The sequence below is a fragment of the Mobula birostris genome, chromosome 15, assembly GCF_030028105.1.
Source record: "Mobula birostris isolate sMobBir1 chromosome 15, sMobBir1.hap1, whole genome shotgun sequence".
NCBI lineage: Eukaryota > Metazoa > Chordata > Chondrichthyes > Myliobatiformes > Myliobatidae > Mobula > Mobula birostris.
The window spans coordinates 45746156-46300976 of NC_092384.1; the positions used below are offsets into that span (position 1 = coordinate 45746156).

General features: G+C 40.1%; 6 protein-coding genes across 11 annotated transcripts; 4 read left to right on the forward strand and 2 right to left on the reverse strand.

Moving 5' to 3' along the window:
- The first annotated feature begins 930 nt into the window (after positions 1-930).
- dpy19l3 (dpy-19 like C-mannosyltransferase 3) lies at positions 931-68704 on the forward strand. 3 transcript variants are annotated; one of them, XM_072279170.1, is made up of 19 exons: positions 931-1091; positions 1463-1593; positions 4261-4400; positions 22105-22195; positions 23275-23396; positions 23503-23648; positions 24845-24968; positions 26712-26846; positions 28641-28772; positions 29174-29275; positions 31922-31995; positions 41961-42119; positions 47497-47628; positions 48992-49103; positions 52060-52116; positions 58447-58529; positions 59358-59490; positions 60017-60175; positions 67905-68704. In XM_072279170.1, the coding sequence occupies exons 2-19, from the start codon at positions 1500-1502 to the stop codon at positions 68073-68075; spliced, it is 2166 nt and encodes a 721-aa protein (XP_072135271.1). In that variant the 5' UTR covers positions 931-1091; positions 1463-1499; the 3' UTR covers positions 68076-68704. The 3 variants fall into 3 exon arrangements, with proteins under 3 accessions (XP_072135271.1, XP_072135272.1, XP_072135273.1); XM_072279171.1 differs by lacking the exon at positions 29174-29275; XM_072279172.1 differs by lacking the exons at positions 22105-22195; positions 23275-23396.
- An 18758-nt stretch (positions 68705-87462) lies between these two features.
- pdcd5 (programmed cell death 5) lies at positions 87463-112992 on the forward strand. The gene is made up of 6 exons (XM_072279707.1): positions 87463-87632; positions 97357-97400; positions 104181-104242; positions 106948-107039; positions 107912-107983; positions 110987-112992. Exons 1-6 carry the CDS (start codon positions 87567-87569, stop codon positions 111032-111034), a joined length of 384 nt encoding a protein of 127 aa, XP_072135808.1. The 5' UTR covers positions 87463-87566; the 3' UTR covers positions 111035-112992.
- Positions 112993-115690: 2698 nt separating this feature from the next.
- ankrd27 (ankyrin repeat domain 27 (VPS9 domain)) lies at positions 115691-219983 on the reverse strand. 4 transcript variants are annotated; one of them, XM_072279703.1, is made up of 29 exons: positions 219885-219983; positions 216165-216296; positions 213048-213167; positions 212560-212716; positions 209187-209341; positions 204175-204234; positions 204011-204064; positions 203849-203914; positions 203561-203637; positions 202605-202726; positions 197861-197939; positions 185249-185381; positions 175454-175546; positions 170536-170663; positions 169043-169125; positions 168709-168824; positions 168048-168140; positions 155787-155984; positions 154509-154568; positions 154277-154396; positions 152507-152551; positions 144585-144701; positions 142325-142522; positions 137077-137196; positions 131504-131677; positions 121505-121619; positions 121114-121198; positions 118729-118801; positions 115691-116529 (listed from the first exon to the last, which is right to left on the reverse strand). In XM_072279703.1, the coding sequence occupies exons 2-29, from the start codon at positions 216264-216266 to the stop codon at positions 116218-116220; spliced, it is 3255 nt and encodes a 1084-aa protein (XP_072135804.1). In that variant the 5' UTR covers positions 216267-216296; positions 219885-219983; the 3' UTR covers positions 115691-116217. The 4 variants fall into 4 exon arrangements, with proteins under 4 accessions (XP_072135804.1, XP_072135805.1, XP_072135807.1 ...); XM_072279705.1 differs by having other exon boundaries at positions 116397-116552; XM_072279704.1 differs by lacking the exons at positions 154277-154396; positions 154509-154568.
- A 168-nt stretch (positions 219984-220151) lies between these two features.
- On the forward strand, positions 220152-221584 carry LOC140210293 (regulator of G-protein signaling 9-binding protein). Its single transcript, XM_072279173.1, has one exon. The coding sequence runs from the start codon at positions 220525-220527 to the stop codon at positions 221239-221241; it is 717 nt and encodes a 238-aa protein (XP_072135274.1). The 5' UTR covers positions 220152-220524; the 3' UTR covers positions 221242-221584.
- Positions 221585-237225: 15641 nt separating this feature from the next.
- On the forward strand, positions 237226-435179 carry tdrd12 (tudor domain containing 12). The gene is made up of 40 exons (XM_072279710.1): positions 237226-237271; positions 258130-258189; positions 267275-267345; positions 269788-269952; positions 272247-272383; positions 277370-277489; positions 281527-281582; positions 282972-283057; positions 287535-287733; positions 287937-288099; positions 305016-305096; positions 309991-310054; positions 311110-311223; positions 317988-318170; positions 320798-320954; positions 323604-323731; positions 332317-332508; positions 337989-338117; positions 344335-344452; positions 345449-345588; positions 350884-351086; positions 355186-355288; positions 358018-358232; positions 362091-362301; positions 368920-369012; positions 370266-370438; positions 382508-382624; positions 385597-385738; positions 389066-389155; positions 390807-390942; positions 406849-407032; positions 413531-413606; positions 423092-423189; positions 423363-423487; positions 425536-425590; positions 425703-425816; positions 426035-426188; positions 427849-427921; positions 430074-430184; positions 434078-435179. The coding sequence occupies exons 3-39, from the start codon at positions 267322-267324 to the stop codon at positions 430169-430171; spliced, it is 4716 nt and encodes a 1571-aa protein (XP_072135811.1). The 5' UTR covers positions 237226-237271; positions 258130-258189; positions 267275-267321; the 3' UTR covers positions 430172-430184; positions 434078-435179.
- A 12086-nt stretch (positions 435180-447265) lies between these two features.
- On the reverse strand, positions 447266-530407 carry slc7a9 (solute carrier family 7 member 9). Its single transcript, XM_072279709.1, has 13 exons — positions 530256-530407; positions 505822-505972; positions 503549-503696; positions 494742-494984; positions 489881-490006; positions 485674-485773; positions 484884-484928; positions 479992-480115; positions 466901-467004; positions 463585-463681; positions 458966-459115; positions 456690-456864; positions 447266-447573 (listed from the first exon to the last, which is right to left on the reverse strand). Exons 2-13 carry the CDS (start codon positions 505942-505944, stop codon positions 447512-447514), a joined length of 1497 nt encoding a protein of 498 aa, XP_072135810.1. The 5' UTR covers positions 505945-505972; positions 530256-530407; the 3' UTR covers positions 447266-447511.
- Between the last annotated feature and the right edge of the window lie 24414 nt (positions 530408-554821).

Sequence of the window (554821 nt, forward strand, 5' to 3'; positions counted from 1 at the left end):
AAAAATCTCAAGGCCAAAGAATCAGGGTTGCTCTGTGTCATGGGAAGAGAGGAAGCAGGAGTGGAGTGGAGTGGGGTTAGAGACAAGCAGGGTTAGAGAAGAGCATGGCATAAAAAAGTCAGAGAGATGGGAGCAGTATGTGAAAACCAGAAGGGGGATGGAGTAGGGGAGGACAGGGATGGCAGTTAATGGGTGGAATGAGGTTTTTGGGTAGGCTAAACTGGCAACATAAATTCTTTCACAACAAGTGATTACCAGAGGAACTGAGATATTAAGCATACTCAAAGCTTTTTGAAAAAAGTTTCTCCTCCAACTCCTGGGAATTCTCTATTACCACTGAAAGTAAGGAAGGAGCATTATGGTATCAAATCCCTTCAAGAACACAAAATTCAGAGAATCCAGAGGAGCTCAGCATATTCCGCTCCGTCTGTCAGGGTGCCTTGTCAAGCACTCATACCCTTGTGGCCCCGATCAGCCACTTTTGAACCCACAACTCTCAAGTAGAAGCAAGTTATTCTTGATTCCAAGAGACTGTCATGGAAGAATATCAAGATGTAAGATATTCTTGGTATATACTTGAGCCAAACCCAGGACCTTAGCAATCTCTTTACTTCACCATTTGCCCCGGAGCTCTGCAATCTTTCCCCTCCACCTGCCCTGGGTACACGCAGCCACCCCACCCACCTCTGTTCACCCTTCCTTCAAAGTCCACTGACATTCCCCATCCCTCCATCAATCCTAAATCCCCTGTTTCTATATTCTCCTCTCACTCCTCCAATACCCCCCTCCCCTGCCTCTCTCCCCACTCCCGCCCCTCCACAGCCTGGCCCATCTTTCCAACCCGGTCCACTCTGACCCTGGGTCTCCCACCTTTAAGCTCCCGTCGCCATGGAAACGTCAAACAGCCCCTCCCCTCCCCCCGACCCGGAAATAGAAAACGGCAGCGTTGATGTCTCAAGATGTCGCTGATTGGATTGGTGTTGGTGGAGAATCTGCTGCTTGCAATTGATTTTCTGCGGTAGACCTCAGCGGGGCAAAGGGACTTGCAGTATTTGTGTCTTCCGGAGTCTGGCGGTCGCTGCTGTTTTGCGGTGCGTAGCGTTCGGCTCTTGGTCGCGGTTTGGCTTCAGGTTAGGATGCGAGGCTGGAGGAAAGGTGTCGGTGGAGGGCAGGTTAACAGGGCCCGCTCTGTATTCACCCTCGAACTTTTCCGAGCGGTCCTCCCGCCCACGCTGTTACACCTGTCTGATTTATCCATGTTATTGAAGTCGGTATATTGGCCGAAATCCTGGATTTCTGTCACTACCGTTATTCCTGCTGAAGCAAATCGTACCTCTGTTCTGGGCTCATGAACAGGCAACTAAACCCAACGGTTATATTCAAACGAATTGGAATTTAATCGATATAAACTTGAAATTGAAGATCTTTTGCAATATAATTTTTTTGTAATGATTGTTTGCAGGGATTGGGAGTTTCTGAGAAGCTGTGCAAAATAAAACATGAACATTTTGAGACGAAGAAAGGCTACAAAAGGCATTGAAGAACGTCCAACCCAGCACGAGGATGATGAACTCAAAGAAAAGTACTCAAAAGGTAGGCTTTCTAGACACAGCTTGTGTTACAGTTGGAATGAGACTTTATTAACTTTTGCCTCCTATGTCAAATAATAAAATGGAAAATCAATCATTAACTACTGTCTTTGTTGGTACCACAGGGCTATTGTCACCTAGTAAACGTTGTGCTGGGTCAGGGGAAAAAACGGGATGAGGAAACCAAGAAAAGGTCAAATGATCTTTTATATTTTTAATACGTCAATAGCAAGAGCCACAGTCCTTGACAATAGAAATAAAAATAGCAAAATAGAAGCCTGAATTCTGTTCAGCAACTGAAGACTAGGTAGCGTGAAATGTAGTTTTAGAAAATCAGACAAAGCTAACTTGTGTAATATCTAGTCGGTTTAAAAATTGTTGGTGGAGAAAATCTGGAAACCTGAAAGACACTTTTTAGATGCCATTTGCTGTCATTTCACATCAGATCAACAAACCCAGCAGAGACTCTTAATTGTCCTAGATCAAAGACAGATGTTAGATCAAATCTAAGAGATTGTGATGTACAGTCTTAAACATGGGTTGATGAATACTTAGATGACACTTTTGGAGTTGATGATTGAAGGGATATAGAGCAGGGTAGGTGTGTGGGATTCGTAGCTATTAGAGTATTAAAGAACATTTTGTGGTTCTTGTTCTTTGAAAGTCCCACACCAACCCTACAGTTTTGTAGATGTCCAGTTCCCTTTTGAAACTATTACAATTGAATCTACTTCAGCTACACTTTTAAGACTGTGCATTCTAGATCAAAAACACCACAATTAAAATTGCCTTCCTCATATCGAAAATAAACATGAGAGTGATTGAGCTTTATTTCTAACCTGTAGTTTTACATCAACATATTGTCAATTTTACATGCATTTCGCTTGACGTAATTCTGTTATTTAAGCTCTGCCTCGCCATATTACATCATTTCAACTTTGGAAGCCCATGCAGTCAAGCAGTGAAGTTACAGATTCCACACAGCACGAGAGATCAGTAGACCATGTTCAAAGAGGTTGGTCAGAATTTAAATAACACTGTCAGCATTTCTGGCAGGGACCCAAGATTATCTTTGTCTTGATCCAAGAGAGTAATCAGAAATAATATTTTAAAATAAAGATTCAAAATTAAACACCAGCTATGTATATATGAATACAATGGATTACAGTTAATTGGGCAGCTGCTCATTTGGGAAAACTTGATTGGGAAAATAACCATGTTTTCCTTCATTTATTTGGGACACTCTGCCGCTTAATTAGGGCAGGAGACTGTTGTCGAACAGTTTCTGGCTAGCATCAGTTCTGTGCACTTGTGTGACCGTTAGACACTACACCATGCTTAGAGTGAACAGTGAAGTAGTAGTTTGGCTTTTTTATACTTTTCTTACTACTTCCATGAAACTTCGCCTAATTGTGGCAGCTGTTTAATTAGGCCAAAATGTACTGGTCCTGATGTGTTCCAATTAACTAGAATCCACTGTATATGCAATATTAGGAAACTAATTAGGAAACTTGGATTCATTTTCTTGAAAGAATATTCACGATACTTGATGTAAGTGTAATTGAATAAATATCAATTTAAAATCAAGTAAGCGGAAATTAGTGTAAGTTTCCATTTTATGAAATAGTTGAAAAACTGAGCTGCAGTTAAATTTTCTCATTGTATCATTTCAATCAACTGGAAGCGTTTTCATACATCAGGAGTCTGTAATCACTATTGTAAATGAACAACAATGTAATAACATATTGTTAATTGAAAGATAGCTATTGAGTAAGACATCATAGATAATTTTTTCTTATTGATTAATTGTTTGGGGATCTTTTGTATCTATTTAAAAGAGCAGACTGGGCATTTCATCCTAAGTATAGCATGTCTGGAAGTATAATGCTCTTAGAATTCTCTAGTCTGGCAGAATATTACCCTAGATAAAAAGCATAGGCATACTTAAGGAACAGCTGGGTAAACTAGAAAAATCATATGCTGTTTGATTTAGGTGAAGTAGTATGGGGAAAGCTCGTGAGGAGCAAGAATACCAGCATAAAGCATATGTGTTCATTAACTTGATTTTGATCTGCGGTTGTAAATGCAGGTACAGTTGTACATCCACGCACTGATATGTGTGCAATAGTTTGCATGCATTTCCCAGTTATCTGTGTTTACTCTGATTCAGATTCCGTTGTATCCCAGTTACCAGGTCACTTCCAGGGCTGGTTTTCATGTTTACCCAAATGTTTACTTTATTGTTATTTATTATCTTAGTATTTAGTGGTTGTATGTTTTGAACTTAGTGGTGCCTTTAACATCTTATTTTGGTTACTTCTATGCATGATTTTTACAGAATTATTGTATCACAGTACGTGGGGATGCTTTTCCCCTGACAGTTTTGCTCTGTGTGTATACATAGGATTTAAAATAATTGGTGATGTGGAGTTTTCTTATTTCTTATTGGTGATTTTATTTTGCATGAATAATAAAGCATAAAACAGTTTAAAAGTAACCTACCAATGTAGTTATTAATGTCAGAATTTAGATTAGCATTTCACATATATTCCAACATAAAGACCTTGTTCAGGGTATTAAATTATTTCTATTCTTATACTACAGTAAAAATACATAAATAACTTTTGACAGAAAAATGTTGAACATAATTATTTTACTTTTCTTATTCTAGCACGCAGCTCCATAGGTCCAGGAGCAATAAAGTATGTAACCTTCCTAGTTGGTGGATTTATGGGAGTTTTCTTAGGACTTATCACCTCAGTTTATGTTGCAACTTTGCACGAAAATGATCTGTGGTTTTCAGCTATCCAGGTAAGAGTGAAATCTGTAAAGAATACTAATATTCATTCGGAAGACAGAAAATATTCAGATAGTTGGTCATTATTTAAAAACTAATGTGTTATCTTTGAATTATTAGTGATTGGCATGATAGTACCTTTTAAAAACTTCTTGCGTTACTAGTGATTTGTTTACATATTGTATTGAATACTAAGAGCATAGAACAGTATGGTATAGGAACAGGAACTTTTGCTTATGATGTTGTGCTGAACTAATTATACTAGTAATGAAATGCTTAACTAAACTAATCCCTTCTGCCTACACAATGTCCATATCCCTACATCCTCTGTACATTCATGTGCCTTTCTAACCCCTATGGTGTTTCCCTCCACGACCAGCCCTGGCAATGCATTCCAGGCATCCCCCATTCTCTGTGGTGGAAACAAAAGCAAATAGAAGACCCTCAGATCTCGTTTGAACTTGCCTCATGTCATCTTAAATACATGCCTTTTAGTATCAGACATTTCAACTCAGCGAAAAAGTTGTCAGCTATCTACCCTGTGCCTGTCATAATTTTATAAACTTCTGTCAAATTTTCCCACGACCTCTACAAATCAAAGGAAAACAGTCCAAGTTTGTCCTACCTATCCTTATAGCACATGCTCTGTAACCTAGCCAGCATCCTGATAAGGCTCCTCAGCACACTCTCCAGTGCTTCCACATCCCTCCTATGAAGGGACAACCAGAAATGAATGTAGTGCTCCAACTGCGAACTAGCTAGAGTTTTATAAAGCTGCAACATAACTTCCTGATCATGAACTCAGTGTCTTGACAGGCATGCCATATGCTGCCATCACCAACCTATCAACTTGCACAACCACTTTCACAGAGCTATGGACATTGGCCCCAAGGTCTGTCTGTACATTTACACTGTTAAACATACTGTCATTAACCATGTACTTTCACTTCACATTTGATCTCCTAAAGTGCACTGCCTATCACTTGGCTTGATTAAACTCTCTTTCTCTCCATTTTTTTCCCCTACTCTCTATCCAGTATCATGGGAGTACAGTTAATTCTGTTAATTGAGCCATTGCTTAATCAGCCATTTATTTGGACAACTCTTAAAGAACAAAAACTAAATCAAGAAAATAGGTAGGGTTTCCTTTTGTTTATTTGGGACAATATACCGCTTGAAGCAGGGGATTGTTGCTGAGCAGTTTCTAACTAGCTTCAGTCACATTCACTTTCGTGGCCATTGGACACTACACTGTGCTTAGAGCGATCATTTTTTAAATAGAGTTAATTGCGTGTATTTGTGTTCAAAAAACAGTGATTTGTCGCTAATAGTTAGTGAGAAATAAGCAGTAAGGCAATTGGGGACTGTTTTGCTCACCACAATTTCAAGCATTCAGGCTTGGAAATGCCAAAAACAGTTGGGAGTGAAAATGAAACAATTTCACTACTTCAGCTTGTTAAGAATTACCAAGGTATTGACAGTTATCTTGAATGTTACAATGAAAATGAATATTTGGAGGATGCAATTGTCTAAAGAATTGTATGAAGGCAGTCCATTATCTGCGCTAGGTGTCTGTGCTGATTTTGTTACTATACAGTCGATCAAAAGAACACAGCAGATGAATTTGTCCGTCAATAACTATTAGGAACTAATACACAGTTTTATAGTGCTGTAGAGGTACTGGTAGTGCTCTAATTTGTCCTGTATTTCTTTGAAATATGTAAATTGTTACTCAATTAAATGGTAGTTTCTTTCTGGCTGTTGAAAATCAAATGATACTTGAATTTTCAGGATCTATCTTCCTGAAATAGTTGGCATAGTAAGTGGATCCAAGTGATAAAATCAACGTTCAAACTTCCGAACTGTTTGATTACAGTCAATCTTTACTATTCAGAATGAATATTGTGTCTCTTTATAGAGAATACATTGGCATTAAGAAAATTATAATCATTCTGAATTATAATATGATAGGACAAAATCTTTAAGATTAAGGCTCAGAAGTGATGCTTGGCATTGGAAAGAATGAGTTCAGATTGCATTATCTTGTTCTATAAGAGATCATATTGAAGTGTTCTTTTTTATTATTTTCTGATGAGACACCAAACCAAGGCTTAATGTGTCCCTTAGCTAAGTGTAAGAGTTCCCAAGGCATTGTTTCAGAGAAAAACAGGTTACTGCTAGTGTTCATTGTCATTCAACCATACACAGGTACACAGCTGAACAAAACATTGTTCCTCAGGGGCCAAGGTGCAAAACACAGTACATATAGTCACACACAGCACTTATAGTTACAATCCAGCACATACGGTAGCACAAGCCCCTCAGAGGCATGCCTGAAAAATTAACAGGTTAACATAAAGTGTGAGGTGCATGCATATTACGTAAGTTAGTATAATATTACTGACACAATTATAGTAAAGAAGTAGTATAAATATGTGAAACAGCAGTGATAAAAGATGGAAAAAATGAGCAGTCAATCAGTGACCAGGCCATTCAGACTGGGTGTACGTGTGTGCTGGGTGGCAGCAAGGTGTTAAGAAGTCTAATAGCCTGGGGAAAGAAGCTGTGACCCAGACTATAGTTCCAGTTCTTATGCTACAGTACCTTCTACATGACAGCAAGAGGTCAAACAGACTTCTATCTCTATGTTGAATATCTATCTTTTATTCATTGGTATTGAAACACTTTTTATGTTCCTGTTGAGCATCTTTGCTCTGTGCGGCATTACTGCTGAAAGTACATTTATTATCCAAGTGTGTATGCAGTATACAACCCTGAGATTCGTCTTCCCACAGAGAGCCACAACAGGCAAACACCGTGGAACCCTTTCAAAGAAAGCATCAAACACCCATCGCGCAAAAAAAAACAAATTGCACAAATGGCGAAAAACACAGGATATAAAACATCATACCATGGAACAATTGAAGCAGCCTAGGAAAGTTCAATAGGAATGTTTAGTTTAGTTCAGTTCAGTTCAATTTAGCGCTAGTCATTCCTTGACTGTAGACCGTAGATCCAGTCTGCCATGATCAAAATCACACAATATAGCAATAAAAAAAGAACCATACACCAGAAACCCATCATAACATAAACTACAGAGTCCAATCCACAAACTGTATCTATTAAACCTTGCCCAAGACCCAGGCTGCAGCAGCATTGAGCAAGAGGGAGAGAGGTACCGGTCAACTGCAGGCATCTTCTCCCAGCCGCAGCGAGTGAGAGGGAGAGAGAGGGACTGGTCGAAAGCAGGGATACGGCGCTGAACACCCACTTGCCTTCCACTCTCATCCTCATTCATTTCATTCTTGCTCAGCACTTTAATCACCAAGAAATGGAGTTGATCGTGGGCTCCAGGCTTCTCAGCCTCCAGGCCACACACTTTGCTCAAAACCTCACCAAACTGCCTCACAGACAGCAAAGCGCCAGATCGTCCAATCAGCCCGAAAACACACCATCAAACTGTAAACCACAGGTTCCAATTGTAGCAGAATCATATTTGAAAGAAGAAGTAGTAGTAAAAGAAATAATTTTGTGAGTTGTCTAAAGGACATCGCCTTTGGTCATCTTTCTGCATGTCAGTGACTTAATCCTTCCAGATTCTGGCAGAGGAGCTGATCTCCCTGATTTGTGTTTTGTTTGTGTTTCACTGTATGGCAAATTCACAGGCTTATTTGAATTTGGAAACTTATTTGAAATATTTGACATAAATATTTGTTTATGCTGTTAGGTTGGAGGTTATCCAGATGGAATATAAGGTGTTGCTCCTCCAACCTGAGAGTGGCCTCATTGTGGCAGTACTGGTGTCATGGACAGACATATCGGAATGGGAATGGGAGATGGGATTAAATGGAACACTTCATATTTTGTCTGAGTACACCTCCAACCTGATTGTATAAACATCAATTCCTCTATCTTCTGGTAATTTGTCCTCCTCCCCTTCCCTCTGTCTTTTTCCATTTCCCATTTCCCAGTCTGGCTCCCCTCTTATCCCTTCCTTTCTCCTCACCTGCCTATCAGCTCCCTCTGGTGCCCCCCTCCTTCCCTTTCTCCCATCGTCTACTCTCTCTTCTATCTGATTTCTTCTTTTTCAGCCCTTTCCTTTTTCCACATATCACCTCCCAACTTCTCTCTTCATCTTCCCACCTCACTCCAGCCCCCCCCCCACCTACCTACCTTCCCTCTCACCTGGTTTTACCCATCACCTTCTAGCTTGTACTCCTTTCCCTCACCCACCACCTTATTCTGGCTCCTTCCCTTTCCTTGCTAGTCCTGATGAAGGGTCTCAGCCTAAAACATCGGCTGTTTCTTCCTCTCCATAGATGTTCCTTGAGCTGCTGAGTTTGTCCAATATTTTGTATGTATTACTCTGGATTTTCAGCTCCTGCAGAAACTCTTGTGTTTATTGTTGAAGAGTCTGATTACAATGGAATAGAACCTGTCCTTGAACTTGGTGATGCATGGTATCCTTCCTGCTGTGGTATCTTCTGCCCAATGGGATTTGGTGCTTAATTTTCCAATTTAAACCATTTGTTTAAATTGTGAACAGCATTCTTCGCACTGATCCTTGACAAATAATGTCCATCCATTCTACTGTTTCTTTTCCCTGCCCCATCATGATTTAGTTGTAATTTCACAAAGCAGTTATTGTTATCAGACTCTTCAAAAAGTATGATATAATTGACATAGCAATAGCTGTTTTATTACTTTCAGTTTTATTTTTTCAAATAAGTGTGATCTCATGGAAATCTTCTTCATTATATTTTTATTTTATTTGGCCCATTGCATCTTTGAGTAAGAATTCACTATTTTCCAGGCATCAACATTACTAATTGGTCTCCAGTTGTTGATAGATGGAAAAATAGTCAGCCAAATTTGTTAATTCTGACCAAGATGCTTATCTACTCTAATACTGTTTTCCTGAACTTGACCTATATCTCTTGATTCTCTTCTTATTCAGGTACCTGTCCAAATGGTTTTCAAACACTGATTCTATCTGCCTTTACTAGATATTAAGGGAGCTTTCCATATACCTACCGCTCTCTGTGTGGAAAAATTTGCCACTTAGATCTTTGTTAAATGTTTTTCCTCTCGCCTTAAACCTATATCTATAGTCTATACAATCTCTCCATGTAATTAAAGTCCTCCAAACTAGGCAACATCTTATTGAAACTAGTTTAACTGTTCACCACGTCTTTGGTGTTTGTCTGTTTTTGATCTTTTAAATATGTGAATACAATCTAATCTGACAGTGTTTTTATCCCCTCTCCCAGTCTGCCTTTCAGTCTTAATTATATTGATATTTGTTTTGATTTTCTTTTGCCCTTTGTGTTACTTTCCTGGGCAATTGTGAGGCAAAATAATTGTTCAATATTTCGGGTAATTTCTTGTCTTCTCTGCATTACATTCAGATTTCACATAATGGACTCTTTGAAATCCTGGTTTTTCTTCTGTCATTTTAATTTGTGCAGAAACTTCATTGGGCTGCAATTATAAACAACATGTGAGCTTACCTAAATGATTGGTCTCTTGAGCAATGTGTCATCATGCAAAACATTAGCTGGAAAGTAATATTTTGACCTTGCCTGCTGAAAAATAATTCAAACTCTTGAAGGCAAATAACACTTATTCCATCACCGTTTTGACTTGTAGAGACTCAGAGGAGCTGATTGGGTGAGTCACTTCGTGCAGAATATCCAAACACTGTCCAAACATTGTGTGATTTATTTAGGCAGGCTACAAAGTTTAGATATTCCTACTGCTAGTAGAGAACACTGCTGAATTATCACTTACAAAATTAGTGAAAAAATAGCATCTGTGTGTGTTTAAAGGGGAAACAGACTTCACATCTTTAGGCTAGGTGGACGTGCTGCTATTAAGCTTCCATGTTCAAACAACGTAGCATAAGGCTTATATTTTAGAATTCTGATAGGAAAGGTGAGGCATTTGCTTCATTTTTTAAAAATCTCATCAACAATGAATACTAACAGGATTTTTTTATAACTGGCTTCCATAAATTAATTAGGGTACCTTGCCTTGTATTATGTCACATTTTGTTGTGTTAAGCCTTTAGGCTTGTTAGAGTTTCTGCCTAGCAGGCAAATAAGATTTATTCCATCATCCTTTTGACTTGTAGAGACTCTGAAGAGTTGATGGGCGAGTCACCTTGTGCAGAATATCCAAACATTGACCATCCCTTGTAGATACAATATGTTTCTGGTCCAGTAAATTTTCTGGTATATGATGACCCTTTGGATGCTATATGATGGGAATATGCTTAAGGTTCATTTATTATTATCAAAGTATACAACTCTAAGATTCTTCTTCCTCAGATAGCGACGAAACCAAGAAAAAAAAGAACAGCAACACGATCAGAAACTCCCAAACCCCCAGCCCCACACACAATCCCACAAGAACATCAACTCCCAAATCCCCCTTTCCTGCACAAAAGAGGCTAGAAAGAATGGGCAAAAACACAGAATATTAAAAAGCTATCAGACTGGAAAAGAAAGTCCATTGTCCATAGTCCAAATCCATACCCAAAATACAGAAAACCTTGGTAACACCCTCCGGGCACAGTAACAGGCCACACAGGCTCCCCTGTCTGTCAGCAGAGTGAGCCCACCATTGATCAGAAGGCAGGCAGCCAGCGCTCACCTTCCGCATTTACCTCGATGTTTCAATCTCCTGCCAGCTCCATTTCCTCCTTGCCTTGAGGCCCACGCTTGCTACCCTCTGGAATCCTCTCGGAGACCTTAATGATCTCCAAACAGCAAATCACAGGCTCCATCATTCCAGAAATGCATTCAAGTAAAAAAAAAACAGGAGTAAAGAACATAAAAGAAGTGAAATAATAGTTTTCTGGTCTATCCAGAAGATGTCAACCATGGGGCATTGTATGCAGGTGCCATCTTGACTGGGGGGAAAAAAAATAATAATAACGTGGAATATCAGGGGTAGGTGGCTCTATTTTTTGGAATAGGAAAACAGAAGCTGCTGGGAATATTCAGCTGGTCAGACACCATATCTGGACAGGGAAACAAAGTTAACATTTGAGACATTAGAACTGAAAATGAGAGAAGAATAGCATGCAAGCAAGAGAAGTGGACAGAACAAAGGAAATATCTGGTGGGGTGGAGACCAAGTGACACAATTGCTTTTGATGCCGCCTGGGACAGAAACAAATTAATGTGGTATGGCTGATGGAGAGTAAATTGAGATATATGAATGAGGAAAAGTAAGTTCAAATTGGGATTGTGAAATACATAACTTTGATTTCAGAAAGCTGAAATAAAAGAGAAAGCTAGAAATACTCAGCAGGTCAGGTATCATTTGTGAAGAGAGAAAAGCTGTGTTAATGTTACAGGTAGCCAGTTCTGTCGCTGACAGGGAGGGACGGTTATCCAAAATTGTTGATATTAGCATTAAGTGCCGAAGGCTGCAACGTACTATGATGTGCTGCAGTTCCTCAGACCCTTACTGTTCTAGTGAAGCCCAACATAAGAACCAAAAGCAGAGTGGGAATGGGGTAATGAACTAAAGTGACAGGTGATGACTTGTAATTGTATTATAAGGTAGTTAAACAATCTGTACTTGGTTTCCACAATGATGTTGTGAGTACCACATCCAGTACACTAAATTGAAAATACCAGTGAGTTACTACTTCATGAAGAACTGTTTTGGGCCCTGAATGGAGGGAATCGATGAAGTAAAATAAAATGCCATTCTTGTTGAAGATTGTCATTGCCTGACACTTGTGTAGTACAAATGTTACTTGCTGTTTATCAGCCTTAATGAGATTGTTGTGTTGGTCTTAACGTATACAAGCATATCAACTTCCTTTTCTAAGGAGTTACAAATTTACATAGAAGAGTCCTGCACAGGAAAGGCCCTTTGGCCCACAGGGTTGTGCTGAACCAATTAAATTTGTCACCAAATGGCCAACTAAACCAATTCCTTCTGCCTACACAATGTCCATGTCCTTCCATTTCCCTCACATTCACGTGCCCGTCTAAAGTCTCTCAAAAATTCCTAATGTATCTGCCTTTACCACCTAGTGAGTGGCAGAACATTGTCATCATGGCCCATGCACCTGATTGTTTACCTGCACTTTTTCTTGAACTGTAAAATAAAATGCATTTTTTGTTCGAGGCACAGCATGGTACCCAGCTGTTCTGGCCCAGTGAGCCAGCACCGTCTAATTTCACCCATGTGACCAGTTAACCTAGAGACATCTGTTGTTGTTTTTCCCTCGTACTGCCTCAATGTACTTGTGTTTTGAATAGATTTGTGTTGATGGCTTATAAAACTAAGCTTTTCATTGTATCTGGGTATCTGTAACAATAATAGAGTAATACCAATATCAAACTTCATTGTAATAAATTTTGTAACTGAGTAATTCAGGCAAGACCCAAATATTTAATGAATAGATGTCTCTTGATCGCACATTCAGAGATATCTTTCATCATTTTATTGACTGAAAGCAAACTCATACGATAACACATGGTTGAATTACAATAGCCATGCCCTTTGTGGACAGGGCATCATGGACAATTTTTAGCATTATTCAATAGATGCTAGTGACGTAACTAAACCAGGCAATCTAGCTAGAGGGGATTCTAGTTCTAAAGTTTAGTCTTCCACATCACAGCAGGGTTATTTTTTGTTTCTATAATTTTTGATTAATCTAGACCTTCTGGGCATCTTTAAATATGTAAAATGAATCATTTTAGGTTGGAGCCAGTTTCTGTGATGGTGAACACCCAAGAAGCACACTGAGACATCAGTCTAACTGAAAATGTTTACAAATGGTTTGACCCTTTCCTTGCTCACTTGCTGGGCTGCTTCGTTGATGACAGGGATGTTTCGGGAGCTTTCTTCCCTCTGTTTATAGGAAAGATGTCAACAAAATAGAGAGAGTACAGAGGAGATTTACTAGAATGTTACCTGGGTTTCAGCACCTAAGTTGCAGAGAAAGGTTGAACAAGTTAGGTTTTTATTCTTTGGAGCGTAGAAGGTTGATGGGGGACTTCACAGAGGTATTTAAAATTGAGGGGGACAGATAGAGTTGATGTGGATAGGATTTTTCCATTGAGAGTAGGGGAGATTCAAACAAGACGACATGAGTTGAGAGTTAAGGGGCAAAAGTTTAGGGGTAACATGAGGGGGAACTTCTTTACTCAGAGAGTGGTTGCTGTGTGGAACGAGCTTCAAGTAGAAGTGGTAGGGGCAGATTCGATTTTATCATTTAAAAAAAAATTGGATAGGTATATGGACAGGAAAGGAATGGAGGGTTATGGGCTGAGTGCAGGTAGATGGGACTAGGTGAGAGTAAGCATTCGGCATGGACTAGAAGGGCCGAGATGGCCTTTTTCCGTGCTGTAATTGTTATATGTTTGATTGTATACCATTAACACAATTGTTAGTGACTTTTCTGATCAGTTCATTATGAGGTTGCTGTACTTATTGGTTTTTCTGTATAAGTAACGAAAAGCAGTGGATAGGTAATCAAAAATGTGTATCTTTAAATTTCTTTGGGTTTTTTTGTAATTTATTTTTTATTGAATTTCATCATCAACCAAACATTTCCACAAGATATATTTCAGACACTGTACATATATATCATATAATCATATTTGTCATTCAATTAATAGTAAATATGTTTATGTTGAGAAAGGAATTTCTTGCAGGATTTCTTTTGAAATTTATTTTAGAAGGAGAGTGTTTGAAGATTAATATTTTGGAAGCTATGGTTGCAAAAAAAAAGTTTGTCAACCCTTTGCAGGTTTTCTACATTAATTACTCATAAAATGTGATCTGATCGTCATCTAAATCACAATAATAGACAAATGCAATCTGTCTAAACTAATAATACACACACAATTGTACTACTTCTCATCAATACTGAGTACACCATTTAAACAATCACAATCCAGGTTCAAAAAAGTATGTGAGCCTCTGGGGAAATGTCTTCTACAAAAGTTCTTTGGAATTAGGTGTTCCAAACAATGAATGCTGTAGGAGGTGAAAAAGAACCAAGGGTAATAGCAAAAGACCTGCAGAAATCTCTTGAACTTGCAAAAGTCTCTGTACATGTGTCCACTAGAAGAAAAACACTGAACAAGAATAGTGGTCATGGAAGGACACCATGCAGGAAACAACTGCTCTCCAAAAAAACATTGCTGCTCTTCTCATGTTTGCAAAAGACTACCTGGATGTTCCACAGCGCCTCTGGGACAAAGGATTGGACTACGGTGCAGGCACAGTAGAAGCATTACTGCACAGGTCCAGAGTGGTGCTTGAGTGGTGCTCGAAAAAAGCCACTCTCCATAAAAGAGACATTTGACCGAGCAGTTAACTTGGGAGTGGTAAGGCTTTGGCTTAACAGGCTTCGACAAGAACAGGCGGAGGCAAAGTAAGTAGGTAAGTTTATTTCTTATTTCCTTTTCTAATTTAACTCTTGAAAGAATAAAGGGTATGTCTGCAGGGCCAGTGTTCTGTTCTGGGTGTCAGATGTGCGATTTCCAGGAGACTTCCAGCCTCCCCAGTGGCGTCCACGGTATCCTGGAAAAGGGAAGGTAAGCAGCCAGAAGTTGTGATACATATTGGTACCAACGACATAGGTAGAGAAAGGGAGGAGGTCTTGAAAACAGAATACAGGAAGTTAGGAAGAAAGTTGAGAAGCAGGACCTCAAGGGTAACGGATGCCTTTGCTTATGATCTTTCAAGAGACTCTTGATTCTGGCTTGGCATCGGAGGACTGGAAAACTGCAAATGTCACTCCTTTAAGGCAAAAGAAAGGAAGTTGCAGGTCAGTTAGCCTAACCTCAGTGACTGGGAAAATGTTGGAATCTATTATTAAGGATGAGGTTTCAAGGTACTTGGAGAGACTAATGATAAAATAATTCAAAGTCAGCATGGTTTCTGTAAAGGGAAATATTACTATACAAATCTGTTCTTCGAGAAAGTAACCAGCAGGATGGACAAAGGAGAAGCAGTGGATGTCATTTGCTTGGATTTTCAGAAGGCATCTGGTAATGTGCCACACATGAGACTGCTTAACAAGATAAAATCCCATTACATTACATGGATAGAGGAATGGCTGACAGGCAAGATGCAGTGAGTAGGAATAAAAAGGCCTTTTCTGGTTAGCTGCCAGTGACTAGTAGTGTTCCTCAGAGGTCAATATTGGGACCGCTATTTCTCATATTGTTTGTCAATGATCCAGATAACGGAATGTTTGCTTTGTGACAACATTTGCAGATGATATGAAGATAGGTGGAGGAATAGATAGTGCTGAGGAAGCAATGCACTTGCAGCCGGACTTAGACAAGTTGGAAGAAGTGGCAGATGGAGAACAGTATTGGGAAATGTACAATAATACGTTTCGGTAAAAGGAACAAAAGTGCAAACTATTATCTAAATGGGGGGGTGAGAATTCAAACATGAGGTGCAAAGAGACTTAGGAGTCCTCGTGCAAGACCCCCAGAAGTTTAATTTACAGGTTGAGTCTGTGGTAAAGAAGGCAAATGCAATGTTGGCATTCATTTCAAGGGGAATAGAATTTAAAAACAAGGAGATAATGCTGAGGCTTTATAGGACACTGGTCAGACCGCACTTGGATATTGTCAACAGTTTTGGAGCCCCATATCTCAGAAAGGATGTGTCGTCGTTGGAGAAAGTCCAGAGGAGGGTCACAGGGATGATTCTGGGAATGAAGGGGTTAACATATGAGGAGCATTGGGCCTGTACTCACTGGAACTTAGAAGAGTGCAGGGAGATCTCATTGAAACCTATCAAATGTTGAAAAAACTAGATTTGGTGGATGTGGAGAGATGTTTCCTATGGTGGGGGTGTCCAGAACTAGAGGCACAGCCTAAAAATTGAGGGCAGCATTTTAGAACAGAGGTAAGGAGGAATTTTTTTAGCCAAAGAGTAGTGAATCTGTGAAATGCTCTGCCACAGATAACTGTGGAGGCAAACACCATGGATATACTTAAAGCGAAAAATGATAGTTTCCTGATTGGTTGGGATATCAAAGGTTATGGCAAGAAGGCAGGTATATGGTGTTTTGTGGGATCCAGGATCAGCCATGCTGGAATGGCAGAGCAAACTCCAAGGGCTGAATGGCCTAATTCTGTTCCAATATCTTATGATCTTGTGGGACAGTGTTCTGTGAACAGATGAGACAAAAGTTGAATTTTTGGCAGAAATGCACATTGTTTGGAGGAAAAAGGACACTGTACACCAACATCAAAACCGCATCCTCATCCTTTGCTGCTCCAAGGCTTGGGCAGCTTGCAGTCGTTGAGGGAACAATTAATTCAAAATTGTATCAGGACATTTTACAGGAGAATGTCAGGATAGTGGGTCGTCACCTGAAGCTTAATAGAAGTTGGATGATGCAACAAGACAACGATCCAAGAGTAAATCAACAACAGAGTGTTTTAAAAAGGAGAAAATTTGTGTTTAGGAATGGCCAAGTCAGAGTCCAGACATTAACCCAATTGAGATGCTGAGGCAAGACCTGAAGAGGGCTATTCATGCAAGGTATCCCAGAAATATTGATGAACTGAAACCTTTTGTATGGAGGAATGATCTAAAGTTCCACCTCACCGTTGTACAAGTCTGATCAGCAGCTACAGGAAATGTTTGGTGGAGGTTATTGCTGCTAAAGGATGGTCTACCAATTATTAAATACATGTACTTTTCCAGCCTGGACTGTGAATGATTAAAAAATGTGTTCAATATAGACATAAAAAGTACAATTGTTTGTGTGTTATTAGTTTAGGCAGATTGTGTTTGTTTGTCTATTATTGTGACTTAGATGAAGATCAGACCGCATTTTATTAGTAATTAATACAGAAAACCAGGTAATTGCAAAGGGTTCACAAACTTTTTTTCTTGCAACTGTATGTTTTGGCATAGCATTTCCTACTGGTTAAATATTCTATTTTTGAAGTTTTACAAGTGGGTGAAAGCCACTCATTACAAAGCATCCATTACCATTTGGTGGATGTTTAGTTGGATACCGTGTTGGCCTAGTTTAAACCTCCATCACACTAAGCTTTTGCATAAACATACCAGTGTCCGTTATAGGTCTAGCTTGACTGTATCCTGGGTGGAAATGTTAAATTGCACTAGTAAGAACAGTCTATGTTCTTAAAAATATTTGGGATGGAAAGCAATTGGGAGGCTTTCCATTATTAAATCTTGCTGTTTGTTTTGGATACACAAGTCAGCAGTTACATAGCTTGGAGGGGAAATATATTTTAAAAATTTTCCTTTGCTGAGTACTATGCGAGGTCAGTCTATATTTGACATGCTTCTACAAAGCAGGCAATCATTCTAAACATAAAATGTTCTTTTTGTGTGTATCCTGTCTGAGCTGAGATTTGATATTTTCTATCCAGGATGTAGCCTGGCTGGGTAAATCACAGATTATAGTAGTGTATTTGTGTAAAGGCTTAAAGTTCATTATTTAAGCTAAGTAACAGCTGTATCCAACCAAAAATGTTGGATCGAAAGTGCTTAAGATTGTGATTTTAGGTAACTGCTTGCCAAGCACTGAAAGTGCAGTTTGGTGAGCAGTTACATTGTCTGGTTAAATTTTTCCTTGTATTTACTTTAGCTTGATTGCATTAGGTTTAAAAATACAATTTTTTAAATCACTTTTTCAAAATCAAACCAAATAGGCCGGAGTTCAGAACCATTGCAAATATATTGAATATTTTCTTCTGCTTTGGATGAATTGAAATTTGATTGAGGAGGATATTATCCAAAGTGAGATAATGGTCCAGACTTAATCCTAGACAATCATTAAAATTAATGATTTATTGAAACCCAGAAGATGAATGACTCATAACTGCCTGTCGATGTCTTAGATTTTTGATGACGCCATCAGTTATATGATATTTGGTAGTGTGCTGGTTATTTGCAGTCTTCGGCAAACCAGAAGACTGTAGTTTCCTTTTAGCAGGAGCATATTATGACAATAAGAAAAAGGAAGAAGCGATATGCAATTGTCAGTGATCCGTCACTGTATAGCTTGGAAAGGAGCCCAGAACAGCCTGATGATTGTGCTGTTGGTCATGGAAATAGTAATACTACTTTTCATAAAGTGGCAGTAACTGAAATCTGGTCCATTTTATGGAGAACTGAAACTGTCCTACTGCTTGCTCTCTCAGTGGGCCTAATACTGGGATGCTTTCACACCTGGTATGTTCAATCACTGCATGAGAACTTCCTGTGGTTTTCAAATTTACAGGTGAGTGTTTTGCTAATTATCTTTCAGTGGAAGAAGTATACAAAAATAATACCCGTATTTTCATTTCAGATGCTAAAAGTGTGTAATATTTTCATCCCACAAAGTAAATGAGATGCATTGAACATTCTTATTTAGTTTTCTTAAAATATAGTTGTGTATTGGAATGTCACACTATGGTTAATTAAATAAGTTTTAAGCTTGGAAGTGCAAACAATAGCCTTGAAACATTTTTTTGTGGAATGCATAGGACTTTTTAGTGATTGATTTTTGTCTATCAGAATCAGCTTGTTTTGTTTCTAGACCTGTTATTCCAGGAAATGCTCAAAGTAAAAATATTCAAGCATGATACTGAAACTTGTCTTTCCTTAACAACACAAGAAGCAGGAGCAAGACTAGATCAGTTAGCCAAATGAGCCTACTTCACCTTTCTATATAACGTAGAAAATACTATATGATTTTGGCTTCAATACTATCCTTATTGGTCTATACCGAGACTCCTTGACTCCTTTGTAATTTAAATGTATGTCCTTTTCTGCCATGGATATATTTGAGGACTCTGACTCTACTGCTCTGAGATAAACAATTCCAAAAATCCATTGCATTGGCAAAGGGGTTCCTCCTCATCCCTAACTAAAATGGAACTTAATCTGGAAATATAAAAAATTCTGACTTATGGATACCCCACTAAGCAGGCTCTTTTCTCAAATTCCAACCTGTCAGTTCCCCTTGGAATCTAACATAAGATAACTTCTCATTCTACTGTACTCCAGTGAATGTAGATCTAATTACTCAACCTTTTTTTTTGGCATGTAACTCTTGTCATTATAGAAATCAACCTAGTGAGCCTTCTTCGCACTGCCTTGGATGCAATTATGCCCGCGCTTACGTTTCCTATCCGTACACAGTACTCTAGATGTGGTTTCACTTGCTATCATTAACTTCGCATCAAACCTTTCTTGCCTTAGTACTCCATGACTCTTAGAATAAACACAAGTCCTATACCTTTGCCAATTATTTTCTGTAATTGTGTTCTAACTTCCAATTTTCACATACTGGAACTCTGAGATCTTTCATTTAAATAATAGTTTGCTTTTTGTCCCAAGGTGGTTAACTCATAATTTCCTACTGTTTCCACATTTTCAATTTTGAGTACCTGCTTCAAAATTTGTTTTTGAATATCTGTTTACCTACTCCAACCATGTTTGGGCTTTACTTTGAAACCATAATGAGTGTGCAAGGAAGATTCATGATTTGAATCTATGTAACTTTAATATTGTGTACGAATTAATCAATTGTACAATTGCAATTTTTTTTGTTAACATCAAATTTTGATTATGGCTTACAGGGCTTCTTGTTTCACTGTTATCAAATTCTTAAACGGACTTTTTGTACAACAAGATGGACTCTTGGCCTCATTATCTATCCGTTATGAACTCGCACTTTATCATTTAGCTGCACTGCACCTCTTTAGTAACTTTTGCACTTTATTCTGCATTGTTATTTTACCTTATCCTAACTCAGTGCACTGTGTAATGATTTGATCTGTTTGAACAGTAAGCAAGATGAGCTTTTCACTATTTTGGTAGATGGGACAGTAATTTAGAGAAAGAATGACTTATTTGCTCAATTGTCATGTCAAACCTGCAACCATACAATGATTGAATAAATTTATGATTTATTCTAAAAATGTATTTTAGAGATTTTACTTAAGGTTCTTGGGTGATTATCTGGTCGTTAATCTAATCTACAGGATTTTGATATATTTTGGTTCCAACTTAAATTTTTGTTTTCTAATGCTTCAAATTTAGAATGATATTCTTGATTTTTTTTGTCCTTTGGTGCGCCAATTAGTATCAATCCTTTTGTTCACTAGATTATTGTTTTTACATTGTAAACATTCTTTGTAGTATTTTCGGCTATTAAAAAAAAGCATAATAGCAATGACAACTCCTGTGCAGCAGCTTTTTCAACCCAATTAGCTGTAGTAAATAACGTGTATTCTAATTCTGTCTATCATAGATTCTGAATCTATATCTTTCAGATTCTCTTTCAGCTTAAGCTTAAAGTGTGGAGTGAGGCTAGGATCTGGAGGTCAGCCATTGTACGACTACAGGATTGGCAAGATATGACAATTGAGTAATTGAGTCATTCTTTCACTATATTGGTAACAGCCAAGCAAGAGGGGGGAAAAGAGAGAAGAAAATTATCTCTCTTTCAATATTGTTGGGTGTGGAAGTTTGATCATCAAGTGAAATGATGATGAATTTCTAAAACTTATTTTTAAATATCATCGAATGTTAAATACATCCATCGAATGTTAGTAAACCCGTACAGATCATATTCATGTTGCTGGCTCGATCAGTCAAATTAGTTTCACAAATTTCATTTTAGAGATTTTACTTAAGGTTCTTGGGTGGATATCACATGTGATATAGTTAATTTACAGATGCTGACAATTTTGAATCCAATTTAAACTTATGTTTTCTAATGCTTCAAATTTAGAGTGAAATTCTTGATTTTTTTTTGTCCATTGGTACAACAATTAGTATCAGTTCTTTTGTTCACTAGGATATTGTTTTTACACTGTAAACATCCTTTGAAGTATTTTCTGCTACTTTAAAAAAAGTGTAATAGCGGTGATGACATCTATGTGGCAGCTCTTCCATCCTAATTAGCTATAGCAAATAACACATATTCTAATTCTGCCATGGTGTATCTTTCAAGCCTCTACAATTCCTCCTATAAGACCATGAGATCATAAGACATAGGAGCAGAATTAGGCCATTTGGCCCATCAAGTCTGCACAGTCATTTGATCATGGCTGTTTTGTTATCCCTCTCAATCCCATTCTCCTCCCTTCTCTCTGTAACTCTTCCCTTCTCCCCATAACCTTTGATGCCTTTACCAATTAAGAATCTATAAACCTTCACTTTAAATTTATCCAGTGACTTAGCTCACACAGCCATCTGTGGCGATGACTCCACAGATTCGCCACTCTCTGACTAAAGAAATTTCTCCTCATCTGTCTTCTAATGGGATGTCTTTCTATTCTGAGGCTGTGCCCTCTGGTCCAAGACACTTCCACTGTTGAAAACATCCTCTCTACATCCACTCTATTTAGGCATTTTAATATTTGGTAGGTTTCATTGAGAATCCCACTTGTGCTTCTAGACTCCAGCAAATACAGTCCCAGAGCCATCAAATGCCCCTCATAGAGAAACCTTTTCATTCCTGGGATCATTCTTGTACACCTCTTCTGGACTTTCTCCAAAGTCTTTGATATGGGCAGAAAACGGCTCACAATTTATATATGGGGCTCAAGACAGTGCACACTATATTATTAATTCCTTGTCCTAATGTTCTAATCATAACATTATAAAATACCTTGATCATACATGTCTTAATCTGTTTATTTTAAATGCACTGAACGCAACTGCTTTCTGTGTGATATGCAGGAGGTTGAACAGGAAATCTCCTTCAGGACAGAATGTGGTCTGTACTATTCATATTACAAGCAGATGCTTCAAGCCCCAACTATTAACCAAGGTGATTACATGTTCCAAAGCTTTAAATTGTGAATTATATTTTATGGTAGAAAATTTAGAATAGCTTTTGCATGTCTACAGCTGCTTCCAGCATATTTCAGATATATTACTGGCACACTGCCAGCAAAATATATGTACTGTACCAGACAAGATCTTTGAGAATTGCAGTTACAATAATAAGATTGATTTTTTTTTGTACAAATGGAAGTGTTATTTAAGGGAACAATAATTTTAGTATTACATTTATATTCTTCTGTATTTTTGTAGATATTGCAAAAGATACTGCAATAGTTAATATTTTGACACTATAGTTTAACATTTACAGCATTTGTGATTCTAAATCCCTTTTCCTGGAGGACACAGCTACTAATTTCTGGGTCTAGTGAATGCACGATTTATTTGTGTAATATTGAAACTTAAATAATTGAAAACTGTTCAAAGCAAGTAAGCCTCATGTTATTTTCCATTTCTAAACCTCAAAATAGAAGTGGATTTTAAAACTAATTTATTCTTGGTTGTCAACTAGTGCAGTAACAACTATTTCTTTAAACCCAGACTTTGAATCTAAGTACAGGTCCACCCCAGGTTGCAGAAGTGTTCCGTTCTGTTTATAACCTGAATAGTTCATATTGGAAGTGCGACTGCAAACCGACTTCCTAGGCAGCAGAAAATGCATGCAGCTCTTCAGCCCCCAGCAAATCCATACTGTCCTTCTCCTAAATACTTGATCAGGTGTGATAGTTTATACAATTGGTGGCATATGTGGAGACGGTCAGAAGCTGAGAAAGAATTGTATTTAGTTCATTAAATAGCTAAGTAAGTTTAAAGAATAGAAGCAGTGTTTTCTGTTTTATTTCAGAATGCCATCATCTATGGTATTTTGTTTGGCAAGTATGTAGAGTGTTTTAACAATTCTAGAATATCTTTTGTGTTGGAAGTAATTCAGAAGATGTGTAGCTCAGGTGGTTGATGGTTAGGTTGAGTTGTTCTTCGGTCTTGGCAATTTACTTGCAAACTGATTTTATTCATGTTTATCTTTGGAATCCACTTTTTAATTATGTTGTGCTCTCCTTTGTGAAGGAATTAATGAGCTCTTGTATGACAATAAAACTGAATCTAGGAGGACAATAAACCTCCTTAAACGGATGAACATTTACCAGGAAGTTGTCCTAAGCATTTTATATAGAATTTTATCTCTTCAGGTAAAAATACCAGCTTTTTCAATTATATGAATGTTATTTTATGCTTTACTAGTTTATGCTGTGGTAAAGGGTTCTAAAGAGAGTAATTTACGTCATTTGTTAACAGAATTACTTGGCACCAGTTTTCTTCTACATATACACAGTGTTTGGACTTCAGGCTCTCTATGTTATTTCGCTGTATGTTACCAGTTGGTTATTAAGTGGTACCTGGATATCAGGGGCACTAGGAGCTACTTGGTACATCCTAAACAGGTAGGCATCAGCACTTTGTGGTGCAAAGAAATTGCATGTTATCTGTGCATTAAAGGGTCAGAACCAAAGGATTGCCAGATGTTGATGTCTTGCATGTTCCTTTTTTTATGAATTGCAGTGTCCTTTTTGATAAGTTTTTGCTGTCAGATTCTAGATCATGACAGAAATATTTGTTTTCTTTTGGATCCTAGAGAATCAATGTTATTAATACAGTGGATTCCAGTTAATTGGGACACATCGGGACCAGTCCATTTTGGTCCAATTAAGTGGCTGCTCCAATTAGTCAAAGTTTCAATGTAATAGTTAAAAAGATATAAAAAAAAAGACAAGCTACCATTTAACTCAGTGAGAAACTGTATATTTAAATGAAAAAACAGAATAAAATAGAACACTACTAATACTACTACAGTACTATAAAACTGTATTAATTCCTTACATTTATCAACCAAGTTTTGCTGCCGTTTTTTTGATTGACTGTAAGTGAACAAAATCAGCGCAGACACCTAGTGCAGATAATAGACTGCCTCCATATAATCCTTTTGATGATTACATCCTCTAAATCCTCATTTTTTTTGTAGCATTCAAGATGATTGTCGACGCCTTCAAATTCTTCTTAGTTCCTAACTTGTTGAAGTAGTGAAATCATTTCATTTTCACTCCTGGCCATTTCTGGCATATCCACGTCTGAACGCTTGAAACTGCAGTGAGCAATACATTTCCGAATTGCCTTACTGCTTATTTATCACCAACTATCAGTGACACAAATCACTGCTTTTTGAATACTACCACATGCAACTGACACAGTTTTAAAACTGCTCACTCTAACTATGGCTTAGTATCTTTAACAGCCACATAAGTGCATATGACCGACATTAGTTAGAAACCTTGGCAACAATCTCCTGCCCCAGCTAAGCACATAGTGTCCCAAATAAATTAAGCAAATCTTGGCTATTTTCTCAATTAGTTTTTTGTTCTTTAGGAGTTGTCCCAAATAAGCGGCTACCCATTTAACTGATGGCCTAATTAACCAGAATCCATTGTATTTCAGTCTATTTGAATTTGCATGTACAATCCAACTGGCTATCAATTTCTTTTAATTTGATCCCATTTTCTTTCATGTATTTTGCACAGTAATATAATTTATGTAGAGAAATTTTCAGGTAATTGTACATATAAAGTGTGATTTCTTTTTATAGAATTGATACAACAAGAGTGGAGTTCACTATTCCTTTGAGGGAGAATTGGTCACTTCCATTTTTTGCATTGCAAATAATGGCAATTACATATTACCTCAGACCACAGATTAGACCGCTTCAGCAAGTGAGTAAGCAAATACATTATTATAAAATGGGTGACACTTACTCAGTCTGAAGCAATATAATATAATTGTGGTAATGCTGCTAATGTAATATATAGTACCCAATGGAAGTAGAGATTAAAATAGCAAAGACACCTTTTGAGCAGCGCAGCTATAAAGTGAATTTATCTTAATATTGGTCAATGGATCTAAGCAGAATATGCCAGGATCCATATTTCATCTCTCACAACACCAGTCAGTGGTTTACTTGTTACTCAAGTCTTTGTGGAATGATCTCATCAAATGCCATTCAATAGGGAATATCCTATTAAGATTGAAGTGCTTCCATATCATTGATTCTTAAACCAAGGAATTGTGCTTTGTAGTGCCTTTTCCCCTTAAGGATCAAAACTGATTCTGTATCTCTTTTGAATAACATTTGCTGAAACCGAGCACAGTTTGGGTGACCAGCTTGTGCAAAACCTTGTTTAAACTGCAAGGGTGATCTTGACCTTCCAGTTGTCTCTAGCCTTAATTCTCCATCCCATTACTATTCTGAATACTCTGTCTTTGGCTTCATATGCCATTCCAAAGAGATTTTCAGCATAAGCTTGTGAAATAGTGCTTATCTTCTCCTTAGAGGTCATCAGTTTTTGGACTTGGTACTGAATTCAGCAATCACCAACATTTAGCAAGTCTAGCCTTGTACCTCACATTTGCAGAATTCAATCTTTTTTCTGTTTTCTCATTTAGTAATTTCACATTCCCTTTGTGGTTTACTAATTTTTATCTCCCAAATATATCTTTAATTATCAAGTGGTCCTCACCACCCCCTGCGTGATTCACTTCTTTTGGTTTACATCCCATCACAGACCACCTCTTCTAATTCCTTTCCTTTCCAAACATCTGCAATTTAAAATATTTTAGCTCCACGTTTCCTTTCTAATGAAAGGTCATTGACTTAAATGACAGCCGTTCCATTTTGTATAGATGCTGTCTGATATATTGAAAATTTCCATCATAATTCTGGGTTTATGTAAGATACTGAGGAGCTAGATGAGGTAGATACTGAGGGTTGTTTCTACAGATGGAGGTATTTCCATATGCTAAAAATGAATTTAAATAAATTCTTCATCAAGGAGAGTTTAAATCTTTGGAATTCTCCACCCTAGAGAGTTGAGAAGACTGAGTCATTCAGTAGATTCAAGGCAAAAATGGATAGTGTTTTTTTTTTAAAGACATTAGGTTACCAGACTTTTAAGTTCAGTCCAAAATCAGATCATCACCATCATTTTATTGACTAGGGGACTGTGCTCAAGGAGCCAAAATGATCTGGCTGATTGTAGCAGTTTGGATGTGTTAACATATTTAAGCATATTAAAGTGAATTTACATTATGCAAAGATTAATAGTTCTAACTGTGGCACAGCTGCAAACCAAGTATATTGGCTTTATAATTCACTTTGAAATCTGTTCTGTGTAATAATGCCTACAAAATAGAGCAATAAATATAATTATTGAAGTAGAATCTAATGTTATTTAATTGTACTTGTGTAGCATACTGCTGTACTTAGACCATGAAAACTAAGTGTAGGCATATTTCACAAGTAATGCATTTAGGTTATCAGAATCTTCCTTGTTACATGGCAGATTGACTAATGAAGAGAACAGAATTACCTAATGATTGTTATACTGCTGTAGACATTAAAAGCAGATTTATTTCCTAGTTTATGTCATATAATTAACTTTTTTTTCTTTTACTTTAAGCGGCTGTCACTCACTTTGATCATGGCTTCAACATTTCTCTTCTGTATTACCTGGCAATTTAACCAGTTTATCTTATTAATTCAAGCTGTGGCTCTCTTTTCACTGGATTGTTTAGATATGGTGCCAACATCTAAGGTAATATGACATTGTTAACTATGTTCAGCTGCGAGTTGATTTGGAAATGCAATATATAATGGTCTGTGAAATATAATATGAACTCACTAATTTGTCAGATCAGTATTCCAAGATGATTTATTTGAGATGATGAGGTGGTAGTGAATCCTACAATACTGATTTCAGACAGAAATATTCTTGCATTATGTATGGAAATTAAGAGATAATGGGTGTGGATTAATTTTTCAAAGAGGATTATGAAGACTAAGTTGGGTTAATCTTCACTTTGGAGATACAAGAGACTGCAGATGCTGGGATCTGAACCAAAAAAATCATTTTGGGAGGAACTCAGTGAGTCAGGCAGCACCTGTAGAGGGAAATGGATCATCGCTGTTTGGGTCAAGACCCTCCATCTAGATTGGACAGTGTCTCGAGATGAAGGGTCTCAGTTTAAAATGTCGACTATCCATTTCCCTCCACAGATGTTGCTTGATCTGCTGAGTTCCTCCAAACCCTTAACTTTCTTGGTGATACATTCCAGAAACTGCTGTGAATAAAGAAAATCAAGAATACATTTTCTAAGTTAGAACAGAAGTCAAACAATGGATAAGTAAAGTATGAAAATGAAGTATAATGAATAAAGTAACATCTTTAATAAACACCTTATGTATTGATAAGGCAACCACTATTATCACAAACTCTGTTGGTGACTCTATTTACTGCTTCAAAGGGAACTAACTACCAGCTAAAGTGGATGGTGGAAATAAGAAGTTTAATCAATCTCCTCCATGTCAGCATGAAGTAAATCATAAGCAGACTCTGCAACACACACAACTGCTGGAGGAACTCAGCAGGCCAGGAAGTATTTATGGGAGGAACCCGTACAGTCGACGTTTCAGACCGAGACTCTTTGGCAGGACTGCTTGGCCTTTTGAGTTCTTGCAGCATTTTGTGTGTGTTGCTTGGATTCCGAGCATTTGCAGATTTTCTCTTGTTTATCGTAAGCAAACTATGCCCGTTTTGGCAAGCTCAGACATACAAACTGAAGCATTAAGGTCATTGATTGAACCTCAAATATTGCCAGTTGGAAGAGTGCAAATTCCTGAAAAATTTAGTTTAAGTTTAATTTTGTTTGGGATTTTTATTTGGGATTGAGAATTACAGGTACCCAACACTGATTAAGTGAAGTATGGTAAACTGCTTTTGTTTTTAAAATTCTGTTTGACCCCTCACTACAGTCATAATTACTGTCAATTCCTGTGATGTCTTTGGAGTTTCTTATAGAAATATAGAAAACCTACAGCACAATACAGGCCCTTCAGCCCACAAACCTGTGCTGAACATGTCCTTACCTTAGAAATTACCAAGGGTTACCCATAGCCCTCTATTTTTCTGAGCTCCATGTACCTATCCAGGAGTCTCGTAAAAGACCCTATCGTCTCTGCCTCCACCACCGTCACCAGCAGCCCATTCCATGCACTCACCACTCTCTGCGTTTTTAAAAAAAATTTCTTCCTGACATCTCTGTACCTACTTCCAAGTGGCTTAAAACTACCCTCTCATGCTAGCCATTCCAGCCCTGGGAAAAAGCCTCTGACTATCCACACGATCAGTTGAAGGAACAATATTTAGAAAACTGTCATCTAAAATCATTAAAACTATTTCCAATTAAAATCATTATGTGGAATCTTAAAAATAATTTTGGGTGATTGGTTTTAGTTCTTTACAGTTGACAAACAATCAAAAAGATTATTTTTGTGCATTGTTTTCTGTGTTTCAGTTGGCTTCATTGATACGGCATTTATTTTGTTGCAGGTTACATCATTATACTTTGTACATGTTGTTTCATTGCTTCTGGTGTGGATCCTACAATTTAACAATTCTATGCTCCTGGGCTCACTGGTCCTGAGTTTCATTCTGGCTGCTTTAGTAGTACGGTACTTTCAGGTAAAAGAACATACTTTATCTTTAAAAATAATTGTAATACAAATAATACCATGTAAAAATTCTGTAAAGTCAATTAGGAAATAAAATAAACTATGAAGAGTGTAGTGGGTGAAATCTTTTGCTACAGGAATCATCAGTCCTTGTTAACTGGCACTTCTTTACATTACAGACAAATTATTACATAGGTACCAGCTGCTTTTTATAAAACTGTTATTGTGCGCAGTCAGCTCTTTCTGAGACTTTTTGACTGCATACATAAAAAGCCTGATATCATTAATGTTAATGTCACATAATTACAGCCTGTACTACTCAAAGTTAGTTGCGTCTGTGATAATATGAGCAACGAATAAATGACTATGCAATGAAAAAATTAATATTGCCATTTTTTCCTCTTTTTATAGAGGAATTTAAAATCTGGCACGTTTGCTGTAAGAGTTGTGAAACTATTGCTACATCTGATTGTTATATTCAGCTTAACATTCGTAACAAATAATATAATCAAGGTATGTAAATGGAGCCATTAAAATCCTTCTTTGTGAAATTTTGATGAATACCCCTGAAATGAGTTATCCATAGATGAACTTAATTCTTTTTGAAAATGTTGAAGAATGTGTCTACTCATTTATTTTGGACCTATATTAAAAAGTATGAGAGTAAACAGACAATGGCAATATTTACACAAGAGAAGTGGTAAAGTGTTTACTTTTTTTTGTAACCCAATTTTCAAATTTCCCATTTTTCATTTGTTAGATGAAATGAAAAACAGGAAGTCTGAGAATCGGGAAATTTTCAGAATTCAGTAAAGAACCAAGAAATTGACAAGAAAAGAGAAAATTATCTTGCAAGAAGCTTAAAATAAACTCTAAAAGGTCATACAAATATGTAGAGAAAATTAGCAAAGGTTAAAGTGCGTCCCAGTTAGACTGAGGAAGGGGCAATTATACTAGGTAATTAGGAAATGGTAGAGTTTGTCAATTGTTTGTCTTCAGTGAAGAATACACAGAAAATGTTGCAGAAACAATGGAACACCACAGATCTAGAATGAATGAAGAGCTGGAAAAAAATATGATTAACAAAAATAGGATTGGAAAAATTAACAGGACCCTCCCAAACTTCTGAAAGTGCTGGCAACAGGAATTGAAGATGTGTTGGTCATCATCTTTACAGATTCTATAGATTCCAGAATGGTTCTCACAACTGGGAAGGGAACAAACGGAACCCCACTGTTAAGAAAGGAAGGGTGGGGGGGGCGGAATGGATTGTTAACCTAATGTCTGTAGTGGAATAATAGTAGTAGTTAAACAAAATGAAAGCATATGCATTTGCAGATAATATATTGATGTGAATCGAAGATTAGTTAACAGACAAAAAACAGAGACTAGGAATCAATTATATCAGATGGGGATCTTGAGGCAAGTGGCCTGTCACAGGGGCCAGTTGACATCAGTGATTTAACTGACAGACCCAAGCTTAAAATAATTCAGATTTGCTGATGATACCAAGTTAGATAGCAGTGTAGGCTGTGAGTTTTATGCAGGGAGGCTTCAGGAAGGGCAAGGTCAGGGAATATAATGTGGAGAAAGAAGTGGAATACTAAAAGGGAATGCAAAGTATTTTTCAAATAGTGAAAGATTACAGGGTATTGATATTCAAAGGGACCTTGCTGATTTTCCATATAAATTGCTGAAATTTACCATTCTGATTCAACCTGCTATTAGGAAGGCAAACTGTATATTGGTCTTTATTTCAAGAAGATGTGACACTTTGAGAAATCATGTAGACATCTATTGAGACATCACATGGAATATCATCTACAGGTCTGGTCTCCCTTCCTAAAGGGGAAGTAATTTAAATAAATGGACTACATCAAAGTTTCACCAGTTTAATTCTGGGATGGCAAACTTGTTTTATGAAGTAACATTTAATACACTCAGTGGCCACTTTATTAGGTACACCTGTACACCTCGTTAATGCAAATATCCTATCAGCCAATCATGTGATAGCAACTCAGTGCCTTAAAAAAACATGCAGACAAGGTCAAGAGGTTCAGTTGATGTTCAAATCAAACATCAGAATGGGGAAGAAATGTGATCTAAGTGAAATCTACCATGGAATGATTATTAGTGTCAGACAAGGGTGGTTTGGGTATCTCAGAAACTGCTGATCTTCTAGAATTGTCGAGCACGACAGTCTCTAGAGTTTACAGACAATGGAGCTACAAAAAAAACAAAATCCAGTAAGCAGCAGTGCCCGATTAATGAGAGAGGTCAGACTGGTTCAAGTTGACAGGAAGACAACAATAATTCAAGTAACCACGCGTTACAACAGTGGTGAGCAGAAGAGCATCTCTGAACGCACAACACATTGTTCCTTGAAGCAGATGGGCTACAGCAGCAGACGACCATGAACACACGGAAATACACTCAGTGGCCACTTTACTAGGTACCTCCTTCATAAGTATGAGAGGTGATGTCAGTAAAGCACAAGCACAGAGTTTGACAGGATTGTTTCAGGAAGAATGCCTCTGCTGCTTGGGACCCAGTGTAATTCTCTTTCCAAGCGACCCATGGTGGCTTTTTGTTGGGTATATTCAGAATCAGGCTTAATATCACAGGCATATGTTGTGAAATTAGTTGTTCTGCAGCAGCAGTACAGTGCAATATATTGTCGAAAATGGACACATTTTGGAGTATTAAAATAGAATTGATGTTTATGGGCTCATTGAAGGAAGGTTGTTGTAAAGTGGAATGAGTTAATCCTGTTTCTATTTTTTCTAACTGATGAGTAATAAGAGCCTTCATCATAATTTAGTAGATATGTTCTGAAATAATCAATGGAGAGCACATTTGCAAATATCTGTACTGTTTAAATATATTTGAAGGGAAAAAGAATGTTATCAGCAGTTTTGTGCAAATTAGTTTGCAGTGATCAGTAATATACTATAGAATTACACAATTTTTTTAAAAAAGTATAGCTTTGGCTGGCAAAAATATTACTGATTTCTTTATTTCGCTTTTTCATTCTGTGCGATTTTGCAGCTAACTTTTAAATAAGTGACTTTTGACAAAAACACTAGTAAATAGAAACTATTTAAATAAAAATTATAAATTTCTGTTTTGATCTCATGATTGTGTTCCTTTTTGTGGCAGAGAATTTTAGGACTAGAATCCGATGAACATATTTTTAAGTTCCTTAAAGCAAAGTTTGGATTTGGGGCAACAAGGTAAAGTTTTAATTATTTTTTTAATCACAAAACTAAATGCTTGTTGCAGGAAAAACAGTACTGTGCATTGAACAGACCAGTGTATAACCTTTTATGGATTGTACAGATACTGCCTGAAAATAAAATGGCCCAGAGTTTCCAAAGCCATCCATGCTTCTGCTGACTTGCTCATTGTGTCTGCACTTTAATTAACCTTTCTCGTATGAAAATTCATTTGCTTAGAGCCATGAACGTGATCATTCATGATCTTGAAAGCCAACTAAGCCATTCCCTGTCAACACATACAAGATGCAGGAGGAGCTCAGCAGGCCAGGCTGTATCGATGGAAAAGAGTAAACAGTCGATGTTTCGGGCCGAGACCCTTCATCAGGACTGGAAAGGAATGGTGAAGGAGTCAGATTAAGAAGCTGGTTGGAAGGGAGGAAGACGTACAAGGTAGCAGGTGACAGATGAAACCAGGAAAAGGGGAGGGGGTGAAGTAAAGAGCTGGGAAGTTGATTGGTGAAAGAGGTAAAGGCTGGAAAAGAGGGAATCGTGGAAGCAAGGGGAGGGGAGGAGTACCAGAGGGAGGTGATGGACAGGTAAAGAGATGGGTGAGAGAGGGTAACAGGAAATGGGGAATGGTAAAGGGGATGTGCAATTACCAGAAGTTCAAGAAACTGATGTTCATGCCATCAAATTGGAGGCTACCTAGATGGAACATAAAGTGTTTCTCCTCCAACCTGAGTGTAACCTCATCATGGCAGTAGAGGAGGCCATGGACTGACATGTCAGAATGGGAATAGGAAGTAGAATTGCGATGGGTGGCCACTGGGAGATCCCGCTTTTTGTAGAAGGTGAAGCGGTCTCACCGACATACAGGAGGCCTCTTGTATATCAGTAAGACCTGACGTGGATTGGAGCCTCCTGCATTTCAGTAAGACCGGACGTGGATTGGAGCCTCCTGTATATCAGTAAGACACGACGTGGATTGGAGCCTCCTGTATATCAGTAAGACCGGACGTGGATTGGAGCCTCCTGTATATCAGTAAGACCCGACGTGGATTGGGGCCTCCTGTATATCAGTAAGACCGGACGTGGATTGGAGCCTCCTGTATATCAGTAAGACCCGACGTGGATTGGAGCCTCCTGTATATCAGTAAGACCGGACGTGGATTGGAGCCTCCTGTATATCAGTAAGACCGGACGTGGATTGGAGCCTCCTGTATATCAGTAAGACCGGACGTGGATTGGGGCCTCCAGTATATTGGTGAGACCCAATGTAGATTGAGGCCACTCTTAAGGTTGGAGGATCAACACCTTATATTCTGTCTGGGTAGCCCCCAAACTGTAGGCATGAACATTTGATCTCTCAAACTTCCAGTAATTAGATAGGTACATGGAGCCTAGAAAAATAGAGGACTATGCTATAGGGATAGTCTAGGCAGCTTCTAGAGTAGGTTACATGCTTGGCACAACATTGTAAGCCAAAAGGCCTGTAATGTGCTGTAGATTTTCTATGTTTTTTTTTAATTGAACCCCCCCCCCCCACCATTTCACATTTCTGTTTCCCTCTCTCACCTTATCTCCTTACCTGCCTATCCCCTCCCTCTGGTGCTCCTCCTCCTTCCCTTTCTTCCATGGCCTCTCCTATCAGATTTCCCCTTCTCCAGCCCTTATTTCTTTCATTAATCAACTTACCAGCTCTTTACTTCACTCCCTTGCCCTCTCCCAGTTTCACCTATCACCTTCCATCTTGTACTTCCTCCCCTTCCCTCACCTTCTTAGTCTGACTCCTTCCCCCTTCCGTTCCAGCAGTCCTGATGAAAGGTCTCGGCCCGAAACAACTGTTTGCTCTTTTCCGTAGATGCTGCCTGGCCTGTTGCTGACATTCAGAAATATTTACAAGCATTCAAAAATGAATAAATTCAAGAATTTTTAAAAACTTTAATAAATTAGAAATATAAACATGTAAGGTTACAAATATATTAGTGACTTATTACTGTACTTAATCTTAGTCCTTCCCAGTATGTCGTCTCCATTAAAATCAGTATGTATGTCTTTCCAACATCAGATCTAATCCAGTGCAGGGTTTAGTGTTAGCATTAGAAGCCACAGAAATCCAGTGACAAGCGTATACTCAAAATGACAATGGTGAGCAGCTGTCAGAAGGTTTGAGATTTCCAAGTGGATGCCCATGTAGAAATCTCAAACTTGTTGACTCTTGTAGTGAGATTCAACATGGAACTGCTGGCAGTTTTCATGAAATCCGGATGAATTATAGTTCTTTACCCTCGCATGCTTGACCTTCATAACTAAGTGAGAACTATTTTGTTTAATAAGTCAGGCAGCATGCATGGAAAGGAATAAACATTCAACATTTCAAGCCAAAACCCTTCATCAAGTCTTGTCCCATAGCGTCACTTGTTTATTCCTTTCCATGGGTTCTGCTTGACCTGCTGAGTTCCTCCAACATTTTGTTTACGTAACTCTGGATTTCCAGCATCGGTGGAATCTCTTGTGTTTATTCTGTTTAATAAGTATTTGCTTGTAAGTAGTCCCAGAATTATTTCAGACCAGAAAGAGGCCTTTCAACTCCATATGTTCTCTATAGAGCAACTCAGTTACTGTCCATGATTTCCCTGTTACACTGCAATTTTTTTTTCCAATTTTCTCTGAAAACCTTGATTGATTTTCTGTTTCTGCCATCCTTACAGTTTGTCTGAGCTCGTGGCTACTCCCTACAATGAAAAAATACTTGCTGCATTTGCTCGTCTGCTTTTGTCTCATCACTTTGAATCCATGTCCCTCCCTGGGCCCTTTAGTCATCAGCTAATAAGAATTTCACTTGCTAAGCCAGTCATCGTATTGTACCCACCCATTAAAACTTCAGTTTTACATAAAAGTTACTGGTGAACACAGCAGGCCAGGCAGCATTTCTAGGAAGAGGTGCAGTTGACGTTTCAGGCCGAGACCCTTCGTCAGGACTGCACCTCTTCCTAGAGATGCTGCCTGGCCTGCTGCGTTCACCGACTGCACCTCTTCCTAGAGATGCTGCCTGGCCTGCTGCGTTCACCAGCAACTTTTATGTGTGTTGCTTGAATTTCCAGCATCTGCAGAATTCCTGTTGTTTGCGTTTTTAAAAAAACTTCAGTTTTGTTTTTTTTCCAAAGAGTAGAACTTCTTCACTCTAACCTCATTAGATGTAGTCTCTAGAACCATCGTAGTTAATTTTTTGCGCCTTCTCTGAACTGTTCACTTTTTTTCTGAAAGTGTGATAGTGGATGAACTTTAATTGTGTCTTAAACAGTGTTTTATAAAGTTTCAGATTAGTCTCCATTTTTTTGGTATTCATAATCCCATATTCTTTATCAATTATTTTCTTAACATGTTCTTCACCTTGGAACAACTGTTCATGTATACACCCAGGCCTTTCACACTACAAGCCCTTGAGAACTGTGCCATATAGTGTCTGTTGTCAGCCTTGTCTTTTTCCCAATTATATTACTTTAGTCTGTATTAAATTACCTACACAAAGTGCTGGCTTTTCTATAGATTTTCTGACTTGCCTTCTCACCTTTTACCATTCTTTCAAATTTGGTGCTGTCCACTGATCCATTGCGTATACCATCCTCTAGCAAGGTCCTATGGCAAGATAAAAGTATAGAATCTCATTGCAGAAAAACAGACCATTCGGATTATCAAACCTGCATTGTACTTGGAAAGAGCCATTGCTCATCAGCCCACAACCATCTCTTCCCTAATAACCCAGCAAGTAATCTTCATATATTTTGTGTCCAATTGTTTAAATTTAAGTCTCCCACCCTTTGCAGTTAAATGCTTTCCAAGTAACAGCAAACTTCTGTTTAAAGAAATTGCATCTCATTTCCCCTGTGGTGTCAATTTTAATGCCAATAGAATTAGTTTATACTACTTACTAAAGCTGCTCATAGTTTTGACTTTAACTGTTTCTGAACTTGGATATGCTTAGATTGTTCTTCTAATTTGTCCACATATCAGAACATCCACACACCAGTTATTTCTTCTAAATATCTTCTTAATCCCTTTTACTGAGGATAGAGCTGGTACTTTGTAGGAGTTTGATACTGATCCATTGCAAAGGGTAACTTCAGACTTCTCACCATGGTGAAGCTGTGAGCAAGGACAGCTCACCACTGGCAGGAAATTCTGGGCTCATGTGTACTTGGTTTTAATAGTCCTACATGTGAAAATAATTCAGACTTTTGTTTATTTATTATTCTTATGATTACTTTAAATTAATAATCCCATTACCCATTTACCGCTCAATAAAATTATTTCTTACCAAAAAACTTAATTTTGATATGTCATATTACCGCATTAATATATACTATTAGCACATTATCTTTTAATTCTTAGTTAAATTGTATTTATTTCAGCTTCTTATTCCTAACTGCAACATGAATTCTCTGTAGCATTCTACCACCACCTATATGCCCCTACATCTCTTCCAAATCAGAGTACATGTAAACGACTGACTATGCTACAAGTATAGATAAGTTATTGTTATATGCACCCTTGCTGTGTATTGCTGAACAGAGGGCAGAGAAATATTTGGGTGAGGTCAGGAGTTGAGAATGAAGGACAGAGGACCATTGGAAAAGATGGGGGTTGGGGCATTGCTTTTCAGTACAGGAAAGGAAACAGGACCAAGCACAGAATGAAGGGGTTGAGGCAAGATTAGGAGCTGAAGAGATCACTGAAGAAAAAGAAATAGAGACTGGGAGACTGTAGGGTGAGAAGGGTTAGGGGAGGTTGTGGCAGGCAGGAGGCGGTAAGCAAAGACATCCATGCCAGGGCCCACCTAAATGTGCATTCAATCCCCTACAACAGTGTCTGCCACTGAAGGAAGATCTTGCCCTGTAGTATTGACAAGGTAGCTAGTGTTTTATTGTTGCTTCATGTTTAAATAAATCGCACCTTTGTGATTTGCACACCTTAACACAAATTTTGGGACATGAAACATCAGGACTCTTGTGAACAACTCCAAAAGGACAGGTCTGAACAGCATTCAGCTCTCACACACAAAATGCTGGAGGAACTCAGCAGGCCAGACAGCATCTATGGAAAAAAAGTACAGTCAATGTACTTTTTTTTTATAGCAATTTGTGCGTGTTGCTCGGATTTCCGGCATCTGCAGATTTTCTACTGTTTGTGAGCGTTCAGCTATAATGGTCTGGGAACTCAGATGCTTTGAACTACCATCCCAAGGTAGTGATATCAATGTCAAGGAATCAGGCAATGGGTACACCTTCTGAAAGGGAAATACCACTTTCATGGAGGTCAGGAATGACCTAATCTGGCATCTCAGTAACTTCCCTGGTATAGGTATACTTCTCATGACTTTCCAGCTCCCTCTGTGTTGAGCCAGCATTTCTCAGTCATCGCTGCTTTTACCTTTGGAAGTTACAGATGAGGCCAAGAAAGACTTCTACTCTAACCTTGGAGAAAAAAAACTGGCCCACATTGCAGAGGCAGGCACTGTTCTTTCTGGATGACTTTAATGCCAGGCCAGAAGTGATGCAATCCTCTGACAAGGCACATTGACAAGAGATGTGTAGGGAAAGTTAATTATACTGGTGCTTTCCTCCTGGTGGAATGTTTGGAGGATTGGTTTGTCGTAAACAACACTATTTTCCCAGATAGATGTGCACAACCTCGTGGTAATACTCTTACACCAGAAACTAGAACCTGTCAGATTTTATCATAACCTGAAATGAGACCACAAGGATGGTCATATCATCTGCACGATAATGGTTATAATTAACTATTGGACTGACTTTCATCTATCCCCTCTGTTAAGGTAATCAACATGATCTAAACAAAAGCATTGCTTCAAGGAAGTCAGCATTGAAGCCCCCAGTATAAAAATGCCCTATTTAGTTGCTCATGAGAACCCTACTATTGTCAACAACCAGGAGCCACAGTATATCCACAGTGTCTGGACTATGCTGAAGCCCATCATAATTCTCACTTATGAAAAGGCTCTTAGCTTCCCTACCCGGAAACACTAGGACTGGTTTGATGAGAATGATTAGGAGATTCAGAAGCTAATAAACCTTCTTCGCTTAGAAACTCAACTATGCCCAAAGGGAAGCAATTCTGCAGGCAATTGAAAGCCAAAATCCAACCAGAAAACTGACCAAAACAAAGATAGAATAAATACAGGTGGTCCAGCTGTTATCTGAAAGCCATATTTTTCTGTGCTGTTACAGCCATCTATGGACTAAGCACCCAACAGTTCACCCCACTGAGAATTTCGGAAAAAAGGAGAATTTTTTAGTGTAGCATTGGGATCTTCAGATCTATTCATCCAATACGTGCAAGAATTTAATATAAATGTCGCAAACTAACTGCCCACCAGCCTGTTCCATCAGGTACCTTCCACCTTGCCTTTGTCAGAATATACACCTTATCAGTCTTGTCAGAACATACAGAAATACAGTAAAAGCAAATTAATTATTTCTCCAAACCTCAGATTATTTTGGTTTTATCACATGATATGAATACATCAATACAGCTCACTCTAAGATCAGTTATCTTTTCTCAAAAGCACAGTAGAAATTCTTAAGCTTATCAATATTTGAGCACCTAGAAGCAGGCACTAATGAGGCATCACCCTTGATGTCTGCATCCAATAATGACACAGAGAGATTTGTTTGGAGTTAGAGATCACAGTTTTAAGAATTTTACCAAGTCCTGTTTCAAATATTTGATGACAAAATAAGGAAATCCTAAGGAATGGCTTTATAAAAATATGTACTGTGGAGCACAAAAATATTTAGAATCTTTTTTACTCTCTTCTTGGCCTTTTCAACTTTAACTCGCATCTTCATGTATCTATATATTTGTTAGCTCAATATGTTCTTCCAGTCCATACACAATCCTACTCATTTGGAGAACATATTGGCTATTTTTCTGTATCGAACTGCTTCAGTCTATCTATGAATTTATTTAGCTTGCCATTGCCCTACATTAGTTTTCTGTTATTCTCCTTCCAAGTAAGTTGTCAAATCCTTTATTCATTTAAATCAAATGCCTCTGTCAGCCTGTGGAAATAGGAAAATGGATTCATCTATCTGAGTTTATAAGCATCTGAGATGTTTATAATCAATCTCCCAAGGATACCAAACCACTGGCTTTATCTTATGGAGTACTGTACACAGCTCTGTCCATCAAGCTAAAATATGTCTGGAAACTTGGACTATTCAGGGCCCAAACAGTTCTTCCAGGTGAGATGACACTTCACCTGTGAATCTGTTAGGGGCATATACTGTGTCCAGTGCTCCCAATGTAGCCTCCTGTATATTGGTGAGACCCGACATAGATTGAGAGACTGCTTCACCAAGTACCTACACTCCGTCCACCAGAAAAAGCGGGATCTCCCAGTGGCCACCCATTCCACTTCCACTTCCCATTCCCATTCCAATACGTCTATCCATTGCCTCCTCCACTTTCATGATGAGACTACACTTAGGTTGGAGGAACAACACTTTATATTCCGTCTGGGTGGCCTCCACCCTGATGGCATGAACATTGATTTCTCAAACTTCCAGTAATGCCCCCTTCTCCTTCAGCATTCCCCATCCCCTTTTCTCTCTCTCACCTTATCTACTTGTCCACCCATCGCCTCCCACTGGTGCTCCTCCCCCCTTTACATTCTTCAATGGCCTTCTGTCCTCTTCTATCAGACACTCCCTTCTCCAGCTCTGTATCTCTTTCACCAATCAACTTCTCAGCTCTTTACTTCATCCCTCCCCATTCAGGTTTCACCTGTCACCTTGTGTTTTCTCTCCCCTCCCCCACCTTTTAAATCTGCTCCTCAGCTTTTTTTCTCCAGTCTTGCCGAAGGTTCTCGGCCTGAAACATCGACTGTACTCTTTTCCAGAGATGCTGACTGGCCTGCTGAGTTCCTCCAGTATTTTGTGTGTGTTGCTAAGCTGAAATATGTCTGTTGTACTAGAGGGAATGGTGCAGAGGAGAATCACCAGGATTTTGCCAGGAATTAAATGTTGCAGTTACAAGGAGAGATTGGATAGTCTCTGGATTTGCTTTCCATGGAGCAGAAGAGGCTGAGGGATTTACAACATTGAGGGGCACGGACAAGATGCTTTCTCCATAGCTGAGTTTAAAAAACAGAGGGAGAGAGCAGGCACAAAAAGTTTAGAGGGGATCTGAGAAAAGGTTTTAACACCTGGAGTGTGGTTAGATTCTCAGATGCACTGTCTGTGTGGATGATGGAATGCGTACACTCATAACGTCTAAGTAGTATCCAGGCGAGCACTTGAATCTCCCAGACATGACAAGTTATGGACTAGTAAATGGGAGTAGTGTAGATAAGTATTTGGCTTCTGTTCTGTGCTGTATGACTGCAGGATCTCTGCCCTTAGTTTTCTGAACTGGTTGATCACATGGCTGCATTACCTTCAAAATTATGTTCTTTTGTTTTCTAACAAGTCTTGATTAGTTTCAATTTCCTTTACATTCCTATTATTTTTATAATCTGTAATTTCTCTTTATTCTTGCTATATAGACTTTAAATGACTGCATCATTAATTTTTTTTCATACATATATAGAAGTACCTATCACATTTGCTATTATGGTAGTGAACTACAGTATAAAAGTTCCATTTCGTTAAGGGGCCTCTTTTGTTCTTTGTTTAGGTCAATGAAAGGGAAGCTTGGGCATTTTAAGTGCACTGTACATTTATAGCTGTTAGCTCTTCAGGAGTTCAGGTTCCTTTCTCATGGTATCACCAGTATTGCAATTAAACTTTTAACATTAAAACAATTTTCTATTTTGCATTGCATTGCAAATGACTACCAGCATAATTATATTTTTTAATCATGATTGTAAAGTCATAAGCTATACAACATTGAAATTGTCCCTTTGGTCCTACTTGTCCATGCCAACCAAGGTGCCTTCCCGAGCTAGTCCTATTTGCCTCCCTCAAAACCAGGGGTATCAAATCCTTTTGAGAACATATGCCCAATTTGGCAATAATCCTCTAAAAATTTTTCACATATCATGGTAATTTTGAGCAGAGATTATCATCGATTAATGATTTATTAACAATAATTATGGCCCTTTTAAAAGGAAAAAGGGTGATTTTTGTTGCTTATTTACATGTTTTCATTGTTTTGCTATTAATAAAAATATAACAATTGAAATAAATGAAGCATTTTAGAAAACCTATTCAAAAATTAATATTTATCTTTTAAAGAAACATTTGAAAAGTAACATTTCTAAATATATTCTCATACATCATATGTAACATAAGAAATGTGAATATGAGATAAGTTTTGCTGCATATTCATAAAAGATCAACAAAAGGAAAATAAACTTTTAAGTGAGACTTCTGTTGCATGCAAACCAGCATTAGATATTTCCTGTGGAAAAAATCTCACTGCTCTCGGCTTGTAAAAAATCATGTGCTGCTTCATTTGGCAGTAAAGATGATCATTATGTGTTTTTTATTATGGGTGGAGTTTAAAGAATCGAGGCTGCCATGCGCCAAAGCATGCTGTGTGCCCAGCAGCATTTTTGCACATGCCATAGGCTTGCCATCTCTGTTCTGTCTTTTTTATCAATTTATCTATCCAAATATCTTTCAAACATTCGAATTGTATAGTATTGCATTTGCAAATTAAATGACTACTGAGGTTGAAAACTATCACAATCATTGTATGTATAGATGGCATCTCAGAGTTTTAAGTGAGCATTTGGAGAAGGTTCTACATTTCAGTTGAATGTTATATTTGCTAAGATTCACTGAATCTAATTAGTGCCAAGTTTGTAGTAATTAAGTTAGTAGTTAATCTTATGCAAGATTAAAGTAACCAGATCAGCATGAGTACTCTAAAATTAAGCATTTCAGCACCTCATATTGTATATATAATAACAGATATGTTTAATTACATATCTCTTTTTTTTGCTTAATCTTTAGGGATTTTGATGCTAAATTATACCTATGTGAAGAAGCCTTTGGCCTCCTGCCTCATGATACCTTCCAAAGACTTTTGAACACATTGATTTTGCCCTCATATCTTTTAGTTTTGGTTATTACAATGATCATCGCTCTAATTGTTGCTATTCGGAATCTCAGGTATGTTAAAAATGTCAATAGTTAAAATGTGATTAGAATAGTGATTAGAAGAGGATGATTTTTGAGATGTACTGACAATTTGATAGATTTGCATAGATTTGAATTTAGTTTTAAGTGGATGCATTGTCATGGGGACAAATAGAATCTTTGATCAAACTCTATCACAGAGTGATCATCTGTCAAATCTACTTTTGAATATTTGTTATAGACTGTGCCTGAGGTCAGAGCTGTTAATTTGTATGCAAGTGTGTTAATTGGCTGCTGTAATTCATCCCCACTCTGGTTGGTTGCAGAGGAATTAAGGAAAATTAATGGGTATCTGAGAGAGAATAAGTTACAGTGAGGACTGCTCCTGATGGGAATGGTTTGAGAATCAATATAGACTTAAGGGTCTGAACTGCTTCCTTCCATGTTGTAAGAAAGTACTAGATATTGGAAGCATGAGAAAGAAAACCAGATTCTTTTCAAAGTCCATTTTTTAATATATTTTGGGCAAAACAATGAAGTCATTTAAATGTAAAACACTACCAGTGCTCAAAGTCTCAAATGGAACAAAATAAAAATGCTAGAAGTACTTGTCAGGTTGGACAGCATTTGTGAAAGAGAGACAGAGTTATTGTGGGATGGAAGGTTATCAAATTGAAATGTTAACTCTGTTTCTCTCTCCACAGATGCTGCCTGACCTGCTGAATATTTATAGTATTTTTTTGTTTCATATCAGATTTTTAAAGACTTTTTTCATTTTATAAAGATCTAGTGCAATGTGAGAATATTTGATGGAGGGAACAGATAATGCAGTAAGGCCTTGGAAAATAAAAAAATTGGTGAGATTGGATCTGGGGTGCAAAGAATGAAGGAGGAGGTAAATAAAGTAGCTGACTGTGTGTACAAGCAATTAAAACTATTTTAAAGCTAAATTTAAACAACTAATGAATCTAAAACATGAACTCAGAAATATGCAGTGAATTATTTCTCCTGGAAAGTGTGAATTTTGAGCAACAGGTGGTGACTTGAAAAAATAATTTTATCCTAGATGAAACCAATTCACTTTGTGCAAACTTAAACGTGAGAAGAAATAGAATAATCTTTAAACATTAGAGAGGAGGATGTGTTCTTTTCTTTTGAGAATTTAAGAGAGATTTTTACAGATGGGGACAAGATGTAGGGGGAAAAGAAAGGGACCACCTGAGAGATGAGAAAAATCAATAAAAAGGTCCTTTATTATTTAACTTGGCCTTAGAACCCTTTGCTATTGCTCTTGGAGATTCTAATACTGTTCAGGGTATTAAGAGAAGGGGGACAAAATACACAAGGTTTCGTTATATGCAGATGACCTGTTAGTTTATATTCCAGATCCTAGGAAATCTATTCCTTCTATGTTATCTATATTTTCTGAATTCAGTAGTTTTTCTGCGTATAAATTAAATTTACATAAAAGTGAGTTATTTCCTATTAATAATTACTCAGATCCAAATCGTCAAGTACCTTTTAGTATTGCTAAAAATTACTTTACCTATCTTGGTATTAAAATTACTAAAAATTTCAAGGATCTCTATAAATATAATTTTTTTCAATTAATTGACTACACCAAACAAATGCTTTCTAAATGGTCGCCTATGACGTTATCATTATAGGTCGAATTAATGCTATTAAAATGATAGTTTTACCGAAATTCTTATATATATTTCAGGCAGTTCCTTCCTTTGTTCCCAAAAAGTTTTTTGACAGAATAGATTCTATAATCTTACCTTATATTTGGAACAATAAAAATCCTAGATTGAGTAAACCCTTATTGCAGAAATTAAAAAAGGATGGTGATATGGCTGCGCCAAATTTTAGAATGTACTATTGAGCAATTAATATTCGATATATTACTTTTTGGATTCACTATTCACATATACATGAATGTCCTTCATGGTTGGAATTGGAGGAAAACTCGGTGAAAGGATTCTCTTTGGCCTCTTTACTGGGAGCTCCTCTTTCTTTTTTGTTTTCTAGGATTAGTAGACAAGATTTTAATCCCATTATTAAACATACATTAAGAACTTGGTAACAGTCACAACGCACTGGAGGAACTCAGCAGGTCAGGCAGCATCTGTGGAAATGATCAGTCAACGTTTTGGGCCGGAACCCCTCGTCAGGACTGTAGAGGGAAGGGGCAGAGGCCCTATAAAGAACGTAGGGGGAGGGTGGGAAGGAGAAGGCTGGTAGGTGCCAGGTGAAAAACCAGTAAGAGGAAAGATAAGGGGTCGGGGAGGGGATGGGCAGGAAAGGTGAAGAAGGAATAAGGGAAAGCACAATAGGTAGTGGAAGGAGGCGGAACCATGAGAGAGGTGATAGGCAGCTGGGGGAGGGGGCAGACAGGGAACAGTCCTTCCAGGTGAGGCAACACTTCACTTGTGAGTCTGTTGGGGTCATCTGTTTGCATCCGGTGCTCCCGGTGCGGCCTCCTCTACATCGGTGAAACTCAACACAGATTGGGGGACTGCTTAGTCAAGCACCTCCACTCCATCCGCCACAATAGACGGGATCTCCCAGTTACCACCCACTTCAACTCTGCTTCATATTCCCCTTTGGATATGTCCATACATGGCCTGCTCTACTGCCATAATGAGGCTAAACTCAGGTTGGAGGAGCAACACCTCATATACCATCTGGGTAGTCTCCAGTCCCTTGGTATGAACATTGAATTCTCCAACTTCCGGTAATTCCCTCCCCCTCTCTTCCCCCATCCCTGTTACCTTCTGCCCCCTCCCGCAGCTGCCTATCACCTCCCTCATGGTTCCGCCTCCTTCCACTACCTATTGTGCTTTCCCCATTCCTCCTTCACCTTTCCTGCCTATCACCTGCCTGCTTCCCCTCCCCCACCCCTTTATCTTTCCCCTTACTGGTTTTTCACCTGGCACCTACCAGCCTTCTCCTTTCCACCCTCCCCCAACCTCCTTTATAGGGCCTCTGCCCCTTCCCTCTTCAGTCCCGACGAAGGGTTCCGGCCCGAAAAGTTGACTGATCGTTTCCACGGATGCTGCCCAACCTGCTGAGTTCCTCCAGTGTGTTGTGAGTGTTGCTTTGACCCCAGCATCTGCAGATTATTTGGTGATTAAGAACTTGGTTTCAGTTTCGTAGATTTTTTGAGTTAAATAATTTTATCCTTTCTAGTAATACCCATCTCATTTATTTTTTTAAACCATCAATTTTGGATAAGGCCTTTTTAATTTGGAAAACCAAGGGAATAATAACTTTTTCAGATTTGTTTTTAGGGGACTGTTTAATGTCTTTTTCTCAGTTAGTGGATAAATATGATTTATCTAATTTACACTTTTTTAGATATTTACAAATTAGGAATTTTTACGTGGTTTGTTGCCAAATTACCCTTCTGCTTATCCACCTAATATAGTGGATGCTGTCTTTCAGCTTAAACCATTTCAAAAAGGGTTGATAGCTATAATCTATAAACGGTTATTGAACTCACAAATTATATCTAATGATAAAATTAAACGTGCTTGGGAATTGGAATTGCAAGAGTCATTTTCAGATAGTCAATGGAGTAAAATTTTTCATTTGGTTAATAACTCATCTATTTGTGCCCGTCATTCCTTGATCCAGTTCAAGGTAGTGCATCCGGTCCATATGTCAAAGGATAAACTATCGCGAATTTTTTCCAATATCAATCCTATTTGTGACAGATGTAATATTGAGGTGGCCATTTTAACTCCTATGTATTGGTCTTGTATAAAGCTAGATAACTTTTGGAGAGATGTTTTTAAAATGCTATCAAAAGTCTTGGATCTGAATCTACAACCTAATTTCCTTACAGCAATTTATGGGATTATCCCATCGGAAGCAGGAAACATTCCTGTTTCCGCTCAACGTGTGATAGCCTTTTTGACTTTATTGGCTAGGAGAGCCATTTTATTGAAGTGGAAGGACTCTAATCTACCTCCATTATGTCCTGTTTAAGTTTAGAGAAAATAAGAAGTCGGACATTTGATACATCCTTTAAATTTAAGCAAATCTGGTGACCTTTTATTCAATATTTTCATTTAATTTGATTTATTACTCTTCCAATTTTTTTTCAAAATTTTAGATTTGATCAGAAAGTTTTTTTTTTGGTTGTATCCTCAAAATGGACTGCCCAGTCCCTTTTTTTTGTTTCATTTTTTATGTAGTGTACTGTTTTTTTTTCCTTTATTTAACATTCAAAGTTTTTTTCTTTCTTCTTCATGAACTGATAAGAGGAGAATTGCTGTTTTCTTTTTTTATTATATATTTTATACTAGCTTAACAATATGTATGATTTTGATAATGTCTATCTTAATCTCGGTTTGTATTGTTATTGATAATATATTTGAGATAATTCTCCTCTTGTTTGTATTTATGTTCCTTTTAAATCAATAATAAGATTAATAAAGAAAGAAAAAGGTAAAAATGTTAGTATCCATAATTTATGGCTATACCCTAGGCTTTCAGCAAGGAAAATTAAGGCTTTTGGAAAGAATATTAAATAAAGATCAACAGCAGAACAAACAACTGAGATTAGGTGAATTTATGTTGTGTGATGAGGTGAAAATCTGATTTTTTAAATTTGTGCATCATCCCTTAACAACAAAGGGATTTATTGGGAAATTGCTTAATTGAAGATGAATTAATTAATCTCTCATTCTGCTTGAATTTCAGAGCAGGTGCCAACCTGCCTTAGTTATCTTCTATTATCACCAAATTCAAGTGATTATTTTCCCTCTTATCTCTTGAGAACTTCTGAATAAGGTTCCAGTCCCATGTTGACCAGCAGGAACTGATGGACGTATTCTTGTGTGCATATTTTCATAGCTCAGTATCTTTTTGTATTGAAAATAGTGTCAAATCAATATGTTGTTAACTGTATCGGGGTAAAAAAGAGCTGAGTTTCCATAAGTTGACTTTAAACTTTTGTGAGTTGGACGTTTGCACTTCCCTAGTCCAGAAACACAGATCTCATACAGTTGGTGTCCAAGGACCCTCAAGTCTCATTGCACTTCCTCCTTTCCAAATCAATACCATTGGCAATGGGATTAAAATTTTTACTTCAGGGGAATGCTGGAAAGATCTTTGAAATCAATTTTTTTGGATTGAACAGTCTTTTTCAATCCTTTGCTTCACCATTTTTCTGCACTTATCTATTTCGTTCATTGCTGTAGTGAACTTTATGGAATATTTATATTGTACCACATTGTGTTCAGTTATTTTGAACTTCATTGATATATGCTGAACAAATCTTTTGATTTTTAATATGAAGATATTGTCAATTTACAATGAGTTATCAATATTTTGAGATCTTCAAATTAGAATGCTTAATAAAAAAACTTCACTTGTAGTTAATTATTCTTTCTCTCTCCAGCTGCAATAGCTGTTCCAATCTATCCCAGAGTTCGACCGTTAAAGAAGAGAACATGACGCTGCTCAGACCAGACATGGCCTACAATCTAATACATAATGTGTTATTTGGTCTGCTGGCTTTGAGTACAATGAGGTAATCCATTACACTACTAGGTCCATTGTGCTTCCACAAAGAACATGAACAGTAATTTTGCTGAAGGTTGATACTGTACATGTAAACTATTAGAATACTGTTGAGAAAATGTTTTTTTTTTAATTGGCTTGATCCTTCAGTCCAAGCATAAATGCAATCCCAAATTAAAATATAATGTTCTAAGTTTTGTAATATAAGTGGAAGACGAGTCCATTACATTTATTAAATTTCATGTGTTATTGTGTGGCCATTAGATTCACATCCTCCACCTATCATCTGAATGTGGACATCACCAAAGTCAACTTGGTTTCAATTTGCAGATACTGACTTTAATACGTGTTCTGTCATATCATCTTCTCCTGTCCTCTTTATTATTGTCTACTTTCATTCTTTCAGGTTTTACATGATACTGGAAACTTTAAGAAGTATTTCATGTTTCTTTTCTATCGCTTTTCACTCTTCATTAATTAATTCTTCCCCAATTCTCCTCCTACCTTCAGAATAAACATTGATCATACCTACTCTATTTCCTTGGTAGTCCTGGTGCTCTTACTTTTTTAATCCTTCATTCTGATTACTCAATTATCAAAATTATTGTCTTGATATTCTGACATTATCATTTTTCACTACCAAAATTTCATTGCCAAAATAAAAGTTTAAATAAAAAAACTCATGCGAGTAACTACAACTAAGAGGCAACATTGTAGTAAATTATGTTTTTTAAAATTTTTAATCCTGAATTGCTTCTGATAAATAATTCATTATCATACATAATTTTCAGGCAAAATTCTATTGTGTTCATATCTATTGCAAAATATGCTTCCATGATAAATAGATTTTGATTTACACAAGCATTGGAAAGGGTACAGAGGAGATTTACCAGGATGCTGCCTGGTTTAGAGAGTATGCATTATGATCAGAGATTCAGGAAGCTAGGGCTTTACTCTTTGGAGAGAAGGAGGATGAGAGGAGACATGATAGAGGTGTACGAGATAATAAGAGGAATAGATAGAGTGGATAGCCAGCGCCTCTTCCCCAGGGCACCACTGCTCAATACAAGAGGACGTGGCTTTAAGGTAAGGGGTGGGAAGTTCAAGGGGGATATTAGAGGAAGGTTTTTTACTCAGAGAGTGGTTGGTGCGTGGAATGCACCGCCTGAGTCAGTGGTAGAAGCAGATACACTAGTGAAATTTAAGAGACTACTAGACAGGTATATGGAGGAATTTAAGGTGGGGGGTTATACGGGAGGCAGGGTTTGAAGGTCGGCACAACATTGTGGGCCGAAGGGCCTGTACTGTGCTGTACTATTCTATGTTCTATAATGTATAGATCGCTTAGTCCATTTTTTTTTTGCTTCTTCCAGGATGAAATATCTGTGGACATCCCACATGTGTATTTTTACATCAGCAGCAATTTGCAGCAGTCATTTTTGGAATCTAACTCTCAAAGCACTTCGGCTTTTTTCTCCCCTGTGGGTTCGTATTACATTTTACCTTGCACACATTTCTTTTAAATTATTGTTGCAAGTATACACTAAGTGGCCACTTTATTAGGTACACCTATAACCTTGCTAATACAAGTATCGAATGGCCAATCATGTGGCAGCAACTCAGTGCATAAAAGCATGCAGGCATGCTCAAGAGGTTCAGTTGTTGTTCAAACCAAACATCAGAATGGGTAAGAAATGCAATTAAATGACGTTTACTCTGAAATAATTAGTGCCAGAAGGGGTGGTTTGAGTATCTCAGAAACTGCTGATTTTCTGGGATTTTCATACACAGCATTCTCTGGAGTGAACAGAGAATTGAGTCAAAAACAAAAAAGTATCCAATAAGTGGTGGTTCTGCGGTTAATGGGAGAGGTCAGACTGGTTCAAGCTGACAGGAAGGGTACAATAGCTCAAATAACTATGTGTTACAACAATGGTGTGTAGAAGACTATCTCTGAATGCACAACACGTTGAATCTTGAAGTGGACGGGTTACAGCAGCAGATTACAAACATACAAGAGTGGCCACTTTATTAGGTACAGGAGTGTATCTAAGAAAGTGGCCACTGAGTGTGTGCAATTTTTTTTAACGAAATGCCAGTATTATTTTTGAATGTGCTTTCTCCATATTGCCCAAGTATTGTTGTTTATTGGACTTTAATAAATATATGGGACTTCCTTGTTGAGGTCAATTCGATCAAGTTTTTTTTTGAAGCATGGGCTGATAAAGTTAGTTGTAGTTTTATTAAGAAGAGTAGTAAATCTTATTTAACAAAGTTGTTTAAACAAGTAAAATTAGTTTTCTAATATTAACATTAGTAAGTATTAAACACCAATCATAATATACAACCATTATTTGTATCTTTGATTGCTGCAAAAGCATTTTAATATCTTTAAATAAATATGTAGACCAGAGCAATTATATGGCTGTTTATTGACATCAGCTTCGTTCCCTTTCCATTAGAATTCTAACTGATCTCATTGATGACTGACATAATTTTCTATACAGTTTTATTATTTAACTGAGACTATAAGTGAGGATAAATGGTTATGTGATTACGTAGTTCACCCAAAGTGATGCCAGGTACAGTCTCCATGTGTGATCTGAGCAACTATGTTTAATAGAGAAATGTATTTTAACTATAGGTATAATGCAAAGAATAATTGCTGCATCAGGATTTTAGATTGTATTATGTCAATATGTACATACTATCAAGATTAACCAAAATAGTTAATGTCTTTTATCTTGAATTATCTTCAGTGCATATTTATGATTCTGCTTATTTGCATTTAAGTAGTATTACAGCTTGGCATCAGGTGGCAGTGCAATTTCAGGTGATTGGTTTCTTAAAAAGGAATCGGATCTTTCTGTGCCTAAGAAATGATGAAATAACAGTTTGTTTCACATCATGTCCATGATGTAGATAGCCCATTATTTTTTAATTATATTTTTCATATTAGATACAAAATTATCCATGTAGTGACTGCTATATGTTTAATATTTAATAATATTCATATTAGAAAACTAATTTTACTTTGTTAAACAACTTAGCTATAAAAGGCCTACTATTCTACATTATAATAAAACTACAGCCAACCACATAACTCGGACATTTGCAGTTTATCTAAATTGAAATTGTATATCAGAGGTTTTAAAAATGTACATAATTTCAATTAGGTTTGAATATAAAATTAACTCCAATTAAGTTATTGTAGGGTTGAAAATAAAACATCCCTGTACAGCAGTTTGACCTGTTGTGTGATTGATGAGATGAATGGAAGTCCTTAGATTATGTGGAATGATACTATTTGGGAGATTATTCAATTCATCATGTATGTGCTGACTCTTCAGTAAATACAATCCTGCTTTGCTGTTTTGGTTAATGTAATAACATGTTAACTATTTTTCTTGAGTTACTCAAGCTGCATGGCATTCAGCTCAAACTTATTATACTCTGAAATATGTTTCAAATAAAACCATTAATGTGGCCATACACATGTGAAGTGTGGTATATTATGTTTAAAAGCATGTAATGAATATGAAAGGAATAGCTTAAAAATGGGGGGAAAGTCTGTATTTCAATTATTTAAGATTTGTTTCATCGTCCATCACAAAATTACTGTGGCATCACATTTTGTCCAGTAATGTTACTTTTTACATTTTGATCCTTAAAAAGAATGCAAAAAAAAATATTGACTAAGAATGAAATGTATTACTTTTAATCATTAAAATGTACAAAGGCAAGTATAATGTAAAACTTTGAATGTCAAATAAATTTCAGTATTGTACTTTAGTATTTTTGATGAGAATTCTATTTTAAATAGAGCTAGGAAAAGCTAATTATTCATCCTCCATGATAGCCTATCAACACAGCATCCACCTATTCATGTAGAGAGTCACCATTATTATTCATCTATTTATTTTGTACTATTACTTTTTATAAGTGGTTCATCAGAATGGACTACCTTGTTTATTCTTGTTATCTGCAAATTTTTCTTGAATTCTTAAATTTAATGCATTTACACTGATGGAAATTAGAAACTAGTGATCCCTGTACTGATCCTTGAAACACTACTCCTCAACATGGTTACTTCAAAATGTGCCTGTTTAAAATGCTTCCATTTTTAATATTTAACAGTAGTTTTGTGCAGCCATGGGCTTAATTTATAGACTTTTCTAAAGACTCTGTCAATACCTGTTAGGAATCAAGCTTCATTAAGCTGTAAACTTGTCACAGTACAGTTGAATATCATGTCAGTTAAGAAGCCAACTAGATTCCTCTGCTGTGTTCTAGGTTATATTTAAGTATAGCAAGTATTGCTCCTAGTAATCAGGACTGTTTCTTTAAACTATGCTTCAGTAGCTCCAGTGTTACTGCTTTTTTATCCTTTGTCCCATTTTAACTGGTACTAATATTATATATTTTGCTTTTGTTTGCACAGGTCCGTGTGGTGAGGTTTGCAGTTCCTATATCAATTTGTATTTATCTTTGTTATGAGGTAAGTTGTATTCCTGTGAGTTATATGTGGCATCTCAGAAAGTAGAAAAGTATCAAGTCCATATTAATTCACTAAGGAGGACATAAATAATCTTCCGGAAATAGTAGGGGACAGAGGGTCTAGTGAGATGGAGGAACTGAGGGAAATACATGTTAGTAGGGAAGTGGTGTTAGGTAAATTGAAGGGATTAAAGGCAGATAAATCCCCAGGGCCAGATGGTCTGCATCCCAGAGTGCTTAAGGAAGTAGCCCAAGAAATAGTGGATGCATTAGTGATAATTTTTCAAAACTCTTTAGATTCTGGTCTAGTTCCTGAGGATTGGAGGGTGGCTAATGTAATACCGCTTTTTAAAAAAGGAGGGAGAGAGAAAGCGGGGAATTATAGACCGGTTAGCCTAACGTCAGTGGTGGAGAAAATGCTACAGTCAGTTATCAAAGATGTGATAACAGCACATTTGGAAAGCGGTGAAATCATCGGACAAAGTCAGCATGGATTTGTGAAAGGAAAATCATGTCTGACAAATCTCATAGAATTTTTTGAGGATGTAGCTAGTAGAGTGGATAGGGGAGAACCAGTGGATGTGGTATATTTGGATTTTCAAAAGGCTTTTGACAAGGTCCCACACAGGAAATTAGTGTGCAAACTTAAAGCACAAGGTATTGGGGGTATGGTATTGATGTGGATAGAGAATTGGTTGGCAGACAGGAAGCAAAGAGTGGGAATAAACGAGACCTTTTCAGAATGGCAGGCAGTGACTAGTGGGGTACCGCAAGGCTCAGTGCTGGGACCCCAGTTGTTTACAATATATATTAATGATTTAGATGAGGGAATTAAATGCAGCATCCAAGTTTGCGGATGACCCGAAGCTGGGCGGCAGTGTTAGCTATGAGGAGGACGCTAAGAGGATGCAGGGTGACTTGGATAGGTTAGGTGAGTGGGCAAATTCATGGCAGATGCAATTTAATGTGGGTAAATGTGAGGTTATCCACTTTGGTGGCAAAAACAGGAAAACAGATTATTTTCTGAATGGTGGCCCATTAGGAAAAGGGGAGGTGCAACGAGACCTGGGTGTCATTGTACACCAGTCATTGAAAGTGGGCATGCAGGTACAGCAGGCGGTGAAAAAGGCGAATGGTATGCTGGCATTCATAGCAAGAGGATTCAAGTACAGGAGCAGGGAGGTACTACTGCAGTTGTACAAGGCCTTGGTGAGACCACACCTGAAGTATTGTGTGCAGTTTTGGTCCCCTAATCTGAGGAAGGACATTCTTGCCATAGAGGGAGTACAAGGAAAGTTCATCAGATTGATTCCTGAGATGGCAGGACTTTCATATGATGAAAGACTGGATCGACTAGGCTTATACTCGCTGGAATTTAGAAGATTGAGGGGGGGATCTTATTGAAATGTATAAAATCCTGAAGGGATTGGACAGGCTAGATGCAGGAAGATTGTTCCCGATGTTGGGGAAGTCCAGAACGAGGGGTCACAGTTTGAGGATAAAGGGGAAGCCTTTTAGGACCAAGATGAGGAAAAACTTCTTCACACAGAGAGTGGTGAATCTGTGGAATTCTCTGCCACAGGAAACAGTTGAGGCCAGTTCACTGGCTATATTTAAGAGGGAGTTAGATATGGCCCTTGTGGCTAAAGGGATCGGGGGTATGGAGAGAAGGCAGGTGCAGGGTTCTGAGTTGGATGATCAGCCATGATCGTACTGAATGGCGGTGCAGGCTCGAAGGGCCGAATGGCCTACTCCTGCACCGATTTTCTATGTGTCTATGTTTCTATGTAACTATAAAACAGAATGTTTCTGTGAATATCCAAATACCTCAAACACCACTGTTATGGCTGCCCTCTTGGCTGTGCATTCCAGTTATCCTCAGAGAACTCCTTCGAACATTTCTTGCCCCATCCCTTAAAGCTATGCCCTTTGATATATTATACTTCAACTCGGCAAGAAGATTCTGATAGCTCCCTCTCATAATTTTATAGACTTTTATCATGTCTCCCCTCGGCCTTCATTTCTCCAGTGAAAACAATCCAAATTTAGTCTGATCTCTCCTTATTGCTAATACTCTCTAATCCAGGCTGCACTCTGGTGAATGTTTCCTGCACCCTCTTCAACATAACTTTCAAACTGTGATATATTCATCTTATCAAGGGATAACCACTCCTCATCCCTCCACCACCCTTAATCCATTCACCCTGCCAGAAAGTAGTATGCCAGAGATAGTGGAGTGTTTCCTTGGTTACCATTTCCAATGTTTCCTGGCTGGCTTTAGACCATTGACGGATGTTACTTCCATGTTGGCTCTGCCAGCAGATGGAGTGTGAACCTAGGGATAAGCATACTTTACCTTATTCCCCACTCATCTGCCTGTGTTAAATGTGCTTTGTCCTGGACAACTCTGGTGGGAGTGATAGGTCCCCAATCTCTGGCTCTCCACTCGGCCTTGGATCACCTGGACAATAGCAATTCCTACATCAGACTGCTGTTTATTGACTACAGCTCAACATTCAACACAATCATATCCTTAGTTATAATCAACAAGCTCCAAAACATGGGCTTCTGTACCTCCTTCTGCAGTTGGATCCTTGTCTTCCTCACCGGGAGACCACAGTCTGTGCAGATGGGAAATAATGTTCTCTCCTTGCTGACAATCAAGGAACAAGATAGATCAGCTGGTTGAATGGCGTCACAACAATAATCTTGCACTCAGCTTCAGCAAGATCAAGGATCTGATTGTGGACTTCAGGAATGGGAAGTCGAGGGAACACACTCCAGTCCTCATCAGGGTATCAGCAGTGGATAGTAAGCAGTTTTAACTTCCTGGGTGTTAATATGTCTGAGGATCTAGCCCCTAACGTATTGGTGCAAGTATAAGGAAGGCATGACATTAGAAGTTAGAGAAGACTTGGAATGTCACAAATTTCTACGTATGCACCGTGGAGAGCATTCCAGCTGTTTGCATCACCAACTGGTAAGGAGGGGCCACTGCACAGTTTTGGAAAAAGCTGCAGAAGCTTGTAAACTCTGGACATCCAGGACATCTTCAAAAGGTGATGCCTCCAAAAGGCGGCATCCATCATTAAAGACCCCCATCACCCAGAGGATACGTCCTCTTCTCATGGCTACCATCAAGGTGGAAGTACAGGACCCTGAAGACACACACTCAAGGATTCAGGAACGGCTTCTTCCCCTTTGCCATCAGACTTCTGAATGGGCAATGGACCCATGAAGACTACCTCAGTAATTTTTTCCTCTCGTTTTGCACTACTTATGTAATTAAATTTTCTTATTGTAATTTATAGTTTTTTCATTATGTATTTCAATGTACTGCTGCCACAAAACAACAAATTTCACGACATATGCCAGTGATATTAAACTTGATTTTGATATTTAGTTTTTCAGAAAGTGAAGGCATTACTTCATGTTGAAGACATCTCATTTTGTTGTGTACCAAGATAATTGTTATAAATTGTATCAGAACAAATCTGGGAGTTCATGTTTGGCTATTATGAAATATAGCAAAAATAGAGTTTTAGTGATCTCACAGATGATGGTTATTACTGATACAATTTACATGTATTACTGATGGTTATTACTGATACAATTTACATGTATAAATGGACAAAGAGGCTCCAATGACATGCCCTACTTACTTATGTCAGGCTGTATCATGTGTGTGCTAGAAATAAAGTTGAAGCATCTGATTTCATTTCATCTAGAAGTACTAAGTACCATCTTAGTTTCCTCCCTGTATTCCCACCCACACAGAAGTTTTCAGCCAAGTTGTTTTAAGCATAGTTCAACAAGAAATAGTTGAGAGTACTTGTTACAGAAAAGGCTGTTAAAATACAAGCTCGAAAGCTAACCATACATTTAGCCAAGCAACACACACAAAATGCTGGTGGAGCGCAGCAGGCCAGGCAGCATCTATTGGAAGAGGTACAGTCGACGTTTCGGACCAAGACCCTTAATCAGGACTAACTGAAAGAAGAGATAGTAAGAGATTTGAAAGTGGGAGGGGGAGGGGATATCCGAAATAATGGGAAAGACAGGAGGGGAAGGGATGGAGCTAAGAGCTGGAAAGTTGATCGGCAGAAGGGATACAAGGCTGGAGAAGGGAGCGGATCATGGGATGGGAAGCCCAGGGAGAAAGAAAGGGGGAGGGGAGCCCAGAGGAAGATGGAGAGCAGGCAAGGACTTATAGTGAGAGGGACAGAGGGAGAAAAAAAAGAGAGAAAGAAAGGGGAAAAAATAATAAATAAATAAGGGATGGGGTAAGAAGGGGAGGAGGGGCATTAATGGAAGTTAGAAAAGGCAATGTTCATGCCATCAGGTTGGAGGCTACCCAGACGGAATATAAGGCTCCCTTCCTCCACCATCTACTCTGCTCTCAAACGCACCTCTCCCATTTCAAGCACATCTGCTCTCATCCCACTAGGAATAGGGTTCTTCTTGTCCTCACCTACCACCCCACCAGCCTCCGGCTCCAACATATAATTCTCCGTAACTTACGCCACCTCCAATGGGACCCCACCACTAAGCACATCTTTCCCTCCCTCCCCCCCCTTTTTGCTTTCTGCAGGGATTACTCCCTACGTGACTCCCTTGTCCATTTGTCCCCCCCATCCCTTCCCACAGATCTCCCTCCCGGCACTTATCCTTGTAAGCGGAGCAAGTGCTACACATGCCCTTACACTTCCTCCCTCACCACCATTCAGGGCCCCAGACAGTCCTTCCAGGTGAGGCGACACTTCACCTGTGAGTCTGCTGGTGTGATGTACTGCGTCCGGTGCTCCCGGTGCGGCCTTCTATATATTGGCGAGACCGGACACAGACTGGGAGACCGCTTTGCTGAACATCTACGCTCTGTCCGCCAGAGAAAGCAGGATCTCCCAGTGGCCACACATTTTAATTCCACGTCCCATTCCCACTCTGATATCCACGGCCTCCTCTACTGTAAAGATGAAGCCACCCTCAGGTTGGAGGAAGAACACCTTATATTCCATCTGGGTAGCCTCCAACCTGATGGCATGAACATCGACTTCTCTAACTTCCGTTAATGCCCCTCCTCCCCTTCTTACCCCATCCCTTATTTATTTATTTATTTGTTTGTTTGTTTGTTATTTCTCTTCCCCCCCCCCTTTTCTTCTCTCTTTTTTCTCCTTCTGTCCCTCTTACTATAAGTCCTTGCCTGCTCTCCATCTTCCTCAGGGCTCCCCTCCCTCCTTTCTTTCTCCCTAGGCCTCCCGTCCCATGATTCGCTCCCTTCCCCAGCCTTGTATCCCTTTTGCCAATCAACTTTCCAGCTCTCAGCTCCATCCCTCCCCCCTCCTGTCTTCTCCTATCATTTCGGATCTCCTCCTCCCCCTCCCACTTTCAAATCTCTTACTATCTTTTCTTTCAGTTAGTCCTGACGAAGGGTCCTGGTCCGAAACGTCGACTGTACCTCTTCCAATAGATGCTGTCTAGCCTGCTGCATTCCACCAGCATTTTGTGTGTGTTGTTTGGATTTCCAGCATCTGCAGATTTCCTCATGTTTGCATACATTTAGCCAAGCTGTTCTAGTACAGTAATGCTCTAGAGTTTGCCTGATAATGTGGAAGATTGTCCAGATATGTTCACAAGAAAAAAACAGGGCAAATGTCCATATAAAATGCTAGAGGAACTCAACTCAACAGGCTAGACAGCATCTATGGAGGGAAATAAACAGCTGGTGTTTCAAGCTGAGACTCTTCATCTGGACTGCCTGCAGTATTTACCAACCACAAAATGAAACCCATTTGGTCACCTCAGGTGCTCTGTTAATACCTCCCAAACCCATTACCTCTACCAGCAAGAAGGAGTAAGATTTCATGTGCAGAGAACCACAATAACCTGCACGTTCCCCTTCAAGCTTCACAGCATCGTAACTTGGCAAGTTATTGCAATTGCTTTATTATCACTGGAGCAAAGCCTGGAACTCCTGCCCAACAATGCTTTAGATGATTTACCAGTAGAAGGACTGCAACAGTTTGTGAGTTTGTGATGGCCGATGAATGTTGTCTCAGTATCTCACTATTACCTTGCACCTATTGTTTACCTGTTCTGCGCTTTCTCTGTAGCTGTTAGATGTTATTCTGCATTCTATAATTGTTTTACCTTGTTTTATCAAAATGCATTGTGCTATGATTTGATCTGGATGAACACTACAAGTCAAGCTTTTCACTCTATCTTGGTACTCGTGACAGTAATAAACCAATTCCAATGCTATGTCCTGTTAGGAATAATAGAAAGGATAGAACCATTGGACTTGTTCATCATGTATTTTTTCCTTTATTTCTAGTTCTGGCCAAAGTTAATGGCTGAGCTGTCAGATTTAAGGGAATTTTATGACCCTGATACTGTTGAATTAATGAACTGGATCAAGTAAGTTAAACTATTTTCACTTAACATTTACGTTGAAATTTTACTAAATTTCTTGTCCCTAACAGATCAAAATGTGTTTTTAATTTTGAATGGCACTTTCATTGATGAGACTGCAGTAAATTAGGACAGCAGTTCCTGGAATTTCATTTGGAACACTGAAAGAAGTTGTATCAACCAATGCAATGTACAGCTTTAGATGCATCTGTGAGAATTTTTCCACAATATAGGAACATACTATGGATATCAGAAATAGAGATTTCTTATCAACTGAGTTTGAATGTTTTTTTTGTGAGATAGGAAAGTTTCTATATTGCACACAAAGGCAGAAAGGAATACGCAGAGTAACAGTCAGATTTACCAAGTAAGTTGAAGATTATAAAATGGGTATACTTTTAGAAAAAAGCTTATTTATTTAAGACAGTTGAAAAGCTTATAAAATCCTTCTCATCTCTGTCCACTTTATTAGATTTTTAGCTGGAAAAGCTTTGAAGAAGAAATAATGGATAGAATTTCAAAAGATATTTGATGAGCTAACTCTGTGGTAAATTAACTGCATTATATTAGAGGTAACATAGCAGCAACCTGTAGCAATTCAGATGATGATGTATAAAGAGAATATTGGACAGGCAAATATTAAAACAAAATCTTGTTACTAAGGAATTAATGTTGGATAATAACCTTTATAAAAGGGGCACAATTTCAAAATGTTCCCATTTTTTTTAATGTTCCTGTCAAAAATATTGAACAACAAAGCAACAAGCATTTCACCTTTTACTGCATTACTAATTTTAATTTATTTATCTTTCTCTCACCACTTCCCTGTACAAGATTAAAAACTTCTAAAGATGCAGTGTTTGCTGGAAGTATGCAGTTACTGGCAGGAATCAAGCTGTGTACTGGAAGAACAATAACCAATCACCCTCATTATGAAGATAAAAAGTTAAGGGATAGAACTAAACAAGTAAGGCACCAGTGAATCAAACAATTCTTTCATTGTCGGGATTAGTTCCTGGAGTGAGATGTGTTTTCTTAATTTGAATCCATCTTTTGACTTCTATTACATTTGGAAAAAAGCAGGCTGTGAATTAAAAAAATTACCTGAATTTTAACTATATTGCTGCTTGCAGCAACTAGTTGTGTATATATTTCTTAATTTACAACAGTGATTACATATATTCTGACTGGACTTTGTTGGATAAAAAAGCATTTTGGATTATCCTGAGATTGTAGAAGACGCTATGTAAATGTATCTTTTAATCCACCTTTCCCAGCAACACTGGTTTTGGAACAGCATGTGTGGCTTTGGTAATATACCAAGAACACAAATGTGTAATTGGTATTCTTTAGTCCTTAATAGTCAAGTATAGTGGTTAAGTCCTTACTTCCTTACATAGGAGGAACTGCACGTTGCATGCATTTATCTCGAAAAGCCAAAAAGCCTTTTATGCATTCAGTATTGATATTATTTGTTTTATCTTTCCCTGAAGATCTATCAGATTTATTCCAAACGTTCTCCTGAAGAAGTATACAGAATCCTGCGATTGTATGGAACAAACTATATTGTCCTTGAGGACAGTATCTGTTATGAAAGAAGACACAGAAGAGGCTGTCGTTTGAGAGACTTGATTGATATAGCAAATGGTCATGTAAGAAAGATTTTTTTTCTTCAGTCTTTTGGTCATAAAAAAGTACATTTTATGAAGAAATAATTATTTTATATATAGTCTTTGACTTTAATAGCTGACAAGCCTTAAGATTCAATGATGATCAACTTTATGATGGTGGATCGACTTGGCATTCATGATGAAGTTGTTTTCTGCTTTTGGGGTTTTGAGCCTAAAGTTTACAAGGAGCAATTGTAATTAAATGCTAGTGGTTTGAAAACAAAAGAGATTGCAGATGCTGTAATCTGCAATAAAGACCAGATTGCTGAAAGAACTCAATGGGACCACCAACATCTGTGGAGACAATAGGTGTCGATTGACATTTCAGGTCAATTCACTGCATCAGGACCAAGAGAGGAGGAAAGATTGTCTTGCCAGTACATAGTAGTATTGGAGAATGATAGCAATGGTGGTGCTAGAAAGTTTGTGAACCCTGCAGAATTTTATCTATTTCTGCATAAATATGAACTGAAATGTGATCAGATTTTCACGTTAAGTCCTAAAACTAGATAAAGTGAACCCAATTAAATAAATAACACAAAGAACATCATACATTGTTCATTTATTTATTGAGAAAAATTATCTAATATTACATGTATTGATTGGAAAAATTATGTGAACCTTTGCTTTCAGTAACTGGTATAACCCCCTTGTACAGCAATAACTTCCATAGAACCATAGAAACTACAGCACAGAAACAGGCCTTCTGGCTCTTCTTGGCTGTGCCGAACCATTTTCTGCCTAGTCCCACTGACCTGTACACAGACCATATCCCTCCATACATCTCCCATCCATGTATCTGTCCAATTTATTCTTAAATGTTAAAAAAGAACCCGCATTTACCACCTCGTCTGGCAGCTCATTCCATACTCCCACCACTTTCTGTATGAAGAAGCCCCCCCTAATGTTCCCTTTAAACTTTTCCCCCCTCACCCTTAACCCATGTCCTCTGGTTTTTTTCTCCCCTTGCCTCAGTGGAAAAAGCCTGCATGCATTCACTCTTATCTATACCCATAATAATTTTATATACCTCTATCAAATCTCCCCTCGTTCTTCTACGCTCCAGGGAATAAAGTCCTAACCTTTTCAACCTTTCTCTGTAACTGAGTTTCTCAAGTCCCGGCAACATCCTTGTAAACCTTCTCTGCACTCTTTCAACCTTATGTATATCCTTCCTGTAATTTGGTGACCAAAACTGAACACAATACTCCAGATTCAGCCTCACCAATGCCTTATACAACCTCATCATAACATTCCAGCTCTTATACTCAATACTTTGATTAATAAAGGCCAATGTACCAGAAGCTCTCTTTACGACCCTATCTACCTGTGACGCAACTTTTAGGGAATTTTGTATCTGTATTCCCAGATCCCTCTGTTCCACTGCACTCCTCAGTGCCTTACCATTAACCCTGTATGTTCTACCTTGGTTTGTCCTTCCAACGTGCAATACCTCACACTTCTCTGTATTAAACTCCATCTGCCATTTTTCAGCCCATTTTTCCAGCTGGTCCAAGTCCCTCTGCAGCCTCTGAAAACCTTTCTCACTGTCTACTACACCTCCAATCTTTGTATCATCAGCAAATTTGCTGATCCAATTTACCACATTATCATCCAGATCATTGATATAGATGACAAATAACAATGGACCCAGCACTGATCCCTGTGGCACACCACTAGTCACAGGCCTCCACTCGGAGAAGCAATTCTCCACTACCACTCTTTGGCTTCTTCCATTGAGCCAATGTCTAATCCAATTTACTACCTCTCCATGTATACCTAGCGACTGAATTTTCCTAACTAACCTCCCATGCGGGAGCTTATCAAAGGCCTTACTGAAGTCCATGTAGACAATATCCACTGCCTTCCCTTCATCCACTTTCCTGGTAACTTCCTTGAAAAACTCCAATAGATTGGTCAAGCATGACCTACCACGCACAAAGCCATGTTGACTCTCCCTAATAAGTCCCTGTCTATCCAAATGCTTGTAGATTCTGCCTGTTAGTACTCCCTCCAATAACTTACCTACTACCGACGTTAAACTTACTGGCCTATAATTTCCCGGATTACTTTTCGATCCTTTTTTAAACAACGGAACAACATGAGCCACTCTCCAATCCTCCAGCACCTCACCTGTAGACAACGACATTTTAAATATTTCTGCCAGGGCCCCTGCAATTTCAACACTAGTCTCCTTCAAGGTCCGAGGGAACACCCTGTCAGGTCCCAGGGATTTATCCACTTGAATTTTCCTCAAGACAGCAAGGACCTCCTCCTTTTCGATCTGTACAGTTTCCATGATCTCACTACTTGTTTCCCTTAATTCCATAGACTTCATGCCAGTTTCCTTAGTAAATACAGATACAAAAAACCTATTTAAGATCTCCCCCATTTCCTTTGGTTCCGCACATAGCTGACCACTCTGCTCTTCAAGAGGATCAATGTTATCCCTTACAATCCTTTTGCTCTTAATATACCTGTAAAAGCTCTTTGGATTATCCTTCACTTTGACTGCCAAGGCAACCTCATGTCTTCTTTTAGCCCTCCTGATTTCTTTCTTAAGTATTTTCTTGCACTTCTTATACTCCTCAAGCACCTTATTTACTCCCTGCTTCCTATACATGTCATACAACTCCCTCTTCTTCTTTATCAGAGTTGCAATATCCCTTGAGGACCAAGGTTCCTTATTCCTATTTACTTTGCCTTTAATCCTGACAGGAACATACAAATTCTGCACTCTCAAAATTTCTCCTTTGAAGGCTTCCCACCTACCGATCACATCCTTGCCAGAGAACAACCTGTCCCAATCCATGCTTTTTAGATCCTTTCTCATTTCTTCAAATTTGGCCTTCTTCCAGTTAAGAACCCCAACCCTAGGACCAGATCTATCCTTGTCCATGATCAAGTTGAAACTAATGGTGTTATGATCACTGGAACCAAAGTGTTCCCCTACACAGACTTCTGTCACTTGTCCTAACTCATTTCCTAACAGGAGATCCAATATTGCATCCCCTCTAGTTGGTCCCTCTATATACTGATTTAGAAAACTTTCCTGAACACATTTTACAAACTCTAAATCATCTAGACACCTAACAGTATGGGAGTCCCAATCAATATATGGAAAATTAAAATCCCCTACCACCACAACTTTATGTTTCCTGCAGTTGCCCGCTATCTCTCTGCAGATTTGCTCTTCCAAGTCTCATTGACTATTAGGTGGTCTGTAATACAATCCCACTAATGTGGCCATACCTTTCCTGTTTCTCAGCTCCACCCATAAGGACTCAGTAGACAAGCCCTCTAATCTGTCCTGCCTGAGTACTGCTGTAATATTTTCCCTAACAAGCAATGCTACTCCCCCACCTTTCATTCCTCTGCTTCGATCACATCTGAAACATCGGAAGCCTGGAATATTAAGCTGCCAGTCCTGCCCCTTCTGTAGCCAAGTTTTACTAATTGCTATAACGTCATAATTCCACATGTCAATCCACGCCCTCAACTCATCTGCCTTCCCCACAATACTCCTAGCATTGAAATATATACACCTCAGAAGATTTTTACCACCACTCACAACCTTTCTATTAGCAGATTTGCTTGAACTTTTAACATCATTTATTTTCACCCCAGCCACACTGTCAGCTCTGGCACTCTGGTTCCCATCCCCCTGCAAATCTAGTTTAAAGCCTCCCCAATAGCACTAACAAACCTCCCTGAAAGGATATTGGTCCCCCTGTCGTTCAAGTGTAACCTGTCTCTCTTGTACAGGTCCCACCTGCCCCAGAAGAGGTCCCAATGATCCTGAAATCTGAAACCCTGCCCCCTACACCAGTTCCTCAGCCACTTGTTCATCCTCCAGAGCATCCTATTCCTACCCTTCAACCAAACATTTCTGGTAACTGTTGGTCAGTCCTGAATATCGGCTTGGACGAATTCCTCCTTACAAAGCTGCTTCAACTCTGTGATGTTGGTGGGCTTCCTTCCACAACATTTCTATAGGATTAAGCCAGGACTTTGTCTCGGCCATTCTAAAACAAGAATTTTATTTTTAAACAATTCTGTTATTAATTTACTCTTGTCTTTTGGATCATTGTCTTGTTGCATTATCTAACTACTATTAAGCTTCAAGCGACAAACTGCTACCCTGACATTCTCCTGTAAAACATCTTGATACAATTTTGAATTAATTATTCCCTCAATGATTACAAGCTGTCCAGGCCCCGAGGCAGAAAAGCAGCCCCAAACCGTGATGTTCCTTCCACCGTGCTTCACGGTTGGGATGAGGTTTTGGTGTTGGTGTGAATGCCCTTTTTCCTCTAAATATAGCAATGTGCATTTCTGCCAAAAGTTCAGCTTTTGTGTAACGCGCTGTAAGGTTTCACTGCTAACGTAATAGCCTCTCTGTAATGATTCACTGCTAAGGTAACGGTTTCTCTATAGCAGCAATGTCTGGGTTATGACTAGAGCTAACGGGGGCTTTGGTATGTATGCTAGCCAATGAGAGGCATGTTCTTCTTTCCTGTGGGTCTGGGAACAGGGAGTTTGCAGTCTTTTGTTGGCGGGAGATGAAGAGAGAAGACGTGAGTGGAGAGAGTTGGTAGGCTGCCAGACGGAGTGAGCTAGGAGCGAGGGTCTGAAGGTCAGCGACGCTTAGAGGAGGTCAACGGGAGACGAAGGGACATAACCGTGAGCTCCAAAGTGCACATCAGACTGTTTCATTAAAAGGCACCCTTTTTCTTTTTTATTTCCTTTACTAACCCTATAGTCAGATTAGGATTCATAAAGTTCAATCGTTAAATGGCATATGGTGTACTGTCTGATATTTTGTGGTTCGGATTTGTAACCAGGCAACACATCACGCAGCATCCACACAAATGAGATTTCTCAGTTTGGCTGAGCCAGAGGCTGTCTTACCCTAGACAAACACGTGCTGGCTGAACCTAAGGGTTACATGTGTTTCATCTGTCTACAGAACAGGTGAGAAGCGTTGTAGAACATGCAGGTGGTCTTTTGCAAACTTGAGTAGTGCAGCAGTGTTTTTTTTTGGAGAGCAGTGGTTTCCTCCGTGGCATCCTTCCATGAACACTATTCTTGTTCAGTGTTTTTCTTATAGTGGACACATGAACAGAGAACTTAGCAAGTTCTAGAGATTTCTGCAGGTCTTTTGCTGTTATCCTTGGGTTCATTTTCACCTCCTTCAACAATGCATGGTGTGCTCTTGGTATGATCTTTGCAGGATGCCCACTCCTATGGAGAGTAGCAATAGTACTGAGTTACTGAGTTTCCTCCATTTGTAGACAATTTCTCTAACTGTGGATTGATGAACACTCAGATCTTTAGAAATGCTGTTGTAGTCTTTTCCAGCTTTGTGCACCTCTACAATTCTTCTAAGGTTCGCTGAAAGTTGTTTTGATCGAGGCATTGTGCACATAAACAGATCTTTCTTGAGAAGAGCAGGCTCTGTCAGTAACGTGACTTTGTGTGTCTTTTTTATAGGGTAGGGCACCTCTACAACCCACACCTTCAATCTCATCTCATTGATTGGGTTACCTGACTCCAAATAGCTTTTGTAGAAGGCATTACCCCTGAGGTTCACATACTTTTTCCAACAAATACATGTAGTAATGGATCATTTTTCTCTCTAAATAAAAAAGTTTTTTTGCGTTATTTATTTATTTGGGTTCTTTTTATCTAGATTTAGGACTTGCATGAAGATCTGATCACATTTTAGGTAATTTTTATGTAAAAAAGGAGAAAATTATATCGGGTTCACAACCTTTCTAGCACCACTGTAGGTGGAATCAGGTAGGGAGGGGATCATGGACAAAATGGGGACAGGGATGGGAAAGGTGGACAAAGGGAGAAGAAGATTATATGAGTAACTGCAATAGATTAGTAATCTTTCCTCTCCTTGTTGGTCTGACACATTGTCTTCACCCAAAATGTTGACGTGCACCTTTTGTCTCCAAAAATATGGCATAACCTACTGAGCCATTCCAGCATTTTGCTTTTTGATGCTGGGTGTATTTGCATCTAATATATTTAACATTTCTTTAATTGTTGTCCCTACCATTTCCAGTAATTTAGTTGTCATATTGCCATCAGTTATAAAACTGACCACTTTGACATTAAAAGTTAAGAAATATTCAGTTATAATCCACATGACCTGAAAATTATTTATACCAAGTGGATTTCAGTCACCTATTAGTTCATTACCTATCAAAACAATATTAGGTCACTTACAGTTTTGCTCCCATTGTACTGATCTTTTGTACCATTTTTAACAAAGAAAGGTGTACAACCAAAATCAAAAAAAATCACACACCTACTGAAATTATGAACTATAACAGATAAAGGGAAGTCAGTTACATGATGAGTGTGTTTAAGTTTGCCATGTGGAGAGAGTTGGAGTGCACTGGAATGATAGTTGAGAAGATTCTTCAGGGTGTTTGAGGCTTCCACGTTAGCGTGAGAGACACTTGAAAGTGTTAGGATTGATTGTGTGCCTTCCATCATCAAAGATGTTGTGTAGCATTAAGTTAAGTGAAATCTTTTCGTGATTTTTAATAACGACCTGGATGTGGGGTTAGAAGGGTGGGTTGGCAAGTTTGCAGACGACACAAAGGTTGGTGGTGTTGTAGATAGTGTAGAGGATTGTCGAAGGTTGCAGAGAGACATTGATAGGATGCAGAAGTGGGCTGAGAAGTGGCAGATGGAGTTCAACCCAGGGAAGTGTGAGGTGGTACACTTTGGAAGGTAAAACTCCAAGGCAGAATACAAAGTAAATGGCAGGATACTTGGTACAGTGGAGGAGCAGAGGGATCTCGGGGTACATGTCCACAGATCCCTGACAGTTACCTCACAGGTAGGTGGGGTAGTTAAGAAAGCTTATGGGGTATTAGCTCTCATAAATCGAGGGATAGAGTTTAAGAGTCACGATGTAGTGATGCAGCTCTATAAAACTCTGGTTAGGCCACACTTGGGGTACTGTGTCTACTTCTGGTCATCTCACTATAGGAAGGATGTGGAAGCATTGGAAAGGGTACAGAGGAGATTTACCAGGATGCTGCCTGGTTTAGAGAGTATGGATTATGATCAGAGATTAAGGGAGCTAGGGCTTTACTCTTTGGAGAGAAGGAGGATGAGAGGAGACATGATAGAGGTGTACAAGATATTAAGAGGAATAGATAGAGTGGATAGCCAGCGCCTCTTCCCCAGAACACCACTGCTCAATACAAGAGGACATGGCTTTAAGGTAAGGGGTGGGAAGTTCAAGGGCGATATTAAGAGGAAGGTTTTTTACTCAGAGAGTGGTTGGTGCGTGGAATGCACTGCCTGAGTCAGTGGAGGCAGATACACTAGTGAAGTTTAAGAGACTACTAGACAGGTATATGGTGGAATTTAAGGTTGGGGGGGTGGGTTATACAGGAGGCAGGGTTTGAGGGTCGGCACAACATTGTGGGCTGAAGGGCCTGTAATGTGCTGTACTATTCTATGTTCTATGAAATTCTAATGTCAGGACTGGCTATGTCTATTTAATATTGACTCCATACACATTAACAGGATTTGGAGTCCCACCAGTTGGTAATAATTCGGATTGGAACAACTTATTTTGAGCACTCAATGCATTTACTCTGAAGCCTTTCATGTTTTTCTACTGCAAAAATAATAACGTTGTAATTAAAGATAAAAATCAAAATCCTGTACTTTTCAGGTGATGGACGGTCCTGGAGAAAACGATCCAGATTTAGAGACTTCTCCTCATCCACGCTTCTGTGATGAAATCAAATCCAATGCACCTCTGTATTCTTCCTATTTCACTCGTGTATTTAAAAACAAAACTTTTCATGTCTACAAGCTAAAGAAAAAGAAGGGCAAACCTTAGTGGAAGTAAAATTTTGTAACTTTTCAATATTACATAGCAGATGATAGATATTTGTTTTGGCAAAAGTAAAGCCAAGTCGAACTTATATAAGCATCTAATCTTGTATGTGAGGTTATAAGCTCTGTTCCTTCAGAGAGCTGCGATTAATGCTTATTGATTCCTATTTCAGTACAAAGTGTAATGTTCAATATCAGTGAAACCTTTTGCTTGAACTACTTCTCTGTTGCATTTATTTATATTTCACTTACTATATTGGAGCAAGAATGTTACTAGACACTCTGTTTCTCATTTGTATTATATTCCATAAATTGTTATTTATTTGCAAGGCACTATTGCATAATTTCTGTTACTCAAAAGTGTTAGTATCTTCTTCATGCATTTACTTGAATTCTTGGATATTCTTAACAGTATTAATTTTTAATAGCTTTTCTCTACACATTCATGCATGGCGGGATCACTTAGATTGTTACTACATTATTTTTTACATTTATTCCTGTAGATGAAATTGAGGATTTAGTTACTGATAATGATTAGATTATTTATAGTGTAAATTATGAAAAATTGTACTTAAATAGTACCAAATGATTAAATTTGTTGGTAATGAACTGTAAAAAGTTTTATTATACTGTTGCTCCACAGTTATATTTTGAATATTTTAACATTATTAATTAAACATTCTCACTGATAACTAGCAAAATCAAGCTCGAGAACTTTGATTCAGACTTGTTCACAGCAAGTATCTATGCATTACTTACATTCTGAGTTGATCACTGGTCAAAAAATGATGATAAAACTAAGCACTACATTTTTATTTAGGATGAATGTAAAATTATACAGAACTTTCTGCAATAGAATTTTGTAATACAGTAATTGTAATCTTTGACAAAGGTTATGGCACGTATGAAAAACTGATTTGTCACATGTTTGATGATCTAGACAATACCAGATAATTTTCTCCTTTTTTTTGACAGTAGCCTTCAGCCATCCCTTCTAAATAATCATTTAACCCCTGGTCCACTGTTTCAGCAGAGTCTTAAACTGCTGATACTATATTTGTTTTCACGCAAGATAAGAGCCATACTAAAGGATAAGAGCAATTTTGTTTTTTGTTCTACACTAATTTTTCTAAAGTTACACATAGGTCACACAATTACTTAGGTTATTTGGTCAGTTCTAACCTCTTTGTTTGAAAAATGCTAACAATTTAACTTTTTATAAATGACAATTATTAAGAGAACTAATTGAGTTTCAGCACTGATATTTGAATTTAACAATCCATTATGATCAACTACACTGCAGAATACTGTACTCTGAATGTTGCTTTCTTTAATCACATTGTATAGCAAATATGAATTTTGAAATAGAAATTCTGACTTTAATGAATTCAAACCACAACATTGTTTAATGCAAACTTTTAGGAAATTATAAATACATTCTAATAGATGTTCTTTGTCACAAAATGTATACCTTTGGTTATAAATGCCTTGGACAATTATCTAAAAAGGGAAGTTTAAAGATGAATCAATGTTTAAACTTATAAATTCCGTGACCTCTTTAAAACAAATGCTTGAGAATCTTTCATATTGTGTTCACAGTGTTTAATCTCATAGCTGCAAGATGTAAATGGACTGAGAAATTAGTTTTCTTTCTAAGGCTTTTATACGAAGGAATATAACGTATTAATAATATTGACTCAGTGGCCACTTCATTAGGTATACCTATATACCTGCTCCTTAATGCTAATATCTAATCAGCTAATCATGGCAGCAGTTTGATGTATAAAAAGCACGCACATATGGTCAAGAGGTTCAGTTGTGGTTCAGACCAAACATCAGAATGGGAACGGAATGTGATCTAAACAGCTTTGACTGTAGAATAATTGTTGGCGCCAGATGGGATGGTTTGAATATCTCAGAAAGTGTTGATCTTCTGGGATTTTCACACACGGCAGTCTCAGAAAATGGTGTGAAAAACAAAAAAAAAATCCAGTGAGTGGCAGTTCTGTGGGCAAAATGCCTTGTTAATGAGAGAGGTCAGAGGAGAATGGCCAGACTGGTTCAAGCCAACATGAAGGCGACAGTAACTCAAATAACCAAGTGGTTTGCAGAAGGATAACTTTGAACGCACAACACGTTGAATCTTGAATTGGATGGGTCACAACAGCAGAAGACCATGAACATATACTTGGTGACTACTTTATTAGGTAGAGAAGGTACCTAGTAAAGTGGCCGTGTGGTGTACTAATCTGTTGAAGGTTTTCCACACCCTTACCATTCAGACTGCTGTTGTGATGTACCCTTCAGTAGCTGAAGTTCAGTAAGGAAATGCTCATCCTGAATGAGTGGGACAAGGGAAGAGACAGGGAGAGTAGCAGAAATTAGTTTGTCCTAATGTGAAGAAGAACAAAGTAAAATATTTATGTTAACTTAATGGACTAAATCTGCTACAGAAATCAGTATTTTTTTTAAGTTGAAACCAAACAAACTGATCCTTGTTTGGCATTATCTAATCTTTGGCAAAAGCAGAATACAGAAAATTCTGCAGCTGGTTTATGAAGGGGGAAGAAGCGTCTAATATTTCAGTGACAAATGCGTTTTCCATACTATGCTGTATCCTTAAAGGCCCAGTTGTTACTGTTAGTAGACAGCATTACTAATGCATTAAGGAGGAGAGAGAGGCACTACATTTTTGAGATGCAATAGTTGAAAGATACCACTTAAAAAAGCTGTATTTGTATTAATAAGCAACATCATAGGTAGAGCTGATAAGCTTCCACAGAATTACCACCAGTCTTGCTATGACATCATGATAATTGAGATTTATAATTTACACATAGGATTGCAGATTTATCAAATAGTTTGCACTCTACTGCATGAAAGCAGTAAGTACACACTCCTCTGAAATAATGTTTGTTTTGCAGAAAAAGATTATTTGAGCATTGTTTTTGCCTGAAATAGTTGGACTGAGACAGGGGAAACAGATCTTAATCATTAAATTTTCAATTTAATAATCTAGTATTACTATTCTGTAACCCTCAGGCTTGCCCAACTCGCGTTCGTCTAGGGGAATCAGCCTTCGGCCCTGCCAAACTGGGTAATCACGTTTGTGTGGATGCTGTGTAATGTACCCCCAGTTACAAACCCACAATGCAAAATATCAAACAGTACACCATGTGCAATTAAATGATTGAACTTTATGAATCTTAATATGAATTTAGGGTTAGTAATGAAAATAAAAAAGGGCCCAAGTCAAGTCAAAGTCACGTTGGAGCTCACTCAGTCGTCATTCTTCCACCATTGGTCTCTGAGCGTTGCTGACCTTTGGACCCTCAGATCCCAGTCCACTCGTCCGGTAGTCTACCAGCTCTCTCCACATGCGTCTTCCCTCTTTATCTCTCCTCCACAAAAGACCGTGAAAAAGCATCTTTCCAGACTCACAAGACACAGCAACAATGTCTTATTGGCTAACCTGCATCCTGTTGTCTCCAACCATAACCCAAACATTGCTGCTACAGAGAAACCATTACCTCAGCAGTGAACATTACAAAGAAGCCGTTACATTAGCAGTGAAACCTTACAGCGCGTCACACTCTCCCCCGACCAAATTTAGTCATGTCCTCATGACGTTGAGATAATTCGCCAACCCTTCCTGCAAAACACAAAGCCCAATCCAGGTGCAAAAGGCAGTGACATAGCTCCCCAAAACAGTAGAGATCACGACCTGTTCCCCAGGTGCTACATAGGCCAACCTATGTGGTGGGCTCCTAATTCTCTGAGACCTCCGTACCTCCTCACCTAACTCTTCAGGCTCAGATGCTACTGGGGATACTTTGAGTCTACTTGGTGAGTCCTCCCTTGATCTATCACTCATGTCCCCCTGCCACTCGGAGCCCTCTGTCCTGTTTCCAGGCCCCGCTTCCTCTCCTTCAGGGTCCTGCTGTAACCCAGGCTGCCCACAGATAGCCCCCCTACCATTTCACCTGACTCAGTGGGAGAAGGGCCAGGAGTCTCTGCCTCAATCAATGGGGAGCTAGTGAACGGCAACATGTAGCACACATGCAGATCACCATCCTCTGAATTAGTATCCCTCTCATGGGCGGGGCCCGGCTCAGTCTCTCCCACTGTGGGCCCTGCAGTCATCCCGCGTTTTCGCAGAGTCCTCTTACTAGGTGTAGGCTCCAAGTCGGGCTCTGGGTCTTCCTGCACCTCTTGTCCCAGGGGCAGCAGGTGGTTCCGATGGAGAATCTTGACAGTCCCGTTACCCTCCTCTGGTTTCACCCGGAAAACTGGTAGGTTTGGCATCTGACTCTCCACCACATAGGGTGTGGCCGCTCAGCGGTCAGCCAACTTGTGCTTTCCAGGTAGCCCCAAATTCCTTAGGAGGACTCGGTCTCCTGGCAGGAGTTGGGAGAACCTCACTTTCTGGTCATACCTCCCCTTATTTCCTCAATTCTGCTTGGCGGCCGTGACCCCAGCCAATTCATAAGCCCTTTTCAGCTCTCTCCTCATATCAGACACATACTTCAGATAAGGCTTCGGTGGTAAGCCACCTTCGTCAGTCCCAAAACCAAGGTCACTGGGCAACTTCACCTCACGTCCAAACATCAGATAATATGGTGAGTACCCAGTAGCTTCATTTCGTGTACAGTTGTAACAGTGAATCAGATGCCCAATATGTTGACTCCACCTGCTCTTCTTGCTGATCTCCAGGGACCTGAGCATGTCTAGCAAGGTTCGATTAAACCTCTCAGGCTGGGGATTGCCCTGTGGGTGATAGGGTGTGGTCCTCGATTTCTCAACTCCAAGCATGCCCAGTAACTCATAGATGAGTCTGTTCTTGAAGTCCCGTCATTGGTCACTATGTATCCGCCTGGGAAGGCCATAATAAATGAAATACTTCTCGCATAACACTTCTGCCACCGTAGTCGCCCTCTGGTCCTTGGAAGGAAAAGCCTGAGCATATCTGGTGTAGTGGTCGATGATGATTAAGACATTCGCCGTGTTGCTGGCATCGGGTTCTATGGACAGGAAATCCATACACACCAGGTCCAGGGGCCCTGCACTCTGCAAGTGGGACAAAGGAGCTGCCCGCGTAGGCAGTGTCTTCCGCCATATGCAGTGAATGCACGACGTGCAGTATTCTTCAACCCCCAACTTCATTCTGGGCCAGTAGAACAGGTCTCTGAGCAATCCATGGGTCTTTTCCACCCCAAAAAAATGTCCAGAATCATCCTGAAGTCACTTCAACGTAATCCTCCGATATTTCTCTGGCAGAACCAGCTGGCAACGCTGAGGTCAGTCCGGGGGTGACATGACCTGGTATAGGATCTGGTTCTTCAACTCCATCCGAGGCCATTCTTGTAATAATGGAGGCACTGACACGTTTCGTCTTCTCTGTCTGAGCCATGTCTCCCTTTTCAACCGCAGACCAAATATTGCCAATGCCTGGATTATCTCGCTGAGCAGCTGCCACTTCCCCAGAACTCAATTCCGGCAGCTGATTTGTCTTCACAGCAGTCAAGTTACAGTAAACTTGGGGGATGGTGTCTTCAGAAGCCCCCAATTGATCCACTGCTCAATCCTGCCCCTGCTTTCCCTCTGCCTTCACGGTGATGGCAAACTGACACATAGCCTTCACCCCAGGGGCAGGAACTCTCTCCCACCTGTCGTCCATGTCTAGTTCCTCATGCACCCATTGGGTCAAAGCATCCGCATCAATGTTCCGGCTTCCCGGCCAGTACTTCAGGCTGAAATCATATGCAGACAGCACTGCCAACCACCGGTGGCCTGTGGCATCCAGTTTTGCCGAGGTCAGGATATAAGTTAGAGGGTTGTTGTCCGTCCTCACCTCAAACTTGGCCCTGTAGAGATAGTCACTCAGCTTATCCAGCACCACCCATTTCAATGACAGGAATTCCAACTTGTGCATGGGATAGTTTCTCTCGGAGGGCGACAAACTCCAGCTGACAAACGTCACAGGCCTCAACCTGGTGCCCTGATCCTGATACAGGACACCCCCTAAACCCTCTCGGCTGGCATCTGTGTGCAGTACATACAGCAATTGGGGGTCCGCAAAAGCCAGCATCGGTGCCTGGGTCAGCAGCTCCTTCAGCAACTGAAAAGCCTCCTCACATTTTACATCCCACTTCTGTCCAAAGGCCTCCGATGGGTTTAGATATTCTCCACCTTCCTGTCCCTTTTCCACCTCCCTTTCTTCCCCAAGGGAGGGTAACCACCAGAAGCTGATTCAAGGGGTGACTCACTTTGGCGGAGCCCTTCACGAATCTCCAATAATAACTACAGAACCCAAGGAATGAGTGCAGAGTGCTCACAGTCTGGGGCCTTGGCCAAGTGGTCACCGCTTCCATCTTAGCCGGGTCTTAGCTACTACATTCCGTGAGATTATGTGTCCGACATAGCTAACAGACGTTTTGCAGAACTGGCACTTGTTCAGGAAAAGTTTTAACCCTTCAGCTTTCGGGCAGCTGAACACCTTCAGTAGCCTCACTTCATGTTCTTCCAAGGTGGATCCAAATAGTATGAGGTCATCCAAATATACCAACACCTCAAGCAAGTTCATATCCCCCACCGGCTTCTCCATGACACGCTGGAAGGTGGCCGGGGCTCCCAATATGCCCTGGGGCATCCTTTTGAACTGGAAGAATCCCAGGGGAAATACAAATGCCGTCTTCTCTTTATTGGCCTCCCCCATGGGGATCTGGTAATATGCACTCCTCAAATCCAGCACACTGAACCACTTCGCACCACTCAGGCAGGCCGGCGTGTCTTCACCCCTCAGGACCATATACTGGTCAGGGACGGTGTGCCTGTTCAGAGTCCTATAGTCCACACACATGCGTACCTTCTCGTTCTTCTTCTGGGCTACTACAATTGGGGACGCATAGGGGCTTTGGGACTCAGTGATGATCCCAGCTTCCTTCAACTTACACAAATGCTGCCGAAAGTCTTCCATGTCTTCAGGGGCCAGTTGCCGTGACCTCTGTCTAAACGGGGCATCCTCAGTTATCTGGATAGTGTGACGAGTGCTCTTGGAACAACCCACATCAAACTCGTCAGTGGAAAGGACACCTTCCAGCTTCAACATCTTCCCTACCAGCCTCCTTTTCCAACCCGGCGGCACTGGGGAGTCCCCAAAGTTGAAAGACTCAGCTGTCAACTTTTCCCCTTTTTCTCATAGTTTCTCCCCGCTGTGCCTCACAGGGGCACTAGACATTACCGTCACTGGGAACAAATGTGCCAGGGGCATCTCCCGCTTGAAGATGACCTCCCTCTTGGTAGTGTTCCTGACAATCAGTGCCATCCTGCTCACCTGTACAACCGAGGGCTTCTGCAATTCGGGTCTCACCAGTAGCCCAGCAGGAAATCCTGACTCCCCCTCGTGGTCTTCCAGAGCGTCCGCTAAGAGGGCTTCGCCCTCAGGCACTCCCTGGAAATTTGGGGGTCCCCATCACTCTTGCTACTTCCCTGGGCCGTACCACCATTGGCTTTGACTGGGTGAACCACACAGTCCCTCGTTTAAATTCGGTATCCAGCCCAATGCCGCCACGCACTTACTCAGAAACATCTCGAAACACCAGGTGCACGGACAATGTTCCCAGAAAGCTCTCACCAGCCTTCTCCTTGCAGGCCCCCATGAGTCTTCTCACAAGAGGGGTGTTGGTCCCCACCAGAATTGAAACGCCGCCCTTCTCAACAGGGTCCGGACAAACCAGCACCACTGTATCAAGGACTTCAGGCACTCCCACAGCCGCCTCCGGGAACTCCAGTTTCACTGACAAATAACCATCGTATGAATAATCACCAGCACTGATACCCCAAATCTCCAGTGCACTGAATGGTGTCAAGGGTAAATGCTTCACATACCAGTTGTAAAACAAACGGTACAGTAATGTGACCTGCGACCTGGTGTTGAGTATAGCTTTAGCGTATATTCCCTCTATCTGTAGCAACACACTGGAGTGTGGTCCCACTAAGCCTTCAGGAATAGGTTTTTTTGCTTTCGGGAGTTCCTTGGTACATTGCTGGGAACGTGTTCCCCCAGAGACATAAGGCCGTTCCCTCACTGAGTCTCCTCTAAGTTTCCCGACATCTTTCCTTGCTTAGATACCCGGAGGCTCGCTCTCCGAGGGGCTTCCTGCCACTCACATTCCCGCCAGAAGTGTCCCTCTTCCCCACAGTTATAGCACACGCTACCGGCCGCCCCTCTTCTCGCAGAACCCCGGCCACCCGCAACCTCTGCGTAGTCCGTCCCCTTGGGGGGGGCCCGCTCTACCAGTCCAATCATACGGAGGGTCCACACCTACTGTTAACACCCGGGACATCTCAGTTTTCAGCTCTGCCACCACCTCCTTTACCAGTCCCCAGGTTGGGCTGGCCCTGGTCACTTCACCACAAGGGGCTACTACCGAGGACTGTACCCTGCTGATAGAGTCCTCCCGTGGCCCCAATGCGTTCTCCTCCTCATGCACCTCTCTGATCAGCTGAACGAATGGGGGGGGGCGTGTTTTACAGGACTGTCAGAGACCCCAAGCAATCATGTCCTGGGGCTGGGTACCCTTGGCTAACTGGTCCATCCTTAACCTACCCACCTCAGCTGCCTGAATGACGCCCCCCCCCCCCGGCGCCGCAAACAATTTAGCTGTCTCTCTAGCCGGAAAAGGTACGCAGAAAGCTTCTCCCCCTGCTCCTGACGCATGTTTTGAAACTCCCCCCTCCCCATGAGCTCCAGGGGGCTCCCTGTCGTACCAAAAATGCTCTCTAATGTGTCTAGATACTCAGCAAGGGGAGCAGAGGGCTGGTTAACTGTCACGCCTCTCACTTCATCAGCCGTCAACCCCCTCAAACTTTCAACCTGTCTCTGTCACTTTTCATCATCAGAGCACTGCCACTCATCTAACAACTGAGAGGTCTGCTCCACCCACATCTCATACTCCCCTTCCCCCTCGGGGGTGGGCATTATTCCAGAGAACATTCTTATCTTCCAGCGGGGACCCTCTGCCTGTGCACTGGGCCACTTATTCGCCAGGCAGGTAAGGGCTGATGCCAACTCAGAACCCTCACTCTTCACTGGGGGATGAGGACTAATTAAACTTTCCAAATCTGACCACTCTTTCCCCTCACTCCTCAGAAATGATAGAACCCTGTCTCTGAAATCTCCACCCCCAACTGCGGGCAACTCAGCTTGTGACCCAGCCTGCTGGGCTCCCTTCTCCTTCTCCCTGAGAGTATGGACAGGCCATGGCCCCGCCTCACCTGGGGCACCGATAGACACTGGCAGTCCCATCGCCATTACGTCAGCTCTAGTCTGAACTAAAACAAGGGCTGAGCCGGCCATTTTATCAAACCTTTGTGCTACGATTTCAACTTTGCCAACAGCTTTAACCATACTCAAAAATTGAATTAACAATTCATCCAGGGTACGAATATCCACCCCACTCAACACGCACGCATTAATTACCGGTAACCCCAAGGAGGCACACCACTGCTGTAAGCAGCATCCATACCAGCACAGATTTAAACAGGGCAATCACACAGCATCCAACGGAATCAATCCCGGATGAGCCCCCACAATTGTAACCCTCAGGCTCGCCCAGCTCGTGTTCGTCTAGGGGAAACAGCCTTTGGCCCCGCCAAACTGGGTAATCACGTTTGTGTGGATGCTGTGTAATGTACCCCCAGTTACAAACCCACAATGCAAAGTATCAGACAGTACACCATATGCAATTAAATGATTGAACTTTATGAATCTTAATATGAATATAGGGTTAGTAATGAAAATTTAAAAAAAGGCCCAAGTCAAGTCAAAGTCATGTTGGAGCTCACTCAGTAGTCCTTCTTCCACCATCGATCTCCTCCGAGCGTCGCCAACCTTCGGACCCTCAGATCCCAGTCCTCTCCGTCCGGTGGTCTACCAGCTCTCTCCACACGTGTCTTCCCTCTTCATCTCTCCTCGACAAAAGACCGCGAGAAAACATCTTTCTAGACTCACGAGACACAGCAACAATCTCCTACTGGCTAACATGCATCCTGTTATCTCCAGCCATAACCCAAACATTGCTGCTACAGAGAAACCGTTACCTCAGCAGTGAACATTACAAAGAAGCCATTACATTAGCAGTGAATCCTTACAGTGGGTTACAATTCTTTATAGTTGGAACAACTTTTTTATCTTTTGTCCTCTACCTCTACTCTTTTTCTTCATTTGCTTCCATAAGATTTTTTGCAGCACCTTTTGCTTAAGATTTCCAGCATAGGGACTGGAGCGTAAAAAGCGCCCTGTATGATTGAAGTGGGCCTGTTGCTAGGAACCGCTGCTCTGAACTAAGGTTCAAAGTCAATACAGTATTGGGATGGGAAGAGTTTTCAAAGGCCCAGTCAGCGTGGCAGAAGTGGAGTGGATGGCTGTGACCTTGTTTGGGGGAGCGGTAAGTGGTGGTTGGTCAAGACTTGGATAACTTGAGACACAGGCAAGTGGCCCCTGAGGTAATGAAATTGAAAGCTGCAGTGTGGGCTGGTGAGCGAGCAAGGACCTGTCTTACTGGACACACCAGTCTGGATGACCTCATTAACAGCTTACACACACAGAAATCCTGGCCCCAGGTTAACAGGGATATTCCGTCTAGCTCTATCTATCCCACTCTTATCCCTCCTGCAAATTAACGTTAACTTATTGGCGTTCACTTAGTTCCTCTTTCCACATATGATGCATGACTGCTCAATGCTTCTAGCATTTTCTGTTCTTATTTCAGATCTTTATTTATGTTTTTGAAGTGGTGACACAGTAGTACAACTGGTACTCAGCTTAGACAACCCAGGTTCAACCCTGAACTCCAGTGCTGAAACGTGGAGTTTGCATATTCTCCTTCTGAATGCATGGGTTTCCTCTGGCTTCCTCCTACTTCTCAGAGGTGTTCACATTGTTTATTAGCCTCAAGTGAGTGGTGGGATCTGAAGGACTGTGGTTAGAATGAAATGGGATTAGTGTAGTTTTTCCTGAAGAATCATTTTGTATGCTGTTTGATTCTGACTCTAAGGTGAGGTGTGCTGCCCTCTGGTGTGAAAGCTCAAAATGTTTCCTGATTAATTTTGAGGTGAATTGAGGAGATGGTGTTGAAAACTTTGTTCAGCTTCATGAAACATCTTTACAATTCTGTATTGTGATTCATCAGACAGTTTGAAAATATACTTTTTGAAAGTGAAAAGGACATTTGGTCAGAAGACTTAAAATTTATCAAGGATTTTGGTGAGAATCATTATCTTTTATATAAGTTTTATTGACACCTACAAAACTTGATTTTAGATTTTGTCTTGTAATTATTGTTTACAGATACTATCTATTCATTTACACTGTTCTATCCTCTGCCACCCCCCCCCCTGATGTTTTATTTCTGACTTCAATGATGTTTTGTATGTAACTCTATTGGAGAGGAAGTGCTACCTCAGCTCATCAAGCTTTCCTGTATCAATTCCCACAACCTGTGGCTCCTTCTGATACCTTCTCCAGCTACCCTAGTTTCTTTTAATAAACCATAGATTTCCTGCTGCCTCCCACTACTCAACTCTAGTTATCAATTATCAATTTAAATCTCTATGTTTATTAATTAGATGGCTTAGATAGCATTGAGTAAGAAAGTTATGGATTCAGATCCCATTCCACTGGTCTGGAATCTAGGGTTCCAAAGGATTCAAGTACAGTGGGGAGGAGGACAGGGGAAAGTGGAAGTGAGGTAAATCAGTCATGAATTTTTGGAATTTCAGAGCATGCATATTTTGAATTATTACATTGCCAGTAAAACCTACATCTCTAATTCTTATTGAAACAATATTTCGAGAAGCACTCAGATGCAGAAAGTTTGATCATAACACCCGTATGCCACAATTTGAATTGACTGTTCAGAAAAGACTACAGTACTGCAGTGATTGAAAGAAGTGATTTTTTTTTTGTGGAAGGTGTCTCTAGTTGGTAAATGGATCAGGTTGCTGTCTATCCTACATTAGATTTTGCTGTTCCTACAATTTTGGCTGGTAATTTAAAAATTAAAGAAGCGGAACTGGTCAAGAACAGATCAATAGGTTCCAGATGTAATGCTGAATGGCAGGAAGGGAAACCAAAAGTACGTCATGCTGATTATACATGTTCAGTATAGGAAAATCTCGTACCAAAGGAGGGATTTCCAATTGTAGGTCTCTACTGGAGGAGCCTCATTTGGATGATGTAGTCAACTACATCAAAAGCTACAGAAAGGTTGAAAAGATTTGCAAAGGATTGTGCACCAGCACAGTAGGAGGATGTCATTCATCACTTTTATTAGAACTTTATCAGGCCTGTGGCAAGGTAACCGCAGTTTGCTGCAATACCTGGTTAACTAACTTTTACCTGAAACAAGTAACCTACATACACGTGTATCTTTATGTGGCAAGCATTTACTTGAAAGCAGTGCAAATTACATCTCTATCGGTGCAAGCTAAACCCATGTTGCTCTATGTTTAATGCTGTGATTTCAGAACTAAATCTATAACATAATTCCCTCAATCGCAGGACTCTGCAGAGAGTGGTGCGGACAGCCGTGTGCATCTGTAGATGTGAACTTCCCACTATTCCGGACATTTACAAAGACAGGTGCATAGAAAGGGCCCGAAGGATCATTGGAGACCTGAGTCACCCCAACCACAAACTGTTCCAGCTGCTACCATCTGGGAAACGGAACCACAGCATAAAAGCCAGACTAACAGGCTCTGGGACAGCTTCTTCCGCCAGGCCATCAGACTGATTAATTCCTGCCGATACAATTGTATTTCTATGCTATATTGACTGTCCTGTTGTACATAATTATTTATTACAAATTACTATAAATTGCACATTGCACATTTAGATAGTGATGTAATGTAAAGATTTTCACTCATGTATGTGAAGGATGTAAGAAATAAAGTCAATTCAATTACATTATTCCTGCTTCTTAGAACACATAGTAAAGCACTTCGGCAAGAGGATATCATTGCAAATAATTTGGTTAAATTTAAAATATGTTTTGTTTCTCTTCCTGCATTCAACATTACATCTGGAATCTATTCATGACCACGTGTCTTCAGTTACAGGTTGTCCTTTGCAGAGTATGAGTCAGTTTGTAAGTAGCAGGATTTTACATGAATTTTGATTTGTGTAGTGGGGAAGACCAGCCAAAAAAAAAATCATTGGAATAGTCAAGTATAATATAGTAAAGGTAACCCTGGGTATATTTATTTACATTACCATCTGTACAGCTTCAAATGAAAGTAACTTTAGTGTTAAATGCTTCAAACATCTGTTTAGATGTGTCAGGGAATCCTTAAATTCTACACAGAATACTGAGATTGATTGAAACTTTAAAGAAATCACCAATTTATCTCAAATGATTTTCAAACATCTTTCCTAACTGTGTTGTGATTGAATCACTTGCAAATTGAAACTAATTTATGAATATTGTAATTAAAACTAATTTCTTCCCTGCTATATAAGTAAAAATTCAAATATCCGCTCTGTGCGCTCCTAATGCATGGACTCAAGATTTTCACAATCACTCTGAAAATGACTTTGAGTGATTGTGGAACCAGAGGTTCCCAAATGTCTGTGGAGATTAATTGGATTTGGTTTATTATTGTCACATGTACCAAGATACAGTGAAAAACTTACCTTGCATACTGTTCATACATATCAGACCATTACACCATTCATTGAGGTAGAACAAGTTACAACAATGGTAATGCAAAATAAAAGTGTAGCAGATACAGAGAAAGTACAATGCAGTTAAGATCATAATGAGATAGATTGTGAGATCCATCTTCTGCAAGAGTGAATGTATATCAGAGAACAAGCACCTATACTCTGTCCACATTGGCCATCCAATCTCCAAGTTACATGCTATTTATTTTCCCTTTCCCATTGCCCCACTCATCTGCCCATCCTCTGCTTTAACCACTGCCAGGATAAGGGTCCATGCAAATAGAGGAATGTTCACCAAGCACCTCTGACCTAGTCTCACCACGTTCCCTTTCCTCTCTCAAGACATTAGACATAAGATCTGCCCTCTCTACCCTTAGTCCAGATCACTGTTCTGTCTAAGCTGCACAGACACGTGGCCGCACAGTAACTGAAATGCTCCCATGCACATAGCCTTTGTTGCTGTGCAGCTGGAATTTCCTTTGATATAATGTTAATATCATTTTGAAATCTGTTAATATAGACAAGAAGTGGAACATTTGGATGATCTAATGAGGATTAAGACACATTCTTCATCTGGATGCGAAATTAATAAGGACAGTGTTTATAAACAATGTTTTTGTAATAAAGACAGATGTGAAAAAGTTTATGAAATGTGAAATAATTTCTTTATTGTACTATGTTTCATTATATCTTTCTATTAATAAAATCAAAGTACATGATTTTTATTCAAAATATTCTTAGTACGCATATTACAAAAAGAATTTGAAGTGCTGCACAATTTTCAGGTCGTGTAAAACTGGGAGAAATGGAAAATCCCAGACAATGGATGATCCTTGCAGCTGTAAAAAAAATTAGAGGGAATATTGGTCCTGATGATACATTGACAATTCTCCCACTGCGCTCCCCACCCCCCCCCCCCCCCACCCCCAGATGCTGGTTGAGCTGCTGAGTTCCTCCAGCAAATTGTTGGCTATTTAATGGTTTGGATGATGATTAAATTATGTACAGAACACTGAGATGCTGATTTATCCTGACCAAATTGTGTTAAGCAGTTTCTCAAGTAGATATTTCCCAATGAACTGTCTTGTGATTGAATCACCTATAAACTGAATTTAACATTGTAGAAATATTGTAATCACTATGAAAGCTAATATTCTCCCTGCTAAGTGTAAAAATTGTAATAAGACCTCAGATATAAGGATCAGAATTAGGCCATTCTCCCATTCCTTCATGGTTGATCCCTCTCAACCCCATTCTCCTGCCTCTCTCCATAACCCTTGATGCTCTGATTCATCAAAAACCTATTAATCTCCGCCTTAAATATACCAAATGACTTGGCCACCATAGCTGTCTGTGGCAATGAATTCTACAAATTCAGCATCCTCTGACTAAAGAAACTTTTCCTCATCTCTGTTGTAAATGGATATCCTTCGATTCTGAGGCTGTGCCCTCTGGTGTTAGACTCCTCCACTGTAGGAAACACCCTCTCCATATCCACTTTATCTAGGCCTTTCAATATTCCATATACTTCAATGGGATCCCTCGTCATTCTTCTAAACTCCAGTGAGTACAGGCTTAGAGCCATCAAACAGGCTTCATATGTTAACCCTTTCCTTCCTAGGATCATTCTCATGAACCTCCGCTGGACTCTCTCCAATGCCAGCTCATCCTTTCTTAGATAAGTGGCTCAAAACCGCTCACAATACTCCAATTGCGGTCTGACCAATGCTAACATTGCATTTGCCTTCCCTACCTCTGACCAGACTTGCAAGATATCCTTTCGGGGATCCAGCACAAGAACTGCCAAGTCCCTTTGCAACTTGGATTTTTGAATTTTCTCCCCATTTAGAAAATTATACACAACTTTATTGCTTCTGCCAATTTGCAGGACCATGCACTTCACTACACTATATTCTTTCTGCCACTTCCTTGCCCATTCCCCAATCCGTCTAAGTCCTTCTACAGACATCCTGCTTCCTCAAAAATACCTCTTTCCAGCTACCAAAGTCAGGCTAACTGGCCGATAATTTCCTTTCTTCTGCTCCCCTTCCTTAAAGAGTTGGGTAACATTTGCAATTTCCCAGTCCTCCGGAACCATTCCAGCATCTAGTGGTTTTTGAAGGATCATTACTAATTCCTCCACAATCTCTTATACCACCCCTTTCAGGATCTTGGGGTGTAGTCCATCTGGTCGAGGTGACTTATCTACCTTCAGAATTTTCAGTTTCCAAAGCGCTTTCTCAGTAATAGCAACACTCACTTCTGCCCCGACACTCTAGCACTTTTGGCATTTTGCAAGTGTCTTCCACAGTGAAGACTGATGCAAAATATTTATTAAATTCATCCACCATTTCTTTATCCCCCATTACTATCTCTCCAGTGTCATTTTTCAGCGGTCTGATATCTGCTCTCATCTTTCTTTAACACTTTATACAGTATATCTGGAAAAACTGTTTCTTATCCTCTTATATTATTGACTAGCTTACCTTCATATTTCATCTTTTCTTTCTATGGCTTTTTAGTTGCCTTCTGTTGGTTTTTAAAGGCTTCCCTATATAGCGACAACATTACCTTTCGGCTCTTAAACTCAATGCCACGATTGATGAAGGCCAATGCACCGTATGCCTTCTTAACCACAGAGTCAACCTGTGCAGCAGCTTTGAGTGTCCTATGGACTCGGACCCCAAGATCCCTCTGAGCCTCCACACTGCCAAGCTAAAAAGTCATCTCATAGGCATTCTACAAATTCCGCCTCTTGATATCCAGCATCAATCTGATTTTCCCAACCTACTTGCATATTGAAATCCCCCATGATTGTAGCAACATTGCCCCTTTTACATGCCCTTTCTACTTCCCATTGTAATTTGTAGCCCACATCCTGGCTGCTGTTTGAAAGCCTGTGTATAACTCCCATCAGGGTCCTTTTACCCTTGCAATTTCTTAACTCTACCCACAAGGATTCTACATCTTCTGATCCCATATCACCTCTTTCTAAGGATTTGATTTCATTTTTTTAACCAACAGATCCACTCCATCCCTGCTGCCTACTTGTCTATCCTTGTAATACAATGTTTATCCTTGGACATTAAGCTCCCAACTATGATCTTCTTTCAGCCACGACTCAGAAATGCCCACAATGTCATACCTGCCAATCTCTAACTGCGCTACAAGATCATTTACCTTATTCTGTATACTGCGTGTATTCAAACATAATACCTGGATTCATCACCTTTTTTGATTTTGTCCCCGTTACACTTTAACTCATTCCACTGACTGCAATTTTGCCTTATTATTTGCCTGTCCTTCCTCACAGTCACAACTGTGTCTAGTGGTATGCCAACTGACACATCCTCAGCCCTCTCACTGTGGTTCCCATCCCTGTGCCAACTTAGTTTAAACCCTCTCCAATGGCTTTAGTAAACCTGCTTGCAAGGATATTGGTCCCACTCCAGTTCAGGTGTACTCCACGCTTTTTGTACAGGTCACACCTTCCTCAAAAGTGATCCCAATGATCCAGAAATCCGAAACGCCGCTCTGCACATATTCTTCAGCCACACATTCATCTGCTAAATCATCCTATTCTTACACCTACTGGCACATGGCTCAGGCAGCAATCCAGAGATTACTATCTTGGAGGTCCCGCTTTTCAGCATTCTACTTAACTCCATATATTCTCCCTTCAGGACCTCCTCCCTTTTCCTACATATGTTGTTAGGACCAATATGTACCATGAGTTCCAGCTGTTGACCCTCTTCCTTCAGGTCACTGAGGACCTGATCCGAGACATCCCTGATCCAGGCACATGGGAGATTACACACCAATCAGTATCTGCTTTCTGCTCCTCTAATTATGGAATCCCCTATCACTACTACACTCCTCTCTTGCCCCCTAACCCCAACCTGAGCCACATTCAATGCACTGATCATTTTGTTGTTTAAGTAGGGCTTGTGTGTTTTCCTGATGCATAGGCTCAGAATTTTCCCACAATTCTAAATGTTCCTTTCCACTTCGAGTTATCATGGGTCAGAGATTCCCAATTATCTGTGGGCCTGATGCATTTTTAAAAAAACAAGGCTCTCAGCTCATCCTTGAATTGTTTTCTCTATCTTCTTGGTAATTTGTTCTGTGATTGGATAGAATGCCAGTTTTTGGGAGCAAAGCTTTGGGTATGTGAATTCTATGAATATTGGTCTGGGGAGTGCACTGATTTATTTATTTGTTTATGCTTTCAGTGAATTTGCAAGATTTGTAGAGAAATTCTTGTTGTTTCCCCCCCCCCGCCAAATGTTTTAAGGTGTCTGCTGTAGGTATCCAACTCTTAGGACAGGACAGGTCACTGGTGCATGATAAACATAGGTTTTGTGTTAGGTGTGAGGTTGCAGGTGATAGTGAAATTGTCTAACTTGATATCCCCTCTGGCTCCTCTGATACAAGAGATTCTGGAACTTTTGAGCAACAAACATGTCCTGTTCTGCTGAAGGGTCTGTTTATTTCCATCCATAGATGCTGCTTAAATTACTGAATTCTTCCAGTACTTTGTGTGTGTTACTCCTATTTAATCGTCCATGTCTTATACAATCTTACTGTGAACCTTCATTGACAAAGGCCAATATTCTACACCTTGGCTAAATATCTAAATGGTATTTGACTTACAGATGGTGAGTACAAGGCCTATCCTTTCAGGCCTCAGTTTAACTCTATTTCTGTATAGTTTTTCATTAATTCAGTTGTATTTTTTGTTCTACTGCGAATGCCTGCAAGAGAATGAATCTCAGGCTAGTATACGGTGACATACTGCATATGTGTGTTGATAACAAGTTTACTTCGAACTTTGAACAAGTTAATGGTGACTCACAATGTGACTCGCAAACATGCAACAAAAGGAATTGGCTCCATTTGGCAGTTGAGCTTTCCCGCCCTTAATTCAGGATATTCGTCACAGTAAGCTCATAGTCCAAAGAAAATTTATTATCTGTGTACGTATGTATCACCAGATACTACACACAAAGATTGACAAGCAACCAATCTACAAAAGATGACAAACTGCAAATACAAAACAATAAATTCCGAACAGCTTCTTCCCCTCTGCCATCCATTTTCTAAATGGACATTGAAACCATGAACACTGTCACTGTTTTTATTGTTGTTATTTTGCAATACTTATTTTAACTTAACTAATAGACATTAATAGCAAATATATTTGATATACAGTACTTCATGTAACTCAGCTGTCTGTCCTGAGTGGACTCAGGCTCTGCAGACTGAGGGCAGTAGCCGCTAGGGGCGGTGCTGGCGAAGGTCTGTCCGATGCGGGCTCGGGGGCTGCTGACGCCGGGCAGTAGCCGCTAGGGGCGGTGCTGGCGGAGGTCCGTCCGATGCGGACTGGGGGCTGCTGACGCCGGGCAGTAGCCGCTAGGGGCGGTGCTGGCGGAGGTCCGTCCGATGCGGACTCGGGGCTGCTGACGCCGGGCAGTAGCCGCTAGGGGCGGTGCTGGCGGAGGTCCGTCCGATGCGGACTCGGGGCTGCTGACGCCGGGCAGTAGCCGCTAGGGGCGGTGCTGGCGGAGGTCCGTCCGATGCGGACTGGGGGCTGCTGACGCCGGGCAGTAGCCGCTAGGGGCGGTGCTGGCGGAGGTCCGTCCGATGCGGACTCGGGGCTGCTGACGCCGGGCAGTAGCCGCTAGGGGCAGTGCTGGTGGAGAGCGTGCTCTGGGGTGTCTGCTTGGGCCCCTGAGCTTTTCAGGTTTTCTTGGGGATTCGAGCCCATTCGCGATGGAGGATCAGGAGCTGGAGGCGATCCGGCGCCAGAGACTGGCTGAGTTGCGTGCTCAGCGCGGGGTAAGGCCGTGAACACAAGCGTGATCCGTTGCACCTGGAACTGGGCCTGGCGGAGGCTCATCTCTAGACCAGGCTGCTTAATTTGCCCGGTCTGCACTGCCGGGGCCCAACATGGGGGACAGGGAAACGGGACGCACGTGTGCACTTCATGCAGCTGTTGCATATTTATATGTAATGTCAATAAAATCCGATAGGATGTGAAAGCCGAATCTTCACTGCCCGGAATCTGCCTATTTCCGACCCCCGACCCCTGCAGACAAATCTCCCCACCCCCCATTCTCACCGGACAGCTGAAGATCAGGAATGAATGAGCTGCTTCTTCACGTAGCGGAGAAATCACTTGCAACTTTTTGCACCTCTTTGGAAATACTGAAGATTAGACACGTCTAAGGTGCCGAAACTGCGTGTGGTCTGGGAGCCAGTGAACGTACTTAGGTGCTTAGAGGGTGGAATTCACAACAAAACCTCCCCCGCCTTATGGTAAAACAACTCCAAAGGAATTCACCGCTCAAAATAGCAAAGTTAGGTTTAATCACTGGCTTATATTGTGAAATTTGTTGTTTTACAGCAGCAGTACAACTATAAATTACAGTAAGTATATAAAACAGAAATGAGTAGTGCAGAGGAGACGAGAAGTAGAGCTACTGTTCCTGGGTTCATCATCCATTCAGAAATCTGATGGCAGAGGGGAAGAAGCTGTTCCTGAAACATTGAGTGTGCATCTTCAAGTTACTGTACCTTCTCCTTGACAATAGCAAAGAGAAGAAGGCACCTCCTGGATAATGATGGATACTCCTTTTTGAGGCATCATCTTTTGAAGGTGGCTGGTCTGCTGGGGAGGCAGGTGCCCATGACGGAGCTGTCTGAGTTTAGAACTTTCTGCAGCTTTTTCTAATCTTGTGCAGAAGCCTCTCCATACCAGATGGTGATGTAAGCGGAATGTTCCCCTCAGTATATCATGAGAGTAAAAGTTCATCAAAAATAAACTTACAGCAGAAAGTGGTGGAAACGCCCAGTATCAGTGAAGGTAAAATGACTTTTCATCATAAAAAGGAAGATTTGGAGGTGATTTGCAGAGAAGGGGCAGGAGTGAAGAGAATAATCTGTGAAAGGGTCTAAACCAGTGGTTCCCAGATATTGCTCCCCCCACCCTGGGGGCAGTGGGAATTTCTAAGGGGGATGGTAAAGATAAAGGGGGTGGTGCGGGGGTGCTCAATAGCAGGGGGGCAGCTGAGGGATTACAGGCTTTATTTAAGAAATGAATTACTTATAAGCATTTGATACTCTGCCTCATAATTGATTACAATGGTCACATAATTGCCTTATCTCTTGCTAATCCACTGTTCTCTTAGACTTTGCTTTAAGTGCATTATAGTTGTTGAAACGAAATGTGATACTTGTGTATTTGGCAAAAGAGCAATCCAGACTGAAGAAATTGTGTTTTTCTGTGCCCTGCATTATTGCTGTTCACTAGTATAGTGTTAGCTAGTACAATTCCCATACTCTAAATACACTGTGATGCAATTCCGGGGAATTTAGGATATGACACCCAATGGGGTAAAGCTCAGGATCTGCCCTTTTGATTGGTCTTGACTGCAGTTCTCTACCCCATGGTCCAACTGAGATGATGTTGTCCTACTTCATGTACCTCCAGGCAGAGTCAGGTTTTGCCTGAGCTGTGACAATGTCATAATTAACCCTTTTTTGATTGCAACGTTTGAGGTTGGACTTAAACAAAAGGTGATTGACCGTGGTTGCTAATTCTGAACGAAAAGAGCAGAAGCAGACCAAATGAAAAAGAAGTGTAGAGTATCTGAAATGTCGATTTATACTAGCACCAAGCAACCAACAGCAGCCTGTTGTAAGGAAAAAGTTTTTTTTTTCCAAATGAAACGTTGAAACAGCCATGGTTCCTTGAACATTTGAAGAGAACACTTTCTGATAAAGCAAACACAAAACTTGTCTTATTTTTCAGTCACTTTGTGAAAACTTTCAGAAATGGAAAACATTGCAAAACATGTTTGCCAGCACTTCACAACAAAACAGTGATGGTTTACGTACTTAATGCAACATTTCATTGCTGATCTAGAAAGCCCCATACAAATGGAGAACTGATTCTGCCAGCAGTAAGAGAGGTTCTGAATACAGTTTTACATGAGTCACCGGGCTAAATAATTAAAGCAATTGCACGCAGTGACAACTCTGTTCAAAGACAAATAGATGAAATATCTGAGGATGTGGAAGGCACATTGTGCAACATACTTAGGACAACAGAATTTGCTCTGCAGTTCGATGAGTCAACTTTGCCAGCCAACAAATCTTTACTTTGTTATGTTTGCTTCATAAAGGATGAAAGTATGATTCAGGAGTTGTTATTTGCAAGGGGAGTAGAAACAGACACGAAATGGGAGTCAATATTTTGAGTTGTTGAGAAATTTTTCAATGAGGAAGATATTTTGCTCACCAGCATTTTTGTTTGTGCAACAAATGGGGCACCATCATTGACAGCATGCCACTGGTTATTTCCGTGTTGAAAAAAGCTGTATTTAACATACTTACCATTCATTGTAATTCACAGACAACATCTTGTCGCAAAATCCGCTCCACAGATCATTAAATACTACTATCTCAGCGGTAAATAAAATTGAGTCCCATGTTTTCACTTCTTGACTATTTCGAGAGCTTTGCATTGAGAATGATGAACAGCTTGGATGCTTGCTGTGGCACACAGAAGTCAGGTAGCTTGCAAAAGGAAACTGCCCGAGACACTTTTATGCATTTTTTGAAACCGTGTTAAGATTGTTTGAAGACATGAATGCTTAATTCATTCATCAACTCAGGAATATTAGACATGACATGGCTTATTTATCAAAATTATTTGCAAAGTTTAATGAAATCAATCTTCAATTGCAAGAAGATTATGAAAATCTTATCAAATTCTGTCCGAATTAACCCTATTTAAGTGCAACGTTGTTCATTACTACCTTTTCCCATTTCTGAGCTTCTGAGAAAGGAAGAATACCGGATGGTTATCTGCAAGTATGGTGGTCCCCAACCTCCGGGCCGCGTGATACATTGCCGCGAAGAGTGCAGCGGTAGTCGGAAAGCACCCAGCACATCTTTAAGAAAAAAGCCGAAATAAACAATTAGGTGCCGCCCGGCACGTAAATGTTGGCCCACAGGCGGCACCTAATTAATTAGCTTGTTTATTTCAGCTTTTTTCTTAAAGACGTGCTGGGTGCGTTCTGACTACCGCTACACCACTGCATTCTTCGCGGCAATGTATCGGTCCACGGCCCGGAGGTTGGGGACCACTGTGCAAGTATACTGTGCCCAACTGGTTGAGCTGTATAAAGACATATCAGGGAGAGGTCAGGATCATCTATCTATCCAAGTTTCAGATTGAGTAATAGCTCCATTCCTGAAGACTTGTCACAAGGAATTAACGGGAATGATGGAGGAAGAACTGATATCACTACAAAATGACTTTGAGCTGAAGCCGAGGTTCAAAATATAGTAAGGCTTTTGGTTGCAGAAAGAAATCTCTGAAAGTACCCTGCACTGTGGAAAAAGGTGTGATGTTTTCTATTGCTTTTCCAATATCATATTTACTGGAGCACAGTTTCAGTGCAGTCGCCCAACTTCTTTCAAAGCAATGAAACAAACCCAAGTTACTGCACGTGGGGATCTGTGACTCCTTCTGGGTGATATTCAGCCTGATGTTGAGAAGCTGATATCACTGCACCAAACCCATCCATCTCATTGAAAGGTGAAAATACAATGAAGTACTGAATAGTTGAACTACTAATATACACTCTAAAATTGTTGATGAAAATTGCTTTTACTGTAATTAAATAAAATAATTTTATTTGTAGTTTTAAATAGATTTGAATAATTTTTGCAGTTTGTCACTACTTTGAATTTGAAGTTCCTATTTTATTTCACTGTGCATCATAAATCAAAATCCTTTATAGTTTTTATACATTGGCTGGAAATGGAGAAGGGGACAGTGGGAATGTGGTCTGTATAGTTTTTATATATTGGCTGGAAATGGAGAAGGTGACGGGGAATGTGGTCTGAAAGCCAAGGGGGCAGTAACCCAAAAGAGTTTGGGAACCACTGGTCTAAACCAAGAGAAGCTGAACATCACAAAGGCTGGTGAGGATAGTGAAATCTTGTTAATTGCAGCTGATCTTTCTAGAGGTGTAAATAGGAAATGAATGAGAACTGGAGAGGGAGAGAGTAAAATGCCAGAGCTTTGAGATACAAAACAGCAGTTTTTGGAAATCTGAAATAAAAGTCCTCATATTTGCAGAGAGGAAAATCTGAGTCAGCATTCCAGAATATTCCATTAGTGAGACTGCAGGAGGGGAAATAGAAATTTTGCTCTGGTTTCACCCAGTTTGGTCATTCAACCAATGATCTCAATCACTTTGTTGGCATCCAACTATATAGGAGACTATATAGTTCCCCTCTACCACCACTCTGCTCTGTCTAGCGGAATTAGTCCTTACTCTTAATAATTTCTCCTTTGGCTCCTCCCACTTCCTCCAAACTAAAGGTGTAGCTATGGGCACCCGTATGGGTCCTAGCTATGCCTGCCTTTTTGTTGGCTTTGTGGAACAATCTATGTTCCGTGCCTATTCTGGTATCTGTCCCCCACTTTTCCTTCGCTACATCGACGACTGCATTGGCGCTGCTTCCTGCACACATGCAGAACTCGTTGACTTTATTAACTTTGCCTCCAACTTTCACCCTGCCCTCAAGTTTACCTAGTCTATTTCTGACACTTCCCTCCCCTTTCTAGATCTTTCTGTCTCTGTCTCTGGAGACAGCTTATCCAATGATGTCTACTATAAGCCTACTGACTCTCACAGCTATCTGGACTATTCCTCTTCTCACCCTGTCTCTTGCAAAAACACCATCCCCTTCTCGCAATTCCTCCATCTCCGCTGCATCTGCTCTCAGGATGAGGCTTTTCATTCTAGGATGAGGGAGATGTCTTCCTTTTTTAAAGAAAGGGGCTTCCCTTCCTCCACTATCAACTCTGCTCTTAAACGCATCTCCCCCATTTCACGTACATCTACTCTCACTCCATCCTCCCGCCACCCCACTAGGAATAGGGTTCCCCTGGTCCTCACCTACCACCCCACCAGCCTCCGGGTCCAACATATTATTCTCCGTAACTTCCGCCACCTTCAACGGGATCCCACCACTAAGCACATCTTTCCCTCCCCCCCCCCCCCCCCCGCATTCCGCAGGGATCGCTCCCTACGCAACTCCCTTGTCCATTCGTCCCCCCCATCCTTCCCCACTGATCTCCCTCCTGGCACTTATCAGTGTAAGCGGAACAAGTGCTACACATGCCCTTACACTTCCTCCCTTACCACCATTCAGGGCCCCAAACAGTCCTTCCAGGTGAGGCAACACTTCACCTGTGAGTCGACTGGGGTGATATACACTGCGTCCGGTGCTCCCTATGTGGCCTTTTATATATTGGCGAGACCCGACGCAGACTGGGAGACCGCTTTGCTGAACATCTATGCTCTGTCTGCCAGAGAAAGCAGGATCTCCCAGTGGCCACACATTTTAATTCCACATCCCATTCCCATTCTGACATGTCTATCCATGGCCTCCTCTACTGTAAAGATGAAGCCACACTCAGGTTGGAGGAACAACACCTTATATTCCGTCTGGGTAGCCTCCAAACTGATGGCATGAACATCGACTTCTCTAACTTCCGCTAAGGCCCCACCTCCCCCTCGTACCCCATCGGTTACTTATTTTTATGCACACATTCTTTCTCTCACTCTCCTTTTTCTCCCTCTGTCCCTCTGAATATACCTCTTGCCCATCCTCTGGTTCCCCCCCCCCTTGTCTTTCTTCCCGGACCACCTGTCCCATGATCCTCTCGTATCCCTTTTGCTTATCACCTGTCCAGCTCTTGGCTCTATCCCTCCCCCTCCTGTCTTCTATCATTTTGGATCTCCTCCTCCCCCTCCAACTTTCAAATCCCTTACTCACTCTTCCTTCAGTTAGTCCTGACGAAGGGTCTCAGCCTAAAATGTCGACTGCACCTCTTCCTAGAGATGCTGCCTGGCCTGCTGCGTTCACCAGCAACTTTGATGTGTGTTGCTTGAATTTCCAGCATCTGCAGAATTCCTGTTGTTATATAGAAGACTAGAGTGTTTTCTCTCATTTTAGGGATACACATGAACGTGGTACACTCATAGTACAAGTCGACCTTCACTAATCCAGCACCATCGGGACCTGAGGAGTGCCGGATTAGTGAAAATGCCGAATTACAGAAGGATCACATTAAGCATAATCAGTGCCGGATTATCGAAGGAACCGGATTACAGGTAGTTGGATCCTGTAATAGGAAGAGGCAGCACTTTTCAAGAAGCACTCTCCTAGCTGAGGGTGGAGGGGATACGTTGAAATTCAACACGGGAGAAACATGCACATACCAAAGTTCTGATTGTACAAAACTGGTCCCTACTCAAGAGAAGGAAAATGATAGCAAAGACATGTCTCTGGATTAGACTGGAACTGCCACACTCAAATCTTTTAGAAACATCTGAGAGTATTTTCAAAACTATACCAATCTGAAACTCTTGGCTGAATTTCTCATAGCCATTTTCTGATGTATTGACTTCGTAGATGTTGATCTCTTAGCCTAAGTTCCCACTCCTTTGCTGAACTCCATGTTGAGTCCATACTGAGTTGCTTTATGGCATATTACAGAGATTACTTCTGGATTTCCTGGCTATGTATGTGCAGAGAAATCAAAGTTGCTGCTGTTCTGAAGGGCATGTCTGTGAGGCATGAGTTAGTGTTCTACTGGCCAGTAAGTGCAGAGCTTAAGTAACACAAATGTCTTTCAAGTTAACATACAGTTTTAAATTAGACCGGAGGTTTTCCATGAATGCTTGATGTATAAGATCCTCTGATCCTAAGACCCCAAGATAGAGGAGCAGGATTAGGGCGTTTGGACATCAAGTCCACTGCCATTCCATCACTGCTGATTTATTATTCCTCTCATCTCCATTTTCCTACCTTCGCACCAAAACCTTTGACACCCTTATTAGGCGAGAACATGTTAACCTCCACTTTAAATATTCACAACCATCTGTGGCAATGAATTCCACAGATCCACTACCCTCTGGTTAAAGAAATTGCTCCTTATCTCTTCTAAAGGGACATCCCTCTATTTTGAGGCTGTGCCCTCTGGTCTTAGGCTCCTTAACATAGGGAACATCCCCTCCACATCCACTCTGTCGAGGCCTTTCAATATTCGATAGATTTCAATGAGATCCTCCCTCATTCTTCTAAGCTCCTGTGAGTAGAGGCCCAGAGCCATCAAACACGTCTCACATGTTAACCCTTTCATTCCCAGACTCATTCTTGAAACCAACCTCTAGCCATACTATGGGCTCTTACCTTGTTTAGCAGCCTCAGGAGCAGTCTATCCTGCTTTTTATTTCCTCAAACAATTCTAATAGATTTGTCAGGCAAGATTTCTCCTTAAGGAAACCATGCTGATTTTGACATATTGTATCATGTCCCTCCAAGTACCCCGAAACCTCATCTTAATAATGGAATCCCTACATCTTCCCAACTACTGAGGTCAGGCTAACTGGTCTACAATTTCCTTTCTTTTTGCCTCTCTTGCTTCTTAAAGAGTGAAATGACATTTGTACATTTCCAGTCCTCTGGAAGCATTCTAGAATGTAGTGATTCTTGAAAGGTTCTTACTAATGCCTCCACAATCTTTTCAACCACCTCTTTCACAACATCAGAATGTAGTCCATCTGGTCCAGCTGTTTTATCTACCTTCAGACCTTTTCAGAATTTGGATTCAGAATTAGCTATCCACCATCTTTTACTACATATAGTACTGTACAAAAGTTTTAGGTATCCTAGATTTTTTAATATAAATTTAGATGTTTATGTGTTGTCTTCTGCATTAGTGTGTCAGCAGAAAAGTGCAAATTTTGGTTTTCCAAACATTGTTTTCCCAAAAAAAAGTTAGATTTTTTTTGTATTTTGTTAAAGAAAGCAATGTATCAACTAATGGAATAATTTTCAAATAAAAACTTTGTTACTTTATAGGTATATAGCCCAGTGTATTATTAAACAAAGGTAATAAACAGGTGCTAATGATCAATGACAATGAGTTGAATGACCTAAACTGATTAACTGAAACAGAAACAGGTGTAGAAGGAATCAAACAGGGTGAAGGACAACCAAACTAAAAGGTGAGGGTGAGGCAAATGTGACAGTTTAATCTTCAAAATCATCAATTCTTACACCGTGGCATGAGTGAGCATAGCAACAAGACACAAGGTGGTCATCCTGCATCAGCAAGGTTTATTCAAAGCTGAAATTTTGCGGCAGGCAGGAGTTTCAAGATGTGCTGTCCTAGCTCTTCTGAAGAAGCATAAAGAAACGGACAAGGTTGAGGACCAGAAACACATGGGTTGGCCAGGGAAACTGGGTGCAGCAGATGAGAGTTACTCAAACTGATGTCCCTTCTAAATCAGAAGTTGTTCAGCACTGCTATCAATTCTGAACTCACTGAAACCACTGGAGTTCAAGTACGCCTCTCTACAGACCAGAGAAATCTTGTCAGAAGTGGTCTTCATGGAAGAGTTGTTTCTAAAAAGCCATTCCTCCAAAGTGAATAAAGTGCCAAGAGACTCACCTAACGCACAAAAAACATAAAGGACTGGGGTACTGAAGAATGGTAACAAGTGCTCTGGACTGACGAATCAAAATTTGAAATTTCTGGCTCGAGGCAGTTTGCCCGAAGAAGAGCTGGAGAGCGCTAAATGGATGAGTGTGGGCCAACAGTGAAGCATGGCGGAGGTTCCCTGCAGGTTTGGGGCTGCATTTCTCAAGTGCAGTTGATAATCTTATCAGAATTAATGGGATCCTCAATGCTGAAAGTACACACAGGTTCTAATCCATCGCACAATACCATCAGGGAGGAGTGTGATCGGACCCAACTTCATTCTGCAGCAGGACAATGACTCCAGATACATGGGCAAGGTCATAAAGAACTATCCAGCGGAAAAAGAACAATGAGTTCTACAATAGATGGTATGGTCCCCACAGAGCCCTGATCTAAACATCATTGTGGCTGTCTGGGATTACATGGAGAGGCAGAAGCAAGCGAGACAGCCGAAGTCTGCAGAAGAACTATAGCAAGTTGTCCGAGATGTTTGGAACAACATACCAGCCAATTTTCTTATAAACCTGCACAACCATGTACCTAAGAAATTGGATGCAATTTTAAAGGCAAAGGGTGGTCAAACCAAATATGATTTAGTTTTTTACTGTATACTGCACTTCATAGTAATTTTTTTTATATTTAGAAACTTTTCATTATTTTTGAAAGCTTCTTCATTTTACAGATTTTTTTTTACATGTGCCTAAGAGTTTTGCACAAAAACTAAAAATAAAACTGTAATACATGTAAAAAGTGGTGCACAGATTATTTTCCAGTGATTGCATCTCTTTTATCACCTATATCAGTTGTTGACTGTGGTCATTATATATGATGTGTCAATTCTGTAAAATATTTTGTGAATTGTATAAAATATTACTGTGCAACAGTAAGTGCCATATTTTCATGATATGTGATTTGCTTTTTACTTAAAAATTAGCAGTTTTTTAAGGAGGACCTGCTAACCTTTTTAGTGTACCTATTTTTGTACAGGATGCACCAGACGATCAGCAAAGCCAGCAAGAGGCTAAACAACGGTAAGAATGCCAGTTGCTTTAAATACAACTTTTTAACTGCATTACTTACAGTTAGCTCTATGTTTTACCTTGTCATTTTCCAACTGGCAGTGTACAAGTGCCTGTTGGTGGCAGAAGGAAGGTTTGTAAGATTCACATTTGTAAGAAGGACCTGCTTTTCACTTTTATCTCTTTTTCTCTCTGAAAAAAGTACGAAGCCCGATTAGATCTGTTTGTATGAATGTGCTTTGTTCTAGAGCATTTGTACCATTGTTTTAAAACCATAAGAGATAGCAGAATTAAGCCATTCGGTCCCATCGAGTCTGATCTGCTATTTCATCATGGCTGATCCATCACAGCTCAACTCTATTCGCCTGCCTTCTCCCCGTAACCTTTTACACCACGACTAAGTAAGTAGCTATCAACTTCTGTCTTAAATCCATCCAATGACCTGGCTTCCACAGCCACCTGTGGCAACAAATTCCACAGATTCACCACCCTCTGGCGTACGAAATTCTTCCCACAGGCCCAGAGCCATCAACCGCTCCTCATACGATAACTCTTTCATTCTCAGAATCATCCTGGTGAACCTCCTCTGGACCCTCACCAGTATCAATTCATTCTTTCTTAGATTAATGGCCCAAACTATTCACAGTACTCCAAATTGATGCCTCATCAGTACATTATAAAGCCTCAGTATTACATCCTTGCTTTTATAAGCTCGTCCTCATGAAATGAATGCCAACATTGCGTTTGCCTTCCTCACCTCTGATTCAACCTGCAGGTTAATTTTTAGGGAATCCTGCACAAGGACTCCCAAGTCCCTTTGCACCTCAGATTTTTGAAATTTTTGCTTGTTTAGAAAATAGTCAGTGCTTTTGTTCCCTTTACCAAAGTGCATGGCCATACACTTCCGGACATTGTATTCCACCTGGCATTTCTTTGCCAATTCTCCTAATATGTTTTAAGTCCTTCTGCAGCCTCCCTACTTCTTCAACACTACCTGACCCTCCACCTATCTTCATATCATCCACAAACTTGGCCACAAATCTATCAATTTCGTCATCCAAAACTCTGACATGTAAAAAGGAGCGATCCCAACACCGACCCCTGCTGAACACCATTAGTCACTGGCAGTCAACCTAAAAAGGCTCCTTTTATTCCCACTCTTTGCTTCCTGTGAATCAGCCAGTCTTCTAGCAATGCTAGTATCTTTCTTATAATACCATAGGCTCTTATCTTTGTAAGCAACCTCACAAATGGCACCTTGTCGACGGCCTTCTGAAAATCCAAGTACACAACATTCACCAATTTTCCTTTGTCTATCCTGCTTATTTTTTCAATGAATTCCAATGGATTTGTCAGGTAGGGTTTTCCTTTAAGGAAACAGTGCTGATTTTGGTCTGTTTTATCATGTGTCTGCAAGTACCCTAAGACCTCATCCTTACAATCAACTGTCCTAAAATTTCCTTCCTTCTGTCTCCCTCCCTTCTTGAAAAGAGGAGAGATATTTGCATATCCCACTCCTTCAGAACCATGCTAGAATCTATTGATTCTTAAAGATCATTACCAATACCTCCAATATCTTTCCAGCCACCTCTTTCAGAACCATGGATGTAGTCATCTTGTCCAAGTGACCTATCCACCATCAGACCTTTCAGCATCCCAAGCACCTTCTCCTTAACACCGTTTGGCCCATTGCGTCTGCCTTGCCATTTCATCATGGCTGATCCAATTTTCTTCTCGGCCCCAAACTCCTGCCTTCTCCCCATATCCCTTCCTGCCCTGACCAATCAAGAATCTATCAATCTCTGCCTTAAATATACATTAAGACTTGCCCTCCACAGCTGCCTGTGGCAAAGATTTCCACAGATTCATCACCCTCTGGCTAAAGAAATTCTTCCTCCTCTGTTCTAAAAGGATGCCCCTCTATTCTTAGGCTGTGTCCTCTGGTCTTAGACTCTCCCATCATAGGAAACATCCTCTCCACATCCACTTTTATCAAGGCCTTTCACCTTTTGATAGGATTCATGAGGTCATCTTTCATTCTTCTGAATTCTAGTGAATACAGGCCCAGAGCCATCAGATGTTCTTCATATGACAAGCCATTCAATCCTGGATTCATTTTCGTGACCCTCCTGTTTAGTTTCAGCACATCCTTACTGTGATAAGGTGCCCAGACCTACTCACAATACTCCAAGTAAGGTCTTACCAGTGCTTTTTAAAGTAAATATTACATCCTTTCTTTAATATTCTAGTCCTCTTGAAATGAATGCTAACAGCAAATTTGCCATCTACACCACAGACTCAAACTGCAGATTAACTTTTAGGAAATCCTGCACGAAGACTCCCAAGTCCCTTTGCTTCTCAGTTTTTTGTGTTTTCTCTCCATTTAGAAAATAGTCAACCTTTTCATTTCTTCTACCAAAGTGCATGACCATACACTTGACAACACTATATTCAATCTGCCCTTTCTTTGCCCATTCTCCGAATCTGTCTGTCCTTCGTAGCTCCGTTACTTTCTCAAAACTACCTGCCCCTCCATTTATCTTCGTATCGTCTGCAAACTTTGCAATAAAATAATCAATTTCATCATTCAAGTCATTGACATATAACGTAAAAAGATTCAGTCTCAACATAGACCTCTGTGGAACACCACTAGTCACTGGCAATATACCAGAAAAGGCTCCCTTTATTCACACTCTTTGTCTCCTGCCAGTCAGCCAGTGCTTGAATTTTTCCTGTAATTTATGGGCTCATAGCTTGTTAAGCAGCCTCATGTGTGGCACCTTGTCAAAGACCTTCTGAAAATCCAAGTACACAACATCAACTGATTCTCCTTTGTCTGTCCTGATTGCTGCTACTTCAAAGAATTCCAACAGATTTGTCAGAAAAGATTTTCCCTTGAGGAAGTAATGCTGACTAAGGCTTATTTTAATATGTACCCTGAGACCTCATCCGTAATAACTGACTCCAACATCTTCCCAACCATTGACGTCAGATTAACTGGCCTATAGTTTCCTTTCTTATGCCTCTCTTCCTTCTTGAATAATGGAGTGACATTTGCAATTTTCCAGTCTTCTGGAACCATTCCAGAATCTAGTAATTCTTGAAAGATCGTTGCTAATGCCGCCACGATCTCTTCAGCCATCTCTTTCAGAACTCTGGAGTGTACACTATCTGGTCTGTGTGACTTATCTACCTTCAGACCTTTCAGTTTCCCAAAAACCTTCTCCCTAGTTATGGTAACTTAACACACTTAATGCTCCCAGACACCTGGAACTTTGACCATACTGCTAGTGTTTTCTACAGTGAAGACATGTAAAATACACATTCAGTTCATCCACTAATTCGTTGTCCCCCATTATTACCTCTCCAGCATCATTTTCCAACGGTCCAATATCCTCTTTAGACTCTCTTTTTACACTTTATGCATCGGAAGAAACTTTTGGTAACTCTTTAATATTACTGGCTAGCTTTGGTATTCCATCTTACCTTAATGACTTTTTTAGTTGCCTTCTGTTGGTTTTTAAAAACTTCCCAATCCTCTAACTTCCCACTAATTTTTGCTCTCTTTAGCTTTTATGTTGGCTTTGACTTCTCTTGTTAGCCATAATTGTGTCACCTTTCCTTTAGAATACCTTTCTCATTGGGATGTATATATCTTGTGCCTTCCGAATTGCCTCCGGAAATTCCAGCCATTGAATTTCTAACATCATCGCTGCCAATGTTCTTTTCCTATCTATTCTGGGCAACTCCTCTCTCATGCCTCTGTAATTCCCTTTATGCCACTGTAATACTAGTACATCTGACTTCAGCTTCTTCTAAGGTCCAGGGTGAATTTGATCATATTATGATCATTTTCCCCAAGGGTTCTTTTACCTTAAACTCTAGTTAGTTTTGTTTCATTGCATAACACCCAATCCAGAATAGTTTACCCTCTAGTGCACTGGTCCCCAACGTCCAGGCTGCGAAGCCCACAGTGGTGCAGCGGTAACCAGCGCACACCCAGCACATCTTTAAGAAAAAAGCTGAAATAAACAAACTAATTAATTAGGTGCCGCCCGGCACGTAAATTTCGACGATTGCATAGAGCAAGTGAAATCAGCAATCGCCTCTCATCTGGGCCGATATTTATGTGCCGGGCGGCAGCTAATTAATTAGCTTATTTATTTTGGCTTTTTTCTTAAGGATGTACTGGATGCGTTCCGGCTACTGCTGCACCACTGCGTGCTTCGCGGCTCGGTAACGGTCTGCGGCCCGGAGGTTGGGGACCATTGCTCTAGTGGGCGCAGGCATGTACTGTTTGGGAAAAAGTCATCTTGTAGGCACTGTAGAATTCCTGCTCGTGCAATCCAGCACCAATCTGATTTTCCCAATCTACCTGCATATTGAAGTCCTCCATGACTATTGTAACATTGCCCTTTTGGTATGCATTTTCTAGCTCCTGTTATAGTTTGTAGGCCATGTCCTTACTTCTGTTTGGGGGTCTGTTTACAATTCCCATCAGTGTCTTTTTACCCTTGTAGTTCCTTAGCTCTATCCTCAGTGATTCAACACCTTCTGACCCTATGTCACCTCTTTCTAATGATTGTGTTTACCAACAGAGCAACACTGTTCCCTCTGCCTTCCTGCCTATCCTTTCAATACAATGTGTATCCTTTATTAAGCTTCCAACTATAATCTTTCAGCCATGATTCCGTGATGCCTACAACATCATACCTGCCAATCTGTAACTATGCTCAAGTTCATCTACTTTATTCCATATACTGCACACATTCAGATACAACACCTTCAGTGCTGTATTCACCCTTTTCGATTTTGTCACACCACGCTCAACTTTTTGATTCCTAACTTTGAGGGCTTATCAACATCCGCCTCCACAGCCTCTTCACTAACTTTTCTGGCACTCTGGTTCTCACCCCCTGCAACTCTGGGTGAAACCCCACTGTGCAACATTAACAAACCTTCCCGCTGGATATTAGTCCAGTTCAGGTGCAAACTCCCATCTTCCCTGGAAGAAAACCCAATGATCCAAAATTCTTATGCCCTCTCTCCTACACCAACTCCTTAGCTTCGTAGTAAACTGTATGATCTTCCTAGTTCTAGCCTAAGATCACAACCCTGGAGGTCCTGCCCTTTAACTTAGCATCTAACTCCCTGAACTCCCTCTGCATTACCTCGTCACTTGTCCTGCCAATGTCATTGGTACCTATATGGACACAACTGCTGGTTGATTACTCTCCCACTTAAGAATGCTGAGGACTCAATCTGAGCTAGTCTGGGCCCGGGCACCTGGGAGGCAACATACCATCTGGGAATCTCATTCTCGCCCACATAACCTCCTGTCTGTTTCCCTAAATCCCCTATTACCACAGTGTGCCTCGTCTTCCCCCTTCCTGCCTGAGACACAGAGGCAGACTCAATGCTGGAGGCTCAGTGTCACTCTTCCCTCCCCCCCAACAATATTCAAGGTGATATATACCTGTTGTTGAGTGGGGTGGCCATTGGTACTCTGCACTGGCTCCTTAACCCCTTTTCCCATCTTGACTGTCACCCAGTTTCCTGTGCCCTGCACTTCGGGTGTAACTACTTCTCTACGTCCTATCTATCACCCCTTCCACTTCCCGGATGATATGGAGTTCATCCAGTTTCAGTTTCAGCTCCAACTCCTTAACTCAGATTGTTAGGAGCTGCAGCTGGACTCACTTCTCGCAGTTGTAATAGTCAGCGATACTGGAGGTCGCCCTGCCTACCCACATCCCGCACTCACCTCTCCCCCTGACGCACTCTAACTTCCAGTATTTGGCTAGTGTCTTCCAGAGTGAAAACGGATGCAAATTACATATTTCCTTGTCCCCCATTATTGCCTTCAGCATCTTTTTCCTGCAGTCCCATATTTACTTTGGCCTCTCTTTTACTGTTTACATATCTGGAAAATCTTCTGATTTTATTGGCTAGTTTACCTTCATATTTCAACTTTTCTCTCCTCTTGATATTTTAGTTGCCTTCTGTTTTTACATTTCCCAATGCTCTAACTTTCCTTTATTTTTTGCTGTATTATATACTCCTCTAGTTTGCACCTTTTTTTTTACTTCACCAGCCACAGCTATGTAATTCAGTCTCTAGAATACTTCTTTGGAATGTATTTATCCTGTGCGTTCCAAATTTCTCCCAGAAACTCCAGCCATTGCTGTTCTGCCATCATCCCTGCTAGTGTCCCCTTCCAGTCAACATTGACCAGCTCCTCGCTCATGCCTCTGTAATTACTTATACTCCACTGTAATACTGACTTCTGATCTTCTCCCTCTCAACTTGCCAAGTGAAGTCTATCATATCATGATCATTGACTCCTAAGGATCCTTTTACCTTAAGCTTCCTAATCAAACCCAATTCATTACACAACACCCAATCCAGAATAGTCTTTCCCCTAATGGGCTCAACCACAAGCTGCTCTAAAAAGGCATCTTGCAGGCGGTCTACAAATTCTTTCTCTTGGGATCCAGCACCAACCTGATATTCCCAATCTCCCTGCATATTGAAATCCCCCATGAAAATTGTAACGTTGCCCTTATGATATGCATGTTGTTCTTTGATTGTGTTTTTCTTTATCAAAATTTATAGTAGAAGATTCCATTTTTAAAAATTTCTGAGTTTTAGTCCTCATTTTGATTCTGGTGCAGAAATGTAATTGCACTTTTCAATGTAATCCAGTGTTTTTTATTTTCTTGATTTTGTTCAGAAGCAATGCAATACTGTTCTTATTCATGCCTCCTTAATATGAACGAATTATGATTGCAGGGAGACAGAAATGAGGAACAGTATTCTTGCTCAGGTTTTAGATCAGTCTGCTCGTGCCAGATGTAAGTAACAGACATCTCTACCGTACAATTTAAATGGAAAATATGTTGGGCAATCAAGTAGATCATGTCAATCATCACTTTAAAGATTATATGGTTAACATGTAGTGATCAGTGTTAGATTGTCCAAAGTCAGCTAGAAGCAGGATCAACAAATATAGAGCAGATCATACATGGTCTTGCTATGCCTAACAGACCCTTTTGTCAACTAATGTGAATTTTAATTAATAGATTAAATATGTCCTTGACGTTCAAAAATATTCAAACGGAAATTTTAAAATTAGCTAAATATTTAAAAAATAACATTATCCAAGACCACCTATAATACATACATAAGAATAAATAGAAAAAAAAGCAAGCAATAATGTGAGTAAGAGGGGGCTCCTGTAGAGTCTAGACTGGCGAATTAGGAATGCCAAATCTGTTACTAGGACCAGATGTGTGCAAATTTCTTTCAAATGAATGCACTTCCAAATGTTTTAATATTGCATCCTTCATTGGACATTTGCACATAGCAGACTTCATCCTCAGTGACTTCAATCTACACTGCTGTGCCTTTTCTGATTTCACTGTCATCCTATCATGCTTAAAGTTTTCTTTATTCATTTTTTCAATATGTAAGTGTTGCTGACAAGACCAGCATTTATTCCCCTCACTAATTGCCTTCGAGGAAGCGGTAATGTGCTACCTTCTTGAGCTTCTGCAGTTCTGCTGTTAAGGGTACTCACACTAAAGACTAGCATCTGTTATAGTAAGGATCTTGGGAAGAAAATGGAGATGGACCATACTCTCAGGACATCTGTTTGAAAACAGCTGTGAATGCTCGGCTTTGTCTTTTTGCTTATATGCCCAGCCTTGCTGTTGGTGAGGATCGGATGTTTTTGGAGCCAGCCCTTTAAGTATCCACCACTATTCATAACCTCACGGACAGGACTGCAGAGCTTTGATGTGACCCATTAGTTGTGAGATTGCATGGCCACATCTTTTGGGCTTTATTTTCATTGTTTAACATGCATTTGTTGTAGCTTCATTGGGCTGACAATTCATTTTTGGATGTGCTTGATGCGACCTCCTTTATAGGTTTACGATATATGCATGCCAATCCCTTTGACCATGTCACTTATGGTGCCTTTCATTATCAGTAATACTTCGCTTCCTGCTTTCAACCGCATATTTTTCTGCATTTTAGCTCTGGAAACTGTTCCCTACCTACTTCCATCTTTCTTGAGTATACCGGCTGCATTTTTGTCAGTGCATTCATCACAGTACTGAAGAATTTGACTGATGCCCATGTATTCAGCACACTTTTACTGTCTGCCTTGGCTGCACTGAGTGTGATTGGCTATACTATTCCTCAGCTAGAGCTGCCCACTACTGCAGGATTATCCTAGAATGCGAAGGTACCATCAAACAACTATTCTGACATTGCACAGGTTCTCTTACTGACCTCCTTTCAAATCAGCCTTTAAATAACAACTCTTAACCTTTCTATTCTCCTAAACTGCTGACCCATGATAAAACCCTTCTTCTCACAAAATGTTATACATATGTTGGCCTTTATTTGAACTCTTAGCATCTTGCATCTTTTAATTTTTCCAATCAGTTTTCTGTACTTGCTACAGTATTAATTAACATCAGAAATGATGTCCACTGAAGTGGTGCATTATTCTGTTATACTCAAATCTTATTGTTGCCTTTGGCAAGGTTGATCACACCATTCTCCACCATTGTTTATTTCCTGCAGTGGTACCTCGAGAGTTCCCTATATAAGCCCTCTTTATCTACAGACTTACCTTTGGCCACATTATCCAGTCAAACGGACAGTTTCACGTGTGCTGCAAGCACCCATTTTTGCCTCTCAACCAATCCCTAAGAAACATTTTATGGCTCTACATTGTTAGGCTGCAAATACAGATGAGTTAGAAAATAGGGATGCCTGTATCACTGCACCTGTCTTTGGCAGCTGGCTAATTCAGAGTTGTGATTTACCAGCTGTTTAAAGCATTTTCGTGTTTCCATCAGGAAGGGTGGTGTGGGACGGGTGTCAGTAATGCATTATTTAGATACTATGTCAAATATTTAAAAATGGATTGTGTGTCATATATTTCTTGCCAGTGTTGTAATCTAACCCCACTAACCAAGATAGCAGTAGGGTGGATTACCTTTACCTCACTGACTCAAGCTCTTGTAAATGAGATGCCAGGAAACAAATAGGTATGATGCTAAAAAGCTGAAGCACTGTTTAACCCACTGCTACCAACCATGTTGATGCCTGTACTGCTGTTATTAAAAAGACCAGATCTACAGTGTATAAAAGGAGCATATTACTGTCAATGTTTTACATCTACAGTTGTAAATACACGTGTATTTCTGGCATTAGCTATGTAAATAAGTTTTGTAAGACTTGCTCATTTAAATTTAAGAACGAACTTAAAAGTTAAAATGTTTATTAACAGGCAAGTTCAGACTGTTTGCTAAATTGTCAACTCTAGTTTTCTGCTTCTTGTGCAAGAAATGAACTATAAAAGTAAAACATTGGCAGCATTCATCCATGAAGTAAGACAGTGAATAGAAAAATTAAAAATAGTAGTACAGTAATCTTTTAATCTCAGAAAATGCTTAGGAGGTTTGTGAACTGATTCAAGTTATCTGTATTAAAATATTTTGTTGTTAAGTCCTATGTGATTTTATTTTTGTTTCATTCTCAGTGAGTAATTTGGCTCTTGTAAAACCTGAGAAAGCCAAGTCGGTGGAGAATTACTTGATACAGTTGGCAAAATTCGGGCAGCTTGGTGGGAAAGTAAGAATCAATCTGAATATAATTTAAGTTTGTTTAATTAGATAAATAACTTTGAGAAACATGTTCATGTATTTGGTTAATACAAAAAATATCACTTTCAGAGAGGAGAATAGTTTTTAAACTCAAGTTTGGGAATAGAGCATGTGCTTTTACAGCTCTCCTACCCAGGAAAGGGGAAGGGATAGGATAGGACAGGACCTCTGTTTTGCATTTCAGTTCTGATGTAAGGTCTTGACCTCAATTGTCAACATTTCCTTTCCCTCCATAGATGCTGCTTGACTAGCTGAGCTCCTCCAGCAGACTCCTGTTGCTTCATATTCCACCACCTGCATTGTCCATTATTTTCATAAATGTGCCACTTGTCTACTTTGTGGCCCTCATGCCTATGCTTTCATGTAGCAGTACAGTATAGTTTACAGTTTCTCAAATGTAAGGCCTAATCTTGTATTTATCAATCAATGGGAAAGAATTTTGACTTGGAGGCATTTAAGGAACTGGTTTTTGAATACAACCTAGAGATGTTCTGAATCTAAATCACTAGGTGAGGTAGCTTGTGTATTTTTGCCTCTTCCAACAGCTGGTGCTTGAGGGGAAAATGCTTTTCTGATTACAGTTCTAAGTTTGTCTTGTCAGTTTTTGGAAAGCATGAAACGCTATAAAGGCTGTAGAAAGGGAGTGGAGAAAAATTCAACTTAATTGAAATAATTTTCAGTATTTTGAATTTTAATTAGGTAGCAGATGAGACCAGTTATGTTGGCTTTTTGAAATGCATTTCTATTAATTTTTATAAAGTGATGTCACTTCTGCAGAAGTGAATGAATCCAGCTGCATTCAAATATATCAAACTTCACCTGTCTTCTAACTGTTTTTAGATTTCAGAATCAGGTTTAATTGAAATCCTTGAGAAAGCTAACCAACAGATGGGAAAGCAAACAATGGTCAAGGTAATTGCTTTTATTTAGTTTGACATTCCTTTGATTTATTTTACCCAAGAGGTTTAGTCACAGTCATACTTTATTGATCCCGGGGGAAATTGGTTTTCGTTACAGTTGCACCATAAATAATAAATAATATGTAAATTATGCCAGTAAATTATGAAATAAGTCCAGGACCAGCCTATTGGCTCAGGGTGTTTGACCCTCCAAGGGAGGAGTTGTAAAGTTTGATGGCCACAGGCAGGAATGACTTCCTATGACACTCTGTGCTGCATCTCGGTGGAATGAGTCTCTGGCTGAATGTACTCCTATGCCCACCCAGTACATTATGTAGTGGATGGGATACATTGACCAAGATGGCATGCAACTTAGACAGCATCCTCTTTTCAGACACCACCGTGAGAGAGCCCAGTTCCATCCCCACAACATCACTGGCCTTTAAAAATTTTCTTGCTATACTCATTTTTCTTGCGTCAAAAATGAGTATAATACATCCTTTGAAATATATTTGGTGAATTTGTAGAAAATGTTCAGCTTTTATAATAAAGAAATAGATGTCAAATACAGTCATATAAGTAGGGTGATCATGAACAGGAATCAAAAGTGCATTAGGCATAGGGTCAAAATAATACAGCAAGGAAGCACACCCTTCTTTCCAAATCATCTGTACCAACCAAGATGCCCATTTAAATTAAAACACTTCAGCTTACATTCCTTTAAACCTTCCTCACCTGTGTTCCTGTCCAAATGTCTTTTAAATTAAGTTATTTGTACTTGCCCTAATCATTTTCTTTGGCAGTTTATTTTAGATACACTCCATCCTCTATGTTTGAAATTGCCACCCTTAAGGTCTTCTTTAAATCTTTTCTTGTCGATTCCCTTTGTCTAGAAAAAGACTCTGCAATCACCCTTTCTATGCTCTTCCACTGCTGTAAGGTCACCCCTCCGTCTCCTGCATCAAGGAATAAAATTCTAGCCTGCCCAATTGCTCACTATGACTGAGCCCTTTGAGCCCTGGCAACATTTATAAATTTTCTTTGCATTGTTTTCAACTTAATGATGTGTTTCCTATTGTAGGATAGCCAAAACTATACATAAGCAGAGTCTCATCATCATATTGTACAACTGTGACACAACTTCTATACTCATTGTCTTGACTAATAAAGGCTAGTATGCTAAATGCCTTTTTCCACCACCTATGATACTACTTTCAGGGAATAATGTACTTCTACTTCTAGGATCCTCTGTTCTACAATTCACTCCAGGGCTCTACACTCACTAAAGTAATACTCTGGTTTGACTTACCAGAATTTAACATTTCAGTTATTTGAATTGAATACCATTTGCCGCTCCTCAGCCCACTTACATAGCTGATCAAGATCCCCCTGTAACTTCTAATAAATAACCTTCTTTAATGTCTACACCATCACCTATTTTAGTGTCATCTGCAAACTCACTAACCATGCCTTGTACATTTCTGTTCAAATTATTTATATAAATGACACATAATAATGGGCCCAGCACCAATCCCTGTGGAATACTACCAGACTCAGAACTCCTGTCTGAAGAAGAACCTCCTACATTACCCTCTGCTTTTTTTTTAAACCATTAGGCCAATTATGTATCCATTTAATTAGTTCTTCCTGATTCTCGTGCGATTTATCCAGGCCTTTCAGTATCCAGTAGGTTTCAATGAGATTCACCTCTAATCTTTCTTAACTCCATTGCATACAGGTCCAGAAACATCAAACACTGCTCATAGTTTAGTGCTTTCAGTCCTGCCATCATTCTTGTAAACCTCCTCCAAACTCTCTTTTCAGCCAGTATATCTTTTCTTGGATATCAGGCCCAAAATTCATATTCCAAATGAAGTCTGACCAATGCATTATAAAGCCTCAGCTTTACACTCTGACATAAAATGTTCTAGTCCTCGTGAAATTAATGTTAATATCTTTACTACCAACTTAACCTGCAAGTCCTGAACTAGGACTCAAAATCCTTTTACCCCTGATTTCTGAATTCTTCCAGTTGGGAAATGGTCAACACTTTTATTTTTCTGAGCAAAATGCATAACCCCATAGCCTTATGCTGTATTCCATCTGCACTTTGCCCACTCTCCCAACCTGTCTGTGTCCTTCTGCAGAACCCTGCCTTTGCGATACTCCCTCCACCTATCCTGTATTGTCTGCAAACTTGTACAATCAATCCTTTCAGCCACATCATTATGTACAAAGTGAAAAGTTGTGATCCCAACACTGATCCCTGTGAAACTCCACTTGTCACTGGAAGCCATCTGGAAAAAGACCCCTTTATCTCCACCCTGAATTCTGCCAGGCAGTCAATCTTCTATCCTTGCCTCTTACTACCATGAGCTCTGATATGAGACCTTGTCAACTGACTTGGTGAAGTCCATACAGATAACATTCATTACCCTTCCCTCATCAATCCTCTTTGTTACCTCTTCAAAAAACGCTTAAGATTTGTAAGACATGATTATATTCAGATTTTCAAAATTCCTTTGGTAATATGTTCATTATCCAGTGTTGATATAAATTTAGTTGTAGGTATTCACTGTTGAGAGAAAAATGCTCCAAAGAGCCCAGACTGTACTTGAGTTATGTTTGTATTGCTCTCAGGTTCAAGTATTGAATGGTCAGAGAAATCAAAAATAAAAAAACTGTGCTATATATAATCCAATTTTTTTGTAGTGCTGTTCTTGGTACATTTGAAGCCAACAGAACATTCAAGGCTATACTGCAGTGTTTAACCACTCCTAACTGTTGTCTGTAAAGAAAACAGTTGAAGTTTTCTAATGTTAACAGAATTGTTTCCTGCTATATCATCAGGTTATCGTCAATTTTGGAGCTGTAACTTTGTTCTCCGAGTCAGACTTGTACGAACATCTCTGAGCAGTAAAATAGAAAGAAAAGTTTGAAACTGGAATTGTTTATAATTGTAAAATACTTGGAAAGATTTTTGGTGTAACTTACTTTCATATCTTGTAAATTTCAGTTCAACAGAAGAAAAGTAATGGATTCTGATGAAGAGGATGATTACTGAATTCTGAGCATGAGCCTAATTTATATATAACAAGGAAAATTGAAGCTAGAGCAGCAATTGAATGGATTTATTATTTTTCCCCTTGTGTGCAGGAAGAATTCTTTATGGTTCTATATCGCACAACTATGTGGTGGCTCTAAATACAGCTTATAGTGTATGAATGGAACCTCAATGGTTATTTGTGGAGATGTGCTCTAAGATGGAATTTTTAAAAAATGCTTTGAGACCTCTGAATCAATTTGATTTAAAGTGCATTGTGGAATATCAGAATAATTGACTTAAACAATGTGGTTATTATAAAAAGTGGTTTACAGCTTATTTTGCACTCCTGTAATATGGTTTTGTCTAACATTAGTTTTCTGTGCTAATCTCAGGTTGCTGAGAAAGTGTTCCCTCTAGTGCAGTGGGAAAGCCAGCACAAAAAGATTTTTTTTCCCCCCTCAAATCATCTGGTCATAGTGTGCCTCTTGCTGCAAATACAAGATGAACCATTTTTATTGGAGTTTATAACATACCTATTATCAGTAATTTCAATTTAAATATTATTACTTTGCTTTCAGGAAAGAAACATCCCTAAAATTAATCCAAAGCTTATTACCAGTAATAACATGTACCAGTTATATTGTGTTCTCTCTAAAATATTGTTCCCTTGCATTCCTACGTTACCCTTTAATACTTCATTATCTTTGATTTTGCAACTGCTGGCATTTACCATTTAAGAGAGAACCTAGAAATAAATCATTACAACATTCTTCATTGCCTCCTTTTCAATTATCTCTATAAATAAACAGATTAAGTAACGTAAGAAATAGAAAGTAGGTCATCTGAGCCTGTTACTTCATGGCTGAACTTCCACATGAGTACCACATGAGAACTTCCACATGAGAAATTTCTCCTCTGCAGCCAGGGGAAGTGATTAGCCTCAAGTGTTTTAAATTTTAAGGTTTGACAAGGTCTTTTAAAGAAAACAGTACCAGTACATTTAAATCACTTGCACAGTAAATCCAGCATTCCCAGAGACTGCAGATGCTGTAAGCTGAAGCAAAAACTGATTGCTGGAAGAGCTTAGGGCGTTGAACATCTGGGAGTGGTGTGTAGACAAATAACAAATTGTTGACATCTGGGTTAACATATTAATCCCAATGCAGAGTCTCAACCAGAAACATTTTTCTTTCCCTTACCCTTGCCCCCCCCCCCCCACTTCTGACCCTCAGCTGATCAACCTGCTGAGTTCCTCTAGCAGTTTATTTTCTGCTCCCCCTTCCCCATCATTCCTGGAACCAATTTAATAATTCAGTCTACAAAGCACTCCCTTTATTGCAAAGTACATCCCCTCTCAGTTAAAGTTTCACAGGCCCTTTACCATGCAATAACTCTTCCTTAGCCTTAAGAGCTCACCCTCTTATAATAAAGTCCAACTTACCGTGCACCTCCCAGATTGCTTACTGCAGCCACAGGTGGTTTTCAATGATTAGGGTAGAAGCACACCTACATTATTTGGCCATTGATCCTGCAGTCTCTCACCATTTAACATCTTTAATGTTATACAGTCTCTATATTGTAAGCAAGATAAGAAAAAACAATAGTCGACAGGTGTCGAGTATGTTTCTACTTGACATCTCCCAAGATTTGGATTCTGTTAATATCAACAAAGGATGAGACAGTAGAAAAATAGTATGGGATAAAAATAAATTTAATAGACTGGCAGATTGGAAAAAAGAAATGATCTCCTGCTCTGAATAGGGTGCAAACAGTAGTACTTTTAGAGAGTTTCTGACTCCCAACTCTTCAGTCCTTCTATGGGAGTATCAGTCAGAACAAAGTTTGTATATTTTGTATCCTGTTATATGAAAGAATACCAAACTGTTGCCAGATTTAATCAGCCTACCATCAATGAAGTGAAAATAAAAATTTCTCACTTGCAAAAATATAGGTTAATAAAGCCTGATCTCATTTAACTAATTTTGTTGAATTATTTACAATAAGGAATGTTCAATGTACTATATTTGATATAAGGTGAAAGTACCCTTTAAGAGTACTTTTATAGATGAATAAACTCTTCTCAGGTTTTCAGCCAAGTACAGATATCAATTTTAACGGACGTTTTGATGACAAACTCTGCCGTCTTCATCACAGATTATGCCGAGTCTGGTGGCATATATACCCCGGTTGTCCTTCCCTTCTGATTAGCTGGTCCTCATCCATTCAGGTTTCCGCTAGTCCACCTTGTTTACAATCGCATCCCAGTTCTTAGAGCAAGACTTGAAATTCTTTTTCTCGTTAGTTTTATTTCGATGGCTTCCTTCACCAGGTGATCCCAAAAGCCATTGGCGCAGCACTGTAGTTTTGTGCTGTCAAAGTCAATCCCATGGCTATTAAGAATACAATGTTCCGCCGCCACCCATTTCTCCAGGTAACCCAAATGGCTACACTTCCTGTGCTCCTTGATGCAGGTTACCACCATGCACCCCATCTAGCCAATATACACTGCTCTGCATTCACAGGGAATCCTGTAAATGTCAGCTGTCCTGAGTCCCAGCTCATTTTTAGCCCACTTAAACTGTGGTTTGAGCTTCCTTATGGGTTTGTGGATGATATTATTCTGGTATTTCTCCAGGGTCCTGGTGATCCTTCCAGAAACCATGGAAATATAGGGAAGACAGGCAGTAGCAACAGGTTCCTCGAAAGGAAACTTCTCATAAGGAAGCTCAAATCATAGCTTATGCAGGTCACCCAGATAAATCAGTGGTAGCAGAACATTGCATTCACAATGACCATAGGATTTCTGTGCTTTGAGGGCACAGAACAACACTACTGTGCCAATGACTTTTGGCCCGCCTGGTGAAGGAGGAATTTTAACAAAAATGAAGGTCTCGCTCCAAGTAAGAACTGGAATTCAATTGTAAACAAAGTGGGTCAGCAGAAAACTGATTGTTTGAGGACTAGCCAATCGGGAGGGACAGACGACAAGGGCACATACCACCAGACTAGACATGCTTTTGCATCATCCCTGATGGCAGAGTTTGTCATTGAAATACGAGCTAAAATCGATACCTGGACCTGGATGGTAGGCTGAGATGAGTTTATTTATCATATACATCAGGAAAACACTTGATCCTTTTTTACTTTTACATTCTGATATGTCTATCCACGGCCTCCTCTACTGTCAAGATGAAGCCACACTCAGGTTGGAGGAACAACACCCTATATTGCGTCTGGGTAGCCTCCAACCTGATGGCATGAACATTGACTTCTCAACTTCTGCTAATGCCCCACCTCCCCCTTATATCCCATCAGTTATTTATTTATTTATTTTTATATATACAAACATTCTTTTTCTCTCTCCTTTTTCTCCCTCTGTCCCTCTGGGCTTCCCCCCTCTCCCTTGTCTTTCTCCCCGGACCTCCTGTCCCATGATCCTCTCATATCCCTCTTACCAATCAACTGTCCAGCTCTTGGCTCCATCCCTCCCCCTCCTGCCTTCTCCTATCATTTTGGATCTCCCCCTCCCACTTTCAAATCTCTTACTAGCTCTTCTTTCAGTTAGCCCTGACAAAGGGTCTCAGCCTGAAACATCGACTGTACCTCTTCCAAGAGATGCTGCCTGGCCTGCAGCGTTCACCAGCAACTTTGATGTGTGTTGTAAGCAAAACACTAAATGATTTTTTTCTTCCCATTCTGGAGGGTACTGTCAATGGATGTACTGTTCAAATACTCATGCTTTGGGCAACAAGTATTCACTGTGATACTAATGGCTTGAACTTGGATATGAAGAGTATAATTACAAAGTTTGCAGATGCAATGATACTAAAATTAGATACAGAGAATAGTAACAGACTTAGGGACAGCATAAGTTTGATGAACAGGAAAAACAAATGGTGAAAGCAGTTTAATACAGAGAAATGTTGCCTTTTGAAAGGAAGATTGACAACCTTTCATTTTATAACTTCCCACAATGCTTTGCAGATTTCTAATAATCCCATAAACAAAAATACTTTCTCAATAGTTCCATTTCATTTTGAGCATCACCATGTTCAGGGTTTTTCCCCATAACTTATTTGTAGATACCAACAAAATCTTTGGGTATCCCAGCTAATTAATCAATAATGATTACTTAGAGGTAATCATACCTCTGTTGCAAATTGGAAGATATTAAAATAATTTCAAATTTTTGCCTACATGTTATAATTTCTAAATGATATTAGGATTTTCTTGAACATCCAGCACAAAATAATTTATAAAGGCTTTATCTTCCCCTTTAAAAACAATGCATTTCCTTTCACTGTTTTTAAGTTATGATAAGTTAAATATATTTGTTTTTAAAACCTAGGTAGATGTAAAAAACATTAAAATGTGAACAATCTTATTACAATTTTAAAAGTGAAATCTTGTACATTGAGACATTTACAAATGTACCTTGATACGTGCCAGTAACATGTGAAAGATTGTATAAAGCTAGCTTGAATTTATCTATAGATAGATATATATCGAGAAAACTGTTTTGATAAAGTGAGTCATTAGCTGTTACCATTTAAAAAGTCAAAACAAATAGGTCTTTAGAGAAGTGACCTGAATTTATGATTCAGGGACACCTATCAGTACATTAGTCTTGACTTACACTATCTATCCTTAAAACCTCACTGAAGTGGGGGTGGGGAGAGTAAAAAATTAAATTTTATTTTGAATATGTATTTTTTCAGTCACATTGCTTACACACATTTATAAATTAAATATAAGGCACATATAGTTATAGAAAGTTCCCTTCAAAAACAGACACAAGAGAAACAACCTCGACAGGAAGATTGGCAAGAGTTTAAAAAATACACTTTTGATATGTTCAAGTCTTAAAGTTAAAAACACTATCAATAATTGGGAGTGAATCATTTTTATATACATATGCACAATACAGATAGCATGGAATACTACATAGCAGCTTATTGATGAAGCTCCATTTCCCTATTCAAGTGCAAAATAAAATATTGCTACTGCAATACCTTTACCCTTTTGGTCTGAAGTGCTTTTCCCTTTGTGACCTCATTGTGGAAGTGTTTTTCCTCGAATTGTGTTAATCTTTATCCAAGGCTTCAGCTTTGAAGTGTTTAGAAGATTAAAGGAGGTGCATTTCTTTTGAATACTGCTGAAATCCACATTAGTTGTCTTATGTTTCTTTTCTGAAGCACCTCTTATTTTTTAATTTCAGGAAAAGTTGAATTGTTGTGGTTGTCTATCTTTGCATCTTGAGTCATTTCAAAATCTTCTGAGTGATTACAAAATTCTCCAAATTTTTCCACAAATTCATTGTTGCCATTAACATCATCCACTTTATCAGACAAACTTGTGTGTCTCTTGCTTGGGTAACCAGTTTTGCCAATAGTCATAGTTAGCCTTTCTCTCTCAGTTTCATGTTCAGCTTCAGAAATAGGAAGTGATGATCCACTGTGATCTTCCGTTTCGACTTGTTTTAATGTTGTTTTGTCAAAAGTCTTGATCGCCAACTGTTAGAAGAGAAACATAGGGTCTACATGATTTAGTTAGAAAATTAATGATTTATTAAAATAAAGTTATGTTCTTAAGTCATTTTGCTTCATTTTAAAATAACACCAAATCCAAGTTGGCAATAAAGGCAAATACAAAAGTATTGTTAAAAGATTGGTGTTGAGATCACAGTAGCTCTACTGTTTCACTAAACAATTTGGGTGCAGCTCACACATAAATTATTAGATCAGAACATTGCTAAGCATCATCCATTGTATAATGCTCAAGAAGGTGGATTCATCAGGTTCTGGTACATGATAGAGGACCAAAATCTGTGCAGGTTTGGACAATGGTAATTGTGAAAGGCAAAACTGGTCTGGCCAATCACAACCAAAATAGTAGAAGAGATTTAAATTAGAGGTGGGATTGGGATTGAAACAGGGCACATTCAAATCTAAGAGTCTATGGAGCAATTTGTAAGTAGAGTGCAAAAGGAAGAGACAGTTATCAATGAATAATGTCAACTCTTGGGGCGATGAAGCACTAAGAAAGAAAAATTGGGATTGTTTTACCTAAAAGTGTGAAGCATTTGAAGCACAATGAATAAATGAATGGTGCAAAGAGACACAAATAGTTTTAATAGCAATTACACAGATATGATTGTATGGTTTCCAAAGTCTGAACCAAAATATACTAGGATAGTTTGTTTTAAAATTACACAGAAAAAGATTGAGCAGTTCTGAAAACAGTCTAATAACAGAGAGGAAGGATCATCTCTCAAATAAACAAGACATAGAAACAGTATGGATATAGGCAAGACTTAAATTTATTAAACACAAGAGATGCTACAGATGCTGGAAATTCAAATGAACAAACACAAAATGCTAGTAGAACTCATCAGGTCAGGCAGCGTCTATGGGGGAGGAATGTTTGGGCTAAGACCCTTCAGGATCAAGACACAAACCTGTTGGAAATAGATAACTGCCCCTAACAGCAGGTATATTGTTGGAAGTATATTCATTAAGACAATGAAGGAGAGTTCTGTAATTAAAGTGCTATATGAAAGGAAGTTATGGCTATTGAAATTCATACAGTGGACAAATGAATCTGGAAAACTGAATTAATAAAGTGACAGTTTCCTATTACATTCAAAATCAAACAGGTAAAGTTACTTTCAGTCATGTCTTAATAGTCTCAGACGAATCACTAAATAGGAAATGTGATCGTAATGTTTGTATTTAAATACATTACTTATAAATTCAGTTTAAACTTATGATAAGAGTTGAAGCTGATTAAACAGATATAAAGGTACAGTACTGTGAAATATTAGTTTAAAATATCATTAGATCAGAGATACCTAGCATTTATAAATTAAGAGAATTATGACTTAAAGGGAAATAGTGTAAAACAAATATAACAATCACTTTACAATATAGCTGCTGTAAGTAGGAGATTCAAAATGGATTCAATAAGCTGCCAAACAAGATAACTATTTCCAGCATCTGCAGAATTCCTCGTGTTAACTATTTGAGTTGGAGGTTTAATATTAGCTTAGTTAGAGTATTAACTCAGGAGAAAAAGCAAATCAGCTAAACTAAATGGATTTATTTCAGGTGTGAGGACTATTACTGGTGGCTCACCATAGGGATCAGTACTGAGGTTTCAAGATATAAAATATATTAATGATTTGGATGAGGAGTTAAGTAGAACAGATCCAGAGTTCCGTTTTTATTTACAATGTGTAGATGGACAGAAAGCCATTGAAAGATTGTAAAGGGCCTGCAAAAATGTGGACATGTTAATTGTGTAAGCAAAAGAGCTGGCAGACAGAATGACGTGGGGAAGGAAGAACAGTATAGCACATCAATTTTTAAAAGTGTTTAGAAGACAAGCACCATTGTTTGGTTTTACTGCAATCCAAGATTAATCAAGACTGTAATTTGATTTTGCTTTTCTGTTAAAAGAATGACAAGAAAGATTGTTTCTTCCCTTTCAACAGCTGCTGCCTGACCTACTGAGTACTTGAGCATTTTCTATTTTTATCTTTGATGTCCAGCATCATAAAATTTCTGCTTTCCAATAAATATATTTCGCTTACAGGCAGTTTACAAGATTCCTGGGACGTAATAGTTAGACTAATGAGTAATTGTACAAGAATAAATGAGGCACCATGGACATTATGATATATTATTTGGTTTCTTGTTTACAAGGTTTCTTACCTGATGGATTAATTGTTCATCAAATTTAGGGATACTTTTATCTCTTGTAATAGTCTTTCTTAAATTCCTGGATCTAAAAGAAGATTACTTTTGTAGAGTTTAAAAAGTCATGTGCAGAACAAAACAGAAATACTTAATCCAAAAAAGTTCTCATTCCTACAAAACAATATGTGGACACACATTATGTAAATTAGGGAACGCAACACATTGTGTAAATTAGGGAACATAGCACATTATCACAGTTAGATTTTTTACTGCACAGTGTGTTCCCAAGTTCTTCATCTGGGATCACTCCAGGAAGCTCAACTTTGCTCCTTACAGTATGAAATCCACCCTGTGGAGAGGTTAGAAAATCCAACCTCCTCCAGTGCATTTCAAGCTCCTTGTAAGAGAGTGCAATGGGACCACTACACATTAATGGACTAATTGACTGAAAGCACTGAAGTGAGTGGATGTTTGCCACAAAGCTACTTAATTAAACCACAACGACCAAAATTTGCCCATTATAATTTAAATCCAAGTATCTAATCAAATAGAGATTCCTATCAGACAGTTTACAAACAAATCCACCAGGTAGATTGCATTTAAACTTTAATTTCTGCCTTTCTTAAACTATATGACAAATGAGGCATTTTTCAAGAGGAGGCAATGTTCAGTCACAATCAAGAGGGCAGTAGACCTCTTCACTATTATGTTTCAGAGAAATAATAAACTGCAAGAATGCAGAGATTTAGCCATTAAGCAGAAAGAATGTAGCTTAAATGAGGTTCTTCAAGATCAACGAAGATTTGGACAAACAGCTTACATCAGACATGTTGTCTTGCTTTCAGTTAAATCCAATTAACTATTAGCTTTTCTGGGAAGTGCACCTCACTGTCCTTGTTTTGCTGTGAATGGGTGTGCAAAGTAATTATTGATTATGGCTGTAATTTCATATTACTATTACCAGCCATCAAGAGAACATTGTTGGTCTTGACCACTCCCTACTTCCTCATACATCTTTACATTTTTTGGTCTGTGTGATATCCTTTTCATTGTGTTTCTGGCAGTTTTATCAACTTTCTTTTCTTTCCGTATCCCTCCCATTTGCCAAGATCTGCAGTGGTTTTTGACTTTCCACGCAAGTCTTTTTTTGTTCTTTATATCCTAGTTGCTTGTAGCTTAGTTCTGGAAAGAAGATCACTTTTCCTCAGGGACACAGACTAGTCCCCTATAATGTCAGATTCTGGCAGTTGTTTTGAAAACTTCTTGTTAGATTTTCCTAGTAATCTCTGACTACTTCCGTCACATGCCACTGAAGTCAATTTTACTATGACTTCGTCGCTTCGCGTTTCTCTCTTAAAACACCATACCTAATTCAGTTTATATGTTTGCTGCCCACAAATGTTCGCATAGCATTAGATGGTTAACTAAATATGACTCATTACTAAATTTAATAATTTTGTTTCTGAGTTATATTGCTGTTAAACATTCAAGAAATTTACTAATTCAATAAACCAAGATAATCTGCTTACACCAGACATTTTGGATGTTAACATTGCATATTAACATTCTCTGTTTTTGCTTTGCACTATTAAATCTCTGCATTCATATTTAATACCACTTCTAAGCTGCTACTAAGAAACAACTTCCACAATATCATTGTGTTTTTGTCATTGCAGTACAAAATCTAACCACTACCTCCCCACTGACCGCTTCTCTCTCTACATCCTCTCTCATCATCGAATTAATTTCATCCTTAATCCATGGTTTCTTAACTACCTCAAACATTTAACTGTTGCTAATTGACTGTATGTGTTTTATATTGCATTTTAGTGCCAGAAGTTCATTTAAAATGTTAGCAAATTAACCTCAATACTCTAAAACAAATTTAATTGATTTAGTAATAAACTGCAGATGATCTAAGGTGTGGCATACTCTGTTACATGTATAAACAGGATGTAAAGATAAGGTTGAGTGTGCACCTAAATTGTGTGCTGAATCACCAGTTGAAAATCAATTGGATTTTATCTCTTTTAAACAGAATGGACACTATGCTGAAATTTGATGGTGTTGCAACAAGATCTGCATACTTCAGGTAATTCCAAACAAACACTATTTTAATTGGCTTAACATTACAATTTTGATCATAATTATAACTTGGGATAAAATGAGCCTACTAGCTCAGGAACCAGTCAAATAAGAATAAGTAAAGTCAGCGATCACCGATTTGGACTGCTTCATTTCAAGCTGAAGCAGCTTGCCTTTATCTTTGAATTGTCCAATCCACATCCTCCATTTGAAATACATCCTTAAGTTTACACTTAAAGAAACAACATCTTGAAAATGATCAATATCACTCAGTCCTAATTTACTGTACACATCTTATATTTGCATTTTACTTACTTATCAAATTGATTTATGGATCGTGTCAGCTGTGTTCTTTTACTGTCTGAATCATCAGCTGCTTCTAGCTTCTTAAGTATATCAGCTGGAAAGGAAAAGAAAAGAAATAATTTTTAACTATATCAGGCAAACGTGGAAATAAGGTCTGCCCACCCCCACCCCTACTGAATCTTTTTTGCAGTACAGTCCAACTCCACTTGATAAGGCAGTAACAAATGAGAACTTCTTGCCTTGGAAACCTCTAATTCTTTCAGTAGTTCATACAGGGATACAACTGCCATATATAACATCAGCAACAAGACTACACAAGTCAACAAGTGACTTAATAAAATCTATTAGCTAAGCTGCTGCCTAGGACAAATTATCTGCTTAACAATAAGAAACAGCTTACATTTCTTTTTGACATTTACAAGCACTGGTTTCCGAATGGCATTTACTCCATATACATTGTCTATTTCCGTTACTTGAGTGGGTACAGTTTCGAGAATCTTCAGAATCTCCACACTCTGAACAAGTGAAAAGAGAGAACAAAATGAAATGCAGTTCCTTTGGCATTCTGTATTATGATTATGTATTCACATTAGCCTCCATTTACTCTGGGTTTAGCCATCATTTTAAATGTAACTAATTTGGGTTCCCACGATAACAGCAGCTTTATACCTTTGTGGTAGTTAAGTGAGTTAAAGATAACAAACATGTGAATCAATCCTTGTGTCAGGTATTTAGATTTGTTTCTCAACTATGTTCTGCATCCGTTAGTGTTCATATATTAAGACTAATCTGTTGACCTCCAATGTTAACTTAGCTGAAATATGGGACGATTCTTTTCAGAGAAGAATTTTTCTAGATTTCCACTAATCCATGAATTTAGTGCTTCCTGGTTTCACTCAGTCTGTGTTTCTTCCTCTGCATATCTTGCAGGAGATTTCATATCAAGGGAATACAAGCAAATCTTTGTAATGTAACCTATTAACCACTTTCATAAACAATTCATAAATGATAACTTGGAACTTCTAGAACCACTGATGTGGTAAAAGTCTCCAGGCCACTTCAAAGGAAGGTTATTAAATAATAATGTGGTCTCATCAGATCATTAGGAGAGATGACACAAACTAGGTTTGTTTTCACTTTGGTAAATCTTTACAGTATTTCAGCATGAATAAGCTCCCAAGTTCTCTATCCAGAACCGAATGGAGTCTTTTTATTAACCTGATTATTTTATATAGCAATGTACTTCAGAATCCAGGGGATATAACAAATAGTTATATCCCATGAAAGAACACTTGTTGTAGGCACCACAGTGTTTTATCTTTCAATTACTTATTAACTGTTGCCAAAGACAGATAGAAAATATGACTGCGATTCCGTTAGATTACAAGATGTATAATGCCTATAGAAAGTAGGCACCCCCCCCACCCCCGGAAGATTTCATGTTTTACTGTCTTACGACATTGAATCACAGTGGATTTAATTTGGCTTTTTTTGGGACACTGATCAGCAGAAAAAGAGTCTTTCATGTCAAAGTGAAAACAGATCTCTACAAAGTGATCGAAATAAATTACAAATATAAAACACAAAATGATTGAGTATTCACCCCCTTCAAGTCAGTATTTAGTAGCAGCACCATTGGCAGCAATTACAGCCATGATTCTGTGTGGATAGGCCTCTATCGGTTTTGCACATCTGGACACTGCGAGAATGGGGAAAAATTGCAGTCTCTCAGTTTTTGAGGACGGTCTGCCATAGGCAGATTTACAGCTGTATCATATTCTTTCCATTTCTTAATGATTGATTTAACTGTACTCCAAGGGATAATCAGTGACTTGGAAATTTTCTTGTATCCATCTCCTGGCTTCTGCTTTTGCATAACCTTTTCACAGAGTTGCTTGAAGTGTTCTTTTGTCTTCACGGTGTAGTTTTTGTCAGGATACTGACTCACCAGCAGTTGGACCTTCCAGATACAGGTGTATTTTTACTACAATGAAATGAAACACCTTGACTGAACACGGTGATCTCCATTTAACCAATTGTGTGACTTCTAAAACCAATTGGCTGCACCAGTGATGATTTGGTGTGTCATATTAAGGGGGCAGGAGAGTGACTGCTAATGCAATCAATTATTTTGTGTTTTCTATTTGTAATTAGTTTAGATCACTTTGTAAAGATCTGTTCTCACTTTGACATGGAAGTGCCTTTTTCTGTTGATCAGTGTCAAAAAAGCCAAATTAAATCTACAGTGATTCAATGTTATAAAACAATAAAATATGAAGACTTTCAAAGAGGGGTAAATACTTTTTATGTGCACTGTAGTAGCAGAATTAGGCTATTTGGCCCATCAAGAATGCTCTGCCATTTCACCATAGCTGATCTAATTTTTCTGTCAGCCCCAATCTCCTGCCTTCTCCCAGTATCCCTTCATGCACTGACCAATCAAGAATCTATCAACCTCTGCCTTGAATATACATAAAGACTTGGCCTCCACGACTGCCTGTGGCAAAGAATTCCACAGATTCACCACTCCCTGGCTAAAGAAATTCCTTTTCACCTCCATTCTAAAAGGATGCCCCTCTATTCTGAGGCTGTGTCCTCTGGTTTTAGACTCTCCCACCACAGGAAAATCCTCTCCACTTCCACTCTATCAAGGCCTTTAACTTTTCAACAAGGTCATCCCTCATTCTTTTGAATACTAGAGAATACAGGCCCAGAGCCGTCAGAGCTCTTCATATGACAACCATTCAATCGCTGAATCATTTTCGTGATGCTCCTTTGAACCCTCTCCAGTTTCAGCACATCCTTTCTAGGATAAGGGGCCCAAGACTACTGACAATACTCCAAGTGAGGCCTCACCAGTGCTTTACATAGTTTCAACATTACATTCTGGCTTTTATATTCTAGTCCTCTTGAAATGAATGCAAACATCACATTTGCCTTCCTCGCCACAGACTCAACCTGCAAATTAACATTTAGGGAATCATGCACAAAATTTCCGAAGTCCCTCTGCACCTCAGTTTTTTGCATTTTCTCTCCACTTAGAAAATATTCTGCGCATTTACTTCTTCTGTCAAAGCACATGACCATGCATTTTTCAAGACTGTATTTCATCTGCCACTTTCTTGCCCATTCTCCTAATCTGTCTAAGCCCTTCTGCATCCTTCCTGTTTCCACAACACTACCTGCCCCTTCACCAACCTTCATATCACCTGCAAACTTGGCAACAAAGCCATGTTCTGCAGCAAAAAAAGAAGTGGTCCCAACACTGACCCCCTGCAGAACACCACTAGTCACTGGCGACCAACCAGAAAACAATCCTTTTATTCCCACTCGCTGCCCTCTACCAATCAGCCAATGCTCTAACCATGCTAGTAACCTTCCTCTAATACATGAGCTCTTCACTTGGTAGGTAGCCTCATGTGTGGCGCCTTGTCAAAGGCCTTCTGAAAGTCCAAATATACAACATCTATTACATCCCCTTTATCTACTTGTAATCTCCTCAAAGAACTGAAACAGGTTCATCAGGCAAGATTTTCCCTTAAGGAAACCATGCTGACTTTGTCCTATGTCTCCAGGTAATCCATAACCTCATCCTTAACAATTTACTCCAACATCTTCCCAACCAGTGAAGTCAGGCTAAATGGTCTACAATTTCCTTTCTGCTGCTTTCCTCCTTTCTTAAAGGGTGGAATGATATTTGCAATTTTCCAGTCCTCTGGAACCACGGCAGAGTCCAATGATTCTTGAAAGATCATTACTAATGCTTCTACAATCTCTACCACTACTTCTTTCAGAATCCCAGGGTATAGTTCATCTGGAACGGGTGACAGATCCCCTAGTAGGCTCAACAACAAGCTGCTCCAAAAAAACCATCTCATAGGCATTCAACAAATTCACCCTTTTGAAATCCATTACCAACCTGATTCTCCCGAACTACCTGCATGTTAAGATCTCCCATGTCTATCATAACATTCCTCTTTTTAAACACACTTTTTCTATTTCCTGTTGCAATTTATAGTCCACATCCCAGCTACTGTTTGGAGGCCTGTATATAACTGCCATCTGGGTTCTTTTACCCTTGCAGTTTCTTAACTCAACATCATCTGATCCTATGTCACATCTTCCAAATAATTTAATGCCATTCTTCACAGCAGAGCCACTCCACCCCCTCTAACTACAAACCCCATTTCCAGAAAAGTTGGGATATTTTCCAAAATGCAATAAAAACAAAAATCTGTGATATGTTAATTCACATGAACCTTTATTTAACTGACAAAATTGCAAAGAAAAGATTTTCAATAGTTTTACTGACCAACTTAATTGTATTTTGTAAATATACACAAATTTAGAATTTGATGGCTGCAACACACTCAACAAAAGTTGGGACAGAGTTAAAATAAGATTGAAAAGTGCACAGAATATTCAAGTAACACCGGTTTGGAAGACTCCACAATAAGCAGGCTAATTGGTAGCAGGTGAGGTATCACAACTGGGTATAACAGTAGCATCCATCAAAGGCTCAGTCTTTGCAAGCAAGGATGGGTTGTGGCTCACCCCTTTGTGCCAAAATTCATGAGAGAATTGTTAGTCAGTTCAAAAGGAACATTTCTCAACGCGAGATCGGGAGTACTTCGGAAAACCATTGTCACTCAACACAGTCCGTCGCTGCATCCAGAGATGTAACTTGAAACTGTATTACGCAAGGAGGAAGCCATACATCAACTCTATGCAGAAACACCGGCAAGTTCTCTGGGCCCGAGCTCATTCCAGATAGACTGAAAGACTGTGGAACCGTGTGCTGTGGTCAGATGAGTCCACATTTCAGCTAGTTTTCGGAAAAAACGGGCTTTGAGTTCTCCGTGCCAAAGATGAAAACGACCATCCAGATTGTTATCAGCGAAAGGTGCAAAAGCCAGCATCTGTGATGGTATGGGGGTGCATCAGTGCCCGCGGCATGGGTGAGTTGCATGTATGTGAAGGTACCATTGACTCTGAGGCGTATATTAGGATTTTAGAGAGACATATGTTGCCATCAAGGCGACGTCTCTTCCCGGGACGTCCATGCTTATTTCAACAGGACAATGCCAGATCACATTCTGCACGGGCTACAACAGCTTGGCTTTGTAGACACAGAGTGCGTGTGCTCGACTGGCCTGCTGCCAGTCCAGATCTATCTCCTATTGAAAATGTATGGCACATCATGAAGAGGAGAATCAGACAACGGAGACCATGGACTGTTGAGAAGCTGAAGTCTTATATCAAGCAAGAATGGACAAAATTTCCAATTACAAATCTACTACAATTAGTACCCTCAGTTCCAAAACGATTAAAAAGTGTTATTAAAAGGAAAGGTGATGTAACACAATGGTAAGCATGCCTCTGTCCCAACTTCTGTTGAGTGTGTTGCAGCCATCAAATTCTAAATTTGTGTATGTTTACAAAATACAATTAAGTTGGTCAGTAAAACTATTGAAAATCTTTTCTTTGTACTTTTGTCAGTTAAATAAAGGTTCACATGAATTAACATATCACAGATTTTTGTTTTTATTGCGTTTTGGAAAATATCCCAACTTTTCTGGAAATGGGGTTTGTACCTTCCTATCCCTCCAATACAATGTTTAGCCTTGGGCATTCAACTCCCAACGACAACCATCGTTCAGCCACAATTCAGTGATGGCCACAACATCATACCCGACAACCTGTAAAAGTGCAACAAGATCATCCACCTTATTTCTTATACTCTCTGTCTTGAGATAAAACACTGAGTACTGTATTTGCTTCCTCTTTTGATTTGCATCCTAAAGCACTGATACTCATCCTACTGGCTGCAATTCTGTCCTATCATCTGCCTGCCCTTCCTGACAGTCTGACTGCATGCTATCTTTGCTTTTTTACCATCCGTCCTATCCTGAGTCCCTTCATCCCGATTCCCATCCCGCTGCCAAATTAGTTTAAACCCTCTCCAACAGCTCTAACAAACCTGCTCATGAGAATATTGGTTCCCATCAGGTTCAGGTGCAACCCGTCCCTTTTGTACAGGTCATACCTCCCCCAGAAGAGATCCCAGTGATCCAAGAACCTAACCCCAGTTGCTTAGTTGACCTGAGTCACAAAGAAATAATGAAAAGTTGTGCACTGAGTTTCTGTGGGGGGCCAACTACAATTTAAACCAGTTAGGGGATTCAGATAAAGAACAAAGTTTTGTGAAATATCAAAGAAATGCCTTAGGTACTATAACAGAAGCTATTTGCAACAATTAAGGAATAAATAGGTTATTTTGATGCTTCTGATGGTACAGGAAAAACTTATTAATCTACTTTGACATAACATTTAAAGACAAAACATAATTGCCCTGGACACAACATCATTAGGCATTGTTTCAAAACTTTGAATTTGGGGAAAAACTGCACATTCAGCTATTAAACTCCCTTTAAATTTGACAGATTCCAACATGTAACATTGCTTGGAGACTGGAAAGGATAAAAAATTCTACAGCATTGTAAATATTGTCTGGGGTGAATTTTCAATGGCTCACAAAGGAGCCATTGAAGCTCTAGACTGATCTTTACAAGATGTTGTATACAATATTAATGGGAGGTAACACACAAAATGCTGGTGAATGCAGCAGGCCAGGCAGCATCTATAGGAAGCGGTACCATCGACATTTCAGGTCAAGACCCTTCGTCAGGACTAACGGAAAAAAGAGATAGTAAGAGATTTGAAAGTTGGGGGGGGGGGGGAGGAGACCTGAAATGATAGGAGAAGACAGGAAACAGGAGGGGGAGAGATGAAGCCAAGAGCTGGAAAGTTGATTGGCAAAAGGGATACATGGCTGGAGAAGGGAGAGTATCATGGGACGGAAGGCCTTGGAAGAAAGAAAGGGGGAGGGAAGCACCAGAGGAAGATGGAGAACAGCCAGGGAGTTATTGTGAGAGGGAAAGAGAAAGAAAATAAATAGATAGATAGATAGATAGATAGATAGATAGATAGATAGATAGATAGATAGGGATGGGGTAAGAAGGGGAGGAGGGGCATTAACGGAAGTTAGAGAAATCAATGTTCATGCCATCAGGATGGAGGCTACCCAGACGGAATATAAGGTGTTGTTCCTCCAACCTGAGTGTGGCTTCATCTCGACAATAGAGGAGGCCATGGATTGACATATTGGAATGGGAATAGGACGTGGAATTAAAATGTGTGGCCACTGGGAGATCCTGCTTCCTCTGGCAGACAGAGCATAGATGTTCAGCGAAGCACTCTCCCAATCTGCATCAGGTCTCACCAATATATAGGTCTCACCAATATATAGAAGGCCACACCAGCAGCACCGGACACAGTATATCACACCAGCAGACTCACAGGTGAAATGTTGCCTCACCTGGAAGGACTGTCTAGGGCTCTGAATGGTGGTAAGGGAGGAAGTGTAAGGGCAGGTTTAGCATTTGTTCCGCTTACAAGGATAAGTGCCAGGAGGGAGATCAGTGGGAAGGGATGGGGGGGGGGGGGGAGAAATGGACAAGAGAGTCGCATAGGGAGCAATCCCCGCGGAAAGCGGGGGGGGGGGGAGGGAAAGATGTGCTTGGTGGTGTGATCCCTTTGGAGATGGATAATAGGAGGTGTTACTTTAGTGCTAGCATCAAATGCTACCTGTATTTCCACTTGATACCAAAGTAGTTGAAATGAAAGCCTGTACTGAATCAAAGTACATGTACAAACGTTTCTATATCACCATATACAACCTTGAAATTTGTTTTCTTGCAGGCGTGTTCAGTAATTCCAAAGAACATAATAGAATCAATGAAAGACCGCACCCTACAGGGCAGACAAACAACTAATGTGCAAAAGACAACAAACTTTACAAATAAAAAAGAGAAAAACAACAACAACAACAACAATAAATAAATAAATAAATAAGCAAGCAAGCAAGCAATAAATATGGTGAACATGAGATAAAGAATCCTTGAAAGTGAGTCCATAGATTGTGGGAACAGTTCAGTGAAGGGGCAAGTGAAGCTATCAACTCTGGTTCAAGAGTCTGATGGTTGAAGGGTAATAACTGTCCCTGAACTTGGTGGTGAGGGTCCTGTGGCTCCTGTACCTTTTTCCTGATGACAACAAGAAAATAGTATGGCCTGAGCGGTGGGGTCCTCGATGATGGATGCTTCTTTCCTGTGACAGCACTCCATGTAGATATGCTCAATGGTTCGGAGGCTCTTTACCCACGATGGACTGGGCCACAACCACTACTTCTTGTAGGACTTTCTGTTGAAGAGCACTGGTGTTTCCATCTGAAGCAGTGATGCAACCAGTCAAAATAACTCTCCACCACATATCTATAGAAGTTAAAGTTTCAGGTGTCATGCCAAACCTTCAAAAGCTTCTGAGGAAGTAGAAGCACTGTCGCGCTTTCTTCGTAACCACTTATGTGCTGAGCCCAGGGCAGATCCTCTGAGATGATAAAACTGAAAAATTTCAAGTCGTTGATCCTCAACACCTCCGATTGCCCGATGAGGACTGGCTCAGGGACCTCTGGTTTCCTCCTCCTAAAGTCAATAATCAGCTCCTTGGTCTTGCTGACATCGAGTGCGGGGTTTGTTGTTGTGGTGGCACCACTCAGCCAGATTTTCAGTCTCCCTCCTTTATGCTGTTTCATCACTACCTTTGATTTGGCCAACAACAGTGGTGTCGTCAGCAAACTTAAACATGGCATTGAGCTTTAATTAGAAGGCAAGCAGAGCAGGATGTTAAACACAGCCTTGTGATGCATCTGCGCTGATGGAGACTGTAAATACCATGTTGGCCAATATTATAACCCAAGCAACACCATGCATAATAGGTATCTTATAACTGAACACACACACAAACACACACACGTGCACACACACACACACACAAGGATCACTTGCCTTTCATAGGAAATTATTTCATTAATGATGTAAAATGGCTCATATGATTTTTAACGTGAATAAGTATTCTGGTTTTGGCATTGACTAAATGGGCCGAAGGGCCTGATTGTGTGCTGTACTTTTCTTACACTATGGTTAAGTTCAAGTGAAATTCTGCCCAACTGATATTCTCCTTGCTTTAATGATGGCTGAATTCTTCCAACAACAGCATTAAAACTTTTCATAGAGTTGAACTTCATGAAATATCAATGAACACTGCTGTGGGATTTCTCTGATGCAAATATATTGACCAGCAATCCTTTCTGTATCATCTTAAATTAATGTCAAATGATAATTTCAGAGAGATTTTAGACAAAGTTAAATTAAAACAAAAATTGGCGCAAATACCTAGCAGGTCAGGCTGGAGATCACAAACAAGAGGTGTTTTTTTTTGTACTTTTAAACTGGGTGTTAACAGAAATTAAGGTTCAGATCTGAATTAGTTCATTTACCATATTTCTGAAATTCTCCTTCGACTTGCCATTTTAAACACGGACTAACATTACTTTCTGAAAATGCAAAATGATGCATGTTATGGCTGTATGTGAAAAGAATCGATTATCCTTTTTTGTTTATAAATAACTTTGCAATTACTCATAATTAGGCTCATTAGAGACTCCACAAATATTTACAGGGTATTAAGAGAAAAGAGGGGCGTGAAACTAACTGGACTGATAGTTTCTGTTGCAAATGGCTTTCTTCTGTATTAAATATTGTTCAGACATATTTGGATATCCTAGTATATGAATCGCAGTACATTAACAGCCAGGTAAGGCAGAACTAGATAATTGTGTAGGCAAATAGAAAGCTGGCCCTTAACTCTGGAAATTCTCAGCAGGGGCTAGTTACAATTCCACAGGGCTCTGTAGATCACATCTGAACTACAAACGTTTGTACTTAATACAATTTTCACTTTTTTTTAATCTCAGAAAGCGTACATCTGCCTTGTAGGCATCAAAAGGTTTACTACATTGATTCCAGGGAAGAGAAGACTGTTTTAATGAAGGTGGGTTGAATAAAAAGGACCTACATTCTCTGAAGTTTAGAAGGACAAAAGGTGATCAGGACGAAGCACATGAAGTTCTAAGGAAGCTGAAAGGATGACAGCAGTGTGACCACGTCCCTTGATCAGCGAGTCAGGTACAAGGGGTTGTAGTTTTAGGGAACGGGTTTGGCTACTTAGTGACTATCAGGAAGATATGTTTCATATAGACAGTTGTGAAACTTCATGATGGCATCAGAGGGCAACAGATGGGCAATGGCTGGTTTCAGTCAAGTCTGATCTCAATAACCAAGGTCAAAGCAAAACAAGTGGAAAAACAGTCAAGGTTGGATTTGTGGCCCAATTTCACTCAATGTCAAAACAGGTTCAAGGGGTAGTTTGGCTCCTCCTGCTAATTCTTACATTCCAGAGATTCTATGATTCATAACGAGCTGCCGTTTCAAGCTTTTACCTTCCCACAGACTGCTTCTGCAAAGTCCACTGGTGTACACTGTTGTTTATTTCTCAAACTGACTGATGCTCCATTGCACACAAGCAGATGGACAAGAGCTTCATACTGTCCCTTTACAGCCTTATGCAGAGCAGTGTTTCCTTGGTTGTTGGCAACGTTAACAGAGGCGCCGTGCTGAGGATTTGGAAAGTAAATCAACATTAGCACGAGTCGGAGCCAGCACACATTTACATAAACAAGACAAAAAATAAATCTGTCAAATATATCAGTTATTCCTTTACTGCAGGATATAAACAGAAACTATTATACGCAAAATTATAATGCTTAGTTCAACTGCACAGAAACAAGTGAAATTTAAATGGAAAGAGATATTGCAAAGCGGCTGAGAATGTGTTCCATATCTCTACAGGTGATCAGGGAAAGGAACTGAAGAGTATACATCTACTTATAACAAGATAATATCGTTCAAACAAACCCGGCTCTCATTAGTTAAATACCTTTTGCATCCTCAGAATAGAATAAAAACATAAGAATCTGAGCAGTTATTTGGCACCTCATGCCTGTCCAGTCATTCACTGAGATCGTAACTTATCATTTGTCTCACCCCCACTTCCCCTCACGAGCCCTTACCCAAAAATGCCTTTGTTTCGAAAATACTCAGTGATCAAACCACTGTAATCCTACTGGATGAAGAGTTTACTACTCTCTGAATGAAGAAACCTCATCTCACCTCAGTCCTTAAAGGCTGATCCCTAATTTTGAGAGCATGAACCTTGGCTGTAAGTTTTCCAGCCAAGGGCAACATCATTCTACCACCTACTTTATCAAACCCAGTGATAATTTTGTTTCAATGTGATTATCTCCCACTTCTCTGAAATGCAGATAATACGGACCCAGATTCTTAACTGTTCCTCATTAGGATAAACTCCATCACTCCAAGGTTCTGAATGTTGTTTCACTCCCTCTACCCTAGAGGGTTAGAACAGGGGATAAAAAACATGGGGTAAAGGCAGAGGAGAGAAAGGTCTCAGCTTAGAAAGCCAGGAAATGAAATAGGTTTGAATGGTGTTACAGAACAGCAAATGGGCAGAAAATACTGGTTGGAATTGTACAGTATGTGTGTCACACAGTCCGGCCCTGTAGCTCAGAAGGGTAGGGAAAGGAAGAAGAGGGTAGTAGTAATAGGGGACTCGATAGTAAGGGGGTCAGATAGGTGATCCTGTGGATGCAGTCCAGAGACCCGGATGGTAGTTTGCCTCCCTGGTGCCAGGGTCCGGGATATTTCTGATCGCGTCCAAGATATCCTGAAGTGGGAGGGTGAGGAGCCAGAGGCCGTGGTACATATAGGTACCAATGACATAGGTAGGAAAGGGAAGGGGCTCTGAAAGGAGAATATAGGGAGTTAGGAAGGGAGTTGAGATAAAGGACCGCAAAGGTAGTAATCTCAGGATTACTGCCTGTGCTACGCGACAGTAAGAGTAGGAATGCAATGAGGTGGAGGATAAATGCGTGGCTGAGGGATTGGAGCAGGGGGCAGGGATTCAAGTTTTTGGATCATTGGGACCCCTTTTGGCGCAGGCGTGACCTGTACAAAAAGGGGAGATTTGCGAGGTCTACTGAGGTGACTTTAAACTAGAACGGTTAGGGGGTGGGAATCAAATTAAAGAGACTAGGAGAGAGGAGGTTAGTTCACAACAGAGGGATGGGAACAAGTGCAGAGAGACAGAGGGGTCTAAATTGAGGGTAGAAGCAAAAAGTAGTAATCTGAAAAGTAAACATGGCAGGCCAGCAAATCCAGGGCAAAAATCAAAAAGGGCCACTTTTCAAAGTAATTGTATAAGGGCCAAGAGTGTTGTAAAAACGTGCCTGAAGGCTTTGTGTGTCAATGCAAAGAGCATTCATAATAAGGTGGATAAATTAAAAGTGCAGATTGTTATTAATGAATATGATATAGTTGGGATCACAGAGACATGGCTCCAGGGTGACCAAGGATGGGAGCTCAACATTCAGGGATATTCAATATTCAGGAGGGATAGACATGAAAGAAAAGGAGGTGGGGTAGCATTGCTGGTTAGAGAGGAGATTAACGCAATAGAAAGGAAGGACATTAGCCGGGAGGATGTGGAATCGATATGGGTAGAGCTGCATAACACCAAGGGGCAGAAAACGCTGGTGGGAGTTGTGTACAGGCCACCTAACAGTAGTAGTGAGGTTGGGGATGGCATTAAACAGGAAATTAGAAATGTGTTCAATAAAGGAACAGCAGTTATAATGGGTGACTTCAATCTACAAATAGATTGGGTGAACCAAATTGGTAAGGGTGCTGAGGAAGAGGATTTCTTGGAATGTATACAGGATGGTTTTTTTTTTGAACCAACATGTCAAGGAAGCAACTAGACAGCAGGCCGTTCAAGACTGGCTATTGAGCAATGAGGAAGGGTTAATTAGCAATCTTATCGTGAGAGGCCCCTTGGGTAAGAGTGACCATAATATGGTGGAATTCTTCATTAAGATGGAGAGTGACATAGTTAATTCAGAAACAAAGGTTCTGAACTTAAAGAGGGGTAACTTTGAAGGTATGAGACATGAATTAGCTAAGATAGACTGGCAAATGATACTTAAAGGGTTGATGGTGGATATGCAATGGCAAGCATTTAAAGATCGCATGGATGAACTACAACAATTGTTCATCCCAGTTTGGCAAAAGAATAAACCAGGGAAGGTAGTGCACCCGTGGCTGACAAGGGAAATTAGGGATAGTGTCAATTCCAAAGAAGAAACATACAAATTAGCCAGAAAAACCGGCTCACCTGAGGACTGGGAGAAATTCAGAGTCCAGCAGAGGAGGACAAAGGGCTTAATTAGGAAAGGGAAAAGAGATTATTAGAGAAAACTGGCAGGGAACATAAAAACTGACTGTATAAGCTTTTATAGATACGTGAACAGAAAAAGATTGCTTAAGACAAATGTAGGTCCCTTAGTCAGAAACAGGTGAATTGATCATCGGGAACAAGGACATGGCAGACCAATTGAATAACTACTTTGGTTCTGTCTTCACTAAGGAGGACATAAATAATCTTCTGGAAATAGTAGGGGACAGAGGGTCTAGTGAGATGGAGGAACTGAGGGAAATACATGTTAGTAGGGAAGTGGTGTTAGGTAAATTGAAGGGATTAAAGGCAGATAAATCCCCAGGGCCAGCTGGTTTGCATCCCAGAGTGCTTAAGGAAGTAGCCCAAGAAATAGTAGATGCATTAGTGATAATTTTTCAAAACTCTTTAGATTCTGGACTAGTTCCTGAGGATTAGAGGGCGGCTAATGTAACCCCACTTTTTAAAAAAGGAGGGAGAGAGAAACCAGGGAATTATAGACCGGTTAGCCTAACATCGGTGGTGGGGAAAATGCTAGAGTCAGTTATCAAAGATGTGATAACAGCACATTTGGAAAGCGGTGAAATCATCGGACAAAGTCAGCATGGATTTGTGAAAGGAACATCATGTGTGACGAATCTCATAGAATTTTTTGAGGATGTAACTAGTAGAGTGGATAGGGGAGAACCAGTGGATGTGGTATATTTGGATTTTCAAAAGGCTTTTGACAAGGTCCCACACAGGAGATTAGTGTGTAAACTTAAAGCACACGGTATTGGGGGTAAGGTATTGATGTGGATAGAGAATTGGTTGGCAGACAGGAAGCAAAGAGTGGGAATAAACGGGACCTTTTCAGAATGGCAGGCAGTGATTAGTGGGGTACCGCAAGGCTCGGTGCTGGGACCCCAGTTGTTTACAATATATGTTAATGACTTAGATGAGGGAATTAAATGCAGCATCTCCAAGTTTACGGATGACACGAAGCTGAGCGGCAGTGTTAGCTGTGAGGAGGATGCTAAGAGGATGCAGGGTGACTTGGATAGGTTAGGTGAGTGGGCAAATTCATGGCAGATGCAATTTAATGTGGATAAATGTGAGGTAATCCACTTTGGTGGCAAAAACAGGAAAACAGATTATTATCTGAATGGTGGCCGATCAGGAAAAGGGGAAGCGCAACGAGACCTGGATGTCATTATACACCAGTCATTGAAAGTGGGCATGCAGGTACAGCAGGCGGTGAAAAAGGCGAATGGTATGCTGGCATTCATAGCAAGAGGATTCGAGTACAGGAGCAGGGAGGTTCTACTGCAGTTGTACAAGGCCTTGGTGAGACCACACCTGGAGTATTGTGTGCAGTTTTGGTCCCCTAATCTGAGGAAAGACATTCTTGCCATAGAGGGAGTACAAAGAAGGTTCACCAGATTGATTCCTGGGATGGCAGGACTTTCATATGATGAAAGACTTGATCAGCTAGGCTGATACTCGTTGGAACTTAGAAGATTGAGGGGGGATCTTACTGAAATGTATAAAATCCTAAAGGGATTGGACAAGCTAGATGCAGGAAGATTGTTCCTGATGTTGGGGAAGTCCAGAACGAGGGGTCACAGTTTGAGGATAAAGGGGAAGCCTTTTAGGACTGAGATGAGGAAAAAACTTCTTCGCACAGGAATTCTGTGGAATTCTCTGCCACAGGAAACATTTGAGGCCAGTTCATTGGCTATATTTAAGAGGGAGTTAGATATGGCCCTTGTGGCTAAAGGGATCAGGGGGTATGGAAAGAAGGCAGGTACGGGGTTCTGAGTTGGATGATCAGCCATGATCATACTGAATGGTGGTGCAGGCTCGATGGGCCGAATGGCCTACTCCTGCACCTATTTTCTATGTTTCTATGTACATGCCCTCAAACAGTAATGGTAATTAGTATAAAACAATATTCTGAGAAACCTTAATCTACATATATAGTGTTGACCTGCTGAATATTTTCTGTATTTTCTGTTACAATTACAAAGTGATAGGTGTGTTTAGACCTAATATAACATAATTAAAACAAATTAATTGATTATTCAATTGTCAAGGGACCCTTAGAAAGAAATAACCATAATATGGTGGAGTTGTATGCAAAAATTGTAAGTGGTTACATTGAATTTGAAATAAGGTTCTTAAATTGGAATAAAGGCATGAAGCATGAGCCACATATGATAGACAGGAAAATAACATTAAAAGGCAAGATACTAAAACAGCAATCGCCACCATTCTAAGAACCTCTTCAGATTCCCACATATTGAAAGACAGCATATCCAGTCCCACAATTCAAGAAAGGCAAGAGAGGAAATGGAACCATAGATCTGTTAATCTGAAATTAGCAATACAAAAACCATCGGGGGTGCTCTTTGCATATAGAGCCATATATTAAATCCATCTGAGGGATAAACAAGTGCTGAGAACTTTTGCTGGACAGAGCTCCCTCTGTATTTGCACTGTACTGACACACTAGATTGTGCTCAAGTCTCTGGAGCAGGATTTGAGATACAACCTTCTTACCTAGTGAATGCTAGCAAAAATATCAAACTGTACAAATAAATTAGTATGCTTTAACCCTGGAGTTTAAAGTGCTAGAGAAAAAAAAGACAAAAATCAGACTTCACCAGAATTAGAAGCAACATCTTAACTATAAAAACAAAATCGACAAAGTGATGTTCCTACCTCCAGCAGCAACTCAGCTATTTCCAGATAGCCTCCAAGGCAAGCATGCAGCAATGGTGTATTACCATACAAATCTTTCTTATTCAATTTTGCATTATAATTCAGCAAGTATTTTACTATCTGTTTAAAACAAAATAAAAAGTTCTTAGATTAAAATATTTAAATGGTAGCCCCATAAGAAAAAAAGAATTGTCAAATGAAATAGGTCCTAAAAGGCAAGACTTAATGGGATTTCAGTTAGAGGACAAAGGACAAAGGGGATTCTAAACTTCATACATGCGCTATTTAGTGTGAAAGAATGACGTCTGCACAAGACAATAACAGGTCACAATGTGAGTATTACATGCTAATCTGCCCATCTCGGTACAAGCAAATTGGAATGCAGTTAAAAACTACAGCAAACTAATTCCAAATGTTAGTGGCTACAGAAGTTTATAGTTTTACTGCTTTCAAAAGTCAGGACTTTCTGTCCATTGAATAAGGGAAAATTAAAGTAAAATCTTATAAATTATTTCCAAAATTAAGCATTTGGAGATGGTAAGATTTGAAAGAAAGGAACAGATCACTCAGCCTGATATGTGCTAGTACTCACCATCTACTCACAATGACTCCACTGACAAACATCAGGCAATCATCTCCCAAACTGTCATAGATCTCATTACATCAGGAGATCTCCCCTCCACAGGCTCTAACCTGCTAGTGTTACAACCCTGCACTTCCCATTTCTATTCCTTACCCAGGATCCACAAACAGGACTGTCCTAGTAGACCCAATGTTTCTGCTTGCTCTTGCTTCACTGAACACTTCTTAGGTCAGACCTCCACACCATCCTGCATTGCCTTCTCCATTCCCTTCCCATCTATGTCCGGACAAGTCGTACGTTATCTGCCATTTGGACAACTTCAAATTCTCTGGCCCCCATTGTGGCATCTTCAGTATGGATGTTCAGTCTTTTTACAGGCCCACCCCCATCAGAAAGGCATAAAATCCCTCCACTTCTTTCTACAACAAAGATCCACCCAGTTCCCCTCAACCAATACTCACATCTACCTGGCTGAACTTGTTCTTACCTGAAATAACAACTTCTCTTTTGTCAATTCTCATTTTCTATAAATCAAAGGTAAGGCCACAGACATTCACGTAGGGCCCAGGTATATACTGGTGATATGGAAAGCCCATTTCACACCAGTTCTGATACCACTCCGGCTCCTTCTCCATTACACCGACAACTGAATTGGTGCTGCTTCCTGCACACCTGCAGAACTCAATCTCATCACCTATGCCGCTGACTTTCACCCTGATCTTAAATTCACATGGAAGATTTAGGACACTTTTCTCTCTTTTCTTGATCTTTCAGTCTGCATCTTAGGAAACAAACTCTCCACTGATACTTGCCATAAATCTACCAAGTCCCACAGCTACTTAAACTTCATCTCTCTGGTACTAAAAAAAAAAGACAACCCTGTCTCTTGTAAGGATGCCATACTTTTTCTCCCTGTTTCTCCATCTCTGCACATCATCCTTAATCATTCTGTCAAGTACAATGAGAAGCCATCACCTGCAACATCTTCTGCTCCCCATCCCTTTCCCCCTTCTGAAGGGACGACTCCCTCCATGACTCCCCAGTCCACTCAATCCTCCACTCCCACTCCCCTTACCCGTTGCATTTTCTCCTGCCACCACAGTAAATGTACACTTGTCCTTACACCCCTTCCCTCACCACCATCCCAGGACCTAAAGGGTCCTTCCAAATGAGACAAAGGTCATCTGCATCTCTCCCAACCTTGTCTACTGCTTTCGGTGCTCAACATTGGGAACATCAAGCAGAAACTCCGCGACTGTTTCATAGAGCACCTATGCTCAGTCTGTAATAGCCATCACGAGCTCCCAGTTGCTGACCATTTCAACTCCCCTCCCCACTGCCACACTGATCTGCCTATCTTTGGCCTTCTCTACTGCCAGGATGAAGACCAACACAAATTGGAGGAGCAACATTTAATACTCTACCTGTTTTTTTTTAACACATAGAAAGTGGTGGGTGGATGAAACACATTGCCAGGGGTGCTGGTGGAGGGAGATACAATAGGGACATTGAAGAGACTCTCAATATAGGCACATGGCTGTAAGAAAAATGGAGGATTCAGGGGAGAGGAGGATTAAGTTGATCTTAGAGTAGGTTAAAATGCTGGCACATCATGGGCTGAAGAGCCTATACTGTGCTGTGCCATATTGTGCTATGTTTACCATTCTCTCACGGAGGGAGTAGTCCCTGCGGAAGGCAGAAAGGGACGGGACGGGGAGCAGAAGATGTTGGTGGTGATGTCTTCTCATTGCAGTGGATGGCTTGATGCGGGATTGGCCCAAAACATCAACAATTCCTTTCCTCTCACAGATGCTGCGTGACACACTGAGGTTATGAATCACATTAGTATGGTCATTGTCAATATCTACGAAGGAGGAAGGTGTCTACAATCTTAGAGCAGGATAACAAGATCCAAGGGTAATTCGTGGATCCTGCTGCAACACGGGATCACTTCTGATGATCCATTTGATGTGCAGTAGGTTCAAAAGATATGCACTTTTTTTTGGGTTAAACTCCACTGGAATAATAACCTAACGAAGAATTTCTCCAGGAAAAATGAAATTAAACATGAGGCAACTATTAATTAACTACACACACCTGCTACATAATTGTATTTGAATGTTAATGAATTATTTTACACTATATGGTAAGTACATACAATAATTATATTATAGTAATTATTGATGTGTTGATACAATGAGATGAAATATTAATAGTAATTTTACACATAGTAATTGCATTTGACAGTTAATGAGGTGAATTTTTCCCCACTACATGGTAGAGACAGCCTTAAGGAGCATCAATATGCACACTTGAATGCCAATATATAAAATGCTATGAGGTTAATATAGACAGATAGTTGATTATCAACCTCCAAACAAAGAAATTTATCCTCATTCGGTCCTAATTACCCAGTCCCTCCTTTTGAGATTGTAAGCTCTAATTCTGGAATCCTTGGCCAGGGCGAAAGTGCTCTCCATATCTACTTTAGACCCCTGAAGGAACTTTGCAGGTTTCAATGAGATTGACTCACAATTCGCCAAATGCTGGAGAAGAGGCCAAATTTACTTCATTACACTTCTAATAACAGGCCCGTCATCCCAGAAAACAGACTGGTGAGTCTTTTCTGGAACAAATATTATCTTTTTCAGGCACTGAAATGTTAACTATACACGATACTCCAGCTGCAATCTGAGTAGCATCATTTTATGACCCCCTTCAAACCTGTTCTGCATGTCATCACAATTGTGGCTAATCCTCATATCATGACAATGCTCCTTTCAAAATGCATTGCTCTATGTATCCTTACGAAAGACTGTTACAATTTGTAACTTAGGCTACGTCCACACCACGCCAGATAATTTTGAAAATGAAGCTTTTTCTCTTCGTTTTGACCTTCCGTCCACACTGAAACGGCGTTTTCATCCCCCGAAAACAGATTTTCAGAAACGGTCTCCAGAGTGAATAAATCTGAAAACGCCTAATATCCATTGCAGTGTGTACGGGGTAACCAGAGCTTTTTAAAACCGCTGTCATGACGTGCCGGAACAGATGGCGACAGCACGGCATTTCATTGTTTTATTATTATTATTATTACTACTTTATTGTCGCCAAATAATTGATACTAGAGCGTACAATCATCACAGTGATATTTGATTCTGCGCTTTGTAGAAGCTAACAATTTCAGAACAGAAGGCAACGAGACTGAAGCCAGAAGTTAGAAATGTACTTACCAAATACTTTGACCCATAGCTTACTGAATAAATAAGTATACTCACTTTGCCCTGTTTTCTGTTCTTGCTTGTATGAAGGTGGTTTACCTATTTATGCAAGTACTTCCTAGGCAATAGATGTCTAACAGCCTAATGTAACATTGTATGGAAATACAAGATAACACTGATGCAGACATGTTTTATACATTTAACAAGGTGCTTTATTAATGCAACAGAGTTAGTCAGTTTTTCAATGTTCGTCATCAGCCGGGTCATACTGTCCATGAACTCCCTGTCAGTTGCCTCCATACACTCCAGTATTTGTTTTTGTTTTAGTTTTAAGTCCTCCTGCGCGAGAGCCAAGAGCAATTCCCTTTAAGTTTTTCTACTCTGTAATTGGACAAACGCGCACTAAGTATACCGTTTCCTCTTTGCTTGTTTTCTGTGTGTCCTGTGCATGCCCAGTAGAGGAGATGCGCCCAAATATCCGTCTAATGTGGACAGAGATATTTTGAAAAATGCTTAGTGCGGACGCCTGTCGTTTTTACTCGAAACCGGCGTTTTCAAAATTATCCAGCGTAGTGTGGACGTAGCCTTACTATTATTTCCCTATTCTGGATTTAACTAATTTATTACTAAGTTTATTCTATGTTAATAAACCTCTACCAACCCACAAATACTATCCACTGTACCTCTTCCTATAGATGCTGCCTGGCCTGCTGCATTCCACTAGTATTTTGTGGGAGTTCCACAAATACTATTTTTGGAATATTCCAGGCCTCTTCTTTCAACTTAATACCAGCCATTTTTCTTCTGTTAACAATGGGTGAGCCATGGTTGGACAGTTTTCCTTTTTTAAAAAAAATTATTTGGGGAAATTTGCACTAGCGCAAAATTCAGAATTATTTTTTAAAATGCTCCTCAACCACTGTAATTTTAATATAATTCCCTAAATGAAGATAGCCTTCTAACCTATATATCAATATAATTGGTTCAACTTAAGATCGTAATTTTATTTTTAATTACAATGCTCTCAAACTCAAAGAATAATTCCCTTAATCTAAAATCATTCTTCCCTAGTGGGTCCCCCTATTAAGTACTAATTAACTAATTCAGACCATTTTCTTGTACAGTATTAGATGTGAAATAAACTGGCCATGATCATTACCTCAATGTATTGTATTTGTTCCAGCTATTGATTCTACTTGTATTTCCCTGATCTCAAACCTTATAGAATGAGTAGGATCACAGTGGGAACCCCTTATTTGGAGTTCTGACCTTGGCAACCCTGAGAATATAGCCAGCAAATGTAAAACACTTTTTCTTAGATACAAAAGCAAAGTATGTACAACTCCAAGGCCCAGGAGTACTATTTTTTAAAGAATAATCATTGTCAGGAAACTGAAGTCCAGTATAATGCACATACAATATAAGACTAATTTTCTTTCCTTACCTGTAGGTCACTGTGCTGACAAGCCAGGTGGAGTGGGGTTGAATTATTGGAATTTTTCGTGTTTACATTGGCACCGTGGCGCAGCAGTAGTGAAACCAACTCAAAGTGCCCGTGCAGAGCTGCCACATGTAATGGAGTAAATCCATCCTGGTTGGCAGAATTCACACTCAATCCATTTGTAGTAATACTGGAAAGTTTCTATAGAAATTACAATAATGATTAGGCTGAAGATTAACACGGTGCACAGCAGTCCTCAGTTGTAACATAAGCTGTATTACAATACTAGTTCCAAAAGAGGTAGAGCACATTAAATAAGATATAATAAATTATGATTATTTATTCCAAGGTTGATATTACAGTTGCTAAAATAGCCACATACACATTTTCTTTAATTTCAAGTGTAGAAAGCTTCATTGACCTTAGTAGAGAAAGGTTCTTGGACCATAAGACACAGGAGCAAAATTAGGCCAGACAGCCCATCAAGTCTGCTCCCCATTCCATCATGACTAATTTATTAACCCTCTTAACACCATTCTCCTGCCTTCTGCCCGTAACATTTGACCCTATCAATCTCCATTTTAAATATACTCAAATGACTTGGCTTCCACAGCCATCCATGACAATGAATTCCAGATTCACCACACTCTGGCTAAACAAATCCCTTCTCGTCTCTCTTCTAATAGACATTCTTCTATTCAGAGGCTATGCCTCCTGGTCTGAGACACACCCACTATCAGAAACATCCTCCCCACATCCACTCTATCTAGACCTTTCAATTTTCGATTGGTTTCAATAAGATTCCCCATCATTCTTCTAAACTCCAGCCTCAGAGTCATAAAGTGCTCCTCATATGTTAACTCATTCCCAGAATCATTCTTGTGAACCTCCTCTGGACCCTCTCCAATGCCAGTATATCTTTTCTTAGATAAAGAGCCCGAAACTGCTCACAGTATTCCAAGTGTGGTCTGACTGATGCCTTATAAAGTCTCAGCATCACAACCTTGCCCATATAGTCTAGTCGTTTGGAAATGATCGCTAACATTGCATTTGCCTTCCTTACCATCACTCAACCTGCAAATTAACCTTTAGGGAATCCTGCACGAGGACTCCCAAATCCCTTTGTGCCTCTGATTTCCGAGTTTTCTCCCCATTTAGAAAATATTTTACATCTATATTCCTCCTAAAGTGCATGACCATATACTTCTCTACACTATTTTCCATCTGCCAATTCCTTGCCCACTCAGCCAATCTGTCCAAGTCCCTCTGCAGGCTCCCTGCTTCCTCAACACTACCTGCCCCTTCACCTATCTTTGTATCGTCTGCAACCCTGCCACAAAGACATCAATTCCGTCATACATATTGTTAACATATAACATGAACAGAAGTGGTCCTAATACCAACCCCTATGGAACACCAAGAGTCACCAGCAGCCAAACAGAACAGGCCTCCTTTAATCTGACTCTTTGCCTCCTGCCAGTCAACCAATATTCTAGCATCTTTCCTCTGATAGCTTGGGTTCTTATCTTGTCAAGCAGCCTCATGTGCAGCACCTTGTCAAAGGCCTACTGAAATCCAAGTAAACAACATCCACTATCTCTTTGTCTATCCTGCCTCTTACTTTCTCAAAGAATTCCAACAGATTACTCAAGCAAGATTTCCCCTGAAGGAAATCTACTTCATCTCATAGAAACAGCACTCTAATGCCTGAGCTACCATTCTGCCTACACCTGTTATGCCTCTAACTTCTCAAACTTAAGTTCTAGCCCATGCCTGTTCTCACCCCTTAGCCTGTTGAGCCAAAAGCTGACCACTCAAACACTGGTCCATTCACACGATGGCCGCTTGACTCACACCTCCCTTCTATTTTTTATTGGCCCCTTGCTAGGTTGCGATTAACCCAGGCAACCTCCCACTCTGCAGCAAATCCCAAAAGGCGCCGCTCATTATATAAAAACTGGCACGTAAAGTCTACAATGAACTGTCTCCAACTCACTCCGCAATTTTCGCTTCGCAGACAAGTCCTGACAGGTCCTGGTTGCTTTTTAAAACTGGCAGGTAAAGACCACATGGAACTGTGTCCAACTCATTCTGTGATCTCCTGTTTGGTAAACAAGTCCCAATAGGACCCCTCACTTTTTAAAACCCTCGGTTAAATATTACCTACAGTTTTGGAGTATATCTCAGTTGCTGTGATTATTGTTGTAGGAACTACAACCTTGCACCAATAAACTGCTAGCAACAGGTAAAGCTACAACAATACCTTCTGTGCAGGTTCACACTTTGGACACCGACACAAAGGGTGGCAGAATTCCGGTTTCAACACAAGTCCATCTTCCTCCTCTAAATCTTCATCCACCCATTCTAACAGATATCGTACCTGCAGAATATAACACAGTGGAAAGTTATACTGCACGCAGAAGGGATAGCATACTGGATGAAAAATGTATTAATTAAAACAAAAACTTCATGCCATCTTAAGTTTCTTTGCCCAAGTAATTAATCTGATCAGCCATTCTAGTCAGCCATCCCCATTGTTCTTCCTTTCCACACCTTGTGGCACATTAGGCAGAACCTTGCTGTTTCTTTAGCAATTGTCTGTCTTTTTTTTACATGGCCAAGTTGCTAGCACAATGCTCAACCCAGCATGGATGGAAAACATGCAAATAGCCGACTAGATTCGAACCCAAGACCACTGAGCTCAAAGTTTGGTGCTGATGCCACTAAAGCACCAGTCAGCTTAAGCCATCCCCACCCCCTCTATCTACTACCTCAGTCACTGCACTGCATACACCTTAAACTGTTTTTATAATGCTGTTTACAGTGTAAATACATGATGGTATTTATGAACATTTTATTCCATATCCATATTTTAATCTCCAAGTTGATTTTTATGCAATCCTTTATTTTTATAATATTTGAATGTTGTTTTTTGTTGCATGTCATGCCAACACACCACAGAAAATTCCTGACACATGTAAATGTATATGGCGAATAAAGTTAATCCTTGTAATTTTTCTCAGGAGGAAAATAATCTCCCAAACAGAAAAATGAACATTTGTTCTATATTTGTTTGATGCAAGTACCTATACTGAACATTTGCAACTAGCTGCATGTAAACAGGCATTCATAAAATGTATTTAATTTGTATGAAGTATAAGGGGTATTCAACACGAAAGCTGCTATATATTCTTGGTAACCTACATTCTAAGGACGTGCTACAATGCTTACACTTGTAAACTACTTAATTTTTTGCTCATTTTTCTTTCAAAGAATCAACAAGTGGCATCTGTGTAATTGTACAAAATTGTACATCTCATGATATGTTTATTTTTCTCTGTGATACTACGTTATCTGTGTAATGAGCTACAAGGAAGAACCAATTCCAAAACCTTTAAAGAATTAAGAAAATTTACAGTTCGTCATCTTATTCATCTGAGTCCTTTAAATCACAGTAATCAAAACTGATGCTTGATGCTATGCAGATGCTTGAGTTTTTCATAGGAGCTTCTAAAAGTAAATCATTGCAACACACACAGAACTGTAAAGTGAATCATTAGTCGCTGAACTCACACAAAAAAATCTTGTTAGTTTCAGAAATGGGGGGAAATGATAGTAAATTAATTATTCAAGAACCTATTTTCAATTTTTGTAAAGTTCTATCTCAAACTCCCTGAAGATGGTGATGAAAAGCCTTCATAAACTTCTTTATCCTTTGTAAAATTGGAATCCCATCATGTCGTTGGATGGAAAGTTCTGGAATTTGGACACCAGAACGATGAAGAGCTTTATATTTCCAACTTATCCAATACATCTCACGCCCACAGCATTGTTAGTAGAGATCACAGGTTTAAGAGGTACTTTAGTAGCTCCTTGGGCAGTTTTGTATTTGGTATGCACTGATGAAGGACGCAAGCATTTAAGGTGGTAGATGGAATGCCAGCTCAGATGGGTTGGTTTAATTAGGGAACATTAAGTGTTACTGCTGTTGGACTATACATATTCTGGTATGTGAAGGGCTTTCCATCACACAATTGACTTGTTCCTCTTGGATGGCAGAAAGACAAGTTATTTGCTGCTGGAAACTCATCTTGATCACTCTTGTAGCCACAGTATTTAGGCCCAGCTAGGTTTGTAGTTTTGCAAGAGGTTGGACTTTGGGCTGCGTTATCGAATTTGGAAATGCTACGTCTGGAGCAGTCTGTTGTATGGAGTCGAATCATGGACCTTATGCAAGGAAGCGCAACGACAACTGGAGGCATTTGAAATGTGGTGTTTAAGGAGAATGCAGAAAATTAGATGGGCGATGAAGGTCAGTAATATGGAAGTGTTGAAGAGAGTGAGGAGAGAAAAGGAGTTACTGAAGAATGTACACAAAAGGAAGCTGGAATATGCCAGGCACTTGTCAAGAGGTGGTGGACTGCAGAAATTGTAATTGGAAGGGATGAGAGAAGGAAGGAGGGAAAGAGGAAGGCAGCAAACCACTTGGTATGATAATGTGAGGCAATGGCCTGGGTTGAGTTATGCCGAGGCCAGAAAAAGAGCGCAAGATCGAAGAAGATGGAGGTGCATAGCCGCCAACCCCAGATTCGGGACGGCACCCACTGACTGACTGACTGAGGTTTGTAGTTAACGTGAAGCTCCAAGATAGGGATACAACAGTTGTAATCCATTTAAGTGGCAAGGTGCCATTGTTACACTCTTTGGCTTGGCATTTGGCTAGTGCGTATAAAACATTATTTTTCAGATCATGCCCAAAAGATCTTGGAACATACAGCTTTATCTGAAAACTTGCACATGTATAGCCAACAGTAAACATCCCCACTTTTAGCCTCACAGATAGAATGAAGCATATGGTTGAAGCAGCTGAAGACAGCTGGGCCTTGGACATTGCTCTAAGAAACTTCTGCAATCGTCCTGGGACTGAGAAAACGGACTACCAAATAAAGAATTACCGAAATGCAAGGTGTTACTCTGGTGTCTGGTTAGTGACACTAGAATAAAAAGCAGCAAACTTCTGAATAGCCTATCTGGTGATACTGTCATAAATCCAATCTTGGTCAAGATGGCTCCTGCATACAATGCTCCCATGGTTGGCATCTTCTGGATAGACCACAAAACCACTTATTTCACGTCTTTTATGTCTTTCACGTCTGTTTTTCATCTTGAATGTGTTCTGCAATTGTTGGAGCCTGTGATTTGCAATTTGGAGATCGTTTGTGTGATCCAATGCTTTACTGTCTCCAAGAGGATTCTGTGAGGCAACGAGTGCAGGCCTCATGGCCAGAAGGCTTCAAGGGTGCAAGCCGATATTTAACTCCATTTTCCCCATTAAAGTGATGAGGGAGATTGAAACATCGAGGCTAATACGGACAGTGAGTGCTAGCTGCCTGCTTTTTGATCGCGGCTGGGATCGCTCTGCTGCCGGAGAGGGGAGACTGTGTGGCCTGCTGCTCTGCCCAGAGAACGTTACCAAGCTTTTTTGCAGTTATGGATATGGATATGGTTATGGTTTTTGGACTATGGACATTTTTTTTTAGTCTTACAGTTCTTTTAATATTCTGTTTTTCTCGGCCATTCTTTCTCGTTTTTTTGTGCAGAGGAGGGGAATTTGGATCTGATGTTCTTGTGGCATTTTGTGCAGGGGAGGGGGAGTTGATGATCATGCTATTTTCTTGGTTTTGTGGCTATCTGGCGAAGAAGAATCTCAGAGTTGTATACTGTGGTAATAAACAAACCTCTGACTCCTCCGAATTTCTTTTGTTTTTCATAATGATTTGACCAGTTTACACAGAATAAAATCATAAATCCGATCATAATCAAATAAAAAGCAGAATATCTAATGCAATCATGTTGCATTCTTAACCATTTTATATGATCTTTCTCTATGACATTTTATGCTAATACAACAGATTCCTCACTCAGAGCCTACACGACTGATCCAGATTCTCAAGCATCTGTAACACAAGAATAAAATATTATCCAACCAACAGTCAATCTAAGCTACTGCCCTTCTGCTACAGCAGAAAAAGACCAAGCGGATTAAACGTTAATTGATCTGACCTAATGCTGATGAATTTTCAATTAGTTTATGGAAGGACAGTGATTAGCGGTTGACCGAGGCTAAGTTCTACAGAAATCGTAAATTGGTTTAGAATGTAGTAGTTTTTTCATTTCTGTATTGTAATACCATTTCTTGTACTTTCAGACCTCTGCCCCAACCAACTACTTAGTTTGGCTGTACTGATTTAAGGGAGGTTTTTCTTTGGGTCTGTGCTAATGCTTGCAAAGATACTTACCTTAGAAAAAACAATTACTGCACATTGTGCATCTGCACCACTAGAGGGAATTCCATGCCAGTATAAGTTTGCATTATTTAGCTTCAAGTGCATTATTTAATTTGTAAACAGATTTGCACAAAGGGTCTGTTTACATTTTACATTTCTGAAAGGATACTGGAACGTGGTCACTTTGGTGAACTATACATTAGGGAGGGAAGCAACTTCCAACTTGGACATGCCAAGATATAAATGGACCATGTAAAGCACCACGTTTCCTATCACACTAAATTCAATTCCTTAATCAGTGATTTACCATGACTGCAAAACCAGAGAGTTTAAATTTCCGGATATTTGCTTCTGCTTATTAAAACTGATGGAATAAAAATGTGTACAAATATAACCTACAAAACATGGCTTAACAGTATAAATGTTTAAGTTAAGCTAGTTGCATGGATTGACTATGTAACTCCTATAAAGTTAAATGTTGTAAAACAAAAGCATTAATACCAAGTCAAAACTAACAATTTTCCAAGTTGCTAACATCTACCCTTGCTCAAAGGTGTAAGCCTGTTACGTTAATTATAGGACAGAGGAGCGGGAGGATACAGAGTTGTCTTTCATTAAATTGTAATTAACTTCTCTCTGATCAGCCAATACCATTCTTCCCCCTACCCCAGTTTAAACTCCAAATGATTACCTTAAAGCGGATACCTTAGATCATGGCTTGGTTAATACAGGCCTGAGCCATGTTACGTCGGATACCTGCTGTTCTTATTCTAAACTGAGATAGCTAGTAATTGTAACTAACGGGAACCAACCATTCAAGCAACAGTGGGTTACCCTTCACTAGACTCTACTTAGAGACTGGAATAAACTAAATTATCTGCTTATATTCACATTATTCTCACATGACATGAGTGATTATACTCGGTGATACACGAGACAATTATGAAATTAATAACAAATAAGTAAATTAAATAATTTTAATAACCCACATCAGGCTGACAACCCAAAATTTCAGAGTGCTATTCATTAAGATTAAAAAATGTAAATTTTAAGTTTCTGAAGAACGGTACAATGGAAATTGTGCTCCATTAGCCTAACTACATTGAATTTATGTTTGAATTCCCCGATATTTTCAGAAATAGGATTGGTAAAGAACAACATAATAAGAGAACAGATGTTTCTAACGTACTGCCTAGAATTTCCACGATGTCCAGCAGCCGTTGTCTGGCCGTGGCCTTGCTGTCACTGGCTTCACTGCAAACTTTTACTGCACCAGAAGCTTGACAAGGTGGTTGATAATGTGCCACCCTATTCAGAGGGGATTCAGATGGCCTGATTGGGTTATGCTGTGGCTGGGAGAACCAAGTGAAGAGGAGCCTGCTGGCAACAGGTGGTCACCAAGGAAGCAGTAAGAAACTCAAAGGCCAGCACTCATAGTCTTGCAGAATAGAGATAGGGATGGCAGTTGGTGATGAAATATCAGGAACATGAGGAATTGCTTGGGAGGAGGAAGGTCATTCTAGGAATGTGTCTATAGTGATGGATATTCAGGGAGGACTAGATTTAGAGGTGAGGAGATGCTGATTAAAAAGATCATTTTGTTTCAGATGATCCTGTAACAACGTGGTCTAATTCCCCTGCAATGCTCCAAAAGGAACGTTGCAATGAAAATTGTATCATGCTGTGCAACTTAACCAACACAACACTGCCAATGCATCTAGGTTTAATCAAGATTTGACAAGCTACAAATGGACAAAATAATGGAAAAAAAGGATTATTTTTAAGGAATTGTGTCACTACTCTCAGGTAAGAGATGCAGTTCACTAACAGAATACTTGGGGGAATTATTGCTGGAACTTGCATTTATTTACATCCTTTCACAATCTCAGGGTACTCCAAAATGTTTAACAGGTGAAGAAACACATTGTAAGAGTACTCTTACAGCATTTTTCACATTGCAATATCCCTCAAAGAAAAAATGTAATATTGACTTTATAATCCATTTTAATATGTTGGTTAAGGGACAAGTATTACCAAGACACCAAGAATAACTCCCCTGTTGTTTTCTAGAATTGTGTCTTGGGATCTGTTGTCAAGTTCAAGTGTAATTGTCATTCAACCATACATGGACACCCATGAATACAGCCAAACGAAACAGTGTTACTCCAGGGTCAAAGTACAAAACACAGTACCAACAGTCACACACAGCACAAGGCACATGTAAGATAGCAAGCACATAGAGTCGCAACAAAATCTCTGAGTCCATGAATGTTGCACTTGTCTGCAGTTGAACAGAATACAGCTTGTCTTCTACCAAGCAAACACTAGGGGGAGGGCAGCGCCAACTCCAGCTTGGACTCCGTGCCTCACTGCCCCCAGTGGAGTGTACCAACTCCGACGCTTCCCTCCTGGGAGGCTGTGAACAGGTGACACTGTGGCTTGAGGCCTAGTCCTTGCCACGACTGAGACCACGCAGCTTCCCTGCTGGTTCGCCCCTGCCCTTCCGCCAGGAAAAGCAGAGAATTGGACTTGCAGCATTCCACATTACCAATATCCAACAGGATCTTGTAATCGCAAGAAAAGCAGCCAAGACAATCACTTGCTGTTACAGGCTGCACACCGCCTTCGCGTACCGACTCCTCTGACACAGGCAGCAACATGATCTGCACCACGTCAAGGTCCTTTGGTTTTTCCGCCAATGAACAACTCCCTGACAGGGTGGACCTGCAGTACTTAAGTTTTTAAAGTGCAGTCGAGCCTTGCAATAGTAACAAATATGTTTTTAAAAAAAACTAACACCTTTGGTTGACCCTGTAGAACCTACCGCAATCAAATGCACCACCATCTTACCGGAAACCTTGGCTTTGAAGGAAGATAGAACTTAATGTTTTAAAAAGAATGGCCTGACTTTGTTCTTACATTTTCTGGAGTGAGATACGTAACTTCAATCTTCTGGTTCAAAGGCAAGCACATTACCACTGAATCAAAGCTGACACCAAGTTAATTCCCTGACTGGGAAGTGAAAGTGATCTGTGCATAGTGGTGGACAGCACTGTGGTGTAACTAGCTCACAGCTTCGCAGAACTCAAGCACGATCTGTGCAGTTTTCATGTCCTCACTGCGACCACCGGTTTTCCTCTAGAAGCACCGGCCTCCGCCTCATATCCAAAAACACGGTGGAAGACTAACTGGCTGCGGTAAAGCACACGCTGTTGCAGGTTAATGGATAAAAGAATGAAAGGGGAAGTGATGGGAGGGTGTGAGAAGCAGAACCAGTGCAGGGGGTAAAAGAAATAAGGAGGGAAGGAATGGGTCTAATCTCCCCTGGGTGCAAGAAAGCACCTGATGGGCCAAGTGGCCTCCTTTAGTGTTGCTAAAAATATACTAAATCCTAAACACCTGTTAACCACGTGGCTTCAAACAGTATTTTTCAGCAATCTTTATTTATGATACTCCTCCACTTCCACTCAAACAAAACATTATTAGACATGATTTTTTTTGCTGAAACCAAATATTAGTCCTAGAAAACATATAATGTGCACAACTTGACTTTTGCTATCAACTTATCTTTGAAATTTCCCCAAGGTTGGAGAAATTCACTTCAATGCACTCCGATGTAGGGAAAGTCAATAAATGATCAAAAAAGAGAGTTCTTCACTACTAGTGATTAAACATATCACATTAACACAGACAAAATACTACAGGAACTCAGCAGGTCAGGCAGCATCTTTGGAGGGTAATAAACAGTTGATATTTTGGGCCGAGACCCTTCATCTAATCAGTTTTTAAAGCACTAGTGTGGATTTACATATTAACACAAAGAAAACTAGAGAAAATCCCAAATTACCCTCCAAATAATATACAAATCCAGCTTCAAGACTAACAAAATTGTACTTACCATCTCTACATCTCCATCCGCCACAGCTCGCAATAACTTTTCCACCTATAAAACAAATAAAAACAATATACTAAGCTCCTTCTCCTAAGATAAGAACTGAAAATTAGTGATCTGGTTTAGAACAATTCCTTCCAGTTTATCTGGTCAGCAAGATATAAAGTGCAAAGTTCAAAGTAAATTTATTATCATTGTACACATATGTCCTGTGAATTGTTTTCTTGCGGGCATACTCAATAAATCCAATAACTATAACAGAATCAATGAAAGACTACACCCAACAGGGCAGACAAGAAGAAAAATAATAATAATAATAAATAAATAAGCAATAAATATCAAGAACGTGCAATGAAGAGTCCTTGAAAGTGAGTCCATTGGTTGTGGGAACAGTTCAGTGATGGGCAAGTCAAAATAAGCTAATGATTTGTTCAGTCTTTAAAAAAAAATCACAGTTCTAAATAGGCACAGAAGATTGCTTTAGTTTGGAATACAGCTTTAAGTTGTTTAAATGCATCAGGTTAATCGTACTTGAGGATTTGAAGGCATTCTGTAATAACTCGAAGTTAGTTCATCTTTTGTGTTGCTAATTATATTTTTCTGCATTATTTTAACCAGAAAAGTGAAGATAATTAATCACAGTTTAAATAAATCAATTTAATTTTGCATTGTTATTCAGGCTGATGAATAAAATGTAGTTAAAGGATATTGCATTGTTACATATCTTTTACTTTCTCCAGAAGTTTCAATTGCTTTTCAAGTTGTCAAGTTTAGCCTTCCAACATTGCTATCACAGTATAAAAATCTACACCTCACAGAAATAGGTGTTCCATGAGTTTCTAAACAATAAGACTTTAATTTTATATCTGTATCAATCTGAATTTACAGATTATTTGTAGTTCATGTTCTTCATTACAACACTATTAAAGTTTGCCAATTGCACTCAAAGTAAAAATGAACTTCCCTGCCATCCACTATTAATGGGATACAATTTTATTTTGGCATTCATATTGATTGTGGGTAGATATTCATTAGCTCTCTTAGGTCATAAGTTACAAAATCAAAATTTAATTTCATTGCAACAATAATATGAAATGACATTCTTACTTGGGGAAATGATCTGTTCAAATGATTTAACGTCCATTAAAATTCCTTTTTTCCTCCTCCTTATATGTATATATAATTATACATTTCACAGGAATATAAATTATATGATTATTCATAATTTTGCTTCACTCTCACAATGTGGAAATTACTGCAAAGGCTTGAATTTACTGTCTCTCTATTAATACCCTTGAAGTCAGCTACTTTCAAAGGAATGTTAAAGGAATGTCATACCTCACTCCACCAGAGTTTTATTTCAGACTGTTTAGTCAATTAAATTTCAAGTTATCAGCTGCTGTTGATTGCAAACTATATTTTCAACCCTTACTCTCGCCCTTATTGCTTGCTAATCCAATAACTTTACAATAATTCTGGTCTACAGAAGGACATGATAACTATTTCTAAGAAATACTGACACAGATAATTCATGGACAGTGTTTCAGAAGCAGAATTATGCTCCATTCACCTTCACACCTCTGAATCTTATTCCAAATGGTTATAACATACCTGACCAAGAAACACACTGGTAGATAATAAGATTAATTTGGTTTAGTCCACTAGATTAGGCTTAAAGTCTTTAAAAGATTATGCATGTTGCTTAGTGGATTTTTTGACTTGAAAGCTAGAGACTTAAAATTGTCAGTCATCATATGAAAGAAAAACTGCTTTCACCTCTTTGTACTTCCCTTTCTCTTCCTCTTGCTTCATTTCAACTGATATGGATGATGCAGTGGAGATAGTTGATTTCTGACTACCAACATCAGTGAAAGACTGAGGGGATCTGTTAATAGACTAAATTTCCATTTTTATAAGTTACTTCGGATTTGTACAATTTTCAGATGTTACTAATTGAAACTTTAAATTTAAACTAAATTTTAATTTCATTAAAATTAAAGGGATTTACCTCTTGATAGCTCTGTTGCCTGTCAGTATTAATGAAGGTAATTTCCAGCAAATCTAATATCTATTAAGGTAGATAACAACAAATTTAATAAAAACACATCTATTAGCAAAACAGTGCAGTTAGAATGGATATTAATGTAAAAAAAAATCAATATCTTATACTTAACACACACAAAATGCTGGAGGAACTCAGCAGGCCAGCAGCATCTATGGAAAAAAGCACAGTTGTCTTTTTAGGCCGAGACCCTTTTGGCAAACTCTTTTCCATAGATGCTGCCTGGCCTGCTGAGTTCCTCCAGCATTTTGTGTGTGTTGCTTGGATTTCCAGCATCTGCAGATTGCCTCTTGTTTGTGGTCTTGTACCTGAAGCATTTTACTGCACAAGAAAGGCCAAAACTAAACATGAACCAACTGGACAATATTATACAATGTTCCTTCTAGCCACATGCTTCAATTTCTTTTGTTTTACTTTTTTTACATTTTTAATCTTTGAACATATCACTTTTTTTAAAAACATGTTTCGAATCTTAGCAAGGCTGTGCACATCCTATGGCGGTTGAATTTTCTTGCTAATCAACTGCCTTATAATTATAGTCTCTTCCAGCAAGGAAGGAACACTGGCAAATAATCCTAATTTTAACTATTGTGGGGATATGCCAAGTCTTCTGATTATAATCTCACAGAAAGCAATCCCAAAGAACAAAACAATCAAATACCACAAATTAATATTTTCCTGTTAGTACTTCATATTCAGGGTTTTACTTTGAAATTCTGATTAATGTCTGTAATAGTTTTCTCTAGGACTTTGAGATTAGAGTTTTGGATGCGTGAATACACAACTCTCAAGTGAAATACTACTCAATGATAAATGAAGTTGACTTCCTGTCAAAACTTTAATTTAATAAATTTTATTAAAGTCCAATGCATTCACGCTTTCCCTTCATCTTTGATGACAGATTTAATCAAATGAACAAGTTTCAATTAGTCTTTGTGCCCAAAATATGTAAATGCTAACTGGAATGTTTTAACAGTGAATCACTGTGTTTGTAGCACAATAAATGAATTTGGGGAAACAAAAAGTACAGACTTACTAAAATAACCACAATAATACCTCTCATAACATTGAGATACGCTCTGCAACACTGTAACTTAAATAACTCTCATTTATTGACCTATATTAATGCCTTTTTCTCCTAAATAGTATTGCCAAATGATGTGATCTCTATAAAAGCACCTTCAAGATAAAACACTAAGTCGATCAATGTAAGTCTCTAGCTACCTTAGAATTGAGTGCACAATGCAGTGGGGTTTCTTTCATCTTGTTCTGAACTTCAGTATTAGCTCCATTCTCCAGTAGAACCTGAATGATACCATCATAACCCCATCGAGCTGCAATGTGGAGAGGTGTATCACCCTTGTCATTTGTCATGTTTAAGTTGCAGGCATATAATTGGTAATATACCAGGGCTTTGACACACTGCAAATAATAAACATAAAACTGTTAAATTTCATTGAAAGGGTGACTTCCTATATTTAAATCTTTGCTTACAAGTTTTATCTGAATATTCATTCAAGTTACCATCAAAAAGGGAATTTTAAAGCTGAACATGCAGAACAAACAATATATACTTGTAAGCTGTTTCAATAAAATTCACTTATATTCAACTTCCTTCATCACAAAATACTTGTGACAAAAATATTGATGAATTTTGATTACACTGCATTAAGTTTACAAAATAGTAATAGCAAATTTCAGAACCTAAACCTCTACACCTCCCTCTGCAACTGGATCCTCAACTTCCTAATCAGATGACCACAATCAGTGTGGGTTAGTAATAACAGCCCACCTCACTGGCGATCAACACTGGCGAACCCTCGGGTGTGTGCTTAGCCTACTGCTCTACTCTCTCTACACCCATGACTGTGTGGCTATTGTGACGAGAATACACATAAAATTAAGATGTTTGCTGGCCTGGGTTAGCATCAGTGGCATCAGCAGTTGGTCTGCCACCTGTCCTCAGGGGAAGGAGAGATAAGGAACAATGAAGCAGCATCTGGAGATGTGTAATGAAGGGACGGGAGAGAGAGCTGTCTGGAGCGGCTCCCCCCTTTGAACCCTGAACTGTTTGAAGTAATGGACAGGCGATCTGGAGATGTGTAATGAAGGGACGGGAGAGAGAGCTGTCTGGAGCGGCTCCCCCTTTGAACCCTGAACTGTTTGAAGTGATGGACAGGCGATACCCCAGCAGGGGGATAAAAAGGGACAGGTTCGCTAAGGCAGCACACACCCGACACCCGAGGTAACGAGACCCTGGAAGCGGTGCGCCTCTCACGAGTCGGTGGGAAGTACCGGACCTTAAACGCACAGGGTGGAAAGGTACGATCAGCGGGAACCCGGTGTGTGTCCACCCTCGCTTGGGTGCCGGGTTCACTGCAGAGGATCGACCGCATCTGGAGGAGGGGTCACAATCGGTGACCTCAGGTGACATCACAAAGGACCTGCTCGAAAGCTGCTTGTGAGCAATATCGCCGGTCTGTGAGTGGAAGCCGTTTCTGAATGATCAGTCATTCCCGTTCTCTCTCTCTCCCCCCCCACGTTGTCCATCGCCATGGCAATGATTACTGAGAACTGAACTAAACCGAACTGGACTTTTGTGTCACTTTGAAATTGGTCATTTACCTCTAGACAACGATAGAGCTTGATTGATGCTGTTATCTTAATTCTGTGCACATGTGTGTTTATCATTGCTGAACTGTTGCATTTATTATCCTTTTGATTACTGTGTTGCTTGGTTCTTTAATAAAACTTTCTTAGTTCTAGTAATCCAGACTCCAACTGAGTGATCCATTTCTGCTGGTTTGGCAACCCTGTTACGGGGTACGTAACATAAGTGGGGGCTCGTCCGAGATTTTGAACGCTAAATTTGGGACGGAGTAAATTGATTGGGTTAAAATTCCCGAAAGAAAGAAAAGACAAACAGCAGAAATGGAGGTTGAGGAATTTATAAAGGCGCCGACCTTGGAGGCATTAGAGGATGCCAGGAAATCGGAATTGGTAGCTGTGGCCAAACGGTTGAATCTTGCTAAGGGGAAGTCGACAATGAGGAGAGAGGAGATACACAGAGCTATCGTAGAGCACTATGTATCTAAGGGTGTGTTTCCCCAAGGCGAACTGGGGGTGGTGTCTATTGAAAAACCTGCTGGAGACGCGGTACAGGTGCAGCTTGAAAAACTGAGACTCGAGCACGAGTTCCGGGTACGACAGTTGGAGCGAGAAGAGAAGGAGAGAGAGAGAGAGAAGGGGAGAGAGAGAGAGAAGGGGAGAGAGAGAGAGAAGGGGAGAGAGAGAGAGAAGGGGAGAGAGAGAGAGAAGGGGAGAGAGAGAGAGAAGGGGAGAGAGAGAGAGAAGGGGAGAGAGAGAGAGAGAGAGGGAGGGAGGGAGGGAGGGAGGGAGGGAGGGAGGGAGGGAGAGGTAGAGGTAGGTAGGTCAAATTGGAGAAGTTAAGGTTAAGGGCAGAGCAGGGGCTCGTGCCGAACCAAGGTGGAGGGTTCCGGGTGACCCAGGAGGTTAGGCTGGTTCCCCCATTTGATGATACCGACGTGGATCGGTACTTTCTCCACTTCGAAAAAGTGGCTATAAGTCAGGACCGGCCGAGGGATAAGTGGGTTGTCTTACTTCAGAGTGTACTGAAAGGGAAAGCCCAAGAAGCTTACTCCGCTTTGTCCGCGGAAGATGCCCAGAGGTATGAGGTGGTGAAAGAGGCCATCCTCAGGATTTATGAGTTGGTCCCGGAGGCATACCGGCAGAGGTTCCAGAATGCGAGGAAGCAGTGGGACCACACGTATTTGGAGTTTGCCCGTGAGATGCAGACATATTGTGAGCGTTGGTGCGCCTCAAAGCGGGTAGAGGGGGATTATGACAGACTGCTACAGCTGATCCTGATTGAGCAGTTTAAAGGTTGTGTTCCTGAGGGTATGAGACCCTACCTCGATGAGAAAGAGGCAGCCATGTTAGCCACAACTGCTAAGTTAGCAGATGAGTATGCGTTGACGCATAAAATGAAGTTTGCCCTGAGTAAAGGCTACCAGAAGGGTAGTCAGGACGGCAGGGAGAGTCCGCCGGAAAAGTCAGAAAGCCGGGGACTAGTGAGAAGGATAAGGTAGACCGGAAGCAGTCTGGTAGGAGTCTCCTGGGGTCGTCTGTTATAATTGTGGGAAAGCCGGACACTTTGCGTCCAGGTGCTTTGCCCCAAAGAAGGAGATGGGAAAAGGAAAAACGGCAATTTTGAATGGCTGTATCGAGCTGTTAAGCGAACCGCTAGGGACGGTCAGGTCTGTCAAAGTTCAGGAAGGGCGCGAGAGGTTTATCTCGGCCGGATTGGTGTCAGTGAAGGAGGGGTTAAAACCAGTTCCAGTGCGGATCTGGAGAGACACGGGAGCATGTCAGTCACTAATACTGAAGAGTGTATTAGAGTTTAGCTCAGAGACCCAGACTGGGGAGGTAGAGGTCAAAGGTGTTGGGGAACGGACAGAGTCAGTCCCTTTGCACCAGATACACTTACAAAGCAACCTGGTCTCTGGACTAGTCACGATCGGGGCGAGGTCCAAATTACCGATGAAAGGCGTGGAAGTCTTGCTCGGTAATGACATCGCTGGGGGAATCGTGTTCCCAGTCGTGAGATTGACAGGTCAGCCTGCCAGCATTGAGGCCCCGCCCATGGACTCACAGGTTCATCACGGGACTGCGGTAGTGAATTTAGCTGAAACGTTTCTGCCAACCTTGTACGAGACGGGGGTAGAAAATGAAAAGAAGGAGTGTAGTGAGACAAGAGGTAGTGAGGGAGCTGGGACAGACGTAGCAGTAGCCAGGAAAGAATTTGTGCAGATGCAGGAGCGAGACGAGGGGCTGATGGTTTTGGCAGAGACAGCTCTCTCTGACACAGCTTTAACAAGGGAACTAGTAGGCTATTGTGTGGAGGAGGAAGTGCTAAGGAAAAAAGGGAAATCAAGTACAGTAACTGCAGATGAGTGGGGGGTGGTGCAAAAGAGTTATGGGGATGAGGTTTTTAACATGGCCCATGAGGTACCCCTCGGTGGCCATTTTGCGGTGCTGGAGGAAACAGTTGGTGGAATCATGAAAGAGGTTTACCAGCTGCCCAGGGGGAAGAATGTTATTGATCATGACCGACGCGAACTGAGACGGTCACCGGCTTTTGATATGCTAACAAACCTAGTCGGTGTTAGCGTGGAAATCAATGAAGCTAGGGGCCCCCTGATAAGAAAAAAAACATTTTGAAAAGATTAGTATGGGATCGATCAGATGGGAGAAGGCTATTGTTTTGGCCAGGTCTACTGATAAGGTCTCTCCCTTAATCCCCAAACAAAGCAACTCTTTAGGAGTAATTAAACGACTCGCACCCGTGTGGTTGATTGCCCCGAGGCGATGCAAAGAACTGGGACGTTGGGTGATGTCTGTTTCAATAGGTCAGCCTAGTAAACAACATCCATATATAATGAGTAATTCAGTGACTAAAGGGCTGACGAACACAGAGGTGTGTATTGGCAATTTAATACGGCTGTCTGAAGCCAGGTTGATAGTGAACCTTGAAAAAAGTGAATTCGGCCACACGAGGGTCACTTACCTGGGAATTGTGGTGACGCAGGGGCAACTGGCAGCGATGCAAGCTACAGTGCAGGCTATCGCTGACCTCCCAACCCCGACAGACAAGAGGGCCCTCAGAAGGCTCTTGGAGATGGTGGGGTACTGTAGGAAGTTTTGCAATAACTCTGCGGTCACTACCCCTCCCCCTCCTACTAAGCCCTTGCGAGAGAAAACTAAGTCGGAATGGGACGACCCTTGTTATTGTGGTCCGGGACAAAACCAAATGGGAGGTTACATTGATCGAAATTCATCAGTGTTTTTGGCCACTATGAAGTTTGCTGAGTTGGAGCCTGGTCTAAGGGATTATTAATAACACATATAAAAGGGACAGAAAATGTGATGACTGTCTGTCAAGGTGTTGACAACTTCAAACTCGCTGTGTTAGCGAAATAGCTGATAAAGATGTATATTTGTGTGTGTATCAAATAATGTATTCATGTTTGTAATTTTTACCTCCCGGTAAAAATCCTTAAAGGGGGGAAGTGTGACGAGAATACACATAAAATTAAGATGTTTGCTGGCCTGGGTTAGCATCAGTGGCATCAGCAGTTGGTCTGCCACCTGTCCTCAGGGGAAGGAGAGATAAGGAACAATGAAGCAGCATCTGGAGATGTGTAATAAAGGGACGGGAGAGAGAGCTGTCTGGAGCGGCTCCCCCCTTTGAACCCTGAACTGTTTGAAGTAATGGACAGGCAATACCCCAGCAGGGGGATAAAAAGGGACAGGTTCGCTAAGGCAGCACACACACGACACCCGAGGTAACGAGAACCTGGAAGCGGTGCGCCTCTCACGAGTCGGTGGGAAGTACCGGACCTTAAACGCACAGGGTGGAAAGGTACGATCAGCGGGAACCCGGTGTGTGTCCACCCTCGCTTGGGTGCCAGGTTCACTGCAGAGGATCGACCGCATCTGGAGGAGGGGTCACAGTTGGTGACTTCAGGTGACATCACAAAGGGCCCGCTCGAAAGCTGCTAGTGAGCAATATCGCCGGTCTGTGAGTGGAAGCCATTTCTGAATGATCAGTCGTTCCCGTTCTCTCTCTCCCCCACCCCCACGTTGTCCATTGCCATGGCAACGATTACTGCGAACTGAACTAAACCGAACTGGACTTTTGTGTCACTTTGAAATTGGTCATTTACCCCTAGACAACGATAAAGCTTGATTGATGCTGTTATCTTAATTCTGTGCACATGTGTGTTTATCATTGCTGAACTGTTGCATTTATTATCCTTTCGATTACTGTGTTGCTTGGTTCTTTAATAAAACTTTCTTAGTTCTAGTAATCCAGACTCCAACTGAGTGATCTATTTCTGCTGGTTTGGCAACCCAGTTACGGGGTACGTAACACTATGCACAGTTCAAATGCTATCTGTAAATTTGCTGATGATACAACTATTGTTGTCAGATTCTCTGATGGTGACGAGAGGGTGTACAGGAGCGAGATACACCAGCAAGTTGAGTGGTGTTGCAGAAACAATCTTGCACTCAACGTCAGTAAGACCAAAGAGCTGATTGTAGACTTCAGAAAGACTAAGATGAGGGAAAACACACCAGTCCTCAGAGAGGAATCAAAAGTGGAAAGAGTAAGTAATTACAAGTTCCAAGGTATCACTACCTCTGAGGACCTAACTTGTCTCAATACATCGATGCAGCTCTAAAGAATTCAGGACAGTGGCTACATTTCATTAGGAGATTTGGTATGTCACCAAAAATACTCGCAAATTTCTACAGAGAGACCGTGGGTGGCATTCTAATTGGTGGCATCACTGTCTGGTTTGGGGTGGCAGGGGCATTGCCACTGTGCTACTGCACGGGATCAAAGTAAGCTTCAGAGAGTTGTAAGATTAGGCAGCTTCATCACGGGCACTGACTTCAAAAAGATGGCGTCTGTCATTAAGGACCCTCATCACCCAGGACATGCCTTCTTCTCACTGCTACCATCAGGGACGTGGTACAGGAGCCTGATGCTCACACTCAAGGATTCACAAACAGCTTCTTCCCCTCTGCCATCTGATTTCTGAATGCATATTGAGCCCAAAAATTTTCTAATTTTAGGTAATATCCTTTCGAGGAAGAGCAAGAAATATCCCCAGTCACATTTATTATCCATCAACACCTAAATTAGATGATCTAGTAAGTTACATCATTGTTAATTGTAAGAATAATACTGTATGCAAGTTGATTTGTGTTAGCAGATCTCCTTTGGCAAGACCACAGCACAAGTCAGGAAATTTCATATCGTCACAGAGCACTACAGCACAGAAGTAGGCCCTTCAGCCCATTCAGTCTGTGCCAAACTCTCTGCCGAGTCCCATCAACCTGCACCTGGGCCAAACCCTTCCATACTTCTCCCATCCATGTACTTACTCAAACCTCTCTCAATGCTCAAACCAAACCCACACCCACCACTTCTGCTGGCAGCCCATTCCACACTCTCATCATCCTGAGTGACGCTTCCCCTCATTTTCCCCTTGCATCCTTAACCCACGACCTTTAGTTCTAGTCTCACTCAACCTCAGTGAAAAACAGCCTACTTGCATTTACCCTATCTGTACCCCTCAATTTTATATACCTCTACTAAATCTCTTCATTGTCCTTCATTTCAGGAAATAAAGACCCAAGCTATTCAACCTTTCCCTATAACTCAAGTCTCAATTCTCGGCAACATCCATGTAAATTTTATCTGCACTCTTTCAATCTTATGGATATCTTGCCCTGATCAGTACTGGGTTTTCTGATTTCTTTTGGTACAGTCGTAGGGAGACATAAAATGGTCACCATCATTAATAAGAATCCCCACTTTTGTTTTCTAACACTATTATTAAGGGGGCGGAGAGAAACCTTATTTTGACACTACATGGTACTTTTAAATGTCACTTTAGTTATACTGCAATTAATTACCAGTCAAATTCAGAAGACAAACTACATCTTTTCCTCATGGTATTTTAAACTTGACAAACAAATCAAATTCTACAAAATTATATGCAGTTTCCTTCCCAGTCAGAAATCCATTTTTGTAATATCTGCTGATTAATTAAATTTAGTTAATTATAATTCTGGCACTGATACAAATCAATTATTCTGTACTTAATTAAGTTTTAGATCAAGACCTACAATGGGGGGAAAAAAGAAACAATTTACCACATGGATCAAACTTGATGTGTCAAATCTTTCATCAGAATTTGCTATGCTTAGTTGAAAATATATGTGATATTTGGTGCCTACAGGAAGTCAAGAGCACAAGCCAGTGATGCTGGATTAATAATGTTCAGAAAAGGTAAAAATCTACAAAAGAGAACTAGTGAATTAGAGTTGAGGAAAAGCAGATTACTTGAATCTCGTATCAAATGTTTTGGACATACCCAGATATCCCACCTCTCCCGGAAGTTCCGGGAGTCTCCCGCATATTGATAGTGGCTCCCTGATGCCCGAAAATTATATACAATATCCTGCAAATCGATTGTTTTGAGAGGGAGAGGGAGAGCGAGCATCCTGATTGGTCTCTCTTCGTGCTAAGTAGACCTATCAGTTTTCTCTGTGGGCGGGCTTTACAGTTAACCTCAAAAATAATGACAGTGTTGCTCGCTGCACTGTTTGCAACAGGCTTTTCTATTGCCCATGGTGGGTTAAGATGTAAAAGACATGTTGAGGTGAGTTTAACAGGTGTCATTTGTTCATTAACGTAGCTAATGTTATTTAAATGAGCTGGCTAGCTGCTAAGGAGCTACTCTATTGATATCCTACGTGATAACACCAAACTCCCTGCAGACTTGCTTAAAGTTGTAATAGAATAAAAATGATAATATAATGTAAGTACATATTTTAATGTCACATTTGCTGCATATACCCAACTTGGTTTACAGATTAGACAAAATCACTAAAAAAGTATTACATACACCCTTGGAGGTTGACCGGGGGCAGGGTGGGATATGGGGTTGTGGGGGGCGGGGCTGCTACCTCCCTGAAGTGGTGGTGCTACCTCCCTGAAATGAGTTTTTGCAGGGTGGGATGTCTGCATACCCAGCTTCTACTTTGTAATTAGTTCTCATAAATGCAGTGGATTCTGATTAATTGGGACTGCCACATATTTGGGACAGCTCTTAAAAAACAAAAAACAAAATTGAGAAAATAGCTGGGATTGACTTCAATAATTTGAGACTCTATGCCACTTAACTGGGCAGGAGTCTGCTGCCAAACAGATTTCAGCTAGCATTAGTCACATGACTTGTGTGGTAATTAGGTACAACACAGTGCTTAGATCAATTAATTTTTTAAATCAGCATCAGTTGTTTGTGTTTGTATTCAAAAAGCAGCAATTTTTAAATCACTGATAGTTGGGGAGAAATAAGCTGTACAAATATTCAGAACTGTTTTGCTCACAGCGGTTTCAAGAATTCAAGCTTGGAGGTGCCAGAAACGGCAGGGAGTAAAAATAAAATGATTCACTACTTCAACAAGTTAGAAATTCTAATGAATTTTAAGGTAATGACAATCATCTTGAATGTTACAATGAAAATGAAGATTTGAAAGATACAATCGTCAACAGCTTTGGAGGAAGCTAGTCTATTATCTGCATCCAGTGTACTGGTGATTTTGTTCATTTACAGTCAAAACAACAAGATGTGGATGAATTCCTCTGTTGATAAGTCTTAAGATCTAATTCACGGTTTATGGTACTGCAGTAGTATTGGTAGTGTTTAATTTGTTCTGTATTTCACATAAATACATGTTTTTTTTACTCAGTTTGTCTTTTTTTATATACCTTTTTAAACTCATCATCATATGTGTGTCTCTTTAGAGATTGTCTGCCTGGCGTCAGTAGTCACATAACCAACACTTGTGATATGCACCAGCTGCTCATCAAATCTGCAGACAAAGGGGTGCTGTCACAGCGCGGTAGACTGACCTCTACCTTGCTGAGGCCAGGCTACAGCTTTCAGACACCTCTTCCTCCCTATCCCTTGAAGAGAACCCCACTCCTGACCATCAGAAAACTGTCTCTGACACCATCACTCACCTCATCAAATCTGGAGAACTCCCATCAATTGCTAACAAACTCATAGTCCCACACTGCTCGCTTCTACCTCCTACCCAAGGTCCACAAACCTGACTGTGATGGGTAGGCCAATTGTCTCTGCCTGCTCTTGCTCCACCAAACTTGTGTCCTCATACCCCGACGCCATTCTATCCCCCTTGGATCAGTCCCTTCCCACCTACGTCCACAATACTCGTCATGCTCTCAATCTCCTCAGTTACTTTTAATTCCCTGGCTTCGACTACTTCATTTTCACTATGGACGTCCAGTCCCTATACACTTCAATCCCCATCAAGAAAACATTATATCACTCCGCTTCTTTCTCAATAAAACAATCAACCAGTACCCATCCACCACCACCCTCCTCTGTCTGGCAGAACTGGTCCTCACCCTCAACAACATTTCCTTCAGCTCCTCCAACTTTCTCCAGACTCGAGAGGTAGCTATGGACACCTGCATAGGCCCCAGCGATGCCTGCATCTTTGTCGGCTACGTAGAACAGTCCATGTTCCAAACCTTTCCTGGAGATGCTCCCCAACTCCTTCTGCGATACATTGACCATTGCACTGGGGCTACCTCATGCACCCATGCTGAGCTCATCAATTTCATCAACTTTGCCTTCAACTTCCACTCTGCCTTTAAATTCAGTTCTGACACCTCCTCCCCTTCCCTCAATCTCTCTGTCTCCAACCTGAAGAGAAACTGTCGACTGACCTACCGATGCCCACTACACCTCTTCCCACCCAGTCTGCTGTAAAATGCTATTCCCTTTCCTCAGTTCTTTCATCTCCACCACACCTGCTCCCAGGATATGACTTTCCTTTCTTCAAAGAACAGGGTTTCTCTTCCTCCGCTATTGTCGCTGCCCTCACCTGCGACTTCTCCACTTCCTGGATATCTGTGCTCACCCCATCTTCCCACCACCTTAACAGTGGGTAAAACCTTTTGTCCTTACCTCCCACCCCGTGAGCCTCCGCATCCAACATGTCATTCTCCACAACTCCTGCCACTTCCAAAAGGATCCTACCACCAAATCTTTACCCCCCCCATCACTCTCTACTTTCCATAGGAATCATATGTGATTCCCTTGTCCATTTGTCCCGCCCTGCTAATTTCCATCCGGACATTTATCCCTTCAAGCGGTATAAGTGCTACACCTGCCCATTAACCTCCTCCCTCATCACTATTCAGGGCCCCCAAACTGTCTTTCAGGGTGAGGCAACATTTCACCCGCGAATCTATTGGGGTCATCTACTGTGTCCTTGTATTCCATCTGGGTAGCCTCCAACCTGATGGCATGAATATTGATTTCTCCTTCTGGTAAAAAAAAAATGCCTCCCCTTCTTCTCCTACTTCCAACTCTGGCCTCCCACTTGCCTATCCGTCCCTCTTCCTTTTCTTCTACGGCTTTTTTCTTTTCGCTCTCTCTCTCTCCAATCAGATTCCTTCCTCTGCAGCCCTTTCTTTCCTATCCACCTGACTTCACCTATGACCTTCCAGCTATCCTCCTTCCCCTCCCCCTACTTTTTTTTTCATTCTGGTGCCTTCCCCCTTCCTTTCCAGTCCTGAAGAAGGGTCTCAGCCTGAAACATTGACTGTTTGTTCATTTCCAGAGATGCTGCCTGACCAGTATTTTGTGCATGATGCTTTGGATTTCCAGCCTCTGCAGACTTTCTCATGTTTACCATTCATCACCTGCTTGCATGGCTTCAAGTGACCCTACCTGGGGGGCTAAACAAGGGCTACACTTTGCCCAAGGATGACCCACAGACTAGCAGAGGGAAGGAGTGCATTACACTTCCTTGGGTAGAGATGTAGCTCCACCCTGCCACCCTCTTTTTAACTATTTCCATGAAACTTCTGCTAATTGGGCCAAAATGTACATGTCCCGACGTGTCCCAATTAACCGGAATCTACTGCTATGCATTATGCTCAATGCAGAGTAGTCCTTCTGTCCCAGCACTTCAGAGTTGAGTTTATGTTAAACCATGCTAAAATCCTCAATAGTTGAGAATGATGCGGAGGTACGATTCTGACTGAGAAAGCATCATTGCCGATGAGCTTGGATGTTCTTCGTAACATTTAGGACGGAATGGAGACCAGACCAAAAAATTTAACAGAGTGAAGCAAAAGTGGACTACAAAGACAAATGTGACAGTGGACAGTGATGCACAAGGCAGAGGTGGGGGAAAGTATGTGGAAAATTGTAATGACTGAAATTTGAAAAAGAAAGGATATACTGGCCAAGTTAAAAATTTGGAGACGTTTCCTTATCATTCTCATGTTTAAATCTCTTCATGATTTCAATTTTCTGAAAAATTGACACTGAAAATGTGTCCATTAACATTTCTTTTCCTTCTTTGAAAACTGCCATAAAACCCTGTCACCTTGTCAAAACTGCTGATAAATCAACTTTTAATTAATCATCTACTTTTGATCCCTAGCTGTGAAGTGCTAAGAAATGCTTTTCTATGTTAAAGGTACTTTATAAATGCCAAGCTTTGTTGATGTTGTCACTGATATCTTTAAATATGAGTGTAAGGAGTGACCAATCAAATACCAGGAAATGAGGAGACCCACAAAATCAAATGCTTAACTTACAGGAGCTGGAGGTGGAAAGAGTGAAAGTGGAAGAGGAGGGGGAGGGGAGGGGAGGAGAAGAGACGTATAGAAGGAAAGAAGTGAGTGGGGGAGGCTGAAAAAGAAACAGAGCTAAACAATGGAAAATTACAGAAGGGGAATAGGAAATGAAGTCAAATAACCAAATAAATTTTGTACATAGAAACTAGAACAATTATGTACATCACCAACAAAATGAATAATTGACTTTTGTTAAAACTTACATCTTCATGACCATGCATGCAAGCCAAATGAAGTGCAGTATTTCCATTATTATCTTGTATCTCAGTGCTGGCCTTGTAATCCAGCAGTAGCAACTATATAGTAAAAGAAAAATAATTTAAAATGTTATGTATTAATTGTTTGAAATAAAAATAATGCTGTTTTACTTTAAATTAGAAATGACGTTATATTGTTAAAGACTAAAAATGTTGGGAAAACAAATCAGGTGGCACAGAGTTAATATTTCAGTTCTGATAAAAGGATTATCAATCAATTAATCTGGTGCCTTTTCCAGATGCTGCTTAACCTACTGAATATTTCCAAAATGTTCAGGTTTTCCAGCATCTGGAGTGTTTAATTTTAAAAAGAAATGTTATATAAACCAAAATATTCTGGGGTGGATTTCTTACTGCAGTATGTGGATTGGAGACAGTGGGCAATATTATATCACTAGTTCTCCAAATTACAACTCTCGCATATATTTTCTTTGTTTACATCCAGTGCATTACACACTTTAATTAGAGTGTCTTCATGGTTAATTAATTTTCCTGTCAAAAACACAATAGAAATACGAGGTATTTTGCTTTACTACATTTACTTAAAGTGGAAACACTAACAATAGTTTTTAGGCATGTCTTGAAAATCTTAGTCAAATTTACTTACAGTGACATTTTGATACCCCTTCTGACAAGAAAGGTGAAGTGGGGTGGACCCATGATAGTCTGTAGCATTAACGACACCTCCTTTTGACACCAACACATCAATCATCATTGGTTGGCCTTGAGGATAAAGCTCATTATCAGAAGACCATTCCAAGCAAAACTATTGTACATCAATGCTAAGTTAACAATGTGCTATGTATGCAGCCCAATACATGATATTATGCTTAAATTTAATGTTTAATTTCAAGTATTAAAAACATTTCAAAATCTGTGGATTAAAAATATATTAGAAGTCTCCTAAACACAGAATTCTGATGACAGTAACAAGTGCTTACCACAGAAAGCAGCTACATGCAGTGGAGTGTAACCCCGGTCATCTCGGGAAGATGGAGTGACAATAGATGGATCATTCATCCTACTACAAAATAGAAAGTTTATCAGGCCAGCTTTCCCACCAAGTAATTATTTAAAACTGAAATACTTTATACTTCATTGTCGCCAAAGAATTGGTACTAGAACGTGCAATCATCACAGCGATATTTGATTCTGCGCTTCCCACTCCCTGGATTACAAATATTAAGTATTAAAAATACTGAAAATAGTTAAAATTAGTAAATATTAAAAATTTAAATTATAAATCATAAATAGAAAATAGAAAAATGGGAAGTAAGGTAGTGCAAACAAAAGAAGTAAGTTCATAAGCCCAATAAATATGTCACCAGTATGATATATCCAGTAAAGGAGATTCTCAATCAGAAATTCAGTATAGGCACATTCAATGTTAGTACTAAAAGTGATATTGCAAACAAGACAATGATGGATTCTGGATTCAGGAGTATAACATTTGCATTCAACCAGGACTTAAAACCCATGGTCCTTTCATGATCTCGTCCCCTTCTTTACAGTGTTACACTGCCATTTATTCACCTCTCTCGGTCCTAAATCAATTCTTTATTAACCTTCCATTTCCTAGTTTCCTGCTGTCTTTATAGACTTCAGTTAGTTCACAGCAATTATTTGTATTTTTCTTGTCATTGTCTGAAGCAACCATCATTACAGGTTTACAAGAAAGAACACCACTCTCCTCCTTCCACATTCATTCCCATTCCCTCTTTGATCCTCTCACACACCGCACACAGTGTTCTCTGGAAATTACACCAAAGGCTTTCAGTTGTGGTATATTTAAGCACTGGCAGGAAACTTGAGTCTCGGCAACAACCATCAGATTCAGTAGTTTCAGTTAGCAGATTTAAATTACATATATAAAGTAAGTTCTGCTTGATGTTATAAACACTCAATGAAATGGAAAAGAGTCACCAACTTGCAGTGCACCAGTGCCAAATGACCGGATTCACCCTTTGTAAATTGACACCTGTGCCTATTAAGCTTAGTTCTAGAAAATAAACCCCCTGCTACCACATGGGTCAATACAGCAGTCAAAGCTAAATGAATGCACTTGCTCTTTCCTCCACAGAATACAACCTTCATCACAACCGATAGGTCCATGATAGTCTTGACTTGACATATTACAGTTGCAATAGACATTGACTGTATCTGAACACCTAGAAATAGCAGTCTAGAGACCTCACTTGACACCAGCCTCTATTACTCTTCCAGAATGCCCTACAGGAACACAAGAGTTGGTTACTTAGATCACAGTTCATCCGACAGTAACGTTAATTTTGAACTCCTGCCTACCCTTTCACACGTCTGCTAATGAACCATATATCTACCTCTACAATAAAAAATTCAAAGACTCTGCTTCTATGACCTTTGTGTAAAGTGACACACACACACACACACACACACACAGTTATTACCAACTTACCCTGACACGAGCTTTTCACAGCTATCGCAGAAGCAGAGAGGATGGCACATCTTTTGCACACTGTCTTCACTAGGTTCACCTTCACTCAACAGTGTTTCCACTTCTGCCTGATTACCAGCTGCAATGTGCTACCAGAAGTAAGTAGGAAATTAAATTATACATTTATAAAAAAGCAAGCAAAGATTCTTTTATCATAGTACAACTATTTTGATAATTTTTAGATTATCATCTCTTTTGCCCATGCTCTCTTTCTTGCCTTCCAACTCTCCCATCTTTCTTACTCACACACACACACACACACACACACGCGTACGTAATCAGAGCCAAGAGGGCTCAGCAATTCAGATCAGTGCTGCTTTCTCCTGTACCTCAAGATGAATGCAAACTGTTGAGGCAAAAGGATAACATGGTGGCTGACTTACTGTCCAACTGCAAGGGGCCATCAGTACCCCCCCGCTTCAGTTTTATCACAACATGTGAAGTCATTTGACCAGCGGCACGCAATGACACCAGGAGTGAAGGGATTATCCACCTCTACTAAAAAAGCTCATCACCCAGAAGCAGTGCCCAACACCTGAAATTTCAGAAACTCCTTAATCATAACAGAAATAACTTGATATACAGGATTATCTACTATTATAGTCAGTTATTTATGATCTAACTAACAGATTGACTTGACAATTCAGAAGTAGATGTAATGCAACTATTTATTTCAGCCAGTATAAGAAACAGAACCATGATCGGACAGAATATAAGATAGTAACTGAATTGTGATCGGTTTCCAATACTGCTAGGAGTCCTTAGGACCAGAAGGCCATTAAGATATAGGAGCAGAATTAGGCGGTTCAGCTCATTGAGTCCACTCCACAATTCCATCATGGCCAATTTATAACCCCTCTCAACCCGTTTTTCATGCCTTCTCCCCATAACCTTTGATGCAATAACCAATCAAGAACCTCTCATCTCCGCCTTAAATATAACCTGCATAGCCTTCTGTGCAATGAATTCTAAAGTTTCACCACCCTCTGGCTAAAGAAATTTTTCCTCATCTCTATTATTAATGGATGTCGCTCTATTCTGAGGCTATGACCTCTGGTCCTAGACTCCCCCAAACTTCCTCCCTACATCCACTCTATCCAAGCTTTTCAATAGTCGATAGGTTTCAATGAGATCCTGCTTCATTCTTCTGAACTCCAGCAAGTACAGACCCAAAGCCATCAAATGCTCCTCATATGTTAACCCTTTTATTCATGGGATCATTCTTGTGAACCTCCTCTGGATCTTCTCCAGTACCAGCAGAACCTTTGATAGAATTGGGGGTCCACATTTGCTCACAATACTCCAAGTGCAGTCTCACAAATGTCTTATAAGGGTTCAGCATTACATCCTTGCTTTTGTCCTCTCAAAATAAATGTTAACATTACATTTACCTTCCTTACGACCGACTCAACCTGCAGGTTAACCTTCAGGGAATCCTGCATGAGGACTCTGATTTTTGAATTTTTTGCCCATTTAGAAAATAGTCCACGCCTTTATTCTTTCTACCAAAGTGCATGGCTATGCACTCCCATACACTATATTCCATCTGCCAGTCCTTTGCCCATTCTCCCAATGTGTCCAAGTCCTTCTACAGGCACCCTGCTTCCTCAACACTACCTGCCCCTTAATCCACCTCCATGTCATCTGCAAACTTGGCCACGAAGCCATCAATTCCATCATCTAAATCATTGACATATAACATAAAAAGAAGTGGTCTCAAGAGACCCCTGTGGAACACCACTAGTCTCTGGCAGCCAACCAAAACAGGCCCCTTTATTGCCACTCTTTGCCTCCTGCCAGTCAGCCAATCTTCTCTCCATGCTCTTATATCTTTCCTATAATATCGTGGGCTTTTATACTGTTTAGTAGCCTCATGTGCAGCACCTGTCAAAGGCCATCTGAAAATCAAAGTGATTGACATCCACTGACTCTCCTTTGTCTATCCTGCATGTTATTTCCTCAAAGAATGCCAACAAGATTGTCAGGCAAGATTTCCCCTCAAAGAAACCAAAGTTGTCATGTGCCTCCAAGTCCCCTGAAACTTCATCCTTAATAATGGACTCCAACATCTTTCCAACCACTGAAGTCAGGCTAACTGGCCTACAATTTCCCTTCTTCTCCCCCCGCCCTTCTTGAAGAGTGGAGTGACATTTGTAATGTTCCAGGTCTCTGGAACCATTCCAGAATCTAGTGATTCTTGAGTGATCATTACTAATGCCTCCACAATCTCTTCAGCCACTTCTTTCTAAACCCTCATCTATAGTCCATATGGTCCAGGTGACTCATCTACCTTCAAAATTTTCAGCTTCCAAAGCACTTTCTCCTTAGTAATAGCAATGACATTAACTTTTTCCCCTTAACACTCTCGCATATCTGGCATTCTGCTAGTGACTGACACAAAGTAAGTTTGTCCACCATTTCTTTGTCCCCCATTACTACATCTCCATTACTACAGCAATTACTACATCTTAGTCCTGCTGAAGGGTTTTGGTCTGAAACATTGACTGTACTCTTTTTCACAGATGAGTTCCTCCAGCATTTTGTGGGTACTACATCTCCAGCGTCATTTTCCACCAGTCTGATATCCACTCTCATCTCTTTTACTCTTTATATATCTGAAAAAAAAATTTGTATCCCTTTTTATATTATTGGCTAGCTTACCTTCATATTTCATCTTTTTTCTCTGGCTTCTTTTAGTCATCTTCTGTTAAAAGCTTCCCAATCTTCTACCTTCCTTCTAATTTTTGCTATACGTCCTCTCTTTTGCCTTTATGCTGTGTTTGACTTCCCTTCTCAGCCACCATTGCCTCTTTCTCACTAAGAATACTTCATCTTTGGGATGCATCTTTCCTGTGCCTTTTGAACTGTTCCCCAAAACTAGCCATTGCTGTTCTGCTGTCATCCCTGCTAGTGCCCCCTTCCAATCAACTTTGGCCAGCTCCTCCCTCATGCCTGTGTAATTCCCTTTACTTTACTGTAATATCGATACATCGGATTTTAGCTTCTCCCTCTCAAACCACAGGGTGAATTCCATCATATTATGATCACTGCTTTCTAAGGGGCTCTTTTACCATCACCTCTTTATTCAAATCTGTGTCATTACATAATACCCAATCCAGAACTGCCATATCCTTAGTGGGCTCAACCACGCTGCTCTAAAAAGCCATGTCGTTTGCACTCTACAAATCCCCTCTCTTGGGATCCAGCACCAACCTGATCTTCCCAGTCTACATGCATACTAATATCCCCCATGACTATCACAACATTGCTCTTTCTGCATGCCTTTTCTTTCCCGTTGCAATTTGTAGCTCACATCCTGGCTACTGTTCAGAGGCTTGTATATAACTCCCATTAGGATCTTCCTGCCCTTGCATTTTCTTAACTCCACCCACAAGGATTTTACATATTCTAATCCACATCATCTCTTTCTAAGGACTGGATTTCATCTTTTCTTAACCAAGAGCCACCCCACCCCCGTCTGCCCACCTGCCTATCCTTTCAACACAATACGTATCCTTGAATATTATGCAACTATGATCGTGTTTCAGCCAACTCTCAGCGATGCCGATAATATCACACCTGCCAATCTCTATAACAGCGCTACAAGATCAGCTACCTTCTTCCGTCTTCTGTGTGCATTCAAATAAAACACCTTCAGTCCTGTATTCATCACCCTGGTACACTTCCATGGTCCACAGGTGTTATCTTGCTACATCACTTCAGTCCCGTGAATAAGCTTCAATTATTCCAAATATTATACAATAAGTTTCTTAAAATTCAGTTTACGGATACCAGACAGTGAAGCAAAGCTGCTGCACTTTAAGATACAGTGCATAATACTTCCTGTGGGTTGAATCTGGTTACTGCATCATTAGTATGCTTGAAAGGTTTAGGAGTACCATATTTACCGCTATTCTATTTTTATGATAAATACTGAAATCCTATTTTAAATGTTTATGTAATATGACAGCATTTTAGAAGGGGCTTTTAGAATAGGAACAGAACATCTGACTTGAGGCATTTACTAAGAAATGAGAAGTGTGACATCTTGTATAACACAAATATTAACATCACAGTGTGACTGGTAATGTTCCAGGGTCAATATTCAAAGCTGCCAGATGGTTAATCAGCAGCACAGCAGCACATTTTGCCCAGTGATTGATGGGCGCTGCTGATGACTCCAAACTACAGGCTCTTCTGATACGTTGCATTAATTTAAGTAACTATTGGGGAGGGCACATGAGGGAAGTTTAAATTCAATATAAAAGTATAACCCAAATGTAAAAACTCTTATTTATACTAAAAGATTCAGGTATTAATTTTGCTACAGGCTTCCTAAATACTCCTCCCGCCAACTCTTCTACCAAACCACAGACCCAATTCCTTCCTAGGTTCTTGCTCATTCAGGAGCCTCCTGCCATTCAGTAGATTGGATATGCGGAGGAATCTTGGCAGACCCTGGGTTAGTGCTAACAACGCTGCCCACAAGTGCAAAGGCTGGGAGATTGTAGCTCCAGCTGTGTATCAATGGACCAGACAATGAGAAGGTCAGCAGTTCAGTAGTAACCCCACAACTGGGCAATCCTCTGAATGGGAATGAAAGCAAATACCAATACTGACAGCGGTAATCATTCCAGCCCATTCTTAGAAAACCAGTGCAAATTCCTTCCCCATTAGCTTTATAATTAACATTAAGAAAATGACTATATTAATTTATAATTCCATTAAGTTCAGATCATTTTAATCACATGTAATAAAGATGATTAATTGCCATGCCAAATATTGATCAGTTGAACAAGGCAGAGCACATTGGAAGTACAGATCAAATATTTTAAACAAATATCAGAATTGATTTGTATCATAAATAATTCACATTCACCTCAAACAAAATATCAATTGGGGTTGATGACGGCTGATACAGCAAGTTCATTCTTTCTCTAAAAAATGTTTTATCATTTAGTTCTCCCGATCCCTGTAAATGAAAAAGAGCTTTTTAAAAGTTTAGTTCATAACAATGCAACCTCATTATTATCTACACAATCTGATTATTTTTGTATAATGCATGTGAATTATTAGGTACATTCAACCCTTAATTACAAGTCACAGGTTAACTCATATGCAGCATCAAATCATAATCTAATATTGCAAAATTACTAAGTAAAAATAAACAATACATTTGCCAAATGACATGGGGAAGTACATCAACATTCACAAAAATAAATGCTTTTTGTCTGCTATCATCGCTGAAAAAAACTGTGGATTGAATAGCAACAAAAATGAATAGGGGGCATATTAAGATTTTTTTTCCCAACAAGACTGAGTAACATCTTGCCATAATGGTGCTCTGAGTAGCATGCATGTTTCTGGAATCTGGTGTTAAGCACGCAGATGACCAAGCTGGCTGTAGTTGAAAGCTTGAACGCACTTTATGTTGGCATCATAGAAGATACTGATTTGAATTCACTTACACAGCCAGGCCATTAAAAAAAAATTGCAGAGATATCATTAGTAGTACCTCTCCAGTGCATGTGGATCACCAAATCTCTGAAGCATGCCATTGCTGCCTAGCATATCATGAGTTTTGTATCTGAAGTAATGATCTTTTATGCTGCTAAAGGCTGACCTGGTGTTCTGAAGGCAATGCTGAATGTCATCACCCATGCGTGCTTCTAAGATGACAGAAAGTGTTCATGTTTTCCAGAGTCTCATGAAAGTTTATTGACCGGGCAGGGGAGAAACAGGTTGAACATCCACTGGAAGATGCACTTTGAAAAGTTTCTCAACTGAAACAATCCTTGACATGAGTATCCTCAACTCCAGCTCACATGAAATAATGCCATTTAATTCATCATCACCCCAGAATGACAACTCAAAAAGCCCACAAGTCAACTGAAAACAATCGGCAGAGAGGAACTTCAGTCACTACTTAACAATCTTCAAAGCTCAAAGTAAATTTATTATCAAAGTATGTATATATTACCATATGCTAACTTAAGACTCATTTTCCTGCGGGCATTTACAGGAAAAAAAGAAATACAATAGAACTTATGAAAAACTATACATAAACAAAAATTGACAAACACCCAAAATGCAGAAGAAAAAAAACCTCTACAAATAAAAATGATAACAAGAACACAAGTAGTAAAGAGTCCTTGAAAAAGAGTCTGTAGGTCGTAGAATCAGTTTAGAGTGGTGGTGAATGAAGTTATCCATGCTGGTTCAGGAGCCTAATGGTTGGAGTGTATTAACTGTACCTGAATGTGATGATGTGGGACCTAAAGCTTCTAAACATCATGCCCCATGGTAGTCGCGAAAAAAAGGACAGGTTGGGGTCTTTGATGACGGATGCTGCTTTCTTGTGGTCGTGCTCTGTGTAAATGTACTCAATGCTGAGGAGGGCTTTGATTCTGATGGACTGGACTATATTCACAACTCTTCGCAGCCTTTTTCCTTCCTGGGCACTGACGTTTCCATACCAGGCTGTGATGCAACCAGTTAGGGTACTTAGCTCACAGAAAACGTTGTCTCTTCCAAGAGGCTGTAATTGTGACTACCTTAAAGAAAGGAGATAAATGCAACTGTGGTAACAACAAAGAGAATCTCCTTGTTGTTTAACACAGGGGAATTTATCGCAAAGGTCCTCCTCCACCAATTCCTCTGACTGGCACTGAATACCATTGTAAATCTCGCCCATTTAGAGAGACAATAGACGTGATCCACTCTGGTTGAAGACATCAGAACAGACATTAAACAGAGCTGTTTTGTATATTTTGCTTTTGACTCTACTGATCCTATCATGTAAAGCAATTTTGTTGATAAGATTGCTAAATTGAGACACATGGTTAACCACAAAAGGTCACTTTCCAGACTTCTTTGAAGGCAGATGTTCCCCCCCCCCCCAACAGCAACCAAGAATACGGATGCTGATTTCATAGATATGTAAAAGCTATAGGTATGATTAAAACACAAAGGCTTTAGAATTCCACTCCTGACTATTCTGCAAGCGAACATAGTGTCTGGAAAGTAAAATTGAAGACTTCAGAGCTTAATTACTGTACCAGAGGGACATCAGGAACTAGTGTGTACTTTGTTTCATGGCACTTTGGCCATAGCACTGCAGCTCAATCATCATCATCATCAGGTGCCGTGCCCAGTTTGAGCTTTGACTGCCATGGCCCACACACTCCTGTTTCCGGTCAAGTGGATCAATTCATTGGTATTCATTTCCAGTTCTCTGGTTGCTGTTTCCATCATCATTTGTCTTTGTCTTCCTCTTTGCTTTCTTCTCTTCATTCTTTCCCATAATTACCGTGCATTCTAATTCCTCTTTCCTAATCACATGTCCAATGAAGTTACATTGCCTTTTCATGATCTCATACATTATTTCTCTTTTTGTGTTTGTTCTGTTCATGACATCCTTGTTAGATATTCATTTCATCCATGATATTCTTTGCACCCTCAAATGGCTTCACCATTCTCTGCAAGAACAGGATAGCTCAGTCTCTTAAAGGCAGAGAGGGTGGACTATGCTTTATGATTAACTTAATGTGGTGCACAAACATGGTGGTTCTGTCTCAATCCTGCTTATTTTTAATCTGCTGAGGGAGTTTTCCACCATCATCCTGGTAGCAGTGTACATTCCTCCTCATGCGAATGTTAGGCAGGAACTAAAAGAGCTGACCAACGTCATCAGCAGGCATGAAACTGTGCAACTTGAAGACTTCCCTATCATTGCAGTAGATTTCAACCAGACCAGTATGAAGAAGTTCCTGAACAACTACCACCGACATATCACTTGTAGAACCAGAGGAGCCAACACACTGGACCACTGTTATACCACCAAGAACACTTACCATGCCATCTCACTTCCTCACTTTGGAAAGCTCAATCACCTGGCTGTACTTCTAATCCAAGTGTAAAGGCAGAAACAAAAGACCACAGCACCAGTGGCGAGAACCAATAAGATATGGTTAAGGAAGGCAGAGGAGCACTTATGGGACTGCCTTGAGTCAATGGACTGGTCCATATTCAGGGATTCATCTTCAAGTCTGAATGAACGTGCCACACTTGTCACTGACTTCACCAAGACCTGTGTGGATAATGTGTGCCTTTGAGAACATACCGATCATACCCAAACCAAAAGCTGTAGACGAACCAGGAGGTTCATGCTGAGGTCTAGATCTGTGATTCAGAACTATACAAATAGTCCAAGTATGACTTACAGAAGGCTATTTTAAGGGTGAAACAACAAATCTGATTGAGATTAGAGACAGAATTGGATGCATGTCAGCTCTGGCAGGGTTTGCAGGCCATTACTTCCTATAAAGCGAAACCTAACATCATGAATAAATGTGATGGTTCACTCCCAGATGAGCTCAACACTTTATACGCATTCTTTGAAAGGAAGGAATAAAACTACATCTGTGCTAATCCCTGTAGCATCTGAGGTTGATCACCCTGTGATCTCTGTCTTGGAGGCTGACATCAGAACATCTTTCAAGAGGGCGAATCCTTGCAAGGCATCAGGCCCTGAAGGTATACCTGGTCAGACTCTGAAAATCAGTACCAACCAACTGGCAGGAGTGATCAAGGATATCTTCAATCTCTCACTGCTGCAGTTGGAGGTCCCCACCTGCTTCAGAAGAGCGACAGTCATATCAATGCCCAAAAAGAGCAGAGTGAGATGCTTCAACAACTATCACCCCATGGCACTCACGTCTACCGTGATGAAGTGCTTTGAGAGGTTGGTCACGGCTAGAATCAATCTCTACTTAAGCAAGGCTCTGAACCTGCTACAATTTGCCTGTCACCACAATAGGTCTACAGCAGATACAATCGCACTAGTTCTCCCTTCGGCCTTGGCTCACCTGAACTATAGTAATACCCATGTCAGGCTGCTGTTTATTGATTACAGCTCAGCGTTCAACACAATCATACCCTCAGTTCTAATCAACAAGTGCCAAAACTTGGGCCTCTGTACCTCCCTCTGCAACTGGATCCTTGACTTCTTCACCGAGAGACCACAGTCTGTGCAGATCAGAAATAACACCTCCTCCTCCTCACAATCAACACTGGCACACCTCAAGAATGGGTGCCTAGCCCATTGCTCTACTCTCTCCACACTCGCAATTGTGTGGGTAGGCACAGCTCAAACATCATCTTTAAATTTGACAACAACACAACTATGGAGAAGAAATTCAGATGGTAATGAGAAGGAAAACAGGAGCGAGATAGATCAGTTGATTGAGCGGTGCCACAGCAACAGCCTTGCACTAATGTCAGTAAGACCAAGGAATTGATTGTAGACCAGGAAGGGAAAGACCAGGGAACATATCCAGTCCACACTGGAGGATCAGAAGTGGAAAGGGTGAGCAGATTCAAGTTCCTAGGTGTCAACATCTTTGAGGATCTACCCTGGGCCCAATGGCATGGCAGCATAGTGGTTAGTACAGCACTTTACAGTACAGGTGGCCTGGGTTCAATTCCTGCCGCTGCCTGTAAGGAATTTGTACATTCTCCCCATGACCTCCTGGGTTCCCTCCAGGTGCTGTGGTTTCCTCTCACAGTCCAAAGGTTAACTGATCATTGTGAATTGTCCCATAATTAAGCTCAGATGAAATCCGGGTTGCTAAATGGCACGGCTCGAAGGGCCGGAAGGCTTATCCCGCGCTGATTCGCAAAAAAAATTACAAAGTAGGTATGGCAGTGGCTATATTTCATGAGTTTGAGGAGAATTGGTTTGTCACCAAAAACACTCAATTTCTACAGATGTACTGTGGAGGACATTTTAATTGGTTGCATTACAGTCAGGTATGGAGGGGCCACTGCACAGGATCGGAAAAAGCAGCAGTAAATTGTAAACTCAGCCAGCTCCATCATGGGCACTAGCCTCTACAGCATCCAGGATGACGTCTTCAAAAGGCAATGCCTCAAAAAGGTGGCATCCATCGTCAAGGACCCCCCATCATGTGGCCTCTTCTCATTGCTACTATCGAGGTGGTGGTATAGGAGGCTGAAGACATACACTCAAAGTTCCAGGGACAGCTTCTTCCCCTCCACTATCAGATTTCTGAATATGAACACAACCACAGCTTTTCTCCCCTTTTTGTTTTGCACTGCTCGATGTTTTTTTAAATAATATACTTCGTTCATTTCTACTGCACAGGACCGAAAGAAGCTACAGAGGGTTGTAAATTTAGTCGGCTCCATCTTGGGAACTAGCCTACAAAGTACCCATGACATCTTCAAGGAGCAGTGTCTCAGAAAGGCAGCATCCATTATTAAGGACCTCCAGCACCCAGGGCATGCCCTTTTCTCACTGTTACCATCAGGTAGGAGGTACAGAAGCCTGAAGGCACACACTCAGCGATTCAGGAACAGCTTCTTCCCCTCTGCCATCCGATTCCTAAATGGGCATTGAATCCTTGGACACTATCTCACTTTTATCTATATATTATTACTGCTTTTTGCACAATTTTTAATTTATTCAATAATACATACACTGTACTTGATTTACTTATTTTTTTATATTATGTATTGCATTAACCTACTGCTGCTGAGTTAACAAATTTCATGACACATGCCGGTGATAATAAACCTGATTCTGATCAAATTTTTAAAAATTATTTTGTATTGCAATGCACTGCTGCCACAAAACAACAAATTTCACAACATATGCCAGTGATATTAAACTTGATTCTCATTTAAATCAGACACAAAGTTCCAGGAAGCTTCGAAACAAATGGACTGGATCATCCTTGAGCAGCCCACCACCCAGACTCGATAGCACGGTCTTCACTCATCCAGATTCACAGAACCAAGCAGACCGTCCGCACCAAAGGGCCCATGCAAGACTAAATAATCTTCAACTAGCAACTTATTATTAAAAATCTAAAACATTCTTCAACTAGCCATAAATGGATTATTTAAAAACTCTTGGAATGTATCTGACAGGTAAGGACATTTTAAAAACTATTCAAGAAGGTATTTTTAAAAAGAATTTATACAATAAAACTAAAATTTAATTAAAATGCCTTAAAGCATTCAGAGAAAATTTAAAGCGACCAACTTACAAGTACTTTTCTTTAAGATGGCAAACCTACTAAAGTGAAAAGGCCCATCATTCACATGTCAGCCCTCCTTGGGGTAGAGGTGAGGGCCAGATACAAGCTTTATCTAACCCAGTCTTCAGCAAGTCACTGCTATATCACTAGACTCAATGGATAATTAGAGAACAAAGCAGACAGTTAGAGGTATTGGCCTTTGACCTCCAGCTTATTTTGGATTTCCACCTTCAAATACATAAAACCAAGATTTGCTGCCGCCCCCCCTCCTTCCAAAAGTCAACAGTTCCCTTCGGAGTCTCCATCTCTTACGCAATTTGAGTTGCCCCAAGGATCCTGGGAGGAAATAAAGGTTGAAAATAGTGCTAAAATATTCACCTTTAGTATTCATCAAAGCAAATAATTTAAAATGTCTGTTCTGAACAGATATTTACTACACAACTTGCAAAAATATTAATCCGAATTTCATTCAATAAAAGAGAGAGGGGATTATAAGGCGAAATAACCCATGCTTTAATCTTTGGATCTTCAATGAAGTTCATAAACTTTGAACATTAAAATCTACAACCACCTTAAATAGGAATTACATAGGACCATAAGTTTAATGAGTCATATCACCAAGATACTTCTAAGAATTTTGATGACAAGAGCTAAAAGTAAGATACAAGTTGAAGTAGGCAAAGAACAATGTGGTTTTGTGAAAGACAAAGGTACAAGAAACGCAATATTGACATTAAGGATACTATCAGAACGAGCTATTCAAGTGCAAAAAGATTTGTTTGCTTGTTTTATCGACTACACAAAAGCATTTGATAAAGTGAAGCACAATAAGTTATTTGAAATATTACAGAAAACTCTAGATCTAGATTCAAAAGACCTCCACCTAATCAGAAATCTGTACTGGGAACAAACTGCCGCTGTAAGAATACATGGAGAACTGAGTCAGTTCACGAAAATCAAGAGAGGCGTTAGACAAGGGTGTGTTTTCTCCCCTGATTTATTCAAAGTGTACAGTGAAACAATATTACAAAAAATAAGAGACATCCTGGGAATCAAATTTGGCGGTGAAAACATCAATAATTTCAGATATGCAGATGACACTGTGTTAATTGCAAGTACGGAGGAAGAACTACAAAACTTAATTGATGTAATTGTTGAAGAAAGTGCAAAAATGGGTCTATCAATTGCAAAAAGACAGAATGTATGGTGATATCCAAAAAGGAGACATCTTTACGAGAATGAAGAGTATACTGACCAACACTAAACTAGGCATGACAACCCTCCTCAGAGTACTGAAATGTTATGTTTATCCAGTTATGTTATATGGCTCAGAATGTTGGACAATATCTAGTAACATGAGGGAACGAATTGTAGCAGCAGAGATGTGGTTTTTGAGAATGCAAAGAATATCATGGACGAAACGAATATCTAATAAGGATGTCATGAACAGAGCAAACACAAAAAGAGAAATAACGTATGAGATCATGAAAAGGTAACGTAACTTCATTGGACCTGTGATTATGAAAGAGCAGTTAGAATGCACTGTAATTATGGGAAAGATTGAAGGGAAGAAAGCAAGAGTAAGGCAAAGACAAATGATGATGGAGACAGCAGTCAGAGAACTGGAATTGAATACCAATGAATTGATCCACTTGACCCGAAATAGGAGTGCGTGGGCCATGGCAATCAAAGCTCAAACTGAGCATGGCACCTGGTGATGATGATGATGATGACAACCATCTTACTTGTACATTTGTGTTAATTCCAAAATCAACTAGATGTACAATTTATGCTTCTTAGCGTATTCCGGCAGCATTTAAAAACTGGCATTTAAATTATAGTTACTATTCTATAGATTTGCTGAGCATACCCACAGGAAGATGAATCTCAGGGTTGAATGTAGTGACCTACATGTGTTCTGATAATAAAATTTACTTTGATTTTAACTATAAAATTCTGTCATACGAACATTTCCCTCCTATGATACTGAACATTTCTGTTTCCAATACACCTGGCACTAATCTTACCAGTCGTCCACTTACCTCTGATCTAGTACAATATTCTTGTGTTTTGTATGTGGGAAGTACTATTGTTTTCTTATTTACCCTCTAAACCATTCAGTGCACCTTTAAGAAATTGCTTTCCATTTCAGCAACCAATATGAGCAACTAAAAATCAAGCTTTCAGTTCACTTCTATTTGCTCTGTTCCTGCTGCACCCCCCTTCCATCAGAAGCCTACCACCATCCCCTTTTGCCACCTTACCACCAACTGTATTCCGCTTGCATCCCATTTTGTAAAGATTTACCACCTCCAGCCACAACTCCACCACATCATCAATCCCACAATTATTATTACAATGTCCACAGCTCTGCTGCTGGTTCTTCCACGTGCACTCCTTCTTATTACTAGTGGAAGACCCTGTAAAACTCAAACATAGAAACATAGAAAATAGGTGCAGGAGTAGGCCATTCGGCCCTTCGAGCCTGCACCGCCATTCAGTATGATCATGGCTGATCATCCAACTCAGAACCCTGTACCTGGTTTCTCTCCATACCCCCGATCCCTTTAGCCACAAGGGCCATATCTAACTCCCTCTTAAATATAGCCAATGAACTGGCCTCAACTGTTTCCTGTGGCAGAGAATTCCACAGATTAACCACTCTCTGTGTGAAGAAGTTTTTCCTCATCTCGGTCCTAAAAGGCTTCCCCTTTATCCTTAAACTGTGACCCCTTGTTCTGGACTTCCCCAACATTGGGAACAATCTTCCTGCATCTAGCCTGTCCAATCCCTTTAGAATTTTATACCTTTCAATAAGATCCCCCCTCAATCTTCTAAATTCCAGCGAATATAAGCCTAGTCGATTCAGTCTTTCATCATATGAAAGTCCTGCCATCCCAGGAATCAATCTGGTGAAACTTCTTTGTACTCCCTCTATGGCAAGGTTGTCTTTCCTCAGATTAGGGGACCAAAACTGCACACAATACTCCAGGTGTGGTCTCACCAAGGCCTTGTACAACTGCAGTAAAACCTCCCTGCTCCTGTACTCGAATCCTCTTGTTATGAATGCCAACGTACCATTCGCCTTTTTCACCGCCTGCTGTCCCTGCATGCCGCACCAAATCTAACAACCATCCTGTCATAACAAGCAAATTACACACCAAACTCTAACGCAGGCCAGTGATAATGAACACTGATATGCAGAGCTACTTCTCTTCCCACCGTGAACCACTAACTTTCCAAAACTCCCAGAGAATTCAAACCATCGCCATTCCACGCACTCCCAATCTGTGTATTCCTCACTACAAGTTAGGACTGCTTTCCTAATACTACCACCTCAGCTTGCTCTGCAATTTACCTTCATTCTATTATTTTCCCTCATCCATAAGATAATTCTTCGGTATTCAGGACATTGTTTAATTATTACTTAAGGCATTGCTTCTCCACAAAGTACACGAAAACCAAGAGTTAAATACGAGATTATCACTCATTCTAATGAAATTGATTAGAGCCACTCAATCACTCAGCTCCTATTTTAGGTTAATGCTCACACACAAAAAGGAAATCCATTGAAATTAACAGATTGTTCAATAATGTATAAGTGTTCTTACAGGCTGACCAAGAGTCAGGTTGCCCTGATGAATATAATCTACTGCGGCCTCAAAGGAAGTTAAACAGTATCCCAGCTCATCCTTGACCGGACTGCAAAATCGAAAATTCTTGATATAACTGAGATTAGCCATCCTGTAATAAGAAAAATAAGTTTATATAAACATTTCATGAATAGATTTTTTTTAACCACACGCATTAATCATGTGCTTCAAGTCATGCAACTACGTTCACTGCAGCTCTGAATATACTGGATATTGCAAAATACCCCCCCCCCCCCATCATATAATCAGAGCTCCGAGCAGTTACAAACAGTCAATATCACCAGATGAGAGGGAAGTACTGACGTACAGTCTTTAATATTTCAGAATTCTTCCTTATCATTGTTATCCTGCAAATGAAAGCATCAATTAGTACAGTTGTGAATGACCATATTTTAGGCAAGGCTGTTTAGGTTACAAATTTTCGCAATATTTTACTGAAATCTTGAAATCATGGGTGTACAAAGTACTGATCTAAACCTTGTGGTTGAGACTGCATTCTTTTAATATTTTAACTGAATCTTTAAGCTACATTTTGCAAATGTCTACAATGTGACTTCACTTCACACGCCAAAGGCACAACAGTAAGCCAAGCTGGTATGTACAATTCAATTTACTTTCTTCAGATAATAAAACATTCACAAATTTCAAAGCAGATAGAATCCAACAGCAAGTCCTCCAAGTCAGCACACTCAAAACCAATAAACAAACCAATATTAGTTCTGATTCTGAACTAATATTCCTTCCTGAATTATTTTTCTTTCCATGGTGAAAATTTCAACTCATTTTCCTGTCTACAAGCTTTTACAGGCATCTCAGCAACATTCCTCCACTTCTTATGAAAAAATAATCATCTATTGTGTTATTTAAGTTGGAAGAACAAATTGATCTTCAAAGCACATGAAACACAAGAGCTATAGATGGGAAACAAGCTAACATCATTCTGTTTTCAGAAAGAATAGTATGAAGAATAAAGTTGAAACTGATCTAAAAGTTCTAGTAATTTATTTATAATTGTTAGCAAAAAATAAACTAATGAGCTACAGCTTACAATTGTTCCCATTTTACTAAAATGTTATTAGTATTCAGTTTATTTATACCAGGCCATCAGACTGATTAACTCATGCTGATTTGAGTGTATTTCTATCTTACATTGACTGATCTATTTATTATCAATTACTAAGATCGCATATTGCATATTTAGATGGAGACGTAATGTAAAGATTTTTACTCCTCATGTACGTGAAGGATGTAAGAAATAAAGTCAATTCAATATTGAGAATCGATGTAGTTTCATTTAGCCACGTGTCAGAAGAGTGGCTAAGTAAAATAGCATTAGTGACAGAATTCACAACTTTTGGTATCTTTGGCAAAGAAGTATATTTCAACATTGCTTGGTTATTCTAGCATAAATGACAATCTGGTTTGGTCAAACACAGAAAACCTACAGCACAATACAGGCCCTTCGGCCCACAAAGCTGTGCCAAACATGTCCCTACCTTAGAAATTACCTAGGGTTACCCATAGCCCTCTGTCTCAGAGGATGTCAGTTTACTTCCTGATGGTAAATTCCATGTTCAATAAATCTACCATATCATCCTTCATTTTTGGGGCCAGCTACAACGAGAGCCCACCACTAGCCACATCTTCTCCTTCACACCCCTCTCGCCTTCCACAGGAATCACTCCCTCTGCGACTCCCTGATCCAAATATCTCTCCCCACTCAGCCCCCAGATCATTAGCACTTTCTCCCTCTGCAGGAGGTGCAACATTTATCTATACATCGCCTTCCTCACCACCATTCAGGACATAAAATCCCCTTCCAGGTGAGGCATATACTCAAGTGCACCTCCATCCACCTCTTTTCCCAATGTGGCCTCCTCTACATTAGCAGGATCAAGTGCAAACTAGGGATCACATGCAGAGCATGTGCACTGTCTCCAGTGGTCATCCTGGGCTCCCAGCTGCACACCATTTTAATTCCCCTTCACAGTCCTACACTTTCCTTGCCATCCATGGCCTCATCCACTGTCAGGGTGAAGCCCAACATAAACTGGCGGAACATTTCACATTCCAATTGGATATGCTACAACACTGAACTTTCCAATCACAGAAACAGCAACCCTCATCTCTGTTCCCAGCACCAATCACTAGCCCTTCTCTGGAGCACTTTGCCATTCTCCACCACCAAACTCTAGTCATGATTCATTCCGTCACTCCCATACATTTCAGCCATCAGATTTTTTCCCTGCCCTTCTGGTCTGGCTCCACTGCCTTTCACATCTTGCATTATAGTTCTCAACTAGCATCTTCCTTACTTATCATTTTCCAGCACCAGCAGCTTTTGTGTTTCCACTTATTACCCTTCAGTCTGCGCCCCTCCCACACCCTCCTGGTTTCACCATCCTCTATTTTTTGTCTGCTTCATCTATCAGGTCTTCCACCTCCACTTCTTTTCTTCCCTTTCCATTTTTCAATACCAAGTCCCCCGTCAGTTTACCAATCACCTCTGCCCTCAGTCTCACCATTCCATCTCTCCTCTTTATAGCAAGTATTTCCCCTCTGCATTCTTAGTCCTAATGCAGAGTTCTGACTGGAAGCACTGAGAATGCCTGCCGTCTCTGAATGCCCTCTGCCCCAAATGCTGCTGCTCAACCCGTTCAGTTCTATGTGCAAAATTAACTAGGGAATACGTCTGCCATCCACCCGATGAATGCTTATAATCCTCTGCAAGCAGAAATGCCGAAGGGATTCGGCCCAAAACATCAACTGTACTTTTTTTCCCCGTAGATGCTGCCTGCCTGCTGAGCTCCTGCAGCATTGTGTGTGTGTTCCACTGCAAGCATCAGTGGCTTATTAGTGAATGCAAGAAACTAACGACCCTTTCTCACGTCTCAGACGTTGTTCAAGCCTCTCAATGGTAAGAGCATGCAAACTAGGAACAGGAATAGGTCCAATTGTACTTCGAGCTGCTCCGCCATTCAACATGAGAGCCAATCTTCTGGCTCAATGCCATTTGCCTGCTCTATCCCTTAATTCACTTAAATTTATCTATCTATTTAAATTAATTCAGTCAGAGTCTCCACAGTTTTCTGAAGTACAGAAATCAAATGTTTCACTACACTTTAATGAAGAAATTTCTCCTCATCTCAAAAGCGGGAGAAGAGAGAGCAGCGCGCCGCAAATGATTTCGTATCCGTTATAGGGGCCGTGGACAATTCTAATTTGATGGAGACAGACGTGAAAGCACAGAGGAACATCTGGAGAAATTTCTGAAACGCCAGTTCATTACTGTTGTTACTGCGCAGTCGGGAATCTTCCGGAGGGAAGGCCTCAAGACCCCCGGCTTTGCCTGTGTTGGCGACCGAGATTGAGGTCGAATCATTCAGACAGAGATGGTGCTCAGTACTCGGTGTCAGAGAGTTGATCGGAGGCTCGAAGTTTTCAGATGACTCAGAGTCGGACTGTGGTTGGGCATAGCAGAGAGAGTTTTTCTTCCTTCTCCTGTCTGCGTGAGATGTGGGATATTAGAGAGACTTGGAACTTTTTACTGTGCTCATGGACTTCTTCATCAAGTTATGGTATTGTTGCACTGTTGTAACTATATGTTATAACTATGTGGTTTTGTTAGTTTTTTCAGTCTTGGTCTGTCCTGTGTTTTGTGATATCTCACCGGAGGAAATATTGTATCATTTCTTAATGCATGCATTACTAAATGACAATAAAGAGAGGACTGCGTGTCTTCATAATCCAATCTAACATCCCTTATTCTGAGACACTGACCCATAGTTCTAGACTCCTTGGCCATGCAAAACATCCTCCCTGCATCTACCCGGTCAAACATTGCCAGAATCTTTTAAACACTAGAAAAAACAGGTCTAGTCTATTCAATCTCTCCTCATACAGCAACGGAAGCAGCAGGAAATCAGTCTAATGAATCAGTGATGCACTTCCTCTGTGGGAGGATATCAATTTTTAAGTAAGGGCACCAAAACTGTTTCCCTATTTTCTGCAAAGTTGACAACCTCATATTTTCCTACATTACATTCTATATGCATCAACTGCCCACTCCATTAACCTACTTGTAACCTTTACAAACCTCTTTGTATTCTCTTCATTATTCATAAGCCTGCCTTGCTTTCTATTACCAGAAAACTTAAAAATGCATATCTTGTCCCTTCATCTAACTTCAAGTTCCACTTGTAAATTAACAAATAATAAGGTACACTTGCAACACAAGTTAAAAATTGAACAACACAACACTATTGGCGCTTCATGCACGAGACCTAGGTGGCAGCTGGACGCTTAGCTACTTTACGGCCTGGGGGAAGAAGCTGTGACCCACACTAACAGTTCTTGTCCAAATGCTATGGCACCTCCTGCCTGATGGTAGGCGATCAAAGAGATAGTTGTATGGACAGGAGAGTTCACCGACGATGCTAAGAGCCCTGAGTACGTAGCATTCCTGATAAATATCTCTGATGGATGGAAAAAGAACCCACCGATCCTCTCTGCAGTCCTCACAATCCTTCGTAGGGATTTGCCGTTAAACTTACAATTCCCATACCAGATTATGATGATACCGCTGGTCAAGATGGTGCTCCTGGTAGAATGGGAGGGAGAGGGTGGCCGGAGCCTCACTCACCTCAAACTCTTCAGGAAGTGGAGATGCTGCTCTGCTTTCTTGACCGAAGAGGTGGTGTTGAGGCACCAGGTGGGATGATCTGTTAAGTGCACTCACAGAAACTTGTTGCTCCTAACTGTCTCCATGGAGGAGCCGTACATGTAAAGCCAGGCTCCTCCTCATGTCCAACGATCATCTCTTTCGTCCTGTTCACATTGAGACTCAAGATGTGCTCGAACCATACGACCAGCCACTCCACCTCCTCTTTCTATGCCGTCTCGACATCGTTGTTGACGAGGCCAACCACTGTTGCGTTATCAGTGAACTTGATGATTTGGCTTGAACTCGATCTAACAGTGTAGTTATGTGTCAACAATGTGAACAGCAGCAGGCTAAGCACACAGCCCTGGGGAGATGGGGGCGATGGAGTTCAGAGTGATGGAGCTAGAGGTGTTTCTGCCAAAATGGACTGATTGTGGCCTCTCTATCAAGTTGTCCAGGATCCAGTTACACAGACAGATGTTGAGACCCAATGACGACAGTTCACCCACCAGCTTCTGAGGGATGATCACATTAAACGCAGAGCTGAAGGTGATAATATTCGAGGTGGGATCGGACAGAGTGGAGTACAGAGAAAGCAAACTGGAAAGGGGCCAATGAAACAGGAAGATGAGATTGAATGCAATACCTAACCAGCCTCTCAAAGCACTTCAACATTGTCACTGGACAACACTGTCAGTGCCACTGGACAGTCGTCATTGAGGCAGGTTACTGTCACCCTCTTGGGCACTAGGATGATGGTGGCCATCTTGAAGCCAAAGGGGCCAATGAATCGTTCCAGAGAGATGTTGCAGATGTTTACTAGAACCTCCGTCAACTGGGCTGCACAGTCCCTCAGCACCTGACCAGTACACTATCAGGCCCCACAGCTTTATTTGGGTTGGATCTTCCTCACATCAGCTGCGGCTAGACAGAGTGCCTGCTCCTCAGGGGCAAGGGTTTCCTCACTGGCACACCATTCCATGCATGAAATTGAGCGTAAAATACATTCAGCTAATGAGGAAGAGAAGCATTGCTGTCATTGACACGCAGGGTGGACCTGTAGTCCATTACGGTCTGAATGCCCTGCCACATGCACCTCATGTCTCTGGTGTCACAGAAACGGCTGTACATTCTCTGTGAATAATCACACATTGCCTTCTTGATAGCGCAGGAAGCGCATTCTTGTTGACCCGAGTGCTGCCTTATCCCCCAATCTGAATGCATGTACTCAATTTCCCAGCTGTGCACAGTCCTCGGCTGTCAACCGTGGCTTCTGATTTGCCCTCACACAGATGTGACAACAGACAATAGGTGCAGTAGGCCATTCAGCCCTTTGAGCCAGCACCGCCATTCACTGTGATCATGGCTGATCATCCACAATCAGTACCCCGTTCCTGCCTTCTCCCCATATCCCTTTACTCCGCTATCTTTAAGAGCTCTATCTAACTCTTTCTTGAAAGCATCCAGAGAATTGGCCTCCACTGCCTTCTGGGGCAGAGCATTCCACAGATCTACAACTCTCTGGGTGAAAAAGTTTTTCCTCAACTCCGTTCTAAAAGGCCTACCCCTTATTCTTAAACTGTGGCCTCTGGTTTGGGACTCCCCCAACATCAGGAACATGTTTCCTGTCTCTAGTGTGTCCAATCCCTTAATAATCTTATATGTTTTAATTAGATCCCCTCTCATCCTTCTAAATTCCAGTGTATACAAGCCCAGTTGCTCCAATCTTTCAACATATGACAGTCCCGCCATCCCGGGAATTAACCTCGTAAACCTACGCTGCACTTCCTCAATAGCAAGAATGTCCTTCCTCAAATTTGAAGACCAAAACTGCACATAATACTCCGGGTGTACTCTCACCAGAGCCCTGTACAACTGCAGAAGGACCTCTTTGCCCCTATACTCAACTCCCCTTGTTGTGAAGGCCAACATACCATTAGCTTTCTTCACTGCCTGCTGTACCTGCATGCTTACTTTCAGTGTTTAATAACAGTGACATCCTCAATGCACAGATCTTGCACATTTATTGATGTTAATGAGATTGTCATAGGTAGCCATCTCCCTGAACATGTTCCAGTTCGTGTTTTCAAAACAGATCCAAGTTGTTGATATAGGTTGTGAATAGCTAGAAGCCAATCACTAATCCCTGTAATAACCCATGTGGCACAGCCTGCTAACTCGAGAAAGATCCTTTTATTTTCATTTCCTGTGTTCCAATCTTGTTCTGTGTAGGGTCATATTGACAGCCTTCTGAAGTTCTAAATACACAACATCCACACCTACTAATTACATCTTCAAATAATTCCAATAGATTACTCAAGTGTGATTTCCATTTCATAAACTTCTGTTCAACTATTTTACACTGTAGATGTTATGCCCTTCATTTGATTTCTATCATTTTCCCTACTACTGATTTTAGACTAATAGTTTGAGAGTTCCTGTTTACACTCACCTTCCTTTCTTAAATGGTGGGGTCAGATTAGCTACTCTCTGATCTACTTATGTTTTGAAATTATCTGGATAAGTGGCATTCAAAACAATGTTTTTCACTGTATTTCAGTACATGACAACAATGAACCAATTACATGAACCATTCTAGAAATTTATATAAAATTTTTAAATAATGACCAGTGCATCCATCAGTTCCATTGTCAACTCTTTCAAAACACTGGGATGTAGATTATGAGGTCTCTAATTTTTACCGATATTCAGTCCCCTCAACTTCTCTAGATCTCTACTTCCACTAATATTATTTTATTTTAGTTCCTCAATCTGATTAGACTTTGGTTCTATTAATAATTCAGGTAGTTTCTCTGTAAAGATAGACAGGAAACAATTGTTTATCTGCTATACAATTTCCTTATTCTCCATTATAAGGTCCCCCATCTGTTTGCAAATGAATCACATCCTCCATGAGAACCACTGTCAAATTTATCATTTTACTTTCTCATTTTATAAAATTTAACATATATTGAAGTGTGATTTTTGAGCTAACCTACAAAAACATTGTGCATCATGTCAAATCAAAAATTCCAAAACCTGTGAACAATTTACTAAAAATTAAAAACTAAAATTGTGAGGATGCAAAAGTGTTAATCCCTTTCGTAATTATTATGTTAACTTTCCTCAGGTGCAATACTGTATGTTACTTTAACACACCCAATTTGTTGATATAGACAATTGAAGGATCACCTGTTCTCAATGAATTCATAAGAATTAATAACCTCTCACTCCATAATGGATTTTCAACATGCAGATGGATTGTGAAAATCAGGCTGGCAATGGATCTCAAGAGAGTGAGTTTGTTGAATGCCTACAAGATGGCTTTTTAGAGCAGCTTGTCGTTGATCCTTCTAGGGGATCAGATATACTGGATTGGATGCTATGTAAGGAAACGGAGCTGATGAGGGAGCTTAAGGTAAAAGAACCCTTAGGAGAGAGTAATCACAATATGATTGAAATCAACTTGAAATTTGATAGGGAGAAAGTAGTCTTACATAGCAGTATTTCCATGGAGTAAAGGAAATTACAATGGTATGACAGAGGAGCTGGCCAAAGTAAATTAGAAGGAGATGCTGGCAGGGATGACAGCAGAGCAGAAATGGCATGAGTTTCTGGGAATAATGAGGAAAGTGAAGGCTAGATGTATTCCAAAAACAAAGAAATACTCAAATGGCAAAATAGTACAACTGTGGTTTACAAGGGAAGTCAAAGCTAATGTAAAAGCAAAAGAGAGAGTATCAGACATCCCACCTCTCCCAGAAGTTCTGGGAGTCTCCCGCATATTAATAGTGGCTCCCTGATGCCCGCAAGTTATATACAATATCCCAGAAAATCATTTTTTTGAGAACGAGAGAGAGCGGGAGAGAGAGAGAGCACGCGTGCGCCACAGCAGAGTGTTCCAAAAGAATATATAAAACTTCGTCACCCAGACTACCCTGAAGTGTACCCCTGCCTAGTAGGGATCAAAAATAATGACAGTGTTGCCCGCTGCATTGTTTGCAACAGTGACTTTTCTATTGCCCATGGTGGGTTAAGACTGTAAAAGATGTGTTGAGGTGAGTTTAACAGGTGTCATTCGTTCATTAGCATAGCTAACATTATTTAAACTACCTGGCTAGCTGCTCAGGAGCTACTCTATTGCAGACATCCTACCTCTCCTGGAAGTTCTGGGAGTCTCCCGCAAATTGATGGTGCTACCTCCCTGAAATGAGTTTTTGCAGGGTGGGATGTCTGAAGTATACAGCAATGCAAAAATTAGCAAGAATATAGAGGATTGGGAAACTTTTAAAAACCTACAGAGAGTAACTAAAAGAATCATTAGGAGGGAAAAGATGAAATATGGAAGTAAACTAGCAAACAATATCAAAGTGGATACCTCTTTTTCAAGTATGTAAAGAAAAAAGAGAAGACAGTGGATATAGGACCACTAGAAAGAGAGGCCGGAGAAATAATAATGGGGGATAAAGAGATGGCTGATGAACTAAATGAGTATTTTGCATCAGTCGTCACTGTGGAAGACACTAACAGTGTGCTAGATGTTGAAGGATGTGAGGGAAAAGAAGTGAGGGAATTTCTATTACAAGAGCAAAAGTGCTCAAAAAGCTGAAAGACCCAAGGGTACACAAGTCACCTGGACCAGATGAACTGCATCCTAGGGTTTGAAAGAGGTAGCGAGAGATTGTGGTGACATTAGTAATGATCTTTCAAGAATCATTGGACTCTGGCATGGTGCCAGAGAACTAGAAAATTGCAAATGACACTCCACTCCTTAAGAAACAAGGAAGGCAGCAGAATGGAAATTATAGACCAGTTAGCCTGACCTCAGTGGTTGGGAAGATGTTGGGAGTCAATTGTTAAGCATAAGGTTATGGAGTACTTGGTGACACGGGACATGATAGGACAAAGTTAGCATAGTTTCCTCAAGGGAAAGTATTGCCTGACGAACCAGTTTGAACTCTTTGAGGAGATTACACGTAGGACAGATAAAGGAGATGTTATATATTTGGATTTTCAGAAGGTCTTTGACAAGGTGCCACACATGATGCTGCTTACCAAATTAAGAGCCCACAGTACCACAAAAAAGTTACAGGCATGGTTAGAGCATTGGCTGATTGGTAGGAGAAAGTAAGTGGGAATAAAAGGATCCTTTTCTGGTTGGCTGCCGGTGACCAGCGGTGTTCTAAAGGGGTTGGTTTTGGGACCACTTCTTTTTATGCTATAGATCAATGAATTAGATAGTGGAATAGACGGCTTTGTTCCCAATTTGCAGATGATATGAAGAGTGGTGGAGGAGCACAGTGTTGAGGAAATAGGTAGGATGCAGAAGGACTTAGACAGATTAGGAGAATGGGCAAGAAAGTGACAAATGAAGTGCAATCTTGGAAAATGCACAGTCATGCACTTTGGTGGTAGAAATAAATGTGCAGACTATTTTCTGAATGGGGAGAAAAATCCAAAAATCTGAGATGCAAAGGGACTTGGGAGTCCTTGTGCAGATCTCCTTAAATGTTAACTTGCAGGTACAGTTGGTGGTAAGGAACGCAAATGCAATGTTAGCATTCATTTCAAGAGGTCTTGAATAGAAGAGCAGGGATGTAATGCTGAGGCATTATAAGGCACTGGTGGGGCCTCACCTTGAGTATTGTGAACAGTTTTGGGCTCCTCATCCATGAAAAGATGTGCTGGCAGTGGAGAGAGTTCACAGGAGGTTAACAAGGATAATTCCGAGAATGAAAGGGTTATCATACGAGGAACATTTAGTAGCTCTGGGTCTCTACTCGCTGGAGTACAGAAGGATGGTGGGGGGGGAAAGGGGGGGGAATCTCATTAAAACCTTTCGAATGCTGAAAGGCCTGGACAGAGTAGATGTGGAAAGGATGTTTCCCATGGTGGGGAGTCTTGAACAAGAGTGCACAGCCTCAGGATAGAGGGGCATCCATTTAAAACAGAGATATGGAGAAGTTTCTTTAGCCAGAGGTTGGTAACGTTGTGGAATTTGTTACCACAGGCAGCTGTGGAGGCCAAGTCGTTGGGTGTATTTAAGGCAGAGCTTGATGGGTTCTTGATTGGACGTGGCTGGGGAGTGGGGCTGAGGAGGGGGGAGAAAAAGACCAACTGTGTTTGTATGACGGAGCAAACTCGATGGGCCAAATGACCTAATTCTGCTCCTATGTCTTCTGGTTTTATTATGGTCAAACCAAAATGAAGGTAAGAGCATTCAAATCAAATCACAGAAATGATAATAGAGAAGCAGAAATCTCAGGAAGAGTACAAGACCATCTCTAAGGCACTGAACATACCTCGGAGCTCAGTGCAGTGCATTGTGAAAACATGGAAAAAATATGAAACCACTGCCACATTGCCTAGGTCAGGATACCCCTCTAAATTACTCACCAGAGAAGAATGGCACTTGTAAAAGGCTACTGTAACACCACTAGTCAGAAGTCAGTGGCTGCAAATGAAGTTCATAGCTCAACAATCTCTAAGGCCTTGCACAAAAAGGGTATTTAAGAAAGAGTGGCAAGGAAGAAGTGCCTTGGCTAAAAAAAGCATACCCTTGCCTGTAAAGACTTAGTAAAGCATCACTTAGAAGATACTCTAAAGATGTGGAAGAAAGTCTTGTGGTTGGATGACACTAAAATGGAACTTTTTGGCCTCAACACTAAGCAATATGTGTAGCGCAAATCTAACACTGTGCGTCAGGCAGGTAATACCATCCTTACTGTGAAGTATGGTGGAGGTAACACCATGCTATGGGGATTGTTTCCAGCAGCGGGCACTGGAAATCTGGTCAGGGTTGATGAGGAGATGAATACAGAGAGATCCTGGATAAAAACCTGCAAGCCTCTGCCAGAAAGCTTAAACTGGAGAGGAAGTTCGTCTCTCAGCAGGACAACAATCCAAAGCGCACTGCCAAAGCAACCATGGAGTGGCTTCAAATGAAAAAACTTGATGTTCTTGAATGGTCCAGTCAAAGACCCGACCTTAACCCAATTGAATATCCCTGGTAAGACCTCAAGATTGTTGTCACCACCACTCCCCAACTAACCTGGCACAGCTTGAGCTGTGAGGAATAGGAATATGCAATTTTGCAAGGAGGAATAGGCAAATCTTGCTCCATCACATTGTGCAAAGCTAACAGAGACTTATTCAAAAAGATTACTGGTAGTAATAGCTATGAGAGGTGGTCAGCTACGTACTGAGCAAAGGAGGGGTGAATACTTTTGAACTTTAGGTTTTTCATGCTTTACAATTTTCCGTTTTTTGGGCCTCTACTGTGAAAAAGGAGCATGTGATTCACACAAAAAAAATTCTCAGTGAAATTGATCAAATTCCCTGGTTGTAATATTAGTTTATGTGAACAAAGGTTTGGGGGCTGAATACTGTTACAAGGCACTGTATAGGGTGCCTCAGAAAAAAATTGATATGTAACTATATATAAAAAAAGTAATAAACTCAGTGAATGGCAGTGGATATTCTTCCTTATTGTTAGTTTTAATTTTGGAATTTTCAAAACCTGAGCCACAATGGGAGAATTTAACAAGATTCAATCCTTGCCTATTTTACAATACAAAATAAAACAACCAGACTTTTAAAGTGTATAAGAAAAATATTTTCCATAACAGTAGTGCCTTTGGTTCTTAACACAAAATGAAAAAAAAAATTGATGATGCAGGTCAATCAGTAGGAATGTATTAATAATTATTATGCACGTGGCACTGGCAAAACAAGTATACAAGGGTTATCATAGGTGAGAGATAGAAAAAGCTCATCATTCTGGATAAAGAATACAATTTTCTATGGAATACATTGATAATTTACAGTACAAGAATGAAACAGTCTGCCAAGAAACATGCAGTTAACTTATAGTGATCATATTTTAGTTTGCATATTCATAAACTTACCAGTTTGGGATTTCTGTTTTGACCAGTAAATAAAGCAAAACAGGTAGTAGATCATCAGCCGACATAAAATGATTATTAACTGAAAACAGAAAACAAAACAAATTTGACAAAAAATTGTACGATCATGATGGTTAAGTACACTGCAGACAGACAACAATGCGAGGAAGGTTCCTAGGAAGTTCTGGGCATAGGTGCTACTAAAATGGCCTAAGCACACTGTAGGTTTCATTTTGAAGTGCAAAACATAATAGCAGAAGTCAGTGATTCCACAATTTCCTCAAAACTTTAAACTGGTCCTTAACTTCCCGCTCCAAAACTATTAATTAATATAACTTGCAACCCCGCAATGGTGATCATGAATTTGCTCAATTTGTCATTATGATGAACAGAAACATAGAAAACCTACAGCACAATACAGGCCCTTCAGCCCACAAAGTTGTGCCGAACATGTCCCCACCTTAGAAATTACTAGGCTTACCCATAGCCCTCTATTTATCTAAGCTCCATGTACCTATCCAGGAGTCTCTTAAAAGACCCTATCGTATCCGCCTCCACCACCATTGCCGGCAGCCCATTCCACACACTCACCACTCTATGCGTAAAAAATCTACCCCTGACATCTCCTCTGTACCTACCCCCCAGCACCTTAAGCCTGTATCCTCTTGTGGCAACTATTTCAGCCCTGGGAAAAAGCCTCTGACTATCCACACGATCAATGCCTCTCATTATCTTATACACCTCTATCAAGTCACCTCTCATCCTCAGTCGCTCCAAGGAGAAAAGGCCGAGTTCACTCAACCTATTCTCATAAGGCATGCTCCCCAATCCAGGCAACATCCTTGTAAATCTCCTCTGTACCCTTTCTATGGTTTCCACATCCTTCCTGTAGTGAGGCGACCAGACCTGAGCACAGTACTCCAAGTAGGGACTGACCAGGGTCCTGTATAGTTGCAACATTACCTCTCGGCTCCTAAGTTCAATTCCACGATTGATGAAGGCCAATACACTGTATGCCTTCTTAACCACAGAGTCAACCTGCGCAGCTGCTTTGAGCGTCCTATGGACTCGGACCCCAAGATCCCTCTGATCCTCCACACTGCCAAGAGTCTTACCATTAATACTGTAATGTCATCATATTTGACCTATCAAAATGAACCACTTCACACTTATCCGGGTTGAACTCCATCTGCCACTTCTCAGCCCAGTTTTGCATCCTATCAATGTCCCGCTGTAACCTCTGACAGGCCTCCACACTATCCACAACATCCCTAACCTTTGTGTCATCAGCAAACTTACTAACCCATCCCTCCACTTCCTCATCCAGGTCATTTATAAAAATCACGAAGAGAAGGCGTCCCAGAACAGATCCCTGAGGCACACCACTGGTCACCGCCCTCCATGCAGAATATGACCCCTCTACAACCACTCTTTGCCTTCTATGGGCAAGCCAGTTCTGGATCCACAAAGCAATCTCCCCTTGGATCCCATGCCTCCTTACTTTCTCAATAAACATATAACCATAACAGCACGGAAACAGGCTATCCCGGCCCTTCTAGTCCGTGCCAAACAATGTCACTTAAAAATAAAAATCCTTATTACTTTGATATAAATCACACAGAAATACTACCTAATTAGCATATGCAAATACTATTTGCTCATGGTAAGGTGGGTGAACTGAGGGGGTGGACTCAGCTTCTACTGATTGAAATATTGAGTCAATATCAGATACATGGCTGAGAGAAGGCAACTCAATATTCCAAGATACCAATGCTTTAGTCGTGACATTGGAACAAGCAACATACAGAGGGTGTTGCCTTTTCGATAAGGGAGGTCAGAACAGCAGTGATTAGATGATACTCTTGAGGCATCATCTAATGAGCCCTTTGAGTAGAAATAAGAAAGCAATTACCACCTTAGCAGGGCTCTACCAGAGAGTTGCCTATAGTTGGTGGATACTTGAGGAACAGGCATGTTGAGATATTGCATGTAGTTGTGAGAATAGCAGGATAGTGCTTGTGGGAGATATCAAATCTCTTGGTATCATTTGGGCCACCCAGAGTGCAAAGTGGACCTGGATGGGGCAGAGTTTATGCAGCGCATTCAAGATAGTTTCCTCACCTAGTATAAGGAAGGATTTCCTTGGGAAAATGCAATACTAGACCTCTTCTTGGGGAACAAGATGGGCCAAGTCACTGAAGGGGCAGCCGGGGAGCAAATGAGTCCAATGACGATAATTCTATTAGTTTCAAAATGGCTATGGAAAAAGATAGAACAGGACTGAAGTGATGCAGGGCCAACTTTAAGGGCATTAGGCTGGATCTAACTGGAGTTAAAAAAAGGCAAAGGAACAATTGGCAAGAGGGAGGGCTTTTTAAAACAAAAAGTCTAGGATAGCAAGTTCCTGTTAGGGTGAAAGGTAAACATAATTAAGTTGAGCTAAACATGGCTGATGAGACACAGAGGCTCTGGCAAGGAGAAAGGATGCCTTACTTGCTTTTCAGCTGCTGGCCACAAATTAATCCCTCAATTTACATAAAAAGTTCAAAAGTGGGTTTAAGAGGGAAATCAGGAAGGCAAAATGAGGGGATGAGATGGTTTTGGCAGGCAGGGTTAAAGATAATCTCAAGTGGTTCTGCAGTTGTAATAACAATAAAAAGGTGACTAGGGAAGAACTAAATCCTCTTAAGGACCATCAGGGACACCCATTCGTGAAGCACCAGGAGATAGCTGAGATTTTTAATGCCTGTTTCTCCTCAATATTTATTAAGGAGAATAATCAAGTATGCCAAAGAAATGAGGGTAATAAGTAGCGATGTCTTGGAACAAATGCATGTTTTGAGAAGGAGGGATGTGCAGCCTTTAAGTGAATTAAGGTGCCCAGATCTCCAGGACTTAACCAAGTGTACCCCTGGATCATTTGTGTGAGGCCTTAGAAGAAATTACAGAGGCTTTTTTTTTTTTAAAAAAGCTATTTGCTTCATTGTTAGCCAACTGTAAAATTCCAAAAGACCGGAAGGTGGCTAATGTGGTTCCATTCTTCAAGAAGGGTGGCAAGGATAAGCCAGTGAACTACAGGCCAGTGAGCCTGACTTCATTTGTTGGGAAATTACTGAAGGGATTTCTGAAGGATGAGATATATCATCACGTGAATAGTCAAGCCCTGATAGTCAGCATGGTTCTGTGAGTGGAAGATCATATCTGATAAACCTCTTGGAGTTTTTCCAAGAGGTAACTAAGGGAATAGATGAAGGTAGGGCAGTGGTTGTTGCCTATACAGGTTTTATTAAAGCCTTTGACAAGGTCACGCATAGCAGGCTGATCAGGTAGGATAGATCACATAGGATTCCGGAGGAGCTAGCGAGAAGGGATTCAGAATTTGTTTAATGATGGGAAGCAGCAGGGGATGATTTCAGGTTGACTTTCTGGCTGGAGGCCTGTGACGTGGAGAGCTCCAGGGGTCAGTTTTGGGACCCCTGTTATTCATTATTTACGTAAATGATTTGTATGTGAATATACATGGCATGGTTTGTGGATCTTGTTGATAGTGAAGCAGGTTAGAATCAATAGGTAAGAGATCTTGATCATTTATGGAGATGAGCTGGTGCTTGGTCTTTGTGGCATGAATGTTACCAACCATCTCCAACCACAGAGTTCAGGCGCTACCCTTTATATTCAACAGTCATACTATTGCTAACTCCCCCATCATTAACATCTTGTAGAGATAGAGCTGGGAGTTACCAATGCCCAGAAACTCAATTGGACAAGCCATATAAATACTGTGCCTGCAGGAACAAATTTGGAGTCCAGGTATTCTATATCAAGTGATTCACCCACTTTATCAATTCCTTTCCACCCTTTGCAATGCACATGTCTGGAATGTGAAAGAATACCCTACACCTGTCGGGATCCATTGCAGATCCAACAACATTCCAGAACTATCCATGACAAAGCAGCCAATGTGATTAGTATCCCATTTACTACCCGAAACGTTTCTTCTACGTACCATTGGGTGTGCACTGCAGTCAGTGTTCCTATACAAAGTACAACAATCATTCACCAAGGCTACTGCAACAGCACCTACCACCCCTACGATCTCTCCCAATATGAGATGTTGTCAGCAAGTTCTCAGGAAGACCACCATCTGGAGGCTCTTTTCCAAATCATCTTAAATTGGAACTGCATCATTTTTTCTTCAGCGTTGCTGGATCTAAATACTGGAAACTACCTTCTGTCCCACAACACTCTCTCCGATCTTCATTAGAAAGACTGCAGCAACGCAAGGTAACAATAAATGCAGGCCCTGCCAGCAAAGCCCAAATCACCTTTAATGACATTTTTAAAAATATATCTCATTGTTTCTCTTTGTTGCCCCTCACCTTCAAAATAAATTAAGTAGATTCCTTGAATATGTGCTGGTACTACAGCAAGTTGGTATTCCATCACTGGATTCTGTGAGGATTACAATATTGGAGCGTACACAGTAGAACTCCAGCTAGGGGCTAAAATATTTAGGACATATTGGCACATCAGTCCTGAACTTATAACAAAAATGGCAGAAATTGAGCATGTAACAGCTTGCAATTCACAGCAAGTTTGGCTCATCTTTGCAGAAAATCCTTATAAACCTTATGCTTAGTTCATATTTCAGAGTAATTATAACATACTATTCTAATATGGAGAACAAAACTAAAGCAAAGCAGGAGCACTACTCATAGCTTTCTTCAACCATCGCTGATATACTGACCTCTTTGACTTGGGGACTGCATGATCACATGTATTACATTTCGTAAGCAGATCAGTTTGTGTTGTGGACTAGTACACTGGTTCAGATGACTCAATTCCCGCTTGGCACGAGGTATATTTATACTAAAATATTAAATGAAGTCATTAGCTTAGAACATTATTCATTTACATAACACTACACTATTGCAAAAATCAATAGGGTCAAAATTATACTGCTGCAAATGACATTATATTGGATTTCAAATCTGGCTGGCATTTAGAACATACTACTTAGCAGTGAATTTGCAATAATCAATATTCTGCAGGTCATACTAGATCAGAGCAACAAAAGTTCACGTTACATATGTGTTCCAATCTAAGACATAACATCATAATGCAAAGCTTTGGCCCAAAACATTGACTGTTTATTCCCCTCCATAGATACTGTCTGAATTGCTGAGTTTCTTCAGCAATTTTTGTGTGTAATGCAAAGTTATTTCCACTCAAAAATTTCTTACCGTGGCATTGAAGGTGAGAGTTAATTAAACTTACCATTTACCAAACAAATCACAATCATTTAATCAGAGCCAAAAAATATTTCCTCCTAAGATCCACTCTCCTCTCCTATCGGATACTTTCTTCTCTCCAGCACTTTGCCTTTTCCACTTGTCACTTCCCAGCTTCTTACTTCATCCCTCCTCACCCACACTCCTGGCTTCACCTATCACCTTCTAGCTTCTCCTCCTCCTCCTCCACCCACTCCTCCTCCGCCACCTTTTTGTTCTGGCTTCTTCCCCTTTCCTTTCCAGTTCTTTCCAGGCGTGTTGGTGTGATGACACACAAATAACATAAAAGAAAATTACAGTTAATTAAACAGAGTTCAAAAGGAATACCAGTTGCATACTTTATAGTATCCACACAAGTCTGTGTGATTAAGATATCCAAAGCTCAGTGTTTAGATTTAAAATGAAAATCTACCTGAATTGTGACTTGATTCCTAAATCTTTCAGTTGAAGATCTTGTAGACTTCGGGTGGTTTTATTGAAAGCAGCATCCTTTAAGTAAGCAGACAGCACAAATTAGTCAAGAGTGATATCATGCTTTACTCTAAAATGTAGTTACTATAAATATTCACTTACATTCAATTTATTGAAAATTTGTAACAATACAAAAAAAGCTTTAAAAATTGGATTCAAGTTAAGATCACAACTTTCATACTGTTTTATTAGTAGTAAAATGTGATAATGTTAAAAACAAACTTTATACCTGACTGGCCTCAATAGTTCCCACACTCTTAAAAATCTGATCATGGATACCATGTAGTACATACATCTGCAAAATTAATTAATGAAAGTAATGGATAATTAATTCCACTATTAACAAATGTGAAAATTGGTTTTCAAGGTGAATCTAAAAATGCTTACATACTTCAACAGCTTGTTTCAGCAAGGCCATTTGCACCTCCTGCTTGATCAAGATTTTCTTAATCCCGAGAAAGAAAAAAAACAATTACTGATGAACAACTTAAACCACTTTAATGTAATTTAACCTCAAGACTACAAAAAGTTCAATAGCATGGATTAATAACTCACCAATTTTGAGTCTCTCAGAAGATATTGAAGGCATTTTGTATAGAGTGCATTTACTTCATCCTGTTTTTTTCCCCAAAAAAATAAAATACAAACTTCAGGATTTGAGCTTTTACAGTCCAATTTACAAAGCCTTAGCACCAAATGGAGTTCAAATAACTTGCAACAATGTATGAGGAGCTCAACAGGTTCAGGACATTCAACTGGAGTCTAAACCAAGTACTACTTTGTCCATATGCATTTTAATCTGGCTGTGCACCAACGATGTTTTCCACCTTGCAAAAGAGACACAAGAATGCTTTTCTCTTAATGCTTAGTTCAAGAATTTTGTCCCAGTTCCAAAGTTAACTGACAACATATCTTCACCACTTACTGTTTCTGGCTGGCAAAATTTGATTTATATATTCGTGATGAACACCAAAATGCATATTTTGTAAAGCACTTGGCCAAATTTTGAATATCAGATTTGAGTATGCAATTTTCTACAATTAACATCCATTTACAATAAAATCTACATTAAAATTGGGACATCCAAATACCTTTATGCTTACATGGTCTTATTCTGATGATTTACACAAAAACATTTTTAAGAAAAGCACTTTACAGAGATAGAGATATTCATTAATTTTGAAACCTAAAGCAAAACAAAAGCTGCTGGAAAAACTACAGCAAATCACAGCATCTGAGTAGGTAAAGAGATAGTTGGTGCTTTGTGTCATGATTTCCGTTCTCATGCAAGGCTACAACTGAAAACGATGACCACTCATTTGCCTCCATAGATGTCGCTTGACCCAGCAAGTTCTCGCATTAATTTTTTTACTCCCAATTCCCGCACCTGCAGTATCTTATCTCCATTTTGAAATCTATCCTTCTATCACCATTAGATAGATTCAAGCAGAAATATCTCTTTAAAAATATTTCTTTAAAAAGAAAGGATAACTTTAAATTTAGCATTATGCTCCCAGTCACAGGATGAAAGAAAGAAAATAATAAGATTAAATTATAAATAATAACAGAATAAAGCAATTGAAGGGAATAATCTAATCTAAGATTTGAAATGACATGCCTAGCTATTTTAGCTTTACTTCCATGATCCAAGTCATCTGAACTCCTAAATTAGATTATAGTTGTATAGTGACAAAAAAAAACATGGCATTAAGCCATAACTTTAAAAAATTGCTGTCAATTATAAATGTCAAGCTCTCTGAATGGGCACAGGCCCACTAATACAGAGCATCTGCTGCGGCATAAGGTTTAACAGCACTAGTTTACAGCTTCTGTGGTAAAAGCAAATAATGAATGCATTCTCTGAAGAAGTCTTAATCATCTGTATATGACTTACGATACTTGTGACCAACTGTCATTGATCTAAATGCTGAAATTTTCAAACTCTACGTGAAACAGTTATAAAATCAGTCTTTTATGTAATATTTTGTATGACATTCCTATCACTGCTCTGTATGGGACTCAAATTAGATATCATCACACAACCACAAACACAAGAGATCCTGCAGATGCTGGAAATCCAGAGCTACATTCAAAATGCTGGCGAAACTCAACAGGTCAGGCAGCATCCAACGAGGGGAACAGTCGATGCTTCGGGCCAAGACCCTTGATTAGAGCTGGAAAGGAAGGGGGAAGAAGCTAGAATAGAAAGGGGGAGGGGAGGAGGACAAGCTAAAAAGTGATAGGAGAAGCCAAGTGGGTGGGGAAGTGGGGAAGATGAAGTAGGAAGCTGGGTAGTGTAAAGTTGAAAAGGCAACAGGCTGAAGAAGAAGGAATCTGATCGGAGATTAGAGCAGATCATGGAAGAAAAGGAAGGAGAAGGTGATAGAACATAGAATAGTACAGCACAGTACAGGCCCTTCGGCCCACAATGTTGTGCCGAGCCTCAAACCCTGCCTCCCATATACCCCCCCCCACCTTAAATTCCTCCATATACCTGTCTAGTAGTCTCTTAAATTTCACTGGGTGTATCTGCCTCCACCACTGACTCAGGCAGTGCATTCCACGCACCAACCACTCTCTGAGTAAAAAACCTTCCTCTAATATCCCCCTTGAACTTCCCACCCCTTACCTTAAAGCCATGTCCTCTTGTATTGAGCAATGGTGCCCTGGGAAAGAAGCGCTGGCTGTCCACTCTATCTATTCCTCTTAATATCTTGTACACCTCTATCATGTCTCCTCTCATCCTCCTTCTCTCCAAACAGTAAAGTCCTAGCTCCCTTAATCTCTGATCATAATGCATACTTTCTAAACCAGGCAGCATCCTGGTAAATCTCCTCTGTACCCTTACCAATGCTTCCACATCCTTCCTATAGTGAGGCGACCAGAACTGGACACAGTACTCCAAGTGTGGCCTAACCAGAGTTTTATAGAGCTGCATCATTACCTCGCAACTCTTAAACTCTATCCATCGACTTATGAAAGCTAACACTCCATAAGTTTTCTTAACTACCCTATCTACCTGTGAGGCAACTTTCAGGGATCTGTGGACATGTACCCCCAGATCCCTCTGCTCTTCCACACTACCAAGTATCCTACCATTTACTTTGCATTCTGTCTTGGAGTTTGTCCTTCCAAAGTGTAGCACCTCACACTTCTCCTGGTTGAACTCCATCTGCCACTTCTCAGCCCACTTCTGCATCCTATCAATGTCTCTCTGCAATCTTCGACAATCCTCTACACTATCTACAACACCACCGACCTTTGTGTCGTCTGCAATCTTGCCAACCCACCCTTCTAGCCCCACATCCAGGTCGTTAATAAAAAAAAATCACGAAAAGTAGAGGTCCCAGATCATAGGAGAAAAGGAAGGAGGAGGCAATAGGAAGGTAAGAAGAGGCAAGAGGCCGGAGTGGGGAAATGAAGAAGAAAGGAGACGGGAAAGAAATCACCAGATGTTCATGCCATCAAGTTGGAGGCTACCCAGACGGAATACAAGATGTTGTTCCTTCAACCAGAGAGTTGTCTCATTGTGGCAGTAGAGGTGGTCATGGACTGGCATGTCAGAACAGGAATGGGAATAGGGCATGAGATCATTGGCCATTAGGAAATTCCCCTTTTTGTGGATGGAGCTGAGGTGATCGACAAAGTCGTCCCCCGATTTATGTTGGGTCTCATCAACGTAAGAGGAGGTCCTACTGGAGTACCTCAACAGATTCACATGTGAAGTGTTGCCTCACCTGGTTGGACTGTCTGGAACCCTGAATGGAAGTGAGGGAAGAGGTCATCACACTGTGCCTTTCTCTGGTTCAGTCTCTCAGCTTTTCTAAAAATATTTTGGCTAATCACATGCTCAAAGTTATTGTCCAGCTAGCATTAAAATAATTGTCAATGTAAAATTTTAAATAATAGTCATTACCAATAGAGTATCATAATGTATTCAAGGAATTGGTATACCCTCAGCTTAAGGAATCATTCTAACATTGTTTTGATTGATAATTTCCCACCTTTTCAGTATGGATTTGTGGTTTGCTCAAATCAACCAAGTAAGGGATACTTGACAAATGCTTATATATTAACTTCAATAGTTGCAAAACTCACACAAAGTTCTATAATGAGAGACATTGGCTGTAATATTTTGATACATATTCACTTCCCATGCCAGGGGCATCTGCTGACACTTCTGGGGATGAAAGGGTTGTTTTTGAGTAAAATAAACTTCCACCTAGTATTTTTTATTCATCTTGTTGTCATAAATGGGAACCTGCCTTCAGTGTATAATGTAAATGGCTAGGAATGATCAGTTTGAAGTTGGAAGGGCAGCTTTGCAAACAGACACATTATCTATAGAAAGCAGGATGCTGGGTCACTGCACCTGGCTTATTGCTGCTCAAGAGGCACAGTATATGACTATTCAATTTGGCTTGTTTCAAACAACAGCTACTTAGTTCAAGGAAGCCTGCACATCAGATGAAGACAATCACTTAGCACATCAATGACTGGTCTATTATTAAGTGGGAAGGTTTATGTACTCAGAGGAGTTAGCTTCACAGCATTAACTGTGGGTGACTGGGAGCTGTGTCTCCAAGAATCTTTTAGAGTGTTTATGTAAAAAAAAGATATTTGATATTTCCTCAAATATGTATACCATACTTCACCCAAGTGGCAGAAAAAAATATGTAAATGGAGGGAACAGTTCACACTTGTTAGGAATGGGGTAAGGAACATAAAGCAGCAAGAAAGAAACACAGGGTGAATGAGAGACCATTCCTATGGCTCGGTTTCTGTGATGGGCGATTTGTTCATCTGCATCATTGGATGTCCTTTTAGCTTATAGGTATTGTACCTGTGTTTTGGAAATCTTGCGCGTTTTAGAAATTGTTTGTAATTTGGAATTTTTTTTTAAAAAGGCAGAAAATTCACCAAGAGTTTTAAATGTGTTTTAAGAGTTTTTTCTGGATTTAAACATGTATCACAAAAAACTTCTTTGTTAGCTGGAACTATCTCCTCCTTGGTGTCACAACCACGGATTCGGCAGCACAGTAGATAGGGCAACTGCACTTGCGAATTTGCACGTGTCAGCTAATTATTATTTATTCGTGATAGTATTTAACTCCATACTTGTCGTCGTAGTGCTTGTCAAGACTTGAACAGAGCACTGCAACGCTTCGCTGTCTGTTTACTTTCGGCTTCCCTGAGAAAATTGGACCTTTGAGTGAACTGACTCTGAAGACTAGCGGTATTCGTTTAATGTTCAGATTTTCTTTTCAGCCGCCATGTAGGCTTCGTTTGCCATTTGAAAGTTTTTAGTCAATGGCCCTATTTGGCCAAGCGTTTATTGTTTTATTTTTCTCTTTAACACTGGTGCACAAACTTTAATGCAAATGTAGACCTGCTTCAGTGTCTCTCACTCTGCACTTGGGCCATATCCGAACCTGGTAACACTTGGTAGGAAAGGAGGACCCACTGTTCAAATACGTGCACTAGAAATGAAATGAATTCACCATTCAACCGTAGTAATGCAATTACAAGAGAAATCACAATTTATAGAACAAGAACCAGTTACTCACTATATGATGCCGTAGACTTTTTATTTCAAGCTCTTTAAAGGAGTTTCGGAAAGCATCGATGTACTTATCAACTTTGAATAATTGTCGACCCAAAAATTCTTTGGCATCCTCAAAGTTTTTCAGACAGTAGGAATCGAAAGCTGAGGGATTTTCTTCTAGAAAATATTATAACAGGCATAGACATATAAAAGATCTACCACATATAGAACATGGACCACTACTTTCAGTCCTCAATGTTGTGCCATACTTTTAATCTATTCTAAGATCAATCTAACACTTCCCCATCCACATAGACATGCATTTTTCTTTAATCCATGTCTCTTAAATGTTCTGAATGTATTTGTCTCTACCATCACCCCAGGCAATGCGTCTACACACTCACCACTCTGTGTGAAAAAAAAACTTACCTCTGACATTCCCCCCTATACTTTCCCTTGTATTAGCCATTTCTAACCTGGGAAAAAGTTGCTGGCTGTCCACTGTATCTGTGCCTTTTATCATATTATACACAAAAATCAAGCCAGCTCTCGTCCTCCTTTGCTCCACACAGAAAAGTCCTAACTCACTCAACTATCCTCATAAAATATGCCCTCTAATCCAGGCAGCATCCTCTTAAATCTCCTCTGCATGTAACATCCGGGACATGCCCTCTTCTCATTGTTACCATCAGAAAGGAGGTAGAGAAGTCTGGAGGCACACACTCAGCGATTCAGGAACAGCTCCTGCCCTCTGCCATCCGATCTCTGAATGCTCATTGAACCCACGAACACTACCTCACACCTTTTTTTTAAATTTATTTCTGTTTTTGCACTACTTATTTTAAATTAACTATTTAATAGACATATCTATACTTACTGTAATCCAGTTCTTTTCTACATTTATCATGTATTGCATTGTACTGCTGCCACAAAGTTAACAAATTTCACAACATATGCTGGTAATATTAAACTGGATTCTTTTTTCTAAAGCTTCCACATTCTTCCTTTAATGAGGCAATCAGGACTGAACACAATATTCCAAGTGTGGTCTAACCAGAATTTTATACAGTAGCAATATTACTTCACAGCCCTTGAATGCAATTCCCCCAAATGATGAAGGCCAACCCACCATTCACCTTCTTAACTACCCCATCAACTTGTGTGGAACTCTGAGGGATCTATGGATGTAGACCACAAGAACCCTCTGTTCTCCACACTGCCAAGAATCCTGCCATTAACCCTGTACTCTGCCTTCAAGTTCAACCTTTGAAGGTGTATCACTTCATACTTTCCCGGGTTGAACTCCACCTGCTACTTGTCAGCCCAGCTCTGCATTTTACTAATGTCCTGTTGTAAACTGTAACAGTCTTCTACACTATCCACATTTGCAAACTTACCACACCAACCTTCTACTTCCTCAACCAGGTCATTTATAAGAATCACAAAGGGCACATTTCCCACAACAGATACCTACAAAACATCACTAGAGGGTCACTGGCCCTCAGGCAGAATAAACTCCATCTACAAAACCCCTCTGCTTCCTGCAGGCGAGCCAATTCTGAATCCACACAGCCAAGTTTCCCAGGATCCCACACCTCCTGACTCTCCGAATGAAACTACCATGGGAGCCTTATTAAAATCTATATACATTATATCCACTGCTCTACCTTCATCAATTTGTTTTGTCACTTCTTTGAAGAATTCAATCCCGTTTGTGAGGCATGACCTACCCCTCACAAAGCCAAGCTAACAATTCCTCATCAGACTATGCTTCTCCAATTACTCGTAACTCCTGTCTCTAAGAATCCTCCTCAATAGTTTACCCACCACTGATGTGAGACTCAATGGTCTATAATTTCCAATATGATTCCCATTACCTTTGTTGAGCAAAGGAATAATACTTGTCAACCTCCAACCTTCTGGTACTACTCCTATGACTAGTGAGGACACAAAAATCATTGCCAAAGCTGCTGCAATCTCTTCTCTTGCTTTCTGCAGTAACCTGGGGTATATCCCTTCTGGCCCCAGACAGTTAGCTATCCTAATGTTTTTCAAAGGTTCCAGCACATCCTCTTTCTTAAAGTTGATGTACTCCGGCACATAGGTCTGATTTAAGCCATCCTCACTGGTGAATACTGAAGTAAAGAATTTATTAAGGACCTCCCCTACCTGCTCTGATTTAAGGTACATTGATCCCTGTTCAGTCCTACTCTCAATCTGGTCATCCTCCTGTTGTTCATACACGTATTGAATGCTTTGGGATTTTCCTCAATCTTACTTGCAATAGCTTTCCTACGTCCCTTTCTAGTTCTCCTAGGTTCCTTCTTATGCACTTTCCTAGTGGCCTTATAACTCTCCAGAGCCCTGTCTGATCCTTATTTCCTAAACCTTAAGTATGCATTTTTCTTCCTCTTTACTGGATCTCTTGTCAGCCATGGTTCCTTCATCTACCATCCTTTCCCAGCCTCAATGAGCCAAACCTATCCAGAATCCTAGGCAAATGCTACCTAAGCAACCTTCACATTCCCCGAGTACATTTTTTCCCCAATTCACGCTCCCAAGTTCCTGCCTAATAGCATCAGCATTTGTCCTATCCCAATTAAATGCTTTTCCATACTATTTACTTCTTTGTTGTGACAACAATAGTGTTTATGGAAGCTCCAGGAAAAAAAAGTTATATAGCAATATTCTGGCTCTAATTTGTAGGTTTTAAAGCCAGATAAATTAGCTTTATTTCTACCCAACATTAAAAGCCACAATAAAAGCACCTCATTGTCTTCTAATTTCCATCATCTATTTTCTGTAATCTCTCCTCATAATTTAACTTTAGAAAATCACGATAATCCTAGGAGAGCTAGACTGCAACCATTCCAAGGCCTGTGTATCCTTCCTGAGATACGGTGGTCAGGAAGTTTACAGTACATCATGTGTAACCTAAACAGAAATTGAAAGACTAAAAAAATGCCAACTGTTGAAAACCTGAAGTAAATCAGAAACTGCTGAAAATACTCATCAGATTAGGATGCACCTGTACAGTCAGACAGATTAGTCTCTTCACATTAATTCTTTCACTTCCTGTTTCAGGCACATTTTGGCAGCAATAGTCTTTGCAACCACCAATTTATTTGAACTAGATGGCGCCCATCTGATACCACCAGAAAAGTTTATCAGTCAGCTTAAATAAAAGTAGGTCAAGGTAGTCAATGACGTAAAATGCAAGTCATCTTCTCACTTTTATCATGCAATCTTATTCAATACAAAACTTTTCTAAGCTGTCCTGTCCTAATGCAGTAGTTATGAAAATTACTGTTTGTTTAATATATACATGTGTTTTTCATTTATTATCAAGATAGGCTGCAGTAGCAGGTAAAATACCAAGTTTCTAATTCACTGACCTGAATAGGAATTCTTTTCCAATGGTCGGGCAATACATAGAATGCTAAAACTTTCTTCTTTCTCATTGTAGAAAGTTTCTTCGAAAAGAATACGTATTGTGCACGGTGAGCTAAATCCAACACCCAAACTAATTAGGTTTCCTCTGATGGTCACTTCCTGGAAATACAAATAGTTTACAGTGAAGGGGGAAAAATAATATTTAAACAAGAAATTAAAATCTGGGCGCTTCTGAAAAATCGACAATATTCATACAAATAATTAGAGCACAATTAGTGTCACTTAATTTCATAATTTTAAATCAAATGTGAAAATCAGAGGAAATTTTCTTTTGCCAATATTTTGCATAATTAATAATTCTGCATTTTATGTTTGTAAGCGATAGAAATAAAGGCATTGCAAATTTTAGAATCTCTCAGCAGACAGAGATATTTAAAATAAGATTGCACACAATGAAAAAACATGCTCCATATATTCGTACACCACTTACTTTTCCATTTAATGTCTGGTAACTACTACCAGCTTCATCCACAGGATACAGGACATAAGATTCAAAGTGGGCAGCAGCCACGCTGCCTCTTGACAAGCTAGCTTTGCATGGCACCAATACCTAAATGTGTAAAATAACAGTTAACATACACGACAAGAAAAGGGTCTTAATAACCAAAAGAAATGAGGACTTTAAGCCAAATGTGTAACATGAATTACTGAAAATATTCTTTTTATAATATGCATCTTATACAGCAGCGAACCAGATAAAATACAATATTACATCTTATACCAATACTGTGCAAAAGTCTTTGGCACATATATATTGCTAGGATGCCTAAGGCTTTTGCACAGTACTGTAGTAATTTTATGTATTGAAATTATGGCTGCCACAAAAAACAACAAATTTCATGACATATGTGAGTGATGATAAACCCGATTCTGATATGGGTCTCTATTGTGGACTGACAGTAGGAATGAGACAGGGAGAGGAGAATCATAGCTGAGAAAAGGGGAAGGGAGAGGGGAGGTAGCAGGAAGTACTCATATCCAGTCTGGATACATGTAAACAGGCAGGGTCCTTGGTCCTTCAGATGAATCCAGCTACATTCAGCCTATTATTTTTCCGTCTGTTGTGCTGTAGAAAGGGCTGTCCATATATTCTTGGAAATAATATGTCATAGGAAGCTGTGTTTCCAACACAGAATTTACTCACAGATCTAGCCATTCACCAGAAGGCTCCAATTAAGTTTGTACTTTTTAAATATTCTGCTGCTCACATTGTGGCCTGTATATTATTATTACTTAATTCCAAAGAGCAGTTTTTTTTCTAACTTATTTATGATTTTCATTGTTACTTATATGAATTCTGCTAGGAAATAAATTGTGGGCACTTGGCCAAGTGGTTAAGGCATTCGACTAGCAACCTGAAGGTCGTGAGTTCAAGCCCCAGCCGAGGCAGCGCGTTGTGTCCTTGAGCAAGGCACTTAACCACACAGTGTTCTGCAACAACACTGGTGCCAAGCTGTATGGGTCCCAATACCCTTCCCTTGGACAACTTTATTGTCAACTGCCAGTCTTCCACACAACCTTGCCCAGGAGCAAATCCATGGTCTCACGAGACTAACGGATGCCTTTAATAAATTCAAGATGCTGCACAGAACAGCTCTGAGAAATGAATGCTATCAGATCATTTGTAATTGCAACATTTGAATTGTCTACTTTCAGTAAGGATCTTCATGAACCTTTATTTAAGTAAATACTTTGGTCAATCTCTTTCTTGAAACCATTCACAAGTAATATTGTTCCTTAGCTATAACTCACTATACGCATTTAATACAAGACTCTTCCGTATAATTCACTTTTTATAATCAATGTTGCACATGATGAAAAGGTCAAGCTTTTGACACAAATAAAGATGATGATGATGATGATAGATGTTATATTTTTCAGATTTCTTTATAACATAAATGGACATTTGGCATTTCAAGTCTATTGTAGCTTTCAGAGCAACTCCATCAATCTCATTTCTCCCAGCATAATTCCCATGATCTATTCTCTCTCACATGCTCATTAACACCGTTCCAATTCTCCTACAGTCAACTACACTAGGGGTTATTTAAAGTAGCTAACTAACCAGCATATCTTCCAGATATGTGGAAAATCTCAAAGCACCCAGGGAAACCATTCATGGTCACATGGAAAATGTGCAAAATCTTTTCAAACAGCAACCGAGACCAGAATCAAACCCCGGTTTATAGCATTAAAAAGATAGATTTTAACTTTATTATTTTTAGCTTAGAGAAATAAGCATAATAGGATTATGTTAAAATATTAAGGATTGGTTCTGCCTAATCATACAAGTTCTTTATACAGTGGAGATTGTGATTTCAAAATTGCACAAGCAGGGAATGATTTTCTTCACCTTTTGGAACAATTTGCTGAGGCAACTGGGTAAGTCCATAATTACATCATCAGAAGGAACTTAAAGTCCCTTAAAGAATTCCAGTAATAGTGAACATACTTCTTGTTTGTTGAGTTTATGAGTAACTACCAGCGGTCATGAACTCTCTGCAGTTGGTACTCAAAAAAACAAAAAATCTATTATTTCTCCTGAATTGGCAATAGAGTTCACAACTATTTTTGCTTTCTTCAGTAGGACCCATTTTTAGAGGTGAGACAGCTTAGGTTATTAGAAAATTACAATTCTAATTTCATGGGTACATTGACTTTTCCCTGATCTTATTTATTTATTTACTCATTTCTCTGCAAATGCTTATAAATTAAGCTCATACTGACGGAATCAAAGGTTCCAATATAAATGGAGGGAGAGTAGAGAGGAGCATGGTCATGGACAGAGATCTCTGCAAAGCTGGGAAATGCAGAACTTGTATCAGATTTAGTATCAGAACTTCAATAAAATATTCCGCTTCTTCTCTTGGCTATTACCTAGCAAAAATGACGGTATGGATAGAAGAATGATCAGGTAAGCTGCACTGAGGATGGCTAATTTAAATATGTTGAACTCTGCTGTCACCTTATCTGACCCAAATCCTACTGCCATAAATACATTAGCATATGGCTAAACTCTAAATCTCCTATGACCCTTTCCTACCCATTGTGGCAGCTGAGCAAGGAGGTGAAGAAATTTAGAATCCGGAAAACTTGTATTCACTAAAAGTGAAACCAAGTTTTAAAAAAATGAAAACAGTAACAACTGATATTAAGTGAGAGATTTAAGGCAAAAATACCAAAAAGAAGTTGGAAATTCATTGATGCTGAAGGCCATGGAACACAATACAGGATAAAACATGAAGAGAAGAGATATGTTTGACTTCCAAATGCTGACTGTAATATCAGGGGGAAAAACTGAAACGACTCCATTCCTAACTAGAAAATTTTTCTTTGTGTTGGCAAGTCTTTTCAGACTTCAAAGTCTGAAGAGTCCTGAGGAAGGGTCTTGGCCCGAAACGTCGACTGTACCTGTTCCTAGAGATGCTGCCTGGCCTGCTGCGTTTACCAGCAACTTTTATGTGTGTTGCTTGAAATTCCAGCATCTGCAGATTTCCTCGTGTTTGCCTCTTCAGACTTTGTTACATGAATGTAATAGATTACTCACAATTCCATGTAGTTCTGCTACACGGTTGGCGGCATCAGGCTTTTGCTTCTGAAGAGCTAAATAGAAAGGGTTTCTCGAAATATCTTCATCATACATAGCCATGGACACCAAGCACTGTGCACTAAATTTCAACTGTGCATGAAATGGAAAGTTATAGTTTGATTATTTACAAGGTGCAATATTAATACAACATTTTGTAGCATTATAACAAAAAAGGTTTACTAAAGAAAAATGGCAAAATATTAAGAGAGTTTAATTAGGTAACACGTGTAATAGCAGCATTAAAAAAATCAAGGAAGAGTTCAAGTTCCACAAGGTACGCCCAACAGATGAAGTGTATCTACACAAGGAACAATAATGAATACAGTAGGTTTTATGACTACAGTTTCTACTTCTACTTTCATACATTCAGCATAAAAAATATTTCACTTCCTGATTCCCTGTCATTTTATCACCAATTCTAAATTCCCTTGAAGAACAAACCTTGAAACATTAAATAATATTGAATTTAAGGGGCACTTAATAGTCAGAAATCACAATATTTTAATACTGCAATAACTTACTTTGGAAATAATACTTAATTTGGAACTACATGGAATTGTGAGTAATCTCACAGCTCCAGGGACCCAAGCTCCACTGTGAACAGTCCCAAGCCCAACTGTGAAGGGACACGGGGCTGGCAACACTATCCTGATAAAAACCCAGAGCTACAGAAATGCCAACAGAAGTTCCAAAGACCTCATCCCTGGGAGAGGAAGAATCTTCACCTTAAAGACGCAGGATGTTGTGTGGTGAAAGCCGCAAGCCCATGGAAGCCACAGGGCGAATGAACGTTCTATCATCCAGGAAAAGTGGCCAAAGGACACTTAGCGACATGACTTTGACGCTGACACCAAGAAGTTGGGCTACACCTGCAGACAGCTTGAAAGGCTGACCCAGGGCAAAGTACTCTGGTGAGCTGCTGTTGGCAGCCCATGCCCCAGTGTGTGTGGGCTGATTTGCTTAACTAACTTATGCTAGGGTCGCAGGTTCGATTCAAACCTTGGATGTTGTCTATGTGGCTTTCACATTCTTTCAGTGAACAAATGGGTTTCTGCTGGGTGCTTTGGTTTCCTCCAACATTCTAAAGAAGTACTGGTAAGATAACTGACCTGTTTATTACAGGTTAAAATAATCAAAGAGAAGTTCTTTGGCAACTGAGGAAGAATTAGTTGTAGCGCTGCAGAGACATGAGGATGGAATTGGACTCATGGAAATTACTGTGCTGGGAGCTAGCATAAACTTGAGGTTAATGGCTACCTTCTGCATCATAACAAGGAGGTGGATTGATGTAGTCAACAGGGAAATGAACAGTGTGAGTATTTTATAAATATGAAAGGGACAGCTAATCTGAAAAATTAATTTTTAGATTATGACTGGAGTAACTGCCATTCTCTTCTGTGCATCATAAACTAACAATCAAAGGATTCTTAAATACATATGCTAAATCTGTCTTAAAATCATTCAGGAAGAAGATTACAGAATTGAATTCAAAACAAAAACAAAACAGGAAAACTTTAAAGGTTTCTAAACAGATCACACTGAAAAATCTCAATAAATATACATCACTCTCAGCTGTCGTTTATCTAAATGTTCTAGCTTGTTGCATTCAATATAGTGAAAAACCTTTGAATAATATGCACATGTAAATTCTTAATGAGAGCTCTAATTTTTGCTACTAAACAAAATAAAACATGGTGTTGAAAATGTGATTTGGATTTTACCTGCAATTTACCAAAAAAATTAGTCACTTCGAGCTTGAATTAATTAATTTCCTAAAAACAGAATATCACACCAGTATAACAAACACTACAGGTGAAAAGGCAAATAAGTGGGTGGATAGCTGGTTAAAAAATAATCATGCTTACATAGTAGTACATCACAAGCACAATTAATATGGAAAGTTCAACATTTGGTTAATTTGAAAAACTTCATTTCTATACTGGGATTGTAGGCATTGTTGTTGTATTGTGTGCATCATGAATAAACTGTAACCAAAATGCTTCTATGTACATTTCATAAATAAGCTGAACTGGTACAATGGGAACAGGAGTGGGAGGAGGAGGGTTGGGAAAGCAGCCTAGTAGATTTTAAGGTAAGGAAATAAGAAAAGCTATAGAGTGTGGCATCTTCATTCTGCACATGGGGTAAAATGGTAGCATCATTCAGAAAATCAGATGAGGAGTGGGATAGTGAATTTAAGTGGCAGGTAATAGGAACCTTAGGGTCACCTTCATGGACTGAAATCAAGTAGTTTTTAATTGCTGAGCTTTGGACAACAGCAATTTGTACTGATTTTACAAAAGCCATTACAAAGGGATAAATTAGGAAGCAACACAAGGACCTTCAGCCCTGACACAATAAGGTCCTACGTGTGAACTAGAACATGGCTCAACTTGACCAGTGAATCCCTGTTTGAAACAAGGACATTCTTCTTCCAATCTCCCCCTTAATCTGTTAGGTATAAGAGAACCAAGCAGTGGTATAAGGCAACTTAGATGTCTCGACAACACACACAAAATGCTGGAGGAACTCAGCAGGCCAGGCCTGAGCTCCTCCAGCATTTTTCTGTGTACAGTATTGCTTGGATTTCCAGCATCTGCAGATTTTCTCTTGTTTGTGATTAGATTTCTAGATATGTTCTTACTACTTAGGGATGAGATTTTTTTATATGAATCCAATTAGACTAATACATTACTGCAAGAGATATGCAAATACCAGAAAATACTAACACAAAGAACAAATTTCTATTTTTATAACACGGTTTTACATAGCACCTTTCATGACCAGGAGATCTCCACGCACTTTGCAACCAATTAAGTACTTCTGAAATGTAATTAGATGTTCTATAGGAAAACATGACTGCAAATACACATATAACAAGTTCCCACAACATTGATATTCAATTAGCGATAAATATCAAGCAAAATCCTGCGCATCCCCAAACAGGATCTTTCAAATCAATCGATGAGAACATAAAAGGTGTTCATTTGAAGTTTATTTAAAAGCACCTCCAAATGGTGCAGTACTGCCTCTGTCTTTATCAAGATTAAGTGCTTAAATGTCTGATGGGGTTCAGGAGCCAAGCTCTTGATTTAGATAATAGTCAAGATTGACATCCCAAAGACAACTTTTCACTGAGAGAAAATTTAATGATATATTCTTTAGCTGTATCACTTTCTGTAACAATACCAGCAGATGCATTTCGTGATGTCTACGCATGTTCTGATTTCCCACAAAGTCAGCTTGTTCTTGCATCATATGATCTCTTTTCTAGAAACAGCTCGCAAAGCTATTGTGGTTAATTACGACTCGATGGTCAATATAGTTTGCTAATAATATTAGCAATTAAATACAACTGCGGGCCTATTCGTTTCCTTAAAGAGCGTTGGAGCACTACACTTCCTCATACATCCTGTTTAAAACACGTCAGGTACGCCTAACCGAAATCCGGATTTCCCTGAAACATTAGCCGACATAAAATTAAGCTTTCGAATTTAAATATTAAAACAATGTAACCATACCTAGCTGGTGATGCCGCTATCTTCAGCCAGGCCCGTCAGCGAGTCAAACTTAACCCCCGAAAATCCTGACCCATGCTCTACCCATCAGCTTGAACCCACACACACAGCCTCTCCTTGATGTTCCGCTTCATATTCCAGCACAACACACAGCACTTACCAGATAGTCATACACTGAGTCATTTCACCCTCACTTCGGGTTTAACTTTCCAGCACTGTTTCGTTTTCTTGACAGCGGAAACAATGTTGCTATCCTTGTGACTGACAGTCCTGTTAACCAGTCAAGTGTCGACGTGGAGAAAAAAGTTGCAATCTCCCCCAATGGCCCCTCAACCAACTGGCGCCCCCATGAGACAGCACTCTGACTACCAGCTACCGTGAATAGAAACATTTGGCGACAGGTTTCACTTCCTGGTTTAGAGAGCACGTGATACGGTGCTGGTATTTAGTCCGATGATTGAAGCCGATGATGCTATGTACCGGTTCATGCAGGAATTGAGGCTCAGTGTTTCTGTTGTCATTATACGCAGCTATTTATCTAAAATCAAGATATTGTAATGAATCTTGCATGCTACAATAACTTAGAAAACTGACGTAAGATAGTCAAAAGGCAAGAAAAATCACGATTAACCCGATATGCAATTGGATAAATGGCTAATGGTGGTAAGATTATTGGATCTAGGATAATCACGCAGTTTGAGTTCGAATGCGTATTTTAGAACTATTATTAAAGCATCGCACTAATATATTTTGTAGTGATATTATAAACGAATCTGAAAGGATCGTGGCTGGGCATTAAAATGGTGAACGATGAATGCAAAACGCTTTTGGATGCCCTAAACAAAGTGTCAGCTTGCTATCGGCATTTGGTTATCTGTGCTGGTGGGACATCCGATTCGCAAAATTTACGAGAAGAATTAAAGAAAACCAGACGAAAAGCACGGGTGCTAGCAGTTGCTAACAAAAACAAGCTAACAACTATTTTAAGGGACAAAACTATAAGCAAAAATGAGCGGGCTGAATTCGAACGGCTGTGGGTGCTGTTTTCGACGTGCATGGAAGTCTTAGAAGTCGACATGAGACGGGCTTTGGAACTGGGTCAAGAGTTTCCACTGAATGCTCCCACAAAACATCTGATTCAAACGGGGATGATTGGCGGGACATCTGCTGTAGCCGCCCGTGCTATGAATATTCAGAACATGAACTACGAAGAGGGGAACAACATAGACACTGTCGATCTAAACGATTTGGAGCAAGAGATCTATGAAGTCGGGGAAATGATACACGAAATGGAGATGAAAGTAAACGTCCTTCAGTGGACAGTGGAAGCAAAGCAAGGCCCCGGTTCTGAACTGAAATCAACCACTAGCGCTGGTGTTTCATCACTAGCTGTCATGTCCGTGAGCGGAGATGGCAATAAACTGTGCGACACCAGTAAGGTCTTTGCTGGAGCGATGTTCAGCGCAGTGTTAATAATTGCCATTGGTCTAGCTGTTTGTATTGTAAAATTTGCTTAACATTACTGTGTTCATTTTCACTTTGTGTAGGAGGAATTTAATTTGGATTCTTTTGACCATGTGAGGTACGATTTGCCTGTGGGAGAAATAGTGTTACAGAAAGTGTATACTGTACCTCGCTGCTGTTAATGCTACAGAGAATAGTATAACATAAATTTTCGTGTATATCATCGAACATGTATTATGGCGATACTTAATGTTATTAATGTTCAGTAGCAAACGGCACATTTCATTGTACCTACCCTTAGAGTCGAGTGTTATAATAAATACTTATTTTGATAAAATAGCCACTTACGACAGATTAAAAATTCATTCCCTTCAGCTCAATGTTTGCAAAATGTCTTTGGTCTTTGTCACTTGGCGTGATTTATTCCATGTGCATATGGTAGCGCTAAGAATTTTAAAACGAACTTCACTTGCTGTAGCTACTAGATCAGAAACTGTTTCGACCTGTAGTCGAAGACGTAACTCATAATTGTTTGGCAAAAGTAACTTATTTTTCCTTAAAGATGTTTTCAGCAAGCAGGGTATTTTTGTATATTTTTCAATGTGCAAACTTTTTTTAGAAGTGAAGTTTGTATGAGATTTCCATTGAGGAACAGGAAAAGTAGAGACCAGCATTGTCCGCCGATTCATCATGAAAAATGGGGAAGAAAAATATCCATGGAATGGAAAGCTAACTGTTAGAGAGCGGTTGGGTTAAAATTAACATTTTATGTGATCAAGTAAGCACAAAGCGAAAGAAATCCAAAGAATGGGAAGAGACTCATGGCACGTAACCGTTGGTTACGCCAAAAACCTATTTAAACCCCCATGTATGGGAAATATTGAAATATAGTGGTTATCTAGATAAATAGCAACGGATGGCTTCTAGGTTTGAACATTCTCTTAAAGAAGATCTGAAGATAAATACAATACCACACTTAATTAGCAAGAATAAAATTGTCTGTAAACTGTTCAATATTATTTCCAATATGTTGTTCCTTTTATTTTAAATAAAGTACAACTTCTAGTCCCTAAGCCTCTCTTAATATTGAATACATATTTTTATATCTTCCTATATACAAACCCCACAAAATAATTTTATCAGTGAGATGAGACTTCAGTTTAATCCCATTCGCTATACTGCAACCTTCCTACACACCATTGAAAGTATGAATGGTTCGCAAACTAAGTTTAATTAAAATCCTTGACACGTTATGCTTGCTATCTTCCGCCAACTTCCACTTGTGTTGACTATGTGCTTTCATACAATTCTCCATATCTTTGTTCTACCGCTGAAACACTTGTTGCAGATCATTAGTAACCAATGAAGTATGTTCAATTTCAAACAGTCAGAAAACTACCAGTGTTACATGTCTAACTAAGTGTTATCATCTATTGCCTTGTTTTCACCTCTGTCCAGCCAATCATAACCAGACAAACTCTTGAAATTACTTCTTTAACACTGATCCTTCATGGTATCTCTGCACCATTCTTTTTCTTAATCTAAGTGCTTATTTTAAAGGCATCACCCAAAGAATTCTATGTGTGCATTGAAAACAATCAGTTAAGTTTCCATTACTTTGATCCCTGCTCCTGACTTTGGTCTTTGAAATACCTTCCAATATTGGTAGCTACGTGCTCACCAACCTGCACGAAATCTCTCCGGAGATTTCGGCCTCCTCCCCCCACTCCGCCGTTTTTTTCTTCCCGGTAGATACTACATCTTGGTAGTTTCCGGTAGATACTACATCTTGGTTGTTTCTAAGCTGTCGATTGTTTCTAGTTGATATTTTGAAAGTACTTTGGACCCTTTTCCCAAAGTAAAGGCCTAAAATAATGCAAGTTTATGTCAAAGACTTTTCACGCGTCCCCGTCTATTAATACAGCTGAGCAGCTTTAACAGCCGCAGATCAAAGTTCATTACGTCAAAAGCAACCCCAGCCAAAACCTCAGATTAAAACCTCTCAAAAGGCCCTCAATACGATTAAAAACTAATACGGGTTTCCAATTCAGGACGATGTGGATAATATCCATTGCTTATAACGTTGCATGGAATTCTCACCGTTTCCCTTTTTTAAGCCGCTAGGATACTTGTCTTTCACGGTGTTATGAACGTCAATCCCATGCCAAGTGCGATTCTGGAACAGTAACGCTTTGGTAGAATCTAGTGTTCTAATTGGATAATCTTTGCAATTGGCGTGACTGTGAATAATTTAGATAAATACATTACGTCTAAATTAAGATTCCCATCAACTTCGAATGCAAAACACAGCGGTTGCCCAAGGAGGATCGAATAAATTCTGTGCTGCTAGCATTTGGAGTACCGGTAAATTAACCCTCGAAATACCTGTATATGAGCTTCGAATGATTCAGAACTTCCTTTCATTCATAATTCTACGAAAAGTGTTTAACATTGCAATTTAAATTACAGATTATGATTTGGCTGCAATGATGCCAAGAATCATTATGGAAGAATTAAAACATCAGCATTAGTCTCCTGTACATTTAAGTTACGTATTTGTACTGAATTCGATTTCGCAAATTCAAATATTCAGATTTAAGACGAGTATTTAGCTCAAGTCAACCACGCCATCAAGTGTATAACTAAATCCTATATTAATTCATGTAATATTTCACATATATACATATTACATGAATATAATATTTAATGTAATATTTTATACACATTTATTTCACTTACATCCATCTCATGCATCCAATTTTACATAACAGCGCAATGAAACTGGATACAAAAGAGACTATTCTTTGTCTGTAACCTATCACATCATCAGATATATCATCTATAGGCAAGTCCTCTCTGCAGCCTCTTCCAGCTATGCTTCTAGGGTGGTGTATTCCCAGAACAATGGAAAATACCATCAGTAACACCAGTACACAAGCGGGACTCCAGAGCTGATCCTACAAATTACCACCCATGTCCTTACTCAGTGTCATCAGCAAGGTAATGGAAGCAGCAGTCCACAAACAAGTTCAGAACTACCTACTCCGTAACAACTTAATTTCAAGTAGGCAGTATGGATTTAGACCTGATCACAGTACAGCCAATCTCCTCACCACCTTATCTCAAAAGTGGAACACCTTCTTAGACAAAGGTGGAGAAGTGTGTGTCATAGCCCTGGATATCAAAGGAGCATTTGACAAGGTCTGGCATAATGGACTCTGTGTTAAGCTGAGGCCCAAAGGAATATCTGGAAAGCTGCTTAAATGGCTGCAGAGCTACCTTCATGGACAGACCATCAAAGTTGTTATCTCTGGTCAGGCTTCTGATTCTTCAACCATCAATGCATCTGTACCACAGGGTTCAATACTTGGGCCACTTTTGTTTTCCATCTTTATTGACGACTTGGTTGATGCATGCAGTAACTAGCTTTACCTGTACGCTGATGACTCCACAATATTTAGCACCAATTAGAGCAGGAGAGAGTAATACTGTGGCGGCAAGCCTGAATAGGGATCTTGACAGGATGAAAGCCTGGGCAGACAACTGGAATGTCACCTTTGAGCCTACTAAGTGCAAGGCGATGGTGATGTCTAGGAAGAGGAATCCATCTAATCCCGACCTGTATTTTGGGAACTGCAAGCTGGATTTAAAGAAAGAGCTAGTAATCCTTGGTGTTAATATTGACAGCAAGTTGGTGTGGGATAAACACCTTTCCACTATTTCAAACAAGGCTGGACAAAGGCTTGGAGCTCTGCGGAAAGTAGCATCCAAACTAGACAAAGAGGGCAGAGCCACGGTTTACAAAGCCCGGGTACGAAGTATCATGGAGTATGCCTGCTTATCATGGATGAATGCCTCACAGAGTGTCCTCAGCCAGCTTGACTTCATTCAAAGAAAGACTCTCAGGATTATAGGTGTAGATGGAGCCACAGCTCATGAGAAGCTAGCCACCAGTAGTTTACACCACAGACGACAGATTGCTGCAGCTACTGTGCTTTACAAAATGCACACCAGCTACAGCCCTGCAGACCTTTGCACTATGCTGCCTTCATCTTATGAGAGACGGTGCACCACAAGATTAAGTTTATCTATGCCTGCTCATGCTGTTTCTATGCCTGATGTGAGAACCTACACACTGGATAGAAGCTTCCTTCACTGTGCTATCAGAATTTGGAACAGCCTTCCAGATGCTGTGGTTGGAAATATCTGCAATGATGGGGTCCAAACCTTCGAGTGCACAAACACCTATCATCTCTGGGAGGGAAGTCACATGCTTCTTCATAAGCTATCATGAAGGGGACCAGGATGGCAATGCTTGGTTGTTGGTAGGTAGGGTTAATACCTGACTTTCAAGAGCACTTGTGAGTTATGTTCCGGCTGGACTTAGTCCTTAAGCTGCTGGAGAACAGTGTGGAAAGAAAAGGTGCTGTTTTCTCCTGGTAGGGATTAGTTTTTAGTTTCAAGTGCTCCTGCCCCTGCAACCTTATCCTTCAATCTCTTTGAATTATGGAGGACAGCATGTGTATAAATGTCTCTCTCCAGCAGACTTCATCATGACTCCAGTATTTCTACTATTTTTTATTGTTTCTTAATTGTACACATGATTTTTTTTTTGTGTTCTATCACGGAGCAGCAGTGAACCATCTGATTGGCCTATCAGAGTTCTCTTTGGGAACTAGTTGACTTGATCAGCATTTCTGATCTGGCTATTGTTCATGATTGTATTTAATTAAAAAAAATAGGCATTTAGAGCGGAACTGCAATGCTGACATTGGATAAATTCCAAAGTACGGGGTATTAGTTCCTGTCACATAAAGACCTCGTAGTCTGAAACAATATAAAATCACTGTGGCCAGAAAAGATTGCAAGAGAAAAACAGAGCAGGCCAGAGGTAGCTACAAAGATGGAAATTACTCATATAATGTGGCTGACCGGGTTCAGTCTGCCAAGAGTGACCTTGTGCTTCTCATTGCCTGCCTCTTTAATTTTCCATCCTACTTTCCACTCCAATCTGTTGGTTGGTTATATTTCTGCACCGTTACAATGACATTCTATGTAAGCTTGCGGAGATGCATTTCACTTTCCATTTTTGTGAATGAGACCATTCATAAGATTTCTCTATATGCTGACGATTTATTGGTTTATATATCTAATCCCTAGGAATCTATTCCTGCCTTGCTAAAATTATTCAATGAATTTGGAGATTTTTCAGGATATAAAATAAATTTTAGTAATAGTGAATTGTTTCCTTTAAATGAATCTGTCTCTGTATATGATAATACTCCTTTCAGAGTCACGGATTCTTTTAGATATTTAGGTGTTATAATCACAAAAAAATAAGGATCTTCATAAAGCCAATTTCGTTCCTTTGGTAGACTCTATCAAGTATTTATTTAGTAGATGGAGCCCACCTACATTTTCACTTGTCGGTTGTATCCATATAGTCAAAATGATGATTTTACCAAAATTTTTACATTTATTTCAGAATATCCCTGTTTTTTTGACTAAGAAGGTTTTTGATCTGATTGATTCTATTATTGTGTCTTTTATTTGGAGTAATAAAAGACCAAGAATTAATAAACGTCACTTACAAAAGTTGAAAAAGGATGGAGGTCTCGCTTTGCCTAATTTAAGAATGTATTACTGGGCTGTTGTTAATGTGCGATACATGTCCTTTTGATTACGATCGGCCAGTTTGGGTAGACCTGGAATTGAAAGCTGTGAAACAGTTTTATTTAATCTCGTTATTGGGAGTTGCTTTACCTATACAGTTAGCTAAAGTTGCTAATTTAAACCTATACCCTGTGACTAAGCATTCCTTACAAATTTGGCTCCAGTTCTGCAATTTTTTAATCTCAAAAATTTTAAATTTTGTAGATTAATTTATTGAAATTACTTTTTTTAAACCTTCTTTGAGTGATCCAATTTTTTTACTTTGGAAAAATAAAGGTATTAATTCTTTTTTGGATTTATTTAAAGAAAATAGATTAATGTCTTTTGAACAATTTATTGATAAATATTCTCTTTCATACTCACACTTCTTACAATACCTTCAAATCAGACATTTTTTACAAAAAAAATTTAAGTAATTTTCCTTACATATTGGATGCTGACCTGTTGGATACTATTATGAGTATGAACCCTTTGATGAAGGGTTCTAGTGGAAGAATTTATAATTTATTATTACAATGGGATAAGCGTCCTTTATTTAAGATTAAACACGATTGGGAAAAGTAACTCAATTTGACTTTTATGACGGAGGATTGGACGCGGATTCTGAAGCTGGTTAACTCTTCTTCGATCTGTGCTAGTCATTCACTGATTCAATTTAAAATTGTACATCATTACCAGTTGACGAAGGAGAGACTGTCTAAAATATTCCCTAACATTGATAGTTATTGTAATAGATGTAAAACTGAGACAGCTACACTGACACACGTTTTGGTCTTGTTCTATACTGCAACAGTTCTGGAAGTCAGTTTTTTTGACAATTTCTAAAGCACTTAAAATTAATTTACAACCTAACAAAGTAACTGTGCTTTGTGGAATAATTCCTCAAAATATCTGTGGTATCTCTGTGTCTGACCAACATGTTACTGCATTTGTTACATTGATAGCTAGGAGGGCCATTTTGTTGAAGTGGAAGGAAACATTAGCTCCCACGTTGTCACAATGGTTCTCTCAAGTAATGCTATGTCTTAGTTTGGAGAAAATTAGAAGTCGAACCTTTGAACCTATATTTGATTTTGAGAAAAGATGGGGTTCATTTGCTCGTTATTATCATTTGAGTTAATTGATAGATTTCTTCCACGATCTAATTGTAAATTTTTGGTTCTTTTTTTTTCTTGCTGGCAGTTTGATGTCTATCTTTAGAAGCTTTTTGTATGATGCATGGCTCCGGGGTTGAACACCTAATGGGGTTTTCCCCCCACTTTTTCTTGCTTAGTAGCGTTTTTTTTACTATCACCAAAATTTTTCAATCTTTAAAATAATGTTTTTTTCTCTTGATACATTTTAAGTGTTGCTTGCTTCGATATACTTGTGTTAATTTTGGATAATAACACTAATAAAAAGATTTGAAAAGAAAGAATCTACATAACATGATTAGCAGGTTTGCTGATGACACTAAATTAGTGGGTCTTGTTGATAGTGAAGCAGGTTACATTGAACTACAAAGAAATCTTATCACAAACAAGAGAAAATCTGTAGATGCTGGTGCCAAGAAATCTTGATAAGTTAGGGAGATGAACTAAACTAACAAATAGATTTCAACTTAGATAAGTGTGAGGTGATGCATTTTGGATATTCAGACCAGGGTTGGACATATAGGGTACTGACAAGTGTTGTGGAACAGTGGAACTGGGGAGTACAAGTATACAGTTTGCAGAAAGTGGCCATGCAAGTAAAATGGATGATGAAGAAGACATTGAGTGTGCTGGCCTTCAGCTGTCAGCCTTCAGGAGTTTAGAAGTGGGGGCATTGTGTTGCAGTTATACCCATCATTGCTAAGACCACATTTGGGATTGTTGTGTAGAATATTTGTTATCCTGTTTTAAGAGATTTAAGAAGCTGCTACTTGAAATAGAGAGCCTGAATTATAAAGAGAAGCTGGCCATGCTGGATCTATTTTCCCTGGACCACAGAAGAATGAGGGATGACTTCACAGAAGTTTATAAAATCATGAGGGGTATGATAAAGTGAATGGCATTCTTGTTACCCCAGGGTGGAGCAGTCTAAAATTAAAGACAACTAAGAAACAAACCTTAAACCTACAATTGATTGATTTTGTCACAGGACCTAAAATATATCATAAAATTTGAATGACACGAACATATACTTTTCTGTTCCAATTATAAATATAGTATATCGTGTAAAGAGCTGTAACAACTTAATTCTATGAAGCAGTTTAGTTATTTATTACATCTTATTTGATTCTAGGTTGCAATTCAAAGCTAATCTGTTTTGTACATAAATATCTTATTCATGACCTATAATAAAGATGTAATTAACTTTTTCTCTGTTACTGAATGTCTTATGAAATTATGTACTCAAGCAGTCCACATTATGTGTAAAGATTATAATTTATGTCCAAAATGTTTGCTTTCAATTTTCACTACTTTCGTCATTGCCGTGTAGATATAGACAACATTAATTGTCAGTACCTCCAGTTGAACTCTCTTTTTGTGTGTTTCCCCCAGCCGTCATTCTGTGTTTTTAAATTGCCATGTGCTCTTGTTTGTTTTCATGCCCCATGTGCTTCTGTCCCCATTCCCGTATCACTGATTACTCCGCCCCTCACCTATTTCCCAATATTACCTGTATTGCTGTGACTCATTGTGTTCCACCTATCATCTGCCTCTCTGTTTATTGCTCAGTGTATTTCAGTCCTGTGTTTTCACCTGTGTTTTGCCAGATGGTGCCAGTGAGTTTTCCTGAGCCTGTCCAGCATTCATATCTAAACTCTGTCATCCCGAGTATTGACCCTGATTTCGCCTAGTTATCTTGATTGCTCTGGTTTTTGACTCTGCCTGTTTCTTGTGTTACGATTTCGTAACGCACCAGCAGCAAGAGATGACAAGCTGAGTCGGGTTTTAGTACTAAAACCACTATACAGTATTTATTTACATCTACTCAAAAATATAGAAAATTAAATACACTACTTTCTTAAACAGAAGTTAACAGTGTATGTGTCTATAGCTCCCTTACAGTCAAACTTAGAACCTGTTCTTAACAAATCTTACTCAAGCACAGTCTTAAAGGGGCAGTTCAGAGAGTCCCAGTAATTCACAAATAGATGAGAGGAGAGACTTGTGGATTCACAGTGCAGCGACAAGGCGATCACGACGAATTCCAAAGATTCCATGACTAGCGATCGAAGAAACAGTTACCGAAGATCCCAGCAAGGAATACTGTTGCGAGGTCCACAAAGAGCAATTTCACAAAGTGACTGTCATGAAATCCACACCCATGGATCATACGAAGGACAGACACGTCTCCACAATGCACAGTGTGCCACTGATTAAACAAATCCTCTGGGTTTGGGTAAGCATTAGACTTTACCCTTCTCGATCGTGAGCTGTTCCCGGATAGCTCGAAGTCTGCAATCTTCACTCTCTCTCTCTCTTTCCTTTGAATCCTTCTCAACACTTTGACCACATTTCTTTTATACCGTCGGCATACGTCATAGGGTAACGCTCACAGAAACGAAACTGTGGACTCAAAGTAAAACGAAACTGGGGACACGTGACGCCCACAGTAAATGAAACTATGGACCCCCAGGAAAACAAAACTGTGGACATGTAACACCTGATTCTGGTTTTTGGATTTCACTGGATTTTTTTTGATCTTTGTCTTAACTTTGACACCGACTTTGTTGCCCCTCTGAACTTGTTACTCAATAAATATCATAGTGTGCACAGTACTCGGTCTGGGATTGGGTCCCTGCTCCAGCGCCCTGACAATTAATAGTACAATTTTCTGTGTAAAACTATGAATTTATGACTATAGTTAGTAACTTTTACATAATTTGAGGTATCACTTTGAAAACTGATTCCAAAATTGAATTTTGGAAAATTATGATGTTGCTTGAAGCATTTCTCAAAACATACCATTCAAGCAGTAGACATAACATCTGTGGAAAGTACTTCTCAAGTCTGAGGACAAAGGCAATTAATAAATGTCAAAATCTATTCATATTAGAGTTTGTGGAGCTAATTAAACTTTAGCCTTAGACAAATTTAGCATATATTTCTATAATGTTTTTGTAGATGATAATTCATTGCACTTGTATTAAAGTTGCAGAATGGTCAATTGAAAAGTTGCAGATCAATAATGTAAAATGTGGAAGTGTTGCAATTTACCATTGTCACATCCACTTACAAGACAGCAAAATGTCTAGAAATCTTTTCAAGTTATATTAAATGAATAACATTTTAATACAATTCCATTAATAAGTTTCAATCATACAAATTGACTCCATTCATTTTGGAATTTACTTTTATCATATTATACCAACATAAATTACTGATGGCTACACTTAAAGTTCAAAGTAAATTTTATTATCAAAGTACCTATAACCATATAACTCTTGTACCATATACAACCCTGGGATTCGTTTTCTTGTTGGCATTTTCAGCAAATCTATAGAATAGTATCTATAACAGGATCAATGAAAGATCAACCAGAGTGCAGAAGACAACAAACTATACAAATGTAAATATAAATACAGTACATAGAATTAAATAGTGAGACCATGAAATAATGAGATAAAGATTCCTTGAAAGTGAGATCATTTGTTGTGGGAATCATTTCAGTGAAGAGGAAAGTGAAGGTAAGTGTAGTTATCCTATTTATTCAAGAGCCTGATGATTGAGTGGTAGTAACTGTACTTGAACCTGGTGGTGTGAGTCCTGAGGCTCTTGTACCTTCTACCTGATGAGAACAGCAAGAAGAGACCATGACCTGGATGGTGGGATTTCTGATTATGGATGTTGCTTTCCTATGGCAGTATTTCATGTAGATATGCTCAAAGGCTGGGAGGACTTTACCCGTGATGTGCTGGACCGAATCCACTACCTTTTGTAGGATTTTCCACTCGTGCATTGGTGTTTGCAGCCATCTTATGATGTAGCCAGTCAATATACTCTCCATACTCAATATAATCTCTGCATACTCCTAAGGAAGTCATGCCTCATCCTCATCCTGGGGTACTTAATACTCAAGAGAGAGTGAGAAGCCGTATTTGATAGATCAGCAGGGCCACACAGGTATGACAGACGATAAACACTTTGTGCATTTAAAGGAGAACAATTGTATCACTGTGTTACGTGTCACGTATCCCGTTACAGGTTAAAGAACCAACAGAAATGGAAAACACTTTGGAGTCCAGTATTGCTATTAACTAATGGTATTTATTAGTAACTACGCAATACAGTAGTATAAATGCAGATATATCAAACAAGTGAGCAATGATTATATATAAGTAAGTATGGAAATATATGAAAACCAAGCTTCTTCAAGTCTAGGGGTAAATAAATAGTCTTACGATGATGAGTAAATTTCAGTTCAGTTCGTGGTATTGAGTCGAGTAGTGATGGAGAGAGAGAGAGGGAGAGATTTGAGTCTTTAGGTGAGCTGACGCCGTCGATCTTCCCATTGTCCTCCGAAATCCTTTAGATGTCACCAACTGTGACCACAGCAAAGGGGACCGTTCTTCTGTGGTGGAGTTATCAACCCAGGCGAGGGTTGGAGACACGAATAACTCCCCACTGGTCACACCCTTTTCACACTGCAAGAGCCACTGATCGATCCGCCTGATTGATCCTCCAAAACCCACTTTTTCTGTGGGCACAACAAAGCTCATTCAGTGTCCAAAACCATGTGTCTGTAGGTCTAACAGCTGACCTTCTATTTATCTCACTATGTTGAACACCAGCTGTCCATCAAGCAGCCCCTCCCTTCTCTCTCTGTAAGTACTTGGAAGCTGCCGGTGTCCTTGCAGAAAATACAAACAAGTGCTTTAGAAATTTTTAAGTGCTTTAGAAATTGTTGAAAAAACCGACTTCCAGAACTTTTCCAATATAGAACAAGACCAAAACATATCTGTCAGTGTAGCTATCTCAGTTTTACATCTATCACAATGATTATCAACATTAGAAAAGATTTTAGAAAGTCTCTCCTTCGTCAAATGATAACCATGTACAGTTTTAACTTGAATCAATGAATAGCTAGCACAAGTTGAAGAAGAGTTAACCAACTTCAAAATCCGCATCCAATCCTCCGTCATAAAACTCAAATTGTTCCTTTTCCCAATCCTGTTTAATCTTAGATAAAGGACGCTTATCCCATTGTAATAATAAATTATAAATTCTTCCAATAGAACCTTCGATCAAAGGATTCATACTCATAATAGTATCTAACAGGTCAGGCTCCAATATGTAAGGAAAATTACTTAAATATTTTTGTAAAAAATGTCTAACTTGAAGGTATTGCAGAAAGTGTGAGTATGAAAGAGAATATTTATCAATTAGTTGTTCAAAAGACATCAATCTATCTCTGTTAAATAAATCCAAAAAAGAATTAATCACCTTTATTTTTCCAAAGTAAAAAAATTGGATCACTCAAAGAAGGCTTAAAAAAAGTAATTTCGATAAATTAAACTACAAAGTTTAAATTTTTTGAGATCAAAAAAATTGCGGAACTGGAGCCAAATTTGTAAAGAATACTTAATCACAGGATATAGGTTTAAATTAACAACTTTAGCTAATTGCATAGGTAAAGCAGCTCCCAATAACGAGATTAAATAAAACCGTTTTACAACTTTCAGTTCCAGGTCTACCCAAATTTCTAAAGCACTTAAAATTAATCTACAACCCAATAAATTAACTGTGCTTTTTGGAATAATTCCTCAAAATATTCATGGTATTTCTGTGTCTGACCAACATGTTATTGCATTTGTTATATTGATAGCCAGGAGGGCCATTTTGTTGACGTGGAAGGATACATCAGCTCCCACTTTGTCACAATGGTTCTCTCAAGTGATGCTATGTCTTAGTTTGGAGAAAATTAGAAGTCGAACCTTTGAACCTTTATTTGATTTTGAGAAAAGATGGGGCTCATTTGCTCGTAATTATCATTTGAGCTAATTGATATATTTTTTCCACGATCTAACTGTAAATATTTTAGTATATTTTCTTTTCTTGCTGGCGGTTTGATGTTTATTTTTAGAAGCTCCTTGTATGATGCATGACTCCAGGGTTGTACACCTAATGGGTTCTTTTTTTTTCCTCACATTTTCTGCTTTGTAGGTTCTTTTTGTTACCACAAAATTTTTTTTCAATCTTTAAGATAATGTCTTTTTTGAGACATTGTAAGTGATGTTACTTCAATGTACTCATGTTATTTCTTTTGCATAACAATAAAAAGATTTAAAGAGATAGAAGGAAAATATAAACAAACTGTGAGCAGTCTTCACGTATCTCTCTCTCTCTTTTTAACGAGGTGTTTGTGTTGAACAACCCTCTCTCTCTCTCTCTTTTCAAAAGTACAGTTCATAGGGGTAATTCAGGACCCCGTCACACTTGTCCTTCACATGGGCTAGCTTCTCCACCGCAAGTAATCTTTGTTTCTCTTTAATGTGTCTAGAAAAGAACATTCTCATATTGTCACACTACAGGTTTCTTTGCATTTCACTTCTTTATCTTCTACAAATGTACTGTAATTGACTTATTATTTTTTTCTGCTATATTATGTATTGCATTGAACTGCTGCTGCTGCTAAGTTAACAAATTTCACGACACATGCTGGTGATAATAAACCTGATTCCGATTCTAAAATGAAGTAAAAGCCTTGATACATATAGCTCCTTTTGTGATCTTTAAAAAATCTCATCAAGAGTGCTATCAATCACTTGATCCCAACCCTGATCTAAACATGACAAAGAGCTATATTCCAGAGTTGGAAATAGTTACTTCCCTGTGCTGCTTGAAATTCCAGCATCTGCAGATTTCGTCGTGTTCCGGTTACTTACCTAGGTTATTCCTACAGCACCTTCCAAAACCCATGATCTTTATCACTAAGGACAGCAGGAACATAGGAAAAGTAGAAACCTACTGTGTTTTCCTCCAAATCACACATCATGCTGCACCTTGAAACCATATCAAAGTTCTTTCATTATCACCAGATCCAAACACACAGGAATTCCCTACCCAATAGCACTACGGGAGTACCTTCTTTTCTTCTAAGCATTCCCTTGAGATGAAGACAACTTTCTTCCCGTGTAGATCATACAGTTATACTGCACAGAAATAGAAACCTTCAGTCCACCAGTTCATGCTAACATCAAGCACCTATTTATAGTAACATAAATTCTCTCTTATTCTCCTATATCCCATTCAACCCCACCTTTGTATCTCTAACCATTTACCGCATACACTAAGGGCAATCTAGAAAGTCTGTTATCTCTTCTAATCTGTACATCTTTGAGATGTGGAATAAAAGAAACATAACCCTTGGTGGAAACCCATGTATACAGTGGAAGCATGTGCAAATCCTACACAGGCAATACTGGAGGTCAGGACTGAAGCTAGCCCACGGGAACTCTAATGCAGAGGTCCCCAACCACCGGGCCGCAAAGCATGTGGTAACGCGCGCAAGGAAACAATATGATTTGGCGATAGGAGTCAGCTGCACCTTTCCTCATTCCCTGTCACGTGCACTGTTGAGCCATTACGCACGCGAGGTCATTACCCGCGCGTCATCCATGTCAGCGCGGGTAAAAGATCAACTCCTCGAACTTGCAAATGACGGTGGGCAGAAAAGTATGTTTGACATAACATCTCTGCTGGTATTCCGGATCAAAGTCAAGGCTGAATATCCTGAGATAGTCACAAAAGCACTGAAAACGTTGCTTCCATTTCCAACATATTTCTATGAAGTGGAGTTTTCTGCAACGAATACTAAATTAAGGAATAGACTGGACATAAGGAACCCCCTTCGAGTATCGCTGTCTCCATCACCCCTCGATAGGACCGTCTTGTTGCAGCCCAGGGTTCCCACTGATTCAGCAATATTGGTGTGTTGCAATGATTTTATATCTTCATACGGGGAAAATATGTGCTGTGCGTTTAATATCCAAACGTTACTTAAAATGTTATGATGCTATTGGCTTACTTATATAACCATATAACAATTACAGCACGAAAACAGGCCATCTCGGCCCTTCTAGTCCATGCCAAACGCTACTCTTACCTAGTCCCACCGACCTGCACTCAGTCCATAACCCTCCATTCCTTTCCTGTCCATATACCTATCCAATTTTTCTTTAAATGATAATATCGAACCTGCTTCTGCCACTTCTACTGGAAGTTCATTTAACACTTACTTCAAGCTCCCGTGATAATTAACTTATCACTATATTCATGCGAGGAAAATATGCGCTGTGTGTTTAATATTAAATTCATTAGATAAACCCTTTTAGAAATGAAATTGAGTGTATCTGGGTAAACACAACGTATTTGACTGCTACTCTTGTCCGTTGGCAACCCTACGCCCCCCCGCCCCCACCCCCACCCCCACCCCCACCCCCACCCCCACCCCCGGGTCAACCGGTCCGCAAGAATATTGTCAATATTAAACCGGTCTGCAGTGCAAAAAAGTTTGGGGACCCCTGTTCTAATGCAACAGCAGCTCTACTGACTGAACAACTATATCACCCCAAAGTTCTGTGGGGAATTAGCTGACTGGTGAGATACACAGATTCAGCCACAGGTAGGATTGGGGCAGGCTTGTTGAGGTGGTTGGGCAGGTGGTTTGATAGATGGTGTTATGACCCAGTCTGTGAAAAAGACCTTGAATTATTTGTCCTCTTCCCTTGGTAACCTGTTGTTAGGATGGAGCTCAGATTGTCAATTTTGAAAGTTTGGAATTGGGCTAATGGACATCCTGGCATACATTAAGGCTACGAATATAATTAGGGTCTCACTACAATGTGTTGGCTTTGATAACAGTCATATTGCTTCACTTATCCTGCTTCGATGTACCTTTAACTGAAAAACTGCAACAATTACTGAAGAGCAATAAATAAATGCTGGTTTTGTCTCCTACGCTCACATCTCCAAAATGTGGATAAATAAAGAAAACAATTGTATGAAAATTATATGCCAGAAACTAGGGATGCAATAACTTAAATGTCTTATCTGTACGGTTGAATCATTAACGCGTCGGCCACTTTCTCGCCGACACCCCTATTTGAGCCGGAATCCCGTTTTCTGAGAGAGAGGTGGAGACTGAAATCTTTATCATAAACATGAAGCACCTGACAGAAGAAGTGCTTCGATCAACAAGTATATAGAGACACGGAACTAGCAGTGGGATTGGCGTGAGTGACCTTTTTTTTTCTAATCAATATGAACGTAGTTTGACTGCAGATGACTGAATTAACCAGCAGGGTTCTCTGGCTCCGAGTGGAGAGGCCCCTAAATCTGGCCGAGGCGCCTTTAAGAGACTGCGCATGCGCGTCGGGAGTAGTGCTCGAGAGAGGGAGAAGGCGGCGAGAGAGGAGCAGATGGTGTATTAGTACATTAGGTGGGTATCGTTGGACCGAGCAGGAATGCGAGGGTGTGTCCTTATGGTTAACTTTTCTTTAGTGAGGCTCAGCAGGTGCTATCGGCCGCGGGGTCATTAGAAGAGTGGCGAGGCCTGAGGGGTGGAGGCACTGAGAAAGCCCGGTAACTTCAAAGTTACTTTTCTCCGACACTGTATGAAGCGTATCGCGCTGAGGTTATGTTCATTTTTTTGTGGAAATCTCTTGGTCTTATTTCGTGTAAAGAATGAGTTTTCAAATTCTTAATTCTGTGTTTTTTGGAACGTCGCCGAAGATAATGCCATATTTTTGATAAAAGAAAACATTTACTTGAAATGCAAAAACTCAAACGGAGGAATAAAATAACGTGTAGTGTTTAAAGGTGAAGAATGGAGATTTCATGTCCAGGTGCAAATGTTTCCATTTTAGAAATGCATATTCTTTATAACATAATAAGACCATAAGATATAGGAGCAGAATTGAACTATTTGGCCCATTGAGTTTGTTCTGCCATTTTATCATGGTTAATCTATTTTCCCTTTCAGCCCCAATCTCCTGCCTTCTCCCCGTATTCCTTCATGCCCTGACTGATCAAGAAACTATCAAAAAAAACCTCTGCCTTAAATATACCAAGTGACTTGGCTTTTCCCACCCAGCACTTATCCCTGCAAGTGTAAGTGCTACACCTGTCCCTATACCACCTCTCTCACCACCATTCAGGGCCACAAACAGTCCCTCCAGGTGAGGCAACACTTCACTTGTGAGTCTGTTGGGGTCATCTGTTGCATCCAGTGCGGCCTCCTCTACATAAGACAAAGGAGCAGAAGTCGGCCATTGGGCCCATCGAGTCTGCTCCACCATTTTATCATAAGCTGATCCATTCTTCCATTTAGTCCCACTCCCCTGCCTTCTCACCATAACCTTTGATGCCCTGGCTACTCAGATACCTATCAATCTCTGCCTTAAATACACCCAATGACTTGGCCTTCACTGCTGCCCGTGGCAACAAATTCCAGAGATTCACCACCCTCTGACTAAAAAAATTTCTTCATATCTCTGTTCTGAATGGGCACCCTTCAATCCTTAAGTCATGCCCTCTCGTACTAGACTCTCCTATCAAGAGAAACAACTTTGCCATACCCACTCTGTCCATGCCTTTCAACATTCGAAATGTTTCTATGATGTCCCCCCTCATTCTTCTAAACTCCACGGAATACAGTCCAAGGGTGGACAAACGTTCCTCATATGTTAACCCACTCATTCCTGGAATCATTCTAGTGAATTTTCTCTGTACCCTCTCCAACGTCAGCACATCTTTTCTTAAATAAGGAGACCAAAACTGCCCACAGTACTCCAAGTGAGGTCTCACCAGCGCCTTATAGAGCCTCAGCATCACATCCCTGTTCCTATGCTCTATTCCTCTAGAAATGAATGCCAACATTGCATTTGCCGCCTTCACCACCGACTGAACTTGGAGGTTAACCTGAAGGGTATCCTGCACGAGGACTCCCAAGTCCCATTGCATCTCAGAACTTTGAATTCCCTCCCCATTTAAATAATAGTCTGCCTGTTTATTTCTTCTGCCAAAGTGCATAACCATACACTTTCCAACATTGTACTTCATTTGCCACTTCTTTGCCCATTCTTCCAATCTATCCAAGTCTCTCTGCAGACTCTCTGTTTCCTCAGCACTATCATCCCCTCCACCTATCTTTGTATCATCAGCAAACTTAGCCACAAAGCTATCTATTCCATAATCCAAATCGTTGATGTACAACGTAAAAACAAGTGGCCCCAATATGGACCCCTGTGGAACACCACTGGTAACTGGCAGCCAACCAGAATAGGATCCCTTTATTCCCATTCTCTGTTTCCTGCCAATCAGCCAACACCCTATCCACGTATGTAACTTTCTTGTAATTCCATGAGCTCTTATCTTGTTAAGCAGCCTCATGTGTGGCACCTTGTCAAAGGCCTTCTGAAAATCCAAATATACAACATCCACTACATCTCCCTTGTCTAGCCTACTTGTAATTTCTTCAAAAAATTGTAATAGGTTTGTCATACAGGATTTTCCTTTAAGGAAACCATGCCTATCTTGTCATATGCCTCCAGGTAGTCCGTAACCTCATCCTTGACAATCGACTCCAACAACTTCCCAACCACCGATGTCAAGCTAACAGGTCTATAATTTCCTTTTTGCTTCCTTGCCCTCTTCTTAAATAGCGGAGTGACATTTGCAATCTTCCAATCCTCCGGAACCATGCCAGAATCTATTGACTTTTGAAAGATCATCGCTAATGCCTCCGCAATCTCCACAGCTACTTCCTTCAGAACACGAGGGTGCATTCCATCTGGTCCAGGAGATTTATCTACCTTTAGACTATTCAGTTTCCTGACTACTTTCTCTGTCGTAATTGTGCCTGCACACACTTCTCTTCCCTGCCACCCCTGAGTGTCCGGTATCCTGCTGTCTTCCTCAGTGAGGACTGATGCAAAATACTCGTTCAGTTCCTCTGCCATCTCCTTATCTCCCATTACAATTTCTTCAGCATCATTTTCTATCGGTCCTATATCTACTCTCTCCTGTCTTTTACTCTGCTAGCTTCATTTCATAGTTAATCTTTTCCCTCTTAATGACCTTCTTAGTTTCCTTTTGTAAGCTTTTAAAAGCTTCCCAATCCTCTGTCTTCCTGCTAAATTTTGCTTCCTTGTATGCCCTCTCCTTTGCTTTAACTTTGGCTTTGGCTTCTCTTGTCAGCCACGGATGCATCCGTTTTCCATTCGAAAATTTCTTCTTTTTTGGAATATACCTGTCTTGCACCTTCCTCACTTCTCACATAAACTTCAGCCACTGCTGCTGTGCCGTCCTTCCCGACAATGACCCTTTCCAGTCAACTTTGGCCAGTTCCCCTCTCATGCCACTATACTTTCCTTTACTCCACTGAAATAACGACAGATCAGATTTCAGCTTCTGTTTTTCAAATTTCACAGTGAACTCAATCATGTTATGATCACTGCCTCCTAAGGGTTCCTTCACCTCAATCTCTCTAATCACCTCCGGTTCATTACACAATACCCAATCCAGTACAGCCGATCCCCTAGTGGGCTCAACAACAAGCTGTTCTAAAAAGCCATCTCGCAGGCATTCTACAAATTCTCTCTCTTGAGATCCAGTGCTGACCTGGTTTTCCCAATCCACTCGCATGTTAAAATCCCCCACAATTATCATAACACTGCCCTTCTAACAAGCCTTTTCTATTTCCTTTTGCAATTTGTAGTCCACATCACTGCAGCTGTTTGGAGGCCTGTATATAACTGCCATCAGGGTCCTTTCACCCCTGCGATTTCTTAGCTCAACCCGTACAGATTCTGCACCTTCCGATCCTATATCACCTCTTTCTAATGATTTGATATCATTTCTTACCAATAAAGACACACCACTCCCTCTGCCTACCTTCCTATCCTTCTGATACACCGTGTATCCTTGGACGTTCAGCTCCCAGAGACATGTATCCTTTAGCCACGTCTCAGTGATGGCCACAATAGCATACCTGCCCATCTGTAGCTGTACGACAAGATCATCCACCTTATTCCTTATGCTGCGTGCGTTTAAGTATAACACCTTAAGACCGGTATTTGGTACTTTTCGCTTTGGTTGCACTGCAACTTTATTGCACTGCAACTCATCCCAATGGCTACAAATTCGCCCCATCACCTGCCTGTCTTTCCTGACATCTTTACTGCTCACTATCTTAGATTTATTTCTGTTTTCCCCTTCCTCCGCTCTATCATTCCGGTTCCCATCCCCCTGCCAAATTAGTTTAAACCTCCCTAACAGCTCTATTAAACCTTCCCGGCAGGATATTGGCTCCCTTCGGGTTCAGGTGTAACCTGTCCATTTTGAACAGGTCAGACTTCCCCCAGAAGAGATCCCAATGATCCAAGAATCTGAAACCCTGCCCCTTGCACCAGTCTCTTAGCCACGCGTTCATCTGCCTGATCCTACTATTCTTGCCCTCACTGGCACGTGGCAGAGGTAGCAATCCTGAGATTACTACCCTGGAGGTCCTGCTTCTCAGCTTCCTTCCTAACTCCCCGAAATCTCTCTTCAGGACCTCCTCCCTTCTCCTATCTATGTCATTGGTACCAACATGTACCAAGACAACTAGCTGCTCGCTGTCTCCCTTCAGAATATTCTGGACCGATCCGAGACATCCCGTAACCTGGCATCTGGGAGGCAACACACCATGCGGGTATCTCTATCAGGCTCACAGAATCTCCTGTCTGTTCCCCTGACTATGGAATCCCCTATGACTACCGCATTCCTCTTCTCCCTCCTTCCCTGCTGCACAACAGCGCCAGGCTCAGTGCCAGAGACCCGGTCTCCGTGCAGCATCCAGAACAAGATATTTGTTGTTGAGGGGGATAGCCACAGGGGTGCTCTCCACTATTCAGGCATTTTCCTTCCCTCTCCTGACAGTCACCCATTTTGCTGACCCCTGTAGCCTAGGGATGACTACCTCCCTGTAGCCCCTGTCTATCACCTCTTCACTTTCCCTGATAAGCAGTAGGTCATCAAGCTGCAGCTCCAGATCCCTAACACGGTCTCTGAGGAGCTGCATCTTGGTGCACCCGGCGCAGATGTGGCCATCAGGGAGGCTGGAGGTCTCCCAGGATTCCCACATCTGACACCCTGAACAAAGCACTAACTCTGCAGGCATGCTATCTAACTCTACGGGAATGAAACAGGAAAAATAAGTCTACTCACCCACTTACCTCGACAAACAGACGAATTTTTTAAACTGTTAGCTCGTACCGTTAGCTGTGTGAACCCTGCTGTTCCTGCCGATTTGCCAAGGGGGATAAAAAAGAGTTGGTGCTTCGCTCTCGCCCCTTCCCGTTACCGTTGAAGCCAAAGCCCTACACTCTGCTGCCACTCACTCTGCTGCCTGCTCCAACCGCTGCCCGCTGTATAGGGTGGTCTCCTTTTTAAACTCTGCGCTGTCCTGTCTACGTCACGTGCCTGCGCAATCTCGTCCTTCTTGCACTTGAAGTTTTTTAAAAAAACTGCCTTCCTTCAGAATTCAGCTCCCACACCGCTCTGCTTGTCCCGATCCATCAGTGAGACCCGACGCAAATTGGGGGACCGCTTCGTCGAGCACCTCCACTCCGTCTGTCACAACAGACAGGATCTCCCGGTTGTCACCCACTTCAACTCTGCTTCACATTCCCATTCAGATATGTCCATACATGGCCTCCTCTACTGCCATGATGAGGCCAAACTCAGGTTGGAGGAGCAACACCTCATATACCGTCTGGGTAGTCTCCAGCCCCTTGGCATGAACATTGAATTCTCCAACTTCCGGTAATTACCTCCCCCTCCCTTCCCCCATCCCTGTTTCCCTCTGCCCCCTCCTCCAGCTGCCTATCACCTCCCTCATGGTTCCCCTTCCTTCTACTACCTATTGTGCTTTCCCCATTCCTCCTTCACCATTCCTGCCTATCACCTGCCTGCTTCCCCTCCCCCACCCCTTTATGTTTCCCCTTACTGGTTTTTCACCTGGCATCTACCAGCCTTCTCCTTCCCACCTTCCCCCCACTTTCTTTATAGGGCCCCTGCCCCTTCCCTCTACAGCCCTGACAAAGGGTCTCGGCGGAAATGTTGACTGTTCATTTCCACGGATGCTGCCTGACTTACTGAGTTCCTTCAGCGTGTTGCTTTGACCCCAGCATCTGCAGAGTATTTTGTGTTTATGACTTGGCCTTTGCAGCTGCCTGTGGCAACAAATTCCACAGATTCTTCTCTCTGGCTAACAAAAAAATCCTCATCATTCTGAAAGAAACCCTTTTTGTTTTGAGGCTGTCCTCTTGGGTCTCTGACTCCCCATTATAGGAAATATCTTTTCCACATCCACTCTGTACAGGCCTTTCACCATTTGATAGGTTTCAATAAGGTCACCTGTCATTCTACTGAATTACAGTGAGTAGAGGCCCACAGTCATCAAGCAATTTTCATATAACAAGCCTTTCAGTCCTGAATCATTTTCTCAAATCTCCTTTGAACCCTCTCCAATGTTAACACATTCTTTCTTAGATAGGGGGTCCAAAACTGCTCAGAATGCTCCCAGTGAGGCTGAACATTACATCCTTGCTTTTATATTCTAGTCCTCTTGAAATGTCTGCCAATATCGCATTTGCTTTCCCCAACCTGCAAATTAACCTTTAGGGAATCCTACATGAGAACTCCCAAGTCCCTATGCACCTCAGATATTTGAATTTCTCTCCTTTTAGGAAATAGTCTACTCTTTTATTTCTTCTACCAAAGTGCATGGTGCATGACCATACGCTTCCCAACACTATATTCCATCCGCCACTTCTTTGCCCATTCTCCTAATCTTTCTGAGACATTCTGTAGCCTCTCTACTTCCTCAAAACTACCTGCCCCTCCACCTATCTTCATATTATCTGCAAATTTGACCACAAAGACATCAATTCCGTCATCCAAATCATTGACATACAACATTTTTTAAAAAAGCAGTCGCAAAGCAGAACCCTGTAGAACACAACAGAAGAGGCTCCCTTTATTTCTACTCTTTGCCAATCAGTCAATGTTCTGCCCATGCTTTCTTCTGCCTCTCTCCCTTCTTGAAGTGTGGAGTGACATTTGTAATTTTCCATTCCTCTGGAACCATGCCAGAATCAATTGATTCTTGAAAGGTCATTACATTACTAATGCATCCACAATCTCTTCAGCCACCTCTTTCAGAACCCTGGGGTGTATTCCATCTGGTCCAGGTGAACTATCTTTCTTCAGACCTTTCAGTTTTCCAAGAACCTTCGCCCTAGTAATGACAACTTAAGATACTTCTGCCCCCTGACACTCTCGAATTTCTGACATACTGCTCATGTCTTCCACAGTGAAAAATGATGCAAAGTACTTACTCAGTTCATCTGCCATTTCCTTGTCCCCCATTACTACCGCTCCAGCATCATTTTCCAGTGGCCTGATAGCTACTCTCACTTCTCTGTTACACTTTATATAGTTGAAGAAAATGTTAGTATCCTCTTTAATATTATTGGCTAGCTTACATTCATATTCCATCTTTTCCTTCTTTAGGACTGTTTTAGTTGCCTTGGTTAGTTTTAAAAGCTTCCCAATCCTCTACCTTCCCACTAATTTTGCTCTATTATATGTCCTCTCTTTGGCTATTTTGTTGATTTTGACGTCAGTTGTCAGCCACAGTCGTGTCATCCTGCCTTTAGAAAACTTTCTCATCTTTGAGATGTGTATATCCTGCACCTTCTGAATTGCTCCCAGAAATTTCAGCTATTGCTGTTCTGCCGTCATCCTTGCTACTGTTCCTTTCCAATCAGTTTTGGCCAGCTCCTTTCTCATGCCTGTGTAACTCCCTTTACTTCACTGTAGTACTGATACATCTGACTTTTGCTTCTCAAATTGCAGGGCGAATTCTATGAGATTATAATCACTTGTCCTTAAGGGTTCCTTTACCTTAAGCTCCTAAACAATTCTGGTTCATTGCACAACACCCAATCACGAACTGCTCTAAAAGGCCATCTTGTAGACGTTCTAGAAATTCCCCCTCTTTGGATCCAGCACCAACCTGATTTTACCAATCTGCCTGCATATTGAAATCCCCCTGACTATCATACCATTGCCCTTTTGACATGCAGTTTTTATCCCCTATTGTAATTTATAGACTACATCTTGACTACTGTTTTGGGGGTCTGTATATAACTCCCATCAGGGTCTTTTTACCCTGATGCACAAACAAAGCAACAGGAAAACAGAACACACTAATGGTCAATTCATTATAAAGGTAACATTATAAATTTCAAAATCTACATTTAAGGTACAATCTTGCGACCAATAATTTTATGTCATCAACTTACCCTGTTCCTCAATTCACATTGTATACATTTTAAACTTCAGTCAGCTATGCCTTTCAAATTGACTTTGTTTTACTTTAGTATAGAAAATATGAAAAGGGAAATCTATGAAAATACAGATGAATGCATGGCTGAGGAACAGGTGCTGGGGGCAGGGGTTCAGGAACATTTATTACCCCTCAAACATCAGGCTTTTGAACTGAAGGGGATGACTTCACTCAACTTCACTTGCTCAATCATTGAAGTGTTCTCACAACATATAGGCTCACTTTCAAGGACTCTTCACCTCATATTCTTGATATACAGTGGCATGCAAAATTTTGGGCACCCCAGTCAAAATTTCTGTTACTGTGCAATTGTCAATTCATCAGCAACTTTGATGTGTGTTTGTTAAACGAAAGATAATGTTAAGTAGCTAAGTATTTAAATAATACTCTGCAGTCTAATTACAGTTGAGTTGGTAATATGTCCGTGAGTTGCTTGGACCACTCTTTCAGGTCGTAAGTTTATCTCAACACCATTTTTCTTCAGCTATCAACTTGTATAGAAAACTTCCAAAAGATCTTTACAAGAGCAGGTATCATCTTCATCATTCCTGTGTACTTCACCAGCTAGGAGTCATACTTTATCATGGTTATTCATCTGTGTACCATTTGATGTCCATCCACACATTAGTGTCAGCTTGTTAACATGTTTAATCAGGAGCAATGAGAAACATGAACAATACAGAGGCATACAAAAGTTTGGGCACCCCTGGTCAAAATTTCTGTTACTGTGAATAGCTAAGCGAGTAAAAGATTACCTGATTTCCAAAAGGCATAAAGTTAAAGATGACATATTTCTTTAATATTTTAAGCAAGGTTACTTTTTTATTTCCATCTTTTACAGTTTCAAAATAACAAAAAAGGAAAAGGGCCCGAAGCAAATGTTTGGGCACCCTGCATGGTCAGTACTTAGTAACACCCCCTTTGGCAAGTATCACAGTTTGTAAACACTTTCTGTAGCCAGCTAAGAGTCTTTCAGTTCTTGTTTGGGGGATTTTTGCCCATTCTTCCTTGCAAAAGGCTTCTAGTTCTTTGAGATTCTTTGACCGTCTTGCATGCACTGCTCTTTTGAGGTTTATCCACAGATTTTAGTCATAGTCATACTTTATTGATCCCGAGGGAAATTGGTTTTCGTTACAGTTGCACCATAAATAATTAAATAGTAATAAAACCATAAATAATTAAACAGTAATATGTAAATTATGCCAGGAAATAAGTCCAGGACCAGCCTATTGGCTCAGGGTGTCTGATCCTCCAAGGGAGGAGTTGTAAAGTTTGCTGGCCACAGGCAGGAATGACTTCCTAAGACGCTCAGTGTTGCATCTCGCTGGAATGAGTCTCTGGCTGAATGTACTCCTGTGCCCAACCAGTCCATTATGTAGTGGATGGGAGACATTGTCCAAGATGGCATGCAACTTGGACAGCATCCTCTTTTCAGACACCAACGTCAGAGAGTCCAGTTTCATCCCCACAACATCACTGGCCTTACGAATGAGCTTGTTGATTCTGTTGGTGTCTGCTGCCCCAGCAGACAACAGCAAACATGATCGCACTGGCCACCACAGACTCGTAGAACATCCTCAGCATTGTCCGACAGATGTTAAAGGACCTCAGTCTCCTCAGGAAATAGAGACGGCACTGATCCTTCTTGTAGACAGCCTCAGTGTTCTTTGACCAGTCCAGTTTATTGTCAATTCGTATCCCCAGGTACTTGTAATCTTCCACCATGTCCACACAGACTCCCTGGATGGTAACAGGGGTCACTGGTACCTTAGCTCTCCTCAGGTCTACCACCAGCTCCTTAGTCTTTTTCACATGAGGGCCATGGCAAACCTTCAGCTTGCGCCTCTTGAGGTAGTCCATTGTGGATTTTGAGTGTAGGATCATTATCCTGTTGTAGAAGCCATCCTCTTTTCATCTTCAGCTTTTTTACAGACGGTGTGATGTTTGCTTCCAGAATTTGCTGGTATTTAATTGAAATCATTCTTCCCTCTACCAGTGAAATGTTCCTCGTGCCACTGGCTGCAACACAAGCCCAAAGCATGATCAATCCACCCTCGTGCATAACAGTTGGAGAGGTGTTCTTTTCATGAAATTCTGCACTCTTTTTTTCTCCAAACATACCTTTGCTCATTGCGGCCAAAAAGTTCTATTTTAACTTCATCAGTCCACAGGACTTGTTTCCAAAATGCATCAGGCTTGTTCAGATGTTTCTTTGCAAACTTCTGACGCTGAATTTTGTGGTGAAGATGCAGGAAAGGTTTTCTTCTGATGACTCTTCCATGAAAGTCATATTTGTGCAGGTGTCGCTACACAGTAGAACAGTGCACCACCACTCCAGAGTCTGCTAAATCTTCCTGAAGGTCTTTTGCAGTCAAACAGGGGTTTTGATTTGCCTTTCCTAGCAATCTTACGAGCAGTTCTCTCGGAAAGTTTTCTTGGTCTTCCAGACCTCAACTTGACTTCCACTGTTCCTATTAACTGCCATTTCTTAATTACATTACGAACTGAGGAAACGGCTACCTGAAAACGCTTTGCTATCTTCTGATAGCCTTCTCCTGCTTTGTGGGCATCATTTATTTTAATTTTCAGAGTGCTAGGTAGCTGCTTAGAGGAGCCCATGGCTGCTGATTGTTGGGACAAGGTTTGAGGAGTCAGGGTATTTATAAAGCCTTGAAATTTGCATCACTTGGGTTTTCCTAACGATGACTGTGAACAAGCCATAGCCCTAACAAACTAATTAAGGTCTGAGACCTTGGTAAAAGTTATTTGAGAGCTCAAATCTGTTGGGGTGCCCAAACCTTTGCATGGTGCTCCTTTCCTTTTTCTCACTCTCAAATTGTAAAAGGAAAGGTACGTCGCATCCGGAGTTTCTCTGGTTAGCGTTCGATTTTCCTCCATGCCTCACTAACGTAGTGGGGAACCGCGTACAAGGCAAGTTACAGCAGTGGTTTGCCATTGCCTTCTGCCGGGTGAGTTTCCAAAGAGATCACCAGCTCGTAACCCAGCATGGATGGAAAGTGTGCAGGAGAGCCGGCTGGATTCAGACTCAGGACCTTTCGTCCCGAAGTTCGGCGTGATGCTACTATGCCACCAGCCGGATCTCTAAAATTGTACAAAACAAAAATAATACATAAACTACTCAGACACAAGGAAATCTGCAGATGCTGGAAATTCAAGCAACACACACAAAAAATGCTGGTGAACGCAGCAGGCCAGGCAGCATCTATAGGAAGAGGTATAGTAGGTGTTTTGGGCTGGGACCCTTGGGCTCGAAACGTCGACTGTACCTCTTCCTATCGATGCTGCCTGAGCTGCTGCGTTCACCAGCATTTTTTGTGTGTGTTAATACATAAACTAATCCTGCTTAAAATGTTGAAAAGAATGTTTCATCTTTAACTTTGGCGTTTGGAGATCAGTTCATCTTTTACTCGCTTAGCTATTCACAGTAACAGAAATTTTGATCGGGGTGCCCAAACTTTTGCATGCCACTGTATGTTAGTTGTAACAGTGATAGATTAACCTACACTGATGAGTTAGCATTCTATAACATGAGGCTTCTTACAAGGAGAAAGGAATCCATTTATAAGATGTCATCTTAAACAATTAAATGCACTTATGAGTTTTATTTTCTTTCTGTATGATACAGGTCTGTTCTCCATTCCCTCATTGAGTCTCTCTGGAGCAGTGGTTCCCAAACTTTTGGGTTACTGAGCCCTTGGCTCCCAAACTACATTCCCACTGCCCTCCCCCATCCGTTACATAAAAACTATAAAAAAATTTTGATTTATGATGCACAGTGAAGGGAAGTATGAACTGCAAATTCAAAGAAGTGACAAAAAATTTCAGAAATTATTCATATCTATTTTTCGTAATATAATTTTTATTGAATTTTCAAAAAGAATACATGAAAAAATAGAATCTACCCTCCCCTCCTCCCCTTAACCCTCCCCCCCCCTCCCCATATATAGTCCTACCTAAAAAGAAAGAAAGAAAAGAACCGCCTGGGTATTGGAAGGTTTCCACATGCTCCATGGAGTTCAAAATAAATTTGGTATAATTATTCATTACTTTCCCCAAGTGACCAAAGTCTTTATCGGAGCACTTAAATATGCCATCCTATCTTTTGTAAATAAGGGCGCCAAATATTCAAAAATGTTACATATTTATCTCTTAAATTATAAGTAATTTTTTCGAGTGGAATAGAACTAGCCATTTCATTATTCCAACGATCCATACTGAAATACGAATCAGATTTCCAAGTAACTGCTATAGTCTTCTTAGCTACTGCCAATGCAATTTTTATAAATTCTTTCTGATATTTATTCAATTTAAGTTTCGGTTTTATCCCTTCAATATCACCTAATAGAAATAATACAGGGTTATGTGGAAGTTGAGTTCCAGTAATTTGTTCCAATAAGATTCTTAAATTTATCCAAAAGGGTTGAATTTTAAAACAAGACCAAGTAGAATGTAAAAAAGTACCAATTTCTTGATTACACCGAAAACATTTATCAGATAGATTTGAATTTAGTCTATTTATTTTTTGCGGTGTAATATATAATTGGTGTAAAAAATTATATTGTACTAATCTAAGTCGAACATTTATTGTATTTGTCATACGGTCAAGACAAAGTCTTCACCAATTTGTTTCATCAATATTAATATTCAGATCTGTTTCCCATTTTTGCTTTGACTTATGGGTTCCTTGTTTAATTGTCTGTTCTCGAATCAAATTATACATACAAGAAATAATTTTTTTAATTTTCCCTTTTTGTATTAAAATTTCAATTTCATTAGGTTTTGGCAAAAACATTGTTTGACCCAGCTTACCTTTTAAGTAAGCCCTTAATTGAAAGTAACAAAAGAAAGTATTATTAGATATTTTATATTTATCCTTTAATTGTTCAAATGACATCAATATACCTCGTTCAAAACAATCTCCTATAAATTTAATCCCTTTTTGGTACCAATTATATAAAAGTTGATTGTCCATTGTAAAAGGAATAAGTCTGTTTTGGAACAAAGGTCTCCTTGCTAATAGAGATTTCTGTGTTTCATTATCAACATTTATCTTATTCCATAGATCAATCAAATGTGTTAATATAGGAGATTCTTTCTTTTCCCGTATCAATTTAGATTCCCATTTATATATAAAATCTTCAGGTCTATTTTCTCCTACCTTGTCTAGTTCTATTTTAATCCATGCTGGTTTTCGATCATCGAAGAAAGATGCAATAAATCTAAGTTGATTTGCTTTATAATAGTTTTTAAAGTTTGGAAGTTGTAACCCTCCTAACCCAAATTTACATGTCAATTTTTCCAATGATATTCTTGACATTTTACCTTTCCAAAGAAATTTTCTCACACATTTATTTAACTCTTGAAAAAATTTCTGTGGCAATTGTATTGGTAATGTTTGAAACAAATACTGTAATCTAGGAAATATATTCATTTTTACAACATTGACTCTACCTACTAATGTTATTGGTAATATCATCCATTTGTCAAGATCTTCTTGAATTTTTTTCAATGGTGGTAAATAATTAAATTTATATAAATTCTTTACATCATTATCAAGTCTTATACCTAAGTACTTTATACCATTTACCGGCCATCTAAATTGGGTTACTAATCGACATTGACTATAGTCTCCTTTAGTAAGAGGTAAAATTTCACTTTTATCCCAATTTATTTTGTAACCTGATACCTTCCCATATTCATCCAATCTAGAAGATAATTTATGTAACGAATGTTGTGGGTTTGTTAAATAGATCAAAGCATCATCGGCAAAAAGATTAATTTTATATTCCTCCTGATTAACTCTAAAACCCATAATATCTGGATCAATTCTAATTAGTTCTGCTAATGTCTCTATCGCCAATACAAATAAAGCAGGTGATAGTGGACAACCTTGTCTAGTTGACCTTTTTAACTGGAATGGTGTTGAAATTTGAGAGTTTGCCACTACTTTAGCTTTAGGGTTAGAATTTAAAGTTTTAATCCAATTTATAAAAGATGTTCCAAACCCATATTTTTCTAGTCCTTTAAATAAAAAATTCCATTCTAATATATCAAATGCTTTTTCTGCATCCAAAGCTACTACTATACTCTTCTCATCCCTTTTTTGTGCCAAATGAATTATACTGAGTAGCCGGGTTACATTATCTGCCAATTGTCTATTTTTAATAAATCCTGTTTGATCCATATGTATTAATTTTGGTAAATATTTAGATAATCTATTTGATAAAATTTTTGCTATTATTTTATAATCCGTATTCAATAAAGAAATAGGCCTGTATGATGCTGGTTTCATAGGATCTCTGTCTTTTTTTGGCAATACTATTACAATCGCTGTTGAAAAAGATTCTGGAAGTTTATGTATTTTTTCTGCTTGATGTATTAGTTTCATTAAAAGAGGAAATAATAAATCTTTAAATTTTTTATAAAATTCAGGTGGAAAACCATCTTCTCCTGGAGATTTATTACTTTGGAGTGATCCTAAAGCTTCTTCAACTTCTTTTAATGTAAAAGGCATATCTAATCCCTTCTGTTCTTCCAAATTCAATTTTGGAAGAGAAACTTGTGATAAAAACCTTTCTATCTCATTAACATCATTTTGGGATTCTGATTGATATAATTCAGAATAGAAATTTTTAAAGGTTTCATTTATTTCAAGAGGTTTATAAGATATTTTATTTGCCCTTGTTCTAATTGCACTTATTGTTTTGGAAGCTTGTTCTGTTTTCAACTGCCAGGCAAGCATTTTATGTGCTCTCTCACCTAACTCATAATACCTTTGTTTAGTTCTTATAATTGCTTTTTCCGTTCTATATGTCTGAAGCGTATTATATTATAACTTCTTATTGACAAGTTGTTTTCGTTTTTCTTCTGACATATATCTTTGAGATTCTTTTTCTATTTTTGTAATCTCTTTTTCCAATTGATCTAGTTCTGCCATATATTCTTTCTTAATTTTAGACGTATAACTTATTATCTGGCCCCTAAGATATGCTTTCATCGCATCCCATAATATAAATTTATCATCCACTGAATGAAAATTTGTATCCAAAAAAAATTGAATCTGTTTTTTCATAAAATCACAAAAATCTTGACGTTTTAATAATGTTGAATTAAATCTCCATCTATAAGCCACTTCTTCCTTATCAGCCATTATTATTGTCATTAATAAAGGGGAATGATCTGATAATATTCTTGCTTTATATTCCATATTTTTCACTCTGTGTTGAATATGCATTGATAATAGAAACAAATCTATCCTTGAGAAAGTTTTATGTCTATGGGAGTAGAACGAATAGTCTCTTTCTTTAGGATTGATTCTTCTCCATATATCAATCAGATTTAAATCCTTCATCAATGATAAAGTTAAATTTACTACCTTCGATTTTATAACAGCCTTGGTTGACCTATCTAAGACTGGGTCTAAGCAAAAATTAAAGTCTCCTCCAATTAATATTTTTTCATGCGCATCCGCCAAATTCAGAAAAGCTTCTTGTATGAATTTTGCATCATTTTCGTTTGGTGCATAAATATTCATAAAAGTCCATAGTTCAGAAAAAAGTTGACAAAGTATAATCACATCTCCCCGCAGAATCAATTAGTACATTTTGTATTCTAATTGGTAACGTTTTATTGATCAAAATTGCTACTCCCCTCGCTTTTGAATTAAATGAAGCCGCAACAACACTACCCACCCAATCTCTCTTTAGTTTCTGATGTTCTGTTTCCGTTAGGTGCGTTTCCTGTAAAAAAGCTAAATCTATTTTCATTTTTTTAATATGTGTTAAAATTCTTTTTCTTTTCACTGGTCCATTAAGCCCGTTAACATTAAAACTCAAAAAATTCAATAAATTAGTCATTATTCTTAACAAAGTTACTCCAATCTAAAACATTATTTATCTTCTCAACTCTCATAGTTCCTTGGGGAATCTCTTTAAACTTCACCATGTTGCTATGTGTCTCCCTCCCAACCTTCCAGGCAGAAAAAAAAAGATAGAAAAAATACAAAAAAAGAAAAAAACAAAATACCCCCCCACTAATGTTGTGAATGAAAGGATACACAACACTACCCCCCTCCATTTTACGGGTCGTGGCAAAAGCCACGCTTGCACACATGACTAGCATAGCAATCGATCAGTGCTTCTTCCAGCTCCCCCGCAACAAAAAAAACATATATATAGACAAAATTAGTATTACTATTCCCAACTAATATTCCTTCAGTTTTAACCTTTCTTACCCCCCCTCGTATAATTAATAATATATTTATACATTCATCCAGCTTCAAAAATCCAACAAGTCCATTCTTTAACCCAATCTTCATCTCAATCTATCTCGCTCTCCTGGGTTTGTTCTTGTATCTGGTGAATATTCAGAGAATCTCGCACAAACTGCTCTGCTTTCTGGTGTCATCAAAAAATCTTTTTTCTCCACCAAGCAAAAAAATCTTCAAGGTTGCAGGATAACGCAGTGTAAATTGATAACCATGATCCCATAGGGTTTTTTTCACTGGATTAAATTTCTTCCTTCTCTTCAAAAGTTCGTAACTTATATCAGGGTAGAAAAAAACTTTGTTCCCTTTAATTATCAATGGCCCTTTTCTATCTTTGGCAGCTCGAGCAGCTGCCTGTAGGATTCTTTCCTTGTCTTGAAATCTTAAGAATTTTATTAAAATCGATCGTGGATATTGGTCATCTTTTGGTTTTGGTCTTAAAGCTCTATGTGCCTGCTCAATTTCAATTGGTCGAACCTCCTCTTCCATTTGCAAAACATCCGGGATCCATCTTTGAAAAAATTCTATTGGTTTATCTCCCTCCATACCTTCTTTAAGACCAACATTTTTAATATTATTACATCTACTAAAATTTTCCAACATGTCCACTTTCTCCAAGAGTCGGTTTCTTTCCGAATTCGAGACAAGCAGATCATTTTCTGTTTTTTCCACTCTATCATTCATATGCCCCATTGCTCTTTCCATCTTCTGAAGCTTCTTATCCATTTTGTCCTGTCTTGCCATAACTTTATCATAGCACATCTTCGTATCTCTAAGCTCTTCTCTTACTTTTCTTAATTCAGCTGTTAATTGCAATATAGCCTCTCTCATGTCTCTATCATCTCCTTTACTTCCAATCGCTTCCAAAATCTTCTTCCTCTTCTTCATCTGTGTTCTCTGCAGAATCCAATTCTGACTCTGAGTCAATTGCAGTGGCTGTCGGTTCTTGTAGTTTGCGTTGTGTCGATTTACGCATGCGCTCTTCTTTGTGCATGCGCATTTCTGGTTTCTTCGAAGAAGCCGTTACCACCGCCATTGCTCCCTGTTCTACCGAAGGAGATCCAACCTGAGTCCGAGGCTCCATCGTTGCAGTAGGCCCTTTTTTCTTCCCATCTCGCGGCTGCTTCGCAACAGCAGACTTCTTTTGTTGCGGTTTAGGAGGCATATCGTAAAGTAGTCTTACAAAGTTTATAAATAGTTTTCAGAAAATATTTACTAACTTTGTTTTGTTTAAACGGTACTTTACTGATTTGTTGCAGGAGAGCTGGATTTACACATCTCAATCCCACGCCATCACATGACGCCCCCCCCCATTCATATCTATTTAAAGCTACTAATAAAAATATTTCTTTATTTAAAGTAAAAACAATTTTCATCAACAATTTTAGAGTGTACATTAGTAGTCCATCTATTCACTACTTCATTGCTTTTTCATCTTTCAATGAGATGGATGGGCTTGGTGCACTGATATCAGCTTTTCAACATCAGGTTCGATATCACTCGGAGGGAGTCTCAGATTCCCATGTTAAGTAATTTGCAGTCTGTTTCATTGCTTTGAATGAAGTTGGCTGACTGCACTGGAATCACACTTGCTAAATATGATGTTGGAAAGGCAATAGAGAACATCTTGACCTTTTACCACAGTGCAGGATAGCATTCCGAGATTTCTTTCTGCAACCAAAGTCTTGATATGATTTTTTTGTTTTAAATTTCACCTTCAGCTTAAAGTAATTTTGTAGCAAGGTCAGTTTTTCCTATATACTTCCTGTTAATTCCTCCATTATCAGTGTTCAGGAATGGATTTATTACCCAATATGGAATTTGGATAAGAGATGATGTTGAAATATCTCTGACTTGTCTGTGAGCAGCTCACCCATTTGGGCACAGTATACTTGAAGATCATCATCGGGTATTCTCTTTCAATTCAGTCTTGGAAATTGGAAAAGCTTACAACGGCCATCATTGCACTTAAGTAGGGTTTACTTGGACAAAATTGTGGAGATGATGTTTGACTTTGAGATTCACATCATTTCCTTGAAATTGAAGACTGACTTCATTAAACGGCCTATAATTCTGGCAAATGAGCAATGTTATGCTTAATATTCTTGAGTTGATTGATGAATGAAACATTTGTGTCTTCAATGAATTTTATCATGGTTTCAAATAGTACATAAAAACATCTGAGGCAGTTTCCTTTTGGGAGGCATCTGACTTCTGTGTGGAACAGCAAGTGTCCAAACTGTTCATTCTCAATACAAAACTCTCAGAATAGCCAAGAATTAAGAGCATGGGGTGTGATTTTATTTGCCGCTCATAACAATATTAAATGAATTGTGCAGCTGATCACTTTGATTCTTTTTCGACAAGATGTCTGTGAATTATATAGTGAGTGGTAAATATAAGGTACAGCTTTTTCAAGAAAGTAATAACCCCGCAGTGGTGTCCTGTCATTAATGGTACCCTATCTAATGCACAGTAAGAATGTTGGTGAGAAAAAAATAATCAACAATCCAAAATACTGACCCCCCCATACCTGTTTCTAGTCCCCTTGAAAATAACAACTCTTGAACCATGCTTCCATCTTTTATGAGGCAAACATAACAAAGAAGCGAAGATTTGTTGCTTAGCAAACTTGACTCATACAACTGTAGAGCAGATTCTGTTGTCCTAAGTATGTAGTACAATGTGTCTTCCTCATTCTCAGATATTTTAACTATTTGTCTTTGAACAGAGTTGTCGTTGAATGCAATCGCTATAATTATGTAACATCCTGGTTCACAAGTTTACTGCTATGCTATAGATATTTCACTTTAGCAGTCTGTTCTGCTTTCAGCCTGTTTGGGTTACCATTGAAGATGAGGGATATTTAGGAATGTGTGCCATCCAATTAGGATAGTGGAACTGGGAGGAAGTTCCAGAGAATGCTGGGGAGAGAGGTTTTGTGAGGGGCACAAAGGTTGGTCTTGGTCTTTGTTCAGTGGGAGATGAAGAGAGAAGATGCTGGAGAGAACCTGTTATAGGATTTGATCCAGTGGGGATGATGATTCGATGGAGCCAAGTTGCGGATGTCTACTGGGGATCAGTGAATATAACCTTTGGAAGATTTGAGCTCTAACCTGTGTACATTTGACTGTTTAATTATAAAGGGCCCTTTTTGTCTTTTTCTTTCTTCTCTCTACTAACTCTTTAGTAAAGTATACTTCTTTCCATTGTATGCCATGTGCAATCTGTTATTTCGAGCTGTAACAGGACAGCAAGTCACAAAGCAATCACACCAATTGGGGCTTTGGTGGGCGAGACATCCCAATCTCTTGATTTGATGGGACTGGAGCATGTATACCCCAGACATACAAGGCCAGAGAAAGATGGGTTTCTCAGCACTGAGTTGGGAGACTGCCAGTGACGGCTAACGAGCCATTTACTGAGATGCACGGAAAGAAAGGGGGTTTCCTTTGGTCTGGTAACTTATGCAAAACCATACTCAGAACCTTACTTCCTGCTAGCAGAATCAGTTCTTCTCCAATTGTATGGGGCTTTCCAGATTTAACGGTGAGCTTTGCAATGTATGAAGCACACAAACCATTACAGTTTTGTTGTGAAGTGCTGGCAAATATGTTTTGTAGTGTTTTCTCTTTTTGAAACTTTCCATGAAGTGACTGAAAATAAGCCAAGTTCTTGTTTGCTTTATCAGAGTGTATTCTGTTCAAATATTCAAGGAGCCTGGATGGTTTCATTGCCTACTTTGAAAAAAATGTTTTCATATAACAGGCACATGGCTGCTGTTGGTTGCTCAGTGCTAGTATAAATCTATGTTTCAGATACTCCACACTATATCATCTACACTTTTTTGTTTGCTCTGCTTTTGCCATTTTCATTATGAATTAATGATCATGGTCATTTGCCTGTTAAGTACAAGCTCACGCTCTGCGAACAATAAAGTGTAAAATTATGACGTCAGCAGAGCTCAGGCAAAACATGACCCTCTGCCTTAAGGTACATACAGTGGAGCAGCGATACCTTGGTTGGGCCATGAGCTAGAGAAATGTGGTTAACGCATTCAAAAGAATACATTCTGAATTTTACACCATTGAAACCCATGCCATAATTCACAGGAATTTTGTCAGTGTTAATGCGAATGTTAAACAGCTAACACTGTTAGTAGTGAATGGCAATAATGTTCAGGCTGTGAATGGAAATAACTTTAATGCAGTTTTCTCATGATATGCCAAATGCAGAAATGTCATTTTGCTTTTTCACAACTGTAATGCACTTCAAGCAAAGTCTAAGGGAATGATGGGCTAGCAAGAGTTGAGATGGTTAAGTGATCCTTATAATCAATTATGAGGCACTGAGGATCAAATGCTTATAATAAGTAATTAATTTCTTAAGCCTGTAATCCATCAGCTGCCCCCTTGCTACTGAATACCCTTCACCAACCCCGTTAGTCTTTATCATTCCCTTATAAACTCTCACTGCCCTTGGGAGGTGTGGTGGGGGTACAATATCACCCACTTTGGAAACCACTGGTCAAGAAAAATGGCCAAGTTTGAACAAGCAGAATCTTCCTGATGAAGGGTCTCAACCCAAAACGTTGACTGTTTACTCTTTTCCATAGATGCTATCTGGCCTGCTGAGTTCCTCCAGCATTTTGTGTGTGTTGCCTAGATTGCCTCAGGTATGTTTTTTGGTCCGACATAGTTACTTGAGTTCTGCATGATAAATTTGGCAAGTATTTCCTTAACTATTACTTGGAGACTGCAAAGTAGACTTGGTGGACTGACTGGCCTAATATCTTATGGTCTTATTATTCTAATTTTAAGAAGCTATGGAGTGCCTCTATCTGATTTTTTTTTTTACATATATTGAAAATACTCGTGCAAGTGTAGGGTCTCTGTTTTATCTTGAGATGTGCTCAGTTTCATAAAAATTACTACACTTCAGTTGAGACTAAACATGCATCTAAGTTTACAGACTTAAGTGTACAGACTTGTGCAAGTCTTTCCTAACCTTTTTGAGTTGGGAAAAATGAACTCAAATTTCAAGTAACTGATTAGAATTTCATCTTGTCTTTACACTAGTGATTCCCTTGTAGTCCAGACCATCCTTGTATACAGCACAGAAAAGTGTTGTTATTTTACTTGCCTCCACCTCTTTGTGGAAAATGTTATCGCTCAGGTTGTGATTAAATCTTTTGCAACTCATCTTAAGCCAATATGCTCTAGTTCTTTAATCCCCAACCCTGAGTAAAAGGCTGTGTATATTCTCTTATTTATGCCCTTATTTTTTTTACAGATCTTTTAGATTAGTCCTGAACCTTCTATGCTCCAAGGAATAAAGTCCTACTCTGTCCAACTGTTCCCTGTACAGTAACTCAGTGTGTTGTATCCTGGCAACATCCTCCAAAAATCTTTTCTGTGCACTTTCCAGCTTAATGGCATCTATATTATAGCAGGTGACCATAACTAAACATATTTCTTCAAGTACAGCCTCACCAATGTCTTGTACAACTGAAATATAACATCCAATTTCTGTACTTATTGCTGTGATTGATGACGCTTAGCGTGGCAAAAGCCTTGTTCACCACCTTGTCAACCTGTGACACCGCTTTCAGGGAACTATGGCCCTAAGACCATTAAGAGCATTCTGACTGGCTGTGTCACTGCCCAGTACAGGAGCTGCACCAACCTTGATCGCCGGACACTGCGGAGAGTGGTGCGGACAGCCCTGCACATCTGTGAATGTGCACTTCCCTCCACTGAGGACATTTATAGCAGCATGTGAAGAAAGAAGGCCTGGAAGGACACTGGGGACACCAGTCACCCCAACTATAAACTATTTCAGTTGCTTCCATCTGGCAAATGGTACTGCAGCATTAAAGCCAGGACCAGCAGGTTACAGGACAGCTTCTTTCTACAAGCCATTAGACTTAAGGCTGATTTATACTTGTACATCAAATGTACGCCGAAGGTACTGCGTACCCTATGCCGTAGGGTGATGTGCACCTCCCCAAAAATGTAACTCACGCGTCGTGGCGACGCAGACTGCAACAACTGTGATTGGTCTGCTTGGTAGCATCGTATTTCCTCATATGTATTTATGGTTGCTTTTCCCTGCCATGTCTGTACACTGATGCGAAATAAATGGTTGGAGATGATGAACCAAATCATCAAACCTACCTGCCAACATCCGAAAGTACTTGAAATGCATTTCCTCGTCCATGTCTCACACGAAAAAACTCAACACAGTGGCATAGAAACCCCACTGCCAACTAGCGTTTTGGCGGTGAATTGCAGAGCGACTCAGACACAACTACGCATGCTCGCTACGGCGTAGGGCTACACAAAAGTATAAATCAGGCCTATGGTGTAGCCCGTACGCACAAGTATAAATCAGCCTTTATAAATTCACATGTCTGTACATTGCAACGGAGTCACAACGCAAAGATTTTTACTCCCTCGTTGTGGAATGGATGTAAGATTTAAATAAATTCAATTCAATTCAAGCCCCTCTGTTCAACAACACTCCCCTGGGCTCTACTGTTCACTCATTAGTATTTGTCACCCCAGTTACCCAACTTACTCAAGATCTTCCTGTAATTCTTGATAACCTTCTTTACAGTTTAGGATACCATCTATTTTAGTGCCATCAGCAAACTTACTAACCATGCCTGTATATTCTCATCCATATCATTGATATAGTTACAAACAACAATGGATCCTAACCCCTGAGGCACACCACGAGTCACAGGCCTTTGCTTCCTACCATCAAGCTAATTCTGTATCCAGTCAGCTAGTTTCCCTGGATCCCATCTGATCTAATTTTCCAGAGCTCACAAATCCCCGTAGACTATCAGTAATCAATCTCTGTTCTTATCTTCTTTAGAATCCCCGACAATACCTACACAGATATTAACCTTACTGATTTTACAGCTTCCATGTAGCCTTACTTAAATAAAGGCACAACATTAGCTACTCTCAACTCTTCTGATACCTAATCGATCGCGTATGATAATGCACATGTCTTAGCCAGGACTTCTACAATTTCTTCTCAATCTTCCCACGGTGTACTTGAATGTACACGATCAGGTACTGAATATTTACCTACCTTGAGCTGCAAGCAATCAACACGAGGAAGTGAGTAAATAGAGCTACCTTTTCAATCAGGTCCACCATCAAGATTTAAAATGCTGGGCTTCATGGCAATTTCTGAGTTGGGCAACCAATCAACGAAAGGGATTCATTAAAAAGAACAAATAAAAATAACAAGTGCAGGCAGAGCAGCTGTTCTTTTGAGTGTGCCAGTGTTTAGAGTGGCTTAAGCAAAGTCAGGCATGAGCGAGATAAAGTATCTGATAAGATTCTCTTTTTTTTTGTTCTTACTTGTTCATTCATTGTCTATTGGGACAGAGTGATGTAATGGAAATGGCTCCAGGGATGGTATTTTGTACTGTATGTGGGAAGTCTGGGAGACCTCCAGTCTCCCAGATAAACACATCTGCACCAGGTGTACCGAGCTGCAGCTCTTGAGAGGACATGTTAAGGAACTGCAGCTACAGCTTGATGACCTTCGACTCATACTGACAAATGAGGAGGTAATAGATAGGAGCAACAGGAAGGTTGTCACCCCTAGGTTGCAGGAGACAGGTAACTGGGTGACTGCCCGGAGAAGGAAGGGCAATGTCCAGCCAGTGCAGAGTACACCTGAGGAAGTTCCTCTCAATAATAAGATACACCTTTAGATACTGTTGAGGGGGACAGCCTGCTGGGGGCAGCCACAGTGACCAGGCACTGAGTCTGGTGCTGTGGCTCAGAAGAGCAGAGAGGTGAAGAGGACTGCAGTGCTGACAGATTCAACAGCCAGAGGAATGGAGATTCTGTGGGTGAGATAGAGACACCCAGATGGTATGTTGCCTGTCAGGTGGCGTGGTCAGAAATGTCTTGGATCAAGGGCGAGGGTGAGAAGCCATATTGAAACCAATGACATTGATAGTCAAGGTGAGACAGTTCTGAAGAGAGATTTTAGGGAGCTAGGTAGAAAGCTGAAAAAAGGGACATTCAGGGTAGTTACCTGGATTGCTGCCTGTGCCATGTGCCGGTGAGGGTAAGAATAGGATGATCTGGTAGGTGAATGGATGGCTGAGAAACTGGTGCAGGGGACAGGGGTTCAGATTTATCGATCATTGGGACCTCTTCTGGAGGAGGTATGACCTGTACAAAATGGACAGGTTACACCTGAACCCAAAGGGGACCAATATCCTTGCGGGCAGGGTGGCTAGAGTTGTTCAGGAGGGTTTAAGCTAATTTGGCAGGGGAATGGTAATGACAGTGCTTAGGATGAGATAGTTCGTTTACAAATAAAGGCAATGTGTAATGAGACACCTAGCAAGGAGAGGCTGATGATTGGGTAAAATTGCAGTCAACAGGATGAATTACAATGTAAAAGGCAGTCAAAATAGAAAAGGGTGAATACAGGACTGAAGGTGTTATATTTGAATGTGTGTAGTATATGGAATAAGGTAGATGAACTTGTAGCATAGATACAGATTGCCATGTATGATGCTGTAGGCATCACTGAATCATGGCTGAAAGGAGATTATAGTTGGGAGCTTAAAGACCAAGGATATACATTGTATAAAAAGGATAAGCAGGCAGGCGGAGGTGGTGGCATGGCTCTGTTGATTTAAAAAATGAAATCAAATCATTAGAAAGAGGTGACATAGGGTCGGAAGGTATTGTGTCATTGTGGATAGAGCTAAGAAACTAAAAGGGTAAAAAGACCCTGATGGGAGTCGTATACAGACCCCCAAACAGCAGCAAGGATGTAGTCTATAAATTACAATGGGAGATAGAGAATGCATGCCAAAAGGGCAATATTACAATAATCATGGGGGATTTCAATATGCAGGTAGATTGGGAAAATCAGGTTGGCGTTGGACCCCCATGAGGGGGAATTTCTAGAATACCTATGAGATGACTTTTTAGAGCAACTTGTGATTGAGCCCTCTACAGAATCAGCTATTGTGGTGGATTGGATATTGTGCAATGAACCAGAATTGATTAGGAGCTTAAGGTAAAAGAACCCTTCGTGGCAAATGATCATAATGTGATAGAATTCACCCTGCAATTTGAGAAGGAGAAGCTAAAGTCAGATGTATCAATTACAGTGGAGTAAAGGGAATTACAGAGGCAGGAGAGAAGAGTTAGCTGAAAATGATTGGAAAAGAATACTGGCAGATATGACTGCAGAGCAGCAATAGCTGGAATTTCGGGAAGCAATTCAGAAAACGCAGGACATGTACATCCCAAAGAGGAAGAAGTATTTTAAAGGCAGGGTGATGCAACAGTAGCTGACAAGAGAAGTCAAAGCCAACATAAAAGCTAAAGAGAGGGCATATAATAGAGCAAAAAATTAGTAGGAAGTTGGGGAAACTTTTAAAAACCAACGGAAGGCAACTAAAAAAAGTCATTAAAAAGGTAATGATGAAATACAAAATACAAAAGGTTTCTTCTGATAAATAAAGAGTAAGAGAGGTGAGAGTAGAAATCGGACCACTGGAAAACGATGCTGGAGAGGTAGTAATGGGAGACAAGAACATGGCGGACGAACTAAATAAGTATTTTGCGTCAGTCTTCACTGTGGAAGACATTAGCAATATATTCGAGAGTGTCAGTGGTCAGAAGTGCGTGAAGTTGTCATTACTAAGGAGAAGATTCTTGGGAAACTGAAAGGTCTAAAGGTATATAACTCATCTAGATGGTTATACACTCCAGGCTTCTGAAAAGGGTGGCTGAAGAGATTGTGGAGGCATTAGTAACGATCTTCCAAGATTCATTAGATTCTGGAATGGTTCCCAAAGATTGGAAAATTGCAAATGTCCCTCCAATCTTCAAGAAGGGAGAGGCTGGTGGGGGGGGTGGGGGCGGGATCTTTGCTTGCTGCCACTTATGCGCAGGAGGGAGGGACTGGGGGTGACTTTGAGGTTCTAAAATTTAGCTATCATTCATTCTTTGGGGTACTCCTCTATTTTCATGGATGGTTGCGAAGAAAAAGCATTTCAGGATGTATATTGTATACATTTCTCTGACATTAAATGTACCTTTGAAACTTTTGAAAGGAAATTATAGGCCAGGTAGTCTGACCTCAGTGATTGGGAAGACGTTGGAGTTGATTGTTAAAGATGTGGTTTCAGGGTACTTGGAGGCAACTGGTAAAATAGACCTCAGGCAGCATGATTTCTTCAAGGGAAATCTTGCCTGACAAATCTATTGGAATTCTTTGAAGAAATAGCAAGCAGGGTAGACAAGAGAGAATTTGTGGATGTTGTGTACATGGATTTTCAGGAGACCTTTGACAAGTTGCTACACGTGAGGCTGCTCATTGGCGGAAGGCAAAGTGTGGGAATAAAGGGAGCCTTTTCTGGTTGGCTTCTGGTGACGAGTGATGTTCCACAAGGGTCTGTGTTGGGACTGCTTCTTTTTGCGTTATATGTCAGTGACTTGGATGACAGAATTCATGGCTTTGTGGCAAAGTTTGCAAATAATATGAAGATGGGTGGAAGGGCAGATAGTTTTGAGGAAGTCGGGAGGCTACAGAAGAGCTTTGGCAGATTAAGAGAATGGGCAAAGAAACGGCAGATGGAATACAACGCCGGGAATTGTATGGTCATACACTTTGGCAGAAGAAATAAAGGATAGACTATTTTCGAAATGGGGGGAAAATTCTAAAATCTCAGGCACAAACAGACTTGGGAATCCTTGTGTAGGATTCCCTGAAGGTTAATTTGCAGGTTGAGGAAGGCAAATGTGATGTTGCTGTTCATTTCGAGACGGCTAGAATATAAAAAACAAGGACTTAATGTTGAGGCTTTATAAAGCACTGTTGAGGCTTCACTTGGAGTATTATGAGCTCCTTATCTTAGAAAGGATATGCTGACACTGGAAAGGGTTCAAGGGAAGTTCATGAAAATGATTCCAGGATTGAACGGCTTGTCACATGAAGAACGTTGGATGGCCCTGGGCCTGTATTCACTAGAATTCAGAATAATGAGGGGTGACTTATTGAAACCTATTGCCTATTGAAACTTACTGAAAAGCCTCGAAAGTGTGGATGTAGAAAGGATGTTTCCTATGGTGACAGAATCTAGGACCAGAGAACCCAGCCACAGAATAGAGGGACATCCCTGTAGAATGGAGGTGAGGGGGAATTTCTTTAGCCAGTGGGTGGTGAGTCTATGGAATTCATTGCCACAAGTGGCTGTGGAGATCATGTCTTTATGTACTGTATATTTAAGACAGAGGTTGATAGATTCTTGATTGGACAGGGCATGAAGGGATACGGGGAGACGGCAGGAGATTGAGCTGAGAGGAAAAATGGATCAGCCGTGATGAAATGGCGGAGCAGACTCAATCGGCCAAATGGCCTAATTCTGCTCCTATATCTTGTGGTCTTCAGAAACTTTAAGATGTCCAGTACATCCCCTGCTGTAATGTGTGCTATCCTCAATATATCCCCATTAACCTTCCCAAGTTCCCTAGACTTCATCTCTTCCCTTACAGTAAAAACAGAAAAGAAGTCTTCATTAAAGACCTGGCCCATTTCCTGCAGCTCCACAATTGATATCCATTTAGGTCTTTGACAAGTCCTATTCTCTCCCCTGTTACTTTTTTCCTTCAATACGCATAAAATGTCTTTGAATTCCCCTTAATATTTGCTGTCAAAGCTATCTTATTCCTCTTTGTCCTTCTGGTTTCCCTCCAGAGTATACCACTACATTCCCTGAACTCCAGGGATTTCTTTGATCCCAGCTCCCTGTGCATGCACCTAACCATGCCTTTTATTTTCGGACTAGAGCCTTAATGTCCCTTTATAATTCAGGATTCTCTACTCCTGCTAGCCTTGCACTTCAGAGCAGAATCATACAGACTTCTCGCTGCCTTACTTTTAAAAGCCTTCCACTTGCCATGCCCTCTTCTTGCTGCTGCCATAAGAAGGAGGTGCAGGAGCCTCAAGTCCCACACCACCAGTTTCAGGAACAGTTATTACCCCTCATCCATGAGGCTCTTGAACCAGGGGGGATAAATTCACTCACCCCCAACACTGAACTAATTCCACAACATACGGACACTTTTAAACACTCTACAGCAGTTTTCGATATTTATTGCAAGTGTGTGTGTGTGTGTGTGTGTGTGTGTGTGTATATGGGGGGGGTAGGTACATGTGTGGGTTTTCATTGATTCTGTTGTATTTCTTTGTATTTACTGTGAATGCCTGCAAGAAAATGAATCTCGTAATAGTATATGGTGACATATATGTACTTCGATGATAAATTTGCTTTGAACTTTGAGGTCTTGTTTGTGCAGTCAACTTGTGCAAGTTTTATCTAATGCTGCATAATTAGTCCTGTCCCAAATTAAAATTTTAAATTGTTGACTAATTCTATTCATTTCCATAACTGTGTTTAAAAACTAATGGATCTATGGTCATGGGACCCAGTCTTCCCCTACTGGCTTCTCAGTCACTTGCTCTGATGTATATCTGAAGAGTAAGTCAAACCTTTCCCTCTTCCAAAGTGGGGTTCTTAGTATATTTCCAGAGGGAACTTTCTTGAATGCACTTTACAAATTCTGCTCCCATCTAAGCCCTTAGCCCTATGGCAGTACCAGTCTATATTAGGAATGTTAATGTTTCCTCCTTTTACAGCCCTATTGATTTTGCAAAACACAAGAGGCTGGAAGAACTCAGTGGACCATGCAGCATCTATGGGCAGAAGTGAACGGTCAACATTTTGGGTTGAGACCCTTCATCTGCACGTTTGTTCCTCGAATGACCATTGACTATTTGAGGGCTTATAGTACAATCATAATAAGATTATCCTTTGCTTATTTCTCACAGCCACACATAAAACCTCATTGGATGATCCCTCGAGAATTTAATCTCTGACTTACTGCCATGATGTTCTCCTCAATCAAAAATGCAATTCCCTTTCATTTCTTTCCTCGAATTCTATCTTGTCTGCAGCAGCTGTACCCTGAAATGTTAAGCTGCCAATCTTGTCTCTCTCTTAGCCATGTTTCTGTAATAGCCCAGTTTATATTAGGAATGTTAATGTTTCCTCCTTTTGCCAACCCTATTATTTTTGCAAAACACGATGCTGGAAGAACTCAGTGGGCCAGGCGGCATCTGTGGGCAGAAGTGAATGGTCAACATTTTGGATTGAGATCCTTCACCTGCACTGGTCCAGTTGAATGGTCTCAACTCTCCATAGATGCTACCTGATCTGTTGAGTTTCACAAACCTCTTGTGTACTTCAGCTGCAGTCTTGTTTCCATATTAGCCCAGTAGCATGGATCTATCCATGACTGAGTTCATCCCCTTTTATTTATTCCCTTTTCTCAGTTCAGCTCCTAAATGAGTGATAGCTCTTGGTTGATCTTGGTCAGAGGAAAGCGATAATTGTTTTACTGCACCACAAACTTTGGTACGAAATTTTCCAGATAATGCTTTGCAGATTCAAATCCCATTTCAGAAGTCATCTCACCAGCTAGATGGAATTGTTCCATATATCATAAATTGGTTGCTCTTAGGAAGGTTTATTTGGACATCTTAAGAAAAAAGCCTTCTTGCAACTCTCAAAATGGCAGCCTATTTCTTTTAGTCACAGCACAGGAGAATGCACCTTTTCACTTGAACTGTTTTATTGCTTCTCTAGCATTTTTAAGAGGTAAAATTAATGTAATGTATTTCTTTTGTTCTCAAAACAGGTTTATTTTTCTTGAAGCATTTGAGATTTTGTACTGCTATACAGAAGATGATTGAAATTACCATTATAAAGGTAACACTAATTATTGCCACCTCTTTAGGAAGATCTGAATTCATTTGATCAGACTGAAATTTCTTTTTGAACTGAATTTTTCATTTCTACAAAAGATGCTGTAACAGATATATTTTTGAGACCTTGTAAGAACAGATGGTACTTGCTATTATGATAAAAGAAGTGTATTTATATTTCTCCATTGTTGATGTGATGATTATCCCATCATGATGTTTGGAAAAAAATAAACAATTTCCAAATATTTAAATCAATTTACCAAATGTATGTCAAATTGAGAAGTATCGATAAGCAAGTACAATTTGGCCATGATACCATGCATTCGTATGTTTTCTACTTAAAATTTAAAAGTAATGTGCAACATATTCATTTTAAAACTAAAAATGATTTATCATTCTGATTCTCTAAGAATCAGGAAGTGCTGAGCAGTGGAGATAATTGGAAAGAGCCTTCAAAGCACAACATCTCTTTTTAAAAACTTCATTCAGGCCATGACGCACAGAAGTCTTACCCATTTTATGAAGAGGGTGTGTCCATGGAAAGTATTTCATCAACCAGAAGTTTGTATATTGAGAGGGTTAGTGTATTCTTATGGGTGCTCAGTGCTCTGCTATTCGTTAGAAAGAAAAATAAGTGATGTGTAATCAAGCAGTGAATGACATGTTATCAAATGTTTAAGATTGAATGGCCATGCATTTCATAAGGATGCTCTACTTGGGCATCTACAGATGGTCATTTGTACACTTTATTTTTATGTAATGGAGCGTTCTAATGTGTGTCATTCGTCTACAAGCAAGATTTGATGCCAGGCCACATGAGATACTGAGACAAAAACTGTCCAGTTAGTAGGTTTTAAAATATTTCAAGGAAATCCCTTAAAAAGAAAGGAGAATTCAAGGCAGGTAAGTTGTATCTTGGCAGTTAGATATAAATTTGCCTTTTGTGTGAGTAATTATAAATACATGCATACAATTGGAAACATGTTGACATCTCGAGAGGGTTGTAGAAATGACAAACATTATTCAGATGTGGATATGACTATGCAGGTATACGAAAGCAAGAATGAGAGTTCTAAAGTTGAGGCATAGCTCATATATAAGCAATATAGATTGAGAACACGTTAACATACTATTTACCTTCACTAGCTGTTCTTGCATACATCTGTATCTTGTCTATCACAACATCAATGTTTATTTACTAAAATTATTTCTCAATTTTTTTAACCAACATACATAATCTTATATTTTTCCAAAATGTACCACCTTGCCTGCTCATTTAATGTTTTTATTTTCCTTTGCAGACTTCAAACTTGCTTTCCCAATTAGCTTGGTACTATCTGCAAGCTAGAATGCTCTGTCTTTTCATATAAATCATTAATGTAAATTGTGAATAACTGAAGTCCCAGTACTGATCATCCTAATATGCCAACCAGTGTCTTGTCATTTCTGCAGCAAATGATATCACCTAACATCCCATACCTTTTCACCATCTTCAAGCACAAGTCAGAAGTCCTCGCTTGGATAAATGCAGCTCCAGTTCCATTCGGAACTTGATAGTATTCAGGACAAAGTAACCAGCTTGTTTATCACTGCCATTCACTATACCAAATATTCATTCCCTTAAGCTTTGGCACACTTTGGCTGCAGTTGGCAACATCTACAAAATGTAATGCCTAGGCCACTCCAACAGCACTTCCCAAACTTGGGGTGTTTGCCATCCAGAAGCAGTGTAGTGGTTTTACATCTATTGCATTCACCTCGGCTACTATTCTTAAAATTTGTGATTTTGGATGATTATCATTAATGCACTTATTACTTCTGCAACCATTTCTTTTCAAATTCATTGTTGCAGACAGAAGGCTTTGAAGATTTCTGAATTTATTTTATCCCCTTTATTTTCCAAGTATTTGCTGTTCAGTTACAATATTGTAAATAGTTCATTAATGTCTTTAGATTCTTCTCCCCACCCCCCCCCACCATCACTTCTATCTCTTTATAGAGTAAAAATGTAGATGGTTGGGTTATTAAAACAATTATTTTCTTATTTCCTCTTTGAATTGACACAATTTTGAGGCTCTAGGTACACTAGATATTGGTTGAAAATTGGTGTGATCATTCTGGGCACTTTATAATAACTCCTGAATTACTTAATAAAATTGCTTTAAATATATATTCATCTTTGCTCCTTACATCATCCTTTATTCCATTGCTGTAATGCTATAACATATGTAAATCGAATGACAGCTCTCTACACAGATTGTGACACAGCAACAGTAAATAATTTTGTTAAACTGGACTATTAAAACTGAAAAAACATATACTCATGATTAACATAAACTACCAAGATTGGGATATCGATCCAAACAGTTTTTTTCATTTCTTCTGTTTGAAGTTGATAACGTCCATTGACAATTAAAGCTAAAAGACTATTTTTGTGTTTGCTTAGGTGGAGGATTCAGGCTATTTCTGGGGGAGAATAAAAAAGGGATTCAGTGATGTGGCTGAAAATGAAAATCAATATGAAAGATTGGAGGAAAAGATGAACCAGCTATATCAGCAGAACAGTGAGGAGCTAGAAGAAATTAAACTTCCTGTTCTGGAACAAGGCCAGGTAATAATTGATTACTTGAAAACATTAGAAAGAGAATTCCATGTTATTCTTGTATCAACTCAGTTCCCATGGTTACATGAGACCATGTGTCCTGGACACTTTGCTGCTGTAGCTGTCCCTCGAGATGCAGTCTAGGGCAGCAGATCTAAGGGCCCATCCCTGGAATGCTTTTGCCTTTTGACAGCTATTTAGTGTTTTGAACTGCTTCTAGATGTCTCTGATAAGAAAGATTAAATGCTTAATATTTAGATGATAAATGTAATGCATTTACTTTGTGCTATAAACTGATTATAAAGGGAGAATCCTTTGATAAAGGATAAGATCAGAGGTGTCAGAATCTGAGCTCCAGACCCCTGTGGTGCTTTAAGGCAAGGAAGTCAGGGCAGCTGAGTTGTCAGGAACATCTCTAAAGCTTTGAAATTCTAACCAGTGACTGAAGGTTAGAGTCGATGTGTTGTTTCAGGGTTTGCTTGGATGATGTAAAACCTTTGAGAGGGAACTTGATGATGGTGAGGACAATATGAGTGAGGTTGATGTTCTGGAGCATGCTGATATTAAGGGAGAGGAGGTGTTGGAGTTGTTAAAATACATTAGGACAGATAAGTCCCGGGGGCCTGACGGAATATTCCCCAGGCTGCTCCACGAGGCGAGAGAAGACATTGCTGAGCCTCTGGCTAGGATCTTTATGTCCTCGTCGTCCAGAGGAATGGTACCGGAGGATTGGAGGGAGGTGAATGTTGTTCCCTTGTTCAAAAAAGGTAGTAGGGATAGTCCGGGTAATTATAGACCAGTGAGCCTTACGTCTGCGGTGGGAAAGCTGTTGGAAAAGATTCTTAGAGATAGGATCTATAGGCATTTAGAGAACCATGGTCTGATAGGGACAGTCAGCATGGCTTTGTGAAGGGCAGATCGTGTCTAAAAAGCCTGATAGAGTTCTTTGAGGAGGTGACCAGGCATATAGATGAGGGTAGTGTAGTGGATGTGATCTATATGGATTTTAGTAAGGCATTTGACAAGGTTCCACATGGTAGGCTTATTCAGAAAGTTAGAAGGCATGGGATCCAGGGAAGTTTGGACAGGTGGATTCAAAATTGGCTTGCCTGCAGAAGGCAGAGGGTGGTGGTGGAGGGAGTACATTCAGATTGGAGGATTGTGACTATTGGTGTCCCACAAGGATCTGTTCTGGGACCTCTACTTTTCGTGATTTTTATTAATGACCTGGATGTGGGGGTAGAAGGGTGGGTTGGCAAGTTTGCAGATGACACAAAGGTTGGTGGTGTTGTAGATAGTGTAGAGGATTGTCAAAGATTGCAGAGAGACATCGATAGGATGCAGAAGTGGGCTGAGAAGTGGCAGATGGATTTCAACCCGGAGAAGTGTGAGGTGGTACACTTTGGAAGGACAAACTCCAAGGCAGAGTATAAAGTAAATGGCAGGATACTTGGTAGAGTGGAGGAGCAGAGGGATCTCGGGGTACATGTCCACAGATCCCTGAAAGTTGCCTCACAGGTGGATAGGGTAGTTAAGAAAGCTTATGGGGTGTTAGCTTTCATAAGTCGAGGGATAGAGTTTAAGAGTTGTGATGTAATGATGCAGCTCTATAAAACTCTGGTTAGGCCACACTTGGACTATTGTGTCCAGTTCTGGTCAGCTCACTATAGGAAGGATGTGGAAGCATTGGAAAGGGTACAGAGGAGATTTACCAGGATGCTGCCTGGTTTCAGAAAGTATGCATTATGATCAGAGATTAAGGGAGCTAGGGCTTTACTCTTTGGAGAGAAGGAGGATGAGAGGAGACATGATAGAGGTGTACAAGATAATAAGAGGAATAGATAGAGTGGATAGCCAGCGCCTCTTCCCCAGGGCACCATTGCTCAATACAAGAGAATATGGCTTTAAGGTAAGGGGTGGGAAGTTCAAGGGGGATATTAGAGGAAGGTTTTTTACTCAGAGAGTGGTTGGTGCGTGGAATGCACTGTCTGAGTCAGTGGTGGAGGCAGATACACTAGTGAAGTTTAAGAGACTACTAGACAGGTATATGGAGGAATCTAAGGTGGGGGCTTATATGGGAGGCAGGGTTTGAGGGTCGGCACAACATTGTGGGCCGAAGGGCCTGTACTGTGCTGTACTATTCTATTCTTTGTGAAGAATCTTCAATGGTTATTGTGTTCAAAATCCAATAAACCTCTTGTCACATTTTAATTCTAACAATTTAAATGTCTAGCCAGTTGTACAACTAAACAGAATGATAGCATTCAAACTTATATAATTGGGTAATGACTCTTTTTTTGCAGATCTGTGTTATTTATTGCCATGAACTCCATTGCTGGTGCAGGGCAGTACTGGAATCAATTATATCAAGTGGAATCAATTACCTTGCAAAGTGTTTCCTAGTTGACTATGCCAAGCACATTTTGGTGAAAGCAAAAGAGTAAGAATTTAACTCTATCTGTTTCGAGCTACTAGCAGTTTTGATGTACAAATATTTAAATGAAATATGCTACTACAAATTGTATTGGTATTGTGTACCCTTGACACCACACTTGAACACATTGATGAGGGAGGAGTTAGTGAAGTGGTGATCTCCAAAGGCTAAATGATGATCTTGAGGCTTTAATAAAATTTAATGTCACATAATTATAACACTGGCAAATAGCTGCCCTGCCCATGGGGAAAGTACATGTTTTAAAGAGTGTGAACAAGTGGGGCTTTGATTTTTCAAGTGAGAAGCTTTAGAATTGAGATAGGGAAAGTTCAGGGCCGGCATGTTCCTGTTGAAGAGAAGGGCACAGCTGGTGGGATAGAAAACACAGATTGACAAGGGATATTGAGATTGTCATTTGCCTTTTTCTTTTTGACCATAGACTGGGGTTGGCTGAGAACAAGCTTGCGGAGTATAATGGATGTAGAAGTACACTTGAGAGTGCAATAAGCAGGGCAAAAAGAGGGCACGAGACATCCTTGGCAGATGAGGAGAAGGAGAATCCTAAGAGTTCTATAAGTATATGAAGAGATAAACAGTAATTAGGGCAAGAATATGTTCCCTTGAGGATCAAAGTGTTCACCTATGCATGAAGTCACAGGAAATGAGTGAGGAAGAATTTGGAAGCTCAGGAATTCATGGAAGAGAAAAATTATGTCATAAAATATTACGACTTTACAGAGAAAAGTGCTGGAGGTCTTAAAGCATTGATCGTGTGGATAGTCAGAGGCTTTTTCCCAGGGCTGAAATGGTTGCCACAAGAGGACACAGGTTTAAGGTGCTGGGGAGTAGGTACAGTGGAGATGACGGGTAAGTTTTTTTTACGCAGAGAGTGCTGAGTGCGTGGAATGGGTTGCCGGCAACGGTGGTGATACGGATATGATAGGGCCATTTAAGAGACTTTTGGATAGGTACATGAAGCTTAGAAAAATTAGAGGGTTATGGGTAAGCCTAGTAATTTCTACGGTAGGGACATGTTCGGCACAACCTTGTGGGCCGAAGGGCCTGTATTGTGCTGTAGGTTTTCTATGTTTCTATAAATGTGAATAAATCCCCAGATTTGATCAAGTGTAATCTAGGACATTGTGGGAAGCCAAGGAAGAAATTGCTGTGACTCTGGTAGAGATATTTGTATTGTCATTATTAGCTTTAGGCCTGTACCAGAAGATTGGTGGGTGGCTAATGTTATGCCTTTAATTAAGAAGGCTTCAAGAACAAGTCAGAAGCTACAAGCCTGTGAGCCTAACATTAGTAGTAGGAAAGTTTCTGGAGGAGATTCTGAGAGACAGGATCTATCTGCATTTGGAAAATCAATGACTGATTAGAGACAGTCAGCATAGTTTTATATGTGGGGAATCATAACAAATTAATATATGTTTTTTGAAGAGGTGTCCAAGCAGATTGACAAAGACAGGTTCAGTAAACGTCACCTCTGGAACTTTAGCAAGACCTTTGACAGGGTCTCACATGGTAGACTGTCAGGAAGGTTGGATCACAGAGGATCCAGAGCGAGTAGTTTAAATTGGTTTGTTGTTAGAAGTCAAAGGGTTGTTGTAAAGGATTTTATATTGGTGACCTGTGATCAATAGTGTGCCCCTGGGATCTGTGCTGTAACCCCTGTTGTTTGACACCTGTATTAACAATTTGGATGTGAATGTAGTTAGCATGTAGTAAATTTGCAGGTGACACCAAAATTGCAGGTGTAGTGTACAGTGAAGAAAATCAACTAAGGCTACAATGGGATCTGGTTCAAATGAAAAAGTGAACCAAGGAATGCAAATGGAATTTAACTCAAGTGCAGACTGATGCATTTGGTAAGTTAAAACGGGGCAGGATGTGCACAGTGAATACCAGGGTCCTGGAGATTGCAACATACAGATCTAGGTGTACAAGTTCTCTGAAAGTGATGTTACAGGTGGACAGGTTGGTGAAGAAGGCACCTAGCACATATGCTTTCATTGGTCAAGGCATTAAGCACAAAAGTTTGAATATTATGTTACAGCTGTACAAAATGTTGGTGAGATTGTATTGTGTACAATGCTGGTCACCTTGCCTTAGGAAGGTTGTCATTAAACTTGAAAGGGAACAGAAAAGATTCACAAGAATGTTACTAGAATGCTTGAGTTATAAGGGGAGAGTCTAGACAGGCTGTTTTTTTTTTACCCTGGCAGCATAGGAGATTGAGGAGTGACCTTTATAGTGATATAAATGAGGGACATAGATCAGGTGAATGGTCAAATTCTTTTTCCAAGGGTAGGGGAGTCTAAAACTAGAGGGCACAGGTTTATAGTGAGAAGAAAAAGATTTAAAGGGACCTGAAAGGCAAGATATTCATGCAGTGCTTAGTGTTTCTATGGAATGAGCTACCAGAAGTAGTAGTAGAGGTGGGTACAATAACAACATTTAAAAGCATACTCGCAGGTACGTGGATATATGGGCCAATTGCAGGCAATTTGGACTAGCTTAGATAGCATGGATGATTTGAACTGAAGAGCTTGTTTTCATGTTCTAATTCTAAACCTATAAATGCAAAAACCAAATGGTGTAAGTGTTCTGCAAGTTTGTTCTTGTGAAATGTGTTACATTTTGTTCAGTAGCTTAATTTTCATAGCCAAGGAATATTTTTCTTGGCTGTTTACAAAGAAATTGCATTTTTTTTAAGTGTGTGAGAATAAATGAGCTTCACTGGATTTTAAAAATAGAAAGTTTATCCTAGAGTGGTTCCGGGCTGGGGTACAGCAGCTAATGCAGAATGGGGACACTAGAATTGTTTTTAGAGAAAGACGGTTGGGAGGCAACACTGTTTTTTGGGATGGATGAAACTAATTATTCATACAAATTTTCTGTGTGTATGCAATTTAAATTCAGAAGCATCTCTGAATAGAACAATGAGACCAATGCACAAGAAACATTGGTAAGAGGCCACATTATTCTGTATGCCTCATGGCCCAGCAAAACCATCCAGATAAGCATTTAGAAAGTTACTGTTTAGTGTGTATAATATTATTACGCAGCTCATGTTTATTATTGTGATTTATAAAATTAAGGTAATGGAGAACAAGCTGCAGCAATTATAATTTTGCTCTACTTAATCGAAATATTCAAAATTACAATTGATTTAGAGAGGGTTGAGAGAACCTATTTTTGTCGGTGGATGGTTCAGTGACCTCTATAAAAGGTCACTCCTCAGTTTCCTATTCTCTAGGGGGAGAAAATAATTTATCCAGCTGCTCCTTATAACTCAGGCCTTCCAGACCCAGTACCATCCTTGGTGGATGGTTCATTGTACTTAAAATAGGTAAATAGGTAAAAGATGGGGCATGAATAGGGCCATGCGAGGAAAAACCTTTCAGAACAATTTGATTATTGTCATCTGAACTTCCTATCTGTAAGGATGGTCAAGGCATTCAAAAAGAAATAAGATAGACACTTGAAGGAAATAATTTGCTTCGTAATGGAGAAAGACTCCTGGAAAGGTACTGATTGGATTGCTGAATTAGCCGGCATGGATGATAGCTATTCCCTGTGTTGTAACAATCCGTTACATTTTAATTTGGCTCTAATTATTCAAAGTTCAATATAAAATTTATTATAGGAGTACATACATGTCACCATATAAAATCCTGAGATTCTTTTTCTGTGGGCATACTTAGCAAATCTATAGAACAGTAACTGTAAACAGGATCAATGGACAGCAAACTGCAAATGAAAATATAAATAAATAACACGCATGAAATAACATGATAAAGAGTCCTTAAAGTGAGACCAGCGGTTGTGAAAGCGCCAGAAGTAGAATGAGTGTAGTTATTCCTTTTTGTTCAAGTACCTGATGGTTGAAGTATAATAACTGTTCTTGAACCTGGTGATGCGAGCCCTGAGACACTTGTACTTTCTACCTGATGGCAGCAGTTCTCGCTGGGTGCATGGCCTGGGTTATGAGGATCTTTGATGATGGATGCTGCTTTTCTATGGCAATGTTTCATGTAGGTGCTCAATGGTTGGTAGGGTTTTACTCCTGATGTACCAGACTGAATCCACTACTTTTTGTACGATTTTACAATCAATGGCATTGGTGTTCCCATACCTGACCTTAATGCAGCCAGTCAGCATTCTTCTCACCACACATCTCTAGAAGTTTGCCAATTATTTAACCCAAATAATTGCATATAATCCAGAAAAATATCCTCAAATGAAATATTCTCTAGGAAAACATCATTGGTTGCTTTGAATAAGCAAAAGAGTTAAGTTATGAATATTGATTTTCATAAAATGCAGTTTAAAGCTGACACCTATTCTGCATTTGGTGAATCCTTAATGAAATAAATTGTGCACTTGATGACCTCGATCTCTCCTCAAAGCTGCATGCACAAGAACACAAAATAGAACCAGCAGTAGGGCACCCTGGCTCCTCAAGCCTGCTCCATCATTCAATATATCGAGCTCCAAGCTCTCCTTTCATCTGTTCCCTTCAACCTGAATATCCCAATCTTTCAAAAAGTTTTCTACATCTTTAAATACCTCCAAATGATCTGGTCTCCACATATCTCCAAAAATTAGCTATCCTCTGTGGTACAAAATTATTGGGCTCCTCAGAAAGTTTTAAAAGATATTCTTCTCTTTGTTTGAGACTCTCCTAGAGTGGAAACATCATATATCTACTTTGTCACACTGCCCAAAGAACAATCTCTCAAATGTTGATATTGAGACAATACTAACTGGAGTGAGTTATAATCATAATCTTTACTTAAGAAGTAAAGATTAAGGTTGTCCACAATTTTGTGCATTTTCTTGGGAATATATATTTATAATGATTATTTTCCTTATTAAGTAATTCCTCTTTAAAGCCACCATTTTATTTGCTTTAAATTATCATGTACTGTTGTATTTCTGATTTCATTTCTTTCCATTACCATGATATTCAATGTTTCTGTTTAGTGTTCGAAGGGCAGTTGATACTTTTTGGAAGTTACCATATCGAGCAAAAAAGTTCACATTATTTGGTATACAGCCAGTTACATTGAATATTAATATTTGTGAGGAGAAAGCAATAATTGGGTGAGTGTGAATGTTCCAAAATATTAATTGTATTTTTATATAAAGTTAAGATAAACTTTGATTATGTGATCAAATCTGACTTCAAATGTAAACATCTGGTTGAAACAACACTACCCATTAATTAGTCCAGTGGTCCCGAAACACCAGGCCGTGAGGAAACGATATGAGTTAACTGCACCTTTCCATATTCCCTGTCATGCACTGTTAAATACGCCCTTGTCCCGTATTTCCCCCGCTAAAGTAGAGCGTTCCTATGAAACTTTTCGTCCCGAAATGGCGTAAAGCAAAGAAGCAATTACCATTAATTTATATGGGAACAATTTTTGAGCATTCCCAGACCCAAAAGATAACGTACCAAATCGTACCAAATAACACATAAAACCTAAAATAACACTAACATATAGTAAAAGCAGGAATGATATGATAAATACCCAGCCTATATAAAGTAGAAATAATGTATGTGCAGTGTAGTCAGGAAGATTAAGTCAAAACTGATTTGTGGGAAAAAAATCGGCACATACACGCATGCACGCGTCACGCATGCGCACACAGGTGCCCACGCAAGGCTTCATGGTCATGGCAGTCTTTCTCAGGGTAAATACTGTCCCGTGTGAGAAAGTTGGCAACCCTAACTGTAAAAGACCTGTTGAGGTGAGTTTAACCCTACTTGAACACCCCCCCCCCCCCCCACCAACCCGGGTCGGCCAGTCCGCAAGAATATTGTCAATATTAAACCGGTCCGTGATGCGAAAAAGGTTGGGGACCCCTGAATTAGCCCCTTTAAGCCATCTTTTTTGTAAGTCAGCTGATCTTTACTATTAGAATGTATTCATTTAATATGTTAATTTTTAAGCTTAAAATAGCTGCTATGACTCTTGCTTTAAGGTAGTGTAGCATCTGGACTGTGGACTTTCAAAGTTCCAAGTAAATTTATTATCAGTACATGTACAAGGGGTGATTGATAAGTTCGTGGCCTAAGGTAGAAGGAGTCAATTTTAGAAAACCTAGCGCATTTATTTTTCAACATAGTCCCCTCCTACATGTACACATTTAGTCCAGCGGTCGTGGAGCATACAGATCCCTTCTTTGTAAGAACTGGTCCACAGCAGGGTGATTGATAAGTTTGTGACCTAAGGTAGAAGGAGATGAGGTATAAACTTCAAACTTTCTGCATTATCACTTAAAGAGTTGAACTGCATGTGCATGTAACGAGAGCGTCTTGGACTTCTAGGTGGTCCACAACAGGGGTGATTGATAAGTTTGTGGCCTAAGGTAGAAGGAAATGAGTTATACAGCTCTCGTTACATGCATGTGCAGTTCAACTCTTTGAGTGAAAATGCAGAAAGTTTGAAGTTAATAACTCATCTCCTACACCCCTGCTGTGGATTACTTCTACAAAGAAGGGATCTGTATGCTCCATGACTACTGGACTAAGTGTGTAAATGTAGGAAAAATAAATGTGCTAGGTTTTCCAAAATTGACCCCTTCTACATTAGGCCACAAACTTATCAATCACCCCTCGTATGTCACTATATACAACCCTGAGATTCATTTTCTTTTGGGTATACTCATCAAGTCCTTAGAATAATAGCCATAATAGAATCAATGAAAGACTGTACCAACTTGGACATTTAGCCAGTGTGCAGAAGACAGTAAACTGTGCAATTACAAAAAGAAAGAAGGAATTCAATAAGCAATAAATATCGAGAACATGAGATGAAGAGTCCTTGAAAGTGAGTCCAAGGGTTGTGGGAACATTTCACTGATGGGGCAAGTGAAGTTGCCCCCTTTGGTTCAAGAGCCTGATGTTTGAGGGATAATAACTATGCCTGAGTGATTATTATCATACTTCCCTAATGGCAGTAGCGAGAAGAGAGCATGTCCTGGGTGTTGCAGGTCCCTGATGATTGATGCTGCTTTCCTGCAACAGCATTTCATGTACATGTACTCAATGGTGGTGGGGGGAGGGGTGGGACTTTACTGTGATAGACTGGGCCGTATTCACTACTTTTTGTGGGATTTTCCATTCAAGGGCATTGGTGTTTCCATACCAGGCCATGATTAGGCAGTCAACATACTCTCCACTATACATCTATAGAAGTTTGTCAAACTTTTAGATGTCATGCTGAATCTTTGCAAACTCTTGAAGTAGAGGCACTACCATGCTTTCTTCATTATAGCACTTATCTGCTGGGCCCAAGCCAGGTCCTCTGAAATAATAATACTGAGGAATTTAAAGTTGATAACCCTCTCTACCTCTGATCCTCTGACGAGTACTGGCTCAGGACCCTGGTTTTCTTCTCCTGAAGTCAATCAGCTCCTTGGTCTTGCTGACATTAAGTAAGAGATTGTTGTTATGGCAATCTCCATCCTATAATTAAGTTCAATAGACAATGGGTGCAGGAGTAGGCCCTTCGAGCCAGCACCGCCATTCACTGTGATCATGGCTGATCATCCACAATCAGTATCCCGTTCCTGCCTTATCCCCATAACCTTTGATTCCGCTATCTTTAAGAGCTCTATCCATCTCTGTTTTGAAAGCATCCAGAGACTTGGCCTCCACAGCCTTCTGGGGTCTTCATCAGAACTTATTTACAATTGGAAATTACATTTGACTGGATTGCTAGGGAACTCTTATTATGTAGTCCATGTAAATATGGAGTTTACAAATAGGCAAGAAGTAACTGAAGGGAATAAAAGGAAAAAAGAAGCAATGCTAAATATCACAGCTATAATCAAAACCATCTGAAGCTAGATAAATCAAGTTAGCATCTGTAAAGAGGAGAGGACTGTTGAGTTGGGGCACTCAGACATTAATTGACCTGAGAAACACTCAGAGCTTGACTTGTGTGCAATATTCTAAGTGTTGCATGAATTGGCCATCATTTGTGATCTATTGCCATTATGCCAAAAGTGAGATGGGGAGAATATTGTATATGGGTAGGAAAGAGGGTGGAGGGTACCAAATGGAAAATTACGAGAAAGGAAGCAAGCAAGTGGAGAAGGTAATGGCTGATAATCAGGTAAGTGATTAAGGATGGTCATGGGTGAGGATGGGATAGTGTCAGACAGAATGGCTAAGAAAAAGATGATTGCAAGAGTCAACTATCATCAGCTATGTGTACTTTAGTTTGGGTATGTGTGTGTATTTATGGGAAGAGAGAAAGGAGGCTTGGCCATAATCAGTACTGGAAGTTAAGAGTAGTGCTCACCTGAAGGAAGATGGATGCCTTATAATCTCTGGCATCAGCCAGATTAGATGGTACCCATTATGGCTAAATCAAGCCTTAATCATGTGGTTAAGACCCCTTACCAGTAAGAAGTTCTTGGATCTTCTACGGACATCAATTTTTTTTTTTACATAGCTTATCTATAAGACAATAAGAATTAGGCTGTTCGGCTCATTGAGTCTGCTCTGCCACTCTATTATGGCTGACTTATTATCCCTCTCATATAAAACCAGAAGCATCTCATTGAGTACTGTTTATTGTTATGATCAGTGTCTTCCATGTGTACACGGTATGGGGTTTAATTTTGTAAGAGATGATAGCATAAGAAAACTGATAAAAGCAGGAATAATGTTTCATTCTCAGGAAATTAGTCCAAAGGAATTGTGTCTTTAGAAAGATTATGCTGCCTGTTGATCTAATTGCTGGGGTAACAAATGATGTTAATCATACCATTTCTACGAAAATGAATAAAAACACCCCTCATCATGGCAGAATCAAATCAAACTAGTGAAAGGTTTTTATGGATTTTCCATGTTTTCTTGAAGGTAGTAGTTCATATGCTAAATGTATCTGTTAATTTAGATTTATTTTGCATCATTTAATCTTTTTCAAGAATCTGTACTATTATACCTAATTGTTTTTTTTTATGTAAACTATTTTGTGTTTTCTTTTTGATGGTAAAGCTGTGTCCAAAATAAAGAAGTAAATTACCTACTACTTAAAACCTTTTAATCACCTCTCTTTATTTTAATACTTATTTTTGTAATAAAAAGTTAAGCACTGCTTCTCTTCCCCCTAAATTTACAGTCCAGCAGGAAGATGGGATAGGGCTGCAATACAGTATTTCCAAAAAATGGCTCAAGGTATGTTGTTCTTGGTTCTCTATTGGTTTAAGACTCACAAAACATGAGCATGTATTCCAATTGAGTATTCAGCTAAATGTTGGTGATTCGTGCAAACAAACTTTGTATTCATGTTATTGTATTTTAAATAATCCTACTCTTTGTGAATCCTACCCCTAGTCTTTGTGATTTTTATAAATGACCTGGATCAGGAAGTGGAGGGATGGGTTAGTAAATTTGCTGATGACACAAAGGTTGGGGGTGTTGTGGATAGTGTGGAGGGCTGTCAGAGGTTACAACGGAACATTGATAGGGTGTAAAACCAGACTGAGAAGTGGCAGGTGGAGTTTAACCCAGATAAGTGTGAGGTGGTTCATTTTGGTAGGTCAAATATGATGGCAGAATATAGCATTAATGGTAAGACTCTTGGCAGTGTGGAGGATCAGAGGGATCTTGGGGTCCAAGTCCATAGGATACTCAAAGCTGCTATGCAGGTTGACTCTGTGGTTAAGAAGGGAAATGATGCATTGGCCTTCATCAATCGTGGGATTGAGTTTAAGAGCCGAGAGGTAATGTTGCAGCTATATAGGACCCTGGTCAGACCCCATTTGAGTACTGTGCTCAATTCTGGTCGTCTCACTACAGGAAGGGCATGGAAACCATAGGAAGTGTGCAGATCTACAAGGATGTTGCCTGGATTGGGGAGCATGCTTTATGAGAATAGGTTGAGTGAAACCGGCCTTTTCTCCTTGGAGTGATAGATATACTCTATTGATCCCGAGGGAAAATGGGTTTCCTCGTGACGGAGGATGAGAGGTGACCTGATAGAGGTGTTCAAGATAATGAGAGGCATTGATTGTGTGGATAGTCAGAGGCTTTTCCCCAGGGCTGAAATGGCTAGCACGAGAGGGCATAGTTTTAAGGTACTTGGAAGTAGGTATAGAGGAGATGGCAGGGGTAAATTTTTTACGCAGAGAGTGGTGAGTGCATGGAATGGGCTGCCAGCGGTGGTGGTCTTTTAAGAGACTCCTGGATGACTACATGAAGCTTAGAAAAATAGAGGGCTATGGGTAAAGCCTAGGTAGGTCTAAGGCAGGGACATGTTCGGCACAGCTTTGTGGGCTGAAGGGCCTGTATTGTGCTGTATGTTTTCTTTGTTTCTATGTTGTCTATAATAACTTCCAAATGGCATGTTTTCCAGTTATTGTATCAGTCAACAGAACTAGATATTTTTTGCAACTTTGTATAGTATAATAGCTAGTACTTTGCTAATGAAAGGAAGCTTAATACTAAATTTAGTTTTAAAAATTGTTTTGGTTTAGTCTGCCACAGATTATGCATAAATTTTAAACTGAGACTGCCATTCTGTGGGATTCCTAGTATGATTTCTTTTATTGTCTGTAACAACAGAATCTCAGATTGCTGAGGCAAAAGTAAAAGGTATTGCTGGGGATACTATTGCAGTTCAACTATATCTCACTTTGAAAGATGGAAAGGTAAACTCTTCAATTACTCATCTATTTCTATACATTAAGCAGTTTTCTTTAAGGAAATTCTAGATATTATGCATTTATTTTATTTATAATTATCACAATTAAATAACTTAATTTCTGTGTATATTCTAAAAATGCTGAAATTCCATCACTGTTAAGTGCTGCTTATATTAGGCCTACAGATTTAGCCAGCCTGCAATATTTTGTAGTCATGAGACATTAACCAATAATTAACCCCATAACGAAGGGGAAAAAAACTGAAACTGCTTGAATTTCTTTAATTGGTGAAGCAGTATTTGCAGAGAGGATCAGTTAACATTTCAGATCGTCAACTCTTTAATCTAACATCTCCAGTTTTTGATTAAGTTCTGATAGAGGAGAGGGGCAGAGAGAACAAAAGGGAAGGAGACCAGAATGGATGAAATTGCACAAGTAATAGTGGCTGTGGCTAAAAGTGAATAATAGTACATTTTCTAGGGTGGTGTAAATAAGACCATAAGATAAAGGAGTAGAAGTAGGCCATTCGGCCCATCGAGTGTGCTCCACCATTCAAACATGGGCTGATCCAATACTTCCAGTCATCTCCACTCCCCTGCCTTCTCCCCATACCCTTTGATGCCTTGGCTAATCAAGAACCTATCTATCTCTGCCTTAAATACATCCAATGACTTGGCCTCCACAGCCGCTCGTGGCAACAAATTCCACAGATCTACCACCCTCTGACTAAAAGTAATTTCTCTGCATCTGTGTTCTACATGGACGCCCTTCAATCCTGAAGTCATGCCCTCTTATCCTAGAATCCCCTACCATGGGAAATAACTTTGCCATATCTGATCTGTTTAGGCATTTTCACATTTGGAACGTTTCTATGAAATCTCCTCTCATTCTCCTGAACTCCAGGGAATACAGCCCAAGAGCTGCCCAACATTCCTCATACGGTAACCCTTTCATTCCTGGAATCATTCTCGTGAATCTTCTCTGAACCCTTTCCAATGTCAATATATCCTTCCTAAAATAAGGAGCCCAAAACTGCACACAATACTCCGTGTGGTCTCATGAGTGCCTTATAGAGCCTCAACATCACATCCCTGCTCTTATATTCTATACCTCTTGAAATGAATGCCAACACAGGATTCGTCGTCTTCACCACTGACTCAACCTGGAGATTAATCTTTAGGGCATCCTGCACAAGCGCTCCCAATTCCCTTTGCATCTCTGCATTTTGAATTCTCTTCCCATTTAAATTATAGTCTGCCCTTTTATTTCTTCCACCAAAGTGCATGACCATATACTTTCCAACACTATTTCATTTGCCACTTCTTTGCCCATTCCCCTAAACTATCTAAGTCTCTCTGCAGCCTCTCTATTTCCTCAACACTACCCACTCCTCCACCTATCTTTGTATCATTGGCAAATTTAGCCACAAATCCATTAATCCCATAGTCCAAATCATTGACACACATCATAAAAAGCAGCAGTCCCAACATTGACCCCTGTGGAACTCCATTGGTAACTGGCAGCCAGCCAGAATAGGATCCGTGCATTCCCACTGTGTTTTCTGTTGATCAGCCATTGCTCCATCCATGCTAGTAACTCCCCTGTAATTCCACAGGCTCTTATCTTGCTAAGCAGCCTCATGGGCAGCACCTTGTCAAAGGCCTTCTGAAAATCTAAGTACACCACATCTACTGCATCTCCTTTGTCTACCCTGCTTGAAATTTCCTCAAAAGATTGCAGTAGGTTAGTTGAGCAGGATTTTCCTTTCAGGAAACCATGCTGGTTTTGGCCTATCTTGTCATGTGCCTCCAGGTACTCTGTAATCTCATCCCTAACAATCAATTCCAACAGCTTCCCAACCACTGATGTCAGGCTAACAGATCTATAGTTTCCTTTCTGCTGCCTCCCACCCTTCTTAAATAGTAGAGTAATATTTGCAATTTTCCTGTCACCCGGTACAATGTCAGAATCTATCAATTCTTGAAAGATCATTGTTAATGCCTCCGCAATCTCTCCAGCTGCTTCCTTCAGAACCTGAAGAGGACACAAATGAAATCTGAAATTACTGGAAGATGCTATATATAAAAAAAAAACAGTGCAGGAAATGTGAGAGGCAAGGCTGTAGTAGTTGATTATCAGGAACTATTGATTTCACTGGAGTTCTGAAGGCAGTGATGTATCATGTCAAAAGATGAGTATCTGTCGTTGAGCTTGCATACATAACTTTGTTTGAAGAGCCTACACAGATGGAGAGTCTCAATGGTGTAGAGAATTGAGGTCACAGACAAATGACTTGCAGCCTGAATGCAGTGTTCTGCAACAAGGAGCGACCACATCACAAGCAACAAATGCAGTAGACTGTAACTGGAAAAAGTCCTGACTTTTTTTGGGTCCTGAGATGGGAGGAAGGAAGTAAATTAAGTAGAAACTGATGCCTCTCCAGCAGTTGCGTGAGAGGGTGACATGAGTAGGGGAATGTTTATTGATTGTAGGATGTGTCACAGCATCCCAGAGGGAACAGTCCTTTTGGAATGGGGAACAAAAGAATGTGCTTGTTGGTGACATCATTTTTCATGACTGGTTGTGGTAGGACCATGGAAGCTGATCGTTGGGGAGTTATTTGGGTCTGTTTATTGTGAGTTGCTTTTGCTGTAAATACGCATGTAATCCAGGATGGTGCCTGGTAAGCAATTCTATACACCTCACTGAACCTAAGTTGGTGTTTCGGCTTTGTAGCAGTGTGAAGTGAAATGTATGTCATCATGAGGTTAAACATAGCGGTGGAATATACTTGCAAATTTCAAAGTAAATTTTTTAACCAAAGAAGTATATGTTCTGATATGCTCCTTTGAGATTCATTTTCTTGCAGGCATTTTTACAAAAAATATAACTGCAATAGAACTTATGAAAAGCTGTTCATGAAGACTGACAAGTAACCAATGTGTAAAAGAAGACAAGCTATGCAAATAAAGAACAAAATTGCTGCTAATGGCTTGTAGCACCCCCTTGGATGTCCATTTCTGATCTGTTTTATTTGGCACAATTGTAGTGCCAAGTAGTACAGTAGTAACCCTTTTTAGCTGTGAACATTCTGGTTCATTCGGAAGTGCAGTAGGGTTTACTGGGAGCAGCCCAGCTGTGCATAAAAATAGAGAGGAGGTGTAATCCAACAAAGCCAGGCCATGCATCTCATTCTCAGTTTGAATGAAGGTTCTCCAAGCTGAAGCATTAACATTTTCTCTTTCCATAGATGCTGCAAACTAGCTGATATTTTCCAGCATTTTTGCTTTTAGCTACATACTTGTCCAGGCAATTCCAAATGCATTCTTCTGCTACTAAGAAGGACAAAGGCAGCAGGCAGTTTGGGATGCCACCACCCATGGGTTGGGTTTGAATCATATACCATCTTGACGATCACTGTTTTATCATTATTGTGTCTAAGTCTCAAAATACCCTTTACAACAGAACAGGAAGGAGTACTGTCATCAGAAGGACTGCAGTGGTTCCAGACAGCATTTGTCAACACCATATTAGGCAATTAGAGATGATCAATAAATATTGCCATCAAAAATAGAAATATCTTTTAAATCAATAAAGCACCCTTCTCAGCCGTTAAATGTCCCCATTATAAAGTGAGCCTGTTTGATTGCATGTATCCTTTCATGATTGCATGAAATCAAAAAGGCACAGCCTCGAATTAGAGAGATATCAAGATGCATCAAGAAAGCTGCAGCACTGATATCTACCTATTAATGTAGAAAATTGATGTCTAGTGTTTAAAAGACCAAGATAGAAGCATATCCTCCAAAGCAAGACACTGTTGTCATACATAGGAGAAATTCAATTTGAGTACGTATTTATAGCTTTGGTCCAAACTAGATTTTAAAAAACTTGAATTTCTGATGTGAGAACAAATACTTTGATATCAAAACAATTTTGGTCAAGTGTGGATGGAATCAGCCGAAAAGCATTGAGGGAAAACTCCACTGGCTGGAGTCAAATGCAGCATGGAGGATCATGATTCTGAATGAAAGTTTAAAACAGTAATGAATCCCAAGGACAGCAAAGTGGCACAACACCAAATCCTCACACTGCCAGAGACCCAGGTTCTGGTCTGATCCCACCACCAATATCTTCAACAGTAGGGGCATGACAATGAAATGCAGGCCCTGTTAGCACAATCCCACAAATGAATCAAGTGTTCTGCTGAGATCATCTGAATATGTCTATATTTTTGGCACAAAGATCATAGTTAAATATTAGCAAAATGTAGTTTCTTTGGGGTCAGGCCACAGTAAGATATCTGAATTATTATTTGTACTCAAGCCACCCATTTTAGGAGGCTGCTGATAGAACGCTATTGTTCTATTTATTGTGGACAGTTTCAGATGTATCATGGTTGCTGGGAATTATTGACAAAGAACGTCCAAAATCTTGAACATTGAGTTTTTATTGATGACAATGTCCAACTTCCTTTCTGTAGGTGTGTATGAATGATGAATTAGTTGCAAAAATGTTTGCACGCTACGTTTCGCCAAAGAATCAAAACCTTGTAAAAAGCCCAAATTCATCAACATTGTGCATAAAGAATGAATCACCAGTTAAGAAAACAGTTGTTCATAAAGCTTTAGCCCTTTGGTCTGAAATTTTAGAAATGTCGACAATAACAGAACAAAACCAAGGTAAGACACAGCTCTTGTTCAAATAATTATTCATAATTTCTGGAATGGGAGCAGAAAATTTTGAATAGTATGAAAATTAGAATGTCAGTTATTTCTAAAGCTGCAAATTATACAAGCTAGGTTATCAAATTGTCTTCACTAGTCATTTGACCCCTACTTATCAGCAGTACTCTGATACTTTGGATTTCCGAACTGTTCTGTAGGTTTTTCAGACCAGGAATCAGTTGTCCAGTGTTTAAAAGAGGAAGATAAAAATGTATTCTCCAAATATATCAGCAAGACACCCTCATCATTACATAGGAGAAATTCAGTAGAACCGCTCCAATCATTTTTTCTCTCAAAAATGCAGTCAGATGAAAATTCAAGGTATGTAATGTGTCTATATATTTATAAATATACGATTCCTTTTGTTGAAAAGGAATATTATACAATTTAAATTTGTATGTTGAATACTGCATGAAGTGTACACATTTCTTATACAATATTTATAGCAAATCAGAAGTAGTAATAAGAATTGGAGATTAGCAATCAGCCTCTCACAACCACTCTCCATTTATTTGGATTATTTCTGACACTGTTCCCTCTAATCTGCATGGGTGTGCGGCCATGCAATAACTGAAATGCACCGGTGCACACAACCTTTGTTACTGTGCATCTGGAATAAAGACAGATGAGAAAAAGTTTATAAAATGTAAAAAGTTTTCTTTATTGTGTTCATAAGTTTTCTTTGAGGTTAAGTTTTCTTTGAGGTTTTCATTATAACCTCAATTATTATGTAAAATCAAAAGTAAGTGATTTTTCAGTTTTCATTCTAAATGTTTATAGTATGCATATTATAAAAAAACATTTAAAGTACCACTTTAAAAACATGTTTTTAAAAAAAATCCTGCTCAGAGCAATGGTTGGTCCGCGCAGTTCTTTTTAAAAAAAATTACAGGGAATGTTGATACTTGATTTGACACCTAACATTATGTACATTTCCCCATATTGTAGCCTTCATTCCATCTCCTTTAGTGTTTCCAGTTAACAAAAATCTCAATCAATTGATGCAGAGTCATTCGACAGAAGTGGAAGAGTTGCAAGCTTAAGCCAATTTTTGTCATCCTGAAAAACATTCGAGCTCCACTTCCAAATTATCTGGTTCTAATTCTTAGACTTCCTAGATAGTTTATCCCTGTCTATCCTGAGTTCTGCTTAGACTTTGGAAATTTTAATTGGACTGAATGTAACCTTCTTTAGAAAAATTTCTTGAGAATCCTTCTGTCATTCTACTATGTCAAAGTAGGAAGTTCAGTCTAATATGCTTCATTAGATACAAAATCCTTCAATTTATTAGCAGCATTTTTTTACTTGTATCTATCCTTCACAATTTAATGATTTAACTGGTGCAAGCTGCTTAAGGTATTTTTCTATAATATTTGTTGGATTGTCATTGTGATGGGCTCAATTTGGACAAATGTTATACACTTATTTGCACATTTCCAAGTAGAGAGCCTGAAATGTTATACACAAATTTGCACGTATCCATGTAGAGAACCTAAACTTGTTGGTACTTGCACATAGCCATGTTGGCAGGTACATATAGAAATACCAGTATTTTCCCATAAAATCTAGCAAAATTGTCTGATTATCACTTCCCTATGTATAGCAATTTCTTTGTTTTAGGTCTATAATCTGAGTTAGGAATCCTTAAATTTAACACCTGCAAAACCTCTTGCTGTGCATCACAGTGGCATTATTATATTTCCTAATTGATATAGCCTCTATTCCCATCTTGGCACCATGCAGTTCCCATCTGCAACCCTGATGAGATCCTTTCTCTTCCCTCCTTTCTCCTGCATTCCCAAACTAGTGACCACAATGTCCTAGCTGCATGTGTATTTACATATTTGTATGCCGATCTCCACTCAGAGCTGTTGGCTATTAAAGTGTTTCTGTTTTTCTACTGTTAATAAAACTATCCTTTTCTTCTATAGCATCCTACAATTTAAAAATAGCCTACATTTCTGGAAAATACTTTATGAAGCAAAAAAGGCAGGGCAAATTGCAATACAGGTGTCCCCCGCTTTTCGAACATTCATTTTACGAAACTTCACTGTGACATTAGTTCCCTGTTTTCGCTAACAGAAGGTGTTTTCACTATTATGAAGAAAGGCAGTGCGCGGGGAAAATCAGCGCGCAAAAAAAATCAGCGCATGTTAAAAAAAACAGCGCGTGATTAAAAAATCAGCGCGCGCCCCGAGCATTCTCGCCGGCATTGCTTAAACACGTGCCTGTGAGCAGCTGTCTACAAGGTGAGTTCCAAGGTATTGGAAAAGCCTAAAAGTGCTCGTAAGGGTGTTACACTTAGCGTAAAACTAGACATAATTAAGCGTTTCGATCGTGGTGAACAAAGTAAGGACAAAGTGAGTTTGGCTTGTGGAAGTTGACGAAGATGATGTTGAAGAGGTTTTGGAATCCCATGACCGAGAACTGATAGATGAAGAGCTGATGCAATTGGAAGAGGAAAGGATAACAATCGAAACCGAATTCAGTAACGAAAGTGAAGTGGTCCAGGAACTGAACGTGAAGCAACTGCGTGAGATTTTCACTGCAATGATAATGTACGACTTTAATTCTGAAAGGGTACGTTGGTTTAGGGCATACAGTATTTGCAAGATGGTTTGAGTGCTTAGAAAGAACTGTATGATAGAAAAATGCGCGAGGCTCAGCGGTCAAGCAAGATTTCCACATCAGCCACAGCAGACGACGAACCTCGACCTTCAACATCAAGGCGGGCAGTCATAGGAGAAGACGACCTGCCTGCCCTAATGGAAACAGACGACGATGAGATGACACCCCAGTGTCCCACCACCCCAAACCCTGGGCCGCGGACAGATACCGATCCGCGAAGAATGCAGCAGTAGCCTAGAGGCACACAGCACATCTTTAAGAAAAAAGCCGAAATAAACATGCTAATTAATTAGGTGCTGCCCAACATGTAAATGTCGGCCCAGATCAGAGGTGATTGCCGGTTGCATCGCCTCTGATCTGGGCCGACAATTACGTGCCAGGCGGCACCTAATTAATTAGCATGTTTATTTCGGCCTTTTTCTTAAAGATGTGCTGTGTGCCTCCCGGCCACTGCTGCACCCCCGCATGCTTCACGGATCGGTATTAGTTCTCTGCCCGGAGGGTGGGGGCCACTGCACCACCCAAACTCCGACGACTCAGTCTAACACACCGTTATCAGGGTGCTCGGCAAGCTGTCTTCCAGATTCCCGTAAGTGATACTACACTGTACATACATTATTTCTACTTTATATTGGCTGTGTATTTTTATGTGTTATTTGGTATGATTTGGCAGCTTCATAGCTTAAAGGTTACTGTAGAGAGTGTTTCTGCCAACAGCGCTTGCGTGAGGTTTTCTGCTGAGAGCGCTTGCGTGAGATTTTCGCTACAGAGAACAGTGCCAGCAATGATTGTGGGAAAGTATTTCTACTTTATATAGGCTGTGTATTTATCATAGCATTCTTGCTTTTACTATATGTTACTGTTATTTTAGGTTTTATGTGTTATTTGGCAGGACTTGGTAGGTTATTTTTTGGGTCTGTGAACGCTCACAAAATTTTCCCATATAAATAAATGGTAATTGCTTCTTCGCTTTACGACATTCCGGCTTACGAACCGTTTCATAGGAACGCTCTACCTTCAGATGGCGGGGGAAACCTGTATCAGCATTTTGGCACAGTGAGCCATTAAAACACACAGAGGATGCAGAGGGGGATCAAAAAGGCGAGGGAAGAGGACCGGGTCGAGACAACAGAGGCTTTTGGAGAAGAGAAGTTATAAGCCGTGTCTCCCCTCTCTTATCATGGGAAATGTGAGATCACTGGGGAATAAAATGGACGAACTGACTGTGCTTGTCAGGAGTCAGAGAACATTTCGTGAGAGCAGTGTCATGTGCTTCAATGAGACGTGGCTGCACGAGGACATAACCGATTAAAGCGTTTCCATAGAGGGCTTCCAGACCGTTCGAGCTGACCGGAATTGCACTGAGAGCGGTAAGCATAAAGGAGGGGGGCTGGCGGTTCTGGTAAATAACAGATGGTGCAATCCTGGGCATATTACGATCAAGGAACAGGTCTGTAGCCTGGATATTGAACTTTTTGCTGTTGGACTCCGGCCATATTATTGCCAAGGGAAATCTCGCATGCAATTGTGGTTGTTGTGTACATCCCTCCCTCTGCCAACCCGTCGTCGGCGTGTAACATCATTTACACTGTCATAGCCAGATTACAAACCCAGCACCTGAGTGCCCTCATTACCATCTCGGGTGACTTCAGCCAGGTTACCATGGCTAGAACACTGCCCAACTTCACGCAGTATGTGAGCTGTACAACCAGAGGGGAGAGGACTCGGGATTTGATGTACGCTAACGTTAAGGAGGCATACAGCTCCTCTCCCCTCCCCCCACTGGGAAGGTCAGATCACAACCTGGTACATCTAAAACCCTGCTACATGCCTCTGGTGAAGAGTAAACCTGCAACCTCGAGGACAGTGAGAAAATGGTCAGAGGAGGCTTATAAGGTGCTCCAGGGTTGTTTTGAGGTGACAGACTGGCAGGCATTCTGTGAGCCACATAGAGAGGATATTGATGGGCTCACAGAGTGCATCATTGATCACATCAACTTCTGTGTGGACTGCAATGTTCTGACAAGAACTGTCCTTCATTATTCAAATAACAAGCCATGGGTGACAAAGGACATTAAGGACATCCTGAACGCTAAAAAGAGGGCGTTTAGAGATGGAAATAGGGAGGAGCTGAGGGCAGTGACCTGAAAGCCAGGATCAGGGATGCTAAAGACAGGTACAGGAGGAAGCTTGAGTGGAAACTCCAGCAGAACAACACGAGAGAGGTCTGGAGGGGGATGAGGACCATCACTGGTTTCCGGCAAACTAGCAACAGAGGAGCGGAAGGCAGTGTGGACAGGGCCAATGAAGTTAACCTATTCTTTAACAGATTTGACAGTGTGGCCCCTGTCCATCCCACACATGAGCCATCTGTTGGCCCCCAACCAACACATATTCCATTCTCCACTCCTACCCCTCCTCACAGTCCCCCACCCTGCCCTCATGTCTATACCCCTTCCCCACACGAAACCACCACGGTGGGCTTCACAGCTCTACAGGTGAGAAGACAGCTGAAACGTCTCAACCCAAGCGAGGCTGCAGGACCAGATGGTGTCAGTACCAGGGTGCTCAAAGCCTGTGCCCCTCAGCTATGTGGAGTACTTCACCATGTATTCAACCTGAGCCTGAGGCTCTGGAGGGTTCCTGTATTGTGGAAGACGTCCTGCGTTGTCCTTGTGCCGAAGACGCCACGCCCCAGCGGCCTCAATGACTACAGACCAGTGGCATTGACCTCCCACATCATGAAGACCCTGGAGAGACTTGTTCTGGAGCTGCTCCAGCCTATGGTCAGGCCACACTTAGATCCCCTCCAGTTCGCCTACCAGCCCCGACTAGGAGTTGAGGATGTCATCGTCTTCCTGCTGAACCGTGTCTGCGCCCACCTGGACAAGCCAGCGAGCACTGTGAGGGTCATGCCTTTTGACTTCTCCAGTGCGTTCAGCACCATTGGCCCTGCTCTGCTGGGGGAGAAGCTGACAGCGATGCAGGTGGATGCTTTCCTGGTGTCATGGATTCTTGATTACCTGACTGGCAGACCACAGTACGTGTGCTTGCAACACTGTGTGTCCAACAGAGTGATCAGCAGCACTGGGGCTCCACAGGGGACTGTCTTGTCTCCCTTTCTCTTCACCATTTACACCTCGGACTTCAGCTACTGCACAGAGTCTTGTCATCTTCAGAAGTTTTCTGATGACTCTGCCATAGTTGGATGCATCAGCAAGGGAGATGAGGCTGAGTACAGGGCTAGGGTAGGAAACTTTGTCACATGGTGTGAGCAGAAGTATCTGCAGCTTAATGTGAAAAAGACTAAGGAGCTGGTGGTAGACCTGAGGAGAGCTAAGGTACCGCTGACCCCTGTTTCCATCCAGGGGGTCAGTGTGGACATGGTGGAGGATTACAAATACCTGGGGATACGAATTGACAATAAACTGGACTGGTCAAAGAACACTGAGGCTGTCTACAAGAAGGGTCAGAGCCGTCGCTATCTCCTGAGGAGACTGAGGTCCTTTAACATCTGCCGGACAATGCTGAGGATGTTCTACGAGTCTGTGGTGGCCAGTGCTATCATGTTTGCTGTTGTGTGCTAGGGCAGCAGGCTGAGGGTGGCAGACACCAACAGAATCAACAAACTCATTCGTAAGGCCAGTGATGTGGGGATGGAACTGGACTCTCTCATGGTGGTGTCATAAAAGAGGATGCTGTCTAAGTTGCATGCCATCTTGGTCAATGTCTCCCATCCACTACATAATGTACTGGGTGGACACAGGAGTACATTCAGCCAGAGACTCATTCCAGCGAGATGCAGCACTGAACGTCATAGGAAGTCATTCCTGCCTGTGGCCATCAAACTTTACAACTCCTCCCTTGGAGGGCAGACATCCTGAGCCAATAGGCTGGTCCTGGACTTATTTCATAATTTACTGGCATAATTTACATATTACTATTCAACTATTTATGGTTCTATTACTATTTATTATTTATGGAGCAACTGTAACGAAAACCAATTTCCCCCGGAATTAATAAAGTATGACTATGACTATTTGCTATAGAAGAAATAGCTTTGTAAATTGAAGAGGTGTGCACCATTAAGAGTTAATGATGTAAAAGTTAGAATGAGTTATTTTTGTGAATATAATATAGTGTTGATAGTATTGCAGAAAGTTGCCAACTCTCGTATGCACTTGATGTTCTCAAGATATTTGCACCTGCATTCTGCAGAGTGCAGGAATGTGAAACTCATCTGACCACCTTTCTCTCGCACTCATCTGTGACATACTCTAATATTCCTGGAAAAAATGCTACACTACAAGGTTGGTAATTGTGTGGTGTAAATGTATTGTGTATCTGAGGAGCTAGCACAGTGGGAGAGTTGGGTTGCGTGAGTGATCTCATAGATGAGTGGATCCAATCAGCTATGATCCAGTCTATTATCTCCATTTCTTTTCATTTTAACAAGGTAAATTATCAATTTTACTTCCCGTTTGGTCCTTTATACCCCATGGCTGCTCCCCTCAATAACAAGTATATAATTTTTGATATTGTTGGGGGAGAGTGGTGATCAAGCAGAGGAAAATCACAGCAGTCAGATCCCTGGTACTGAGTCTGGTTCTGTGACTCAGAAGAGAAGGGAGGAGAATAGTCGAACAATAGTGTTAAGGGATTTACTGTTCGGGGGGCAGACAGGAGATTCTGTGGATGAGAACAAGATTCCCAACTGATATGTTGCCCACCAGGTGCCAGGGTCAGCGATATTGAGGATCAAGTCCATATCATTCTTAAGCTGAGCAACCAGAGGTTATGGTCCACATCAGAACCAATGATGTAAGCAGGAAGGGTGATAAGGTCCTTAAAATTGAGTTTGGGGAGTTAAGTGCCAAGTTAAAGTGCAGACCTTCCAGAGTGTTGACCTCCAGATTGGAATCCATGCCATATGTCAGTGAGGCCACAAATGGGAAGATAATGCAGTTTAACATATGGCTAAGGAGATCATGCAGGAGGGGTCACACAGGTTTTTATGTTATTAGGCTGTCTTCTAGGGAAGATGGGAACTATACAAATGAGACAGTTTGCACCTGAACTAGGGGGTGACCAGTATCCTTGCCAGCAGCCTGCTCAGGGCAGGCATGGAGTAGAAGGGTTTAAACTAGAGTTACAGGGGACAAGAACCAGAGTGGCCGAGGCAGGTGGGGTAAGTAGATATTAAATCAACATGACAAGGTGGGAATAGAAAGGCAGAGTATGGTTTGAGTTGCATAAGTTTCAATGCAAGGAGTATTGTAAATAAGATGAACTTGGAGCATGGGAAAGTGCATGAAACCTTGTTTTTTGTGGGATAATGAGGTTCCAGTTAAGAAGGAGCTCCATGTCAGATATAGGCAGTTAGGATTAAATGAGGCACCTGAGGAGTAGAAGAATTGCAAGAGAACACTTAAGAGGAAAATCAGGAAGCCTAAAAGAGTACATGAGTTTGGTCTGGCGGACAAGGTGAAGGAGAATTCCAGATATATTAAAAGCAAAGTGTAAAATTGCTCATCTTGAAGAATAGTGTGGTCATTTATGCTTGGAGCTAAAAGAGATGGGATCTTAAATGAATTTTTGCATCTGTATTTACTTGGGAGACAGATTACAGGATCTATAGAACTGAGGCAAAGGAGAAGTGAGATCATGATCTGTATCCAGATTACAAAAGATGTGGTGCTTGCTGTCTTGAGGCAAATTAGGCTGAATAAATCCCAGGGCTGACGAGGTGTCCCCTCAGACCCTGTGGAAGGCTAATGCAGAAATTGCGGGGGCCCTACCAGAGACACTGTATATAAAATGTCTTTAGCCTCAAATGAGGTGATGGAGAGCAAATGTTGGACCGTTGTTCAAGAAAGACTCTAGAAGTAAGTCAGGAATTTATAATACGGTGAGCCTGACTTCTGTTATGGTTTAATTATTGAAAGGTATTGTAAGGGTCAGTATATACAAGTATTTTGATCGAGGGAGCCTGATTAGCGATAGTCAACATGGCTTTGTGCATGGTAGATAATGTATATCCATCCTTGGTTTTCTTGAGGAGGTTTTGAGAAAGATTGATGAAGGAAAGGCAGTGGATGTTGCCTACATGAATTTTATCAATGACTTTGACAATGTCCTGCACAAGACCATAAGATATAGGAGCAGAATTAGGCGATTTGGCTCATCGAGTCTGCTGCGCCATTTTATCATGGCTCTCTCCCCATCCCAATCTCCTGTCTTCTCCCTGTAACCTTCCTTGACTAATCAAGAATCTTATCAACCTCTGCCTTAAATATGCCGATGCTGGAAATCTGAGGAACACACACAAAAAGCTGCCTGGCCTGCTGAGTTCTTCCAGCAGTTTGTGTGTGTTCCTTAAATATACCAAATGATTTGGCCTCCACAGTTGTCTGTGGCAACAAATTTCACAGATTCACCTCTCTGGCGAAGGAAATTCCTCCTCGTCTTCATTCTAAATGGATGTCTCTCTATTCCAAGGCTGTGCTGTCTGCTCCTAGACTCCACCATCATAGGAAACACCCTCTTTATATTCACTCTATCAAGATCTTTCAGCATTTGATGGGTTTCAATGAGATCCCCCCTGTCATTCTTCTGAATTCCAGTGAGTGCAGGTCCAGAGACATCAAACGTCCTCATGTGATAAACCTTTCAGTCCCACAATCATTTCTGTGAACTTCTTTTGAACCCTCCCCTTGTCAGCACATCCTTTCTTAAGAAGGGGCCCAGAATTTCTCACAGTACTCTAAGTGAGGCCTCACTAGTGTTTTTGAAAGCCCCAATGTTACCTCCTTGCTTTTATATTCCAGTCCTCTCGAAATGAATGCTAGCACTGCATTTGCCTTCCTCACCACAGATTCAGCCTGAAAATTAACCTTTAGGGAATCCTGAACAAGTTCTCCTGAGTCCCTTTGTACCTCCGATTTATGAATTTTCTCTCCATTCAGTTAATAATCTGTGCTTTTATTTTTTTCTACCAAAGTGCATGACTGTACACTTCCTGACACTGTATTCCATCTGACACTTCTTTGCTCATTTTTCTGTATAAGCCCTTCTGCAACCTGCTTGCTTCTTCAACACTACCTGCCCCTCCACCTATCCTCGTATCATCTACAAAGCCATCAATTGCTTTATCCAAATCATTGACATATGTAATGCCCTGGTTAAGATTTCTACTGTTATGCTGTGGATATTTCGTTTTAGCAGTTCTGTAAAAGCTGTGTATACTGCTGATAGACTGTTTGGTTTCAGCTAAAAGATAAGGGGCTATGATGTTCAACGTAGGAATTTTGTGTTGGCCAATTCAGGGTGGTGGAATTGGGAGAAGGTTCTAGAGAGAACTGGGCAGAGTGAGATTTGTGATGGACAGTGTGGTTCACGGGTCCTTTGTGGGGAGTTGCGGAGAGGACAGGAGGGAAGATGGCTGAGGATGCTATGGGAAGGAGCGTCCCCCTTGCACAGAGTGCTTTGTGCAGATGAATACCTCCAAGGAGGAGGGCCAATACTCCCTAGAGAGCATCCTTTTTATTCAAGATGGATTTCGAGCAACGTTTGGAATGTGGTGTGTGCTTTCACACAGACCGTGGTTTCAGCATATGAGTAAAATGCTAACTTCAAGATAAGCTCCAACTCTATGTGCATATTTGGACTGGGTTAACTGAAAAGGGCCATTTTATTTTTTTCTTTTTCATACCAACTTCAATAAAGCTGAAATTTGTAAATGTACTTTCTTTACAATTTTATGCGGTGTACAATCTGTTATTTCTTGCCAACTGACAATTGTGTATGGGCAATATTTACACAGTATTTGCTCAAATCAAGGATTGTACACAACATCCACAGATTTTCTCAATTTTTCTTTCTCTATCCTGCTTGTTATTTGTTCAAAGAATTCCAACAGGTTTGTCAAGGAAGATTTTACCCTGAAGAAACCATGTTGGCTGAGGCCTATTTTATCATGTGCCTCCAACTACCCCAAAACCACATCCTTAATAATAATTGACTCCAACATCTTAACAGCTACTGTGGTCAAATTAATTGGCCTACAATTTCCTTTCTTCTGGCTCTCTCCCTTCTTGAAGAGTGGAGTGATATTTGCAATTTTCTAATCTTCCAGAACCATGCCAGAATATATTGATTCTTGAAAGATTTTTAATAATGTCTCCACAATCTGTTCAGCCACCCCTTTCAGAACCTTAGGGCGTAGTCCATCTGGTCCAGGTGATTTATCAAACTTCAGACCTTCTGGTTTCCCAACTACCTTCTTCCTAGTAATGGCAACATCAGTCACTTCTGCCCCCTGATACTCTTGAACTTTCATGCTGTTAGTGTCTTCTATAGTGAAGACTGATGCAAAATACTACTTCAGTTCTCCTCCATTTCCTTGTCTCCTAGTACTACATCTCTAGTGGTCTGATTTTTACTCTCACTTCTCTTTTACTCTTTATATATCTGAAGAAACCTTTGGTATCCTTTAATATAATTGGCTAGTTTACCTTCATATTCTATTTTTTCTCCCTTTATGACTTTTTAGTTGTCTCCTGTTGGTTTTTAAGAACTTCCCAATCTTCTAACATCCCACTAATTTTTCCTGTATTATATGTCCTCCTTTTGGCTTTTATGTTGACTTTGACTTCCCTTGTCAGCTGCAGTTGCGTTTTCTTGCCTTTAGAATACTACTTCTTTGATATGTATCTCTCCTGCCTGGCAGGATGGTCCAGAAGGTTAAGTTGTTTGGTGTTCAGGATGAAGTAGTAGATTGGATTCAGCATTGGCTTAGTGGGAGAAGCCAGAGAGTGGTAGCAGATGGTTGTCTCTATGTCTGGCGGCCTGCAACTAGTGTTGTTCTGCAGGAATAGGTGCTAGGTCCATTGTTGTTTATCATCTATTAATGATTTCAATGACAATATAGTAAACTGGATCAGCAAAGTAGTGCACAGTGAAGGAGGCAATCAGAGCTTGCAGTGTGATCTAGACCTGCTGAAAAATTGTGCTGAAAAATGGCAGATGGAAGTTAATACAGACATGTGAGGTGTTGTGCTTTGGCAGGACAAACCCATGAATGGTAGGGAACTGGGGAGTGTGGTAGAACAAAGGGATCTGGGAATACAGATCCATAAATCCTTTAAAGTGGCGTCACAGGTAGATTAGGTTATAAAGAGACCTTTTGAAACATTGGCCTTCATAATTCAGAATATTGGGTACAGGAATTGGGATGTTATTTTGAAGTTATACGAGACATTTGTGAAGCTGAATTTGAAGCACTGTGTGCAGTTCTGTTCACCAACCTTCAGTTTTGAAGAGTGCAGAGAAAATTTACAAGGATGTTGCTGAGACACGAGGACCTGAGTAATGGTGAATGGATGAATAATATCAAAGAAGATACTAAAAGCTTTTTTTTTAAAGTATATCAAGGGTGAAAGCGAGTCGAGGGTAGATATAGGACCAATACAAAATGACTGGAGGTATTGTAATGAGAGATGCAAAGATGGCAGTGGAAGATGTCTGCAGTATACCGGACATTCAAGAGTGTTAGGGAAGTAAAGTCTGTGCAGTGAAAATTATGACTTGAGAAGGTGCTCAGGAAACTTAATAGTCTGAGGGTGGATAGATCTCCTGGACCTGATAGAATGCACCCTCGGGTTCTGAAGGAAGTAGCTGGAGAGATTGCAGAGGCATTAACGATGATCTTTCAAGAATCAATAGATTCTGGCATTGTACCGGATGACTGGAAAATTGCAAAAATTACTCTGCCATTTAAGAAGGGTGGGAGGCAGCTGAAAGGAAACTTACAGACCTGTTAGCCTGACATCAGTGGTTTGGAAGTTGTTAGAATCAATTGTTAGGGATGAGATGACTGAGTACCTGGAGGCACATGACAAGATAGGCCAAAGCCAGCATGGTTTCCTGAAAGGAAAATCCTGCCTGACAAACCTACTGCAATTCTTAGAGGAAATTATAAGCAGGGTAGACAAAGGAGATGTAGTAGATGTGGTATACTTGGATTTTCAGAAGGCCTTTGACAAGGTGCTGCACATGAGGCTACTTAGCCAGATAAGAACCCATGGAATTACAGGGAAATTACTAGCATGGGTGGAGCATTGGCTGGTCGGCAGAAAACAGAGAGTGGGAATAAAGGGATCATATTCTGGCTGGCTGCCGGTTACCAGTGGAGTTCCATAGGGGTCGGTTGTTTACGATGTATGTCAGTGATTTGGACTATGAGATTAATGGATTTGTGACTAAGTTTGCCAATGATACAAAGATAGGTGGAGGAGCAGGTAGTGTTGAGGAAACAGAGAGCTGCAGAGAGACTTAGATAGTTGAGGGAAATAGGCAAAGAAGTGGCAAATGAACTACAATGTTGGAAAGTGTATGGTCATGCACTTTGGTGGAAGAAATAAATGGGCAGAATATTATTTAAATGGGAAGAGAATTCAAAATGCAGAGATGCAAAGGGACTTGGGAGTCATTGTGCAAAATATCTTAGAGGTTAACCTCCAGGTTGAGTTGGTTGTGAAGAAGGCGAATGCAATGTTGGCATTCATTTCTAGAAGTATAGAATATAAGAGCGTGGATGTGATGTTGAGGCTCTATAAGGCACTCATGAGACCACACTTGGAGTATTGTGTGCAGTTTTGGGCTCCTTATTTTAGAAAGGATATACTTGCATTGGAGAGGGTTTAGAGAAGATTCACGAGAATGATTCCAGGAATAAAAAGGTTACCATATGAGGAATGTCTGGCAGCTCTTGGGCTGTATTCCCTGGAGTTCAGGAGAATGAATGGGGATCTCTTAGAAACATTCCGAATGTTAAAAGGCCTGAACAGATTAGATCTGGCAAAGTTAATACCATGGTAGGAGATTCTAGGACAAGAAAGCACGACTTCAGGATTGAAGGACATCCATTTAAATTTGTTGTCACGAGTGACTGTGGAGGCCAATCCGTTGGTGTATTTAAGGCAGAGATGGATACAGTGGCATGCAAAAGTTTGGGCACCTCAGTCAAAATTTCTGTTACTGTGAATAGCTAATTGAGTAAAAGATGACCTGATTTCCAAAAGGCATAAAGTTAAAGATGACACATTTCTTTAATATTTTAAGCAAGATTACTTTTTTTCCCATCTTCTACAGTTTCAAAATAACAAAAAAGGAAAAGGGCCGGAAGCAAAAGTTTAGGCATCCTGCATGGTCAGTACTTAGTAACACCCTCTTTGGCAAGTATCACAGCTTGTAAACGCTTTCTGTAGCCAGCTAAGAGTCTTTCAATTCTTGTTTGGGGGATTTTTGCTCATTCTTCCTTGCAAAAGCCTTCTAGTTCTGTGAGATTCTTGGGTCGTCTTGCATGTACTGCTCTTTTGAGGTCAAGAAGTTCTATTTTAACTTCATCAGCCCACAGGACTGGTTTCCAAAATGAATCAGACTTGCTTAGATGTTCCTTTGAACCTTTGGAATAGAACTTTTTGGATGCAATGAGCAAAGGTATGTTTGGAGAAAAAAGGGTGCAGAATTTCATGAAAAGAATTTCTCTCCAACTGTTAAGCACAGGGGTGGATCGATCATGCTTTGGGCTTGTGTTGCAGCCAGTGGCACGGGGAACATTTACTGGTAGAGGGAAGAATGAATTCAATTAAATACAGGTTTCCCCCGCCATCCGAAGGTAGAGTGTTCCTGTGAAACAATTTGTAAGCTGGAATGTTGTAAAGTGAAGAAGCAATTACCATTTATTTATATGGGAAAAATTTGTGACCGTTCGCAGACCCAAAAAATAACCTACCAAATCATGCTAAATAACACACAAAACCTAAAATAACAGTAACATATAGTAAAAGCAGGAATTGTATGATAAGTACACAGCCTATATAAAGTAGAAATTCTTTTCTGCAATTATTGCACTGTCCACCGTAGTGAAAATCTCACACAAGCGCTCTCGTCAGAAACACTCGGCGCAAGCGCTCTCGGTAGAAACACTCTCTCCTGTAACCTTTAAGCTATGAAGCTGCCAAATCATACCAAATAACACATAAAAATACATAGCCTATATAAAGTAGAAATAATATATGTACAGTGTAGTATCACCTACTGGAATCTGGAAGACAGCGAGCACACTGATGGTGTGTTAGGCTGAGTCGTCGGAGGCTGGGGTGTCATCTCATCATCATCTGTTTCCATCAGGGCAGGCAGGTCATCTTCTTCTATGCCTGCCTGCCTCGATGTCGGAGGTCGAGGTTTGTGGTCTGCTATGGCTGATGTGGAAGGCTTGAAAAATGACAGTATGCTTGACTGCTAGCCTCGTGCATTTTTCTATTGTACAGTTCTTTGTAAGCACTCAAACCATCCTGCAAATATGCCCTAAACCTATGTACCCTTTCAAAATTACAGTCGTACTTTTCTGCAATCATTGTTGTCAATTGCAGTGAAAATCTCACACAGTTGCTTCACGTTCAGTTCCTGGACGACTTCACTTTCGGTCTATTCGCTACTGCATTCGGTTTCGATTGTTATCCTTTCCTCTTCCAATTGCATCAGCTCTTCATCTATCACTTCTTGGTCAAGGCATGCCAAAACCTTTTCAACATCATATTCGTCAACTTCCTCAAGCCAAACTCACTTTGTCTTTACTTTGTTCACCACGATCGAAACGCTTAATTATGTCTAATTTTACACTAAGTGTAACACCCTTACAAGCTCTCTTAGGCTTTTCCGATACCATAGAACTCATCTTGCTAACGAATGCTCAAAATAAATCGACATAAGGCACAGATACTCACAGGCATGCGTTTAAGCAGTGCCAGCTAGAATGCAGTTCCGGGGGAGGAGCTTGGCTGCTCGGGGTGCGCGCTGCCTTTTTTTCGCGCGGTCTTTTTTCGTATCAGTGAAAACACCTTCTATTAGCAAAAACAGGTAACTAATGTAGGTCTTTTGTAGCAGCGAGGTGTCGTAAAGCAAATGTTCAAAAAGCGGGGGGTCACATGCCAGCAAATTGTGGAAGCAAACATCACACCGTCTGTAAAAAAAAAAACGCCGAAGATGAAAAGAGGATGAAAACAGGATAATGAACCTAAACGCACCTCAAAATCCACAATGGACTACCTCGAGGCGCAAGCTGAAGGTTTTGCCATGGCCCTCACAGACCCCTGACCTAAACGTCATCTAGGATCTGTGGATACACCTCAAAAGAGCAGTGCATGCAAGGCGGCCCAAGAATCTCACAGAACTAGAAGCCTTTTGCAAGAATGAATGGGTGAAAATCCCCCAGACAAGAACTGAAAGACTCTTAGCTGGCTACAAAAAGTGCTTACAAGCCGTGATACTTGCCAAAGCGAGCGTTACTAAGTACTGCCAAGCAGGGTGCCCAAACTTTTGTTTCGGGCCCTTTTCCTTTTTTGTTATTTTGAAACTGTAAAAGATGGAAATAAAAAAGTTAAAATATTAAAGAAATGTGTCATCTTTAACTTTATGCCTTTTGGAAATCAGTTCATCTTTTACTCGCTTTGCTATTCACAGTAACAGAAATTTTGACCAGGGGTGCCACTGTAGGTTCATGATTAGCCAGGGCATCAAAGGGTATGGGGTGAAAGCAGGGGAGTGGGGATAACTGGAAGAATTGGATCAGCCCATGATTGAATGGCGGAGCAGACTCGATGGGTTAATGGCTTACTTCTGCTCCTATATCTTATGGTTTTATGGTCTAAGTTGTGTCTTTATTCCCTGGAGCATAGAAGAATGAGGGGAGATTGGATAGAGGTATACAAAATCATGAGTGGTATAAATAAGGTAAGGGCAAGCAGGTTTATTCTGTTGAGGTTGGCTGAAACGAGAACCGGAGGCCATAGGATAAGGATGAAAAGTGAAATATTTAAGGGTGACCTGAGGGGAAACTTCACTCATAGGAGCAAGCTGCCACCTAAGGTGGTAGATGCAGGTTCAGTGACAATATGTAGGTACACAAATGAGAGAAGTGTGATGGGCTATGGTCTTGGTGTAGGTAGATAAGACTAGACAGAAAAGCACATTGGCACGGACTAGAAGGGCCAAATGGGTATGTTTCTGTGCTCTATTACTCTGAGTGCCTTGATGACCTTTTTTCATTAAGACATACGCAGAGAGGAGTATCATGAGAAATTCAGCACAAGTGTCTGTTTGTAAAGCCAGGTAAAAAACTTTATTGTAAAAACAACTGAATTCTGGAATTATGTTTTTGTGTCATTCAGAATTTTTCTGTTCAAAACTATGATTCATTTTAGTTTTCTTCTCTTACTTTCAATGTTTTCCTACATTTGGAAACAAAATCTACTCTTACTTTTTACTTAGTACTGATTTCTAAGGTACTGGCCTCAAGTTGATATCTCAATAACCTGTTGATTACCCTTCCAACACTCCAAATAATTTTCAATACCTCTTTCAAATCTGATTGTCTTCTCTGTTCCAGAGTATGATCCACTAGCTTTCCTCATTTCCTATCAATAAAGTTTCTCATTCTTTTAAGCATTTCTAAATGAAAAAAACCCAAGCTGCCTTAAATATTCCACATCAAGTTTAGTGAATAATTTTGTACATTGTGTTATTTTGTTCTTTTTTTTTCATTGTAGGATTGACCTCCGTAATGACAGGTATAAAAGCCGGATCCCATCCACATCAATTCAGACGAGCGATGAAAAGTCAGCATCTACAAGTTAAGTATTTGCTATTGTAATATAATTTTATTGAAAATCTTGTAAAATAGAGTTCATTTTGAATGTTCTTTTGACTCTTAAGGAGTTCTGAGCTCTAAATTGCAAGTCGTGATTTTATCCTTGCTACAAGATAAATGCATTAGCACAACAGGAACGTTTGGTACCACAGAATTAGAGAAGGGAAAATTAATTGGGGTTTTGGCTCCTAAAGTACTGCTGCAGTCTACTTTGAAAATAACCACATATTAAGTTGCAAGAATGTCAAAATTGTCCTCTGCGGTGATTTTAAAAAGGCAGATTAAACATGCTATAAGACATAGGAGCAAAATTAGGTCATTTGGTCTGTTGAGTCTGCTCTGTGTCACGCAGGTGAGAAACTGCTAGAAAATTCAGCAGTCTAATGAACAAGGAGGCAATTAAAAGAGAGGGAGGACTCTGACTTTGTTTTGATAACACTTTTAATTGTGGCCTTGAGAGAGAGAGAGACAGTACGGCACGAGCTGGGAAGTCACCATGGTAACAACTCAGAGCGGTTGAGCTAACGGATGCCTGGAATTTTGGATGGATTATAAAAAGCGGATCTTTTGGTTTGATAACGGCAGAGGAGACACGACACGAGCGAACTGCGAAGCTACCCGAGAAACCACTGGTGAAGTTTAAGACCACCACGAGGGTGGAGGCCACAGACCGATTAATTTTGACCCGTGATTACCAGTGCTGGTAAGAGCTTGCCTGTGGGGGTCTGCTGGTGGTGAACCTGTGCCATGGGTTAGTAGACCGTTCCCTAGAACGGGCTCTGGCCATCTGTGTCTGTGTGGGGATCACATGAAGTGACTCTGAAGACTTCAGAAGCAAGAACAACTAAAGCTGCCAACTTGAACATCAACTCAATCATCTCTCTTCCCCCCCCCTCCCCCCCTCCCCCCCCTCTCTCCCCCCCGCCCCATCAATTCAATTCAACTCAATGCAACACAAAGTAAACTGAACTGCTTAAACTTACCTGAAACCGTAAGACTGATATCTACCTCCCGGACTATTATTTTTTTTGTATCCACACACACATTTAAGGACATATATATATATATGTATAGAACAGTTTATAACCTGTATTGTATGATTCTGTTTAATGATACTAATTCGTAGTAGTAATAAATATAGTCTTAATTTATAGTAAACCGGACTCCAGGTGTGTTCCATTTCTGCTGGTCCTTTTCAACCTGTCATGGGGTTCGTGACATCTGCCATTCAATCTTAGCTGATCCTTTTTTCCCCTCAGCCCCATTCCCTGGCCTTCTCCCGTAATGTTTGATGCCCTGTCCAATCAAGAACCTGTCAAGCTCTGCCTTAAATACACCCAATGACCTGGCCTTCACAGCTGCCTGTGGTAATAAATTCCTCAAGTTCACCACCTGGCTAAAGAAATTTCTCTGCATCTCTATTTTAAATGGACGCCCCTCTATCTTGAGGCTGTGCCCTCTAGTCCTAGACTCCACCACCGTGGGAAACATCCTTTTCACATGTACTTTGTCTAGGTCTTACAACATTCGTAAGGTTTCAATGCCCCACTCATCCTTCTAAGTTCCAGCTAGCTCACACCCAGAGCCGTCAAATGTTCCTCGCATGATAACCCTTTCATTCCCGGAATCATCCTTGTGAACCTCAACTGAACCCTCTGCAATGCCAGCACATCTTTACTTAGATGAGCCCAAAACTGATCACAGTACTCAAGGTGAGACATCACTACTGCTTTATAAAGCCACAGCATCAAATCCCTGCTCTTATGTTCTAGATTTCTTGAAATGAATGCTAACATTGCATTTGCCTTCCTCACCAACGACTCTACCTGCAAGTTAACCTTTAGGGTGTTCTGTACAAGGAGCACCAAGTCCCTTTGCAACTCAGGTTTTTGGATTTTCTCCCCATTTAGAAAATTGTCTGCACATTTATTACTGCTACAAAGTGCATGACTATGCATTTTCAAACATTGTATTTCATTTGCTACTCTCTTGCCCATTCTCTTAATCTAAGACCTTCTGCAGCCTACCTGTTTCCTCAGCACTACCTGCCCCTCCACCAATCTTCATATCATCTGCAAACTTGGTAACAAAGCCATCTATTCCATTGCCTAAATCATTGATATACAGCATAAAAAGAAGCGGCCCCAGCGCCAAGCCTGCAGAACACCACTAGTCACTGGCAGCCAACCAGAAAAGGATTATTTTATTCCCACTTGCTGCCAATCATCCAATGCTCTAACCATGCCAGCAACTTTCCTGTAATGCCATGGGCTCTTAACTTGGTGAGCAGACTCGTGTGGCACCTTGTCAAAGACCTTCTGAAAGTCCAAATATACAACATCCACTGCATCCATTTTCTCTCTCCAACTTGTAGTCTCTTCAAAGAGTTCCAACAGGTTTGTCAGGCAAGATTTTCCCTTAAGGAAACCATGCTGACTTTGCACTATCTTGTCCTGTGTCACCAAGTACTCCATAACCTCATCCTTAATTGACTCCAACATCTTCGCAACTACTGAGCAAGTTACTTGGTCTATAATTTCCTTACTGCTGTCTTCCCCCTTTCTTAAAGAGTGTAGTGATATTTGCTGTTTTCTAGTCCTCTGGCACCTAGCCAGAGTCCAATTATTTTTGTAACATCATTGCTCATGTCTCCACAATTTCCACTGCTACCTCTTTCAGAACCCGAGGGTGCAGTTCATCTGGTCTGAGTGACTTATGTACTCTTCGGTCTTTCAACATTTTGAGCACTTTCTCCCTTGTGATAGTGACTGCACTCACTCCTCTTCCCTCACACCCTTCAACATTTGGCACACTGCTAGTGTCTTCCATAGTGAAGACTAATACAAAATACTCATTTAGTTCATCTGCCATCTCTTTGGCACGTTATTATTTCTCTGGCCTCGTTTTCTAGTGGTCTCATATCCACTCTCTTCTCTCTCTTAGTTTTCTACATACTTGTAAAAGCTTTATCTATCCACTTTGATATTCCCTCCTAATGATTCTTTCAGTTGCTTTCTTTAGGGTTTTAAAAGCTTCTCAATCCTTTCTCTTCCCACTAATTTTTGCTTTGTTTTATGCCCTGTTTTGCTTTTACATTAGCATTGATTTCCCTTGTCAGCCACTGTGGTACTATTTTGCCATTTGAATACTACTTTGTTTTTGGAATACATCTATCCTGCGTTTTCCCAGACCTCAAGCTATTACTGCTCTGCTGTCATCCCTGCCAGCATCTCCTTCCAACTTACTTTGGCCAACTCCTCTCTCATACCACTAAGTTCCTTTACTCCACTGAAATACTGCTACATCAGGCTTTATTTCCTCCCTATCAAATTTCAAGTTGAACTCAAATCATACTGTGATCACTGCCTTTTAAGAGTTCTTTTACCTTAAGCTCCCTAATCACCTCTGGTTCATTACATAACACCCAATCCGGTATAGCTGATCCCCTTAGTAGGTTCAATGACAAACTGCTCTAAAAAGCCATCTTGTAGGCATTCAGCAAACTCACTCTCCCGAGGTCCATTTCCAACCTGATTTTTCCAATCGACCTGCATGTTGGAATCCCCCATGACTATCATAACATTGCCCTTTTGACATGCCTTTTCTATTTCCTGTTGTAATCTGTGGTCCACATCCCAGCTACTGTTGGGAGGTCTGTATGTAACTGCCATCAGGATCCTTTTATCCTCGCAGTTTCTTAACTCAACCCACAAGGGTTCAAGATCTTCCAATCTTATGTCACATCTTTACCAGCAGAGCCATGCCACCACCCCCCACCACCTACCTTCCTGTCCCTCCAATACAACATGTAACCTTGAACATTTAGCTCCCAACTACAACCATCCTTCAGCCATGATTCAGTGATGCCACAACATCATACCTGATAATCTGTAATAGTGCAACAAGATCATCCACCTTACTTCTTATACTCCGTGCATTAAGATATAACACTTTGAGTCCTGTATTTGCTACCCTTTTTTGATTCTGCATCCCTACTGCACTGATACTCAACCTGCTGGCTGCAAATTTATCAAAGACCTTCTAAAAGTCCAAATATACAAGATCCTCTGTATCCCTTTTATCTCTCCAACCTGTAGTCTCCTCAAAGAATTTCAACAATTTTGTCAGACAAGATTTTCTCTTAAGGAAACCATGCTGACTTTGTCCTATCTTGTCTTGTATCACCAAGTACTCCGTAACCTCATCCTTAACAATTGACTCCAACATCTTCCCAGCTACTGAGGTCAAGCTAACTGGTCTGTAATATCCTTTCTGCTGCCTTCCCCTTTTCTTAAAGAATGGAGTGACATTTACCTGTACTTACCCCACCCAATCTCCTTATTTATTTTCCCCCTCTCCTGATGAAATCAAAAATGTATCTCCAAGTGGATAGTCATGCCACAGGATGGACTAAGATATTTGAGTAATCATTACACTCTTGTATTTTCTTAGACAAGAGGAAACAAGGAAGTGAATTGATTTGAGATTTGGGTTGGAGTTAGGGAGATGGGTCCTGTCATTATTTGCTACTGTTTCATTTAAAACAACATGTTAAAATATTACAAGTACATTGGTTATATTTTCTATTTATGCATCTATTATTTTTGATTAAAAGAAATTAAATGCAAAGAGATTTTATAAAACGGTGTGAAAAATACTAAATATGTTCATTTAGTTGCATAAATGCATTAAAATTTAATGTATGGTTATTGTAAATTCTCTATTTTCTGTATATTCTAATAAAATAACTAAAATCGAAGGGATGGAATCATTAACCTTTACTCTCTAAAGGTGCTGCCTGGCCTGGTGTGATTACGCTGCGTTGTTTTCATATCTATTCTTCCCATTATCAGCATGTATACAATTGTTTTACACAGACTTTTGCAGTTTCTGAACCCAGATCCATTGAACACGGAAGCTGTACTTCATCCACAACAGGTAACCTATTGAAGTGAAAATTATCCATGTTCACTTCAATTTTATTTTATTAAATTTATTGAGATATTTGGTAAGCATGTATCATGTAATTGAGTACTAATGTGATGTCATTGTTCAAGGAATAATGGTTATAACCTGGTAAGTTGAATATTCATAATTGAATATTGAAATCATGTTTGTATGTTGTTTGAAGGAGGATTTTTTTCTTTATCCTCTTGCCTCACCCTTCTCACCTATTACTTTAAGATTCTGCATATATCTTTTGTGAAATCTGAAGACTGAGTCATAGCAACATTTCTTTCAGGGAATAAACTGTTTAAACATATTATAGATGTTTCTGTTTTGAGGCCTGATTCCTATGGCTAGCTTCTGTTTGTGACATAGTTACAATGAGTTAACAATTTTTTGTTTACACTGGATTGACTTGTATAATACAACATTAAAGCGAGGTCATGTCTGTTCTTACAGTTTGATGTAATAAATCTCGGTAGGATTTATTGCATTGAAGGGCAGGAGTTTTCCTATGTCTCTGTTCAGTATTTTCTCATTATTCACTATGACTGAAATGTATTATCTGGCCATCACTGTTTATGGAGTCTAGTGTGTATAAAGTGTATTTCCTGCGTACATGGGACACCTTGAAAAATTAGTCTTCCTTCTCCAGTAATGATTACAACCAAGGTCATCAGTGCCCTCGGCTGCCAATACCTTGGGCTGTAAAATTACTGTCTGAAAATACTTCCCTCCTGTCTTTCCTCATTTAAGACACAATAAAATTTGCCAGGTCTGTGCCCTCATCATAGTGTAGTTGGATTAAATTTACTGGACAACACTTGTGTGAAGCATCTTGGAAACATTTGTTAAGTTAAGAGCACTTAGTAAATACCATGGATCAGTTTTCTAAAGAAAATTGGTTGCTCTTTTTTGATTAACAATTACTTTTTGTATAGGACGAACATGTTTTTTGTGTTGGGCATTGATTTTCTTTTTAAAGTTTTAGTAGTTAAGTCTAAGTAAAACCTTGGTCATACCAAATCCTGTATTCTGTTTTCCAGCCAACCTTGGCAAATGCTTTTGACCAAAGCAATGGACTCCTGGTGCATTCTGTTATCAAACTGATCCCATGTACTAGAATGGAAATGGCACCAATTTCTCTGGATTTAAAAAAGGTAATTTTCTTTCATAGAACATAATTCAAACTTTTTTTTAAACACGTTTATAGCTCAGTGAAACTGAAATTGACACAAAGTTCAGCTGTAACCTTTTAACAAAGAATATAACATACACAGCAAGTTCTTTGGTTGTCTCCAACATTCTTGTTTATTTCTATTAGTTTAGGTCTACGCCGTAGGTATGGCGTAGCTGCGTACCCTATGCTTTAGCCTGACGTGCACCTCCCCAAAAATGTAACTACGCGTTGCAGTGACGCAGACGGCGACAACTGTGATTGGTCCGCTTGTTAGCATTGCATTTCCTCCTACGCTGCAATAGCTTCCCATTGGGGGACTGAAGGGCAGGGAAGGAACTCTGGCTGCAATGCTTTCCGTAACAGACCTCTGAAATTATGGAGGACCTTGTGCTTGACGCCAGTTTGTAGCTAGTTGCTACAGTCTGTTGACTTCCACCTGAAGCTAAAACTCGAATGGTGATTGCCAGTCCCTGAGTATACTGTGTGTACACTGATGCGAAATAAATGGTTGGAGACGATGAGCCAAATCGTCAAATCTACCTACCGACATCTGAAAATATTTGAAATGCATTTCCTTGTCCATGTCTCTCAGTGGCCAGACAAGCACAGAAAATTCGCCCTCCTTCAGTTTCAGTTGCCATTGTTTGAAGTTTGAGTTTCTTCGTGTTGAGTTTCAATATGAGGAAACTCAACACAGTGGCATAGAAACCCCACCGCCAACTAGCATTTTGGTGGTCAATTGCAGAGCGACGCAGACACACCAATGCACAAGTATAAATGCTCACAACGGCGTAGGCTACTTCGCAGAAGTATAAATCAGCCTTTAGACGTAGGAGCAGAATTAGGCCATTCAGCTTTTTGAGCCTGCTCTGCCACTCCATCATGGCCGATTTATTGTCCCACTCAACCCCATTCTCCTGCCTTCTCCTCATAACCTTTGACACTTTGACTAATCAAGAACTTATCAACCTCCACTTTAAATACACCCAATGACATGGCCTCTACGGCTGTTTATGGCAATGAATTCCACAGACCCACTACCCTATAGCTCATGAAATTCCTTCTCATCTCTGTTTTAAGTGGACATCCCTCTAATCTGAGGCTGCGCTCTCTGGTCTTAGATGCACTCACTGTAGAAAACATCCTCTCCACATCCACTTTATCTAGGCCTTTCAATATTCAATAGATTTCAATGTGATCCCTCTCATTCCTCTAAACTCCAGTGAATACAGGCCCAGACCTCCTCATCTGTTAACCATTTAATTTCAGAATCATTCTCGTGAAACTCCTCCGGACTCTCTCCAACGCCTGCACATTTTTTTGTGATAAGGATCCAATACTGCTCGTAATATTCCAATTGCAGTCTGAACAGTGTCTTATAAAGCCTCAGCATTACATACTTGTTCTTATGTTCTAGTCCTCAAATTGAAATGAATGCTTGCACTCCATTTGCCTTCCTTATCACCAACTCAACCTGCAAGTTAATCTTTAGGGAATCCTACATAAGAACTTCCAAGTCCCTTTGCACCTCGGTTTTGGAATTTCTCTCCGTTTAGAAAATACTCTACGCCTTTATTCCTTCTACCAAAGTGCATGACCATACACTTCCCTACACAACATTCCACCTGCCATGGCTTTGCCCATCTGTCTAACTCCTTCTGTAGACTCCCTGCTTCCTCAACACTAACTGCCCCTTCACCTTTCTTTGTATTGTTCACAAAGTGTGGCACAAAGCCATCAATTCCATTATTATGGGTAGCCTCCAACCTGATGGCATGAACATTGACTTCTCTAACTTCCACTAATGCCCCACCTCCCCCTCGTACCCCATCTGTTATTTATTTTTATACACACATTCTTTCTCTCACTCTCCTTTTTCTCCCTCTGTCCCTCTGACTATACCCCTTGCCCATCCTCTGGGTTCCCCCCCCACTGTCTTTCTTCCCGGACCTCCTGTCCCATGATCCTCTCGTATCCCCTTTGCCAATCACCTGTCCAGCTCTTGGCTCCATCCCTCCCCCTCCTGTCTTCTATCATTTTGGATCTCCCCCTCCCCCTCCCACTTTCAAGTCTCTTACTAACTCTTCCTTCAGTTAGTCCTGATGAAGGGTCTCGGCCTGAAACGTTGACTGTACCTCTTCCTAGAGATGCTGCCTGGCCTGCTGCGTTCACCAGCAACTTTGATGTGTGTTGCTTGAATTTCCAGCATCTGCAGAATTCCTGTTGTTTCCATTATTCAAATAATTGACATGTAACTTGAAAAGAAGCAGTCCTAATGCAGATCCCAGTGGAACACTATTAGTCACTTGCAGCCAACCAACCAGATAAAGCCTCTTTTATTCCCATTCTCTGCCTCCTGCCAATCAGCCAAGGTTCTATCCATGCTAATACACTTCTTGTAATACCATGGGCTTTTGTTAAGCAGCCTTATGTGCATCACCTTGTCAAAGGCCTTCTGAGAATCTAAGTAAACAACATCAACTGACTCTCCTTTGTTTATCCCGTTTGTTATTTCCTCAAAGAATTCCATAAGATTTGTCAGGCAAGATTTCCCTTTAATCAAACCATGCTGACTTCGGCCTGTTTTATCGTGCCTCCAAGTACCTTGAAACGTCATCCTTAATAATGGACTCCAACATCATCCCAACCACTAAAGTCAGGCTAACTGGCCTATAACTTCCTTCTACCTTCCTCTCTTCTTATAGAGTGCAGTGACATTTGGATAAAAATCACGCAGCAATACATTATATAAACTTCACAGATGTAATGTAGAATTATGAAGCACATTAGTTCATGGACTGTAGTTTCCTTATATATTACCTGCCTTGTTTTACCTGAAGGAATTGTGCTATAAAATTACTGGTTGACATGTCATGCTAGCTTAGTGGTGTTCAGCCAGGGGCCACGGTTAGAATTTATTTGCAGTTTAGCAAGTTTCATGCTACTACCTATAAATATATTTATTTTGAGAAATGCAACTTTGGCAGTGTTTAGACTAAATTTTAATTCAGTATTATATCTTTAAATGGTATTAATTTATTACTGTCACATGTACTAAGATGCTGTGAAAAAGCTCTTCTTGCATATGGTTTATAAAAATCAAATAATTTCAATGTGCATTGAGCTAGAAAAAGGTTAAAATAATATCAGTGCAGATTAACATGTAAAAACTACTAAAAAAAATGTAATGCAATTATACAATAAAGTGCGAGATCATAATGAGGTACATTGTGAGGACGAGGGCATCTTACCATAAAAGAGGTTGGTTTGAGAGTCTAATAACAGGGATAGCAGCTGTTCTTGAAAATGGTGGTACATGTTTTCTGGCTTTGGTATCTTCTTAAGCACAAGATAGTCTGCAGATGCTGGAACTCTAAAGCAACACACACAAAATGCTGGAGAAACTCAACAGGTCAGGCAGCATTTATGGAAAAGGTGAGCAGTCAACGTTTTGGGCTGAGACCTTTCTTTAGGACAGAGAAGGAAGGGGGAAGATGCTTGAAGTTAAAAGGAGGAGGGAGGGCAAAGAGGCTAGTTAGAAGCCAGCTGGGTGAGAAAAGTCAAGGGCTGGAGAAGAAAGAATCTGATAGGAGAAGAGAGTGGACAATAGGAGAAGGGAAGGAAGAGGGGCCCCAGTGGGAAGTAATTGGCAGGTGAGAAGTATCTTCTGCCTGATGAGAGAGGGAAGAAGAGAGAATGTCTGGGGTGAATGGTGTCTGTGATTATGTTGGTTGCTTTACTGAAACAGTGAGAAATACAGATGGAGTACATAGAGCAGAGGCTGGTTTCTGTGATGTGATGAGCTGTGTCTACAACTCTCCGCAGTTTCTTGTGATCATGTGCAGAACAGTTGGCATACCAAGTCATTTTGCATCCAGACTATGCTTTCTATGGTGAATCGATAGAAATTGATTAGAGTTGTTGGGGACATGCCAAATTTCTTTAGTCTCCCAAGGAGCTAGAGACATTAATGACCTTTCTTGGCCATGACATCAACATAATTGGATAAGGGCAGGTTATTGGTGATGTTTGTAACTAGGATCTTGAAGCTCTCAACCTCAACCCTATTGTTGTAAACAGCAACATGTGCACCGAACCCTCTCCTCTGCCATTCTGAAGTCAATGAGCAGCTCTTTTGTTTGGATAATATTGAGGAAAGGTTATTGTCATGACATGTCATTAGCTCTTTATCTTCTTCCTTTAATTGAGCTCATTATTATTTAAGATGCATCCCACTACAGTGGTATCATCTGTAAATTTGTAAATGGAGTTGCAGCAGAATTTAGCCACACAGTCAAGAGTGTACAAGGAGTAGAGTAGGGGGCTGTGGACACAATCTAGTGGAGCATCAGTGTTTAGAATTATCATGGTGGAGGTGTTGCTGCCTTTCCTTACTGATTAGAGTCTATTGGTCAGAAAGTCAAGGATCCAGTTGCAGAGGGATACATTAGCTCACAGGGTCTGGAGTTTGGTGATGAAATTGCTTGGAATGAAAGTATTAAAGGCAGGATTTTTACAATTTCTTCTTTCCAAAAAAGAAGAAATTTTCGAATGGAAAAAGGATGCAACTGTAGCTGACTAGAGAAGTCAAAGCCAAAGTTAAAGCAAAGGAGAGATCATACAAGGAAGCAAAAATTAGTGGGAAGACAGAGGATTGGGAAGTTTTTAAAAGCTTACAAAAGGAAACTAAGAAAGTCATTAAGAGGGAAAAGATTAACTATGAAAGGAAGCTGGCAAATAATATCAAAGAGGATACTAAAAGCTTTTTCAAGTATATAAAGAGTAAAAGACAGGTGATAGTAGATATAGGACTGATAGAAAATGATGCTGGTGAAATTGTAATGGGAAATAAGGAGATGGCAGAGGAACTGAACGAGTATTTTGCATCAGTCTTTTCTGAGGAAGACATCAGCAGTATACTGGACACTCAAGGGTGGCAGGGAAGAGAAGTGTGCGCAGTCACAATTACGACAGAGGAAGTACTCAGGAAGCTGAATAGTCTAAAGGTAGATAAATCTCCTGGACCAGATGGAATGCACCCTCGTGTTCTGAAGGATTTACAATTTTTTGAGGAAATTACAAGTAGGCTAGACCAGGGAGATGTAGTGGATGTTGTATATTTGGATTTTAGAAGGCCTTTGACAAGGTGCCACACATGAGGCTACTTAACAAGATAAGAGCCCATGGAGTTACGGGAAAGTTACATACGTGGATAGAGCGTTGGCTGATTGGCAGGAGGCAGAGAGTGGGAATAAAGGGATCCTATTCTGGTTGGCTGCCGGTTACCAGTGGTGTCCCACAGGGGTCCATGTTGGGGCCACTTCTTTTTACATTGTACATCAACGATTTGGATTATGGAATAGATGGCTTTGTGGCTAAGTTTGCTGACGGTACAAAGATAGGTGGAGGGGCTGGTAGTGCTGAGGAAACAGAGTCTGCAGAGAGACTTGGATAGATTGGAAGAATGGGCAAAGAAGTGGCAAATGAAATACAATGTTAGAAAGTGTATGGTTATGCACTTTGGCAGAAGAAATAAATGGGAAGACTATTATTTAAATAGGGAGAGAATTCAAAGTTCTGAGATGCAACAGGACTTGGGAGTCCTCGTACAGGATACCCTTGAGGTTAACCTCCAGGTTGAGTCGGTGGTGAAGAAGGCGAATGCAATGTTGGCATTCATTTCTAGAGGAATAGAATATAGGAGCAGGGCTGTGATGTTGAGGCTCTATAACGCACTGGTGAGACCTCACTTGGAGTACTGTGGGCAGTTTTGGTCTCCTTATTTAAGAAAGGATGTGCTGACGTTGGAGACGGTACAGAGAAGATTCACTAGAATGAGAGGGTTAACATATGAGGAATGTTTGTCCACTCTTGGACTGTATTCCTTGGAGTTTAGAAGAATGAGGGGAGACTTCATAGAAACATTCTGAATGTTGAAAGGCATGGACAAAGTGGATGTGGCAAAGTTGTTTCCCATGATGGGGGAGTCTAGTATGAGAGGGCATAATTTAAGAATTGCAGGGCGTCCATTCAGAACAGAGGTGCGAAGAAATTTTTTTAGCCAGAGGGTGGTGAATCTGTGGAATCTTGCCACAGGCGGCAGTGGAGGGCAAGTCATTGGGTGTATTTAAGGCAGAGGTTGATAGGTATCTGAGTAGCCAGGGCATCAAAGGTTATGGAAAGAAGGCGGGAGAGTGGGACTAAATGGGAGAATGGATCAGCTCATGATAAACTGGCAGAACAGACTCGATGGGCCGAATGGCCAACTTCTGCTCCTTTGTCTTATGATTCTGGTCAGTAAACAGTATCCGATGTAGGTGTCTTTACTGTCCAGATGTTTCAGAGGCAAGTGCAGGACCAGGGATATGGTGTCTGCTGTAGACTTGTTGCAACTGGAGGCAGATTGCAGTGGACTGAGGTTGAAATGGGTAGCCACTGGGAGAACCTGCCTTTTGCGGTAGACAGAGCAAAGGTACTTGTTATGAAACTCCAATAGAAGAATGTACCTTTTTAAATAAAAATAATGGTCTTTCTCAGTGTTACGATATTTGCTTTTATATTTATGAAAAATATATTTCCTTGCCGGTATTAACCTGTTGTTAGCCTTACATTGCTTGGAAAATGATCATACTGCAAGTACATTGTTTAAAATTCACAGATGATACACAGATTTATTGTTTTCTTAACACCTTAATTCATGGGATGCAGTTCTTTTATATATCACCTGGCTTGTTTTATCTGAAGGAACTGAGCAAGAAAAAGATTGATCTTGATATCGTCCAAGCTTACTGCTGGCCAGCCATAGGCCGTGGTTGTGATTTAGTTGCAGTATCACAGAAAGGAGATAATCCTCTTTTGTACCTCCCTCCATTGTTGACACTTCTACAGTTGCCATCCGTGTACAGTTTCCAACCCAAGCGAAATTTGGTAAGGACTGAAGTAGATTTTTTTTTGGATATTATAATGGAAGCACAAACTTTGGTGTGTAAATGTTGCACTGAAATGTCAACTATTTGTTGCACCATAGCTAAAATACAAACTTCTTAGGAGTTATAGCTTGTGGTATTTAGCAGGATTAATAAAGATTGCTCTCTTTGCTTTTGTCCATCCTCTCTCAAGTATATTTTTCTGCTTACCAACAATTGCTTAACTTTCAGGAATAAATACAGAAAATTCTGAAATACTCAGGTTAAGCAGCAACTATGTTGAGAGAAACAGAATTAATATTTCAGTTTATTGTCCTTTCACCAAAAATAAGAATCAGTGGAGTTTTTTTTAAAAAGGTTTTTAAATTGCAGAGGAAGTTTATGGGAAATGAAGTGCATAGTACTGGCGGAGCCAGCTGAAAGAGGATAGTAAAGGATAATGAATTGGAAAGAGTGTGTCTGGGATGAATGTTTCTGAGAGGGCATTTGTGTGTAATTACCAGAATCAGGTGTTGGGGGAGGGGCGTGGAGTTGTGGAAGTTGAATGTTGGGATGAAGAGTAAAAGGCTGAAATTAGGATTTCAGGCTAATTCTCTGAAATTTCTGAATTCAGTTTGGCACCCTGAGGGCTGTAATGTGTCAGAATTTGAGAAGTTATTCATTGAAGCTGTGTGAGCTTTGTGAGAACATAGTAGGAGGCCAAAATGCGACTGGTTTTCACAGCCAATTTATATTATGAAGCATTCTTTTCATTATTTTGCTTTTGGAATTGTTAAAGAAGCACATTTAAATTCATTTTAATTGAAGATTTGTTACTTTTAGCATGAGAATTATGAATCAGTTACTGCCCTTAATTATTTCCCTTAATTTATTATGTAAAATAGAATAGGTTCCCTTAAGTGAGTTAACACAAGAAAGTAGCATGTACACCACCTAGCCCCTCAAGTCCGTCCCGCCTTTCAACCTGATCAGTTTAAGCTTCTCTGGTTTAAAGTCATCTACTGTGCCAGTTCCCCAAAACCCTCAATTCCCCATACTTTAAAAAATGTATCTGCCTTCACCTTAAGTACATGTGATCATCTACTATCACAACCCAATGTGGTTGTAAAATCCAGAAATTTAATGTACTCTGCTCAAAGAAATTTCTGCACAGCTGTTTCAATTAACTGGGTCTTATCTTGTTTTCCCCTTAATATACAAATTGGTGAAATGCAGCTAGTACTTAAAATGTCCTACAAAACTCTGGTGTCAATATTTCATTACAATGGTAAATTTTTAATTTTGTGGATTTCATTGTGTAAAATTGTTCAGTTTAGTTCTTCTGAAATACTTGTTCTGGACCTGACTTGGTTAAAATGATCATATCCTCAACTTTGTACAAGGACCTTTATTTTATGACTTTAATAAAATGTCCAAGACTGGTTATTCTTCAGTGGAGATTTTCCGCATAGTAGCAAATGTAATCAAATGCATTTTTATGTTCATATAGATCCTACAATTCTGATTAGTGGACTTCACTTCCCAAGTTCTCATAGACCCTTCTGTAACCTCCTTTAGTTCTTATTAACAGTCAATATTTGCAGAGAGCACTTTTGCATAAATAATTTTTTCCTTTATTTTTCGCAAAATAAAATATAGCCGTTAATATCCACAAATATTTCAAAGTTCAAAGTAAATTTATTGTCAAGTACATATGTCACCATATACAACCCTGAGATTAATTTTTGTAGGCATACTCAATACATCTATTGAATAATAACCATAACAGTATCGGTGAAGGACTGCTCAACTTTGGTGTTCAGAGTGCAGAAGACAACAAACTGTGCAAATAAAAAAGAAAGAAAGAATGATAAATAAACAATAAGTATTGAGAACATCAGATGAAGTGTTCTTGAAAGTGGGAGTACTTCAAGGATGGAGCGAGTGAGGTTATCTCTTTGGTTCAAGAGCTTGATGATTGAGTATATGACTCTTGAGGCTCACCAAATGCTTGCTGCTTCCATAGGACTAGTGAGTAATCATTAATTAAAAAAATAATCATTTACATGCACAGGTTAAAATGTTATAACCACTATTGGACACAGTAGTTATTATTTTTGCCTCATATATGCAGCCATCTCTATCCAAATTATTGCAGGTCTCTAATAATGGTATGTTAAAGTATCCATGGTAAGACTAGGTTTACTCTTCTAATGGTACATGATCATCCCTTTCCACTCAACCTTTTGCAGTAGGTTACTAAGGTTAATATTTGAAGTTGGTGCCTAATGGGTTAAGCTTCTGTTGTATTTATTGCAAGTGTGACTAGCAATCTCACCAGTAAACTACTCCAGATATTTGAAAGTGCAGATAAGTGAAAGGTCAAACATTCAGGAAGAGAAAAGAGGGAAATGAACCTCGACAGTGGACACATTTTGGAGATGTCCAGGAAATTATTGATTTTCGAGGGCAGTTCAATAAGGTATTGGTTTTATTGATTAATTATAATTCCTGTCCATGACAGACAAATAATTAGATTTTAATATCTAGATTGAAGTAGTCATCAGTTGTTTTACTTTGTTTTTGAATATCTAATTTATGCATGTAATATTAATGATTAGCCTGTATTTGTTTTCATTTGAACAATAGCCAGTAGCAATAATTGTGTGCCCTGGACAACAGAAAGCCCATTTTGTATGCCAGGAATTAATTGATTTGACGCAGTTTTCACGACCACTTAATCTGTCATTGCTTTTGGTTGGACAAGATCCAGAAGAGAGTAAGAAAATCAAACTTGCCAAAGGATGTAAGTATATCATTTGTAATTTCTAGCAGAATTGTTTGCTATTAGTGTGAAAAAAAATAGCATGTGGATTTTAATGAACTCTGCTCAGTTCATATTTACGTACAAGTAGTCTCATAGAGTGGCATCAATTCATATGAAGCAAAAACTTGACTGAAACGATTATATTTTCACGTGTGCTTTGGCTAATCTTTCTAATTATAAAAGAAAACCAAAAAATCTGCAGATGCTGGAAATATGAATTAAAACAAAATATGACTGGAGACATTCAGCAGATCAGTCAGCATCTGGGGGAAATGGTTAATTTTTTTGGATCCAGAATATGGAAAGAGTGTAAAAAGCAAGATAATTTTCAGGAGAGAAGATGGGTGGAGGGAGGTGGGAGAAGCAGTTGTATAGACCAAATGGAATATGTCTGGCAGTTCACAGGAGGCCACTGACAGAAAGGTCAGAGTAAATAATGAGCCAATCTGAGGCTCAAATCACATGTGTTCCACAGACTGATTTTCCATTTAGTGTATGGTTTTTCCAGTGTAAAGGAAGACCACACTGAACCACAAATGTAGTTCACTAGATTGGAAGAAATGCTACTGAGTTAATTAGAAGAACTTTTGAGTAACTGGGTGACATGAAGGAAAAAGGACTGAAATAATGTAATGCAGTGTATAGGACCATAAGATATAGGAACAGAATTAAGCCATTTTGCCCATCGAATCTGCTATGCTATTTCATCATGGTTGGTTCAATTTTCCCTTCAGCCCTAATCTTCTGCTGTATCCCCATATTCCTTCATACCCTGACCAATCAAGAATCTATCAAACTGCTTTAAGTATACATAAAGACTTGGTCTCCACAGCAGCCTGTGGCAAAGAATTCCACAGAATGTTTGCACTTGAAGAAATCCTGCTAAGTTCCCACAGCCATTCAGCCTGTTCCTGAGTTGAAGATGAAATGGATGTGGTCTTTTATTCTTGAGTGTAAAATTTCCGTGATCTCCCCATTGCAGCAGAAAGCAGACTACTGTGAAATATGGACGAGAACAGCTGTAGCAAGAGACAGGTTTAATGTGAGAGCACCCATGGTGACCTCCATGGGCAAAGCAGTTCAGACATCTCTGAGACTATCTAAAGAATTAATGTTTTGGTGAGGAGAGTGAGTGTTGGCACATAAAAGTCATGGTTTCAGTGGAAATGGTGTCAATAAAATATCCTTTTAGCAAATAATAAGTATCATTTTTCAAATGATTAAGGTTGAAAATTAATTTAGCTGTTGAGTTCTGTGTAGAAGTCCCTTGACATAATTTTGGGTAGGTTTATAAACTCATATAATTGTAGAATAGAACGAGGCTATTTGGCCAACCTAGTAGGTGGCAACTCTTAGAGCAACCCTGTCACTTCTTTCTCAAACAATTGCAGAGGTCTAGCAAAGATGGTCCAATTCCAATTCCTTTTAAAATTACTCCTATTCTGTGTTAGTATTCTTATCAATTTCAGGTCCTCATTCTGCTATTGAATTTATAAATGATCCTTCACAATCTCTTTGTTTTCTCCAAAATTATATATCTATACCTTCTTGTCCTTAAACCATTTTTTCATGGGGACAACTTTGATCTATTTATCTTATCTGAACCCATATGATCATGTGCACCTTTATCAGATCTCTCCTTAGTCTTTTTTGTTTCAAGATAATAATCCCAACTTCATTCATCTAACTCAAAGGACTGTCACTGGCAATGCAGTCTAGTTTGCCATTCAATCACAACTGATTTTTTTTTTCTCTCAACCCCATTCTGCCACCTTCTTTCTGTAAACTTTAATCCCCTAACCATTCGAGAATCCATCATCTTCTTCCAAAATGTACCCAATAACTTGACCTCCACGGCCCTCTGTGGTAACAAATTCCACAGATTCACCAGCTTCTCTCTGAAGAAATTACTCCTCTTCTCAGTTTTAAAGGGGTGTCCCTTTATTCTGAGACTGTATCTTCTGGTCTTGACTTTCCTAATAATGGAATCATCTCCTCCATGTCCATTCTATCCAGACCAACCAGTATTTGGTTTCAAAGAGAACCCCCACCCCCACCCCAACCACCAATCCTTCTGATTTCCATTGAGTACAGGTCCAGAGACATCAAACTCTTCTTAAGTTAAGCCTTTCATTTCTGGGATCAATCATATAAACCTCTTCTGGACTCAGTCCGTGGCCAGCATATCTTTCCTTAGACAGGGAGCTGAAAATTGCTCGCAATATCGATATGGACCCAAACTTTGTGTTGGTATTATCAAAATCTAAGTATCTTTGACAAGCAGTGGAGGTTACAGCACTAATCTCTGCATCAAACTGGTCAGTGGCCTTCAGGTTAGTGTTTTTATTTTTACAAAAGACAATTCTTCATGGAAGTATTATTCTGATAAATCATTTGGTATCAACAAAGGAACATTAAAACCTAGTATTTAATTTACAGAAATTGTTGCATTGAAGTTTTTAAAATTTACTAAAATTAGTTTTGAATTGTATAGTTTTAAATCAGTAGCTATCAAATTCATCCTTACCACAATGATTTAGTGATCATAATTCATTTCAGCAGAATTTATTCTGAAATACAGTAGTTATTATCTAATTTTCATCTTCAACATAAAAAATTTAATTGCAGGTAATGTAGTTGTTACTACTCCATACAGTCTTGTACGGATCCTCAAACAGCACTGCCTATTTTTCACCAGACTCAGCCATTTGATTTTGGATGGAGTTGATGTGCTATTCAATGAAGCAATAGATGAAGTGAGTAGTGTCACAATTAAATGGAAGGGGCAGTCATATTTTGAATATGATTATTTGCTGCATAGTTTTCTTAATTTTTCTTAATTTTAAAGTTGAAGAAGTATGTTGCTGAAGGATAGATTTTTTTTACCTTTTGTGCAATAGGAAGTATACTAAGTGGCATTTTTATGAAGAGATTAATGTGTTTTCCATGCAATTTCATTTTTAACAAGATTTCACATATAGAGACAATAGATCAGTGTTTTGGGATTTTTGAAGAAACTCCCGTCTCTGGACCTTTGGCATCCAGCACAGTGTAAAAGTCTTGGAGAGAGAGATAGATATATATCCTAAGACTTTACCACAGTACTCTACTTGTCAATGTGGAGTGGAGAACGAGTTTGTAAATCTGGCGGGAGCAAAGGATATTGGGAATGGTGAAGGTGGAGCACAGTGAGAAGAGTGTGGGACAGGTGGCAAAGAAGTAGTGCAGGGGGGCAGGAGTGGAACGGGTGCGGACACTCCCAGACCTGAGACACCAGGCAGGGGTGGAACGGGTGCAGGCACTCCCAGACCTGAGACACCAGGCAAGGTCATTTAATTCCAAACAATTGGTTTATTGGTCATTACAAAATGTCTCTGTGGTGCTTCCTGCTCCCCGCCATTTCCATTTCCCTTTTCCCAACCATGATTCCCCTTCCCCTGCCGCCTTTCCATTTTCATCCACAATAGAGCTCAGTGGTTGCGAAGATGTCGGGGTTGGTAATTAAGGATGAGGTCATAGGGTACTTGGGGACACATAATAAAATAAGCTGCAGTCAGCATGGTTTCCTCAAGGGAAAATCTTGTCTGACAAATCTGTTGGAATTCTTTGAAGAAATAACAAGCAGGATAGACAAATAAGAATGAGTTGATGTTATGTACTTGGATTTACAGAATGTCCTTGACAAGGTGCCATACTTGAGGCTGCTTAACAGGCTACAAGCACATGGTATTACAAGAAAGATTCTAGCATGGATAAAGCAGTGGCTGATTGACAGGAGGCCAAGAGTAAGAATAAAGCGAACTTTTTCTGGCTGGCTGCCAGTGACTAGTGGTGCTCCACAGGGGTCTGTATTGAGACTGATTCTTTTTTACGTTATATTTTGATTTGGATGATAGAATTGATGGCTTTGTTGCAAAGTTTGCAGACGATATGAAGATAGGTGGAGGGGCAAGTAATTTTGAGGAGCAGAGAGGCTACAGAAGGACTTAGGTTAAGAGAATGGGCAAAGAAGTGGCAGTTGGAATACAGTGTCGTAAAGTGTATGGTCATGCATTTCGGTAGAAAAAATGAAAGGGTTGTCTTTTTTAAGTGGAGAGAAAATGCAAAAAACTGAGGCGCATAAGGAATTGGGACTCCTTGTGTAGGATTCCCAAAAGGTTCATTTGCAGGTTGAGTCTGGTGAGAGAGGTAAATGCAATGTGAACATTCTTTTCAAGAGGACTAGAATATAAAAGCAAGGATATAATGTTGAGACTTTATAAAGGACTGGTGAGGCCCCACTTGGAGTACTGAAAGCTGTTTTGAGCCCCTTATCGTAGAAAGGATGTGCTGAAACTGGAGGGGGTTCCAAGGAGGGTCACGTAAATGATTCCAGGATTGAATGGCTTGTCGTATGAAGAGCTTTTGATGACTCTGGGCCTGGATTCACTGGAATTCAGAAGAATGAGGGGTGACCTAATTAAAATCTATCAAATGGTAAAAGGCCTTGGATGTGGAGGGGATGTTTCCTATGGTGGGAGACTGTAAGACCAGAGGTCACAGCCTCAGAATAGAGGGATGTCTTTTTAAAACCGAGATCAGAAGGAATTTCCTTAGCCAGAGAGTGGCGAATCTGTGGGGCTGAGAGGAAATTTGGATCAGTCATGATGAAATGGCAAAGCAGACTCGATGGGTCAAATGGCTTTTATTCTGCTCCTCTATCTTTTGGTCTTGTATCAGAATCAGATTTATCATCACCCACATGTCATGTTTTCTTTTGCAGCAGTACTGTGCAAATGATAAACTGACTATCTTTCTGGTTTAAAATGGTGCTACTGAAGTTGTGTGACAGGTTACTGGTAGATCAGAAAGCAAGAGATACAACTAAAAACATTACTAATAACACCTTTTCTGAAATAAATTGTGGTCAACTATCACCGCAAGCAATGAAGAAGCAAACGGTGGCGAAGCTGATTCAAAGGATGTGCCGTGCTGGTATATCGCAAGCCTGGAACGCAACAATGTGTTTATGCCAAGGCCTCAGATGGCGTACATATTGCTGTTGCTGTTGAAGTGAACGATTTGGACAGGAGTCGATGCGGTTGAGTTTCAATACCCATTTATCTAACTCGGGTGCAAGGTTGGATCGCTCCAAGAGCCGAGCCAATTTAGTGAGATTGAGAACAGCTTCGGGCTGTGCAGTCCAGTTGTGTCGCTGCACTGGGGCTCGGGTCATAGAGTGAGGCACTACTTGGTGCTTTGACAAAATAAATGGCAGCCCAGATAGACTGGAAAGCCCGAGTGTGGAGTTGAGGGTCGGGCTGATTTTGATCACTGTCCTGTGATGTTCATTCCCCTCTCCTGTGGCTGCCATCTTGCTGCTTTTTTTGCCCCGCTAATATGATGAACTTGAAATCGAGGCTTGGGCCTTCTACTTTGGTTGCTCCAGGGAGCTGATCTAAGGACTCAGTCTTGTTCGGAATGCTATCGTTTGCATGATGCATGTTTCTTTTCCCTATTTCTCTGTGCAATGGTTATGGTCTTTTTTTAATTGGGTTCTTTTGGTTTCTTGCTTTGTGGCTGCCTGTAAGCAAACAATTCTCAAGGTGTATTCTTTATACATTCTTTGATAATAAATGTACTTTGATTTTTTTGATAAAAGGAAAGGTATGATTGTATGGGGACCTCAAAAACGATCATTGCAAGGAAGTAGAGGGTATACTTTTGAGCTGCAGAAAAGGAGGAAATCATGGAGGGGTTGTCTGCGGAGTCTCTGTGGGTGGAAGTTAGGAATAGAAAGGGGTCAATAACTGCTGGGTGTTTTTTATTGACTACCCAATAGTAGCAGGGACATTGAGGAGCAGATAGGAAGACAGATTCTGGAATGGAGTAATAATAACAGGGTTGTTGTGGTGGGAGATTTTAATTTCCCAAGTATTGATTGGCATCTCCCTAGAGTGAGGGGTTTAGATGGGGTGGAGTTTGTTAGGTGTGTTCAGGAAGGTTTCTTGACACAATATATAGATAAGCCTACAAGAGGAGAGGCTGTACTTGATTTGGTATTGGGAAATGAACCTGGTCTGGTGTCAGGTCTCTCAGTGGGAGAGCATTTTGGAGATAGTGATCACAATTCTATCTCCTTTACCTTAGCATTGGAGAGGGATAGGAACAGACAAGTTAGGGAAACTTTTAACTGGAGTAAGGGGAAATGTGAGGCTATCAGGCAAGAACTTGGAAGCATAAATTAGAAACAGACGTTCTCAGGGAAACGTATGGAAGAAATGTGGCAAATGTTCAGGGGATATTTGCGTGGGATTCTGAGTGAGTACGTTCCAATGAGACATGGAAAGGATGGTAGGGTACAAGATCCATAGTGTACAAAGGCTGTTGTAAATCTAGTCAAGAAGAAAGGAAGAGCTTACAAAAGGTTCAAAAAAACTAGATAATGATAGGAATCTAGAAGATTATAAGGTTAGCAGGAAGGAGCTTAAGAATTAAATTAGAACCAGAAGGGGCCATGAGAAGGCCTTGGTGACAGGATTAAGGAAAACCCAAGGCATTCTACAAGTATGTGAAGAGCAAGAGGATAAGACGTGAGAGCATAGGACAAATCAAGTGTGACAGTGGGAAAGTGTGTATGGAACCGGAGGAAATAGCGGAGGTACTTAATGAATACTTTGCTTCAGTACTCTCTACAGAAAGGGATCTTGGAGATTGTAGGGATGACTTGCAGTAGACTGAAAAGCTTGAGCATGTAGATATTAAGGAAGAGGATGTGCTGGAGCTTTTGGAAAGCATCAAGTCGGATAAGTCACCGGGACTGGAGGAGATGTACCCCAGGCTACTGTGGGAAGCAACGGAGGAAATTGCTGAGTCTCTGGCAATGATCTTTGCATCATCAATGAGGATAGGAGAGGTTCCGGAGGATTGGAGGGTTGCAGATGTTGTTCCCTTATTCAAGAAAGGGAGTAGGGGTAGCCCAGGAAATTATAGGCCAGTGAGTCTTACTTCAGTGGTTGGGAAGTTGATGGAGAAGATCCTGAGAGGCATAATATGATTAGGAGTAGTCAGCATGGCTTTGTCAAAGGCAGGTCGTATCTTACGAGCCTGATTGAATTTTTTGAGGATGTGACTCAACACATTGATGAAGGAAGAGCAGTAGATGTAGTGTGTATGGATTTTAGCAAGGCATTTGTTAAGGTACCCCATGCAAGACTTATTGGGAGGCATGGGATCCAAAGGGACATTGCTTTGTGGATCCAGAACTGGCTTGCCCACAGAAGGCAAAGAGTAGTTGTAGACGGGTCATATTCTTCATGGAGGCCGGTGACCAGTGGTGTGCCTCAGGGATCTGTTCTGGGACCCCTACTCTTTGTGATTTTTATAAATGACCTGGATGAGGAAGCGGAGGGATGGGTTAGTAAATTTGCTGATGACACAAAGGTTGGGGGTGTTGTGGATAGTGTGGAGGGCTGTCAGAGGTTACAACGGGACATTGATAGGATGCAAAACTTTGCTGAGAAGTGGCATATGGGGTTCCACCCAGATAAGTGTGAGGTGGTTCATTTTGGTAGGTCAAATATGATGGCAGAATATAGTATTAATGGTCAGACTCTTGGCAGTGTGGAGAATCAAAGGGATCTTGGGGTCCAAGTCCATAGGACACTGTAAGCTGTTGCGCAGGTTGACTCTGTGATTAAGAAGGCATATGGTGCATTGGCCTTCATCAGTCATGGGATTGAGTTTAAGAACTGAGAGGTAATGTTGCAGCTATATAGGACCCTGGTCAGACCCCACTTGAATACTGTGCTCAATTCTGGCCGCCTCACTACAGGAAGGAAGTGGAAACCATAGAAAGTGTGCAGAGGAGATTTACAAGGATGTTGCCTGGATTCGGGAGCATGCCTTATGAGAATAGGTTGAGTGAACTCGGCCTTTTCTCCTTGGAGTGACAGAGGATGAGAGGTGACCTGCTAGATGTATATAAGAGAATGAGAGGTATTGATCGTGTGGATAGTCAGAGGCTTTTCCCCAGGGCTGAAATGACTTGCACGAGAGGGCATAGTTTAAGGTGCTTGGAAGTAGGTACAGAGGAGATGTCAGGGGTAAGTTTTTTACGCAGAGTATGGTGAGTGTGTGGAATGGTCTGCTGGCGGCGGCGGTGAAGGCGGAAACGGTAGGGTCTTTCAAGAGACTTCTGGATGGCTACATGGAGCTTAGAAAAATAGAGGGCTATGGGTAAAACATAGGTAGTTCTAAGATAGGAACATGTTCGGCACAGCTTTGTGAGCCAAAGGGCCTGTATTGTGCTGTAGGTTTTCTATGTTTCTGTGTCAGGAAGTGAATGACTTGCTGCAGAGTATTCAGTTTCTGACTTGTTCTTATAAGCATGCCCTGTTGAGTTTCCATTCATTGCTGAGCCTGAGGACATTAATGTTAAGAAATGGCAATAGTAATGCCATAAAATGTCATGGGCAATGAATATTGAATAATACTTTCATTACAGAATATTACTTGCCACTTATTCCATCTGCTGTCACCAAATGTATTGCCCTCACTGTTATGCTGTAATATCAACTAGACAGTCAGCCAAACCCCATTCAAAAATGACACGTCAGGATATAGCCTCCTAGCTGCTTGATTTTATTGTAACTCAATAGCAGACACAGTAAATGAGGAGTGAAACTGAAAAAAACCCAACAAATTAAAGTTAAGTTACCACATTCTTGCATTCACACAAGAAAACATACACAGATAATTAAGAACTTAGTTAAATTTCCTGCAGGTAAATATTATAAGATACCGACAAGTGAATACTACAGGTAAATGGTATGTGTAAACCATTAACATCTAGGTTAGTGTCTAATAAACTCAAAAATAAGATTCTACTTCAGCAAAATTTTATTGATACTTTTAAGTTGACTTCTAAGCAATGTTTCTAGGAAAATAACAGGGGATGACTTTAGATAGAAGCTACTTTCGCTCCTAACATAATTCTCTGGCCTTCTGCCAGCCAATGTGCTTTCCTACTTGCCTAATACAGATCTGAAACTGCTCATTTCAAAATAAAAGCTCAAAGTGTTTAATTACATAGTAAATAAAAACCAATTTCCTGAACATTCCCTGCCTGACCTTTTGTGAGGTAAGCACTAAATACTTTGTTATGATGCATAACATCAATCTTCTTTGGTGAGGGCCAAAACAATTTCTGAGGCAGGTTTGTCCTTCAGTGAAATCAACAAGGCTGCCTAAGCACAAATTGTATCACAGTACTTTTCTGTTATATTTTCAGACAAGTATGATTAAGCAAGGTTAACAGCCCCCGTTATTACTGGGCATTTTGCAACATTTTGAGTTAGAGATAAAAAACTAGCTGGGAGGCATTAAACAAAATGTACAAATATGAGAACAGAATGTATTTGAAAATGCTGCTTTTCTCCCTCATCTCAGAGTAGCCCAAGGGTAATTTCCCATTGAACTGCATTTTATACATATAAGGGTTCCCAAGGTTATAAATGACTTGACATATGGAAATCTGACGATGAAATTCTCCATCCATTTTCAAAGTTACAGTATAACTACAATGCCAAGCACCAAATGCTAGTTGTACAACCTTATAGAGAAATGGTGCTGTATAGGTTCTAGGAATGTACAGCTGTTTTAAATCTTGCAGTGAGTCCCTCCAGCTTTCCCACTTGTGGAGTTTCTCCTCTGGGGTGGGGGGGGGGGTGGGTTGGTGGTTGGGATGTGTCCCTAGTCACACATGTCTGTAGGAAGTTCCCTGAGAAGAGCTCTGCCCTAGATAGTGCGTAGAGCCATCAAACCCAGGGGATCAAACACACTGTTCACTGTGGACAACACTCTGTGCTGAGTGAATGGCTTATTGCTGATTGATACTGCAAAGGTGAAGGTGTCGGTCATTATCTTCCACAGGAGTCCCAAACTGCATTGCCTAGGTTTGACTTCTTCACTGAGGTCCATGTCCTTAACAACCGCTGCACGACCTCCAGGTGGGAACGTGTTCGTAACAGCCTCACTGTTTGAAGCAAACTTATGCAGCTGCAGGTTTGACTCTCCAACAAATGCTTTGGTCCTCTGTAGGAGGTTGATAGCTTCAGTATTGGTAGGTACAGACACAAGCCAGTCGTCAACATAGAAGTGACATTCCACGAACTGATCGGTGTCAGCTCCATGTTCACCAGTGCCCTCTCGGATGGCTCTTCTAAGCCCATTGGCTTTAGATAGATGTTTTTTTCTCCTAACATAGACTCCTGGGCCTTCAGTCACCCAGTGCTTCCTACTTATTAATTCCTGACTGCACAGGAAGTGACCTAATACAGATCTGAAACAGCTCATTTCAAAATAAAAGTTGAGTGTGCTTAATCACATAGTAAAAGCAAACAAATTGCCTGAAAGCCGGAACACAAAATATCCCAACTTTTCATTAATTGATGGATGGGACATGATTCATGAATCGTTTGAAGATAGTTGCGTCAACAACCCTGTGCTGGGAAAGGAATGATTGACTTTCAACCACAGCCATCTGCCTTGTGTGAGATAAAACTCCATCCATTAGAATATTTACTTGTAATACTAATTGGCCTCAGTTTTACCAGGCCACATTCAACCATCAAGTGAGAGATGGGATTAAAGAATTCTGGTTGGAAAATAGAATATAGTCAGACTTTGTCTATGTTACAAGAAAATATGAGGAGAGTCATCATTGCATCATAATGCCTTCAAATGTTTCCTAAAATGTGTGATATTCTCATCGCCACACTTTAGGAAACACATCAGGGCTCTTCAGAATGGAATTACTTGAATGAATCCAGTGATGAGAAATTTCAGATGCCAAGATTGACTTTGAATCTGGGAATGTTATCCATGGAGCAGAGAAGATTAAGAGCAGATTTAATAAATAATCATTTTGGGCTTTAACTACAGCGAGTAATGAGCTTTACAATCTCCTCTTGTGCTTTATCAATAATGGATCAACCATACTTTTCCAGTTCGTTTACAACAACCTTTATAAAGCTAAAGGTTGCTGTGAAAATGTTTACAGCATGCATTTTCGTTCTATCAGCAGAAGTGCATTACTTTTTTTTGGTATCACTTGTCCAAAATTCTGGCAGGGGAATTTATCCAGGTTTTATCTGGCAAAACATGATTATTAATGGAAGTGAGATTAATTTTGTTTTTGTGTGGTGTGGTATTAATTATTAGTAACACTTTAATTAGACTTAAAAGATTATTCTCATTGATAATGCATAGCTTCATTGTTTGAATATAAACATGGGAATTCTGAAATATTGTTCTCAAGATGCATAATAGAAAAAATATACTAATTTATTTTCAATCATAGATGTCTACTATCTTACAAAATTTCAAGGAGGCCACTAAGATTCCAGAAAGATGGTCAACTCCACAACAGCTCATTGCTGTTGGAAAGCATTGGACAAAAGAAATGGAAATTTTGATAAAAGAAAATCGAAGTGATCCTTATGTTGTTATAACAGTCATGGAAGAAGCTGCACTTTATGGAAAAGTGCATCAGGTGTGTACAAGAGAAGCATGAATATTTTCAGAAGCTTTGCTGTGCTCACCTCATTGTAGTTAAATGCTTTTGTTTGGAAAATTAGATCTTGGGTACTGTAATTTATGTACTATGCCTAAGTGCTTTAAACCAGCTTGATAAAGGATGGAAATTGCAAAGGAAAGAGAAAGTAGGAAGGTGATGTTAGAGAAGTTGTAAGTGAACTAGGTAAGAAAAACTAGGTCAAGCAGCAAACAGGAGTTAAACTACAGAAAATTGACAATGATAAAATGAAAAGCTCTATATCTGAATGCTTGTTATGTTGCAACAAGGGAAATTAATTATTGGCAGAAATATAAGTAAATTGGTATTATTGAAATTGGCAGCAAGGTGAGCAAAGTTGGATAAATAAATAAATGTACCAGGATATTCAACTTATTTATTTATTTATTTATTATGTGCAATCGTGAACAATAGCCAAATCAAAAATGCTGATCAAATCAACTAGATCCCAAAGAGAACTCTGACAGGCCAATCAGATGGTTCGCTGCTGTTCAGCGATACAACACAAAAAAATCATATGTACAATTAAGAAACATTAAAAAATAGTAGAAACACTGGAGTCATGATGATCATGATGAAGTCTGCTGGAGAGAGACATTTATATGCATGCTGTCCTCCATAATTCAAAGAGATTGAAGGATAAGATTGCAGGGTGACAAAACATGGCAGGAGCACTTGGAACTAAAAACTAATCCCTACCAGGAGAAAACAGCACTTGTTCTTTCCGCACTGTTCTCCAGCAGTTTAAGGACCAAGTCTGGCCGGAACGTAACCCACAAGTGCTCTTGAAAGTCAGGTATTAACCCTACCTACCAACAACCAAGCATTGCCATCCTGGTCCCTTTCATGATAGCTTATGAAGAAGCATGTGACTTCCGTCCCAGAGATGATAGGTACAAGGACTGGCAGTAAGGAAAAGGGGATGATGTAGAATTATTAATAAGGAATACAGAACATGCTTTAAAATTAGAATCAATTTGGATCGATCTAAGAAACAGCAAAGGGTTGAAAGCTTTGGCCCTTTATTTATAGGTTGCAATTACTGGCTGTAATGTTAGAAGTGGCATGAATCTGAAAATCAGAGGCTTATATAACAGCAGGATTTTATTAAAAAAAAATTTGAAAATTTGCTTACTCCTTATATGTTGGAAATGTTTAAAGATTCTTTTTTGTTAGGAGAGTTACCTTCTACATTTTATGAAGCTTCTATTTCTTTAATTCTTAAGAAAAATAAAGACCCTACGGATTGTGCTTCATATAGACCTATCTCATTATTAAATGTAGATGCCAAAATCCTTTCAAAAATAATGGCTAATTGGTTGGAGAATTTACTAGCTAAAATTATTTCTCAAGACCAAACAGGTTTTATAAAAGGCTGTTATTCTTTTTCTAACACTCGGAGACTGTTATATGTTATATACTTATCCCCCTTGAAAACTCCCCAATGTATTGTTTCTCTTGATGCTGAAAAGACATTTGATAGAGTTGAATGGAAATATTTATTTAACGTTTTAGAGAAATTTGGCTTTGGTACTAATTTTAATAAGTGGATTAGAATGATATATAAAAGCCCTATTGCCACTGTGATTACTAATAACTGTAGATCCCCCTTTTTTTGACTTATGTGGGGTACGAGACAAGGATGTCTGCTAAGTCCTTTGTTATTTAATTTGGTGCTGGAACCTTTGGCTATTGCACTTCGTGAAGCTAAGGATATTCAAGGAATTTCCATAAATGGGATTATACAAAAGATTTCTCTTTATGCTGATGATCTCTTACTTTATATTTTGAATCCTGAAGAATCTATTCCTAGTTTATTGAAATTATTAAATGAATTTGGAAAGTTTTCAGGATATAAATTAAACCTGCATAAAAGTGAATTATTTCCTTTAAATGATTCTGCTTTTATATATGATGATATTCCTTTTAAAGTTACGGATTCTTTTAAATATTTAGGTGTTATCATCACTAAAAATTATGGAGACCTTTATAGAGCTAATTCAGTTCCCTTAGTGGATTTTATGAAGCAATTATTCTCTAGGTGGAATCCTCTTACACTTTCGTTAGTTGGTCAAATTCATGCAGTTAAAATGATGATCTTACCAAAATTTTTATATGTATTTCAAAAATTCCTATTTTTTTAAACTAAGAATTTTTTTGTTCAGGTTGACTATTATTTCATCTTTTGTTTGGAATAATAAAAGACCAAGAATTGGAAAATGTCATTTACCAAAATTAAAAAAGAATGGAGGTCTTTTTTTGCCTAATTTAAGAATGTATTATTGGGCGGTTAATATACATTATGCGTGTTCTTGGTTATATTGGACCGATAAAAATGAACATCCTTCATGGGTTGACTTGGAATTGAAAGCTGTGAAACAATTTTACTTAAGTTCGTTATTAGGAGCTTCTTTACCTGTACAACTAGCCAAAATTTCTATTTTAAATATTAATCCTGTGATTAAACAGTCATTACGAATTTGGTACCAGTTTCGTAAATTTTTTAATCTTAAAAAATTTAACCTTAGTTTAATTTATCGAAACTATTTAAACTTTCACTTAGTGATCCTACGATTTCTCTTTGGAGGAATAAAGGAACTTATTCCTTTATGGATTTGTTTCAAGAAGGCCGGTTGATGTCCTTTGAGAAATTAGTAACTAAATACTCTCTTTCATACTCACACTTTTTGCAATATCTTCAGGTCAGACATTTTTTACAAGAATATTTGGGTAATTTTCCATATATACAAGATTCTGACCTGTTGGACACTATTTTAAAAATTAACCCTTTAGTGAAAGGTTTTATTGTGAAAATTTATATTTTACTACTACAGCAGGATAATTATCCTTAAGATTAAGGAAGATTGGGAAAGAGAGCTTAACATGACCTTGATAACAGAGGATTGGTTGTGAATTTTGAAGTTGGTTAACTCTTCTTCGATTTGCGCCAGTCATTCTCTGATTCAATTTAAAATTGAACATCGTTATTATTTGACAAAGGAGAGACTGTCTAAAATATTTCCTAATGTTAATAGTCAGTGTGATAGATGTAAAACTGAGATAGCTACATTGACACATATGTTTTGGCTGTGTTCTGTACTGAAACAGTTTTGGAAATCTTTTTTATAATTTCTAAAGCTTTAAAAATTAATTTACAACCTAATAAATTGACAGTTTTGTTTGGTATAATTCCTCAGTATATTCATGGTATTTCTATATCAGACCAATATGTAATTGCATTTGTTACATTATTGGCTAGAAGGGCTATTTTGTTGAAATGGAAAGATGCCTCTGCTCCCACTTTGATACAATGGTTCTCTCAGGTGATGCTATGTCTTAGTTTGGGAAAAATCAGAAGTTGAACTTTTGATCCTCGATTTGACCTTGAGAAAAGGTGGGGCTCTTTTGCCTACTACTATCATTTGATTTGAGTAAATTAAGATGGTTCCCTTCTGATTCTTGGGTAAATGGATTTGGTTGGCAGATTGATGTCTTTTTTTATATATAGAAGCTTGTATGGCGTATAGCTCCGGGTTTGTGCTACTTTTTCTTTTCTCATTTTTTTTTTTGTTTGTTAGCTGGGTTTTTTCTTTGTTTTAGTTAGTAGGGGTCCTTTTTTCCTCCTTTTTTCAAAAAACTTTAACATTTTAAAAAAATTATTATTATTGATATGCTGTTTAGCTTGGATAATAGTTTGACTTATATATATTGATTTATTGACTTGATTATTTTAATGTATTTTTTGTCAATTTTCAATAATAATAAAAAGATTTAAAAATGAAATGAAAAGCAAAGATACTTAATTATTGGAGACTTTATTAAAACAAATTTATTATCTATAGGATAATGTGGAAGATCAAGTCATAGAATGTGTTCTAGGCACCCTTCTTGATCAATATTTTGATGAACTGAAGGGGAGAAATAGTATTTTGAATCTTGTTTCATGCAGTGAAAAGAGGTTGGTTGATAGTCTTGCTTTCAAGTGGCCTAAAATATGTCTAAATTTTACAGTCAGTTTGGAAGTGAGGAAGTTGAATGCAAAACCAGGCTACTAAATCTAAACAAAGTTAACTATGGAAGTATGAAAGGAGAGTTGGTTATGGTTAATTAGGAGAACACATTGAACAACATGATAGTGGGCTGATAATATTGAGCACTTAAATAATGTGCATTTTGCAAAAATAAAAATTCTTATAGGCAGAAATGCCCAAAAGGAGAAATGATTTATCTGTGACAATTAGAAGTAGTATTAAATTTTAAAAAAGGTTTATAACTTAGTCAGAAATGTGATAGAATTTTAAAATTCATTACTGGAGGACTAGAAGCTTGATAAAAGGAGAGAGAGAATTTGAGTGTGAACTTGTGAGAAATGTTGTTAGTGGCTGAATGGCATCATGGACAGTACAATTGCACTGCAATGAGAGCTGCTGTTTCACAGCTCCAGCCTGGTGCTGCCTATGTGGAATTTGCATTTTCCATGGTAATGTGGGTTTCCTCAGAGTCACACCTGTTAGAAACATGCCCAATGAGTTCATGCCACCTATCAAAAACCCTTTAACTCTACTTCTACACTTTTTTTTTGTTTCTCCGCTTGTTCTCCTTAACTTCCCCCAGATACTTACTATTCACACTCTAGGGGTAACTTACAGTGACCATTTTACCTAACAATTTACATGTCTTTGGGAATGTGATGAAAACAGATATCCTGGAAAAATGTATCAGATCACAGGGAGCCGTGCAAGCTGAAAACACAACACCAGAACTGAGGGTTGAACTGGAAAATCAGGATTGTGTCTGCAGATTCAACCTTGACCTTGTTTTTGCAAAGTCAATTTTTCCTCACACTTCACTGTCTTTTTTTATAATTTACATTATAATTTATATTCTGTGTGCTGTCTGTATCTACAGTATGTCTGTGACACTGCTGCAATCAAGTTATTTATGTTCCCATACCTCATTGCACATGAAAATAAACTCAATTTGACCTGACTTTATAATTCTCAATCTTGTTTCTAAGTGTTTTATGGTCTTGCCTCCTTTTCATTGTAATTACCTGCAGCTCTGTTAGCTTCCAGGATAACTGTGCTCCTCTAATTCTGTCCTAATGAGCATTTTGATTTTTTAAAATTAAATGTCTGTGTACCTGGTAATGCCAGAATTTGTTGCTCATCCCTTCTTTCTGTAAGTTTTTTCTCTTTCTGTGAAGTTAGTCATCAATATTTTGTTTGACTGTACTTCTACAAAGCCCCTTAAATTTAAAAAAATTAAATATTAAGGCTGTTTTGTGAGTGGAAGTAATTGTGCCCTGTAATACTTGCACTTCATAGGTTCCGGAGAATATTTGAGAAGTTACTTTTATGTTCTGTTTAGTAATTTTAAAGAATATTTTTATGAATCCTATTTGCTTTAAATGTATGTCAATGATATTTCTTTAAAAGATAGTGCAGCTTTGTCTGGATGATGAGAAAACGTCATTGTTGTTGACCATGTTGGACTTCACCTCTGAGATTTTACAAAAGACTTTGATTTTTGCTAATTGTGCCGAGGAAGTTAATCATGTGTTTAAAGTAAGTAACTGTGATTTTAATACACTCGAACAGTCCCTGAGAATACAATGATCTAAGTTATATGTAATTGACAAAAATAACACACACCCTCTCTCTGTGAAGACTGATAACTACTTTGCAAATATTGTTTTACTGCTTACTTACTAAGTTGGAGAAAAAAATCCTTATGCTCCTGAAATTTTAAAGGGAATTTAGCAAAACAACATATCAAGAGGTTGAGGGTAGATTTAAAGGGGATTTGAGAGAGAATATTTTTCAAAGTGTTTGGAATCTCAAAGGTGTTGCCTGATGAGATAGTGGAGGCACACACTCTTATAACACTTATGAAACATCTAGACAAACTCACGAATTACCAAGGCCTGAAAGGCTGCACATCAAACGTGTATAAATAAATCTGCCAGTTGGTATGGACATGGTAGCATGACGGACATGTTCCTGTGCTGTATGACTAATATTTAAAGGGATATATAAAGTTAAGTCAGCAACAAATAGAAAAGATTAATGCTACAGTCATCTTTTCTGAATGATGCTGAGAGGTACATCCTAGGATTTGCTGGGACACATCATTAATGATGTAACCTGGGGTCATCGGGTGTTTCAGGTCTTTCAACATCAGAATCCTTTGCCCAGGCGACCCAGCTAGGGTTGATCAGGCCATGGCTTTTGTCCCAGCAGTGTTTTGGTCCACGGGTTATACCTGTTGATCCATGACCATCTGGAGACATGCTCAGTAGACTCTGTGATGGATCTGCTAGTTCTTCTCCTTGCAATGCCTGTAATTCCAAAGAGAGAGTAGGTTTTGCAGTGTAAGCAGCCAGCAAAACCTGATGATCAAGAAAGTTATAAGAGGTCAAGGTACAATCTCCGGAAAGCCATCTCACGGACGAAGTGGCAATTCTGGACTAAACTTGAATCAGTGAAGGATGCTCGACAGTTGTGGCAGAGCTTGAATGCTTTCAGTTCTTAAAGTCAAGTTAATTGACATTGTTACCAGATGAGCTCAATGCCTTCCATGCTTGCTTTGACCGCCAAAACATAGAGGAGCCATCACAAAGTCCCCAGCCCCTGACGATCCTGTGACCGCAGTCCCTGAGGCCGAAGTGCAAACAGCCTTCAAGAGGGTGAACCCATGAAAGACATTCTGCCCAGACGGCTACCTGGTCAAGCAATAAGCACTTGTGCCGAACAACTGGCTGGAGTGTGCACTGAGATCTTTAACCTCTCGTGTCGGCGGTCTGAAGTACCCATCTGCTTCAAGCAGGCTTTAATTATGTTCAAGAAGAACGTGGTAACCTGCCTCAATGACTATCAACCAGTAGCACTTATATCCACAGTGATGAAGTGTTTTGAGAGGTTGGTGATAAAACATATCTTCTCCTGCCTGAGAAGCGACTTGGATCCACTCTAATTTGTCTACTGGAGCAACAGGTCCACAGCTGATCTTATCTCATTGGCTCTTCACTCAACCCTGGAACATCTGGACCGCAAAGATGGATACAGCAGAGTGCTCTTTATCAACTACAGCTCGGCATTCAGTACCACCTTCACCTCAAAACCAATCAATAAACTCGAAGACCTTTGCCTTAATACCTCCTTATTCAATTGGATGTTTGATTTCCTCACTTGCAGATCCCAGTCAATTCGTATTGGCAACAACATCTTCTGCAAAATCCCCATCAGCAGAAGCACCCTGCTTTACTTGCTTTACACTTATGGCTGTGTAGCTAAGCACAGCTCCAATGCCATATTTAAGTTTGCAGTTGATACCGCTATTGTAAACTGAATCAAAAGTTGTCACTAATCAGCATACAGGAGGGAGATTATAAGTCTGGCTGAGAGATGCCATAACTTCTTACTAAATGTCAGCAAGACCAAAGAGCTGATTATTGACTTCAGGAGGAGGAAACCAGAGTCAGTCCTCATTGGAGGATTGGGTAGAGAGGGTCAGCAACTTTAAATTCCTCAGGTTTATTATTTTGGAGCACTTGTCCTGGGCCCGGCACGTAAGTGCAATTACAGAGAAAGCACGGCAGCCCCTGTCCCCCCAACTTCCTTAGGAGTTTGTGAAGATTTGGTATGACATCTAAAACACTGATGAACTTCTATAGAGTATGTTGTAGTGGAGGGTATAGTACCTGGCTGCATCACAGCCTGATATGGAAACACCAATGCTCTTCAATGTAAAATCCCACAAAAAATAGTGGATACAGCCCAGTCCATCACAGGTAAAGCCTTCCCCACCAATGAGCACATCTACATGAAACATTGTCACAGAAAAGCAGAATCCATCGTGAAGGACCCACACCACCTAGTTCATGCTCTCTTCTTGCTGCTGCCATCGGGAAGAAAGTACAGGAGCTTCAGGACTTGCACAACCAGGTTCAGAAACATTTATTACCCCTCAAACATCAGGCTTTTGAACCAAAGGGGATAACTTCACTCAACTTCACTTGCTCAATCATTGAAGTGTTCTCACAACATATAGACTCACTTTCAAGGACTCTTCACCTCATATTCTTGATATACAGAGGCATGCAAAAGTTTGGGCACCCCGGTCAAAACTTCTGTTACTGTGAACAGCTAAGTGAGTAACAGATGAACTGATTTCCAAAAGGCATAAAGTTAAAGATGACACATTTTTTTTAATATTTTAAGCAAGATTACTTTTTTATTTCCATCTTTTACAGTTTCAAAATAACAAAAAAGGAAAAGAGCCCGAAGCAAAAGTTTGGGCACCCTGCATGGCAATATTTAGTAACACCCCCTTTGGCAAGTATCACAACTTGTAAACACTTTTTGTAGCCAGCTCAGAGTCTTTCAATTCTTGTTTGGGAGATTTTCACCTATTCTTCCTTGCAAAAGGCTTCTAGTTCTGTGAGATCCTTGGGCTATCTTGCATGCACTGATCTTTTGAGGTCTATCCGCAGATTCTAGTTGATGTTTAGGTCAGGGGACTGTGAGGGCCATGGCAAAACCTTCAGCTTGCACCTCTTGAGGTAGTCCATTATGGATTTTGAGGTGTGTTTAGGTTCATTATCATAAATGTCATAAAGTTAAAGATGAAACATTCTTTTCAACATTTTAAGCAAGATTAGTGTATATTTTCGTTTTATACAATTTTAGAGTGGAAAAAAAAAAGGAAAGGAGTACCATGCAAAGGTTTGGGCACCCCAAGAGATTTGAGCTCTCAGATAACTTTTACCAAGGTCTCAGACCTTAAATAGCTTGTTAGGGCTATGGCTTGTTCACAGTCATCGTTAGGAAAGGCCAGGTGATGCAAATTTCAAAGCTTTGTAAATACCCTGACTCCTCAAACCTTGTCCCAACAATCAGCAGCCATGGACTCCACTAAGCAGCTGCCTAGCACTCTGAAAATTAAAATAAATGATGCCCATAAAGCAGGAGAAGGATATAAGAAGATAGCAAAGTGTTTTCAGGTAGCCATTTCCTCAGTTTGTAATGTAATTAAGAAATGGCAGTTAACAGGAACGGTGGAGGTCAAGTTGAAGTCTGGAAAACAAAGAAAACTTCCAGAGAGAACTGGTCGTAGGATTGCGAGAAAGGCAAATCAAAACCCGTGTTTGACTGCAAAAGACCTTCAGTAAGATTTAGCAGACCCTGGAGCGGTGGTGCACTGTTCTACTGTGCAGCAACACCTGCACAAGTATGACCTTCGTGGAAGAGTCATCAGAAGAAAACCTTTCTTGCGACCTCACCACAAAATTCAGCGTCAGAAGTTTGCAAAGGAACATCTAAACAAGCCTCACACATAAAAATTGCTGGTGAACGCAGCAGACCAGGCAGCATCTATAGGAAGAGGTACAGTCGACGTTTCGGGCTGAGACGTCGACTGTACCTCTTCCTATAGATGCTGCCTGGTCTGCTGCATTCACCAGCAATTGTTATGTGTGTTGCTTGAAGTTCCAACATCTGCAGATTTCCTCGTGTTTGCATATCTAAACAAGCCTGATGCATTTTGGGAACAATTCCTGTGGACTGATGAAGTTAAAATAGAACTTTTTGGTCACAATGAGCAAAGGCATGTTTGGAGAAAAAAAGGTGCAGAATTTCATAAAAAGAACACCTCTCCAACTGTTAAGCACGGGGGTGGATCAATCATGCTTTGGGCTTGTGTTGTATCTAGTGGCACGAGGAACATTTCACTGGTAGAGGGAAGAATGAATTCAATTAAATACCAGCAGATTCTGGAAGCAAACATTACACCGTCTGGGAAAAAAAAAGCAAGCTGAAGATGAAAAGAGGATGGCTTCTACAACAGGATAATGATCGTAAACACACCTCAAAATCCACAATGGACTATCACAAGAGGTGCAAGCTGAAGGTTTTGCCATGGCCCTCACAGTCCCTCCACCTAAACATCGAAAATCTGTGGATAGACCTCAAAAGATCAGTGCATGCAAGAAGGCCCAAGAATCTCACAGAACTAGAAGCCTTTTGCAAGGAAGAATAGGCAAAAATCTTTTTCTGTTATTTTGAAACTGTAGATGGAAAAAAAAGTAATCTTGCTTAAAATGTTAAAGAAGTGTGTCATCTTTAACTTTATGCCTTTTGGAAATCAGGTCATCTTTTACTCACTTAGCTATTCACAGTAATAGAAATTTTGACCGGGGTGCCCAAACTTTTGCATGCAACTGTATGCCAAGCCATTTAATGATGGAATTATTTTCATGAACCTCCTTGGAACCCTCTCCTGTTTCAGCACATCTTTTCTAAGATAAGGGCCCAAACCTGCTAATACTCCAAGTGAGACCTCACCAGTGCTTTATAAGGTCTCAACATTACATCCTTGCTCTTATATCCTGGTCCTCTTGAAAAGAATGGTAACATTGCATTTGCCTTCCTCACCACAGACTCAACCTGCAAACTCACTTTTTGGAAATCCTGCACAAGGACTCCCAAGAACCTTTGCACCTCAGTTTTTTTCATTTCCACTCCATTAAGAAAAGAGTCAACCCTTTTATTTCTTCTACCAAAGTGCATGACCATACATTTGCCGACACTATTCCGCTTGCCATGTTTTTACCCATTCTCCTAATCTGTCTAGGTCCTTTTGTCGCCTCTCGACTTCCTCAGAGCTACCTACCCCTCCACCTATCTTCATATCGTCTGCAAATTTTGCAACAAAGCCATCAATTCCATCATCCAAATCATTGACATTTAACGGAAGAAAAATCAGTCCCAATACAGATCCCTGTGAAACACCACTAGTCTTTGGCAGCCAGCCAGAAAAGGTTCCCTTTATTCCCACTCTTTGCCTTCTGCTAATCAGCCACCACATTATCCATGGTAGAATCTTTCTTGTAATACCATGGGCTTGTAGCTTGTTAAGCAGCCTCATGTGACACCTTGTCAAAAGATTAATGAAAATCCAAGTATACAACATCAACTGATTCTCCTTTGTCTGCCGTGCTTGTTATTTCTTCAAAGAATTCCAACAGATTCGTCAGATAAGATTTTACCTTGAGGAAACCATGCTGACGACAGCCTGTTTTATCATATGCCTCCAACTACCCTGAGACCTCGTCCTAATTATCGACTCCAACATCTTCCCAACCACTGAGGTCAGACTAACTGACCTATAGTTTTCTTTCTTCTGTGTCTCTCCCTTCTTGAAGAGTAGAATAACATTTGCAATTTTCCAGCCTTTCAGGACAATTCAAGAATCTAATGAATCTTAAAAAAATCATTATTAATGCCTCCACAATCTCTTTAGCCACTTCTTTCAGAAATCTGGGGTGTACACCATCTGGTCCAGATGACTTAATCTACCTTCAGACCTTTCAATTTCCCAAGAACCTTCTCTTTATTTATTGAAGATGGAAAGTGACAAAAGGACATAATTAGAGGAAACCAGTCAGGTGGTATGAGCATAAACTAATTAGGTAATGGTGCCTTTTCCTTTTGCGCATTCATTGCAATGTGGGTTTATTTCATTTTCTTTCAATTACCATTGAAGTTCATTTTTTTTGTCAAATGTTGGCTTTGATTTTTTTCAAAAATATTGTATTGAATTTCAGAATATCTTGGGACATATTTTTACTGATAAATACGCAAAGTAAATGATTTCATTTAGCCTGCTAGCTGAATTGCCATGTTTAGGATATTTGCATGTGAGTGAATTTCTGGGCCGCTGCATGTGTTAAATAAATTTGAACTGAAAATATATTCTTTACTTGAGTTCACAACTTTCTTTTAGGCTTTGGACAGCAATTCAAATTTTTGCATAAAAGTCCATGAAGGAATGAATTTGCACTTAAGTGAAGTATTAGAACAGTGGAATAATAAATTCAGTCCTGGCACACATGTCATATTAGGTATGTAAATTTATTCTATCTGTGCTAATTTCCAGAAAACATGACCATAAATAAGAATGATTGGCTCTAATTGGTCTTTGTTATGTCCAATAAGTTTAAAAATATTAATATTTTCACTCGAACAGAAATAAGTTTGAAGTAACACTTTTATTTCAGCATTCCATCAAGTTTTCCATTGAAATGCAATGAAATTTGAACATTTAAAAGATGATACTTATTATCTTGGAAGTGTATTGTATATAATGATTAAATTAGAATTTTTGTTATCTTTGCTATGCCAGGATATTAACCATCCCCAAGATTCACAGATTATATTCCATAGGATCCATAGAACAGTCAGCACAGGAACAAGACATTTGGCCCACAATATTGTGCTAAACTAGCTAAAATTCAAGTCAAAAACACCCATACACTAATCCCTTCTACTCAGACCATGTCCATATCCCTCCATCTTCCTCACATGCATATGCCTCTCCAAACATCTCTTTAAAAACCTCCAATGTACTTGCCTCTGCCACCATACCAGGCAGTGCATTCTAGGCACTCCACTCTCTGACTAAAAAAAAACTTGCCCCTCACATCCCTTTTGAACTTGCCCCCTCTCATGTTCAATGCATGCCCTCTGGTATTAGATATTTCAACCCTGGGAAACAAATACTCTGACCACTCTATCTATGCCCCTCATAATCTTGTAAACCTTGATCAGATCTCACCCCAGCCTCCAGCGCTGCAGAGAAAACAACCCAAGTTTATCCAGCCTTTCATGATAACACATGCCCTCTAAACCAGGCAGCATCCTGGTGAACCTCTTCTCCATCCTCTCCAAAGCCACAACATTCTTCCAGTAGTGGGACAAACAAAGCTGTATTCAGTATTCCAGCTGTGGCTTAACGAGTATGCAGGCAGAGATCTTTGTGTAATAATATGCCAGATATTTTCCAGTATATTCATAAATAATGAATAAAATTTTGTTTTAAATATTTATTTCCCTAACAGTTACAACAGATGAGTGCCTCCCAGTGCTGGGAATTACAGATGCCACCTGTGTAATCCATTATGGTTTTCCTCCAACTCTCAAAATATTTGGAGCTCGTCTGTGTTGTATGGTTGACAACTTTAATAATCTGATTGTAAAGGTATTGTGAATTTTAAGAAAAAACATTATTATTTGCAGATTTTATTATTGCTTACTCTTATCATGGGGCAGTTCAATTTTACATGTACATGTCGGATGCTGTGTTTTTTTTACTCGAGTGCTAGTTGTCATTGACTTTTAAACCTTCGATGTATTTCAGCTGGAAAAATATTCTATAAAGGTGTAATTGTGAAAGTAGAATTAACACTTCAGATTGTCTGGTACCACAATGCGTTTGGCATGTAAAGAGCTAAACATTGCTGCTTATGTTGTTGAATCTCTAATTTGAAGTATCTAATTCCATGTTGGCTTCTATTCAAATAACGTTAATAGTAACTTGATTTCTCTGATATCTTGCAACAATTGTGCCAAATGTCACTTTGTGCAAACCTTCAAAAATCAACCTTGCATTCATCATTGTCATCATCATCACTATGTGCCTTAACATATGACGTAGGCGATCGTGATCTATGACTATGATTGTTCTAGGCAAGTTTTTGTGCAGAAGTGATTTGGCATTGCTGCCTTCTGGGCAGTGCCTTTACAAGATGGGTGAGTGCAGCCATACTGGAGATAGTGATCACAATTCTATCTCCTTTACCATAGTATTGGAGAGGGATATGAACAGACAAGTTAGGAAAGCATTTAATTGGTGTAAGGGGAAATATGAAGCTATCAGGCAGGAACTTGGAAGCATAAATTGGGAACTGATTTTCTCAGGGAAATGTACAGCAGAAATGTGGCAAATGTTCAGGGGATATTTGCATAGTATTCTACATAGATATGTTCCAATGAGACAGGGAAAGGATGGTAGGGTACAGGAACTGTGGTGTACAAAGTCTGTTGAAAATCTAGTCAAGAAGAAAAGAAAAGCTTATGAAAGGTTCAAAAAACTAGGTAATGGTAGAGATCTAGAAGATTATAAGGCTAGCAGGAAGGAGCTCAAGAATGAAATGAGGAGAGCCAGAAGGGGCCATGAGAAGGCCTTGGCGGATTAAAGAAAACCCCAAGGCGTTCTACAAGTATGTGAAGAGCAAGAGGATAAGATATGAGAGAATAAGACCAATCAAGTGTGACAGTGGGAAAAGTGTGTATGGAATCGGAGGAGACAGTGAGGAACTTAATGAATGCTTTGCTTGCGTATTCACTATGGAAAAGGATCTTGGCGATTATAGGGATGACATACAGCGGATTGAAAAGCTTGAGTATGTAGACATTAAGGAAGAGGATGCGCTGGAACTTTCGAAAAGCATCAAGTTGGATAAGTCTCTGGGACTGAATGAGATGTACCCCAGGCGACTGTGGGAGGCGAGGGAGGAGATTGCTGAGCCTCTGGCAATGATCTTTGGCAATGAAGACGGGAGAGGTTCCGGAGGATTGGAGGGTTGCAGGTATTGTTCCCTTATCCAAGAAAGGGAGTAGAGATAGCCCAGGAAATTATAGACCAGTGAGTCTTACTTCAGTGGTTGGTAGGTTGATGGAAAAGATCCTGAGAGGCAGATTTATGAACATTTAGAGAGGCATAATATGATTAGGAATAGTCAGCATGGCTTTGTCAAAGGCAGGTCGTGCCTTACAAGCCTGATTGAATTTCTTGAGGCTATGACTAAACACGTTGATGAAGGTAGAGCAGTAGATGTAGTGTATATGTTTTCAGCAAGGCATTTGGTAAGTTATCCCATGCAAGGCTTATTGAGAAAGTAAGGAGGCATAGGATCTAAGGATTGGATTGGCTTGCCCACAAAAGGCAAAGAGTGGTTGTAGACAGATCATATTCTGCATGGAGTCGGTGATCAGTGGTGTGCCTCAGGGATCTGTTCTGGGACCCCTACTCTTCATGATTTTTATAAATGACCTGGGTGAGGAAGTAGAGGGATGGCTTAGTAAATTTGCTGATGACACAAAAGTTGGGAGTGTTGTGGATAATGTGGAGGGCTGTTGGAGGTTACAGCAGGACATCGATAGGATGCAAAACTGGGCTGAGAAGTGGCAGATGCAGTTCCACCCAGATAAGTGTGAGGTGGTTCATTTTGGTAGGTCAAATATGATGGCAGAATATAGTATTAATGGTCAGACTCTTGGCAGTGTGGAGGATCAGAGGGATCTTGGGGTCCGAGTCCATAGGACACTCAAGGCTGCTACGCAGGTTGACTCTGTGGTTAAGAAGACATACAATGCATTGGCCTTCAACAATTGTGGGATTGTGTTTAAGAGCCAAGAGGTAATAATAGGACCCTGGTCAGACCCCACTTGGAGTACTGTGCTCAGTTTTGGTCATCTCATTATAGGAAGGATGTGTAAACTATAGAAAGGGTGCAGAGGAGATTTACAAGGATGTTGCCTGGATTGGGGAAAATGCCTTATGAGAATAAGTTGAGTGAACTTGGCCTTTGCTGCTTGGAGTGGTGGAGGATGAGAGGTGACCTAATAAAGGTGTATAAGATGATGGGAGGCATTGATTGTGTGGATAGTCAGAGGCTTTTTCCTGGGGCTGAAATGGCTAACATGAGAAGGCATAGTTTTAAGGTGCTTGGAAGTAGGTACAAAGGAGATGTTAGGGGTAATTTTTTACACGGAGAGTGGTGAGTGGGTGGAATGGGCTGCCGGCAATGGTGGTGGAGACGGATATGATAGGGTCTTTTAAGAGACTCCTGGATAGGTACATGGAGCTTAGAAAAATCAAGGCCAATGGGTAACCCTAGGTAATTTCTAAAGTAAGTACATGTTTGGCACAGCATTGTGGGCCGAAGGGCCTGTATTGTGCTGTAGGTTTTCTGTTTCAATACTGTTCATAGATTTCTTCCTGATGTTAGTGGTCGCATAACCAGGATGTGTGATGTGCGCGAGCTGTTTATACAACCATCCACCACCTGCTCCTATGGCTTCAAATGATCCTGATCGGGGGCTAAGTAGGTGTTATACCTTGCCTAAAAGTGACCTGCAGGCTAGTGGAAGGAAGGAACGCCTTACACTTCCTTTGGTAGAGACTTATCTTCACCACACTACCCCTTGGGCATTGGACGAGTCTTATTTTTAATCGAAATTTCCCAAACTCGTACTTATGAGAAACAAGCATATGCTTGTGGTTTCTGAAGAGTCAAAATTCTTTCAGGTTCTCTGCAAACACGGCCAGCTGTATGGAAACCATCAACATGAAAAAAGATGAAGATTAAAAATATTTACTTTATTTGTCACATCTACATCAAAGCATACAGTGAAATTTGTCTACAAAGGTCTTGTAATTCCGAAGATTTTGTAATCTTCTAATAATTGACACCAACCAGTACCAGAAGGAGTATCTGCAATTTGTCTGTTCTGCTTCACCCTTCTTCGTCAGCTAATTTAAGTGTTGTTTAAAAAAAATACTTCCCTTTGCCACTCCTTAGATTATATCTACTACATGGTACCAGGTTAATTTCTGGAAAATAAATTGTGTATTTCTTAATCAATTATTTACAAAATGAAGACATTGCTTACTAGCCTTCTGCTCATTCACTCTGCTGGTTATCTATGCAGACACTTGTTGAGGCACGTGAGAGTCATCATTCCATTCCACAGGCTGCTATTGTCCGTAATGTCATGATCAAGATCACGATATATTCAGTTTTGTTTACATTCGTTCATGGGATGTGGCATTGCTGATGGAGTCTGGATTTAATCTCATTCTTAATTCCCATGAGGAAGTGGTGATTCGCCACTTCTTGGAGGTGTTTGTGATTAAACAGGCCTCCCGCAGAGTTTTTCAGTAGCAGTTTCAAGATTAAGACCTAGTGATTTTTTTTCTACTTATCAGACTCCTGGCAGTAAAGGCAAGGCCGGTATTTATTCCCTATCTTGAATCTTAATCTTATTCCTTATCTTTTCCTTAAGAAGCATTTCTGGTTTAGCATGATTTGTGAGTGCTTCACCTTTATCATTAGCATTCACATGCTGCCTCCTACCAGCATTGAGAATGGAAATACTTTTTGAGTCTCTTCATGCAGAAGCTATTTAATTGTTCATCATTGTTCAAGTTCAAATATGGTAACATTGGAAAGGTATAGTGTGTTTCTTTGCTTATGATATCGCTTATCTCTGTTTTATGCTGTTTAGCATTCAAATTGTCCTGTGCTGCATCAGCACTAGGCTAGCGTTTCATCAGTCTGCCATGAAGGCACCAAGATTATGTGACCAATGTTGTCCCAGATCACAGGGTTAAGGGTTAGGGGGAGAGATGGGAGAAAGGGATTAAGAAAAATAAAGTCTTGATTGAATGGTAGAATAGAATCAGTGGGCTGATTAGCCAAATTCTGCTCCTATATCTGATGTTTTTTATCATCTGCTTCACTATGGTTAATCCTGACTTCATGGTAAAATGAGGACAGTGCCTGAGCAACCAGATCATTCTCATAAAGGCCACTGCACATCATCAGTTTTAAATTTTGCATCATTATTTACTTATCTATTTCAGATCAATAGTCTTAAAGCAAAGTAGAAATTATCTTCAATTTTCTACTTCCAACAGGATGCTGCAGTAATCATTGTTACAGAAGGACATCGAACAGTACAGCACAGCGTGCATCTTTGCCCATGAGTTGTGTAAACCTTTTAACAACATAAAGATCAATATAACCCTTCCCTCCCTTATTGCCCTCCATTTTTCTTTCATGTATGTTTCTTAATTAAATCCCTAATGTATCTGCCCTTACCACCATCCCCGGCAGTGTGTTCCATGCAGTTATCACTCTCTGTATGTATATTCTAACATCCTCCCTATAAGAAGTGTGAAGACGATATATAATGCCCTCTCGCAATAGTCATTGCCACCTTGGGGAAAAGGTGCTGGCTGTCCACTCTATACTTCTTAACATACTGGCATAGGTTAATGCACTTACAACAAATTGTATCCCGAATATTGACCTCATTGCCTACCAGGGCCCAGGTTGTCTATTTATTTACTGATTATTTAATACATTTGAATTTATCTTTTAACCGTTATTCTACTGCACTTAATTACCATGTTTTAACATCATAATTACTGCTTAGAAATTGCCTTGAAAGATCCAAATAATGTTACCTTGGTTTTGATGGTTAAATTAACTACTGTCTGTGGATTATCCTTTGAAAGAAGGAAATGGTTGTGGAGGAACTGTGAAGGATTGAATGAATTTAGTTCAGATTATTTTGGAGGGGGGATATTTTTGTCTCATGCATTTTTATTTATTGTGATGTAGACCAGGCTAGAGGTATGTTTAGAACCTTCAACTCAAATTAGACTCTTCTAATTGTGATATAAGAATGCTCTCTTTAACACTAGGTATCAACTCCTCAAAGTCAGTCGATCATACTAATGACTGACAAAAATGTACCTCAGATGACCTCCTTTCTGCAGTACCTGGAAAGAACAGAAGCTAACATCCCTGCTGAACTGTATAAGTTCATTTCTGATTTGAATGACAAAGGTGACATTTGCAGTGATAAATATTTATGTAAATACCTTAAAGCCTATGGAATTTGCAGGTAAGAAATTTATTTAACACTATTTCCCTTTTGTCAATGAAAAAAGTGGGGTAAATGTCTTTGGGTGCTATAGTAATGGGGCTTTATTTTTGCTCTTTGGAGAGAGATATCTGGATGATCCAATATATCTTTTGTTCTATGAAAGGTTAATAAGTGAATTGGTTAACATTACATGGTTTCTGCTGTCTATGCATTGACAATTATATGACTAAATATGACCTAATTTTAATTCAATCAGGGTTAATATCATCAGTATATGTTGTGAAATTTGTTGTCCTTGTGTCAGCAGCACAATGCAATACATAATAAAAGAAAAAACCTGTGAATTAGTGTTTGTGTATAAATTAAATAAGTAGTGTAAAAATAAAAATTAAAAAGCAGTAGTGAGGTATGAGGTCATGTTCATGGGTTCAACGTCCACTCAGCAATCAGATGGCAGAGGGGAAGAAGCTGTTCCTGAATCACTGAGTGTGTGCCTTCAGGCTCTTGTACCTCTTTTCCTGATGGTAGAATGAGAACATGTCCTGGGTAATGGGGGTTCTTAATGATGGATGCCACCTTTTTGAGGCATTGCTCCTTGAAGAGGTTCAGGATGCTATGGAGGCTAGTGCCCATGATGGAGCTGACTAAGTTTAAAACTCTCTGCAGATTATTTTGATCCTGTACATTACCACCCCCCCCCCGCCTTACTGGTAATGCAAGCAGTAATCTGTACATCTGTAGAAATTTGTATTTGTGAATGTCTTTAATCTCCTAAAACTAATGAAATATAGCTGCTGTTGTGCCGCCTTTGCCTCTGCATCAGATCGATCCTCAGAGATGTTGACACCCAGGAACTTGAAATTGCTCACTTTTTCCACTTTGATCTCTCTATGATGATGGTGTGTGTTCCCTGGTCTTAGCCTTTCTGAAGTCCGCAATCAATTCTTTGGTCTTACTGACATTGGGTATAAGGTTGTTGCTATGATACCACTCAACTAGCTGAAATTCTGCCAACAATAGCTGTGTTGTCAGCAAATTTATAGACAGCATTTAAGCTGTGCCTAGCCACACAGTCATGCGTGCAGAGAGTGTAGAGCAGTGGGTTAAGCACACATCCATGTGGTGTGTCTGAAGGTCGTGAGTTCGAGCCTCAGCCAAGGCGACGTGTTATGTCCTTGAGCAAGGCACTTAACCACACAATGTCCCAGTCCACCCAGCTGAAAATGGGTACCGGCAAAATGCTGGGGGTTAACCTCGCGATAGATTGGCGTCCTATCCAGGGGAGAGTCTTGTACTCTCAGTCGCTTCACGGCACCGAAACCAACATAAGCACTGGCCTGATGAGCCTATATGGCTTGGGACAGACATTAACTTTTAACATTTGTAATTCAACATTAGTACAATATCAAATGGATGAGCTAACATATAATACGTTTATTTTCAAAATGAGACCTCTGTATTTAATATTTCAGTATTATTTGAGTAATCTTATGTTGTTCAAATAATTCATTGCAGGTTATATGCAAAAGTATGTAAATAGCATACATCATTACGCTACCTCATAATAATTGCATGCCTCACTTAAAGTAAAATAGAAACTAAGACTTGCATCTATCGGCTCCCTTATTTTCCTTCCAATTAGTTTTTATGTCTTGGAGTTACAAAACATAACATTGACGCAGTAGCGTAATAGCACAGTGCTTTACAGTACAGGTGACCCTGTTTCAATTCGCGTTGCTGCATATGAGGAGTTTGTATGTGCTTTCTGTGACCTCATGGGTTTCCTCTGAGTGCTCTTTTGTCCCACAGTCCAAAGGCATAGCAGTTGGTAGATTAATTGGACATTGTAAATCGCCCCGCGATTAGCTAGGATTAAATTGGAGGATTGTTGGCGGCCTGGCTCGGCCAGAAGAGCCTATTCCATGTTAAATGCCAATAAATTGACAAGGCCAAAAGCATTGACTACCAGATGATAATAAATAAGTGGAATTGACTGGCTACTTCAGAAAGATCGACACATTCTACTGCAAAACAGATAACTGGCTCATATATACTGAGTGAATTGAGCAGTATTTTGATGCAGATGAGTTGCAGTCAGGAATTAATGTGATGAGTGTGAACACAATTGCAATGCCTAAACAGAAATCAGCCTGGCTGAACAAATTGTGTTACCTTTGTAGCAGACCAATGCAAATGTAAAGGTGAAACTTGCTGAAATGCAACAAACTAGGACACATATTAAGAGCATGTTGGGTAGACAAAAATAAATGGACTGCACAGCGAAGAGAAAAAGCTTAAAAGTCAAGGTGCAGTTTCAAAATAGAGTAGTCATCTGCATGGTGTTGATGAAAAATATAACAATGAGCATGACGCAGGACAGAGTAACCTTGAGATTTACAATGTAAAAACTAACAATAGACAAGCAATATAGCTTACACCAGAAGTGAATGGCAAATTAATTAAAATGGCATTGGACACTGTTGTGGCAGTGCATTTGTGACAGTGAACTACAACAACCAGCAAGCTACACTGAGCTTGTATGTGGTAAAAACAGGAGGGCCAGCATTGTGGGGATGTGTTTGGCTGAGCCAGCTACAACTTGATTGGAGATCCGTCCACCAGTTGCATACCATGTACCTTGTAAGAGACTCGATTGAAACTGAATTGAGAAAGGTGCTGGATGATGCCACAATTGTCTCCGTGGTGTACACCATGAACTGTTGTCCAACAGAGGGCAAACAGATGTTGGTACTCTGGTTGGAAAGTGTATTGGACAAAGGAAGGACCATGCTGCTCAGCGGGATTGTGAAAGTAATGAAAGTAGTCGAACTACAACAATTTTTGTAGGCAACATATCTGAGAAAGCTTCTATTATGTTAATCAGGCAGTTACTTGCAAAATGTGGCTTGGTTTTAAACTGGAAGAGAGTTCAAGGAGTTTCAGGAAAGTTGCAAGCATTCATCTTTTGTTAGAGTAAAGAACCGGAATCTATTTTGTGTACATTAAAGTTAATGCATGAACTTCAAGTGGGAGACAAAAGTAGAAGTAGAATGCAAGAAAAAGTGGAATGTGACTTGTAAAAGTAGATACAAACCCAAAAGCCCAGCTGGAGTCATTGTAGATACAAAAACAGGATTTGTCAGATGATGATATGGATGAAGAAACCAAGAGGAGAGATCAGATCGTAAAGGGGGCAATAGAAGGAGTAATAAAAGAGTACCCCAGAGAACTAAACGCACCTTACCAAGATCAAAATGTGCAAACTAGAAGAAGAAGAAAGGTGTCCAGAGCTGTCAGAAACTCTTCCTGCAGTCTCAGCGTCAACTTCCGCAATCACCATAGAAGAAGTCCCAGAACCTGAGATTGTTTTCACTGTGATGAGTCTCAGCTGCCAAGCTGAGTGACCTTCATTGTCAGGAAAGATGTTATCCCACTAGAGTAGGAATTCCTCCACAATGATTAAATCTGTCAGCTTGAATGGGATAATTTAAATTTACAATGCTGTGGATGTATGTGTATTAGTTGTATTATATTGTATACTATGTATATAGTTGAGATGTAGTTTATATTGAGCAGGAGTTTATAGTTAAGCAGAGAGGTGTATTGTGTATTTAACATTTCAGTAATATTTGAGTAATCTGATATGTGTTGTTCATAAGCATTCTTTGTTTGAATTATATGTAAAAAGTTACATAAATGGCATACGTCATCACACCACCACATATGTGTGCATTTCACTTAAAGTAAAAATTGAATGAAGGATCTCATTCCTCAGCTCCCTTGTTTTCCTTTCAATCAGTTTTCATGTTGTGGAGTTACAAAACATAAGATTTTTGCAGGGAAAAAATGGATTTATTAATCTCTTGTACATGTTCCAATATTCAGTAATGTGGGTCTGTTCTTAAAACAACAGTATTTTAGTATAGGATAGAAAATGAATTAACATGTGTCAAAGTAACTGTAAGCACTTTCAAAAACACCTTCAGATGATTTTTTTATGCTTATACATTAAGGGGATGTGTAAAAGAATTTTTATGCGGTATTGCAATCATACTTGATTATCAAATAAGCAACGTTCTGGCAAGGTTTTAATTTAATGTGTTAATGTGCATTTCAGGGACATTAAAACTTGTGAAAGTCGTCATAAAATTCACCCAACTGTGGACAAACCACGATGTATTTTAGATGAAAAGAGGTTGCCTTCTAGTGGATATGTTGAGGTAACTTTCTTTGTGATTTATTTCTGCACTTATTTTTTAAAATTTATTTCTTAAGGACAAGATTTTATCTTTTTGTTACTTCATTCAGTTTTCTCCTTCAGAAATTAGGGATGTGAGGGTTATTTCCACAAAAGTATTTGGTAATCACAGTAATATTATAGGTTATGTCTAATTTGTACAACAGCTTCATTTAATCCAGTTGGAAGCTAATATTTAGTTGTCCATATACATGCAATCTAACTAGGATGTTGATTTAATGAGTTTTATGTGTGGACTATATTTCAATGTCTCCACGGAATGGATTTCTTGTGATCAATGTGGCCTCTTCATCTCCAAAGGTGCAAATCCAAGTGAGAACTACCAATGCTGCAGTATCTTTTATATCCATTAAATCTTGAATAAAGACACACATTGCTTCAGTTTTGTTTCCTTGGAGAATTAAGATCCCATCCCATTGGCTCATTACTTCAGAACACAAATATTTGTTTAATGCAGTAGGGTAGGGGAGAAGAAATATTTTAGCCTTCAGAATGCAACTTCATAGCGAATTAAAATAAATTACATTTTCTTTGATTTGGTGATGTGTTACTGCGTTATGGGGAACTATTTGGGAGGGAAAAAACTTGAAATTACTTGCAAAGATTATCAATGTGTACTGAATTAGGGTTTCTTCAAATTTATTTGCACAACTGACCTAGCATTAGTAGGTAGACAAGTTCCATACAATTTTGTATTGATGGCCAAAGATCTGCAAATCTTCTAAGTTAAGTTATTTAAATCTAACGCAGTACACATGAACTTAAAATCCATTATCAAACAAGTTGGGATCAGGGGGCTGGATTAGGTTAGGTTTACAGATGAGTGGAGCTCTTGAGGGATATAGTAGAAAGTTTAAGTAATTTTGATTTGCACTCACCATTGTAATTTAGGTAATGTATCAATAAATTTGCCAGAAAACTACTAAACCATTTAAAAACAAGATTAAAAAAAAAACAACAGGAATTCTGCAGATGCTGGAAATTCAAGCAACACACATAAAAGTTGCTGGTGAACGCAGCAGGCCAGGCAGCATCTGTAGGAAGAGGTGCAGTCGACGTTTCAGGCCGAGACCCTTCAATCTAACAGTCCAGATCACTAATCTCAACTCATTTGATACTAGATGTTTCTGCAATTACAATTTAATTGGCTCCTTTATAAATAACAGATATTCAAATGTTAGATTTTGCAATATTTTTTTCAAGTTTCTGGTGTGTATTCTAGTGCGGCTTAAGATCTTGTGCGTTTGTTTAACAATTCCCTATTCCATCTAGGTATTTCAGTATTAACACTAAGGTTTTCAATTTCATGTAAACCTTACCTCCTTGTGTTTATTCCCCACTCTCCCGACCACCCTCTCTTTCTGATCTATCTCTAGTCCTAGAAATTTTGTTCCCTTTGCACTGTACCTGCAGGTATAATCTACCAAATACCCTTGCATTTTACCCACATCTGGTTTCTTCTGTCCTTCACTTCTTACCCCAAATGTTCTCATAATAGCCATCCTTATCAGATTCTAGCACTGGTACCCTTGACATTCCCTTATATCATCCACGTACCTGTCCCCCCTCCCTTTAACTGGGTCTGTATGCCTCATCTTTTACCCCTCCTCTGTCTCGTATCATCAGTATCCTATATACTGGGTTTCATCCCTCCACTCTCAGTCCTGATCCAGTGTTTTTACTCAAAAACTTTGATTTCTTCCCTCCCCCCACCCCACCACCAATACATGCTGCTTGACCCACTGCATTCATCCATCAGATCTTGTTATTCCGAATACAATGTTTTGGGAGTTGCAGCAAAGGAGTATTTCAAGATGTCAGTATGGGGTACCTGCAAATAGTGAAGTTCTCATGCATCTGGTGACTTTGATCTTGGTGGTAGTCATTGTGGATTTGGAAGATGTTGTCAAAGTAGGCTGGTCAAGTGCCTTTATTGCATTGTCTTGATAGTTCACACTATGGTCATAGTATTAGGGATGGGGGTAGTGTGTTACTATACATATGCTGGAGAGTATCAACCCATTATGGTTGATTGCTTTGTTCTCGATTTTGTTGAGTTTCTTGGATGCTATTGGAGTTGAACTCATCCAGATTGGATGTTACATTACCATGTTTCTGGCTTCTGTCTTTACTGATGACGGATATACTTGGGGGTGTTAGAAGTTGAACCACTTGGCACAGGATACCTACCTCAGACCTGCTCTGGTAGCAGGAAATTAATGTTTTTTTTCCAGCTAAGTTTGTTCATTAGTGGCTGAGAGGTTCAGAAATTAAGCTAGAGATAGATTTAATGGTTTTTTTTGCTGAAACAATGTAGCATACAACAAATCATTACCCATGTTAAGGGAAAATCATGCCTTAATCACACTGCAATGTGAAACGCTCAGTGGTTCTCTGGTAGAGAAATTGTTGTCTAGAAAATCACAAATGGAAAAACTCTGATAGAAGATAAATTCCTAAATTTCCCAATTTCCAAATCCATCATCCACTCTCTTTGTACCTGTGGCTACAAACTTGACTCAATTGATAAGTTCAGGTGACTTAACTATATTTTATGTGATTGATGCAAAAGATCAGTTGATTGCTATATTGCAATACCTTGTAGGCATTGTAGTGAGACAGAATTAATAATTGTGCAGGGTATTTAATAATAAAATAACTTGTATGTGGATGGATTTGAAATTTCTCTAGATAATTCCAACATATGTCAGTAATGCCTCCTGTTATTATGGTCGAATAATCCATAAAAGAAAAAAATGGGGGGATTCTCCTACTTCTGTGGAAGACAGCTATCTAAGACTTCTGAAAGACATGGCTGAATACTACATGGAAGAAAATCACAGGAAACCAGTGGAGCAATTAAAAGTGTTTTCCCTGTATGCACTCAAGGAAAAAAAATACTACAGGTATAGTGGGAAATTTTTATAGATGTTAGTAAATTTTTTGTTGTAATAAGGATGATAATATTGAGAGCTTTGTAATACAATATTTCCTCTAGTTGTATCTCTAGGATCTTTTGGGGAAAAATATCAAAATTATGGCAACTGAACATGATATTTTACTGTAATTCAAAAATTGAGATTAATAAGTTAATTTATTAATCAATAGCTCTGCATATTTGGTTTGTATAGCTGCACTATTGTTTATTATTTGAAGTTAAAAATTGGGACCAAATATCTAATTCTGAATCATTTGCTTTGGAACTACTTGCATCTAGGAACAGAGTTCTCCACCACTAGTGGAATTCCTTTATTGTCCTGAGCAATGAGGCCTTGAGTTTATTGTTTGCATTTAGTCCTTGGATATGCTTCGTTCTTGCCCCTGAAGTTTAGATAGCCAAGTCATTATTCATGTGCAGACAATAGCTAAGTGCGAACTGTGCAAAACTAATAATAGGAAACAACACACATTGTGAAATCTAAAATACAATAATAAGTAAATTACTGGTGTGAAAAGTGCTATATATAGTCTAATGGAGCCTTATGGAGAAATTAGTTCCTTATTGGAATAAATGGCAGCAATGTTTTCCAAGGGATCTCTGCAAAGTTGTTTATTTTTATACTCATTCATTGTAAATGAGTGTTTTCTTGTGGTAAGTACAATTGGGACATTCAGCTAATCTCTATAAAATGATGCTAAATAAAAAGCAGTGTCAGATTTTATGCATTTTATCAAACAATTATATTGTTATGAAATTAAAGCTAAAGCACCATATTAAGGTTTGAGGAAAACAAAAACCATTTGAACGGAGACAGTTAAAAGTTCAATACCTTGTATTTGTCCTATATGTAAAGTTTAATTCTTGTATATACAAAATTGATTGTAAAGCATCACAAAGATCAGCCCTTCATAATAAAAAAAATCTCCCTTTGGATTAATGAACGGTGTTTGAAAGAGGGTAGAAATGGAGGTTTGCAAAATCAGGGGTCAAGTAAATAGAGCAAAGTGTTATCAAAATCTAGGCAGGAGAGAGCTAGTGAAGAGCATACAAGTGGAGGAACAAGATTACAAAATCTTTTAGATTGATGAGCTCGAGGTCAGACCATAATATAAGGGTATGCTAAATCCAGTAGGGTTCAATGCTGAAAGTAAATCTTTGCCTATAAGCCAAATTAATTATATTTAAAATGTTTAAAAATAAAGGGGGAAAATCTAGCTTAAAAGTGATAAATGCACCTATGTGTTTCATGATGTCCCTCCCACCTAAAGAAAAGAATTCTGAAGTAACAGTTTTACAGAAATTATGATCCTGGCATACAGTATTAATGTATAGCACTGGCTTATGAAAATTTCATTACAAATGTCATATAAATAAAGAATTTAAAAAATTCCTCTGTCACTGTCTCTCTGAAACTAATAAGTATATGACTGAATTAAACAGAAATGCTGGAAATATTCAACTGTCACAAAGCACCTCTGAAGAGAAACAGTTAAAAGTCCAAGTTGGGGCTTTTCATCTGAAGAAGGAAGAGTAAGAAATCAAGATTCAGATAAGGGGATTATGGAGAGAATAGGAAATATCTATGATTGTGTAAAAACAAAATAATTTAAATGATATAAATTACCACCAGGTTATGACCTAACTTCCACAACCACCATACAGTGGTATGCGAAAGTTTGGGCACCCCGGTCAAAATTTCTGTTACTGTGAATAGCTAAGCGAGTAAAAGATGACCTGATTTCCAAAAGGCATAAAGTTAAAGATGACACATTTCTTTAATATTTTAAGCAAAATTACTTTGTTATTTCCATCTTTTACAGTTTCAAAATAACAAAAAAAGAAAAGGGCCCGAAGCAAATATTTGGACACCTTGCATAGTCAGTACATAGTAACACCCCCTTTGGCAAGTATCACAGCTTGTAAACACTTTCTGTAGCCAACTAAGAGTCTTTCAATTCTTGTTTGGGAAATTTTTGCCCATTGTTCCTTGCAAAAGGCTTCTAGTTCTGTGAGATTCTTGGGTCGTCTTGCATGCACTGCTCTTTTGAGGTCTATCCACAGATTTTCGATGATGTTTAGGTTGGGGGACTGTGGCGCCATGGCAAAACCTTCAGCTTGTGCCTCTTGAGGTAGTTCATTGTGGAATTTCAGGTGTGTTTAGGATCATTATCCTGTTGTGGAAGCCATCCTCTTTTCATCTTCAGCTTTTTCAGGGACGGTGAGATGTTTGCTTCCAGAATTTGCTGGTATTTAATTGAATTCATTCACCCTCTACGGGTAAATGTTCCCCGTGCCACTGGCTGCAACACAAGCCCAAAGCATGATCGATCCACCCCCGTGCTCAACAGTTGGAGGGGTGTTCTTTTCATGAAATTCTGCACTCTTTTTTTTCTCCAAACGTACCTTTGTTCATTGTAGACAAAAAGTTCTATTTTAACTTCATCAGTCCACAGGACTTGTTTCCAAAATGCATCAGGCTTGTTTAGATGTTCCTTTGCAAACTTCTGACGCTGAATTTTGTGGCGAGGATGCAGGAAAGGTTTTCTTCTGATGACCCTCCAATGAAGGTCATATTTGTGCAGGTGTTTTGACCACTCCAGAGTCTGCTAAATCTTCCTGAAGGTCTTTTGCAGTCATACAGCTCTGATTTGCCTTTCTAGCAATCGTACGAGCAGTTCTCTCGGAAAGTTTTCTTGGTCTTCCAGACCTCAACTTGACCTCCACCGTTCCTGTTAACTGCCATTTCTTAATTACATTACGAACTGAAGAAATGGCTAACTGAAAACATTTTGTTATTGTGTGTTGTTTTCTTGTAGCCTTCTGCTTTGTGGGCATCATTTATTTTAATTTTCAGAGTGCTAGGCAGCTGTTTAGAGGAGCCCGTGGCTGCTGATTGTTGGGACAAGGTTTGAGGAGTCAGAGTATTTACAAAGCTTTGAAATTTGCATCACCTGGCCTTTCCTAGCGATGACTGTGAACAAGCCATAGCCCTAACAGGCTAATTAAGATCTGAGACCTTGGTAAAAGTTATCTGAAAGCTCACATCTCATGGGGTGCCCAAATTTTTGCATGGTGCTCCTTTCCTGTTTTTCACTCTAAAATTGTACAAAACAAAAATAACACGCTAATCTTGCTTAAAATGTTGAAAAGAATATTTCATCTTTAACTTTGACTTTTGGAGATCAGTTCATCTTCTACTCACTTAACTATTCACAGTAACAGAAATTTTGACCAGGGGTGCCCAAACGTTTGCGTGCCACTGTACATATTATTCCTTAAAACAAGAAAATCTGCTGATGCTGGAAATCCAAGTAACACGTACAAAATGCTGGAGGAACTCAGCAGCATCTGTGGAAAAGAGTAAACAGCCGACGTTTTAGGCCGAGACCCTTCATCGGGACTCTTCATGAGTCCCGATGAAGGGTCTCAGTCGAAAGCATTTACTGTTTACTCATTTCCATAGATGCCAGACACCCAGAACACTGATTGTTTACTCTTTTCCATAGATGATGCCTGGCCTGCTGAGTTCCTCCAGCAGTTTGTGTGTATTGCTCGTATTTTTCATTCTCTCCAATCTTTTCCCTATCTCCGTCTCTCACCCTTTGCAACTTCAAACGCTTCTGATTTTCAACTTTTCCTTGTTCTGTTAAAAAGTAATCAAATGAAATATGAAGCTTGTTTCTCTCCAGATATGCTGCTTGATCTGCTAGTATTTCTATTTTTACTCGGATTCCAACAGTTTGTTTCTGATTTTCAATTCCATTTAAAATGTTTGTTCGGAACATTTACTTTTTCTTTATTGCTTCTTTTGTTACTTTCCAAGGGTGCAATTAATAGCATTACCACAGAAAGATGGAAGTCCAGTTCTTAGTAGTGCAGAAGTGAAATACATCGACAGTGGTCAAGTTGGACATGTAATGCAAAGGAATCTTTTTGAGCTCCCTACCAAGTTCCAAGTTCTACCACCACAGATTGTTGAATTTATTGTATGCAATGTGAAACCTATTGACCATGAAAAAGATTGGAATCCACAGGTAAAAAGAACAGTTTTGTATCTGATAAATTGAATTTTAATATACATAGATAATAGTTTTCTTTTCATTTTTAAATCTTTTTAAATTAATTATTATTGAAAATCAACAAAAATACATTAAAGTAATCAAGTCAACATATCAATATGTACAATAAGAGTTAAACTATCAACCAAGCTAGACAATATATCAATAATAATAAGAAAAAACAAAATGTTAAAGCTATTTTTTTTTGGAAAAAAGAAAAAAGGAAAAAAGAACCCCTACTAACTAAAACAAAACAAAAACTCTACTAACAAAAAAAACCCATTTGGAGCACAAACCCGGAGCTATACGCCATACAAGCTTCCATAAAAGAGAGACATCAATCCGCCAACCAAATCCATTTACCCAAGAATCAGAAGGGGACCATCTTAATTAACTCAAATCAAATGATAGTAGCAGGCAAAAGAGCCCCACCTTTTCTCAAAGTCAAATCGAGGATCAAAAGTTCGACTTCTGATTTTTTCCAAACTAAGACATAACATCACCTGAGAGAACCATTGTATCAAAGCACGAGCAGAGGCATCTTTCCATTTTAATAAAATAGCCCTTCTAGCCAATAATGTGACAAATGCAATTACATGTTGGTCTGATATAGAAATACCGTGAATATATGGAGGGATTATACTGAACAAAACTGTCAATATATTAAGTTGTAAATTAATTTTTAAAGCCTTGTAAATTGTAGAGAAAACAGATTTCCAAAACTTTCAATACAGAACACGACCAAAACATGTGTCAATGTAGCTATCTCAGTTTTACATCTATCACACTGACTATCAACATTAGGAAATATTTTAGACCGTCTCTCCTTTGTCAAATAAAAACGATGTATAATTTTAAATTGAATTAGAAAGTGACTGGCACAAATCGAAGAAGAGTTAACCAACTTCAAAATTCGCAACCAATTCTCTGTTATCAAGGTCATGTTAAGCTCTCTTTCCCAATCTTGCTTAATCTTAAGTAAAGGTTAATTATCCTGTTGTAATAGTAAATTATGAGTTTTCCCAATAAAACCTTTCACTAAAGGATTCATTTTTAAAATAATGTCTAACAGGTTAGAATCTTGTATATATGGAAAATTACTGAAATATTCTTGTAAAAAATGTCTGACCTGAAGATATTGCAAAAAGTGTGAGTACGAGAGAGAATATTTAGTTACTTATTTCTTAAAGGGCATCAATCGACCTTCTTGAAACAGATCCATGAAGGAATATACTCCTTTATTCCTCCAAAGAGAAAAGGTAGGATCACTAAGTGAAGGTTTAAATAAATAGTTTCGATAAATTAAACTAAGAAGGTTAAATTTTTTAAGATTAAAAAAATTACGAAACTGGTACCAAATTCGTAATAACTGCTTAATCATAGGATTAATATTTAAAATAGAAATTTTGGCTAGATGTACAGGTAAAGAGGCTCTTAATAATGAAGTTAAGTAAAATTGTTTCACAGTTTTCAATTCCAAATCAACCCATGGTGGTCGTTCATTTTTATCGGTCCAATATAACCTGGAACACGCATAACGTATATTAACCACCCAATAATACATTCTTAAATTAGGCAGAGCAAGACCTCCATCCTTTTTTAATTTTTGTAAATGATATTTTCCAATCCGTGGTCTTTTATTATTCCAGATAAAAGATGAAATAATAGAATCAACCTGATCAAAAAACTACTTAGTTTAAAAAAAAGGAATATTTTGAAATACATAAAAGAATTTAGGTAAAATCATTTTAACTGCATGAATTCAACGGGCTAATGAAAGTGTAAGTGGATTTCATCTAGAAAATAATTGCTTCATGAAATCCACTAAGGGAACTAAATTAGCTTTATGACGGTCTCCATAATTTTTAGTGATGATAATACCTAAATATTTGAAAGAGTCCATAACTTTAAAAGGAATGTCATCATATATCGCAGCAGAATCGTTTAGAGGAAATAACTCACTTTTATGCAGGTTTAATTTATATCCTGAAAATTTTCCAAATTCATTTCATAATTTCAATAAACTAGGAATGGATTCTTCAGGATTCGAAATATAAATTAAGAGGTCATCAGCATAAAGGGAGATCTTATGAGTAGTCCCATCTATGGAAATTCCTTGAATATCTTTAGCTTCACGAAGTGCAATAGCCAAAGGTTCCAACACCAAATTAAATAACAGGGGACTTAACGGACATCCTTGTCTCGTACCCTGCGAAAGGCGAAAAAAGGGGATCTACAATTATTAGTAATAACAGTGGTAATAGAGCTTTTATATAGCATTCTAATCCACTTATTAAAATTAGTACCAAAGTTGAATTTCCCTAAAACATTAAATAAATATTTCCATTCAACTCTATCAAATGCCTTTTCAGCATCAAGAGAAACAACACATTGGGGAGTCTTAGAAAGGGATGAGTATATAACACTTAACACCCTCCGAGTATTAGAAAAGGAATAACGGCCTTTTATAAAGCCTGTTTGGTCCTGAGAAATAATTTTAGCTAGAATATTCTCCAGTTGATTAGCCATTATTTTTGAAAGAATTTTACCATCCACATTTAGTAATGAGATAGGTCTATATGAAGTGCAATCAGTAGGGACTTTATCTTTCTTAAGAATTAAAGAGATAGAAGCTTCATAAAATGTGGAAGTTAACTCTCCTAACAAAAAAGAATCTTTAAACATTTCCAACATATAAGGAGTAAGCAATTCTTCAAATTTTTTATAAAATCCTACAGAAAAACCATCAGATCCAGGAGCTTTACCAGATTGCATTGAAAGAATAGCTTTCTGAATTTCTTCTTCAGTAAAAGGAGTATCAAGACTTTATTGATCTTCAACAGATATTCTAGGAATATCAATCTTTTGTAAAAAGGCATCCATTTTAGGCGGATCAGCTGGAAACTGAGATTTATAGAATTCACTGTAAAAGTCTTGAAAAATTTTATTAATGTCTTCATAAGCACAAGCTAAACTACCATCTCCCTTACGAATTACTTTTATCTCCAAACACATAAAATTGACTTTTTAATTTAGACAAATTTCATTCAATAGGATAAGTTAATAGTAAATTATATTGTGATTGAAGTTCAACCGTTTGTTTAAATAAATCAATATTAGGAGAGACTGCATAAGTATTATCCAAGTCTTTAATTTGTTTTGAAATCCTATCTAACTCTATTTTTGTCTGTTTCTTAAGCTTAGCCAAATAGGAGATTATCTGACCTCGCAAATATTGCTTTAAATGTATCCCATATAATCAATTTTGACCATCTCCCGTATTATTATAAAAGAAAAAAATCTTTTATCTGTATCTCGATAAATTTGACAGAGTCCAAACTTTGTAATAAATTTTCTGGAAAACGCCAAAGCAAGTTTACATTGCCAACATCATTCAATTCAAAAGTTAAGCTTAAAGGTGCATGATCCGAAACAACAATAGCATCATATTCACATTTCTGGACTTTGGACAAAAATCGGAAATCAGCTATGAAATAATCAATTCTCGAATATTTTTTATGAACATGAATAAAAAGAATAATCTCTGTCATTAGGATGTAGATTTCTCCAGATTTCGATCAAACCATAATCAATTAAAAAAGAATTAATAAGTGATGCTGAACAACTCGGAAGCTGCTGATTGGTTGAACTCTTGTCAATCAAAGGGATTAAACAACAGTTGAAATCACCTCCCATCAGCAGCATATATTCATTTAAGTCTGGTAGTAAACCAAATACATTTTTTAAAAAAAGAAGGATCATCTACATTAGGTCCATATAGATTAACCAGGACAATTTTTCTATTACAAATTGTTCCATTAACAATTAAAAATCTGCCATTAATATCTGAGACGGTGTCTTCTTGGATAAATAAAATATTAGATTTAATAAAAATAGATACTTCCTTTGTTTTATTTTGACAAGTAGCATGGTATTGAAGGCCCTTCCATGTTTTAAAAAATCTATTTTGATCGCCCGTCCTGATGTGCATTTCTTGAGCAAAAATTATATCAGGCTGGAATCGATTAATAATTTTAAAGGCCTTCTTTCGCTTGATAGGGTGATTCCAGCCATGTACGTTCCAACTAATAACGTTTATCTGTTTAACTACCATAAAATATTGTTTTTAACACGGAAATACACGCATACCAACGTGAGCTAATCAAAGATGGCGGTGATAAGTATGAGCATGTAGAAAACACCCATGCTCCGGAACTCCATAATGGGGAAAAAATACAAATGAAAAAGACTGAAAAAAATTAATCCCACAATAATCCCATGATTCAAAACTACCTCCGATCCTCCCACCATCCCAAAAGGTAGAAATCCGGCAAAAAGAGGAAATAAACCAGAATGCAACCCCATAGAAAAAGAAACAGAACTCCGCAAGCTGCTCAATTTAAATAGTGATTTTAAAAGTTCTTCTTAATTCCTCCCCCCCCCACTTACAAAGAAAACACATGACCCTAAGATAAGAAAGCCCTGCAGAGAAAAAAAGATGTTTATACTTAATCATTAAAAATAAACTAGGGGATGCAAAAACAATCTCCAGGGACGTCAAAGCAATACAATTAGACCTAAACAATGTAATCTCTAATGAAAGAAAATTGGCGCCATTATTCCTTTGATTTACTGCTGGATGAAAAAACACTGATTTTAACACAAAAAACTAAAACTAATTATCTATTACTAAGCACTCCTCACTATTTAAGAAGAAGTCTATATAAACTATAAAAACTATCACTTAATTATTGAAAAAAGGAAGAAAAAAAACAGATAATCAAACCAATTAACAATCTGTTCGCTGTGTTAATTCACTACCAAACAGACTTTGGAAAAGTCATTCATCAGTCAAATTGAGAAGTTCACATCTTCTTTAAATAGTCCATTAATCAAAGGATATCTTCAACATATCAGAAATCTTCAAAGCCTGTTTTCCTTCAGAAAATTATTCAGCAAACCTAATACCATTCATACGCCGGCCACCTCCAAAATAGAATTAATATAGTCCAATGCCACTTGGGGATCCAAAAAAACACATGGAGTCGAATCTTTAGTAAATAATTTTAATCGGGCTGGATAATGAAGTGATGGGAATAATCCCTTAGCATGGGCTATCTTCATAGCTGGAACAAATTTGATCTGCTGTTACGTAACTTCCCGTGGATAGTCTTCATAAAAACGAATCTCGGAACCCTTAAATTTAAAAACTCTCTTGTTTCCTTGCACATTTTGTGATTTGGTCTTTAACTTTAAAACGAAGAAAACTGACCAAAATTGGCCATGATTTACCTGAATGCTGAGATCTCGAAGTGAAAATTCTATGAGCTCTTTCAATATTGGGAGGCTGAGGTAGAATATCCAGAAACAGAGATTGAAACAAATTGGCAAAATAGTCCAATAAATTCCCACTCTCAGAACCTTCCTTTAGTTCAACAATTCGAATGTTATTCCGACGAGATTTTGCCTCCAAATTGACAATTTTGTGTTGAGCCTGTTCCAAACGGGCTGAAATATCCGCAATCTGACGCTTCTACTCTTTAAACTCAGTATTCAAGGAAATAATATTTTCCTCTACAACCTGAAAACTCTTTCGGAACGACTTCAACTCAGAAATGTTATTGTCTATTTTGTTGTCGAGAGCCATCAACACACGTTTCAAACGCTCAGCCCAGACAGGCTTATCTTCTGATTTTTCTTTCAAAGTCTTTCCCATTCCATTACTGGATTCAGAAAGCTGCTTTCCACTTCTTAAAGATTGTGACATAATGACAACTATTCCCCTCTAAGATCCGAGAAATAAAAGTTAAAAATTCAAGGTTTAAACTGGGGAAAAGGAGGAATTAAAGGCAGCCACAAAATTTTGTATGTTACTCCATTGAGCTGCAGGCGGAAGTTCTAGTTTTCACGAGATGTTCAAGCATCATGTTCACTGATTTTGGTAGAAAGTATTGCCTGGTAATAATGTGCCTGTATGGCTTGTAAAATGTGAATCTTGTAACATAACTTTATAACAGCATGTTCATTAATGTGAAGTCCTTATTCCATTGAATTCTCTGTAAAATACATTTGATTCGTTAAGCAAATAAAAGACGTTCTTTTGACAGCCATGTAGAATTGATATGTATGCATTAATTGCCTTGTTTATTGTTTCAAGCAAGCTGAACGGACTGGAAAATAGTTTCTTTTTCATTATTTATTTAGAGATACAATTCCTCTGGCTTAACAAGCCCACACCACCCAATTACCCCCATGTGACTAATTAACCTACTAACCCATACATCTTTGGGATGTGGAAGGATCTGGAGGAGTTGTCAATGTAGAACTTCAGGATAGTTTATCTTCTGTCACGTTTTGACTTTTAGCACTGTTATCCATTGATTTATATATCAATTGAAAATTAAATCTTTCCCCATATCCTAGCTATTATATGGTAAAATGTACTGTTGTGTTGGAAAATAAAAAACTAAATACAAAGCATGTTGTTAAAGAGCAATTTTTAATTTAGCTTACTAAATAAGCTGTATGGTGTAAGTTGAAGTACCCAATACTACAAATTGGTTTTAACAAAAGACTTTTGTTTGATTTAAACAGGTATCGAGATTTATTCAGCAAAAGATCATCAATAAACCCCATGAAGCTAAAATTGCCCTTGCTCTTGGTAATACTTTATGGCTAAACCCTGTGGTAAGAATTAGAAATTAACTATGTTGTTCTAGGTGCTTCGAGTTAAAATGGAGGACTCGTGCCAAGCTAAATAATTCCTTTTACTTGATCAACTTAATTGAAAATGTAATTATTATGAATCATAAACTTGTATGAAATTGTTAGACCTATCAGGTGTTGAAAGACAGATAGAAACATAGAGGAACATAGAAACATAGAAAACCTACAGCTCAATACAGGCCCTTCGGCCCACAAAGTTGTGCTGAACATGTCCTTACCTTAGAAATTACCTAGGGTTACCCATAGCCCTCTATTTTTCTGAGCTCCATGTACCTGTCCAGGAGTCTCTTAAAAGACCCTATCGTATCCGCCTCCACCACTGTAAGCCCATTCCACACACTCACCACTCTCTGCGTTTTTAAAAAAAAAACTTATTGCTGACATCTCCTCTGTGCACTCTCGTGCTAGCCATTTCACCCCTGCGAGAAAGCCTCTGACTATCCACACGATCAATGCCTCTCATCTTATACACCTCTATCAGGTCACCTGTCATCCTTCATCGCTTCAAAGAATAAAGACCGAGTTCACTCAACCTAGAAGACTCCCAGAAGATTAATTTACAGGTTGAGTATGTGCTAAAGAAGGCAAATGCAATGTTGGCATTTATTTCAAGGAGAATAGAATATAAAAACAATGAGATAGTGCTGAGGCTTTATAAGACACTGGTCAGGCTGCACTAGGAGTATTGTCAACAGTTTTGGACCCCATATCTCAGAACGGAGGTGTTTCATTGGAGAGAGTCCAGAGGACGATTCTGGGATTGAAGGGGTTAACATATAAGGAGCTTTGGGCCCGTACTCACTGGAACTTAGAAGAATACAGAAGGATCTCATTGAAACCTACCGACTGTTGAAAGGACTAGATAAGGTGCATGTGGAGAGGATGTTTCCTATGGTGGGGGTATCCAGAACTCGTGGGCAGAGGCTCAAAAATGAGGTGCAACCTTTTAAAACAGAGGTAAGGACCGTGGTGGGGGTCAAGTCCAAGGGTATATTTAAAGCCGAAGTTAATGGTTTCCTGACTGGTCAGGGTATCAAAGGATATGACAAGAAGGCAGGTGTATAGGGTTGAATAGGATCTGGGATCAGCCATGATGGAATAGCGGAGCAGACTCGATGAGCTAAATGGCCTAATTCTGCTCTTGTGTCTTATGGTCTTTTGGTCTTATCATGTACTTAGCATAAGTTTTGTTGATTCTATTATTTCTCATTAAGGTACGTCTGACTAAGTTGCCTGATTTGAAAACCACAATATTTGTCTATAACATTCGCTCAGAAATCATGAATTCTGGTTATGGAACTGATAATCTGGAGCACATTGAAAGGCTAAAAGACCTCTGCAGGGCAGCTGGATTTACAGAACCAGATAAGGATTCTTCCCAGAAGAAGTAAGTAACTAAATATTCAATCAATCTAGTTGAATTTATCAGTTTTAGAATGAATTGTAACCATGTAATTTGACATGGGGATCAGATTTTCCATTCAGCATTTTAAAGCTTCTGCGGTGTTAAATGCAATTTGTCTCCCGGACTGATTCTGGCACCCTAAGACATCTGATGGATTGCTTCAGCAAAATGTGTTTAAATTTACCAAAGTTTAAGTTAGTAAGCATTTTGTCAGTCATTTGGTTGTGAAAGGTGTACAGTATATTCAGTTGTCTCAGTAGTGCTGCCTGGAAATTCAGGTACATCCAAGCGTGCATGAGATGAGTATTACAATGGGATATTATTGCATTTTGTGGTGCTGAGCCTGTCAGTATAAATTTTAAAAAAGCATTGCACTTTTCCATAAAGGAAAATACATTGCACCTGTTTTGTCCGGTTAGTTGGTAATAGAGTTGCAGGAACTGGTAGAGTTGCAGATCGGGTCTGAGACTTGGGTCTGCCAGACAATAATTGAGTGGGTCAAGTGACATCTGTGGAAAGGTAAATTACTGAACTTTCAGTCTGAAACCCCTTCAAACTTCAACCTCTAGTTCCCCCTCCGTCTTTTTCTCCCATGGCACACTCTTTTCTCCCATCAGACTCCCTCAACAGCCTTTTAACTTTTCGACCTCTCACTTCATTCTCTTTCCCCTCACACCCGTCCACCTTCTCCCTCCTCCCAACCTTTTTTATTTATCACCTGCCAGCTTGTACTCTTCCTCTTCCCTTCACATTCTTATTCTGGCTTCTTCCCCCTTGCAGTCCTGAAGAAGAGTTTTGGCCTGAAACATCAACTCTTTATCCCTGTCTGGTGATGCTGCCTGACTTGCTGAGGTCCTCCAGCAACTTGTGTGTGTTACTCTAGCTTTCTAGCATCTGCAGAATTTCTTATGATGATGAAACATTAGCTCTGTTTTTCATCTCACAAATGCAGCCTGAACTGATGAATACTTCCATCATTTTGTGTTTTATATTTAGGTTGAGGAGATGGCAAAGAAAATTAATGAATTTAGTGAGGTACATGTAGACTTTAGAAAGGCTTTTGACGAAGACCTGCATGGTAGGCTTGGTCAGTAGGTTAGGGCAATGGTAAATTGAATCCAATGTTAGCTTGGTAATAGGAGGCAGAAGGTGATGGTCAAGAGATGCACCAAGGGATCTTAGGGTGCTGAGTTATAGCTCTCTAAAATGGTAATTGTGGCGGAAAGGGTACTGAGGAAGGTATTTGACATGCTTGCCTTCATAAGCTACGACACTGAGTATAAGTATTAGGATGTCATGGAGCTGTACAAAACAGTGGTCAGTCACCACACCAAAGTTCAAAGAAGATTTGTTATCTGAGTACGTAGATGTTTCCATATACTATCCTGAAATTCATTTTCTTCCAGGCATCCACAGTATTACAAAGAAATACAACAGAATCAATGAAAGGCTACACAAAGACTGACAAACAATGCACACAAGAAGACTAACTGTGTAAATACAAAAAAGCACATAACAGTAATAAATAAATAGATAAATAAATACTGAGAACATGAGTTGTGTAGTCCTTGTAAGTGAGTCCATAGTGAATCACTTCAGTGTTGAGGTGAGTGAAGTTCTGGTTCAGGAGCCTGGTAATTGAAGGGTAATAACCTGGTTGTGTGGGGCCTAAGGCTCCTCGAACTCTCCTGATAGCAGCAGCAAGAAGAGAGCATGGCTAGGATGGTGGGGTCCTTGATGATGGATGGATGCTGCTTTCTTGTAGCAGTGCTTCTTTTAGATGTTTTCAGTGGTGGGACTCAATGTGATTGACTGGGTTATACATATTCACTACGTTTCATAGGCTTTTCCATTCTTGGGTATTGGTATTTCCATATCCAGGCTGTGATGCAACCAGTCAGAAAACTCTGTGCATCTATGGAAGTTTATCAAAGTTTTAGATGATATGCCTGTTCTATGCAAATATCTAAGGAAGTAGATGAACTTGGCCCCAGACAGATCCTGTGAAATGATAGTGCCAAGGAATTTAAAGTAACTGACTGTTCCCACCTCCGGTGAGGACTGGCTCATGGACCTCTGGTTTCCTTCTCCTGTGGTAAATAATCTGTCCTTTGGTTTTGCTGGTGTTGAGTGAGAGGTGGTTGTTGTGGCCCCCTTCGATGAGGTTTTCAATCTCCCTCCTATATGCCAAGTTGTTGGCCACAATTTGATGTGGCCAACAACAGTGGTGTCATCAGCAAACTTAAATATGGCAGTGAAGCTGTACTTAGCCTCACAATCATAAGTATAAAACGTGTAGACCAAGGGGGCTAAGCACACAGCCTTGTGGTGAACCTGTGCTGAACGTGATTGTAGAGGAGTTGTTATTGCCAATCTGAACTGCAAGTGAAGAAATCAAGAATCCAGTTGCACAAGGAGATATTGAGGACTAGATCATGGAGCTTATTGATTAGTTTCAAGGGGATGGTAGTGTTGAATGCTGAGCTAGTCAATTGAAGAGCTTCCTGATATATGCATCTTCACTGTCCAGATGTTCCAGGGCTGAGTGAAGAGCCAAAGAAACAGTATCTGCTGTTGACCTGTGACAGTAGGCAAATTAGAGCAGATCCAAATCATTCCTCAGGCAGAGGTTTCTTGACCAGCCTCTCAAAACACTTCATCACAGCTGCTGGATGATGGCCATTGAAACAGTTTACCATGTTCTTCTTGGACACCGGTATAACTGAAGCCTGCACTTGGAGAATTGTGTCTAGTTCTGATCATCACACCACAAGTTTGATGTGGTAGCAATAGTGAGAGTAAAGATGAGTTTCACCATGTATTTGCCTGGAATGGAAGCTTTATTGATGTGGAGAAATTGGTAGGCTAATGTTATTCTTATGCAAGAGGGTGACCTGATGTAAGTTTATAAAATTGACGGGCATAGATAGAGTAAACAGTCTTTTTTTTATGATCAGGGAGTCTAAAACTAGAGGACATAGGTTTGAGGTGAAAGGGGAGAAATTTAAAAAAGGTGAAGGGTAAAGTTTTCACAGAAGGTGGTGGTTATATGCAACAATCTCCTGGAGGAAGGGATAGAGGTAGGTACAATCACAATGTTTAAAAGGCATTTTAACATGTACTTCGATAGGAATGGATCAAAGGGTTATGGGTCTAATAAGGACAATAAGGATATGGAATGAGAGTAGATAGGTGGGACAAGGTGTGCACATTAATTTGCTCTCCAATACTTACTGACTTTTGAACAGTGGCTAATCGGAGATCCGAAGTGTGAGAAGAAGAGGCTCACTTAGGCTTGCCAATTGAGTATATAAGGCATTGACTTATGGTGTTTTGAACAGAGGCCAGTCAGCGATTGGGATTCATTGGTAAGAACTAAGTAAGATAAGGCAGGGCAAGCAGAGCAGCCATCATTGGAGTGGACAGTGTTAGAGCAAGGATTTTGAGGCTTTGACTCTTTGAAGTTTCAACAAGCAGAGGCTTTAGACAGAAAAGGCAAGAAACTATCAGTAGATTTTTTCCCTCACTGTTTATTTATTGCTTTTCCTTCTTTACCTTTGCTCAGTTAGAAAAATAAGGATGCCAGGCAGGATAGTTGAATGCTTCTTTTGTGGGATGTGGGAAGGCGGGGAGACCTCCAGTGTTCTTGACGACCACACTTGCAAGAAGTGCAACCAGCTGCAGATTCTAGCATTCTGCTTTAAGAAGCTGGAACTGGAAATGGATGAACTCCAGATCATTTGGGAGGTGAGAGAATGATGTAGAGAGGTAGTTATACCCAAGGTGCAGGACGCAGGAGACTGGGTGGCAGTCAGCAAGGAGAAAGATGTTGAACAGCCAGCACAGAGCCACCCTGTGGCTATTCCCCTCAACAACCGGTACACATTTTGGATACTGTTCGGGGACAGAGGGATGACCTAGCAATAGAAAGTCACAGTGGTCAGGACTCTGGCACTGAGTTTGGCTCTGTGCCTCTGAACGAAAGAAGGGGAGAAGAGGTGACCTGTGGTGCTAGGCTATTCGTTAGTCAGGGGAACAGAAAGAAAGTTCTGTGGACAAGAACAAGATTCCCGGTTGGTATGGTGCTTCCTGGGTGCCAGGGTCCGGGACATCTCGGATCGAGTCCTCAGCATTTTTAAGTGGAAGGTGAACAGCCAGAGGTTGGTCCGTGTAGGTACAAATGTATAGGTAGGAAGAATGACGATGTTCTGCAAAATGAGTTTAGGAAGTTAGGTTTTTAAAAACGCAAACAACAGGAATTGTGCAGATGCTGGAAATTCAAGCAACACACATCAAAGTTGCTGGTGAATGCAGCAGGCCAGGCAGCATCTCTAGGAAGGGTCTCGGCCTGAAACGTCGACTGTACCTCTTCCTAGAGATGCTGCCTGGCCTGCTGCATTCACCAGCAACTTTGATGTGTGTTGTTAGGAAGTTAGGTGCTAAGTTAAAGGGCAGGGTCTCAGGATTGCTACCTGTGTATGTGCTAGTGAGGCCAGAAATAGGAAGGTTATACAGTTTAACATGCATCTGAGGAGTTGGTTTAGGAGGAGGAGACAGTTTACACCTAAAATGGAAATGGAGGGGAACTAATATCCTAGTGCCAAGGTTTACTAGTGCTGTCTGGGGAGGGGATGGAGGGGTTTAAACTAGAATAGCAGAGGGATGGGAACTAGAGTGCCAGAACAGGTCATAGAGGTTTTGGAGACAGGTCTTGTTAAGACCTCAGACAAAGTCTGGAATCAAGAGAATGAGGATAGTGCAACTAATGTCCTGAGCTGCCTACATTTCAATGCAAGAAGTATCATAGGAAAAGCAGATGAGCTTAGTGCTTGGACACAACATATGGAATTATGATATAATAGCCATTAGTGAGACTTGATGACAGCAGGAGCAGGACTGGCAGCTCATTATTTTGGGGTTCTGTTATTTTAGACCCGACAGAGCGGAAGGGATTGAAGGAGGAGGGGTGGCACTTCTAGTTAGGGAAAATATTATGGCAGTGCTCAGTCAGGAGAGACTAGAGAACTCTTCTAGTGAGGCTTTATGGATGGAATTGAGGAATAAGAAAGGTATGACCATGTTAATGGGGCCATATTATAGACCACCCAACAGTCCATGGGATTTAGAGGAACGGATGTGCAGAGAGATTGCAGGCTGTTGCAAGAAACATAAGGTTGTTTTAGCAGGTGATTTTAACTTTTGCACATATTGGCTGGGACTCCCACATTGTAAAAGGATGAGATGGGATAGAATTTGTCAAATGTGTTCTGGAAAGTTTCCTTAATCAGTATGTAGAATTCCCAGAGTGTGCAATACTTGATCTGCTATTAGGGATTGGGACGGGCAGGTGAACACCTTGCATCTAGTGATTACAATGCCATTAGTTTCAAAGTAAATATGCAAAGAGATAGGCCTATTCCGCAGGTTGAGATTCTAAATTGGAGAAAGGCCAATTTTGATGGTATCAGAAAGGATCTTGCAAGTGTGGATTGGGACAGCCTGTTTTCTGGCAAAGGTGTACTTGGTAAGTGGGAGGCCTTCAAAAGTAAAATATTAAGAGTACAAAGCTTGTATTTGCCTGTCGGAATAAATGGTAAAGATAACAAGTTTAGGGAAGCTTGGTTTTCAAGAGATATTGAGGCCCTGGTTAAGGAAAAGAATGAAGGTGCATGGCAGGTCAAAACAGTTGAGGTGCTTATGAAATATAAGAAGTGCAAGAGAACATTTGAGAAAGAAATCAGGAGAGCTTGAAAGAAGGCATTAGGTTAACGTAGCAGACAAGGTGAAGGAGAATCCTAAGGGATTCTACAGATATGTTCAGAGCAAAAGGATTGTCAGGGACAAAATTGCTCCTCTGGAAGATCAGAATGGTAATCCATCCATGGAGTCAAAAGAAATGGGGGAAATCTTAAATAGATTTTTTGTATTTCTATTTACTCAAGAGACGGACACAGTATCTGTACAAGTGAGGCAAAGCAGCGTCAACTTCCTGAACCCTATACAGATTGCAGAGGAGGATGTCTTGTGGCAAATCAGGGTGAAGCAATCCCCAGGACCTGACAAGATGCTCCCCCAGGAAGCAGAGGCTGTTGCAGAGATATTTAAATCAGCCTTAATAACAAGTGGGGTACCAGACGATTGAAGTACAGCTAATGTTGTTTCTGCTGTTTAAGAAAGGCTCTAAAAATAAACTAGAAAATTTTAGGCCCGTGAACCAGATATCAGTAGTGGGAAATTAATTGGAAGGTATTTTAAGGGACCGGATGGATATATGAGTATTTGAATAGGCATGGGCTGATTAGGGATAGTCAGCATGGTCTTGTGCATGGTAGGTCATGTCTAACCTATCTTACAGAGTTTTTTGAGGAAATTACCAGGGAAGTTGATGAAGTCAAGGCAATTGATGTTGTTTATATGGACTTCAGCAAGGCCATAAAACTGTAAGATAGAGGAGCAGAAATAGGCCATTTGGCCATCAAGTCTGTTCTGCCATTTTGTCATGGCTGATCCAACTTTCCTCTCAGCCCCAATTTCCTGCCTCCTCTCCATATCCCTTCATGCCCTGACCAATCAAGAATCTATCAACCTCTGCCTTAAATATACATAAAGACTTGGCCTCTACAGCTGCCTGGGGTAAAGAATTCTACAGATTCACCATTCTCTTGCTAAACAAGTTCCTCCTCATCTCCGTTCTAAAAGCATCCTCTGGTCTTAGACTCACCCACCACAAGAATCATCCTCCCCACATCCACTCTATCAAGGCCTTTCACCGTTCAATAGGTTTCAATGAGGTCACCACTTATGCTTCTGAGTTCTATTGAATACAGGCCCAGAGTCATCAAACGCTCTTCAAAAGCCATTCAATCCTGGAATCATTTTCTTAAATCTCCTTTGGTCACTCTCCAGTTTCAGATCATCCTCTCAAAGATAAGGGACCCAAACCTGCTCACAGTACTCCAAGTGAGGTCACACCAGTGCTTTATAAAGATTCAATATTACAAACCTTGCTTTTATATTCTTGTAGTCTTGAAAAGAATGCTGACATTGCATTTGCTTTCCTCACCACAGACTCAAACTGCAAATGAGCCTTTAGGAAATCCTGCACAAGGACTTCCAAGTCCCTTTGCACCTCAATTTTTTGTATATTCTCTCCATTTAGAAAATAGTTAACCCTTTCATTTCTTCTACCACAGTGTATGACCAGACACTTCCCAACACTATTCCATCTGCCAATTTTTTGCCCATTCTTCTAACCTAAGTCCTTCTGTAGCCTCTCTACTTCCCCAAAACAACCTGCCCCTACACCTACCTTTATATCGTCTGCAAACTTTGCAACAAAGCCATCAATTCCATTATCCAAATCATTGACATATATTGTAAGAAAAATTAGTTCCAACTCAGACTCCTGTGAAACATTACTAGTCACTGGCAGCCAGCCAGAAAAGGCTCCCTTTATTTCCACTCTGTCTCCTGCCAGTCAGCCATGCTTAGAATCTTTCCTGCAATACTATGGGCCTGTAGCTTGTTAAGCAGCCACATGTGGCACCTTGTCAAAGGCCTCCTGAAAATCCAAGCATGCAACATCAACTGATTCTCTTTTGTCTATCCTGCCTGTTATCTCAAAGAATTCTAACAGATTTGTCAGGCAAGATTTTCCCTTGAGGAGACCATGCTGACTGTGGCCTATTTTATCATGTGTCTCCAAGTACCCTGAGATCTCATCTTTAATAATTGACTCCAATGTCTTCCCAACCACTGAGGTCAGACTAACTGGCTTATAGTTTCCTTTCTTCGACCTCTCCCTTCTTGAAGAGTGGAGTGACATTTGCAATTTTCCAGTCTTCTGGAACTATTTCCAGAGCTTAGTGATTCTTGAAAGATCATTGCTAATGCTTCCATGATCTTTTCAGCCACCTCTTTCATAACTCTGGGGTGTACACTATCTGTCCAGGTAATCCAGACCTTTCAGTTTCCCAAGAACCTTTCTCTGTTTATGGTAACTTCACACACTTCATGCCCTCTGACCTGGAACTTCCACTATACTGCTGGTGTCTTCCACAGTGAAAACTGATGGAAAGTACTTATTCAGTTTGTCCGCCATTTGCTTGTCCCCCATTACTACTTCTCCAGCATTGTTTTTCAGCGGTCCAATTTCCACTCTCGCTTCTCTTTTATGCTTTGTGTATCTGAAGAAACTTTTGATATCTTCTTTAATATTATTGGCTAGCTTGTTTCCGTATTCCATTTTTACCTTCTTTATGACATTTTTAGTTGCCTTCTGTTGGTTTTTAAAGGTTTTCCACTAAATTTTGCTCTACTATATGCCCTCTCTTTGGCTTTTATGTTGGCTTTGATTTCTCTTGTTAGTCACGGTTGTGTCATCTTTCTTTTAGAATACTTCTTCCTCTGAGGGATGTATATATTCTGTGCCTTCCGAATTGCTTCCAGAAATTCCAGCCATTGCTATCGTCAGCCCTGCCAGTGTTCTTTTCCAATAAATTTTGGCTAACTCTCCTCTCATGCCTCCTTAATTCCCTTTACTCCACTGTAATACTGACACTTTAGCTTCTTCTTCTCAAATTTCAGGGTGAATGTGGTCATATTATGATTATTTTCCCCTAAGGATTCTTTTATCTTAAGGTCTCTAATCAAATCTGGTTCGTTGCACAACACCCAATCCAGAATATCTGATCCTCTAGTGAGCTCTACCACGAGCTGGTTTGAAAAGCCATCGCATAGGCACTCTAGGAATTCCCCCTCCTGTAATACACCACCTTCCTGATGTTCCCAATCCACCTGCAAATTGAAGTCCCCCATGACTATTATAACATTGCCCTTTTGGCATGCATTTTCTATTTCCCACTGAAATTTGTAGGCCACGTCCTTGCTGCTGTTTGGGGGTCTGTATACAACTTCCATCAGGGTCTTTTTACCCTTGCAGTTCCTTAGCCCTATCTACAATGATTCAACAGCTTCCAACCCTATATTATCTTTCTATTGATTTCATTTCATTTTTTACCAACAGAGAAACGCTGTTCCCTCTGCCTTCCTGCCTATCCTTTTGATACAATGTGCATTCTTGGACATTAGCTCACAGCTACAATCTTCCAGCCTTGATTCGGTGATGCCTGCAACATCATACCTGCCAATCTGCAACTATGCTGCCTTCAGATATAACGCCTTCAGTCCTGTATTCACCCTTTTCAATTTTGTCGGCCTTTTACATTACAACTCATCCTGTTGACTGCAATTTTGTCCTGCCAACAGCCCCTCCTCACTACACATTGCCTCTATTTGTAAATCAGCTACCTCATCTTCAGCACTATTTCCGCCTTTCCTACGATACTACTTGCATTGAAATATAGGCAGCTCAGGACACTAGTTGCACCATGCTCGACCTTTTGATTCCTAACTTTGTCTGAGATCTTATTAACATCTGCCTCCACGAACTGTTCAGGTTTCCCATCCCTATTTGACAAGGCCGTGCATGGGAGGTTGGGCAAGTATGTTCAGTCATTTGGCATTCAAGATGTGGTAGTAAATTGGATTAGGCATTGGCTTTGCAGGAGAGGCCAGAGAATTTTATTAGATGGTTGCTTCTCTGACTCCACACCATACTGTCTGCACTTCCTTCCCATTTCTTGTGCTTCTGCCATCTTTGTTATAGATAAATGACCGCAGTCAATTGCCTATTGTTTAAGTTGAACCTCAAGAACTGCAGTCAACAAAGGGGATAGTTATGATGTCAGCATAGCTCAAGCTAAACCTGACTCTCTTGCCTGAAGATACATAAAGTGGGAGAGCAATATGTCAGCTGTAATAAGTCAAGTTCTTGTTTGCTTTATCAGAGTGTATCTTGTCACGTGTTCAAGAAGCCTGGACAGTTTCATTGCCTCATTTGAAAAAAGCTTTTTCACACAACAGATATATTGACTGCTGTTGGTTGCTTGGTGTTGGTATAAATTCATATTTCAATTTAGCACTATGCCCTAATTCACAGGAATGGCATCAATGTGTGATTAGAGTATGGGAGTTATACTGGCTAACACTGTCCTACAATAGTAAGTGGCAATAATGCGCGGGCTGGGCCCGGATACAACATGATTTCTTCAATCTGGATTTCTCATGATATGCCATATACAGAAGTATCACATTGCTTTTCAACAACTATTACACACTTCAAACTAAGTATAAGCTGCTTAGTTTATACCAGGCTGCTCCACAAGGCGAGGGAAGAGATTGCTAAGCCTCTGGCTAGGATCTTTATGTCCTCATTGTCCACGGGAATGGTACCGGAGGAGTGGAGGAAGGCGAATGTTGTCCCCTTGTTCAAAAAAAGGTAGTATGGATAGTCCGGGTAATTATAGACCAGTGAGCCTTACGTCTGTGGTGGGAAAGCTGTTGGAAAAGATAGTTAGAGATAGGATCTATGGGCATTTAGAGAATCATGGTCTGATCAGGGACAGTCAGCATGGCTTTGTGAAGGGCAGATCGTGTCTAACAAGCCTGATAGAGTTCTTTGAGGAGGTGACCAGGCATATAGATGAGGGTAGTGCAGTGGATGTGATCTATATGGATTTTAGTAAGGCATTTGACAAGGTCCCACACGGTAGGCTTATTCATAAGGTCAGAAGGCAAGGGATCCAGGGAAGTTTGGCCAGGTGGATTCAGAATTGGCTTGCCTGCAGAAGGCAGAGGGTCGTGGTGGAGGGCTTACATTCAGATTGGAGGATTGTGACTAGTGGTGTCCCACAAGGATCTGTTCTGGGACGTCTACTTTTCGTGATTTTTATTAACGACCTGGATGTGAGTGTAGCAGGGTGGGTTGGCAAGTTTGCAGACGACACAAAGGTTGGTGGTGTTGTAGATAGTGTAGAGGATTGTCAAAGATTGCAGAGGGACATTGATAGGATGCAGAAGTGGGCTGAGAAGTGGCGGATGGAGTTCAACCCGGAGAAGTGTGAGGTGGTACACGTTGGAAGGACAAACTCCAAGGCAGAGTACAAAGTAAATGGCAGGATATTTGGTAGTGTGGAGGAGCAGAGGGATCTGGGGGTACATGTCCACAGATCCCTGAAAGTTGCCTCACAGGTAGTTAAGAAAGCTTATGGGGTGTTAGCTTTCATAAGTCGAGGGATAGAGTTTAAGAGTCGCAAGGTAATGATGCAGCTCTATAAAACTCTGGTTAGGCCACACTTGGAGTACTGTGTCCAGTTCTGGTCGCCTCACTATAAGATGGATGTGGAAGCATTGGAAAGGGTACAGAGGAGATTTACCCCAGGATACTGCCTGGTTTAGAGAGTATGGATAATGATCAGAGATTAAGGAAGCTAGGGCTTTACTCTTTGGAGAGAAGGAGGATGAGAGGAGAAATGATAGAGGTGTACAAGATATTAAAAAGAATAGATAGAGTGGATAGCCAGCGCCTCTTCCCCAGGGCACCACTGCTCAATACAAGAGGACATGGCTTTAAGGTAAGGTGTGGAAAGTTCAAGGGGGATATTAGAGGAAGGTTTTTTTACTCAGAGAGTGGTTGGTGCGTGGAATGCACTGCCTGAGTTAGTGGTGGAGGCAGATACACTCGTGAAGTTTAAAAGACTACTAGACAGGTATATGGAGGAATTTAAGGTGGGGGCTTATATGGGAGGCAGGGATTGAGGGTCAGCACAACATTGTGGGCCGAAAGGCCTGTACTGTGCTGTACTATTCTATGTTCTATAAGAGAGCTCTGGGTTAGCAAGATATTATGTGATTACAAGTTCATTGTAATCAATTATGAGGAACTGAGGATCAAATGGTTATAATAAGTAATTAATTTCCACCACCCCAGGGGGGCGATATCTCCCACTTTAAGAAAAACTAAGCTTATCATTTCTGATGTTTCTTCTCCAAAAGATTATATTTACAGTTGGTAGAAAATCAGGAAAAGTGAGTAAACTAAATTGTGTTTCTACAGGTACTTATGAATTTCTAGAATGGTGATGCTTGCATTGAGGAAAATTATTTCTGAAACTGAACTAATGGATAAAGATTATTTTTCTCCATCACTAGACACTCTACTTTGGAGTATGAAATTAACCAAAAAGCTATAGAAAAACAAGATCATATTCCAAGCAGTTACATTCCAGTTGTTGGTGACCTTTGCTTGGCACTCTGTACAACAAACAGGTAACAATCAGACAACTTTATAAACCTTTCTGTAGCTTTTTTGTGTATGTCAAATGGGTAAATGTTTAATTTTTGTTCTCATTCTAAAACCATTATAGTACACATAATAAACCCAACCCAGATTAAAAAAAGTGAGGCGCTGAGGTGTAGATCTTCCTTTAAAACAATTTTATGAGAAAACTGCATGAAACTGCTATGAAGCAAAAGCTTCTTACGGGTTTTACAAATTATTTTAATCTATGTTGCATCATGCTAATCCAATAAGATAAATTTAAGTTTAAAAAAACAAATAGCCTGATGTACCATAAACACTAGGTTTTGCAAGCTGTTGGAACATGTCTGACCACGGCCCTCCTTTGCTACTATGATGAGGCCAAGCTCAGACTGAAGGAGCAACTTCTCATATTCCAGTTGGGCAGTCTTCAACCGGATGGCATGAAAATCATTTTCTCCAACCTCTGGTAATTTCTCCCCCCTGCCCGTTCTCTTTTTCTCCATTCCCCATTCTAGATACCCTTTCACCCCTTCTATTCTCCATGCCTGCCTATTACCTCCCTCTGGTTCGCCCTCCATTCCCTTTCTTCCATGGCCAACTGTCCTTTCCTATCAGATTCCTTGTTTTTTTAGCCCTTTACTTCTTCCACCTATCCCCTCCAAACTTTTTCATCCTATCCATCTCTTCTCCCTCACCATGTCTTACTTTTCACCTGCCCCTCCCGTCACCTTTTTCTCAATTCTGTCCCATTAATTTCCAGTTCGGATGAAGGGTCTCGTCCCAAAACATTGACTGTTTACTCCCCTTCCTAGATTCTGCCTGACTTACTGAGTTCTACAAGCATTTTTTGCATGTAGCCTGATGTATCATTTCGATTTGTGCTTCACTAAGGTTGCTGTGCCTTCCCCAAGAACAGTTTCAGCAGAAGAATTCTGGGGTTATTTAGAGCAGGGGTTCCCAACTTGGGCTACAGACCCCTCGGTTAATAGTAAGGGTCCAGGGCATAAAAAGGTTGGAACCCCTGGGTTAGAAGAATATTTTGATCCGAAAACTAACCTTGAATATTCACAGTACTGAATATTCATCCTCTAACAAAATGCTCAGCACATGTCACTGTTTTTAGGCTTGTGTATTCCTGCTGCTAAATATTATTATGGCCATGTGGCCACTTCTTAAATGTCTGATTTAATTATTAGATTATTAAAATGGTTAAAATTAAATAAATAAAAATAAATACAATTAAAAATTATTGTAATTTCTCAAGTCCAAGTGAGATGTGTCATTCTATGTTTTGATCCTGTACGGTTAAAATCAAAGGTACTGCCTTAGGCCAAGTTCATTTGAAGGTCTAAAAGATACGGTCCTCATTCCCTAATTGCTTTTGAAAGAATAATACCAACTAGAATACAGGGAATGAATGCTTTTTTATAGTATTGTTTGTAGGTTAGCCATGTTACGTGCTCTGTTTCGAAAACTATCAGTTGAGGTTTCCTTAGTTTTCTTAATCTCCTTTCTTAAAAAAAATTGAAGTCAGTGGGTGGTGTTTACTTGGATTTTCAAAAGACCTATGGTAAGGTGTTGCACATGAGGCTGCTCAACAAAACAAGATAGATACAAAAATAAGTTGAAGATTGGGTGACTAGCAGGAGGCAAAGAGTGGGAATAAAGGGAGCCTTGTCATAGTCATACTTTATTGATCCCGAGGGAAATTGGGTTTCGTTACAGTTGCAGCAACCAAGAATAGAGCATAGATATAGCAATATAAAACCATAAATAATTAAATAATTGTATGTAAATTATGCCAAGAAATAAGTCCAGGACCAGTCTATTGGCTCAGGGTGTCTGACTCTCCAAGGGAGGAGTTGTAAAGTTTAATGGCCACAGGCAGGAATGACTTCCTATGACGCTCTGTGTTGCATCTCGGTGGAATGAGTCTCTGGCTGAATGTACTCCTGTGCCCAACCAGTACATTATGTAGTGGATGGGAGACATTGTCCAAGATGGCATGCAACTTGGACAGCATCCTCTTTTCAGACACCACCGTCCGAGAGTCCAGGTTGGCTGTCATGACTAGTGGTGTTCCACAGGGTTGGGACCACTTCTTTTCATGTTATATGTCAATCATTTGGATGGCAGAATTGGTGGCTTTGTGGCCAAGTTTACGGATGATACACAGATAGATGGAAGGGCAGCTAGTGTTGAGGAAGCAGGGAGTGTGCACGATGAGTTGGACAGATTGGAAGAGTGGGCTAAAAATGGCAGATGTAATATAGAGTAGGGAAATGTATGGTCATATACTTTAGTAGAAGAAATAAAGGCATGGATTATTTTCTAAACTGAGAAAATTCAAAATTCAGTTGTGCAAAGGGACTTGGGAGTCCTTGTGCAGGATTCCCTAAAGATTAACTTGCAAGTTGAGTCAGTGATAAGGAAGACAAATTCATGTTAGCATTCATTTTGAGAGGACTAGAATATAAGAGCAAGGCTGTGAAGTTGAGGCTTTATAAGACATTGGTTAGACCACATGAGTATTGTGAGCAATTTTGGGCCCTTATCTAAGAAAAGATGCATGGTATTAGAGAGGGTCTAGAGGAGGTTCACAAGAATGATTCCAGATGAAAGGGTTAATGTATGAGGAGAGTTTGTTGGCTCTGGGCTTGTACTTACTGGAATTTAGAAGAATGGCGGAGACAGGGTTGGGGGGGTGGGAGGAATCTCATTGAAATCTATTGACTATTTAAAGGTCTGGATAGAATGGATATAGGGAGCATGTTTTCTATCAGGCAGCTGTGGAGGCCACACCACTGAGTGTATTTTAAGTGGAGGTTGATAGATTCTTGGTTAGTCAGGGTGTCAAAGGTTACAGGCTGAAGGCAAGAGAATGGGATTGAGAGGGATAATAAATCAGCCGTGATGAAATGACGGAGTGGACTCAATGGACCAAATGGCCTCATTCTGCTCCCATGGTCTATTTAAGGTGGTGTAGAGTGAGAATTTTATCGGTGGACTCTTCAAACAAGAACTGCCATGTATTATTTGTGGATTTTGGAACATCCAGAAGGATTTCTTCGGACAGAATTCAACCTTTAATGACAGACGTTCCTGCACTTCCTTTTCAGGTCAGTCTAATCATTACTAATGGCATCAATGTAGACAAATTGTTTGACATGACTTACATATTTTAACCTTTTTAGGTTGGTTATGTGGTTAATTTAGCATACAATATATAGAGGGATATGGGAAGCAAGAGGTGAAATTGATGGAGCTTTGACATAGATTTCTGATTCTTTGAACCATTGGTCATATATTAGAGGACTTGAAAGATGGCTAAAGTTGTACCTTTCTTTAAGAAGTGCTGCAAGGACAAGACAATGAACTACAGGCTGGTGAGCGCTGCATCAGTATTGGGAAAATTGCTGTTGGGGACTCAGAGACATGATTTATTTTCATTTGATCAGCAAAAGACTGATGAAAGATAGTCAGCATAACTTTGTGCGTGGGAAATAGCATCTCACAAATTTGATTGTATTATTTTTAAAGAGAGGACCAAGAGGATTGATGAGGGCAGGATGACGGATGTTGTCTGCATGGATTTTAGCAAGACCTTTGACAAAGTCCCTCATAATTGGCTGCACCATAGGACAAGTTGGTAAAATTAATTAGGTGATAGGAAACAGTGGGGGTTGTGGAAGATTGTTTTTCATATTACAAGCTTCTGATAAGTGGCATGCCACAGGAATCTGTGCTGGGTTCACTCATTTCTGTCAGTGGCATGATTAGTAAATTTAAAGATGACACCAAATTTCGAGCACGGTGGACAGAAGAAAATTGTCCAAAGTTGTATCTGGATACTGATCAACTGGAAAAGTGGGCAAAGGAATACCAGATGCAATTGAACCCAGATAAGTGCAAAAATAATGTATTTTAGGAAGTTAAACCAGGGAAGGGTATACACTGAATGGCAGTGGTGATACAGACAAAGTGTTGAAGAAGGTGTGCTTGTCTTCATCAGCTGATGAACTAATGAATTGAATACAATAGTTAGGATATGATGTTATCTTGAGAAAGTGCAGAAAGGATTCAAAATGACTTTACCAGGACTGAAAGACTTGAGTTATAAGGTGAGACTAGATAGGTTGGGGGTATTTTCCCTGGAGCAAAAGAGGCTGATGGGCAGGCTTATAAAATTATAAGAGACATAGAAAAATACAGCACAATGTTGTGTCAAACCAGTTATCAAATTACCAACTAAACTAATCCCTTCTGCCTACCCAAACAAAGTTCAAAGTAAATTTATTATCAAATTACTTGCATGCCATCATATACAACCCTGAGATTAATTTTCTTGCTACAATTCACACTAAATACAAGAAACACGATAGTTCCGTTATAATAGTTTCAACAGTTCCACTTAATATCAGAGAATATATGCACTATACAACCTGAAATTCTTGTTCTTCAAAGACATCCATGAAAACAGAATGCCCCAAAGGATGTGACAGTAAAAACGTTAGAACCCCAAAGCAGCAGCAAGTCATCAACCCTCCCCCTCCCCAATTACTTAAGCAAAAAAAAGCATCAGCGCCCTCCACCCACCAAGCAAGCAATAGCAAAGCCCCCAAGAAAGACCGTGATCTGCACTATGACAAAAACAAATTATTCACCCAACAATTCAACATACCCAGGCGCGTGTGCTGTCTCTCGCCCTCCCTCTCTCCCTCCTCCCCCCCAATAAAGGGACAGAGAGATGTCACCTTTCACTATGAGAGGGGAGACATAAACAAAACAGCTCACTGATTTACCATGTTCAAGTCTGATGTGTTGCTTTCTTCCAAGATTTTCTACTCGAGAATTGGCAACAAACACTCCCCCACCAATGAGGGCAAGAGAGAGAGCGCACGATTTGCTGAGTACAAAGACCCCGACAGCTAATTCACTGTTCCTGATGTTCCGTTTTCTCCCACAATGCTTCAGTTGGTGACACCAGCATTGAATTGACTCATCTCCAGGGCTGCAAAGCCTTGGAACCTCGAAGGCATGCTCGTCTTCTAGGCAATGTCCTTGCAATATTGAGAAAACAGCCACAAGAACTGATTTGAGTGTAGCTCCAGGTTGGGGTCTTTGACAGGACCCCATCCACCTTGAAAAGGGAAAAGAAGCATTAAAGGTAGAAACAAGGCTTTTTCCACAGATGAGCTCAAAGAAGTTGTTGTCGAGCGGCATTATAGCTCCATGCACATCCACCAGTGCGTGAAAGACGACAAACAGTGCAAATACAAAAATAAAGAAAGAAAAAATAAGAAATAATAATAATATAATAAATAAGTAATAAATATTGAGAACATGAGATGAAAAGTCCTTGAAAGTGAGTCCGTAGGTCAGGGGAACAGTTCAGTGATGGAGTGAGTGAAGTTATCCCCTGTAGTTCAAGATCCTGGTGGTTAAGGTGGTAATAACTGTTTTTGAACCTGGTGGTGTGGGTCCTGAGGCTCCTGTATCACTTTCCTGATGGCAGCTGTGAAAAGAAAGCATAACCTGGATGGTGGGGATCCTTGATGATGGATGCTGCTTTCCTGTAACAGCGCGCCATGTAAATGTGCTCAATGGTGGGAAAGGCTTTCTTGACTACTTTTTGTTAGATTTTCCGTTCAAGGGTATTGGTGTTTCCATTCCAGGCCATGATGCAACCAGTCAATATACTCTCCACCACACACCTATAGAAGTTATTCAAAATTTTAGATGACGTGCCAAATCTTTGCAAACTTCTAAGAAAGTAGAGGCACTGTCGTGTTTTCTTCATGATGGCATTTCTGTGCTGGGTACAGGGCAGTTCGTCTGAAAAGATAACACTGAGGAATTTAAAGTTACTGATGCCCTGTTAAGGATTGGCTCATTGGCCTCTGGTTTCGTCTTCCTGAAGTCAGTAATCAGCTCAATATCCTTATCCCTCTACTTTCATCACATTCATATGGCCTCCACCACCCCAGGCAGCGCATTCCAGGCACCCACTACTCTGTGTTTAATAAAAAAAAAAAAAATAACTTGCCCCTCATCTCCTTTGAATTTACCCGTATTCATTTTAAATGCATGCTCTCTGGTATTAGACATTTCAACATGTCTACTCAATCTCTGCCTCTCATGACCTTATAAACCTCTCAGATCTCCCCTCAGTGTCCACCACTCCTTAGAAGATGACCCAAGTTTGTCCAACCTCTCATTGTAGCATATGCCCTCTAATCCAGGCAGCATCCTGGTGAACCTCTTCTGCAGCCTCTTCAAAGCCTTGACATACTACAGATATTGCCTTACTGAGTCTTGTAAAGCTGCAACATAATTTCCTGATTTTTTGAACTCGATGCCTCAACTAATAAACTAATAAAGTTTAAAGTACATTTATTATCATAGTATGTATGCAGTATACAACCCTGAGATTTGTCTTCCCACAGGTAGCCACAAAACGAAGAAACATCATAGAACCCGTTCAAAGAAAACATCAAATGCCCAACCCGCAAGAAAAGGAACAAATCATGCAAACGGTAAAAAATGAGCAAAAATCACCAAATATAAAACATCAAACCCCAGAGACATTGAAACAATATAGGAATGTTCACTTTAGTTCATTTCAGTCCAATTTAGTGCTGTCGTTTGTTGACTGTAGACTACAGAGTTGGTCCGCTAGTCATAGAAAATAGCAATCTTAAAAAAAGGAGTGACCAAAAACATACAACATAAACTGCAGAGTTCAGCCACAAACCAGGTTGATTAAACCTTGCCCAAGACCCAAGACTTCAGCACCATCCACCAGCAGCATCAAGCAAGAGGGACAGAGAGACAGGTCAAATGCAGGCACCCTTTTCCGAGAGCTGCGAGAGAGGGTCCGGTCAAACGCATGTACCTTCCTCTGGCAGCAGCAAGTAAGAGGGAGGGAGAGAACAGTCAAATGCAGGCAGAGAACAGTCAAATGCAGGCAGATATTGCTGAACACATTCTCACCTCGTACTCTTGTTCTCATTGATTTCAGTCTTGCTCGATACTTTGATTGGCGAGGAATCGAGTCGATCATGGGTTCAAGTTCTATCTCCAAGCTTGGAGACAGCAAAGCACCAGGTTGCTCAATCTGCTCGAAAATACGCAAACAAAATGTAAATTACAGGTTCCAATAGTAACTGATCCTGTGCTAATTCCATATTCTTTATTTGCATCTATTTAGCTGATCTGATCTCTGAAGTTCGAGTAAAAGTATTTTGGTTCTCCTTTCCCCTTAAAAAATACTTACTTTAGGAGCAAAATTTCTGATCAATTCATACCATATCAGGCACAAATTCATTAATTCTGCAACATATTAGGGAAATGATCAGAAATTCTGTATAAATAACTTGTATATAAACATAAGTGAAGAAAATATTACAAAAGAATTTCTGATTTATGTCCTCAGATTTGTCATATATTTTGAATGAAGGACATTTTCCTGTTTGTAACTCTTTCCCGGTAGTCAATGAATAACAAAATATTTAGTATAAATGCCCAGATGAGGGTTTGGATCTACCAATTTGGTATGGTATGTTTTTAGTTCTGGCAACAGTATGTGGAAGTGCATGTTCCATTTAGCTAATTACAGTAAATAATATGTAAAAAAAAGATGCATGATTTGTGCAACTCGAAGGAATCCAGATATATTAAAAAGACTCACATAAGATTTCTCCATGTATTTGCATTCCCCAGGTAGCCTCTTTGTACATTCATGACCACCTTGATACAAGTGATTATTGTATGTCATCTGGTTAGACCATGAGCTTTACTATTCTTTGCCCCTCCTTCACTCCCTGAATTTGTTTCCAAACTACTATTTCAACCAGGCCAGTGGATTATTAGCCTTCCGCTCACTGCCTGAAAAGGTAGCAGAAGCAAAATGTCTCATCACATTTGAAAAGTGCTTGGTTATGTATCTGAAAAGCTGTGAGCTGCAGAATTATTAATCTATGATTGAATTAAACTGAGCACCTGTCTTTAGAACATGTTATGCCGACTGGTTTCTTCCTACTGCATGAATTTTCTTCATTGAATTCTTTAAATTGTTTTTAGCATATTTGAGGTCCTGTCCTTCAGCCGTTTGACTTTGCCTGTTAGTTTTCCAAAATGATTGTTAATTATTATGACTGTACTTCATTGTTATGCTATTTATTGTAGGCTATGTGCTGCTCACTACTTGGCGTAAACGCTATGGGAAAAAACTGGAATTCAGAGATTAAGGAGTTAATATGGACTAGTTTTCAGGGCAAGGAACTCCAAGTTAAAGTTATTGAACAGAATAGAAATGAATCAAGTGAGTTGATATCAAAATTATATAGTAGTTGTATTATATATTTCAAAATGATAATTAGCCAGTGGAGTTTTCTTAAATTTCAAATGAATTTTCTTAACATTATTGAAACATTTTGACTTGAAGTTTGCTGTATTCAGGTTGTTCTTCCCCTAGTGGAAGTGAAGGTAGGAGAATTATTTTATTTTGAATCATGGATGTATTTTCTGAAAATGTCAGTTGATTTGAGAGTTTTTAAAATGCCTCTTATGAGTAAAATGTTAGGTCTGCATTAGCAATCATTATTTGAAATCAATATTCTTTTTCTAGAGGGAAATTGCAGATAACCATTTGAACTAAAGTTTCAAGTAGCCAATGAAAAATTTTGATTGTAATCTTAAACTACTTAAATATTATGGATCACAGAATATGAAAGTTTACTTTTTGTTCCTCCTAAGTGTATGAACCAGTTCTTTCGATTTTACAGATGTTTGTGAATTGTTAATCTTATATTATACATATGAGATTAATGTTAACCTCTAAGACAGTTTGTTGTAGTACTTTTATGGGTCTTGGAGAAAAGATACTTGGAAAGGGGGTTGGAGATCTTTTTTCTTGAAACACAATAGTCTGTGTGTGCAGTGCTCCAAAATCATTTGGAATTCATCTAGTTCCAAAGAAAGAACAATGTATTGTAGGAATTGCATGTGCCAACATAGAGGAGAATGAGAGTTATGCTTTTGAGTTCAGATATTATTGTAGCAAACTTTCCACATTATTACTAGAGCATGAAATGTATCATGTGCTCAGAACTACTCTGTTTATGTATCAATTTTACTTAGTACAGTTGAGACAGTATTTAAAATTCTTATCCCTTAGGAAGCCTTAAAGAGATCACAAATTATTTTCATTCAACAACTGTTGAATAAATATCAAGTTGTTATTTTGACCCTGCTTCATAAGATTAAAATGGCTTTTGTAGAAAGTGACTGAATATCTTGTCCAATTTCAGCTAAAGGAATCCATGGTCTTTAATTAAAAGAAGAACTGCACATCACAGAGTCAAGCTATTTGACCAATAGCCCATGTTAGTATTTATTTTGCATTAATCCACTCCCTAGCCTCACTCCATCAATTTATAATTCACTTAGAATCATAGAAAAGTATGGCACAGGCCCTTCGTCCCATCTATTCTGTGCCAAACCATTTAAACTGCCTACTCCCATTGGCCTGCAGCTAGACCATTGCCCTCCATACTTCTTCCATCCATGTACCTGTCTGAACTTCTCTTAAACACTGAAATCACCAGTTGTGCTGGCAACTTGTTCTACACTCTCATGACCTTCTGAGTGAAAAAGTTTCCCCTTGTGTTCCCCCTTAAACTATTCACCTTTCGCCCTTAACCCATGGCCACTAATTGTAGTCCCACCCAACCTCAGTGGAAAAAAGCGTGTTTGCATTTACCCTATTTAAACCCTCAGAATTTTGGATACCTCTATCAAATCTCCCCCCAGTCTTCTATGTTCCAAGGAATAAAATCCTAACTTATTCAATTTATCCTTATAAGTCAGGTCATTTAGTCCCAGCAACATCCTTGTAAATTTTCTTCCTGTACTTTTTCAACCTTATTTACATCTTTCCTGTAGGTAAGTGACCAAACCTGCACACAATACTCCAAATTAGGCCTCACCAATGTCTTGTACAACTTCAACATTTCCTGTACTCAATATTTTAAATCAGATTTAATATCACCGGCATATGTCGTGAAATCTGTTAACTTTGTAGCAGCAGTACATGATAATAGAGAGAGGAAAAACCCATGAATTACAGTAAGTATAATAGTTAAATTAAATAATAAGTGCAAAAAAATAGAAGTAAAAAAAGTAGTGAGGTAATGTTCATGGGTTCAATGTCCATTCAGAAATTAGGTGGCAGAGGGGAAGAAGGTGTACCTGAATTGTTGAGAGTGTGCATTCAGGCTTCTGTACTTCCTTCCTGATGGTAATAGTGAGAAGGGAGCATGTTCTGGGTGCTGGGGATCCATTGAGCTGCAGCCAGACCAGAGCCCTTCATGATGATGGATGCCACTTTTTTGAGGCACCGCTCCTTGAATATGCCCTGGATACCATGGAGCCAACTGCCCATGATGGAGCTGACTAATTTTACAACTCTCTGCAGCTTACTTGTGCAGTAGCCCCTCCATACCAGGTGGTGATGCTGCCAATTAGAATGCTCTCCACATTACGTCTGTGGAAATTTGCGAGTGTTTAGGTAACATACCAAATCTCCTCAAATTCCTAATGAAGTATAGCCGCTGTCTTGCCGCCTTTATAGCTGCATCTATATGTTGAGTCCAGGTTAGGTCCTCAGAGATATTGACACCCATGAGCTTGAAGTTGCTCACTCTCTCTACTTCTGATCCCACCTTCAATGAATTATGGACAGGGACTCCCAGATCCCTTTGTTCCACTGCACTTCTCAGTGCCCTACCATTCACAGTGTAAGGCCTACCGTTCGGACCTACCGAAGTGCAATACCTTGCCCTTGTCTGCATTAAATTGCACCTGCCATTTCTCAGTCCAGTTTTCCAGCTGGTCCAGATCACACCGCAAGGTCTGTGATGGTCTTCCTCACTGTCCACTACACACTCAATCTTGGTGTCATCTGCTGATCCAGTTAACCACATTATTGTCAGATCATTGATGTACAGTAGATCAGGGGTCCCCAACCTTTTTAGCACTGCGGACCGGTTTAATATTGACAATATTCTTGTGGACCGGCTGACCTGGCGGGGGTGCGGGGGGAGGGTTGCCAACGGACGAGTAGCAGTCAAATACGTCGTGTTTACCCAGCAAAGACTACAATGACCATCAAGCCTTCCGCAGGCACCAGTGCGCATGCGTGACCTGCGCATGTGTGTACCAGCTGATTTTTTTTTTCCCCCTGCAAATCAGTTTTGGCAATTCCATTCGGGGGGAGGGGTTAATCATGACTGGATTACAGGGGATAAGTGGCTAATACACTCAATTTTGTTTCTAAAATGATTTAACTAACGAATTTAATATTAAACACACAGTGCATATTTCCTCGCATGAATATAGCGATAAGTCAATTATCAGGGGAGGAAAGGGGAGCTTAAAGTAAGTGTTGAACGAACTTCCAGTAGAAGTGGTAGAGGCAGGTTCGATATTATCATTAAAGAAAAATTGGATAGGTATATGGACAGGAAAGGAATGGAGTGTTATGGGCTGATTGCAGGTCGGTGGGACTGGGTGAGAATAGCGTTTGGCACGGACTAGAAGGGTAGAGATCGCACGTTTCCGTGCTGTAATTGTTATATGGTTATATAAGTAAGTCAATAGCATCGTAGTATTTTAAGTAACATTTGGATATTAAACACACAGCGGATATTTTTCCCATATGAACATATAAAATCATTGCAACACACCAGTATCGCTGAATCAGTGGGAGCCCTGGGCTTGTTTTCCTGCAACAAGACGGTCCTATCGAGGGGTGATGGGAGACAGCGATACTCGAAGGGAGTTTCTTATGTCCAGTCTATTCTGCAATTTGGTTTTCGTTGCATTCATTGCAGAAAACTCCGCTTCGCAGAAAAATGTTGGAAATGGAAGCAACGTTTTCAGTGCTTTCGTGGCTATCTCAGGATATTTAGCCCTGACTTTGATCCAGAATGCTGGCAGAGATGTTATATCAAACATACTTTTCAGCGCGCCGTCAGTTGCAAGCTCGAGGAGTTGATCTCCTTCCCGCGCTGACATGGATGACGCGTGCGTAATCACCTCGCGTGTGTTCAAGCTCAACAGTGCGTGACAAGGAATGTGGAAAGGTGCAGCTGACTCCTATCGCCAAATCATATTGTTTCCTCGCGGCCCGGTGGTTGGGGACCGCTGCAGTAGATGACAAACAACAATGGACCTAACACCGATCCCGGTGGCACTCCACTATTCACAGACCTCCAGTCAGAGAGGCAGCCATCTACTACCACTCTCTGGCTTCTCCCATTAAGCTAATGGCTAATAAAATAAAATTTACTACCTCTTCTTGAATGCCGAGTGACTAAACATTCTTGACCAACCTCCCATACAGGACCTTGTCAAATGCTTGCTAAAGTCCATGTAGACAACATCCACTGCCTTGTCTTCATCTGCTTTCCTGGTAATTTCCTTAAAACTTTGTAAGATTGATTGGACATGCACAATGCCATGTTGACTATCCTTAATCAGTCCATATCTATTGAAGTACTCATATATCCAGTCCCTTAGAATACCTTCCAATAACTTTCCCACTACTGATATCAGGCTCACCAGCCTATAATTTTCTGGTTTATTTTTAGTCTTCCTTAAATAGAAGAACAACATGAGCTACCCTCCAAGCACTCGGTACCTCACTGAGGATATTTTAAATATCTCTGCTAGGGCCCCTTCAATTTCTGTACTTGCCTCCCACAGGGTCCGAAGAAACAGAAAATTGTCAGGCCGATATTCCGGGGTTCCACTGTTTTAGATGTGACAGAGCAGGAGAGATGAAAAGGGAGAGGGTGGCATTACTAGTCAGGGAAAATGTAATGGCAGTACTCAGTCAGTACAGACTGGAGAATTTATCTAGTGAGGCTTTATGGGTGGAACTAAGGAATAAGAAAGATGTGACCACATTAATGGGGCTATATCATTGACCAGCCAACAGTCAGCATGATTTAGAGGAACAAATTTGTGAGTGATTGTGACTGTTGCAAGAAACATGAAGTTGATATAGCAGATGATTTTAACTTTCCATATATTAACTAGGAATCCCATACTGTAAAAGGCCTAGATCGGATGGAGTTTGTCAAATGTGTTCAGGAAAGTTTCCTTAATTGGTACATAAGAGGTCCCATTAAGAAAGTGTGTGATACTTGATCTGCTGTGACAGAGCAGGTGACAGAAGTTTGTGCCGGGGAACATGTTGATCTAGTGATCATAATGCCATTAGCTTCAGAGTAAATATGGAAAAAGATGGTCTGGCCCATGGGCTGAGATTCTAAATTGAACTGTCAATCCTGCCCCTCCTGCAATCATATCCCACTAATGGCTAGAATATAGTAATTCCATGTGTTAATCCCTGCCTTTTACAATACTACTTGCATTGACATATATGCAGTGCTGGACATTAGTTGCACCATGCTCAACCTTTTGATTCCTGATTTTGTCTGAGGTCTTAATAACATCTGTCTCCATTATCTGCTCTGGCACTTCGTTTCCTAGCCCACTGCAACTCCAGTTTAAACCTCCCTGTGCAGCATTTGCAACCTTGGTGCTAGGATATTAGTCCCCCTCCAGTTCAGGTGCAAACCTTCTCTTCTGTATAGGTCCCACCTTCCCTGAAAAAGAGCCCAATGATCCAAAAAATCTGATGCTCTCCCTTCTACACCAACTCCTTAGCTACGTGTTGAACTGTATGATCTTCCTATTTCTGGCCTCAGTAGCACATGGCATGTGTAGCAATCCTGAGATCACAACTGTGGGGATCCTGCTCTTTAATTTGGCACTTAACTCCCCGAATTCACTGTGCAGAATCTTGTCACTCTTCCTACCTATGTCATTGGTACCTACATGGACTATGACCTCTGTCTTTTCACTTTCCACTTAAGAATGCTGAGGACTTGACTCAAGATGTCCCAGACCCTGGCAAGGCAATATACCATCTTGAAATCTTGTTCTCATCCATAGAACCTCCTTTCTATTCCCTTAACTTATCCAGTTTCCCCTTAAGTAGACTTTGCTATTTGCCTCACTTTCTCATTATGAAGTGAATTTCATGCTCTGAGAGATTGTATTGAATTGCCTATTGGTTTTATGTTATAGTTTAAAGTGTACTCATTGTTGGTTCATTTATTTGTTCAACTCTTGGACTTTTTCTATAACTAGACCACATGAGTTGTAAAAATACTGATTTTCTTACCTCTTTGCCAATCTGTTCTTGTAAAAGTCCTCCATAATTAAGGTATCTCCTTTTTATTATTTTGTAAATTACTTAACATGATTGATCTTGCCTTTTATTTTGTCCTGCTTTGATGTTGATGTTTATTTTCTGTTGCCATTGTTTTTTGTCTATCTACCTTTCTTGTTCATGTTAGTAATTTGTGATATTTAGTTATCAACCTATTCTTGTTAATTTTCAATGAAACCCATTATTTTTGGCTGCTTACCAATGATTATTACCTCCATTTTCCCCATTTTAGCTTAAGTGCCATGTACTTTGCTGACTGCTTTGCTCTATACATTAAGATTTGTTTACCAATGCTGTTATTAACATTTTATTTGATACATCAAGGTGTTAAAAGAGTATTCTACTATCAGGAATGGGAGGGAAGATTTGTGAAGCTTTGCCTGTTGGCCCATTGCAATCTAGCAAATGAAGCTAAAGCTAATCTAATCTGTGGAAGAAAATTCAGAAGAACATAATAAATGAGAATGGGAATGAGCCGTTAAACCCTTATATGCTGTTATGCCATTCAGCATGGATCTATCTCAATCTATCTCTGTTTGATTCCCATGTCATATGATTTCTTTGGATTCCAAACTGTCTCAAGCATACTCAATGACTGAACGCCAATCTAAGTAGAGTGTTCCAAAAATTTCAAACAACACTTTGAATTGGCAAATTTCTCACCTCAGTCCTAAATGGCTAGCTATAATGTTGAGGCTTTAGTTCTTTAAGGTCCATAGTTTAAGACTTGGCAGGCTGTCAATATATTATAATCTATTGATCTCTCTTTGAATATATAATATTTCAATGAAATCACTTACTCTTTTTTAAAATTGTAGAGAATAAATGTTAGTTCTACTCAATCTTTCCTGAAAGGACAGGTATCCCATAAATTTAGCATAAAAATTAATCCACAACAACAACAACAACCACTCACTGTACATCAGCAAAATCAAAGAGTTGATTATTGACTACAAGGAGGAAGAAACCAGAGGTCCATCATCCACCCCTCATTAGGGGATCAGAGGTGGAGAGGGTCAGTAACTTTAAATTCCTTGGCAATATTATTTCAGATGATCTGTCCTGGGATCAGCACGTAACTACCATTACAAAGAAGGCATGACAAAGCCTCTGCTTTCTTAGAAGTTTTTGCAGATTCAGATGTCATCTAAAACTTTGAAAAACCTCTATAGTTGCACAGTGGAGAGTATCCTGACCGGTTGTGTGGTGGCCTTTTATGGAAACATCAATGTCCAAGAATAGGAAATCCTACATAAAGTCATAGAAACAGCCCAGTCCAGCACAGGAAAAGCCCTTCTTGCCACTGAGCACATCTACAGGAGCACAAGAAAGCAGCATCCATCAACACAGACATTCTCAATGCAGACCATGCTGTCTTCTTACTTTTGCCATTGGGGCAGAGTTGCGGGAGCCTTGGGTACCACACCACCAGGTTCAGAAACAGTTATTACCTTTCAACCGTCAGGCTTCTGAAACCAGCGTGGAGAACTTTATTCATCTCAACACTAAATGTATGGACTCACTTTCAAGGATTTTACAACTCGTTCTCAGTATTGATTTGTTTGCTTGGTATTTGCACAGTCTGTCTTGTTTTGCACGTTAATTGTCATTCTTTTTGCGTAGTTTTTAATAGATTCTATTGTATTTTATTCTACTGTGAATGCCTGCAAGAAAGTGAATCTCAGAGTAGCATATGGGGACATATAGTGTGTGTACTTAGATAATAAGTTTACTTTGAAGTAAGAAAAACATCTAATCTTCAGCCTTCAGTTGTTTTCTGCATCTATGAATTTTGAAATATTGGGTTTTATTTCCACAGCCCTTCATAAGCGACATGTTGGCTTTTCACCCTGTATGAAATATACAGTTTACAAAATGCTAAATTAAGTAAGCAACTAACAAGCCTGTTGGATTATTGTCAACAGTCAGTCTTTCACACAACATTTTCCTGTTTCCCTCACAATCTTCAAGTTTGATTTTTATATAATGTACTTAAAGCTAAGAAATTGACTATATGTTGACAGTATGTTGACAGGCCGACTAGGGGGAATCCCATACTAGATCTAGTATTAGGTAACGAACCGGGTCAGGTCACAGATCTCTCGGTGGGTGAGCATCTGGGGGACAGTGACCACCGCTCCCTGGCCTTTAGCATTATCATGAAAAAGGATAGAATCAGAGAGGACAGAAACATTTTTAATTGGGGAAGGGCAAATTATGAGGCTATAAGGCTAGAACTTGCGGGTGTGAATTGCAGGGAAATGTACTATGGACACGTGGTCGATGTTTAGGGATCTCTTGCAGGATGTTAGGGATAAATTTGTCCCGGTAAGGAAGATAAAGGATGGTAGGGTGAAGGAACCATGAGTGACAAGTGAGGTGGAAAATCTAGTCAGGTGGAAGAAGGCAGCATACATGAGGATTAGGAAGCAAGGATCAGATGGGTTTATTGAGGAATATAAGGAAGCAAGAAAGGAGCTTAAGAAGGGGCTGAGAAGAGCAAGAAGGGGGCATGAGAAGGCCTTAGTGAGTAGGGTAAAGGAAAACCCCAAGGCATTCTTCAATTATGTGAAGAACAAAAGGATGACAGGAGTGAAGGTAGGACCGATTAGAGATAAAGGTGGGAAGATGTGCCTGGAGGCTGTGGAAGTGAGCGAGGTCCTCAATGGATATTTCTCTTCGGTATTCACCAATGAGAAGGAACTTGATGATGGTGAGGACAATATGAGTGAGGTTGAGGAGTATGTTGATATTAAGGGAGATGAGGTGTTGGAGTTGTTAAAATACATTAGGACAGATAAGTCCCCGGGGCCTTTTGGAATGTTCCCCAGGCTGCTCCACAAGGCGAGGGAAGAGATTGCTGAGCCTCTGACTAGGATCTTTATGTCCTCATTGTCCACGGGAATGGTACCGGAGGATTGGAGGGAGGGGAATGTTGTCAAAAAAGGTAGTAGGGATAGTCCGGGTTATTATAGACCAGTGAGCCTTACGTCTGTGGTGGGAAAGCTGTTGGAAAAGATTCTTAGAGATAGGATCTATGGGCATTTAGAGAATCATGGTCTGATCAGGGACAGTCAGCATGGCTTTGTGAAGAGCAGATCGTGTCTAACAAGCCTGATAGAGTTCTTTGAGGAGGTGACCAGGCATATAGATGAGGGTAGTGCAGTGGATGTGATCTATATGGACTTTAGTAAGGCATTTGACAAGGTCCCACACGGTAGGCTTATTCATAAAGTCAGAAGGCAAGGGATCCAGGGAAGTTTGGCCAGGTGGATTCAGAATTGGCTTGCCTGCAGAAGGCAGAGGGTCGTGGTGGAGGGCTTATATTCAGATTGGAGGATTGTGACTAGTGGTGTCCCACAAGGATCTGTTTTGGGACCTCTACTTTTCGTGATTTTTATTAATGACCTGGATGTGGGTGTAGAAGGGTGGGTTGGCAAGTTTGCAGATGACACAAAGGTTGGTGGTGTTGTAGAAAATGTAGGGGATTGTTGAAGATTTCAAAGGGACATTGATAGGATGCAGAAGTGGGCTGAGAAGTGGCAGATGGAGTTCAACCCGGAGAAGTGTGAGGTGGTACACTTTGGAAGGATAAACTCCAAGGCTGAGTACAAAGTAAATGGCAGGATATTTGGTAGTGTGGAGGAGCAGAGGGATCTGGGGGTACATGTCCACAGATCCCTGAAAGTTGCCTCACAGGTAGTTAAGAAAGCTTATGGGGTGTTAGCTTTCATAAGTCGAGGGATAGAGTTTAAGAGTCGCAAGGTAATGATGCAGCTCTATAAAACTCTGGTTGGGCCACACTTGGAGTACTGTGTCCAGTTTTGGTCGCCTCACTATAAGATGGATGTGGAAGCATTGGAAAGGGTACAGAGGAGATTTACCCCAGGATGCTGCCTGGTTTACGGAGTATGGATAATGATCAGAGATTAAGGAAGCTAGGGCTTTACTCTTTGGAGAGAAGGAGGATGAGAGGAGACATGATAGAGGTGTACAAGATATTAAGAGGAATAGATAGAGTGGATAGCCAGCGCCCCTTCCCCAGGGCACCACTGCTCAATACAAGAGGACATGGTTTTAAGGTAAGGGGCGGGAAGTTCAAGGGGGATATCAGAGGAAGGTTTTTTTTACTCAGAGAGTGGTTAGTGCGTGGAATGCACTGCCTGAGTCAGTGGTGGAGGCAGCTACACTCGTGAAATTTAAGAGACTACTAGACTGGTATATGGAGGAATTTAAGTTGGGGGGGGGGTTATATGGGAGGCAGGGTTTGAGAGTTGGCACAACATTGTGGGCCGAAGGACCTGTACTGTGCTGTACTGTTCTATGTTATAAATTACAGTCTGTTCATAATAATAGAGTTCCTTCTTGGCACTAATTCAGTTTAAATGAGAATATTTCTGCTAAAATAGCAAACTGAAAGTAGCACTAGCTATTTCCTGTTGCTAGGAATCTGTTATGACCAAAACATATAAAAAGACAGTATTTGCCTTGTATTTTAAAGAGCTTTTTTTTTGCTGCAACCAGTACTTAATGCTACAGTACTATGTTGCTTGCTAGATCCCTCTAATGGGCACTTTATAAAACTGTCAGAATGCATTATATGGTCAGAGAACTCCTGCAGCTTTGAATCAATTATTTATAGAATAAACACCAGAAAATAGTCAGAAGGGCTCTATCCTTCACCTTTGTTTATCTGTGCATGCCCTTTTGGAAGATCAATATTTTATGCGTTGATGTCTGTGTAATTATATGAAAAAAGCTAATCGTTCTAACACTGTTATAAAAATCCGTAAGAGTCAGCAGCCTTTGACCATTTCTGTGCTTAGTCCCATCCAAATCTCTACTACCTGCTCCGTAATTCTTACTATCAAGATTACCTGTCTTTCTCTTGGACAGTCCCTTGAGATTGAAGTTGATTTGCTTCTGCTCTGGTTGTGTGTGTTCAGAGGTCACTGGTGAGGCCATATGGGAACTGCAGTTCTTGGTGGTGGTATCTCTCAAGTGCCTTAAGGTGCCTGCTGTAGATATTCCTGTTCTGAAAAATGTATAGGAGAACAGGTGTCACTACGGCACAGAGAATCATTAGTTTTGTTCAGACTCTCACTGTAAAATTTATTTTAGATGCAGAAATATCAGCTTCAGCCTTTCAGAGCAGTTTCAGCCTCTTCAGACTCTGGCCCTCACACCAAACCCTGCTTCCAGCTGCAAACCTACCCAGATTCCTGACCCTTGCTGTTGCTGACCCTGGCTCAGTTCCAATGACACACCTGATCCACAGCCTTAGAAATCATATGGCTATCCTTGTAGGTATACAGATCTATGGATTGTAGATCTATGGACATTATGTACTAATGAGTGCAAGATGTCAAACCATTGAGAGGTCCACAAAGTTAGATACAAGAGATCAAGATTTATTAACTCATCCACATGTGTTTGCCTTAGAAAGTTCATCTCCTCAAACTTCTTGGTGCATTTTGTGCAATCATGCTGTTCTCCATACCTTAATTCATCATTTCCATCATTTATGTACTTGGATTTTATTTAACAAATTCAATTAACCTAACAGTAGATTTTTTGGGTGAAAAAAATTTGTGTACAAAAATGCTACCTGACATGGCACAAATCCGAGTTTCAAGAAGTTATTTCCTCTTGTTCAGAATTTCCACCTACTTCTTTCCATTTATCCATATGATTCCTTTTTATCATTTGAGATTTTTCAGTTTAATCAATGCCAATTTTCTATAAATGAGAGAATAGAAAATACTTTCATGCAATCTGACATTGCATTTGATCCTCTTGCTACCAAAATACTATTCTACTTAATTTGTGCCGTACCCTTTTCTAACCTAGTGCATCTTCTTTGAGTCACAATAGCCAGAACTGAGCACACTGCTCAAACAGAGGCTGATCAGAATGTTACACAACCTACTATTTTCTCCTCTGTGCACTTTTCCTCTTTGCTCCTTTTCCTCTTTATACGTTATATTTTGAACATTCAGCCTTTGATTTTTATTAAGATTACAGTAGTCAATGCAAGGAGCATTCGTAACAAGGTAGATGAATTGAAAGTGCTGATAGTTATTAATGAATATGATATAGTTGGGATCACAAAGACCTGGCTCCAGGGTGACCAAGGATGGGGGCTCAACATTCAGGGATATTCAGTATTCAGGAGGGATAGGCATAAAAGAAAAGGAGGTGGGGTAGCATTGCTGGTTAGAGAGGAGATTAATGCAATAGAAAGGAAGGACATTAGCCGGGAGGATGTGGAATCGATATGAGTAGAGCTGCATAACACTAAGGGCAGAAAACGCTGGTGAGAGTTGTGTACAGGCCACCTAACAGTAGTAGTGAGGTTGGGGATGGCATTAAACAGGAAATTAGAAATGCGTGCAATAAAGGAACAGCAGTTATTATGGGTGACTTTAATCTACAAATAGATTGGGTGAACCAAATTGGTAAGGGTGCTGAGGAAGAGGATTTCTTGGAACGTATGCAGGATGGTTTTCTGAACCAACATGTCGAGGAACCAACTAGAGAGCAGGCCATTCTAGACTGGCTATTGAGCAATGAGGAAGGGTTAATTAGCAATCTTGTCGTGAGAGGCCCCTTGGGTAAGAGTGACCGTAATATGGTGGAATTCTTCATTAAGATGGAGAGTGACATAGTTAATTCAGAAACAAAGGTTCTGAACTTAAAGAAGGGTCACTTTGAAGGTATGAGACGTGAATTAGCTAAGATAGACTGGCAAATGATACTTAAAGTGTTGACGGTGGATATGCAATGGCGAGCATTTGAAGATCGCATGGATGAACTACAACAATTATTCATCCCAGTTTGGCAAAAGGATAAACCAGGGAAGGTAGTGCACCCGTGGCTAACAAGGGAAATTAGGGATAGTATCAATTCCAAAGAAGAAACATATAAATTACCCAGAAAAAGCAGCACACCTGAGGACTGGGAGAAATTCAGAGTCCAGCAGAGGAGGACAAAGGGCTTAATTAGGAAAGGGGAAAAAAGATTATGAGAGAAAGCTGGCAGGGAACATAAAACCTAACTGTAAAAGCTTTTATAGATATGTGAAAAGAAAAAGATTGGTTAAGTCAAATGTAGGTCCCTTACAGCCAGAAACAGGTGAATTGATCATGGGGAACAAGGACATGGCAGACCAATTGAATAACTACTTTGGTTCTGTCTTCACTAAGGAGGACATAAATAATCTTCCAGAAATAGTAGGAGACTGAGTGCTAGTGAGATGGAGGAACTGAGGGAAATACATGTTAGTAGGGAAGTGGTGTTAGGTAAATTGAAGGGATTAAAGGCAGATAAATCCCCAGGGCCAGAAGGTCTGCATCCCAGAGTGCTTAAGGAAGTAGCCCAAGAAATAGTGGATGCATTAGTGATAATTTTTCAAAACTCTTTAGATTCTGGACTAATTCTTGAGGATTGGAGGGTGGCTAATGTAACCCTCCTTTTTAAAAAAGGAGGGAGAAAGAAACGGGGAATTATAGACCGGTTAGCCTAATATTGGCGGTGGGGAAAATGCTAGAGTCAGTTATCAAAGATGTGATAACAGCACATTTGGAAAGCGGTGAAATCATTGGACAAAGTCAGCATGGATTTGTGAAAGGAAAGTCATGTCCAACAAATCTCATAGAATTTTTTGATGATGTAACTAGTAGAGTGGATGGGGGAGAACCAGTGGATGTGGTATATTTGGATTTTCTAAAGGCTTTTGACAAGGTCCCACACAGGAGATTAGTGTGCAAATTTAAAGCACACGGTATTGGGGGTATGGTTTTGATGTGGATAGAGAATTGGTTGGCAGACAGGAAGCAAAGAGTGAGAATAAAACGGGACCTTTTCAGAATGGCAGGCAGTGACTAGTGGGGTACCGCAAGGCTCAGTGCTGGGACCCCAGTTGTTTACAATATATGTTAATGACTTAGATGAGGGAATTAAATGCAGCATCTCCAAGTTTACGGATGACACGAAGCTGGGCGGCAGTGTTAGCTGTGAGGAGGATGCTAAGAGGATGCAGGGTGACTTGGATAGGTTAGGTGAGTGGGCAAATTCATGGCAGATGCAATTTAATGTGGATAAATGTGAGGTTATCCACTTTGGTGGCAAAAACAGGAAAACAGATTATTATCTGAATGGTGGCCAATTAGGAAAAGGGGAGGTGCAACGAGACCTGGGTGTTATTATACACCGGTCATTGAAAGTGGGCATGTAGGTACAGCAGGCGGTGAAAAAGGCGAATGGTATGCTGGCATTCATAACGAGGATTCGAGTACAGAAGCAGGGAGGTACTACTGCAGTTGTACAAGGTCTTGATGAGACCACACCTGGAGTATTGTGTGCAGTTTTGGTCCCCTAATCTGAGGAAAGACATTCTTGCCATAGAGGGGGTACAAAGATGGTTCACCAGATTGATTCCTGGGATGGCAGGACTTTCATATGATGAAAGACTGGATCGACTAGGCTTATACACACTGAAATTTAGAAGATTGAGGGGGGATCTTATTGAAAGGTATAAAATTCTAAAGGGATTGGACAGGCTAGATGCCAGAAGATTGTTCCCAATGTTGGGGAAGTTCAGAATGAGGGGTCACAGTTTAAGGATAAAGGGGAAGCCTTTTAGGACCGAGATGAGGAAAAACTTCTTCACACAGAGAGTGGTGAATCTGTGGAATTCTCTGCCACAGGAAACAGTTGAGGCCAATTCATTGGCTATATTTAAGAGGGAGTTAGATATGGCCCTTGTGGCTGAAGGGATTAGTGGGTATGGAGAGAAGGCAGGTACAGGGTTCTGAATTGGTTGATCAACCATGATCATACTGAATGTCGGTGCAGGCTCGAAGGGCCGAATGGCCTACTCCTGCACCTATTTTCCATGTTTCTATGTAGCTTTTAGGTAGGGAGTAAGGTAGCAAGGCAGGTGGTTTCCAGATGAGAATATGATGAGCAACACACACAAAATGCTGGTGGAACGCAGCAGGCCAGACAGCATCCATAGGAAGAAGCACAATCGACGTTTCGGGCCGAGACCCTTCGTCAGGCCTTCTATATATTGGTGAGACCCGACGCAGACTGGGAGACCATTTCACTGAACACCTACGCTCTGTCCGCCAGAGAAAGCAGGATCTCCCAGTGGCCACACATTTTAATTCCACGTCCCATTCCCATTCTGATATGTCTATCCATGGCCTCCTCTACTGTCAAGATGAAGCCACACTCAGGTTGGAGGAACAACACCTTATATTCCGTCTGGGTAGCCTCCAACCTGATGGCATGAACATTGACTTCTCTAATTTCTGTTAATGCCCCTCCTCCTGTTCTTACCCCATCCCTTATTTATTTATTTATTTATTTCCCCCTCCTCCCCCCCTTTTTTTCTCTCTCTCTCTCTCTGTCCCTCTCACAATAACTCCTTGGCTGTTCTCCATCTTCCTCTAGCGCACCCCTCCCCCTTTCTTTCTCCCCAGGCCTCCCATCCCATGATCCTCTTCCTTCTCCAGCCTTGTATCCTTTTTGCCAATCAACTTTCCAGCTCTTAGCTCTATCCCTCCCCCTCCTGTCTTCTCCTATCAGTTCGGATTTCCCCCTCCTCCTCCCACTTTCAAATCTTCTTTCAGTTAGTCCTGACGAAGGGTCTCGGCCCGAAACATTGACTGTGCTTCTTCCTATGGATGCTGTCTGGCCTACTGCGTTCCACCAGCATTTTGTGTGTGTTGCTTGAATTTGCAGCATCTGCAGATTTCCTGGTGTTTGCGAAAATATGAAGAACTGCTTTTAATTACAAAGATGGTTTGCTTGGAGATGGCCCTATTATTTCTAATTAACATGTTTTATAAAATAATGTAAATGAGTTACTTGTTCTAATAAAATGTAGTTTGAGCATTTTTTTTTATTATTTCAAAGCATCTTCATTAAGAACCGCAGTTGTGGAAGAACTCAAAAACTTGATAGTGCAATATCCTGCTGAGGGTGTACCAGAATCAGATTACTTACGCTGTCTCTGGAGATTGCTAAGATTTTTATCTACTCCAAAAGAACAAGCTGATCTAATGGTTGCAATGACTCATTTGGCAAAGATGCAAGTAAGGTAAATATAAAAAGTTATTTCCATACCTTCAATTTGAAGAATGTGTATGCATTTAATCATATTTTGACTTTTTATTTTGGTTGAACTTTTATTTCATATATTTACCAGATATAGCTATGAATAGCTCATGGAGGAAATACATTGGAAAGCATTTTAAGCAATTTGTGAAATCTGCTAACCAGGCTGTGCAGTTGCAGTACGAAATGTATGATTCCAAAGTCTATTACCAAGTCATTGACAGGAATAAAACATACGGCAGTATATTTATATATGTACTCACTGTTGTTGATGAATTCTGAATGAAAGCATGACCCACAAAACATACTGGAAAAATCTCCTGAATTGAACCACTGTATTCAAACAGTTTGTTTAATAATTTGTAAATAACACTTTTAAAATAAAAACACATTTCTTGCTTTCCCCTTTTGTAGGACTTTGCCCAAGTGTTGAAGTTGGGCAAGAAAAGCAGGCATTAATGGAGAGCATCATTAATGAGGCAAAGTCCAGCATTCACTTCTTTTAAAAACATATCACTAAATAGTGATCAGAATTCTGAAGCTTGATTTCTCCTTCTCCAGCCTTTGCTTTGGAGGCCACTTTGTAATGTTGTCTGAATGTGATCAGCCAATCTAAAATAGACTAAGAAAAAAAAACCCCAGCCTACAAGAGGAGAGGCTGTGCTTGATCTGGTATTGGGAAATGAACCTGGTCAGGTATGAGATTTCTCAGTGGGAGAGCATTTTGGAGATGGTGATCACAATTCTATCTCCTTTACCATTGCATTGGAGAGGGATAGGAACAGAGAAGTTAGAAAAGTGTTTAATTGGAGTAAGGGGAAATATGAGGCTATCAGGCAGGAATTTGGAAGCATAAACTGGGAACAGATGTCTCAGGGAAATGTATGGCAGAAATGTGACAAATGTTCAGGGGATATTTGCGTGGGGTTCTGCATAGGTACCTTCCAATTAGACAAGGAAAGGATGGTAGGGTACAGGAACTGTGGTGTACAAAGGCTGTCGTAAATCTAGTCAAGAAGAGAAGAAAAGTTTAGGAAAGGTTCAAAAAACTAGGTAATCATAGAGATCTAGAAGATTATAAACCTAGCAGGAAGGAGCTTAAGAATGAAATTAGGAGATCCAGAAGGGGCCATGAGAAGGCCTTGGCAGGCAGGATTAAAGAAAACCGCAAGGCATTTTTACAGGTATGTGAAGTGCAGGAGGATAAGACATGAGAGAATAGGACCAATGAATTATGACAGTAGAAAAGTGTGTATGGAACCGGAGGAGATAGCAGAGGTACTTAATGAATACTTTACTTCAGTATTCACTATGGAAAAGGATCTTGGCGATAGTAGGGATGACTTACTGCAGATTGAAAAGATTGAGCATATAGACATTAAGAAAGAGGATGTGCTGGAGCTTTTGGAAAGCATCAAGTTGGATAAGTCTCTGGGACTGGATGAGATGTACCCCAGGCTACTGTGAGAGGTAAGGGAGGGGATTGTTGAATCTCTGGCAATAATCTTTGCATCATCAATGAGGACAGGAGAGGTTCCGGAAGATTGGAGGGTTGCAGATGTTGTTCCCTTATTCAAGAAAGGAAATAGAGATAGCCCAGGAAATTATAGAGCAGTGAGTCTTACTTCCGTGGTTGGTAAGTTGATGGAGAAGATCCTGAGAGGCAGGATTTATGAACATTTGGAGAGGCATAATATGATTAGGAATAGTCAGCGTGGCTTTGTCAAAGGCAGGTCGTGCCTTACGAGCCTATTTGAATTTTTTGAGGATGTGACTAAATACATTGATGAAGGTAGAGCAATAGATGTAGTGTATATGGATTTCGGCAAGGCATTTAATAAGGTACCCGATGCAAGGCTTATTGGGAAAGTAAGGAGGCATGGGATCCAAGGGGACCGTGCTTAATGGATCCAGAGCTGGCTTGCTCACCGAAGGCAAAGAGTGGTTGTAGATGGGTCATATTCTGCATGGTGGTTGATGACCAGTGATGTGCCTCAGGGATCTGTTCTGGGACCCCCTTCTCTTTGTGATTTTTATAAATGACCTGGATGAGGAAGTGGAAGGAGGGCTTAAATTTGTTGATGACACAAAGGTTGGGGGTGTTGTGGATAGTGTGGAGGGCTGTCAGGAGTTACAGCAGGAAATCGATAGGATGAAAAACTGGGCTGAGAAATGGCAGGTGGAGTTCAACCCAGATAAGTGTGAGGTGGTTCATCTTGGTAGGTCAAATATGGTGGTAGAATATAGTATTAATGGTAAGACTCTTGGCAGTGTGGTGGATCAGAAGGATCTTGGTCTGAGTCCATAGGACACTCAAAGCTGCTATGCAGGTGGACTCTGTTGGTTAAGAAGGCATATGGTGCATTGACCTTCATTAATCGTGGGATTGAATTTAAGAGCCGAGAGGTAATGTTACAGCCATATAGGACCCTGGTCAGACCCCACTTGGAGAACTGTGCTCAGTTCTGGTCGCCTCACTACAGGAAGATTGAGTGAACTCTGCCTTTTCTCCTTGGAGCAATGGAGGACGAAAGGTGTATAAGATGCTGAAAGGCATTGATTGTGTAGATAGTCAGAGGCTTTTTCCCAGGGCTAAAATGGCTAGCACGAAAGGGCATAGTTTTAAGGTGCTTGGAAGTAGGTACAGAGGAGCTGTCAGGGGTAAGTTATTTACACAGAGAGTGGTGAGTGCGTGGAATGGGCTGCCGGTGACAATGGTGGAGGTGGATACGATAGGGTCTTTTAAGAGACTTCTGGATAGGTACAGGGAGCTTAGAAAAGTCAAGGCCTATGGGTAACCCTGGATAATTCCTAAAGTAAGTACATATTCGGCACAGCATTGTGGGCCAAAGGGGCTGTATTGTGCTGTAAGTTTTCTATGTTTCTATGTTTTCAGTCAGTATAATTGTACTGTCAATACTATTTAAAGGAAATGTTTTATTACTTTTTAAATGATTGTACAAAGTACATTATATACCACACTTAAGAGAGGACTTCCAAGCAATTTGCATGTAAACCTCTTTCAGTTCTGCTCTTTAATTGACCTCTAGGTCAAATATTTTTTTGATGTCTTGATGGTCCACAATGGTGCATACAGTTGAGTACATTTGCTAAAATGTGGCCATTAAATAACAGTAGCTTTAATCTGGAAATACTGATCTCTCATCCATGTTGAGATATGACAAGTGTTTGATGTAATCATTTCTCAAACTTCTAGCCTCATAAACACAAACTTAATAATCTAAAAATATTAGCTGCTCACTAACGTTTCTGAGAAAACAAATGGACTTTATGGGTGAATGGTGGAGTAGGAGGTCAGGTGAGGGAATGGAGAAGTTGTATGACCTCCAGTTTCTAATGTACCTTGTTTCCATCCTGATCGTCGCAGGAGACTTCAACCAGGCCAGCTTGAAGTCTCTGACAAGCGTCCACCAGCATGTCACCTGTGGTACAAGAAGATCCAACACACTGTTGCACCACCGTTCAGAATGTTTAATGCGCCATCCCACATCTGCCCTTTGGCAAGTTTGATCATCTGTCTGTACTTCTACTCGCAGCCTTTAGGCAGAGTCGGAGGACCGCAGCATCAGTGGTGAGGACCATGAACGTATGGTCAAAGTAGGTGCAAGACTGGACCATATTCAGGGATTCACCTTCAGATCTTTTTGAGTATGTGATTGCCGTCACCAATTTCATCTCGACCTGCATTAATGAGTGTGTTCCTTCAAGGACATACCACACCACAGATATCCAAACCAGAACCTGTGGATGAACCAGAAAATTAGTAGTCTGCCGAGGGCTAGATCTATGTCATTCAAGACTAGCAATCCAGAACCCTACGAAAAGTCCAATTACACCCTACAGAAGGACACGGCGAGAACGAAAAGATAATTCCATTTGAAGTTAGAGACACAGGTAGTTGCACAGCAGCTGTGGCAGGGTGTGCATGCCATTACTTCCTAGAAGGTGATGCCTAAAAGCATAAATATCTGTGATGCTTTACTCCTTGATGAGTTCAATGCCTTTATGTGTGCTTTGAAAGAGAATAAAATTACACTTGTACAAGTATCCCCAGCATCTGGCAAGCTTATGATTTCTGTTTTGGAGGTGGATGTCAGAACATCCTTCAAGAGGATAAACCCTTTCAAGGCATCAGGACCCGATGCTGTGCTTGGCAGGTTACTAAAAACGTGTCAACCAACTGGCTGGAGTGTTCAAGAAAATCTTCAAAGTTTCACTGCTGCAGATGGAAACCTGCTTCAAAAGGCCAGCAATCATACTGTTGCTTAAGATAAGCAGGTGAGCTACCTCAATGACTACCACCTGGTAGCATTCATACCCAGAGTGCTGAAGTGCTTTGGAAGGTTAGTAATGGCTAGAATTAACTTCTGCCTGAGCAGGAACCTGGACCCAGTGCAGTTTCCCTATCACCACAACAGGTCTCTAGTGGATGCAACCTCAGTGGCTCTCCACACCGACCACCTAGACAACAGTAATACATACATTAGGTTGCTGTGCATCAATTATATGTCAGCGTTCAATGCCATCATTCCAATAATACTAATTAACAAGCTTCAAAACAGGGGTCTCTGTACCACCTTCTGCAACTGGATTCTTGACTTCCTTATTGGGAGCCCATAAATAATATCTCCTTCTCGGTGTCAATCGACATAGGGCAACTCAAGGATGTGTGTTCATTCTGCTGGTCTACTCTCTCTACACTTATGACTGTGTGGCTACTCACAGTTCAAACAACATCTATGAATGTATTGATGACATCATTGACAGAATCTCAGGTGGCATCAAGGAGGTGTGAGGGAATGAAATTACTTGGCTAGTTGAGTGGTGTTGCAACCAACAACTTTACACTCAATGTCAGCAAGCCCTTGGAATTGATTGTGGATTTCAGAAAGGGGAAATCGGGAGAAGATACACCAGTCTTCGTTGAGAGGTCAGCAGCTACAGGTTCCTTAATGTCAACATCTCAGAGAATCAAATCTGGGCCTAACATATTGATGCAATCAATAAGAAGGCACACCAACACCTGTGCCTCATTAAGAGTTTGAGGATATTTGATAAAATAATGGTACACCTTGAAGAAAATATGCAAAACCACATCCTGGAGAGAATGGAATTCAAATAGCAGCAAGGGGATGAAAATTGATTCGGGCACCAGAAGAGCTTAGCTATGCTTAAACCACTTACCCAGTTTGCATGGAATACGTCCATAAAGGAGATGTTTTTTGGACAATTTTGGCAATCATTCAGGCAAAGTGCCATAATGAAATGCCCTTGTTCAAATGGACGTATGTGTATGCCAGAGAATTACAATGCAGTCAGATTCCAAGGACCGCAGGGAGGCCTTGAATACAAAAATTATGGAAAGAATGACCAAGCGCTTGGAGAAATTTGAATGGATAAAGATCTAATACATGATTTGTTAAAGGCAGAAGGTTTTCGAAGTTAAGAGATTTGATAGATATAAAAGGTCATGATTAGATAGGGTATTTCAGGGAACAGATTTTAAATTTGGAGCATAACAGAAAACCTTTTCACCTAGTTAACATATGGAACTTGCTGCCTGAAAGAGCGATGGAAGCAACCAGTGGTTCAGGCCTTTTAGGAGAAAATTAGGTAAGTACTTGAGAAATGTTTGTGGGGCTTAAGGAACCCTGACTTATTTCTGTGCTATAACACTCCTAATGTTGAAGTGGTGCAATCAGTTAATGGCAATATTTTCCTTTTAAATTATTCTGAAATTATATTAACAGGTTTTCTGTAATCTATCAAAAATAGATTCCAATGAATAAATCTTAAACTTTGAGTTCAGATTTGATTCAATGAATCTCTTCCCTCTTGATCACCTCGCATCACCCCTCTCAGTTTTTGTCTTCTGTTTGTAATCATCTTCTTTCCCTCTGTCATCTTGTTACATTTGCCTCACAATTCTTCTCCCAAATCTTTCCACGTCATCATCATCATTCTTATTCTTTCTTGATACATGCCTCTTTTCTCCCTTGTCTTCTTTCAGAAAATAACTGGATGCTGCCATACTGGAGTATCAATTTAATTTTGTCTCTGATCTTGAAAATTTCTTCAAGGAAGGCTTTGCAATGTGAATCAATTGAAATGTATAACTTTGTGTATTTCTGGCAAAACATTTGTAGTTAAGGAAAGTGAAATGCTAAAGGAACTCTGAGATTAGTTTAGTTTAGAAGACTATCTCCACTGATATTAATCCAGCTCTTCAAACTGTTTCTTAGTAATTCATCTCCCACACTGCCCTGCACTGACTGAACCTCCACTGACTAGATAGTAGATCATAGCTTGGAGGTGTCATTCAGCTACAGCTCTGCAGATGAAAATTAGTAATATCTTCGTCTTCTTTCCTTCAAACTTGATGAAATGAGAATTTCCTAATTTATGAATTTGAAACTACCATGAATTTGTAGTAAAAGATTTAACATTACATGTCTTTCAGGGTTTGTGAAGAAGTTGAAAATCAACAGACTGTCAGCCTCCTTTGTGAAAAGGTTCAGCAGTCTTCAGTGGATGAGGTAAAATTGAACCAGTTTGGTTTGTACAAGTAATTTGAATATTATATCAAAACAGTGGTGAAACCCATCATGCTTCCAAGGATGAGGCACTCTGGTTAAACTAATCAAGAAAGCTGCTATTACTCTGCTGGGAATGAAAGTGTCAGATAGAGACAAAGTATTTAAAGAGGAAGTATTCCTGTTAGTGAAAGGACCCAAGAACCAGAGGATGTGGAGTAATGGAGCTGTGAGGGGAAAATACTACATGTGACATAAGTTAAAGTATTTTTATGTGGGAGGACTTCCAGGTCATCAAGGGAATGGCGGCGTAAGGAAAAGGTCTCTCGACAAAAAAGAAGGTAAACTGCCCCATAATCGAATTTAGACAAATACTTAATATTGCATAACTATATTAATAAAAGGGGCAAGGATGATGTCTAAGAACAAGATTAAAAAGTCCGCTCCGAAGGCTGATAAACATAAATAGACGCAGCAAGGCGACGGGCCAAGCTCCCCCACGGCAAGCCAGGACGGAGATAATGAGGGGGAATCGGTGACTCTGTCCTTGATTCTCGGAGAGATTCGCGAGTTCCGACAAGATAACAGCAAACAGCTGGAAGATATTAAAGGAGAAATAGTAAAAACTAACTCGCGGATAGATGAAGCCGAAGCGAGGATTGTTGGAATTGAAGAGAAGCTACAAAACGCAGAGGGGGTGATAGCAGAAATGCTGAAGCTGCAAGACCAGCTCCAGTGGAAACTAATAGATCAAGAAGGCCGCTGGAGAAGGGAAAATGCGAGGATTTATGGAGTTCCCGAAGGAACTGAAGGTAAACCTGGATTGATGATTCCCTTCGTGGAGAAGCTACTTAGAGAGAACCTTGATATACCAGCCGCAAAAGACCTACAGATAGAAAGAGCTCACCACGCGTTGGCACCACAGCCTCCGGCAGGCGCCCAGCCCAGATCGATTCTGGTCAGATTTCTCAGTTACAGAACGAAGGAAGAGGTGCTTAAAAGGGCATGGCAAAAGAAAGGTTTCATGTGGAACAACTGTAAAATCAGTTTAGACCACGACTACGCACCGGGGATTCTTGCCAGACGGAAGGAATATACGGAAACACGAAGAGTCCTGAAGGAAAACAACATCAAATTCCAGACCCTGTATCCAGCTCGGCTGAGAGTCTTTTACGACGAAGGGACAAAAACTTACGCTACGGTGGAGGAGGCAACGTTGGACCTGGCGGACCGGGGACCACCTATTAAAGTTATCACCCAACCGGAGTCGCTACTGGAGAGGATTTGGCAGAAGTCGTGGCAGTTACTGGGGCGAGGACGCTCCACACGAACCAGAGTGTTAAACTACAAGGAAAAGCTGCAAATATTCAGACGCGAATGTACAGAGAACACAGATTAATTAAGAGAAATGACTGAAAAGAGTAAATCGGACTTAATGGTAAAATGAAAACTGGTAACTGAAAATAAACTAGACGGAATAACTTGAATGATAGCAATATGGTCGAGACATAAATAGGAGAAAATTCTCTATGATTATTCAAACTGCTGAGGGCCCTCTAACACAGGGTGAAGATAGAGGTTATCCCTCTGAACTGAGGTGGGTCGGTGCTCAGGCCTCACTGTGGGAAGTCGGGAAAAATTTTCAAATGTTGCACGTTCAAAAATGTCTAGGGTGTGGTTATATGTCTTGGTTTACTGTTGAGAAGGGATTGCTTACTGTTTGGTTAGAAAAGGAGAGTGTTTTTTTTTCTACTAGAGAAAAATGCAAACTGAATTGGTAAAAATAATTTCCTATAATGTTAATGGGGTTTTGAATCCAATTAAAAGAAATAAGATTATGTCTAAATTGAAAAAAGAGAGGGCACAAATAGCTTTCCTCCAGGAAACACATATGAGCCAATCTGAACATGGAAAATTAAAAAGAATGGGCTTTAAGCATGTATTTTATTCATCATATAAATTGAGTCACACAAGAGGGGTAGCTACTTTAATATCAAGTACTCTTAATTATGAACATATTTCAGAGACTAGAGACAAAGAAGGACGGTTCGTAAAAATCACAGGAAGAATAGAAGGTACAGAAATAACATTGCTGAATGTTTATGCTCCTCCAGGTTGTGAATGGTCATTTTATAGACACATTTTTGACCTAATGGTCAGTTCTCAAGAGGTAGTAATTTGTGGAGGGGATTTTAATATTAGATTAAATCCTATATTAGATTCTTCAAGAATAGTTACTCAGAATAAACCTCTGACTCGGAAAGTGAATTCATTAATGGAGGAGTTGGGAATTATAGATGTCTGGAGGGAATTACACCCTACTAGTAAAGATTATACATATTACTCTTTCCCTCATTCAGCCTATTCAAGGATAGACTATTTCTTTATCTTTAATACAGATAGACTCAGGATAAAAAACTGTAATATTGCAACAATTGATCTGTCGGATCATAGCCCAGTCTCTACGTCTCTAATCCTGGAAAGGAAAATGAGGAAAACACTATGGAGGCTAAACCCACATATACTCAATAACCCGAAAGTAATGGAGAGATTAAGGGGAGAAATCAAAGAATATCTAGACCTTAATGACACGGGAGAAACATCACCAGTGATCTTATGGGATACATTGAAAGCTGTACTGAGAGGGAAAATTATTTCCATTACCACTCACATGAAAAAAATCAATGCACAAAAATTAGCAGACCTTCAAGGAAAATTAAAACAACTTCAAGTTGTAGATAGCAACAAAAGTAATTCAAATCGAAAACAGGAAATTAGGAAATTGCAAAGTGAAATTGACGATATTTATACGTTGGAAACTCAAAGAAATTTTCTTTACCTGAGACAAAAGAATTATGAAGTAGGAGGTAAATCAGCTAGATTATTAGCATATAAATTACGAAAACAACAAGCAGACAATACAATTCATAAAATAAAGAATCCAAAGACAAAGCTTGTGGAGAGTACAATAGGGAAAATTCAAGAGAGTTTTGAAACATATTATCGAGAGCTGTACTCCCAACCCTGGGCCCCCAATGAGCCCTATATAGACAGTGTATTGAATTTTTTAGATCTACCTAAACTTACAGATTTACAAAATGAAAGTTTATTAGACCAGTAACTCTCAAAGAACTGAACGTGGTCATCTCTAGGTTAAAGGCTGGAAAGTCCCCGGGTTCTCATGGGTTTACCCCAGAGTGGTACAAGTCCCTGAAGACACAGTTAGCCCCATTACTACTTAACACCTTTAATTGGATCTTGCAGAGAGGAGAAACTCCACCTTCCTGGAGAGAAGCGATTATTTCAGTTATTCCTAAAGAGGGTAAAGATAAACTAGAATGTGGCAATTATCGGCCAATTAGTGTTCTTAATTTAGATTACAAACTATTTACATCTATATTAGCGCGCAGATTGGAAAAGTTTTTACCTGGCCTAATCCACTTAGACCAGACTGGATTTATTCAACAAAGACAAACACAGGACAACATAAGGAGAACTCTGCACATATTAGAACAGGTTAATAAGAACAAGACAGTGACAATGGTAGTAGGATTGGACGCTGAGAAAGCTTTTGATTCGGTTAGTTGGACATTCCTATACAGAGTGTTAGGAAGATTCGGCTTTCAAGAAAAGTTTATTAAAGTAATTCAGACTCTATATGACAGCCCTACAGCCCGAATTAAGATAAGTGGGGACCTCGCTGACTCCTTCATCTTAGAGAGAGGCACTAGACAGGGATGCCCAATTTCTCCTCTCCTTTTTGCGCTATATATTGAACCGCTTGCCCAACTAATAAGACAGAGCGAAATCGTAAAAGGTATCAAGGTGGCAGGGATTGAACAGAAAGTGGCGTTATTCACAGATAATGTTTTGGTCTATCTGAGTGAACCAGAAAAATCATTTATAGGATTGTTTACACTGTTGGATGACTTTGGGGAAAATATCAGGTTATAAAATAAATGTAAGGAAAACGCAGGTTATATCCCTAAATTATACACCATCCAAAAAGTTGCAGGATACATATGACCTTAAGTGGGAAGCTAAATCATTAAAATATTTAGGAATAACCCTGCTGAAGGATCTTTCAACACTGTCACAGGTAAATTATGGGCCATTAATCTCAGAGATAAAAGCAGATATGCATAGATGGAATCTTATCCCCTTTTTAAGTTTAAATTCAAAGATAAATACTATAAAAATGAATATTCTTCCTCGGTTATTGTATCTTTTCCGTACTTTACCGGTGGAGGTGGATGATAATCAATTCAGGGAATGGGACAAATGGATTTCCCGCTTCATTTGGCAAGGAAAGAAACCTAGAATTCGATATAACACCTTACAGTTAGGGAAGGAAGGAGGAGGTGTGGTTCTTCCTTGCCTGAGAAATTATTTTTATGCCTCACAGATAACCCCTCTGTTATATTGGTGTAATAGGGAATATAAGGCTAGATGGAAGGAAATAGAATTTGGATTAGTTGACAGTTTTCCTCTTCAGGCCTCAATAGCTGACAAAGGATTGATGGCCCAGTTGGAAAAATTTTAAAACGCTTGGATAAATCTTACATTAAAAGTATGGTAGAAGGTGGTTAATTCATGTGGAATTAATAACATGTTAAAACTCTTTAGATGGTGTGCATATGATACCGAATTCCTTCCCAACAGAGGAGATAAAAGATTTGAGCTATGGATAAAGAAAGGTCTTACAACCTACCTCTCATTTATAGATAAAAGAGTATTACAAAGTTTCCAAATCCCGCAGGACAAACATGGCCTAGAGCATAATGACTTTTTTAGGTACCTTCAAGTACGAAACTATGTTAACCAGAGTTGTAGATATACAGACCTATCAACAGTAGAATTAGAATTTTTCAAGATTCTGAATTCGGCTTGCAGTTCAATACCTAGTAAATCAGTTTCTCGATTATATAATGCACTCTCCCATGCTAAAAATGTAAATACACTGTATATTAAAGAGAAGTGGGAGAAAGAAGCAGGGTTGGTACTTTCAGAGGAGGCTTGGGGGAAAATCTGCAGCTTTCAATGATCCTCAACTAATTCTTTGACTTGGAGAGAACATTGTTGGAAAAACATTATAAGATACTTCAAGACCCCATATCAGGAAAAATATAAAGATACAAATGTGATGTGTTGGAGAAGGTGCGGCTCCAAGGAGGCAAATCATTTTCATATTTTTTGGGATTGCCCTAAATTAAGTCTATTTTGGGAAGGTATTCATAGAACATTAGTTAAGGTACTTAGGTCCCAGATACCTCTGAACTTTGAGACGCTCTATTTGGGGCATGTATTGTTTCTTGAACAGAAGGAAGATATAAAGTTGCTGCAGGCCCTCTTAGCGGCAAGTAAGAAATCAATCACTAGAAAATGGCTAAATCCAATACCACCTACATTAGAAGATTGGTACGAAATTATCTTGGAAATATTTAAAATGGAAAAGTTGACTTACTCCCTGAGAACTCAAAAAGAAAAATTTTATCAAATCTGGAATAAATGGATTGAATATATAACCCCAATGCAAGCAGACTTTAGATGACTCTCCAAATGATTTATACTGCTCTTCTCATCAACACAGCAATATTGCTAACATAAGCACCCCTAGTCTAAATGTTTGTTTTTTTTGTTTTCTTTTGAAAAATAGAGAATTAACACAAGTAAAGGGAAAGATTTGGGAAAGGGATAAAAAAAAATGAAAAAATTAAGTAAATAAGTACATAGGGATTGGATAATTATGTCTGCGGGCAGGAGCAAGCATGAACAAATTAGGATATAAACACCTACAATGGTTGATACATAGGCTTATATACAACATTTTGGACCAGTGGAAATGGGCCAGAAGGGTTATATGGAAACTATTATTACCATTTTTCTTAACAACTAATTCCATTACTTAGCCTAATAGGTTAGATTTACCACAGTACATAATTATCTATTTAAATGTTTATTTTCCTTTTATATCATCTCAATGTGTACTTAAGAATGTATAAATAATTGTAGTTTTATACATATAAAAAAATGGAAAAGGTTATATGTGTGAAAAAAGTACATGATATTTGTGAATTCCTTATCCAAATAAAAATAAAATTAAAAAAAAAATAAAATATTTTTATGTGATTAGTTGTTAGGACCTGGATTGTCAGGAGGAGCACCAGAGGCAGATTCAATATGTTTAAAAGGGCTTGGATAAGTAGTTGAAAGGGGAATAAGAGCAGGGCAAACAGGAGAGTTTGGAATAGGGTATAGCTAGATTTCTCTTGTATATAGCCAGGAGACAAAAGGTAGGATCAGAGTAAAATAACTAGGTTGGTAAATTATAGGCCAAACACTGCAAAGAAAATTTTTAGAACTTCTGACTTCATAGACGCCTTATCATCTAGAATGTTTACACACCACTGTGTTGAATAACAAAGGTATTTGTTCAGTATGCAATATCTTTATCAAAATTTCACTTGTGATTCCTGTATTTTAAGTATATCCATTTCCACTATTTACCACGCCACCATTTTATGATTGTGCTGCTAAGTCCATTTTTTTTCCCATCTGAAGGAGGAGCCCGTTTGATACTTTTTTTGTTCATTTGATACAAGCAGACCGAACTTTCTGATAGTCAAGCAACACACATAAAATGCTGGAGGAACTCAGCAGGCCAAGCAACATCTATCGAAAAGAGTACAGTCAACATTTCAGGCTGTCCTGATGAAGGATCTTGGTCCAAAATGTCGTCTATACTCTTTTCCATAGATGCTGCCCAGCTTGCTAAGTTCTTCCAGGATTTTGTGTATGTTGCTTGGTTTTCCAGCATCTGCAGATTTTCTCTTGTTTGTGATAGGCAAAATCTTTTTGTTCCATGGTCCAGAATTTGTACTGTTTTACTTAGTACCAGAAAACCCCCACTTTCTGTCAGATTAGTTTTGGATATATTTGTTTCACTACCTCTTGATGTGACCTAACAGATGTGTTGTTTAATTACTAAATTTCCAGTTTTCTTATGTGCATTTACTAAATTAACTTGTATCTAAGTGAGGGGAAAGTGGATTGGGAAAACAAGGCCAGTACCGGACCTGAAGAGGGAGAATTTGTAGAATGTCTAAGGGTTGGCTTTTTAGAACAGCTCGTTGTTGAGCCCACTAGGGAATTGGCTGTGCTGAATTGGGTGTTGTGCTATGATCTGGCAGTGATAAGAGAGCTTAAGGTTAAGGAACCCTTAGGGAACAGTGATCACAATATGATCAAGTTCACATTGAAATTTGAGAAGGAGGAGCTAAGTTCCAATGTGTCAGTGTTTCAGTGGAATAAAGGAAATTACAATGGCATGAGAGGTGAACTGGCCAAGATTGAATGGAAAGGGACACTAGCAGGAAAGACAGCAGAGCAGCAATGGCTGGAGTTTCTGCGACAAAAGAGGGAAGTGCAAGACAGATATATTCAAAATAAGAAGAAATTTTGGAATGGAAGAAAGACACTTCTGTGGCTGACAAGTGAAGCCAGAGCAAAAGCAAAAGAGAGGACATGTACAAGGAAGCCAAAGCTAGTGGGAAGATGGAGGGTTGGGAAGTTTTTAAAAACTCAGAAGGAAACTAAGAAAGTTGTTAGGAAAGAAAAGGTAAATTATGAAAGGAAGCTGGCAACTAATATCAAAGAAGATACTGAAAGCTTTTTTAAGTATATAAAGGGTAAAAGAGAGTTGAGAGTAAATATAGGACCAATAGAAAATGACACTGGAAATATTGTAATGAGAGAGACAGAGATGGCAGTGGAAGACATCTGCAGTATACCAGACATTCAAGAGTGTCAGGGAAGTAAAATATGTACAATGAAAATAATGACTGAGAAGGTGCTCAGGAAGCTTAATGGTCTGAGGGTGGATAAATTTCCTGGGCCTGATGGAATGCACCCTCGGGCTCTGAAGGAAGTAGCTGAAGAGATTGCAGAAGCATTAACAATGATCTTTCAAGAATCAATAGATTTTGGCATTGTACCAGATGACTGGAAAACTGTAAATGTTACTCTGCTATTTAAGAAGGGTGGGAGGAAGCAGAAAGGAAACTATAGGCCTGTTAGCCTGACATCAGTGGTTGGGAAGATGGTGGAATCAATTGTTAGGGATGAGATTACGGAATACCTGGAGGCACATGACAAGATAGGCCAAAGCCAGCATGATTTCTTGAAAGGAAAATTCTGTCTGACTAAACTACTGCAATTTTTTGAGGAAATTACAAGCACGGTAGGCAAAGGAGATGCAGTAGATGTGGTGTACTTGGATTTTCAGAAGGCCTTTGACAGGGTGCCGCACATGAGGCAACTTAGCAAGATAAGAGCCCATGGAATTACAGGGAAGTTACTAGCATGGGTGGAGCGTTAGCTGATCAGTGGAAAACAGAGTGGGAATAAAGGGATCATATTCTGGCTGGCTGCCGGTTACCAGTGACGGGGTTGGTGTAGGGACCGCTGCTTTTTATGATGTATGTCAATGATTTGAACTATGGGATTAATGGATTTGTGGCTAAGTTTGCCAATGATACAAAGATAGGTGGAGGAGCAGCTAGTGTTGAGGAAACAGAGAGCCTGCAGAGAGACTTAGATAGTTTAGGGGAATGGGCAAAGAAGTGGTAAGTGAAATACAATGTTGGAGAGTGTATGGTCATGCACTTTGGTGAAAGAAGTAAACGGGCAGACTATTATTTAGATGGGGAGAGAATTCAAAATGTAGAGATGCAAAGGGACTTGGGAGTTCCTGTGCAGGATACCTTAAAGGTTAACCTCCAGGTAAAGTCGGTGGTGCAGAAGGCAAATGCAATGTTGGCATTCATTTCTAGAGGTATAGAATATAAGAGCAGGGATGTGATGTTGAGGCTCTATAAGGCACTCGTGAGACCACACTTGGAGTATTGTGTGCAATTTTGGGTTCCTTATTTTAGAAAGGATATACTGACATTGGAGAGGGTTCAGAGAAGATTCACAAGAATGATTCCAGGAATGAAAGTGTTACCATATGAAGAACATATGGCAGCTCTTGGGTTGTATTCCCTGGAGTTCAGGAGAATGAGGGGGGATCTCATAGAAACATTCCGAATGTTAAAAGGCCTGAACAGATTAGATATGCCAAAGTTAATTCCCATGGTAGGGGAGTCAAGGACAAGAGGGCTCAACTTCAGGATTGAAGGACGTCAATTTAGAACAGAGATACGGAGAAATTACTTTAGTCAGAGGGTGGAATTTGTTGCCATGAGCAGCTGTGGAGGCCAAGTCATTGGGTGTATTTAAGACAGAGATAGATAGGGTTCTTGATTAGCCAGGGCATCAAAGAGTAGGTGGAGAAGGTGGGGATGACTGGAAGAATTGGATCAGCCCATGATTGAATGGTAGAGCAGACTCAATGGACCGAATGGCCTACTTTACTCCTATATCTTATGGTCTTATGATTGGTGTTTTGCTGATGTAAATATAACTCCTTTTTGAATTTATTTTTTAAGGTTTTGGAAAAAAACTTGGAAGTTGTGTGTCATCCCAGTGGGAGATCGGAGAGTATGAATTTAATGTTAGCAAATGGAATTGAGTCAACATTCAGCGGGTATGTTTTGTTAAAGTACCTGCCAAATCCATTTGTATTTTTACAGTTCATAGTAATTAGATGCAGTAATAATAAGTGGTTATGTAACAGATGTTGTATCAAATATCTTAGTTTTTGATTAGATGTTTCTTGAACTTTCACAGTTTGACTTAGTATGTTTTCTTGACTTTCAGGCTGTTATCAAACACGTCCAATGAAAGTGTTTTATATGAAGTTGTAAATAAAATGAAGTTTTCACTGATGAGTTCACAAAATCTTCATCTGCAAGATGATTCAGTCTTCTCTGAAGGAAATGATGGTATAGTTAGCAAACTTGTACTTTACATTTAGTTTTGAAATTGTTCTATATATTTAAAATGTTTTTGTCAGATGCAATGTGCTTTGCAGCTCTTTGAAAACTATATTCCTATAAAATATGAATAATTCAACAACCTTAGTGTAGATCTTGTAAAATTGAGAGAGAGGGAGAACCATTTTATGTCGCCATATCAGACATCCCACCTCTCCCAGAAGTTCCGGGAGTCTCCCATGTATTGATAGCGGCTCCCTGATACCTGCAGGGTATACAATATACAATATCCCGGAAGTCGATTGTTTAGAGAGCGAGAGAGAGAGAGAACCATGGCAGAGTTCCAAAAAAAGAAAATATAAAACGTATTTCACTCCAGACTACACTAAAGTGTACCCCTCCCTAATAGGGGTCAAAAATAATGACTGTTGCTCGCTGCACTGTTTGCAACAGTGACTTTTCTATTGCCCGTGGTGGGTTAAGACTGTAAAAGACATGTTGAGGTGAGTTTAACAGGTGTCATTCATTCATTAGCATAGCCACCGTTATTTAAACTAGCTGGCCAGCTGCTAAGGAGCTACTCTATTGCAGACATCCCACCAGGCCCGGAAGTTCCAGGAGTCTCCCACAAATTGATGGTGCTACCTACCTGAAATGAGTTTTTGCAGGGTGGGATGTCTGCCATATAATTTCTTCACCAACCAGTTCCATTTTAAAGTCACTTGAAATGTGCATTATTTTCAAAGTTAAGTTTTATTTTTACTTTCATTAGTGTCTGAAAAATTCAAACAGATCAGTACTTTTTGTTGCTTTGAATATTCAGCTCCACCCAAAAATGGCAATGAAATTGGTTACCTCAGACACTGTCCACATTCTGTTTGTATTGTCAATAGGATTTGGTTGTGAAACCATCTGTTCAGATAAGTGGAGAAGTCTCATCTAATGCATGGTGAAAATCTGATAAAAATTCTATTAAATAGAGACTCCAGAATGCAAAGTCAGCAAGGCGATGTGGCCTTCTATATATTGACGAGACCCGATGCAGACTGGGAGATCGTTTCGCTGAACAGCTCTGCTTTGTCTGCCAGAGAAAGCAGGATCTCCCAGTGGCCACACATTTTAATTCCACGCCCCATTCCCATTCTGATATGTCTATCCATGGCCTCCTCTACTGTAAAGATGAAGCCACACTCAGGTTGGAGGAACAACACCTTATATTCCGTCTGGGTAGCCTCCAACCTGATGGCATGAACATTGACTTCTCAAACTTCCGCTAATGCTCCACCTCCCTCTCGTACCCCATCCGTTATTTATTTATATACACACACATCCTTTTTCTCTCTCTCCTTTTTCTCCCTCTGTCCCCCTCACTATACACCTTGCCCATCCTCTGGTTTTTACCCCCCTCCCCTTTCTCCCTAGGCCTCCTGTCCCATGATCTTCTCATATCCTTTTTGCCAATCAACTATCCAGCTCTTGGCTCCATTCCCCACCCCACCCCCATCTTCTCCCATCATTTCAGATCTCCCCCTCCCCCTCCTACTTTCAAATCTCTTACTAGCTCTTCTTTCAGTTAGTCCTGACGAAGGGTGTCGGCCCAAAACATCGACTGTACCTCTTCCTAGAGATGCTGCCTGGCCTGCTGTGTTCACCAGCAACTTTTATGTGTGAAGGCTCTTTAAGTTGCACTTTTCAGTGATGTTTTAATGAGATGTCTTTCAGCTGAATCCAGGCAACACAGTTATGTGGAAAGTGGAAACTGTTGTCAAGTACTTTGAGGATGGCATGCTTGGTCAAAGATCTCTGCTGTCAGCAATATCCGAGAATTAAAAACGGTTTATTGACATAGGTTTGAGAATGTCATACAAAGCAGAAACAGTGTTTATCTTGTTTGGAAACATCAATGCTGTACCATGTAATACTCAAATGAATTGCTTAGCTAGTGTCAATAGAGTGCATCTATTCGACTTCATTGATAGGATTCCATGAACAGTATGCAGTTTCAAAGTATTGTACTATTTGAGTTCATCTTATGACATATTCTGTTCTGATCACAGATATTAAAGATATTCCCAGAGAGCAATCAAGTCGTTCAACAACAGATTATAAAAGGTTATACATTCTGATGATGATTCATTCTGTAATTGGTCATTAATATGATTATATAATTAGAAAACCATGTGTTTCATTCAGTGTCCTTAAATAATGTCCTTTATTTCTACAGTTTTCACCCTGAAATAAAGTGGCATCAAACAGATGATCATCTTGTGCTAAATATAAAATTGCAAAATGTTGCACAATATTCATGCAGATTTGATCAGTGCAGAGTAATATTCAGGTATGTAGAATAAGCATTGCCTACAAAATATTTGATAACCTTTGGTACATGGAGCTTATTAAAATGGAGGGCTATGCAGTAGGGTAATTCTAGACAGCTTCTAGAGTAGGTTACATGGTTGGCACAACCTTGTGGGCCGAAGGGCCTGTAATGTGCTGCAGATTTCTATGTCCTATGTTCTTTAGTCAATTAATCTTATATTTCTCATTTAAATGCAGTGCCTCTGTTGATGCCAAATTGTACTTGGCAGATATGGAACTTCAAGGCAGTATTTTAAAAGACAAGTGCTTATGTATCATAAAAAATGAAGAACCTGTCATTACGCTGTTTAAAGAGGAGAGAAGTGCGTGGAGCAGTTTGCTGAAAATTAAGGTAATAATCAAATAATTTTCTTCTATCAATCACACTAAACAGAATGAAATATATTTGGTTTAAGGTTGTGCTGGTGAAACACAGTGATGACTTGCTGGCAGCAAACAAAACTACCAACTACTTTATTAATTGCACTTCTTCTGGAAAACAATCACTGCAATCAATAATGTCCCTTTCGGAATCGAAAGGGACCTGTACAACTGGCGTAATTGCTGTGTAAACTAAAGTCTTCAAGATGCAGGATGGTTGCACCGTGGCATGTACGGGCCAGGTTGTGGTGGCAGGGCCCAGGCCCAAGAGCATATTGAAGTCATGGAGCTCAAGTCTGACAGCGAGGAATGAACCGAGGTTTGGCTGATTTATGCGCTAGGCCAGATTGAAAAAGTCAGGGTGTGGAGCTGGAGGCGAGGGATGGGACAATGTTCAGCTCGCTGCTCGGCGAGGCTTACTCGACTCTGCACTGAACTGAGGCTGCAACTAATGGGCTGCTGGATCAGCTGTGACTGGCTTCGTGGCTGTAAACTCAATTTTGTGAACTTTAGATTTGAATGTTATTTGCTTACTTTTTATTGGTTGCATGATTTATTTTCTTTTGCATGATCTTTTTAAAGGGTTCTATTTGGGTTTCTTTGTTTTTAGCTACCTGTAAGGAGACACATCTCAAGGTTGTATATAGTTTACCATCTGGAACCTTTTCAAAGACCTTGCTGTAGTTCGTTGTGACTGTATCAACTACACGACTCTCATCAATGCATTTAGTACCTCTACAAAAGAACAATCAAATTGATCAGACAGGATCTCCCCCTTACAAAACCATGCTGACTAGCTCTGCTTATCCAAATGCAGATTAATCCAGTCTTCAGAATTTTCTTTGCAGTAACTATCCTATTAGTTACATGAGACACTCACACCTGTGATTACATGCTTATCCCTGGAACAACGTTGTTGTCCTGTATTACTGGCTGAAAGTTTTAAAACCTTCCTTGTCTCCCTTTGCAGCCAGGGAAATAACTCATCATGTCCTGGAGAGGTATCCACCTATAAGCTTGCTAACAGGTGTACTAATTTCTCCTTTTTATGATGATCTGGCCTATCATTTCAACTGCCACTTTAGATGATGTCTCCATTTAAGAATTCACCCACATCCTCTGATGTAACACACAAATTGCCATTTTGGCTTGCAGTGGGCTTTCTCTTTCCCTGGTAACATCATTGCCCTAATAAACTCATAAAATGCTCTGTGACAGCTAAGTATCCAGAAAAGAGTGTGGGTGACAGGATTGAACAAAGAGACTGTTACAGTATTGTAGAGGGATGATGTAATTGACACCTGTGGATGGATTTCAAGAGTAGGAGCATCTTTGTTCTACTGGTTGTGTGTACTCAGCTACCAAATAACTGGAAAGATGGGAGAAAAATTTAGAAAACAAGAATTTGCAAGAACAAAGATGTGCTATTAGGGGGACTTTATTGGTACATATTAGGATAATTTTGTAACCAACTGATATTTGGTAAAAATTTATATATACTGAGCATTTTGTGTATTCCTGGGAAAGTTAACACTTCCATGCAAATATATTGCCATGGTGAAGAGATTGTGTTGAATGCATGTCAGTCATTAGCCCTGTTACTAAAGGGCTTTATTGCAATTTCCTTTCAGAATCCAAATGTTACTTTTGATTTCAACTATTTTGTGGAGTCGACAGATGACGTATCTCTTCCAATTTACAATGGTAAGGCCCTCCATTTAGAGTTAAAAACAGAATGTTTTGCTTCATTAAATGTTATAGTGAAATTAAAGATAACTACAAAAGGTTTCATATCAACTAAATACAGTGGCATGCAAAAGTTTGGACACCCCTAGTCAAAATTTCTGTTACTGTGAATAGCTAAGCGAGTAAAAGATGAACTGATTTCCAAAAGGCATAAAGTTAAAGATGACACATTTCTTTAATATTTTAAGCAAGAAAACTTTTTTTCCTCCCTTTACAGTTTCAAAATAACAAAAAAGGAAAAGGACCCGAAGCAAAAGTTTGAGCACCCTGCATGGCAATACTTAGTAACACCCCCTTTGGCAAATATCACAGCTTGGAAATGCTTTTTGTAGCCAGCTAAGAGTCTTTCAATTCTCATTTGGGGGATTTTCACCCATTCTTCCTTTCAAAAGGCTTCTAGTTCTGTGAGATTCTTGGGCCGTCTTGCATGCACTGCTCTTTTGAGGTCTATCCACAGATTCTCGATGATGTTTAGGTCAGGGGACTGTGAGGGCCATGGCAAAACCTTCAGCTTGCACCTCTTGAGGTAGCCCATTGTGGATTTTGAGGTGTGTTTAGGTTCATTATCCTGTTGTAGAAGCCATCCTCTTTTCAGTTGGAGAGGGGTTCTTTTCATGAAATTCTGCACCCTTTTTTCTCCAAACATACCTTTTGCTCATTGCGGCCAAAAAGTTCTATTTTAGCTTCATCAGTCCACAGGAATTGTTTCCAAAGTGCATCAGGCTTGTTTAGATGTTCCTTTGAACCTTTTGAGCAAAGGTATATTTGGAGAAAAAAGGGTGCAGAATTTTATGAAAAGAACACCTCTCCAACTGTTAAGCACGGGGGTGGATCGATCATGCTTGGGGCTTGTGTTGCAGCCAGTGCCACGGGGAACATTTACTGGTAGAGGAAGGAATGAATTCAATTAAATACCAGCAAATTCTGGAAGCAAACATCACACTGTCTGTAAAAAAGCCGAAGATGAAAAGAGGATGGCTTCTACAACAGGATAATGAACCTAAACACACCTCAAAATCCACAATGGACTACTTCAAGAGGTGCATGCTGAAGATTTTGCCATGCCCCTCGCAGTCCCCCGACCTAAATATCATCAAGAATTTGTGGATAGACCTCAAAAGAGCAGTGTATGCAAGACGGCCCAAGAATCTCACAGAACTAGAAGCCTTTTGCAAGGAAGAATGGGCAAAAATCTCCCAAACAAGAATTGAAAGACACTTAGCTGGCTACAAAAACCGTTTACAAGCTGTGATACTTGCCAAAGGGGGTGTTACTAAGTATTGCCATGCAGGGTGCCCAAACATTTACTTCTGTACCTTTCCCTTTTTTGTTATTTTGAAACTGTAAAAGATAGAAATAAAAAAGTTTTCTTGCTTAAAATATTAAAGAAATGTGTCATCTTTAACTTTATGCCTTTTGGAAATCAGTTCATCTTTTACTCGCTTAGCTATTCACAGTAACAGAAATTTTGACCAGGGGTGCCCAAACTTTTGCATGCCACTGTTATGTATGCTAAGCCAGTGCAAGAAGGACAATATATTCCAACATAATGGTGGTACTTTCAGCAGCAGCAGTTTCTTTCCCTGATAATTGCATGGTTGGGGATCACTAGCATGTCATGCACTAAAGGTTAGAGAAATGCATTTCTGCTGGACATGTCTGTTTTACACATAGAAATGACTACCATAGTGGGAGCATGAGACAGGGAACAGTCTATCACCAGCCTACACACCCACTGTTACTTCAGTGATCCAGGCATTCCTGTCCTCATGCACAAAATTGAGAGGTCTGCCCAAAATGCTCTGCCACAGAAGCCACCAGATCCGAGTTGTAAAAGAGCCAATAAACTATGGCAATTGAAATTAAGAGTGTACACACATTAAGTAATGCAGGAAAATGTTCTCAAACTTCAGCAATTTTTTTTTTCAAAGGTGAGTACTATAATTCAGAAGACATTTACCCACAGAAATATTACAAGTTCAGATACTGTATTTATTGTTGAAATATTTAAAAGTTGACATGAACAAAATATTGCTGATATGATGAACTTAGATATTAATTGTAATATGCATTAGTGTCATATGAGGGTTTTTCCTCTTTTATTTGATAGATATAAGAAGAAAAGAGCATCAGCTAGTGCTAGAACCCATGGTCGATGAATGGAATAATTTTACTTATGTTTCTGACAGTTCAGAGGAAGATTACTGACGACGCTGGTATAGTAAGGTCTTGCATTAAATGTTCTCTGGGTTATGCATTCACCACCGAGTTGGCAAGCAGGCCACTTAAGAATAGATTTAATGTTAAATAAGTAAATATCATCTTTGAACAACCAAAATAAAATAATGTTTCTCCGCATTAGTGGATCATTGTTTATCTGAAACAAGGTACTCTGAACTGCCTGTAGACTAGATTTGTGATCTGGACCACAGCTGTTCTTGCAGTTTGTGTTTTAAGACTGAATGGAATATGTGTACATTGCTGGAGCTTGTTTTTAAGCATCTTGCATCATTGCTGAGAATGCCTAACAGATTACTTGGATTATTCCAAGAGAAGCAACATCAAATCTTAAGTCATTATCATTTTCCCCATCCATTCTATTTGCAAACTGAAAACTCTTTATCATAGCTTTGTAGAAATTACTCCAGAAATCCAGAAGTGTGGTAGGCACATAGAGAACACACATTTTGGAATATCAGATTACCACACATTTTGCCAAATGCGTTCTGTATTAATTGAGCCATCATAAATAGATATCCTCCACCTCAAACTGAAAAAAACTCCTTGGTACATTTCTAGTAAACCATGCATATTTTGGATGAGCCAAGATTGTGAATCATAAGAAAGCTCATGTTAACTTATTTCACTTAAAGATGGCACCTGATATTGTTTGGAAATATAAATATTTGGCACATTACAGTTAAATATACATGATGTATAATGGTGTAGTTTGATTAATATTAATCATTTTTATAAGTGAGATTTCTCCATGAGCTGCCATCTATGTTTTGTACATAATTAAATGCATACTCCTTAAATCCCCAAGAGGCATAGAAGGAAAAAGTAGGCACATGGATAATAGAAAAATGGAGGGCTATGTGGAAGGAAAGGGTTAGATTAGAGTAGGTTAAACAATTGGCACAAATTCGTGACCCAAAGGGTCTGTACTGTACAGTGATGTTCTGTGTTCTGTACTCTGCCTTCTAGTTCGACCTTCCAAAGTATCACTTAACACTTTGCTAGGCTGAACTCTATCCACCACTTCTCAGCATCCTACCGATGTCCCATTGTAACCTACAACAGCCCTCTGCACTATCCACAACACTGCCAACCTTCACCTGCAAATTTGGTAACTCTTCCATTTCCTCAAACATCATTTAGAAAAATCACAAAGAGTCAGGGTCCCAGAACAGATCTCTACAGAACCCTACTAATCAGGGTCCCAGAACAGATCTCTGCAGAACACCACTAGTCACCAATCTCCAGGTAGAATACGTACCATCTACCACCTTCTGCTTTGTGTAGCCAAGCAAGTTCTGAATCCGTGCAGCTAAGTTTCCCTGGAACCCATGCCTCATGACTTCCTCTGAGTATACCATGGGGAACCTTATCAAACACCATACTAAAATCCATCTACTACTCTACCTTCAGCAATTTGTTTTGACACTTCCTCGAAGAATTCACTCGGGTTTGTGAGGCACAGCCTACCCCTCACAAAGCCATGCTGACTATCCCTAATCAGACTATGCTTCGCCAAATACTTGTAAATCCTGTTTCTCAGGACCCTTTCCAATAGTTTGCCCACCACGTATGTAAGATTCATTGGTCCAGGAATAAGGAATAATATTTGCCACTCTCCAATCTTCTGGTACCACTCCTGTGGCCAGTGAGGACACAAAGGTCATTGCCAAAGGTTTAACAATCTCTTCCCTAGTTTCCTGAAATAATCTGGCATTTGTCCCTCCAGCCCCAGGGACTTAGTGTACCTATTCTAATGATTATAAAAGGTTCCAGCACATTCTCTTTCTTACCAGTAACATGTTCTAGCATAATAGCCTGTCTTCACATTCATCAAAGTCCCTTTCACTAGATGAATGCTGATACAAAGTATTCATTAAGGACCTTCCCTACCTTCTCTGACTCCAGATATGTGTTTCCTCTTTCATTTCTAATTGGTCCTACCCTTACTGTAGCCATCCTCCTGTTGTGCATAATCATGTAGACTGCCTTGGGATTTCCCTTAATCCTCCTTGCCAAGGCCTTCTCACATTCCCTTCTAGCTCTCCTAAGTACCTACTTAAGCTCCTTCCTGGTTACCTTACCCAGAGTCCTGTCTGATCCTTGCTTCTTAGCTTTTATTTTTTTCCTACTTTTTATTTTCCTATTCCTCCTCTGTGATATTCAGCGATTCTTTTAAATGGATCTTGTTGATGTTCTTATATTTCCACCTATTTTTCTATTTATTATTAAATACATTTTATAATCACTTTTGTAAAATAGCTTGCTTAAGACTATGACTGGAAGAAAAAGTATATTTGCACCCTCCGAAGCTAATTAGTGCCAACCTACTCTTGATCTGCATGTGCCCAGTAGGGACCATGGATTTAAATGAAACAAACCTTTGCTGCACATAATTTTTGGTCTAGCACATTTTTGTTTTATTCCTTTCAGGATGTGAGCAGTATTGCCAAGGGGTCAGAATTTATTGATGTTTGTGAGCTGCTGCTTTGAAACAGCAATGTAATTCTTGTGGTGGAAGAAGGAGCTGCTCATTTTGTACAAAAAACAATGAAAGAACGCTAGTATATTTCCAAGCCCGAATGGTGTGCATCTTAAAAGTGCAAAAGGGAGGTGGTGGTGCTTAATTTTACCTTAAGCCTGTGTCTGCAGTGACAATTTAATGAGCTGAAGCGATAGAGTTGGAGTAGCTTGGGCGAGTATTGTGGTGTGCTTTAGAAGTTACATGTGCAGCCAGTGTGCATTGGTACTCGAAGGAATGAAAGCTTATTCTTTGACAACCAGTTAAGAGAGTGTTTTGTCCTGGATGGTAATTAGTATTTTAAGTATTGTTGGATCTTTGTAAATGGAGAGTATGCCATCAGACTTCACCATCAGTTAGATGTTGTAATGGTTATGAAGAATTAGAATGTGACATTAACAAAATGTTAATGCCAAGGCTGTGAAGTGTGATTATTCAGTCAAATCTGTCAAAATTAGAGACATTTTCCTGTTGATTTTTGTGGCTATTCCTCCATTCAATGGCAATTTTTAAAAATTGTCTTTTTTTTAAAAAGTACTATATTTGATTCTTCCAGAAATTAGTTAGAGCCATTAATTGTACGAGAATGTAAATATTTGGAAAAGATTGATTCTTTGTGATAACTTCATTTATTGAGCCAGATCTGTGACAGTTATGAAAGGATTTTCACATTTCAAGCTTTCCTTTTATGAAAAGAATTGCAGCAGATCAGTACATTAACTCCACTTGGATGCCTTAATGTTTTTCTTGACCTTTTTAATTGACCTATTCTCAACAATTTAAGAGGATATTTCACATTTCTGAAGAACCAGTTTATAACTTTTAAGTTTAATTTTACTTCTCAACGAAGGGAATAGTTCCAGGATTTCATAGACCAGCTTTTTATTCCTAGTATCCAATTTGTAAATGTATTCAATCTTAAATATTGTCCTGCTTTCTTTCCAGCATTTAAACCTGCAAGTAGTAGTATATGGTTATGTTTACAAAAATATCCTTGATAGCTCTAAACCAAATTTACGACACAAATATTCCTTCTTAGCCCCAATGGTCTGTGCTGAGTTTATGCTCTGCAGGATTTCTCATACTTAATCTATTCATACAATACTCCTAGCGATAGCAAACTCTGTTCTGTATTGCTGTACTTTGTTCCCATTTCCCATTATGAACACTATGAAAAATCTTAAATTTCCTGCAGCATACTTTGCAGTACATTTACATACTATGATTATTGCAACAGCTTGTATTTGTACGTGGACAAGAAGGAGAATGTTATGTATATGATCCTTGAGAGTGCCTGCTGTTCAGTCAGAATATAACTTACCTGATTTTTACCTTTTGTTTTCTCTGTAATCTAGAAAGCAACTATCTTAGCCTTCATTGGCACAGACTCCACTACTTGCTGATAAAACCAAGGAACCTGAGTCCTTTGGAAAAGAAATTCCACTTAATCTGTTTGATCACTCCTTGTAAAATAATTCTTATCTTGGGATTCAACCTGGTAAATCTTCTCTGAGATATCTTAAGTGCACGTGTAATCCTACTTAAATTAAAATAAGACATGCATAATATTCCAGCCATAACTTACTTCCAAAAGGGCAACAAGACATCTCTACTCAACTAACTTGCAATGGAGGCCAACAATTACTTGCTGTACCTGCATGCTCACGATGTGTTTAATGTATAAGGACACTTGTCCCTTTGTACAGCATTATTCTGTAAATTATAGCTGTCAGTATTCCATTTTCACTCTGTTTACCCAGTTTGTGATCACTTAAGTGGTTTCTTTTTGCTAGAATGTAGGGTGGTAGATTGTCAAAGTGAAACTGACACAAACCACTTGTGCATCAATGTTGGAAAGTGAATGAAAAAGTACAATGTTTAAAGATGGGAGATCTGTCTGTAGCAAGTGCCATTTTAAATTGCTCACGGATAATAACAGCAAATATTTGTATTTTGCTTATTGGATGTTGACTGTCCATGTAAATGTAAACATTAGGAAACAGTTATTGGTTTTGAATATTTGCTTTTGCATTGGTTAAAGTAACTGGTATTTTCATCTTTAGTTCAAGATTTTTAAAAGGATATTGTAAGAATCTAGTTGAAAATATGCTTGTAACTAAAACAATATTAATGGAGAAATGAGAATATCTGAGGTTATCAAATGTTTCAACAAGTATTAAAACAACAGCTGGTAAAGTTTATAATACTGCATGTTGTAGTATATGGTTTTTTTTTAAAAAACAGGAATTATTTGTTTTAAGTGGAGTTTCCTAAGGGCTTGAGAGAGAGGTAAATTTGAGTTCAGTTGCTTTATAATTGTTCACTAGTGATATTTCTGTATACTGACCAGATCTCCCAAGGACCATCAGTATTTGCATGGCTTTTGCAGAAAGAACAATTTAAAAACATTTGTAACTAAATTTAAAGCTATGTTAACATTCCTTGTGCACTTTTCTTCATCAGAATAAAAAGACATATCCTCTTTGGGATTTGTAAGAAAACTAAATTCTATTTTCTAGTTCATTTTATTTTTCATAGGATATAGGATTATACAGGCTGAGTACCCTTTGAAAATCCAAAATCCAAAAATTTTTTGAGGACTGTCATGTCACAAATGGAAAATTCCACAAGGCATTGGGAAGGTTCCAGGTGATGTGCAGGTCTCTGTGCACCACAGTTGGTTCTGAGAAGTGACCTCACATATGTAATGAACAGAAGTTAATGAAAAATAGAAAAACTGCATAAAGCAAAGAATGAAGATTTCGGTGTGTATTGAAAGAGTGGATTTGTCAGCATCAGCGTGAACATAAGCTGCCTAAGATACGCTGATCATGAAACAAGCAAACATCTATCTCGCCGAACTGAAAATTAAAGATAATTGTGAATATTCAGCAGGCTGGTTTGCAGAAATTTAAGAAAAGGCAAGGCCTTGAATTTTTAAAGATTTCTGGTGATAGTGTCTGCTGATTACAAAGCAGCAGAGAAATTCACTGACAAGTTTGATGAAAATCTAACACTGAATGGCTGCGTCAGTACGTATTTGTGATGAACAAGTACAAGACTAAAATTACTTACCAGAAGCACATAAATTAAGATTCAGGAATGATGCTGATGCCAAACAATCACTAGTTATCCACCTGGGTGGCTGAGGTGTGGTAGCTATTAAAAATATTATATAAAATGACCTTAAGGGTATATGTATAAGCTTTCTATGTAATGTAAATGGATATTGTGTTTAGACTTAGGTCCCATTCCCAAGCAAATATTCCAAAATCGGAAACATTTCAGGCCCCAAGCATTTCAGAAATGGCAACACACACAAAATGCTGGAGGAACTCAGCAGGCCAGGCAGCATCTATGGAAAAGAGCAAAAAGTCAACGTTTCAGGCTGAAACTCAGGTCCTGATGAAGGATCTTGGTTTGAAGTGTCGACTGTTTACTCTTTTCTATAGATGCTGCCGGGTCTACTGAGTTCTTCCAGCACTTTGTGCGTGTTGCTTGGATATCCAGCATCTGCAGATGTTCTTGACTTTGTGCTATTTCAGATACGGGGTGCTTAACTTGTACTTATCCTGGTAATACAATCTAACCTGGCATATTGTATGGGAATGAAAACATTCAAAGTTCTGTAAAATTGAGGACTTTGTCTTGAGAAGTATAAAAAGTTAAATCTAACACTCAATGCATTATTATCCCACACACGATCCTTAGCTCCTACCAATATCTTGCTTCCTCTCACTCGATTTTTATTCCACCAGGACAACATGAAACCAGTCTTACTACCTGCTGTAAAAGAGAACAAAAGTTCTAATTTCCAGAGATGAGGTGAGGGCAAGTAGCCTGATATCAAATCTTAATTCATTAAGAAGGATTTCCAGCAGAAAGCACCATTGCTGGAGACAAAGGTGGGACAAAGGAAAATTGTTGTGATCCAATTATGTTAGCTCCCTCACCCCCCTGCAAGATGACATAGGTTGTTAAATAATAAATCTACAGCACACAAATGCCAGGCAATGATCCTCCCCTGTGTTAAAAGAATTTTGACGTGCAAAGATATTACCAGTGCTGAAACCTCCACTATAAACTAGCATTGCCACACACGATTATCTGCAACTCTTCAGAAGTGGAGTAGAAACAAATTATTCCTCAACTACAAGGAAGAAAAGATTAAAGCAGTCCTACACATATCCAAATTCTTTTTTGGACAAGACTTTAAAACTAAATTTGCTTGTATTTAATTAAATGCGGTATTTACTTCAAACAATAATGCAAGCTGTATAGTATTCTGGATGAATGATGTCCCTTAGACTGTTGAAATATATTATTGCAGTTGTAGATGCAATTATGTATGCATTGCTTTGAACAATCACAAATAATGCAAGCTTCTATTTAATATTTTAAAACTAGACCTTCACAGAGGTTTGAGCAATGTTGAACAGTAAGCTTTGCTGATTTGCCCATCCTAATGTTTTTAATCTCGTGTTCAAAAGTAGATTGTTCAGATGTCTAGTATCCAATAAAACCGATAGATAAGTGGTACAGCGCAAAACTCTTCTGAATCAATTTCTGTTGAATCCTCAAAATGTTACGTCAATTAAATGGATTAACTAAATGAATATTGGCAGTTTACACCAGGGGGCAGTAAAGTATGCCAGCTATTCCCCATTCTATTAACATGCAATATAACTACAGCCACTACATAGCGCCTCCAGATATTAAAATGTGACCCTTAAGTTCTAAGCAAATAAAATTCAAAATATCATGATTGATCTCAATCACAAATGAGAAAATCTGCAGATGCTGGAAACCAAGCAACACACACAAAATGCCAGCAGGCCAGGCCTGTTGCTTTCCTCCAGCATTTTGTGTGTGTTGATAAGACCGAACTTAGCACAGAATTAAATAGACAATCTAGGAAAGCTGAGAAGTCACACAGACTTGGGGTTAAGACTATTTGATCAATTCATGTCACTAAAGTTAGCAAAATATAATTCTTTAATTTTTACTTAGAATGAGAATACTGAAAACAACATAAAACACTGGATATATTCACTTCCTTGGGTAGCATCTGTGGAGAGAAAATTTGGTCTTCAACATCATTATCTTTGTTTCTTGTTCATAGGTGCTGCAAAATCTGCTGTGCATTTCCATCCTTTTTCATTTTCATTGCCAATTTCCTACATCAGTGGTTCTTTAATGTTTAAGTTATGAGAATACTGAATTTCATGTTTATCATAGAGATACAGCATGGAAACATATCTGTTCAACTCATAAATATGAACCATACAGTTCCTATAAATTGTATTTACCTCTCTTGGAAATGTTCATGTTTTATTGTTACAACATTGAATCACAATGGATTTAATTGGCTTTTTTGACACTGATCAACAGAAAAATACACTTTCCTGTCAATGTGAAAACAGGTCTCTACAAAGTGATCTAAATTAATTACAGATATAAAACACATAATAATTGATTGCATAAGTATTCAGCCCCTTGAAGTCACTATTTAGTAAATGCACCTTTGGCAGCAATTACAGCCATGAGTCTGTGTGGATAGGTCTCTATCAGCTTTGCACATCTGGACACTGCAGTTTTTCCCCATTCTTCTTTACAAAACTGCTCAAGCTCTGTCAGATTGCATGGGGATCACGAGTGAACAGCCCTTTACAAGTGCAGCCACAAATTCAAAATTGAATAGAGGTTTGGAGTGTGACTTGGCCACCCCAGGACATTAACTGTTGTTTTTAAGCCATTCCTGTGTAGCTTTGGCTTTATGTTTGGGGTCATTGTCTTGCTGGAAAACAAATCTCCCAAATTGCAGTTTTCTTGCAGACTGCATCCGGTTTTCCTCCAGGATTTCCCTGTATTTTGCTGTACTCATTTTACCCTCTACCTTCACAAGCCTTCCTGGGCGTGCTGCAGTGAAGCATCCCACAGCATGATGCAGCCACCACCATTCTTCATAGAAAGGATGGTGTGTTTTTGATGATGTGTGCTGTTCATCTTACGCCAAACATAACATTTAGTGTAATTGCCAAAAAGCTCAAATTTGGCTTCATCAGACCAGAGAACCTTTTTCTAGCTGACTTCAGAGTTCCCCACATGCTTTCTGGCAAGCTATAGCTGAGATTTCATGTGTTTTTTTTTTCAACAGTTGTTTTCTCTTTGGGACTCTCCCATAAAGCTATGTCTAGTGAAGCATCCAAGCAACAGGTGTTGTATGCATAGTCTCTCCCATCTCAGCTAGTAAAGCTTGTAACTCCTCCAGAGTTGTCATAAGTCTCTTGGAGGCCTCCCTCTCTAGTCCCCTTCTTGCACTGTCACTCAGTTTTTGAGGATTGCCTGCAGGCAGCTGTGTCATATTCTTTCCATTTCTTGATGATTGAATTAACTGTACTCCAAGGTATATTCAGTGACTTGGAAATGTTCTTGTATTTCTCTCCTGACTTGTGTGTTTCAATAACCTTTTCATGGAGTTGCTGGAGTGTTCTTTTGTCTTCATGGTGTAGTTTTTGCCAGGATACTGACTCACCAGTAGTTGGACCTTTCAGGTGTATCTTTACGACAATCAACTGAAACACCCTGACTGTCCACAGGTCTCCAAAAACAACTCCATTTAACTAATTATGTGACTTCTAAAACCAATTGGCTGCACCAGTGATGATTTGGTGTGCCATATTAAGGGGGGAGGGGGTGAATATTTATGTCATCAATTATTTTGTGTTTTATATTTGTAATTAATTTAGATCACTTTGTAGAGATTTGTATTCACTTTGACACAAAAGAGTCTCTTCCTGTTGATCAGTGTTAAAAAAGCCAAATTAAATCTACTGTGATTCAATGTTATAAAACAATAAAACATAAGATTAGGAGCAGAATTCTGTTCTGCCATTTCATCAAGGCTGATCCATTTTCCCCCTCAGTCCCTGTCTCCTACCTTCTCCCCATATCTCTTCATGCCCTGATTTTTCAAGAATCAATCAACCTCTGCCTTAAATAAACACAGAGACTTGGCCTGCACAGCTGCCTGTGGCAATGAATTCCACAGATTCACCACTCTCTGGCTAAATAAATTCCTTCTCATCTCCGTTCTAAAGGACACCTCTCTCTTCTGAGGCTGTGTATGAGGACACAGCTCCTCATATGACAAGCTTTTTAATCCCAGAATCATTTTCATGAACCTATCCAATGTCAGTACATCCTTTCTCAAATAAGGGGCCCAAATTGTTCACAATACTCCAAAGTGAGGCATCAGACTATGAACTTTCTCAGATGATCTTATTAAGGATAGAGAAATGATCAATGCCTACTGAAAGACACAAAGACCTCAAGCATGGTACTGTCATTGTAACTGCCTTCAAGAACATCACATAACAGCTTATTGGGTCCAGCCTTTCTGATATTCCTGACCTACAAAATGTTTTTTTTTAAAAAAAGCCATATTTTAACTGAAAAAAGCAAGGATTCAGGAGCAGACTGTAATCCTACTTAAGTTCTCAGCCAATCTCAATTCCTGAAAGACTGCTAATAAAAAAGTTTTAACATATTATGTATCATGCTGACAGCTCTTCAAAGAAATGCTTCCATTAAGCACTTAAGTACCAGCAACTTCAAGATTCCAATGGAAATGCTGCAATCCTAATATTGTAAACCATACTTTACTGATTTTGGGTAGATGGAGCTTGTCAGCCTGGGAAGGCAGTCCACCTAAGAGAGGGAAAACTGATTTCAAACCTCCGCTGCCTTGCGGCCATACCCACTCATGGGAAAAGCTTCGTGAGTAAACCCTGAGGACAAATCCGGAGCTGGAGTCCCTAAGGCAGTCCAAAATTGCCTTCAACCTTGTTCTGGCAACTCCTACGACAACACTGGTGCCAACCTGTATCAGCCCTTGCCCTTCCCTTGGACGACATTGGTGTCGTGGAGAGGAGAGACTTGCTGCAGGGGCAACTGCTGGTCTTCCATACAACCTTGCCCAGGCCTGTGCCCTGGAAACTTCCAGGCGCGGATCCATGGTCTCACGAGACTAACGGATGCCACCAGACACTTTACTGACAATTTCCTGCTAGGACATCTCCTTTGGACCCTGGATGGAGTTCACTGGTTGAGTAGGAGCTTGTTTCAGTTGTCCAGTACATAAAGTAATGCCCACTATTGGGTCATGTACCACATTGTATCCAACATGCAATACATAAACTCATTAAAATACAGTTTAAAAAAAAGAGGATCAGAATAAAGTAGGTATTCCTTACTTAGTTATTACACTTTAAGTGTTTAATCTTTTCAGGATAATCAGAAACATTGGGGGGAAAAAACTTCTAACAGCAACCTACTCTATCTTTGCCATCCAAAGTTTCCTGGGAAATTTCTGTGGACCAGGTTTGCTCTGATCCAGCCCCAGTCATGTCAATTTATTTCAAAGATCAAAGGCTTGATTGCTTTCAGGTCCTTGCTGCTTGGCTGTCCAGTAGATTCCATAAGTAAATTGCTCTTTCATTTTGGAAGCCCATAAGTGGGGATTGCTATGGGAATTAGGCCTAATTAGGTTAGGAGATACAAACACAATGATGAAGAATAGTAGAGAGCCCCTGCATGTGGGTAATTTAATAGGAGTAAAAAAATCACTGAACAAACAACAACTGTCATCTTAAAATAAAGTTTACAGAAAATACATTTTGCAGGCATAGAGGGAATTACTCATCCAATGTCAATCATCTTCTTGAATCCTGTCCTTAAATAACTCCAGCATTGCCCAATGCAGGAATAACATTGAAGACCGGACTTTCAAGACAGCTTAGATTTGAGTATTCTACAAAAAAATGAGGTTCTTGGAAATCACTTTGCTAAACTCAAAATTCTGTCATCTCAGAAATAACAACACTTGATTACCAACAGATGACGAATGGTTAAAAATAAAAATATAGAAGAAATGAAAGGATTGACTATTTTCTAAATGGAGAGAAAATACAAAAATGAAACTGAGGTGCAAAGGACTTTGGGAGTCCTTGTACAGGATTCCCTAACAGTTAATTTGCAGGTTGAGTCTGCAGTGAAGAAGGCAAATGCAATGTTAGCATTCATTTCAAGAGGACTAGAGTATAAAAGCAAAGCTGTAATTTCAAGACTTTATAAAGCACTGGTGAGGCCTCACTTGGAGTATTGTGAGCAGATTCAGAAAGGATGTGCTGAAACTGGAGGGGGTTTCAAGGGAGGGTCACAGAAATGATTCCAGGATTGAATGGCTTGTCATATGAAGAGTGTTTGATGGCTCTGGGCCTGTATTCACTGGAATTTAGAAGAATGAGGGGTGATCTCATTGAAACCTATCAAATGGCGAAAGGCCTTAATAGAGTGACGTCAAGATGTTTCCTATGGTGGGAGAGTCTGAGACCTGAGGATACAGCCTCAGAATAGAGGGGCATTCTTTTAGAATGGAGATGAGGAGGAATTTCTTTAGCCAGAGAGTGGTGAATCTCTGGAATTCTTTACCACGGGCAGCTGTGGAGGCCAAGTCTTTATGTGTATTTAAGGCAGAGTTTGATAGATTCTCGTCTGGTCAGGGCATGAAGGGATACGGGGAGAAAGGAGGCAATTGGAGCCGAGAGGAAAATTGGATCGGCCATGATGAAATGGCAGAGCAGACTTGATGGGCCAAATGGCCTAATTCTGCTCCTATATCTTATGGTCCTATAGTCTGAGAAAAGTGAAATAATAAGGATGAACTTTTGCTGACTTAAGAATGCGTGGAGGAACTTGCAACTAGTTTAGTACAGAACACAGATGCATTTGAGAAGATAAGTTTCATAGGATGATTACAACGTAAAGACAGTCTCATTATAAAGTGAGAAAATTTTCATAAGTGAATTCTGAAATTAAGATATATAGTCTGAAGATTCTGTCACTGCTGGTGGGGGATGGTTCTGTAAAGCCAGCTCGGGTACTATTGGACATGTTAATAATGAAAGAGTCATTTTCTAGTGTACCATTAGGAAACTGACTCTGACTTGAGGTAATGTAGAGATATACAACACCAATCCTATTAAATCTTCATCTATACTAATCCTATTTTGTCCATACCCCTTTGTCCTAGCTATTCAATGTTCACTGTGCATTATGAAGGCTCTGCTCCATCACCTGCTCAAATACCTTTGCTATGGGGATTTATTTTAACCATCTACCCTATCTATGCCTTTAATTTTGTAAACCTGTAAGGGAGTCTGAACCACACCCATCAGTAAATGCAAGCACAAGAAGAGGAGGCAAATTCACACAAGTCCGTATTAAAGATTGAAAAAGCAGTGCTTCACATCAGTTTTTGAGTTTGAATTGTACCCAATCAGTGAACAGGATTCATTAGCAAGGGTGAGTAAAAACAAGGCAGGTGCAAGCAGAGTGGCCATTGTATGAGTGGGGCTGGTGTTAGAGAGGGGAGACTTTGACTTTGGCTCCACAGGCTTAGCTGAGGTAAATTTCTGGTAAGTTTCTTCATCCCTCCTCTGTTAGGGCACATTTAGTACTGTGAGAATAGCTCAAGGGGCTGTGTTTTTTTTTGTGGTGCGAGACTTGGGAATTCTTGGAGACCTTCAGCCTTCCAGATAACCACATCTTGCACCAGGTGCACCGAACTACAGCTCCTCAGAGCATATGTTAAGGAACTTGAGCTGTAGCTCAATGACCTTTGTCTCATTTGGGAAACTGAAGAAGATAGATAGGAGCTATAGGGAGGTAGTCACCCCTAGGTTGCAGAAGGCAGGTAACTGGGAGGCTGTCAGGATAAGGAAGGGAAAAGGGCAGCTTACATGGAGTACCCCCATGGCCATTCCCCTCAATAATATGTATACAATTTTGGATACTGTTGAGGGGGATGACCCACCAAGGGGGAGCCATAGCGACCGGGTCTCTGGGACCATGGCTCAGAAGAGGAGAGAGGTGATGAGAACTGCAACAGTGAAAGTTTTAGAAATAGAGACAAGATTCTGTGGATGCACTAGAGACACCCAGATGGTATGAGCCTCCCAGGTGCCAGGGTCGGGGATGTCTTGGATCAGGTACTTGGCATTCTAAAGGGGGAAGATGAGCAGCCAGAAATCTTGGTACATGTTGGCATCAATGACGTAGGTAGGGGAAGGGAGGAGGTCCTGAAAAGGGATTTTAGGGAGCTAGGTCGAAAGCTGAAAAGCAAGACCACTGGGGTAGTAATCCCTACGCACCAATGAGAATAAAAACAGGAGCATTTGACAGATAAATGTGTGGCTGAGGAACTGGTGCAGGGGCAGGGGTTCAAATTTCTGGCTCATTTGGGATACCTTACGAGAGAGATACAACCTGTGCGAAAGGAATAGGTTACACCTCCACCCGAGGAGGAACAATATCCTTGCAGGCAGGTTTGCCAGAGCTGTGTAGTGTCTTGGTTAAGAACATGTTTTAGTGTATTACTACTGTTGTGCTATTAAGTGTTTTATTTTGTGCAGCTTTTCTGTACAGTGCAGTGTGTTTGGTTAATTAAGCTTCACAGTGCAGTGTTTTGTTTTCTGCTAAATAAGGAACCATTTGCTCTGCTTAGGAATTTTGTGTCAGCCAATCAGGTTTGTCTTGGTCATATTCTGTCCAGTAGGATGCCATGGAACATTCCAGAGAGCTGGGCAGGATCAGACCTCTGGGGGACATGGGTTGGTTTTAACAGTTTGTTGGCAGGGGCTGGAAGGAGGAGGAGGAGATGCAGAGAAGATGCTCTCTGAAGGAGAGACCCCTTTGTACGAAATGCTTTGTGCAGACGATTGGTTCCAAGCAGGAAGTGCCAATACTCCTGAATTAGCTAATTCATTTGTAATGGACTTCGGGGGAAGTTCGAATTATGGCTAGAGCCTTTCACAAAGAATGTGGGTTCACTGTGTGAGTAATCAAAGTGAAACACCTGACTATCCAGAAATGAACTACAATATTTATGTGCACACTAAGATTGGTTTAACTTTAATGGGTCCTTCTTTTTCTATTCACTGTTGTTAAAGTTGAACTATTTGTAAATATGCTTCCAGTTTAATTTTGTGCTGGTGTAATGTTTGTTATTTCTTGGCGAACAATAACTTTGCATAGGGCAGTATTGATACAACATTCACCACAATTTTCATTTCCTCACAGGACATTACAACTTTCCTATTAGGTTGAATCCAAGTCATACTGACCCCTAGACAGGTGTTGCTTATTGAAGGTGGGTGTTCTCACTGTTACCCATGCAATACTGAGTCACGTGGCTGTTAACCAGAGTTAGCTTACGAGCCTGGTTTGTTGCATGCCTCGGTAAGAGGATTACAGCTGTATGGAAGGGTTTAAAATAATTTGGTAGGGGAATGGGACTGGAGTGATAGGGCTAAAGATGGAGCAGTTGGTTTACAAACAGAGGCAGTGCGTAGTGGGACTGCTAGCAAGGACAGGGCAAAATTGCAGTCAATGGGATGAGTTGTAATGTAAGAGAGGGACAAAATTGAAAAGAATGATGAATGCAGGACTGAAGGTATTATATTTGAATGCACACAGTGTATGGAATAAGGTAGATGAATATGTGGCAATGTTAGAGATTTGCATGTATGACATTGTGGGCATCACTGAATCATGGCTGAACGAAGATTATAGTTGGGAGCTTAAAATCCAAGGATACAGGTTGTATCAAAAGGACAGGCAGGTAGGCAGGGGAGGGGGGGCTCCACAGTTGGTTAAAAAAAATGAAATCAAAGCCCTGGATAGAGGTGACATAGGATCAGAAGGTGTAGAATCATTGTGGGCAAATAGACCATGATGGGAGTTATATACAGGCTTCTGAACAGTAGCAAAAACATGGGCTACGAATTATATTGGGAGATAGAAAGTTCATGATAGATAGACAGGCAATATTACAATAGTCACTGAGATTTTTATAATGCAGGTAGATTGGGAAAGTCAGAATGGTGCTGGATCCCAAGAGGGGTAAATTTGTAGAATGCCTACAAGATGGCTTCTTAGAGCAGCTCGTGGTTGAGCCCACTAGGGGATCAGCTATTCTAGATTTGGTGTTGTGCATTGAACCAGAATTGATAGAGAGCTTAAGGTAAAGGAACATTTAGGGAGCAGTGATCATAACATGATAGAGTTTGAGGAGGAGCAGATGTATTTGTATTACAGTGGAGTAAAGGGGATTACAGAGGCATGAGAAAGATGCTGGCTAAAGGTGATTGGAATAAAACACTAGCAGGGATGATGGCAAAGCAGCAATGGCTGGAGTTTCTGGAAGCAATTTGGAAAGCACAGGATAGAAGTATTCTAAAGATAGGATGACACAACTATACTGACAAGGGAAGTCAAAGTCAACATAAAAGCCAAAGAGATGGCATGTAATAGAGCAAATATTAGTGGAAAGTTAGAGGACTGGGAAGTTTTTAAAACCAACAGAATGCAACTGAAAAAAGTCATAAAGGGAGAAAAGACAGAATACAAAGGTCAGCTAGCCAACAGTATTAAAGAGGAAACCAAAAGTTTCTTCAGAGTAAAAGAGAGGAGAGTGTGAATATTGGACCACTGGAAAATGATGTTTAAGAGATGGTAACTGCTGATAAGGCAATGGCAGACGAACTGAATAAGTATTTTGCATCAATCTTCACTGTGGTAGACACCTGCAGTATGCTGGAGGTTCTAAAGTGTCAGGGGCAAGGATAATAGAAATGGATTAGTCAGTAATTAATCCAGCATCATGGCTGCTTATAATAGTGCAGAAGTTATAGTTATCTTTGAATCTCCTCTTTTGGAGTGCTTGGAGCAGGAGTTGCAGGGAATTCATAATTTAACTGGGGCAGTTGCTGGACCAGCACTTTGAAAATGATGAAGCACAGTCCACGAAGACAACATTCCTCTTCCAGTTTTCCTCACCAAAAGGAGGTGCAACCAGTTGGCTTGTTCTTTAAATTGATCACCTCCTGCTATCTTGTCTCACTAAGGGTCGCAATGTCAAAGAATCTGAGTTTTTGAGCCGGAACTGTTAATGAGGCTATGAACATATCAATTCCTGAACTTTGCTTTATACAGTGGAAGTTGCTTGTAGGTTGTATTTAAATGCTGAGAAGCTGTTGTGCACCTGCTACTACACAGATTCAACAGTGCAAGGTCTTAACTCAGTGGCAAGGGAGGCAACTAGAAATCAGACTTTGCTATATGGGAATAAATGCTTACACAATGCTTAATGATACTGTATTTCACATGTAGGCTTATACACACAAACACTTTTAGACTTCCCGTATCAAATGCCATTCCCAGACTGATGCCACACAGTTCTTAGATTTACGAAAACAAACAAGAATTTTCAATCCCTACCACAAGTAAGATAACGATTGAAGTGGAAAGGATGATTTAGACCCTTACAGAAAATACTTATTATTTTGTCCAGTGCATTACTCTGCAACTAGTTTGAAGACCAGCATTTCCTGCATGGGAAAATAGAATGGTAAACCCCTTGATGTTGGTACATTAATAAATAAATACAGCTCTCAAAATCAATTTTTATAACATCCACGAACATTCTACACCACATTAATTTTTAATATTAATGTTCTAAATGTACACTCAATTTGTTAATGAGATGGCATATATACAAGAGCAGGTCGTAAAGAACAGAATTTACTTAATCGTAAGTATATATGCTAATAATTAAGGAGTGAGAATTGGTGCTGTTCTCCAAAAATGATGCCAGTTAATGTATTTCTTTCCACCTTGAATAATTGAAAATATTAGAAACAGAAGCAACAGTGCATTGATTAATATTTTTACTTTTCAGTCTCTTCTGGTCCCACCTCCATCAGCAGCTGCAAATGCATGGTAATAGGCCCTGGAAATGCAATTAATTTATTGTCATTATTACAATAATGTACCTGATGCAAGTATACAAAATTACTTTATATTTTAAAATTAATGCATTAAAAATATTTCACTGATGGTAAAGATTAGAAATAATCTGCATGTGAAATATACACTCAGAGGTCACTTTATTAGGTACACCAGCATATTAATTCAAATATCCAATCAGCCAATCATGTGACAGCAACTCAATGCACAAAAGCATGCAGACATGGTGAAGAGGTTCTGTTGTTCGAGCATCATAATGGGGAAGAAATGTGATCTAAGTGACTTTGACCATGAAATGATTGTTGGTGCCAGAGCGGGGTGGTTTGAGTATTTCAGAAACTACAGATCTCCTCGGATCTTCACGTACAACAATCTCTAGAGCTTACAGAGAACGCTGTGAGAAACAAAAACACGGTGAGCAGCAGTCCTCTGGGTGAAAACACCTTGTTAATGAGAGAGGTCAGAGGAGAATGGCCAGACTGGTTAAAGCTGACAGGAAGGTGACTGTAACTCAAATAACAATGCATTATAACAGTGGTGTGCAGAAGAGCATCTCTGAAAGCACAATACATCAAACGTTGAAGTGACTGGGCTACAACAACAGAAGAGCGCAATGGGTTGCACTCCCGTACCTAATGAGGTGGCCACCAAGTGTATACTCAAAGTGAAGTCTGGCGTAGCAGTATTTCAGTGGAGATTACAGTGGTATAAGAGAAGACTTGGCCAAAGTAAATTGGAAGGAGCTGCTGGCAGGGATGTCAGCAGAGCAGCAATGGCGTGCTTTTCTGGGAAAAATGAGAAAGGTGTATTCCAAAAGTGAAGAAATACTCAAATGGCAAAATAGCACAACTGTGGCTGACAATGGAGGTCAAAGCTAATGTAAAAACAAAGAGAGAGCATACAACAAAGCAAAGATTAGTGGGAAGATAGAGGATTGGGAAGTTCTTAGAAACCTACAGAGAGCAACTAAAAGAATCATTAGAAGGGAAAAGATGAAACATGAAAGCAAGCTAGCAAATAATATCAAAGTGGATAGTAAAAGCTTTTTCAAGTATGTAAAAAATAAAAGAGAGATGAGAGTGGATATAGGACTGCTAGAAAATGGGGTAGGAGAAATAATACTGGAGGACAAGGGGATAGCAGACAAACTAAATGAGTATTTTGCATCATTCTTCACTGTGGAAGGCACTAGCAGTGTGCCAGATGTTGTAGTGTGTGAAGGTAGAGAAGTGGGTGCAGTTTCTATTACAAGAGAGAAGGTGTTTAAAAAGCTGAAAGACCTAAAAGTACATAAGTCACCCAGACCAGACGAACTGCTCCCTAGGGTTCTGAAAGAGGTAGTGTTAGAGATTGTGGTGGCATTAGAAATGATCTTTCAAATATCATTGGACTCCTGCATGGTGCCAGTGACTAGAAAATTGCAAATATCGCTCCATTCTTTAAGAAAGGAGGAAGGCAGCAGGAAGGAAATTATAGACCAGTTAGCCTGAGATCAGTGGTTGGGAAGATGTTGGAGTCAATTGTTAAGGATGAGGTGATGGAGTACTTTGTGACACAGGACAAGATAGGACAAAGTCAGCATGGTTTCCTTAAGGGAAAATCCTGCCCGACGAACCTGATGAAATTCTTTGAGGAGATTACAAGTAGGAAGGATAAAGGGGATGCAGTGGGTGTTGACTTTCAGAAGGCCTTTGACAAGGTGCCACATAAGAGGCTGCTTACCAAGCTAAAAGTCTGTGGTATTACAGGAAAGTTACTAACATGGTTAGAGCATTGGCTGATTGGTAGGAGGCAGTGAGTGGGAATAAAAGGATCCTTGTCTGGTCGGCTGCCAGTGACTTGTGGTGTTCTCAGGGGTCGGTGTTGGGACCACTTCTTTTTATGCTGTATATAAATGATTTATATGATGGAATAGATGGCTTTGTTGCCAAGTTTGCAGATGATATGAAGATTGGTGGAGGGTCAGGTAGTGTTGAGGAAACAGGTAGGATGCAGAAGGACTTAGACAGATTAGGAGAATGGGCAAGAAAGTGGCAAATGGAATATAATGTTGGAAAATGCATGGTCATGCACTCCGGTAGTAGAAATAAATGTGCGGACTATTTTCTAAATGGGGAGAAAATCCAAAATTCTGGGATGGAAAGGGACTTGGGAGTCCTTGTGCAGAACACCCTAAAGGTTAACTTGCAGGTTGAGTCAGTGGTGAGGAAGGCAAATGCAATGTTAGTGTTCATTTCAAGAGGTCTAGAGTACAAGATCAGGGATGTGATGCTGAGGCTTTATAAGGTGCTGGTGAGGCCTCACCTTAAATATTATAAACAGTTTAGGGCTTCTCATCTTAGAAGAGATGTGCTGGCATTGGAGAGGGTCCAGAGGAAGTTCACAAGGATGATTCCAGGAATGAAAGGGTTATCATACGAGGAACGTTTGATGGCTCTGGGACTGTACTCGCTGGAATTTAGAAGGATGAGAGGGGATCTCATTGAAACCTTTCAAATGTTGAAAGGACTAGACAGAGTAGATGTGGAAAGGTTGTTTCCCATGGAGGGAGAGTCTAGGACAAGGGGGCACAGCCTCAGGATAGAGGGGCATCCATTCAAGACAGAGATACAGAGAAATTTCTTTAGCCAGAGGGTGGTGAATTTGTGGAATTTGTTGCCATAGGCAGCTGTGGAGGTCAGGTTACTGGGTGTATTTAAGGCAGAGATTAATAGGTTCTTGATTGGACATGGCATCAAAGGTTACAGGGAGAAGGCCAGGAAATGGGGTCGAGTAGGAGGAAAACAGGATGAGCCATGGTTGAATGGCAGAGCAAACCTGATGGGCCAAATGGCCTAATTCTACTCCTATGTCTTATGATCTAATATTAAAAACACTTTGTGCAGCAGAATACTGTATATCCTCAAATTTATGGTTTAAATCAGACTGAATTTATTGAAGTTATTTATTTGCTGAAATTCTAAGTAAATCTATTTATAAATAACATCTGCTGAGCTAGTCAAACCCTATCAGTTATTTCAATTGAACTCTTGGGATAATACAAGTTGTTCATTTTTATTTATTGATACAGCACAGTATCGGGCCCTTCTGGCACAACAAATTAATAATTAATTGACATACATAAAAGTTGCTGGTGAACGCAGCAGGCCAGGCAGCATCTCTAGGAAGAGGTATAGTCAACGTTTTGGGCCCAGACCCTTCAGGCTGCCTGGCCTGCTGCATTCACCAGTAACTTTTATGTGTGTTGCTTGAAATTCCAGCATCTGCAGATTTCCTCGTGTTTGTGTTTAATAATTAATTGAGGTTTGTTTTATCAAGAAGATTCAAGTGAGATTCTGCGTTGGATTACCCAGGCTACAAGATCAAAAAACACTGTAAAGGCAAATAATGAGTGAGTTTTTACCACCAGGAAACATTTTAATAACATGATACAGAGAAAAAATGAGGTACGAAGGTAAACTAGCCAAGAATATAGAGGAGGATAGTAAAAGCTTCTTTAGGTATGTGAAAAAAAAAATAGTTAAGACCAAAATTGGGGCCTTGAAGACAGAAACGGGTGAATTTATTATGGGGAACAAGGAAATGGCAGAGGAGTTGAACAGGTACTTTGGATCTGTCTTCACTAGGGAAGACACAAACAATCTCCCAGATATAATAGCGGCCAAAGGACCTAGGGTAATGGATGAACTGAAGGAAATTTATATTACGCAGGAAATGATGTTGGATAGACTGTTGGGTCTGAAGGCTGATAAGTCCCCGGGACCTGATGGTCTGCATCCCAGGGTACTTAAGAGGGTGGCTTTAGAAACCGTGGACGCATTGGTAATCATTTTCCAATGTTCTGTAGATTCAGGATCAGTTCCTGTGGATTAGAGGGTGGCTAATGTTGTCCCTCTCTTCAAGAAGGGAGGAAGAGAGAAAACAGGGAATTATAGACCGGTTAGCCTGATGTCGGTGGTGGGAAAGATGCTGGAGTCAATTATAAAAGATGAAATTACGACACATCTGAATAGCAGTAACAGGATCGGTCCCAGTCAGCATGGATTTACGAAGGGGAAATTGTGCTTGACTAATCTTCTGGAATATTTTGAGGATGTAACTATGAAAATGGACAAGGGAGAGCCAGTGGATGTAGTGTACCTGGACTTTCAGAAAGCCTTTGATAAAGTCCCACATAGGAGATTAGTGGGCAAAATTAGAGCACATGGTATTGGGGGCAGAGTACTGACATGGATTGAAAATTGGCTGGCTGACAGAAAACAAAGAGTAGCGATTAATGGGTCCCTTTCGGAATGGCAGGCGGTGACCAGTGGGGTACCGCAGGGTTCAGTGCTGGGACTGCAGCTGTTTACAATATATATTAATGATTTAGATGAGGGGATTAAAAGTAACATTAGCAAATTTGCCAATGACACAATGTTGGGTGGCAGTGTGAAATGTGAGGAGGATGTTATGAGAATGCAGGGTGACTTGGACAGGCTGGGTGAGCGGGCAGATGCATGGCAGATGCAGGTTAATGTGGATAAATGTGAGGTTATCCACTTTGGTAAGAACAGGAAGGCAGATTATTATCTAAATGGAGTCAAGTTAGGAAAAGGGGAAGTACAACGAGATCTAGGTGTTCTTGTACATCAGTCACTGAAAGCAAGCATGCAAGTACAGCAGGCTGTGAAGAAAGCTAATGGCATGCTGACCTTCATAACAAGGGGAATTGAGTATAAGAGCAGAGAGGTCCTTCTGCAGCTGTACAGGGCCCTGGTGAGACCACACTTGGAGTACTGTGTGCAGTTTTGGTCTCCAAATTTGAGGAAGGACAGTCTTGCTATTGAGGGAGCGCAACGTAGGATCACAAGATTAATTCCCAGTATGGCGGGACTGTCATATGTCGAAAGATTGGAGCGACCGGGTTTGTATACTCTGGAATTTAGAAGGCTGAGAGGGGATTTTATTGAAACATATTTAAGATTTTTAAGGGATTGGACACGCTGGAGGCAGGAAGCATGTTCCCACTGATGGATGAGTCCAGAACCAGAGGCCACAGTTTAAGAATAAGGGCTAGGCCATTTAGAACGGAGTTGAGGAAAAACTTTTTCACTCAGAGAGTGGTGGATATATGGAATGCTCTTCCCCAGAAGGCTGTGGAGGCCAAGTCTCTGGATGCTTTCAATAAAGAGATGGATAGCGCTCTTAAAGATAGCGGAATCAAAGGTTATGGGGATAAGGCAGGAACTGGATACTGATTGTGGATAATCAGCCATGATCACAGTGAATGGTGGTGCTGGCTCGAAGGGCCGAATGGCTTACTCCTGTACCTATTGTCTATTGTCAATTGATACATTTATATGCTAATGAATTCCGGCATTCTAGAATTACAAATTGCAAGTATTTTAATTATCATTTATGCTGTTACCAAGTGGTTTCTGTAAAAACAAACACACTTTTAAAAATATAATTTTATCTAATCTGATAACTTTTCCTAAATAATGCTGAAAAAAAACATGGTCGCAAAGAAAAAGTAACAATTGAGTACGTTTATACAAATTCTTAAGCTAATTGATATTTGTCCAATAGAACTTTAATCCTGCTTAAAAATGAGCCTTAATGACATTTTACGACAGTATCCAAATCTAGCTTCTTTCTGCCAGGGAAAATATTTTATTCACTCTATCCAGACCCCTAAAAATCTGAGCTATTTCAATCAAGTGCCCTCTTATAAATTCCAGTAGATGCAAAGCAAGCCTGTCCATCTCTTCCTCATTAAACTATCCATTCCAGGCATTGCTCTAGTCAATCTTGGCAGAAATGCTTCCGATGTATCAACATCCTTCCTTAAAGTAGGAGATCAATGCTGGACACAGTACTTACAATCTTGTCTCACTGATGCCAATGTGTAATCTTTAATTATGCACTTAATTTTCATAGCAAAGTTAGCTAGCTTTCTGTTACTTTCTGTTAGTTTTTCTAATTATTTCCTTCACCTGCATACTAATCCTTTTTCCTGTACAGTATTAGGACACACAGATCCCTTTATGCCTCAGAGCTCTTTCTCTCACCATTTAGAAAGTAATGCTGTTTTTTTCTTCCCTCATTTCTTGCTTGAACATTTTTACATTTTCCCACAGTATTCTTCACTTGCAAACTTTTGTCCACTACGATGCAGATGCATTTTTAGACTTTGTATCATCTTGGCAACTTCAAGTTGTCTTTGCATTTTACTTGCAAATTTAGGAAGCATATCTTCATGCATGTCATTTTTTTTAAATGGGAGCCACAGCATCCCACCTCAGGATACACCAGGTATTAATAAACACAGGAAAGTCTGCAGACACTCGAAATCCAAAGCAACACCCACAAAATGCTGGAGGAACTCAATAGGTCAGGCAGCATTTATGGAAACATTTCAGGCCGAGACCCCTCCTCAGGACTAAAGTGGAAGGGGAAAGACACCAGAGTAAAAAGGTGGGGGGAGGGGAAGGAGGAGAACTAGCTAGAAGGTGATAGCTGAAGCCAAGTGGGTGGGAAAGGCAAACGGCTGTGAAAGAAAGAATCTGATTGGAGAGGAGAGTGAACAATGGGAGAAAGGGAAGGAGGAGGTGATAGGCAGGTGAAAAGAGGTAAAAGGCTAGAGAGTGGAAATGAAGAAAGACGGGGGAATGTTTTACCAGAAGGAGAAATCAATATTCATGCCATTAGGTTGGAGGCTACCCAGACTATAAGGTGTTGCTCCTCTACCCTGAGGGTGGCATCATCATGGCACAAGAGGAGGGAAGGAACAACATGTCAGATGGGAATCGGAATTAAAATGTTTGGCTACCGGCGGATGGAGTGAAGTTGTTTGACCAAGTGGTCCCTCAACTTACTTGTCCAACCAATGTAGAGGAGGCACCTCGGGAGCAGTAGATACAATAGGCTACCTTATCAGATTCACAGGTGAAGTGTTGCCTCACCTGGAAGGACTGTTTGGGGCCCTGAATGGAGATGAGAGAAGTGGTGAATGGACAAGTGTAGCACTTTGACCACTGGCAGGGTTAAGTGCCAGGAGGGAGATTAGTGGGGAGGGACGAATGGACAAGGGAATTGTGGATGGAGTGATCCCTGTGGAAAGCAGAGAGGGGGAAGGAGGTAGAAATGTTTAGTGGTAGGGCCCCTTTGGAGTTGGTGGAAGTTGTGGAGAATGATGTATTGGATGCAGAGGCTCATGGGGTAGTAGGTGAGGACAGGAAGAACTCTATCATGTTAAGGCAGTGGAAGATGAGGTGAGCGTGGATGTTCGGGAAATGGAGATGTGGGTGAGGGCAGCATCAATAGTGGAGGAAGGGAGACACTGTTCTTTGAAGAAGGAAGACATCTCTGATGTTCTGGAAAGGAAGGCTGCATCCTGGGAACAGTTGCGGCAAAGCCAAAGGAACTGAGAAAAGGGAATAGCATTTTTTTTTACAGGAGATAGGTTGGGAAGCAGTATAGTCAAGATAACGGTGGGAATCGGTAGGTATATAAGAGATGTCAATTGACAGTTTGTCTCCAGAGATAGAGGGAGAGAGGAGTATTAGAAATGGACCGAGTGAATTTAAGGGCAGGAAGTTACAGGCAAAGTTGATAAAATTGACAAGCTCAGCATGGGTGCATGAAGCAGTCATCAATGGAGTAGAGGAAGAGTTGGGGAGTATTATTGGGAAAAGGTTTGAACATGGATTGTTCTACGTAGCCAACAAAGAGGCAGGCATAGCTGGGTCCCATACATGAACCCATGGCTACCCCTCGAATCTGGAGAAGGTGGGAGGAGCTGAAGGAAAAATCATTGAGGGTGAGGACTAGTTCTGCCAGACGGAGGTGGTGGTGGAGGGGAGATGGTTGGTTCTTTTGTTAAGAAAGAAGTGGAGAGCTTTGAGGCCTTCTTGATGGGGGATAGAAGTATATAGGGACTGAACATCCATGGTGAAAAATCGGGTAGTCAGCTTATTAAAACACCAGTTATTTCCTACCTATCAGAAAATGCTGCATCCTGTTAGCCAGCCTATCTACTAACCACACCAGAATGTCACCTCCTGCACCATTAGCATTTTTCTACAATCACCTTGTGAAATACTTTATGAAGATCCAAGTATGGAGCATCCACTGGTTTCTTCTCCCGGAGTACTATTCACTGCTTCAATGAACAATAATCAAACACAATTGCCCTTTCATAGAACCATATTAAATTTATTAAATGACCTTTAATTTTTCTGTGGCTTGTTTTTAGATCTTTAATAATAACAACTTTTGGTATTTTTCTATGACAAATATTAAGCAAACTATCTAGCAGTTTTCAGCTTTTTATCTGGCTCTTTATTTTTTGAATAAAGGGAATCTTCTAATATAGTGCAATCTTCCATGAATCAAGGGAATTTTAGAATATTAAAATCAACACATCAACTATTTGATTAGCCTCTTCTTTTAAGACCCTAGGATCAAGTTTGTCAACACCCAAAGAACTTCTAGCCCTTGGTTCCAACAGTTCCCAGGTGATTTTAACTCACTCAAATTCCTCCCTCACCTCTGAATCCCAAATTATAGATATTTTTGTGATGTTACTTGTATCCTTCGTAGCTTGCAAAGTACCTGTTCAATTTATCTGTCATCTTTCTTTTTATTATTTAATCGATACATCTCCACTGACTGACTCAGTAACTTAATTTGCCATTTAACTTTCGCTGACTATTTTTATTCCCTCAAAGCTGTCTCTATGTGGATTCTAAAATTACTGATATTTCTGGTTATCACAAACACCTCCTTGCTCAATCTATTCCAAGCAGTTACTATCTGGTATGAAGTTTATATCTAATCCATCCAATTAAACCACACCTTGCACTTTTGGTTTTAAACCATGCCTCCTCAGCATTGCCCTCAATTTCTTACATCGCTCTAATCTCCCTGCGTCATTACTGTGATCACAAATCATTAGGTAAAAGTTGTAATACCAAACTACCTACAGCAGAATGTTTCTCCTATAATGAATCCAAATAAACCTAACTTAGATCATATCATATCGCATTTGCTCATAACTTAACTCTAGTTGCAAATTAACAATGAAGACGTTAACAACAGGTATTTACTACTTACGCATTATTTTATGGATCCAATCGAAGTGAAAGTAAACAAACAAGACGTAAAATATCAGTCCTCCCACAATGAATAGTGCACAATACAGGTATGCCCAGTCTGGCTCACCAATGATAGGAGCAACAACCAAGTAGATGGCAATAATAGTTACAATGGCTGGAAAAATTATGGGAACCTGCAATGGAAATATATAGTTAGATATTAGAAGTTCAAACAAGCAATTCAAAAGGAGCTGGAGATGTTTTTGTGAGCAGACTTTCCTGTTATTATTCTCAAGAGTCACAGGTGGGTAAGTCATCTGCACCCACCTATAGGCTTTCTCTTTGACCAATGTGAAGTGTACATAACTCCTTCAGAATACATCCCATTATCAGAGCCGAAGATACAAATTGGCAGAGGCAGTGCATAAGAAAGAGGCATCTACAGATACACTGAACTGAAACCAAGCAGCTCTAACTTGAACAGTTCAAAAAACCGAGTGAGCAACGCTATATTCCAAATTCATTTGACAAATAAGGCAGCATGGTAGCATAGCACAGTCCTACGCCAGCGACCCAGGTTTAATTCCCGCACTGCCCAGGAGGAGTTTTTACATTCTCCCTGTGACCACGCGAGTTTCCTCTGGGTGCTCTAATTTCCTTGTATATTTCAAAGATGTACAGGTTAGTAGGTTAGTTGGTCACATGGGTGTAATTGGGCAGTGTGGGGCAAAAGGGCCTGTTACTACACTCCGAAATAACTTAAAATAAAAAATAGTTTGATTGCTTGGGACTAATTAAAGTAATTTGTAGTGTCAAGAGAAAGCCTATAAGATACTTAAGTTGCATGGTTCTGCATCGAGAATAGATAGCAAGTTGCTGAAAGACCATCCTGCTGAGCCATTGTCAAAGATTGTTTCTCACTTCAACTGAGTCTTGGTGTTTGGCATAATTCAGTTCCAAGAATGTGACAACACAATTTAAAGAGAATGATATAGAAGTATATTCATAAAATTTAAGTGAATACATAATTGGCTTCAATGTAGGAAGCAGAAGATGATGGTGGAAGGTTGATTTCTGGAGGAAGGCTTGTGATTAGTGTGCCACTAGGATTGGCGTTGGCCTATTGTTGTTCATCAACTGCACAAACAATTTAGATGGGAATGTATTAGGCGTGGATAGTAAGCCTGCAGATGATCGTGAAATAGATGTTATTGTCGGCAGTGGAGGTTTTCAAAAATTACAAGGGGATCTTGATCAGCTAGATAAATCGTTAGTGGATTGGCAACTGACATGCAATCCAGATGAGTGCAATGTGTTGCATTTTGGTCAGTCAAACCAGGCTAGATCTAGCAGAACAAGCTTGTTGTTCTCTGAAAGTGGCTTCACAGGTTGACAGAGTGGTGAACATGGCATTTGACACACCTTCCTTCATCAGTCGTTAAACTAAGCATGAGAACTGGCACATCGTGTTGCACTTCTCCAAGACATTGGCGGGGCCACGCCTGCACTGTAGCACACAGTTTTGGGTATCCTGCTACAGGAAAGGCATCATTGAGCTGCAGAGATTGACAAGAATGTAGAGGTTGAGAAGGCCTGGACTTTATTCAGGAGACTAAGGGATGCTCTTGTATGAAATCATGAGGGGCGCAGATATAAGTGCACAGTCTTTTTGCCAAGGAAAGGGAAGCAAAAACTAGGGAGCATAGGTTTAAGGTGAGAAGGGAAAAATTCGAAAGGGACCCAAGAGTCAACTTCTTCTCACAAAGGATAGTGCTTATATAAAGCTACCTGCCAAAGGAAGTGGTTGAGGCAAATACAGTAACATTGTTTAAGTGCACTTGAGTAGATACATGGATTGGGATATGGGCACAACGTAGACAAATGGGACTAGTTCAAATGGACATGTTGGTTGACGTGAATGAGTTGGGCTGAAGAGAGTGTCCCATGGTTCTATGGCCATGACCATGTCAGAAGCATACATGTGTTCTGATACCTTTTCAATAATGGGGACAATAAACAAGCTACAATAGCACATTTCTGTGGAAAACACAGGCTATGAATGTTGAAAGTGAGTTAGCACTACCTTTTATCAGAAATGAAACATTAACTCCTCCATAAATGCTGACATCTTGATTGTATTGTGTTTTTTTTTGTTCAAAAGCTAAAAGGTATTTCGTGAGAAAAAGTTCATTCAAATTATAGAGGGTTGCTGAAATTAAGAGTAAATTTTAATTGACAAGTAATAGCAGTCCACATCATTACAGCAGAAGGAATGAAGTATCATTTACACCTTACCTTTACTGATCTTTTCAGAGATTTTCTTGTAAATCGCATGACAATCAATGAGAATACAGTCAGTCCATAAAAAATCCAGGAAGCAAAGCTGAAGTAATTTATAAGGATGTCGATATCTGCTGGAATTATGTAGATAATAGCTAGAAACCCCTGTAAAATAAAGTATAATATTAAACAATCTAGTGTGGAAAAAATAATTACAGATTATTAATTACAGTACCAGTATTTTATTGAGAAGTATGGCTTGATTCTTAACAACACACCATTTGGTTGATATTGAGGGTAAGGGATTGGCATGAAAAGAATAGTGACTAACAAAAACAAGGTTTTTTTCATCTGGTAATTTGTAACTAGCAGGGTCTCACAAGGATCAATGCCAGGGTCTCAACTAATTATAATTTATATGCATGAAGGCCCAAGTATGCTGTAGACAAATTTGCTGATGAAACATAGGTGGGTGGGTTAGCAAGTGCCTGAACATAAGTAAAAGGGAAAGTCAATCGATGAAGTGAATTTATTTATTTTATTTAAAGATGTAGCACAGAATAGGCCCTTTGAGTGCACTACCCAGCAACCCCCGATTTAACCCTAGCCTAACTACGGGACAGTTTACAATGACCAATTAACCTACTAACTGGTATGTCTTTGGACTGTGGGAGGAAACCAGAGCACCCGGAGAAAACCCATGCATTCCACAGGGAGGATCTACAAACTCCTGACAGACTTGAACTCCAGACTCCAATGTCCTGAGCTGTAACAGTGTCACACTAACCACTTTGCCACTGTGGTGCCATGAATGGGCAAGTTGGCAAATGGAGTGTAATGTGGGAAAATGTAAGGATTTTTTTTTACCTTGGAGGGAAAAATGTAAAAAGCAAATTAGAACTCAAATGGAGTGAGACCACAAAATGGTGCTGCCAAATGGAATCACAGGTCCTAGTGCATGAAACACAGAAAATTACCACTGGAGGTGCAGCAAATAATTAGGAAGTTTGATCGCATAACAGCCTTTACTACAAGGGATATTGAGATAAAAGTAGAGGTATTTTGATGCAACTTCACACAGTGCTGGTTAGACCACAACTTGAGTACAATTTCAGAGAGGATATCCAGTGATGAAAACAGCCACTTGATTGATTTCTCAGATGAAGGGTTGACATATGAAGAGTTCAGCCTATATTCGTTGGAGTTTAGACAAACAAGAGGTTATCATCCTGAATCGTGATTCTGAGAGGATACTGAGAGAATGTTTCCCCTTATTGGGTGGGGGTTGGTCTAAAATTAAGAAGCATGGTTTCCGGATAAGATGGCTTCCATTTTAAATAGAGAGAAGGAAAAATTCTTTCCCTCTGAGAGTTCTAACTGTTTTGAACCCTATTCTCCACACAGCTGGTGGGCAGTGAAGTTAGTTCTGCTGCCTCACACGTCCAGGGATCTGGGTTATATCCTGATCTTGTGTTCTCTGTGTGACTGCCTGTGTTTATCCTTGGCGCTCCAATATCCCCCGCAACATTCTAAAGACATGCTGCTAGGTTAATTATCTATACTGTAATATTATCATCACTTAAGTTAAGTTGAATACACTACTTGCTGCGCGCGGTGGTATAGAATTGGCTGAAACAGGGCCGAGACCTGAACGCTTCTACCTTGACCCGAAAACATTGCGAGCCAGTGCACTTGCTCTTTGTTATTCCACTGCCGAATACGGCTGCCCTGCATGGGAAAGATCTGCTCATGCTAAGAAGATGGATGCCATTCTGAATGCAAGCTGCTGACTTTTCACGGGTTGTTTAAAACCAACATGCCAACAGCCTATATATCCTGGCGGGTATCACTCCCCCGATATAAGAAGAACGGTAGCCAGCAAGAAAGAACAACTTCATCAAACATTCGATGAAGGGCACCCTCTACATGGTCATACACCTACACCCAGCTGCCTAAAGTCAAGGAAGAGCTTCATGAACAGTGTTGTTCCATTACAATCAACCCAGTCTGAAGCCTGCATTGCCTTGTGGAAAGCCGGCTCGCCAGTCTCAAACAACCCCCAGCGATGGAAATTCCACTGGATGAAAGCCTTCCCCTAGGAGTGGAAGTGCCTTAACAGACTTAGGACTGGTGTAGGTCGTTCAAAGGTGTCACTAAGCAAATGGGCATATACAACCAACCCTACAACTTGTGAATATGGAACTGAGCCACAAACTATGCAACATCTCCTACAATGCCCATCGCTAGAGGAACCCTGTACTGTTGCAGATCTTGCCGAATTCAACAACAAGGTGCAAAAACGTGTCCATTTCTGGCTGGGCCATGTATAGACTGTCCGTGGACACGATAAGAAGATTTCAGTTAAGTTAACAGATTAAAAAAAAAAAAATCGAAGGGTGTTGATTGGCATGTAAGAGAAAGAGATGAAATTAAGGAGAATAGAACTAATGTTATTTCTTCCCTGGAAACTAGCATGGATCTGATGAACCAAATGGCCTCCTTTTGTTTTCTTATAATGCTAAAATGTCAGAGACATTGAATATATTCCAAGAACAACAGACAATTGAGGATGGACTCAAAGGCGATGGAAATGGAGTAGGAAGGTGGCACTGGGGTCAAGACTAAATACAGAGCAGGTTAAAGTGACTAGATGGTCCAGTCTTGATCTCATTCTTAAATTCTTATGCTTTAATGTTTACTGGTACCTGTACCTGACTTTCAGATGTTCAGTGCCGCTACACTGCAGTACATGATGTGGAAATCAAAGACATGGTGAACAGCAAAGAGTGAACCCTACCACTTACATAAGGCATTATCCAGCCTTGGTTACAGTTTTGGGGGTCAGAAAAGAATTAGAGTTTTATTCAGAATCAGGTTTAATATTACTCGCATATGTCATGAAATTTGTTGTTTTGCAGCAGCAGTATGTTGCAATATATTAATAGGTTTTTTTAATAACTACAATAAACGTATATAAAAAATTAAATTTAATAGTACAAAAAGAGAGGTTTAAAAAACTAGTGTTCATGGATCCATTGTCCATTCAGAAATCTCAACAGACTATGAATCTTCTGGTTCATTCATAGCATTTGATTTGGATATGTACAGTATGTTCTCGAAGGCCCACGCTCATCCACACAGGTCATCATGAAGTCAGTGACAAGTGTGGTGTATTCACTCAGATTCAAAGATAAGTCCCTGAATATTGTCTAGTCCACCGACTCAAAGCAGTCCAGTAGGCGCTCCTCCACCTCCCTTGACCAGACCTTCTTGGTCTTCACCCCTGCTGCTGCGGTCTTTAGTCTCTGCCTACACCCTGCGGGTAGAAGTACAGCCAGGTGATTGGACTTTCCAAAATGTGGCGTGGTATGGCACAGTATATGTTTTTGGTTTTGAAGACATACAAATTTCTGTCACAATGTACTTGTCAAATTGGAGGCATTGTCAATATGAGTCAGGGTGTTGTGGGCTAAGGTCACCCTCCAGAGAAAATATTACAAAGACTAATGGCAGAAACTACGCCAGAAAGATTGCTCATCTGTTGGAGCTGCTGTCAAATAAAGGTAAATAATCAGATGGTGCTATCCTAAGGAAGAGCAGGGGGGGTTCTCCTAATGTTCTGTTTACTTCTCAAAGCAAACACCAAAACAGGAATTATCACAGAGCTTGCAGTACACAAATTAGCTGCCATGTTCCCTGAATTGCACCACTTCAGAAGTATTTCAATAGCTGTAAAGTATTTTGTTATGACCTGGGGGGATGAAATGTACAAGTATTTTAACTTATACCTTTAGCACCTACAGTACGTGATTCAAGCCTCATTGGAGAAATCCAACCCCAGTATTTCTTGGACTATGATTATAATTTATTTTCAAAAGGGTGTGGAGTGGGTAATTAACAAGAATGAATGTTAGATGACTTCCAAACCTCTAATTATACACATTTTCACCTTTCAGTTATAAGGTGCTTCCCTGTCCAACTTTCTGATCAATTTCAACTTCAGGCTTTATGATAAAAATACTTGTGCAAAGTTGTGAAAATATATTGTAGCTTGTACACTGACAGCTCAGTCTCAAGGTTATATATGTTATATATATTTTGATAATAAATTTACTTTGAATTTTGAGCTCTTTTCTGTTAATATATATATTTTTTATCTTGTTTAATTCAATAGGTATTGCTGTGTAATCAGTGCAGTGAATTCGGGATTTGGTATTGTGCCTACATGTGATGATGTAACAGATTAGTAATAACAAATATTAGGTACTAATTAACAAAACAGCCTCAACGTACAACAAAATTAATTCTGTTTGAATTGCTCTTTCATTTCTGAACTTTAGAGTAACAACAGATAGAAGTTGCTGTCAATTTTCTGTTGTGGTGCTGCAGGTACCTGATAGGTAAGTACTGGTTATAAAATACCACTGGGTAGCTTCCACAAGTCACTCCTCTTTCAACAATTGTGCACACTGTCTATACGATCAATAATATTTTAAACACAAATTATGAAAGCCCATCATTTCAGTCAACAAAACAAATGCACAAATGGTTACATCTTACCAGCATTCATTCTATTCACACACCAGCACTGTTGTTATTTTTTTTATTTGTAAATAAAAACATGAATTTCTTACATTGAACATGAGGGCTGGTGATGGTGTTAAACGTCTGATGTTGATGTATGACAGCAACTTAACCATATGACCCTCACGGGCTGTGACTAATGTAATCCTGTTAAAGAAAAATAAAGTCAAAACAGATCTTCATAGATATTTTAGTTTCAGCAACAACCAACTTGAATGAACTAAATGAAATTTAAAATCTATCAGGTTTAATATCACTGGTATACATCATGAAATTTGTTGTTAATGAGGCAAAACATTGCAACACATAATAAAAACTGTGAATTATACTATATATAAAATAGTAGTGCAAAAAAAGGTAGAGAGGTAGTGTTCCTGTGTTCAATGCCCAATCAGAAATCTAATGGCAGAGGGGAAAGAAGCTATTCCTGAATCATTGGGTGAATGCCTGCAGGTTTTGTACCTCCTCCCTAATGATAGCAATGAGAAAACAGCGTGATAGGGGTCCTTAATAATGGATGCCATCTTTTTGAGGCATCGCTCCTTGAAGATGTCCTGGATGCTACAGATGCCCATGATTGAGATGACTGAGTTTACAACTTTTTACAGCTTATTTCAATCCTGTGCAGTTCATCTAACACACACACACACACACACACACACACACACTCTGTAACTGCATTGGTATGTTGGGCCTGGGATGGATCCTTAGAGATGCTGACACCCAGGAACTTGAAACTACTCACTCTTCTAAAAGAAAATATTCTGATCAGATAAGGAGACCATAAGACATAGGAGTGGAATTAGGTTACTCCGCCATTCTATCATGGCAGATTTATTAACCCTCTCAACTCTATTCTCTTGCCTTCTCCCCGTAATCTTTGATGCCCTGACTAATCAGGAACCTTTCAACCCCTGCTTGAAATATACCAAATGACTTGGCCTCCACAACAGTCTGTGGCAATGAATTCCACAGATTTACCACAATCTTGCTGAAGAAATTATACCTCATGCCTGTCCTCCGGTGACATTCTTCTGTTCTGAGTCTGTCCCCTCTGGTCCTAGACTCCCCCACTATAGGAAAACATCCTCTCCACATCCACTCTATCTAGGTCTTTCAATATTTGACAGGTTTCAATAAGATCACCCCTCATTCTTCTAACCTCGAGCAAATAAAGGGTCAGCGCCATCAAATGCTACTCATGTTAACCCTTTCATTCCCGGGATAATTTTCATGAGCCTCTTCTGGACCCTCTCCAATGCCACCACAGATTTTCTTACACAAGGGGCAGAAACCTGCTCACAATGCTCCAAGTTCACTCTGACTAATGCCTTATAAAGTAAATAAAAATGCATTATAAGGCCTCAGCATTACATCCTTACTTTTATATTCTCGAGACAAGGCATCAGTGTGAGAATATTCCAAAATAGTTTGGGTGGTGGTGGGTGGGAGAGTGGGCAATGGAGAAGTAAATCCCTGCACACCCCTGATAAATAGTATTCACACAGAAGAAAAATGTTTGGTTTGCTTCTTAGTGCTGACCTCCCTAGAGCAGAGGAGGTTAAGGTAATATAAAATGATGAGACACACTATTGGGTAGTCTGCAGGAAACATTTCCCCTTATCAAACATAGATAAAACTAGAGGATATAGATCTAGAGTGAGAAGGAAGAGATTTACAGGAGTTACGAAGGAGGCCTTCTTCGCCTAGAGTGCCCTGTACCTGGCGATGCATTGCCTGATAGAGCAATTGAAGCTGCAACCATGACAGCATTTAGGTAGTGTCTGAATGAGCAGTGGAATCACTTGGGAATTCCTAAAGCTCAGCAATAAATCTTCTCTCTGAGTTACTGGAAATAATTGATGTAGGTGTTGACACAAAATGAGTGATAAAAACAAGTGGTTGCATTGAGTCTTCAACGTTGATGCATAAAGGTTTAGTGAAACCTGAAAATGTATGATTACAGTTTAACCCAACAATCTAGCCACAAAGAACAGACTGTTGGGAAGAACTCAGAAAGTCAGGTAGCATCTGTAGAGGGAAATGAACAGTAGACATTTCCTCGGGAATAAAAGCTCGAGGGGAGATAGCCACTACAGAAAGGTGAAGGGGAAGGGCTGGAGCAATCATTGGCAGGTGATGGGCAGAAATTAGCTGTCAACTTCTGCTGTCAGATACAATATCAAACCTCATCTCATAACTCTGCTGAACAAAAAACAATCCTTAATGAAGATTTGCACGGTCTTTATTAGCATTTGATTGCTCAAGATGATATTCAAATCAGTTTGTGTGTCAGAACACCCAAGCTTCGGAGCACAAAAATAGCCTGAAGGATAATTTCCAGTATCATTGCCAAGACCAGTGTTGGGATTTCCCCCAGGTCTCATTTAATATCCTGGGCTAGACTAGACATTTAAACACAGAGTTGCCAGATATATAATTATACATCACAATTGGAACTAGATACCAATAATCTGATATTTATGGGCTGGATAATTGACCAAGAAATCAAGGAAATCCAATAATCTTACTGAATTTAATAGACGTCTTTATCAATAATTAAGCAAGACAGTGCCGAATTTAAATTTCTATTAAAATATTAACAATGTGGGAAGAAACCAGAGCACCTGGTGCAAACTCAGATTGTCACAGGAAGAATGGGCAAAATCTACACAAACAGCTCCTGAGGTCAGGATTGATCCCAGACCTGTGAGGCAGCAGCATTAATTGTTGTGCCACACTGTCCCACCAAGATGGATTGGCTAAAAAAAAAAAATCAATGGAATTCTAATTTAGATTTAAGAATGGTTATTAACAACTCCATGTCAGCTGGTGATGCAGCAGGATATATAACTCGGAACAGCAGCAGAAAAATAAACTATTTCACCCAATAATTTCCACGACACTCCTCCAATCCTCAAATGCATCAAGAGGAGGGGAGTCAAATAAAATTAATTTGAAAACAGTGTGGTCTTTACGTTTGACTGACAAGGCATTTAAACCTAATCACCTATTAACACTGTGACAAAGCATTGACTATTGTGTCCCACAATATGCAGCAATCCCACCGCTGTCTGTAAGGAGATGGTACGTTCTGCTCTCTCCATGACTGTGTAGGGTTCCTCCAGGTGCTCCAGTTTCCGCCCACATCCCAAAAATATACAGGTTAGTAGGTTAACTGATCATGTGGGTGCAACTGGGCACCAGAAGGTCTTATTACTGTGCTGTTTATCTAAATAAAATTACTTGCATTCTTAGCAATCTTATAGCATTTGCAATGGTAATTTATTTGTGTAGACCTTCCATCAGAAGATAAATCAGTTAAATAGAGAAATAAGTATTTTGTTTGCTTAAAAAAATCTTTACCTGCCAGCTGTGAAACAGGAACCATTTGCAGCTCCAAAGGTAGAAAATACAACAAAAAGTGGAACTATCCAAGAGACTGGTGTGAGTACCCGATTTCCAAAAGTCTATTGCAACAAATAAAAATGTTGACCAATGTTATATGTTCTCAATAGAATGTTTCAGACATATCTATGTTCAAAATTGTCAATAAAACATTCCAAGATTTCTTTATGTATTATGTATTCTTCTATTGTATAGTAACAAACAACTTACTATTAATCAATCACAACCTCCTTGCCCAACACTCATAACCTAATAGTTTCCCCATTGCACCTTTCCATACAAGAATGGGAATACCTATCTGTTCTCTTCCCACCATCCAGCTACCCAAATGTACTTTTCAGGTGAAACAGTACTTCCTTCAGGTTGCTATGATGCATTCAGTGTCCACAGCAGAGAAGATAAGGAACTGAAGCACAAAGAGGCTGTTCAGGCCCTTGCCTGTACTCCACTATTCAACAAGATCATGGCTGATCATTACCTCTGTGCCACTCTCCTACCTATATCCCTCTGAAACCTCTCCACCTCTGTCACTCAGTCTTTATTTATCATCAGCAAAACTGAATATATTACACCTGGTTCTTGTATCCAAATCAGTGACATGAATTGTGAACAGCTGGGGTCCCAAAAACAATTACAGAGACATCAATCTCCCAACCCAAAAATTACCAATTTATTCCTGTCTTCTGTTTGCAAACCAATCCTCAATCCCACCTTAATACATTACTCCCCAGTTCTTGTGCTTTAATTTATTTAATAACCTTTGGTGTGTCATCTTGTCAAAGACTTTATTTAAAAAAGTTCTATTAAGTATGATTTATAGCTGATGTGAAAATCAGTGTTGCTGCTGATATTGAGGAGGATAAATATATTGATCTGTTGGAAAATTGGGAAGGGCAGTGGCTGATGGAATTTAATCCTGATGGTACAAGGTATTGCACTCTGAGCGGGTAGATCCAGTGCATGGTAGGGCCCTAAGGGATATTGAAAATAAAGGAACCTCCTTGTATAAGTCCAAGGGCCCCTGATGCTGAATAAAATGTTGAAGTAAGCGATGGAGCATATTCTGCCCGGAGGCCGGTGACTGGTAGTATTCCATAGGGATTCATTCCGGGACTCCCGCTCTTTGTAATTTTTATAAATGACTTGGGTGAGGAAGTCAAAGGGAGGGTTTGTACTTTTGCAGGTGACAGAAAGGTTGGTGGTGCTGTGGATAGTGTAGAACAGAGATTTCCAATCTCTTTATGCCATGGACCAATACCATTAAGCAGTAAGTTAAAACCCCGTGGTATAGAGGGTTGTCATAGCTTACAGTGGAACATTGACAGAATACAGAGCTGGGCTGAGAAGTGCCAGATGGAGTACAACCTGGAAAAGTGTGAAGTGCTTCACTTTAAAAGATCAAACTTGATAGCAGAATGCGATGTTAAAGTTCAAAGTAAATCTACCATCAAAGTATATACAAGTCACCATATACAGCTCTGAGATTCTTTTTCCTGTGGGCATACTCAATAAATCTATTGAGTAATAACCAGGTTGACAGTGTTGTTAAGAAGGCGTATGGTGTGTTAGCCCTCATCAACTGTGGGATTGAGTTCAAGGGCCGTGAGGTAATGTTACAGCTGCATAAGACCTTAGTCAGACCCCACTAGGAGTACTGTGTTCAGTTCTGGTCACCTCACTACAGGAAGGATGTGGATACTATAGAAAGAATGCAGAGGAGATTTACAAGGATGTTACCTGGATTGGGGAGCGTACCTTATAAGAATAGGTTGAGTGAACTTGGCCTTTTCTCCTTGGAGTGACGGAGGATTAGAGGTGTACAAGATGATGAGAGGCATTGATCGTGTGGATGGTCAGAGGGTTTTTCCCAGGGCTGAAATGGCTAACATGAGGAGGCATAGCTTTAAGGTGCTTGGAAGTAGGTACTGGGGTAAATTTTTCACACAGAGAGTGGTGAGTGCGTGGAATGCACTGCCAGTGACGATGGTGGAGGTGGATACAATAGAGTCTTTTAAGAGACTCTTAGATAGCTACATGGAGCTTAGAAAAATAGAGGGCTGTGTGGTAAGGTAATTCTAGGCAGTTTCTAGGGTAGGTTACGTGGTTGGCACAACATTGTGGGCTGAAGGGCCTGTAATGTGCTGCAGATTTCCATGTCCTATGTTCTACGTTCATAACAGAATCAATGAAAGACTGCACCAGCTTGGGCATTCAACCAGTGTGCAAAAGACAACAAACTGTGCAAATACAAAAAGAAAGTAATAATAGTAAGTAAGTAAACAATAAATACCGAGAACCTGAGATGAAGAGTCCATGAAAGTGAGTGCATAGGTTGTTGGTACAGTTCAGTAAAGGAAAGCTGAATAAAGTTACCCCTCTGGTTCAAGAGCCTGATGGTTGAGGGTTAATTACAGGATTTTTAACAGTGTGGAGTAACAAAGGGATCTTGGGGTTTAGTCTGCAGATCTGTCAAAGTTGAAGGTGAAGGGAGAATGTGATGTTGGCTTTCATTAGAACCATAGAACCATAGAAACTACAGCACAGAAACAGGCCTTTTGGCCCTTCTTGGCTGTGCCGAACCATTTTCTGCCCAGTCCCACTGACCTGCACACGGACCATATCCCTCCATACACCTCCCATCCATGCATCTGTCCAATTTATTCTTAAATGTTAAAAAAGAACCCGCATTTACACCTCGTCTGGCAGCTCATTCCATACTCCCACCACTCTCTGTGTGAAGAAGCCCCCCCTAATGTTCCCTTTAAACTTTTCCCCCCTCACCCTTAACCCATGTCCTCTGGTTTTTTTTTTTCCCCTTGCCTCAGTGGAAAAAGCCTGCTTGCATTCACTCTATCTATACACATCATAATTTTATATACCTCTATCAAATCTCCCCTCATTCTTCTGCGCTCCAGGGAATAAAGTCCTAACCTATTCAACCTTTCTCTGTAACTGAGTTTCTCAAGTCCCGGCAACATCCTTGTAAACCTTCTCTGCACTCTTTCAACCTTATTTATATCCTTCCTGTAATTTGGTGACCAAAACTGAACACAATACTCCAGATTCGGCCTCACCAATGCCTTACACAACCTCATCATAACATTCCAGCTCTTATACTCAATACTTCGATTAATAAAGGCCAATGTACCAAAAGCTCTCTTTACGACCCTAACTACCTGTGACGACACTTTTAGGGAATTTTGTATCTGTATTCCCAGATCCCTCTGTTCCACTGCACTCCTCAGTGCCTTACCATTAACCCTGTATGTTCTACATTGGTTTGTCCCTCCAACGTGCAATACCTCACACTTGTCTGTATTAAACTCCATCTGCCATTTTTCAGCCCATTTTTCCAGCTGGTCCAAGTCCCTCTGCAGACTCTGAAAACCTTCCTCACTGTCTACTACACCTCCAATCTTTGTATCATCAGCAAACTTGCTGATGCAATTTACCACATTATCATCCAGATCATTGATATAGATGACAAATAACAATGGACCCAGCACTGATCCCTGTGGCACACCACTAGTCACAGGCCTCCACTCAGAGAAGCAATTCTCTACCACCACTCTCTGGCTTCTTCCATCGAGCCAATGACTAATCCAATTTACCACCTCTCCATGTATACCTAGCGACTGAATTTTCCTAACTAACCTCCCATGCGGGACCTTGTCAAAGGCCTTACTGAAGTCCATGTAGACAATATCCACTGCCTTCCCTTCATCCACTTTCCTGGTAACCTCCTCGAAAAACTCCAACAGATTGGTCAAACATGACCTACCACGCACAAAGCCATGTTGACTCTCCCTAATAAGCTCCTGTCTATCCAAATGCTTGTAGATTCTGTCTCTTAGTACTCCCTCCAATAATTTACCTACTACTGACGTTAAACTCACCGGCCTATAATTTCCCGGATTACTTTTTGATCCTTTTTTAAACAACGGAACAACATGAGCCACTCTCCAATCCTCCGGCACTTCACCTGTAGACAGCGACATTTTAAATATTTCTGCCAGGGCCCCCGCTATTTCAACACTAGTCTCCTTCAAGATCCGAGGGAACACCCTGTCAGGTCCCGGGGATTTATCCACTTTAATTTTCCTCAAGACAGCAAGCACCTCCTCCTTTTCAATCTGTACAGTTTCCATGGTCTCACTACTTGATTCCCTCAATTCCATACATTTCATGCCAGCTTCCTTAGTAAATACAGACGCAAAAAACCTATTTAAGATCTCCCCCATTTCCTTTGGTTCCGCACAAAGCCGACCACTCTGATCTTCAAGAGGACTAATTTTATCCCTTACAATCCTTTTGCTCTTAATATACTTGTAAAAGCTCTTTGGATTATCCTTCACTTTGACTGCCAAGGCAACCTCATGTCTCCTTTTAGCCCTCCTGATTTCTTTCTTAAGTATTTTCTTGCACTTCTTTTACTCCTCAAGCACCTGATTTACCCCCTGTTTCCTATACATTTCATACAACTCCCTCTTCTTCTTTATCAGAGTTGCAATATCCCTTGAGAAACAAGGTTCCTTATTCCTATTCAATTTGCCTTTAATCCTGACAGGAACATACAAACTCTGCACTCTCAAAATTTCCCCTTTGAAGGCTTCCCACCTGCCAATCACATCTTTGCCAGAGAACAACCTGTCCCAATCCACGCTTTTTAGATCCTTTCTCATTTCTTCAAATTTGGCCTTCTTCCAGTTCAGAACCTCAACCCTAGGACCAGATCTATCCTTGTCCATGATCAAATTGAAACTAATGGTGTTATGATCACTGGAACCAAAGTGCTCCCCTACACAGACTTCTGTCACTTGCCCTAATTCGTTACGTAACAGGAGATCCAATATTGCATCCCCTCTAGTTGGTCCCTCTATATATTGATTTAGAAAACTTTCCTGAACACATTTTACAAACTCTAGACCATCTAGACCCCTAACAGTATGGGAGTTCCAATCAATGTATGGAAAATTAAAATCCCCTACCACCACAACTTTATGTCTATTAGTTGGGGAATTGAGTTCAAGGGTTGCAAGGTAATGTTGCAGCCTTATAAAACTCTGGTCAGACCACACTTGGAGCATTATGTTCAGTTCTGCTGCCTAGTTTGGAGAGCATGTCTTATAAAGATAGGTTGAACGTGTTATGCTTCTATCTTCTTAAGGCATATAGTATACCTCAATAACAGGCCTAGCCTTCAAGAGCAGGTGGGTTATGGCTCAACTTTATAAACACTGGTTAGCTCATAGTTGGAGTACTGTGTATGTTTCTGGTTGTCACATTAGAGGAGGGAAGTGAATGCATTCGAGTGGGTGCAGAGGAGATTTTTCCTGGGACGGTGTGTTTCAGTTTGGAGGAGAGACTGAGTTGGCTGGGTTTGTGTTTCTCGGAGCGGACGAATGTGAAGGGATACTTGATAGGGTTATATAAAATTATGAGAGACATAGAGTAGATAATTAGAAACTATTTCCCACAGCAAATGAGTGGCGCCCCACACAGACTTCCAATCTGCGCCTTGTAAGGAAAATGCCCGACGCAGGCCTCTCATGGTCTGAGTCGACGTTCCCCTCTCCCCCTCCCTTCCATAGCAAGTTTATGTAAAACTAAAGGACATATGTTTAGGACTAAGGTCAAGTTTAGAGGAGAATCCAGGAAGTATTTTTTTTACCCAGAAAATGGTTGTAATCTAAAACACACCTCCTGAATTTCTGAAGTATCTACATGAGCATTTGAAATACTAAGACAGAAAAGATTACAGATCAAGTGCCAGTAAATGAAATAAGAATAGAAAATTGGCATGAATATAGTGGGCTGAAGGACCTATTTATAATTTCCCTTCCTTACCCTTCCCTGCTGAAATACGTAATTATTTTCTGTCCTTCTACCACTTCCTTAATAATATTCTGGTATTTTCCTTACTACTAACATTAAGCTAATTGGTCTGTAGTTCCCTATTTTCTCTATCCCCCCCATCAACCCCTTCCCCATCCTTTGGGATAACATTTGCAAATTTTAAATCTATGGGAACCACTCTTGACAAACACTACATCTACTAATTCCATTGTCACTCCTTCAAACCTTCATATGGAAATCTTGCATTCCATCCCTTTAATTTTTCTGACATCATTTTATTCAATCCTGCTATTTTTTTCAGCTTTTCATTTAAGTCCTTTAGCTCTTCATTATTTCTCAGAGGTTTTTTCCCCCATGACAGACGCCCCCATTTTCCTGTTCCCAGTATGGTTTCTCCTGTCAACATTAAGCTTTTGCTAATCTATTCTTTTTTACATGCCTGAAGAAACTGTTACCTTCTGCTACATTTCTTGCTGGATTACCAATTTGTATTGTATTTCTTTCACTTCTTTGATCCTCTTTTGCTGAACTCTGAAATTTTCAGGATTGCATGACTGTGCTATGACGAGACGTTGGACAAATTTGGATTGTTTTCTCTGGAGCAGCAGAGTCTGAGGGAGATTTGGTAGAGGTTTATAGAGTAGACAGACAATATCGTTTTCCCAAGGGTTAAAATGTCTAATACCAAAGAGCATGCATTTAAGATGAGAGGAGATCATTTCAAAGGAGATGTGAGAGACAAGTTTTTTTTTTACACACAGAGAGTGATGGGTGCTTAGAAAGCGCTGCCTTGGGAGAGACCTTTAAGAGACATTTAGGCACATGAATGTGAGGAAAATAGAAGGATGTGGACATTGTGTAAGCAGAATAGATTAGTTTAGTTGACCATTTGATTTCTCATTTAATTGGTACGGTACATTATGGGCCAAAGTACCTGTTCCTGTCTGTACTGTACTGTTCTGTTCTACATTCTATGTTTGTTCCCAATATTCAGGCATATTGACATATTGTGTCTTTTTATTTGATCTATCTTCAGTTTCTCATTAGACACCACCAGACCACTCTTCCTCTGGGTTGCATGCCTTAAAGAAATATATATTTCTGCAGTTCTTCAAAAGTTTGTCATGACCCATTTAGTATTCTCTCTTAATGTAGTTTCCCAATCTTCTGCAGACGTCTCATGACCTACACGGTTCAGACTGAACAAATGCATTCTCAACCCTTATATAAAATTCTAGCCTATTATGATCACTGTCTCCAATAATGGAGAAATCAAAAGTAAATTGGGTAACAGCTGTGCAACAGACCTCCATTCAATGTAACAGTTTCTAAGCTTTTAACCGTGTGGCACTTCAATTCTCCTTCCTTGTCCCTCATGAATCTGCCCCTTCTCCCACTCTTCTCTCCTATCAGATTCCTTCTTCTCCAGCCCTTCATCTTTTCTGCATCACCTTCTGGGTTCTTACTTCATCCCGTCCCCTACCTGCCTGGCTTTACCTGTCACCTTCTAACTTGTACTCCTTCCCCTTCCCTCACCTTCTTATTCTGGCCTCTTCCTCCTTCCTTTCCAGTTCTAATGAGGGATCTCAGCCCAGAAGGTCGACTTCATTTATTTCCACGGATTCTGCCTGACATGCTGAGTTCCTCCAGCATTTTGTGTGGGTTTCCTATAGAATATCATATACCTTTAGACTGCAAACATCAAGAACATTCCAGTATCATTTCTAAATAGTAATTCTGTTCATTTAATTTATATTTTCTCTTGCCACTCCTTTATTTTTTTCTACTTCTTTCATGACAAGACCCTTTTATCTTCCATTCTCTTTCCTTTCGTCATTTACTTTAGTTTGCTTTCCATCCTATCTCAAACTTTTCCCTCTGCACTTTTCTCCGCTTTCCCTTCATGTTAAAATGTTATATCCCTGTACTTCCCGGTACTGATCAGAGGTCAAATGCCTGACACATTAATCATGTTTCTCTCCCCACTGATGTGCTGGGGTTTCCAGCATTCTGAACTTTTATCAATAATTTATAACTTCACTGGCACCATTCTCCCTCTGATGTATGAGTAGAAGAGCAGTGTTGGTACTGGATGAATTAAAAATAGATAAAGATATGGCACTTAAAAAGTTGTCTGTCTACCAAATGGAGAAATATCCCAGCCTAGATGAAATAGATCTTGCTGAAGGAAGAAGTGGTAGAAATCACAGAGGTTCCTCACTATAGATATGGTACCGGAGGACTGAAGGATTCCAAACGTTACATCATATTTATAAGGGGGGGGGTGGTGAGAAGAATGATCCCAACAATAACCAGCCAGTCAGCCTTACAGAAGGAAACTTCTACAGATAATTTGATACAAAATAATTTACATTTGGAAAAATATAGGCTGACAAATGGAAACCCATATGGATTTATTAAACATAAATCTTATTTTTCAAATGAAGTAACAGGAAGTTTGGGTGAAAGATGGCATTGGTGTTATGTGGACTTATAAAAGGCATTTGTATCACATAATAGAATTGTTTGTAAACAATTGCAAAATGGATAGGGACAAAAAGCAAGAGCAATGATTGGTTATTTTTCCAGATTTGGTGGGGTTCTGAAATACTTTTCCCCTTGGACTTACATAACGACCACTGATCTTTTTGACAGTGTAGCAGTAATAATGGATGTGTATTCCAGACATAATTTCCACTTCTGCTGTTGTTAGGAATTCAAACAATGAGTAAGATGGGATAAGACTTAGAGACTCCATAAATTGGTGAAATGGGTAAATTATGTTTTAGGCAAAATGGTTTAAAGTAATACATTTTAAGATGGAAGAAGTCAGTAAGGAAATATGAACTACATGATACAATTTTAAGAGGAAACTCTGAGATTTGGAAATGTACATGTGTATGGCATCTAATCTAGTGAATGGAATTCGATACAATAAGAGAATGGTAAGGTTAGGGTCCAGAGCATATTCCAGAACCCTGTGGCAGGTAGGGGATTTAAATAAATCTGGCACTTGTTAAATTTGTGGCATCGGTATGGGTAACCACAAAATGCACACACACAACCCTGGTTACAAATGTCCTTCTGCAAAGGAAGTCTGTCTTCCTGATTTAGTCTGGCCTGTATGTGTCCACATGCCCATCAGTGTGGTTGAATCTTAACCACCTCCTCAGCTCCTCAAGTCAGTAATAATTAAAAGTGTAGACTTAGCACATTAGCTCATAAGAGACTTGGTCCAAGTTTGGGCCAAAGAACTGAATTCCACAGATAAGGTGACAGTGACTGCTTTTGATATCACGGCAGTATTTGACTGAATGTGGTATCACAGAACGCTGGCAAAACATCAAAGGGCATCAGAAGTGATTATACCTCGCACAAAGGAAGACACTGTGGTTGTCTTAACCCCAGGACATCACTGTAAAAGTTCCTCAGAGTAGTTTCTTAGGCCCAGCTTATAATTATTCTTCAATCAAAATTTAGAAGTGGATATAATTTCCAAGAGTTGCACGACGTTCAATTCTATTTTTAATTCCACTGAAGAAAGTCCAACATTAGTACCACAGAAGTGCCAAGCAATAATAATCTCCAACAAGAAACAGTTTAACCATCTACCCTTGATGTTTAATGGTATTATCCTTGCTGTGTTCACCATTGATATTCCAGAAATCACCACTGAACAGATATCAAGGCAGAGCAGCCATATAAATAACGGGTCAGAGAAAGCTTGTCCGCCATCATCTACAAGGCTCAAGCCAGTAGTACTTGCCTTGATGAATGAAGTTCCAACTACACTCCAAGTTTTACACCAACTCAAACAAAGCCGGCCCACTTGATTGATAGCAGAAGCACAACTAGAAATATCAGTTCCTCCTTCCACAGCCAAACCTCTGGCTTTAGTATACAAAATACATTGCAAGACTCAACTGGATTACTCTGATAGTACTTCACAAAACTGTAACCTCCACCATTCACATGGAGCATGGCAACAGGGGTTTTGAACACAACCATCAGCGGGTTTCCCTCCCATCACACACTATTCTTGCTCAGAAATATATCATGGGTACTTCACTTTTGACAGATTTAAACCCTAATATAGTTTTGCTGATAACACTATCAGAAGAACTACACAAGTTCACAGTTCATCATCCCTTTCCAAAGGGCAATAAATGCTGCCTTTGCCAATGACAATAAAGAGTTGAAGAAAAGCCCATTAGAGAATCATATTATATTTATCACTCGAAGAATAGAATGGAAAAGCTAAATATTAATACACAGTGGTTGATTCAGAGCTTTGGAAGGATATCAAGGTTTTAGTGAAGGTACAGGAAAGATTTTACAAAAATAGTACCAGACTAAAGGGATTTTAATCTGCATCTTAAAAGCTAATTTTCTCCAATTATTCCTAGCTCTGATACAACATTAAAACCAACAGTTTCCATTACAACAAATGCTATCATATCTCTTCAGTATACCCAACAATTTTCAATTTTATTTCTGATTTCCTGCATTTGTCACTCTGGCATTCTAGAGGATGTAAAGAGGTTGAAAGTGATATGGGAAACCTGGGTGAGCGGCAGGAACATGGCAGATGGAATATATATTGTGGAAATTTATGACAACATCCATTTGGTGCAAATAATATATATTAAATGGTGAGCGACTAAACAATGTTGACATTCAAATGGAACTAGATGTGTTTGTACAGAAGCTATAGAAGGCCAGCATATAAGTACAGTAGACAATTAGGAGCAGAAATATGATGTTGGAGATGCAAGAGACTGCACATCCACAGATAGTGGAACCTAGAGTGAAGATAAAGTGCAGGAGGGGCTCAGTGCATGTGGGAGTGGGAGGAGAAATTGTCAAAGTTTCAGGAAAAACCCTGCAAATATTATGTTAGTCTTTCTTATGAGATACTTTGATTTTAGGAGTGGTGAAATCTTATTCCGATCCTGGTGAGACCGTACTTTGAGCATAGTGTACAATATTCTCGTTATCGCAACGAAAAGGATGTACTTACCATTAGTACAGAGAAGATTCAATAGAATGGTTTGCCAAATGGCGGGTTTGCCGTTAGAGGAGATATTGAGTAGACTGGAACTGTATTCTTTACAGTTTCAAATAATGAGAAGTGACCTCATTAAAACCAATTCCCTGGATGCTGGAAGGATGTTTCCCTTAACTGAGGAGTCTAGGATTACACGGGCGAGCTGCTTAAGACTGAGAGAAGAAAATTCTTCACTCAAGAACTAGTGAACTTTTAGATTTCTCAGCCAAGAGGACTGAAGAAGATTAATTGCTGAATACAATTAAGACAAAGATCAATACATTTTTTGGATACTAAATCATTCGAGGGATACTGAGTTATTGCAACTACAAGGATCACTGACTATGAGGAGTTGCAATGGGCTGCAAGGCTATACTTGTTCCTTCTTACATCCTTTCACTCCTACTTATACCTTTATATGAACCATTCTGCAATAGCAGATTATATGCCTCAGGAACCAAGATTTGCAGTGGAATACTGTTTTATTAAGCAAGGCCTTATGCTTGGTTGCAGTTCAGCAAATGCTGTTCAGACCAAATACTTCACAGGCCAAAATAAGTACATAGAATAGTAAAGCACAGGAATAGGCCATTCAACCCACAACGTCAATGCTGATCATGATGCCAATCAAAATTAATCCCATTTACTTGCACATAGTCTATACCCCTTCCTTGTCTGTTTGTTCCTAAATACCACTCAAACATTACTCTCATATCTGCCTGACCGCTTCCCCTTGCAGCACATTCCAGTAACATGCCACTCCCTGTGTTAAAAAAAAACTTACCTCATAAATCTCCTTTAAACTTTCTCACTCTTGGTTTGAAACTATGCCCTCGAGTATTTGGAGCTATTATCATCCATTATTTCATCAATTGGAATGGGCTAATGGCTGTTAGAACAGTCATTTATAGTAATGCTCTCCTATCACAGAACAGTCTTCAGAACTAGAAATCCCTTGATCTTTTAAGCAAAGTTGCTCACCAGGACATATCATTAGGTCAGGGTCAGTGGGACATGGTGAGCAGGAGAGAACAGAAAACGTGGAATTTCTCCCTGGGTGACAGCTGATCAGCAACTTCGGGTGAGTCTTGCATAGGGAACTGTGCATCAATACCAGAGGAACTCAATTTACAGACAGACATGGACAAACAATCCAGTTATTGTCTCCAGCCGTATTCACTTTGGGTAGATGAATTCCAAAAAATGTAATCATCCTCTGAAGCCCTTAACTGAGAATATTTGTCACCCTGTTTGTGAATCTGGTTTACAAACTCAACTGCATTTTAACAGATGTCTCACCTTTGTCACATAACTGTTAATTTGCACTAACAGAAGAAGTTATTCTTATGCCGTATATTTATTGGAATTATTGTAAAAAGTATTTTACACCTAGGTCGTCTTTGAACAATGCATGCAAAATACTTACATGAATTCTTCAGAGATATTTCCTCAGAATGGATTATGATATTAACCACAGCAGACCTTGACTTTTTCCCAGTTATATTTTTATAGAATCAGTATCACATTGGTTTGGTGCAAGAAAGCAGACAATGCTTTAACTTTCACACTGTGTCCTGTTTCACATTGCCATGGAGACATACCCCTGAGATGCAAGGATGATACTAAATCGAATGAGGTGACTGGATCACTGTAGTAATTGAACTCCTAGGACAATCATTTTTCTCAATCAACTCTTAGCAAATCATTGCTGCCTGTTTTTTTTAAGATATATAGATTTCAGAGTATGTGACCAGGTTCACATGATGTAATGCAAAGACTGCAAAGCACCTATTTTTGTTTGTAAGGAGAAAAATCCAGTAAATAAAATTAGGACTTGATTATCGATTATGCTAAATCACTCCATGTTTGGATAGTGTTCTTAATCTCTCAGTAAAATTGTAACTGTGGGCAGTCACAACCTGAGATACTATGCTAAAAAGGAATAGCTGAATTGTGTGTGAGCTTATGAGAAGAACTTAAATATAAGTAACTGCAGTTAACAGTGGCTTACAGATTTCTGAGGAATTCTATGGGATTTTTCCAACTGAAATCAGAAAAAGAGTGTCTGGAAAGACTTCCCTGACAGGATTTAGGAATTATTATATTCTGTAATTTGAAAATTGACTAACAATTAAATGGTACTTACTACAGCGACAGCAGGAGATTGCAGAAGTTCATTGGGAGTCATCACTGCAAAATATGCAACGTTAACCAGGATGTAACAAATTGTGACCAAAGGAATTCCAATCATGATGGAAAGTGGTAAATCTCTGCCAAAAATAATCAGTTTTCATTAGAATTGGTGAGATCTTCAACGAATGAAAATTATTTTCTTATATAAATCAATGGCACCAAGCTTCAGTCAGGTTAATGTTTGCATTTGTTTGCAAATCACCAACTAATAGATTTTAGAAACAATATACTTCCTTTTTGTAGATAACCACTCTGTCATACAATGAAGGTTATTCCCCTCACTCCTAACCATAATCTAAGATAAATTTGACAATTTACATATTTCAGGTTTACAAGAACAGGTAAGGAAATTCTCTGATGACTCAGCAATAGTTGGCTGTATGAAGGGAAGTCAGGAGGATGAATACAGGGCCCTGGTAGAGGACTCTGTCAAATGGTGCAAGCTGAATCATCTGCAGCTCAACATCAGTAAGACAAAGGAGATGGTGATGGACTTTAGGAAGACTAAGCCTGCACTGCTCCATGTCACTATTGATGGTGAGGATGTGAACGTGTTTATGGTGAGGACCTACAAGTTTCTGGGGGCACACCTGGATGACAGACTTGAGTGGAGTACCTACACAGAAGCTGAGTACAAGAAGGGCCAGAGTCATCTCTACTTCCTGATGAGACAGAGGACTTTTGCAATACGCAGGCTTTTCCTTCAAATGTTCTACCAGTCTGATGTTGCCAGTACAATCTTCTATGTGGTGGTGTGCAGGCGCATTGGCATCAACATGGGTGATACCAACAGGCTCAATAAACTGATTGGAAAGGCTGGCTCTGTTGTAGGAGACAAACTGGAGACACTGAAGGCTGTGGTAGAACTGTGGAAAATCCTGGCAATTCTGGACCATGTTTCCCACCCTCTGCCTGCCACTTAGGCTGAACAGAGGAGCACCTTTAGTAATAGACAAAGGCAACTACACTGCTCCAAAGAACGCTATGTGAGGTCATTCTTGCCCTCGGCCATTAGGCTCTATGATGAGTCGACCTCTAGTCGGGGAAGTGATTACCCCCTCCTGTTGGACTGTTTGAGGTAACTTTTTAAAATTCTTTCTTACTTCTAATATTTGTATATCTGTGCACTTGTAATGCTACTGTTGGTACTGGACCCCGAGAATGGAAGTTTGTGGAGTGCCTCCGAGATGAATTCTTAGAGCAGCTTGTACTGGAGCCTACCAGGGAGAAGGCAATTCTGGATCTAGTGTTGTGTAATGAACTGGATTTGATAAGGGAACTCGAGGTAAAGGAGCCATTAGGAGGTAGTGACCATAATATGATAAATTTTAATCTACAATTTGAGAGGGAGAAGGGAAGATCGGAAGTGTCAGTATTACAGTTGAACAAAGGGGACTATGGAGCCATGAGGGAGGAGCTGGCCAAAGTTGACTGGAAAGATACCCTAGCAGGGTGACAGTGGAACAACAATGGCAGGTATTGCTGGGAATATTAACAGAAGATGCAGGATCAGTTCATTCCAAAGAGGAAGAAAGATTCTAAGGGGAGTAAGGGGCAACCATAGCTGACAGGGGAAGTCAAGGACAGTATAAAAATAAAAGAGAAGAAGTATAATGTAGCAAAGATGAGCGGGAAGCCAGAGAATTGGGAAACTTTTAAAGAGCAACAGAAGACAACTAAAAAGGCAATATGGGGAGAAAAGATGAGGTACGAAGGTAAGCTAGCCTAGGATATAAAGGAGGATAGTAAAAGCTTCTTTAGGTATGTGAAGTGGAAAAAATTAGTTAAGACCAAAGTTGGGCCCTTGAAGACAGAAATGGGTGAATTTATTAAGGGGATCAAAGAAATGGCAGGCGAGTTGAACAGGTACTTTGGATCTGTCTTCATTAGGGAAGACACAAACAATCTCCCAGATGTAATAGTGGCCAGAGGACCTAGGTTAATGGAGGAACTGAAAGAAATTCACATTAGGGAGAAAATGGTGTTGGGTAGACTGATGGGACTGAAGGCTGGTAAATCCCCAGGGCCTGATGGTCTGTATCCCAGGGTACTTAAGGAGGTGGCTCTAGAAATCGTGGATGCAAAGGTAATCATTTTCCAATGATCTAGAGATTCAGGATCAGTTGCTGTGGATTGGAGGGTAGCTAATGTTATCCCACTTTTTAAGAAAGGAGGGAGAGAGAAAACAGGGAATTATAGACCAGTTAGCCTGACATCAGTGGTGGGGAAGATGCTGGAGTCAACTATAAAAGATGAAATCGCAGCATATTTGGATATCAGTAACAGGATCGGTCCAAGTCAGCATGGATTTACAAAGGGGAAATCATGCTTGACTAATCTTCTGGAATTTTTTGAGGATGTAACTATGAAAATAGACACGGGAGAGCCAGTGGATGTAGTGTACCTGGACTTTCAGAAAGCCTTTGATAAGGTCCCACATTGGAGATTAGTGGGCAAAATTAGAGCGCATGGTATTGAAGGTAGGGTACTGACATGAATAGAAAATTGGTTGGGAGACAGGAAACAAAGAGTAGGGATTAACAGGTCCCTTTCAGAATGGCAGGCAGTGACTAGTAGGGTACCGCAAGGCTCGGTGCTGGGACCGCAGCTATTTACAATATACATTAATGATTTAGATGAAGGGATTAAAAGTAACATTAGCAAATTTGCAGATGACACAAAGCTGGGTGGCAGCGTGAAATGTGAGGAGGATGCTATGAGAATGCAGGGTGACTTGGACAGGTTGGGTGAGTGGGCAGATGCAGTTTAATGTGCATAAATGTGAGGTTATCCACTTTGGTGGCAAGAACAGGAAGGAGATTACTATCTGAATGGTGTCAAGTTAGGAAAAGGGAAGTACAACGAGATCTAGGTGTCCTTGTTCATCAGTCACTGAAAGTAAGCATGCAGGTACAGCAGGCAGTGAAGAAAGCTAATGGCATGTTGGCCTTCATAACAAGGGGATTTGAGTATAGGAGCAAAGAGGTCCTTCTGCAGTTGTACAGGGCCCTGGTGAGACCACACCTGGAGTATTGTGTGCAGTTTTGGTCTCCAAATTTGAGGAAGGACATTCTAGCTATTGAGGGAGTGCAGCGTAGGTTCACGAGGTTATTTCCCAGGATGGCAGGACTGTCATACGTTGAAAGATTGGAGCGACTGGGCTTGTCTACACTGGATTTTAGAAGGATGAGAGGGGATCTGATTGAAGCCTATAAGATTATGAAGGGATTGGACGCGCTAGAGGCAGAAAACATGTTCCCGATGTTGGGGGAGTCCAGAACCAGAGGCCACAGTTTAAGAATAAGGGGTAGGCCATTTAGAACAGAGTTGAGGAAAAACCTCTTCACCAGAGAGTTGTGGATCTGTGGAATGCTCTGCCTCAGAAGGCAGTGGAGACCAATCCTCTGGATGCTTTCAAGAAAGAGTTAGCTAGAGCTCTTAAAGATAGTGGAGTCAAGGGGTATGGGGAGAAGGCAGGAACGGGGTACTGATTGTGGATGATCAGCCATGATCACAGTGAATGGCGGTGCTGGCTCAAAGGGCCGAATGGCCTACTCCTGCTCCTATTGTTTATTGTCTACTGTGACACTGTAATTTCCTTTGGGATCAATAAAGATGAATAGTATCTATCTATCTAAAGTGTTGCTATCTTGACAGCAAAATTGCCCCATTTTATTTTCCACATATCTCACAAATTTTACAACTGGCTTAAGCAATCTGTTGGGGACAGTGTTGTTGGCCTTTCTTTAAAGTTACCCATGTGTTTTGTGTTCAGAAGTATGGATCTTTACCACTAACCATGATATAAAATGATGTGTAACAGTAGACTTCTGCTTTTTCAAATATTTCTGAAGAATAACAATCCTTTTTTTATGAGAAGATGCAAATAATCACTTTTGAAATAAAGATAATGGTTACTGTTGGTGTATGGACAAATATCGATGGCACGTACACAAATGCCACTTGTAGAACATAAAATAAGCATCCTTTGCTATTAACTTGATCAAAGTTCCTGTTTTGAATGTTCACTTTCTGTCTAACCACCCAATGGAACAGGTAGAATAGCCTTAGTTTGCCAGTGAATTTACATCTCCTGATCTTGCAGCACTCTTCAAAATTGTCAGACTAAATTAGAGTCTCATACCTTATCCTGATTTTGTGCCTTTGATTTTTTCACATAAATCTCTTGTGCCAATACCTGCCAAAAGAACATCTGCAGCCATTCTGACCTCTGCAAGGGACTGGCAGCTGTTGGTGAACCTCGAAGGGCAGCTGAAGTTCCCCAACCATATCGCAGCCACCACCCTGCAACCAGACATTGTCCTAGTGTCTGAGTCTACTAAGCAAGTGGTGCTGCTGGAGCTGACAGTCCCATGGGAAGATAGCTTGGAAGAGGCCTTTGAAAGGAAGCTCTCCAAGTACGCAGGACTGGTCAGCAACTGTCAGCAGGCTGGATGGAGAGCGAGGTGTCTCCCAGTGGAGGTTGGTTGTAGGGGATTCGTAGCCCGTTCTTTAGTTAGAGTCTTCAGCATTTTGGGCATCGAGGGAGAGAGGAAGAGGAGAGCCATCCGCAGTACCACCGATGCGGCAGAGAGGACCTCAAGATGGCTGTGGCTCAAAAGAGGGGAGTCATGGAGTCATAAGTAGCTAACCATCTGGACACACGCTGGGGTCTGATCAGCCCCGGCTGGGTCACCTGGAGGAGGTTGTATGATGTTGAAAGACCCGAAACACCCGATGATTCCAAGAACATCACTGAAGATGTGTCCAGAAGCATTAATAAATGTATGTACACAGCATGCTAGCTCCCAATATTACAGTTAAAGCTGTAAGGTTTTATTTTACCTGTATGGATTCTTGAGTTCTTCAGTGATAAAATTGAGTTGATTCCTAGATGTAAGCATAATATAAATAATTTAATTTTAATCCAAATTAGTTGTCGATTTCATTTTTGTAAGATATTTTGAAGTGCTTCTATTAATTAAAAACTGATGCATCTTGTATTGACAGCAGTGTTTATTGATTTAAATTTGTGTTTTAGTTTGTTATATTAAGAGTTTAGACTTTGTTTTTTAAGCTGGAATATGCCTGTATTAGAGGCAGATCTGAGGAGGTTCAGTAAGTTAGTTCCAAGGATAATGGGGTATATTATAGGAAATGCTTGAATGCATTGGACCTATGGTCATTGTAGTTTAGAAAAATAAAAAGTATTGGTCTCGAGACATGCACGATTCTGATGTGCATAAAACAAGGTATTTATGGAGAGGCTTTCCACTTCAATGAGGAATCTAGAAATAGAAGGAGTTCATGGTGAAAAAGGGAGTGCCAATTTAAAATGATAAGGAAAGAGGAATTTATTTCCTGAATGGATCAAGATTTTTTGAAATTTTCTATCACGGTGATCGGTGGGAACTGCATATCTGAATTTATTCAAGACTGGCAAATCAGGCAGTGAAAGCTAATAGTGAATGGGAAAGAAATTGATTTGAGACTAGGATCAGTTCAGTCAACGATCACAAAGCAAGCTTTAAGGTCTAATATGTGTTATGCTCACCACTATTTCTAATGTTATCTACCTAATTATATATTGAATTATGTAATGAAATAGAAAAGTATTAAAATGGAAGCCTCCTACCATCCATCATAAGCCCAGAGTCCATTATAAAATGCCAAACCAACAGAACCGAAAGAGGTCTGAGCTCCATCAAAGGAATTTTTAAAGTTGTGTGTATTTCCTGAAAAGATGAATAGTGCATAGCATTACTAAATTTATGCAGTAATGGATTTTTCAAACTTTGTAATGTACAGAATCACTATTAAATATGCATTGAACTATAATTTCATAAAATTACCATAGATTACCATAAACACAAACCCACCATTAGGGATGGGCAATGGGCTCAACTTTGCTTGGACCACCTTCATTCTAATGACACAAGGATGTGTTATTTGTTTATTTTAAGTGGAAAATAAAAATGTTGTACCTCCACTTGAAACAGAACAAAGACTTTTATATCTAAGCCAACACTTACCCTCACAGATTACAACCAATAAAGGCTTGAGATTATTTATCTCACAGTTATGGCACAATAACTGGTCTTAATTTAATTTAATAATTGAAATATTTAATAATTTTAAATTTATTTTTATTCAATTGAATAGTGTATACACATCAACTATTAGCTACTTTAACCACAGACTAAATTAATATATTTTACTAGATCTTCTTAACTAGCAATAGAAGCTGTGAAAATTAATAAAAAATGCAAAAAGCCAAACTTTGCAGCAGCTTTACATGCAAAGATAACAAAATGCATGATAAAATAGGCCACAGTCAGCATGGTTTCTCAAGGAAAATTCCTGCCTGACAAACCTGTTGGAGTTCTTTGCAAAACTAACAGGCAGGATAGACAAATGAGGATCAGCTGATGTTGTGTATGTGGATTTTCAGAAGGCCTTTGACAAGGTACCATAAATGAGACTGCTTAACAAGTTAACAGCCCATGGAATTACGGGCAGGATGCTAGAATGGATAAAACAGCGGCTGATTGGCAGGAAGCAAAGAGAGGAAATAAAGGGAGTCTTTTCTGGTTGTCTGCTGTTGACTACTGGTGTTCCACAGGGGTCTGTGTTGCGGCCACTTCCTTTTGCATTATAAGTCAATTACTTGGATGATGGCATTGATGGCTTTGTTGCAAAGTTTGCAGACTATATGAACATAAGTGGAGAGACAGGTAGTTTGAGGAATTAGAGAGGCTTCAGAAGGACTTAGACAAATGTGGAGTATGGGCAAAGATGGAATACAGTGTCGGAAAGTGTATGGTCATGCATTTCAGTAGAAGAAATGAAAAGGTAGATTATTTTCTAAATGGAGATAAGATTCAAAAATGTGACGTGCAAAGGGGCTTGGGAGTCCTTGTGTTGGATTCTCTAAAGATTAACTTTCAGGTTGAGTCTGTGGTGAGAAAGGCAAATGTGATGTTAGCATTCATTTCAAGAGGACTAGAATATAAAAGCAAGGATATAATGTTGAGGCTTCACTTGGAGTATTGTGAGCAATTTTGGTCCTCTTATCTTAGAAAGGATGTGCTGAAACTGGATAGGGTTCAAATAAGGGTCACAAAGATAATTCTAGGATTGAATGTCTTGTCATATAAGGAACATTGAATAGCTCTGGGCCTGTATCAACTAGAATTCAGAAGACTGAGGGGTGACCTAATTGAAACCTATTGGTGAAATGCCTTAATAGGGTGGATGTGGAGAGGATGCTTCCTACAGTGAGAGAGTCTAGGGCTGGAAGACACAGCCTCAGAATAGAGGTACGTAGGTGTGTCCTTTTAGAATGGAGATGAGGAGGAATTTCTTTAGCCAGAGAGTGATGAATCTGTGGAAGTCGTTGCCACAGGCACTGTGGAGGCCAAATCTTTACATATACTTAAGGCAGAGGTTAATAGATTCTCCATTAGTCAGGCCATAAAGGGATACGGGGAGAAGGCAGGAGACTGGGGCTGAGAGGGCAAATGGATCAGCCATGATGAAATGGTGGAGCAGACTCAATGGGTCAAATGGCCGAATTCTGCTCCTGTACCTTATGGTCTTAAAACAATTTTGGATCAATTTTTCTAATAATATGACATAAAACTACACAGCCTCAGTGTTTTTTAACTTTACACATTTTAGATAAGGAACTGCTAAAATCAAATTTATGTAATTTCTCCAAGGATCTCCACAACCTTAATTCTTTTATTTTAGAATGTCAGAGACACTACATGATCCCTATGGAAAGTGACAAATGTAGCTCTATTTTTAAAGATAGGAAAACTTAGGTAGGTATCAGGACGTCAGTAGTATGGAAAAACGAGATAACAGTGCACTGTAAAAGCATAACATATTTGGGCAAAGTCAACAAGCTTCAATGAACATTTGATTTTAAGGAGTATTTAGCAGAATAGATAAGACAAAGAACTGAATGAGTATATTTTGTTTTTTTTTTTGAAGGAACCACAAAGGACATAGTTATACAAAGTTGGGACTAATGGCATAGGTGGTTAATTAGGTGAGATTTTGATAATGGATACAAAGTAAAAATATATAGTTCATTTTCAGTTTGGAAGGATGTAGAAGGGGAGTATCACTTAGATCATTTCAAGAGTCTTAGCAGTTTAGAACTTGTAACAAGAAGCTGGTCGTGGAGACCAAGGTTGAATTGCATCCAGTTTTACTAATTATACAGAGCCAGCTGGGAAAGAAAGTTCTGAAAGTCTATAAATGATACAGGCTGGTCAAGAAATTGGACAAGATGATGGAAGAGGAAATGAAACATTGAGAGGTATGAAATTGTTCTCTTTGATAGGAAGAAATTTCTCCTTCAGGTAATTTTTCCCCTCTCCCTTCCCTCTTCCTCTATTACTCATTCCTCTTCTCCTCGTCTGCCTACCTCCTCCTCCTCCTTCCCTTTTTCCCAAGTGTTCTTTCCTTTCCTATCAGATTCCTTCTTCATCAGTCCTTTGCCTTTTTCAATTATCACCTTCCAGTTTCTGACTTCACCCCCCTCTCCACCACCCGTCTAGCTTCACCCCTCACCTTCTTATTCTTCCTCCTTCCTTTCCAGTCCTGATGAAGGGTCTCAGCCTGAAACAGTGACTGTTGATTCATTTCTGACCGGCTGAGTTCCTCCACTATTTTGTGTGCGTTACATGACTAATCATTGAGCAAAGAGAAACAGTTTTCCCAACCAAATGGATTAAAATAAATTACATTTGCATTGGGTTCAATGAATGAACAGACAACATTTTTACTTCAAATGACATTAATTAGATAAATAATAGCTTGTTTTAACACCTATTGCGTATTGAATTATTTTACTCAGAAAATAAAATCTAATTACTTTGTTATCATTGAGACTGTAACCAAAATTTTGCAAGAAGTTTAAAAAATTTCTATATCTCAGACAATTGATTTATGAAAGGAATAATGAGTAACTCCTGGGTTATGGGTAGATTTCCTTTGGAATTTCAGAAAAGCAGTTATTTAACCAATCATGAACTGACATTTCCCTATAACATCAACTCTGGATAAATCAGGTCAGCACTAATTAGCGGATGCCACTGTATATGATTTAAGATAAAAGGATAACTAAAACCTATCTGTTCTGCAGAAGAAAATGATTTTCTAGTTTATTATTATCGGCGGGAGGAGAGAGAGCCGTGCGCCGCACATGTGCAGCCCTCCGGTGAAAATGATATCGTATCCGTTAAATAGGGGCCGTGGACAATTCTGATTTGTTGGAGAGGGACGTGAAAGCACAGAGGAACATCTGGAAAAATTTCTGAAATGCTCGTTCGCTGCTGTCGTTACTGCGCGGTCGGGAATCTTTTGGAGGGAAGGCCTCAAAATCCCCAGCTTTGCCTGCTGTTGGCGACCAAGAAGGAGGTCGAATCGTTGGGACAGAGATGGCACTCAGTACTCGGTGTCGGGGAGCTGATCAGAGCTTGGAGTTTTCGGGTGACTCAGAGTCGGACCGTGGTTGGGTATGGCAGGGAGAGTTTTTCTTCCTTCTCCCGTCTGCGTGAGATGTGGGACATTTGAGAGACTTTGAACTTTTACTGTGCTCATGGACTTCTTCATCAAGTTATGGTATTGTTGCATTGTTGTAACTATATGTTATAATTATGTGGTTTTGTTAGTTTTTTCAGTCTTGGTCTGTCCTGTGTTTTGTGATATCACACCGGAGGAAATATTGTATCATTTCTTAATGCATGCATTACTAAATGACAGTAAAAGAGGACTGCGTGTCTTCATAATCTAAATTATTTATTACTGCAGTTCTCCAACTTCCCCACCTTGTGCAATTAGAACAATTCCAGCCACTATGATGACAGCAACAATCAGCAGCTTAGCAGCAGTTAAAAAGTTTTGAAGGTAGTAAGCGAGCTTGACACTCAGGGAGTTCACCAATGTGATTAATACTGAAAAAGTAAAAATAAAAATATGTTACAATATCAAGAAAGGGGTCAAATTCCTACTTATCAAACCTAAATTATCAATGACAATATGACATTTTTAACTGCAAAATACATGAGGCCAGAAATTCTTTCTCCCATTAAAGTGTTAAAATAGCATCACATGGAGAATCTGCACTGACCCTGGCTCACTGAGAGAGCTGCAGCGTTGTTAAAAATGTGGACGCTGATCTCTCTTTAAGAGTTCACTACTCATCATTTTCTCAACTTGCCTCGATCTGAACAAATAGCTTCCAAGGTTCAGATCGAGGGAAGAGAGCAGGGACAGAGGCTCAGAAAGGGTTCCTGAAGGAAGGGGCACAGAAGCACAAAAAAGTGACTTATACTAAGAATGGTTAAAACAGGAATGTGAGCAAATAGAAAGAATCCCTATTACTGATCCAAAAATGTTACATCAACAAATCAAGAATGTAACCGGGTGACCGTTGGATCTGTAATGTGCTGTACTATTCTATGTTCTATGTATTACGCACGCGCGGGATAGTGGGGAGACCATTTTGCTTTCTGCTAAAGATGTGGTAAGGCGTTGGAATTGGGTTCCTCCCGAGGCTGAGCGTGGTGAGGAAAGATTTTCTCGAGTAAGTGACTCAACGCTGGATTGCGTGGCTTGGGCAAAGTTCCTCACCAGCCAAGTGGAATTGCCACTACCATATTGGTACCGTATTAGTTCTGGTTTTTATTTATACTGCATTTGCAATTCTGTCCATACACCAGGGGGCGGATCGAAAGTTAAACTGAGATTGTAACGGCAAGATCGGGTTGTAAATTCGTTTGTTTTGTTTCGCGACCCTCTTCTGGCACTTAAATATCGAAAACCGATAAAGGAATTAAAACCCGAAAAAGTCTTTGTTGTCCTGAGTGTGTACTTTTCCCCAGGCTACAAGAATATCATAGGTAAAAAACTCCTCTGTTCTTCAGGTGTATGTTTGAAAGCAAAGGACGGTACCATTATCATGGAAAAAGATGAGATAATGAACAGATGGACTGAGTATATTCAGGAATTGTTTGAAGACGATCGAGGCGAAAAACTAGAAATTAAGAAAAACATTGAAGGTCCAAGTATTTTAAAATCTGAAGTTCCTAATGCAATAAATAAGATGAAGAAAGGAAAGGCAGCAGGTCCTGATGAATTAGTAATAGAACAAATTATTGCCCTTCAAGATATGGAATTGAAAAACTTACTGATTTAATCAATGACATTTATGAGACTGGAATAATATCAGAAGAGATGGAAAAAATCAGTATTTATCACTCTTCCTAAGAAACCTGGAGCAATAGAATGTGAATTACATAGGACCATAAGTTCAATGAGTCATATCACCAAGATACTTCTAAGAATTCTGATGACAAGAGCTAAAAGTAAGATACAAGCTGAAATAGGTAAAGAACAATGTGGTTTTGTGAAAGACAAAGGTACAAGAAATGCAATATTGATGTTTAGGATACTATCAGAACGAGCTATTCAAGTGCAAAAAGATTTGTTTGTTTTATCGACTACATGAAAGCATTTGATAAAGTGAAGCACAATAGGTTATTTGAAATATCACAGAAAACTCTAGATCTAGATTCAAAAGACCCCTGCCTAATCAGAAATCTGTACTGGGAACAAACTGCTGCTGTAAGAATAGATGGAGAAGTGAGTCAGTTTACGAAAATCAAGAGAAGCATTAGACAAGGGTGTGTTTTCTCCCCTGATCTATTTAATGTGTACAGTGAAACAATATTACAAAGAATAAGAGACATCTTGGGAATCAAAGTTGGCGGTGAAAACATCAATAATTTCAGATATGCAGATAACACTGTGTTAATTGCATGTACGGAGGGAGAACTACAAAACTTAATTGATATAGTTGTTGAAGAAAGTGCAAAAATGGGTCTATCTATCAATTGCAAAAAGACAATGTATGGTGATACCCAAAAAGAAGGAGAATCCTATCTGCAGGCTGAGAATAAACGGGGAAGACATAAAACAAGTACAAAACTTTTGCTACTTAGGAAGCTGGGTGAGATCAGATGGCAGGTGCGACATGGACGTCAAAAGAAGAATAGGGATGACAAAAGACACTTTTACGAAAATGAAGAGCATACTGACCAATACTAAACTAGGCATGACAACCCACCTCAGAGTACTGAAATGTTACGTTTATCCAGTTATGTTATATGGCTCAGAATGTTGGACAATATCTAGTAACATGAGGAAACGAATTGTAGCAGCAGAGATGTGGTTTTTGAGAAGGATGCAAAGAATATCATGGATGAAATGAATATTTAAAGAGGATGTCATGAACAGAGCAAACACAAAAAGAGAAACAAAAAGAGCTCATGAAAAGGCAACGTAACTTATTGGACATGTGATTAGGAAAGAGGAGTTACAACGCACAGTAATTATGGGAAAGATTGAAGGGAAGAGAGCAAAAGGAAGATAAAGACAAATGATGATGGAGGCAGCAGCCGGAGAACTGGAAATGAATACCAATGAATTGATCCACTTGACCCGAAACAGGAGTGTGTGGGCAATGGCAGTCAAAGCTCAAACTGGGCACAGCACCTGATGATGATGATGATACTAGGATGCTATGAGGTCCATCAGCATCACCAGGATAAAGAAAGTTCTTAAACCTTATCCCCTGAGATGAATCATCAATGGGAAGAGGTTGCAAGATAGAGTTAGAACCAATAACGTTCATTCATCAGCTTAACACTTGTTGAATCACCCATATAAATGATATGAATAAACCAGCACTGATACATTCATAGACCCCAGAACTCCAGCACACACACTTCATGACAAATGCTATTTCACCACAATAACAATTTAGGCAATCGTAACTACACACATTTATCTTCTTTCTCTTTTATAAAAGCATGTAGATGATAAACTGAAGATGAAAATCCAATAGTGGTTAGTTAACAGTGATCTTTGTTATGTATTTTGATTTACTTTACATTATGAATTTTTGGAATATTGTGAAGACTAATTTGCATGTCTTTATTGTTTTTGTGACGTGCTTGATGGGACATTGAGATTTCAACTCACCATGAAATCTCAACACGGGAAGAGAATCAACATTTAGTTTCATCTTGTGTGTTGTACATTACCGTAGAGGGCAGAACAGAGAACCAGAGATGGATTTGGTTGTGTAGTCAAGGGTTTTGTTGACTTCAATATCTGTGACTTGGTATCCCAGATATCAACTTATTTGATAAAGATATGGATAATTGACGATAGAGAGTAATATAATCATTGATAGTTTTTATCTGTTTCAAAAGAACCAATGACTCAATGTCACGGATATTATCCCCAGATCTTAACAGACCTGCAAAATAGTTGCAAATTGGGGAATGAAGGAGTTATCATGTGAAGCTTGTGTGACTTCCATTTTAGGTCAATAAATATTGCCAGATACTGGTGCATTGCCATGTTATCTCAGAAATGGAAGTTCAAAAGCAATCTAACGTCAAGATCTAGTGTCACTGGCCAAGCAAATGCTCTCTGCATAAGGGCAAAGTAAGTTGAGTTGTGTGCAAAAGAGAAGAGATGGACAAAGAAGCATGCCATGACAGTACATAAGTGCAGTCCATCATTCCCTGGATGTTGACAGGCTTACAATCTGTTGGCCTCTATCTACGGAGAGATGTCCTTTCTGGATCAGAGTGCATAGGCACATCCCTAATAGTGTGCTGTGCTGCTTTCTGGAAAATATGCTTTGGATCAAGTAGTACTTGTGGAATGTTTTAATGTTTAACAAAATTCAGGCTGAGATTGCGTTTCACATCTACAAGCAGAACAATGCAGGGTACAAATATTTTTGCAATTCTGTTGGTAGAAGATGATAGATATATGACCCTACTGGACACTCATCGCCCTGAGAGCTGGAGGAAGGGGCACAGCTCACTCCACCGGTCTTGACCAGCTTTTGAGAACCTTCTCTTACTTCCTGATCATGGTGCAGATATAGCTAAGGCTTGACTGAAGCACCCGAGGCAAAATAGGAGCTAAACTTTCGCACAATGTTTATCAAGACCTGACAGCTCTTTTATCTGCAGTTGCCTTCCTAATGAAGCAACCAGTAGATAATAACTCCATCAAATAACTAAGATTCTCCTCATGATATCAATATTAATCCTAATTACTTATGATGATCTGATCTGCTTTCTAATCGGAAATATGGGTTTGAATCTTAATAAAAAGGAAATATGTGAGTTTGGCACAGTGGCATTATTACACATGTTCTATGTATGATTTCAAAGCACAATTAATGCTGCACACTATAAACATATTCTTTACATATGTCAATTTCTTTAAAATAGGCAACTACCACTGATAGGATTTCTACACAATTATTCATGATGCTTCTGTTCCAAGTACAAATATTACATTACACCTAATTTCATTTGGGGAAAATATAATGCGCTTAAAGCTGATGTTCTATGCAAATTACTAAACTCCGCAAATTATTGGAAAGTCATAATTTCAGATGCTTTTTTAACTATGATATTCAATTTAAGTCCAAGCCTAATTTAAATGAGAAGTTAGTTTAGCTGTTCTGCGTTTGGAACTTTTTCTTCATGAAAAACTATCACTTTCAGAAGACTGATTCATATTCATGCCGATACTTTTCAGATTTGATAAATAACCAATGGATATGTTTGCTTAAAAGATTCATTTGTGTGAACTTACTTATAGCAACAGCAGCAAGGCATTTGGTGGCAATCTGTGGGGGATCACAGCCTGAATAGAAGGGTGCTGCTGCATATCGAGCAAAACTCAAGCAAATGATAGCAAATGAAGAGGGCTTTACAACAGTTATAGTCATCCAGGAGTACAGGAATGCAGGAATTGGGCCAAAAGCTTCCAGAAGATATGAATATTCTCCTCCTGATTGAGGGATCATTGTTCCCAGATCTGCATAGCATAGAGCACCTAGAAAATAGAAAAGGCATACCATTATATTCTGCACTTCATGATATTACATCTACAAGAAGTGCCCTCTCATATGATGTATTCCAGGAAAATTCAATTTTAAGTTGACTAACATAAGTATATATATATACCCAGATATAAATTAGGTTTTTTCCAACAGCAGTACATTACAAACGTATCAATGTAAGTTACAATAGAATATATTAACATAAATTATATATATATATTCATTCTGTAAACCATCTGAAATCTGCCTACTACCCTGGACCCCTATCTCACCAACAGGTCAACAGAGGACGTCACTTCCATGGCACTTCATTCTGTCCTGACCCACCTGGACAGCCCCAACTCTTACATCAGAATGCTGTTCATTGACTTTAGTTCGGCATTCAATACTGTGATCCCCTCCAAGCTGATCGCCAAACTTCACCAGCTTGGTATCAGCTCATCCCTCTGCAATTGGACCTTGGACTTTCTGACTAACAGACCCCAATCAGTTAAGTTAAACAACCTCTGCCCCTCTACTCTCACCCTGAACACCGGCGTGCCTCAAGGCTGTGTGCTGAGCCCTCTTCTGTACTCCCTTTTCACCTATGACTGCATTCCTGTACACGGTTCTAACTCCATAATTAGATTAGATTAGATTCAACTTTATTGTCATTGTGCCGAGTACAGATACAAAGCCAATGAAATGCATTTAGCATCTGACCAGAAATGCAAAGAATAGTGTTATCTACAAAATAACTGCGAATAAGAAAGTGCTACAGCACACAAATATAAAAGTACTGAGACAGTATAATATGGATGCAATTCTGCTTAGCACTGTGATGTGAGGTTCACCAGTGTCACAGCCTCAGGGAAGAAGCTCTTCCTGTGTCTGCTGATGCAGGAGCGGAGGCTCCTGTAGCGCCTACCGGTTGGGAGGAGAGTAAAAAGTCCATGGTTAGGGTGAGATGCATCCCTGATAATGCTTTTCGCCCTGCCCAGGCAGCGTTTATGGTAGATGTTCTCAATGGTGGGCAATTGGGTGCCGATAATCCGCTGGGCAGTTTTCACAAAGTTTGCAGATGACACCACGGTGGTTGGCCTGATCAGAGGGGATGACGAGATGGCCTACAGGGACGAGGTCCAGCACCTGTCCGCATGGTGTGCCGACAACAACCTGGCCCTTAGCACCCAGAAGACCAAGGAGATCATTGTGGACTTCAGGCATGCTAGGAGCCACACTCACATCCCCATCTACATCAACGGAGCTGTAGTAGAGCATGTAACAAGCTTCAAATTCCTTGGTGTCCACATTTCCAAGGATCTCACCTGGTCCCTGAACTCCTCCATCCTGATCAAAAAGGCGCAACAGCGCCTTTATTTCCTGCGGAGCATCAAGAAAGCTCACCTCTGTCCCAGGATACTGATGGACTTTTACCGCTGTACCATTGAGAGCATACTCACCAACTGCATCTCAGTGTGGTATGGCAGTTGTCCCGTATCGGACCGCAAAGCACTCCAGCGGGTGGAGAAAACTGCATAGTGGATTATCGGCACCCAATTGCCCACCATTGAGAACATCTACCATAAATGCTGCCTGGGCGGGGTGAAAAGCATTATCAAGGATGCATCTCACCCTAACCATGGACTTTTTACTCTCCTCCCATCCGGTAGGTGCTACAGGAGCCTCCGCTCCTGCACCAGCAGGCACAGGAAGAGCTTCTTCCCTGAAACTGTGACCCTGCTGAACCTCACATCACAGCACTAAGCAGTATTGCACCAATATTATACTGTCTCAGTACTTTTATATTTGTGTGTTGCAGCATTTACTTTCTTATTCGCAGTTATTTTGTAAGTAACACTATTCTTTGCATTTCTGGTCAGAAGCTAACTGCAAGCAACACACATCAAAGTTGCTGGTGAACGCAGCAGGCCAGGCAGCATCTCTAGGAAGAGGTACAGTCGACGTTTCAGGCCGAGACCCTTCGTCAGGACTAACTGAAGGAAGAGTGAGTAAGAGATTTGAAAGTTGGAGGGGGAGGGGGAGATCCAAAATGATAGGAGAAGACAGGAGGGGGTGGGATGGAGCCAAGAGCTAGACAGGTGATTGGCAAAAGGGATACGAGAGGATCATGAGACAGGAGGCCCAGGGAGAAAGACAAGGGGCGGAGGGACCCAGAGGATGGGCAAGGGATATATTCAGAGGGACAGAGGGAGAAAAAGGAGAGTGAGATAAAGAATGTGTGTATAAAAATAAGTAACAGATGGGGTACGAGGGGGAGGTGGGGCCTTAGCGGAAGTTAGAGAAGTCGATATTCATGCCATCAGGTTGGAGGCTACCCAGACGGAATATAAGGTGTTGTTCCTCCAACCTGAGTGTGGCTTCATCTTTACAAAAGAGGAGGCCGTGGATAGACATATCAGAATGGGAATGGGATGTGAAATTAAAATGTGTGGCCACTGGGAGATCCTGCTTTCTCTGGCAGACAGAACGTAGGTGTTCAGCAAAGCGGTCTCCCAGTCTGCGTCGGGTCTCGCCAATATATAAAAGGCCACATCGGGAGCACCGGACGCAGTATATCACCCCAGCCGACTCACAGGTGAAGTGTCGCCTCACCTGGAAGGACTGTTTGGGGCCCTGAATGGTGGTAAGGGAGGAAGTGTAAGGGCATGTGGAGCACTTGTTCTGCTTACATGGATAAGTGCCAGGAGGGAGATCAGTGGGGAAGGATGGGGGGGACGAATGGACAAGGGAGTTGCGTAGGGAGCGATCCCTGCGGAAAGCAGAGGGGGGGGGAGGGAAAGATGTGCTTAGTGGTGGGATCCCGTTGGAGGTGGCAGAAGTTACGGAGAATAATATGTTGGACCCGGAGGCTGGTGGGGTGGTAGGTGAGGACCAGGGGAACCCTATTCCTAGTGGGGTGGTGGGAGGATGGAGTGAGAGCAGATGTACGTAAAATGGGAGAGATGTGTTTAAGAGCAGAGTTGATAGTGGAGGAAGGGAAGCCTCTTTCTTTAAAAAAGGAAGGCATCTCCCTCGTCCTAGAATGAAAAGCCTCATCCTGAGAGCAGATGCTGCGGAGATGGAGGAATTGCGAGAAGGGGATGGCGTTTTTGCAAGAAACAGGGTGAGAAGAGGAATAGTCCAGATAGCTGTGAGAGTCAGTAGGCTTATAGTAGACATCAGTGGATAAGCTGTCTCCAGAGACAGAGACAGAAAGATCTAGAAAGGGGAGGGAGGTGTCGGAAATGGACCAAGTAAACTTGAGGGCAGGGTGAAAGTTGGAGGCAAAGTTAATAAAGTCAACGAGTTCTGCATGCATGCAGGAAGCAGCGCCAATGCAGTGATCGATGTAGCGAAGGAAAAGTGGGGGACAGATACCAGAATAGGCACGGAACATAGATTGTTCCACAAAGCCAACAAAAAAGCAGGCATAACTAGGACCCATACGGGTGCCCATAGCTACACCTTTAGTTTGGAGGAAGTGGGAGGAGCCAAAGGAGAAATTATTAAGAGTAAGGACTAATTCCGCTAGATGGAGCAGAGTGGTGGTGGAGGGGAACTGATTAGGTCTGGAATCCAAAAAGAAGCGTAGAGCTTTGAGACCTTCCTGATGGGGGAATGGAAGTATATAGGGACTGGACACCCATGGTGAAAATAAATCGGTGGGGGCCAGGGAACTTAAAATCATCGAAAAGTTTAAGAGCGTGAGAAGTGTCACGAACATAGGTAGGAAGGGATTGAAAAAGGGGGATCAAACCGTGCCCCACCGAACTCGTTTCTGCATACCTCGACACGGTTTTAGCCCACCTTTATCGCTAAAAACAAATTGTAGAAGAAATCGGCGCGCTCATGCAGGCAGAAATTGCGCATGCGCACAGGTGCCCGGGCAAGGCTTCATGGTCCTCGTAGTCTTTCGGGGTAAACACAAGCAACACACATCAAAGTTGCTGGTGAACGCAGCAGGCCAGGCAGCATCTCAAGGCAGAGGTGCAGTCGACGTTTCAGGCCGAGAACCTTCGTCAGGACTAACTGAAGCTACTGCTGCTCTTGTTCGTTGGCAACCTTACCCTACCCCCCGCCCCCTGTCGGCCGGTCCGCAAGAATATTGTCAATATGAAACCGGTCCGCAGTGCAAATAAAGTTGGGGACCCCCGATCTATATCAATGATCTGGATGATAATGTGGTAAATTGGATCAGCAAATTTGCTGATGATACAAAGATTGGAGGTGTAGTAGACAGTGAGGAAGGTTTTCAGAGCCTGCAAAGGGATTTGGACCAGCTGGAAAAATGGGCAGAAAAATGGCAGATGGAGTTTAATACAGACAAGTGTGAGGTATTGCACGTTGGAAGGACAAACCAAGGTGGAACGTACAGGGTTAATGGTAAGGCACTGAGGAGTGCAGTAGAACAGAGGGATCTGGGAATACAGATACAAAATTCCCTAAAAGTGGCATCACAGGTAGATAGGGTCGTAAAGAGAGCTTTTGGCACATTGGCCTTTATTAATCAAAGTATTGAGTACAAGAGCTGGAATGTTAAGATGAGATTGTATAAGGCATTGGTGAGGCCGAATGCGGAGTATTGTGTTCAGTTTTGGTCACCAAATTACAGGAAGGATATAAATAAGGTTGAAAGAGTTCAGAGAAGGTTTACAAGGATGTTGCCGGGACTTGAGAAACTCAGTTACAGAGAAAGGTTGAATAGGTTAGGACTTTATTCCCTGGAGCGTAGAAGAATGAGGGGAGATTTGATAGAGGTATATAAAATTATGATGTGTATAGATAGAGTGAATGCAAGCAGGCTTTTTCCACTGAGGCAAGGGGAGGAAAAAACCAGAAGACATGGGTTAAGGGTGAGGGGGGAAAAGTTTAAAGGGAACATTGGGGGGGGCTTCTTCACACAGCGAGTGGAATGAGCTGCCAGACGAGGTGGTAAATGTGGTTTCTTTTTTAACATTTAAGAATAAATTGGATGGATATATGGATGGGAGGTGTATGGAGGGATATGGTCCGTGTGCAGGTCTGTGGGACTAGGCAGAGAATGGTTCGGCACAGCCAAGAAGGACCAAAAGGCCTGTTTCTGTGCTGTAGTTTTTCTATAGTTTCTATGGTGTGCAAGGTTTCTTGTGAAATCATGCCATTGCTCTCGGGTTGTAAAAAAATCATCGCTGCTTCATTTGGCTCTAAAGATAACCATTATGTGCCTTTTTATTATGGGTGGGGTCTAAAGAACCAAGGGGCAGCACTGCATACTAAGTACCAACAAAACTTTTATGTGCATCATCCTGAGAACACATGTCATAGGTTCAGCACCCCTAATGTAGTTTAATGCAGCTACCCATTTTCCAATTATATAATCTCTAACATCAATAATGAAAAGAGCATTATGATGTTAATACAACTATCTATACAGAACTTCCTATTACAACACCAGCCAGACATGGAATATAGCTCTGCATATCTAGATGGCAATCACATGAGAATTTTCCCTAAAACTAGAATTTATTTATCAAATTCATGTTCCTTGCAATGTTATATGAAAATATGGGTTCATGGGTCAAAAAAAGAAAGAGGAAATCGCGCACAGAAAAAAATGAAGTCCATTTAAAATACCCTTACAATACTTCCAGGTTATTGGTAGCTTTGAAAAAGATTGAATTATTACCAGGATATAAATGGTTTAAATTGCTTAATTATTAACTGAACCTATTGAAGTTTTTATATTGCCAAACTATAATTCACTTGATTAATTACATTGGATAACAAAGATTTTGCTTCCTAAAAGCTTTGAGAAGTTTTGGGTATATCTTTTACTTTTACTTTATACTTTATTGTCGCCAAACAATTGGTACTAGAATGTACAATCATCACAGCGATATTTGATTCTGCGCTTCACACTCCCTGGATTACAAATATTAAATATTAAAAATATTAAAAATAGTTAAAATTAGTAAATATTAAATATTTAAATTATAAATCATAACTAGAAAATAGATGAAAAACATCATGGAATTTCCCTATCACATACCATTTTTAAAAAATATAGCCTATATTTGTTATTTCAATTTATAATTCAAATCAATTAAAATGTTGCCCGCAATGTAAGATGAAACATTTTCTGTCTTGTCCAGGCATGTGTGGGCACGCTTAGGCAGGACAGATGCTGCATGGCAGGACAGGTTTCAGAAAAGCTATAAATTTCTGTGAAGGATTTTAATATTTGGTAAAGATGTTTCCCAGAATAACTGTTGCCAAGATTAAGGAAGGTATTTTTGCAGGTCCATAAATCAAACAGGCAATTCAAAGAACTTCTAGTGGGACTGGAGAAAATCGCACGGAAGGCATTCAAGGATGCTGTTGAAATTTTTCTGGGCAACTACAGAGCGCCAAACTACATGCAGCTGTTTGGCAACATGCTTCAAGCACACAAAACCAAAAAGTGCAATGTGTCACAGAAGATTCATTTACTGCATCTTACGACTCAGAGACGAGCATGGTGAAAATTTTCACCGTGACATTGCAGTCATGGAGAAATGGTATCAGGGCAACTAGAATCCATCAGTTCTGGTTGATTATTGTTGGGCATTTAAGCAAGAAACCTCAAGACACTAAGTACAAACAAAAATCATCAACAAGTCATTTTCAGCTTAGTTGATCTATTGCAAAGCATCAGCCTTATATTCAATAAAAGTTAATTTCTTGTTTCTCCAAATTCGTATGTGGGGGTGGAGCTAAGGTGGTGCCAAATTGTTGCTTCTTTGAGCTTATCTGAGGAAGCAGTTTAAATTCTTTTCTTTAGTGTCTCTTTTTTTTCCTTTTCAAGGTGGCTGTGGTACTAACAAAGTCCACGATCTGCCACAGTACTCAAACTGAAGTTTTTCATCACAGATGGGTTCCCAGTCTTGAAGCTCACTGACCGGCTGTTTTTCCAATATTCTTCAGGTGCAGCTTTGAAGATGGCGCCTCTGAGGTTCAGCCCTGTGGCCCGGGAGAAGAAACACCAGGGTTTCACAGAGGTGTATGCAGTGGATGGAGGTCTCTGTAGTTGAGGGATCGCTCTCTCTCTTTCTCTTCCTCTCGATGGTGGGGAGAGTTTGCTGCTGATTCTCAAATCAGAGAACCTTGGAATAAAAAGTGATGTGGCAGATTGTAAGATTGCAACAGCGACTGTATGTCTCCCCTTCCGCTGTGAATTGGGTGACATCTCTTTGTCCCTTGTTAGTAAGAGAGAAGGCCTGTGGCATGTCGAACTATCAGGTAAACAATAGCTTTATGTTGACTGCAGATCATGGTCTCTCTTTGGAGGCTTTGCTATTGCTTGGTGGGTGGTGGACACTGACACTTTCTGCCAAAATGGGTGGGGTGGAGGTTGGAATTTGTATGGGGGAGAGCGAAAAGGGAACTTTGGGGTTCTTATTTTATTGTGGATGTCTACGAAGAGTAAGAATTTCAGGTTGTATATAGTATACCTTCTCTGATAATAAATGAACCATTTGATATAGTAGTCTGGCATTATATTTGTGTTCAGCTTCAAGCGTTCTATCATAAACAAAGAAAATTCTGAGGAAGCAACACTTTCAAAATAATTTGTTGTCCAGTGTTATATTTTTATTCAATTCTAAGAATACTGCATTAGGTTAGTATTCATAAGTAAGTTTTTCTGTTATTTAGATTCCCTCAATGCTAGACAAATGGGTTTAAGAACCACAACAGCAAAAGCAATGGTTAATTGGAATTTCTGAGCTAATTAGAAGACAATATCATTTAAGCTCTTTAAATTTTTATACAATTCATTTATGATTGAAAGCAAGAAACTGGTCATGGAAGTTTCAAAATTTAGTGTGAGAGTTACCTTAGAATTGTTTTTAAAAAATGCCTTTAGCCAGAGGGTGGTGAATTTGTGGAATTTGTTACCACAGGCAGCTGTGGAGGACAGGTCGTTGGGTGTATTTAAGGCGGAGATTGATAGGTTCTTGATTGGACATGGCATCAAAGGTTATGGGGAGAAGGCCAAGAAATGGGGTCGAAGAGGAGAAAAAAAAAGGATCAGCCATGATTGAATAGTGGAGCAGACGCGATGGGCCAGATGGCCTAATTCTGCTCCTATGTCTTATGGTCTTATGGAAAGTATTCATTCTTAGTTAATGGGTATTTTTTCAGATAGTTTGTTTTGTGCATTACTTTATCTCTGAGGAAGGTATAAAATCATGCAGGTTGTCAATGCTTTCCATGCCATTTATAATTTTCTTCAGCTGTTTGAGCTAGGTTGATTGATTTTTAGTAGTACTAGTATGCGGAAGAAGATGTGTTTTTTTTCATCCAAAGGGTAATGGAGCCTAGAACTCAGTTCCTGAACAAAAGCCATCAAGGCAATTTTTAAATGTAGCTGATGTATCAGTCAAAGGCTTGTAGGCCATATGAGTAGGGAGGAGAACTGGGAAATGTAATCAACCAAAACAGCTTTTTGAATAGCATAAGCATGATGTGCAAAGTAGTCTTCTTTCCAATGCTGCAATTTTCTATTAGAGATTATTTTTCAAAAATAAATTTTAATAAAATGTTACCAGTTACTTACCTATTGTTGCCAGGACTCCACAAGCTGCCCAGATAATCAAACAAGGGCCCACCGCTCCAGTATTCTCTAAGACAGATGTAGGTGATATAAAAATTCCTGAGCCAATCATAGTCCCCACAATGAGACTGATACCACTAATCAAGCCAACCTTTACATGAACAAAGTAAAGAGAAAAATTTTTAAATAGGAAATATGGAAGAAAAAAAAAGGCATTTAGCTTACTTTGTCAATAGCTCATACATTGAGGTTACTCTGATTAAATAGGAAATATTTTAAATGGTCATTGTGCATTGCACGATTAATATGTATACTGAATGATTACCAAAAAATTAATATTTTTGCCATTGCAATTAAAAGACCAATAATCATCTATAAAGATTAAAATGTTATATACTACTGATTTTAATTTCAAGTCTTTTTATTATTTTGCCGTTTATGATGTATATCTAGATTAAATTGTATTTTTTCAGTTCATGAATGCCTGGGGTACCTTACAAACCCATTCACAATTTAGCAATAATCTGGAATTTTTTAAAATTATTCTCTCTCAACTGAGGTCAAATCATTTATCAAAAATGAAAAGAAACAGGGTTTGTGGCAGGATTGTTGTCAGCTTAGAGGAACGGGGATCTTGGGGTTCACAGCCATAGGTCCTTTAAGGTTTCTGCACAAGATGTTAGGGTGGTTAAGAAGTTATATGGTATGTTGGCCTTCATTAATCAAGAGTTCAACAGCCTCAGGATAAGGTTGTAGCACTACAAAACTCTGGTTAGACTACATTTTGGAGTATTGTATTGAGTTCTTTTCATCTCACTACAGGAAGGATTTGGAAGCTTTGGAGAGCGTGCAGGTTTCTTCCAGCCATTCTACTAGATCCTACTTCTCTAATAGAAGGTATCAGATACATACTACTTTCTAATCAAGTACTTGAAAGGAAGAAAGCCTTCCAGTGGCCTGCTTCTGGCAAACATCATGTGTATTCCTTACTTGTAATAAGATTGATAAATGGGCTAGCAATGGATGATTTGTATAAAGTGATGTGTAGCAATGGGTTGTGTGTGTTATCTATTTGCAATTTGAGCTCTGTGTGCTTCAGCAGACCACACCCACATATGCCACTCACTTCTCTTCTGAATACACATATAAGCTGACCTTGGACATACCACTAAAGATCACTGGTTGTTATAACCTTTGGAAGAAAAGCAACCTAGCTCAATTTGTTGACATCTACATATCACGGATCCAGAATGATTTTATGCGTGCACTTAGGTGTACTTCTACTTTATTTGGATGATAGGTTATCGCTCAAACACCAATTTAGAAACTTAATTCAGATAAGGCCAATGTGCAGACCATATTAGGAACAGGAGTATTAGGAGTGTAATGGTACGGAATTGGAAAAAACTGCTAGGGATCTTGAAAAGGAGGTAAATAAAATCTGTAAGAGCTTAAAATGTGCCAAGCATAAGTTATATTAATTAGTGAACTTTGGAAGAATAGATTATTTTTTATAGATATACATTATACCATTAATGATAATGGTTTAAAAATAACTAATAAAATTGAATGGAATCTAAGATCCTATAGCAGATTTTTTACTTAATATCAATGTGGAGTGACAATAAAGGAAGTGTTGAGCTACACTGGAAAATTAATTTTAAAATATTAAAATGTACTGGACAGTTCTCATTTTGGGCTTATCTTTATTTTTGGTTTCCAAGGCAACATAGGTATTGCCATTCAAGTCAAGATGGCCTGCAGAAAGTTCTGTAAGACTGATATGGGTGGATTCAAGAATTAACTTTATTAAAGCAATTGAAATAGATCTCATTTGGATGATGAAATTTTGAAACTCATCACAGAAAATTGAGTAAAACTGGTAAAAGTATGAAGATTCAAAATATTTTTCAGAAATAGTGTTATCAAAACCCAAGTGGTCTTCTGGACTTACTTGAGTAAGAGGAAAAGAAAACTTTAGATGGTGTAACATTTTCCTGCATTGATAGTTAGCCAATTTAAAAATTATACCTTCCTTATCTATGCTGAAAACATGAGTTGGAAATTGATCGATATATAGAAAGTAACAATTTTGAATAAGGTGGCAACATCATTTTGATCATATTTAAAATTTTTCAAAGAATCAACATTACCATAATATTATCGCTTGAATAAAATAAGCTGATTAGCTAAGAAGAATTAATTATGCATCAGTTGCACAAGGTTCTAAATAAAATCAGAGCACTTCCATGAATATGTTTGGAAAGTATACTTGCCTCTTTCTGTAAAGCTACATTTGTTGGTTTATTCTGTTTGAATTCCAACTCTGTTTCAATGGTTTCTAGGCTCCTATTGTTCCCTGAGTCAATCTTCCTTTTTGTCACATTCGTCTCATCCATTGTCAGCTCCAAACAATTGCTTGAGTACCTGTTGGTTACAAGTCAGCCAGTTATTAAGAGACAACCAACATATAAGTATTATAGTCATTGCTTTTGAAAGCACTGAAGTGGGTTTGTATTACATAATAATGATTTATTGATGAAAATCAATTGGTACAATTACATCTTAGGAATAGATTGAGGTGACAGATAAATGTGTGGCTGAAGAATTGGGGCAGGGGGCAGGGATTCAAATTTCTGGATAATTGGGACCTCTTCTGGGTCCAAAAGGGATGGGTTGCATTTGAATCTGAGGGGGACCGATATACTTGCGGGCAGGTTTACTTGAGCTGTTGAGAGTGGTTTAAACTAATATGGCAGGGGGATGGGAACCAGTATGATAGAGCCGAGGATGAGCCAGCAGGTTTACAAGTAGATGATGGATGTATCATGAATGTAAGAAAGGAGAACCCAAAGATTGGGTACAAATACAGACAGAACAAAGAATTAATTTTTAGATTTTTTTAGATTAGATTATGAGGACACTCAGTCCTCGTTTATTGTCATTTAGAAATGCATGCATTAAGAAATGATACAATCTTTGTCCAGAGTGATATCACAAAAAAACAGGAGAAACCAAAGACTAACACTGACAAGACCACATAAGTAAAACATATAGTTATAGCAGTGCAAAGCAATACCATAATTTGATAAGAGCAGACCATGGGCACGGTAAAAAAAAAGTCTCAAAGAAGCAAAATTCAAAAGGGTGAAGAATGCAGGACCGAAGTGCTACTGTATATTTAAATGCACGTAGCATTTGGAATAAGATGGACAAACTCGTGGCACAATTAGAGATTAGTGGGTATGACATTGTGGGCATCACTGAGTCCTGGCTGAAAGAAGGCCATAGGTGGGAGTTTAACATCAAAGGATATACTTTGTATCGAAAGGACAAGCAGGAAGGCATAGGTGGTGGTGTGGGTTCATTGGTAAGAGATGGAATTACATCTTTAGAAAGAGGTGACATAGGGTCAGAGAATGCTAAATCTTTGTGGGTGGAGTTAAGTAACTGCAAGGGTAAAAAAAAACATTGTAGGAATCATAAATAGGCCTCCAAATAGTAACCACGGTGTGGGGCTGAGTTTGCAAAGGGAGCTGGAAAAGTCATGTAATAAGAGTAATTTTACAATTATAATGGGGGGCTTCAATATGCAAGGGGATTGGGAAGGGAGGGAATTTGTTCAATATCTACGAGATGGCTTTTTAGAGTAGCTTGTGTTTGAGCCTACTAGGGGAAAGGCTAACTTTGATTGGATATTGTGTAATAGCCCAGATCTTACTGGGGAGCTGAATGTAAAGGAACCTTTAGGAGGCAGTAATCATAATAAGATTGAATTCATACTGCAATTTGAGAGTGAGAAGCATAAATCACATGTATCAGTATTTCAATGGAATAAAGGGAATTACAGAGGCATGAGAGAGGAGCCTGTCCAGGTGGATTGCAGGAGGATACTGACAGGGTTGATGGCAGAACAGAGGTGATTGAAGTTTCTGGGAATAGTTCACAAGGCACAAGATAGATATGCCCGTCCCACAGAAGTTGTTTTCAAGTAGCATGGCTAGGCAACCGTGGCTGACAAAGGAAGTTAAGGACTGCATAAAATCCAAGGAAAAAACATATAAGGAAGGAAAAGTGTGTGGGAAGTTACATGATTGGGAAACTTCTAAAATCCAACAACAGTCAACTAAAAAAGCTACAAGGGAAAAGATGAAATATGAGGGCAAACTAGCCAATAACATAAAGCAGGATTCCAAAAGTTTTTTCAGTTATATAAAGAATAAAAGGGAGATGAGAGTTGATAATGGAGCACTGGAAAATGATGCTGGTGAGATGGTGGTGGGGACAAAGAAATGGCAGATAAGCTTAATGGGTACTTTGCATCAGGCTTCTCCGTGGAAGCCACTGGCAGTGTGCCAGAGGTCCATGAGTCAGGGAGCAGGTGTGAGTGCCATTGCTATCATAAGGGGAAAAGTGCTAGGGAAACTGAAAGGTCTTAAGGTGGATAAGTCACCTGGACCAAATGGACGTCCTAGAGTTCTGAGGGAGGTCGCTGAAGAGATAACAGATGCATTGGTCATGATCTTTCAAGGGTCACTTGAGTCTGGCATAGTCCTGGAGGACTGGAAAATTGCAAATATCACTCCACTCTTTAAGGAAGGAAGGAAGGCAAAAGAAAAGAAATTATAGGCCAGTTAGTCTAACCTCACTGGCTGGAAAAGTGCTGGAGTCTACTACTAAGGATGAGGTTTTGGGGTACTTGGAGACTAATGATAAAATAAGTTAAAGTCAGTACAGTTTCTGTAAAGGGAAATCTTGCCTGACAAATCTGTTAAGAGTTCATTGAGGAAGTAACAAGCAGGGTGGACAAAGGAGACGCAGTGGGTGTCATTTACTTGGATTTTCGGAAGGTGTTTGATAAAGTGCCACACATGAGGCTGCTTAACAAGATAAAATCCTATGGCGTTACAGGAAAGATACTGGCATGGATAGAGGAATGGCTGACAGGCAGGAGGCAGCAGGTGGGAATAAAGGGGGCCTTTTCTGGTTGGCTGCCAGTGACTAGTGGTGTTCCTCATGGGTCAGTATTGGGACAGCTACTCTTCACATTGTTTGTCAATGATTTGGACAGTGGAATTGGTGGCTTTGTGGCAAAGTTTGTGAAAGGTATGAAGGTAGGTGGAGGGGCAGGGAGTGCTGAGGAAGCAACGTGATTGAAGCAGGATTAGACATATTGGAAAAATGGGAAAAAAGTTGCAGGTGGAATACAGTGTTGGGAAACGTATGATAACGTAATTTGCTAAAAGGAACAATAGTACAGACTATTATATAATTGTGGAAAAGGCTGAAACATCAGAGGAACAGTGGAACTTAGGAGTCCTCATGCAAGATTCCCAAAAGGTTAATTTACAGCTCGAGTCTGTGGTAAAGAAGGCAATGTTGGCATTTATTTCAAAGGGAATTGAAATAAACACAAGGAGATAATGTTGAGCCATTATAAAACACTAGTTAGGCTGCACTGGAGTACTGTCAACAGTTTTAGGCCCCATATCTCAGAAAGGATGTGTTGTCATTGGACAGTCCAGAGGAGGATCACGAGGAAGGTTCCAGGAATGAAGGGGTTAACATATGAGGAGCGTTTGGCAGCTTTAGGCCTGTACTCACTGGAATTTAGAAGAATGCGGGGGGATCTCATTGAAATCTACCGAACGTTGAAAGGACTAGATAAGGTGGATGTGGAGAGGATGTTTCCTGTGGAGGGGATATCCAAAACTAGAGGGCACAGCCTCAAAACTGAGCAGCAACCTTTTAGAATGGAGGTAAGGAGGATTTTTTTCAGCCAGAGAGTAGTAAATCTGTGCAATGCTCTGCCACGGACTGCGGTGGAGGCCAGTTCCGTGGGTATATTTAAGGCAGAAGTTGATCGTTTCCTGATCTGTCAGGGCATCAAAGCTTATGGCGAGAAGGCAGCTGTATGGGGTTGAGTGGGATCCGGGGTCATCCGTGATGGAATGGCAGAGCAGACTCAATGGACTGAATGGCCTAATTCTGCTCCTATGTCTTATGGCCCTATTTTGGAGTTTATTTCTCATTCTCGGACTATAAAACCAGTGCTTTGGTTTTTGCATTGGAGGAACATAAAACTTCACTAAATCAATCGGTATTTTCTGTAAACCTGAACCTTCTACTCCGCGTGCTCAGTTGGGGTTCTTCAAAGACTGTAGCTGCTAATAAAAGTGGCAAAAAGACAATAGAAGATCAGAAATAGAACAGTGCAGCACAGCTACAGGCCTGTCAACTCACAATATCTATGCCAAACATTATACAAAATTCAGCTAGCATCTTCTACCAGACCATGATCCATATCCTTCCATTCCCTGCATATTCATGTCCCTATCTAAAAGCCTCAAACTTCATCATCATATCGCTTTCACCTCCATCCCTGGCAGAGTGCTCCTGGCACCTACCACTTCCTGTGCACAAAACTTGTCTGTCTCACCTTGAACCTTTGACATTTCCACTTTAATATAAAGATTCCGATTGCCTACCTGATCTGTGCCTTTTATAAGTTTATAAACTTATATGAGGTCTTCACTCAGCCTCAAAAGTGGAAATTTACCAAGATTCTAAAGACTGAATCTTTTCCCCCAATTTACATTGGCAGTGAATTCACATTTCAGTAAACTACACTCCACACCAGAATTATTTGCTTTAATAGTGACACATGGGTTAAGCAGAAGAAAGGGGAGATATGATGGAAGGGATGAATATTTTATTTTAACAACAGACTTGGGAGTGGGCAAGTAACAAAAATTAAGTACTAGAATACCATATCATGATAAATAACCAGATAGTTTACTTCATCAATGTGAAGTATGCACTGTCTAGAACAACAGGGAGAACTTCTCAGGCACTTTTTTAAAAGTAGTGCTGTGGGATTTTGTGCATTCAACTGACAGAGTCTAATACATCTTCTAATGGACTTTACCTTCAGCCTTAAAGCCTCAGAAATAAATATAAACCCATAACTTTCGACCACGAAGTCTCTGAATTGGGAATTGTACCTTTAAAATAAACAGGACCAAATTCAAAATTTTGTTTGTAGATATACCACAGTTACCCTAATTTGAGCACTGTTATTTGAAACAACAGGATCACAAATGTCATTATCATTAGCAAAGACTCATGGTTGAGTATGATTCTCCTCCTCATGGTCGATCTTGAGATGACTGAAGAGGCCAATCTGTGATCCACAAGTCCTATTGGAGTTTTGGCAGGTGTAGGTCGTTGAAGTGGTGGATGCAGCTGGTTGGGCCTTTCCCATTCTCTCCTTACACTGAAGCCGCTTAGTCTCAGCGGCACGGTGGACGTATTCTTCGAGCTGTGCAGTCCCCCCACAGACAGTCCTTCTACAGCTTTTCCCATCCTGTGCTAATTTCTCCCATCCATTCAGGTTGATGCAGCACTTCCTCAGGTGGGTCATGATATTGTCCCTGAACTGCTTTTTCTGCCCTCTAGGAGTGCGCTTTGCATCCTTGAGCTGGCTGAACAGAAGTTATTTAGGGAGATGGGAATCAGGCATACAGATGATGTGGCCAACCTGATGCGATTGGTGTTGAGTTACGATTGTGGCTATGGAGTTAACGTTCGCTTCCTCCAGGATGCTGGAGTTAGTACGCCTGATCTTCCAGCTATCTCTCAGAATCTTTCAGAGGCATCTTTGATGGTAAGTTTCTGGGGATCTTATGTGCCTGCTGTTTGCTGTCCATGACTAGGCTCCACATAGCAAGGAGGGGAGGACTATGGCTTTATAAACCAGAAGCTTAGTGTTCATCTTGATATCCTGAAATTCAAAAACCCTCCTTCTCAGCCTGGCAAAAGCTCCACTCACACAGCCTCTTCTGTGATTTATTTCAAGGTCAATGTTGGTTCTTGAAGAAGGAAGGCTGCCAAGATGGTGGGAAATGACCAGTGCTCTCCAGAGGGTTGTTACTAACTTGATGATTGGAGGCTTAGGAACTTGATCTGGATCAGGTTGGTGCAGGACCTGGGCTTTCTTGATGTTTAGGTCAAGTCTCAGGAGTTTGTCTGCTCTGGCAAAAGCATCCACTGCAGATCCTCCTCGGAGTGAGCTACCATAGCATTGTCATTTGCATATTGAAGCTCCATGACGCCTTCCTTGTTGTCTTGAACTTGTTATGGTTAAAGAGCCTCTATTCTTTCCTATAGAGAATCTGGACCCCTTGTGGGAGGTCTTGGCCTGTGAAATGAGGTATGGTTACAATGAAAATGGCAAACAGAGTTGGGGCAATGATGCACCCATTTGACCCCGGTCTCAACCTTAAAAGGTGCCGTTTCAGAGCAGCTGTTGCTGATGACTGTTGCACTCATATCATTGTGTTCCTGGGCTTTCTCCTGCAATTGACATGCTGTAAAAATCATGTCAGATGTCTCTCTGGCTGGACAGAAGCCACACTAACACTCAGGCAGGAGATCTTCTGCCAGAGGTGAAAGCTGGTCATAAAATTCGATTGAGTACCTTTCCTGTTGTAGAGAAGAGGGAGATGCCTCTATAGTTTCCAAGTTAGCTTTGTCACCCTTTTTGAAGAGTGTGACAATGAGTTCAGCTGGAATCTTTTGTTGGTCCCAGATCTTGACAAGCAGGTCACAAATATGATTTAAAAGTTTTGTGCCACATTCCTTGAGGATTTCTGCTGGAATTCCCTCAGGCCCGGTGGCCTTGTTGTTCCTCAATTTCTTGCAAGCCTTCACTGCTACTTGGAACAACAGGATCACAAATGTACAACATGATCCAAACAAGGAAATATTGCAATTTTGGAAACTGAAAGATTGGCAAAACAAATAGAAACTAGTAATTGATTTCTTTACATTACCTCTGTTCTTACTTTCCTATTTCCATGAATTTATGAAATATGATCCTCTTGGAGCAGACAGTATTTTAGTTTATTCAGCTCATTTGATATTAAGTGTTTCCAAACCACATTTATCACACACACACACACACACACACACACACACACACAGAAAATGACAACAGACAGAATAGGTAAGGAGATGCGAATTCCAAGATTTTGCCAAATCAATTACTTTGATTAAGGAGCACATTATCTTTTATTTAACTCCACCAGTGGGTTTTGCATGCTTAGCCAGAATTTAATTGCCCTTGAACAGGTGGCAGTGAGCTGCCGCCTTAACCCACTGCAGTCCTTGAGGTGTGGCTATTCCCCAGTGCTGTGAGGAAAGGTAATTCCAGGATTTCAACCCATTGAAATTGAAGGTATGGCAATTGCCGGTCAGGATGGTGTGTGGCTTCAGGTGTTGATATCCTCATGCATGTGCTGCCCTTTTCCTTCAGGTTGGTAGAGATTATAGGTTTGGAAGGTGCTAAGGGAGTCCTGGTGAGTTGCTGCAGTGTATTCTGCAGATGGCACAAACTGCTGCTACCATGCATTGGTGCTAAAGTGAGTGAGTGGCAGTGGATGGTCTGCCTATCAAGTGAGCTACCATGTCCTGTATGACATCATGCTTCCTGTGTATTGCTCTAGCTCCACCCATCCAGGCAAGTGCAGAGTTTCCCATCACAATCCTAACTTGAGTCTTGCAGATGGTGGACGGGCTTTGGGAGTTCGGCGAGTTACTCACTGTAGAGTTCTCAGCTTCTGATCTGCTCGAGTAACTCGTGTATATGGCTACTCCATTTCAGCTCCTGGCTAGTGGTGACCTGCAGGATATGGATGATGGGCAATTCAGTGATGGTATTGCCAATGAGCGATAAAGGGTGATTGCTGGACTTTCTCTTGTCATTACCTGACAATTGCGTAGCTCAGGTGCTACTTGCCACTTATCAGCCCAGGCCTGGATATCATCCAGCTCTTACTGCATTTAGAAGTGGACTGCTTCATTATGTGAGGAGTTGCAAATGGTGCTGAACATTGAACAGTCATCAGTAAACACCCCTATTTCTGTCCTTCTGACTGAGGGAAGGTTATTGATGAAGTAGCTAAAGATGGTTGAACCAAGGACATTACGTCATGGAACTCCTGCAGAGATGTCTTGTAGCTGAGATGACTGAATTCTAACCATCCTACTTTACGCCAGGCGTGATTCCAATCAGTACGACGTTTCCACTGATTCCCATTGACTCTAGTTTAAACAAGCTTTCAGTGCCATTCTTGATCAAATGTTCCCTTCATGTCATGGGCAGTCACTTTCACTTGACCTCTTCTTACCAGACATCCCACCTCTCCCAGAAGTTCCGGGAGTCTCCCGCATCATAATAGTGGCTCCCTGATGCCCGCAAATTATATACAGTGTCCCGGAAATTGATTTTTTTGAGAGTGAGCGTGAGAGAACGCGCGAGAAGGAGCGAGAGAGCGAGAGCGAGAGCAAGAGCAGGAAAGCAAGTGCGAGAGAGCGAGGGCGAGTGAGAACAACCACGAGAGAGAGAGAGAGAGCGCGCAAGAGTGAGCGAGGGAGCGAGAGCAAGAAAGCAAGCACGAGAGAGCGACCACGAGCAAGAGAGCGCACACACAAGAGAGAGAGAGCAAGAGCAAGAGCGAGAGTGTTCCAAAAAAAGAAAATATGAAACGTATGTCACCCCAGACTACCCTAAAGTGTACCCCTGCCTAATAGGGGTCAAAAATAGTGACAGTGTTGCTCGCTGCACTGTTTGCAACAGTGACTTTTCTATTGCCCATGGTGGGTTAAGACTGTAAAAGATGTGTTGAGGTGAGTTTAACAGGTGTCATTCGTTCATTAGTATAGCTAACATTATTTAAAACTAGCTGGCTGGCTGCTAAGGAGCTACTCTATTGCAGACTTCCCACCTCTCCTGGAAGTCTCCCGCAAATTGATGGTGCTACGTCCCTGAAATGAGTTTTTGCAGGGTGGGATGTCTGCCTTACCTAATCCTTACGTGGTTAACCCAGTATCATCTAATTACAAAATGACCAATAGACCATAAGATATAGGAGCAGAAGTAGGCAATTCGGTCTATCGAGTCTGCTCCGCCATTTCATCATGGCTGATTCAATTCTTCCAGTCATCCCCGCTCCCCTGCCTTCTCCTCATACCCTTTGATGCCCTGGCTAATAAGGACCTATCTATCTCTGCCTTAAATACACCCAATGACCTGGCCTCCACAGCCACTCATGGCAACAAATTCCACAGATTTACCACCCTCTGACTAAAGTAATTTCTCTGCATCTCTGTTCTAAATGGACGTCCTTCAATCCTGAAGTCATGTCCTCTTGTCCTAGAATTCCCTACCATGGGAAATAGCTTTGCCATATCAGGCCTTTTGACATTCAGAATGTTTCTATGAGATCCCCCCTCATCCTCCCGAACTCCAGGGTATACAGCCCAAGAGCTTCCAGACATTCCTCATATGGTAAGCCTTTCATTCCTGGAATCATTCTCATGAATCTTCTCTGAACCCTCTCCAGTGTCAGTGTATCCTTTCTAAAATAAGCAGCCCGAAACTGCACATAATACTCCAAGTGTGGTCTCACAAGTCCCTTATAGAGCTTCAACATCACATCCCTGCTCTTATATTCTATACCTCCAGAAATGAATGCCAACATCACATTCACCTTCTTCACAACCGACTCAACCTGGAGGTTAACCTTTAGGGTATCTTGCACATGGACTCCCAAGTCCCTTTGCACCTCTGCATTTTGAATTCTCTCCCCATCTAAATAATAGTCTGCCCATTTATTTCTTCCACCAAAGTTCATGACCATATGCTTTCCAACATTGTATTTCATTTGTCACTTCTTTGCCCGTTCCCTTAAACTATGTAAGTCTCTCTGCAGGCTCTCTGTTTCCTCAACACTACCTGTTCCTCCACCTATCTTTGTATCATCAGCAAATTTAGCCACAAATCCATTAATGCCGTAGTCCAAATCATTGACAGACATCATAAAAAGCAGCAGTCCCAACACCGACCCCTGTAGAACTCCACTGGTAACCAGCAGCCAGCCAGAATAGTATCCCCTTTATTCCCACTCTCTGTGTTCTGCTGATCAACCAATGCTCCACCCATTAGTAACTTCCCTGTAATTCCATGGGCTCTTATCTTGCTAAGCTGCCTCATATGCAGCACCTTGTCAAAGGCCTTCTGAAAATCTAATGTGAGCGGATCCAGGAATGCCCCTATTAACTGAAGAGAGACAGAGAGAGACATCTATCATTGATGGTTTGTTTGGAAAGGAGAGAAAGACCAAGATTGACGGTTGGACTGCCACGGGAGTTAACTCTGGAGTTTTACTTTGGAGATAAAAACTGAGCAGCTTGAAGGTTGCTATGGTGACCAACAGGACATTATTGATGTTACTTTCAAGGACTTGTTGCCTGCTTGCATTTCTTTGCAAACAAAGGAAGGAGGGACTCTTTGAATGACAGGTGATGCTCAGCCTGGTGAGATAAATAGGAGGTCAGATGATACAGACCTCAGACACATGATCGGGACACTGAATGAGCATTGTTGTGCCCGCAGAGAAAGTGGGTTTTGGAGGATCGATCAGGCGGATCGATCCAAATTGCTATTCCACCGCTGAAGAAGGGTGGGGAGTTGTCTATGCATCCACCACAGAAGACCGGTCCCCCTGGTTAAAGTCACAGTCAGTGACTTGTGAAGGATTTCGGAGGACAACGAGAAGATCGATGGCAACAGCTCACCTGAAGACTCAACTCTCTCTCTCTCTCTCTCTCTCTATCTCTCCCCATCGCTATTCAACTAAATACCATGAACTGAACTGAACTGAACTTTACTCAACATTGTAAGACTGTATCTTTTTACCCCTAGACTTAAAGAAGCTTGGTTTTCATACATATATTTCCACACTGACTGATTTACGTACTCATATATATATTCGTTGCTAACCTGTGTGATTTATTTACATTGATATTTACTGTATTGCGTAGTTATTAATAAATATTAATAATTTATTAATGGTTTCTATTTCTGCTGGTTTCTTTATCCCCGTCACGGGGGTACATGACACCAAGTACACCACTTCTACTGCATCTCCTTTGTCTACCCTGCTTGTAATTTCTTCAAAGAATTGCAGTAGGCTTGTCAGGCAGGATTTTCCTTTCAGGAAACCATGCTGGCTTTGGCCTATCTTGTCATGTGCATCCAGGTACTCCGTAATCTCATCCCTAACAATCAATTCCAACAACTTCCCAACCACTGAAGTCAGGCTAACAGGTCTATAGTTTCCTTTCTGCTGCCTCCCACCCTTCTTAAATAGCGTAGTGACATTTGCAATTTTCCAGTCATCCGGTATAATGCCAGAATCTATCGATTCTTGAAAGATCATTGTTAAGGCCTCTGCAATCTCTCCAGCTACTTCCTTCAGAACCTGAGGGTGCATTCCATCAGGTCCAGGAGACTTATCCACCCTCTGACCATTAAGCTTCCTGAGCACCTTCTCAGTCGTAATTTTAACTGCACAAACTTCACTTCCCTGACACTCTTTAATGTCCAGTATACAGCAGACGTCTTCCACTGTGAAGACTGATGCAAAATACTCATTCAGTTTCTCTGCCATCTCTGCGTCTTTCATTGCAGTATCTCCAGCATCATTTCAGAGATGGCCACAACGTCATACTTGCCAATATGTAGGTGAATTTCAGGATCATCCATTTTATTTCTTATGCTGCGTACATTCAAATACAACACTTTCAGTCCAGTATTTGTTGCTTTCTCTTTTAACTGCACCATGCCTCTATTGCCCTGTAACTCATGCCATTGGCTGTGGTTAAGCTTCATCTCCTGCCTGTTCTTTCTATAATCTCTGTTGCACGCTACATTTGATTTATTTCTGTTTTCCCATTCCTCAACCCTATCACTCCGGTTCCCATCCCCCTGCCAAATTAGTTTAAACCCTCCCTAACAGCCCTATTAAATGTGCCCGCTAGGATACTGGACCCCTTTGGGTTCAGGTGTAACCCATTTATTTTGTACAGGGCATACCTCTCCCAGAAGAGGCCCCAAAGATCCATGAATCTGAAGCCCTGTCCCCTACACCAGTCTCTCAGCCACGCATTAATATGCCTGATCATGCTATTCTTGCGCGTGTTAGCACGTGGCACAGGCAGCAATCCTGAGATTACTACCCTAGAGGTCCTGCTCTTCAGCTTCCTACCTAACTCCCTGAATTCTCTCTTCAGGACCTCCTCCTTTTTTCGACCTATGTCATTAGTACCAACGTTTACCAAGACTTCTGGCTGTTCAACCCCTTCCTTCAGAATACTCTGCACCCGATCCAAGACATCGCATATTCTGGCACCTGGGAGACAACACAGCATGCTGGTATCTCTATCAGGCTGACAGAACCTCCTGTCTGTTCCCCTCACTATGGAATCCCCTATGATTACCACATTCCTCATCTTCTTCTTTCCTTTCTGCACCACAGAATCAGGTTCAGAGCCAGAGACCCAATTGCCATGGCCTTCCTCTGTCAGCTCATCCCCCTCAACCACATCCAAAATGAGATAACGATTACTGAGGAGGATGGCCACAGGGGTGCTCTCTACAATCTGAGCTCTTCCCTTCACTTCCCTGACCGTCACCCACTTATCTAACTCCTGCAGCCTTGGAGTGACTAACTCCCTCTAGCTCCTCTCTATCTCCTGTTCACTCTCCCTGATAAGCTGTAGGCCATCGAGCCGCAGCTCCAGATTCCTAACGCAGTGTCTCAGGAGCTGCATCTCGGTGCACCTGATGCTGATGTGGCCATCTGGGAGACTGGAAGATTCCCAGGATTCCCACATCCGACACCCAGAGCAAAATATTAACCCTACCGAATGCTCTCTATTCCTCAAAAAAATGCTAAGAAAAACCAAAAACGAAGTCCACTAACCACTTACCTCGCCAAAACCTGAATGAGCCAAAGGCTGTTGCTTCTACTCTCGCCACTGGCCTACTCCCAACAATGGCCGCTCCGCTTATCCCTTCTGTATTTTGATTTAGACTTATCTATGGGTTGTTGCTGTTACTAGCTTGTCAGCTGGTAACAGTTCTGGCAAGGACCTGCTTGCTAATTACAGACAAGAGGGTTTGTCTGGAATCTCACCACTCCCACTTGGAGAAAGGTAACTAAGGAACAGAGAAACAATTCTTTCTCTGCCACTTTTCCAAGCCATTCCGGAAGTTCAGTTAACTCAGTAAAACACAGGAAGTAACACATCAGACCCGAGGACTGTAAAAAGATGGTCAGCTTCAAACACGAACTGTTTCTCTTTCCATAGATGCTGCCTTACCTGCTGTGTGTTACCAACATTTTCTGTTTTTATTTCACATTTTTGCCATTTGTAGTTTTTGGAATTTTGGATACAAAAGACAATTTACCACCGCTCCCCTCCCCATCTTTTGCGCAGATTCACCCTAAAACATGAAGTAACTCTTTACAAATAAACTTTCCCAGTGGATCTTGAGCTCCACCATGGATGGCCCCAAGCCTGGTTGTACATGGGGCTAGCAACCCCATCCTGTAAAAACTCAGATCTACAGAAGCATGAACGGAAGCTCCGAAGACCTCATTCCTGAGAGAGGAGGGATCTTCAAAGATGGGCTACACCTGGGGACAACTTGAAAGACTGGCCCAGGACAAAAGATTCCGGTGAGCTGCTGCCCCAGCAGGCGTGACGGGCTAACAACAATGAATATTCATAAACACTGATACTTGCAAATCTTTAGCTCTCCCGTGTCACTTGCTTAACAGTTCTCAGTTGCCAGCCTATCCGTGACTTAAGCCCCTGTGGGGAAAAGATTGCCACACGTTATTCAAAAGCTGTAAACTACCAACTGGGGATTGTTCCATGGAAACAACACACAGTGAATAGACACACATGAGTTTTATTGAGGGTAATAAATCTAAATCTTTCCAATTAGTGGGTGGATGAAATTCCTTAACGAGGTGATAAAGTCAAATATAAAATAAGAGAATGATGATTCACCAGTTGTGAACTAGAATTGCGTAACCACAATCCCATCTCAGGAGGGCCATGAACTCCTCCTAGATATTCTCTTGCCTTCGCCAGTGATCCGCTACTTCCTGATCAAGGTGACTAGTCACAATTAACGCTGCTGTTGCTGAAGATGCCCGAAACGCATCACACCATAAACACAAGAAATTCTGCTGATGCTGGAAATCCAAAGCAATACCCACAGAATGCTGGAGGAACTCAGCAGGTCAAGCGGCAGCTATAGAAGTTAATAAACAGGCGACGTTTCAGGCTGAGACCTTTCCTTTCTTCAGGACTGGAAAGGAAGGAGGAAGACACCCTTCCCCTACATCAGATCAGTCATTCTGCTGATTCGTGGGAGCAGAGATTCAGGTCCAACGGAACAGGAATGACTGATTGTGATTTGCATATTATTACCAGCTATCAAAAAGGTAATGTAAGCTAGAACTCTGATCTTAGCACTCAGGGTACCACATAAAATAGCTTTCCATTTCCGTTTCATTACTTTTACTCTGAAGGAGATGATGTTTGCTTATTCTTAGGTTGTACTGTCTGGAGAACCAAGGTGCAGAGAAAAATGGCTAGTAAAGATACACAGATCTTGCTAGGGGCCCGGCACTTTCTTTACTTACTCCCCAGAGCATTCTTGGATACACTTGGTGGGGGCCCAGAGATGTATACACCTCCCTATGAACAGCAGCTTCTATTTTAGAATCAGAATCAAAATCAGGTTTGTTATCACCAGCATGTGATGTGAAATTTGTTAACTTAGCAGCAGCAGTTCAATGCAATACATAATATAGAAGAGAGAGAGAAAATAATAATAATAAATAAAATAAAACATTATAATAAATAAACAAGTAAATCAATTACGTATATTGAATAGATTATTAAAAAATGTGCAAAAACAGAAATACTGTATATTAAAAAAGTGAGGTAGTGTCCAAAGCTTCAATGTCCATTCAGGAATCCGATGGCAGAGAGGAAGAAGCTGTTCCTGAATCGCTGAGTGTGTGCCTTCAGGCTTCTGTATCTCCTACCTGATGGTAACAGTGAGAAAAGGTCATGCCCTGGGTGCTGGAGGTCTTTAATAATGGACACAGCCTTTCTGAGACACCGCTCCCTAAAGATATCCTGGGTACTTTGTAGGCTAGTGCCCAAGATGGAGCTGATTAGATTTACAACCTTCTGCAGCTTCTTTCGGTCCTGTGCAGTAGCCCCTCCATATCAGACAGTGATGCAGCCTGTCAGAATGCTCTCCACGGTAAAACTATAGAAGTTTTTGAGTGTATTTGTTGACATGCCAAATCGCTTCAAGCTCCTAATATAGTATAGCTGCTGTCTTGCCTCCTTTATGACTACATCAATGTGTTGGGACCAGGTTAGATCTCCAGAGATCTTGACACCCAGGAACTTGAAGCTGCTCACTCTCTCCACTTCTGATCCCTCTATGAGGAGTGGTATGTGTTCCTTCATCTTACCCTTCCTGAAGTCTACAATCAGTCCACAATCAGCTCACGTTGAGTGCCAGGTTGTTGCTGTGGCACTATTCCACTAGTTGGCATATCTCACTCCTGTACAGCCTCTTGTCGCCACCTGAGATTCTACCAACAATGGTTGTATCATCAGCAAATTTGTAGATGGTACTTGAGCTACGCCTAGCCACACAGTCATGTGTATACAGAGAGTAGAGCAGTGGGCTAAGCACACACCCGAGGTGTGCCAGAGTTGGTCGTCAGTGAGGACAATATGTTATCACCAATCCGTATAGACTGTGGTCTTCTGGTTAGGACGTCAAGGATCCAATAACAGAGGAAGGTACAGTGGCCCAGGTTCTGCAATTTCTCAATCAGGATTGTGGGAATGATGTACATGTAATATGTATATGTTTCAGGACATCATTGTTCCCAGAATCAGAATCAGGTTTATTATTACCAACATATGCCATGAAATCTGTTGTTTTGTGGCAAAACTACAGTGGAGGACATAAAATTTAATGTAAGTCACAAAAATAAGATGCAAATGAGGAATGGTGAGATGGTGTCCGTGGACAGTTCGGAAATCTGATGGTGGAGGGGAAGAAGCTGTTCCTAAAACCTTGAGTATGGGTCTGCAGGCTCCTGTACCTCCTCCCCGATGGTAGTAACGAGAAGAGAGCTTGTCCTGAGTGGCAAGGGTCCCTAATGGTGGATGGCACCTTGAGGCACCGCCTTTTGAAGATGTCCTTGATGGTGGGGAGGATTGTGCCTGTGATGGAGCTGGTTGAGTTACAACCATCTTGTGGCCTCTTACGATCCTGATAATTGGAGTCTTCTAACCAGGTGGTGATGTACCAGTCCAAATGCTCTCCATGGTACATTTGCAGAAATTTGCAAGAGTCTAGGTCACATATGAAACCTCCTTAACTCCTAATAAAGTATAGCCACTGCTGGCTTTCTTCATGGTTATATCAATGTGTTGGGCCCAAGAGAGGTCCTCTAAGATGTTGATGCCCATGCTCTCTGCTCACCATTTCCTCTGCTGACCCCCTCAATGATGACTCCTGATATTCATCTCCTGGATGCTGGAATTAATGACTTTGTAGCCAAGTATGTGGATGGTACAAAGATAGAACATCGAACAGTACAGCATTGTGTGGCTCCCTCAGCAAACAATATTGTGCTAAACTTTCTACCTATTCTAAGATCAACCTAACCTCTCCCTTCCAAGTAACTCTCCACTTCTCTATCATCCATGTGCCTATCTAAGAGTCACTAAAATGTCCCAAATGTACCTGCCTCTGCCAATACCCCAGCAGTACATTCCATGCGTCCAACCCTCTGTGTAAAAAAAATCCTATCTCTGACATCCTCTGCAAGAGAAAATCTGCAGATGCCGGAAATCCAAGCAACACATACAAAATGCTGGAGGAACTCAGCAGGCCAAGGTGCACCTATGGGAAAGAATAGTCAACATTTCAGGTCAAGACCCTTCAGTAGGACTGGAGAAAACAAGATGAGGAGTTAGAATAGGAGGGTGGGGGAGTGGAGGGAGAAACACAAGGTGAGGTGTGAAATAAAGAGTTGGGAAGTTGATTAGTGAAAGAGATACAGGGCTGGAGAAGTGGGTATCTAATAGGAGAGGACAGAAGGCAATGGAAGAAAGTTAAATGGGCGACAAGCACCAGAGGGGGGGTGATGGGCAGGCCACAAGATAAGGTGAAAGAGGAAAAGGAGATGGGAAATAGAGAAGGGGTGGGGGGCATTACCAGAAGTTCAGGAAATCAATGTTCATGCCATCAGGTTGAAGGCTACCCAGACAGAATATAAGGTGCTGCTGCTCGAACTTGAGTTTAGCCTCATTGCAACAGTAGAGGAGGTCACGAATGGGCGTGTTTCCTTTAATCACATTAAAATTATGCTCTCTCATATTAGCCATTTCCACCTTAGGAGAAGGTGCTGACTGCACACTCGATCTATGCCTCTTATTATCTTATACACCTGTGTCATGTCACCTCCTGTTCTCCTTCGCTCCAAAGAGAAAAACCCTAGCTTGATCAACCCATCCTTGTAAGACACAAAACAGGCAGCCTGCCGGTAAATCTTTGCACCCTCTCTAAAACTTCCACATTCTTCCTTTAGTGAGGCAACCAGAACTGAACACAATATTCCAGGTGTATTCTAACCAGGTTTTTATAGAGCTGCAACTTAACCTTGCGGCCCCTGAACTAAATCACCCTCAAATAAAGGCCAACACCCTATATGCTTTCTTATCAACTTGCATCGCAACTGTGAGGGTTCTATGGATATTGATCCCAAGATGCCTCTGTTTCTCCAATCTGCTAAGAATCCTGTCATTAACCCTGCATTCTGCCTTCAAATTCAACCTTCCAAAGTGAATCACTTCATACTTTTCCAGTTTGAACTCTACCTGTCACTTCTCAGCCCAAATCTACATCCTATCAATGTCCCATTGTAACCCTTAACAACCTTCTACACTATCCACAACACCACCAACCTTCATGTCATCTGCAAACTTACTAACACACCCTTTCACTTGCTCAACTAAATCATTTATAAAAATCACAAAGACAGGGATCCCAGAACAGAACCCTACAGTACACCACTGGTCACCGACATCCAGGCAGAATACACTCTCATCTGCGACCATCCTTTACTATCCATGGGTTAGTTCATTCTTAATCCACACAGCCAAGTTTCCCAGTATCCCATGCCTCTTGTCTTTCTGAATGAGACTACCATGGAGAAAATTTTATCAAATTCCTTACTAAAATCCACATACCTTCATCAACGTGCTTTGTCATATCCACAAAGAATTCAATCAGGCTCATGAGGCACGACCTACCCTCCTAAAGCCATGCTGACTATCCCTAATCTGACTAGACTTTTCCAAATGCTCATAAATCTTGTCTCTGAGAATTCTCAGTGGTGTGCAAAGAATCATTTGTGGTGCACCTGTGCTGTTGGAGATTATGGAGGAGATGTTGTTGCCAATCCGAACTGACTGGGGTCTGCAAGTGAGGAAATTGAGGATCTAATTACACAAGGAGGTATTACGGCCAAAGTCTTGAAGCTTATTGACGAGTTTTGATGGGATGGCAATAAGACCATAAGACCATAAAACAGAAGCAGAATTAGACCATTTGGCCCATCGAGTCTGCTCTGCCATTTCATCATTTTGATCCATTTCTCGTCTCAGCCTCAATCTTCTGCTTTCCCAGCCCCATCTCCTACTTTCCCACTTTCCCAGCCAATCTCTTCTGCCCCCCCCCACACCCCCTGGATCCCTTCATGCCCTGACCAATCAAGAATCTATCAACCTTTGCCTTAAATATACATAAAGACTTGGCCTCAACATCTAGCTGTGGCATAGATTTCCACAGTTTCACCATTCTCTAGCTAAAGAAATTCTTTTTCATCTCCATTCTAAACAGACACTCCTCTATTCTGAGGCTGTGTCCTCTGGTCTTAGACCCTCCCACCATAAGAAACATCCTCTCCACATCCACCCTATCAAGGCCTTTCACCATTCAATAAGTTTCAATGAGGTCACCCCTCATTCTTCCGAATTCTAGTGAATACAAGCCCAGACCCATCAAATACTTTTCACATGACAAGATGTTCAATTATGGAATCATTTTTGTGAACCTCCTTTGAAACTTTTCCAGTTTCAGCACATCCTTTCTAAGATAGAGGACCCGAAACTGCTCACAATTCTCCAAGTGAGGCTTCTTTACAAAGTTCTCAATATTACATCCTTGCTTCTATATTCTAGTCCTCTTTAAATGAATGCTAACATCACATTTGCCTTCCTCACCACAGACTCAACCTGCAAATTAACCTTCAGGTTAATCCTGCACAAGGACTCCCAATTCCCTTTGCACCTCAGTTTTTTGTATTTTCTCTCCATTTAGAAAATAGTTAACTTTTTCATTTCTTCTACCAAAGTGCATGACCATACACTTGATAACACTGTATTTAATCTGCCACTTCTTGCCCATTCTCCTAATATGTCTAAGTCCTTCTGTAGCCTCTCTACTTCCACAAAACTACCTGCCCCTCCACCTATATTGTCTGCAAACTTTGCAACAAAATAATCTATTCTATCATCCACATCATTAACACACAACGCAAAAAGAATCACTCCCACCATGGACCCCTATAGAACACCACTAGTCCCTGGCAGCCAACTAGAAAAGGCTCTCTTTATTCCCACTCTTTGCCTCCTGCCAATCAGCCACTGATTTATCCATGCTAGAATCTTTCCTATGATACCATGGGCTTGTAGCTTGTTAAGCAGCTTCATATGTGGCACCTTGTCAAAGGCCTTCTGAAAATCCAAGTACACAACATCAACCAATTCTCCTTTGTCTATCCTGCTTATTATTTTTTCAAAGAATTCCAACAAATTGGCAGGTAAGATTTTACCTTGAGGGGACCATGCTGACTATGGCCTATTTTATCACATGCCTCTAAGTACCCCAAAACCCCATCCTTAATAATAGACTCCAACATCTTTCCAACCACTGAGCTCTGACTAATTGGCCTATAATTTCCTTCCTGCTGCTCTCTCCCTCCTTGAGGAAACCATGCTAGCTACAGCCTATCTTTCATGTACTTCCAAGTATCCTGAGACCTTATCCTTAATTATCGACTCCAACATCTTCTCAAGCACTGAGGTCAGATCAACTGGCCTACAGTTTCCTTTCTTCTGTCTCTCTCCCTTTTTGATGAGTGGAATGACATTTGCAGTTTTCCAGTCTTCTGGAACCATTCCAGAATCTCATGATTCTTAAAAGATCATTGCTAATGATCCACGGTCTCTTCAGTACCCTGGAGTGTACACCATCTGGTCCAGATGACCTGTCTACCTTTAGACCTTTCAGTGTCCCAAGAACCTTCTCCTTAGGAGTGAGAACTTCACACACTTTATGACTCCTGACACCCGAAACTTCTACCATTCTGCTAGTGTCTTCCACAATAAAGCCTGATGCAAAATACTTACTCAGTTCATCTGCCATTTCCTTGTCTCCCATTACTACCTCTCCAGCATTGTTTTTCTGCGGTTCGATTTCCACTCTCACCTCTCTTTTACACTTTATGTACCTGAAGAAACTTTTGGTATCCTCTTTAATATTATTGGCTAGCTTACTTTTGTATTCCATCTTCACCTTCTTAATAATCTTTTTCATTGCCTTCTGTTGGTTTTTAAAAGCTTCCCAATCCTCTAACTTCCCACTCATTTTTGTTCTATTATATACCCTCTCTCTTTGGCTTTTACATTGGTTTTGACAGCTCTTGTTAGCTATGGCTGTGTCATCTTTCCTTTAGAATACCTCTTCCTTTTTGGGATGTATGTATCCTGTGCCATCCAAATTGCTTTTAGAAATTCCAGCCATGGCTGCTCTCATCCCTGCCGGTGTTCTTTTCCAATCAATTCTGGCCAACTCCTTTCTCATGCCTCTGTAATTACCTTTACTCCACTGTAATACTGATACATCTGACTTTAGCTTCTCCGTCTCAAATTTCAGGGTGAATTCGATTATATTATGATCACTTGCCCCTAAAGATTTTTTTAGACCTAAGTTTCCTAACCAATTGCGATTCATTGCTCAACATCCAATCCAGAATAGCTGACTCCCTAGTGGGCTCAACCATGAACTTCTCTAAAAGGCCATCTCATAGACATTCTAGAAACTCCCCTCTTGGGATCCCGCACCAACCTGATTCTACCAATCTACCTTCATATTGACATTTCCTGTGACTATTGTAACCTTGCCCTTTTGGCATCAATTTTCGATCTCCCATTGTAATTTGTAGATCACATCTTTACTACTCTTTGAGGGTCTGTATATATAGTATTTCCCAATAGGGTCGTTTCGCCCTTGCAGTTTCTCAGCTCTATCCACAACAATTCAACACCTTCCAAGTTTATGTCACCTCTTTCTAACGATTTGATTTCACATTTTACCAACAGAGCAATGCCACGCCGTCTGTCTTTCTGCTTGGCCTTTCAATACAATGTGGATCCTTGGACATTAAGCTCCCACCTATAATCTCCTTTCATCACGATTCAGTGATGCCTACAACATCATACATGTCAATCTGTAACCGTGCTACAAGTTCATCGACCTTATTCCATAGACTGTGTGCATTTAAATATAACACCTTTAGTTCTGTATTCACTCTTTTCGATTTTGTCCGCCTTTTACATTTCAACTCATCCTGTTGACTGCAATTTTGCCCGATCATCAGCCTCTCCTTTCTGGGAGTCCCACGACACACTGCCTCTGTTTGTAAACCAACTACTTCATCCTCAGTTCCCATCTCCCTGCCAAATTAGATTAAGCCTACCCAATCAACTCTAGCCAACCTGCCTGCAAAGATATTGGTCCCCTTTGGGTTCAGCTGTAACCTGTCCCTTTTGTTTAGGTCATACCTTGCCCCGAAGAGATCCCAATGATCCATAAATCTGAACCTCTGCCCCATGTACCAGTTCCTCAGCCACGCATTCACCTGCCAAATTATCCTATTCTTACCCTCACTGGCACATGGCACAGGCAGCAATCCAGAGATTACTACCCTGGAGGTCCTGTTCCTCAGCTTTCTACCTAGTTCCCTAAAATCTCTTTTCAGGACCTCCTCACCTTGTCTACCTATGTCATTGGTGCCAAGACATCTGGCTGCTCACCCTCACCCTTGAGAATGCCCTGGACCCAATCCAAGTCCTCCCTGATCCTATCACTGGTGAGGTAACACAGCGGTCCCCAACCACCGGGCTGTGGACCGGTACAGGGCTGCAAAGCATGTGCTACCGGGCCGCGAGGAAACGATATGAGTCAGTTGCACCTTTCCTCATTCCCTGTCACGCACTGTTGAACTTGAACATAGGGTTGCCACTGTCCCGTATTTGCTGGGACATTCCGTATATTGGGCTAAATTGGTGTGTCCCATACGGGACTGCCCTTGTCCCATATTTCCCCCGCTAAGGTAGAGCGTTCCTATGAAACCTTTTGTGCCGAAATGGCGTGAAGCGAAGAAGCAATTACCATTACTTTATATGGAAAAAATTTTTGAGTGTTCCCAGACCTAAAAAATAACCTACCAAATAACACATAAAACCAAAAATAACACTAACGTATAGTAAAAGCAGGAATGATATGATAAATACACAGCCTATATAAAGTAGAAATAATGTATGTACAGTGTAGTCAGGAAGATTAAGCCAAAACCGATTTGTGGGGAAAAAAAATCGTAACGCATGCGCACACAGGTGCCTGTGCAAGGCTTCATGGTCATGGTTGTTTTTCCTGGGGTAAACATGTGTCCCAGGATTTGACTGTTACTTTTGTCCCTTATTTGGGAGTGAGAAAGTTGGCAACCCTAACTGTAAAAGACATGTTGAGGTGAGTTTAACCTTACTTGAACACCCCTGGCCCCGGTTGGCCGGTCTACAAGAATATTGTCAATATTAAACAGGTCCGCGGTGCAAAAAAGGTTGGGGACCCCTGAGGTAACATACCATTTGGGTGTCTCTGTTCAACTTCTATCAATTAATTTAAATATTTCCAAATAACTCTGAAGTTTCAACTGACTTGTCTTCTCTCCCAACATCCTACAATTAAGAAAATCTCAAGTACCCCTGGATACTTCTTTCTCAGAAAGGCTTTCATTCTATTTAACCAAACAGGATTATTTTGTGATTAGGCAAATCACTGGGAGTCCTAAACAGTAGTCTATACCGATGTCATTTTCCCAAATTGGAAGAGTAGATTTTGTTGCAGCCACCAGCATGTTCCAAGCAGGCATTTAAAAAAAGTTGGTACAGGTTAAAGCAGATTTTCCTTAGAAATTCATAAACACAAGAGATTCTGCATATGCCAGAAATTCAAAGCAACACACACACTGGCATCTCTCCCCTTTCTCGGTCTTTCTGCCTCCACCTCTGGAGACAAACTGTCTACCACTACTTTTCTAAACCTACCTATTCCATGGCTATCTTAACTTTACCTTTTCATACCATGACGCCTGTGAAAATTTCTCCGTTCCTTCATCTGTTCCCAGGATGAGGCAATCCCTTCCAGGACATCAGAGATGTCCTCCTTCTTCAAAGAACAGAGTCCCCCCCCCACCATTGATGCTGCCCTCACACACATCTCCTCCATTTCCCGGACATCCACGCTCACCCCATCCTTCCGCTGTCTTAACATGATAGAGATCCACTTGTCCTCACCTATCTTTCCACGAGCCTTTGCACCCAACACATCATTCTCCATAACTTCTGCCATCTTCAACAGGTCCCTACCACCAAACACATACTTATCTCCCCCCACTCTCCGTTTTCCACTGGGATTACTCCCTCCATAATTCCCTTGTCTATTCATCCCTCCCCACTAATCTCCTTTCTGGCATGTATCCCTGCAAGTGACATGTCCATTCACCTCCTCCCTTACCCCATTCAGAGTCCCAAACAGTCCTTCCAGGTGAGACCACACTTCATCTATGAATCTGTTGGGGTGGTCTACTGCATCCAGTGCTCCCAATGCGACCTCCTCTACATTGCTGAGTCTCAACGTAAATTGGGGGACCAGTTTGTCGCACACTTCTGCTCCATCCACCAATAAGTGGAATTTCCCAGTAACCAACCATTTTAATTCCTATCCCCACTCTTGTTCCACCATGACCTCCTCTTTTGCCACTATGAGGCCACTCTCAGGTTGGAGGGGCAACACCTCATGTCCTTTCTAGGTAGCCTCCAACCTGATGGCATGAACATCGATTTCTCCCTTTGGTAATTTTTTTCACCTCCCCCTTCTCTCTTCTTCTATTCCTCAGTCTGGCTTCTTATCTCTTATCCCCACTTGGTTATCACCTCCCCTTGGAGTCCCTCCTCCTTCCCTTTCTCCCACCGTCCAACCTCCTCTCCTATCAGATTCCTTTTTCCCCCAGCCCTTTGCCTTTTCCAATTTTCACTTGACCTTCCCCTACCCACTTGCTTTCATCTGTCATCTTCCAGCTTGTCCTCCTTCTCCTCCCCCCACCTTCTTACTCTGGCATCTTCCCCCTTCCTCTTCAGTCCTGAGGAAGGGTCTTGGCCCAAAATGTCAGCCGTTTATTCCTCTTCATTGATGCTGCCTGACCTGCTGAGCTCCTCCAGCATTTTGTATGTGTTTCTTCCTAAGGAATTTCTGGGATTAAACCCAGACACAAGTTGATAACCTACCTATGTCATTTAAATAACTTCTACATTTAAAAGTACTCAAAATCACAGATCTTACCTTAGTAGCGGTATTGAACAGTCTCTTGAAAGGCAAAAAGAATGTACTTGGAAATCTGTGATCCTATGCTTGTCGTAGAATTGTAAAAGCTGGAACTCCTGTTTCCCAACTAAGTTATCAATGAGGGGTGTTCTGAAACGTTCTGCAGTGGTTCATTCTTGCTGACTTGGTTTTCCGAATGTACTTTGCTAGTGCTGAATTACACATAAAGTAATGATTAATGAAAATGGTGTACTGTATTAACGTCATTAAGATTTGTTTTGTTAAGATAAAACTTAAGGGTTGAAGCATAAAACTTTCTTTAATGGCTGATAATTTACTCGCTTGTAGTTTCACGGTGGGTCTTTCATTTCGTTTGTTAATGCTGTTACAGTGTGAGGCTAATACTGAGTTGTATTAAGACAAATATCAAGAGGGAAACTTGTATCTATATTCACTCCAGATTCTTTACAGTAGGAAAATGAGTTGAGAAAGAATAAACACAAGCGATTCTGTCCATCTTGAGCAACACACATAAAATGCTGGAGGTAGTCAGCAAATCTGGCAGCATCAATGGATGGGGAACACATGCTGACATTTTGGGCTGAAACCCTTGATCAAGACTGGAAAGGAAGGGGTCAGAAGCCAGAATAAGAAGGGGCTAGGGAAGGAGTACAAGATGGCAGATGATAGGTGAGATCAGATGATGAGGAAAGTGTCTGGGTGTGTGGGGGGGGGGCATTGAAGAAAGAAGCTGGGAGGGATAGGTGGAAGTGATAAACGGCTGCAGAAGAAGGGCTCTAATAGGAGAGGACAGCGGACCATGGAAGAAAGGAAAGGAGGAAGGGAACCAGAGGGAGAGGAGCTGGAGAGGAGAAAAGAGAAAGGGTCAAAGGGTAACCAGAATGGGGAATGGAAAAAGGTGGGGGGGGGGGGGAGGAGAAATTACTGGAAGTAGAAATCAGTGTTCATGCATCAGATTGAAGGTTTCAGATAAAATATGAGGTGTCCCTCCATCCTGAGTTTGGCCTCATCATGGCAGCAGAGGAGACCATGGACAGGCTTCTCAGAATGGGAATGGGAAACGGAATTGAATTGGGTTAACCCAAAGTAGATTGAGGGACTGCTTTGTCAAGCACCGCTCTGTCCACGCAAAAGGCAGGATCTCCCAGTGGTTGTGCATTTCTATCGACACAAAATGAAGGTAGATTTTGGCAAGTCAGGCAGCATCTATGGAGGGAAATGGACAGTCAGTATTGCAAGTTGAGACCTACCTTCAGGACTGGAAAGAGAGAGGGAAGATGGCCAGTAGAAAAGGGGGGAAGGAGGGTGTGGTGAGAGAGCTGGCAGGCGATGCACTGAAAAACCATAAATTTCTAAATGGAGGAAGTGTAGAGGTTCTGAATGCTCACCTTATCTTATTGCCGAAATAACTAAGCAAAGATTTGCAGCAGTGTACATAATATACAAGCAATTCAAATCAAACTTCTCAGTGAACTAAGTTTCTCAAGTATTCGAAAATGGTGAAAGAATTAACCACAATTAATACATTTTATATAATGTTCTCAAATCTCCATATCATTTTATTATGGGAGAAATCCTGATTTTATATTGCAAACAAACCTTTCCACTCAATCAGCTTAATCAAATAACAAGTGTAATTTGCTGACTTGGGGTAAATTAAAACAAATATTGATAAGTTTATTGAACATTGCAAAAAATACTGTGTAATCATGTTTATTACTTTACAAATGTATAAACAACCCACTGCAGAGTTCCCAAATGAGTTTCTCAGTCAGTTTCAATACTCCCACTGTGATATCAGAGCTGGGAGATGGAGAAAATATAAAATTTAGCTAATTAGTTATGGGGTACTTATATATAAAGTGCAAGCTACAAAGGAATAGAACACAAGACATTGTCATGTGAATATACTGTATATGTAAATTTACACCCCTTTTGTTGCGGGGGTGGGGGTGGTGACATTGCTGTTCTCTCATTAGAAGTTGCAAAGAAGGAATCTGTATAATGTGACAAATGCACATTATTCACTGTAGTATCAGGCAGCTGGTTGCTATTTTGTGTATTGTTGTACACGCAGCAGAAGTTTGTTCCTTTGTTAAAAATTGAAGATGAAAGATGCCAAATAGTTCAATTATTCAACTTCAGTGAGGAAGACAATCAGTCTCAAGACTTGCTCCTATGATCCAGTTATATTATCTGAAAAGACATTTGTTTTGGATTGAAAATAAGTTGTACCCGCGTTGATCAAAGCAAGAGATAAACCTGAAGGTACTGAAGCTGCCACATGTTTAACAAAGTCGATGACTGTCACAAAATAAACACTCAGTGGCCACTTTATTAGGTACGGCCTGTGTCTGATAAGGTTGTCTCTAAGCATATGCTTGTCACTTTCTCATGCTGCAGCCCACCCACTTTCAAGCTTGACACGCTCTTTGTTCAGATACGCTCTCCTGCACACTGTTGTAATGTGTGGTTATTTTGAGTTACTGTCGCCTTCCTGTCAGCTGGAACCAGTGTGGTCATTCTCCCCTGACCTCTCTCATTAACAAGGAGTTTACACCCACACAACTGCAGCTCACTGGATGTTTTTATTTTGTCTGTTTTTCACACCGTTCTCTGTTAACTCTAGAGACATGTGCGTGGAGGATCGGCAGTTTTTGAGATACTCATACCATCTGGCCTGGCACCAACAATCATTCCATGGTGAAAGGAGTTAGATTACATTTTCCCCCATTCTGAAGCTTGGTCTGGATAACAACTAAACCTCTTGATCATGTCTGCATGCTTTTATTCATTGAATTGTTGCCACGTGATTAGCTAATTAGATATTTACATTAACAAGCACGTGTACCTAATAACTGAGTATAAGTTAGTCAGGCCAACAGGCTGCACATTCTCTTCCTCAAGGAACTAATACACCCGAGGCCAGTACACAAAAGAAGCTGAATTGACTGAAGACACCAATCAGCAGTCGAAATGTTTAATGATCAGGTGTCCCTGTAAAGAGTATTCATACACCTGTCTTAGAGAGGAGAAGGAGGATGAATTTTTATGTATTGTATACAATGCCTTGAAAAAGTATTCAACCCCCAAACCTTTGTTAACATAAATGAGTAGTACAACTAGGGATTTTGATCCATTTAACTGAGAAATTTTATTTGTGAATCATATGTTCCTTTATTTACAGCAGAGCCCAATAAACATGTAAAATTGTAAAACATGAAAATCTAAAAATTCAAAAACTGAAATGTCAGCAGTTGAAAACTATTCATCCCCCTTTGCCCAGTATTTAGTTGAACTACCTCTCATAGATATTACAGCCAGTGGTATTTTTGGATAAATCTCTTAGCTTTGCACGACACGACAGAGCAAAATTTACCCGTTCCTCTTTGCAAAATTGCTCCAGCTGTGCCACGTTAGTTGGGGAGCAGCGGTGGACAGCAATTTTGAAGTCTTGCCAGAGATGTTCGATTGGGTTACAGTCAGGACTCTGACTGGGACAGTCAAGGACATCAATTTTCTTCAGTTGAACTGCTCTAAGGTTGCTCCAGCAGTGTACTTTGGGTCATTATCCTACTGAAAGACAAACTTCCTCCCCAATCCAAGGGACAGTGTTACCTGCCTGATGCACAACGTTAGATTTACATCACACATACCACTTAGTGTTGAGGCCTATAAGTTCCACTTTAGTCTCATCCAATAGCACTACCTTATTCTGCACCTTTACAGTATCATCTAAGTGACGCTTTGAAGTGTCTTGATGGGCAAGGTTTTGCTTTCTTTTAGCCAGAGCTTCTTCCTTGCTATTTTTCCATAACTACCATTTTAGTCCAAGGCCTTAGAATGGAACCATGAACTTCATCTCCAGTTGCAGCCCCTGATTCTGTAGGACACTCAGAGTGACAGCTGGTGCCACAGCAGCCTCGCTTACCAGTGCCATTCTTTCCCAGCAGCTCAGTTTAGAGGGGTGGCTTGACTTAGACAGTGTGGCTGTGGTTTCATATTTTTCCACTTTTCACAGTGGACTGGACTGAGCTCCGGGGTATGTTCAGTGCCTTTCAGATGATCTTATACCCTTTGACAGTTTTGCGCTTCTCTATTATCATTTCTCTGACTTGCCTTAAGTGCTCTTGGTTTGGTTCATTGAAAATCTACCAGACTGTTGGACCTTACAGGGAGAGAGGGTATTTATTTACTCAGGTGATCCTGCAAGTTTCTGCATCGACAGATTTGGTGAGTTGGTCGGATAATATATAGTATTGCCCCTGAGGAAAGTTAGCAAAGTAATTACAAAGGAGATGAAAAGTTTTTTGCCTCACAATTTTGGTTTTTAAGATTTAGCAAATTGTTGACAGGTTTTGGTATTTTTCTTTTGATTTGACATGATGGAAAATGTTTTGTAGATTAGCTCAAAAAACCCTACTTCAATATATTTTACATTTAGAAAAGGAGACAGTAAAATGTGGAAGGAGTTGTGGGTGCTGAATATTTTTTCCAGGCACTGTATAAATACTAGACACTAGACACTAGAATACCACAGCACAGTACAGGCCCTTCGGCCCTCGATGTTGTGCCGACCCATATACAGTAAGATATCAAGTGAATGTATTGACACATGCTGTAAACAATAAAGTACAGTCTTGTTTGAAGTTTCTGGTGTTCTGTGCCTATTACTGGCAAGAGCTGGCTGGCTTTTCAGTATAGTCCCTGACTCACCCCAAAATACATTAACTATGCTAAGAGCTTGTAAAATGTGTGCTATAATTATCCTTGTAAAAGGGTAAGGAAGCTTGAGCGATGTATTAGCTTTGCTTTGCAACCCAAATTTCAATTAAACACTTTAAGAGGGGAGTGTTCCTTTTTAATCAATTTAAGCATCCATTATGAACTAAATTACTGTATTTTTTCAATTCCCTATGAACATGGAGTGACATCATACAATATCTGACAGAATGGTAAGTCATATCTGTTCAATAAAGTGAAGTGCCACATTTGCAGCAAGAATGCTTTTGTGAAACTGAATTTAGGCATATTGTGTCCAGGTTTAAAGGCTAATACAGGTTGAGTACTCATCTGAAATGCTTGGGGCTGAAAATGTTTCAGGTTTTGGGTTTTTTTCCCCAGATTTTGGAACATATCGTGAGATAGCTTGGGATCACCATCATTTCCGACTCTGAACTTACATTCTACCTGTCTTTGTCTTACACTTGCTTATCACACAAATGTACGGAGCAGTAAAAATAATTATATTTTCGTTATATTAATTGTATGTAAGGTGTGCAGGGGTGTCAAAAGCAGCACAGCGGCTTTGGGAGAATATCTAAAGCAGTTGTAGAACAATGAAAGACCATGGCAGCTTTCACAGTCTTATGTTCAAAGTTCAAAGTAAATCCAATAACAAGAACAGAATAAAGGGAAAGCCACACCCAAAAGGACAGGTAACATGTGTGCAGAAGACAGCAAACTACAAATTTTTTTTTAAAAAGGAAATAATAACAAACACACAAATAAATAAATAAATATAACGGACATGAGATGAAGAATCCTTGAAAATAAGTCTACGGTTTGTGGGAACAGTTCAGTGATTGGACAAGTGCAGTTATTCCCTCTCGTATCTTTAATAACCTGAATAAGAACACCAGCAGGCGAGCATTTCAAATTGTGAAGGGCCTCACTAAACAGAGACAGTCACCATCCAGGACAAAGAACAATATCTCACAGCAGATGAAGACATTCTCAACAGATGGACTGAGTATTGTTCAGACCTTTACAACTAGCAGCCCCAGGAGACCCCAGCCAGGACTTGTCAAACGACAATGACTTTCCAATTGTGCAGGAAAAAGTAGAAGCAGCTGCGGGATCGCTGAAGAATGGGAAAGCTGCTGGAGTAGACAACGTCCCGGCTGAGCTGATAAAACATGGAGGAAAGACAGTGATAGACATCGTCACCAATATCCGCAACAAAATCTGGCAGACCAGGGAATGGCCAACACCCTGACAAAATCACTCCTCGTCACTCTCCCCAAGAAAGGAAACGTACAGAGGTGCCAGAATTATAGAATCATAAGTCTGATCAGCCATGCAAGCAAAGCGATGTTGAAAGTCATCTTGAAGAGACTGAAACCACAGGGAGAAGAAATAATCACTGAAGAGCAGGCTGGATTCAGAAGTGGAAGAAGTATTCAACCTCCGAGTACCGTGCTAGAAATGCAGGACGCCTTCCTCATGCTCATAGGCTTCACGAAGCCATTCGATAGGGTGTGGCATGATGCACTATGGGCCACAGTGAAGAGATACAGCATGGGTCACGTGGTGTCTTTGTCTTTTAGTACCTATCAACTAAATAAAAGCACGCACGCGGGAGAGGGCTTTAACTGGTGTATTCACATTGCAATGAGAGAGAGAGAGAGAGATTAATGCACATGTACAGCCAACAGAGAATGACGCGCATGATGCGTATATAACAGATCAATACACACGAGCAGATGAAGATCAATGAGCATGCGTAGATAACAGTCCATAGGTAGTGCTAAGCAGAGTCATTGCTCTGAAAGAGTTAAAAATACACGTGGACTGAGATGTTAACTGTCCTGTGCTATCACCAGTGGGATCATCCGTTGATCTGCCACCTGTCTTCAGGAGTTTTGGCCCGCTCGAGGTGGTGGGTCAGCAGTGCTAAAGCACCACCTCCCACTGGTGAGCTTAAAAACTTGGCATCTGCTTCTATCATTCACTTCCATCCAACAGATAGTCTGCTCTTCAGGTGTCTATGCAACTACTGAAGGGTTTGCAAGATATGTATACACTGTCTGACTATCTGCCCCTCTGGTCATACTTGGTCCACACCCATGCTGATCCTTTCTCTGCTGCCTCAGCTACAGCCCTGCTGGTTGACTTGATCTCTCTTCTAGTGAAGCCAAGGTCACACAGCCACTTCTGGAAAGTGAATACAATAAACCCATGGCAACCTACTTCAAATAGATAGCATGAGACCTTCCACCCTCTGTCTCTGCACTCTGATCTTAATTCTGCATACTTGGTTAACTTGCGCTCATGGGCTTCATCGATGTTGTCTTCCCAGGGGACTGTGAGTTCACCAATAACCGCTTCTCTACTGGTGTCAGACCATACGATTATATCTGGACGCAATGTGGTGAAAGCTATTTGCTCCGGGAAACTGCCTTTCCCGTCCAGGTCAGCCTTGACACACCAATCATTGGCTGAAGAAAGTATGCTTGATCGTGAGCCGGCGCTGTACACCCTTGACTTGGAGCCTCCTTTCACAAATGATATGCGATGTTCTGTGCAGCATGGGGCATGAGATAAGTTGTGCTGCAGTACCCTCTGCTCAACTGCTTCTGTCACAACTTTGAGAACGTTGTTATGTCTCCAAGTCTACATGCCGCTGGAAAGATTGACTCTGCGTGCACTCAAAATATGTTGAAGTGTTCCCTTCTCGCCACAAGCAGCACACCTGTCTGTCTTATCTTCATACCAGGTGCCGAGGTTGGCAGGTGTTGGGAGCAGATCGTACACTGCTCTGCATAGAAAAGAAATGCGGAGCGGTTCCATCTGCCACAGAACATTCCAAGATAGGTGTTATTGTTCAACACTTTCCCACCAGGTCCAAGCCCTTTGTTTGGCCAGGCCAGCTGTTTTAGCTAACCTCTTCTCCTCTTCTACCTCTCGTATTTCTTGTGTTACAAGCTCACGGCGCTCCTTACCTGTAGAAGATGACCACCACTTGTGGGTTGTCCATCCAAGTCCCTGGTGGCCTAGCTGGATAGCCCCAACCGTCTCCTTGTGCTTCAATCTAGACTCTGCCTCATCAACTGCTACACAGGCTGACCACTTCCTGCCTGATCTCACATCCGGCTGGGTGTTCTTGATGACAGGGTCTTTTGAGTCTTGAAGCATCAAGAATGATCTTAACTTGGCTACCTTGACCTCTTCAACAAGGGATTGCACTGGGATGGTAAGCTTTGTCTGGCTACTGTGGATTGCAACATTGGTGAGGCTGCTCGGTATTCCAAGCCACTTCTTCACATACTTGTTGATCTTCCATTCCATTGCCTCAACATGGGACATTGCCACTTCATAGACAGTTAGTGGCCACATTATCCGTGGCATCAGTCCGTACTGCAAGCACCACAACTTCAACTTGCCAGGCAAGCCACACTTGTCAACAGACATCAGACCTCTGCTGATCTGTTCTCCTGTCTCTTGAACCCTCTTGGTGTCTCTCAGCTCCTCTGTGTACCATCGCCCGAGGCTCTTAACTGGTTGGTCCTGAATGGATTGAATCTCCTCTCCACAAAGGGTGAAATGAAAATCAACCAGCTTTCCTCTCCTAAGAACAAGGCTCCTTGACTTCTTGGTCTTGAACTTCTTTCTTCCCCAATCCATTAGCTCCTCGAGTCTAGATAGTACATTTTCTACTGCCTCCGTGCTGGGACCCAAAAGGGTAAGATCGTCCATGTACGCTCGTATTGGCGGTAACTCCCCTCCACCATCAAGTGCGACACCTGGTCCCACTGATTCTGCAGCCCTCACAATAACCTCCATGGCTAACACAAAAAGGATGAGTGAAATCGCACATCCCATTGGGATTCCAACATCCAAACTCTGCCATCTAGTTGTAAACTGCTGAGTGGAAAACCTCATCCGGAAATCGTTGTAGTACTGCATAACAAAGTTCCTCACCTTAGCAAGAATCCATAGGAATTCCATCGCACTCAATCAGGACATGGGGAACAGAACCATATGCATTTGCCAGATCAAGCCAAACTACAGCCAGATTTCTTCTCAAACTTTTTGACTCCTGAATGGTATGCCATATCATACTAGAATGTTCAAGGCAGCCTGGGGAGCCTGGTATTCCTTCCTTCTGCACAGATGTATTTACTAATCCATTTTCAATCACAAATGAAGATATCCTTTCTGCCAGAATGCCCAACATAATCTTCCCCTCTACATTCAGAAGTGAAATTGGTCGGAACTGATTCAATGTAGAAGAATTCTCTTCCTTCAGGATGTATACTCCTTCAGCCTTACTCCATGACAGAGGAACAACATCATGTCTCCACACCACCTTTAACAATCTCCACAACTATTTCCTCAACAACTCTTCACACTTCTTGGACACCTTATACGGCACTCCATTAGGTCCTGGCCTGAGCCTGACCTTGCCTTTCTGATGATCTGTTCGACTTCTGCCAGTTTGGGTTCTGACAAATCAAACTTCACTCCTGGCTTGGTAGGCTTCACAAGCCCTGAAATGTCAGGCAAAGGAGCCTCCCGCTATTCGTTAGCATAAATGCTTGCCAGGTGATCCTCAAGTTCTTGTTGAGAGATGTTAAGCTGCCCGCTCTTACTTTGTTCAAGCAGTTTCTTTGTGAACTCGTGAGGATTATCAAGGAATGACTTTCTTGCCTTCTCTCTCTTCTTTCTCTTTTTACATTGTGACTCTGCACGATGGAGTGATGCTAACTTTATTCGAAAATGCTCTCAGAGATCAGCAAGCCCTGACTTGTCACCCTCACTTGCTACATTCCACCTCTGTCTCAACAATCTAAGCTCGCTCCTCATACTAATCTCCTTCTGGCGCCTGCTTGGTTGCTGTGTGGGCTTTGCTTTCTTCAACTCAACCAAACCAAACCTGTACTTTCCAACATCGTAAATCATATCACCCATCACTTCTAACTTTCTCTTTGATGTTCCCTTGAGAGTGTTCTCCAACATCATACTGATATCCTCATCAAATACACGCCAAGCCTTCTCATCTGCCATTGCTGGCCACTTGACCTCACTCTTCTTCTCTACCTCCTCACTACCGCTATCATGCGAAGGATCTACCTGGGTACTGTGGTCTGAAACCTGACCTGGGTTATCTCTCGTCTGACCTGGAGTATGATGACTCTCTCCAGAGCGAATCGCTGTGGCTTGTGAGTCAGTGGTTGAAAAGACCACATCATCTGTGCTTGGTGAAGAAATCTCATCTTCGTCCACTGGGATGGAATAGCACCTCAACTTTGCTTGGTGGACTCGTAAACCTTTAATGCTGGAAAACACTCTCCCACACCAACACACTGGACACTCAGAGCCTCTTATCCTAGCTCTTGGTCGTAGTCGTTCTCTGTAATTAACTGTATCCGTCCGATTGGGTCCATCATTCTCCCTCCCTCTTGGATGACCCCGAGGGTATGTTTCTCCGTATAAACTAGAAGCTTCAAGAGGTGGGTGCTCTTCTGAGCTGGTGCCTGGACTGCCAATCCTGACACTCCCAGTGCCAGTCTTTCCTGGCTGTCCACTATCTCTCCACGCTGTCACCGGACTACTCCCGGTTGCCAACCAGACTATTTCTGGTAGTCACTGGTGTCCAGAACAAAAGAGTTAAAAATACACTTGGACTAAGATGTTAACTGTCCTGTGCTATCACCAGTGGGATCATCCGTTGATCTGCCACCTGTCTTCAGGAGTTTTGGCCCGCTCGAGGTGGTGGGTCAGCAGTGCTAAAGCACCACCTCCCACTGGTGAGCTTAAAAACTTGGCATCTGCCTCTATCAGTCACTTCCATCCAACAGATAGTCTACTCTTCAGGTGCCTATGCAACTACTGAAGGGTTTGCAAGATATGTATACACTGTCTGACTATCTGCCCCTCTGGTCATACTTGGTCCACACCCATGCTGATCCTTTCTCTGCTGCCTCAGCTACAGCCCTGCTGGTTGACTTGATCTCTCTTCTAGTGAAGCCAAGCTCACACAGCCACTTCTGGAAAGTGAACACGATAAACCCACGGCAGCCTACTTCAAATGGATAGCATGAGACCTTCCACCCTCTGTCCCTGCACTCTGATCTTAATTCTGGTTAACTTGCGCTCATGGGCTTCATCGATGTTGTCTTCCCAAGGGACTGTGAGTTCACCAATAACCACTTCTCTACTGGTGTCAGACCATACGTTCTCAGATGCTGGTGTCACTTTGCTGTCGGTGATTGTCACAGAGAGGTAAATCCGGTGGCTGTAATGTGTCCATCTTGTTGGATGCAGTCGACTCGTGTGTTCCTTGGCTGCGTATCCAGTATCTGGTCCACATGACGTCTCCAACATCCACTGTGTACATCAGTGGTCCAGTTCTTGTAGCTATCCTACCGGGTGTCCAGTTATCTTCTCAGTAATCAAAGTCCACTTGTCTTCTCAGTATGTTTCAAAAAGAACAGAGAAGGAGGCAAAAGAGGTGGGGGCATGGCATTGCTAATTAGGGATAGTGTCATGGCTGCAGAAAAAGACTCTACTGAGTCAGTGTGAGTGGAAGCCAGAAACAGGAAAGAAGCAATAACTCCTCTGGGTGTTTTTGTGGACCCCCAATAGTAACAGGGATATCAAGGAGCAGATAGGGAGGCAGATTCTGGAACAGTGCAATAATAATAGGGTTGTTGTGATGGGAGATTTTAACTTTCCTAATATTGATTGGCATCTCTTTAGTGCAAGGGGTTTACATGGGGTGGAATTTGTTAGGTGTGTTCAGGAATGTCTTCTGCCACAATATGTAGATAAGCCAACTAGAGGAGAGATTGTACTTGCTCTCATATTGAGAAACGCACCTGGTCAGGTATCAGATCTCTCAGTGGGAGAGCATTTTGGAGGTAGTGACTACAACTCCTTTACCAGTCCTTTACCATAGCACTGGAGAGGGATAGCAGCAGACAATTTGGGAAAATATTTAATTGGGGTAGGGGGAAATTTGATGCTATTCGGCAGGAACTTGGGAGCAGATGTCCTCAGGGAAGTGCACAGCAGAAATGTGACAAATGTTCAGGGACCATTTGCATGGAGTTCTGCATAGGTATGTTCCATTGAGGCAGGGAAAGAATGGTAGGGTTAAAGAACCATGGTGTACAAAGGATGTAGAAAATCTAGTTAAGAAGGAAAGAAAAGCTTACGAAAGGTTCAAGAAACTGGGTACTATTAGAGCTCTAGAAGATTACAAGGTTGCTAGAAAGGAGCTTAAGAATGGAATTAGGGGAGTCAGAAGAGGCCATGAGAAGGCCTTAGTGAGCAGGATTAAGGAAAACCCCAAGGCATTCTACAACACACATCAAAGTTGCTGGTGAACGCAGCAGGCCAGGCAGCATCTCTAGGAAGAGGTACAGTCGACGTTTCAGGCCAAGACCCTTCGTCAGGACTAACGCATTCTACAAGTATGTTTAGAGCAAGAGGATAAGACATGAAAGGATAGGACCAATCAGGTGCGACAGTGGAAATGTGTGCATGGAGTTGGAGGAGGTAGTGGAGGTACTTTGCTTCAGTATTCACCAGGGAAAAAGAACTTCTTCGTAATTGTGGGGATAACTTACAGCGGACTGAAATGCTTGAGCATATAGACATTAAGAAAGAGGATGTCCTGGAGCTTTTGAAAAGCATTAAGTTAGAAAAATCACTGGGGCCAGATGGGAAATACCCCAGGCTACTGTGGGAAGCAAGGGAGGAGATGGCTGAGCTTCTTGCAATGATCTTTGCATCATCAATAGGGACAGGAGAAGCACCGGAGGATTGGAGGGTTACAAAAGTTGTCCCCTTGTTTAAGAAAGGGAGTAGAGATAACCCAGTAAATTATAGACTGGTAAGTCTGACTTCAGTGGTGGGCAAGTTGTTGGAGAAGATCCTGAGAGGCAGGATTTATGAGCATTTGGAGAGACATAATCTGATTAGGGATAGTCAGCATGGCTTTGTCAAGGGCAGGTCCTCTGATGCTGACTGTGCCGAGATGGTCTTCTGGGGCATCTGTCTTTATTAGTTCCAGGAAAATGTTGAACAGCGTGCGTGAAAGGAGACCGCCTTGTCAGACTCCAGCTGATACACTCTCCAGCTGTGGCTTGAACAAGAACCACACTGCTAGCTTTGGTGTAGAGCTGCTTGGTGGCGTGGATCAGCTTCTGGCTTGTAATACATGGATCTATTTATGACCTCTCTTAGTACAATGTGTGGACTGTTGTCTACGTATGCGTTTTGATCGGTGTTTACACATGCGGATTGATCATTGTCTACACGTGCGTATTGATCTGTTGTCTACACACGTGCATTATTCTCTCTTTCACTGCAATGTGAATATACCAGTTAAAGCTGTCTCTCATGTGCGTGCTTTAATTTAATTGATATGTATTTACAAAGTTACAACAAATTGGCAATGAGTATGAACTGAATGTCAGAGAATATTACCATCTGCACCGATAGTTACAGGATGAATCAGTGAGAGTTAAAGATTGTCAGAAACAGTGAGGAGTCAATTACGACAAAATTCACAGTCAGTGGACAAGAACTAGAGACTGTCAATCAGTTCAGGTATCTTGGCGTCATCATCAGCCAAGAAGGAACAAAGCCTGAAGTCCTTGCAAGGACAACTCAAAGAACAGCAGTGTTGGATAAACTAAAACCAATCTGGAGAGTCAATAACGTCACTCTCAGATCCAAGTTCAAACTCCTGCATGCACTTGTGCTCTCCATCTTCCTGTATGCATGTGAATCACAGACTTTGATAGCAGAACTCTAAAAGGAGATCCAGGCAGTAGAAATGAGATGCTTCAGAAGGTGCCTCAGCATTTCCTATACAGGCCACGTCTTAAACAATGAAGTGAAGAACCATCACCCAGCACATGAGACACAACAAAGATCTACTGGCCATAGTAAAGAAGGGGAGACTGAGATCAAGTAGACTCTCAAAGATCATTCTTCAGGGAATGGTTTAGGGGAAAAGAAAAAGGGTCAGACAGAGGAAGAAATGGACAGACAACATTGCAGAGTGGACCAGAGAGAGCTTTGCGACAACCCAGGCACTAGTCCACAACCGTGAGAGATGGCGGGAACTGGTGCAACGCTGGCTCATCTGTACAGCGGCCTTATGACCCAGGCGGATTGCAGGATCTGTAACCGTAACTGTAACTGTAACCGTATCCCCTCTGGTTTAAGAGGCTGATGGTTGAGGGGTAATAACTGTTCCTGAACCTGGTAGTGTGAGTCCTGAGGCTCCTGTACCTTTTTCCTGATGGCAGCAGTGAGAAGAGCGCATAACCTGGATGGTTGGGGTCTCTGACAATGTAATATCTTTGGCATACGACGTGAAATTTGTTGACTTTGCAGCAATTAAATACATAATAATATAAAAAAACACAAATATAAAATAGTTAAGTTAAATGTTGTGCAAAAATGAAACAAAAAAGTAATGAGGTAGTGTTCATGAGTTCAATGTCCATTCAGAAATCACTTGGCAGAGGGGAAGAAGCAGTTCCTGAATCGCTGTGTGTGCCTTCACACTTCTGTGCTTCCTTCCTGACGGTAGCAACGAGAGCAAGGCATAACCTGGGTGAGGTGGGTCTTAATGATGGACGCCACTTTCTGAGGCACCGCTCCTTGAAGATGTCCTGAGTACTGCAGAGGCTAGTGCCGATGATGGAGCTGACTAAACTTACAACTCTCTGCAGCTTACTTTGATCCTGAGCAGTACCATTAAGTGGCGTATGTTCACACCGATGCTGATGAATCCACTCTTTCAATGCACATTCGAGATCTTCATTTTTCACTCTACGCAGCATCTTTCTACTTTCGATTAACTTCCGTTCATTATGTTCGTGTGGTTACTTCTCAGAAGTGTCTGTGATGTGCTTTGCTCTGCCTGGGAACCTTCTCAACACCTTGTGGAATTTTCCATTTGTGACATCATTTCAGTGCTCAAAAAATTTCGGATTTCTGAGGTTTTCGGATTTTGCTGTTTCACATGAGAGGTACTCAAACTCTATGTTTTATTCTCCTCTGCAGTGGCATTGCCTTATCTTAACACTGTATACTACTACTTGGAAGTAAATGTAAGCAGTAATGGTTAAATGGGCATTGGCAAGAGAATACACTGAAATCATTCTAGTACTTATATAAGGTTGTTATTTCTTTCCTTCTTCAGGAACAAAGTATCTGTAAGTATACACAGCCTTCAGGTGCCATTGATATTGGCTAACCTACTCCAGGAAAAAACAGACACAATGTTGAATGAACTTTGCAAGTCAGATTCAGATTCATTTATTTATCATATGTACATCAAAACATACAGTGAAATACGTCATTTATGTTAACAACCAACACAACCGAAGGATTGATCGGGACTACCACAAGTGTCACCACACACTCTGTGACAAGCAAATAGTACAAATTGACATTTGGGGTCAAGCCCTCCAGGGTGACCTTAGGGATGCTGATTGACCCTGAATTCTTCTAACATTCTCTTTTATTCTAGATTCCAGCATCTGCAGTCTCTCTAGGCTCCCTGTCACCAGCCTGCTTTGCGTATATCACAAGCCATGCAGAGAATAAACCACATATTTGAAAGATGTTGCACTAAACTGCACAATCACTGCATTCTGCTGTAGGTACAGTGAGATATTTTGTAGGAAATGTCACTGGCGTAGGTTAACATTGCCTTGAATATTCTGCAAACATATTGCTAAAATGCTGCCAGACAGCCACATATTCATTGTCCATTATTTCAGCTGCACAAACAAGCAAGATAAGCTGCAGAGATAAGAGACAATGAACATACTTTGGAAATATCTCCAGCTGACACCCAAGGCCTTTATGCATATATTAGTGCTGGCTGTTGCCATAGTAACAAATTTAACTGGAAGCGACCTAGATATGACACTACCAGACTTAAAGGGGGAAGAATAGGTTTCCAGCATGGGATCTGCTCTGAAAGACAGTGAGGGGAAGTAGTAATCTACAAATATGCAGATGATACTGTTGTAGTGGTTGTATCTCAAATAACAATGAGTGAGAGTACAGGAAGAAGCTGACAACGAGATTTTCCTCAATGTCAGCAGAACAAAAGATCTGGTCATTGACTTCAGGAATTTGGGTGGGAGAGTGGTGCACGTGCTGCTGTGTACATTTATTTTATTTAGAGATACAGCGTACAATACATCAAAGGTGCTGACATCACCAATAGCCAGTCCTGGTCCAACCACATTGAAACCGTGCCCAAGAAAGCACACTGGCACCTCTACTTCCTTGGAAGGTTGAAGAAATGTGCATGTCCCTTTGGACCCTCACTGATTTTTACCTGAGGCATCTATCCAGGCGCATCACAGCGTGCTATGGCAACTGCTCTGCCTGAGAGCAGAAGACACAACTTGGCACACAGAAACCAACACCACCCCCCCCCCACCCTCCATAGACTCTGTCTACACTTCACGCTGCCTCAGTAAAGCAGCCAGCATTTTCAAAGGACCCACCCAGCCCAAACATTCCCTCTTCTCCCCCCATTGAGCAGAAGATACAAAACCTTGAAAGTATGTACCACTAGGCCCAAGGACATCTATCTTGTGTTATAAGACTATTAAGCTGTTCCCTGACTCATTCAGATGGGCTCTTGACCTGACGATCCACCTTGTAACCCTGCACCTTATCATCTACCTACAGTGCACTCTCTTTCTATCTGTAACACTTCATTCTGTTATTGTTGCACCCTGTACTACCTCAAACAACTGCGTAATGAATTGAGCTTTACAGATGGTACAAGTTTTTCACTGCCTACCGGTACATGTGATAATAAATTAATCAAGTGTTAGCTTCAGTATGGATTGATTTAAGGGTTATGGCTTGGTACATTGCATTGTCCCTTTCACAAGTCAGTATAAAAAGTAGTATTAGAGGGAGTGGACTCACTGAAGGATAGGTTGTGGGTTCTGGGACATCTCTACATTGCAAGTTGTGCTATTTGATCAATAAAGACTTTTCTCTTGCATAGTGAAGCACTGCGTCATAATTGGTTTTTGAATTTCCCACATCAAGGGGAAGCACAATACGTACACCAGCACTCAAAGTGCATAACCTAACGGACAGCTTGATGTACCTCAGAGTGTGCTGAGTTAATGGAGGTGTTGCCTTTGGAGGGGACATTTAAAGGCCTTCAATTCAAAACCTTTATATTTTGCAGATTTTTGGCCCTAAAGTTCAAAAGATCAAAGAAAATTTATTATCAATGTACACATATGTCACCTTATACAACCCCGGGGTTCATTTTCTTGTGGGCATACTCAATAAACCCAATAATCATAATAGAGTTAATGAAAGACCACACCCAACAGGGCGGACAACCAGCGTGCAAAAGACAACAAACTAACCAACTGTGCAAATGCAAAAGGAAAACAAAAAATAATAAACAAATAAGCAATAAATATCAAGAACAGGAGATGAAGAGCCCTTGAAAGTGAGTCCATAGGTTGTGGAAACAATTCAGTGATGGGGCAAGTAGAGTTGAGTTATCTCCTCCGATTCAAGAGTCTGATGGGTGAGGGGTAACAACCGTTCCTTAACCTGATGGTGTGAGTCCTGAGGCTCCTGTACCTGCTTCCTGATGGCAGTAGCCAGAAGAGAGTATGGCCTGGGTGGTAGGGGTTCCTGATGATAGATGCTGCTTCCTCCGACAATGTTCCATGTAGATGTGCTCAACGGTGGGGAGGGTTTTACCCGTGATAAACTGGGCTGTATCCATTACTTTTTGTCAGGTTTTCCATTCAAGGAAATTGGTGTTCCCATACGAGGCTGTGATGCCGCCAGTTAACGCACTGTCCACTGCACATCTATAGCAGTTTGTCAGAATCTTAGATGTCATGTTTTAAATTACAACAAGCATTTGCTGTGGTGCTCATATGGAAGGTGGATTATCACAGTGCAGAAAATACATTCTGGATTGAATCATGGAATTATCTCTGCCAACAACTCTCCATTATGTAAGTAGTTGTGTGGAAATAAGGTCACTCAGAAGTAGCTAAGCATATATGTTCTCATCAGATAGCACTGTATTTTTGTAAAAAGTAATACTGGCTCTCAACTTCTTCAAACACAGATCATGAACTCAAATGAATAAATTTTAGCCTCCACTCTGAAAGAATATTAATCTGGGTAGTACCTGCAACGTATACAAGGAGTAAGATGCCTTTGGTGTTATATACATTTGTAAAACCTGTTCATTATCATGAATTTCTGCACAGAAGTGGTAGTAATTACAACATTGATGGGTTGGACATGCCAACAAGAGATAAAAAAAAGATTAGCTTTGTACATCAAAACACCGAAACATACAATGAAATGCATTATTTTGCATCAATAAGCAAGACAGTACAAAGATTGTGCTGGGGGCAGCCTGCAAGTATCACCACACTTCCAGCGCCAACATAACATGCTCACAACTTACTGACACTAACCGTACATCTCTGGAATGTGGGAGGAAACTGGAGCATCAGGAGGAAGCCTATGTGGTCACAGGGAGAACATACAAACTCCTGACAGCAGTAGGAATCAAAGCCCAGTTGGAGATCTCACAAATACTTCCCCAGTCAACTCCTACCACATACTGGACTGCTCTTCATTGCACACTGTCTTTTGCAAGGATTCCATCTGGTTCTCCCAGTTCCTTTGCCTCAATTGTATTTGTTCCAGTGATTAGATTTTCAGTACTGGTGCCTCTGAAATTTCTTCCTTTTTCCTGAGCTACAACTTCTTATCTATCATTGTTAATAAGATCTGCAGACCGAATGTCATTCATTTCCTATGCCTCCAATCACATCCCTTCTCCTCCTGGAGATAAATATATAAAAATTCCCCTAGTCATGACCTTCTACCCATCACCCTCCACATTAAACAAATTATTCTCTGCAATTTCTGCTACCATCAGAGATTCCACCATTGAGTATGTTTTCTTTCTTCTCCCTTTTTATCATTCCCTTTGCAAATTCTTGTTTCCACTCTTCTTATCTAACAACCATCTCCCCCTGCCTTCATTACAACACTTTGTAACAGCAGGCAATGCAACATTTGTCCTTTGACCACCTCCCTTCCCACCATCCAGAGACCAGAATGGTTTTTCCAGGTGAAGCAGTGACCCTTACAATCTGGTGAACCTCATCAGAGAAACTACATGCAGACTGCTGAATGCTTTGTAGAGCACCTACTTTCAGTCTGCGATGTTGACCCTGTTGCCTGCGACTTTAATTGTCCATCCAACACCAGCCCATCGGTCTGCACCATTACAATGAGGCTGAACGCAAGCTTGAACAGCATTTCACCTTCCACCTAGGCATGTTGCTGCTTTCTTGGCTTGATCAAAGTTACAAGGAAGTAGTCATCCCGAAGCTGCAGGAGGCGAGTGGCTAGGTGACTAGGTGACTGCTAGGAGAAACGGAAATACAGTAGGCAGTTAGAGCAGAGCACACCTGTGGTCATTCCCCTCAAAAATAAATATACTGCTTTGGATACTTTTGTAGAGTATGACCTCCCAGGAGAATGCCACGGCAACCGGGTTACTGGCACTGAGCATGGGTCCGTGGTGCAGAAGGGTAAGAGAGAGAAGAAGGGAGCGGTAGTGATAAGGGACTCAATAGGAGGGGAACAGACAGGAGAATCTGTGGATGAGAATGGGACTCCCGGGTGGTATGTTGCCTCCCAAGTGCCAGGGTCAGGGACATCTCAGATCGCGTCCACGACATTTTGGAGAGGGAGGGAGAACAGCCAGATGTCTTGGTACAAATTGGTACCAATGACACAGGAAGGAAAAGCAATGAGGTCCTGGAAAGATAATTTAGAAAGCTGAGCAGGAGGACCTCCCAGGTAGTAATTTCTGGATTGCTACCTGTGCCATGTGCCAGTGAGGGTAGAAACGGTATGATTTGGCAGATAAATGCGTGGCTGAGAAGCTGGTGCAGGGAGCAGGGCTTCAGGTCTTTGGATCATTGGGATCTCTTCTGGGAGATGTATGACCTGTTCAAAAGTGATGGGTTGCACCTGAACCCGAGGGGGACCAATTTTCTCGTAGGCAGGTTTGTGTTGGGGAGGGTTTAAGCTAATCTGGCAGGAGGGCGGGATCCTGAGTGAAGGGACTCAGGACAGGATGGATGGTAAAAAAGTAAAGATAGTGTGCAGTCAGACTGTCAGGGAGGGCAGGCAGTTGATGAGACTTAGTTGCAGCCAACAGGCTGAGTATCAAAACATTAGGGATGCAGAATCAAAGGATAGCAAGTACGGTACTCAATGTGTTGTATCTAAATGCGTGTAGTATAAGAAATAAGGTGGATGATCTTGTTGCACTATTACAGATTGCCAGATATAATGTCATGGCCATCACTGAATCGTAGCTAAAGAATGGTTGTAGTTGGGAGCTGAATGGTTACATGTTACATCAGAGCGATAGGAAGGTAGGCAGAGGGGGTCGTGTGGCTCTACAGGCAAAGAATGGCATCAAATCAGCAGAAAGATGTGACGTAGGATTGGAAGATGTGGCTTGGATTAAGAAACTGCAAGGAAAAAAGGACGTTGATGGCAGTTACATACAGGCCTCTCAACAGTGGCTGGGAGGTGGACCACAGATAACAACAGGAAATAGAAAAGGCGTGTCAAAAGGGCAATGTTATGGTAGTCATGGGAGATTTTAACATGCAGGTCGATTGGGAAAATCAGGTTGGTAATGGATCTCAAGAGATTGAGTTTGTTGAATGCCTAAGAGATGGCTTTTTAGAGCAGTTTGTCATTGAGCCAACTCAGGGATCAGCTATACTGGATTGAGTGTTCTGTAATGAACCAGAGGCAATATGGGAGCTTAAGGTAAAAGAACCGTTGGGAACCAGTGATCACAATATGATTGAGTTCAACTTGAAATTTGATAGGGAAAAACTAAAGTCTGATGCAGCAGTATTTTAATGGAGTAAGGGAAATTACAGTGTTATGAGAAAGGAGTTGGCCAAAGTAAATTGGAAGGAGCTGCTGGCAGGAATGTCAGCAGAACAGCAATAGCCTGTGTTTCTGGGAAAAGTGAGGAAGATGCAGGGCATATGTATTCCAAAAATGAAGAAATACTCAAATGGTAAAATAATACAACCATGGCTGACAAAGAAAGTCAAAGCTATTTGTAAAACAAAAAGCAAAAATTAGTGAGAAGATAAAGAATTGGGAAGTTTTTAAAAACCTACAGAGAGCAACTAAAAAAAAATCATTAGAAGGAAAAAGATGAAATATGAAAGCAAGCTAGCAAATAATATCAAAGAGGATAGTAAAATTTTTTTCAAGTATGATTAAAAATAAGAGAGAGATAAGAGTGGATGTAGGTCTGCTAGAAAATGAAGCAGGAGAAATAATAATGAGGAACACGGAGATGGCTGACAAACTAAATGAGTATTTTGCATCAGTCCTTACCGTGGAAGACACTAGCAGTATGCCTAATGTTGTAGTGTGTGAAGGAAGAGAAGTGGGTGCAGTTACTATTACAAGAGAGAAAGTGTTCAAAAAGCTGAAAGACCTAAAGGTACACAAGTCACCCGGGCCAGATGGACTGCACCCTAGGATTCTGAAACAGGTAGTGTTAGAGATTATAGTGGCATTAGAAATAATCATTCAAAAATCTTTGGACTCTGGCATGATGCCAGAGGACTGGAAAATTGAAAATGTCACTCCACTCTTTAAGAAAGGAGGAAGGCAACAGAAAGGAAATTATAGACCAGTTACCCTGAACTCAGTGGTTGGGAAGATGTTAGAGTCAATTGTTAAGGATGAGGTGAGGGAGTACTCGGTGACACAGGATAAGATAGTACAAAATCAGCATGGTTCCCTTCAGGGAAAATCCTGCCTGATGAACCTGTTGGAATTCTTTAAGGAGATTACAAGTAAAATAGATAAAGGGGAAGCAGTGGATGGTGTATATTTGGACTTTCAGAAGGCCTTTGACAAGGTGCCACACATGAGGCTGCTTACTAAGTTAAGCCCGTGATATTACAGGAAAGTTACTAATGTGGTTAGAGCACTGGCTGATTGGTAGGAAGAAGCAAGTGGGAATAAAAGGATCCTTTTCTGGTCGGCTGCCGGTGACTAGCGGTGTTCGCAGGGGTTAGTGTTCGGACCACTTCTTTTTATGCTGTATATAAATGATGTAGATGATGGAATAGATGGATTTGTTGTCAAGTTTGCAGATAATACGAAGATTGGTGGAGGGGCAGGTAGTGTTGAAGAAACAGGTAGGATGAAAAAGGACTTAGACAGATTAGGAGATGGGCAAGAAGGTAGGAAATGAAATATAATGTTGGAATTGCACTTTGATAGTAGAAATAAATGTGCGGACTATTTTCTAAACGGGAAGAAAATCCGAAAAGGGACTTGGGAGTCTTTGTGCAGAATACCCTAAAGGTTAACTTGCAGGTTGAGTTGGTAGTGAGGAAGGCAAATGGCATGTTAGCATTCATTTCAAGAGGTCTAGAATACAAGAGCAGAGATGTGATGCTGAGGCTTTACAAGGCACTAGTGAGGCCTTACCTTGAGTATTGTGAACAGCTTTGGGCCCTTCATCTTAGAAAAGATGTGCGAGCATTGGAGAGGGTCCAGAGGAGGTTCATAAGGATGATTCCAGGAATAAAGGGGTTATCACACGAGGAACGTTTGATGGCTCTGGGTCTGTACTCACTGGAATTGAGAAGGATGAGGGAGGGATCTCACTGAAACCTTTTAAACATTGAAAGGCCTAGACAGAGTAGATGTGGAAAGGATGCTTCCCATGATGGGAGAGTCTAGCACAAGAGGCCACAGCCTCAGGTTAGAGGAGTACCCTTTCAAAAGAGAGATGCAGAGAAATTTCTTTAGCCAAAGGGTGGTGAATTTGTGGAATTTATTGCCAGGCCATTGTGTGTATTTAAGGCAGAGATTGATAGGTTCTTGATTGGACATGGCATCAAAGGTTATGGGGAGAAGGCTGGGAACTGTGCTTGAGGAGGAGAAAAAAAAGAGGATCAGCCATGATTGATTGGCAGAGCAGACTCGCTGGGCCAAATGACCTAATTCTGCTCCTATGTCTTATGGTCTTGTTGATTTCAACAACTTCAGGTAACTTGATTTCATTGTTTCATTTCGCATCTGTATTTGCTCAGCTTCTTTGTTCCCCGCCCCCAAATAAGGAATATCTAGATTATTCATTGTTTCACACTTCAATTAAATTCACCCTAGTCTCCTCTATCTCAAAGTAAGTAAAACAGTGGATTGCAGTTAATAGGGAAACACTAGGACCAGTTTATTTGGGCCAATTAAGCAGCTGCCCCAATTAGCCAAAGTTTCATGGAAACAGTTAAAAGGGTATAAAAAAAAGACAAGCTACAATTTAAATGAGTAACAAATTATTTCTTTAAGTTAAATACAGAACATATTAGAACAGTATCAATACTACAGCCTAAACCAGTTAAGAGTAGCCAGCAGGCCTCATTCCACTGAAATAGGCACACCTGGCCATATCTGACATCTCCAAGCCTAACTGCTTGAAACCACAGTGAGCAAAACAATTCTAAAATTGCCTTGCTTATTTCACACCATCTGTCAGTGACAAAAATCACTGCTTTTTGAACACAAACACATGCAACTGACACTATTTAAAAACTGTTCACTCTAAGCTTGGAGTAATGTCTAACAGCCACAGAAGTTCACACGACTGACACTAGTTAGAAACTGTTTGGCAACAGTGCCTACCCCAATTAAGCTGCACCGTGTCCCAAATAAATGAAGGAAATCCTAGCTATTTTCTCGATTTTTGTTCTTTAAAAGAGTTGTAACAAATAAGTGGCTTCCTTGATTAATCGATGGACCAATTAACCAGAATCCACTATACTACCATCTTCCCTCAGAGATACAATTTTCTAGTCTTGGCAACACTAATGTACTTTGTATTATGTCCAGCATAATCATGCCTTTCCTGTAACATGGTGACCAGGACTGCACACAATACTCATACTGTGCCTTAACTTTTGCTATACAGTATACAGCTCTAGCCCAGCCTCCCTGTTCTAGTATGCTGTACCTTGAATATTTTTTGTCACTAAATGACCTGCTTGTAGTTTTCAACCATTTGCGAACAAAGCCCTTCTGTTCTTCCAAACCACACAGCTCCTTCTGAATTACTGTCTGTTCCTTTGCATTTCTGCAATCCTCAAATGCATTACCACATCCTTGGGTTAAATTCAAATTGACATTCCACTACAAACCCTCCTAGCTTTCTTCCTCACTGTCACTGATATGTCTCACTTGGTTCTTTACAAATGTAATTATTCCTAACCTATTTATTCACCATGCGATAACATTCCTTATAGCTACCTCCCCACAAGATGGTGGCAGCAAGACCCTGCCTTGTACTGCTGCAATTCTTCTGGTGAATGTACGTCTAGAGTGCTCTGAGGTACAATTTTCCAGGATTTAGCTCCAATAAAGAAATAAAGATCTACTTCCAAGACATGATGTCATGTGACTGGGACGAACCCACACATGCCGGAGTTTCCAGCCCCGCTGTCTTTATCTTTCCTGGTGGTGAGCTTGCAGATTCGGAACTGCAATCAGAACAGCACAGGAGAGGAGCTGTGCTGGGCTGGTATTGCAGAAGCTGTGGCCCATAGTTGGTGGAATGACTGAATATTTAGGCTCTGACTGGGATGTTACCAAACTGGATGGTGCTGTGTTTCTTACTTGCGTCCCACATACACAGGCAAATATATTCCTTTCATTCT

Excerpts from the sequence above, each read along its gene's own strand:
- dpy19l3 (XM_072279170.1), top strand. The coding sequence starts at position 1,500 with ATGAACATTTTGAGACGAAGAAAGGCTACAAAAGGCATTGAAGAACGT. Across the intron at positions 29,276-31,921 it reads TAACAAATAATATAATCAAG|AGAATTTTAGGACTAGAATC; the intron begins GTATGTAAATGG and ends TTTTTGTGGCAG. Across the intron at positions 42,120-47,496 it reads GTTGCTATTCGGAATCTCAG|CTGCAATAGCTGTTCCAATC; the intron begins GTATGTTAAAAA and ends TTCTCTCTCCAG.
- pdcd5 (XM_072279707.1), top strand. The coding sequence starts at position 87,567 with ATGGAGGATCAGGAGCTGGAGGCGATCCGGCGCCAGAGACTGGCTGAG. Across the intron at positions 97,401-104,180 it reads CAGCAAGAGGCTAAACAACG|GGAGACAGAAATGAGGAACA; the intron begins GTAAGAATGCCA and ends TTATGATTGCAG. Across the intron at positions 104,243-106,947 it reads TCAGTCTGCTCGTGCCAGAT|TGAGTAATTTGGCTCTTGTA; the intron begins GTAAGTAACAGA and ends TTTCATTCTCAG.
- ankrd27 (XM_072279703.1), bottom strand. The coding sequence starts at position 216,266 with ATGGCTATGTATGATGAAGATATTTCGAGAAACCCTTTCTATTTAGCT. Across the intron at positions 209,342-212,559 it reads GGAAAAGAATTCCTATTCAG|AAGAAAATCCCTCAGCTTTC; the intron begins GTCAGTGAATTA and ends AATATTTTCTAG. Across the intron at positions 155,985-168,047 it reads GCATGCATGGTCATGAAGAT|TGTGTCAAAGCCCTGGTATA; the intron begins GTAAGTTTTAAC and ends TATTATTTGCAG.
- LOC140210293 (XM_072279173.1), top strand. The coding sequence starts at position 220,525 with ATGGTGAACGATGAATGCAAAACGCTTTTGGATGCCCTAAACAAAGTG.
- tdrd12 (XM_072279710.1), top strand. The coding sequence starts at position 267,322 with ATGATTGAAATTACCATTATAAAG. Across the intron at positions 305,097-309,990 it reads GATGAAAAGTCAGCATCTAC|CAGACTTTTGCAGTTTCTGA; the intron begins AAGTTAAGTATT and ends AATTGTTTTACA. Across the intron at positions 382,625-385,596 it reads GCACTCTGTACAACAAACAG|GTGGTGTAGAGTGAGAATTT; the intron begins GTAACAATCAGA and ends GGTCTATTTAAG.
- slc7a9 (XM_072279709.1), bottom strand. The coding sequence starts at position 505,944 with ATGGATGAGACGAATGTGACAAAAAGGAAGATTGACTCAGGGAACAAT. Across the intron at positions 490,007-494,741 it reads CCTTGCTGCTGTTGCTATAA|TATTAATCACATTGGTGAAC; the intron begins GTAAGTTCACAC and ends TTACTTTTTCAG. Across the intron at positions 480,116-484,883 it reads GAACTCAAGAATCCATACAG|AGATTTACCACTTTCCATCA; the intron begins GTAAAATAAAAC and ends TATTTTTGGCAG.